The sequence below is a fragment of the Panthera pardus genome, unplaced genomic scaffold (genome assembly GCF_024362965.1).
Source record: "Panthera pardus isolate Hobbes unplaced genomic scaffold, ASM2436296v1 HiC_scaffold_17, whole genome shotgun sequence".
NCBI lineage: Eukaryota > Metazoa > Chordata > Mammalia > Carnivora > Felidae > Panthera > Panthera pardus.
The window spans coordinates 10,049,304-10,583,300 of NW_026526732.1; the positions used below are offsets into that span (position 1 = coordinate 10,049,304).

Below are 533,997 nucleotides of genomic sequence, written 5' to 3' on the forward strand. Positions count from 1 at the left end.
TAAATGCCTAAAAATGAAGGTGGAAATTCCCAGAGGTCAGACATCCTACTTTGTGTAGAAGATCTGTGTTACCCCCACAGAACTAGAAGTCAGAAAGAGGCTCACAACTGGGACCCCATGTAATCATGGATCTGAAGGATACTCAGAGTGTAAAACTGTTAATGTCCCCAGCTCCCCCTACAGAGGTTCCCGTCTTGCTAATGAAAACCACCTTGCAGCTAGACCAGGACCAATAAAAGGGCAAGGAGCTAGCTAACAGAATAAAAAGGAAGGCCAAATCGATGAATGATTTGAGTTTAAATTGTTTTTTGAAGTGTATTTTTACTATTTTGAAAGACAGAGCGAGCAGGGAGGGGCAGAGAGACAGAGAGAATCCTAAGCAGGCTTACACTGTCAGCCTAGAGACTGATGCAGAGCTCAGACCCATGAACTATGAGATCATAACCTGAGTCAAAATGAAGAAGCCGACTCTTAACTGACTGAGCCACCCAGGTGTCCCAATAATTTGAATTTAAAAGACAGACTACCTTCGGGACCCCATCCTGAGGACCCAGGAGACTATGGTAACTCCAGGGTGGGGAGGATGATTATCGAAGCAGACCTATAATTACAAGCAAAAGAGTGGTAGATTATAATCATGGGCCAGGACAACCAATAGAAGTATCAGAAGACAGAGAATATACTTGCGCTGAGCTTCAGAAGATCAGGACAGATTTCTGTTAAAAACCTATCTGATGTAGACTGGCTCCTCCATGTGTGGGATAGTGGAGCAAACACGATTGCACTGTCAGGTGCACAGATGCATCAGGTATCTTCTTTTTTTTTTTTTTATGTTTTTATTTATTTTTGAGACAGAGAGCATGAGCAGGGGAGGGGCAGAGAGAGAGGGAGACACAGAATCCAAAGAAGGCTCCAGGCTCCGAGCTGTCAGCACAGAGCCTGACACGGGGCTCAAACTCATGGACCGCGAGATCATGACCTGAGCTGAAGTCTGATGCTTAACCGACTGAGCCACCCAGGCGCCCCATCTGGTATCTTCTTTAGCTGAAAACCCTTCATTAAACCATTCAGTTATGGAAATACATAGATCACATAAGAACACATGCATTATTCAAATGGTTCACAAAGAAATCTCAGGGTTACTTAGGAAATAAAAGAGCATTGCAATGATGCCTCATATATAAACAAATGATAGACAAATGTGGGTATACTGCACCAATAGACACATACAAACCCACTACATTTAATTTTATAATACAAATAGATTTTGTAGGATGGTGAAATCACAGTTATCTATAGAAGCTTGCCACAACCATGGTATACATATATACAGGACTGGGGATAGCTACGGCTGCCTCTAGCCCCTTAGCCCATGCAACAGTAAGAACTCTAAAATCATGGGCACCAAAACCTGTAGAAAGCGACCAGGGAATTTATTTTACAGCCACCTCAGTTCAAAAAGCTCTGTGATCTATAGAACTTAGAATGGAATTGCCACCTAGCCTGTAACCCTACATCTGCTGGATATATAGAGAGATTTGGTGGATTATTAAAAAGACAATTAACAATTGATAGACAAGGGAGTTTTCAACAGGCCATAGATACGGCTTACTTTGTGCTAAACCAAAGAGAGACACTACAAAAAGATATCCTTATAGGATCTTAAACACTTCTGCCCCAGATATAGGAAAAAGGGAGACACCAGTAGACACACCCAAACTTCTATATAAGGTAGCACCTAAACTGAGGGACAGTTCTGTCTCCTTACAAATTACTGTTGCTCATAGACATGGAAAGCTACTAGATCACAGGGGCCAAAGGACCGCTGCAACTTAAGAAAATCCGGGATCCTTTCCCCATGGGCATACTTGAAGAATAATCGGAGGGGGGCGCCTGGGTGGTTCAGTTTAAGCATCCAACTTCAGCTCAGGTCATGATCTCGCAGTCCAGGAGTTCGAGCCCTGTATCGGGCTCTGTGCTAACAGCTTAGAGCCTGGAGGTTGCTTCAGATTCTGTGTGTGTGTGTGTCTCTCTCTGTCCCTCCCCTGGTCATGCTCTGTCTCTCCCTCTCTGTCAAAAATAAATACACATTAAAAAAAATAGGGGTACCTAGGTGGCTCAGTCAGTTAAGTGTCTGACTTCAGCTCAGGTCATGATCTCACGGTTTGTGAGTTCAAGCCCCCCCCGTAGGGCTCTGTGCAGACAGCTTGGAGGCTGGAGCCTGCTTCGGATCCTGTGTCTCCCTCTCTCTCTGCCTTCCCCCACTCATTCTCTGTCTCTCTCTCAAAAATAAATACACATTAAAATTTTTTTAAAAAAGAATTGGAGGAGAAGTGCATTCTAGTTAGAATCCTACTATGTGGCATTATACTTTGGCTAATAACTGGCACACTCATATGGGCATTATATATTACACAAGCGTGCCAGGCACATGTAAAACACAACAGTCCCCATATTATAGACTAGAAAACTGCTATATACTGCATCTAATCTGTGTGTTCTTGCTCACTTGTACAGTCACTATAAGACAAGTGATACTCCTGCACACGAATCGCATCATCGATTAGGATACAAATATGCAGCGTTGATCTAGTTTCGTGGCAGTGACGCTGCTGGGGGAGGTATTTCTATTAATTACCAATATCGTCCTGATTTTTTGTCTTACTGAACTAACAGGACCCACCTATGTGCAGAAACCTAGTTAACTACACTAGGTTAACTAGTTAAACTTAGTTTAGTTAAACCTAGTTTCGTTAGCCTAACTAGTCAAACCTAGTTAACTAATTAATGCCTAATTAACAAAGCATTAAAAGAATAAGATTTTCCACATCAGGATCAAGAGGGAGATGCACCAAATTCCAGACTCTGCCCTATCAGACTCCCCAGTATCTCCTGACAATGATCTAGACTTGGCACAAATAACATGGGAAGACGATCCAGAGATTACCCCGCTGCTAGAAGCAGCCAGGAAGATCTCTCAGAGCTCTTGGAAGACAATGTCGGATGATGACACCTGGTCACAGCAGGTACGTGCTGATTCACATGAGTGCCAAGATGTGCTGACTCATGAGGCATACTAATTTTAATGATTGCTTCTTTTTTTTTTTTTTAATGTTTACTTATTTTTGAGAGAGAGACAGAGTGGGAGTAGGGGAGGGGCAGAGAGAGAAGGAGACACAGAATCCGAAGCAGGCTCCAGGCTCCGAGCCGTCAGCATAGAGCCCGACGCGGGGCTCGAACTCACAAACCTCGAGATCGTGACCTGAGCCGAAGTCAGACGCTCAACCAGCCGAGCCACCCAGACGCCTCTAATGATTGCTTCTTGACTGAACTAGCAGCAGCACTAGGAACTTTACAATGACTAGTGGAGGTCACACACATAAGTCACTTAATTGATACTTGTTGGCTTTTAAGATACTATCGTCAATATATACAAGGGCTGATTAGTCAGAGAGCTAATAGAGGACATTATTCTAGGCTGGAAACATGTATCACATGATTACCAAGATTTGGTGGCCAGTTTTATGTGTCCTCATCATAAGTACAGCCACTAACCCAATGAGCACAGGAGACACCAATAAGACACCAGATCCTGATTGCAACATAACTTTCCCTATACCACAAACCCAGCCCACACCAAAAGTCAATTTTTCAAATCATGTCCCAACCATACCAGGACTGCCTGAACACATACCAGGCTGTATTTTTTACAATAATATCTCTCTGTTTTGAGAGCTAATTACATACATGCTTGATTCCAGTAGGGCTCAAACAGCAACTTTAAGACCCTTTTGCACTTACAGTGATATTAAGCTTTGCCAACAAATTTTTGCTCTACCTTACAAACCGTACCCCTTTATGGAGCTATACATAGAATATAGATCACACACCAGGTCACTGCAGACAAAATACGATAAAGTGTAAAAGACCAGAATTAATGTTCATTCAGTGAAGACTTTAATAATATCTCAAACAGGGGCACCTGGATGGCCCAGTTGGTTAAGTATCCAACTTCAGTTCAGGTTGTATCTCACGGTTCAGAGTTCGAGTCCCACATCAGGCTCTGTGCTGACCGCTCAGAGCCTGGAGCCTGCTTCCGATTCTGCGTCTCCCTCTCTCACTGTCCCTTCTCCGCTCGTACCCTGTCGCTCGCTCTCCCTCTCAAAAATAAAATAAAACTTTAAAATTGTCTTATTTGTAATATGAGTGGCATATTGGTTTGAGGGTTTTTTTTTTTTAATTTTTTTAAGTGAAGACATGGAATTAACCACTTCCATGGAATTTTAAAACATTAGGACCATCCTACATAATCTCACCACCAAACAAGGAGCCATGCACTGCAAGATATCCGAACATCCCATTGGATGAATATTATTATACACTCATACAAATCCTTTGTCAACACGTGGCGTCAATTTTTGTACCAACCGCCTATGGAACAAGAGGATGTATGGGATGAATATGAGTATCTCAAAACTACTCATACTAAACCCTCATTATATCATTTCCACCCTTTCACCCACTCCTAGACAAGCTTCCAATGCCAACTGGGTACCTGAAGGATTATAACATCATATCCACAAACAAGATTGTTACATATTATGACTATTATTTAACAGATCCCATTGTTTGGCAATTTTGGCACAAGACATGAAGATTCACAATGTAATAAGACACATTGTACTTGGTAGGCCAAGGCTTCATCAACCTGAGGAAATTTATACAAGAGGAAATGGAACATTTGCACCCACAAAATTAGATTGGAAATTAAAAATAGGACCAACCTTGCTTACATAGCCAGAGCACCACTTCACACATCAAGCTAGACCTGATTTACATGTACCCCAAAACACACATTATCATATGGAACAATTATGACGTAATTGGACATTGGCATGCCCGAGAGGCTTGAAAGGTAATTTTACCACACACCTACATGGGGACAAAGCTGCAAGACGAATGCTTTTCAAACCGGTTCTCTTATGCTTTCAACTGAACCTTACAGCACCACACACCGAGGGATATTTTTACATAGAATATTCAGAGAACCAGAACCTAAACTACCCATTTGGAACAATTCAGACTTTAAAACATTGGTTTACAGGGCATGGGCGTTGCCCCGATGGACTAGTAAATTACTTTGAGCGGGACCTCTAGGCTCAGATTCAACTGTTGACACCTTTTACATACCAAGTCATAACGGAATGGAATCACAAATCTTGAACAACACCGCGATCAGGTAACTCCCACTTAATGGTACAGCTGAGTTGAAGTTACGCTTCAATAATGCAGGATATAGTATACCGTGGAATGGTGACACAAACAAAGGTTACACATGGATGCCACACAACACCTCCGTCATTAAAGACATCTTCACAAAATATGTCATTATGGCACCATGTCCCCACGGAAGGGACTTGTCCTCCAGCAGTAACACTTTCGGACACAATCCAGGCTTATCAAAATTTAGAGGCAACATTACACGGTGGAATATTTCCAGAGACAATGTTTATGGCTTTAACGACTATCTGTTACGGAGTCCCCTACCGCACAACTTACTAACTGCCAGTTAATATGACAAAATGTCGGCAACCTGGGTACCCGGTAGTTAAAACAATGGTTCCCAGAGCAGTCTGTGACACACCTATACAATTATACCTAAATGAGTTTTAGCACAGAAGAGGTAAATGGGGCATAAGATCTTTACTTGTGATCATACTCTAGATAATTTTAATAGCCTTGCAGCTCGGAGTCCAGCTATGTTAGGTCCTTTTACACCTTCGTGGTATAAGACACAAATCAATTACTCCAACACAGATCCCACCTAAAATACAGGTTTTGTAAACAGCTTAAAATAAATGACACATATAATGCTACCTTAATATCAAAATCTGCAGCAATCTATATAATACAACAAAGGAAGTAATCATGCTGGTTTGTCCATTAGAACAACTAGATGCAATATATTTTTATGACCTCTGGTTAATAAAACCTCAATTACACAAGGAAGATCACCAGCATGGTAGGATATATCGGGAACTGATTTTAATGCAAATTTAGTAACACTAATTAGTAACATTGACATAGATTGAACCAGGTATGCAACAATATTTCTTTTCATTGATCCAACCATCAGATGCATGGTGGGTAGAACACACATGCTTGGCACAGCATCCTATCTATGAGAATAGATCCAGAACGGATTCATCGATACCAACTTACATGGCTAAAGGAGTTGCCTTTGACAAATGTGGTGTATCACCCAACAGCCCAGGCCCATGTATTATTGAGAGAGGATTTTAAATACTACACATCGTATGAGAACTTTCCATTGGAAACCACAACGGGTATGTGGCATTACCAAACCAACATGGAAAATCCTCAAGCCAAATATGTTTGAACCTGTATTGCTTAACCCAGTGAGAATTGTATATAAACTGATGCCACAGAGAGTTGAAATAACAAGAAGAATAATTCAATTTGTTCTATATACAGCCTGAATGTAAAATTTATGCAACAGAAATAGGAATGACCACCCAGGAATTGCCTGACTCACCACCCATTGATAAAATTAGACTTAAAAAACTACAATTCCTGGTACGACTGGGTATCATCGCTAACTTAATTATCTCTGGGATACAAGAAGCAGAAATCCACACTATTAAGCAGGAGCTATTTGCATTTAAAAAAAAAAAAAACATGTTCACCCCTTGTCTAATGCAGTGGGTAGCTTAGGTTCCAAGATCTCCTCAGCATTCAGAGAACTATGATCCATGATCACCATGCCTACCAACTGGAATTTAACTATGACACTGACCGTAAGGTCGAGGTCCTCCAGCAAAATTTATTCAATCTTAGAAATTTCTACATAAAAGAACAACGAAAAAATGGCTGCTGCATGGGGTGCCCGGGTGTCTCAGTCGGTTGTGTCCAACTCTTGATTTTGGCTCAGGTTATGATCTCATGGTTTGAGAGCTCGTGTCCCTCATTGGGCTCTGCGCTGACAGCGTGAAGCCTGCTTGGGATTTTCTCTCTCTCTCTCTCTCTCTCTCTCTCTCTCTCTCTCTCTCTCTCTCTCCCTTGTCCCTGCGCTCTCTCTCTCTCTCAAAATAAATAAATAAACTTAAAAATGGTTGCTACAGAATCAGTAACCTACTAGAGAAAGCATGGAATGATATCAGAAACATGACTTAACAGGGGAAATGTATTCTTCTGACTGGACAGAGTCTGTTTATAGTTAGACACTTCCAGGCCATCAGGTTGACAATACAGAACAATATATATAAACTTTCATTGTTGAGACTATTAGGTGGTCAGAGCCCATTAGCACATAACACATACACCAAACCACAACAAGTACATGGTAACACATCACTTTTGACAACACATGCGCCCTTATGGATTGATGGGTATTTACTACCTGGAGATATTTGCCTGAACTGTAAATCAATGCTAATCTTCATCCTCTAACAACAACCTGCACAAAAAATTTATTCTTAGACCTAGGACACTTTTCAACTGGAAATGATACCGTCGTCACCATAGACAAAGAATGTATTAAAATATTATATGCTCTTAATGTGACATTTAATAATGTTACCAAAATGGATACCTTTATCTCAGAATATCCACATAAGAATTTTCCAACATCCTCTCATACTAAGGTAACAGTTACCTTGAGTAAAAACTGATAAGATCGATAAACTTTGGATGAAAACTTAGAAGAACTTGGAGCAGCCCACAAAACCTCGACCAGGAAGCTAACCCTGTGAACGTCATTCACGCGGCCTCAGCACTCATCGACACAAACCTAGCCACACTGAGCAAAAGTATTCAAAGCTTACACGATAAATGTTCCTTTCTAGAATTGCTAAAGAAACCTTTCAGATACGTCATTTGTTCTAGTTCATGGTCTCACTATAACACTTTAAAATGCTTAAAGATGGGTGGAATTATTTCTCTCCTCATATTTGAGAATCCATTAAGGAAACCCTTCTACTGCTTTTGGCTATTATTTTTGCTATTTTATTAAAAATGCTATTAGCGTGTTATGCACCTTCAGGCTTAAGAAGGGAAGATTACAAAAAGACTCTGATTTAACCATACCCTTGCTTTTCTTTTCTGTATGTGCCGTGAGCCTACGTCAAAGATTTCATATATATTTTTGGACTTCTGTCTACCATACTTGATGGTATGATTTTCACTGGATTTATTTGCTTTGTTGATTTGTTAACTTACCTTAATCGAATTCAGATTTAGTTTGGTTTCTGACTTGACTCAATTCTTCTTAGATATGACTCTGAGTTTGAATTTTGATTCTGACTTGACTTTACAACCTGACTTAATTGATATTTTATTTAATCCTTCATTGATTTTGCCTTACTCTAAATTGATTTACCTCTATTTGATTCAGTTTATTTTATCTAACTTGTTTTGATTTGTTGTGATTTTCATTTTATGATGTCGATTGACATTTCATATGATTTGAGATTGATTTGATTTTGTTTGATTTGCATTGGAACCATGAGTGTATGACTTAGATTTGCCTTTATCCATAGCAGAATAAAACCATACTGCTGACCTGGTTAAAAATTTTTTTGATTGCTGTACAGCCCTTACGACTAGTCAGGAGTAATCACGGGATGGGATGTAGAGAGCAAGATGGAGTCACTCATGTCAAGTAGTGACCCAAACAGGAAAGCAGCCAAGGGCCCTGCAGCTGTGACCAGCTGTCACCCAAACCAACACAGACTGGCCGCACTAAGGGCTGATAAACAATAAGGCCACAGAACCTGGAAGAACCAGGGGCTGATAATCACTAGAACCAGAAGAGGCCTGCGAAGGCCCAAGCCTGATTAAACTGCTTTGAGAGGGAGGACGGCCAACGGTCAGCCTCTCCAGACGCTGACCCTCCCACGTGTGGCCACATTGGAGAGGCAGCTGTCCCCAGAGGTTCTGCCTGGTTGATCCCTGAACATGACAGAGATCCTCCGCGGCTCGAACAATCAGCGGTAAGCAGGAGAGCCGACCCGGACCAGACTGCCGCCCCACCTCAACTGCGCTCAGGGACTGCCTTCGCCTTTGGTTTGTTCACTTCTTACCTTCATGGCATTTCGTTTGTTGTGTGCCTTTGTATTATATCTCATCTTGTGTGACGTGTATGAAGCCAAGTTAAATGCATAGTGAAATGTCATTGAGTTTAAAATCCTGAACCTGCTTGACAATTGTTAACCTTGCTATGTGATTGAGTAAGGCCGGCACTGTGGAAAGACACAACACGCTTTTATTGCATGTTCGAGACACCTTCCAAGGAGGTTCTGTCTCCGGCCTGGAGGTTACCACAGGCTGTGATCCCAACTGGAACTTCTGGGCCGAGACACTTGGGGATTTTGTTCTGAGATGTCCAATTAACCTCCTCCTAGACTCTCAATAAATTTAAAAATGCCTCAGGGCTCTGGAGGTTTGAGGGAGATACAACAGGTTTCCTAAAGTGGAAATGAGAGGTCTAAAATTTTCCTTTTTTTTTTTTTTTTTTTGGAAAATGTTTCTCTTCAGAGTTGGATATATGGGTTTTATTAATAAATGAATGACTCAAATTGAGTGGCAAGAGTTTTACTCCAGTACAAAAGACATGACTGGAAGATATATCTTAATTAGTATATTAGTCTAGTACATTTTGTTTTTATTATCAAGGATATATATGTTAAAACAGACGGCTATCAGATAGGATCAACATTAGGCTAGGAAAGCAGTATTTAGAGTTAATGTCAAATCTGTGTCCTCTGAAAACTATCCTATCTGACCTCCAGGATTTCATTAGTTACATTCAACAATGGACTTTAAAATGGATATGGCACAGGGCCCCTGGGAGGCTCAGACGGTTAAGTGTTCAACTTTTGATTTCAGCTCAGCTCATGATCTTGCGGTTCTGTGAGTTCGAGCCCTGAATCGAGCTCTGTGCTGACAGCATGGAGACTGCTTGGAATTCTTTCTCTCCCTCTCTCTCTGCCCCTCCCTTACCCATGCCCACTCTCTCTGTCTCTCTCTCAAAATAAATAAATAAACTTAAAAAAAAAAAAAAACATGGCGCTATAGAGCACTGTGAATGTTTGTTTGCTGAGCTCGTGACTGAAGCTATAATCATCATAATATAAACAGTCTTTCCTAAGTAAAAAGGGAAGTTGGAGACCAGCATTCATTGACAGCCTACTGCTGTAAAGCTCTCACATGCCTTAATCCCATTTGGTCCTTATAAGAAACCTTTTTTTTTTTTAATTTTTTTTTTAACGTTTATTTATTTTTGAGACAGAGAAAGACAGAGCATGAATGGGGGAGGGTCAGAGAGAGAGGGAGACACAGAATCTGAAACAGGCTCCAGGCTCTGAGCTGTCAGCACAGAACCCGACACGGGGCTCGAACTCACAGACCACGAGATCATGACCTGAGCCGAAGTCGGACGCTCAACCGACTGAGCCACCCAGGCGCCCCTATAAGAAACCTTTAAGAAAGCCATTATTGTCCACTCTTTACAGACATGAAGAAACCAAGGCTCACTTAAGTAACTTGGCTGATTTAGTAATACTTATCAAAATTGGAAATGACTGTAACCTTGGACCTGGTGGCTCTGCTTCTAGGAAACTATCCTGCTGTCAGACTTGAGTGAGAAGGATGTTCAGTAAACCACTGCTTTGTAATAACCCCAAACAGCAACGTACATGTTTGCTAACAGGTCTGTTTCAGTAAGTACGGTATATCCACAAAAATGAAATATGAGGAAGCCTATAAGAAAGTGGTAATATTTTAAGAGGTATTAATAAAGGTAAAAAGAACATTATAGTACAATCCATTTGTGTAAAAAATATGAAAGTACATTGTCTAAAAAAATTAAAAAAGAAAACAAACCAAAAAAAAGAAAATACATTGTCTATGTCTAGGAAATTCCTGAAAAGCTTCATCAGATGCTATCATTAGAAGTTTTGCTTATATATGTATTTCTGTATCTTAAGAATGAGTTTACATTTTAACAAACAACTAAATAAATATTTTGAGTAAAAGCACACACTAGTATGTGGAAAAGTCAGGATTTGAACTCAAGTAATACTTTAATGAGGTTTCCATATTTTTTTATCTTATTTTTTTAAGTTTATTTTTTAAATGTTTACTTACATATTTTGAAGGAGAGAGCATGCAAGCAGGGAAAGGGCACAGAGAGAGGGAGAGAGAGAGAATCCCAAGCAGGCTCTGTGCTGACAGCGAGGCTTGAACTCGGGAACCATGAGATCATGATCTGAGCAGAGATCAAGAGTCGGACGCTTAACTGACTGAGCCACCCAGGCGTCCCCTCCATATTCTTTTAACGTTGAGAGGTGGGTGCAGCTCCCCGCAGCAGATCAAGAATGGTCAAGGTTGCTCCTGTGACCTGAGCTTTCTGCATGCTCGCTTGGCAAGTTCTGGGCAACCAGTCATTTTGGGCACCCAGCACAAGAAAGCAAGAAGACCAGGGAGTTCAAGGTTTCCCTACTTGAACAATTTCCATACTTCTGGTTTCATTTTTGGAAGTAACCGTGGAGACACCAAACTCAGAACAACCAATGCGAATTAATAAATGAAAGTGAATCACTACATATATCCTTGAGGTTTTGTTTACAGAGCCCAGAAGTGCAGTCATTGGTGTAATCGTCATGTGAGCCTGATCTCCACCCCTACCTCATACCTCCCTCCCAGAGTTCCGCTCCAACCACACTGGCCTCCCTCTTCCTCCTGACTCATGAGCGTCACCCTCCCTTCCAGGGAAGGGACCAGGACCAGCTTCCTGGGCGAGCACGTGAGCTGTGCAGAAGGGCCCACGCAAGGACCCTGTCCTTGTTTTGATGCTCTTTCTCACCACCTTTAAATTCTTAATAGGTTTGAATAAGGGGCCTCACGATTTTACCTCGTGCTGGGACTCCTAATTATGTTGCTTATGTTGTTCCTTTGTCTGAAATACTCCCGCTTGCCCACCATCCACCCTCCCCCCAAAACCAACATACCAGCTACTCTCCTGCTCATCCTTCCGAGCTGCCATGAACTGTCAGAGCACTTCCAATTCTCAAGGAGAACCTCCCTGCCTCCACTCTAAGTCAAATTCTGTCAATTTAAGCTCTCACGGTGCTGGTTTCCTGGCGTTTGGAAACCTATCTTCATTTGTAATTCATTAGAGTGACCACTGGCCTGCCTCCCCCATCAGACTGTAGGTAAGTTGAGGAAAGGAGGCTCCAGGCCTTGGTCTCACAACCACCCCTGTGCACCTAGCTCACGGGAAGCCCCCACCATCACTGTGTGAAATGAACGAGTAAATGGGTGAATGAGAGGAGTTACAAATCCCAAATGAAGCAATATAGCATTCGCCTGAGTCTACTTATGAGCAACTTGTAGGATTCTGTGGGACACATCTGAAAACCACTGTCTCCGTCATTGACCATGCTAATGTGAACCATTGCACAATACCAGTTTCCACAACTTTTATTATTCAATAACATCCTGTTTTCTTAAAAAAAAAAAACAAAAAAAAAACTTTTCAAAAGTGCTATTCTTCTCCGAAGTTTTATGAATTCCTCTTGTGATATAGTGTTGCTTTCGACTCGTGTGTGTGAAACTAAAACTGCTAAACGGAGTAGGATTTACTGGAGACATTAAAGATGCCATAAATAAAGATTTTAATTATGTTCAAGACCTCTCTAGTGCGACTTATCATTGAAGTGCACATCTCTTATGCGCTTTCTAGCTATCGGTTGGCATTTGTTTGTCTTGGATGTAATTACCAAGTTCATGGGATTATAAAATGCCAGTCCACTCATTCACAGGTGCAGAAACGAGACCAGGGTAGTTCAGTGACTTACTCTCGGCCGTGAATTAAGCCAGAGGAGGGACAAGAGCCGCTCCTCTTACTCCAGCTCTCCAAAACATGTCAGTTTCAAACTCCAAATATTGTAGGTGAGAGGTTTGTGAAGGTTAGGACAGTCACTGTTAAAAACAGGACAAGGACTCCCGTCCTGGAGGAGCCACCCACCCACGCTAGAGGAACGGAAGAAGGAAGCATGACATCCTTTTCTCTCATCTCACAAAGTCCAGCTGCCCAGTGGAACAGCGGCTTCCCCCAAACTACGAAGTTGGCCTTCCGTTTGAAAAACCCACTGATGCCTCCTTCCTCCTTCCTGAGAGGCAGCACCCACACCGGGCTGCCCGCAGATCCCAGAGCCCCAGCACTGAGCTGGGGCTCAGTCATTATTCCCTCCACAGCCTGAATTTCCAGAGCTCACATGGGTGAGAACACAACTGATCAGCGAGGGAATTTGATCTGCATTTGCAGGCCGATTTGGGTTCTAACAAGACTGCACTTTCAAAAGGAAAAAGGGCCCGGAGCCCGAGCAACCGAGCTGCTCTGTTTAGGTTTTGCACCCTTATCATGCCAGGGAGGTGGACGGCTGGTGGCAATGGAACGGCCGTTGAATCCTGCCTGGGTTTGTTTGGTGACATTTAGTTGTTATGATACACTTGTGAAGTTAAAGCACTTTGGTTTTAACTAAAGAAATTAGTAACTTCATTGTTGTGACTCAGAAACTCTCTAGCCCCGAACTCATTTTTTCACATTGACGTGTTTTTGTTTTAATGTTTACTCTTGAGAGAGAGAGAGAGAGAGAGAGAGAGAGAGAGAGAGCATGAGCAGAGGAAGGGCAGAGAGAGAGAGGGAGACACAGAATCCAAAGCAGGCTCTAGGCTCTGAGAGGTCAGCACAGAGCCCGACATGGGGCTGGGACTCACGGACTGAGAACTCACGGACCACAAGATCAAGACCTGAGCTGAAGTCAGACACTTCACCGACTGAGCCACCCAGGCACCCCTCACATTGACGTGTTTTAAAATTCATCTTTTAAAAACTGGAAGTTTCTTAGATACGACTCTGATGTTTCAGCAAAACACAAATGCAGTCCCCATGCCCTTTCCTTCTCTTTTCTCCTCCTTTCTTCCTTAGGAGCACAGACTTTGCTGTTCACGGATCTGTTACTTACAACCCGTGTAACCTCAGGTACGTTTCATAACTTTTTCAACCTCAGTTTCCTGAGCTGCAAAATGAGGATTTAATAGTACCTACGTCATGGGTTTGTTGTATGTGTTAAGTTCGATAAGGAGCTCAAAGGACTTTGCATGATGTTTCATACATAATAAGCACTCAATAAATCTCATTGTAATTCTTCTTGCTTCTTTCTCAAGTCAAAATTAGATTGTCCTTATGTCCCAAAAGCTCAGAGCCCAACTAGGTGCTGGGTCGACCAATGTGAAATTACTGCAGGCACATGAAGGTGTGAGAGCCGATGCGGAATGGGGTGAAGGTGGGTGACCGTCACAAGTTGCAGGATGCAATGTGTGGGGACTAGTACGGACCCCCAGAGTCCCAGAGTCGGCCTGGGTCTGGCACAAGACTACTTCTCTCATTTTCTGAGCTAGATGAAGTTAAAGGGTGAACCTCAAGGGTGGCCTCGAAATTAGCAAAAAGACGGTGCCTTTCCAATCACAGCAAATGTATTAAGTCCTCACCTTGTACCAGGCATTGTTAGAGATAAGAGCCCCGCTCCCTCAGAACTGCCAGTAATGGGGGGTGGGGGGGGGCGCGGGGAGGACAATACACCACGATACATATACAACATGTCGGGTGTGACAGTAAGCGCTCTGGTGGAAAATCAAGCAGGGGAAGGAGATACAGTGAAGGGAGAGAGGTTACCTCACATGAGACTTTTCCCTTGGTGTGAAGCTAGCTGATGGTATGTGTGAAAGTGAATGTCTTTTTGTTTGGGTCGCTTAGCTGATGTTGGCTTTAGTTTTTGTTCCATTTTGACTTAGTCACTTCTCTCTTCCACTGTCTGGGAGACGGTCCACGTATAATAATCGGAAATAGCGTGCGGAACTGGAGATCTAGCAGGAATCCCACTGCTAAGATGTGAGCAGGCAGGGACAGCGGGTCACGGCAGGAAGAGGCTGGAGGTTAGTGAGACCGCACAGATGTTCGCTCTTGGTTCTGGGCTCGCCTGTTTGCAGGTGTGGCTGCTCCGGACTCCCGGAAGGAAGGCTGGGATAGGAGGCTGAGATGGGGCAGTAATGGTAACGTTGGCTAACCAGTTGGCTTCCCAAATGATCTCCCAGGCTCCAGTGTCCCTGTGTACTCTACTACTTTACCTTAGGACGTTGCTTTGACCCTCTGACCTGCTATGGACAGACTCGAGTGGGAATCGTCGGAAACAAATTTACGGACGGTGATTGGGCACAAAGAAGTGAGTGACAGAGGAGGAAGAGCTGGGGTGCAAAGGACTTTTTGCTAGCTCATGTGTCATTGTTCAAGTCCCAGGCTCTGAAGAGTTACTTTGAAAGCTACAAGTCCCACCTAACACATTAGTGCATGCACACGCACCTTGCATGCCCCCCTGCACGCACACACTATGCTCCGTGGGAGGCATTTCTAATGACGGCGCTCGCTAACACCAAGGCAGGATATTTGCTGCTAAATGCAAGCTGGTAAGTGCACATTGCAGGCCTTTGATCAGAAAGGCCACCTGCTGCTGAATGGAGAGCAGCGGGCCGGATGTAGACAGTCCTTGGCTTGAAATTCGTTTCTGCGGCTTCCACCTGTGTGAATTAGAGCAGATGATCTAACCTTGACCCTCAGTTTTCTCATTTGTAGTGACACTGCCCTACGACTTGTCTAGGAGATTCGGCGAAACTGCCTTTAACCCTCTCTCCTAAAAGATTTTTTTTTTTTAATTTTTTTAACGTTTATTTATTTTTGAGACAGAGAGAGACACAGCATGAACGGGGGAGGGGCAGAGAGAGAGGGAGACACAGAATCGGAAGCAGGCTCCAGGCTCTGGGCCATCAGCCCAGAGCCTGACGCGGGGCTCGAACTCACGGACCGCGAGATCGTGACCTGAGCCGAAGTCGGACGCTCAACCGACTGAGCCACCCAGGCGCCCCTCTCCTAAAAGATTTTAATAGTTAATCAATAACCCTGCACTTAGGGGGGCTCCACTATGGTGCTGATTTCTATTCACAGTTCTCAGATCTATAGTGGATTTCCTAACATGTCCCACAATGGTTACAGGGTTCTCATCATTCACATCGAGGGCCTGTATTTGCTCACGCGTATGGCGTCTCTTTCTTTTCTTCCGTATTCCCTTTCTTCATTCTCACTGCAGTTCTATTCAGCCACGGGATATACTCAGTCTCTTCCCTGAGGCATCCAGCATGGCTAGCTTCTCAGGATTTTTACACACACCTCAGCCATTCTCCTGTTTCTTAAGATCATTAAACCTCTGGTTAAGTCCAGAAATGTCAAAATGCAAAATACTCTTTTAAGTAAAAAAAGGGTGTAGAAATTTACAATTTGTGTAAACCCAAGCTCTGCATTAGTTTCAAAATAGGTAACAAGTTTAGGGTTATACTTACAGAAACAGAGAGATTCTAAGCTCAATTTTTAAAAGTATTAAATACACAGCTGTTCAGAAATATATATGATTCATTTTTTTAATTTAAAAAACAATTTTTTTAAATGTTTATTTACTTTTGAGAGAGAGACAGAGACAGAGTAAGAGCCAGGGAGGGGTGGAGAGAGAGGGAGACACAGAATCTGAAGCAGGCTCCAAGCTCTGAGCTGTCAGCGCAGAGCCTGACGCGGGGCTTGAATCCATCATGACCTGAGCCGAAGTCGGACACTTAACCGACTGAGGCACCCAGGCACCCCATTTTTAAAAAACTTTTTAAGTTTATTTATCTTTGGGAGAGAGACAGAGAAAGAGAGAGAGAGAATGGGGAAGGCGCAGAGAGGGAGAGAGAGAATCCCAAGCAGACCCCTCACTGCTAGCGTGGAGCCCGATGTAGGACTTGAACTCATGAACTGTGAGAGCAGGACCTGAGCTGAAACCAAGAACCGGATGCTCAACAGACTGAGCCACCCAGGTGCCCCTGAGACACATATGATTCTTATACACAGTCACTATCTAGCTGGCACCTGTCCATGTCAATATTTGCAAAGTAAAGGTATGGTTTTCAGGTGGTGATTGTTTATTGACTGGAGTAATGCACACTGAAGCCTAGCCCAGGGCTTGGCATACACCTAGGGACCCAAGAAACAGTAGCTTATATTATGGCTAGTTTGGTCTATTAGCTGCTTTTTTTTTTAATGTTTATTTATTAATTTATGAGACAGAGAGAGCACAAGCAGTGTAGAGGCAGAGAGGGAGGGAGACACAGAATCCAAGGCAGGTTCTAGGCTCTGAGCTGTCAGCACAGAGCCTGATGTGGGGCCCGAACCCACAAACCATGAGATCATGATCTGAGCCAAAGTCAGATGCTCAACCGACTGAGCCATCCAGGTACCCCTATTAGCTTTTATTTCATCATAACATATTTATTGTGAGCCTACAATGTACAAAGAGCTGTGGTAGATAAGATAAAAATCATGAAAATGCATTTTGTGTTTACCTAGAATTGAAAATATAAGGAAAATAAGGGGAAAACAGTCCATCCTGGTACCACCCAGAGGCCCCAAGGCAGTCCTGGCTGGCTATTGACTCTTACTAAACAAATATTGTGTATTTTTCCTGGAAACAAAACTCATGCTATTTCCATGAGAACCACGGCGAGAAATATCTGTGTTTTAGAGAACCTGTGGTTTCTGAAGAGAAGGGAAAAGCTGTGAAAAGCAGAACAATTCAGGGGAGTCTTTTAAACCACACTACCCCGACCTAAAACCCCAGTACGCTTACTTCCAAGGCTAGCCCACCTTAATAGTGCCCCGCCTGAAATGTCTCCTACTGGAATGTAACTCTTAGAGGCTCACTTGGCATGTTCTTTTGAAAATATAATTGTTTTTTTGGGGGGAGGATTAAGGAACTATTGGCTCCTTGTTTAAAACCAGCCTAATAAATATTCAGTAGATTGAGTTGATTGAAATGAAAAGGAAGTGAATAATTTTGTAACACAGTTACTAACTCTGTTAGAAATTAGATACCTGTGTTCTGAGCAGGAGGGGGTCACTTAAAACGGGGTTCCAAGTTTTCTCCTCAGTGGGCACAGTTATCAGGTCCAGCTACATAATTTGTGGGACCCAGAACAAGATGACAATGGGTAAACCTTTGTTCAAAAATGATTAAGAATTTCAAAAGAATGAAATCAATATTACCTCACACCACACACAAACATTAACTTGAAATAGATTCAACACTTAAATGTAAGATCTGAAACTATAAAACTTCCAGAAAAAATGTGGAGGAAAATCTCCTTGACATTGGTCTTGGTAATGGTTTTTTGGATCTGAAAGCAAAAGTACAGCAAAAAAGCAAAAATACGTCAGTGGGACTCTACCAAATAAAAAAAAAAAAAAAATCTGTACAACAAAAGAAATAATTAACAAAACAAAAAGGCATCCTATGGAATGGGAGAAAATATTTGCAAACCATCTATCTAAAGGGTTAATATCCAAACTATAAAAAGAACTCATATGCCTCAATAGCAAAAATCAAAATAATTGGATTCAAAGATGGGTAGAGGGTCGTGGGGTGCCTGGGTGGTTTAGTCGGTTGAGCATCCGACTTCGGCTCAGGTCATGATCTTGCAGTTTGTGGGTTCAAGCCCCGCGTCGGGCTCTGTGCTGACAGCTCAGAGCCTGGAGCCTGCTTTGGATTCTGTGTCTCCCTCTCTCTCTGCCCTTCCCCTACTTGTGCTCTATCTCTCTCTGTCTCTCAAAAATAAATAAATGTAAAAAAAATTTTTTTTTAAATGGGTAGAGGATCAAAACAGACATTTTCCCAAAGAAGACATACAAATGGCCAACAGGTGTATGAAAAGGGATTCAACATTGCTAATCATCAGAGAAATTCAAATCAAAATCACAAGGAGATACCATTTCACACCCGTAAAAATGGCTATTATCAAAAAGACAAGACATAACAAGTGTTGGTGAGGGTTTGAAGAATAGGGAATCCTTGGGCACTATTCATAGAAATGTAAATGGTGTAACCAGTGTGGAAAACAGCTCCTCAAAAAATTAGAAATAGAACTGCCATATGATTCAGCAGTCCCATTTTGGGGCATATATCCAAAGGAAATGAAATCACTACCTTGAAGAGATATCTGCACTCCCATGGTCATTGCAGATTTATTTGAAATAGCCAAGTCATAAAAACAACCTAAAATTCCTTCAGCAGATGAGTACATAAAGAAAATATGATATGATGGAATATTATTCAGCCATAAAAAAGAAGAAAATCCTGATGTTTGTGACATAGATGAATTGGAGGACATTATATTAAGTGAAACAAGCCAGATACAAAGGACAAATACTACATGATCTCACTTACACATGGAATCTTAAAAAAAAAAAAAAGTCCAGTTTATTGTACCAGCAAATAAAATGATGGTTTCCAGGGGCTGGAGGGTAAGGGAAATGGGGAGATATTGGTGAAAGGGTAAAAGTTTTCAGTTACAAGATGAATAAATTCTGAGAATCTAATGTACAGCATCATGACTATAGTTAATAATACCATGTTATATACTTGAAATTTACGAAGAGAGTAGATTTTAAGTGTTCTCACTACACACACAAAAATAACTATGTGAGGTGATAGATGTGTTAATGAACTTGATAGTGGTAATCATTTCACAATGTGTACATATATTAAATCATCACATTATATACCCTAAATACCAATAATGTCCCAATTATACCTCCAAAAAGCTGGAACAAATGAAGAAAATTTAAGGCTGGGAAAAAAAAAAAAAAGCAAAGATCCCGATAAAACACAGGGTGAACAGTGTTGGAGAATTCAGGACAGAGTTAAAAGATAAATGGGACGTGACTAAAAGAGGAATAGAGAGAATGTAGAGAGGAACTAATATCAGAAGAGAAAACACACAAACCTGTTCCAAATTGATGAAAGACATCAACCCACAGATTCAATTATCAGTTAACTCAACCTCCCGTAAGCAAAGTAAGTACACAGGAAACAAACAAGCTACACTATGATCTAAAGACCAAAGATAATGAGAAAGATTTTAGAGAATACAGACACCGAACACACAAGAAAAAGGCTGATTGCTGAGGTCTTCATATAAGTAAGATGAGAGAGACATCCATGGAACCCCACTTTTAAAGTGGCAAAGAAGGGGTGCCTGGCTGGTTCAGTCGGTTGAGCGTCCGACTTGGGCTCAGGTCATGATCTCACAGTCTGTGGGTTTGAGCCCCGCGTCAGGCTCTGTGCTGACAGCTCAGAGCCTGGAGCCTGCTTCGGATTCTGTGTCTCCCTCTCTCTCTGCCCCTCCCCCACTCATGCTTGCTCACTTTGTCAAAAATAAATAAACATTAAAAAAATTTTTTTTTAAGTGGCAAAGAAATCTCTTGTTAAAACAGAATTCTATGCCCAGCAGCAATAGTACCCCCAAATAAAGATTTCTTAAGAAAAGCTTAAGCTGAAACATTTTGTTGTTAGCAGCATTGAATTAGAAAAAAACACTAGAGTGAATTCTTTTTTTTTTTTAATGTTTATTTTTGAGAGAGAGAGAGACAGAGTGTGAGTGGGGGAGGGACGGAGAGAGGGGGAGACACAGAATCCAAAGCAGGCTCCAGGCTCTCAGCTGTCAGCACAGAGCCCGATGCGGGGTTGGAACTCATGAACTGCGAGTTCATGACCTGAGCCAAAGTCGGATGCTTAGCTGACTGAGCCACCCAGGCGCCCCAAAACACTAGAGTGAATTCTTAAGTCCAAAAGAAGATAATCTCAGATTGAACTGAAAATGCTGAAAGGAATGAAGAATAACAAAGAGGATAATATATAGATAAATATAAAGGAATATTGTTTTATGAAGCCATAGTAGTAATGTCTCATGGAAATTAAAATTTATGCAGAATTAAAATGAATGACAAGGGCAATATAAAAGTTAGTAAGGGTAGCAATAGAATTAAAAGTGTTCGAAGGTGTTAGGATTTGAGGGCATAGTTTAGTAGACTCTATTAAGTATTCATGATTCAGTCATTAGTATAAACACAAGGATTTGTGTATATTTATAACTAAAAAGTTTATAGAGGGATCAGTGGCATAATAAAAGACTTAATTCAGAGCAAGAGTAAATACTTAATTCAAGTAAAGAGATTAAAGGAACACTAACCAGTTAGGTCAAAGCTTAGGGAAAGAATAAGGTGTTTGAAAATCGTCTCAAATTCATCAGCAATTACATGAAATGTAATGTACAAAATATTAATTTCTTTAAAAAAAATTTTTTTTTAAACGTTTATTTATTTTTGAGACAGAGAGAGACAGAGCATGAACGGGGGAGGGTCACAGAGAGACAGGGAGACACAGAATCGGAAACAGGCTCCAGGCTCCGAGCTGTCAGCACAGAGCCTGACACGGGGCTTGAACTCATGAACCACGAGATCATGACCTGAGCCGAAGTCGGACGCTTAACCGACCAAGCCACCCAGGCGCCCCTCTTTTAAAAAATTTTTAATGTTTATTTATTTTTGAGAGAGAGAGTACGAGTGGGGGAGGTGCAGACAGAGAGGGAGACACAGAATCCGAAGCAGGCTCCAGGCTGTCAGCACAGAGCCTGACGCGGGGCTCGAACCCACAGACTCATGGACCATGAGATCGTGACCTGAGCCGAAGTCAGCTCCCCAACTGACAGAGCCACCCAGGAACCCCTTAATTTCTTTTTAAAGGCTGTGTGATTCATTCTTTAGCATTTTTGACAAATATTTTGGACATTCCTTTATTGAAAAAAATAATAATTTCGAGACAGTAATAGAGCATTAAACCAAGTGTAGGGCCCTTTTAAGCATGGGACTCCTGTGCAACTTTACAAGCTGTACCCAATGATGCCTCCCCTGATAATTATTACATTTTTCCACAAGAGATGGTTGTTACCTATGATTGGTATAATCAGAAAATTTCAAAAGAAGGCGGAATTTGAGGTATATCTTGAGAAACAGGTGACTATTCAGTTTTTTAATGTGGAAAGAATGGTGTAAGCAAGGATACAACAATGAAACAGTTCGGTCTGTATTCTCCTGATGCCAGCTAGACCAACTTTCCGGGGGCAGAAGTTGTCCAGTGGGAAATCGAGCTAGAAAGACAGGTAGAGGGTAGATTATGACTTTGGGAAGCCATAGAAAGTATCAGTTAAGCATCTGACTTTGGCTCAGGTCACAATCTCATGGTTCGTGAATTCAAGTCCCGCTTCAGGTGAGCACAAGCCCTGCTTTGGGTGAGCTTGAGCCCCTCTTTGGGTGGCCCTGCCTCTCTCTCTGTCCCCTCCATCTCTCTGCCCCTCATGGAATTCTCTCTCTCTCTCTCCTTCCTCTCTCTGCCCCTCGCTCACTTGTGCCCTCTCTCTCCAAAAAAAAGTATCTTAAAGTAATGTCTCTGGTGTGTAGGAAGCATTGGAACAACTGGACCCGAGAGGGAAGGAGACAGATGAGAAAACCCTTTGGTAGTTGAAGATATTCATTCCTATAGTAGTTACGGCCACACTATTCTGAAATGTTCTACTGTCTTACCTAGGAACTTGGGACTGAAAGAAGTGATACACCCATTAGATTCTTAAAGGTCAAGAAAATGCTGATATGAGCAAAAATATCCAAAGAAATCTTAAAGAGATAAAATGGTTCGTTGGCATGCAAAAATCAACAATAATTAGATTAAAGGTATTAACATATTTGAAGAAAGGAAATGGCTGTCCGTAGGGGGTGTTTGGCTTGATTTGGTAACAAAGGAGAGGAGAGCCCAAGGCCAATATGGCAGGCCATGGGAGCACCTGTCCCGGACTCTGGTGCCTTCCCCGTCCTGGCCTTGTGGGGAAGGCTACCTTGGCCTGATGCCAGTAAACATAGGCAAAGCAAGTTCCCTGGCTCTGATTCCAAGCTCATAAAACACCTTGTATAGCTGCTTGCCTGGAGGGAGAGAAGCTGCTGGAAAAAGATTCAAGTGTCCCACACCCTTGTCAGTCAGACTCATTAATAAGAGAGTATATTGGCATTCCAAAGTAGCTGTCACCCTCCTGAGCCTCGTTTGTGCGAGTCTGCCCCTCTGCTGTAGAGTCACGACTAAGGTGGTGACAAATCACTTCCTGACACTAAGAGGTAGGTGGCCACAAAGCACCCAGGCAGCTGCACTGTGACAACGTGCCACTTGTGGCCCTATCGTGTGACAGGCCAACCTTTCCCCAGGGAATGTGCTCCTCAGCATTGCTACTTATCAAGTATCTTCTTGTTTCTCTAAATGTCTAAACAATGGCATGGAAAGAAAAGAATCACCATGAGACATGAGTTTGTTGTTATTTTAATTTCTATTATTATGGGAAATTTCAAACACTCAAAAGTAGATAGGACGGTAAAATGAACTTCCATGTACCCCTTACCCAGACCCAGATATCACCAACCCATGGCTAACCCATCCCTACACCACCCACTATTTACCTCCCCTATTATATCTTCTAAATCCCTGGACATCGTATCACTTTATTGGTAGATATTTCAGGATACAAATGTAAGAGGCATTGTGAATGAAGAGCATGCAGGCCAATCATATATATGTGGTGCTGGGGAGGAAAAATTTTATTCTACCTTCAAGGTTCTTGTGGTTGGTCTAAGAATTTAATCGACATGAGACAGATTGATGCGAGAAAAATGACATTTAATTGTGTATATATGAGGGTTCCGTATGGATACAAGGTCCCCATGCAGTCAGGCAGTTGAGGCTTAAATGCCATCCAGAGGTAAAAAGAAGGCGGGAGGGGTCTGGGACTTCAAAAAGAAGGAAGGCAATTAATTCATAGGAAAATGAAAAAGAGTGAGTGTCTTTTGGGCCATACAGAAACAGTGGGACCTACAGAGGAATTTTAACAGACTGCTGATTTCCTCCCTGACTGCCATACCTAGTTCATGTTACTGTAGTTGTTACCTACGGTGATAACTCCCTTCCTGGAGCAGGTGGTTTATCTAAATTCTATTAGGCAGTTAGGGGTAGGTCAAAGATTTCTTCCAGGGCCTTCTGTTTCTTTTCCTTTTTTTTTTTTTTTTTTAATTTTTTTTTTTAACGTTTATTTATTGTTTTTTGAGACAGAGAGAGACAGAGCATGAACCAGGGAGGGTCAGAGAGAGAGGGAGACACAGAATCCGAAACAGGCTCCAGGCTCTGAGCCATCAGCACAGAGCCCGACGCGGGGCTTGAACTCACGAACCGTGAGATCATGACCTGAGCCGAAGTCGGACCCTTAACCGACTGAGCCACCCAGGCACCCCAGGGCTTTCTGTTTCTTAAAAATAATAGGTCTAAAATAATCCACATGCCAAAGAGATACATTTTGGGGTGGCAAATTTTGCTCCCTGAAGGTAGAACGGGAAAGATTAAGGTAACTACGTTTCTACTGCTGAATAATAGTAATTGTTAACATTTTCTTAGCAGACACTGGGTGCCAGATACGGTCTTGGCATGTTACATACTGGCTTTGCTAGAGAAGGATGAAGCCGTTAATAAAAACGAGGTGCTAGGGAGGAGCCCAGTGTCCGACTCCTTTTCTCTGCAGCTCGGTTTCTGCACATTTGGGACTAACGCGACCTTTGGAAAGAAAAATTTTACGGCCGTGGTTCAGCGAACCTTAGGGAGAATCTCAGAAGTGGGGGTGGCAAGGGGGTGAGGGGGAGTGATGGCAAACGTGTGCGATTTTAATGATTATCAGAGAGTATATGGACTAGAGTCTCAACCCCTTCTTCCAGCCCCTCCTACCCCAATGCCAGATATTTGCTTGGGCTGCTGTGGTCGGCGGCTTAGGCTTTAGCCTCGGCTTCTCCCTAGTAGCCCTTTCTGTCCTATCTCAGGTCTCCTCCACCGGGAGGGTCAAATTCTCAGCTCCAGATCCCCCCCAGTTGGCTGAGTTCAGCCTGACTGAGAGCTGATATCTGGATGGAAACACTCAGGAGATACGTGGAAAGGGGAATTGGATTCTAGACAGAAACGAGACCTGAAAATGAAGATTTAGAGATAACAGAGGAGAGAAAAGATGTGAGAGGCTGGAGGGATGTGCCGTGGAAGCATCGTAGCAGAATGGAAGACGAAGCTCCGTGTGGTATGGCCACTGACCCAGGAATTCCTAGTGGGTCAGGAACGAGGTGGAGAGAAAAACACAGCTTTTCCAGATGTCTGGTGTGTGGGAACAAGACATTTCATTAAAGATGCAGAATTTTGAATATCTTAATGCCAGTGAAAACCAATTTTTTTAATTATAAAATTTTAATTGAAATAAAAGAATTGCATATTTGCAAGGGTCTTTTACAGCTCTACAGTCACTTAGACAGCAACAGAGTCAACTTTTAATTTGAACATAAAATGTATTTAAGATGCTAAACCTAGAAGTATAATTTAATAACATGGTGATTTAAATATTCAGATCGGGGCGCCTGCCTGGACCATGGGATTCTTGACCTCAAGATCATGAGTTCTAGCTCCATGGTGGATATAGAGATTACTTAAAAAAAAATTCAGATCACTCGAACGTTATTTTAGGTGTTTTTTTTTTTTTTTGTCATTACCACCAGCTCCTTAAAATAATCACATGAAACTTGGGAAAAGCATCAACAAAAAAACAGCTTTAATTTTTAAAAAAATTTTGGCCTTTATATTTAACAAAATGTCAGGGGCACAGGGGAAAAAATATCAATTCAGCATCTGGGGTGAGTAAAAGAGAAACAAACCACACAATCCTTTCTAGCTGTCATCTGCCCAGTCAGGTATTTGGTGACCTGATGCCACCAGCACTGCCATGGCTCCTGGTACCTTTCTCGGTCAACTCTGAAGGATTCCGCTGACTCCTGAAAACGATTTTTTACATAGATGGGTATAAGCCTCTCCACCCTTCACATGTCATTGTATTTCTTGATAGCATTCTGAGGAGTTCCAAATAGAGACTCACTTTTGCACCTGCTACAGAAAATGGAGTATGAGGAATGACAAAGTAGACGCCACACAAAGACCTGGCTTCTGTTGTGGAGCGAGAAGCTCCCACTGCATTAGGAGGGTGTGTTGATGGGCTCAGACCGCCCTGACAACGTGCCACAGACTGGGAGGCTTACACAGTAAATGTTTATCGTCCTACGGTGCTGGAGGCTTAAGTCTGACATCTGGGTGGATTGGTGCTTTCTAAGGGCTGGGAGGGAGAATCTGTTCTAGGCCTCCTCTCCCCTGGTATATTCGTTAGGTTTCTCCAGAGAAACAGGACCAATAAGGTGTGTGTGTGTGGAGGGAGAGAGAGAGAGAAGGAGAGAAGGGAGGAGAAAGAAAGACAGAGAGAGAAGGAGAGAAAGAGAGAGAGAGATTTATTTTAAGGAATTGACTCATGGCATGTGGAGGCTTGGTGAGTCCAAAATCTGACAGAGTAGGCCAGCAGGGTGGAGGCCCCGGGAAGAGTGACAGTTCAAGTCCAAAGGCAGTCTGCTCCTACCTGTTTCATTCACATTTTCACGGAGAGTCCACCAGACTTCTACAGTGGCCAGCCTCTAGATAGTCTCCAATGACCCCCTGCTCTAGTGTTTATTCTCTTATATAATCCCCACCCTTTGAGTGTGGGTTGAATTGCTTTTTAATGAGTAGAATAGTGCCAAGGAGGTAGATGGTTATAATAACCCAGGTTGTTATAAAAAGACTGTGGTTTCCATCTTGGATGCCCTGGTGGGCGCTCTCTCTCTTAGCTGCCGTGTCATGAGGGCATCCAGGCAGCCGGTGGAGAATTCCATATGGCAAGGAGCTGAGGTCTGCCTGCAAAAATGTGAGTGCACTTGGATTTTACAGAGATCTGCTAGGGTCTGCCCACGTTTACATGAGCGAGCTTCGAGATGTCTACTGCCTTGGCTGATGGCCTGACAGCATCTCATGAGACACCCTCAGCCAGAGACACCCAGCTAAGCTGTACCCGAAATGAATGTTTGCTGTTTTTAGTTATTAAATAGTGGGCGAATTTGTAATGTAGCAATAGGTAATGAACACAAATTTGTACTAATAACTGGGAACAAAATAGTTAACAAGGCACATCTTGGTTAACACATCACCATCCATACTCTCCTCCCAAGTATGAAATCTGATTTCTACCTTAAAAAAAAAAAACTGGATGCCCTGGGGAGTCCCAATGTCAGTCGTCCAGACTGACCCCATTATCTTTAGCGTTCACTTTGGGAGGTAGCTCTCCATCCTTCCTTGTCTTCTCCCGCTGTGTTTTCTTTTACCTCCATCATAGTCTGACCCTACATTAGTAGCAGTTAGTCTCTAATTACTCCAATTATGCTTTTTTAAATTAAAATTTTTAATGTTTATTTTTGAGAGAGAGAGAGAGAGAGACAGAGTGTGAGTGGGGGAGGGGCAGAGAGAGAGAGAAGGAGAGAGAGAACCCCAAGCAGACTCCGCACTGTCAGTGCAGAGCTCTACTCGGGGCTTGAACTCACGAAACCGAGAGGTCGTGACCTGAGCCGAAACTAAGAGTGGGACACTTAGCCAGCTGAGTCACCCAGGTGCCCCTAAATGCATCTTTAACACTTTCAGAAAGGTGATTCTTTTATTCCATAAATAAGGAGAAAGGAAAGGTAAGAACCAGTAAAGGGCCATTCCTTAAAATGGTATCAAGCTATAGTTAAAATTTTTTTAAATGTTTATTTATTTTTGAGAGAGACAGTGCAAACTGGACAGGGGAACAGAGAGAGGGAGACACAGAACCTGAAGCAGGCTCCAGGCTCCAAGCTGTCAGCACAGAGCCCGACGTGGGGCTCGAACTCACAAACTGTGAGATCATGAACTGAGCTGAAGTTGGATGCGTAACCAACTGAGACACCCAGGGGCCCTTGACAAAGCTCATTTAAAACTATAGCCTGGGGGCCTCTGGGTGGCTCAGTCAGTTAAGCATTCGATTTAGCCTCAGTCATGATCTCACTGTCTATGAGTCTGAGCCCCATGTGGGGCTCTGTGCTGACAGCTGGAGCCTGGAGGCTTCTTTGGGTTCTGTGTCTCCCTCTCTCTCTGCCCTTGCCCTACTTGCACTCTGTCGCGCTCTCTCTCTCAAAAATAAATAAACGTTAAAAAATATTTCAGTTGAGCTCTGCCAGATTCACATCAATCACTATTCAGGGAGCACTTACGGAGTTCCTTCTGGGTGAGAGGCTGGCGAAATAAAAGACGAACAAGGCCACTGGTGTCTTCTGTTGAAGAATTCATAAATCAGTGGGGAAGTACCCATAAGCAAATGATCACAACACAGTAAGTAAAGGGTGAAGGAGCAGTATCATTTAGATCCTGTATGGTGACATTTCCTCTGCCTTATCCTGGTCCCAGGCAACCCGCGTTTTGTTACTATATTTTTGCCGTTCATAAAACGACATAAGTGAAACCATACTATAGTTATAGTCCTTTGTGTCTGGCTTCTTTAGCTCAGCGTGATGTTTCTGCAATTCACTCATGGTAGCTGTCATTCTTCTTTATTGCCAAGTAGTATTCCTGTACACGGACGCAGCATGATTTGTTTATCTGTTCTCTGGCTGATAAACACTTGGGCTGTTTCCAGTTTGAGGCTCTAATGAACAGTGTTGTGATGGACATTACTCCCTACTCTTTTTTCAGACATACCTTTTTATTTCTTTTGGATACATACCTAGAAATGGAATCGAGGGATCATATGATCAGCGCATGTTTAACTTTACAAGAAACTGACATACTGTTTTTCTATAACGGCTGTATCATTTTCCCTCCCCAACATAGATGTATGACAGTTTCAGTCGCTCCATATCCTCACCAAACCAGCATTGTCCATCCTTTTTGTTTTCATCATGCTAGTGGGTAGGGAGTTGTATCTTATTATTCTAATTTGCACGTTCCTGATACCTAGTGATGTTGTGTATCATTTTACTCTTCCGTATGAAGTGTCTGTTCAAATATTTTGCCCATTTGCAAAATCGCTTGTTTGTCTTATCGAGTGGCAAGATTCTTAATCTGTTAATCTATTTTGGATACGAGTTCTTTTTTTAAAAGTTTATTTATTTATTTTGAGAGAGAGAGAGAAAGAGAGCACAAGTGGGGGAGGGGCAGAGAGAGAGGGAGAGGGAGAGAATCCCAAGCAGGCTCTGTGCCATCATCGCAGAGCCCAGTGTGGGGCTTGAACCCACCAACTGTGAGATCATGAGCTACTGAGCCACCCAGGAGCTCGGGGACAAGTTCTTTATCAGATATAGTTTTGTAAATATCTCCTCCCAGTCTGCACCTTGCTTTTTCATACTTTTTTTTTTTGCCTTTTCATTTTTAATGTTATCTTTCAGAGAATAAAATGTTTTAATTTCAAAGTCCAACTATTTTTTCTTTTCTTTTCCTTTTTATAGTTTAGTTCTAGAATATTTTAAAAGATTCCTCCACATTTTCTGTATTAGACAATGATGTCTGTCTTTTACAAAGTTTTGTGTCCCGTCTAAGGAATCTTTGCCTACCACAAGAGCACAAAGATTCTCTCATTTGCTTTAGGACTTTAACTTTTATATTTAGTTCCATGCTTCATTTTGAGCTAACTTTTATATATGGTGTGAGGTGTAGGTTGAAGTTCAACTTTCTTGTGTCTAGACAACCGGTTATTCAGGCATCATTGGCAGAAGGGGCTCTCTTCTCCTTTGCTGACTTGCCTTGGCAACTTTGCTGCAAGTCAATTGAGCAAAGAATTATGGGGTCAATTCCTGGGCTGTCTATTCTATTCCGCTGGTCTATATCTGTCTCATCTGCCAATAGCACATTATCTTGAATATTGTCCATGAATGTAAAGTTTTGAAATCAAGTTATATAAGCCCTATAACAGTCTTCTTTTTAAAAACTGTATTGTCTATTGTAGGTTCTTCATATTTTCAGATAGATTTGAGAATTGTAGTTGATTTCTACAAGAAACAAATTCTGGGATCATGATGGTGATTGTGACTGTTTAAATCTACAGACCAATCTGTTAAGGGAGAATTGCCATCTCAATCCTACATCTTCCAATACAAAAATGATGAATCTCTCCATTTATTTAGGTTCCTTTTAATTTTTTCCAGAAATGTTTTATAATGTTCCACGTTTAGATCTTACACGTTGTCTTTATTAAATTCATTCCTCGGGTTTTTTTGTTTTATTTTTTAAGTTTATTTATTTATTTTGAGGGAGGAGGATGAGTAGAGGAGGGGCAGAGAGAGGGAGGGAGACAGAGAACCCCAAGCAGGCTCCTTGCCGTTATCGCAGAGCCCAATACGGGGCTCGACCGCACCAACAGTGAGATCAGGACCTGAGCGGAAACCAAGAGTCAGAGGCCTAACTGACTGAGCTACCCAGGCACCCCATTCCTAGGTTGTTTGATGCTATTGCAATTGAAAGTGACTCAAAATTTTATCCTTCAATTATTCATTTATCTATAAATACAAATGATTTTTGTTGGCTGGCCTTATATCTTACAGCCTTGTGAAATTCACTTATTAGTTCTAGAATATTTTAAAAGATTCCTCCACATTTTCTGTATTAAACAATGCTGTCTGTGAAAAAAGGGGCAGTTTTATTTATCCTTTGCTAATCTGTGTGTCTTTTGTTTCTTTTTCCTACATTATCATGCTGTGTAGGCCCTCCGGAACAATGATGACTAGAAACAATGAGTGCAGACGTACATGCCTTGTTCACTCTCCTAGATAGAAAGCTTTCGTTCCTTCACCATGAAGTATGATGCCAGCCACAGGTTTCTCACAGATGCCCTTTATCAAAATGAGGAAGTCCCTTCTATTTCTCATTTGTTGAAAATGGATTTTTAAAATTATAAATAGGTACCGAATTATATAAAAATTTTTTTGCATCTATTGATATAATCATATTTTCAGTTTTTCAGTCTGTCCATGCGGTGAATTGCATTGATTTTTCAAATGTGAAACCAGATGTGTATTCCTGGAATTCAAATGGGGATAAACCCCACTTCATTAAGAATATACTACTCTTTTTAGACATTGCTGGATTCGATGTGATCACATTTTGCGAAGATTTCTTTGCATCTTTAATCATGACCAGTTTAGATCTTCCCTTGTAATGTCATTGACTGGCTTGGAGGGCAGGGTGGTGCTAACTTTATAGGCTGAGTTATGAAGTGTTCCCTCTACCCTTACTTTCTGGAAGAATTTACGTAGGCTTGGTACTGCGTTTTCGTTACGGTTTTGAGAGAATTCATTGTAAAGTCACAGACCTTTTTACAGACCTTTTTCTGACTTCATCTAAATTGCCAAATTAACTAGCATAAATTGTTAGTAATATTCCCCTATTATCATCTGAATGTCTGTAAAATCTTTAGTGATGTTCGCTAGTTCAAGCTTGTTGTTAGCGTGTGCATTCTCCATTGTTTTCTGGGCACTGGGTGTTGCTGGTTGCTGTGCAGGGCAGAAGCTGGATGCTGGAGAGGCAGCAAACCCATCAGGACCCTGGTCCCGGTGCAGACTGCTGGGGAAGCCATGCACCCTGCAAGCGTGCGGGAACCGGAAAGAATAACTTGTCCTCTCTGCAGTGTTTCCCAAGTGCTACAAAGCTTGACATCAAGCCATCTGGCAAAGGAAAAATAATATTTAAATATTACTTAAATATTTAAAGGGCCCAGGGGCACCTGGGTGTCTCAGGTGGTTAAGTGTCTGACTCTTGATTTCGGCTCAGGTCATGATCTCATGGGTTCGTGAGTTCGAGCCCTGCGTCAGGCTCTGTGCTGACAGCGTGGAGCCTGCTTGGAATTCTCTCTCTCTCCCCTTCTCTCTGCCCCTCCCCTGCTGCACTCTCTCTCTCAAAATAAATGAATAAACTTAAAAATATATATATTTAAAGGGCCCAGATCCAATTTCATAGAACTGGCGAAAAGTATGAATTCGGCAGAGTGGTTTGTTAGGTAACAAAAGCTAACTGATATATGTTAGACCTTTTTGGTTTATCTTCCAAGTGTCTTAACCCCCTTTACACTTTTCCAACCCTTTCTCTATGTTGTAGTTCTGGGAAATTTCTTGAGGATACAAGACTTTTTTTTTTTTTCCCCAGCTCTGTCCAACATCTGCAGCTTATCTTCCCACTGGATTTTAAATTTCAAAACTGCAATATTTTTTTTTAATTTCTGGAGGAGCTATTTGATCTTATTTTTTAATGATGATTTCTACACATTTGAAACACTCTTGTTTTATCATGTCTTTCCAATCCTACTATTATCTCAGGTTCTTGCTCATCTTCCTGTTTGATGTGTCTGTGGTGAGTTGTTTTCTCTTGTGGTTTATAATTTTTGTTTGTGAGCTCATTTCTTTAGGATTTTTTTCTCTAAGGAAGTCACTTGTATTTTCAATTTAAAAAATATCCCTGCAGTGTAGTCTATATTTTCTTTTTCTAAGCAACTAGTAATTTTGCCAGCCTAGGACAAGTTTAGCTTGGAAATTTCCACATAACGGAGGTGTTGTAAATTTCAACTCCTGCATGGTGCAGGTTAGGCGCCTCAGTAATTCATGGGAGATGTTTTTCCAGGACCCTGGGCAGAGCTCACTTTGCTGCTTTCTTGGAAAAGTAGGGAGAGTTTTTTCACCCCTCTTTAATGAAAGGACAGATCATCCAGGCTCTCAGTTTAAGGGTCTCAGTTCTAGCTCCTTGCTTCTTGTGGGCCCAACACCACATGTCCTGCCCTCTCTTGGGTGTTAAAATCCCATTCATAGTCTTTGGGGCTCACATCCAGACATAAACCTGCCCTCACTCCACAGCTGAGACTCAAGTTATAAGTTTACTACTCACTCTGACGCCTGGAGCTTTTGAGCCCATCTATGCCTTTCAAATAAATTTTGCCATCTTTTATCTAATATTTCATATGGTTGTGAAAATTTTTACGGTTGGGAGTAAGGCTTGCATTAGTTCAGTATGCCATGTTTCTGGAATCTGAGTTGTAGATCTTTCATCACTCTAGAATTTATAGCTGAAGGTTTTAAGCAGGAGAGGCACATGATCAAATTTACTTTACAATGAGAACTCCGGTAGATCTAAGAGTGAATTTCAAAAGAAAGTGATTCACGACTGGAGGGTCAGTTAGAATGCTCCTGCAACAGCCAAGATTTAAAGATGATGAGATAGTGAAGGGTCTCCCTTCCCCCACCTCACTCGAGAGTCCTTGTCCTTTAAGAAGGGAAGACTGTCAACTCACATGGTCAAAGGAGGCTTCAAAAAGGAGGTGACACCTCTTTTCATCTTTGAAAAATGGAGAAAAATTTTTTGGATGGTGAGAAGAATGTAGAGCCTTCTTTTAGGGTGGACAGGCACAGGACGGGGCCAAGGAAAGAAAGTAGAAGGAATGCTCGTGGCTTATAGTCAAGTACTTGGGAGTAGTTCAGCATGACCAGAGTGGTGGGTCATGCAGCGGGGGCAGTAGAAGGCAGTTGGAATGACCAGTGAAACCTGATTGGGAAGGCTGTTTAATCCCCTATAGTTATTCTCATTGCTGATGATCATTAATAGCATGTTTGGAAACACAGTCCTGGGTTTTGCCAGTGCAGACGCCAAAAGGGATAATTATTTAGATGGACATATGAAAGGAGTCGGATCCAAAAATGTAGCTGTCCCAGTTTGCAGATCATCCACACGTTCTATTGCCATGAGAATCTAGGTTTAAATTTGAGAAAGAAAATACATGTTCGGCAATTGATTTAAATCATCCACTTTCAACTATATCTAAACAAAGTGTTGGTTTGCCTGCTACCTACCGCCATTTTCCACTTGATTTTAAGATTATTTAGTAGAGAGAAGGATACAGATGGGTGTGTGATTTGCTTTATATTTTTAAAAAACGAGATCAGGGGGCGCCGGGGTAGCTCAGTCAGTTAAGCGTCTGACTCTTGATTTTGGCTCAGGTCATGGTCTCATGGTTCATGAGTTTGAACCCCACAACAGGTTCTGCGAGACAGCACGGAACCTGCTTGTGATTCTCTCTCTCCCCCTCTCTCTGTCCCTCCCTCGCTCTCTCTCGAAACAAATAGACTCAAAAAAAGATGAGATTGGTGGGTGTTTTGAGAGAAACTTCAGGATGTTTTATGCTTTTCACTAAAAGTCGCATAGCCAAAATTATATCCATGGAATAAAGCCTCACAAATGTGCTTCTTTGCACAATTATCAAATATTTTGGAGAGTTTGAGTAACTGTTACATCTGTTAAAGATAAATGACTCAGTAGCCTCTGGCATATGCAGAAATCGGAATGGAAATAAGGAGACGGGAAAAAGCTTAGATGATGGATTTACCAGACTGAGCAGGAAAAGAAGCCAAGAGAAAGACATGCTTTTTGTTTTTTTCTTTTTAAAATGATGAATAGTTACAGAGTAGCTCAATTCTAGGCCAGCTTTGTTTTGGCCTTTTATCTCTCTTTATAGACTGGTGAAAGAGATAAACACACTTTTATTAATTTGGGGGGGTATGGAGTTCCAATAAAATGCTCAAATAACAATTTTCGACGCATAGCCTTCCAGGAGGATTGGTGCCTGTTAGCAGACACTTAATCTTACCCCGGTGCCAGGCCTGTGGCCAGGAAGAACTGATTTATGTGCTAAACCATAATAGACGGGCCTTTTCTTACACATCTGGGTGTATTTGGTGCCTGCCATGGTGCCAGAGACAGGCCAGACACTCTTTGCTGAGTGGGTGAATATGTGTACAAATGAACATATAAAAGGTTCCATCAGTACACATTTAGATAATAGGTTATATACAATAGGGGGTATAAATTGAAAATTTTACCCAGAAAAACACTTTGAACAAAGTGGGGTGAACCTAAGCTTCATTTTCTAAGCTTCCTCAGGTGGGAAAAGTAGATTTATTTGAAATTCTGTGCTTTCCAACTTGTTATTGGCTTCATGTGTTTCGTTCTCATTTGTGTGAGAAGGTCCCCTCCATCTGGCAAATTGGAGCAGATGGTACCTGGCTCCATACTCTGGGGACGGGACCCGTACTCTGGGGATGGGACCCACAGGGGGATGGGCCAGGCTAAGAATAGCAGGATGGGCACTGTGTTTTAGAAGGTCAACTCTGAAGGCCTGTGAGGACGGTTAGAGGTGGCAGGGAAGGGAATACGGGAGATTCAGATTCTAGTCCACGTGAGACATGACGAAGACCTGGGCCAGGCTGGTGGCCGCAGGGACAGAGAGGAGGGATATTTGAAATGATAAGATCGGGGACCGATCGAATGTGGGCACTGAGGCAGAGGAAGGATCCAAGACGAATCCCGGGTTTCTGGCATGGGTGACCAGCGGCTTGCGATCAGCTGCCCAACACAGAAGAGTCAGGAAGAGGAAACCATTGCGGGTGCGGGAGCTGCTGGGTTACAGGGTGAGGTCACAGAGCCTGGTAATGTGACTCATGGTCTTCAAATCTCACTAAAAACTTGCTGCTGGACCTGAAAGCCCTTAGTGAGCAGAATTTTTATTTTTTTTTTTGCGTATAATTGTGCCAAATGTTTGTCATTTTCTGAGGCCATGCAGCCCTTAGCTTCCCTTCCTATGTCTGGGCACCCCTCATTAGGTAGCACTGGTGAGGCACAGAGCCCTGCTTCTCACTGTACGAGTGAAGGTGGCCTTCTCCCTCCCCCCACATTCTGGCTGCCAGGATTCTGGCACGCTCCCTGGGTTCACCAATTGGTGGCTGTGATAGTTAACACACTAGGCCACACTACCCAAACTTGGCTAGGCCACACTACCCAAATATTTGGTCAAACACTAGTCTAGACATTGCCGTAAGGGCATTTTTATTTATTTATTTTTTGCTATAAAGGTATTTCTAGATGAGATTAACATTTAAGTCAGTAGGCTTTGAGTAAAGCAGATTATGCTCCATAACGTGGGGGCCTCATTCAATCAGTGGAAGGCCTTAAGAGAAAAAAGATCGATATTCCCCTGGAAGCAGAGGGAATTCTGCAAGCTGCAATATCAGTTCTTCTCTGAGTCCTCAGACTGTCTGCCTGTCCTACAGACGGATAATAACCAGCATTAGTTTCTGCTTTTTGCAGTAATGAGTGTTGCCTAATACAATAATACATGTTCGTTGTTGACAAATCACAAATACCAGAAAAGGTAAAAAACAAACAGAAAAATTCACATATATCCTGATACAACTAATTTAAACATTTTCCTACTCTCCCTCCAGATTCTTCTATACATGTTTTACACAATTTCATTCATATGTATATGGTATTTTATCCTGCTTGTTCATTGAACATTCTACTATTATTAAAGCATTGTGATGTGTCTTTAACTACTGATAATCTTTCTGATACTCTTGGTTCTACTTCAGTCTTCTTGATGTGTGCTTTCTGTTTGTGAGGCTGCCTTCTTAATTTCTTTGTCTGTTTCTGTTTTCTTGCCATATTTTATTTGATTGGAAATAGACACCCCATTTAAGCCTGCTTGAGGTTACCTTTAAGTTTAAGAGCCACGTGGTTAAAATCAATTTCTCTGGTTATTAAAGTTGAGAACAACATTTGCCCTTATGTACAGCTCTCCTTCCCTCGTACCCTCTCCATGGCTTTCATGTAATACTCTAACATATGTCAAGTGTTTGCTCATGTAAATATTTTCTTAAGAGTTATTTTTTGCTTACTCAATTTTGAAACCATATCCTAAAAACTACGTAAATGTTCAATTGGTTTTAATACTTATTGCATGGCCTTTCTATTCATTGAAATGTCACTTTCAGGGAGACATACGACGGTGGATTTTTGGGGGGCCCTTGCCTATTTGAGACCATCTTTGTTACTTTCACACATGAATGACAAGTTGGCTTGCTCAGAGAAGTGTTCTCACACTATTAATAGAAATTTTTAATGGAGGTGAGTCAGACCTCCCTACGGTTTTACCAGCCATCTATTACTGTGCTGGTTGACGGCAAGGAGGGATGATTCAAAGGGGTAATTTTCAATCCAACCTCATCTACTCTGAAGTTAGTGGAAATCCCCCCGCATTCTGGCCCATGGCACTCTTCCTTCTCTAATGTCCAGTGGTGTTACGAGTCCCTATATTTTGTTACATTCACAGGCGTTCTACTGGAAGATTCAGAGAGGGTCTACCAAGTAAGTGCCAGGATCTACAACACATTGCCTCCAAATGCCAGTGCTGTGTTAGCTCTTCAAGTCCTGAGCCTCATCTGCAGTGGCTATTTTAGATTCAGTCTTCTTTCCCCTGTGTTAGTCAAGCTTCTGTGGTTGCAGGTAACTGGAACTAACTTGACTTATGTAAACAGAAAAGGAACTATCATAGAAGAATACAGGAAAGGTTCATGGAACCCAAAAGCAGACATGGAACAGGGAATATGAACTCCCGTTCATGTTTCTCTTTCTCTTTGTGGTGACTCATAAAGATTAACAGAGATCGTTGACATGTACTGAGTACTTTGACTGCCACCGGGATCCTTGGAGACAGACATCCTTGAGCATCTCCGCTATACATAAGAGGAAGTGGAGACACAGGAATTAAGTTCCAAGCACAGAATTTGCACCCCCGGCATTGACACCCTTGACCTGTACCATACTCAGGGCTAACCCCCTATGCACATAACTTAAAAACAAATGTAATGATCCAATTATAAAATTAAGGAGGAATAAAGGAAAGTAATTTATGAAAAAAGAATATGTAAATGCTGAGGCCTAGCTACACTGGAAGACACAGGAAATGGTTATTTGCATTTGCTTATAAGAAATGTCTGTATGCACAAGAAGTGAGAAGATCAGAGAGCTCTGTATAGAAAATGTATAGAAAATAGAAAATGAAAGAGTAAAGTTACAAGTAAGCAGTAGGGTACATAACAGGCCAAAACTATTTATATAGGATGAAAGAAAGAGGGGAAAAAACCTTCTTTAAAGTCATAATATATGTCAGAAATAAATGATAGACTTTTGAAAATGAGGAAATATGATTTCCTCCCAGGTGAACTACAAATTCACCTGTAATGGTACTGCTAAAGAATTTCTTGCCTTTTGACATGGGACGGTAGATTGCCAAAAACATATCCCCCATATTGATTTCCTTAAATTCATTCTGTAGGAAATGAAGCTTGGAGCCCATGGGCTTCGATGAGCCCCAGGGCAGAGAGGATGGGAAGAGAAACTGTAGAACAGGGACGAGAGGTCCTGGGGTAGATCCCTGGTTCAGGGTGAGAAGGAGGCTAGAGAATAATAAGCATGAAAAAATAATTCCAATATGCAATTTCCCAATGCAGGTCTCACCCTTGAGTGACAAAATCGATACACATATGAAAACGATCATAGGAAATATTTTAAAAGAATCCTTTGAGTGCGGCGCCTGGTGGCTCAGTCGGTTGAGGGTCTGACTCTTGATTTCGGTCCAGGTCATGATCTCACAGTTCCTGAAATCAAGCCCTGCGTCAGGCTCTGCACTGACAGTGTGGAGTCTGCTTGGGATTCTCTCTCTCCCTCTCTCTCTCTGCTCTTCCCCAGCACCCTGTCTCTCTCTCAAAAATAAATAAACATTTTTTAGAAAGAAAGAAAGAAAGAAAGAAAGAAAGAAAGAAATCCTTTTAGTGCAATTAAACTCAATCTTTGTATTCATGGTTTTGCCAATTTAATAAGGTTTTGGTTGGAAGGCAGTTCAAAGGAGACTCCAGAAAGTTCTGTTGCATAGCAGCGTGGGAAGACTGCAAAGGCAGAGGAAGGTGTGTGCACTGGTCACTCAAATACCACAGGCAGGCGGCCCTGCCAGAGGTGACCTCATTTTTCCCCATAGTGAGCAACTTCTTGGTAGAGTTTCAAACACAACAAAGTAGTCTTCTCTCAACTTACATGGTCGTGGTATTCCTGGAAAATTCGGTGAACCTGAGAAGTATGACAAGAAATAGTTTGCAGTTGGAAAGAAAGTGGAGCTCCAGGCTGAGACACTTATAAAAAGCTCTTTTTCAGCTCACGAATGGCTGGAGGGGGGGTTCTTTATTTCTTGGTACCCTCCGCACGCTGCAGGGGGCCTGCCATCTTGGTCCTCACCTCCTGAGTTCTGGCAGGGCACCCCTCCCCAGTCACAGGGACAACAGAAAAATGTCCGTACAGTTCAAATTTTTAAGAAAATTGTGTTTAATGTTTATTTTTGAAAGAGAAAGAGAGACAGAGAGACAGAGAGAGAGAGAGACGGAGACAGAGAATCTGAAGCAGGCTCCGGGCTCTGAGCAGTCAGCACAGAGCCTGATGTGGGGCTTGGGCTCGTGAGCTGCGATCTCACGACCTGAACTGAAGTCGGACCCTTAACTGACTGAGCCACCCACGTGCCCCTGTCTACACACTTCTAATAGCCCTCAGGGTGATGCTGCCCAGAAGACTTCTGTGTTAGAGAAGTCCATTTAACTCCCTTCTCCAGGACACTGGCAAGCACTACACACACAAATCCTTCCACATACGGACGTGCAGTTTGGATTCAGAGGACACACTAGTTCCAAATGTGTTTCCTGAGCAACCATTTGTTCTCTAATTTTTATTTACCATTTTCCTAGCTTTTTAACAAATTGTAATAAAGACACCTAAATTTACCACGTTTGAGCGTGCAGTTCAGCAGTGTTCAGTACACTCCCATTGCTGTGCAGCCATCACCGCCATCATCCCTAACTTGGGTACATTTGATGTTTATTTAAATTTAGAGAAAGGTTGTAAAGAGAGTACAAAGAACTTTTCCTCGTGAGCCATTGAAGAATAGGTTGTTGGGGCTCCTGGGTGGCTCAGTCGTTTGAGCCCTGGACTCTTGATTTTGGCTCGAGTCATGATTTCACCGTTCATGAGTTCAAACCCCGCATCAGACTCTGCACCGACAATGTGGAACCTGCTTGGGATTCTGTGTCCTCCTCTCTCTGTGTCCCTCCCCTGTTCATGCTCTGTCTCTCTTTCAAAGTAAATAAATAAACTTAAAAAAAAAACAAAAAAAAACAAGAATAGGTTGCTGCTACAATATTGTATCAATCTTGAATGCCTTAGTGTGAAATTCTAATAATGGCGTTCTCTTAAACAACCCCAACATAGCCATCAATATCAAGAAACCAAAATTGATAATGTACCATCATCTGGTCTTCAGGCCCCACTTAAAGCTGGGCAGTGGTCTTCAGGATGTCTCTCACAGAAAAGATCCAGTCTAGAATGGGGGGCCACATTTAGCTGGGGCCTGGGAAGGGCAAGGCAGGCCATGGAGGGTCTGTCATGTGCCAGATGGTCTGAAGGCTACTTTCTCATCTTTCGTCTTTGTCAATCAGTTCCTCAGTTTGTCCTTGACTTTCACAATCTCCACACTTTAAAAGATTACAAGCCAGTTATTTTCTAGAATGTCTCTTAGTTTGGATCTGTCCAGCGTTTCTTCCAATTATTTCAGGTTATGCTCTTTGGAATTCCTGGTGAATTTTTCTTGCTGTGCCTGTTCAAGTGGTAGAAGGTTTCAGTTTGACTCATTACAGGTGGTATTAACTTTGATCATTTGATTCGTGTTGTCTTCTGAGTTTCTCCACTGTCAGGTTGTTCTTTTTCTTTTGTGATCCATAAAGCTTTTGTGAGGAGAGACTCTGAGACCATACAAATACTCCATTCCTTGTCAAATCTCATTCACTAGATAGTTTTAATATCTATTAATGTTTTCTGGTAGCACTAATAATCAATATATTGTCAAATAGTGATTTTCTGATTCCAGCATTCCTTGTACATTTATTAGTTGGCATTTCACTGTAAGGAAAGCTTTCTTTTCTCCCGCTAGTTATTATGTCATTTCATTGTGTCAGTATAGACTCATAGATTCCTATTTTGTGCAGGGCGTTATCATCTCTTGCCATAACCATTTGCTCTGATGCCAAATTGCTTATTTCCCCCTGGATTTGTCCAATGTGGGGCCCACTGAACTGGTTTCAGTGTCCTTTTAATATGTCCTTATCATGCACTGAGATCTTCCCAACTTTCTGGCATGTTCTAAGCCCATCTTGTACTTTCCCTGCCCTGATCCTAGAATCACCCATTTCTCCAAGAATCTCTAATTATCTTTTTAATAGAGAAGAATATTTAGAAACCTAGATCAAGACTCTAGGAGTGCACATGGTTAACAGCATATCACTGTTTTCAGATAGTGCTAGGGCTCTATCGTCCTATCTATCTATTATCTATCATCTATCTATCTATCTGTCTATCTATCATCCATCCACCTGTCTACCCATCCACACCACACACATCATGTATGTATCAGACACTCATATTTATTTATCTCTGTACACTACAAACCAGGAGTTCATACCAATACTTCCACTTCCAAATCTGATACCACAAAGTTCATTCTAGTTTCTTCGTTTTCTGTATTTGTAACTTCCTTCTCTGACAGTGAGGAAACCGGCCCCCATTTTTCTCAGTATGTTTGCTTACTGCATCAGTGTCCTCTATAAGTAACCGGCCTGCTGCCACTGCATCTCCACATCTTGCCTGGGTTCTGACACACTGTCTCAGGCTCCCAGACATGGATGGTGGCCTTGCCCTGCTCCCCACTTAGTGGCTTGTAAACCAAATCATTCAGGAAGGAAGAATGGCAGGGAGGCAGGCGGACAGAAACATCCCAACGAGTTGGATCCCATTTTTGTGTTATTTTAAATTATTTAACTTTTTAATTAGAAATTATGTGTTTCACACTACAGAGTGCCTGCTGTGCCTGTACACTGTGTAATTTCCACACATCACTGCATTTAATCCTTCTCTGGGTGCAAAGTATTATTCTCTTATTCGTCTTACAAAGGAGGCACCTAACACAAGTTTCGGGGGCACCTGGGTGGCTCAGTCAGTTGAGCGTCCGACTTCGGCTCAGATCATGATCTCATGGGTGGTGAGTTCGAGCCCGGTGTCGGGCTCTGTGCTGACAACTCGGAGCCTGGAGCCTGCTTCGGATTCTGTGTCTCCCTCTCTCTCTGCCCCTCCCCCGCTCATGCTCTGTCTCTCTCTCTCTCTCTCTCTCTCTCTCTGAAAAATAAACATTAAAAAAAAAAGACCTAAGTTTCATGGGAGGTGACACTGCTAAGACTGGAATACAGTGTGTCACACTCCAAAGATCATCCTCGATACTAATTTTTGTAAGTTTAAGTATTTCCGATATATAACACCTTCTAGATAGAAGCCATCTGTATGTCAGCAAACAAATTTTTATCTCTGTTCTTTGAGTTTATATTTTACGTTCTCGTGAGCAATAAAAAGGCAGAGCACACTATCTTCTCAGGATGACAGACCTTCATGGAATGCAGCCGTTGAATTAAGGCTCTGGCTGTTATCAATGCCCACAACAGTGCCTGCATATAGTGGGTCCTCAAGCAATAGTTTTACACTTGGTGAATGAACGATCTATACACCTACAAAGCAAGTGATGATAATGAAGTGGAAACGGTGCTCACCAAAACAGTTACTTTTCCTTCACTGACACATGGAAGGCCACACTTCTCTGCCCCCTTGCAGTTAGGTTGGATCTCATGATCAGTTCTTGTCAAAGAAATGTAGAGCTGCAGTGACCAGTGAGAAGACCCTGTGGTATGCCCTAGTCACTCTTGTCCTGCAGAGGCGAGTCCCAGGTAGCAGAGCTATAAGACGGGGAAGGCTCTGGCAGCCTGGTGCCCTACCCAGTGTATCTCCCTCTTCCCACCCACTGCTTTGTTGACCCACAGATTTTTTTGTGAGACATGAACCTTTGAAGTCACTGAGATTTTGAGGTTAGCTTGTTTCTGCAGCATAACCTTGCCTATCCTGACTCATGTCTCTCTTCTCTAGTTTCAGACAGATGGTTGATTGATTGATTGATTTTTAGTTTTTTTTAATGTCTATTTTTGAGAGAGAGACAGAGTGTGAACGGGGAAGGGGCAGAGAGAGGGAGACACAGAATCCGAAGCAGGCTCCAGGCTCTGAGCTGTCAGCATGGAGCCCGACGTGGGGCTCGAACTCACCACCCATGAGATCATGACCTGAGCCGAAGTCGGACGCTTAACCGACTGAGCCACCCAGGTGCCCCAGAGAGAGATGATTTAAACAGAACAAAGGTTATATTCCCTACTGAAAGTCCAGACACAACTGATCTGTTAGTGTGAGCAAGGGCCAGTTGTGATATTTATAATAGAAACAGCATTGTGAGAATATTCAAGTAAAAAGGAAGCATTGCAAAGTGCAGGAACATTAATTTAAGGGGGAAAAAAAGCGCCCAAACTCCTGGAATCGAAGGAGTACTGACAGAGCTCCCCGCCTTGTAACCTCACGTAAATCATTCCCGAGAATGATTTCAGGTTCTAACTTCCTTGATTTCTACAATGCCGGTTCTTCATCATACTTTCTCTTTAAAGAAAAGACTGATTTTGTTCATAGAGGGTTTTTTTTTTTTTTTAAGTTCTGACATCTTTTCACTTAAAGGAAGATGAGAAGTACAATTTGTTCACCATCTGGCTGGCTTAGTACTTCCCCATCAAAGATATTGTTCCTGTTACACTTATACCAAAAGTCATTTCAACAATGAAGTGGTATTTAAGATTAAATTCACCCAACATGCTTTTCAACATTATTCTCATGAGAACTCATTATAACAATTTTATATATAAAGTAAAGAGAATAATATGACAAATTCTCATAAAAAGGTCATTTTGATTTTATAAATTAACATTTTGTCTTAGATGCTTTATTTCTTCCCTTTGCTGAAGTGTTTTAAAGCTAGTCTCAGACTGAAAAGCAATGAAACCTTTTGTCCCCCCAACATTTCATCCTTAAATGCTTCACTGCACATATTAAAAAAACAAGGATATTTTCTTATATAACCATAGTACCATCATCACACCTAATAAAATTAACAGTATATCTCCTCATACCATCTGAAACCCAGTCCATATGTAAATGATCTCAAAGATGTATTTTTATTTTATTTTAATTTAATTTTATTTATTTTTATTTTATTTATTTATTTATTTAAAAAATTTTTTTTAATGTTTATTTATTTTTGAGACAGAGAGACACAGAGCATGAACAGGGGAGGGGCAGAGAGAGAGACACAGAATCTGAAACGGGCTCCAGGCTCTGAGCTGTCAGCACAGAGCCCGACGCGGGGCTCGAACTCGCGGACTGTGAGATCATGACCTGAGCCGAAGTCGGCCGCTTAACCGACTGAGCCACCCAGGCGCCCCTAATTTAATTTATTTTTAAATGTTTATTCATTTTTGAGAGAGAGAGAGAGAGAGAGAGAGAGCAGGTGACCAGGGGAGAGGCAGAGGGAAGGGAACAGAGGCCCTTAAGCAGGCTCTGTGCTCACGGCAGAGAGCCCAATGTGGGGCTCAAACCCATGAACAACTATATCATGATGACCTGAGCCAAAGTTGAATGCTTAGCCAACTGAGCCACCCACAGGCGCCCCTTCATTTTATTTTTATATTTAGTTTGATTTGGGATCTAAACCATGTCACATATTACATTTCATTGTTCAGTTTCAAGTCTCTGTTAACCAATTTATTTTAAAATTCGTCTTGATAAAGTCTTTTACTTTTTTCCCCATTTTTTAAAATTTCTACCTTTCAAATATTTTTCTTCTTTTCTTTCTTTTTTTTTATTGGTAGGGTAAGTTGAGTAAGACTCTCACCTTGTATCTGGGGTATCTAGTATTTTTTTTTTAATGTTTATTTTTGAGAGAGAGAGAGAGAGAGAGAGAGGGAGGGCAGAGGAGAGGCAGAGAGAGAGGGAGACACAGAATCTGAAGCAGGTTCCAGGCTCTGAGTTGTCAGCACAGAGCCCATCACAGAGGTCGAACTCACAAACCGTGAGATCATGACCTGAGCTGAAGTTGGACGCTTAACCGACTGAGATGCCCCTTAGTATTTCTTAAAAGCATTTCCTAAATATAAAATATGTATTAGTCGAGAGCTTTTATTAAAGAAAATCATTGAATATATCTAGCTGGTAGGGGCTCAAGAGTAAGAAAAAATTCTTTCGATGATATGACTTAAGTTTTCTGTTTTTCGTGTTTGCAAAGTTCATCTAGGTCAGAAAAAGAAGCTCTTTTTTGTTATAAATCTTTAAGTGTGATGGCCTTCTCTCAGAATTGAGACTCTTCTTACTCATTCCTTAAAGAAGTTTCCTAGTCAAAAAGGAAAAAGGATAAAAACCAATGTTTGTTTTTAGCAGTCTCTAGAGATAATGTGATACAATAGTAGAAAAAAATACTATCTAGAGATTTAGGGAGTTAAAGTTTAGTTCTGCCTTGACAATAAACTAATGATTTGAGTAAGTCCTGTAAATTGTCTGAGCCTTGGTTTTTCATGAGAAAGTTTGGCCTAACTGATGGACAAGATATACCTGGAACATTCTAAAATTTCGTAATGACATGTGCCCCAAAACAATGAAATCCTTTTTGCCTCCACAACAGATACACCAAAGTCTTAGGCTTCTGCATGAGGGTTGTTCTTCAAAGCAGGCCCTTTGGCACCGGAAGCTAATCTCCCTGATGTTGCCACCCCTCAAAATAATATTATAAATACTTTCAGAGTCGCTTTACAAGCCACCCAAGAAAATAAGTACTTCTACTTGATGGCCACATCTCCTATTTAATAAGCATGTTTTGCAAGTTTGCTGCGTAGATGAAGAACCGTGCTGGGTGCTGGGGTGGCCAAGGCAGATGTGGGCACAGAGATGAATGAAACAGAGTTCCTGTTTGCTAAAGAATGGGTGATCTGGTTGGAGTGGGGAGACAGGTGCATGCACGACACAGCTGAAGGGAATGAATAAAACCTTTGAGGGATGGGAGTATCTTGGGCATAGTATTAATATCTCCAAGGCCAAGATCCTTATATAACTTTATATTTTGAGGCTGATAAAGTGACTCCCATCTGATATTTATTAAAAGTGATTCCCGTGTCATCACTAGAACGGGTGGAGATTTGAACAATCATATCAGTTAAAGGGTCAAAGAGTTCAGAACATCCTTTGGGCAAGGCTGAAGCCAAAACAAACACACTACACGCTCAGTAATTTAGATAACTAATAAATGCTCTTTTAAGAAGTAGGGACATTAAAGGGTTTATAACATGATGAAGGAATTTTGCTGTTTTTGTGTTTCCAGACAACCCCAGTTAAATACTCTAGGGTGCAAGGGGCGCCTGGGTGGCTCAGTCGGTTAAGTGTCGGCCTCTTGATTTCAGTTCAGGTCATGATCCCAGGGTTGTGGGATTGAAGCCTGCTTGGGAATGTCTCTCTCCCTCTGCCCCTCTTCTCCGCCCGTGCTCTCTCTAAAAATAAAAAAAAAAAAAAATTCTAGGGTGCAGCTTGCAGAGGGAGGAGCTTCAAAGTGAGGAACAGCTGGATTCATTTAAATCCTGTTGGTTCTAGCTCCCAACCCTTCGGATAATCACTGCTGGATTGTTTTGGGAAACCAAAGAAGGAGAACAAATTTCATCTGAGTCACTTTGATGCATTTTCAGTCTGTGTTGTGGGTTTTTTAGCAAGATGGTTTTTACTGTTTCATTTTGTTTTGCCTATAAACAGACTGAGTTAAGAGGATTCTTAAATGAGCATCTATCAGACTCCTGCAGTTCTAGCTTCTGCTGCTGAATCGCTTTGACATCATCGATAATTCTTCACCTTCTGAAAGTGCATATGCAGGTCAAATTAATCCAGGGAGTCTAAATTACTGATGATAATCTTCTATTACGATTGTCTGTTCCATTCAGAAGCGATTTTTGTAGCCTCAATACATACAATGGAAATTACCTTTCCTAATAGCGAAGCAAAGAATGAATTTCATCTGTTTTTGAATGGCAACCAGTCTCCTCTGGGACTATGCAGTCAGTCTCCTGTGTGTATTGACTGGGAACACCTGATGTCACCAGACACCACAGCACCCAGGTCTCATCCGGGAGGTTCTCAGTAACTATTTCTTGAATAAATAAGGGAGAATCACGATTAGGCTAATTAACGTATTTGAAAAGCCCTGCTCATCTTCCTCAGCAAATGCGTCTTCGGCACTTGGCAAGGTGACACCTTCTTCTTGCCACAAACAGCGAGTGTTACACCAGCAATGTGGCAAGGACAAGTCAGTCCACAGCAATCCCTGATCAGCCCACCCCAGGAAACATTTGGTGCGTCCAGTATGGACAAGCTCCTGGGCTACATGGGGCAATGATGGCCTTTCTCTGCCCGGTTTCTTAGCTGGAAGCACCAAGCAACATCAACAAGTCGTGAACTACTAAATTCTGGTCATTGTAAGAGATATGTTGCAGGACTTTTAAAAAAAATTTTTTTAATCTTATTTTGAGAGAGAGAGAGACAGAGTGTGAGTAGGGTAGGGGCAGAGAGCGAGACACAGAATCTGAAGCAGGCTCCAGGCTCCGAGCTGTCAGCACAGAGCCTGACGCGGGGCTTGAACCCATGAACTGTGAGATCATGACCTGAGCCAAAGTCGGACACTTAACTGACTGAGCCACCTAGGCGCCCCAGTATTGCAGGACTTTTTACCACAATACCCGGAATTTGTTGGCACGCCACTTGGAAGAATGAAGAGGTGGACACAGAATGAGCCGCAGGCACAAGTTTATTAGAGTATAAGATTAGAAAGTTAGAATGGTAGGGAAACTCTCTTTACAGAGAGGGGATGTTCAAAAGTGAATGCCTGAGAACTCTGGGCAAGGGTCTTTGTTTTATAAGCTTCTGGTCAACCCTCCCCTACTCTACCCTCTTGGTCCTTCTCAGCTTCTACTCTTAACCGGCTTGAGAGCTCTAGGTGCTGAGTGCCATTCCAGATTGGCTCGCGTCCATAGCACGAGGGGTGGCCTGCGGCCATACTTTGGTCTTTCATCAAATTCCTGAGGGAAACCGGAGGGGGCGTACATTCTTAAGAGGAACCTTAAGCCTGAGGTGGTTTCCTGTGGTCAGACACTCCCAGCATTGTTCTAAAATATGTGCTTCTCAGCTCTGCTTAGACTGTGAAATTGGGGTTTGTTTCTGCAACCATTCCCCGCCCTCAGCCAGGGGTGCCCTCTACCCCAGATAACCTCGCCCTCCCTGTTCTCAGCAAGGGGGGGGGGCGGTGGGGAGGAAGCTGCCTTTCTGGACCTTTCTTCCCGGAGCAGCAGTTCTCCTTGCTGAGAACAGGGAGGGCGAGGTTATCTGGGGTAGAGGGCACCCCTGGCTGAGGGCGGGGAATGGTTGCAGAAACAAACCCCAATTTCACAGTCTAAGCAGAGCTGAGAAGCAGTGCTAGGCTGGGTGTGTGTGTGTGGGGGGGGGGGGCAGCAACACCTACCCCTGCAACCTACTGAGCTTGAGAAGAGAGGTCTGGGAGGAGGAACACACCAATGTCTTGCAGTCCTTTGTAAATGGTGACAGAGGAGAAGGGCCATTGGGTATGATTCCTGTGCCCCAACTTCCCTGCCAACCTCACAAGCTGATCACAAACAAATTCCATGAAACCTCCTGGGTGGTCTTCCTCTTTTTTCCCTTCTTTGTGCTCTTCCTGGTTCAAATTCTCCCTTTGCCATCAGCCACCTTTTTTTTTTTTTTTTTAAGTTTATTTATTCTGGGAGGGAAGGGGCAGGGAGGGAGGAGAGAGGGAGAGATAGAACCTCAAGCAGGCTCCTCACCACACTGTCAGCAGGGAGCCCAGTGGGGGGCTGGACCTCATGAACCATGAGGTCATGACCTGAGCCAAAATCAAGAGTCTGATGCTTAACCCCCTGAAACACCCAGGTGCTCCTCTGACATTCAATTTTAATCCTCTACTGACTCTTTAGCTACACCTCTTTGCATCTGGTAGTTGCTTTAGTGGTTATAATATAGGCCTTTATTTTATCGCAATCTTAGGGGTAATACTGTACTGCTTCATATACCTCACAGGAACCTTAGCAGTAGAGCCACAGGCTGCATGCACAGGCACATGCACTTTGTGTTATGTATATTACATCTACCTCAAGCCAGCAAGGCTGATGTTTTCTGCCAATGGGGAGTGTGGGGATTCAGGAAATTTCTTCAAGGGGGAAAAAAAAGCAGCAAACTTCCAAATATCACCAGGCACACTTCCCCTCTTTCAAGGGTAAACTCCACTCCAGTTTCTACCTCTTTTACTCACTCTCCACTGCTTTCAAATATGAAGAAAAAAAAATTCCATTATCTCTAGGGCTTATTTTCATCAAACTACTTTGTCATTCTCAGAATGTAATCTCCATGGTCAACCTTTTTCAGAGAGCTTTGTAGGAAACTAAAGCCTTCCACTGAAATCAATTAGCAAGCACTCATTACTGGGTGAAGACCTACAAGCTTAAGCTGAGACAGGGCCTTCAGGCAACAAGCAAATACCCTAACAGAGATGAGATCACGTATAAGGTCACGTAGACATGAATCTGAACTGGGTTACTGAGGCATCTCTGGTGCCTGACATCAGAGCCCACTCTAGAACCTTGACGGTTTCTTGAATGGTAGCCTAGATATTGAGCCATGCGAAATGGCCACTTCTGACTTGTTTGACTTTAAAAAACATAAATGTCATAAGTTCAACCAAATGGTCTCGCATAGAACGTGGGTTTCAATCCTTCTTGAACATTTTTTCATCTTTTTTTCTTATGTTTACTTATTTTTGAGAGAGAGAGAGGGAGAGAGGGAGGGAGACAGAATCTCTCAGCACAGAGCCCCACGCAGGGCTCACACCCACAAACTGCGAGATCATGACCTAAGCCAAGTCCGACCCTCTACAAACTTGAGCCACCCAGGTGCCCCAATCATTTTCTCATCTTTACAAGGTCCTGGAGCTAAAGAGACACTCTCTCCATTGTTTTATAGATAGACAGGAGGAACACCACCTATGAGAGTCACAACTCTAGAAGGCAAAGCTAGGCAAACAGTCCCATTTAAAGCATCCTGCCTGAACGAGGACGGTCACCTGGTGTGGCTGCAGCCCCATGTGTCAGACGTTAACATTAACACTGATAACTGATTGCTGTGCTTTCTCAAAGGCAGGGGTTGATAACTGTGATGTCTGAATGTCACCATCCTGAGATGGTGTTAGTAAAACAATGTGGATTTAGTGTTGCCAGATTTCGCAGAAACAAAAAACCAAATGAATAAAAGCAGGATGCCCACTGAAATTAGAATTTCAGGTAAACAACAAAAACTTTTTAGTATAAGTGTGTTTTGCCCCTTTTACAATTAATGCATGAAACATATTTATACTAAAAATCATTTGCCATTGATCTGAAATTCCAACTGATCTACAAATCTACCTGGCAACTCCATGGTCTCCATTCGTTGCTGCCAAAGAGGACAGCGTTCTGGCTCTGGAAGGCCACACTATTGGGGAAATGGGCCTCCAGTTTGATGTTCACGATCCCATCCCTGAGAGAAAGCAGGCATACCCTGGTGGGAGGCCAAGTTCACAAGCCACCTGGAGAGTGGACGCTTATAAAGAAGGTTTTCCTTTTGAGAGCTCCTACAAAAATAATAATTAGCTTTATCAGGAGCTTTATATGTGAGTCTGCTCTATAATTATTCATTTGTTAATTGCCTCAACATCCTGTTGAGGTTGGTAAATATTTATTTCTACGACTCTAATTTTGCAATGAGGTAAACAGAAACAGAGGAAGAGACTGACTCACCGGGCAGCCCAGCAGGCCGGGAGAGGACAGGCAGGAGAGCCAAGGAGGGGCCTCAGGTCCTGTGCTGCCAGTCTTCAGGAAGGCTTGCCCCAGGGCCAGGCCTGGCAACAGAAAAGCCCAGATACAAATCTGATAAGAAGAATAAGGAGAATGCTCTGAACTGCCTGAAAACACATTCTGAACGGCTCCATTGCCGGTAAATGAAATAGACCAGAACAAAACTATGTAGAAAGCAAACTACTGAAGACAGATTATTTTCCCCAAAGGAGGGAATGGCTTAGCCACCCTTTGTTTCTCCCCAGTCAAAGGTGAATTGTCTTGAAAAGGAAGATAGTGTGGCACCTGGGTGCCTCAGTCTGTTAAGCCTCAGACATCGGCTCAGAGCCTGGAGCCTGCTTCCAGTTCTCTCTCTCTCTCTCTCTCTCTCTCTCTCTCTCTCTCCTCTGTCTCTGCCTCTTCCCTACTAATGAGCTCTCTCTCTCAAAAATAAATTAAAAAAAAAAAAAAAAAGAAGAAGAAGGTGAGCTTCAAACCCGGGCCTTGCCTGACTCAAGTGCGTGTACCATTTGCTGCATAAATTCTTCCACCCACACACAGAAAAAATCCAGCACACCCAAAGCCAAGTAAATGGTCTTTGCAAATACCATTTAAATTAGCTTTTTTGTCTGTTGTGTCTCTTTCATGAATTCTAACACAATCTCAGGGCCAGGGCCATGCATACCCACAAAAGGGTCTTGCCAAGGCTCCTAGCTCTGTAATAATACTTCCATCCCAGCACATAACCCAGCAGATGTGCCAATAACACTGAGGATTGAGCAGGTATCATGATCTTTCTTTCAGTGATAGGAAACTGATTTGCAGGGGCATCTGGGGGGGCCCAGTCGGTTAAGCGTCTGACTCTTGATTTCAGCTCACGTCATGATCTCACAGTTGGTTGTGAGATTGGGCCCCAAGTCAGACTCTACGCTGAGCGTGGAGTCTGCTTTAGATTTTTTTTTTCTTTCTTTCTCTCTCCCTCTGACCCTCTCCCCAAAAAAGAAATTAGGAAAAAAAGGAAACTGATTTGCAGAAAGCATAGGGATTTGTTTGGGGTCACACAGGGCTAGAGATGGGACCAGAGAGCATCTCTGGACTCCATCATCCTTGTTGAAAGTTGGAGGAACTTGTCCCCGTCGTCAAAAAATACCCTGCAATCTGCAACTTGAGTAATACAGGTTTCGTCTTCACAAATATTTTCCATCCGTGGTCCCATGACCACACTTGCAGGACTTCCTGCTAATCACCTTCAGGGGCTCCCTTGTTCTGGAAGCTCCTGGCATGAAGCCCTCAACCAGCTGGCTCTGCCCCACGTGTTCAGGCTCATCCCCTGCCCTCTGTGCAGGAAGCTCTCGTTCAGGCCAGGCAGGTGACGTTGTTCATCCACTGCGCACGGCCCCAGGACCCACCTCCACACCTCCATCTCCCTGGTTTCCTTATAGGAACCCCACAGTGCAGCAGACTGGGTTTGAAGCCCGATTGCTTTTGCACCCATTGGGCCTGTGTTCCAGTTCTCTCTTTACTACTGCCCAGCTGTGTGACTTTGGGAAAAACACCACCTCTGGAGAATCCATTTTCTAATCGATGATAGATAATGGGGGACTAGAGATCATGTACGTATGTATATATGTACATATTTTTTGTATTTTAGAGAGACAGCATGCATGACTAGGGGAAGGACTGGCGGGGGTGGAGAGAGAGAATGAGAGAGAGAGAGAGAGAGAGAGAGAGAGAGAACCCTAACCAGACTCCATGCTTAGTGTGGATCCCACACTTAGCTTGATCCCACGGCCCAGGAATCGTGACCTGAGCTGAAATCAAGAGTCAGATGCTCAACCGACTGAGCCCCCAGGAGCTGGAGACCATGTATGTAATTCATCCAGGACAGTCCCAGTGCAGAGCAGGTGACCTGTGGGTGGTTTTTGTTACTGTGACATATCCTTATCCTCCTCTGCATTTAATTCCTAGCCATTCTTCAAGATTCTCTATATCCTCCACCAGCTCAAGGCAATTTCTCCCTTCTCTGAATTTAGAACAAATTTCACTCCTATGGCACCCAGTTCTTATGCTCTCGTGTTCTTTTCTAAATACAAGAAATATTCACTCAGGAATGCTGTGAGTTGAATGGTGTTCCCCAAAAAGATATGTTCAAGTTTAACTCCTCATACCTGTAAATGTGAACTTATTTGGAGACAGGGTCTCTGTGCATATAATCAACTTAAGGTGAGGTCATACTGAGATGTTAGGATGGACCCTAATCCAATGACTGGTGTCCTTATAAGAAGAGAGAAGTTTGGGTGCAAACACACTGATACACGGAGAAGGAGGCTGTTGGTAACACCAGTGTTCTGGAGCTGCCATAGCAAAGTTGCACACACTGGGTGGCTTTCAAACAACAGAAATTTATTCTCACACATTTCCAGAGGTCAGAAGTCCAAAATCAAGGTGTCGTTAAGGCTGTGCTCTCTCAGAGGGCTCTAGGGAAGGATCCCTCTTCGCCTTATCCCAGCTTCTGGCTTCTGCTGGCAATCCTTGGTGTTCTTGGTCTGAAATTGCATCCCTCCCTTCTGCCTCTGCCTCCAGTGTCACATGACTTCTCCCTGTGTGTCTATATGTTTGTGTCTAAATTTCCCTCTTCATATAAGGACACCAGTCATTGGACCCACTTGGGACCTACTCAAGTAGGACCTCATCTTAACTTGATTATGTCTATAAGGACCCTATGTCCAAATAAGGTCATAGGCACTGGGGTTAAAATTTAAGTGTATCTTTTGGGGGGGACACAATTCTGCCCATTTTAGTCCTGCTATCTTCTCTGCACCAGGAATCCTTGTCTCTTCCCTCTCCTTTCCTTCACTTTCCACATCCTAGGCTGTTTACTGTATTTTTGAAAAGATTTTTTTTTTTTTTTTAGTTTATTTTTCGAGAGAGAGGCAGAGAGAGGGAGAGAGGGAGAGGGAGAATCGTAAGCAGTCTTTGCACCATCAGTGCAGAGCCCGACGTGGGGTTCAAACCCATGAACTGTGAGATCATGATTTGAGCCGAAATCAAGAATTGGACGCGTAAACACGTAAATAGGTGGCCCTATTGTATTAAAAAAAATTTTTTTAAGTTTTATTTATTTATGTGTGTGTGTGTGTGAGAGAGAGAGGAGGGGGGAGAGAGAGAGGAGGTGGAGAGAGAGAGAAAGAGAGAGAGAGAGATTGACAGCATGAGCATGGGAGAGGCAGAGAGTGGGAGAGAGCATTCCAAGCAGGTTCCACACTGTCAGTGCAGAGCCCAATGCAAGGCTTGAACTCATGAGCCATGAGATCATGACCCGAGCAGAAATCAAGAGTCGAACACTTAACTGACTGAGCCACCCAGGTGCCCTCACTGCTGTATTTCTTGAACACCTCTCATTTTTTGCCTGTCCTCCATCCCGTCGTCTTGATTCTGGCCCTAACAGAGCTGGATGACCACAGTGACCTCCTCTCTCTTCCTCTCTGTCCTGTTGGTTTCTCTTTCTTCCAGCCAGCTGCCTCAGTGAGCCTGGTGAAATGTGAATTTAGTCATGGCATCTCTGCCTAGAATCCCAAATGGCTCCCGGTAGTCTTTGGGACTGAGACCCAGCTCCTTAGCAGAGCACCCAAGGAGCCCGATTTCTTATGTGGAGTAACCTCCAGGCCTGTCCTCATTTGCAGTAAACTGTGGCCTCAGAAGCACCAGAGCCCTCCCCTCCATGGCCCCCCACATCCTCAGGTTACTATGACTTCACAGGCATGGTTCCCTCTGCCGACAATCCTCCCGCCCTGCTCTGCTCGCTCCTTCCCCTCCTCTTGGACTCTTCTCCTACCCTTCCACCTCTGGGCTGAGTCAGTTGTCTTTCATTTGTGCCTCTAGAGACCACAATTGTAGTAGAAGAATATGCCAAAGGAAATGAGGCCCTAGCAATGAGGTCAGCAAGGTGGGCACTGGCCAGATACGGCTGGGGCTATCTCCCAAATGGCCTTGCGAGGTGGAGTTAACTCGGTGCAGAGAGAATGCACTCATCTTTCAGGGACAGACTTATTAACCAGGGTCATGCACTGACCATTTGCAGCCAGAAAGCTACTTTATTGATTTAAGTAGGAACTGTAGTGCTGGACACCGGGGTCCTCCAGCCAACCCACTCTCCCTGTCCTGCCACCCGAAAGGTAAGCTGTCAGAAGATCCCATGAGCCCAGAGTCAGACAAGAATTTGTTTCAAGAGTTCCACGTTGAATGGCACCAGGCTCAACAGCCCTGGATGTCCTGCATCATACAGATGCACCTGCTGCTTGGCCATGACAGGTGAGTTTCGGGCAGGATCGGTCCTTATGGAAGGTGCCTGATTGGGTACTGCACCTTTGATCAGATCACAGCCTGTGTGGATGTAGGAAGTGTGTGTCTAGTATAAACTTTATCAGAGATGGGGGGAAGGCGGGAGTGGAATGGAGGAGGGTTTATACCAGAGCTTTCCAAAGTGGCAGACTGAGAATAGGTTACAGATATGATGTCTCCTGGGGACAGAAGAGCCCCTGGCTGGTCACCTCTAGCTGCACCTTGTCTATGCCAGAGGTGGGATGAACTGTATCCCCTAAAAAGACAAGTTCAAGTCCTAACCTCCATACCTGTGACTGTAACCTTATTGGGAAATAACGGTCTTTGTGGAGTAGGATGGGCTGCTATCCTTGTAAGAGGGAAATCTGGGCACAGAGAGAGGAGTACATTGTGTGAAGACACACAGAAAGACCCGCACATACAGGGAGAAGGCGAGAAGGCCGTGTTGAGAAGGACAGCTGACAAAAGCAGATTAAAAAAACAAAACAAAACAAACAGGCAGATGTCCGAGGCCGGATACGCCCCTTGCATGCTTTTGGCTTCTATAATCTTGCTTACTTGCTTCTTGATCAGCCGACTGCCCATGTAGCACAATCGGTAAGTGCCCCTCTCCCCCATTTCTTCCCTTGAGCCCCTGCAATCCTGCCCACCCGTGCAGCCGATTGAAAGTTTCCAAGTACCCGGAAGCTGACCAGGCATAAAAGTAGGCCAGCGCCAGGGCTCGGGGCTCAGCTTTTGGAGATGACTCCGCTGGCCAGCGCTGGTGCAGAAGAAAATCTTTTCTGATTCTCTGAGTGCCTGTCACTTGTCTCTTCCTGTGTGCCGGGTATTTGCTGTAACGGTGTATCAGGAGAGGCAGAGACGGGAACGATGCATCCACAAGCTGAGGGACGCTAAGGACCGCTGGCAACACCTGAGACTAGGGGACAGGCCTGGAACAGAATCCCTCTAGGAGCCTCCAGAAGAAACCAATCCTGGGGCATGTTGATGGCAGACTTGCGGCCCCAAGGACTGTGAGAATTACATTCCTGTTGTTTGTGGGGCTTGATCGCTGCAGCTCTAGGACACTAGTACAGATGCCCTAGAGATACTTTACCTGCGGAGACAGGGAAACTCCTTTCTTAACACCCCCCCACCCCCGACATTCTCCTCCTTTGAACCCTTCCGGTGACATCAACACACCAGCTCATGCTCCTCTCCCTCATCCTCCCCACCTCCGTTCCTTTCCTTCCTTCTTTTCTGAGGGGAAGACCCCAATCCCTTCACCTCTCTATCATCTGCAGGGCGCTTTGGTCCAGTAACACTGGCCCCAGCCCTTGGAGTCACTTGAGTAACTTATCAAGGAAACTGATGAAGATTCACACAGGTAACTGTGCATTTAACTGTTTTTTAGCAGTCATTTAAAAAAATGCAGCTTTAAAAAATGCAAATTATCGACTAATTACAACATGCAAATTACAAACAGAAAGTAGGGATTACCTCCATTTGCATGTGGGGACACAGAGGTAATTTAAGTAACTTGTCCAAGCTGGATCCAGGCTTTGAAACTGAAACTTCCTGACTTCAAAGCCCTTCCTTTAGACTACATTACTAACTCGACTTTGAAAGACGTAGCCTTGTAAATATTTGGAAGGGCTTGCCAAATTCTCCCTATTCTTCCTATAATTTTAGTATTTTATAGAGATTTGCTGTTGTAAGTGGATATATGATACCTAAAGAAATTCAGGATGGTGATCTATATCTTAGTTATTCTTAATAGTTTATTTTCTCACTTAGTAGTAAAAGTAATAATTATTATTTGGTCTGGAGCCTACAAGCCTACATAAGGATTCTGGTAAATTTATAGAGTTCCTTGAATAATCAGTTTATTGTGTTATACCTTGAGCTTTGGTAAAGGACTATCTCTTTTTTCTTCCCTGAAGTTCAAGCATAGAAATATTCACATATTTTCTTTTAAACCCTTACGATAATAATTTTTTCAAATGCAAATTTCATGTTGCCTGAGAGTCAGGCATCTTATGACATTCTTAGCTTAAATAAAAGAATAAATCACTCATTTTTTCAAAGTCTTTTCTGCCAAACAGAATATCCATTTAGCTTCAGCTTGAACAAATGAAGTTTTTTAGCTTGAATTACTAAACTAAATGAACCTGGGGATGAGGAAAATCCCTCTTTTACTCAAGCAGCAAACTTGAGGCTGATGTTATTAAAATGCCCTCAGTTTCCTGTCCCAAAGCCAGTAAAAACAGTCTTCTGTCTTCTGCTCTCAGGCACTTTCATCACAGACCATCATTGATATGCTCACAGACACAAACTGCACTGAACTGGGTCCAGTGAGCCTTCTTTACACGCATGTCCCGCCTGACAGGATAAATCAACAATCTCAAGGCCTTGGATGGAGTCCAAGTGCCATTAGCCAAGCGGAACATGTAGAAGACAATTAGCCCTGGGCAAGACCAGCTATGTAATTTGCAGGCCTGGTGCAAAATGAAAATGCAGGGCTCCTTGTTGGAAAATGATCAGCGACAGCAAAGCAGTAAACCCAGTACTCGGCCCTTCTGAGGACGAGCTTGGGTGACTGTAGCAGCCACACACCCAGGGAGCGGGCCCTGCCCCTGGGGGCTGTCCTTGAAGCTTTCACACCTCTCCCTTTGCAACCTGCCATCTGGGCCCTGTCTCTCTCACTGCACTATTAAATCAGTCACCAAGGCTGATTCTGACTCCTGGAGCCCTTGCAAACACACCTGTTTTCCCCTCTCCTTCTGCAGATGCCTCTGACCCAGTCACTCTCTGCCACGCCCACGCTGCTCTCTGCAGCCAGGCTTGCTCACTGTAGAGGTCCTGTCGTGCCCCTGTGGATGAGCCTTGGGAGGCTTCCCATTGCTCTTGGTGGAAAGCCAAAATCAAGAACACAGACCTGCATACCTTACCCTTTCTGTCCTATTTCCTCTGGCATCTTTGGCTCATGCCTCACTCTCATTGGCCCTGGGTATTTCAGGCATCCTGGCCTTCACTATGACCTTGTCCCGTGTAGCCCCTCCGTCAGGATGCTCCAGCCCCCAGACCTTCTCACGGGCTGCCCCTCTGGCCTTCCTCTCTGTCTTCACCCAGCTCCTCCTAGTACGCTGGCTAGTCTTGGCTTGAGTATGATGCCCTCGGGAAGCTCCCTGCCTCCCAGTCCAGAACAGGTCCCCTGGCTACCCCTCCCAGGCATTCTCTTTGTTCACTGATACAACTCATTACACTTGCCCGGGACATTTCCTGTCGTGAAGTTGGGGTCCCAGGGAGCTGTTCCATCACATAAACGGCAGGGATTTGTTGATGGATGGGTTGATTGGTTCAAGGCTCTGACACAAATTCAGCATCCTAGAGAAAAAGAACTATTGTCACTTAGTAACAAGGGAGCTGTTTTTGCTGCTGCCGCTGCTGTATAAAAGGCTGTAGAACACAGAATGTTCCGGGCAGCCAGCGGCTCTGGGGGATGACGGTGTAGCCCATCTGAACGGGTACTGCTCACTGAAGATGTCCACTGGGTGTGTTGCTGTTCAGCTTGCTTTAAAAGATACCATTCTGGGATTATGTGTGATTTTTAAAATTCCTTCTCTATTTTCCTAGTTTGTGACAATATGCATATATTGCTTTGATAACCGTGATGAACCACCCTCTCCGCAGCAAATTTACTTTAAAAAAAAAAAAAGGACTAGGCAAGAGGAATTTCCTACAGGGGTTCATTTTCTTTGCAAATGTGTTTCCTCTGGCTGGAAAGAGGAAACATCTTCCCTCCTCTGCTCTCCACTGCAGAAGAAGGGGTATGAACAGGATGTTAAGTATAGTGTCAACGGTGACAATTAATAGTCTTATAAAAATTTATATAAAAGTAAGGGTACAAATGTAGCCTTAATGCCAAGCCATGAATGCTGCTGATCACCAGGGACAGTGTTTGCCTGCTCCTGTGGTCCTGAACTGTGGGAAAAGTGAGGGAAAGTGCCTTCTACTCCAAGAGCAGTGGTTTCTAGCCTCACTGGCTTCTCTGTCCTAAAACGCTTTTCTCCTTCTGTTGTATTTGTCTTCTGCTATTTAGGCAAGAAAGCAAAAGAAATCAAATTGAAGAAAAGTCCACGGGATAGACTAGGCGGGGATCAGAATGTGTAATAAGGCTAAAAGGCTACGTGAACATGAAGCAGTTCATACCAGTGTGGGATGGGATGATCCACTGTCCCTGTTTGCCTGAGACTGAGGAGTCACCTGGGTCCCAGACTTAACACCGAGATGGTTCTGGACAAACCAGGGTGAGCGGATGCCTTGGGAGACAGCAGACATGGCTCCAAGCAGGGCCTCTCCTGGGCCTGTCCCCTGTGGGCCCCTGTGTGACGCCACACCCTTCGGCTTCTCACCCCCACAACTCCCCCTGAGGAGTTCACAGTATCACCATTTTCCAGGACGGTTTTGAGAATTGACTGTGGCCTGAAACTGGGAACCCAGACCATAATTTTATCTTTAGTTTGTCACTCAGCTTCTCATTTTCTAGAATGAAACCCCTTTGACTTTGGTTTAAAAATGAATTGTGATTAAAGTGAAAACAGGATCCTGGTATGAACTTTAGATTTTGATGCATTTGAGCGGTCAACATTGTCCTCTTTAAGTTGCGCCCAATGCAAATTTCAGTTCCTAAAAAACCCAAATAAGGTAATAAATGTTAAGGGAAGGAGGTCTGATTTGCCTCTTCCTAAACTGATGACCTGGTAGGAACATTGCTGATTGAGGAGAAACACGTCGGGGTTCCTGCTAACACGGAGACATGCTCACGGCTGTCGGAATGATTATTCTATTTCTGCCGCAGAGGGGGAAAGACAGGAGAGTTAGAAAGGCGGGTTCCAAGCGAGGGCTGTCATCAAGGCGTTTGGTGTGGAGCGCCTCTTCAGGCACGCTAGCCCCAGTGAGTCCAGTGTCCCTGGGAGTAGATGACATCAGCATCCCGGTTTACAGAGAGAATCTCAGAGTGGGTAAGTGGCCTGAGGACGGGCAGCCAGGTCTGGTGGTCTCCCTCTCCTACCTGGCTGCCTCTCCTTTTCTTCAAAGACGGGAGACGTCTATTTCCTACGTGTCTTACAGCCTTCATGTTGGATCAACAAGCAGAGCTGAGATGTCATTGACAGAGAGATGTCCCCCCGCCTCCAGCTGAGTGACAGAGATGAAGCAGAAGCTGCTTTTGATTTTTCAAAATTTTTTTATTTTTGTAAATTTATATCCAAAGAGTTAGCATCTGGTGCAAGGACGATTTCAGGAGTAGATGCCTTAGTGCCCCTTACGCATTTAGCCCATCCCCCCCCCCACAACCCCTCCAGGAACGCTCTGTTTGTTCTCCATATTTATGAGTCTCTTCTGTTTTGTCCCTCTCCCTGGTTTTATATCATTTTTGCTTCACTTCCCTCTTGTTCATCTGTTTTGTCTCTTAAAGTCCTCAAATGAGGGAAATCATCTGATTGTTGTCTTTCTCTGACTAATTTCACTTAGCATAATACCCTCCAGGTCCATCCACGTAGTTGCAAACGGCAAGATTTCATTCTTTTTGATTGCCGAGTAATACTCCATTGTATATATATCCCACATCTTTATCCATTCATCCTTCGATGGACATTTGGGCTCTTTCCATACTTTGGCTATTGTTGATCGTGCTGCTATAAACATGGGGTTGCCTGTGTCCCTTCAAAACAGTGCACTTGTATCCTTTGGATAAATGCCTAGTAGTGCAATTGCTGGGTCGTAGGGTAGTTCTATTTTTAGTTTTTTGAGGAAACTCCATCCTGTTTTCCAGAGTGGCTGCACCAGCTTGCATTCCCATGCTTTTGATTTTTAAAGAAAGAGTCTTGATACCCTTTATTTCGGGAATTGTTCTTAATAGATCACAAAGAATGTTCACATTCGCCGGGAAGAGAAGGAAGGGCAGTCGCGATAACAGCAACAGTAATAATAAGCGTGGCCGTTATGGGGTGCCCGGGTGTCTCAGTCGGTTGAACATCCGACTGTAGCTCAGGTCATGATCTGACAGTTCATGGGTTCGGCCCCACATCAGGCTCTGTGCTGATAGCTTGGAACCTGGAGCCTGCTTTGGAGTCTGCGTCTCCCCCGGGGCCCCCACTCTCTGCCCCTCCCCTTCTCGCACTCTGTCTCTCAAAAATGAATAAATGTTAAAAAAATATTTTAAAAAAAGGCACGCCTATTATGCAGGACTTGTCACTCACAGTGAGGACCCTCAGGCTCTGGGAGGTGACAGAACTGGGATTTTGTCCCTGGACTAACCCCAAGGGTCAAGCTTTTTGTGCTTTATCACGTGATCATTTTTTAGTTTGTTTATCTCATTTTACAGCTGAGGAAGCTGAGGAGCTTGCAGGCTAAAAGACTTGCTAAGTGTTCATGTTTCAAATGCACAGAGCCAGAACTCACACCCCACTGCCTGTAGCCTCTGCCCAAAGAACATAGAGCCAGTACCTGTGAGACGCGGCAAGGCGTTTCCTGTTACATCAGCCTGCAGCCCAAAGCGCCATGGAATGATGTGACTCAGACACAAGAATGTGTGCCAGTTAGAGATCTCTTGGTTGCGTGGGGCAGAAATTGCCAGGCTGAAACAAACAAGGGAAATAAAAGTTCTCAAAAAATAGGAATTTGAATAGAAATCTAGACAAGAGCCAAGGTACAGTTAAACCATGCTTGAATCAGTGAATGTGTATCTAACCAGCTATCTATTTCATTAAAATCTTCCAGAAAACATGTATGCACTATAAGCCTTGTCTTTGTTTCTGTGATCGGCTGGAATGAGCTTGCAGCTGGGCCTCGGAGAGGGACCAGACTTAAACGTGAGAAGAAATCTGGGCTTTCTCTCCAGTTTCTGCAAACCAGCTTCCCTGCTCCTCAGTGCACGGGGTAGAATGTGATCACTGGCCATAGTCACGGGTACACATTTTAAGTCCAGTTATTGGGAAAGCTTTCTTTGTTCCATTTCATTTTCCAGAAGAAGGGCCAGTGAGCGGCCAGATCTGGAGAGTGTGCGCCTCTGGTCCCCACTGCTGTGGACAGGAGGCAGGTGACATAGCACCAACAAGGCCAGCCCGGCCCCTGGGAACAAGGGGACGAGGGTCACCAGAGAACCAGGAATCACATAGTGAGTTGCACATATGACCCAGTGTATGTCCAGGTGTCAGAATTCTCCTGCAGGAGAATAACATCTAAACAAAAGCCCAGATACAGTTAAACACTATTTGGATTAATGAATGTATATTTAATCAGCTATTTATTTCATTAAAATCTTCCTCGGGGCGCCTGGGTGGTTCAGTCGGTTAAGTGTCCGACTTCGGCTCGGGTCATGATCTTGTGGTCCGTGAGTTCGAGCCCTGCATCGGGCTCTGTGCTGACAGCTCAGAGCCTGGAGCCTGCTTTGGATTCTGTGTCTCCCTCTCTCTCTGACCCTCCCCCATTCATGCTCTGTCTCTCTCTGTCTCAAAAATAAATAAATGTTAAAAAAAATTTTTTAAAAATAAAATCTTTCAGAAAACATGTATGTACTATAAACATTGCCCCTGTTTTTGTGATCAACTATTTTTAAAGTTTAAAAAAAAGTTTTGTAATGATAAGTAGTGGGGGAAACGTGCTAATATAACTCCCAACCTACCATGCTGATGGGCCCAGGACTTTTTATAAGTTCTTTGGTACAAAGCAGTCTGCTGTGATAGGTTTTCCTGGCTAATATCCTACTTGTTCCTGAAGCTCCCTGGTGAATAAATATTAGTCTTTTTGCAAGAGAGTCAGGATGGAAAATTAGCAGGTGTGAAATTTTTGGCTCTTGGTGATGGATGCTGCTCAATCTACCCCAGGTCCTTTCTTTCCAGAAATTTACTGAACTGTATTCAAGTGATAAAACAAAACAAAACAAAACCAAACCAACACCTCCAGGTCCCTGCTGTTGTAGCTGCGTGGCTTATTTTATTTCTGAAATGTGTGTGACTGGGAATATCAACGCATACACATTGGCCCTTAAGGATTTCAGATCTAATTCTTCAAAGGGAAGAGTGGGTTGGAGTGGAGGGATAGCTGTCTCTGAACGTGACAGTCATCGTTGAACCAAACGATCCCCTCCTGCTCCTAAAAGGCTTATTAATGTTTGGCTTTCCTCCTGGTGCCTTTTCAGAGAATCCATGCCACACGTTTGCACGCAGCCTTTGTTACTATTTTGAGTTGGTTTGGATCATTTCCATGCAAACTCTCAAAGCACTGGAGATCTGTAATTATATTTTGCAAGATGTATCAGGCGCTGCCTACACATTTTACAGTTTAGTGTTGCAAAGCCAGAGTCGTAGCTTTTTGCCACATGGTTATTTAATTCCATACAGTACAGACAGGCCTGGTCATATCTGGCCTCCACAAGGAAGTGCCAGGGCCTTTCCACCCCCGCCACATTCCTGCTCGCTGTGGCTTTGCGCCACGAGGTGTGTTTCACATCTGCCATGTGACCGCCCCGCTGCTGTCAACAAGTGATTCATTGTCATCGCCAAGGGAAAAACAGACTGTGTAGGAAGGTGCCATATGGTGATACATGTGGGGTTTTTTCTGCCTTCTACTGGGTAACCCTGACCTTATTGTCATGCATTCGAGGTGGAAGTGTGACGCAATGAAACTGATTTACAAAAGCCACATACAGAAACCGGCGTCTTTTTTTTTAGCCTCGGTGTGGTTAAGGTTTACTTCCTCTACGTATTTATAGCGGAGGCTTTTGGACATGGCTGGGGGAGAGCCAGCTTCTGATACGACATCCATTTGCTGGTTACTGCATCTGCAATTTATACTTCGCCCTCCGTTTTGCCAAGGAAAGGGCCTTCGTGGCCTCAATTAAATGTGAAGGTTGGGTTTCTCTGCATCTGCTGGCCGTTCCAATGTGGAAGCCAATAAGCATGAGCAGGATAATGAGTTGGAAATAGATCCAGAGAGGGCCCAGCGATGAGAAACACGGTGGCAGATTATTTTAGATCCAGAATATCAGAGTTAAAAGCCTCTTGATTCAGTACAGCAACTGGCTCAAAAATAGACCTAAAAATGCATATACAAAGCAAGCGTAATGATATATCATATGCATGTGGAGCTTTAAAAAGCAGCCTGGACATCTCAGTGAGTCAATTTTTAGAAAGGGACCAAGGTGAGGTTAATGAACCTTGACACCTGCTTTGCTTTCTTCCTCTGCTCTAAAAATCCCGCCTGGTGAGGTTCTGGTGTATTTCATAGATATTTTATTTAAAGAACAAAAAGCGGCTGGGCAGTTTGTGAAATGTGCTGGAAACATATAATGTGGCCGATTCTAGATTTGCCAGTAATTAATTGGGAGCACTTGGCCATGTGTCTTAACCCGCAACGTTTTCCAGGACAGAACTGACGGTACTTCCCCTCGATGTTTTGAGGAGTTGCCACTGGGGCAGATTGTCAGGGCTATGGGAAGTGTAAGCTGTTCATGGGCATAGAGGGTTGGGCTACTGGAATCGGACAGGTGCATAGGGTGTGGAAGTGACTCATGGAAAGGGCAGGGTTCCCCCTAGGAGGGAAGCTCACCTGCTGTGTCTCCAGGAAGGAAGAACACGACTCTAGATTCATGGCTCCCTGGCTGCCCTGCTCCTGGGTCAACCATCTGAACCCCAGGATCATCTATCTCAATGGCTTGTTTCTTCAAATCTGATGTGTCTTGTTCTTCTCAACCTTACACTGTATATTAAGCACTAGTTAGAAAAGGGAGCAGACACTTCTCTGCAGTGACCTGTCTCTGCCTTTAGTTACCTAAATTCCATGGAGAAGACCTGAAGATCTATGTGCAAAGGCTCCATTCATTCCAGGAGGGTCTGGCTGGAAGCAGAGGGCACTTCCCCAGCTCCCTTCCCTACCCTGCTATGGCAGAGGAGCCCCAGCATCAAAGAAGGCAGGTGGACCACCTGCCTGGGAGGGCTGACAGCCAGCCTATCACCCACCCATCATCATGATGCCAACATCAGCAACCTCTGGAAAAGACTTTCCATCCATTTCCAGGTAGTAGAGAAAAAAAGCTCATGTTTTACATCGCAATATGTGTTCTCTGTTGATTGAGTCAAAAAGAGGCCAGAGAGCATCTTCATTTGTTTTATTTTCCATTTGATTTGAGAGATTTGGAGGGATTCACAGGATTTCCACCACAGTCCTTTACAGAAGAAACACCCGCTCTTCCAAAATGCAGCAAAGCCAATGAAGAGAGAAGAGGCTTCTGGTTACAAATCGAATCTGCCAGTTGGCAAGTGATGTTGGAGACGCTCCTCCAAGATATTCTTCTAGACCTAACTTCCTTCCCAACCAGACACAGCAACTCTGAACTTGTGACACATGCAGGCTCAGCCATGTGACTGCTGTTCTCTGGAACCTTCTTTCTCACTTTGCTTCCTGGAGTGAGCCCCACTCCAGAAGAGCCCTGGCCTGGCTCCTTTTCCCACGGAGCTGTTTACCCCGTATCCAAGTTTCAAATTTTCACTTTGATGCCCTCAAACTTTGCTAAGCACACCGTATCTACAGTGGAAATTAAAGCTCCAGACCTAAAGCTACACGGAATCTGCTCAGATACGCCTGCTCTGGGCTCCACTTTCCCCTTCTTGAATCCTGGAAAGCACCATGCTTTATAATAAGCATCACCCCTTCCTATACCTGGTTTCACTGGACCTTTAACAATAACCTGGGTAGTAGCTGATCCGGTGTTATTAGTCCCATTTTACTAAATGGAGAAACTGAGGCTCAGAGCAGTTCAGTAGAGTGCTTCCAAGGTGATACAGCTGATATGCGCCAGAACTTGCTTTGAGGTCAGCCCTTCCACGTCTGCACGCTTATGTCTTTTTAAAGAGCCCTTTTCATGCTTCAAACCTCCCTCTGCTCCGCAGGTTCGATGCTAGAATAATAGGAGACTGGTGACTCAGAGCGGACTTCTGACTTCTTGTATTGCACGCACAAAATGAGGCTCTCTACCAATTTCATTTCCAAAGCACACATTTCTCACAGCGTTCTTAGCTACCCCAAGCACAACTGATAGACCCTTGGCCCCTTGGTACACGTTGTCGTCCAAATGGAAAAACAAGACGTGGCTCCAACGCTCTAAAAATAAGGGATTCTATGAAGCTAACCCGCAAAGAGGAACTAAAGAGGAACGCGTCAGCTTTTCTAACAATCAAACGATTACATAGAACGCTGTCAAAAGTACACATCTGTGTGGAGGGTGGCGGTGGCAGCGGCCTGCCCCGAAGGAGTATCTTATCGCTACCACCGCTTAGAATTGCCACATGTGGAGATAATAAAAAGCAGGCCAATTAGTTGGTTTCCTTCTTATGTTTTAATTCTCTGTGGACAATGCGCCTCACTTCTTCCTCTCTCTTCAGTAAACACCAGGCATAACCAGTGATGCACATTAGCCATCAGGTCAGAGTTTTTCAAAATTATTTTAGTGGTTTAAAAAATTTTTTTAATGTTTATTTATTTATTTATTTATTTAAAATATATATTTTTTAACGTTTATTTATTTTTGAGACAGAGAGAGACAGAGCATGAACGGTGGAGGGTCAGGGAGAGAGGGAGACAGAGAATCTGAAACAGGCTCCAGGCTCTGAGCTGTCAGCACAGAGCCTGACGTGGGGCTCGAACTCACAGACCTCGAGATCATGACCTGAGCTGAAGTCAGACGCTTAACCGACTGAGCCGCCCAGGCGTCCCTAATGTTTATTTATTTTTGAGAGACAGAGAGAGAGCGACAGAGACAGAGACAGAGATAGAGACAGAGACAGAGTGTGAGAGAGAGGGAGACACAGAATAGAAAGCAGGCTCCAGGCTCTGGGCTGTCAGCACAGAGCCCGATGTAGGGCTTGAACCCACAAACTGTGAGAACATGACCTGAGCCAAAGTTGGACACTTTAACTGACTGAGTCGCCCAGGCGCCTCTGTTTTGTTTTGTTTTGTTTTTTAATAAATAAATTCACTTCCCACTGCTTGGTTGCCAGATCCTGCCTTCCCAGCCTGGTTCCCCTCCACCACCTGCAGGCTCCTGTCAGCCAGGCTTGAGGCAATGAGAACGAAAACCCCCTCCCTGTCCGCTGCTGCTCTGGCCCCACACAAGCACAGGATGGTTAACCAGTCTGTCAGGTTGGCCTCTGCCCCAATCCTGGTTTTTTCCTGGCCCTGAAATCCAGCAGTGAGTGTCTGACCAGGTGACTGGCACCCCCCTCCCCAACCCAATCCCTGCCACCTGCTTTCTCCTTGTCCCCAATCCTCTGTATCCTTGCCAGCTGACCCCTGCCTCAACTTGGATAGAACTCTCTAGAACAGTGCAGTAGCCAGTAGGCATTCCCTGAAGGTAAGAGTGGTCCTAGTCTAAGCCCTCTGCTGCCCACCCCTCTTCCTACACCAGCGTCACCAGACTGAGATCAATGCCGCCCCCTGACAGGGAGACATGGAGGGGGCGTCCTCTGGCAGGAGAGGACAGCTTTCAGTGGTGTGCTGGTACATGCCAACACCCAGCTCTCTGGAAGAACCCTGAATTGCAGGGTCTGCTGCATGGTGTACACATCCCCACACTGGCCCATCTCCAGTGACCGCCCCCCCCGCCCCCGTGATGTCACTGAGCACGGAGCTGGGAAGAGAGGAGCAGGGACACACAGAAATAAAGTATTTGTACCAAACAAACACAGTCGATGTAAGTAACCTGGATGGCACAGAGAATACTAAAATGTCAATAATTAGGAAGTGAAGAGTTTTAGGTGTTTATTACTTCTGTTTTTAGCAAAATTTAGTCAGTTTGTAAGTTTATATAATTTAATTTTTTAAAAAATTTTTAAAAATGTTTATTTATTTTTGAGAGACAGAGACAGACAGAGCACAAGTGGCGAAGGAGCAGAGAGAGAGGGAGACACAGAATCTGAAGCGGGCTCCCGCCTCTGAGCTGTCAGCACAGAGCCCAACACGGGGCTGGAACTCATGAACTGCGAGATCATGACCTGAGCCGAAGTCGGCGTTTAACCAACTGAGCCACCCAGGCACCCCTATAATTTAATTTTTTTAAGTTTATTTATTTATTTTGAGAGAGAGAGAAAACACAAGTGGGGGAGGGGCAGAGAGAGGGAGAGAGAGAGAGACTCCCAAGCAGGCTCTGCACGGTCAGTGCAGAGACCACTGTGGGGCCTGAACCCACAAACCGTGAGACCATGACCTGAGCTGAGGTTAGACGCTTAACAGACTGATCCTCCCAGGCACCCCTATAATTTAATTTTTAACAGCAGCTATGTTTAACACCAGCTTGCAAAATCCCTGAAAATTTAACACTTGGTTTCCGTGAGCTCGCCCAAGCCAGCTCCCACACACTCTGCCTGGGGTGACCCTCAGACGCAGTCCTGTGACTTCTGTTCTCCATACATTCCAGCTCTTGTTCTACTTGGCCTCCAGGGGCTGGGGACAGCCTCTCCTTCCTGGAACTCTACGCCATCACTCTTTCTTGTCTTCCTTCTACACCTCTTTCCCAGGGCCCTTGTTCTTCTGCTGGAACTGTCCATGTTTCCCAATGTCTGACTGTGACTTCTTTTGTCTGCCATTCTCCTTACTCTGAATGTGGATATGGATGCTTCCCCAGTCTAGACTTTTGGCCCAGATCTCTCTCTTGAATTCCAGTCTTATGTACGACAGCCTGCAGCCCATCTTCCTCTGACGATCTCATAAGCATCTCATACTCAACGTGCACCGTCAACCAAACCCCACTCTCCCATTGTTCTTTGTTAATATTCCTCACTCAGGCATTCATACTCTCATTCCATCCCATAAATATTTACTGAGTACCGACTATGTACTTGTCACCGTGCCTTGTGCCAAGTAATGCAGCCCTGCATAAGCCACAGTCCCAGAGCTCACCCAAAGGAAATGGTGTCACCATCCACTTGGTGACCTAAGCCGGAGCCCTGGAGTCATCCTCCCACATTCCATATTTACAATTATTTGGTTGGTAAGTCTGATCTCTTCTTCTACTTCCTTCCACTCCTGCCATGACCATCTTTTCTCAGGTCCTTGTACTTCCTCCTCTGGATGATGCAGGAAGCTTCTCCCTGGTCTTTGTATCCAAGGACTGTTGCGTTCCAATCCATTCTTCGTAATGCTGGCATAATGATACTTCTGAAACCACATCTATGACATTGCCATTCCCTGTATAACATTCCCCCAAACACCCTCCTAACTTTTAGAACACAATCTGTGCTCTTTGGCATGATATAAAAGGCCTTCAATGTCACCTGGATCCTGTCTACCTCTTGGTCTTCTTGTCCCCATTCCTCTTGGAACCTATGCTCCAGTCACAGAGACTCTTCTCAGGCCATTCCCTCTGCCTAAAATCCCTCCCCCCTCCCACCCCATTCCCTATTTGACTGCCTGCTCCCCTATTTATCCTCCAAAACTTGTTCTGATGCAAGTTTGCCAGTATGGCTGTTCCGTGGGCATTGAGAAACAAGGGAGGGACACCATGCACATCTGTGGTGGTCACTGTAGATTAGCATGGCAATTTCCAGGCATATGGTAGTCAAGTGTGCAGTGCCATTAAGGCTATCAACAGGGCTGCTCTTGTGAAACAACAGGGCTTCCTCCTGGAAGTGTTTGCTGGCCCTCCCAGGCTGCCTTTGGAGACTCTTCTCCGTCATGCCCATACTGGACTCATCATACTGTAATCATCTCATTACTAGTCCGTGAGCTTCTTTGGACAATGAGCTCTTAAAAGAGGGGATTGTGTCTTTTATCTCTGTATCCCTGACAACATGGAGCATGCAGGGCCCCTACTGAATAGTCAATAAGGGTTTGGGGAGCGAATGAATAGAATACAGTGTTGGCAAGGGCACGGACCCTGAGTGAATCCCGGTGCTGCCTGTCCCCCCAGTGCAGCTTGGGCACCTCACTCCACAGCAGATCCTTCATGTGATGAGTGTGAGGTTTAAGTGAGAAAGGTGGCTGAGCAGCTCCCAGCAGTCAGTAATAAATGGTAACTATTACAATCATGGCATATTTTCAGGTGCTTAAGTCCCTTCTGTGTTGTTCATTACTATTTTCACCTTCTTGTTTTTTACTAGAAAAGTGGCATAATCCTGATGTTATAGACATTGTTAACTCTCAGCTCTTGGGGTTGGAGTGGGGTGGGAGGTGGGGGTGGGGGTGGGCATAGGGGAGTGGGTATGAAAGATGGATCGCAGCTTCAAGATTTGGTGTGGCGGTGCTAGAGGTAAGGTGGCACACGTCCACAATGGCTAAACCCGGAGAGAAGGTCTGTCAAAACCCTCTGGACTGTCTGGCTGTGCAGGACTCCGTCAGGGCTTGGAGCCTGGCCTCATTTGCATATTGGCTCCACTTCCGTCCCGGTGGGATGTGCCGCTTCCTGCTGCCCGCCCTCTGCTGGCTGGCGTCCAACCTCCCCGATGTGTTTGACTATGTTGCCCCCTAGGGATCAGGCCCAATTTTCAATGCATTATCTACTTGCTAGCTGGAGTGTCTCCTACACTCGAGCTGTGTTAGAAACTACAGGGGTACAGAAGTGACTCCTACCCTCAAGGTATGGTGTCCACATTTAAAGAACTAGAAACCTTGACAATCCTGGAAAAGCCTAAACCAGGACTGAAAATCTGAAGAGCTCTGTGTACAATGGTAGAGGAGGGGTTTTTTTTGCCCTGACGCGGATTGCCACGATCGAGGGAGAATCGTATTTACAGAGAGGCTTGCAATATACAGGGAACTGCGACATGCATTCACCATTTTTTAAAAAAAAAATTATTTTATTATTTTTTGAGAGAGAGAGAGAGAGAGAGAGAGAACAAGCAGGGGAGGGGCAGAGAGAGAGGGAGACACAGAATCTGAAGCAGGCTCCAGGCTCTGAGCTGTCAGCACAGAGCCAGACATGGGGCTTGAACTCAAGAGCCATGAGATCATGACCCGAACTGAAGTTGGCCGCTAACCAACTGAGCCACCCAGGCGCTCCTAGTTTCACCCTTTCAACTACAGCAGTGATGGTATTAATGAAATAGAAATAAACATTTTGTTGGGAGACTGACAGTTAATAGCATCACACTGGCCACTAATCTGACAACTGACAACTGTCTTAACAGTCAGCTGATATTGTGTTTCCTCTCAAAGGTCACACTTGAAACGAAGTGTAGTTTCAGAGGGAAAGAAACCCATGAATATGACTCAGCAGCATTACTTTTCTGTAGTGCCTGAGCTTTCTTCTTTTGCCTGGCCAGTAACATCTGGGAAGATCAAAGCATGAGTGGACAGTTGTGATTGCTGGGGAGACCTTTCCTGGGTCATTTACAACTTCTGCCTTGCAACTGTGATCCTACAAATTATGAGAGGGCACTTTTAGGAATAAAAGCATTTAGCTTCATTTCTTCATAGGAATGGAAAATCAAAATCATTCTGAAGTTGTTTTTTTTTTCCAGATGCAAAGCAACTTTCAAGCAACTGCTTTTAAACCTCTCACATGCAAGCTTAAATCATAGTGACATTGTCACATTAGAATCTATTTGAGTGAGTTAAACCAAATAATGGCAAAGGGTCCTTTTCTTCCTTTAATCTTTCAGGAAAAAAAAAAAGGCAAACTCCAAAATTATGCCAAGCAGTCTATCAGTAGTCTCTATGGCTCTACACGTTCAGAGTAACGTCTGCACACTCTGAGCTGGTGTTTTTCTATCCCAGATGTATTCTTTTCCCCTCCAAGAAGTGAGGAGTGACTAACGCTCAGGAATATGGTGCCAAGAGCAGCTACTAGGAGAGAGAGACAACTGAGAGAGAGATTCCTCCCTAGAGATTGTGGAAATACACTTTTTCAGGAGAGAAAGCATCTTTCCCAGCTTCCCTTCATGTCTGTGTGGCCAGGGCTGGGTCACATGCGTATTTCATGTCTGTTGCACACCACCCACTGGCCAGGGAAATGGCTTACCACCAGATGTTTGGACAATGCTTTTGAGGGTAGAATGGATATTGGGATGTTAACCACTGCTTTGGATACTGTTTCTGGAAACTCTGATAGCTAGATCAGCTGTGCTTTGCTTTAAGGCAGAGATCAAACCTTGACGCTTCCTTTTGAGGGTTTTTAGTGATTAAATGAAAGCAAAAAAACCCAAAACACCAGATGCAATTATATTTATACTCCATATTTGATGAGCAGGGCATACCTGTTACGGACATGTAGACAATTTATGTTCTCATGGAAAAATTCTTCAATTCCAGGAGCTCTCCCATCAACAAGCAGGCGAGGAAATGCTTGTTGGGTCTCTCTCCATGATGTGAGTCTCTCCATGACTCTCCAGGATAGTGGAGAAATCTTCTCAGGGCATCTGGGCAGCCCCTGGAATAATAATGAAGTTGCCTGAATAACCTCAACCCCCTAGCAAAATACTTTTAGGCAAAATTAAAGTCTTCTGATTTGCAATCAGAAGAACATTATAAGTAAAATGAATCTTCTGACCTTACTTTCAGAGGGCGGCTGCTGAATGCAGGACAATTAGAGTTTGTGTTCGCCAGGATCTGTCTGCCCTGTGAGACCAGCAGGGTCCCCAACGTTTAGAAACATCAGGTATAGGGCAGAGTTTCCTTTCCCTGAGATTGTTGCCCTTTCCAGAAATACCTCAGCCTCTTGAAATAGTTTCCTGGAAGTTGTAACTGGAAAACAGTCAGGCCAGGGAAGGCGCTTAATGTTGGGCAAAAGTGAGGCTTGTGGGGAGTCCAGGTGGGAGACAGGGGAGAAATCTCCTCAGCTATGTCTCTGGGTCTTTTCAGTTCTGGTGGTCTTGGGTTCCAATCTTTCAAGGGATGAGCCTTTGAAACATGTCCCTGGCAGTATGTCTACCTTCCTGGATGGCTGCATATCCCCTTTACTCCCTGTGCTCTTACCTGACTATAGCATTTGATGCTTTGAGGTTCTGATAGCTGCATAGTTAGGAGAGAGACCTCTTATTCAGAAAATTTGTTGCAGAAATCCAAAGCATAGGACAGAGTTATGACATGTTAAGGTCCACATTTACAATTTACACGCATGCCCATTTCACACAATCTTACGTATGTGCAGACCTGCTTTCAAGAAAGCATGTTTATGTAGGCATCTGATAAGTGCAAACACTGTTGGTAGTCTACCCAACAGCCACTCTGACATCTTCCTTGCTAACAGAACCCAGATTTTGTCCAGGTGTCCATCTTCTCTGTGTTTCTCATTTCTAACCCTAGAAACCAAATCTTGATAACTCTGGGACAGGTAGTCCCAATGATTGGTTTAGAGTGAACATATGACCAGTTCTGGCCAATGAGACATGTCAGGAAATCTGGAGGCTTCTGGGAAAGGTTTGTTTCTTAAAAAATAGAGAAGAAAGAGACAGCTCCTTGTCCTTCTTGGGACTTTGTGGTAGCTGTTTGTAATCTTGGGATGTGGCGGCCATCTTGTGAAGATGAAGGGAACCAGCCCGAGGGCAAAACTGACCTCCTGAGTATGGTAGACTGGAGAAATGTAAATTGCCTGGATTCTTGAGGATTTGGGAGTTGCTGAATTAGTCAGCCCTGAAGCACTCTACCCCTGCACTTATCGTCATATTGAATTCCTTTGTTTAGACCATGTTGAGTTTATTTAATATAAAAGCATCTTAAACAATAATCCATACTCAACTATGGTCTCTATTCACAGGGTGCTGTATCCCCTTCCTCCTAGAGCAGTTCTTCTAACCTCCATCTGAGCAGGAGTCCTTCTAAGATTTGGGGAGAGTCTCCATGCCTGGGGCTCACTTAGAAGAACAGAAATATTTGTCAGCACAATTGCCACAGCTGATGGTAACTGCCCGCAGCCCTTAGGTATAGGCTCTGTGTGAGGTCAGTGCCAAACCCTTTGCCTATACCGTCTTATTTAATTATGGAAATGATTCCATGAGGTGGAGACGATATTATTCCCATTTGATAGCCGAGAAAGCCAAGGCCCACAAAAGTGAAGCAATTTTCTCAAAGTCTTAAAGCAGGTGATGAAACTAAGGGTCAAAACAGACTCTGGCCACACCCCTACCCATCACCCTGACCTCTCAACCAATCATGGGAACAGCAGCCAAGCATGGGCAGAGACCTTGTCACCTAATGGTTTCTCAGGATCAATATGTGAGTTCCCTGGGAGGTGCAAAATCTAGATTCTAAAGGTAATTGAGTATATAAAATTCACTGCTTGACATGAATTCTCCCATGAGTTTTATTTAACCTCTCTGTACTTCAGATTCTCTATTTGTGAGGCTGTGTGTGACAAAGAGACTTTCCACGACCTACTTCCTCAGGATATGAGAAGATACACACGATAATGTACCTAGAAGCATTTTGCAATATTGAGAGGAAAAATACTACAGAAAGCCAGGCCATTGTTAATGTGATTTTAATAACTTCTCTCAACTCTTAGGATGTTGATAGTGCAATGGAACATGATAATTTATTGAAAAGTGGATGTGTTGTTTTGTTGAAATAAAGTAAGTTGGGCTTAACAATATAAAGAGCAAAACTCTTGTTTCATCCTGTATTTATAGGTTCCAGTTCTAGATCTAGGCTGTGTGGATCAAAAGCCCAGCTCTGCCTCTTACCAGCTGTGTGACTGAGGGCAAGTTAGTTAACCTCTCTGAGATTCAGTTTCCTAATAGAAAACAGAGATAATAATAGCACTCATCTGGAGAGTTCTAGGAAGAGTTCTAGGAAGATGGTAACATCCGTCAGTCAGTTGGCACAGTGCCTAGGACATAATAGGGACTCAATAAATCTTAGCTGTTATAACTAATGTTACTTGTTTCATTTCATTAACACTAAGAAGATTCCTATTTTCCGTTAAGTGTGCTCTCTATGGGATTAATAATTTGCATTAATTGTTGTTAATTAAACAATATTTGTTTAATTATTAATTGTTAAATTATTAATATTTGTTAAATATTGTTAATTAAACAATGCTTGCATTGTTTCCAAGTTCAAGGTTACTAAACTTTATATTTAAGCCAACTGTTAGCAAGCAATCATGGAGCGTAACAGTTGATGAGGTGTCACTACCTACAAGACAGCCTTGTCATTTGAAGATAAGCTGAAATGTGCAGCAGTATTGAAATTTGCTGTAAAAGAGTAGTTAAAACAATTATTGCTGGAATTCATAAAAGAAAAGCTTTTCATGATAGGTTTCTTCTTGTACTTAACTGCAAGCTGAGTTGAGTGAACAAGGAGCAAACAATCCAGCTGGTCCCACAGCCTGGGGCAGTGACCACTACATTCTGCCCTAAACTGGTGAACCATATTTTAAAGAATGTGGACTGCTCTTATAGGGCTTTATTTGGCCAGTGTTGGTTGACAAATGGACTCTGGGTTTTTTTTTGTTTTTTTTTTAGTGAAAATGACTCTGTGTGTGTGTGTGTGTGCATGTGTGTGTGTGTGTGTGTGCACGCATGCATGTGCACATGCGTGCATGCACACACATTTGTCCAATTCTCCCTCACCCTCTGTTGTTCTGTGCTGGGACATTACTTTCTTGTAGGTTGGTCTTTAGTCTGTCTGAAAATTATATTGAAGATAATACCTGGAGGTTGATGCAACATAGTTAAGGGGCTATAAGAGCCTGTTAAATATATAGACCATTTGTGGTGAGGAGGGACAGGCAGGGTGGTACACCCATAAAGGCACTGGGCCGGAAGTCAGAAGACGGGTGTTCTAGTCTCTGCTCTGCCTGCCACTCAACTACTCAGTGCCAGCCGGGAGTAATCATGATGATATAAAAATAATAGCATTTACCATACTGCAGGGGTTAGATTAGTTGCTTTATATACAATCCATCATTTAATTTTCATGACCCCCTCCTCCAATTCACTCTTAAAAGAAAAAGATTTACTTATGATTAAAATAGGTAACTTCAGGCAGGATAAGGACCTCTGAAAATCCCATCTCCATCAAAAGCAAGAGTGATCAAAATCAACATATTCAGAACTCTGAAAACTAACCAAAGGCTTACAACAATACCAGAAGTTTTCACTCAAGAAAAATGTTTGGATCCCAGGAAGAACGGTGATCCTTGTGGAATTTCAACTGGCCCAATTCCGGCCCTCCTCTCTAGCTCCCAGTAGCTCTGAGAATCAATAGGCTTGCACTACCCATATGGCAGTGTGTTATTCCTCCATGACACGGAATGGGGCACTGACGTGTGCGACAATAAGGATGAACCTTAAAACATTATGTCAAGTGCAAGAAGCCAGACACAGAAGACCATCCATTGTGTGATTCCGTTTGTGTGAAATATTCGGAACAGGCAACTCTACAGAGACAAGAAGCAGATGGCTGGACGGCAGGGGCTGAGGGTGAGGAATAATCGGAATGACTGTCGGGTGTGGGGTTACTTTTTTGGGATGATGAAAATGCTCTGAAATTGACAGTGGTGATGGCTGCAGACCCTGTGAATGTACTAAAGATACTGAATTATATACATTTTTAAAGGGTGCATTTTATGATATGTAAATTATATCTTAATAAAGTTGCTATAAAATAAAATGAATAAAATAAAATAAAATAAGATAAAATAGGTAATTCATGTCTGTGGTTGGAAAGGAATCAAACAATCCAAAAGCATTTAGAATAAAAAGTATACCTCCTTCCATTCCTGTCCCTCAGTCCATAGGTACCTCTCTCCCATGTGTTATTGTGAGTCCTTTCTGAGATTTTTTAATGCATTCCCGAGCATGTAAATACATGTATACTCACATTTGTACATAAATGGTAGCATACTATACATTCTCCTCATGCCCTTTCTTTTTTCTTAAATGTTTATTGATCTATTTTTGAGAGAGAGAGAGTGGAGGAGGGGCAGACAGAGGGAGACAGAGAATCCCAAGCAGGCTCTGTGCTGTCAGCCCAGAGCCCAGTCTGGGGCTCGATCCCACAACTGTGAGATCATGACCTGAGCTGTAATCAAGTGTCAGATGCTTAACTGACTGAGCCACCCAGGTGTCCCAGGCCCTTGTTTTTGCATTTAAACATCAATATAGTACATATGAGTATACTTCATTTAAAGTACATATTCATTTAGTACATATGAATATACTTCATTTAAAAAAATTGCTACAAAGCATGTTTTTGTATGGATGTGCTGTAATTTGTGTATTCTGTTCCCTAATGATGCATACATTTAGGTTGTCCCCAGTCTTATATTGTTAAACATATACAGGATCAACGGATTTATGTATTTCCGATTTTGATAGATATTGCCAGTGGCTATGCCACCACAATTGCTTTTTTCTCATTGGCCAGAAGTCATAAAGCAATCGTAAATCACAAAGCAATATTTAGCTGCAGTAGAAGCCTGGAAATACATTCTTTATTCTTAGTGGCAGTATGCCTTGTTGAAAATTTAATTGCAGTGGAATAAAGAAGACCAGATATAGAGGGTAAGAAACAGATCTTCCTTGAAACTTTAACTTCTGTGACTTTATAAAACACTCTCTGGGGGCGCCTGGGTTGGTTAAGTGCCCAACTTCGGCTCAGGTCGTGATCTCGCAGCTCGTGGGTACGAGCCCTGCATTGGGCTCTGCTCTGACAGCTCAGAGCTTAGAGTCTGCTTCGGATTCTGTCTCCCTCTCTCTCTGCCCCTCCCCCGCTTGTGCTCTCTCTCTCTCTCTCTCTTTCTCTCTTTCAAAAATAAATAAACGTTAAAAAAATAAAATAAACACTCTCCGTGTCCTCTTCCTACTGTCTATGTGATGTCTTGAGTCTCCCTTGAGGAGGGACCCTCTGCTTCTACCCTTGCTGCTGGTGTTCCCAGGGCTGGCTCTTGGCTTCTCACTGTACATACTCTCGTTGGGCAACCCGTGCATCCCACTGACTCAGCTGCCATTCGCATGCTGATGACTCCCTAATCTATGCCTCTGCCCCGTGCCCGGGCGGCACTACTATACTTCTCTACCATCTGGCATCTCCCTAACCATGACCAGAACCATCCCAGACCTACTACTTTTCAGTCTGCTTTTGAAATCAAGGTTTTGCTCTAAGTCTGAGCTGGGATTCACTGGATTTAGGTGAAATTCTTGATCTCCAAATCTCAGGTGAACCTGGATCCCTCTCAAGACTTTTCAAAGGTTGGTGGGTTGGTGCTTATCAAGGTCCTTGATGGAAGTGACATTTCTAAGGCAAACGTCTTCAAACTGGTGATGAAATTCTCATCTGCAGGTTTGCCTGAGTGAGGTTCCCTTTACTTACTATGGAATGGGTTACTTGGGGGTAATGGTGGGGGGTTGCTGGATCTGGAGAGAATCGTGAAGGTGTTTTCCAGAGAGGGGTGCTTACCGTGTGTCACCCTTAGTCAGATTTCTCTGTGGACCTCAGCCTGGGACCTTACATCTCATACCCCCATGATGCAGACAGGTGCCATGTGTAAATAAATTCTGAGACGACAAGCTAGATTGCTCGGTTTCCTCTGTGACACCATCCAGGAGAGGGTGGAGTCTATGACCCTGGAGGGAAGCCCCCGCACTAAGCCTACTATCTACTGGACAGCTCCGCGGGGCTGTCTCTTGGGATCTGGGTAGGACTCTTATCCGAACCCATGCTGCCCCTTGCCTGGCTGCCTGGGGAACCTCGCTCAGCCATGAAAGCTGAGCTCCAATGCGGTCTGAGGCCTCTCCTGACCCTTCAAGGAGAATTTGGCCAGCTCTTCCTTTAAGCTCTCACACTGATGCCGTCCATACTTCTACCACCTGCACCCCATCCCCGTCCAAAGAAGGCATAATATGACTCTTGTGTTTTCTTATTCCTTGTCTTTTATGTGGCTTTATTTTTTTTGGGTGTCTTGGTTAGATAGTAACTTCTCCATTTCTAACAGACTTTGTGCATACCTCTCGTTGTAGATCCTGTGAGATCAATTCCTATTGTGAACAGTGTATAATGTACTTTGGCTGAAACCACCTGATCAGTGAGCTCTGAGTTCCCCTGTTCTTGTTTTTACTGAATCTTAGCCTTCTCTCCAGGTTGAAGCCTGCCTTTTGCCCAGGCCTTGAGCTTCTGACCCGAACTCCCATGAACCTGGTATGATGTCGGAAATAATAGCTGTCTGAGGAGGTGAGTGTGCTCAGAAGCCATCTAGTACATTCTCTGTTGCCAGTAGAATGAGTTGGAACTAGCAATTAGAAGACTTAACGTTTGGTCCTGACTGTGCCTCTTAGCTGTGTGTAGAGAAATCACTTTACACGGCTGGTGGTTTATTTCACCTCTGAAGAGATATTACCTCACAGAGCTTTTGTTGGCACAGTGTTTAGTCCATTAGACTCTACCAGCACAGTGCTTAGGGCCTCTATGAAGCTTCAAAGTCAAAATTATTAAGAATTTAACTGGGGCACCTGGGTGGCTAAGTCAGTTGAGCATACAACTTCCGCTCAGGTCGTGGTCTCACCGTTCGTGGGTTTGAGCCCCTTGTCAGGCTCACTGCTGTCAGTGCAGAGCCCACTTCGGATCCTCTGTCACCCTCTCTCCCTGCCTCTTCCCCATCTGCACTCTCTTTTTCAAAAATAAATAAACATTTAAAAAATTAATAAGAATTTAACTAAATGCCTGAAAAATGTAACATAAGACCCACTCCTTTTGTTATTAAACTGTTATTTTTTATTTATAATTTTTAAAAATGTTTATTTATTTTTGAGCAAGAGAGACAGACAGACAGACGGTGAGCAGGGGAGGGTGCAGACAGAGAGACAGAGAGGGAGATGCAGAATCTGAGGCAGGCTCCAGGCTCTGAGCTGTCAGCACAGAGCTAGACACAGGGCTTGAACTCATGGACCATGAGACCATGACCTGAGCTGAAGTTGGACGCTTCACCGACCGTGCCACCCAGATGCCCCTAAACTTAGTATTTTTGAGACTTTCATTCTGTTAGAAAATGATTTGTGGATTACATTTCTTTTTTTCACTTTGCAAAAATTCCTGAGTATCTATATCATCTCCAGGAAATGACTGCTGGCCCTAAATTAAATAACTTACTTAAGCAAAACAAAACATTTCAAAGTAACATGCTAATATTCTGTTTCAGATGGGATGTGGGTGTCATTTCAGTATGTTTGCTGTGATGTGGGGGTCAAGGAAGTCAGAGTCCTAGAGCTTGGGGAGATCTTAAAATGGCCCTGGCTGTGAGGATCAAGGGCTTTACACATGTACCTGGTGAATTACAGAAAAATGCATTAACTATTCCGAAAACTCTATAGAACAAATGCCATTGTCCCAAGAGGCCACCAGCCAGGAATCTCTGGGAAAACAGTGGTTCTGAATTCCACTGGATCATTCAAATTGCTGGGGAAGAGTATCAGGTGGGTGCCTGAGAATGGCTCTTTTAACCAGCCCTCCAAGTGATGCTGGCAACTGGGTAGATTTGGGAACCACTGGGCTATAATCAGAACTCCTTCCATCTCATTTCATTTCATTTTGCCCTTGGTTTTCCCTTTTGGAAAAGAACGGCTGATCATCCTCCTCTCCACATTTCTTCATGAACGTGGCTGCTGCCAGTCTTTCTTAGCCAGGCAGGATGAGCCCAAGGCCATTCACAGCACAATCAAACATGGCTTTGTCTTCAGCCCTTTCCTTCTCAAACCTCTCCCCCTCTGTAAGAGCTTACATCCCAACACCCCCTCTCCACCTCCTGCCGAATCTTATCCTTTGCACTGTCCTTGAACTTCCTTCTTAACTGTCAGATGCTAGCTGGGACATTTTTCTCTTCCCTGCTCTTTTGTTCCAAGTCAGCTTCTGCAAAATGTTTTCTGTTTCAGTTGTGCAATAACGGGGCCATAGCAGGGATGTCCGGGTGAGAGTGTTGTAATTGCAGGAGGCCAGAAGACCGGAAATAGGAAATAAACAGTGTTACATCCTCCTGAGACCAGCTGCAGGGCCAAAGTGGTTGGGGTGGGAGAGGGAGCAGGGGAAGAGAGACGTTCACCTTTGCTCTTCTGGGCATATTACCTTTCCTGGGGCAGGAAGTCAGTTGAACAGACAGAACTCTAGAGCCAGAATCTTTGCTCATCCAGGCTGGAGGTTGGAAGGATGTTGTCTGCTGGAAACGTGACACTTGGTCATTTTAGTAAGTGTCTTATTTTGGCTGCAAAGGTAGAGGTGGTGCCTTCCTTCCTGGGGAGGGGGTTTTCCGCCCTCCTTGAAGTTGGCATGCTTGGTTAATTTGCGCAAGGAGAACGCCACCAGAATTATTCAGCATTTGCCGACAGGCTCACGCCCGACCTCAAACCCTGCAGAGTTCACTATTTTTAGTGGAATGCAGCTAATTATAGACAGATAATTATAATTAAGATGAATTTTCTCGTTGTGTGAGATACTTGTCGCGCTCCGACGTCACCTCTCAACGGCACAGTAACACGTCGCCAGCAGCGAGCTGCCGTGTTTCTCAAGGTGCATCAGCGATTCATTGGCAACAGAATTACGCTGGGGATGGCTGTTGAGAATGCAGATTACTGGGCTCAGATGCACGCAATCAGAATTTCTAGGGTGAGAGGCCTGGGAATCTGTATGCTTAGCATAGACTCTCTAGTGATTCTGAAGAATTCCAACGTTGAAGAGTCATTGATGAGTCGAAACCTATTATGTAGTAGGGACTCTTCTGATTAGCCAAATCCTTGGGGCACCGGGGTGGCTCAGTCAGTTGGGCATCTGGACTCTTGATTTTGGCTCAGGTCATGATCTCACGGTTTATGGGACCGAACCCTGTGTTGGGCTCTGGGCTGACAGCACAGAACCTGCTTGGGATTCTCTCTCTTCTGTCTCTCATTGCCCCTCGCTGGCTCACGCTCCCTCTCTTTCTCAAAATAAATAAATAAGCATTAAAAAGAAAAAGAAAAAAATCCTCACAACAATCTTATGAAGTAGATACTCTTATCTCCCCTTTTACACTGAAGCTTAGAGAAGCTGGTGATATTTCTAACATCACACAGATAGGAAATAGCAAAGCCCTGATTCAAACTCAGGCTCATCTAGTACAAACGCCTGTACCCTTTCCCAACTGATCCATGGAAGTGGCCTGTGACATTTGTGGTAGCTGAGGTAGCACCGAATGGGTGCGGGAGAGCCCCTGACAGAGGCCCTAACTTTGTGGGGAACCCATGGTACTTGTGAATTTTCTTCTTCAACGATTGTTGGATTTATTCTCCTTTTGACTGTGGGGGCTCACAGCTCCTAGGAGTCCATACTCCCTACTGTACTGGGTGTTTGGCTGACACTGGACACCCATCTTTTTGGAAACTGATGATTAGAAGCAGTGTGGCAGGTGCTATTGGGAACCTATCCGATATCCATTTGCTCCCCTCCCTGTATTGGGTGGCTGTGCTTCAGGAGGGACAGAGCCTTGCTGTCACCCCTCGCATGTGATCCTGTTAGCCAGATTATATGGGGAGTTCTCGTCTGCTTGCTGGGGCCTCAGCTATGGGCAACTGACCCCATTCAATGAAGATGTGAGAGACAGTCTATTGGGAGGTTTCTGAGAGCAACTCCTTATGGGAAGCCGTCCAAGCTGTTCCATAGGAAGAAGCCAGGCTAACGGTGCACAACTCCAGGCATTGCCAGTGTGTTGGAATCCACATGGACTGAGCCCCCTTGGAATTGCAGAGGGATCCTGGTCACATAGAAAGCAGGGTGAAGGACCCCCTGCCGTCTGTCACCACAGACGCACATGAAAAGGATATCACCTTCACCCACTGACACTTGAGCCACTGGTATTTCCAGTCCCACGTTTGCCTGTTAAAATCAGCTGAATAAAGATTTTAAAACACAGAACTGTCCAGGCACAAGAGGCTTTCTGGTTAAAGCGTGTGGCTCCCTGTTGAACAAAAGCCCAACTCTAGTGTCTCCTGAAGTTAGTTTATGCTGAAGCTCTCACAAGAGGATAAACATCCTCGGTTTGGAATCTTGGGGAGGATCAGGCGGGATCTTGGCTGCCCAGGACTCACTTTATCTTTGGCAGCTTTGACAGAGCAGTTCCAGGCCACAGAGGCCCTGAGGGAGAGGCCAGGCCCTGGCTGACCCAGCCTCTGCTGGCAAAGCACTGGCTTCCGCCTCCAGGTTTCGAAGCTTCAGCTATCAGCTTTCTTCCTCTCCTTTTGGCCTTTCATTGTTAACTTCCTCAGGATGTTCCTCTTGAAACGCCAGCTTCCTCCTCGTCAGGCACCCTCTGCCAGTTTGTCAGGACAAGAGAATTCGGATTCTCTGTCCGTCCTGGCTCCAAAGCAAGAAGCTTTCCCAACCCTGTTTACCCTCAGCTTCCTGTCAGGCCTCAGCCAAAGCTCTGTAGTTTTCTTAGCCTGAACCCAGGTTTCAACATAATACAATATAGCAGCAAACAATTTTAAATGGTTTCTAAAAATACAAATTTCCTCCTTAATTAGTGCAATTACACATGCTCAGTGAAGAAGTTATCAAAGAGCACCATGCAAAAAATAAATCCCAAACCAAAGTAATCCTGACGCCGGAGAGGACTCCTGCTGAGTATTTATTTTCTACCTCCTTCGTTTAATGTTATTATCACTATAATGATTGTTATTCCTTATGTCACGACTATGATCGTCATGACCATCATTGTTGTTATTCATCATTATTTCTATGATTATCACTCTTATCATGGATAGTCACTGAGATTGCTGTTGTGCAACATTGAATAGAATGTCTCTATTCACAAATGGCGTCTGATTAAACAAAGATGATTCAGAGTTCCCCTAAAGACACAGATACATATCACCAATCCCTGGCTGTCACTCTGACCTTCTCTTTGAAGTCTGAGACTTCTGAAATATTCCAGTCCCTCCAGAGGCAGGGACCACCACACACTTGCAGAAGATACTTGGGGAGGGTGTCTGTCCCTTCCCGAGCCTATGGAAACATTTAGAAGCTTCCCCTCCTGATCTTCCCAGCCACGTGTGTAGGCCTGCAAGCTGCAGCCAGGGCATCCCAGGATAAACCCGTCCAACACCAAGTTTTCTGAGTCAATTTGGGGCCTGGAAACTGTTCCTGAGGGCCTGAAGAGGTTGTGAATGGCGTCCTTGACCCTCCTGAGGCTCTATATTTTTTCTACATAGACTTGGAGGCAAGAGACCACTATTTGCTACCGAGAATGCCAGAGGATGGTTTTACCCTCTATCACAGCCTCCAAATTTTTTTCTAAGTCGATTTAGAAATCTGGGAGCAGCACTGTCCATGGACATGTGCACAGAGGGTCTCCTAAGACTGTCTGAGCCTTGTGAGATAGAATCTCCAAGTCCCCTCAGGTGGCCACAGAGGGCTGGAACTCTACTACAAGGCATAGAGAGGGCCTGTGTCCACTTGACCAACCTCAGAAGTTTCTTAGTTCTCTGAGGAAACCCTGGAATGTCTGATGGCTTGAAAACACCGAGGATAATGCCCTCTAACAGCTCTGGCTGTCCCATGGAGACATCCCCACCATGACAGGCCCAGGAAGACCAGATGGCAACAAGCTTTTATTTTTAAAAAGGTTTGTTTTAGAACAGAATAGCAGTTTCGTATGCCCTCTATAATGAATACTTTTCTTTTTTTGGTTAGCCAGCATGAGTGCCCCCTTTTCGGAAAACGCACTGAGAGTTCCTTTTGGGTAACAAGGTCTGACCCACTCTCAGAACTAAAAGTTACAAATAGGGGGCGCCTGGGTGGCTCAGTTGGTTAAGCATCCAACTCGATTTCAGCTCAGGTCATGATCTCACAGTTCATGGGTTCAAGCCCCACATGGGGCTCTATGTGGACACTGTGGAGCCTGCTTGGGATTCTCCCTCTGTCTTTCTCTGCACCCCCCGCTCTCTCTCTCTCTCTCAAAAATAAATGAATAAACATTAAAAAAACAAAAATGAAAGCCTCAGGGATCACATGTGACTACACTGCCATCCATAGGACCTAGATTTCCATTATGAAACCCAGTTGGGATACCAGTTGAAAGTAAATACATTTACGCACAAGACATGGCAAGAACATCTCTATAAGCAGGGAATGACATTCTCTCTGGATTCCAGCAAGAGATCTAACAGAAGCTTGCACTTAGAAGAGAGATTAAGTACAGTCCAAGGGATTTGGATTGAACAGGGCATCATTCCCAAGTTTCACTACTTGATCTGAGCAGGTGCCCTCCAGGAGGTCATGCTTACTCTTTTCACAAGTAGTAACTCATTCTGACAAACATCTTCTTAAAACATATTATAAATTTAATATGGAAACCCATCTAGTATTAAGTAATAACCAAGCTCTTTACATGGTTGAAGAGACATGTTCTTCACTATAATAAGCAGGTAGTCATTGGAGCCAAGAGCAACTCAGATCATGGTTTCCACCCCTTGCTTCTTAGGAAAAGAAACTTCCTTCCTTTCTTTTCTTTTAATGTTCATTTATTTATTTATTTATTGAGAGAGAGAGAGAGAGAGAGAGAGAGAGCACACAAGGAGGGGATGGGCAGAGAGAGAAAGAGAGGGGAGAGAGAGAGAATCACAAGCAGGTTCTGCACTGTTAGCACAGAGCCTGATGTGGGACATGATCTCATGAACCTTGGCATGATGAGCTGAGCTGAAATCAAGGGTCGGCCACTTAACAGACTGAGCCACCCAGGTATCCCAAACCTTCTTTCCTTTCTACAGTAACACCTCATTATTGGAGAAAAATTTTGAAAATACTGATAAGGAAAAGGAAAAGGAAAATCAGCCACTAGCCCTCTATCCAGTGGTAACCACTATTGATAATTTGCCTCATATCCCTCCATTAAAAAACAAGTTTTACTGAGATATAATTCACATGAAGTGGACTAATTTAAGATGTACAGTTCAAATGATTTTAGTATTTTCTCAGAGTTGTGTAGCCATCAATCAATTTTAGAATATTTCTATTACTCCAAAAAGAAACCCTGTACCCCTTAGCCTTCCCCTCTCAAATTTCCACCTCCACTCCAGTCCTAGGCAACCATGAAGCTACCTTGTGTCTCTGTAGATTTGCCTATTCTGGATGTTTCATATAAATGGAATCATACATGATGTGCTCCTTTGTAACTGTCTTCTTTCACTTAGCTTCATGTGCCTGGGGTTTATCCATATCGTAGCATGGGGCTGGGGTAGACTGGCTACGCTTAGAAAGACCTTCCTCATTCTGTATTAAAAGAATTGATTACATTTTATTTTAATTCTTTTGTGGTATATATTTTTTAATGTTTAAAGCTTTGCTTTGGATTTTACTTTGATAGAAGTTAAGAAGTGACTTGGGAATGTGACTTTGAATTTCCTTACTCTCTTTAATTCTTCACTGATGGGAATTCTATCTTTATCATATTCTAAATCCCAGTATATATATCAATACTCCGTACCATCTCTTTAAGAGTCTCCAGTTCAAAATTAGAAAGGCAAAGCAGGGAAGGATTTTGCATAGTGTCTTGTAGGCTGGGATTTGAACCTACGTCCTTCTTCAGCAGGAAGCCCTTGACTTTGAAGCTAGATTGCTCAAGACTCAGTGAACATGGGAGCAACTGAAAATTTTAACCTCCATCAGGTTTGAAATAGAGCATTTTAAAGAAATCACCTTTGGAGGAGGTGTGAAGAGATAGGCAAGAGGATATAGTATCAACACCTTCATCTCCTTCACCAGTAAAAATACCCAGGGGCACAGTTGAACATTTGTTTCTAGAATTCCTGGTGAACAAGCAGAAAGATCTTTAAAACCTGCTTGATGCCTAGTGTCATCTGTGCCTTCCTTAGAACATTAAGTGGGTCTGGGGGAGGCAACTGGGGTCCCTTTCAGAAGAAACTGTATTGCTTGCTGTAAATAGCAATACAACATTCTAAGCGAATCTTGGCAAATCCGTGCCTCTGGGACTGGAGCAAGGAATTATCAGTACAATCTAACCTTGAGGGAAAAAAGGCAATATTGCTTCTGAGCTATGCCATGATGTCATATTTGCTGTGGAGAACAGATACTATCATGAATGTACTATATCCTGCAAATGCTTAAAAAACAATTTTTGCAAAGGCAAAGCTGGAACTTTATTTCAGATACAGGTTAAAGCAGCTAAAACATGTCATATTGACAGACTCTTGTCTCTGAACTCTTACCACTCATTGTTCATGCTACCAATTTAAGAATCAATTATGTTTAACCTCATGTCAGCTGGAGGTGACCCTGTACTTTAAGTTTTGAGCAAAACTAACTTGTCTCTCCTCCCATGTATACTTGGAGACCTAGTAGTCCTTTCAGACCCTGGGGAATTCACAGAGAGAGGACCATATGTACTACATTTCTCCTGGTTACCTCCAGCTTTGAAATCCTGATTCTACAAAATCAGTTCTGTTCATGAAACATCTCTTCATCCCAACTTGTGTCTCACTGCCCTAACTGGCCATGACTTTGATAGCTTCATTTTCTAAAATGCCATCATCCAAGGCTGTGTATGTAGTTGATTTTACTGACAGTTTGAGGCCATGGAGAGGTTTATATCATAGCATCTGAATTTAAATCCAAAGTTAAACCTGAATTAAATCTAAAACTGAATTAGCAGATCCTTGATCCTTGCTTTGGCATTTTGTCCCATTTTGTCAAGAGTTTTTGTCTCATTGTCCATATTTCTGCCTGCTTCTGTGCTGTCTTGTCTTGTCTTGTCTCTCTCTCCCCTGACCCTCTCCCCTTTCTTACTTTATTTCTCTCCACCATAATCAAATTTCTCTTAACCTCTTTATGTGGAGCACTTTGGCTCCCTTGCTTTCATTACTTTTCTTCCAGACAAACTATTGAAGACTCACCTCCCAACTAGACTGACCTATCAAGGTATTAAAACAATTTTTTAAGTTTATTTTATTTTTGAGAGAGAGAAAGAGCAAGCAGAGGAGGGGCAGAGACAGAGGGAGAGAGAGAATCCCAAGCAGGATCCACACTGTCAGCATGGAGCCTGATGTGGGGCTCAAACTCACAAATCGTGAGATCATGACCTGAGCTGAAACAGAGAGTCGGATGCTTAATCAAGTGAGCTACCCAGGCACCCCAAGGTATTTTTGACAACAAAGGCAATTCTTTTCATAAGTGGAACTTCATTCCACTGTTAGCTGGTAAATAACATTTTATTGGATACACGTACAATTCCTGGAGAAAGCAAGGTTATGATAGTTCTGAATTTTATTTAACTCCTGTGTTTAAAAAAAATATATAGTTTAGTTAAATAGTGAGGTAGGGTGAGGAATAGCTCCTGTTCCTGTAAGCCAGACTAGAAAAACTCATGATATCCTGGGCATTGGGTAGGGTACTCAGCAGGGTCTTGCCTCAGTATTGGGAACAATGAGCCCTAGATTAAACATGGCCATACTTCACGTAACAGATCTTAAAAACAAGACAGAACGAATCAAACTGTTCCCAAGTAACTTACCTTGCCAAGAACAAATTCAAGAATATCTATAGAAATATAAAAATATTCAGTATTCAACAAGGTAAAATTCATAATTTCTCACTATATATACTGTTGGAAATCATATAATAATACTTCTGATATACCCTCCTGGTTGAAATAGTCAAAAGCCTACTCAGATTCAAGGTATATAGACTCCATTTCTAATGGGAAGAGTGTCAAAGAATTTCGAGGCCATACTCCAACAGTACCACATAACCCAAAAACCTGTGTATTAAAACAACAACTATTTGTTTAACGCATGATTCTGCTGGTCAGTTTGTGTTGTCTGAGATAGGCTTAGCTGATCTTGGTGGGATTCACTGACACATTTGTGCTCAGTCAGCAGGTTGACTGGGGGTTGGCTGGTTTATGATGACCTTGGTAGAATGGCTAAGATGCCTGGGGCTTCTCTCCATGTGGTTTCTGATCCTCTAGTAGACTATCCTGGGCTTTCTATATGGTGGCCTCATTGTTCCAAGGCAGCAAAAAAGCAAGCCCCAGTGACAGAGTACTTTTCAAGTCTCTTGCTTGCTTCCTATTGCTATTACCCTATTGGTCAAAGTAAGGCGCATGACCAAGCCCAGAGTTGGTGGGGGTGGGTAGTGCCCAAGTGCCACGTAGGTATGGGGAGAATTTGTGACCACGTTTGCAAACCACGACAAGTAAGTTATAGGATTATGTCCTCATTTTACAGGTAAGAAGATAGTAACAGGTGGGTTAAATCACTTGCCCAACATCACACAGCGAGTAAATGAAGGAGAATGGATTTAACCCCAGCAATCTGGTTCCAGAGTCTGTGCTTAAAACGACTGTGCTGAAGTTTGGGGAGTGTCAACTCAGGCCACTTAGAAGGGAAGATATGGGATGACATGGGATCCTGAATACGGGGGAAATGTGTCCAAGACGCTTATCTCTTACTGAGTCAGTGTGTGTATGTGCTTGGGTCAATGTCTGTGTAGAATGAGCCTGTATTCAGTGTTGGGAAACCTTATCAACGGTGGTACCATCTATAGAGATGAAAATAGGAAAAGAAAGATACAAACCAGAAGCTTGGCTTTAGTACGGAAAAGCAACACCAACGGCAGTAATGTATGAGAACTGATGATTATTTCTGCTCATTACCGTGACCGCTTTTCTAGCAAACACATACTGAGCGTGCACTGTCTGCAGGTGCCCTGCCTATTGCTGTGGATATGAAAAGATGAGTCCAGTCTTCTTGAGGATTACAGTTCAGTAGGACTAGACGCATAGTAATGATTACACATCACAGTCCTGTGTCATTAGTGTCACGTTTTGATTATAACAAGCTCTGACTGAATGTGCTCCATCTTCTTTTGTCCCCGTGGCATGATTATCTAATGACTACTTTACAAATTCGAGGCAATACTGCTGAGAATTGATAGGACATAATGAGTGTAGCATCTCCAACCCACTGGGATGATTCAGCATAGTGGAAGGCCTCACCCAGGGGGCTCTGGTCAGGAGGTAGGAGGCCTTGACCCTGTCCCTGAGAGTGGATGTCAAACAGGCACTTGTCCCCCTTGGCTTGAACCTCCCCAGGGCTACAGATACCCTTGTTATTGGGTTGTACTGGGAATGAAATCTCCTTTTTCCTCTGAGTCCTCGGCTCAGATTTTGGAGGATATTCAGAGGTTTTGTATAAAATATTCATTCAAACGTGCCAGGCTCTCAGCAGCCTCTGGGAAGCTGGTTTTCTTGGTGCCTGGAAGAAACCTCCGAGGGCTGAGGCTGAATGATAGATCTGGCACAGGAGGCACAAATCCAGAGTCTGAAGAAATTAAATGACAGGAAATGGAATTTGCTGCATAACAGACCTGAAGTTATTAGTTCTCAGTGAGAGTTCAGTTTTCTCGGGGATTATTTTTTTTATAACTTTTTAAAAATGTTTTATTTATTTTTGAAAAAGAGAGAGACAGCATGAGCAGGGGACAGGCAGAGAGAGAGGGAGACACAGAATCCAAAGCAGACTCTGGTCTCTGAGCTCTCAGCACAGAGCCTGATGTGGGGCTCGAACTCACAGAGTATGAGATCACAACCTGAGCTGAAGTCAGATGCTTAACCGACTGAGCCACCCAGGCGCCCCATGGGGATTATTATTTTTTTTTAATGTGATTCTGAACTACTCTTTTAAGAGAATGTGGTTTCATAAGATTAAAGAAACTTTTAATAAAAATAATTGTTATCATTTATGCCCTGTCTACCTTTAAAAGAGTTTTGAGGTGGCTTAAAATATGAAAGCATGTACTAAGTAGGGCAGTGGAAATAGAGATCAGAGGAGCTCTGAAGCCAGGGGCTAAGGGTGAGATGGATAAATTTAGTGCTCATTCTAGAAGTTACTAATTCAGGACATAAAGGTGGTGTGACAGATTGTACAGTTCACGTTGCCTGATTAGAGGCGAATTCTAGAGAGATGGATATTTTCCAGGAACTGAATTTTATGAGAGATATTTGGTGACTCTTCATGAGGGGCATTAGCTAGTACCTTGAACACTGTCTTTGCAGCAATGTTGTAAATGATAGATAGACTTAAAAAACATAGAAAGTGTTCCCTTGCAGGATGACCCGTCTCGTACCTTCTCTGAGCTTCTGTTCATTCACTCCCTGCCTACCTCCCAAGACAACTAAAGGGACAAAGAAAATCTTTGCCTAAAATTGCTGTGTAGGAGAGCAGAAAAAGGCTGCAAGAGTGGCTGGCAGTATGGGTGGGAGTTGAGAACAAGGAAAGAAAAGTGAATTTTCAACACAGGTAACCACAGGGGGTGTGATTACTGTTGCTGCCGGAATACAGGTTTAAGATGGTGGGTGAACACAGACCAGGCAAGACTTAAAAGGATTTTCCTCTCCTCTTTTGTCCAGAGCGCACACACACACACACACACACATACACTATCCCTAGAGGAATTGTGTTAGGGAGCTCATTTTCTGGCTGAAATAAGAAAAGAATGATTTTGTACCTTCACTTATGCCAGCCAGAAGACGGAGGTAATTATTGGAGAAATAGATTTGACCTTTAGATAACTGAACATTTAAGAAAAAATTACCTGTTTGCAGCTTAGGGTTTAGGAAGAAAACACCACAATGCTTTACCTCTTGAGCTTTGAGCAGCTGCATCAGATTCAATGGTTATAGAGGGCCTCTGCCAGCCCCCTACTCCCGTCATAGGAGAAGCTCGGAAACAGTGTGCTCGAAGGCACTGGCTTCACAGGAGAGGGTCACAAGCCTCAGTAGCCGCAGTCAAAGGCATCATTAGGGAGAGCTGGTCTGTCCTTCTGGGCTCCACTGAATGGCACAAGGACAACTTTGAACTCTGAAGATGGACCCTCCAGGATTTCTGCTGTGCCTTAATCTTTGCATTCCTAGGACTTGTTCATTCTATCAACACATGTGTTTTGAGGATCTCTGTGTGGCCAGGCATTTTGCATGGGGCTCACACCACAAACAGCAAGAGCAGATACATCCCTGTTCGCTTGTACCCACAATGAAGAGCCAAAGAGGTGCTAGGTAGGGCAGGAATGGGGTTGACAGGTTCTACAACAAAGGCTCCAGGTTGGGGTGGAGGTTGGAGGGCTGATGGGCAGACTGCCGTAGGGGTGAGGCTCTGGAGTAGGTGGGTAAGTGAGAGGGAAGGGCCTTCCTTGCCGTGTGCATGCAAAGCTCCCGCCAGGGGAGGCTGGAGAGGAGGGAGGCCCTACAGAGGCTCTTAGGCTGCATCCCAAGAGAAACGGGAAGCCGCTGTAGTGTTGTAGGCAGGGAAGGACATGATCAGATCTGGGTTTTGAAAAGATCGCTTTGGCTACAGTTTGGAGATGGAATTAGAGCTGGACCTGAGTCAGGTTGCTTTATTCCTTTAAATGACTCTGATTTTGCTTTTTCTTCAAGCTTGGTGATTCATTTAGATAACGCTATGGTTTCTATCAGTTATGATTAGAGTGACCCCACATTCTGATTTGCTGGAGCAGTCCCAGTTTATACGTGCAGTCCTGGTAGGATTATTAAGAGGACCCGTTTCACTCGCAAAAGTGTCTGGGTTTGGACAATGAATTATGTGACTGGTCTTGTTAGAATGTTTTAAAATGCTGTTACAGAACACCAAACAGATTGGCTTGCCAGTAAGGAGAGGCCAGAGTTAGGGCGGCTTCAGGGTGGCTGGTTACCTGGCTCCATGGTGTCTTCATAATCTTGGGTTCTCTGACCCACAGAGTGTCAGCGTCATCCTCAGCCTGGGGTCTGTCCTGGTGATAGCACTGTCTCAGTTGTCCCAGAGCTTGTAGCCACACAATACACCATCCAGAAGGAGAGACGGTCTCTTCCAGCAAATCTCTGCTTGGGTCTCATTAGCCCAAACTGGGTCATGGGCCAAATGCTGGGATTGTCTGAATGCCATTTCCTGTGTCTGACCCCACCACTGTGAGGTGTGAGATACAGTTATCCCCATTCTCTGTCTTAGACTAATCAGGGCCCTCCCAATTTGGGAGTCCTCCCCTCCCTAAGTCCATGGGCTACATGAGGTAGGGGAGGCTACTCAAATGAAAATTTGAATTCCCTTAAGAAAGCAAAAGGGAGGACAGATTCTAGATGTAATCAGCAAAGCCATACAACACAGGTGAGGAATTTTGAGGAGCTTATTTGGAGGTTCTAGCATATACCCTGGACAGAACAGTCCTTCTCTTTCAGGAAAGGTTGTCTTCTTCAACAGAGTGTTCAGCTTCAGAGACACACACACAGAACAGCAGTAGAGGAAGAAACACCTGCCTAACCAGCATGGTGACACGTGCCGCAGCCAGATCACCGTTACATGTGTTGTAGCAGTTTGGAAGGGGAGAGCTCTATCTATCTTTAAAGGAGAGCAAAATCCCTTATGACTTCTATTTCATCAGCTAATCTTTGTGACCAGGCTTACTCAAGAATATTCAAGAACATCCAAGAACCGGGAGACGGAAGTATTGACTCTTTCACATGCATTTTGGAAGCTAAATTCATGACTCTGCTTTCACATTATCTTTAATGAGTTATTTTCTAAGCTGAGTTACCTCCGCTCAGGCTCAGGAGACATGGAGGCTGAGTCAGGAAGAGATGAACCTGAGTTAAGTTTGTCTCAGCATCTAAGTGTGTTTGCCTTTGTCTTTGACTCCGTGTCTTCTTTCTAAAATAAAGTGTGATGGACCACGATTTTGTATATCCTGACTTTTGGCTCTCCTCCATTAATGTAACAGCTAAGCTCATAATTGTTATGAAAGAAGTAGACAATTTCACCCTGAATTTGGAAAAGACTGGAGGCAATGTTTTTCTCTTGATTCTGGAGCCACTCTGGAGAATCTTGTTATATTATCATTCCCGCTGTGGCTACTTGAAATGAATGGCCAGAGGAGAGGTCAATGGTAGAGTCACTGGTCTCTTGCCAAGAGGTGACTGTTTCTGGTGGGTCAAGGGACACCTGGGAGGTAGCCATACTTGAGCCCTTTACCACTGCCCCAGAAGCAGGAGGCTGTGGGTTGAACCCTGGGGGCAGGGCCTGGGGGTGGGTCTGAGTGGGCCAAGCCAGAGGAGCTGTAGGTGAGGAGGCTCACGCAGGACCTCACAGAGAAAGCACCTGCTGGTCAGCTGTACCAACAGCCAAGGGAGAAGCAGAATGGCACCACTGGGCAAAGACTTTGGACTTCCCTTCCTCCTCCTCCTCTGCACAGCACTGTGGAGGAAGGAGCAAGGTGGAGAGGGTGGAGAGAGCCAACATTGCCCCTCCTCATGTCAAGTTTCTGAACTGAGGACCTCATCACTGCTGGGAGGAGGTGGGGATATGAAACAGAAGTGGATTAACATAGATTGGACAAGACTTGTGTTTTTTTAATAATCTTGTGTCATCAAAGAAATAAGGGCTCAGAATTAAGATCACTAAAGGACTGGAAATGAATGAGAAAATAAAGCTATTTCATATTTGTGTAGCATTTAATACTAAGTTAAGTTTGTTCAATAAAGCAGTGAGCCACATAAGCCTAGTATGAGTTATGCTAAACTGATCTAGCTTTTAGTTTTTAATCCAGGCCTTCTAAACTCATAGATGTGGAGTTTCTTTATTTTGGCAAAGTATTTTGTATATTTCCATGCCATGTATTTTAGAATACACAGAGAAACCTAGGATTGCAGTTCAAAGAGACCCGTGACAATCTCAAGAGGCGTCTCATACATATGCTATGGCATATGGCTCCATCCTTCAACAGGCCCTCTCAGCCTCAGCCACTTGGGTGTGAACTGTTGTTTCAACTAAACATGTGTGGAGCACCTACTGTGTGCAAGGCCCTGTGCTAGGGGCTGGAGACACAAGGCTGTTCATTACAAACCTGTGGCCTTCTGGATACTCCCCATCTAGAGAGCACTGGGCAGTAAATAGGATGATGCAAGGATGGAGTGACCACGGAGAACCGGCAGGGGGGTGGGAGAGGTGTGGAAGAGGATCAAGAGTAACCCTAGCTAACTCTTCCTTAATCTCCACCGCTCTCCTCTCATTGACACCAGAAAGTGTGCATTGGTGGATGGACCCCTGCTACAGCTCTGTTTGACTGTGCACCAGAGGCCCAGCTATTTACTCTTCAGTCAAAAAAATGCAGAGATGGGCCATGGGAGTGTTGAGCAGGATTCACAAAGATACTGGACACCGAATTTTCTTTGTGTTGGTATTTTTTCCTCCTTCCAAAAAGAGGCAATAATGGGAACATGGCATAAATCACTTACTAGCAAAAGGAGACAAATTTCTAAAATGGGCTGCAGCATGCAATCAATTTCACATTGAAAGCTGCTCCTTCTAAATGCTGAAAAGCTATAAATCAACAAGCCTAATGGATTTTGTCCTGTCTATTCAATATCTTCTAGGGCATTGAATTTAGAATGTAATGCATCAGGGGGGAAAAAACCCTCCAGCAAACACATAAGCTTGAACATTTTTGAAGTAATATCCTCCAAGTTAAAAGCTTTCCTTCTTTCTTGTTATAAGGCCTTGACCATTTGTCCACTTGTAGGCCATCAGAGACTCAGAGCTTACTTCTGAATGTGGTGGAGAGCATGTGGCTGCCTTTCTGTGAACCCAGTTCTGCTGCTCCAGTTGTGGGACCTCAGACAAACAACAGGGGCCTCTGCAGGGTTCTCATTCATCCAATGAACCTTGTGATTATAATGGAATATGTTACAAAGGACTTAAGGGAGTTCTTAACCGATAGTGGTTACTTGAAACATGACAGGCATCATGTTGGCTTTTTCCCTTCCCTTCCTTCCTTTCTATCCAAAAGCAGGACAGAAACCACAAAAGAATGTTGTTGCTTCATTAAATAGCCAAATACAGAATTCTAGGACATATTTCAGGTGGTTGGTAGGGTCCACCCAGCTCTGGTTTCAGTAAAGCTTCAGGCAGGGATGGGTTGCCAGCATCCCCGTCTCCTCCTTCAGGAATGGCTGGCTCTCCCTGGGTGGGGTGGAGATGTTTTCCAGGCTGAAATAACAGAGGCCCACCCTTGCTGCTCAGAGCCCAGGATTCTCCTTGCAGGGCCTGGCCCAGGCCAGTCGGGATTCCAGGGCCTGCCAGTTTGGTCATGAGACTTGTCCTAACTCACTGTTGGGGGAACTCGGGCCTGGAAAACAAAACTTTGTTGCAAGATTTCTTCATTCCTTGGTCACACACCATCAAGTTACTCATAAATTTAATGTAGTTTGAGTTTTTCTCATGGATGAGTCACATGGCAAGAATACAAAAGTACTGACCAAACTAAGCCAGGACCCCTATTTCTTAGATTTTGTTCCCCTCCCCCACCACTTTTTATAGATCATTTAGTCTATAATCTTTACAAACAGAGAATAATAAAAACAGATACAGATCAGGTTTGCTTCTTTATTCCAATAGTCCCCTAGGGCTTAGAAAAAGCTTAGTTAAAAAAAAATTCTTGACTCAGACATTGGGCATGAGAATAGCATAAGGAGGAGAGAACATTTGTTTGTTGCCACGGTTTCTTCAACCTGGGCAAAGGTTTGTTTCTGTGGAAGTCTCTATCCAGCTGGCATATGAGCACCTTTTTCTTTATCTTGGAATATACAGTGGATGCCTCTTGAAGGGTGGAAGGTTAGACTAGGCATATCAAGTTCATGGTATCGCCATCATTCCTGTGCTTTGCTCACGGCAGACATTGTGAATGGCACACAGTACTCTTTCTAGTGCAGCCTGAGCTGTTCTCAACCCAATACTCTGGATAGTCACCAACAACCTAGCAGTGTAGACATAAGGGATGAATTTTAGTTGCCATCCTAAAGGTCAGACTATCGTGTGAGCCTGGATGTACGAGACACTGTCGACTACCTTGGGGTAGAGAGTAACCTATTATCTCTTAAAACATCAACCATCAGCTGCTTCTCACATAGTGGTTGACCTAGAAAACTGTTTTAGAGAGATGAATTGACAAAATTGTTTTCTCAAGTTGTACATTCCCAATGAATTAGGCCACTGTAAGTCCAAGGATAATACACAGGTCAATGAGGTACTGCTGTTCTGGACAAAACAAAGTGCATTCAGGCAGGAAGCAGACATCTGTTGTCATTTGGGATGATGATTGTTTAGGGTGCCCTTGAGGGGACACCTCTGTCCTCTGGCACCTTTTCCAGATTGAGGATGATTTGGTGGAGCCTCTGGCAGGCAGAATTTCTCTTTCAGGGCTGAACTTTCGTAAGCAAGCAGAGGTGAGGGGAAGGGTGAATGGAGGACAGGAAGAGGTGGACGGATCCAGGGCATGACCCTTTCCCTGCCCCTCCCAGTAGAGCAGATATTTTGTGTGCCACAGCAGCTGTGGGTGATGGGACTGGGTTCAATCCCAACAGCCTGCCAGACCACTCCCCGACCCTGACATTGCATTCCCTTCCACAGGTGTAAATTACCTGGACTTGTACTTCTTCCTGATACAGACTACCCTTGCACAAAGGGTCTCTTCCAATTACGACAAGCTCCTGCTCAGCACAAGGTGGCTCTCCAGTGTTAAGGCAGTTTCTGTGATTGGGTAGCAGACACTGTCAGTCGCCTGCTCAACAGCCACATATGCTCCCTTCCTGCTCCTAACACAATCCAGATCTCAGAGGAGGATTCCAGTGAACCGAACTAATCATGGAAACCCATGCTGCTAGTTGGTGATCGGTTCATCAATCTAGGCCAAGCCAAATAGGGTGCACTATCTAGTTAGAGGCTCCTCTGGTAGGGCAATGTTTTGGGGTGAACCATTTTTGAGTAGATTTCTCACTATGCCTCATACTTGCTTTGTTTTTCTTTCCCTCTCCATCCATGAGCAGGAAGTGGCCACCAGACAACCTATTTCTGGTCGTCATGGTATGGGCAGCCCCTGCAGTAGCTGATAACCTAGTCTCAGCATCTCAGAGGTTCTTTTGGAGTCTTTAAAATCTGTAGGAGCTCAGGAAACAGCATGGAATCCAGCAGAAGTGGAAGGAATGTCTAAGAGAAACACTCTTTTCTACACCTCCTTCTTCCCCTAGTTATCTCATGCATAACTGCTTGCTCTCCACTGGAGGAACCAGCAAAGGGAGATTCGGATGCTGGAAAGTCCCATCTTACCAAAGGAAACACACTAACTGCAAAGGAAAAATCTTGCCCAACCAATGTGTTTGCCTGGCTGGCCTATTCTGTGTCCATGACCAGGAATTTCAGGAAGAGGAATGCTTTGTTGGAGAGGACCCCATCATTATGTGCTAGGAGATGCCAGTTGAGAGAAGCCCACCATCCTGAGAGTGCTCAGGCCTTGTCCTCCTATCCAGCCTGAAACCCTAGAGCATCCCCAGGTACTGGGCTTTAGTTCTCTTCCCATCTGATAGCCTATTTCCTTAAGAACTGTAAAATCACAATGACAGAGATAATAATAGCTACTACTTATGAAGAGCTACATATTATCCATAGTTCTGCATGGACCATCTCTACTCCTTAAGTGATACTGCAGAGGATATGGAATGGTGCCCACTTTACAGACAGAGAAAACTGAGGCCTATAGACACAGGGTAGTTCACCAAGGGGCACACATTTAGTAAGAGGTAGAGCTCAGAGTCCATCAGAGGCTGGTTAGTCCATAAGTGGCAGTACCACCTCCCACAGTGCAAAAGTCCACCCTTGCCTGCCAGCCCATCTCCCTCCTGCTCTTCACTGGAGTCTGACCAGGGATGTGAGAAGGTAGAGAAGCTGGACTTTGTCATTTGGCCAGCACCCCAGCCAGTTCTCAGTCCCAGGAGGTGGGGGGACAGTGTCTTGAGCCACACAAGGACGCCATAGCTGCAAGGACCAAGGGGCCCAGCACTGTTTCATAGTGATGAAGCAAAATCCCGGAGATGGAAACAGCCAGTTGCAAACCACTCAGGACAGCGAGAGGACAAGTTATTCAGCTCAGATGTTCTGCCGCTGCCCTGGTAACAGTACAGTCTTTTGAATCAGTCTGGCCAGATCAGGACCCCAGTTTAGACCAACTCCCAGGAGGTGCTACCTCTACCCAACACCTGATAGTCCTGGGGGACAAATGTCACTCTGATTTAATTAAATGTTGACAACGAAAGGCTCACAGCAATGCCTTGGTGACCCTAAGGAGAGGGACCCAGAGAAGCTGTTAGGGTTTATTGAAGCACACAGCCAAGTGTGAGAAGACTTCCTTCTAGATCTTCAAATCGGGGGCCAGTAGTGCAACTGACAATTTAGCATACGCCTGATGGTTTCTGACTTTTTATTATGGGTCAGGCACATGACACAAGCTGTCTCCTCTCCACTCTGACACAACAACCCTGTGAGGGTTGGTTATAAGGGCTGGCGGTGACATTCTGAAGATGGAAAAATTGACACTCAGAAAGACTGAGTGACTTCCCTGAGGTCACTCAACTTATAGGCAACTGAACTGGCACTTGAATTCAGAGCTGCTGGAATCCAACACCCACTGTCTTTACGTTTGTTCAGCCTCCTCAATGGAGAAGTCTTTCCTGCTTGCAAGTTCATGTTTGTTTCTGGAAAGCCAGAATAATCTGAATGGTGATTAGAAAATCACCTTTCCACATTGCTGAGCCTGGGCCCCAGGTGCCCAGACCTCTCAGGTGAGTCTGATTCCACACAGAGGGGATGCATAGAGTCTGGATACCCCAGGTGGTGGCTCTTTAGTGAATCCACAAAAAAGTGCAGCAATTTTTGCTATGGACTTAACTGTGTTCCCAAATTCATATGTTGAAGCCCTAACCCCCAAAATGACTGCATTTGGAGATAAGGCCTTTAGAGAGTTCATTAAGGTTAAATGAGGTCATAAAGGTAGGGCCCTAAGAAATACCTGAGAGTTCTCTGTTTCTGTCTCTGACTCTTTCTCCCTCACTCTCTCTCTCTCTCCCCAATCTCTCTCTCTGCCCTCCCACTCACAGAGAAGAGGCCATGTGAGCATACAGCAAGAAGGTAGGCCGTCTATAAGCCAGGAGGAGAGGTCTCACCAGAAACCAATGCTGATTAGCACCTTGATCTTAGACTTTCAGCCTCCAGAACTGTGAAAAATTAAATGTCTGTTCAGACGCACCCAGCCTGTGGCATTTTGTCATGGCAGCCCAAGCAGATGAACACAGTTTTCTTTAGAGATCCTCAAAGCCCACATTCCAACATAATGCAGAGCTTAGAGCACAGGCTCTGAGGTTGGGGGATCTAAAATTCACCCTGGCTTCCCAATTGGCAGGGACCTTGGGTTTTATTGTACTTCATTGAGCCTATTTCTTTCTTTTTTTTAAGTTTAAAAAAAAAAACTTTTTTTTAAGTTTATTCATTTTTGAGAGCCAGAGAAAGCCAGAGCATGAGCAGGGGAGGGGCAGAGAGAGAGGGAGACATAGAATCTGAAGCAGACTCCAGGCTCTGAGCCGTCAGCAGAGCCTGATGCGGGGCTCGAACTCACAGACCATGAGATCATGACCTGAGCCAAAGTCAGACGCTTAACTGACTGAGTCACCCAGGCGCCCGAGCCTATTTCATAAGACAGATATGGTAATTAGCTGAAGTAATGCCTAGAAAATACCACAGTGGGTTGAACACATAAGAATATTATTGTCCTTATGAGGTTATCCTTACTCTGAAGGAGCTGGCACTGGTATTTTTCATCAGTTAGGGACACCTGGATCCTTCCAGTTGCTCTGGATCCTTCCAGCTGTAGTCCAGTGGTTCCTGAGCACATATTTCCTGACTAAGTCCACGGGAGTTCGTGGCTTATTTTCAGTATATCACAAAGTGTATGGGATGTCACCCACTTGTTCAGTTGATGCCACACAAGTTAACCAGCACATCATGTTCCTTTGCTTTTGGCTAGAGTTAAAACTCACCATGGAAACATGGCTTATCTCTAGATGACCAGTAGCTAAGATCAATAGATATGCATGTTCCTGATTTATAAGAAAATGGGAGCATAAAATAATGATTATCTCATCGGACTCCACAGGCTCCATGGAGGGGAAATCAGGAAAAGGAATGCCAGTGGGTGAAAAGGTGAGGACCCCTGGCTGACACTGCTGCACAGGTGTGGTGTATTTTCCCCCCAGAATTTTACAGAAATATTGTACTTTTGGATTGAGAGCCTGCTTGCTCTTTAATGATTACACATGACTTAAATATATACTATTCTTTGGTTACACTGTTCTGGCTCACTAAACCCAAGGCATATAAAGAACCTGTGGAAGCCTCGAACACATGCCCCACACCTGCCATTGTGCGGGTGGACTCAACGCCTGGTGAGGACACAGCTCCCCACACTTCCAGGTGCTAACTCCAGTCCACACAGGGGGCTTGGAATGTCTTCAATGACACCTGACTGCATTGTCGGTTATGCGCAGGGTGGGATGGAGTCCTCCAGTGGGGCATCTTGATTAACCCGATCTGGCACATTTAATGGCCTCAGGAAAGGCTCTGTCCTGGGTGCCTGTATCACTTCGTATCACAGCTTCTGATGTAAACACAGCTCAGAACAAACAGACAGAGGGCTCTTGCCAACAGGCTCACACAACACAGGAAGTATGCAGCTTGGTATTTATTAATCAGGCTTTCTGATGCTTTGACGTCCGATTCTTGCTGACCCTGAGGGATTGCCCCTCCCAGGGCTAGTCACTCCCAGAGAGAGTAAACAGCTTTCCCAGAAATGTGCCTTTTATATGCAAACTAACCAGTCCAGTGCCCAAGCCCCAACCACCTTCTCTATCTGGCTGTCACATTCTGGGCCACTTTCCACCTGTCCTATCCCAGGTGCCAGACCTAGACCCAGACCCAGGCGCCAGTCACTAGGAAGAGCCTTTATATCCAGAGCCCACTGAAATTATTCAAACTTGCCAATGCCAAGCCTGCCTACCCTGCCTCACCCATTCCTTCTCTCAGATACCACAAGGAAGGGTCTCATCTGCATTTTCCTCCCCATCTTTGCACTCCTGAAAGACCCTGGTGTTTCCCTGTGTGGCCCTAGGGGGTGAGCTCTGCCTCCTGACTCCAGGGAACTGAACATGTGAACAGAGGTGAGAGAGTGTTTGCAGACGAGCCTCCACATATGTCATGGATCTTGGAATTTGCCCTGTGGACCATCTGGGGAGCCAGTGGAGGGTTGAAGAAGGGAGGGACATGGTCAGATTTGTATTCTAGGAAAGCCACTCAGGCTGTAGTTTGGACACTGGATTGGAAAGAATCAGATTAAGATTGGAAGGGACCTTTAGGAGGTTGCCATCCATGGTTTAGGCAAGAGGTGATATTGTGGATTGAATTGTGCCCCCCGAAAAGTTATGTTAAGTCCTAACCTATATGATACCTGTGAATGTGACCTTATTTGGAAGTGGGGTCTTTGCAGATATAATCAAAAGGATGAGGCCATTGGGATGGGCCCTAATCCTATCTGACTGGTGTCCTTATAAGAAGAGGAAAACACCATGTGAAGACACAGACACACAGGGAGAAGTCCACGAGACGACAGAGGCAGGGACTAGAGTGACATACTTGTGGACCAAGGAGCGCCAAACATTGCCACCATCCCCAGAAGCTGGGAAGGGCAAGGCAGGGCTCTGCCCAGCGTCCCAGAGGGATCATGGCCCTGCCGACACCCTGATTTTGGGCTTCCAATCTCCAGAACAGAGAGAATAAATTTTTGTGGTGTTAGGCTGCTAAATTTGTGGCACTTAGCAGCCCTAAGAAATAGATACGAGTGGTCACTGTTGACTTCGGCAGTGGTGGTGGGGGGATGGAAAAGGGAGGACAGATGGCAATTATTTTTGAAGTCGGAAGGACTAAGTGGCTGACAACCTGGGAGGATGAGGGAGGCACGCAGGACGATGCCCGGCTCCAGGTTTGGGCTGCGCAACCGCTCTGCGGGCTCCCATTCCTTGTTTGAGTCCAGAGTTAGTCTCTGCCAGACCCTTTTAGGTTGGCTGAGCTTTGGTGTTCCTGATTTTTTCTACTCACTGGTATTGTCCAGTGGCAGCTTATGCAGGGGAAATGCGGGGACTGTCACTGCTTTGTCCTCTCTGCAGTCAGCCTGCCCTGATTTCCATGCGGTGAGCCATTCCGCCCTACTCCCGGTCCCTGTCGCTTGAAGGGGGCCGCCTCTATGCCCGTGGCAGGGGTGGGTACACAGCTCCAGCTTAGCAGGTCACCAGAGTCCTCTCGCTCCTGTGACTGGTTCAGGACTGAGCATGGCCTGCACAGACCTCATGACGTGGTGTCCCAGGACTTGGTAGATGTGGAGGAGGGAGCCCTCCTACTCTCCTTCACGGGGCCGCTGACCTGGGAGGACCTAAACCTGGAGCCCTCAGTGACTGTTTTGTCACTCTGAGGGCTGATTCTGAGGGTGACGTCAATCTGGAGGCAATAGAGCTGAGAGATGGAGAGAGAGAGGTTGAAAAATCAAGTCCTTAACGCATGAACTGAGCCCTCGGATCAAGCCGGTCTGATGTTGGGTTATCCCTGTGAAGCAATGAATCCTTGTTTTGCTTAAGCTACTTTGACTTGGGCCTCTGTCACTGACTAATGTACTTCCCTTGCTGTAACTGTGCCGATTAGCTGGACAGAGGAATTGTGAATTCCAGGGGAAATGGGGCTTTTGGCTCCTTTTCCATCCCTGGAGTTGTGTTCTGCAGAGCCTTGGAGAGGGAAGGTCAACCAGAGAAATTTGCTAAAATCATCGTTCGCCTTTTGAAGGCCTAGTTTCTCCATGACAATTTTTCTGCTACTCCACACAGCCACTTTATCTTCTTTTAAAGTTACAGATACTGAATTGGCAGGTGAAGGCACACACAATGAGTGTCCTTAACATTCGCTGCATGGGGGTGAGTGCAGGGCCAGGAGCCCAGTGCTTGGGCACCCTGGGTAGTAGTTTGTCACTGTGCAGCCTCTGAGAGGTGGGGTCTTCCATGGGACCTGGTGGGGAAGGCCCGTTGCCCTAGTAGGGCCTCTACTCACTAGGGAAGAGGAAAATACAGTCGTTGGTAGAAATGGATGCATTGGGGTAACTACAAAGGTTCTTGACAAGCTGTTGTCAGTAGGCCTGCATTGCCAAGGGGCAGGAAGGCCCCTATTTCCTCACAGTCTTCGGAGGTAATCACACACAAAGGGTGAGAAGCCTCAGGCCTTAGTTACTTCCGCTGGCCGCAGTAGAACTTTTTTTTTTTTCAAACATGTTTCCTCTTAAAATCCCTTGAAGTCCTCCTAAGTCAGGCAGTTGGGTGTGTACAAGCCTAAATAGGCTTTTGCTCTGCAAAGGAAACCAACTCTGGAGAGTGAGCCTAAAACAGACCCAACCCAGGAAATCCTGAACTGATTTTCCTGACTGCAGGCTTATACTGCAACATTCCCAGCTCTCCAGAAATGTGGACGGACTTAAGCATCACATCCCAACATCCCTGTCTTTAGGTTGGAACTGGGCACTATTCAGGGGGAGCCTCATCCAAGGGAAAGAGAGCTTGCTGGTGCTGCCTAGGGCCAGACCCAGGACCGGAGTTATCTGATGGGACGTTGTAGCAGCTGTGAGTCTTCATGGGACACACATTTGGGGAATGTCCTCTGTTGATTTTGCGATTCATCCTACCCAGGCGCCCCTTGCCCTCTTCTCTTTTATCTTTAGAGTTGAAGCCACCTGTGCTGACAAAGGAATTCTAGAAAGCTGGTTTCAGGTTATTGATTCTCCTCTCTTTTACTCCTGCTTCAGTGGAGGGTCAACGAGTCATGAAATGGCCATGAACAGGTGGTAGAGGTCAGGAGGAGCAGGAAAGGGGTGGGGGGGACCCACATGTGCTGTCACTGCTTTTGAGCCCCTGACAGGTGGCCATCAAGTTAGCAACCTCCCTCCCTGTCCCCCACAACTAGTGTCCACTCGGCATAACCATGACAGTCGTACAAAGTTCACTTATTGGGAGGTGATGATGATGGTGAAGCTTCATCCTGCTTTAGAAATTGGGAGCCAACCATTTCTTTTTACTCCCTATTTTCTGCTTTTTCCTTTTTTTAAAAAAAAATTTTTAAGGCACTCAAACTAGCAGCATTTGCACATCATTAAGCCCAAGCAATTATGAAGACCATCCTAAAAATCCATAAATGGGAAAAATGTAAGATCTTCCCCGCAAACGCAGGATAGTGGTATTTCTCAAACTTGCCTGAGTCAGTAGGGAAATTATGCATTGATGGGCCTTCAGAATCCGGAGCCCAGGCCAGCAAGACAAATACAGCAAATGCAGCTTCTGAAGGACAGGCTCTGGGGAGCATGCCCCTGCTTGCTGCACTGTTGAGTTTCCTCTAAATTAAGATTCTTCATCCATTCAAAAAACACTGAGCCCCTACTATGTGCCAGGCATTACTCCAGGCCCTGGGAATACAATAGGTGCGCAGGACAGAGTCCCTGTTTGTTATCGGATTCATGTTCTATTTGTAGAAACAGAATATAAACAACTTCAATATTGTATATGATGCTGGGAAGCAAAAACTGCTATGGAAAAATCGAAAAGCAAGGGAAGGGGCTGGGGGTTGAGGGAAGGTGTGGGTGTCTTAGAGGCAGTGATTTGAGCTGAGAGAGTCATGTGATGCCTGGGGAAGGAAGTTCCCAGGGTGCTAGCTGAGGGGCCTGTGTATGAGGACAAACCTCTGTATGTGTGTGTAGGGAGGAGATGCACATGCATGTCTGAGGAAGAAAGGCTGATATATGATCGAGGAGGAGAAGCCTCTGTGAGAAGGAGAGTCCGTGTGTGTGTGTGTGTGTATGTGTGTGTGCATGCGCACACGTGCGCCCATGTGTGCCCACGCAGTAGAGGCCACGGTAGGCCATAGTAGCCAGAATAAGGCCAGAGGTGGGAAGAAAGTCAGGGAGCTGATTTCATGCCTGTGTTGGCCCCTCATACCACTAAGCTAGAAACTCCACATGGCCAGGGACCAAGTACCTCTTTGTGACAGGAATAAATGTCATAGTCACAAACCAGGTTATAAACAAGCTAATTTTTGAGAACTACTTAATTTCCAGCTCTGTGCCTCCACAGCTAAAAACAAACTAGTCCAGGGAAACTCCGTTTAAGTCAGGGATCTTGTTGGTCATGTTAGAATTCCCACTTTCCCTCAAACTGGGGGCTTCTTTAGAATCTGTGTGGTGTTTGATGAAAGGGCGGGCCTACGCCGGCCGACTCCATCTTGTTCTGTGTCCTTCACCTTGACCACGCCTCCTCTCCTTGAGTAACCTCCCACTCACCCTTTCAAACTTCCCGATCAAAACACGCCCGGCGACCTGCGTAACAGGACTCCCTTCCCCAGCCAATCGGCTGAGGCCACAGCCATTACCTCACCAACTGTCCCTAGGCCCCAGTAAAACCTTTGTCCTTTTGAAACTCGCTCTCTCTCCCCGGTATCTCACCGCTGCGTTGGTGCAGGTAGGGGACTGAGCTCGACCTAGCTCGAATAAAGGCTCTTTTGCTTTTGCATCGGACTCGGCTCCCTAGTGGTCTTTGGGGATCACGAATTCTGGGCATAACATTTGTCAGTGTCCTTTGGGAACAAGCCACTGGTTCTGGATCACTGTCTCTGCTCAGTGGCCTCTGCGGAGACGGGACTCCTCTCAAGGCATCTTCAGCGTCTACATCAGCTGCAGAGGGGCCATGACTCGTGTGGCATCTGGCAGCATCTGCACGTGGCAACCCCATCTGACCACAGGCAGGGTCACTGCCACCCTAGGCTGCTGCTCATGTTGTAAACATTACAGATCTGTGTTTGCCCAGAGAAGTTTGTGACATACGGCAGCTGTCTTACAAAAACCGGTCTATTATGAAATTTCCCCAACAGATGGAAGTAACGGGTCTTGAGGACCCTTACCCTAATTCGTGCCTAGGTGCTCCACCTGACTCCAGGCACAGGACACTCCTAGCTGCTCCTTCCTGCCCATCTGGGGCCTTGGGGTGAGGGGGATGGGCTCTCTCTGTCTCTGTGCTTTTAGTCACCTGCTGTGATTTCCACTGGCCACTTTTATACTGGTTCTCAGACTCCTTAGACCTGACTTCCTTATGCTGTCTCCTTAGACTTGACCCAAGAAGTGAGGCCCCAGTCCTCTCTGCCCTCAGGTTCCCCCCAAAGCCATGGAGGGCAGCAAACTTCCCTCACTGAGACCCCACCAAGGAGGTATGGAGGGAGCCCTCCACTGCTCCAGTCTTCCTTCAGTCCACACAGAATCCTCAACTCTTCTCCCTGTGGTGGGAAAAAAAAAAGGCCAGTATATATCTTTCCAGATCTTTGTTTAAACTCAGCTCATTTGGTCTTTTCTCTTCAAGTCACTGTCTCTGGCATGGCCTCATAAAAGTCTGTGTAGATGCTCCAGGATGAGAACTGACTTCTTTCTTCTGAGCTGTGCCAGGACCCCTTGGATGGCCCGTGGACTCAACGAGCGGAGGTGGTTGGCACCACGAAGAACTGAGAGGAAAACACCTTATTTCCATCCGATGGGTCATCTTTGGTCTTGCTGTAAGTTCTTCTAGGAATGAATGGAGCACAGATATACCTAACTTGTAAGTGTAAGTCCTGCTCACTCAGAACTTGAGGACAGGCTGATTCATGATTAGACAACTCAGCAAAGCATCTGTCAACTATTAGACAATTATCAAAGCTCTGATAGAATTTAAAACAAAAGAAAAAGAAAAAGAAAAGAAAAGAAAAGAAACAATATCTGCTCCTTCCTTAGAAAAAGCACTGGTCTCCTATGTGGTTCTAAGTGGCTCAGCCTCCCTCCTGGCAGGTAAAGGATGCTGCGAAAAGAGTTTAGGGATTCTAGTCAGGGATCTCCCACCTGACGAGGAACCGATAAGGAGGTGCTTGCCAGACCCTTCCTTTTGATAATATAGAATTGAAAAGTAGATCAGCTATAGTAGCTAGAGGTTCACACATGAATTCTCAAAAACTGGTCCTGACAAAGTACCAAGTCACAGGGAAGCGGACACCTCCAGAGGTGACTGGGTTTGTACTACAAGGTCCCTAGTTTGTATGTTGCATAAGACAGATGCAGAGGGGTGTCCTTGTGGAGAGGTGGGGGCACATGGCGAGCTCCAAACCAGTGTAAAAGGTGTATGTCAGGTGGTTATGAGCTTCCTGAAAGGGTCCTCAGATTCACATTTTCAGTTACCTTCTATCATGCTCTTGGATTATATTTTATTGCAGAAAGTTAATTTTTATCCAGATCTTGGGAAGATGACTGTGGAAGGCAAGGCGCTCTAAGATTTCAGTAAGATAACAGAGCATCGGTTCATAGGGCCTTCCTACGGCCTCAGCACAGCTGTTCCGAAGCTATTACTTAGGGACACGGAGAGCCCGATCTGATATTTCCATGAGAACAACGGGTTTAGATTAATCCTCGGTGGCCTCTGAATCCATCTGTTCTCACTATCCCAAGAAGGTGCATTTCTAGTGCAGCTTCCAGACTGGCCTAACAAATTAAATTTCAACACTCAGGCTAGATTTCAATCAGACAACACAGGTGCCGCCAACAGATGTCTGCTGACCAGATTTCTCAAAAAAGGAACAACTTTTGCAGAGTGTCATCTCCTTTGTACCTGTCCAGAGTGTTGATTGTGTCAAGGAAACTTTTTAAAAAGGCTTTACAAAATGTTTTTTTTTTTTCACCATGATGGTCAATGTCAGCTAGACACGCCTCAAAGCACAATGCACGTTTTGATTTAGGATATTAACAAAAAAAGAAATTCTCAAATCCAAGTGAATCATCCATGTTTGGTAAAGGTGGATTCAGCTGTGGAATCATCTAGAATTTCTGCCAGAAAATCATCTCAGCTGAAATTCCTGAAGGCTCCAAAGTAAAAGGAAAAGGTTGTTTTTTAATTTTTATTAAATGTTTATTTATTTTTGAGACAGAGAGAGACAGAGCATGAACAGGGGAGGGTCAGAGAGAGAGGGAGACACAGAATCTGAAACAGGCTCCAGGCTCCGAGCTGTCAGCAGAGAGCCCGACACGGGGCTCAAACTCACGGACCGTGAGATCATGACCTGAGCCGAAGTCGGACGCTTAACCGACTGAGCCACCCAGGCGCCCCAGGAAAAGGTTGTTTTTAAGAGATACCTTAAATGCACTGCAAAGGAGAATTTACCTATTTTGAATCTCTGGAAATAGAGAATTTGAGGATTTCTTTCCGTTTTTTGTCTGTTCCTCATGGAGATTTTAACGAAATCGGAGTTCCATGTGTCTCTTAAGATGGATTTGCTATTTGGAAGTGAGGTAGAAATAGCAGCAAGTGGGGAGTCCACTCTCAAGGGGTCCCAGGTCTCCAAGGGTTAGAGAACCAGGCTCAGAACTCAGAACTTAAGAGAAGTTTGGGGTGTTTAGATCCTAGGACCGTCATTAGTATTATTTTAGGAAAGTTATGGATTATTTTGTGGATGGATCTAGGTTCTCAATACCATTTAAGATGTTTGTTTCCGTGAGAAAATATACTCCAAATTCCAAGCCAACTGATGGAATATAATCTGTTAGCAAATAAAGTATACAAAATATATTACTATATGAAAAGTGGTAGGTAGGAACATAATGTAATTATATACCTTCATATGTAATTATATGCCATATGCTCACTTCTTTCTCAGTTCTTCATTACAGTTAGCCTTGTTTGTGATATGAAAGGTAGCTACAGCCCCTTTATCATTTGGCATCTCGTCAAATCCATTAACACTTATTCAGAGCCCATGTACTGATGTTAGCATCAGCCTGTGGTATGCACGGTGCTGTGCCAGGTGCTGGCAGCAGTGAACTCAGGAGAGCCGGTCTGCCCTTCTAGCATTCAAATTCTTATAGATGAGAGTTAGAGGCTTAGATGATATCTTGGCCCTCATTTTCTGTGTGACCCTGGTAAGAGTCATTTAGTGTTTCTTGCTCTGTCAAATGGAGAATACTGTTTGTCACTCATTTGACTGAATTGCCCATGTTTATTTCTAAGCAAAAATGTGATTCTAGCAAAGTGGCATATAAATATTTATTTTATGTTTTATTTCAATGCCTCTTTCACTAAAGATCTATTACCTGGAAATAAACAATCATTATAATATATGAGTATATGATGTATGCTTTCTATGATACGGAAAGTGATACACATTATTCAGTGCCTAACTCTGTCATGTTGCCAAAAATGCTTATTAATGGAACTGGTTAATAGATTTTTATTAAATGAATTTTTTTTTTGAGAGAGAGAGTATGTGCACATGTGAGCATGAGTAGGGAAGGGGCAGAAGGAGAGAAAGAGAATCTTAAGCAGGCTCTACACCCAGCATGGAGCCTATCATGGGGCTCAATCTCATGAACTGTGAGATCATGACCTGAGCTGAAATCAAGAGTCAGATGCTTAACCAACTGAGCCGCCTGGGCGCCCTAAATGCAATTTTTTAAAGCATGCAATCCCCAAATGATCTAAGTTGTCTTACTACTGATTACAAATTATATATTTAAAAATTTAACTTTTTTCTACTGGAATTATATGAGATGATTGACTTATGACCCAGATTTTATCCCAAATTAGCATACATGCTGTAAGAAATGTAGGAGACCCCTCAGGTGGCCTTGGGGAGGGAGCCCGGATGTTCTCCATGGATCAGAACAGGATTGCCAAGCTCAGATCTCCTGGCACAGGGCCTTGCATCTCAACAACCTCATTTCCTTACAATGGACACAAAAGAGGGTAAAAGGGGAGATGGGGCTTGGCCTTTTCCTGAAGTGGTTAGGTCCCAGCAAGAGTTTCCCTTAGGGAGTTTGGGTCTTTGTTTATTGAACTATTGTCACTGCATCCTCCTCACCTGAACCCTCTGGCCTTCCTGAGCATTTGACTGTCAAGTGCCTGAGTGAGTTGTCCTGCCTGGCCTGTCCCCATGTTTTATGGGGAGAGAGGACATTCACATGAAAATAACAGGCTCTCTGGAAAGAGTCTCAAATGCTTGATGGAAATGTTATCGATGTGGCAGTGACAGTACAGCCACTGAACGCAACCAATGAAAAGAAAGAAATAGAAGATCCAAGAGAGAAGGGGATGGATTCTAGAGATCATGGAAGAGCCTGCGTCAAGTCTATTTAGCAAGTAGGAACTATCTTTAAAGGGAAAGAAAAGTGGATGAAGACAAAGCTTATCTGGTGGAGGGGAGAATGGATGAGCTCAAGCTGGAGGGTCTCTTTTTCAACAAGGAGGAGGTGAGGTTATCTATCGTGATTATCTAATAAATACTCATTTTGTCCTTTCTTACTAACAGAAGCCCAATATTATTTGGGGTAACAATGTGCCCAGCTAAAACACCATGTTCCCAGCCTCTTTTGTAGTTAGGGGTGGTCATGTGACTCAACATTGGCCACGGAGAAATCAGGCTGACATTTCTGGGAAAGCTCTTTGAAGGGAGCTGTCTTAAGTATCATGTATGCATTTGGCTCATCCTTTCTCTTTCTTTCCTTCCTGGAATATGGCTTTGATGGCTGGAGTTGCAGCTATCTTGTAACCATGAAGTGACCCTGAGGATGAAAGCCAGTGCTGAGAACGGCAGAACAGAAAGAGAGACAGAAGTCAGAACATTGATGACATTATGGAGCCACTACAAGACCCTGGATTGCCTACTTCTGGGCTTACTTTGCATGACAGAAAAAGACATTTCTTTGTCTAAGCCATTGTCATTTGGGGATCTGTTACCAGTAGCCAAACACAATTCTTATCTGGCAAGCTGGAGGCTGGTGTGTATATGTGTTAGAAGGTGGAACACAGAACAAGTGCATTAGGAGATATGAAGTTCTACATTGCTCTGAAGTCATTTGTGAATTGAAAAAAGTTGAGAATCACAATGTAGATACTAATCTAGACACGTGTGATCAGAAAACCCATTGTTCTCCATATGAGTGCCTACATTGTGCAAACTCACTGAATGCAAATTGATCCGATTCTTCTCTATACCTTGTTGACCTTGACAATATCTGTCTTATAAAGACTGAGGTTTACATTTGATGCCATTAGCAGTTTTTATTGAAGGAGGAAAATACTTTCTTAATTCATTTCAAGAACAATTCTGCAGACATTGATTAAAACATGAAAGGCACTTAAATAAGCATAATTATCTCAGAAAACATGCAATGTTATGTATTATATTGTGTTACCATTGTTCAGATTTAGGGCTTTGGATCCACTAAGAGTTTTAATGTACCTTTTCTTCCCCCTTCACACCAAAATGTTTGGCTCTTGTGAAATACCAACACAGAATGCCCTGGGCAAATGGTAAGCAAGGCTTCAATCAATCTTTCTTTCTTTCTTTTCTTTCTTTCTTTCTTTCTTTCTTTCTTTCTTTCTTTCTTTCTTTCTTTCTTTCTTTTTCTTTCTTTCTCTCTCTCTCTCTCTCTCTCTCTCTCTCTCTTTCTTTCTTTCTTTCTTTTAAACTACAGGCTAAAACCATCTCCATTCATGTAAAACCTAGAAAACATGTCTCCTTGGAGATGCCATATGGTCTCTTGGTTTAACTATCCATCTCAAAATATCTAGGGCAAATAGAGAGTTGTTCATTCATGTCTTCATCAGCAATACCAAGTATCTTTTAGAAAGTCAACAGTCGTTGGAAGAAAAGTCTTCAGATTGCACAAATGCTCATCTGCTTTCCAATCCATTCTGTATGTAATTCCTGGTGTTTGTAAGATTTAAAAAATAATTCCAGTTAAGGCCATTTATCTAGTTTTGTGGCAGCTGCAAATTCAGTTGCTCCAGAAACCATCTAATCTTCAGCCTCCCAATGATTTTCAACGGCTGGATTAATGTGCTAACCACTCATCTGAAAATCCATCTTGGCTGTATTGTCAGGACTGTACAATGGGCAACTAGACAGAAGATTTACTGAGTTACAAAAAACCGTTAGCATCTTTGACATTTATTTGAAAGAAAACGGCGCTTCTGCTTATTTAATATTTCAATGGTAACTTATTCATAGAAGACAGAAAGGAGGCGGACTCATTTCAAGGGAACATCTGAGAGGTGGTTTTTTTCCAGGTAACATGGAAAACAGAATATAATGCCATACACAGATCTCCAGGGCAGGTGGAGGAGACCACGGGAAGAAGAATTAATTTGAAAGGCTCTCTCATTTGGACAAGAATACACTAGATCCCACAGCTCAACAGGTGCTTAATAAAAAATGTAAACATCGATTTCATTGAGGCTCAGCTTCAGAACAGTTTAAGGCATTAATCAGAAAAGCATATTCGACATTTCTTCCCTTTATTCTCTTCTCTTACACGATCAAGAACCAAATGGGCCAAATAGTATTCACGTGCATGAATGAAAGGACAACCAACCTTGGAAACTTTCCTTAAACAATGAACGCAAACTCCTGATACCTTCTAGCTAGATCAAAACTACAAGCCAAGGTGGAAAAGCACTGGGTTTCTGGTGAAGAGGATGATTTGTGGGCTGAGTTCAGGAAGGGGCATCCAAGTTATGGCTCTCCTCCTTGGGAAGCACGGAGGCTCTGAGACCTGCAGAGGAGCCCAATAGGCTGTGCCCTCCAGAAGCCTCTGCACCTTCTGATGGTGGTCCCTGAATGGCTCAAGTTCCAGAAGTTCCCTGCAGATGCCTTTGCAAGCTCCAGTGCCAGGGACGCTTACTGCCAATTTTGGCAAATTCATTTTTCTTGCTGCTGAATCGGATGAGAAGGCCCAGGCCCAGGGCATAACAAGCTTAGGGGGCTTTCAAAAACCCATTCAGGTCCAGTAGGAACCTGGCTCACAAAACAGGGTTTGCTTCTTGTTTTGAACCCCAGTCAGTAATCCTAGACACAACAGGGGAGGACCACAGTACACCGGTGGGGGGAGGGGGTGCTGAGCTCTGAAAGACTCTTTCTCTGTGCTACTCTGGACCAGAAAAGGTATCTGGCATTTTGCTGGCACAGGGTGGGGTTATGGCATTCTTCTCACAGGCTCAAATAATTACAGATGAAAGCTGGAAGTAGCACGAGGGCCTGGCCGATTCTCCCCGGGCACAGACTGACATGTCACACTGCCCTTCCAGATACAGGCTATCGGCTCCATCCAACATCCTTCCTGAGGACCAGGACATTCAGGCTAAATTCAGCCTCCGAGTGCCTGGGAAGCCAGCAGGCCCCGGAGCACTCCCAGGAGAATGAGAGCAGATGAATTTTTAAACAACAAAAGGAGTGTGTACGTGTGTGTCTGTTTGATAATGGTCCAAGCTTTAATAGCACGGTAAAATATTTATCTTATTTTTATAGCCAGCATGCAATCAACCCATAACACACTGACAGAATTTAGAAAGATCAAAGTCTACACAGCCACAGCTAGATGGAACCACTCCACATTTGAATATATATACATATACATATATATAAAACACATATATATTTATATACATGTATATATATATATATATAACATATATATATATACACAATATATATATATATATATATATATATATACACATATATATATATATGGGGTTCTTGTACATATATATATATGTATACGTATATATATATACATGCATACACTCCAGGAGAAGAAGGGGACTCCTGGGAACGCATTCATTCCACACACTCTCCATTCTTTTCTAAGCCACAGAGGGAAGGGTTGTGAGTAACTCTCTGGTTTGGGGTTTTATTTAAGAAGTTAATTGTCTTAGCAAATTGTCCCATTCAAGTTAATCTCCCTCTTGGACCCTGCATAGCCTTGAATAGCCTTGATTTGTTTCACCGAAATTCCCAGTCCTCTTTTTGATTAAGTGATGTCCCTGGGACAGGGCTGAGGGTGGAGCGGAGAACTGGTAATAAATATTATGTAAATATTATTAAAGACAAAAGATCCTTACTTTTTGGATTTTTTCATAAGGAGGTGGAAAGAAGGAGTGGTCATGGGAAATCAGCACTTACTGAATTAGACGATATTAGAAATGGAAAGAACACACGGATGATGGGTATTAAGGAGGACACATATTGTTATGAGCACTGGGTGTTGTATGTAAGTGATGAGCCACTGAATTTTCCTGAAACCAATATTGCACTGTATGTCAACGAACTAGAATTTAAATAAAATGTGAAGAAAAAAAAGTCAATGTGAATTATGCATAAACATTAAAATGACACAAAGTTAAAAAGGAATGGAAAGACTCAAAAGTCCATTGTCTTCATCCTTCAGATGAAGAAACTGGGAATGGGCTGAGCCATACAGATACAGGAGTGAGAACTGACCCATCCTTGTCTTTCACCAGGGCCAACGCTCTCCCAGGGTCTCCGGGCAGCAGATGGAAGGAGGCAAAAAGCAGAGGGTTTGGGACGTTACAGAAGGCACATTGTTGGGCTGTTGCTTTTTGTTCACAGGCAGCACGTGTACAAGGAGAATTCCTGTGTGTTGATGACCATGAGAGTGTGTGTGTGTGTGTGTGTGTGTGTGTGTGTGTGTGGCTGTGTAAGGAAGAGCTCTGTCCCCCTTATTGTAAGTTCTGAGTACAAGTAGTTAGGAGGTCCAGAAGATTAACAAAGGCTACACACAATTTACCTTCTTGTTCTCTATTCGTATATACAGTACGAAAAACAAAGATGGTTCAGAGATAACACCATGAGAGAATTCTGTGGTTATTTTCAGCACAAATTATTTTTCCACCGACAAAGAATTGGCTTTATTCCAAATAAGACTTTAAGTTGTGCTTTTCTTTTTCTTTTCTCCTTTCCTTTTCTTTTCTATAAAATGGCAACTGTTTCTCAGGAGAAACAGCCTTTTTCCATAAATGTAAATTGTTGGGGCATCTTATACCACTGATCAACGCATCTTGTGTTTCTTTATGGTTGTGAGGGGCAACAGCATGATTCTGAACTTGAGCAGATTGGGCTGTTGAATTTATCGTCTGGAGAGAAGCAAGGACAGAGCCTGCTGAGTCCCTGCAGCTGCCTCCAAAGTGACTTACTCCCCAGATGCTAAGCCAGTTCCCTTCTGGCTGATAAAAGAAGTGAACGAAGGGGTAATTTTGCTAATTCCATACTGATTAGTGTCTGGCTAAGAATGATGGTCTGCATGATCTGGGCCCAAACTTTAAGCTGGTTTCTCCTTCTCAATTTTTGATATCTTCGTAGGACCTCAGGTGGCCCTTTCTGAACCCTGGGGATACGTGAACACAACGCAGAAGATGGCCCCACCGCGGTCCTCATCCCTGCACACCCTCTCCCCTCTACCTGCCGTAGATCAACCACTGTGTGGCAATCTGCGAATGTGGGGCAAATTCTGTGGGAAAGCTACCCTCTTACCTGATAAATCATCCCGTAAAATAAAACCCCAATCCAAATATTTTACTTTTGGCTGTTTTGAGACCATTCCTTGCTAGGGAATACTTTAGTAAAGCCAAACTCTCCACAGGCCATCCAGACGGCTGTGTTGTCACGGAAGCTATTAAGGATAAGAGTACGCGGATCCAAAAGAACAGAGGACGTCATTTTATTGGCTGTCCACAGGAAGTTTGGTCACACAAGGAGGTGGAGGCTGTGGCAGGTGTGGTACAACACAATACCTCATCTCACTACTAAACAGAAGGTTAGCTGATAGTGGATAGGATAAAACCCCAGCGACCCTCTGCAGCCCGGGGCTCCGCCGACCCCTGCATAATGGAGCTGAAGAAGCCGGTGAGCGATGGCGTCGTCCCACAAGTCTCCGCGTGTCGCACTGTCTTCCCGTAAGACAGCACTTGAAGATTCACCAAATTAGAAGAAAGAAAGCGAGCAAGCAGCACTTCTGTTTGAATACCAACACCACTGTGAGCAGACGTAGTGTGGCATGCAAATCCAGATCCGGTCATTTTTTTCCCTTTTAGGTTTTTTTTTTTTTTTTTTTTTTTTTTTTAAATTAACAAATGGAATGGCATGTCTATTTCAGATATTAGTAGCATAACACTCAGGTGCAATTTCAGTTTGGCCACAAGGGTCCTCGACTTTCCGTGCGTCCGTCACAAGAGCAGCAAGCAGGCAGCAGAACACTGTCCTTTCCTCCCGGACTCTGCAGCCCGGAGTCTCCTCTCTCCCAGGCCCACCCCCCTCAGACTCCAAATGCTGGCAAACAGCTACTTCTCTTATTTTCATTGTTATCAAGGCAGTCAGGCTGGGGAAGAAAATTCAACTAAACCAAGCCGTGGGCATTTGGGCCCTGCCCTCGTCTGCCACGGAGGGGGCATCCATTCACTCCCCCGGCAGTCTCTGTGCCCCAGGACTGGAGTTGTCCTCACCACCACGGAGTTGGGTCATGGGAAAGCTCCTACTGTCTGCAGCCCCCGGGGCTGTGGTCACACGGAGCTGAGCTTCACCAGGCCGCGCACGGAGTCCTCATGCAGAGAGTCCTGGCTGGCCAGACCGAGGACGTGCATGGTGCGGCTGTGGGCCAGGGGGCTGCCCGCCAGCATCCTGGGCGGCGAGGGCGCTTCCTCTGGAGTCAGAAACTGGTGGCCCACGTGCTCCTCTTTCAGGGGCAGTATGTCCGTCAGCGCGGCCTCCGCGGTGAGGTTGGGCATGGAGGAGGGCGGCGTGGGCTGCCCCAGCGTCAGGCTGGCACAGGGAGTGCCCAGGCCCGGCTTCCCGGGCAGGTGCAGCTCGTCGCTGGTGAGGCTAGGCTCGCTCTGCAGCAGGGGCGTGGCCGCGGCCTGCAAAACGAATTTGGTGCTCTGAATGCACTGGTCTTGGTCACACTGGAGAGCAGGAGGCAGCCAGCAAAGAGAAGGCGGAGATGAGATGGGCACAGGGTGGGGAGGAAAGGGGGCACGGTGGGGGGGGGGGCAGGGAAGGACAGGATGCGAGAGAGAGAGACAGAGAGAGAGAATGAGAGACAGAGAGAGAGAATGAGAGACAGAGAGAGAGAATGAGAGACAGACAGAGGGAGAGAGAGAGAGGGAGGGAGAGAGAGAGAGAGAGAGAGAGAGAGAGAAACCCGTTAGTGACACCTCAGGGCAGAGAGCCTGCACAGCAGCCTGGTTTCATCTGGAGGCGCCCAGCACATACACGGTAAGTGCAAAGACCCAGCATCTAAATAAGCCGCTGAAAGTACTGATCACCCACAGCTGCCCAGGGAGTTACATGCAGCCAGAGGCCATCATGCTCCTGGTCCCCCTTTACAGACTCAACCTAGTTAAAAAACAATCCCGCGGATGAAGTCACAAGGTTTACCACCTTAGCAATCTCAGGTGCCTGTTTTTCGTGTGCTGAAAACCGCTTTTACTCTATTGTTTTAAAAACACAGGGCCTGTACACCTAGTTCATAGCAGCGTGATTCACAATAGCCAAAGCCCAAAGGGAGAAGCCGGGGTCCATGGACAGATGAGTGGATGAACAAAATGTGGTACGTACAGACGATGGACCACTACTGAGACATAACAAGGAAGGAAATCCTAACACACGCTCCAACATGGATGAACCCTGGGGATATCACGCCAAGTGAAGCCAGCCAGTCACAAATGGGCAAATATTGTATGTTTCTGCTTATAGTAGTATCTACAGTAGTTACCTCTGTAAAGACAGAAAGTAGAGAGAAGGGTGGTTGCCGGGAGTCAGGGAGGGGGAAGGGAGCTCGTGTTCACAGGGACAGAGTCTCAGTTTTGAGAGATGAGGGATCCTGTAGATGGACGGTAGTGACCTTTGCACAACAATGTGAGTGTATTTATTGCCACTGAAGTGCACACTTGAAAGGGTTAAAATGATACATTGTAGGTCATGTACATTTTACTACAAAAAGTCTGAGCAGACTGTTCACAAAGCCCTAGAATTCCCCACTGCTAAATTTTCATCAGCTTCAAGGACCATTAATTGAGCTTCCGTGGTTTTTTTAATCTGTGAAAGAAAATGCCAACATTTTACAAGATATTTCCTCTTCTTCTAAGCATTCTTACATCGCATTACACCCTATGTCCTTTGCCTCTCCTCACTCACTGGGCGAAGGAAATGGTGTAAACACACTTTTAGCCGATCGAATGTAGATCTCTGATCCTCCGTAAACCCTCTCTTGAGCCATGGGGGCAGGTTTCAGATCAGCCAGAAGACTTTGACAGCACACAGAGATCTTGAACTCAAACGTGGGCAGTGACCCCTTAAGAGATTTTCAGGAACTGCTCTTCCAGGGGAAGGAGAAGAGTCGGTGTGAGCTAATCTGTCCCAAGTTTGGGTTCAAGCAGTGAGCCAGGCAGGCTACTGCTTTGCTTCAGAAGTTCCCCTCTTCACAAATGAAGATCCTGAGGCTTAAATGAACGAGTGGGTTGCTCAAGACCTTACAGATAAAAGTAAGGCTTGGACCCAGGACCTGGGGCTGAGTTTGCCTGGCTGCAAACCTCTTTCTACTATTGCATGTGCCACATAGTAGGTGCTTAATAAACGTTCCTTGTCTGATTATCTATCCCCTCCTCTCTTTTTCGGAACTCCGGAGTTGCTGTCGAATCTGTGCTAATGGGTTTGCAAAGGAGGTGCCTCACCCTGTTCCTGCCAAGGGGATACCCAGGACTACCATCACTCAACCACCTCTGTGCAGGGAAGAGCCCAAACCATGCACCATGTGGCCTTCAGGGAGGAGAGGGAGTTCACTGGAAGTTCTGACTCCTAAGGCTTTTCTTTATTTGCTCCTGTATGTGTGTGTGTGTGTGTGTGTGTGTGTGTGTGTGTGTGTCCTTTTGGCCAAATGGGTTTCTTTCTACAATCACAAGTGGTACCCCTCCTCCCCCCCGCCAGAGGAGGAGAAGGAAGAGTTGCAGTCTCTCATGAATTCACAGGCTTTAGAGGGCAAAAGACCTCGATTCTGGGCAAGAGTAGAGCTCTTTAAGGAAGGAAAGCCAGTTCCGTGGGAGACCCTCACTTTTTTTCCTTCTAAATATAATTTACTATCAAGTTAGCTAACGTACAGCATATACAGTGTGCTCTTGGTTTCAGGAGTCAATTCCCGTGATTCATCGCTTCCATACAACCCCCAGTCCTCATCCCAACAGGTGCCCTCAATGCCCATCACCCATTTCCCCCTCCCCCCGCCCCCATCAACCCTCAGTTTGTTCTTTGTATTTAAGAGTCTCTTATGGTTTGCCTCCCTCCCTGTTTATACTTATTTTTTCCCCTTCCCTCCCCCTTGGTCTTTGGTTAAGTTTCTCAAATTCCACATATGAGTGGAAACATATGATACCTTTCTCTGACTTATTTCACTTAGCATAATATTCTCCAGTTCCATCCACATTGTTGCAAATGGTAGGCTTTCATTCTTTCTCATTGCCAAGTAGTATTCCATCTCAAGGAGACCCTCACTTTTCTTTCAGCCTTCATCTCAGTCCAGGGAGCTCAGAAACACCCAGAGCCTGGAGCATGGGCTGGAAGGCTGGTCACAGTCACCTCCTGTACTCATCTTCCCAAGCACCACCACGCAGTTTTTGCCATAGCGGTGTTTTCCCACGGGGCCGCTCCTGCAGGGGGTTTCAGCTCTGTGTGGAGGGGCTTTCTGGTGGGAGGTGCTGAGGAGCACGCGGGGCGGGGGGCAGGGGGCGGGGCTGCGGGCAGGCTGGTCCACACAGGTCTGCTCAAGCTCTCCAGTTCTGTCCTTTTGGTCCAGCACACTGGCTCCGTCTTGACAGGGCAGAGGTGGGGAGGAGCAACTTCCTGACTAATCACATTCATCTTCTGGAAACTGACCTAGGGCTTTGGATATATTGTGCTTTGCAAAGAACGTTTTGTGTTTTGTGACGCGTTCCATTTGGTATTCTTACAGCCAGCTGAGCTCCGCACTGCCTCCATTTCCCGGGGCTCAGTGCAGCCTGTGAGCAGGCCCGCTAGCGACCCCAGAGCTGAGCCCAGAGCTGCAGAGAGCAGGTGCTTTTCTGGGTACTGGAATCTTGTTTCTCAATCTTCCCTCCTGGAGCCCTCACTATTCCTCCTACCTTCTGTCTACACAATGCCCTCAGCTCTAAGGAAAGATAAAATTGCAAATCAGATTTGCTTGTCTCTGTTGACCTGCAGGAAGCCTTTTTTATTGAAAACTAATTGGCAAATTCTATTTTAGGGATCAGCGCAAGACAACTCTTACAGGCTCACAGAGAATTCTGTTTGAGGGCAGAGCTGGAGATTTTCAAGGTCAGGGGCGCAAGCATGAGGGGAGAGGTGCCCCCCTCCTTCTCCCTCCTCTCTCCAGGTCACTGTTCATTTCTTCCTCCTTGATCACAACCCTCCAGCCACGCTCACGGCAGGGCCCACAGGGGGCACTAGAACCTCTGGGGATAACGTGGTCTGTCCCTCCTTAGAGCTTGTGTTCACCCGGAGGGCTAGGTGGGGCTGGACGTGGCTTCCAAGGCTTTACACTATCATCATTGCTGACTCCCAACAAGACCGCAGGTACCAGGGGTGGGTTTACTCTGAAACCATGAGGCTCAGGATCAGGGCCCCTGCCCTCCTGGTTCCTGGCATATTGGTTTTTCTCTCTTAAAGAGAAAGCGCCCTCCAAACCTGGGTTCACTCCTGTATACACCTATTGGCATTTTCCTGTGGCCCGGCCGACAACTTGTTAAAACAGTAACAAATCTGTCTGTGCTCAGCCTCCCAGCCGGGCTGTTGAAAATGCTGTCCAGTTTACCAGGGGTGAAGCCTAAGGACTTAAATACATGGAAATAAATTTAGCCTAAACCATTTAATTAAAAGAAATCTAAATATAAGTCATTCAGGGGCGCCTGGGTGGCTCAGTAGGTTAAGCGGCCAACTTCGGCTCAGGTCATGATCTCGCGGTCTGTGAGTTCGAGCCCCGCGTCGGGCTCTGTGCTGACAGCCTGGAGCCTGTTTCAGATTCTGTGTCTCCCTCTCTCTGACCCTCCCCCGTTCATGCTCTGTCTCTCTCTGTCTCAAAAATAAACGTTAAAAAAATTTTTTTTAATAAAAAAAAATAAATATAAGTCATTCAGAAATGTTTTCAAAATGACTACTTTGGGGGCGCCTGGGTGGCGCAGTCGGTTAAGCGTCCGACTTCAGCCAGGTCACGATCTTGCGGTCCGTGAGTTCGAGCCCCGCATCAGGCTCTGGGCTGATGGCTCGGAGCCTGGAGCCTGGAGCCTGTTTCCGATTCTGTGTCTCCCTCTCTCTCTGCCCCTCCCCCGTTCATGCTCTGTCTCTCTCTCTCCAAAAAATAAATAAAAAAACGTTGAAAAAAAAATTAAAAAAAAAAAAAAAGACTACTTTGAACTCTGATTTGTGTTATCAGACTTCAAGCACCTCTTGTATAGACTTCTTTAAATATTTTAAAAGAGGACTGTCTTTCTGAGTATAGTTATGGAGTTTCCTTTGTCATAGGAAAACACAGTTACATATTAACAATTAAACTACTATTTGCTCCCCCCCCCCCCCCCCCCCCATGGCTCCCCACCAGTTTAACCTATGGCGGTGATATCAGTAATCAGTTACTGGGACCATGAAACTAAGTGTCTAAATCCTGCCGCACCCAGAACTTTCAAGATAATTTGCCACATTCAAACCGATTTTCCTTTGGACAACCAATCCCATTTGGGGGTACACAGGGACCAGACTTTGCTCTACCGGATTCTGCCCAGATAAAGTTTCCTACTGGCTCTGCAGGACTATGGATTTTATCAGATTCCAACCAGGGACAGTGCAATGACTATAATTCTCATACCATTAACGTGGCATGTTTGGAACGTCTCCTTCTTAGAAAAGACTCAACGATTAGGAGACATCCAATTTTTTCTTCTTTAAAGCTCGGCCCCAGGAGGATGGGTTGATAAAACCTTCATGGTTGCAGTCCCATTTGAGAACTTGGCCAGTATTTTCAGGGTTACTACGGAGATGATCCATGAAAATGTTCTTACACCTCCTCCTTTTTACCTTTGCTTCTGATTCTTATTTGCCCACTTCTTGTTGATTTTTCCACTTAGTTTTCTTTCTCTCTGGCCTTCCCAATGCTCTTCTCTGCTTTCCCCTCCATCTCTTCCTTTCATGGGTTTCCCTCCCACTTCTTTTTTTCTCCTCCCTTCACCTTGACTTCTCCCTCTTCTCCCTTTCTTCTTCCCCCCCCACCTCTATTTTCTCTTCGCTTTATTCATGCTTTCACTACCCACCACCTCCTTGGCTTTTCATTTGCCGACTCCTCTCTTCCACCAGTAGGGGGAGACGTCACCGCCTGCTTTTTCCTCTGACAACTTGGTAGCAGGGCTTACACTCCAGTGCGAACACCAAGACGCCCTTCAGTGTATCATTTTCTCTAACCAGTTATATAATCTTAAGAAAAACCAATAAACACCTGGATATTGGGCAGTGACAACCCATCTACTACAAACCGAAAATTGAGAAACTCACACGCTCATTCCAAAACAACCCTATAAAGGTTCCTATTTATCAAATATCAGGTTGAATCATATGAAATTGCCATTTAAAAGTCAAAAATCATCCAAATGCTGAATTCCAACGGAACAGAAGCCTGATCGCTTGTAAGAGGGTCTATGCGAAGACCCTTCTGCTGGCAGCATAAAACGACTCCTGGCAGGAATGCGAGAGCGTGTGCTGTGGTTGCAGTAAGTCACTTGACGGCTGGCTGATTTACTGCCCACATGAAGCTCTGCCATTTAACTTACAAAGAAGTTTATGGTTTCAGATGTTCAGATGTTGCACATTTTATCACTTAATGTTACAATCTGAAAACACCATAGAGATCATTTACTTTTTGTTTTTGCAGATTTTCAAGTAAAATTGCTCATGTTGGAATACCTTTTATTTCACTCTATCTGGCTCCTTGTTTGAAATATACCTAGCACACAGATTAAATGCTGTTAAAAGCAAATCTGGGAGTTTTCGAGATGGTCTTGTATACAAATCAAGAGCGAATGAAATTATTTACTTCTTCTGCTCCAATTCTGTCCAAAGTATTAGCACTGGGCATCATTTATTTCTGTTTGGCTGTGAAGGCGTGTTCTCGGGTCTTATGAGTGCTCGTTTACAGTTATAGAATCACTATAAACTTCTAAAATCTACCTAAAATGTAGGTTAGGAGGAGAGCTTTCTTTTTATTGTCATTTAACATTACTATTTAAGTGTGTGTAAGTTATTTTTCCTACTACATTAGATTTTTCAGATGATGCATGGAGAGTTCTGCAATATTTATTCACAAACTTATTTTCATAAATCAGGTAACTGCTAGAGTCAGCCTTTTTTGATACTGGATTAAAGTGCATTCAAAAATTAGGTTAAGTAAATATAACAAATGATTTTCTAACAAACAAAATTTCTAACAACCATGAACTGTGTTCTTAGCTTTGTGGGTAGCATGTACTGCAAAGGATCTTTTAGTTACAAGTGCCAGATATGAGCATAAACTCTGACCCCAAAGCTATACAGAACTTCAGTCATTTGACAATCAATTAAAATGTACGTACTAAAAACTGACCATAACTGGATATCCTATGTATACATGGAAAGAACTTCAATATTAGGTATTAATAAAAGCCAATGATGAGGAAAACAGGAACAATGAAAATGTGATCTTCGGCTGGCACTGGGGTTATCTGCAAGTAATTCCAGTATGGCTCCTCAGAACGTCACCAGCACTCAGACAACAGAGGCTATACTGAGGTTACACACACCCTTTTAATGCTTTAGATGGCCCTTTGTTACTTTTCTAACATTTCCTTCCTCAGGAATTTGTAGTAGAGGGATCACTTAGGCACTAAACAACCATCCCCATCCCCAAATGGCGGGGGGGTGCTAACTCCCCCATCCTAAGTATCTTTGGGATGGGGGCCTCTGACTGTTGGACATTTCCCTCTTGGACTGGGCAGGATTTGCATCTGGCCCTGGTTCTGACCTGTGGGGCCACGTAGAACACATCTCATCTTCCCCCCATTGGAGTGTTCACATCCAGCCTCTCCTGGAGATGTTCTGATACATTTGGAGACACTGTCAGTAGTGGGTAGGAGCCTTGAGACCAGAAAGAGTTCTCTCGGCTGTACGCCAAGCGGGTGTCTCATAACAGAGGCAGCATGGAGACGTAGAGAGTGCGTGGGGCTTGAAGTCAGTTCACTTTTAGATTCATTTATGGGCAACTCACATGTGTACTTGGGAATTATTATAAAGTGACAGAAACCCAACCTACAATCACTTCTAACGTGGTAAAATTTGCATGAAAGCTAAATTTAATTAACAATTAATGAAGGTGACACAGTCACGGGTCTTGTAGACATTAATTTATTAATTCTGATTTTGTAGTTTTCATGTTTTGGAGATTGTCGTTTTTTTCAGGCCTTAAAACTTTTCACAGTCCCTGGAAAAAGCACACAGGCACTTTGCTGACAGAGTCCAATAGGCAGAATAGCCATGACTTCTGGTCTCCTGGCCCATGGATTAATTTGATCCTATCAAGGCTATCACTGCACCAAAGAGAACTGTCTCTCTAGTCCCTAGTTCCATATTCACGAAGGAGATGTGACAAAACCAGAGTGAGGAAAGAATGAGGTGTGGGAATGAAGACAGGAACAAAGTAGTATTTGTGCAGAAATTCCCCTGAGAAGGCCCTTTGAGGAGAACTTTCACACACACTCAACATTTAATGAGCACCTCCTGTGTGCCAGGCTGTGTCATCCCCTGGGGCTGGGAGGGTGGGACAGAAAGGGGTCTCAGTTCCAATCACCATCCAGGAAGGCGGTCACCACTCACCCCTTCTTACTTCATGGTTTAGGAACTGGAGGCTTTTGGGATTAAGGGACTTGCCCATGATGCTGCAGCCCTCAGTGTCAGGACCGGCAAACGCAAGCCCAGGGGCCGTGATGCCAACTGAGCTCTCTCCCTACCTTTCCCCTCTGCGTTGAGTACTTAAATCGGTCCATTTGCAAAGCTTTCTCTTTGACTGTTTTACAGCTTTATTCTATCATCCTCACTAGTATCCAACTAGACCAAGAGACTTGATTTGACTTGGTGAGGGCAGAGCTCACAGGGGTCAGGGGAGAGAAATTTAGGAAAAGATAAGAAATGTTGATTTTCACTTGATCTTAGCCAAAAGACTGAGAAGCGATAAATGTTGATTTAAAATAATAATCTTCCAGCATGAGAGATGAAATTGGGTTAATATCTCAGATGACAAACATGAACAACTCACAGTTTTTTAAAAAATGTCAGATCGACTGATACTTCTAGGATAACTAACAAAACTGACTCACATCTCTACTATTTCAAAGTGAATCTCTACAAACCATGTCATTCTTTCCTAAGTACAGGGAAGCAAACCTTCTTTAGGCTTTCCCAGCTACCTGCAGGGCACCACCCCACCACCCCCAGCTATCTATGGGCACACACATGCCACAATCAGCTTCCCCCTGACCTGCCCCTCTTCCTGTGTTTCCTTTTGGCGACTTACATGATCACCTTATCACTAAGCTGAAAGGCGGGGACCATCCCTGGCTTCTTGACTCCAGACCTCCAATGTGACCATCTCCAAATCCCAGACTTGCTGCCTCTTTTCCGAACCACTTCTGCTATCCTGCTATCTGCTAGGCTTTCTGTGAGGGTCTCCTTCTGTTTTCCCTGTCTCCATACTAACACGCCTCCCTCTGTGCCCCAAAGAGCTTCCCGGGCTCCATTAACCCCACGTGAAAATCTAATGGTATTGCTCACTGAACTGAGTCTCTGCAGTGGCTCCCTGCCCCATTATAGAACAAAATCCATGCTGGTTTTAAGGCACCCAAGGCTCTTCACATGCTTCCCCTCCTGCCTGCTTTGCAACCCACACCCTGTAACTCAGTCCTCTTGCTCCCGCAAAAGCACACGAGTCCACCCCATGTATGCCTGGGCCTCTGTGCTCTGCATGGAGCATCTCTCCCACCTCTGGGTGGCTATTCGTTGTAATCAATATTTTAATATTTGGCTCAGACGTCATCTCCTCCAGGAAGCTTTGCCTGAAACCCGAGCACTTGTTTTTGGAGTTCTATGACTCCCCAATCTCTCGTTTGCTGGCACATTGTTGAAATCCTCCATGCACCTGAATATGAATATTTTCTGAACAGATCATGTCTTAGTTGAGTCAAATTGACGTGAGGTTTTTCAAGAAAAAATTTTCTTGGTGTTAAAGCAAAATATGGCTCAAAAATCATTCCTTTTAACCCAAGCTTGTAGAGAGTTCAGGAGAATCTGAAGACTATGGGGATGTTTTTCAATGCTAGCTTATGATCAAATCACCTCCAGGGGATTCTGACTTCATTGGGCTCAAGATATCAGCATTGTGATTCTAAAGTGCATCCACGGCTGAGGCCCACTGGATTGTGGTAAACTCAGCTGCCAGACGTAAGGGCCAGGTCTGAAGACATTCAGCTGACACCAATTTGAGGGCTTTTGAAGTTGAATGAGTGGAAAGCAGCCAGGTCTTGAACCATTGGCTGTGTGACTTTGAGCAAGCCAGTCATTATTCTAAAGCCTCCATTTCATGCTTTGTAAAACGGGAGTATTTTGCAGGTTGTTGTTGGCATTAAATGAGATGATCCTTGCAATAACAGTTTCAATATTGTCCACACTCTGCCAATTGCAAAAAGTGATAAACACAGTATAATTCTCTACCAAATAAATTTGGTTCCATTTTTAGAACTGCCTGAAATTTACCTTGTGATTCTGACGAATTCAACTTTAAGGGATTTAAAGCCAGTTTTCACATTTGTCTGATTGATTGGGGACTGGAACACCAGAACTTTTTTTTTTTTTTTTAATTGATCGTGAGCTCTAATTATATCCAATAAATGAAATAGATAAAAAGGAAGACGATGGATTGCTCGTGGACAAATTGCTCTTAGTGATTATGCATGTTTCCAAAAGAGCAAAAGGTGAGTTCCTGGGTGTCCACTGCTGTATCAGACACTAGAAAACCTGAAGGGTTTCAGGTTCCTTCTTGGCAGGCACTGCTGGTTCTGATGTGTCGGCTCAGTGTGCAGTGAGGGTTGGGGTGTCTGTTATAGGCAGACTAAGCAAGCCAAAGGAAAGGAAGAAATGTTACTGTTTGCCTCAGAGAATTAGCTTATTGTCAATCTTGAAATATTTTAGCTCCAGATTTTGACAATTCTTGGAAACTGCTTGATATGTATATTTCTCTTGGTCCTGGCGTTACTCAAAGTAGGAGAAAGCAAAGCAAACGGCACGGGGCCTGCAGCCCCCGCTGAAGTCACTTTGCTAGAGTCTCCCAGCTCTCTCCTCTGGGGGAGTAACGTGCATTTCACAGCGCTTGAGAAACACAAAACACCCATTTCCCCCTTCAGGGCTCACCCCACATGTTCCTTCACTCTCACCATGGTCCTGGGCTACTTCTTCCTTCTCCCTTCACTTCTGCAAATTACTCTCATTTTCTATCTGCTTTTACTTTTTCAGGCTTAATTTTTCCTCCTTTCACCTATTTCCATAATAAAACAATAATGATGTATGACCAAAGAGACAATGGCAACAAATTAGGCAACCTCATGAAATAAACTCCTAGAAAGACACATACTATTGAAACTGACTCAAGAATAGAAAATCTGAACGGACCTGTAATAGGTAGTGAGTGAATTAGTAATCAAAAAACTAGCCACAAAGAAAAGCTTGGGACCACATGGCTTTACCAGTGAGTTCTACCAGATCTTTTAAAAAGAATCCCAGTTCTTCAGCAACTCTTCCAAAAAGAAGAAGAAATACTTTTCAACTCAGTCTATGAAGCTATTATTAACCCTGACACGAACAACAAACAAAAGTATCGAAAGAAAAGGAAACTGCAGACCAAAATCTTTTATGAACATGGATGTAAACATCCTCAACAAAACACTAGCAAACCAAATCCAGAAACATATAAAAGAGATTATACACCAGGGCTAAGTGGGGTTTATCCTAGAAATTTGAGAAACAGGGGACAAATGAGAAGGGCAGGTTTGGTATGAAGTCCAGACTGCAGCACATCCCCCATTCCCGTGCCAAGTGCGGGGTCTCCAGTCTGCATCAGGGTGGGTGGGAGGCGTAGGAGGAACCAAGGGTCACAGCATTTACCCTCTTCCAGGGGGAGCTGGCTCCCTCTCCTGTGTATGGGGACTGAGAAGTTGTTCTCTGCTCTTCTGACCTATCTGTCAAGCTGCAAAAATCAGAGACTCACAGAGAGCTTTGAGCTGGTTGGGGCTTCAGGGACAAATTAGTCCCAGCTCCCATTTTGCAGCTGGGGAAAACTGAGGGCCACAGAGGCAGGGGGACTTGCCAGTAGTCAGGGAGATAACTGGTGGGAGCCAGGACTGAAGCTCTCACTCCCCGCCTCCCATCCAAGCTCTTTCCTTCACCTGAATCATGTCCATTGCTGCCCAGTAGCTCAGAGTGGATGAAACTGACCTGGCTGATCTTGTCACCATGGATATCAGGGAGATGATGATGATAATAATAATAATAATAATAATAATAATAATGATAATACAGTAATACTTAAATATAATTCTTACTTTGTGCTAGGCAAGGTTTTAAGTGCTTTACATGCATTAGCTCACTTAATCCCCACAGAAATCCTACAAGGTAAGGATATCGATATGTTCCCATTTTATGGATGAAAACACTGAGGCAGAGAGAAGTTAGGCAACTTGTCAAGGTCACTCATCTAGAAAGTGTCAGAAGTCTGGCTCTTTGCACAGTTAATCCCCATCTGCTCTTCATTTAAAAAAAAATTTTTTTTAACATTTATTTATTTTTGAGAGAGACAGAGATGGAATGCAAGTGGGTTAGGGGCAGAGAGAGAGGGAGACACAGAATCTGAAGCAGGTTCCAGGCTCTGAGCTGTCAGCACAGAGCCCGGCGTGGGGCTCGAACTCACGAGCTGTGAGATCATGACCTGAGCCGAAGTCGGTCCCTCAACCGACTGAGCCATCCAGGCGCCCCCTCATCTGCTCTTCAAAAGGAGGTAAGAAAGGCCTCTTTAAAGCCTGGTGCTTGACTGTGAAGTGCCTCCCATGTGAAAGAGACGTCTCTGCACACTTTTTACCACTGCTGGAACACCTTGGCCCAGGGACCAGTCTCCAAGACTGTGCAATATACCAAACCTGGAGTGGACATGCCAGGATTTTTAGATTTTGTCTCTGACAGGGACAGGGTGGGCCATGGGACTCAGTGATGTACAGCTTCTCTACTGTGGAGAATAGCTCTCCATGGGAGGCAGGGGGAGACGCTGGTCCAGAAAGTGTAAGCAAAATGTCATGAATCTGAACTTAGGGGCACAGATCTGAACACATTAGGCACAGCTGGAGTGTTACTGTACTGGAAGGCGCCCGGGGGACGATCTGTGCCTTGGTCATTCCTTTCTATCCCGTGGCACTTTCAGTGTGCTGTCCCACTAGCTCTTCAGGAAAGATCTGTGTATGGCTGGTCAAAGAAACGAATGAAATTCTGCCCCTCTGTGTGTGCTGGTGGCCGGGTGGTGCTGGGGGACATGGTGTCTTCTACCTCCACGTGGGTGAGCAAGGTAGAGGTGGCATGAAGTCGGGGTGCAGTCAGCCTTGGCAGGTCCCTGAGGGTCACAGGTCCTCAGTCAGTCCCCCCCCCCCGGACTCAGGATGCCACGGCTCCTGTGGTGGGGACTGAGCAGGACTTGCTGTGGGTCAGAGCTCTTCCCGAGTCCCTGATCTGACTGGCACTTAGGGCATGTGGACGTCATATGCAGCTGCCCACACTTGTGGCTCATCTCCAGATAGAGGGGAGAACATAAGGGCAAGGAGCCCTAGGTTTTTAATATCCTCATGCTTCCTAAGAGTTTAAGCCAGAGGCTTTGGATTGAATGATAAGGGCTTAGCAACGGCAGCTGCTTCACCGTTACGAGCGTCTTCTTCATCTTGGAAGTGTCCTCTATAAACAATCCATATGGCATCAAGCCCAGTGCCTCAGGGTCACTGGTTACTTGGGAGGTGGCCTTCCCATAGGAATAGGCAGTGGCACCATAACCATTCCTGCCGGGCCAGTTCCCTCGGGGGTATGCCCTTAACTGGGGTTATGGTGTGGTCTACTTAGAACAGACTCCAGAGGGCACAAGAGCAGTTTGAGGAATCTGATTAACCATACGGAATGAAAAGACCTCCCTGTGTCCCTTGTGAAACCTGCCCTCTCTGGCTCTCATAGAGGCACGTAGTAGGTAGTCAATAAATGTGTGCAATTAATAAATTATGCCCTCATCTCATCTTAACATAAAGTGGCTTAATAGTGTCAACAGCTTGAAGGTAGCCTTGCTTACTTTTTAAATCTAGTGAAAGTACACTGCACGGTGGGATCAGTACCATGGGAGTCACAGGGTAAAACTAACGTAAGTTCGTTGGTTTTGACAAGGACCACTGCCGTCAGTGGTGTCCCCTAGTGCAGGTTCCTACTACTTCCTTTCCGTATGTGTTTGTGTCCTGTCCCCGGACACTGCCTCCTTGAGGGCAGATGGACTGCACCCCACAGACCTTGCATCCCTACCACAGTTGAGTCCTCAACACAGTAGGGACTCAGGAAGGGTTACTGAACTAATGAGAGGTCATATACACAATGTGAAAACATGCGCACACACCACAGAAGTGATCAGTGGATGCCGTGGTCAGAATTCGTTCCAGGACATTTGTTGTGCACCTGTAAGTGGCTGAGAAAGACTACTGAGCACGGACACAGCGGTCTTTAGTGCCTGTTCACTTGAAGGAGGAAGTGTTGGAAGTGAACGTGGGCATTAGAGTCATCAGACTGGTTTGTATCCACAAATTAGTGGCTGTGTACCCTTGGGCAGAGATGATCTGCTTCTCCTAGCTTAAAAAGAAAAGCAAGAGACAGGCATGCCCAGTTGCCATTGTTGGTTTGGATTAAACAAGATTCTGATCATCAAGTGTTTGAACACAGTCGGTGCTAAATAAATATAATCTCCTGTTTGCCTCTCTCCTTTCTCTCTCATTTTCGTCCTCTGAAAAATAAGGGGGTGACCCTTAAAGGTCACTCATGTGGGTGAGCGGGGACAGAACAAGATGTCCTGTGACCACTTTCAGAGTAGAGTGGCAAGGACTGTGACACACATGTACTTTCCTTTAAAGGAGGTGCTCTATTAGCGAAGCAAAGCACCACAGCACAAATTAGACACCACCACTACCAACAAGTTAGTCCGAGCAAGCTTCTGCTGGGGGCTGGAGCCTAGTTCCAGGGTCATAAACACAGCTACAGGGTTGCTGGCATTAAGCGTGTTCCCTTAGCCCTGAATGCTTACAGAGACAGTCTTGAGACTGTGGGCTTCCACCTTGCCCTTCTTTATAAGCAGAAACAAAGTGCCCAGGAGGCTGTCATTTTCCCAGTCCACTCCAGAAGGCGGGTCTTTGTTTGTTATGGAAACTCTCTTGTGGGTGATTCCCTTCTACAAAGAACAAACAGCTCCTGGGTGGCCACAGACTGGGTCCCTTTCAGAAACACGGAACTTCTTTAGGGAAATCTGTTCCAGATAAAGTGAAGCCATTGTCTTCCAGACGCCTAAGGAGTTTTAAGGGATGGATGGTCGGAGCCGGGCCTGGCTGAGCTTTCGGGTACCCACAGAGGGACTCTTGCCCCTGTCCCAAGTCTCCAACCTGCAGCCTGGAAACCAAGCATGCTGTTCCATACCTCACAGGACCCCTGTGAGACCTCTTGGAGAGGCACTAACTCACTTTTGGCTGTGAATCAAGAACACCTTGTCTGATTTAGTGTATTGAGATATGCATGACTGAGCTAAGGTCACGGCTGAAAGTGGGGAGAAGTGGCCACCCACTGTACGCTTAAAGAGGGGGTGGGGAGGTGAGCACAGATTGAGGCAAAGGGACAAAAAGGGACCAGCCAGCCAGCCAGCCAGGCCAGTTTGGAGCACTTGTATCTCACCCCTTCCCCCCCCCCCCCCCCCAATCCTGGTTCTGTGTAAGGGGGCTTTCCATCACACGGTGCCACAAGCTGTTTCTGGAAGACCTTTTGCATGCGGACTTCCCCTTACACAACCCAGAGCAAACCAACCACTCAGGGGCCATAATCCTTTGTTGGGTATTGCCTTAATTTAACGCTTCCGTTCCCTCGTCTGAGCCTTTCAGTAAATGGGTGTTCCGGGAAGGTTTCTAGGTGTGCTTGGTCTGTTACTGGGTTAGTGAACATAGAAGCAGAAGAGAAGCCTCTGCAGGGAGCTCTGGGCCCGGCTGCAGGCGGCCCCTACCATGTCGCTCTGTGACTGCGTGGCTCCGTAGGCGGCAATGCCATTGGAGGGTGCGGCTGGCTGCGGTGTGTCAGGCTGGATGTATCCTCTTCTGTCAATCAGGCTACAAGAGAAAAAGCAATACGGAGGAAGAGAGTGAATAAAAAGCCAAAGACTCCATCAATACTATTTTAATTTCCATGCGGAGCTCCCTCTTTCTGTGTGGGGCGCCACTGCACGCACCTGGGAATACACCCTGACTCACCTTCAGGTACAGTCAGTACCAAAGTCTGTCACCTCTGCCTTTGACAAATGTCTGTAGCGTCTGTTCCCTGCCACCAGCTACAGACTCCCACCCCCTCCCACCCTGTCCCCCCAACCCCGGCCATCATGGCCACTGGGGCCCCGTCTAACTGTCCCCCATCCTGACAATGTCTCTACGCCCGCTGGCGCTGCTCGAGGGAGGGGGGCGCGCTCCTTCACCTGCGAACACTCCAGGCCTCGGAGGACTTGTCCCCACTTTCCGCCCGGTCTCAACCCACGCCCTCTCACTGCCAGCGCAGCACGTCTAGCTCTTCGGGACACCGTGCGCCTGCGCCTGCGCCTGCGCCAGCGCCAGCGCATGCGCGCGAACAGACGGCCCCGCCACGCCTCTCTGGGCTTTGCCACCTGTGCCTTTCGTTCGGGCTCTGGTTTCTCTTGCCCCAAGTCACTCTCCCTTCCACCCCACTGTCCGTTCTTCAAGGCCAGGTTCAAAAGCCCCCAGCCTTTGCTTTTGCCCCTTCTCCAGATTCTCTGGGACCTGCGTGTGACTCCTCTAGGGGCACATACCACTTGTCGCCTGGTTGGCGTCGTGATTTTACACACTCCCCTCTGCCTGGCAGCTGACCTCGAGTCTAAGGGCAGCACTACAAAGGGCAAGAGGAGGTGCAGCTAATAAGTGGGCGCTCCTGGTGCGGCCCCCACCATCTGGGGCTCGGGCCACACTCGTCGGAAATGCTGCTGGTGCATCCAATGTGCTCACGGACATTCCCCACTCCTGAGGGCGGAGGGCTGGTCCGTGAGGTCGCCCTGCTACTTGTCAGGCCCCCAGAAGATAGGAGTTATGGCAACCTCTACCTTCAGGTGTTCGGACGACACAATGACAAGGCATCAAAAAAATACTTGTGATAAGATCTTGGAATGGGACTCTGTCTGCTTCAGTTTCTGTTGGATCCCCAGAGGTTTAGAAAAACCAATAGGCAACAAGAAGCTCCATCTTTCAAAAAGAGGTGCTGGAGCCCCGTGCAGCTCAGACCAAGTTTGTGACCCCCTGCCAGGCACAGAAGGTCAAAGGGGTAAAAAGCAAAGAAGGGTGCCGCGGACAGGCAGACACCTGTACCCTCCTGAGGACACACACAAGGGAGGCGGGGCGAGGCTGAGGCCAGACGCAGATCCCCTGGGAGAGAACCAGCGTGGAGTCGGGCGGAACGGTCTTTCCAAAAGATCCCCTGAAACCCCAACCTGGGTAGGGATGAAGGGGTGGAAAGTGTTGCTTTTCTATGAACTCCGGAGTTTCCGTTCACTGAAACAATATGATTCTCAAGGAAATGAAAGTGCCCTGAGTCCTTTTTTTTTTTTAAGTGACAGGAGAAACTAAGGGACTTACAGGGGATTTCATTCAGGAGCAAAAAAAAAAAAAAAAAAAAAAAAAAAAAAAAAAGAAGAACTAGGTCATCAAAAGAGTCTGAAAGGGCAGCAGGGAGGACAAAACAAACCTGTTCTCAGCCTTCATCCTGTGTGTTAGGCCTGTTTAATGGACCAGCCACATGCCCAAGACTGTGACAGTCTGCCCCAAGTCTCATTTTAGTCCTCACAATGGCCCAGGAGCCCCTCCTAATCTGGATGTGCTCCCCTGGCCTTACCTTTTGCTTTGCCCTCTGTAGTTCGCTCACTCCTACACACGAGTTCCTTTAGTTCCCTCTCCTACAGGCTCTCCCCTCACCTCAGGGCCTTTGCACATGCTGCTCCCCTTTCTGTTTTCCCTTAGTTCCCTTCCCCCAATTCCTACTCATCTGTTAGAATAGATGACAACTTAGCCCCCCTCCTCTGGGAAGCCCTCCTGGGTTTCCTATGGAAACTGCACCCCACCCTCTGTCACAGCCCCTTTTTGACTATGTAGACTTGCCATTCTATTAAACCTGTCAACCACAGGTTGACCCTTAGCCCTGGCCTGCAGGGCCTGACCCTGACCACACCTTGGGAGTGGTCTTTCTCTCTTTCCAACTTTCCATTCCTTCTGCTAGACTTGTATGAGGACCCCTACCCCCAAATGTGGCCATTCCTACCCTGCTGCCATGCACACCTCTGGGACCCATGCAGGGAACTGAATGTGGGTCTTTGCCCTCATGGCTCACAGCTCTCAGTGGGAAACATGTACACACTCTTGTTTTGCTTTCTTTCTCTTCCTTCCTTCCTTCCTTCCTTCCTTCCTTCCTTCCTTCCTTCCTTCCTTCCTTTCTTTTTTAGAGAGACAGAGAGGGAGACAGAACATGAGTGAGGGAAAGGGGCAGAGGAAGTGAGAGAGAGAATCCCAAGCAGGCTCCAGGCTCAGCGTGGAGCCTGATGCAGGGCTCGATCCCACAACTGTGAGATCATGACCTGAGCTGAAATCAAGAGTCAGACGTTTAACTGACTGAGCCAGCCAGGAGCCCCACAAAAACACTCTTATGAGCACATCATTATGCCATTTAAGAACATTTTAGAGGAAACTCAGGCACACGATGCTGGGCATGTCACTGGTTCTTAGTCCCTGATGGACAGGCTTGGCTGGGATGTCCAGGGAAGGCTCTGGCCCTCTAATGGGCACAGGGGTGAGTGAGGTAGGGCAGAGAGAGAAGGGGCAAAGAATGTGACAGGAGGGAAGAACAAAGCCAGGCACTATCCCCCCATTGTATCTGCCCAGGCTGGGGGAGCCTGTGGGTGCAGTGGGAGAGGCCAGCAGCCCATCTTCCCTGTGCAAACCTGTGAGCAGTTCACGATGTTCTGAGGGGAGGTTGTCCTTGAGAAATGCCCCATCCAGAGGGACTTGGGTTTTGGAAAGAATACAGCGCCAACTCAGCCACAGTAGGAAATTTTATCCAGTTATGGAAGAAAGAAGTTTGGTGTGACAAGATTTGTTCTCTAAACAAAACAAAGCAGCACCAAATGGGGAACAAGAAAAGAGATTTGTTCAAAATGTGAGACTTTTAAATTCTTTTCATGGATTCAGATGTGTATTTTAGATTTAGGGAAGGAGGCCTATTCAGTTCCCCTGGCCTCTTATGCTCCTCCAAGGGCCCTAGCCCTGGCTGCTGGCCTACCCCACTCTCCACAAATAAATACACGCCAGTAGGAAACAAAGCTAAATTGTGAAAAACCAAGAATTTCCTGAGGGATTTTCTGGCCTAAAGAGCTCCAAGAGAGATGCCTGGGTGGGTCTGGAGTTGTCTTGGAGAGAGGCTAGCACCCTCCCAGGCATGCCTGACTTCCCAGCCCAAGGTGGCCCCCAATCCAGAGTCCTTGGCTGCCCCTTTGTGCAGCCCCTCCTCAGAGGAAGCCTCTGAGGGGCAGGCCAGGGGCTTCTGGGGGGCCCCCAGTTCAGCAGGAGTATGGCACACTAGGCTCACAACTTTCTTGTTTCTAGAAAACAACCAATTTCTTTAAAAAAAATTTTTTTTAACATTCATTTATTTTTGAAACAGAGAGAGACAGAGTGTGAATGGGGAAGGGGCAGAGAGAGGGAGACGCAGAATCTGAAGCAAGCTCCGGGCTCTGAGCTGTCAGCACAGAGCCTGACATGGGGGCTCGAACTCACAAACCGTGAGATCATGACCTGAGTCGAAGTCTGATGTCCAACCGACTGAGCCACCCAGGCGCCCCAGAAAACAACCAATTTCTAATTGCTCAGTAGTACCAGTAACATAACCCAGTACCAATACGTGGCATGGGACTATATGCTTGGATTTTGTTTCTGGGGAGGGCAACACCCTTACTTTCCTAATGATATTTCACTGAGGCTGATAATAAAAATTAAGTTTGCATTCCATTAGCACATGTCGGCAATGACTGGCCATGGAGGTCCAAGTGCACAGTGGGGCTGCCTCGGAGACAGTCCCCATGGCTTTTTGTGGAATCTCTCCATTTATACATTTAGAAGCCACGAGGGAGGAAGTAATAAAGGTTTGGAAGCTCATTCTAGAGACTCGGAGTACTTGCTTAAGAAATATGGTGGATGATGGGTTACTTTGTTCGAAATGCTCTGCATGATGTAGCTCCCCAATAAGCAGGATTCGACAGCATTTTGTACTCACGTAATCCTGCCTGGGGCGGGGTTGGGGGGGCGCTCGCAAGTGCCATTCCACACACACCCCGGTTCTGACACCAGATGCCTGGGTTTGGGTCCCGATGAGGCAGAGTTTACTAGCTGTGTGAACTTGGCACCTTACTTCACCTCTCTGTGCCAGTTTCCTCGTCCACAAAACGGGCATAATACTGCCTTGACTCACCGGCACAGAGGGAGGTGTTAAAAGCTGACACAGGGGTGCCTGGGTGGCCCAGTCGGTTAAGCATCTGACTCTGGATTTCCGCTCAGGTCATGACCTCGTGAGTTCGAGCCCCGCATTGGGCTCTGTGCTAACAGTGCAGAGCCTGCTTGGGATTCTCTCCCCGTCTCTCTGCCCCTCTCCGACTTGTGCACACACACTTCCTTTCTCTCTGTGTCTCTCTGTCTCTCAAAAAAAAAAAAAATAAACTTAAAAAATTATTTAAAAAAACCGTAAAACAATGAATAAAGGCTGATACATATAAAGCACCTAGAGCAGACCTAACACTATTCAGTGTCAGCCACTGCCATCGTCAGTGTGGTCATGTTGCCATTGCCATAATACGTGCTGCTTCAGCCCACTCCGCTCTGTCCTGTTGAGCTATTTTAGCATGTACATCCTGTATGACTCAGCTCTTAGCACCTCCTTCTACAGGTTTTCTACCTGCTTCCCACGTTGTGTCCCGGTCCCCCTACTAAGCTGACCACAGCTCTCTGCTCGTCACAGATGCTCAAGATGACTCAGTAATTAATTGGAGTCACGTGCCTCAGTTTTCCTATTTGGATCCTTAGGAGATTTTCCCCAACCTTGACACAAATTCAGTGAAAGAACCAAAAAGAGGGCAGGAACAACACAAGAGACAGCCGTATCTCCACTTCACTAAGGCCGTGTCTCCCTGACACAGAGCAGACCACTGAGCAGCGGTCATATAGGGGGTGTGACCAAAGGTGACAGTGGGTTTTGTGGCCAGGTCTCCAGCTCGCGAGGCCTGTGCCGGAGGCCTGTGCTGTTGGCTTTCCCGAGCTCTGTTAGAGAACGTGATCCTTTCTGACTCTTACCTTGGAGAGATGGGCCCACACAGGGCAACACAGCAATTTGTAAAGATATTTCCATAGCTGTAGGGATTGTAATTTTCTTTACCTCTTTTATTTGACCAAGATCCTTTAATCTGAAAGAAAAGGACAGCGAATGATACAACATCCTTCATATTGATGCCACAGTTTAGGCGAATGGGGTCACGAGAAACTCATCAAGAACGTAGAACATCTTTCTCATTTCTTCACAGGGAGAAAACTGAGAGACTTTTCTCAAGGAAAACTGCCATTTACTTCAAACTTGGACATATCCCCAGACAGCAGGTCAGACTAGGGAGAAAGTAACATTCTTTGGGGACAATAATCTCTTGTTCCTACAACACGGTACCCAAAGGTCAGCTCACATAAGCCAGCGGAGATTTGTTTCATACAGTTGGCGTGCTAACCAGTAATTAAACAAATGGTAGTGGAAAGAGTTAACACGGCTCCCGTAACTACCCATTTATAGTCTGAATTCAGCCTCACAATGTTACCAAAATAAGCCCACAGATTCTAATATCCATAGTTGCCAAATACAAATAACTCGATTACAATTCTCTTAACTCATGTATCTCCTCGGTACCGATTTTCCCAAGCCTTTAAGGCAACCTGACTGATTCTGAGACATTTAATTCCTGTACTAACAGACATTTCTGTCAGAGTCTAAATATTCGGAGCAAAGAGGACCAGGCTTATGAAGAACATTTCCAACATTATGTTTTCTGTTTTTATACCTCCTCTCCATCTGCATTCAGTTAAGGCAGATAATCCTGGACAAAAAGTTAAATTCTGGGTGGGGGCGGTCCCCTCCAAAAGTGTTAAATGTGAAAGGCAGATTCATCCACCCTGAGATATCAGCTGGATGTGGTCTCTCCTCCAGAGGAGGTATGACAGGTTGCTCACAAAACTACTGAAGAGGAAGGAATAGACAATAAGCCCCTCCCTCAGAGTTTGGAGATGGGGGTCTCTCAGCTGACCTTAGTATCTAACTGATGTGGTCAGAAAGTAAGACAGGTTAGAGATTCCCCACTGGAAATCATGGAGACCCTAGGAAAATGCTTCCCCTGCACATTGTTTGCTCCCAGAGGCTCATACCTGGAATGGAATATGCACAAGGCCTTGGCCCCTGAGCTCCTCTCTCCTGTCCCCCTCCCCCCCCCCCCACCTCTGGACGCAGACACACACACCCACCCCCCAGACCGCTGGGAACTCACATCTTCATTTGTCGTCTGGTTGGAGCTGATCAGGTATGTGTGGAAACCCGAGAGGCCAACGATAGACCAGACGGAGAAGAAGCACACCACTGCCTCCAGCACAGTGGCCTGGGGTCAAGGAGAAGAACGGGGTGGGGGTGGGGGGTGGAAGCGGGGTAAGTTCTCGGGGTGCCTGCGGAACCAGGATGATGTAAGATTCGGATGGGAAACCCACAGACGCTCACTGAGGCCTCTGAATCTATCTAGCTTTGTCCCTAACCAGAGGGGGACCCTTCAGGTCCAGCAATGTGCCCCTCTCTCCTGATTCACCCCAATCGTGCTCAGTCAACGACCAGTGGGCTCCCCGAACATTACCTGTTTACTGTTTCACGGTGGACAGTTCCTCTGACCATCCTCCCCACCTGCCCTTGGCCTTTTCCTGTGGCTCACTGTGCAGCCAATGACTGTGACAGCAAAGCCGGAAGCACGCTGGCCGGCGTTGGCAGCGGCCCAGGCCTGCTAGGAAAGGTCGCGACATTGAACATGAACATCACTGCAGTCTCAGACTCTAATCTCAGCTTCTGAACGCTGGGCACTATCACATCAACAGGTCTGTCCTCCAACTTGATGTTGATGCCGAGTGAACCGTCACACAACAGTAGTTGACAATTGTGAGCAGGGCCGGCCACCGGCAACTGTAGCCTGGGCAGGGCTCACCTTCACGGCTTTCTCTCTGCCTGGATGATCCTTTCACCCACTGGTGGCTGCCTGCCCCCACCTATGGGTGGGCTTCTGGACCAGCAGGGGCATTTCTCAGAGTGGTGTCAGGGTGAGGGGTATTTTTACTTAGAGGACTCTTTGCCAACACCTTAGCCCACCCCAACACCCAAGGCTATTTTCAGCTCTTTGATGGGCAACTAGGAAACGTGGATGCTTAATCAGTCATTGAGTGATGGCACATCCCGAGCTCCACAAAATGTGCTACAACCAGAGGATAAAAAGTGTGGTATTCTTCAACAGATGAGATAAATCAACCCAGAGTGTGGCAATTTCCAAGGACTAGAGAATTTTTCTGTTCCACAAATGTTTATAAAATTCCATTTACAAGATATAGATGTTTCTCTGGGGAAAAAATATTCCTCACAGGTCTGGGAGTTTAAATATACACCATCCATCCCCCATCAAGAAGTTACAGGCTGGAGAAAGTAAACACCCAGGCTTTCCTGATGCTCTCAAGGGTAGAAGCCATAGATCACACTGCAATACATCGCCATTGATTTTTTTTTTCAGGACTGGATATAATTCATCTTTAGACCAGAGCAATGAATACAGTATTCAGTGCAGCGCCATAATCTGCCATGCCATTATTAACAAATGCCACTGTCCGGGCATGTGGGGCGAAATACAAAACGGGAGAAATGAATGGGCTCTTGCCTGTTGACCGACTGACTTTCAACATCAGGACAGACCACTGGCCCTGCTCTTGGAGAAGCAGAAGAATGCTCTGCTCTTCTGAGGCTTAAGCTTCTAGAAACCGCAAGCCTTCAGAAAAGCACTACCCTGAACTTAAATGGACATCTGAGGAGGAGAAGAATGTACCTCTGCCAGCTAGCTAAGACGAAAACAGCCCAGCGCACCCAGAGTCAGACAGATGCCAACACACGCTGCCCACCGCGGGCCCTGCCCATTCCTCGTGGAGGCAGGAGTCGGAAAAAAAAAAAAAAAAAGTCGAAAAAAAGGAGTCGGAGGCAGGAGTCGGAAAAAAGGGAGGAGTAGCTACATCTCGAGAAGAGGAGAACCAGGTGGTTATTATGGAAAAGCAGGTAAGTTCCGACATGTAGGGAGGATCTGTGGAGTAAGAGAGAGATGCAGAGAAGCAGATCCCAAGCTAGGTCTGCCTTGGAACCCCAGAGTTATCAGGTGGGCCAATGGTTAAGAGGGGAGGCCTCAGGTACATGTGGGGACACACGAATGGTCTCATTCTCAACGGCCTTCTCACAGGTGAGGCTCACAGGTGCCCCTCTTCTGATCATCCCCCCGCCCCGGGGGCAGACTGGGGAGGCAAACCACGTGGGTGGAGTGGAGTCCCGGGGGAAATGATGGACGTAAGCAGCGGGAAGACTGAGTCAAGGAGAAGTGGGTTGCGGAAAGTCGGGTGACACTGGCAGTGAACCTCCACAGGCTGGAAGGAAAAGACAAGAAATAGATCAAAGAGGAAGGGACACGTGAAACGGAAGCAAGAAATGATCAGGGTAGGAAAGAGAATAAAGAATGAAAGCAAAAGATTTATTTGCTGAATAACGCACGAAGAGCCAGACCTCCATCTCAGAAATGCTTCTGTGTCACCAAAAGTTTACAGTCCAGGTAGAATGATGGTGATGTCAAAATACACACCAATTCATATGCGTGAACCCTATAAGACCTGGCATGTCCACGTGAGGGAGGATCACAGCATTTAAAGCGGCACAGCCCATTTTCTGGTGGCTCTTCCCTTTGCAATGCCACTTAAAATTTTTACTCCCCAAAGGAGGCGTTGTTACCAGTGGACATGGGATTTTAAAGGCTTATAGGTCCAAAAATAAACTAGCAGATCTCTATATTAATATCTCATGCACTTTAGAGACATTTTATAATTAGCAGATTGTTAGCTCACAGCTGTGTCAAAATGACACGAATTCAAGGCAAAATGCAAGACGCAGCCCTCTTTCCCTTGCCCCTCACAGTGGAGCCCCCCACAGCATGTCTTAAGGAACCGTCATCATCATTCGTAACAATGGCTGGTGTCTCTGGCTAGGCATCAGGTAGTACTCCAAAGGCTTCCTATGGATTAACTCACTTAATCCTCAGTGACCCAGGGTGAAGTGTGATTCCCACTTACCCAACAGGGAAACTGAGGCAGAAAGCAGGTAAGTACTTTGCTTGAGAAACAGCAGAGCTGGAAATGGAGCCCTGAACGTGTGGCTGTGCCAGGACAAGAGAAAAGCCCTGGGCTGGTTCCTTTCCTATTCCTGCTGACATTCCCATGGCTCTGGGCTGACCACAGCCCCTGCGGGGGAAGATGGGGATCCTCTTTTTGTCAGGGATTTGTGACCCTTTGGCAGCCTCAGTAGACCACTCCCCCTCCAAATTCCCTCTCAGGCTGGGGAACAAATATTTGAACAACACATCCCCTCACTGACTCCAGAGCCAGATGTTGAAAATATCTATGCCATAATAAGATTAATATAAATTTTTCATAAGTGTGTCAAAAGCCATTCACTGATATTTTTAAAAGAGGAAATGAGGAAGACATACACCAACTCGACTAAGAGCCAATTTAATAAGCAGTTGGGTGTTACTGTATCAGAGATGGTTCAAAATTATAGCAGTTACCACTGCCAGCCTCCTTCTCCCTCCAACCCCCAAGAAGACAGTGAGCCCTTTTTTGGCCAGGGGTGTGGCATTAGTTTAAGTTCTACCCCAAGATGTCGCACTTTGAGGTACTCACTAGATGACTGTGGAAATGAAAAAGACTTTGAAAAATGCTGATGGGCAAACAGCCCTCCGCTGAGTCTCCGTGGGATCCCAGAAGTGCCTGCTGGGTGCCCTTCTGTGCAGCCAGCCCTGTACTTAGGACAGGAGAGGGGGGAGGGACTCACTTCCTGCCCTAAGGGATCTGTTTGCCCTTGGGAAGGTAAGTGAGGCGAGAAGGCCTTGCAGACACAAGGGAAGAACGTTGGACAGAATGGTGAGGGCATTTCAGTGTTTGGAAAATCATAAAAGGTGAGAGATCATGGAACCAAAGATTTCTAACCTTTCTGAGTTCCCACTCTTTTCTCAGAACAAAAAATGCACGCACATTTTTTTTCTTCTGATTTCAGGAGTTTTAGAAACTCTCCTGACACCTTTCCATAGATACACATGGACCTCAAGTTAAAAAGTCCTAATTTATCTTAATCCCTTAATTTTACAAGGAGGAAGATGAGGCCCAGAGGGGTCAAACTGGTAATTTACATGATAGACACTTTGACAATGGAAAGTCACGGGAGACCCTTCGGTGTGGATCATGTGACCATCATCTTTCAGTCTCTCAAATCCTTTTCCCCATATTCTTTTATACCAGGAAATAAAGATGTGCAGTTCTCCCAAATCTATGAAGTCACTGTAATTCCAATCAAAATTCCGGAATTTTAAAAAGGAATTAAAAACTGACTCTAAAATATCAGGAAGAGAAAACGTGCAAGAATGGGTAAGAAAACTTGAAAAAAAAACAACTCTTGGGTTGGGGGATGGGAGGACACCTTTAGTAAACAAAACACAGAGTCTGAAACAGACCTGTGGGCACGAGGGCTACAGAAGGCATTTCAAATTTGGGTGAAAGAATACACTGGTGACTCTCAAAGTGTGGCCCGTGGGCCTTTGGGGTCCCCGAGATCCTTTCAGGGAAACTCCCAGGTCAGAACTATTTCCCAATCAATGCCAAGACATTACTTCCCAGTCTAACTGCTTCTGTCATTCAGGGGCTTCATCTGAAGGCTTTGGGATGGGCCTCACTCCCATCATAATAGGGAAAGTACTTGTGCATTCTGTGTTTTAGACATTTCTCAGTTGTAGTTTCAAACATGACCTCTAGAAATATATATAATCTACCTAAACAAAAGTTCCTTGGGTCCTCAATAATGTTTAAGAGTGTTAAGAGATCCTGAGACCTAAAAGTTTGAGAACTGCCAGAAGTGAACAGTGAACAGCACTGGGACACTTCACTAAGCATTTGGGAAAAACAAAGTGGGAACTTTAGCTCACACACACACACACACACACACACACACACACACACACACACGTAGATTACAGATAAATTACTGTGCCAAACTGAAGAAATAAAATGTAAAGGTATTAGAGGGAAATAAAGGACATATGCCTATAATTTTGGGGTTCAGATATAAGACACAAAATCTAGGAGCCATGTAGTATCTGATTTGTAGATGGATTTTGTTAAAAGTTAAGCATTTTTTTTTTTGTATTAAAGAAGTCAACTTAAAAGGTAAGTGACAGGTTGGGAGAAAAATATTGGCAAGAGATATTAAATGGTTATTATTAAGAATAAAGAACATGTTAATAGGAAAAGAACAAACAACCTGATTACAAAATGGACAGAGATTATGAGCTGGCACATTGTGGTCATGAAAAAAAAATGTCAACAAAAATGAAAATAAGCACAAGCTGATTATTATCCAGAAAATGGAAATTAAACCAATGAATTTCCCCCCCATCAAATTGGCCAAAGTCACAGCACCTGTAACATCCAATATGGATGAAGGTGTGGGGAAACGGGAGAACGAGTCAGTACAATCTCTTTAGGGGACAATGTGGCATGTCAGTCAACATTTAAAAGATGCTTAATTTTCCAGGCACCTGGGTGGCTCAGTGTGCGCCTCAGTTGGTTAAGCATCAGACGACTTTGGCTCAGGTCATGATTTCATGGTTCATGAGTTCGAGCTCAGCATTAGGCTCTATGCTAACATGGCTGAGCCTACTTCTCTCCCCCTCTGTCCCTCCCCCACTCATTCCTCTTTCTCTCTCTCTCTCTCTCTCTCTCTCAAAAAAATAAATAAATATTAAAAAATATGCTTGGAGGGGCACCTGGGTGGCTCAGTTGGTTAAGCGCCTGACTCTCGATTTCGGCTCAGGTCATGATCTGACAGTTCGTGAGTTTGGAGCCCCCCCATGGGGCTCTGTGCTGACGTCACAGAGCCTGCTTGGAATTCTCTCTCTCCCTCTCCTTTTGCCCCTCCCCCCCTTCACGCTCGCTCGCTCAAAAAATAAACTTCAAAAAATTTTTAAAAATATGCTTAACTTTCAGTGATTCCACATTTAGTTGTCAATTCTGGAGAAACACTAACACTTGTGCACAAAGACATACGTGCAAGATGGCCCGCCACCTCATTTTTTATGCAATAAAACAATTAAGAAATCTAAGTATTCATCAACAGAAAAATATAGTATAGATTGTGTTCTGAAACTCTATAAAGCAGCTGAAAAAAAAATGAGGTAGATCCATATGCTGACATGGAAATACCTTCAGGAAACAGCTAAAAATCAAACCGCTGAAGAATACAAAGAAAATGATCCTTCTTAGGTAGAAACAGTCCCTGCAACGGTGTGCAGACACATACGTATTCAAACCCTTCGAATACTGTCTGGAAAGACCCGTGAAAACTGACAAGGATTCCCACAGAACGACAGAGGAAGGGTCGAGAGCAGTGCTTCTTTTACGTTTCTCTTTGAAATTTTTTACGAGAGTTATGTTCTTCCAGTACCTGAGTGATTTAAAAAAACCCCAACAACCTCCTCCCCCATTCTGTGACCCTGTGAGATGTAATCTGATGCTTATTCTTCACGCACTCCCTCAGACAGACCGGTTAGGGGCAGTGGGAAAGAGTGTCAATTCCCTGCCCGGAGAGAGGGGCTGGCGGTAAGGAGATCTGGGCTCCAGTTCTGGCAACACGGCTGAGTGTAAATTGGGGTCATCTGACCCTTCAGCGCAGGCTCAGCTGTAAGGGACCGATGGACACCTGTCCTACCTATTTCCTGGGGTCCCCCTGAGGATCCACAGACATCGGGACAGAAGGGCCCTATAAGCTGAGTCTAGCAAAGGCCTGTGCCGCCGTCATGAATTTTCCAACGGGCAGTACGGTGTCCCTCCTTTCTGAGGGCATCGAGCCAAATCCGAGCCTTCTACCAAATTCCATTAAAACAGAACCGTGCCCATTAGGCCGTCGGTGCCTTTCAGACAGCGTGCCTCGAAATGAATGCAAATTGGGGATAAAAAGGCTTTCTGGCGAGAGCCTCCACACACGTAGAACCAATTACCATTTGATTTAGCAACCACTGAAAACTCTTCATTTGGGAGCGCCGAACAATAAGTCATGATTAAAAATGACTGTAATCCTTTTAATTGGATGTTAATGCCGTTTCATCGTGACGACTGTTGATCGCAGGGCTTCTCCTCTCTGGCTCCTCCTCGAGGATGCTGCTGGCCCCGGTGGCCCGGTTCCTGCGGGGACCCCTGCGGGGACTTCCACCTGCAGATCCGCTGGTGAGCTGGAGGCGAGGCCCCGTGGCTCTCCTGGCTCTGCGTGACCAGTGCCATGTCCTCTGAGGCTGTAATGTTGTCACCGCAGGCTCATGACTTGTTCCTCTTTCCGCCTTTCATGCAAGGAACTGCAGAGGACCGTGAAGTTACTCTAGCTTCACGTGGGGGTTCCTGGGGGGTCAACTCTTAGGTGCTGCGCGTGTATTTCAAATAGGACTCATTTCTAACCTATGCTAGCTCTCTCCCCTTTCCACTGTGCCTTCCCTCCCCTGGGTCCCCAGGGCTGAGCCCTCCGAACTGGCCCTGACTCTCCCTCCTCCCTCCCAGCAGCACTGATTTGATTGCTTACCTGCTCAGCTGTCCCCTTATCACCCATCTCAATTCCGGGGGCCTTTCCCCTGCACACATCGCCTCACCCCTTCCTTGTGTTCCCTGCTGCAAATGAGTACTCTTAAGAACACAACAACCACGACAGAAAGGCTCTGGTGATGTCATTCACCTGCCAGAAATCTAAGCTGGTTCCCCAGCGTCCTGGGCAGGAAGGCTGACTGGTATACAATGCTGTCAGGGCCTTTCCCTTCCTGGGAGCAGTCACTCTTGACCCCCCGGCCCCCCCCCCAACCACGGCTGAGCTATCACGGCTCCCCTCCCGCTATGCCCGCCGTGTGTAGGAGTCAAAAGTGCATCTGTGTGCTTGTACCGTCAGGGCGGAGGGCCTGCTGACTGGGAGCACGGCCAAGCGGCCGGAGCCCTGCAAACCCTGCTGAAGGAATCAATGAACACAAGCCCAGGTCTGGCCCTACAGATGGGCTGCTCTTCCCTGACACATGCTGCGTATCACCAGGCCCTGCTCAGGCTGTTGGTCCTGCCTGGGATCTCTCCCCTCCACGTCTCCAGTTTTAGGACTTCTTCCCCAATCTTTCCAAGCCCTATGCAAACGCTACCTGCCAAAGCCTTTCCTGATTTCCGTGCAACATGCCCTTCTGGACCCTCACCCCCACCTCAAGCTCTCCATGATGTTTTATGCCACATAAGACTTACTCTGCTTTTTAGAACTCAGAGTCATACACCAGGTCTCGGCACCGTCAGATGTTCATTGAGGAGATGAGTGAATCATTCTGTCCACCCTCGCTGCTCTGCCTGCCCCCTTTGATAGAATGTGCTTCAAAGGTCCGGGCCGGTGGTTCCTTCTTGACTTTGTAACCCGGGCAGAATTTGCACGGAGTGGGTATTGCGTCAAATGATCTTGGAAGGAACAGATGCCAAGTGGACCTCGTCCTTTGGAAACTGCCTGGCTGTGCGAAGACCCAGTGCCTTTCTTCGTGGAGAAGACTCACCTTCCATCTCTCCCTGGGGAAGGGGTGGGGGGGCGGCTCCTGAGAGTCCATAGCACCCAGCCACGCCACTGCCTCTGCTTCTCCGGGGCAGAGATGAGAGGGAGGAAGTGGCCTCAGGCCACTGGGGGGTAAAGAGGGAACCGGAAGGAAGGCTGGCCAGGGCATCCGAGGCCCGGGCAGCATCCTTAGCCTCCCTGATGTGAGCAGGGCTGCACTGTGGGCTGGGAAGGGACCTGCTAAGTGCCACCAGCGAGCCTACTGGCTCTACGCATCCGTCCTCCTCTCCTCCCCCTCCTCCTCCACCTTCTCCTCCTTCCCCTCCTCCTCCTCCTCCTCCTCTTCTCCCACCTCTTGGCTTTGCCGCACTCAAACAAGATGCCATCCCGTCCTTACTGACGGGTACCTCCCGCTTCTCATTGGCGGAGCTGCTTGATTCCTTTCTCCTGTGGTCCTGCTGGCGGGCTCGATGAAGAGCTTCTGGTATGTCAGGGTTTCTGTTGCTCCTAGCAGTGCTTCCGATAGATAAGGTGCCTCCATTGGTTGTTAAATAGCCTTTTGTGTTTCTGATCTCTCTCATTTCATCAACGACATTGCTTTCAGTTGGATATTTCTCACAGATTTACTGTGAGGCAAACCTTTGCCTGGACCCTGATTTCTCATCAAAATATTTTCATATCATGGTCAGGAGACCAGATTGGAGGCCACTGAAAAATTATAAATTTAAGTTATCTTCTTGCCCGAGAACAGTCAGCAGGTCACGTGCAGAGGCTACAATGGACTCCGGTCCTGTGCTCAGGCAGTTTGCCAGAAAACCTCCTCTTGTCTTAAGAGCTTGGTGCCGTATAGACTCTTGCCCCACAGAGACTGTAGGTCTGGAGAGGACGAGCTGTGAGCCACGCTGCCATCGGCCAGAGAGCAGTTGTCATGAGTGTGAAATGTCACGGATGAGTTTCATCCATCAGAAATCAACCACCTCCAAAGAGACTCCCAGGGCCTCAGCAGTGGAAGGAGGCTTGGAGGTCATAACATTATCTGATGCTAGAACCATGTAGGGGGGCATGGTCCGTCCTCTTTTTGACCACCCCTAGGGCCTGTGATCTCATCGCTTCCCCTGGCCATGCTGTTTCTGAGCTGCCCCAGTGGTGAGCACATCTTTCTTAGTGAGCTGAAAGCTGTCCCTCAGAAGCTCCTCCCTGGCCATCCCGGTGCCCCTTCCAGAGCCACACAGGTGTCCACAGGAAAGGCAGGAGCCCACAGTACCAAACAGGCATCCTGATGGGATCCGGCCTTACTCATCATATATACATTATCACTAGTAACCAGAACTCAGTATTTTTTCAAAAACACATCACAACCTCATAGAACCTGAAGCATACTTTTTCTTCTGGAATACAGATTCCTGATACATCATCAGACCTCAACACTTCTTTATAGACCCACTCGATAGAAGGAGGGATTCTTCTGCAAAGCATGTACTTAGAAAAGACGCTGTCAGCACAGAGAGCCTGTAAGTAGTCATACTGATTGGGGGAGGAGTGTTCGGTGGCACATGAAACAATTTCTGTTCTGTGGAATTAAAAAAAAAAAACCCAGGACCTCACGTCTTAGTGTGGGTACGTCTGATGTTCCTGAAATTCTCCACTACTTCCAGAAAGAATAAAGATCGAAGTTGGGATTGCTGCTCAGACTGCCCCTATCCCTTCCCTGCCCATCTCTTCCCCATGGGCTTCTGTGCTGTCAGATTTCTCCGGAGTCCTGCTCTTGGTGCCTGATTTTCTCTGGGAGAGAAATGGGAGGGAGGGGGTTTATCAGACAATCTTTATATCAGCTGTGGTAGCTACCCTGGGATATTCTGGCTTCGGCTTTAGGTCACCTTTTAACAGGCAGGAGCTCAAAATGACAGTGGATCAAGAGGTGCCATAAAACCTGACCTCAGGAGAGGATACACACACACACACACACACACACACACACATACACACCACATCACATATGTATATATAGATATATGCGTGTGTGTGGGTCTGTATACATATACACTAACCTGTTAATTTTTGTCTCCCACCTCTGTCCTAGAGTGACACAAAGGGAGGAAAGGGAAGGGAGGACAGACATAGACTCAGAGCTGAGCTGTACTGCTAGTGAGCTGCATGGACGGGTGTAAGAGAGAAACCTCTCAAATCCACCTGTACTTGAGTGCCTGACTCCAGGGTACCTCCTCCCCAAAGGCCTGTGGGGCCAACAGAGCAGTGGCCTCCCTAGAGATGTCCTAATCTCTGGCAGCTCCGAATACATTACCGACATGGCACAAGGGAGTTGCAGACTGCAGGTCATGGACCCTGCGATGGGAAGATAATCCTGAATTCTCAGGGTGCAGCCACTCTTAAAAAACAGAGAGCTTTTCTGGCTGAGGTCAGAGAGATGGGCGGAAGGGAGGCGGGAGGGCTTCAAAGTGTGGGAGGGACCTGACCCACAATTGCTGGCTTAGAAGAGCAAGGAAGTCATGAATCAGAGAACAGAGCAAGGAGACGGGACCTCAGTCCTATGCCCTGGGAACTCGGTCAACCACCCGTATGAGCCTGAAAGAGGATTCTCTCTGGAGCCTCCGGACGAGAGTCCAGGCTGACACCTTGATTTCAGCACTGCGGGACCCAGAGCAGAAATGAGCCAAGCCTGCTGGACTTCCGACCCACAAAACTGCGAAACGGTAAATTTGTGTTGCTCTAAGCCTCTAAAATACAGCCTGGTACAAGCTGGAGCCTGTTACGAAAGGCTGTGGCCTGGAGGAGGCAGGATGCCCTGCAGGCGTGTCTGGCCACTGTAAGGGGCCTGACTCGCATCCAGAGCCAGCTGTCACCCCCACTGGCTCTGACTGGGCCACGTGGCTGCCAAGCTCCTGAACGTGGAGAACGCGCCCGGTAACACCCACCAAGGGAAAACCTCCGCACCTAGAGGTGACAACACCATTTGGAAAGGCAGCAGCTGAGATGCTTGGGAGTTTTCACGACCTGGGCCCTCCCGAAAACTCTTCACCTCTACCTGAGGATGATATTTTGGGGGAAAACAAGCTAAAATCTGCTCTGAACCTAGTAGGGGCATTTCTCGCTTTCCTCTCCTTTCCATGCGAATAGTTTCTCCAGCAAAGTCAGCATGCTACCCTTTCTACCAGCAACGTTTGTCTGTTCCCCTTCCTGGGGAACACAGTGCTCTTGATTATACACACTATGGGCACAGCCAAATCATGAGAATGAGCAGACATGTGTGCTCTAAAAGAAGGTTCTAGCAGAGCCCGCCCGTTGCACATACTGCCACAAAAAGAAGCTTCTATGAAATCGCTCCTGCCATGCGTGCAGACGATGCTTTGGTGTCGGGTGTTCTCGCTGATATCCCATATAATTGGTCTTGTCACCATAGCATGTCAAGTACATAATGCTTGACTCTCGCAGGTCAAAAACTTGAGACACAAAAGCGTTAAAAGAAATGACCTCAGACTTCATTTAAAAGAAATGACCTCATTCATCGTGAGGCAGCAGGAATCCAGGACCCACAACCTGGTCCTTCCTTGTGACTCTTTCTGGGGTTGGGAGATGATAAGATCCACGAGCTGGGAGGCCTGTAGCAGGTGCCACGAAGACCCAACAGCACAAACCACACACAAGAGGTGCATGCTGTCTGCTAGAGAGGGGACCACTGTGCCCAAAGGTGGCACCCAGGAGAGCCACATGGGGCAGGAGGGAGCCTGCAGGCCCCAAGGAATGGGGCAGCTGAAACCCCCCAGGTCTCAGGTGGGCTTTTGCCTCCCCTCCCCACCGAGTGGGGTCCCTGTCACTGATACCTCTCATTGTCTGAAGTGCTCCACATGCATTCTGCACAGACGTCCAGGGGTCAGAATGGTCACAGGTGCCAGGGACAGAGGAGGGGAGGTGGCTCAGGTTGCCACACTCTCGAGGCTTCAGAAAGCATTCCAGCTGGCAGCCCAGACCTTGGTTCCGGTCTAAGGTGCATGTATTAAACTTAACATGACCAGCGTGTTTTCATGATGTAACCAACTTCCTGAAAGACAGATAAGCCTCTTCTTCTGGGAAGAAAAGACAAGGCTTGACTGTAAGATATGCCAAAGCAACAGGCCTTGAAAATAGAAGGGCATGGAGGAGATGATGGTGGAGGGTGTCACCCTGGCAGGACTGGGGACAGGGATGAAGAGAGACATTTCTCATGAGACCTGTTCTTAGCAGCCACAAACACTGAAAATTTCATTCTCAGGACCACCTTTCCTTCTGGATAACTTCTAGCTAACTCTTGCTTCCCAGATCCTTAATAGAAGACAGGACCCAAGCCCCCTTTGTATATCTTCCATATGTCGCCTGTCCCCCTTTTAAGAGATTAGTCGACTATAGGATCTGTACTTGCAACCAACGTTCTATGCTGCCTATGAACACAGAGGCACCAAAAAGGAGATACTTTATATTATGCAAATATCTATAAGACCACATTTGTTGTCAGTTCTATCTTAATAACACTACCACCACCCACACACCAGTTCCCAGGGACGTGAGCCAGCTTATCTTACTAACTAAATGCTGTACATGATACATACATCTTCATCAAGTTCTTCATTCATTGTTTAAGAATTCTCTACCACAAGATGAAGATTACTTTTGGGAGTACTGAGAAGTTCAAGTCCAGTCTACTTGCTTATGTGAAGAAGAAAGGGAGCTGGGTCCCAGATGGAGCCAGGTCAATGGGTCCAGTGGGCCAGCGCTACAACAATGAATGTGAAACTTAGGGGGATGGGTGAGGCAGGGAGCCCATTCGAGCGCATCATGGGTGAATATTTCTCTTTCAAGAAGTTCAAAATAAGCGTGGTACATGCCCATATATACTGTTTGGCAGGACGGGATTAATCTGAATGGCCTGAGATTGACCACCTTAGTCCATTCAAGACTGCGAAAAGGTGTTCTGTTCCCGGAAATAATATAGGTCATCCAGACCGTCTGGAGGGACGCCCAAGGAGATTCCCAGATGGAATCCATATAGAGGGTCAGAGGATTCCCATCTGGTGACTGCGTACCAAGAAGGCAACCCACACACAGGCATCTATAAATACACTGCAGGGACCACCTCCTGATCAAAATGAGGTGGACTGGACCTTGCAGCCCTCCTTCTACCCAAACCAACCTGACTTAACACATATCAGTGCAGGTTCCTGGGGTGGGCAAGAATTTACACTTGGCTTTCTAGCTAAAAAGTGCTTTGATTTAAACAGAGCTAAATGAGTCACTTTGAGGTTCAAGCATTCAGACACCACAACGCATGCAAGTGAATACGGGGAGTTTTTTGGAGGATTTACAGAAGGCAAGAAAGTACGAGTTCCAAGAAGAAAAGCCAGGGCACAGACGATGAGGTAGTTGAGGAGGTCAGTCCAATACTGAACACGGTAGCATTGTGAAAAACAGAACAACCAGAAAGGATATCTCGCAGGACTGTCCTTAAGAGCATTTAGGAATCCTGTCTGTTGTGAACCTGTGGGAAATGAAACCAAAATTTAGTATTCACACATTCACCTCCAGAAAAACAGCCTTTATACGGAAAGCTCCCTCATCTACATGAACATAATAGGTGTCTAAAGATCAATTAAATAATTATATTTTGTTGTGCTACAGCACCAGCATACTGATCGGGGACTGAGATTCCACCACAGTTATTCAACCAGAAAATGGCAGATTCATAATTAGGCCCGACATCTGCAGGATATTTTTTCAATAAAAGCAGATGGATGCCTGCGTCCTTTCCCATAAATTATAGTTCTGATTACTCCTTTGTTTTCCTCATTTTAATAGGAAAACAGAATACTGTATGCTATTTTTTCCTCTTCTTTTATGAAAGACTGTTTTTCCAAAGTTTGTTAACTTTTGACCTGGGGCATCCTATAAACCAGGCTGCGTACAAAAGACGTCTTTCTCTGCACCCAGAGTAAACAAACTCATAACGTTGGAGTTTATTACTGACTCCTTTAGGCTTGAAGACATTTTAACATGAATTGTGTGTGCAAAAAAAAACATTTCTTTAGGGACTTGAGTAAAGATGTATCCGACAAGAAGCAGTTTTTATTGTACGTGTTGACATCACGGTTTTTAAACATAAATGCCCATGGGGGAGGAAGTCTTGGTGCTCCCATCTCGGAGTGGTGATGCTGGGTCCCTGCTGTGCTGCATGAAGCCATGTGTTTTGGGGACATCATCTGGCCCGGGGCAGAGATGAGAGGCACAGGGAGGACAGACACTGTGTTATCTCTGCTGCGGCTGCAGGGGGCAGTTAGAGGCAGGGTCCTGGACGCCTCTGTGTAGGAGGGAAGGCTGAGGGTGGGGTGGCTCCAAATTCATCCTCGAGGCCCCATTTCCTCCCTCTGTGCTGTGTTCCCCACAGTCCACTGCGGAGGCACAAGGATGTGCCAAGAGCAGGAAAATGAAGAAGGAGAGCTTAAGGCTTCTTCTTCCATCTCCGCTAGGCCAGTGGGGCAAAGCCAGCACGTGGGCTGGGGCAGATCCTAGAGAAAACACCATCTCAATTGAGGCAAAAGGAAGACCCTAAAAGAAATGACTTCTCTTTCCCTACTGACCCCAAACTGGCTTGCTTTTCCAAACCTTCCCTTCTCAACAAGGAAGTCCAGCCATCAGGTTCCCCAGAATCTTTGCTACAACAGGATTCTCCCCCAACCTCCCTTCGGAGCCCCATTACCTGGCAGGGAGAACTCAGGTGACAGTGCTCTGCCTTTGCCAATGTTTTCATAATCTTAGGGGATCATGGGAGTCACGTAAAAATCTGCCCTTCCTTAGAGCATGGAGTGCCAAGCCAAGTTGGGGGCGGGTGGGGTTGTTCAGGGGGATTTGTTGGGGGGGAATAGAACAAGGGGAGAGGATAATCTTTATTTGCTTTTGTTCAACACACTCAGGTAATTTGCAAGCAGGTAAATTCTGAACGCTTTTTTTTTTTGTGGAGAATGGGATTAACAATATTTAAAGCATAAACTACAGCAAACTCCATTTTCTCCCATCTAAGTACTAACCAGGCCAGACCCTGCTTAGCTTCCCAGATCAGCGCGTTCAGGGTGGTATGGTCGTAGACCAGCAAACTCTATTTGGCTGGATCTGGGGTGAGTAAACCTTTAGGGAAGACGAAAGTGAAATGTACCTCACTGTGGTGGGTGTACCCAAATGTACACCACCCTCCTGCCAGGTGGCCGGCTTCACAGTGTGTGTGTGAGTGTGTGTTCCCAGAGTTCACGTGTGCAGGTGAGCAAGCGAAAACTGGCCCTTGATACCCAGATGTAAGGGCAAGGCCATAAATACACTTCAGTAATACACATATGAAAGCATTCTGAAGTTGCTAAAGATGATATAAAAATGTCAAGTTTGAATACTATTTTTTAGGTCATAAATGTGCTGCAACTATCAGCACTTATTTCTTCTCGAGTTGTGTAAACCACAGTTTCTTGTCTCTGGTTCTTTTGCCTATTAATAAGCAGATAGGACCCTGGCTACATTTTTGCCATTTTCAACTCTGCAAATAGAGAGCAAAGGGCCACCATTAACACCCTTCCCAGGTAGGGTGGAAAAGACCTCTAATAAACCTTAATTCTCTTCTTGGGATCCCACCCAAGTTATGGCTCTCAAGCATAGATTACAAACTTGGGTCACATTCAGATGAAGGGATTTCAGCCAAAAAGAACGGGACCTACGTTTTAAAATGCCATGAAAACTTAGGAGATTCCACGTAAGGTCCAATCATGACCGATGTTTCCATGCGAAATTTTCTATGCCCTCCCTATCTTGGGCTGCACCAAACCCGACCCAAAGAGCAGCAGGGGATATGCATTTCCAACTTCAGCCTGGGCACATGTCATCTGTGGTATCAGTGCTGCTGCCCGGGGAAGAAAGTGGGCTTGTGTTCACACAGTGAGGGACACACTGCAGGAGGAAGCTTTGCACTTGCTAACGGATGGCTGTACTTCAGGAATGTGGACCAGAGGCAACGCTGGTCTCTCATGTTGCTAATGGGCACTGTAATGGAAGTTAAAGGCTTAAGTTTATAGTTCAAAGCCAATTAACTTCCTTCTCATCACTCCCTGTTGTTGGAAAGTGGATAACCAAGAGAGCAAAGAAATTCAAAGTCATGACCTTCAGAATGGGAAATGAGAAACGTCATTTGCTTAGGCAAATACACATTAAAATCGTTAATATCCCAACCTCAGTTTTAATAATGTTGCTTCCTTCATATGCCAGGGATTTACTAATGTTTAGCAGGTAACTGAAAATCTTTTCAACTGTATATTTTTAATGTGTGTGTGTGTGTGTGTGTGTGTGTGTGTGTGTGTTAGAAAACCCAGTCTTCAGCCTCAGACATTGTTTTCTAGGGATGGTGACTGTTCTCACTTAAGCCAGTATCATGTTAAAAACAAACAAAACTACTATTTGATGGTTATCATTGCAGCCCATTATCCTTTGTGCAAAATGTGGGAATGATTCTTTCAGGGAATCCCTTAGCAAAAGAGAAAGTGAGGTCACTGAGGTTGCAGCAGGGGCAAGTGTATCAAGGAAAAAGTCTTATAAGTGAAAGACAGCCTGATCTGGGGCGTTCAGGCAGCTGTGGCCGGAAGGATCAGGAATGGGGAGTAGAAGGAACAAGGGAGAGAGGGCAGGGAGAAGGGCAGCTGGGGAGGTCAAGGAGGGTGACAGGGAGAGAGGGGTGTCAGGGGAGGAGGAAGGGAGGGGAGGGCAGGGGAGGAGAAAGGGGAGAAACACAAAAGGGGGCAGGCTGGAAGTGAGGAGAGGCCCAGGAAGAGGGGAAAGAGAAGAAAGAGAAAGCCCGAAATGATCAAAATATTAAATCAAAATTAAATCCGAAAACCAAAGTCAGGCAAATGGTTACATACGTAATCTGATTTCGCCAGCATACTTACGAAGAATGACGTGGGTGATAACGAATGCAAGTATAAAGACTGTCAGAAAAGACAGAGATAAAATAAACATATAAAAAAATCTGTAGTTTCTTTTCCCCACACAGTTGCCTACCCAGGGACAGTGGTGATCAAACCGTTCTGAAATGAGAGGCAGAAAAAAAAAATACGGAAATCAGTTAATAAAATGTCTTTTTACTTGACGGAAACTCTCCCTGCTACCCAATACTCTGACGACGCAGTTGGTCCTTGAATGGTGTGGGGGCACACGGCCGAAAACCCCATCTAACTCTGACCCCCCAGAAACTTAACCGTAATAGCCCACGGTCGACTGGAAGCCTTAGCGATCACCTACACAGTCGATCAACACATATTTTATACGTTCTATGCACTATATGCTGTATTCGTACAATAAAGTGAGCTAGCAGAAAGAAAATGTCATACAGAAAATCAGAAGGAAAAGAAAATACATTCACGGTGCTGTGCTGTGTTTATGGGGAAATACCCACGTATAAGCGGCCCCATGGAGTTCCAGCCTGTGTTGTTCAAAACCCTACCACACTGTGCATTTCCAAATCCACTGCTCAGAGAAATGCTTAACATGCAGACAGTTGAAGCACAGAATCATTCTTTCAACGGAACTTAGCTGGTTTGAAAGCACAAGGAACATGCATCCTTCTCACACAACTTGAAGAAACAGGTGCTCAAGTTCTCGTGACAATTAGAAAAGGGACGATTTCCCTGTTTTGTACCAGCAGGCTTTTTAGGTTCACAGAACAGTCTTCCCTCAGGATGGCTGTTAAGTGCTGGGCTGGGCAGGGCCTGGGCTCGGCCCCTCGCTCGCGCGCATGTCTGTGCGTGCACACGTGTGTGTCTGTGCGTGGGACCGAGTGAGCACCTCTCTCGTCACGTGTTTGCGTGCGTGCTTGCGTGTGGGCACGCACGTGTGGTACTGAGTGACACGTCTCTCGTCAGCGGCTGTAGACGGAGGTCCCTGTCCAGGGGGCCTGTCCCAGGACAGAGGGATTGTCTCTTGTTCTCTCCTCCCATGACAACGGTCTCCCAAGGAAATGCCTCCACTCTTTCAATAGTTGCAGGAAAATTGGTATTTTAAAAACCGTGGTCTTCACGCGCACGGTAAGACACCGCGTCTTTCAGTCCACAGTTCTCGGCTAAGTTACCTGTGAAACGGAGATGCTTTTATAGAGTCCTTGTGGGGTTAAGTAATGTCTGGGAAAGCCTTTTTACAAAGTACACAGTGTTTTGTGGTTTGTTAAGAGAAGTCACATACCTTGATACCTCTGGCCTTGAGCCATTTTAGGAGGAAAATGATGCTGCCCTCATTTACAGGGGAGCCAACGGAGGCCTAGAGAGAGGGAAGGCTGCTCGTGTGGGGCCACACAGCTCAGAATCAGTAGAGCTAGAACCCGAGGGCACCCCACAAGTGCCCAAGTGCTGGGACTGGGCACTTCCACACCGTCACCCCCGGTTCCCTACATATAGACCCATGTCTTCTCACCTCGGGAATTTCACACGTCTGAAATGAGGTTGTGACTCGTCCTTCCCCCTGCAAGTAATGGCCAAGTGCTTCTCTTTTCTCTACTCCTCGGCTGGTTTTCCATCCAAAGGACTATCCAGAGTGCCCTCCTAACACACCCTGATCTGACCGCCTGCTGCCAGGGGGGCCAAAAACACCAGGGGGGATGAGTTAGCTTTCTACACGGGGTCTTTCCCAAGCTTAACTTCTATTCAATTTTCATATTTTAAATCCCTATGTGTGTTTTATTTATTTATTTGTTTGTTTATTTTAATGTGGATCCATTTTGTTTGGGGGGGAGGGGCAGAGAGAGAGGGGGAGACACAGAACGCAAAGCACAGAATCTGAGCTGTCGGCACAGAGCCCGATGTAGGGCTCAAACCCACAAACCCACACGACCTGAGCCGAAGTCAGACGCTTAATGTTTTAAAAACACACACAGAGAGGCGCACATCAGGTGTGACCATGTAAGTAAACCGACCAAAGTCAGGCAAGGCGGTGTTGCCTTTCTTTCTGGTCACCTGTCACAAATCACTCATCTTCTATTTTATGTTTCCTACAAGCTTGCTTCTTGAGAAGGGTGCAAGGACACCTGGGGACAGTGGTGGCAGAGGAGCCCTAAGAGTCATGCTTGTCTGCCAGTGGTGCGAACGACAAACAGCCAGTCTGAGCAGGGGACCCGGAGAGAAATTTCAGACCTCACTGGTCTGGTGACAGCCCGATGGCCTGTCACCAGAGGCTGGCACGTGAGGTAAGTAATGCCTGTTGCTGGACCACATCATGTGATGACATGTGTTGCCAAGCCACACAGCTGGAAAAGTGAACTCTTGTGTAAAAACAACCTCAGTTCTCCCAAGTCACTGGTCTATGCGGGCTGTACCGGAGACATCTACACAAAGAAGGGCAAAAAGAGAGAAAAAAATCTGAACCAGTGAGATTTTCCCAAGACTTCGTGCCATTTCAAGAAGCCTCTTCTTTATCCATGAGCACAGAAAATGGGAATGAGAATTGGAGGCTTGGGGGCACAGGAGCACATGTTAGGTCAGAATCTCTGACCCCAGCTACGAAAGCTGATCTCCAAATCCAAAATATGTGGATTCAACCTCTTCACTCAAGCAAAAGTCGCCTATCAGCACAGAAGACACTAAGGCTTGGGAGGTGTCATTAACACTGTGGCACCCCCGTCGAAGTACAAGGGTCTTGGCCACCCACTGTCGACCATGGCTGTGGGGGTGCACGGTTGTTTTGTTTTTCGCTTAGAAAGTTTACTAGCGGCTGAGGGAGGCAGACCCACTGGAGAAGTGAAGACGGTAGATGGTGTGCATGAGACCCTTGCTCATGGGGTCTGGGAGGCTTCTTGCAAAACCAGTCATGTCTCAGGAATGGTGTGAATGCCTGGTGGCCTGGCAGTCTTGAGCTGGAAGCAGTTTCCATTTGGAAACTTGTCTTACTGAAAACTTTCTAGGCTAACAAAAATCCCACTGAAATGTAGGCTCCCCGTGAAATTCTTTTATTGAACGTTTTCCACGTCCTTCTTGGTGTGTGTTGAATACACGGCGGTAAATGAGCCTCCAAGACTCGGTGGGCATCTCTGTCCAATGGCCGCTGCGCCGTGCCATGCCCTCCGCCATGCCCTCCTCCCATCCCCTTGCTCAGTTTCACTCTCTGCCTGACTTCTGGCGGTGGGCTGCACCCTGGGCTCAGCTTGGGCCTCTCCTCTCCTCTGTGGATTCTCTACCACTGTGAATTCTCTTTCTCCCAACGTTCAACTGCCAACCAAAATGGCCATGCACTGCCTTCGACAGGTCCTGTCAGCTCTACCCCCACGTTTATCCAAAATCATCTATTTTTTGTTCGTGTTTGCCAACGCTACTCTAGGCCTTTGATGAATATTTGTCAAATGACTGAATAAGCCCTCATACTGCCAAAAGGACATCCAAGCCAGCAAGCGTGTTGCCCAATGTCACACAGTTCACGAGTACCAAGGCTGGGAATAAGCCCTGCTCTGCCTCCAGGATCCTGGCTCCGACATGCACGCTGCCTTTCTTGAGTATTTTTCCTGCGCCCAGCACCGCGTCAAGTGCTAGGAAGGAAAACACCACCACCGCCCCATGGCTTCAAGGCGTTCCTTATCTTATCTGATGGGCTGCTTTGTTTTCAGCCTCCAGATACCCCTCAGACTCTGGGAATGAACTCCTAACAGAGAAAACCCAACTGAATGTCTACCTCAATCTGTTCTCTCACCAATGTTGGCAAGCGCACAGTCTCTCTTTATGGGTCAAGGATAAAAGCAGGACAAGAGGTGTCACCCCAGCCCGCGTGGCTCTGCTCTGAGCGCACTTGCCCTAGCTCAGAGTGGAAGGAGCTCAGCGGGGGCCTGGGGGTGTTCCGAGTGGGAGGCTTCTGTTACTCAGTTTCCAGGGGAGAAGAGCAGACAAGAGTTGGGGACAGGCTGAGATGGGACAAGAGGAAGTGGCCACAGCTGTGCACGACGTGCTCCCGGGGACCTGGATGAAGCAGTAATTGGCCGAGAGGGAGAACATCTGGAGGAGGAGAGGGGGACCCAGCAGCTGGAAAGCTACTTGCAAGAATCTGCAACATTGGAGACATTTTGAATGACTATCATTAGAGGTCATCTCGTGGATTTTCCAAGTGGAAAAACTAAACGGGTGTCCTATGTACTGGCGGTGGAGTGGGGGGTGCTGTGGGAGATTCTTTAAAAAAAACGCTTTGGACTTTCTGCCACATCCCTTGATTCTGAGGTCCGGACCCAGCCAGAAGGGAGTGGCCTCTACACTGCTACGTTTCTGGAGAGTTCCTTTAAAAAGCACTAGGAGCTATTCCCTGGGCTATGCTATGCTGTTTTGTGGGTCTGTGCTCAGTCTTGCCGCACACAGGAACAGCTTCAGAGGTGGGGAATGGAACACAGGGGCAGGGCGGGGTGCTGATAAACCTGGAAGGTTCTGTAAAGTAACTGGAGATCCGAGTAGCCAGCGGGGGCGCCCTGCCCACAGCCCTGTTAGCACCACACCACCCTGTGTGGATCTGTTCTCCCCTCCCCCTGGTGAGCCTTGCGGTAAGAGACAATTTCTGGCCACCCGAATTGCCTGGCAGACACTCAACAAACATGCACCAAGCCAAGGAAGAGATGCCTTTAATAGCTTTTGGTAGGTTTCTGGGTAGTCGCTGCTCCTGGTGGCCAGGAACAGACACTGAAAATGCTGGTCAAGGAGAAGATCGCTGGGGAGCCAACCAGAGGAAAAGGCAGGGTCTGTGAAATTTGAATGAGTTCAGAGAAGGCTGAGGGTTGGAAGCTGTTGACCAGAGGTTAAAAGCACCCGCTGGATACTTCTTAGTGTCAATCAGCTCATGGCAAGAAGTGGCCTCTACACTAACAGTGGGAGGCAGACGTGGTTTTATGAAAAGCTCCACAGGATGCCACAGGAAGACCCAGATGCTGTTTGGGATGCAAGCCGACTTCACAAAGTCACCTGCCCTGAGATCTAAGTGGGGAAAGAAGTCTCCATTAAAATGGCCAGTGGGGGCACACTTTAGAAAAGTCTTCTTTTGTTAACCCCAAAGTCAAAATAATAATGACAATATTATGATTATGATTATCAATTTTAAACAGAGAGAGCAGGGGAGAGCAGTAGAGGAAGAGAGACAGAATCTCAAGCAGGCTCCACACTCAGCGAGGAGCCCAACGGGGGGCTCAATCTCACGACCCTGGAATCATGACCTGAGCCGAAATCAAGAGTTGGACGCTCAACTGATTGAGTCACCCAGGCACCCCAACAATAATATTATTAATGATGATTAAAGGTACCATTCACTGACTGCCTGTTACATGATTATGTATTTTATTATTTCATCGTCTGTCATCTGTCCTGGACAACAGCCCCAGAGTAGCCCCAGGTGCTATGCCCACACCTTATAGACCAGGGAATCACCACGAAAAGTGAGGGACTACCCATCAGGGGCCACAGATTCTGAGCAGAGACTATGCCTCAGCCCCGACCAGAGGAAGATTTGGGGGAGAAATGGAGTATGAAAAAGACCCTTAAAAAAAAGGAAAATAGAAGCATTAAAATTGTACCAGGACAGAAAAGTCCCCTGAAATATTAAAGAAAAAATATTTGCCAAAGCTGTGTTTGAAGGTTGCCAGAGAAAGGAATACAATGCTTGAAACATTAAGAATTTAAAATCTCCTAAAAGTCAGGCTCTACTACAGGCCCTCAAGAACGGGATCCAGAGATAGAGAAAAATCATACCCTCAGGCCAGGCAGCAGCGGACCCAAAAAGTCTGCATTTTCCAGACAGTGGTCCTGGGCTCTAGGTGGGCCACATCTCAGCTTGGTCAGGAGAAGGGAAATAACAATCCTAACTTCCTTCTCCAGCAGTGTCTCGAGAATTGTGTGAAATAATAGATGTAACTATGCAATTGAAATTAAAAACTTCTCATTTAAATGTTACTACATCTAAAGTAAGTGTTGTTAAAGGTACGGAATGGAAAATTATTTTTCCTTTAAACCTAGCACTTTTTTTTTTTTTAGCTTCCCCAATTGGACAAATCTTGCCCTGTGAGGTATCTTTTGTTTCTTTTTTTTTTTTAACTGAGTTGAATCCTCAGCAGCTTTTTTTTTTTTTTTAAGTTTATTTATTTTTGAGACAGAGAGAGACAGAGCATGAACGGGGGAGGGACAGAGAGAGAGGGAGACACAGAATCGGAAGCAGGCTCCAGGCTCTGAGCTGTCAGTACAGAGCCCGACGCGGGGCTCGAACTCACGGATCGCGAGATTGTGACCTGAGCCGAAGTCGGACGCTTAACTGACTGAGCCACCCAGGCGCCCCTCTTTGGTTTCTTTTTTAAAATGAGGAATGCCGAGGTAGAGCGGCACGTATTGTCACCCGGCCTTTATGGCTCCCCTGTGATTCTTAGACACTAAATAATTCATGCTGTTCTAAACTTTTGGTAAGATCCGAGTTAAAATATGTGTGTCCAAGGCCTGGTTAGGTTTCTGGAAAGCAGCCTGGCACGCTCACTCCACCTCCTCCTCTCACTTTTATCCACCCTCAGGGGGTCCTTGCAGGGAATTATGTCATTTATTTCTCAGACCACCTGGTAAGGCTGACGCTCTTATGCCCATTTTACAGATGAGAAGGTGCAGGTGAGAAGCTGGCCTTGGAATCCAGGTGTTCATCTGGACCCTTACCCACCACCTGTTACTGTCTCCTGCTCTGCTGGCTGGGCTGGGTGGGCCTGAGGACCCGACCCTTCCCTCCTAGAGCAGCACAGGTGGGCACCTGACCCCCCTCACCCCGCGCCGATCACAAGAATGGGAATAAGAATGTAACGCTGCCACCCAGGACTGGCACTTGGTTCAGGGCATCCTGAACCATGCAGAGGACACCTAGCTCATGTCTGGAGAGGTCTATCCTCAATCAGAAGGAAGTACCCCAACCTCTGCAAGGATGACCTCATTCGCAGCAAATTGAAAATCAGAAGAAGCAGAAACTCCTTGTGAGACATACAGATTTGACACATTCATCGACACGGTGGCGCTTGGGGGTTATTTGGGGCAAAGGGATGTATCAGGGAACGTTTCCTATCCCCTCCCAACTCTTCTTACCTCCTTTTCTGAAAATGAATTCTATCTGTGATATCATATTAACTACTTCTGCAGCCTTAAAGTTATTAATATATCACTTCTGCATGGGGACTCAGTTTCCTCACATGTAAAAAGTGGAATTCGATAAGCCCCGAGACCCCTTTGAGGTGTAAAATAAAATGCAACACGACTCTGTTTTATTAGTACCCACGTGGATTTTTCCAGTCTTGAACCCTTGCCAATGTCCTATAAATTAAGAGTCTACAGGGTTTAGCTCCATTTGTTCAAAAATGAGAACTTTTCACGTAAAACCAACTAGGGAATGTAGAGTCGTTGTAATGTTTACAATGCAGGTTAACATAACCTTGGGCAGTGATGTGGAAGCCAAAGCGTCCCTGCCAAGGTCTCACCTGCACCTCCCACCGCTGCTCTGGCTTCACCATTATCTGGCACAGCGCTGAGTTTTTGTGGGCATCAAGGGAGGGGGTTGACAATGGACAGCTAAGGTGCCTTTGGCTCCTCAGATGGCAAATTGTACACATTTCCATTTCCTTAAGTTCTTATCAGTTTAACTTCTGTTTTTAACATCGGTTTCCAATGCTGGGGGAATTTTCTGCTTCTAGGAGGATGGGAGGGCACGCAAGGGAGAAGCCAGCCTTTGGGGGAGGCTGTGCCGTGAGGAGACCTGCTGATTAGAGACACAGAGGACAATGAAACTTGGGAAGAGGGGGAAAAAGTTCCTCCCAGAGAAGCAAATAGAAATAGTTGCTAAATAAAGTGGGGGAGAAGGTGGGAGAAGACTTCGTTTTTGAAAGGAGATGTAAGGAAGTTAATAGAAATATGATGACTTTACAAAGTGAATCAGCCCAGGGGCGCCTGGGTGGCTCAGTTGGTTGAGTGTTCGACTCTTGATCTCTGCTTAGCTCACGATCTCACAGTCGTGACATCGAGTTCCACATCGGGGCTCTGTGCTGGGCACGGAGGCTGCTTGAGATTCTCTTTCTTTCTCTCTGATTCTCTCTCTCTCTCTTTCTCTCTCTCAAAAAAAAGTGAATCAGCCCATTATGAGGTAGAGGGAAAGAAATCCTACAATTCCCTAAGTTTTGGGTCCTGGAGGGGCATCCTAGGAAATGCCAGTCCCAATGCAGGAGAATCCATTTCCTTCCCTGCTCTGGGTGTCCCAGCATCTCTGCCCTCAGAAGACTCAGGAACGACAGCCCTGCTATTGAGCTCTTTCAGCCTCCTGGAAAGGGCTCTGGATCATTCTGACAAAATCAGTAACGTAAGTTCAAATTTGTACGTCCTCAAGAACACAGTCTCGAGACATTAGTGGTCCCTGCTGTGTCCCGAAAACTCTGAAATGAACTGCAGGATAAGCCAGTACCGGAATGCTCAGGGAGCCTCCTTTCCTGGCATGCCACCCCCCCAAGCCCAGCCAGGCCCCTCTCAGCCCCGGCCTCACTGTCTATGGGTCTGCAGGGCCAGAAACTCTGTGTGGGGTTCCCCTGAATTCTCCACGGAATAAAACAAATGATCTTCTACAAGCCCGTACTGTCAACTGACACCCCCCCTAAACATCTCCGTTCTTCTCTAGAAATTCCAGGCCTTGAAATCAGTATCAACCCCACCTTACATCAGAATGGCTTAACCATTTGAGGGCTTTCTGGTCGTCAGTCCTTGTTCACATTCGCAGTGGGAGATAGGCAGCAGGCAGGAATGAGTGAGGACCGTGAAGGTCGGAGCCACAGGATGGCCAGGGTCCCCTGGCTATTCCATGCTGGGCCTGGGTCAAGAGCCCCTTCTGATATCTAGTCACTGTTTTCCCCAAGTCTTCCACACTCTTGAGTCACATGTTCTTTCATGTTCCATTATAATCGTTTTTGAAGCCTTAGTCAATTTATCCCCAAAATGAAGGTTTCAGAACGGAGTTAGCTCATGAGTACGTTGCACACGTAAAGCTGACAATTAATTCTAAGCCTCTTCAAAACTTTTTAATTTGACTCTGTATATACACAGTTGGAAACTGGTGTTCCCAATGGGCACGCTTTTCCAAAGTAAACACGCTTCTGTGATCTTGTAGCAAAGACTCTGCATCACCTAAGGCACAGAGCTGTGTCAATGAGCAGGACGCAATGACTCAATGGGATGGATGATGATTCCCTTAAAAAGAAAACTCTGATGTGTCCAAAGTAGTAATTAAAAAAAATTATCTGGAATGAAACCTCTTTGCAAAACTTCTGAGACATTTCATTTTTCTGAAGTTGAAACTGTAGACCCAACTTCATTACAAGGAGCGTTACAACAAAGACCAGCATAAGGAAGTGATAAAAAAATACAGACTGTGCTTTATACATTTGAAGGTGCTTTCACATCTCATATGATAATACAACTGTATTCACACCGTGTCTCACGACTACGGCTCATACCTGTGTGTTACCAGGTGACATGGACAGACGGGTGTCACAAGGTGACGTGGACAGATGTGAGACAGGAAAGCGGGAGGGGCCGGTGTTCCTCCTCTGATCCTTCTTCAGTCTGTGCGACTGATATTCATATTCATGATATTCATAACTGTCCTCAGTTTCCCATTTCTAAAAGTTGTGCCCTGGCCAGAAGACCCTCGGGTGCCCTCTCTGCCCAGCAACTCTCAGAGGCAGGGGCTCTGGTGGCTCAATCCAGTTCTTTTGGGACAAGAGAATAGAAGCAAAGCCAGGCTCAGGTGGGCAGAAAAGCTGTCTGAGGCTCAGAAGTCCTCTGTAAGGGTTTCCAAAATTCCCACTCTGCACAGATGTTCAGCCCCCTCAAGTATCTGCTTCTCCAGCGGCTTGTGTGACGGGCATTTCAGGACACGTGTCCGACATTCCACAATCCCTTTGCCCCTCTGGTTCACGGTCTGATGGCCAGTTGCAGACATCCAGGTTTGGGAGGGTACAGTTGGGAGGAGGTAACAAGAGTCATTCCCGTTGAGCACGAGGCAGTATCTCAGGGTCACTCGTCCCAAGCTCCGGCCTGGGGCCTTTACTCTTCTCACTGATACATTCTCCTCGACCGAGCACTTGGCTGCCTTTCCACCTGCCTGCTAGGCATTCCTACGTGTCTCGTAGACACCTCACCTCCATCGGGTCCAAAGCTACATTCTTTATGCTCCCCTGTACTCTCTGCTCACTACCTGCCTCGTCTGTGCAAATGGCACCCCAAGCATCTAGTTGCCCATGGTAGAGAATGAGCTCGTTTCTGTCCTTTGTACACATCTCTCATATCCAGCTGGTCAATAGGATTGATAGCTGTATTCCTGCTGTCTTGTCTTTTCTTTTTTTAAGTTTGTTTGTTTGTTTGTTTGTTTATTTATTTATTTATTTATTTATTTATTTATTTATTTTTGAGAGAGAGAGAGAGAGAGAGAGAGAGAGAGTGAGAGAGAGAGAGTGCGCATGTGCATGCAAGCAGGGGAGGGGCAGAGAGAGAAGACAATAGGCTCCAGGCTCTGAGCTGACAGCAGAGAGCCTGATGCGGGGCTTGAACCCACGAACCATGAGATCATGACCTGAGCTGAAGTCAGACACTTAACTGACTGAGCCACCCAGGCGCCCCACCTGCTGTCTTTCCTAAGCTTCTGCTCCCTGTCTCTGCAGGCCATTGCAGGGTACACGCCCTTATCAGCTCTTTTGTGAACCACTGTAAAATCTTCCTGGAGTGCCCGGTCAGTGTATCCCCCTCCAGATTGTTGCTAGAAAGATCGCCCAAAGCAAGTGAGATCACATGAGCCCTTTGCTTACATTCCCTGTGCGGCTCCTGCTGCTGGGGCCTCCCTTTCTTTGTTAGGTGTGGCCTCCATGTGACACAGAACTGATGATTTCCAAATTGAGCTCCTTGGGTGCTGGCGCTGGGGTGCCCCTCCCCCATCATTCACCTCCTCTTCCCTTTCAACTGGAGTAGATAGACGTCTATTTGTCTGATATATTGAGTTTCCCCATTATATTCCATCTTCTAAAATGGCCCACTGCTTACAACCACACACACCCCCCCCCTCACACACGCAGATTTATAATCACTAATAAATGTTCCCTGTAATTATTCCAAGCAGTCCCAAGTTCCCAGTATGTGTGGCATTGCGCCGTTATAAAAGGAGAGCGGGTTGAAAGCACGCGGGATTCCTAGGTGAGAGGACCTGCTATCCTAATCTTAAAGGCCTGCTTTGCAATGTCACCTGGGCAAGTTCGTGGGCCCCAGCGGCTGGGCATGCTGCAAAAGGTTCTGTCCAACTCAAATTCTAAAATCGTACGGCTAAATAAAAATTTCAAGAATGGAAGTCAATTGTTGTCTACTCTACAGAAAGTTAGGAGGTGCTGGCAGGCTTCAGCAGTAGAAGCTATAAATAATTTATAAGAACTGGCCCTCTTATGGACCCAGGTTAGCCGCAGGATATACTGGTGGCCCTGAGACCACAAGTACATAAACACCCCTCCCCCCACAAATCCGATCAGCAGACTTCTTAGACGCTAAATATAGTATGTTGTCTTCTAGCTGCTGTTGTTGTTCAGCACAAGCACCCCTAGCACTTGCCTGAGTCACTCTGGTTTAGCCAGTGGATTGTCAATTACTTTTTTTAAACCAAGGCACTCAAAAGAACAGGCCAGAGGTTCTAGCTAATGGTCAGGATTGGCTGCATAATTTGTGGGGCCCCCTGCAAAATCAAAGTATAGGGCATCTTATAAAAAAATGCCTAAGAATTTTAAGACAGAGACAGCAGAGCATAAAATCAACCTTGGGTCCTGCACACCGACGAAGCCAGACTTGTCAACTGCCATAGGTTTATGGTCTGGGAAAGTGATTTTCTGATCGAGGCAGATTCATGGCTAGAAATTCTGGCGGATTGTCTGAAAGGATTTACAAAGGGCGTCTAAGACCAAAGTACAGCGAGGATGTGGTGACTAACCGTTAGACTTACAGGGGGCTAACATCCCACTCCACGGGGAAAGCCTCTGGCCAGGTAGAAAAACCCTCCTGGCTGACACTTGCCGGAGGTACCCAGCTCAGACCCAGTGGCTGGGCCGCCGGGGGAGGGTTCCTGCTGCTGCTGAAGAAGGTGTGAGAGGAGTGAGGTGCCTGGGTGGCTCAGTGGGTTCAACATCCGACTCTTGATTTTGGCTCAGGTCATGAGCTGACAGTTCCCGAGATCAAGGCCCGTGTCGGGCTCTGTGCTGACCGCGTAGAGCCTGCGTGGGATTCTCTCTCTGTGCCCATCCCTGCTTGCGCACATACTCCCTCTCTCAAAAATAAATACGCATTTAAAAAAGAAAAAGCTAAAATCCTTTAAAAACTGAGGTTAACTAGGGAAGCGGGACGAGAGGGACGAAGCAAAGTCTAAGATTCTACCCTCTCGTCCACTGATTCCCGTGAATATCAGAAACTTGGGTTTTTGACCCCTATGGCAGTGGTTCCTAAGCTTTTTTATTCCCAAATGTTTTGAAAACCTGAAGAAAACTGTGCTACCCCCCCCACCCCCTGCTTCACACACACAGCAGTTTACATACAGCTTCCTGAAGCCTGTTCTCAGACCCACCCCCGTGGGGGAGGGGCTCAGAACGGCTGACCTGTGGTTTACTTTGCTGAAAATGAAGGAACTAATTTCAAACAACTAATTTTCAGGTTGAGTTGTTCTAAGAAGGCGGGCAGGCAGGTTCCTACCTGCTGACTGGCCGGCTATATGTGCCGTATTACACGCCCTGAAACCCCAATCCGGCTGGAGGCTGGTTCTCCGCTCAGCCTGCACAACCGCACCGCCGCTGAGCGCTCACGCCGAAAGGGAGCTGCTTTACTTACGAGGAAGGGCCCGTGTTTTATTCAGGGTTTTCCAAGCTAAGGGCTGTGAGTAAATAGTGGGTCCTGAAATTAGTTGGTTGTGACGAGCATTCGTATTTTTTAAAAAAGACGAGGAAGAGAAAATAGGCATCTCATGAAACCCTATCTGGGCATTTGTATACATTGGGCACCAGGGTATATGCATTTCTTACTGTGAGTTGCAGGGAAGAAAAACATTCGAAGGCAATGACTGCTTTATTCAAATTTGTAGTGGGCACATGACAGGCTCTCAAAAACTTCCCCAGTGAATAAATCTATGTACACGTCATATTTGCAAGAGGCCTGAATACATTCTCAGTCATGTCATTGACAGCCTCCTAGAGCTCCATCAGGGTTACCGATTCCCCATCACCCTTGTATTTAATTTCTTTTTTTCTTTCTTTCTTTCTTTCTTCTTTTTTTTTTTTTTTACCATTTCTCCTGGAGTCTGAAAATTTTCATTTGTACTGCTGGAACTTTGAGGGTTTGAGGGTGGGGCTGCGAGTTTTATTTAGTTTAGATTGGGGAAAGGAAACTTTTTTGTTCCAGTTGAGAGCACTAACCTAGTCATAGAACCGAAAAAACAATATACTTTTTTTTTTTTTTAAGAGAGAAAGGTAAAGTGGGGAAAGGAAGGTAGAGGAATACTCACTTGGTTTTTTTTTCTCTTTCCCTCTCTCCCTTCCTTTGCTCCCTCCACCAGCACATACTAACTAAGGAGCTGCATGCCAGGCACGGTGCTGGTTGCTGAGAATGCGGGATGAGAGATACAGACACAGCTCTCAGTCCAAATAAGCCCTCAGTGTATCATGACAGCCTGGGCGGGTGAAGCCAGAGCTCAGACAGCCTGGGGGGGGGGGGGTGTCCCTGAGAAACCACTCCAGGGGTCCTCCTGAAAGGTGGGCAGGAGTTAACAGAGGGGACTGTGGCTTGTTCCAGGAATGGAGAACAGGAGAGGGGGGCCGAGCCCGGAGCTGAAGAGGTGGGCAGGGCACACATCTTGCAGACCAGGTTAAGGATTCTGGCCTCCTTCCTATTAACCACCAGCAGGAAAGCACCAATTTGTATATACATTTAATGTTTATTTATTTTTGAGAGAAAGAGACAGAGTGTGAGCAGGGGAGGGGCAGAGAGAGAGAGAGAGAGAGACAGAGACAGAGAATCTGAAGCAGGCGCCAGGCTCTGAGTTGTCAGCACAGCGCCAGATGCAGGGCTCAAACCCACGAACTGCAAGATCATGACCTGAGCCGAAGTCGGAGGCTTAACTCAGAGCCACCCAGGCGCCCCATGGAAAGCACTTTCAAGGAGAAGGGTGATGTGATCACACTCTGTCTAGGTCATAGAGGGTGGATCGGATGGGGAGAAGAGACGGATGGAGGAGGCCACCAGGAGACCCCCGCCCGGTCAAGGTGAGAGGGGATGGCAGCCTGTCGCTGGCCATGACAGTGCAAAGGCAGGGCAGTGGTTGGAGCTGGGACCTGCCGAGTGAGAAAATGTACAGAATCGCACCACAGGTCAACGAAGGACAGAGGAGGAAGGACTCAAAAGTGACTCTTAGGTGTTTGCCAGTCTAAGTGTGACCAACAAACAGTTTGGCTCTGAGCGAGGTGGGGGTCGTGGGGCAGCCTGATGGGGGATGTCTCTGGGCTCCCTGAGTGGAGGTGTCAGAATAACAGGGGTATCTTTAAGTCCACAGCTCTGGGCAGGGGTCTGAGCTGGAGCCATAAACCAGAGGGAAAGACAGACTTCAGGAAGACAAAGGGAGCTGACTCAGAGACGGGCACACATTCCCCAGACACAAAGCCAGGAGCCACACGCACACCAAGAGGGACAGCAAGGCAAAAAGATACACGTGTGGGGAGAGTGAAACCAAGAGAAACAGACTTTCATGAGATAATTGCTCGCGGCTCTCCTGGGTGTCAAAAAAGTGTTTTTTAAGAGGAGCTGCACTTTGACAATTACAGGCAGAAATGAGGCAAGCACTTCTTGTCCAGATAAATATAAAACCCGCGGCCAGAGACCACTCTCGTCTGGCTTAGGTCCAGTCTTAGGTCCTCTGTGCAGTGCGCAAAGAATTCCACGGCGCCAGCCCAGGACAGGCTGAAAAGTGCCTCGGAGGCCCCAGAAATTCTGGCGTTGAGACATTCCTGTTGTCAGAGATGCACTTTTCCAAACTGTCTCATCAGACACACAATCTTTCTCTTTTGAAAACAATTAAAAAAAATTTTTTAATGTCTATTTATTTGACAGAGTGTGAGTGAGGGAAGAACAGACAGAGAGGGAGACACAGAATCCAAAGCAGGTTCCAGGCTCTGAGCCGTCAGCACAGAGCCCGACGTGGGGCTCGAACCCACGAACCGTGAGACTGTGACCTGAGCTGAAGTCGGACACTTAACCGACCGAGCCACCCAGGTGTCCCTTTTGAAAACAATTTTTAAATAAATGATGTGCAGAATAAAAAAGACATGTTTTAAAAATGATTTTAGATGCATTATTTTAAGTTATCAGCGTCTTCTAGCACGGCATTTTTCTAAAGGGCACTTATAAACCATTCCCGGTCTCCACGAGAGTATCTGGCCCGAGTATCTAGAAAGCCGCACAGGGTGGGCCCTGCAGGGTTCTGCCTCCTGTCGTGGTTGTATTTTCATTCCACGCTTATCAGTTGTTATTCTGATTATGAATTGGCTGCCCAAGTAGCTTGGGCTGGTTTTGCATGGGGGGAGAACCCTGGTCCCTGGGACAGGGGGTCACGTAGTCATTTGCTTAAAATGAACGTACTGGCACCTGGCTTTGCACGTTCAGTGTGACGTTTTGTCACGAAGGGGTGGCTGTCCCCGACACCACAATAGAACTCAGACCTCATTCCTGCCAAGTGCAGGATCTGAGACCAAGGCTGCTCTGAGAGGTCTATCGGGGGGAGTCCTTGTTTTCAGGGTGTGGGCCAGCCTCACCCGCCTTTTCTCATTCGGGGTGTGAGCCCTCCCAGCATCCCAGCCTCACCTGGTGACTGATGACAACATGAAACGGGTGACCTCACTACGACTTGGTGGGCCGGGCAGGTTATTTGCTTCTTCCCTCTCTAGACCCAGATTGTCTCAGGTGGACCCAGTTCAGCTGTCCGTGGACAACAGTACGTAAGGGGGCTGGGGACTCTCCTTGCTCGGGGATGATGCCACCAAAGGACCCCGCTGGGAATGTGAAGTACCCCAGGGATGAGAATGTGAGGACTCACCCTACAAAGTCATGGGCAAAAGTTCTTTTTCTTTTTTTAATGTTTATTATTTGCTTTTAATTTTTTTAATGTTTATTTATTTTTGAGAGAGAGAGAGAGAGAGGGAGCACGCGTGGGGGGAGGGGCAGAGAAAGAGGGAGACACAGGATCTGAAGCAGGCTCTGCACTGACAGCAGAGAGCCTGATGTGGGGCTTGAACCCACCACCCGTGAGATCACGACCTGAGCTGAAGTTGGATGCTTAACTGACTAAGCCACCCAGGAGCCCCACGGGCAAAAATTCTAAAAGGGTGTGTTAGGATATTATTTCCTAGTTCTCTCTCCAAGAAGCTGTTGATGACTTTTAGGCAGAAAGTCCAGGACACAGCGGACCCTGGTCTGGCTGGGATCCACCTCTGAGGGTCCCTGACATCCTGAGACAAGACTCTCACTCCTCCTGTGCTCACTTACATGCTTGCCCACAGTCCGGCCTTTGCCCATGGCCGGTCCCTGGTCACCTGTGGGCTCTCTAGAAGGACTGGCTTCCTCCTCGTATTCCATCCCGCGGCTCCGGCAGAGGGGAAAGACACGGCTTATGGCAGGGCTGAAAATGGGCTCCTCATTCGGGGCAAGCAATGACACTCACCACGACGCTCAGAGCTCTTTCTGGCATCACTCTGTAAACCGTACAGAGCTGGCAAGGGAGGGGCGCGAGCATGCTGGCAGCGGGGGGCGTTCCGGGTAAAGGAAGCACGGTCACTGTGGGGCCTACCCTTCGGTGTGGTCAGCATCCTTGGCAGCTCCCGGGGCGGCAGGTCTGTGTGCCAGCACTGCCTGCCCTCAGCCCTCGGGAGGTTTCTGACCCCGGCGCCCCTGGAGCCCGCTACGTCTCTGCCCTCACCGGCCCTACATTTGCATTTCCCACCCCCTCTTCTTTCCTTCTCTTCCCGTCATCTTCGAGCACTCCCCCGCCACCTTGTCTCGTTTTCCTCTCTGTGTCTGACTTCACAGACACCAACCAACCACTCACAGCTTGACGCGTGCAGCTCTGGCTCTCTGCGTGCAGCCGCTTTCGTGGCTTCTGGGTCCACGTGTGTAAGCTGCTACGGATCGAGTTCCGGACCGAGAGCCAGAGGCTTCCAGGCACTCAAAGTGAGTTACGTGCAGCACAGACTCAGGTCACCGTGCCACGATTCGCTTAAAATACGTGGACTCTATTTTTCTTTAAAAGCATTAATGTTTAACGTGGGGGAAATAACCATACTCTCAGGAGACAAAGGGATCACTCATTCCCCTTTGCCCCAACTCCATGAGTTTAATGAAGCATGGACTCCTGTTGGCTCTTCCTCCGAAATGTTTCTGGAATCCATCCACATCGTCTTTCCACCTCCGTGGCCATTCCCTAGCCTGGGCCAAGGGAACCTGTCCCCACCCTGGGACAACAGCCTCCCATCCATCTCCTCGGCTCTGTCTTGTCACCATCATCCGTTCACCGTCTGTAAGGTGGACAGAGGGAACTTCCTGCGACACAGTTAATAAGGTCACTCTGTTCTCTACCGTCCTTGGGGTAGGATGGAGACTCCTCAGGGGGCTTGGAAGGTCCCTGCTTACCTCCTGCCTCTCATTCAAGCCCTGTCTGCCTGCACTCTCCACATCAGCCTCTTCTCCTCTGGTCCCTCGGGTCGGCGTGCCTTCCCCTGTCCTGGGCCTCTGCACAGGCTGCCCAAGCTGCCCCCGTGTCTTTCTACTTGCCCGCCTCCCTTCACCAGACAATGGGTGCTCCTCCTGTAGTTCTCAGAAGGGACGCTCCTCCTCTGGGCCAGGAACCTCTCCTGTGTGTTCCCACAGGACCCTGCACTTTCCTATTTTCTGTCTACCTCCCTGGTCCATGGCTGCGTTCCTTGCTAGGCACGTGTAAGCTCCTTGCAGGCAGGACCACGTCAACCACCTTCACCATTACCCCCCTGCCCCTGCCCCCCGCCCCCGTGCCTACCTAGCACAGGCCTGACAACCAACAGTCAGCAGATATTCCTTCAAAGGCTGAATGAAGTGCTTACGTGGCCACGTGTATAGCCCTGAAGGATCATTAGTCTAGAAGCTCGCTGCTTCTCTGAGCGCAGTATTTTAATAATCCCGGGCACACGCACTGGCGACTTCCTATGCTACAGCAAAACCCCAGCGTGATCAATGATGGAAAAAAGCTTTTTTTTTTTTTTTTGGTCCAACTAATTGGACTGAAAAGCAAACCTATAAATCAGTTGCTAATAAGCAATGGTTTTTTAGGCACAAAATGGTTGGTAGAAAACTGGTTACTTTTATCCTATGGTTAATGGCATACCACTCTGTTATGATATTGTTGTGAATTTAACTTGTAAAAGTCAAGAACATGCTCTGTAACACCATCGTATTTTTGCCCACTTTCAGGGGAAAGGTATGTGACGCAAACCACTATACAACCCAAGCGGGACTTGGAAAATGATCTTTGCTTCAAATTTAAGACAATGCCATCTTACCCTTTGTGGGAAGGTCTTAATTTCTTTAACTACACCAAGGTTTTTTTTTTGTTTGTTTGTTTTTTTTTTTTGTTTTGTTTTTTGCCAGTATTTCTCAGTGGTATAAAGAAATCAAGACAAGGACAATGGGAATGAAGGGATTTTCAACATCAAAAAAATTTTTTTTTAATGTTTATTCATTTGTTTGAGAGAGAGTGTTAGTGGGACAGGGGCAGAGAGACAGGGAGACACAGAATCTGAACGAGGCTCCAGGCTCTGAGATGTCAGCACAGAGCCCTATGCGGGGCTGGAACTCACAAACCATGAGATCACGACCTGAGCCAAAGTCGGATGCTTAACAGACTGAGCCACCTGGGCACCACCACCCCCACAAGTGCTATTAACTTAATAAAATATACAAGGGGACAAAGAAACCAATACTAAGTATTACTTTCAAAATAATTTAAAAACTGTGACATAATAAAATGCATGCTTATTTATTAATATGCCAAATAACAGAAGCTCCAGCTTATCAACTACCATAACTGTGAAATAGTAACAAGTGTAAATGTGCATCTGAATATTTGCAATAGTTGTGACGTCATCGGAAAATGTCTGTGCTTTCTATTGTCAACTAACACGGCTAACTTGGTTTGCTGCCTGTATTCATAATTGAAGGAAATATTAAATTTCATTTGAGGTTAGTGAGAATAAAGATGTAATTGTTTTTCCCATCCGAGTTCATGGACTCCTGAATTTCATCCACGGTGCCCGGATCAGGAATCCCTGCTCTAAGCAAACCCTAGAAGCAAGGCACTTGGTCCCTGGTCGGGCCCTGTCCTTGGAGGGAGTCAGGCCCACAGAGAAAGCGGCATTCTGCCTGTCCTCATGGCTCTGAGCCTGTCGGGGAGCTTGCTCCGTCCAGACTGTTGGGCCAGATCATTGAACTCTTTCTCACGTGTGGGGCTCCCTGCTTCTTCTCAAGTTGCTGCAAGCCATCAGCTTGCTGGTACCTTCTGATTCAAGTACGCAGCTCACCTCATTAAAGTCTCCCCGTGGATCTTAAAGGACCCAGGGAGCCCTGAGGAGGAGAAGGCCTGATCTAACAGAAAGCACAAAAGCCTGTGCTATGCTGAGATCTAGGACACTCAGGTGGTGCAATTTCAGGAGGGTACTATAACCTTCAGAGGCATACATGAGATATTTTTTCAAGATCTGAAGGACTTACACATGTATCCTGTCTTGTTAACCTCTCAGTAATCCCGGGGCAATAACTGTCATGCTGAGTTTACTTATGACTTTGCGACGGGCCCAACTAGGTCATGCCAGACACTCGCCTTCTCTACCCATCCTGGAGCCTTCAGAAGCTTGTAGAGGCTGGCGAGCATGAGGGACTCATCTCCCTACCCTCCCTGCGCGCCCTGCATGCCAGGGCACAGAGCCCTGTGCCCAGGCACAGAGCCGCACGCGCTGTTGGAGGAACGGCATGTTTCTACCAGGGAAGGGTGAAGGTTACTGTCTTCCCTTGCACGTGAAAGTCTTACCTCCACCTGCTGTTTACCTTCAGGCTCAGCTGAGTTTCTCTCTGCTCTGTATCTGTGTGTTATGAGCTCTCCCACAGGGCTTGGGAGGATGCTTTCTAGTTCAGGCGACTAGAGTCTTGCTGTTTGACCATGTCCGAGTCCCTCCCCTCTCTGAACCAAAGTTCCCTATCAGATGGGGGTGATACTTTCCATCTCGAATAATGCACAGGCCGGTTGTGAGCACCAGATGAGAGAACACATAGAACTACCTCCTCAAGTAAAAAGCCCCTATAAATATGTGATGGTATCATAAAAACCAAAGAGTTATTTTAGTATAAATTGTTTCTATGTGTTCATTTCCCTTCCTTAATAAAAATAAAATAATCTCCTTTTCACAGGCACCTTATTTTTTTTAACGTGATTAATTTTTAAAGAAGTGATTCTTCTTTCCCTTTTTCTAATCTAATCTTTCCATTTCAACTAGTCTTTTATTTAAAATACTTTTCGGGCGCCTGGGTGGCTTGGTCGGTTAAGCGTCCGACTTCAGCTCAGGTCATGATCTCACAGTCCGTGAGTTCGAGCCCTGCATCGGGCTCTGTGCTGACAGCTCAGAGCCTGGAGCCTGTTTCAGATTCTGTGTCTCCCTCTCTCCCTACCCCTCCCCTGTTCATACTCTGTCTCTCTCTGTCTCAAAAATAAAATTAAAAAACATAAAAAAATAAAATAAAATACTTTTCAACCTTTTGGGAATGAAACAAAACTTAACATATTCCAACAAACCAAATTATTCTCACAGTTTTAATTTTTTTTTTTAATGTACAAACTTGTACTAAGCTTTCAGAATGACAGCACACAGGTTATTGTTCACTATCCCAAGTTTTCAGCCTTTAACAGCTGAGTCCTGATCAACTGCTACTCACAGTGGGTAGAATTACACCCAACAGCTAGCAGGGCAACAGATAGGTAGGAAGAAGAAATTTCATGGCTGGTAATGTGTATTTCATCCTTTGCCTCCTTAACTCTCAAATCTATTACTGGGGGCCAATTTCAATTCTTGGCAAGTGAGGAAAACAACGGACTGTTGCATACTGTAAGACGCTCCATGCTATAAAAAGATGAATAGACATACAACCTTAGAAAGGAACTTAGAAAGGAACTTCAAGTTACTTCTTCAGTCTTCAAATCTCCCTGCAAGTGACAGATGGCATAGTTTCAGCAAACATTCACCTATCTGCCTCTTGAGGCGGAGCATCCTTCCCTGCCCCATTGACAGATCATGGGCACAGTCATGGTCATCAGCCCTGCTTGGCCAACAGAGGCTTAGCACATAGACTGTAAGCAGAAGCCTTAAGAGATACTGTGTGCTTTGGCGCCCATCACGTGGTCCGGTGACCCTCCATAAGGAGAACACGCCCCTGGTAGCTGCAGTCCCTTCAGCCTGGGTCCTCGGAATCAAATTTGAGGAGAAGATGCCTGGAGCGGAGCCTAGCCGTTTCTCGGAGCTGCTCCAGACGACCCAGAGGCACGTGAGAAAGAGAAGTGCTATTTGCTAAAAGCCATGGAGATTTTGGAGGGGGTTTGTCATACAGTGTCACTGGACAGTAGCTAACTAATACATCTCATCGATTCACTTTATACTATGTGAGATTGGTCTTCCAAAGGTCAAATTTTGCTCATCTCCACTTCCTGTTCCAGCATTATTGCCAGCGGCTGAGTCTGGTCCCTCCTTGGATGGCATTGGGGGCCCTAGAGCGGCTGCCAGCTAATTTTTCCAGACTTTCCTCTCATCTCACCCCTTTATGAGGATTCTTCTAAAATGACCATCCTAAGGTCAGATCAGATATCCTGGCTGCTACAAACTGGTCATATATTTCTTTTCGGTGTTAGTTAACTTCTCCTATGTAGGCAGAAAACTTCTGAAGCGCAGGAAGCCCGTCTTATACTTTGCACTCTCTTTCCATGTAACAGTCTGTTGCAAGAAGCCAGCTCTGATTGTAGGCAATGCAAATAAACACCTGATTAATATTAATACATACTTTGGGACTAGCTGTAAATGCCTACATTACAAAGCCTTCTACAGATATGGTCTGATCCCTCGTCTTGATTCTCAACATCCAGCCCCGGGCCCTGGCACGGCCATGAACTTTGTGGACCTCTACCCCTGTTGGCAAACTCTGTCAACATCCACCTCAGACACCCAGAGAGACGACGGCCCTAAGAGCAGTCAGAGGAGAAATGCAGCCTTATTGATGAATTTTCAACACATAACGCATGGCTTCCCACAGCCCTCAAAAGATGGTAGCTGTTTATTCATATTAAAATTTCAAGGTGGCAAATCACCCTAGCAGTAATCTTCTGGAAGCAGATGCCTGCTGTGGGAAACCTCACTGCTTGGCCTGCTCTCTGTGAGAGATGAGCAACTCCTAAGGCTTCCAGATGGCCTGACCTTCAGGCTCGAACCCGGTCTGTTCCCCTGGCTCTCAACCTTGACTGTGAATCAGAGACCCCTGGGAACTTTGCTACAATGCAGACACCTGGGCCCATGTAGTCCATGTTTACGTGTACTTACATGTCCTTATGCCTATAACAAATGTGTTATGAAGTAAGTTCTTCTGAAAGACGACTTTGTAGAGTTTTATTCTGGTTACTGCCTCAAATGCACCTCTAGACTCTTAATTTTTTTATTTGAATTTTTTTTAAACGTTTATTATTGAGAGACAGAGAGAGACAGAGCATGAACATGGGAGGGCAGAGAGAGGAGGAGGAATCTGAAGCAGGCTTCAGGCTCTGAGCTGTTAGCACAGAGCCCGACGCGGGGCTCGAACTTACAAACTGCGAGATTGTGACCTGAGCAGAAGCCGGACGCTTAACTGACTGTGCCACCCAGGCGCACCCCCCACCCCACCCCGCTTCTTTTAAAGAAACTCCTGGAAGCAGAACACCATGAAGAGGATCTCATTGCGGGGAGAGCATGTTGGGAAAGAGATTGCCCGAAATTCCTGGCTGGAACAAAAGGGCGGCTCCAAACTACAGCATGAAGACTCCAGGGAGGATGGTGTGGAACCAGGAGAAGCACTGGGGACAGCCAGGGACCCAGGAGAAGGGGAGTAGGTGTGGCATACAGGAAATGAGAACTGGTAGGAAGAGACGAGCGAACAGCATAGAGACAACCAGGAACAGTTTTAATTTGACATATAGAGGAGGCGAAAAGGCTTCCAGGAAAGAACGTCATCTTACTGTCAAGTGAGTCAGGAAGGTTACTTGGAATTCCGTCATCTGTCACTTAAGCTAATAACACTGAATCATTGATAGTGACTTAATTAAAACCCCCATCTCTTGCCGGAAGAGGACTTGAGCTGCTTATAAGCAAACCAGGAATAAATGAGTGCCAAAAATAAATGCCCCAAGGTGTTGTTTACACTGCTCAGAGGTGGCTAAATTTGGCTCTGAACTTCTTAAATGAATACACCTTTTTATGAACACATGGCAGTCTTCTGCACAGCCGTGAACTGCATTGTGGCTCTCTCCACAATCCTGCAACATGTGAGTTACACTGCAATGATGGTAACATTCCTGGACTTTATCTTCATTTTGCAAGACTCATTAAACCCTCGGGCCACTACAGTAGATGATCCATGAAGACAAAAACCTCCAAGTTTGTTTTTAGCTAAAAGATCTCATGACTGTATTTATTCATTTTGATTCAGAGGTGGGCACACAATGATCAGAGGCGTGCAGAAACTTTCCAGAGGTCAATGAATGGGAGAAGGTGAAAACATGACTGCTGGCTTAGATCCAAAAGCATTAATTAGATCCTTTGATACGTTTTAAAGTTTAGTTACAGGACTTATTGATTCAAGAAAAAGAAAGGATAAAACTTCAGACATTGAGAAAGGACGGACTGTCTGACACAGGGGCTGGAAGCCCTGAGGAGCAGAAGAACCCAGCCCATGGGCCACTGCAGAAGTTCAAAGGCAGCCCCACATGAGTCGTAAATAGTTGCCAATAATCTCAGGAGATTGGTCTCTTTGACCACTTTCAAGCATTCCTGCAAGTTTCCGAGGCTCTGTCCCACTGTCAGCCTGCTGGGCCTCCTGCCCTCCTGCCCTCCTGCAATGCAGTAACCCCTGCTCATGCTGTATGACTTGGCATAGGGACCCATCACACTGTGAAGCGTGGGCTCTTCAAGACCCCTCCCCATGGCACTTGCCAGACTCCACTGTGTTGGTCATCTCTGCCTTCCTCGCCAGACTATGAGAGCTTTCTGAACAAGAACTGTGCATTCTGATGATCACTGGAGATTTGGAAAATTCAGAAATGACAATGAAGAACTCATTCACACCTGCACACATGCACACATACAGGGGTCCTCGACTCACTTTCTGCAACTGGTCTGTGGATCAGTGACATCTAATAATAGTACGTGGCTCCTTGCATTGTTCTTTCCCCAAAATGTTATTCGTTATTACGGCTAGCTTATTCTCTTGATTGAACTAAATTATTTTATCTTGTTCCCTGCCTCAAATTGTTTAAAATTATTAAGAAGATTGTGGAGAGAATGTATCTTGATTGCTATTGTGATTCCTAACTGACATATGGTCACCTATTTTAATGTATTGATTTATGATTTGGTAACTAATAACTCTACTGAATTTAAAAATCTAGTTTTAATGTTTGTTTTCTTGTCCTCTACAATGAAGGGATAATTCTACCTGCTCCTTTTTGATAGTTCATATTTATTTTTTTCATCTTACTGCATCAGTCAGAAAAAGCTAGGAAAACGTTAAATGCCAGCAGTGATAGTGAACGTCTCAATCTGTTTCTAATTTTAATGTAAAATAACTCCAGTGTTTTACCATAAAGGAAATGTGAGCTTTCTTCATCTTTGAAATCATGTTAAAGGACATTCTTATTAGTTTTCTATAACTGCCTAGCAATTTACCACAAATGCAGTGGCTTTAAACAAATTTACTGCCTGGGAAAATTTTTAATTAAAATATATTTGATATATAACATTGTATAAATTTAAGGCGTACAACATATTGACTTGATACATTTATATAATAGGATTGTCATAGCAATAGTCAGCATCTCAACTGTCACCCATAATTATGCTTTCTTCTTTGTGGTTGGATTAAGATCTAGTTTCTTAGCAAGTTTATTATAACGCAATACTGTTGTCTATATTCACTATACTGTGCATTAGATCTCTAGGACTTAGTTACTACTAGTTGTCTATTTGTAACCTTAAACAACTCTCTTGGTCCCCCAACCCCCTAAAATGTTTTTATGAGTACGGCTTCTCTAGATTCTACATATAAATGATATCCTACACAATTTATCTTTGTCTGACTTATTGCACTTGGCATAATGTCTTCAGGATACATCCATGTTGATGCAAAAGGCAGGATTTCCTACTTTCTCACGGATAAATACTATTCCATTGTTTATGCCACATCTTTACCCATTCATCCAGGGACAGGCACTTAGATTGTTTCCATTTCTTGGCTATTGTGAATAATGCTGCAATGGACATGGGGTGCAGATTATCTCGCAAATGCAGTGGCCTTAAACAGCACCAATTTAGCGTATTGGAATTCTAGTGGGTCACGAGCTTGACTCAGGGTCTCACCAGGCTAAGATCAAGGTAAAGGTGGGGGTGCAGGTGCCACTGGGCTTGGGTCTTCTTCCTTCCCAGCTTAGTGCAGTTGACAGGATTCGTTCCTTCTCACCTTTTCCACTTGGCTCCCTCCATCTTCAAGCCAGCAATGAAGGAGGAAGCCTTCTCCTACTTGGAATCTCTATTTTTTGCTCTTAAGGGTTCTTGTGACTACACTGGGCCCACTTGGATAATCCAGGATAATACCCGTTATTTGAAGTCAGTTAATGAGTAACCTTAATGGCATCTGCAAAATCTCTTTGTCATGTAAGGTGACATAACTATGGGAGTAATACCCATAATGCTATGGAGATCACCGGGGCCCAAATTCTGCCTGCCAATTCTCCCAATCTCGGTTCACCAAGCTTCAGAGTTAGAAACTGGTGTCAAATTTTATTAAATATCTTTTTATTATTTATTGTCATGATCATACACCTTCTGGCCCTTAACCTATTGATATAGTAATAGACTTATTAACATTTAAAAAATTGCATCCTTGGAATATGCCCCTTCTATGTCAGAGTGATCAATTCTTTTATTACACTGGTAGATTAAATTTGCTATGTTCTCATGTTGACTTTTATATACATTTATAAATGGGAATATTCTTTCTTTCATGTTTTGTCAGATTTTAGTGTTAGGTTTGTGCTGTCTTGGTGAAATGAACTGAAAGGCTGTCCATGCTGCTCGAAGATCTGAAACACTATTCAGAGCACAGGAAGTAAAATTGTTTGGTTCTAGCATCTTTTTTGGATGATTTTATATCTAACATTTTGATTTAATAATATAATGTGAATATTTTTCATTTCAAATATACATTTAAATTTTTTTAAAATTTAAATCCAAGTTCGTTAACATATAGTGTAATAATGGTTTCAGGAGTTGAATTTAGTGATTCATCACTTACATGTAACATCCAGTGCTCATCCCAAGTGCCCTCCTTAATACGCATCACCCGTTTAACCCAACCTCCCACCTACCTCCCCTCTAGCAACCCTCAGTTTGTTCTCTGTATTTAAGAATCTCTTATGGTTTGCATGCCTCCCTCTGTGTTTTTATCTTATTTTTCTTTTGGATGACTCTTTAATAAAGTTCTGTTTTTCATTATTGGCAGTCTAAGTTTTCCACTCATTCGTTGACTAATTTCCCATAAAATCATGTTCCACTGAGATTTTCAAATCAATCAGCATCAAGTTATTTAATATGCAAACTAATGCAATTATTTTCCAATAACTAAAAACTCACCTATATTTGTCTCATTTGAATCTCTTATTTCCACTTTGTTATCTTCCCAGAAGTTTATCTTTATGTTGTTTATTTTCCAAAGAATTAGAAGTGATACCACATCGATTTTTCTGTTTTGTAGGCCATTCATTTTTTTCTTCCTGTTTTTCTTAAGTTTATTTTGCTATTTTTTCCCCTATCTTCTTGAGATGGATACTGTGTTCATTTATTTGCTTCTAATTTCAGTTTTGTTTTTTGTACTAGACTTTTAAAAACATTTTGTTTCACTGGCCATCCACCATCTAAGTAAACTTCCTGTTTTGAGGAGGATCCCAAAATAGGTGGGGGGCAGGGCCCCCCCTCCCTTATAGAAGCTGAAAGTGGGTAGTTAGGCTCTCTTGCCTTGCTAGCTCCTTGGGTGTGGAAGCGAAAAAGGCCCAGGTGCTCCCATCCAGATCTTTGAACCCAGAGTCCTTGCACATAGAGAGAGTCACAGTTTTAAGCTGATAGCAGCAGCCGAGCTAGAACTCGAGGGCAGAGCAACAAACATTCTGCTCGTAGTGCTTGCACGTCCTGTGACGTCCTGTTGCACTCAGCCTTCCCTGACTCTTCCTGGTTTCTGAGCCTGCCTCTCAGGCTTCTCCTTCATTCCTATGAGCTACCTGACAGCTTTCCAAATAATTCCTTTTCTGCTTAGGGTAACTATTTTGTGTGTTTAAAATTTAGAATTCTAATTAAATTTTTTTTTAACGTTGATTTATTATTGAGAGACAGAGAGACAGAGCGTGAGCAGGGGAGGGGTAGAGAGGGGGAGACACAGAATCTGAAGTAGGCTCCAGGCTCTGAGCTGTCAGCACAGAGCCTGACTTGGGGCTCCAACTCCCTGTGAGATCATGACCTGAGCTGAAGTCAGTCGCCTAACCAAGTGAGCCACCCAGGCACCCCCTAGAATTCTAAGTAGCATAGAATTTAGGTTTGCATTCGAAGTTTAAAAGGCTCTTTAAAAAAAAATCACAATTGGTTAGGTTTGTGTATTTATATCTTTGCGATTGATTTTGAGTTTTACTGTTGTGTCATCAGATAATATGATCTGTGCAAACATCTGTTTTTAAAAAGCTGGGAATTTTTTGTGGCCTAGTATGATTAATTTTTGTAAATATTCCACACACAGAAAAAGCTAAGTATACATCGTAGAAACAAAGTTCAGCACATATTAATTACATACTTTATTTTCTTACTTATATTTTACTGACCTGAACCATTAAAACTGTAAGTATGCAAATGTTTCTCACTAGCATTGTTTGTAGCAAATTATCCTCGCCTTCTCTAACAACTTTTACTTTATATATTTTGATGCAATGTTATTTGGTACATATATGTTGATGACTGAATTGTTTGTTGTGCTCTTTACCAGTGTAAAATTACTCCCTTGGACTTATGCAATATAATAAATATAATGACTTTTATTATTATATATAAAATATAATGAATGTAATACATACTACAATATAATAAATATAATATTAAATTCTCCTTGGTCTGTTCTTAATAATGATCTTTGAAGACTTTTATTTTGATGCATCTAGCTACTAGCAGTGTCTGACACATAGGTGCTTATTAAGTGTGACTGAAAATCAAAGATATTGGAAACTTGTAGGGGAGTGGGGACTACTGTAAAGCCCTTTTTGTTTGGTTTTTGGGAAGATACAAATGCCTGCTCTCTCCATTCCCCTCAAATGATACCCTTTCCTGTGGGAAATTAATAGCCCACTCACCATACCCTAATAGTCAAAAAGAAATTCCAGAATGCTACTCCATACCAGAAGGTAGCTGCATTCCAAATCTCAGATATTCTAAACCTTTTAATATTGAGGCCAGCTGTGAAGCAGTGACTGAGCTCTGATGCACACAGTGTGTACACAACAGACAAAATATCAGCAGTTGAGCTCAGAAAACCACACTGCAGAGGAAGCAGAAGGATCGATGGGAGGGAGACACCGCGGGTTGAGGCGGGGAGTGTGTAGTACTCCCTGGAGAGAAAGAGCACAGCAAAAAAAGAGACAGGGAAATGAGAAAGGGAGTTTATAAGGATTTTTAAAGATGGTGGGAAAGCCCTACCAAAAGCAGGAGTCCCTGAAGTCCCTGTGGGGGGCCTCTGCAGGTTCTCTGTGCCACCTACGCCAGCACCGACACACAAGGACGGAGCAAAATGGGACCAGGGCACCCCCCATATGAGGAGAGAGGCTGGCCCTCCTGAGAGCTCCCCAGGGGCCGACACATCCTGAGGGCTTCACGCACCGTCTTCTCTGTCCTCACAGCACGTCCAGATGTGTCACTGCAAATGCAGAGAGGGTCCTCCCTGCCCAGACAGGGCAGCAGGTTTGGGACCCAGGGATCTGCTGCCTCCAGAGGCCACCTCTAGGCGTCAGGTTAAGCTGCCTTCTGCCTGGTCAAAGCTAGACACACGTAGAGCAGGCTTACAGAGGCTTGCATGTGCCATCTAATTGTTTAGCAAACTCGACCCAGTCCACAGTGTGTGATTAAACTAATTTCAAATAAGTCCCTTTTAATTACAGGTTTAGGTTGTATTAAAAATACCCAATTCCAGTGAAAGCTGCTGGTAATTCTGACACTAGACCAGAGCCCATCAAAGGACAGACTTCCTGAAATGTGGGACTGACTTGGGGCTCTGGGATGTACACAGCGAGTTTGAGAGGACTTCCCGAGCGTACAGTTGGCTTTCCAGCACCTGCAGTTACTCTCACTTTAATAATGACCTGAGGGAGCCTGAGGATCAGAGACAGCAGGAGTGGCCCCATGGCCCCAGATGTTGGTCGTTTAAAAATATTTCAGGGGCGCCTGGGGGCTCAGTCGGTTGGGCGTCCGACTTCGGCCCAGGTCATGATCTCACAGTTCGTGGGCTCAAGCCCCGCGTCGGGCTCTGTGCTGACAGCTCAGAGCCTGGAGCCTGCTTTGAATTCTGTGTCTCCCTCTCTCTCTCTGTCCCTTCCCTAGTCATACTCTGTCTCTCAAAAATAAACATTGAAAAAAAAATTTTTTTAATATTTTATAACTTCAAAGATCGCTTGGCTGAACAAACACACCAAAATACTCAGTTCTGTACATGCAGAAGCAATGTAATGGCAACAGAGAAAGAGAACTAGTGAGAGACAGGGAAAGGTTTTGAGAGAGAAAGAGACAGAAACAGAGACAAAATGAGAGAGAGAAAATATATATTCACTTCTAGGACTGCAGGTCAAATAAATCAAACCAGATTACAGGGAAACAAGGTGATTCCTATCCCTCCACGAACCTTGTTCTATGCAGTTATTTTGGGAGCACTATGGCAACATTTTCCTGGTTATCCACAATAACATTGATGGCAAGCACTGAGCCCCCCCCAGTGTGCACCAGGTCTATACTGGGTCCTTGCTGGGCACAGCTTCACTTAATCCTTAAAAGAAACCTACGAGGAAAAGTACTAGGGTCATCCATTTTATAGACGTGGTAACAGTTGGGGGTTAGTCAGATAACCTACTCACGCACCAATATCATCCACTGACAGGACCCGGATCCAGGCCCGAGTCTGTGCGCGTTAGAGTCAAGTTGCCAACTACTAGGCCCCGCTGACCCATTCTATATTTGCGCCAGAGTTTGCTCTCCAAGAAAGCTTTCCATCAGTCCTCAACTAAGAATACAGAGCCTTTATAAGTCTGCTCTCATTTCAAACACATTTAACAAAGAAAACTATTCTTCTGAACCGCCTGGGAAACTCCATTTTTCCTCTCTCTTCTCCCAGCGTAAAGTGGCATTTATTTGTGTACCTAGGAAGAACCAACCCAAACCTGCTCATTACAAGGGAAGGGAAGCCACACGTGCTAACTCTGGCTTTCAGCGTTACCATTGTATTTTTCTCCCCGGCTGCAAAAAGTAGAATTCTTTCAACAAAAACTTTCTATCTAAAAATAAAATCGTGGCAAACTCTGCAATTACACTTCTCAGTTGGAGACGTTTGCTTTCCACTCTATTTTCCCAAATGCAGAAGGAAGTCCAATTTACTGTCTGCTAATGGGTCACACCAGAGGCCCAAATGCAGCACAATGAACCGGAAAACCGAAGCTACGTAGGTGTGAATCACTGTGTGGTTGTTCCAGGAGGGCTGCGAGTAGCTTTATTTTACGTCAAATATGCTACTTATCTCACCTGTCATTTGCACAGCGGGACCCTGATCAGGGTGTGCCAAACTCCAGCCCCAGGGCCATCAAATGATGCTGAGAGGCAGATGTTGGCCAGCTTCCCCCCTCTTGAGCCCACTCCCAAACCTTCCCCTTTCCTCTCTCTTCCCTTTGCTGTTCGGTGCCTCCCGACTATAGGGCCCCACCACGCTTATTGTGGAGTGCTGGATTGCTACTGTTACCTGGATTTACCAGAAAGGTTTCATGGGGCGCCTGGGTGGCTCAGTCGGTTAAGTGTCTGACCCCTGATTTCGGCTCAGGTCATGATGTCACAGTTCATGAGTTGCAGCTCCTTGTCAGTGCAGAGCTCACTTTGGATTCTCTCTCCCCCTTTCTCTCTGCCCCGCCCTTGCTTGCAGGCTCTCTCTCTGTCTCTCTCCAAATATATAAATAAAGAAATAAGCTTTAAAAAAAAAGCTGCAGAAGGGCTCCTAGGTATTAAAGACTGATAACTCTTATTTTCTCAGCTGGTGGTTTCCATAAGACATTGTACTACCTTAAAGTTCTACTCTGCGAGAAGTACACCATTAACTGGGGTTGATACATACTTTTGGTAAGGGGATTTTACATCTAATTCATCAGGTTCTTTAAGGGACATGTATGAACACCTATGGGTGTTGGAGGGAATGACTAAGACAATTCTATGAGCTTTTAGAAAGTGTTTTACAATAGTCCAAAGAGAATTTTAAAGCACTAGGAGCTGGGAGGAAGTCTTATCACGATTAGGAGTCTAGCCTAGAGAGAGGAAACAGAAGATTGGGACCAAATGGTACAAATGAATAAATGAACAGTCAGATGTCTAGAAATGGGTAAACATTTTTATAAATGATAATGAGAAGGAGGAGCCCGGTAAACTCTATGGCTTTGCAGATAACAACCCCCTACCTAGAAATGCCTAGTGGAATAAGTCACTGGACCTCCAGGAGAAGGCAAGCAAAGTTAACAGAAGAGCTTATGTGAAAAGTATATGCTATATACTATTCCATCATATCCCATTCCATCATGCAATATCAAAATTATGACCCAAGAAAGGGTCCTGAGAATCCTTAGAGATTATTCCCTGCAGATATTCAAGCCATCACAATGCTCTGGCTTAAAAGTGTCCTCAAGATGTGCACGGGATGGCTGATGTCACCAGGAAGCAGATCAGAAACCTAGCAACGGTTGTCATGTGTCTTTGTAGGAACACTGGTGTGTCCCTACATAGACGACCAGGTGTAGTTTTGGTCATCGCCCCCACAGAGGGCTACAGTAAATCAAGAAATTATCCAGAGAAAGCCAATCAAAAATAGCAAGGGGGCAGAAGTAATAACAGAATAGCAACGATAATTATGGAGCCTATACACCAGCTACTATTCTAAGTGTTTTCCTTGTATTGATTCATTTAATCCCTCAACCATCTCATTTAGTAGTTCCTCTTATCAACCCATTGTACAGATGAGAAAACCGGGGATAGAGAGTTTAAGTAGACACGAAACTAACATTTGTACCCAGGCCATCCAGTGCCAGATTAACAGCTCTTAACTCGAGCTACTTGCAAAATGGGAAAAGACTGAACGAAATTCCATTCTGTTCTGCTGGGAGAGCAAAGGCTAAAAGTAATTCATCTAAGTTAATAAAACCAAGACAAGGCCTGATGGGGAAAACATGGACTTTCCACCAAAGTGCAGATTTTTAAAGTTAGGATGAAGTGAATTTCAGACAAAAGAAAAACAGCTTTGCACAGCAGAAGTACATTATAAGCTTGCATTTTCCTCAAGAATTGAGACTACAAATTCCAATAGACTCAGAAAGAGTGTTGGCCATTGATGATGCTGAGGGGAAACAGGTTTGTTCTGAGCTAACAGAGGATTCCTGTGCCTAAAGCCCAGAATTACCCTTGGTCGTTTTCTATTAGAGGCAGGCTATGGGGCTGGAGAAATGAGGGTGTTTCCCCGTGGGCAGACCCGTGGGCAGAGCCTTTGTGTGATCACCCTTCCTGTGACTTGGGACTTCTACCACCTCCTTGCCAACTTCATCTCTAAGAAGCTCCAGCCCAGGACAGAAGACGGTATGTGGGCGTGGCAAGCAGCTCTCCATCTGAAGTGACAGGAAGTGATTGCCGACTAATCCCAAGGGGCTGGGACCCGCGGCCCTCGTAAAATCTTGTACTGGGGTGGAGCTGGTGGAGCAGTAGAGCCACATCTCACCACTGATGACCTCTGTGCTACACATTCCCTCTGCCTGTTTCTCCAGTCCGTCCTGGAGAAAGCCAGTGGACAGACAGGGAAGGCCTTGGTGGTCTCCGGGAAGAGCGACGATCCTAACTTAGGCCTGGAAGTTTTCTGGCCTCTGCCTCTATTTCTCTCCTGAGGCTTCAAATGCCTCCAGTTCCCCAGCTCACTGCCCCTCTGAGGACTCAGAAGAACATCACTAAGCACATCGGGCTCCATGCGCAGCCAGTCCTTTGGGCAATGGAGGGACTTGGGGGTAAAATCATTTCTAGTGCCTGCTGATCCGGCAGCTCCAGGGAACAAAGAACCCCCACTCTGGGGTGTGTGCACCTGCAGGAGACGGCCCAGGGAGCTGCACCGACAGCGGGGGTGCTGGAGGATGTAAGAAGAAAAAACAGAGACTTGGGAACACTAGGCTTGGTGAATGGGCTCCGTGGCGGGAGGCACTTGAAATATTAACTATTATTGAGTTGTTCAGTTTTGGAGGATTAAAGAGACACCCATGCTGACTCTCTTTAGCACAGTCTACACCAGGGAAATCAGCCTCCCCCGTCAGCCACAGACATTTTACCACTTGCCCGAGAGGTGGAACAGAGGCAATCTCTGCTTCTACTCACCTACGCAGTTATCGCAAAGGCTACAATGAGAGGCACGAGGGGGCCGGAAAATCTTGCAGGTGAAACAATATTTAAGTTTCACAGTCTGGCCATTGATGATGACTTCTTTGGTTCTGGGAGGTGGGCGGTACCCCCCTGAACTGGTGCCGTTTGCGATATCTGTGGACAAAAGAAGAAAAAGAGTGCAAGCCCTTAATATAATCACTTATCGGCTGCAGGCTCCCACCCCTAGGAGGCCTGGAGTCTGCACTTCCAAGGGCAGCAGCCACACCTGGCCTTTCTGGGAGGCACCCGACGCCAGACACGCAAGAGGACCTGCCGTCCCACCGCCTTCCAGCTCCTGGCCAGGGCTGAGGCTGCCCAAAATAGTTTACACAGGCAGTGGCCACGTGACTGAGTTCTGGCCAATGAGGTTCGAGCACACATGGCCAGGCCCAGCCAATGGGTCTCTCCCGCGGAGACCCGCCCACTCTTTCCTCTCCCCGCACTGTCGCTGGGGAACCAAAAATTGGGGACTCTGAATGTGCAGCGGAGGGCTGCCTCTCCCATCTCTTCACCCTCCATACTGCTACATGGACACCAAATTCCCAGTGTTAAATTTCTAAAGGTCTGGGTTTTGTTACAGCAGCCAGTGCTGCCCTAATTAACACAGTGGGGGATACTGACATCAAGATCCTTCTCTGATGGTACATTCCAAATCCAGCTTAAGAATCTCCCACCTTGCACATTGGCCTCCTCAAAAATACCAGGTATTGGGTGAGGAGAATATATAATACATATGTATATATATGTGTGTGTGAGTGTGTGTGTGTGTATATAAACATACATATATATATTCAAAATATATATATATACATATATATTCAAAATAGATATATTTAAATATATATTTAAAAAATAATCTCTATATTTTGTTTATTGGCTGACCAGCATCTTTCATTATCTTCTAGAACCAGTTTTTTAAATGTTGAAAAAAATACAAATATATATTTTTTTAATTAAAAAAATTTTTTTAATGTTTATTTATTTTTGAGACAATGCGAGAGACAGAGTGCAAGCAGTGGAGGGGCAGAAAGAGGGAGACACAGAATCTGAAGCGGGCTCCAGGCTCTGAGCTGTCAGCACAGAGGCCGACACGGGGCTCAAACTCACGAACTATGAGATCATGACCTGAGCGGAAGTCGGACGCTTAACGACTGAGCCATTCAGGCGCCCCTGTATTTTTTTTTAAAGTTTCATTGTATCTTACAAATCTGGCTCTTGTCTCTGAGTTCACATTAGAACCACCCAAGGAGCTTTCTAAATTCCCCTAATGGATGGACCCTGCCACAGACCCATTAAATCAGAATCGAGCCCCTGGGGTGATTGTAAAGTGCTGCAGGGTTGAGAACCCCTGCTCTACAGGAAGGTAAAACATCCAGTTTTATTCTCCTCTAGGCCCCTCACAGCCCTGTGAGCCCTGTCAGGAAGAATTGGGGCAGCTGCCTGTGCAGCCCAGCACAGGAGGCCATGGGGGGATGGAGAGTAGCAAGACTACCTAAGGGCTTCGCCCAGACACTGCAGCAGATAAACAGCTAGAGCAGACCCTAGGGGCTGGAGGAAATCTTGGGAAACTTCATGGTGGTCTCGAAACAGAGCTGGTAACTTTAAAGGTAGCTGTTTTTTACTTCACACACACTGAAAGGTCACACTATTTTGCAATAGTTGCAACATGTGATACATTTCCCAAATGGTTTGAGTCCCAACACCCACGGCGGCCCCCGCAAACAGCCTGGGCAGGAGTTACGGGAAGAGCTTCCAAAACTCCTGGTATTTCAGTCCTGCCCTCAGGGAGGCTGATTTCATTGGTGGGGGTACAGTCTGGCATCGGGGTCGAAGAAACTGCTGAGGTATGGTGATATCTGCAGAACTGCACTTTCTTCCTGCCTCCCTGCTCCGACAGAATCCACCACTCACGCGTCATGATTTCAGGGGCCCTTCACCCTTCACCCCAATCTTCTTTAACAGGAGAACGGAGGCCTGAAAGTCTGCCCCTTGCCCTTTGGCCTAAGTTTGGTATTTGTAAAAATACCAACCCAAGTGGTAGAGAGGGAGCATTGTGAGTGGTTATCAGCCATTTTCTATTCATGGAAAATTAAAGTTCTACAAGCAGGTTCTAGAAGGAAAGGATAGAGAGTTCAAGAACACCTGAGGGAGACAAGGCGGTGTAGAGGGCAGGGAAATGGGAAGACTAAGGAGCAGCCTTCCGCTTTACCTCTTTGCTGAGGACAACTCTTCTACTTAGAATAATAATTAAACAGCCACGGAGCCATCCCAAAGACCCTGGGTGGCCTTGCCAAGCAGGATACCCTCTCTTGGCATGTGCCCCACTGTCCTGGCACCCCGGTGGCTGCCCTATCAAACCTCTCAATGGGTTCTGTAATAAGGAGAAAACAAAGAGAGGACATGGCTATGTACTTCCCTAGCCATCAGGGTAAAAATAACTTGCTTTGAATACATCAAAGATAAGGTCAGCTCTCTAGAGACTGTGCCAACTGGGTGCCTAAATTAATTATGACTTGGTGCTTCACTAGCCTTATATCAGCCATGATATCTACTGTATCCATTTAGCTCTTGAAAACATGGGTAGAAAAACTAGAAAGCCAGATACATGTGTAAAAATAATAACCCAGGGGCTCCTGAGTAGCCCAGTCATTTAAACGTCCAACTTTGGCTCAGGTCATGATCTTGCGGTTCATGAGTTCGAGCCCCGCCTCAGGCTCTGTGCTGACAGCTCAGAGCCTGGAGCCTGCTTCAGATTCTGTGTCTCCCTCTCTCTCTGCCTCTCTCTCTCTTTTATATTTAAAAATAAATATTTAACATTAAAAAAAAATTTAAAAAATGGAAATAATAATCCAATCAGCAGTATTTGTGTTAATTTAATCAGAAACGTCGAAAGACTGAATTGTCACAGAAAGTGTCTTAAAATGCAGGGATGACCATCTTCTCCACACTCAAATGACTAAAATAGCCTAGTCTGAGTAGCAGGGCCTTGGAAACGTACCCGCTAGCACGTGATCCTGTTGTTCCAAAGTACATTTTTGAAAGGTTAAAATTTTTTTTTTATTTATTTTTTAATATACGAAATTTACTCTCAAATTGATTTCCATACAACACCCAGTGCTCATCCCAAAAGGTGCCCTCCTCAATACCCATCACCCACCCTCCCCTCCCTCCCACCCCCCATCAACCCTCAGTTTGTTCTCAGTTTTCAAGAGTCTCTTATGCTTTGGCTCTCTCCCACTCTAATGAAAGGTTAAAAATTTGATACAATGTGAAGTGAAGGTTAAATTCAACAGACATGAAAAATTGAGGCTTAAGAATTAAGTCAAATCTGAAAACTCTTTGACTAAACATCTGGAGAACTTTTCATGTCAAAGAAACTGAAGAATCGGAAGACCTAGATTCAGGACCCAACTGTGCCATTGAAGTGACTGAAGTGACTGAAGATCCACATAACTGAAAAAAAAAAAAAAAAGTCAACCTGTATTTAGAACCTATGGTTCACCCTTGAACGATGTTGGGGTTGGGGGGCTGACCCCTTACACAGTTGAAAATCCAAGTATAACTTTTGACGGCCCCCAAAACATAACTACTATTAGCCTATTATTGACCAGAAGCCTTACCAATCACAACAAGTTGATTAAGACATATTTTGTATATTATATTCATTATATACAGTATTCTTACTGTATATAATATAGTACATTATACTCTCTATATACTGTATATAACACAGTATTATATATACTGTATATATAATTATATACATTATATAATGTACAGTATATATAATACTGTATATAATATTTTCTTACTGTATACAATATACTGTGTATAATAAAGTAAGCTAGAGAAAAGAAAATGTTATTAAGAAAATCATAAAGAAGAAAGAATACATTTACGGTACTGTTCTGTATTTATTGGAAAAACCTGCGTATATAAGTGACCCCGTGCAGTGCGAACCTGTCTTATTTGAGGGTCAATTGTATTTAAGTAAAATACTGTGACAGAGGCCATAGAGGACTCATAAACGAACAAACACAGACAAGGGGAGAAGTCAGCAAGGGGTCCTGCTGGGCTGTCTGTTGGGCAGGGAGTCTCCTGGCCAGTCTGGCCATCCCATTCCCTCAGAGCCGGCTTTCTAGATGGAAGTCTAACAAAACCCTCCCACGGGCCTCCCATGGGCCACACATGGTCTTTCATGCACCTGGCCCTTCTCTTGACGTCCGGTCTTACACAGAGCCTGGGTCAGAGCACAGTGGCCTCCTTGTGCCCTCCGAGCAGGCTGCTGTTTTGTACTTCCAGGCACAAAGCCTTCTCCCCTGGGGCCTCCCTTTCATGCTATCTGCGTAGATACCCTTCAGTCTTCAAGGACCAGTTCAAGCTTCTCTTGCAGAAACGCTTTGTAAGCTGAGCTGTTTCCTCCTTTGGACTTTCACCATATGATTCGTTTATATGTATATTATTGTCAATCACTAGACCATGCTGTGCTTTCAGGTACCAGTCCTGTGCTGGGAGCAGGGGGAGACTTGTTCTTTGCTGGTGATGTTCACAGGCTGGAGGGAAGACCTGGGACCTCGCTAGTGCAGCCACGGCAAGGATCTGCTTTTGTGTCTTCCCCCAGGGGCTGCTGCAGCTCAGGGACCATGCCTTCCCTCTTTCATGTTCCCACTGTCCAGCAGAGGTTCTGGCACACAGCAGGCCTTCAAGAGGTGCATGCTGAACGGAAGGCCAGTAGTCCCGACAGGTGGGGACGAAGGATGCCTGGACGCACAGGACTGGCGTCCTCCACACCCGTGCGTCAGCCAGAGGCCACTGTCCTTTGTCCTCTGAGCCAGTGACACTTCCCTCCCTGGGAACGCCTCTCTCAAGATCTTCCTGAGGCTGTTACTCTTCTTAAACGTGTCCACGGCCACTGCTGGCCCAGTGACCCATCTCACACAGCTAGTCTGCGTATGTGCCCCCAGAGAGGGCCGGGCAACATGGGCAGCTGAATACCTCAGGGCACCCCAAAGTGGCTGTTTCTTTCACATAATAAATTCAACAGCCACCCCAGCCAGCAGCTTCGGGCATGCCTGCATCCAGGGTAGATGTGAATGATTGGGCCTTGAAACCCAGGGCTTCAAATACCCACCTGAGCACAAAGAAAGTTTCTCCTCAACGTGCAGACTGACGCCAATGGCTGGTCATAAAATCCGTTCCTCGTCCCTGGAGATGACGTACACCCGTGGCCCACGTCACAGGGCACGGAAGGTGGTGTTCCTGTTCTAATCCTCAATTACTCTGTTTTTTTGGTTTTGGTCTTCGTCGTTGGCAACAATTGTGCCCTCCGCTTCGGAGAACTGCTCTTTGTGGTTTAAGTACAGACGCCGAAAAAGGATAATTGAAGTCTGCAATATCTAACGGTTAAAGAACACTAGAATTTGTGTGTGTGTGGGGGGGGAAACCTCTAACAGTACTGCAAGTTTATATGAGTCAGTATTTCTTAAGGACATTTTTATATACGAGCATTCTGAAAGCAAACTTAAGAGCTTGAAATGGTCTTTTTCTTTATAAAACTCGCCCTCCTTGCAAATTGTTGGTAGCTGTTGGGGTGGAGGCAGAAAGAGTAACAGAGTCTCCATCTGGCATGAACCTCACAGTCAGCAAAGAACGAGGGGATCTGGGGAGTCGGGGAGGGGCCGTGCAGTGTGAATGTAGAGACACACAACTGCCTGTTGACTAAGTTTTTCACTCAGAGAGAAGTCCTGGGCTTACCAGAGCCTTTAGTAAGTTGTTTGTTCGCGCATGCCTCTTTCAAAGCCACTCTCCGAAGTCTTGCTCTTTTCTTGAAGGAATAATAAATAGGGCACTCATAGCCTGAGCGACCCACTTGTCTACTGTCTTATTGATTCCTGCTCCAAATTCAGGGAGAAAACTGTTGAACCTTTAAAACCGCTGACCTTTACCACATAAAGCGAGTGAACTCTGCTTTCTTAAAATGCAAAGGGAAATATCCGGACTTACGAAAGATGTACATTAAGGTGCTTTTCCTTTTCCAAAAGGATTTGGAACAGTGGGATTCCCTGGTGCATTGAAGTTTCATGATGAGTCACCACTAACAGTGTCTTCCCGAGAGGGAGGAACCTCTGCTAACGAATGTTTGACTAGGATGAGGACACACTGCACTAGGATACAAGTCGTAGGGGAAGTGAGATTTGCTTTATACTCAGATCTTCACGACCCTGTCCACTGCGTGGCTGGAGGACAGCCGTAAGTTCAAATGCATCTGAAATTTCATAAGGCTCATGTCATTGGTGCTTTGCAGCATTTGGGACACAGACTACCCAACCTCGAAATGGTTACCTCTCAGGACGGAAAATGGCTGAGAGCCAATCAACACAGGCTCTTGGCTAACAGTCTGTAAACTTCCAAGCCCATAGGAAAATATTAAGATGATGAAATCTGAGACAACTCAACTATTAAACTGTTAGGGGTGAAAGGGAGAGCAAATTCTGATCTGTCCACAGACATTGGTTAGGTTTCCACTTGAGGGTAAAATGTGAATCTTTTCTCACCAATATATTGGATGGCAGCAGCTTTGCCTCCATAAATGCTTATATACAAATGTGCATTTGAAGGCTCATGAAGGGGTGAGATTCCCCAGCCCTCTCCCACCAGCTGAACGCTTTGCTCTGTCAGTTTGTCTTACACGTTTGTCTTCGAGGGCTAAAACTGATGCCTGAGGTGAGGCTCGTGCATGTGGTTTCAATCCTGAGCCACGCGGACGGGCAGACAGGGGAGGGCCCTCTGCTTAGAGGGGCACACGTCAAAGAGGACCGGAGGAAGGACAGGGGCCAGGAGCAGGAGAAGAAGAAAAGCAGACGTGGGGAAGCCACAGGCAGGCGTGGGCCCCACGTGGGATGGAAGGAGTCCTACTAGCAACGGAAGACATAAGGCTTTCGGGGCCCAGCTCGTCTTTCCCGGTCCCTTCACTCACTAATCCAACGTCTCCGAGTGTGGTAGGCACTCTGATGGACAACACACACCTGGCTCCTGCCTTCAGGGCGTTTACAGCCTAGTGGAGGAGACAGATATTAAGTAAGTAAACACACAACTAAATGCGTCATTGCGCATCGTGTTCTTTCGAGTCAGAGAAGCAGGGAACTCCTCTTGGTGTGAGGATCCTTCCCAGAAGAAAGAGCATTGGAACCAGGATCTGAGAGAGGATGGAGCAGGGCTTCCTTAGGCAGCGCCTGTGCACGCGTGCGTAAGCATGCATGCACGCTGGGAGTGAGGAGCGAGGCATTTCAGACAGAGGGAGTGACTTGTGTCCTGGCCCCAGGACAGGAAGCAGATGGTACATTCAAGAACTGCAGGCAGGTTAGTGTGACCAGAACACAGAGAATGGGAGACGGTCAGAGAGGAAGACGGCAGGGACTAGATCACACAGAGCCCTGGAGTCATGTTGGGGATGTTGGTGTTCATCCTCAGCGTCCCAGAGGTGGGCTGGGGACAGAGGGAAGCAAGACGGCCAGTTAGCAGGGATTTGGAATACGAGCCAGAGATGATGGTAGCTCAAAATAGGGTGGTGGCTGTGGCGATGGAGAGAAGTAGACACATTCTAGAAACGTGAAAATGGTAACATCAGTTATTAGCGGATGTGGTAAATGAGAGACAGGTGGGTGTCCGGGATGAGTCTCGGGCTCTGGATGGGGAAGGGGGGGCACTGTGGCAGCGTCCTGAAGCAGACGGCAGCACTTGTGAAGGTGCAGCGAGGGAAGGAGGGGAGGGAGGAGATTGCCTGCTGGTACTGAGTGTGAGGAAATATCTTGCAGGCCTATGCACATACAGAGCAGGACCTGAGAGGAAGGGCCTAGGCTGGAGTTAAATGTCCCCTGGCTTCTGAAGTCATCAGGAGGTGCGGGGCCAAGGGCTGAGCCCCAAGCCACTCCCACATTCAGAAACAAGGAGCACTGGAGAGGCAGAAGGAGGGCACAGTGTCACTGAGTCGTGTAGTCTGCTTTAAACACATCCGGAAAACCCCAACACTGGAGTCCCTCTGGGGGACTGGTGCATCGGCACAGCAAAGAGGCTAAGGAATAAAAAAGTGCAGAGAAAACCCAGGGTTTCCCCAAGGAACTTGGTCCTCATACCTTCCAAGGATACTACCATCCTGTGGGACAAGGAGCGTCCTGTGGTCCCCTAGCACGGAACATGCTGGTGTAGAAGGAGGATTGCCTGGTGGGGCAATCGGGGTTTCCTCTGGACAAAGGGGACACGGCTGTGACTGTGCTCGGAGTGGATGCTGGGGTGGAGCAGGAAGGAACCGCACTCTCTCGGGGCTGGACAGAGAACACTGGAAACAAAGCTCAGCCAGGATGGGCGGCGGGCGAAGGGATGAAGCCACCACACTCCAATGCCCGGACTGCGTGCAGAGAGATGGAAAGGCCCGGGGCTAGGCACAGTGTGTCCGCTGGCTTGCCCTCAAATGGGTAGAATCATGGAAGGAGGCAGAGTCCTGGAGAGGGAACCTTCCTGCAGGGATGGAGAGGGCAGTGGTGGGGGAACTACTACAGACTCCTGGGGATGGGGATCTGACGGGGTGATGCATGTGCATGGTTCCCACTCACAGGTCTTCCCTAAGCCCCTCACTGGCATCTTAAGTGGTGGGAACAATTAAAGGGCAGGGGTAGTGGCAGGCTAAGAAAGGGGGAAATGGTGCATTGGAGACAATAAACCCATGCTTCACAAAGTGGCTCAGCCTTGACCTTGCCTCTCCTGCATGTGCAGCTGGGTTTGGTCACAGGAGGTAATTTTACATAGAGACCACAAAGGCTTTAGGCTTACTCTGGATTTGGTCATCAAAGGGCTCATAGGATGGACCTCCTTTAGGAGAAAACTTGGTGAAGGAGAAAGCATTTGTCAGATGAGAACCTGAACAGGTACTCCTAAGCCACATGAGAACCCTACCACTTAAGGCTTTTAACCAAGAACTGAGAAAAACACAATGAAATATTTGTAGAGAATTGGGCAAGGCAGCCTTTGTCTGCTTAACAGAGAGGAGAAAAAGGAAACCTCAGAGAAAGAGGTTCCTGTGCTACTCAGTACTAGCTTCATTCATTCATTCATTCATTCATTCATTCATTCTTTTCAGATATCTATTAGGCACCTACCACGTGCTGAGCAGTCTTCTAGGGGCCCTGGATACAGTGGTGAATAAGCTAAGCCCTCTGTCCTTTCGTGGCCTACCCTCTAGGAAGGGCAGATAAGCCCAGAGTATGGATCTTTACGAGTACAAACAAATCACATTTAATAACAGATCTTAAATGGGGCTGATGATCGAGGTCATCTAGGGCAGTGATTCTCAAACGGGGGTGATTTGGGGCCCCAGGAAAAATCTGGCTGAGTCCAAAATGTCTGGAGGTGGCAGGAGGGAATAAGTTAAGCCCACAGATGCTGCTAAACATCCCATAATGCACAGGAGAGCCCCCACAGCAAAGACTTACCCAGCCCAAGATATCAGTAAGTGCCAAGGATGAGAAATCTTAGCCTGGGGCCTTGCTACTCAAAGTGTGTTCTGTGGACCAGCAGTACCAGCATCGCTGGGAAGCTCATCGGAAAGGAATAATCCCAGGTGGTTCAGATGCACGTGACAGTTGGAGAAGCATTGCTGAGATGCAAACCCTTGTTAGCAAGCAGGACAAAAGCCCAGCGGAGTCCCTGCTCGCAGGTTAGGTACTCTGACAACCATCACCTGTGAAGGTTTGCTTACTTGGGAGGCTTTTAAAATGCAGAGATTCCTTACTTCTGAAGATTCTCAGGCCCACAGGGTAGGGTCTAACAATCAGTACTTCTAGAAAAGCTCCCTGTCTATATCTGATGGTGAGGCCTGGGATCCATAGCAAACACGACACAGATAAGAGCTAAACCCTCAGCATGAGTTTTTATATCACTGGCTGGAGAATCTCAGCAGCTGGCCTGGGATGCTGGAGAGAGAGATGTGTTCCATTTATAAAGATGCCAATGTTACTCAAAGAGCTGATGTTATCTCTTTAGTGATGGAAAATGGAAAGTCGGTCTGATGAAATGGCCAGGCCAAGTTTTCAAACCGCCCATTTTTCTTGTATTTATAACAGTGTAACTTTTTTAAAAAAAATTTAATGTTTATTTATTTTTGAGAGAGAGAGAGAGAGACAGAGTACAAGTGGGACAGGGGCAGAGAGAGAGGTGGGGGGAGACACAGAATCCGAAGCAGGCTCCAGGCTCTGGACTGTCAGCACAGAGCCTGACGCGGGGCTCGAACTCACAAACCGCGAGATCATGACCTGAGCCGAAGTCGGTCTCTCATCCGACTGAGCCACCCAGGCGCCCCAGCAGTGTAACTTTTTGTTTGAAGACAATCTTCAAAGAACCGGAATATCCCAAACAGACAAGAATGAAGTGACTCTGGTTTACATGGATGGGCCCTGCTTGTTTCATGCTCTGGTTCCAGGGGACAGTTTGAAAAATATCGTGAAAGACAACAGCTACAGCCTGGAGTGGAAGCCAATTTTAGGTAAGTAAGGCCCTGTTAAAGGAGAGATCCTGTCCACATCCGTATGCTCTCATCGAGTTAAGGAGATGGCTGTGAGTGTGAACTCTAAGTGTGACCACGGAGTGGTAAACATCGATCTTCGTCCTGTTGCAGAAGTAATTCCGTGAGTATAAGCCCAAATATTCCTAAAAATAGTTCTGAAGCACATGCTCCAGAAAACCGGAGCATAGGATGTGGCATTGGTGAGGAGTGTGATTTTTTTATCTGGTGGAGAAAACAGGCCTCGGTTTCTCCACATTTAAACTATGATAATTTGAGCACCCATAGTTCAGGGGCATTGTGATTCATTGAAGGACCTTGAAGTGTCAGATGCTATGATGTTCATAGCTATCAAAACTTCTCTTTTGGGGGCCTGCCCAGATCCTCTGGGGCCGTATATCTATATCTATATCTGTATCACTAATTAATGCAATTAAAGACACAAGAAAAAGAAAGTGCTTAGTAGCTATGACCTTTTTAGTTTAACTGAGTTAATCCAAAACATTATAGCAAAATGAAAATTAATGACTATCTTATTTTTTGCATGCTTTTTTTTTTTCCTGCACAGATGCCAAAGCCTTGCCCTTAAATGTAAAAGGAATAAAGGTCACTTTGTCCTTGCCAGGTTTTAATTTCTCTCAGATTTTTGTCTAAGTTCTCTGAGCGCACGCGCGCACACACACACACACACACACACACTTGCTGTGCTGCATAAATGAGTATCAGTCCTTTAATTGAAGGCCAAAGGTAGAAATACTTGTGTGTGTTTCTACTCGACGGGACAGAGCTTCTGCGTAACTACGAAACACTGTACAGTGATAGAGCTCAGTCTGGGTTGTCAGCGTTTGCAGTTTTATGTGACAGGGAGGTGAGAACGAGGTAGAAAGGGGGGCACGGGACACCATGCAAGGGCAGGGCTGCACTTCCTCATTATCCCTAGGAAAACCTGGCATGCTTTTATTGGGGTTTGAATAGCACTAATATGAGGGCATTAGCAAGGAGCAGCTTAGATCTCATTCGGTACAGTAATACGATTTTATCTTTAGCACCAAGAAAAAGAGAATTAAGGATACCACTGTAGCATGAGAGAACGCTACTTAGAAATGCACTATAGGGGCGCCTGGGTGGCTCAGTCGGTTGAGCGTCCGACTTCAGCTCAGGTCACGATCTCATGGTCTGTGAATTCGAGCCCCGTGTCGGGCTCTGGGCTGATGGCTCAGAGCCTGGAGCCTGTTTCAGATTCTGTGTCTCCCTCTCTCTGTCCCTCCCCCGTTCATGCTCTGTCTCTCTCTGTCTCAAAAATAAATAAATGTTAAAAAAAAAATTAAAAAAAAAAAAAGAAATGTACTATATACTTTAACGGAAAACATACCCACCTATGGTGGTACTATACTGTTTTCTCTTTTGCCTCTAATCAATACTGATTGGCAAAATTAATAAGAATCTCCAATAAGATCACTAGTATAAATCTATACGTGGGTAGATATATCTATTATTTATATATAAATAATATTAGCAATAACCAGTTGGTAACTATAAAGGGATAAAATCCCATTTACTTCAGAAAAAGTAATCACAAAACTCTAGGAATAAACCTAACCCCCCCAAAAAAATGGTTGATAGGTTTCAAATGCAGAACCCTATAAAACAACATAGAGACTTTAAGGAGATTTTGAAAAAGCACAGAGGAGCATTCCACATCCTGGAATGCAAGATTCTGTATTTTAAATATGTCAGTTCTCAGATTACATCATGCATCTATTCCAGTGCCAATAAAAATTCCAATGTGATTTGGGGAAATTTTGACAAACTGGAAAAAATGATTCTAAGCTTCATTTGGAAGAATAAACAGGTGAGAATATTTGCAAAAGTAAAAAAAAAAAAAAAGATGAGGGGAAATAATCATCCCAGGAAAAAAAGTAAACATTGATACAGAATAGAACATTCTCAAATAGATGCAAATTCTAGAAGATTCAGTATTTGATGAATACGGCTTTTCAAATTAATGGAGAAAGCAAGAGTTATTCAATAAATGGAATTGGGATAAACAGGTAACCATCTAGAAGGAAAAAACCCAAAAGTTAGAGCCATATCTCATCTTATATGAAAATACATAAATGTAAAACATAGAAGAACTAGAAAAATGTACATAAACTTAAGAGTCTGAGGGGTATGGAAGCCCTTTCTATACATATATGACAAGGCAGCATACATAACGAAAAGATGGGTAATTCTGACTACACAAAAATTTGAAAACCTATATGTCAAAAACTCCATAAAATGCAAATGATAAAATAGAAACATATGTCACCATAACAAAGAGTAATATCTTTAAAGAGCTCTTATAAATGATTAAGAAAAAGACAGGTATTCCAATAAGAAAATGGTATAAGAGATGAACAGGCAACTCACATACAAAGGGAGAAATAGGTCAGTAAATATATTGAAAAAGTTTGTGATTTGCTGCCCCTAATTTCAAGCAAAGTCAAAGGTTAATTTTGAATGATAATTATTTAGTCTTGGTGAGAGCACGGAGAAGAGCCATGTTCCTGTACTATTGGTGAGAATATAAATTAATGTAACCTTTTGAGGAACAAGCGGTCATATGTCTCAAAACATTAACAGCCCATATTTCCTTTGCCAACCAAGAGCATCTTTAGACATCTGACCTCGGGAAATATTCACGAATGTTGATTGTGACACTGTTTTTTAGTATTAAAAACTGAAATGTCAATAAAAGGGAATTGGTTAAATGGATTGTGCTATATGATCATATAATGGGACAACCATATGCCTATTAAAGATGGAGTGGAATGGTTCATAGTATAGAGCGGGGAAAAATCTGTTTTCAAAATAGTAATGTACGATGTGAGCCCATATTTGTGTAAAAATACATTACACAGAGAAAAAGTACTGAAAGGCTACATCAAAATGTTAACCATGGATATCTCTGATTGGTAGGGTTAATTAATTAGTTTTAAAAAACTTAATTTAAAACTAAATTTTAAACTAAATTAATTAGTTTAAAAAATAAAGAATTAAATAAGTTCTTTATGCTTCTCAGGGTTTCTATAATCAATACGCAAGTAAAACCTTGGGTTTCCAGTAACTTGTTCTGCAAGACCAGCAAACATTTCTAATAAGTTTTGACTTAATAAACAAGCCATGTCTTGCAATACGAATAGTACGTGATGCTGAGCATCACATGATCACAACTGAGCCAATGGCTCTTCTCTTTCTCTCTCTTTTGCTGTGGGATTGTGGGTGATTGTCTCCCATGCTCGGATGCTCAGTCTCAGGCCATGGTGTTTGGCTGAAATCAGTGATTTTTCAGAACATTGGAAGGTGCCCACAACTGGTGCTAGTGTATTTTTTGGTCACTTCCAAGCACCTATGGGCAGTCTTTGCTTTTCCATATAAGAGTAAGCTTAGAAAGGCTTTGCTTCATTCTAGGTCAGGCTGCCTGCAGATATAGATAGACCCCTTTTCTCTGCTGCCTTATTTCCAGTTATGTTAAATACAGTATATGACAAGAGTTTATTAACACTGTACTGTAGTCAACCTCTGTGCAAGCGTATCAATGGTCCCTGTGCAGAAAAAGATTCCATGAGCCAATAGATAGCAGTGATTCCGTTAGTGATAGTAAAAGTCGTCCTACACAATAACCCTCCTCTCTCTTTTCTCCCTCACACCAGCCACAAAGGTTTTCAAAGGTAAGTGCAGGTTAATTTGTTCATTTTTCTTTATATTTTGTGTTTTCTTTATTATGTTGTATTATATTACAGTATTGTAATCATTTTTATATGAACATTTTTGGGTTGTGGAAAAAAATCATCTGAGTTTCCATTATTTCTTATGGGGAAATTCACTCTGATATACAAGTACTTTGGATTGTAAGCATTTTTCCAGAATGAATTATGCTTGCAAACCAGGTTTTACTGTATATTGCTTTGCAATGAACAAAATATGTTACTTTTAGAACATCTTGGAAGAGGCATAAAACATTTGCAAAAAGGGGTGAGATGGTCTGGGCTTCCTATAATTCACAAGCTTAGGTATCAATGGAAATATCTCTGCTGCTTCAAAAAATACTTTTAAATTAATAGATTTCAGCAATTATTTTATTTTATTTTATTTTCACCTAGTGACTGTTGAGCATTTACTATGCACGAGGAACTTTCTAGGCACTGAGGATAAAACAATGAACAAAATATACAAAGAGCTCTGTTCTCAGGCAACTTACATTTTGCACAGGAGGAACAGACAATAAAAGGTTTTGAGCAGAGGTGACATTCATCAATAATTTTAGAAAGATTTCCTCTCTACCTCCCCTCAAGACTGGCTGTATATTCGACGTTTTTTAGATTCTTTTGTCATTCCTGAAACGATAGAAGGAGTTTGCTTGACTCCTCAGGTCCACTTGTAGCTCCTGGAATTGCAATCCTCCTCCCGGCTCTCCGGCCGCACACGATGCTAGCTGCGGCCAAGTCACACAATTAGCTCACTTACCGCAGATTATCTCGGCGTAACATTTACGTCTAGGAACAGTGCCTTTCATGCTACTGGGCACCGCATCCTTTCGTCTGCCACCATGTTGTCCAGATTTTGTGCCATGAGAAGGCAAGGGGAATGGAGAATTTTCCTGGCAGTGAGGAGACAGAGTTATGTTGTCCACACTGGCATTGCCAAGTAATTTAACTTTGCTGGGCTCCCCAGATCTGTATAACAGGGGGCTGGAGAGATGAGCCATGAGGCTCCTGACTGTTTCTGGGTATAGGATTCTATATAGGCTCACGCCCCTCAGCTTTCTGACTCCCCTTGGCTTTGTGCTCTTCATCATACGTGTGACTCAGTCTGAGTGACACGGAAAAATGTGCCTATGTTTTTTACGAACTCTTTCTTGTATTTTCGCTTTAGTCCCACAAGCAGATGGCAAATGGGTTGAAGGCCCACTGCAGGCAAGTACTTAATAAATACCTGTTAACCAATCGTCCTTTAAACCAATAACGTCAATAACGTCAATAAACCAATAACGACCCTTTTCTGCTTATAGCGATTAAATGAAATAATTCAAATACGCCTGCTTTCGACTCGTACCTCCTCGTACCACCGAGGACGTGTTTCTTCCTAACAAAAGCAGCATGGGAGACCACCCCAGTGTGTCTCTAGCATCTCAGCCCTAGGGGTCCACGCTTGCCTTAATGGGCCCCCAGCAGCCCTCGAAGTCCCAGCCCTGTGAGTTCTCTGGTGCCAGGTCTGAAAAAAGGCCAAGACTACGGCAAATCAGGCAAGAATGAGTTTCATCTAAACTTGCTTGTAAGGTGAGCAGAAGTGATTTTGTCTGCCCTTACTAATGCTCACTGGTACTTTAATAAAGCACTGTGAGTGCTGTGAATAAGAATGTGTAAGGAAGGGTGGCACAGAATCCAAACAAATGATGTCACAGCAAGCACCTTGTGACCAATAGCAGCATGGTCTAGATTTTGACAAAAACAAAACGATTCCATTTCTCTTTTGTTCCTTCCAGTGCTCACAACGCGACTTGTAATGATAGTCAACAGGAGAAGAAAACTGAGTTTCCGATTCTTGAGATTAGCAGGTAACGGTCACCAACGTCTACATATTTTTGAAAACCATGTGCGCACAATATAAAAGACAGCGTGCCTACAATTCTCTCTCTAGCCACGTAGACATATTGATACTTCTGAATGTGATTATGTTTTTTCCCCCCTTCTGGCAAAGAAAGCGGCTTGCTCAGGTCCCAAGCTTGGTTGGCGTAAAAGTGGATTAGAAATCCGAGTCTTTCGTGCCTTTTGCTTCTGGTTATCCAGGTAAAGTCCTCGACACACCCCCATCATGTGACAGTCAGTAGATGTCAACTAAGACCACCCCAAAAGAACAGTTTTAACTGTAAAGAATATGTTTGATTTTTTAACGAAATTATCTTGTCAGCCGGGTAGGAGTTTCTCAATTCTTTTGTCAATTAACTTGGAAGAAACATGACTGAGACGGGCACATGGGTGGCTCAGTCGGTAAAGCGCCCGACTTCAGGTCAGGTCACGATCTTGCAGTTTGTGGGTTCGAGCCCCGTGTCAGGCTCTGTGTTAACAGCTCAGAGCCTGGAACCTGCTTCCGATTCTGTGTCTCCCTCTCTCTCTGCCCCTCCCATGCTCATGCTCTGTCTCTGTCTGTCAATAATAAACAAGCATTTAAAAACATTAAAAAAAAAAAAAAAGAAATATGACTGAGAAATTCCTTGAGTTTCTAGCCCAGTTTCCTCTGCGCAAGGACCCTGATACTCTTAGATAGCTGATATTCCCTGACATCCTTTCTCTTATTGGCCCTGCAGACTAATGGGTTCCACCCAACAGAGCTGCTCAGAATGGCCCTGTTCGACCCACCAAAGTATCTCACGTTTCACGTTTGGAAGCTGTGTCCCTGACATAGTGGGCGGGAGGAGGAGTCCTTGAGTCACCATCTGTCACCCTGACATCTGCAGACCCCTTGTCATTAAAATGTAGATCCTCAGGCCCCAATCTAAACCCACAGATAGCGACTCTAGGAAATAGGGCCCGGCAGTGTGCTTCTAGAAGTCTCAGCACTGCAATGCAGCCCACAACCTGGGCTAATCTACAAGTGTGGCCTTCAGAGGCCCTTAGCTGCTTGTTTTTGAAACATTCCCCCCACCTGTTGCCCACATCCTTCCCTGAGGGTCTGGATGACAGCAATGTGTGGCCTGAACCTCCGAGTCCTTATTAGCACTCAGACCTGGACAGTGTCCATCAGCCTGCTTCTGCTGGCCGGAGGCGGGTCAACCCCCACCCGTGTTTTTGTATGTGAAGGAAAGAAATGACCCAATTTGTTCTGGGCACACGTAGTGCTGATAAATGGAGATGCCCCATCTGGACATCTGTCTGGGGGATCTGTCTCTCTCATAAGCATCTTCCAGGAACCAGGTACTGGAAGCAAGACAAGAAGGGAAAATGCTCTCCCTTCAGACAGAAGAGATTCTGCTGGGGGGTTGGGGGAGGGAACCCCCCCTCCCCCCCCCCCCACCATACACAGAGCAGAGCAGTGCAGAAACCAGCCACTTCTGGGTGACCTCATGCCACCCAGACCTGCCCCGGCTCCAACTCTAGCTTGGAGGCTGGGAGCTGGGGCAGGACTTTCCCAGGAAGCACTTCTGGCTGCTGCCATGTTGTTCCCTGGGAAGCATGGAGTTCCCCCATTCAGGTCCCAGGTCAGCTTCCTCCAGACTCTAGGCTTATAGCCGGGGCAAGGACTCTGCCCTATTCTCCTAGATCCTGGGGTCCAGCCCAGGGATGGCACCTGGGAGACACTCAACAGGTCCTTCTGGAGCAGGAACAGGCCCTGACACCACTGATCTGCCCTTCTGAGCGGTCCCAGCATTGGGCTGCTCTGCTTCACTCCTTTTTACCTCCTGGGAAGCGTCCTGCATTAACAAAGAGCTCCTGGGGGCTTCCTGGTCTTTGCCCTGAATGGCAGAGTGGGTGCATGGAGGGAGCTGGGAAGGGAGGACGGGATAAAGGATAGGCTTCTCCCCTGACCGCTTCCCAGCTGACTCCACCTCTGTTCTCTGAGGAACTTGTCAAACCATCATGGTGCTGTCTATACCTGCAAATGCTCCATATGCATTTGGTGACATTTAAAGGCAGCAAGTCTCAAGTCTTTCTGTGTAAAAGGATCACCTTGGGGGAAGGTGTTAGAAGCACACTGCCAGGCCCTACTTCCTAGAGTCGCTATCTGTGGGTTTAGGTTGGGGCCTGAGGATCTGCATTTTAATGACAAGGGGTCTGCAGATGTCAGGGTGACAGATGGTGACTCAAGGACTCCTCCTCCCACCCACTATGTCAGGGACACAGCTTCCGCAAACTCTCTCCGGGGAACCCCCCCCCCCACATCTCCCTAGAGACGCTGCGTGGGGAGCCGCGGCCCCTGCCATCTCCCTACCAGAGCCACTGACAGGAAACCTGCACAGAGTGAACAAGGGCAGGGCGCCTCCTCGAAGAGCTTCCGGTCTTTCTCGTTGGGAGCCCTGCTGGCCCTTCTCACGGTTCTCACGCTTAGAGGGTCCCAGACCCTGCTTCCTTCCCTCACTGCCCAGACATGGGGGTTTCGTGATCAGTCGTGGAGTCACATGCTCTCATGTGGCATTCAGCCGCACGCTTCAGGCTCTAGGGTCCCAGTAGCAGGCCCACCACCGCACGGCCCAGGGACCTCTTCAAACTGAACCTTCCCCCCCCCCCCCCCACTTCCCTGCAAGAAGCTTTCTGAGCTGAGGAAGCAACATTATTTTCTTTGCTACATGTGAACACCCGTTTCTCACTTACCCCCACAGAACCCTCAGATGCTAAGAGAAGAAAAGACTCCAAGAACCTCTACACTGTACGTGTTTAACTTCTCCATTCAACTCAACAGCTTGAAGGCTACGTGTCAGAGCACCCGCTCTGTGCCAGCCGCGTGGGTGGGGTTTGTGTCCCTTGGATTATCAACCGAGGGCGGCCGCTTTGTCACCTGCATCCTCCATGTTTATGCTACTGTAGGATCGTGGGCCTTACATTTGGGACTTTCAGACTTGCATGCGTCCAGCGGGGAACTCAACTGCTGAGTCAGAATCTCCAGAAGTCTCTGACGTGTATAAATACATTTTTCTTTTTTTTATATATATAATTTTTTAAATATTTATTTCTGAAGGAGAGAGAGACAGAGCGTGAGTGGGGTAGGGGCAGAGAGAGAGAGAGAGAATCTGAAGCAGGCTCCAGGCTCTGAGCTCTCAGCACAAAGCCCGATGCGGGGCTCGAACTCACAAACTGCGAGATCATGACCTGAGCCGAAGTCGGACGCTCGACCGACTGAGCCACCCAGGCACTGCTATGAATACATTTTATAATGGAAAAGTAATACACATATGGTATTAAAAAAAAAAGTATCATGTAAAAATTTAAACCCCCCACGGGGATTCTCATCTGCACTGACGACGGAAACCCTGAGCTTAGGCTAACCCTGGCACCGCAATAAATCCTTCGGAACTGTGTGCCCTCCCTGCCCCCATCCATCCACGGCATCCATGCTTCTCCCATTCACGGGCACGTTGTTCTGAGTAAATGTCACAGGGTAGCTGCAAGAGCCACTGTCAGTAACAACTCTAAAGCGGTGTCCCGGTGCACACGGTCCTCACACGGGGCCAGCTAACACATCCAACCGCTGAGGACCCGGGCTCCCCTAAAACGCCTTCCTGCCGTGGGGACCTGGGCTGGCCACTTTTCAGTGGTAGTTTCTTACGCGCTCCGATTCCAGCCACGTCAATGAGGCTTGTTCAATTTCTTGTGTTCTAGCCGATCTACTAGTAGACACAGCATCCAATGCAGTGTCACACGTCCTGCCTGTATACGTGGTTGGCTGCTTCCAGTTTCTGCAGGTTAATGCATCCGTACCTCATCACACTCGTGTGTGTCAGACAGGGTCGCTGGATCCCATTATCCAGGTGAGGAAATGAAGGCCCAGGGGATGGATTTGCCAAGTCTACGCAACTGGCAAGTAATATTGCTTGCTAAAATAAATGTTTGTTGTGAGGATATCTATTAGAGTGTATATAATGATATTTACTGCTCTTTTTAAAATTTTTTAATGTTTATTTTTGAGAGAGAGAGAGAGAGAGAGAGAGAGAGAGATAGCATGAGTAGGGGAGGGGCTGAGAGAGAGAGGGAGACACAGAACCCGAAGCAGGCTCCAGACTCTGAGCCGTCGGCACAGAGCCCGACTCAGGGCTCGAACCCACAAACCGGGAGATCATGACCTGAGCAGAAGTCAGATGTCCAACTGACTGAGCCACCCAGGCGCCCCTACTGCTTTTTTTCTGATTATAAAACGGATATGTGATCATCATAGGAAATGAGGAATATCAGAATATACAAAGAGAAAAGTTAAAACCACTTGTTAGTCTAACCACAAAGAGAAACCTCTGTTTCTTTCAAGTCATTTTTCTAAACTGATGCATATATTAAGATTATAATTTACATACATTTTTGCATTTTGCATATTTTCATTCAATGCTGTATCAAGTTCATTTTCATAAGTCATTACATGTTTTTGAAATCAGTGTTTTTAATGACTTCCTTCCTAACATTAATTATAGAAGTACACAATTGTTCATTCATCCATTTTGGTACTATCATATATTGAAATTACTCCTAATATTTTACACGATTATAAGAAACTCTGCAATGAACATCTTCATATTTATTTTCAAGTAAGGTTTAAACTTTGCTCCTCGAGCCTGTATGAATGATTTCCTTTCATATTGGATTCCTTCCACCATTTCGTTATTTTGCTTCTTACATTAATTTCTAAAACTTGATACAAAGTGGAAAGACAGCTCTTAATGCTCCTTCTACAAATTCAAGGTCTTTGAAATTTTTCTCCCAGACTCTTTTCTGGGCAAAACATTAATAACCGGTCTACTACAAAATAATGTTCATGGCAACCTGGAGCTTGAGATGAAGAAAGACAGAAGAGTGAAATAAATTGAGTAGTACTTCACTGAGAAATTAGGAAGCGTCCATGAAACATGAGCACCATTTCCTTCCAAACAGGTTCCTTCTGAGGTGGCAGAGGGATTTGTCAGATTCTACAGGTTTTGTAGAATCCTGCTTTGTCAGATTCCTTCCGCCAGCACAGCCACGGAACGGCTCCCAAAGCAGCTCTGAATTCCACGGGCAGTCACATCTACAGAAAGAGGCAAGTGCTGATTCTGGAGTGGGGTTTTTCAGTGCACTTGCCGGGGAGCTGAGCTGTCTTGGAGAAAAGAGCATCAGAGGGGAAGGCAGCCAACTTCTGTCACATCAGCCGCCCTGCACTGACGGCTATCAGAACACCTGCTTTAAAAGGCCGCCAGGAAGCCAGGTGCCTGGGCTGGAACCCGCCTGTCACTGAGAGATGGCGTTGCCTCTGATGGCCAACTGCGTCCGGTGAATCACCTCTGCAATCTGCTTCTGTAATCACCATCAGACTCTCCGTGTCCATCATTGCCAAAACATGCAAATAGTTATTAAAATATTGAAGAAAGAAAACCAACAACCATTTATCATCACAGAATAGTGGTTGTTAACTGCTTTTATCTCAGGAGAGCTCAATGGGAAGCCTGAAAAACCTCTCAATCTATCACACTGTGTGTTTTGAGCTGTAATAATTCTGAAGTATGATTGGAATCAGAAGTGTCCACTTACATTTCTCTTAAAAGTTGGAGGGGAAATCCAGCATCCAGGGAATGGGGGCTGGGCGGCCCTCCCGAAGGTCACATTTCCAGATGTTTTCACCCTGGTCTATGTTTGTCCAAGAAAGAAAAGGAGCCTCCAGCAAAGAAATGTCCCTTCCACATTATTTGAACTCTGCTATATTGTTTTATATAAAAGTTCACTTGGTGATTTTTGCAAAATGCCATATCAATAATTTTTATTTTAGTAATGACTCCCCAGAATCACTCTGTGCACTGCCAAGCAGAAAAAATGGAGTCATAATGACCTGAAATGAGGACCTTAGACAGAAGAAATAAAACCAAAAACACAATTCTGAGTCTTTCATTGCTTTAGCCTGGATCCAATCTTTCTTTATTGATGGGCTGTTGCCTTTCTTATATTAGAAATTCCTCCTTCCCACAAACTTGGATTCCATTTGAGCACCAAAGGTATTAGTTTTGTTTTCCTCTGGAATTGGTAACGGCTGGATGGGAGCCCTCTGGATGGGCTGCTCTTGTCACTAAATGGCCCATCTGGGGCTCTCTGGATGATGGATGTCTCTTAAACAGTTTCCCTCCGGTAATGCAAACTAGCTGAGGTACAGAATGAACCACAAACTTGCGTTCTTGCACACTATGCATCAGTCTCATGGGAATGGGAGTGACACAGATGTCACCGAGCCCAGAGTAATTGCCAGGCTTTTTCTGCAATGGCGGCATTGCACTTGGGGAGTTTAGACCCCTGCTGTCCAATATGGTGGCCACCTCCACTTGTAGCTCTTAAGTGCTCAAAATATGGCTGGTCTGAATTGGGATTTTTTTTGCAAGCGTAAAATACAAAACAGATTTGGAAGATTTAGCACAAAAAGGAGAATATAAAATACCTCAAGAGTCTCTAAATATTAATTACATTTTCAAATGAGAATACGTTGAAGAATTGGGTGACATCAAAATTATAAGAGTCAATTTCACCTGTTTCTTTTTACTGCTATAAAGTCACTACTTCTAGAAAATTTACATTGATGTGCTTGCATTTGTAGCTCACGGTATATATGGTGCTGGTTTAGGCAGTCCAAAACATTGGACATTGCCGGAAAATCTCCATACATTATTTATTAGGGTGGCGGTGGGAAGGGCCGGGCCCAGGACTCTGCCCGGATGTACACAGCATGAGGCCTCAACGCTGGTAAGGATCTTCATTTCCTTTTCATTCTATTTGCTTTCAGAGCCATCTATCGTTCTTGCTTTCCTCAGTGGTATGGGAATGAAATCAGGAAGTCTGCAGAGATGGGCCCAGCTCACAAGACTGTATACCACAAACCCTTTAAGTGCCTTGATGCTGAAGTTATTTTTAGAGCTAAATTCTAAATAAGAACAACCAAAGCCCCGTCCCCAGAAGAACATTTTGCTTTTTTCTCATTCTTCAACCTATCACCGTACTGGCCGCACATCTAACCGCGGACCTCTGTCAAATGTGAAAATTGACTCTTCAGCCCCGACCACTCCATTTCTGTCCATTTACATAAAGACCCTTACGTATCGAATGATACATTGGAGACTAAAATCCTAACATAAGCCAAGTTTCTTTTGTTTCCTATCAGAACAGCCCCTGTGAGTTCTAACAGCCCCATGGTTCTCTCCCAGAACCCTAGTCCACCCCTCACCCCTTGCCTCCGTAACTGCCACAGCCTCCCCAAGTATATCTGGCTCCACCCTCCCCCTCTCCAACCGACCTACTTGCTCGCCACTGGAGAATTTCTGTGCACACTGCTACGGTGTGCACAAAGTGACACCAGGCCCCACACGTATAGCATCTCATTTGGCTCTGTCCCGCACCCGCAGGACAGGCAGCATTATACTGTCCCTGTTCCAGACAAGGGGACCCCAAGGCCAGAGGGCTGAGTAGTCAGCCCAGATCACGGCCGTGAGTAGCACAGTCAGGGTCCAGGCCGCCTTTCTGTGTGGCTCTACCTCACATCTCTCTTGCCACAGTCCCTCCACACCTAATTCCTTGACACAGACCAGCCTCGTCTCCAACTTGAGCCTCCCACCCCTCAACTTTCCTTCTGGCAACCCCGCCTCTTGCTGGCTGCAGCCCACCTGGACCCACCCCCGTTCCCCTGAGGGCAGCCTTCTCCTCCCAACACCCTCCGCCAAGCCCAGGCCTGCCCGAAGACCTCTTGCTCAAAAACCCTGCTCCATTATCAGCCTGGCACCCACTGTCCCCATTCTTGGGGCCAACGGAACTGACCTCTCTGCTTGGGCTCCTCATCTGTAGCTTTCCTTTGAAATCTGAGCATCTATTTGACCCTTCATGCAAATTCCTGATGTCTCTGTAAACTCGGGCAAATTTTTTTTATTCCTTTCAAACCTTGCTTGACCACCGGAGAACTCCATCACCCGGCCCTGCCTCAACTAACCTGTGCCCCAGCGCCGTAGGTAAGTGCAGGGGCTCAGCGACCAGGCAGAGGTTAAATCGTGGCTCTGCTATTTACTAGTTGAGAGACTTTGGGAAGTTACCGGCCTCTTCAAGACTCAGTTTCTCCAGTTGTAAAATGGGAATAACAGTAGCACCTGAGAGGTACTATTGCAGAGAAGGGAATGAGTGTGTGGAATGCACAGAAACAGTGCCTGGGCTACTGCATGTGCTAAACATGTTTTAGCCATTCTCACTCTCCCCTGGTTCTGTTTTCTGGCCTGTTGAAAACTGTCCTGAGCAGGCGTTACCTGCTGCTGACCGAATTCATTAATTATCCCTCCTCCATGCACACCACCCATGCCAGTTAAAGGAAGGTGGCTCCTGTCTCTCTATTTCTCTTTTCAGTCATCAGTTTCTGAAATAACACCCCCCCCCCCCCGGCTTCTCCTACCCTCTGCCCCTCCATTCACCATCTCCTCTGGCAATTCGTGTCCTCCTGTCTTTTGAAATCCAGCTCAGACTTGTTTTCCCCAGAAAAATCTCTCTTGATTTTCTCCTAGGCTCGTGGTTCCCTCCATCCTCATAAATTCAGGTTACATTACATCAGTGGCTCTCCACCCAGGTGATTTCTGCCACTCCCCCGGAGGACATTTGGCATTGTCAGGAGACAATTTTATTGGGGTAGAGGGGTAGTAAACATGGGGAGTAGCATCTAGTGGGTTAAGGAAAGGGATGCTGCTAAACATCCTGCAAACACAGCACAGCCCCCACCTCCACCCCACAAATAATTCTCTGGCCCAAATTGTCGACGGTACAGCCTTAAACCCTGTATTACAGTTACCTATCCTTATTGATGTTCCTGTTTAACAACAACAACAACAACAGCCTTCTTGGCCATCTGCGAGGCAAGGAGACAAGACAAGGAGAAACCCAACCTGGAAACACCTAGATCTTGGGCTGCTAGCTTACAGAACTGTGAAAAAATAAATTTCTGTTGTTTAAAAAAAAGTCTTCAGTGGTTTCACTTGTGCATGCCAGCCTCCGGCTAGATTTCTTCAGATTCATCCACAGCACTTAAAACAGTGCTGTGCTGAAAATAGATTGATTAATTGATAATGATTAATTTTCTAACTAAACAGCCAGCCAGGAATATTTTTCATCAAATGTCTGGGATATGTCATCACAAGATGAAAAATAGGCACATAAATGTTTGAAACATCCTGTGCTGGTTGAGAGAAAAATACAGAAGTCTGCAGTTACCAAGCAAAAGTCTGTCCAACGACAGGAGGGTCTGGGGGAGTCACGCAAACACTCCCCACCCCCCACCGCCATCAACATCAGACACAGTGCACAGGCAACCTGTTCATGTCTGGCTTCATATCTGTGTTCTTTTCTAGGAACTTGACCTTTCGGTTGGTATTCATGGGATTAATATCATGTAAGAACAGCAAAATCTGGTCATCCAAATTAAGAGAAACTATGTCTTTTATCTAGAATGCAAGTGACAGTGAGGAAGGCGTGTCAGTGATCTAAAATTGGTGTCCAGGGGCGCCTGGGTGACTCAATCGGTTAAGCGTCCAACTCCGGCTCAGGTCATGATCTTGCAGTCCATGAGTTCGAGCCCCGCATCAGGCTTTGTGCTGACAGCTCAGAGCCTGGAGCCTCCTTCGGATTCTGTGTCTCCCTCTCTCTCTCTCTCTGCCCCTCCCCGACTCACACTCTGTCTCTCGAAAATGAATAAACGTTAAAAAATATTAAAAGAAAACAAAATTGGTGTCAAGTTGAACACAACACCTGGCATCTTTTCCCTAGTCTGTCACATGTCTTTCCTGCAAAGATGGTAACTAGATAAATAGTAGGAAGAAAAGACCATCCCTCCCAATGGCGCCTCCAGTGGCAGCACCCATAACTGGATGGGGGTTTATAAGCCCCTGACCACTCCTGCCTGAGTGAGGAAGCTGAGGAAACGTAGGCGACAGCCACAAGGCATCCATGTGTGACTCTTAATAAACTGCTCTGTGCGGAGTGCTGACCAGCATCGCAGTGGAGATCAGACAGCAGCCCCATCCCAAGTGCCCATGCTTCACCTGCTGGCATGAAAAGCCTAGCATTCCAATCTATTACAGAGAACTACACACATTTTGGGTGGAACTTGTAATAATAATTACATAAAAGGTCTCTGACTTGGCGGGAGTATGTGCTGTCCTTCTAGACAAGGCTCAGGCGACATTCTGAGTTCAGTAAGGTAGGCCTGAACCATGGTGAAGTTACATAGAAAAAGAAACTCATTAAGAATCAGAGGCCACCATTCAGAGTGGGCCTTTTCTCTGGGTGCTTTCAAAATTTGTATCAACCGCGTGACACAGGAATGTTGCCAGATCCGGTCCAAAAGTTCTGGTCTCACTGATGCTTGGCATGACCCAGCTCTCACCCTCCCAGACGGATCCATTATACCTGAGTGAGTGTGGAAGATTTACATCTTATAAAATACATGCCCCCGCGTGCCCTCCAGCTAGAAGTTTTGGCTCTGGAGCCGCCCTGGACAAACGCACATGAGGAGGGCAGTCCTACATTGTGGAGACAGACAGCAACTCCAGCGGGTATCAGCAATCCTTTGATAGGAGGCAAAAGGCTCACTTCTCCCGTGAGGTATAGGAAGTAACGTCTGCAATGTTCTTTTGGTGAGTATGTGGTGCTCAGAGGCTTTAGTAACCCTGGGATACTCTTCTCAGAGCCTCACCCCCACCCCAGCCCACATGTGAGCTTTGGAAATAGGTGGCAAGGGTTAAAAGAGAGCTACCCATGAGGACCCATGCAGAGGGGGCTAGCTGGGGCACAATCTGTGATGCTGGTCCCCAAAGTATCCACACAGAAGCTTCGCTTAGATGAGTGCACACCAGATCATTCAGTCCTGGGTGTTCTTCTCAAATCTCTCGTTTGGGTCACAACATCTATATCTTAGAAAATAGACTGCAAGAAAGACATCTACTCATTCCCCAACTAATCTTCCTGAGACGCCTGAATCTTGTGGTTGTTCAACTTTCCAGAAATGCTCAGCTCTACCTTCCGGTGTGTGGGATACATAAAAGGTGAAGGATCTTAGGGGCGCCTGGGTGGCTCAGTCGGTTAAGCGTCCGACTTTGGCTCAGGTCATGATCTCATAGTTCGTGAGTTTGAGCCCTGTGTCGGCCTCTGTGCTGACAGCTCAGCGCCTGAAGCCTGCTTCACATTCTGTGTCTCCCTCTCTCTCTGCCCCTTCCCTGCTAATGCTGTGTCTCTCTCTGTCTCAAAAATAAAGAAACATTAAAAAAAATTAAAAAAAAAAAAAAAAGGTGAATCTTAAAGGAGAAACTGTACCTCTGATCCAGTGGTTCTCAAAGTGTGGCCTCCAGACCAGCATCATCAGCAACTCCTGGGAGCTTGTCAAAAATGCAAATTTAGCGGGCTCCACCCCAGACCCCTGACTTGGAAACTCTGGAGGGGGCGGTGCCCAGACATCTGTTTGAACAGACCTTTCAGATGATCTCGGTGTATGTTCAGGTTTAAGAACCAGTGGCCTAATCAATAGCATGGAATGTGACCGTATTAAAAACATTAATATCATTAAAACCAAACATGATTCTGTTTGGGTATTCCAGAGGATCCCACTGTTTATAGCTTTACAATTACATCAATAGAAACAGAAAGAAATCTGTTAAGAGTATAATTTGCATTATTACAGTGGTTGGTACTGAACAAGCACTCAAGGATATGTTGAATACATGAAAAATGAATGAATGTATGAAGTCTTTCCAAAAATGATGGAGTTAAATGCCGTTCTCCCACGCTTTTCTCTGAAGTGATCCAAAGCAAGATGAAACCATACCAATAATTCTGAGAGATTCTAATAACTACTTAGGTCCAATTCTTTGTCTTTAAACCTGTGCCATCCACTATGCCAGCCCCTAGATACACGTGTCTCCTGAGCATTTGAGATGCAAGGAGGAGTCCGCACTGAATGTCCCCTAAGTGCAAAGTAAGATTCAACACTGGCAAGATTCAACACCAAAAACAAAAAGAATGTAAAATATCTCATTAGTCCTTCTTAATGTGGAATACATGTTAAACGATGATATTTTAGACACACTGGGCTAAATCATATACATTATTAAAATCAATTTTACCTGTTCCTTTTCATTTTTTTTAAATGTCACTACTAGAAAATTTACACTGACACACAGCGCTTGCATTACCTTTCTGGGGGTGTGCTGCTCAGTATTGCTTTCACTGTGTTACTTTTAGTTGTGTGAGAGCCACAGGGAGATTTTTGTCCATTGCTACTCTATTGCTTTCTCTTGAGTATGAGAAGCAGCCCAGCCATCACATACTCAAGGACCCTTGGACTTCAAGTTTCCATCCTTCACAGAAAATAAAGAGAGTTTCTTAAAGTGCACACTCCAAATTTTTGATGGTATGTCATATGACTCGTCCAGCTGTACTTCTGTTTTCTCCTAGATGTGTTTTAATCTACCATTTCCAAATAAATGGTCTTCATTTCTGCCCATCTGTGTCAGTTAAAATTTTCCTTCAGGGGCCTCGGAAGGTGAATTTGGATAAATGAAAACTATGAGGAGTTGTTTCCTTACCAAACGTGATGGCAGGAAAAGCGCTCACCGGAGGGCCCCACCATTCTCCCCAGTAGAGCCTTTACTGGCTTCTTCACTTGTACCTTCTACCTGCTTAGTGCTGGCTGCAACGAGTCCTAATGCCCATCTCCGACTCTGGACTACATGGCCGATATTAGTCTACTCATATTCTTAGGCGACGATTCTTAACCTCAGAACTCGTCCACGAGAAACACAAAATAACAGCTGCTCTGTCTCCCATAACTTAGTCTTGAGTTTTCCAGGGCACAGAAGGGAAGGAAGACAGAGCACACCCATTCCCAAAACTGGCTGCAAATCCCTACTCTATAGCATTGAATTCTAAAGGAGGAGGGAGAACGGTCACTTGGAGAGCCAGCAGTGAGTTGGTTTGATTATGACAAAGCTTCAGAGGGTGATTATTTGGGCGTAGTTTCATTGATATCACAGACCCCATTGATCTCACAGAGTATGCAAGCACACAAATGACACAGGGGTGTCGACGACACGTAAGGGATAAGCAGAGACCCTAAGAGTACGTTATTTGGCAAGTGGCTCTCTGTTAAGTTGGATCCCCAGTGTAGACTCCAGCCACAAAACACTCAAAACATGCAGATGTTTTATGAAGCAGAATGACGGATGGTGCCCTAGACTGTTAAAAAAAAAAAAAAAAAAAAAAAAAGCTTTTCTCAAGAAATCTTCAGGGAGCCCCTATTGCTTCTTTGACCACAGCACATTCTCTAAGTCCCTCCCGCTCCACGGGCGCTAATCCTTTCCCTGACCTGCACCTGCTCAGCCTCTCCTCCCTCTCCTCCCAACCCCGGCCCGCCACGCCTCCTCGCCCTGGTCCACTTCCTCTCTCCTCCCCCAGTGCTTTGTCTCCTTTTATTCCTGAGAGGCCTTTCATGCTACTCTACACTTGTAATAAGAAAATGCCTCCCACTTCCAGGGACAAAGAGCCCGCCCACTCTTCTGATTAACCTCCTCCAGTGACTTTTCCTGAAAAGCCATTCTCGCCTCCCTTCTTCCCCATGCCCTGCACGCTCACGACTGTGGACCCACTGCTGTCCCAGAGCATGTTTGGCTGAACACGCCCTGCCCATTCTTGGATGAAGTGCCTTATCTTTGACTTCCCTCTAAAACCTATTGACTGACTAACTCATTCCCTCACTCAGAAGAGCTGTTGTTCCATCGTCTTGCTTTATCATCCCAAGCACAGCAGTTAGAAACAAGGCCAGTAATATTCCAGTGAGTCATTTAAGTATCTCGTATTTTGCAGCACCTACAGTTTACTTGTAGGATTTACTTGGGTGTGCGGGCAGCTTTGCATTCTAACATTATTCACAGAATATGTCATTCTTTTTTTTTTATATGTCTTTTAATTCTCTTGATAGTTCTTATTTATTTATTTAAATTCAAGTTAGCTAACATACAGTGTACTATTGGTTTCAGGAGTAGAACCCAGTGATTCATCACTTACATAGAACACCCAGTGTTCAGCCCAACAAGTGCCCTCCTTAAAGCCCATCACCCATTTAGCTCTTCAAGCTGTATTACAAAGCTGTAATCATCAAGGCAGTATGGTACTGTCACCAAAACAGACACGTAGATCAGTGGAACAGAATAGAGAACCGAAAAATGGACCCCAAAACGTATGGCCAACTAATCTTGGACAAAGCAGAAAGAGCATCCAGTGAACAAAAGACAGTCTCTTTAGCAACTGGTGTTGGGAGAACTGGACAGCGACATGCAGAAGAATGAAATCGGACCACTTTCTTACACCATACACAAAAATAAATTCAAGTGGATCAAAGACCTAAATGTGAGACAGAAAACCATCAAAATCCTACAGGAGAAAACAGGCAGTAACCTCTTTGACCTAAGCCACAGCGACTCGTTATTAGACACGTCTCTGGAGGCAAGGGAAACAAAAGCAAAATGAATTACTGGGACCTCATCAAGATAAAAATCTTCTGCACAGTAAAGGAAACAATCAACAAAACTAAAAGGCAACTGATGGAATGAGAGAAGATATTTGCAAATGACATATCTGATAAAGGGTTAGTATCCAAAATCTATAAAGAACCTATCAGACTCAACACCCAAAAAACAAATAATCCAATAAAGAAAAGGGCAGAAGACATGAATAGATGCTTTTCTAAAAAATACATCCAGATGGCTAACAGACACATGAAAAGATGCTCAACATCACTCATTATTGGGGAAATACAAGTCAGAATATGTCACTCTTTTTGTGTAAGTAGTTGAAGAGGCTAAAAAACCTTCTGAGGTATTCACGCTCCTGGATTTTCAAGGTTAGGCAAAGGAGGAGGAAGGATTTATTTCTAGACTCTGGGATGGTAACACTGGAATGGGTCTTTGCACCCAGTGGGTCAATTTTATTTGCACTAAAACTGAGGCCCAGAGAAGTTAAAACACTTCTCAGGGTCACACAGCAAGTGGAAGAGCTGGGATGCAGGCTCAGCCAACCTAGCTCTAGAGCCTGCACTCATCACCATATACTTTACTACTAATAAAAACATACAGGGATCTTGGAATCTGTAAAGCACTAGCAAAAGAGAAGGTATTTATATGGTTATCATTAATAACTAATAATAAGGAAAAAGATGCTGCTTATAGGCACTGCAAGGAGGTAATTACACTGACTGCTCCGGGTAAATGAACTGCTGGTTAGCTAACCCCCTGAAAGCCTGACGGTCCTGAGGACTTGAGAGGAGAGGAAGCGAACACGGGTGGAGAAGGCAGACACAGGTTGGTTCCCCCTCCCCAGGTGGGAGCAGAGAGGCCTTAGGGCTGCGCTTCTCAGCCTTCACGGGTCTTGTTACAAATGCAGCTTCTCAGTCAGGACAAGGACTGGGGCCTGAAGTTCTGCATTTCCAACAAGCTCCCAGGAGATGTTGATGTTGCTCCTCCACGGACCCCTCTTTGTGTAGCAAGGACTTAGGGATTCGGTTTCAGAAGCAAAAAAGTCAAGGGATAGGTATTTACACCTGTCTCTCTCAGAGCCTCAGTTGTCTGCAAACCAAGGGAGTTGTCCGGGATGATATCCACAGTCACTGAGGTCCCTTGGCGACTCAGAGCGTTGTTGGGGACCAGCTCACCTGGAGTCAGGGAGGCGGGCTCCCCAAGCTCTTTCATCGATGGAATCTGTGCATTTCAGTGCCCCTGGCTGGGGAGGGGTGGGCCTCTATTTTCCACGAACACGCTCCAGACCCTTGCTCTTTCCTTTGGCCATATTCTTGAGCCACGCGGTCCCAATCTCTCCATCCCTTCCATGCCACCAGCCTGTCCTTCCCTTCCTTGCAGCTTCTGGCTTCCTCTGCTCGCTCACAGCTGACCTCTTCCTCACCCTGGTCGGTGGACCAACCTTCCCCCTTCTGCGGTTTTGTATATGAGAACTGATTATAATTATAGTATGTTTCTTCTCTCTTTCTCTCTCTCTCTCTCTCCTCCCTCCCTCTTTCCTCCCTCGCTTCCTTCCTTTCTTCCTTTCTTTCTTTTGTCAAAGCATGTCAACATTGCTCTTTTTGCTGATTTAACAGACTCTAAAGAATGTAACATTGGTGCCGTGAGAGAGAGCCATCTGAAATGAAGCGATCCCTTTGTTTTCAGGGTGGGTTTGTTAATTCTCCAGAAGAGATTCCAAATGTGTACATGGGTACACTTCTGTAAGTCCAACCTTCAACTTAGTAAGACTTATTGTGTTAAAAGAGACACCCAGCGGATTCAGGATGGGGAGTACAGAGGTCACCAAAATACCGCTGTGGATTTAGCAATTCAGATTCAGAGGCTCAGCGCAGCATGGACAAGAAAGCGCGATCTCAGCAAGTGCCCTCGTCTCAGTTTCTCTTCCTGTAAAAAGGAGGAAAATCCCACTCGCCACCCACAAGGCTCTCTGGAGGACTGCTCTGCAAAGGGCATCCACGCAGGGGTGGGAGCTGCAGAGTACTCTTCTCTGTCCTTACAATTCTCCACCCCAACCATCACAGTAAAATGTCCTAACCTCGCAAACCCGTGAATACATTTACATCAGAAACTGGCCTCGGTTCCAACACGGTGCATTCCCGCAAATTTGGATTTCTACAGGAAGAAGACATAATATAGACTTTAATGAACATCCTGGATGAAAAACACCCCTCTTCCTAAATCCTCTGGAAAAACAAAATCTCTGGCTCCTTCCTTCCCTCAGAACTAGAGTTTTCAAAATCTTGTGGTATTTCCCCAAATACCACAATTTCGAATTGTGACATCTGGTTCCCAGCTCTCCCAGGCTGGATTATTTTTTAAAGAGACAATGAGGAATTCTGACATTCTGAGTTGCCACCCTGTGTCGGTATGGGAGAATCACTGCCTATCCTTCCTTGGCATTAGTACGCACTAGATGTTTCTAGCATTTTCCCTTAAACAAGGAATCTTCTTCCTCTTCTTTTTTTTTTTTTATTCCTGGGATGCCATTTTCTTCAAAGGCCCACCTTGCTCCCCTCTTCCCTTAACTCCTTCACGAGTATCACAGGGCATGTGGGCATCAGTGAGAGTCCCAAAGGACAGAAGTCCCAAAGGACAAAAGGCAGTCAGTTTCAAGAGGGGCGTCGGATTGCCTGGACTTTCCTGGCAGTTCCACTCTCTCCACACAATTGGGCCCGGGATTTGAGAACCAGGCCCTGTAGCCACAATGTGCTGGGCATGGCTCTCTATTTCTGAGTCATGGAGATGATGGGGGAGTCAGCCAACAGGATGGGAGAGTCGGATGATGCCCACAGCCTGGGGGGGGGGAGAAAGCAACTTAGGGAAAATAGGAAGGGCTACTTGCTCCACTAAGACCAGAAACTCTCACTCAGAGCCTGGCTCCCCAGAGCAGCCAGACCACGGGCAGTGGTCTGGAGCACAGGGGGTGATGGCAGACGGGCCTATGTTCCCAGCTCTGGCCAAATGACCTTTGACCAATCACTGTCCTTTCTGAGCACTGGCTTTCTTGTGACTAAAATAGGGACAATAGTGTCTAAACACCATGGAGTGGATGTGGTGAGTATAAAGGAAGTCCTACATAGACAGGGCTGAGTATGATACCCGGCACGAGAGAGGCACTCAGTGAAAAATAGCTATTACCATCATTCTATCTTTCAGCATGGACCGACCAACCAACTGCTTTACAGGAAAAGCACGCAGAATATTTTACTTCAACGGACACAGGTAAATGCTGATGGTGCATGGAAGAGAAAGTGCCAAAGCTAATGGAGTGGCATCATGGTTACTCTGTTAAAGAAGGGGGCAGGAAGCAAGAAGCAGGGCAGAGACGATGGCAAAGGCGGGAGGAATCCCACACAGGCAGGTGTAATTCAAGTCCGAGCAGAGTTTCCGGGTCTGGCCAACTGTTCATGAAAGGTCAAAATGTCCACTGCAAATAACAATTACACAACGGATAAACTGGGATCATTTTGGAGGTGAGCTGGGAAATGCAAACAAAAATTGGGGGGAAGGGTGAGAAAATATCACCTTCTGAAAAGAAAACTGGCGAAAGCCAATCAAATTAACCACCAATGACCCCGCCCTTTCTCTTTTTGTATGTTCTACACTGTGGCATCCAGCATATAGCACACAGAGTGACTCAAAGTCTAAGGAAGGTTTAATCACAGATCGATCACAGACAACAGACTAATCGTGAGGCCAAAAACAAATGAAACAATCACATTTTAAAGCAATTTTATGGTGAATGTCATCAGTAAAAATAACCAACACAAAAAGAAGCCAGTATTGACTTAAAAAATTAAATCGCCAGGAAAATCTGTCTTACTAGAAATAACGGTTCCGTAAGAAAATTCATAATGACAACTTTCATGACAAAAAGCCTGATTAATGAAAACATTCTAAGTTTTAAATTTTATGCAGAAATGACTCTAATCATAATAATTTTAGTAAAATAAAAACAGCAATGGGAAAAACTGGAAATGGTGTAGCTTTACAACAGATAAAATTGATTAAGGTCTTAAAATGGCTTAGAGTATTCTCAAAGTCTTTTCTTCAACAAGAATCCATCAGGGTTGTTAAAATGCCAATTAAAATGTTTCCACTCTTAAACACAGAATTAAGATGTCTCTAGGGAAAAAAACTCTAGCAAGTCAAATTGGCGGATGAAAACATCCTGTTCCCATGGAACTCTTCCCAGGAATTGCGCTATGTAGGATGGGGCGGAACCGCGGCTGGTTGGCCAGTGTTTCCTCGGGATCAGAAACAGCCGTGCTTCCTAAACATCTCTTCTAGAGGATGTCCAGTCCAATTTAGGAAATAAGGAAAGATGAAACTTTTGTGTTAGAAACGGTGATTGGTTCTGTGTACTTCAAGAAAAGAGGTTGATGAGAATCTGACCAAAAGAGTAGAGGGTAGAGGATGAAAGAGAAGAAGAGGAGGAAGGGGAGGGGAAGTAGGGGGAGGAGAAGGGGGAGAAAGAGAAATAGGGGAAGAAGGAGGGAGAGGAGGAGGGGGAGGAAGTTGAGGGGGAGGAGGAGGAAGAGGGGAGGAGGAGGGAGAATGAGAAAGAGGAGGAAGGAGAGAAGATGGGGGAGGAAAAGGAGAGGGAGAAGTGGAAGAAGAGGAGGGAGAGAAGGAGGGGGAGGAAGAGGAGAGGGAGGAGGGGGGAGAAAGAAGCAGATGAGGCAGAGGAGGAAGGAGTGGAGGAGGGGGAGGAGAAGAGGGAGAAAGAAGCTAAGGAAGGGAGAGGAAAGGGGGAGGAGGGGATGAGGAGAGGGAGGAGGGGGAGGAGAAGGTGGGGGGGAGAAGAGGAGGAAGCAGGGGGAGGGAGAGGAGGAGAGGGCCAGGGAGGAGGGGAGGGAGGAGGGAGAGAGAGAGGAAAGGAGAGAGGGAGGGAAAGAGACAGAAGGAGACCGAGAAGGGAGACGCACTGTGACTAGCAGAGTGGCGTTCTAGCTGTCCAGTGAAAGTTGCACGGTGGAGGTAATAATTCTTCAGATTCCGCCGTTGCCACAACAGAGGTGAGTTTTTTAAAGGCAACCCTACTTCCTTTGATAGAATTCCGCCCTCACCAGGCAACTATTTGATCTGTGATCAATTTATCATCTTTTTCTTTTACGGATCCTGCTGGAACTCTGTAGTGTCAGGGTTACCGTGACACGGGGAGAGAGTTTCCTAAATAACTAGGCTTGCTTTTGGGAGTCCGGCAAGCTGAGTTCACATTTCAACTCGTCCTGGACTCCCTCTCTTGGCATCCTCAGGACCAGTGGGGCTGGGAAGTGACCACACGCATAATGAAAAGTAGAGAGGCAGACCCACCACTTTCCCCCATTTTGATCCCTGTAAAGGTCTATCCCTACTTGAAATGAAATGCTTTGATCCTGTGATTTATAATGCAGTATCTCGTAATTTTTTTTCCTTTTTAAAGATTTTCTTATCTTATTTTTTTATTTAAGAGAGAGAGACAGAGAGAGAATGAGTGGGAGAGAGGAGCAGAAGGAAAGTGAGAGAGAATCCCAAGTAGGTTCCACACTTAGTGTGGAACCTGATGCAGGGCTTGATCCCACAGCCCTGGGATCATGACCTGAGCTGAAATCAAGAGTCAGATACTCAACTGACAGAGCCACCCAGGTGCCCCTCTCATCATTTTTTTTTCCTAACTCCAAATCAGTTGCTTAGTATCTTATCATCCCCAAGTGAACCGAAAAAGCTGAGTCTCCAAAGGGTCACATTTCCAAGCAGGAGTCCAGGGACTTTAGGGACCCCAGTGAGACCTCCCTGCACCCCTGCAGCCATTCTTGGGTGTATTTTTAGCTGCAGTGTAACTCATCAGGAAAGGTGTTCCAGAAAAAAGAAGTGTAAGGCATTTCAGGAGACTTGTAACAGACTCTGAGGCACTGAGTCTCCTCCTCCTCACCACCTACTCCCCGGCAGAAATCTGAAGGCAGGGAGCTGTGCCCGCCCTCCACCCACAGCTTCCAGCAATTACTCAGATGGCTGGTTTCCAGCGGCGATCCTGGGCTTCTGTAAGGAGACATCTACTACAGATAATTAGGATTCATAACTAATAATAAGAAGTTTCCAAATGTAATTTTCATTTTTCCTTCTTTCGTTAGATGGCACAAAATAAATGTGCTAAGATTTCATTGAAACAGAATCTTATTCTCCACAGCCAAGTAATATAGGGGAGGGAGGACTCCTTATAAAGAATTAGACCAACTGTGCAATTTATTCCTACCACATTTCAGGTCGAGAATTCTTTTATGAGAATCTATGTATGTGGAAGGTGAGGAGAGAACTAGGTGGGAAAAGAGAAGAATTTTTCTACTTTTCTTAAAAGACAGACAGAAAGAAAGAAAAAGAAAAAGAACCCAACCAAAAAACCCCAACCATTTACTAAGCTGATCCTGAAAAGAACCTTATAGGATACGCATCATTATTGCCATTTGACAACTAGCCTAACGTCACACAACTAGAGGTGAGTGGGCCCTTCTTCCTCTTCTGTTCCCACTGTCCTCCTCTCCCCTTCCTCTCTTCCTCTTTTTCCCTGACAGCTTTATTGTGCTATAAACTTACAAACCTAACAGCTAGCCTTTGGAAATATACAATGTCATGACCTTAAATAAATGTGCTGGGTTGTGCAACCAGCACCACAGCCCAAGTTGAGGCCATTTCCAGCAAGTTTTCTGAAGTCCAAGTGTGGTGACCATCACTCCTGCCCCCACCCCAGGCAATCACTCATCTACTTTCTATCTCTAAAGATTTGCCCTTTCCAGAGATTTCATACACATAGAACTACACAATATGTAGCCTTCTGATCGGACTTCCTCCGCTTAGAGCGTTTTTGTTATGTTTATTTATTTTGAGAAAGAGAGTGTGTGAGCAGGGGAGGGACAGAGACAGAGGCAGAGAGAGAATCCCAAGCACGCTCCTCACTGTCAGTGCAGAGCCTGATGTGGAGCTTGATCCCATGAACCATGAGATAATGACCTGAGCCATTATCAAGAGTCAGATGCTCTGGGAATGCAAGCTGGTGTAGCCGCTCTGGGAAACAGTATAGAGGTTCCTCAAAAAATTAAAAATAGAACTATCCTATGACCCAGCAATTGCACTACTAGGCATTTATCCAAGGGATACAGGTGTGCTGTTTCGAAGGGACACATGCACCCCCACGTTTATAGCAGCACTATCAACAATAGCTAAAGTACGGAAAGAGCCCAAATGTCCATCGATGGATGAATGGATAAAGAAGATGTGGTGTGTATATATATATAATGGAGTATCACAATAAAAAAGAATGGAATCTTGCCATTTGCAACTATGTGGATGGCACTGGAAGGTATTATGCTAAGTGAAATTAGAGAAAGACAAATATATGACTTCACTCAAATGAGGGCTTTAAGAGACAAAACAGATGAACAAGAGGAAAAGGAAACAAAAATAATATAAAAACAGGGAGGGCAACAAAACATAAGAGACTCATAAATATGGAGAACAAACAGAGGGTTACGGGAGGGGTTGTGGGAGGGGGGATGGGCTAAATGGGTAAGGGGCACTAAGGAATCTACTCCTGAAATCATTGTTGCACTATATGCTAACTAATTTGGATGTAAATTAAAATAATAATAAGAATAAAATTAAACTAAAAAAAGAAGACATGGTGTATATATACACAATGGAATATCACTCAGCCATCAAAAAGAATAATATCTTGCCATTTGCAATGATGTGGATGGAGCTAGAATGCATTACATTGAGTGAAATAAATCAGAAAAAGAGAAGTACCATAAGATTTCACTCATAAGTAGAATTTAAGAAACAAAACAGATAACATATCGGAAGGGGTGGGGGAAGAGAATAAAGGGAGACAAACCACAAGAGACTCTTAACCATAGAGAACAAACTGAGCATTGATGGAGGGACGGTGGGTGGGGATGGGCTAGATAGATGATGGGTATCAGGAGAGCACTTGTGATGAGCACTGAGTGTTCTATGTAAATGATGAATCACTGAATTCTACTCCTGAAACTAATATTGCACTGTATGTTAACTAATTAAAATTTAAATTGTAGAAAAAGATGTGGTATGTATATACAATGGAATTTTATTTAGCCATAAAAAAGGAAAGCTTGCCATCTGCTACAACATCGATGAAACTTGAATGTATTATACTCAGTGAAATAAAGAGAGAAAGAGAGACAAATACTGTATAATATCACTTATATAAAGAACTTTAAAAAAAAACAGAGCTCATAGACACTGAGAACAGATTTAACGGATTGGTCATTGCCAGGTAAGGAGGGTGGGGGTGAGCATAATGGGTAAAAGGGGTCAAAATCTACAAACTTCCAGTTACAAAATAAATGTCATAAGGGTATAATGTGCATCATGGTGACAATAGTTACTAATATTGTATTGCATATTTGAAAGTTGCTAAGAGAGTAAATGTTAAAATTTCTCATTACAAAAATAATTTATTAGCTATTTATGGTTATGGATGTAAATCATATTTATTGTGGTGATCATTTTGCAATCTACACAATTATCGAATCATGTTGTACACCTGAAACTAATATAATGTTATGCTAATTGTATCTCAATTAAAAAGCAAGAGAATTATTTTTTAAAAAAAGATACTCTTTCCTGTAATGAGATTGTGGGTGATGGTTATTGTCCATACCGTAAATTTTGGAGTTCTGTTTTTTTGGGTGTCTGAGCCTCTTTAAAAATTATTATTGGGGCACCTGGGAGGCTCAGTCGGTTAAGATTCCAACTCAGTTTTGGCTCTGGTCATGATCTCACGGTGCGTGGGTCTGAGCCCCACATTGGGCTCTGCACTGATGGTGCAAAGCCTGCTTGGGATTCTCTCTCTTTGTTTTCTCCCCTCAGTCTCTTTCTCTCAAAAATAAATAAACAGTTTTAAAAGTTAAAAAAAAGTCAGATGCTCAATTGATTGAGCTACCCAGGCACCCCTTGCTGAGTGTGTTTTTAAGGTTTATCTGTGTTGTAACATGTGTCAACACTGGACTCCTTTTTATAGCTTAATAGTATTCCACTATGTGGATATACCACATGTTGTTCATCAGTTTGCTCACTGATGGACAATTTGTGTTGTTTCCAGTTTTGGGGTTTTAGGTACAAGGCACACCAGAGACATATGTTGTCACTCCTCTTGGATAAATACCTAGAAATAGAGTTGCCAGGTTGTAGGATAATCTATGCTTAACTTCTTGAAGAATTTTAAGGAAATGTTTTCGAAAGTGGCTGCACCATTTTACATCCCCACCAGCAATACGTGATGGTTCCAATTTCTCCATACCTTCACCATCATTTGTCACCCTCAAGTCTTTTGGATTAGAGCCATTCTAGTGGGTGTGAAGTGGTACCTCATTGTGGTTTTGATTTGCATTTCCCTTTTAACTAATGATATTGATCCTGTTTTCATGTGTTCTTTGGCCATTCATATATCTTCTTTGGAAAAATGTTCAAATCCTTTACTCATTTTTAATTGGGTTATCTTATTATTGAGTTGTAAGAGATCTTTATATTCTGGATACAAGTACAAGATATTTTTATCAGACATATGATTTGCAAGTATTTTCTCCCAGTCTTTGGCTTGTTTTTCTGTTTTCTTAATAGTGTCTTTTTAAAATTAATTAACTAATTATTTATTTATTTATGAGAGAGAGAGAAACAGAGCATGAGCAAGGGAGGGGCAGAGAGAGAGGGAGACACAGAATCTGAAGCAGGCTCTGGGCTCTGAGCTGTCAGCATAGAGCGTAAGGCGGGGTTCAAACTTGTGAACCAGGAGATCATGACCTGAGCAGAAGTCGGACACTTAACCAACTGAGCCACCCAGGCTCTCCTAATGGTGTCTTTTTAAAATGTGTATTTATTTATTTTGAGAGAAAGAGAGAGCTCAAGCAGTGGAGTGGCAGAGAGAGAGGAAGAGAGAATCCCAAGCAGGCTCCTCACTGTCAGCACAGAGCCCAACCACGGGGCTGGATCCCACAAACCATGAGATAATGACCTGAGCCAGCATCAGGAGCCCGGACACCCAACCAACTGAGCCACCCAGGTGCCCCTTAAAGGTGTCTTTGAAGCACAAAAATTTTTAATTTGATGAAATCCAATTTATTATATTTTACTTTCATTATAGATCATGCTTTTGGTGTCTATATAAGAAGTCTTCGCCTATCCTAAGGTCATGAAAATTTTCTCTATGTTTCTTTCAGAAGTTTTAGAATTTTAGCTCTTAAATTTAGGTCTATGATCCATTTTGAATTAAACTGTGTGTAAGGTATGAGGTAAGGATTACTTGTTATAGGTTTCTTGAGCTTTTCTATTTCTTTTTGAGTCATTCTTTTGGTAACTGTGGCTTTCTAAGAATTTGTCTATTCATCTAAGTTGTCTAATTTGTGGCACAAAATAAAAATCCTTTTACTATCTGTAGGGTCAATGGTGAGGCCTCTGCTTTCATTCCTGATTTTGGTAATCTGTATCTTCTCTGTCTCTCTCTTTTTTTTTTTTTGGAAGGGGTGGGGGATAGTATAGTTAAAGGTTTGCCAATTTTGTTAGTCTTCTCAAGGAACTAACTTTTGGTCTCATTGAGTTATGATTTACCCTGTTGTTTTCTGTATTCTATTTCTTTTATTTCCAATGTCATTTTTATTATTTTTTTTTTTTAATTTTTTTTTTTAACGTTTATTTATTTTTGAGACAGAGAGAGACAGAGCATGAACGGGGGAGGGTCAGAGAGAGGGAGACACAGAATCTGAAACAGGCTCCAGGCTCTGAGCTGTCAGCACAGAGCCCGACGCGGGGCTCGAACTCACGGACCGCGAGATCATGACCTGAGCCGAAGTCGGCCGCTTAACCGACTGAGCCACCCAGGCGCCCCTCCAATGTCATTTTTAATACTGCCTTATTATAGCTTGTTTTGAGTTCAGTTTGTCCTTTTTCTAGTTTCTTAAGGTGAAAGTTTCAGTTACTGATTTTTTCCATACTTCACTCCAAAGCAAATTGGCCCCTCAGGGAAGCTGCTGGTTTTCAGAGCTTGCCCTGTCCAGGTCGAACTTTATCACCTTTGGAATTTGGGTGGGGATTGAAGCAGCTCCAGGTGAGAATGTCATAGACACCCACTCTACTTAACCAAAGTCCAAGAGTTTTTCATGAGTAACTGCTCCTCAATACAGCTGAATTCTAGAGCCATGAAATGTTTGTGACTATTTTTTCCAATTTTTTTGTTGCTTCTTGGGGAAGGGATGTGCAGAGCAACTCATGTCCGCCATGCTCGCCTGTCTCTAAAGCCCCTCTGCTCTTCCTCACAGGAAACAAGATTCGGTTTCATCCTTTACCCCATCTAGTTCTCTCACAGATTCTGTGTCTCTGAGAGCATGAGGCAGAGCTGGTTTTAAGAATGTTCATGTTGAAAAATACTGCTTAGGATATATACGGCACTTCAGTGAATCACTCAACCTCTTCAATATTAACAAGGAAGAACGGAAACTCTCTTAGGGAATTCCGGTGGCACTCTTTATCATCCCCAGTTCCTAATCTTGTTGATTTTGCAGATGCTCCTTTCACTAACCAAGAGGTGGGATAGCAAATAGGATCACAGCAGGAAAATGCTTCAAGGCCAGTGTGAAGAGCTGGGCTCTTTGCACACTGCTTGAGTCGAGGATTTTCTAGCTGCATGCTAATGTGATGTAGGTACAGACCGTGCAGTTTCCATAGGCCCAGTTCTGTTTCAAAGGAAACTGGGCCTGTCTCTCCCCTGGGACATGATGCCCTGGAAAGAATAAGGGCTGAGACCCAGGAGACCTGGGTTCAAGGCTCTGGCTCTGCCACTTTCTCCCATTTAGCCTCTTTGAGACTCTGTTTCCTTATTGGTAAGATGGATGTAATAACCCAATACTTGCTTGGATATGATCAAATTCAGCAATAGCCATGGGTAGCCTTTGCAAATGATTCACATGCTATAAATGTAAGGCTTTAAATTACAAATTAATTCATAACTAATGTCTTGAAATCCCAAGATGCGGTGACTAAGAGATGGTCTGTCTCTCCACTGCTGATTCTTCCTTCTGCTTCCCTGCCTCAGGACACAAGAAGGCTGTGGCCCAGCAGACCCCCGCCAAACACTCCCACCATTAAGTCATTCACTGCCCCCCCCCTCCTGGACAACAGGGATGTAGGCAGATATTCAGAGGACACAGTCATGCTTTGGTACTTGGGGATGGCAGACCACAGCAGGTGCTGTCTCTCAAGACCCACGCTTGTATTTCTTTACACTGCAAAGCAGGGGGGGTCTTTCGGCTGAGTAAGCCTGGGAAGGGAAGCCCACGGTGTAGGAGGAACAGCGGGAGGGAACTGTCAGGTGGGTTTTCATGCTAAGCTTTATGTTCACACGGAGTGATCACAGCCCCTCTGCCACTCTTGTCAGATTATCACTGCACCACCGCCAAGCCACATGGTCACAAATGCAAACTTTTAAGAGCGAGAAGCATCTCTCTTTTCTTAACCAAAAATACAACTTTAAAAGTTTGCCCTGTGAGGGATTAGGATTTGTTTTACTATGTTTTAAAATGCGTTGCTGTAAACTTTTAATCCTAGGATACATATCTAAGAAAAACCAAAGCTATTCAGCTCAATAATATATCACAAATATGTATCTTGGCCATGCCTTAATAAAGGAAGTTCTGGGTCCTAGGCTGGATAACCCAGACAGCGGCGTAAGATGTAACCTCTCCAGGTTTCTGTTACAGAAACTAGCATGAAGTGCATAAAGGGAGCAGGGGGCAGCCACCTAAAACTATGGGTCTTTCGTAACAGAGGCTCCTTCTCAGAGGAGCTTGGGTTTCCAAGAAGCATCGGGAAACAGAACTTGGTGGCGACCCTCACTTGATGGCATCGCCAGCCCGCCTCCAGCGCGCCAGCCCCTGGGCCTTACCTCCAGACACTTTACACCCCACCTCTACTCAGGTCATCCTGCTGCGGCGGGAACGAAGACTTCCGGGACTCCTCCCCGGCTAGGCGTCACCGTCCAGTGTCCCGCCTGCCCCTCCTGCACGGGCACCTGGGCCTGTCCTCCCACACTGTGGCCGAGCCAAGGTGGGAAGGGACCCGAGGCTAAGGGCAGAACTTCGTCTGCTTTTTTGCCTTTCCAGGTTACCTATTTGCCTTTCCAGGTCGGCGGCTTCATCCGGCGTGGCTCGCGGAAGGACTCCCGGGTCACTGAAGCTGGTGCGAAGCAGGGTCCCCATCACAAAGAAGAACAGAATGCCACCAACCACGGGGATGGCGGGGGTGATTTTCACTGCTAGATATGGGCAGCTGCCAACAGGTTGGGAAGGCAGGAGGAGAGGGGAAAGAGAAAGGAAATATAATGTCAGTAATCAACAGTGAGCAGTCTATATTTTCCAAGAAGCCGAAAGCTTCTTTGGAGGAGCAAAATTGATTTCCATTAAAAATTCATCTATGTTAAGCATTTACATTTGGGGAGGTCTGCAATTCTCTCTTGTGGACAGCTTCACCCTCCCTGTCGAGCCACAAAACCCCAGGCCCTCTGCTCCCACAGTGCTACTCGGGAAAGACACTGGCAGAGGAGAGAAAATCATCCCACTTGCACGATCAATGCAGGATGAACAAGAGCTTGTACCCCGCGCGTTATCAATACAGCTAGTGAATCTGTGCCGTCTTCCCGGCCTTCCCTGAAACTGCACAAGACAAGAAGACGCCGGCTTAGAACCATCTTCCCCAGACCCAGGCTTTCCTCCCTGAGTTGAACACCTTCCTGGTCCAAAAGCTGAGAAGCGCAAATGCACCCTTTAAAGGCAAGAAACCGTTTTTCAATATTTTGGAGCTAATCTGTCCAAAAGAGGTTAATGAGCTATGGAAATGAACTTGCAAGCCGGTTTCTGAAGAAGACTAAAGGCATTTAGGCAGGTGGAATATAATAAACTTCTGCTTTCCAGAAGGCATTTTTTTTAAAATATGAAATTTATTGTCAAATTGGTTTCCATACAACAACCAGCGCTTATCCCAACAGGTGCCCTCCTCAGTGCCCATCAGCCACTTTCCCCTCCCTCCCACCCATCAACCCTCAGTTTATTCTCAGTTTTTAAGAGTCTCCTATGGTTTGCCTCCCTCCCTCTCTAACTTTTTTTCCCCTTCCCCTCCCCCATGGTCTTCTGTTAAGTTTCTCAGGATCCACATAAGAGTGAAAACATATGGTATCTGTCTTTCTCTGTATGGTTTATTTCACTTAGCATCACACTCTCCAGTTCCATCCACGTTGCTACAAAGGGCCATATTTCATTCTTTCTCATTGCCACGTAGTATTCCATTGTGTATATAAAGCACAATTTCTTTATCCATTCATCAGTTGATGGACATTCAGGCTCTTTCCATAATTTGGCTATTGTTGAAAGTGCTGCTATAAACATTGGGGTACAAATGCCCCTATGTACCAGCACGCCTGTATCCCTTGGGTAAATTCTTAGCAGTGCTATTGCTGGGTCATGGGGTAGATCTATTTTTAATTTTTTGAGGAACCTCCACACTGTTTTCCAGAGTGGCTGCACCAGTTTGCATTCAAACCAAGAGTGCAAGAAGGTTCCCCTTTCTCCACACCCTCTCCAGCATCTATAGTCTCCTGACTTGTTCATTTTAGCCACTCTGACTGGAATGAGGTGATATCTCAGTGTGGTTTTGATGTGTCTTTCCCTGATGAGGAGTGACATTGAGCATCTTTTCATGTGCCTGTTGGCCATCTGGATGTCTTCTTTAGAAAAGTGTCTATTCAGGTTTTCTGCCCATTTTTCACTGGATTATTTGTTTTTTGGGTGTGGAGTTTGGTGAGCTCTTTAAAGATTTTGGATACTAGCCCTTTGTCCGATATGTCATTTGCAAATATCTTTTCCCATTCTGTTGGTTGCCTTTTAGTTTTGTTGATTGTTTCCTTTTCAGTGCAGAAGGTTTTTTTATCTTCATGAGATCCCAATAGTTCATTTTTGCTTTTAATTCCCTTGCCTTTGGGGATGTGTCAAGTAAGAAATTGCTGTGGCTGAGGTCAGAGAGGTCTTTTGCTGCTTTCTCCTCTAGGGTTTTGATGGTTTCCTGTCTCACATTCAGGTCCTTTATCCATTTTGAGTTTATTTTTGTGAATGGTGTAAGAAAGTGGTCTGGTTTCATCCTTCTGCATGTTTCTGTCCAGTTCTCCCAGCACCATTTGTTAAAGAGACTTTTTTCCACTGGATATTCTTTCCTGCTTTGTCAAAGATTAGTTGGCCATACTTTTGTGGGTCTAATTCTGGGGTTTCTATTCTATTGCATTGGTCTATGTGTCTGTTTTTGTGCCAATACCATGCTGTCTTGATGATTACAGCTTTGTAGTAGAGGCTAAAGTCTGAGATTGTGATGCCTCCCGCTTTGGTCTTCTTCAAAATTACTTTGGCTATTCGGGGTCTTTTGTGGTTCCATACAAATTTTAGGATTGCTTGTTCTAGCTTCGAGAAGAATGCTGGTGCAATTTTGATTGGGATTGCATTGAATGTGTAGATTGCTTTGGGTAGTATTGACATTTTAACAATATTTGTTCTTCCAATCTATGAGCATGGGATGTTTTTCCATTTCTTTGTATCTTCTTCAATTTCCTTCATAAGCTTTCTATAGTTTTCAGCATACAGATCTTTTACATCTTTGGTTAGGTTTATTCCTAGGTATTTTATGTTTCTTGGTGCAATTGTGAATGGGATCAGTTTCTTTATTTGTCTTTCTGTTGCTTCATTATTAGTGTATAAGAATGCAACTGATCTCTGTACACTGATTTTGTATCCTGAGACTTTGCTGAATTCATGTATCAGTTCTAGCAGACTTTTGGTGGAGTCTATAGGGTTTTCCATGTATAATATCATGTCATCTGCAAAAAGTGAAAGCTTGACTTTATCTTTGCTAATTTTGATGCCTTTGATTTCCTTTTGTTGTCTGATTCTGATGCTAGAACTTCCAACACTATGTTAAACAACAGTGGTGAGAGTGGACATCCCTGTCGTGTTCCTGATCTCAGGGAGAAAGCTCTCAGTTTTTCCCCATTGAGGATGATACTAGCTGTGGGCTTTTCATAAGTGGCTTCTATGATGTTTAAGTATGTTCCTTCTATCCCGACTTTCTTGAGGGTTTTTATTAAGAAAGGATGCTGAATTTTGTCAAATGCTTTTTCTGCATCAATTGACAGGATCATATGGTTCTTATCTTTTCTTTTATTAATGTGATGTATCACATTGATTGATTTGTGAATGTTGAACCAGCCCTGCAGCCCAGGAATGAATCCCACTTGATCATGGTGAATAATTCTTTTTATATGCTGTTGAATTCGATGTGTTAGTACCTTATTGAGAATTTCTGCATCCATATTCATCAGGGATATTGGCCTGTAGTTCTCTTTTTTTGCTGGGTCTCTGTCTGGTTTAGGAATCAAAGTAATGATGGATTCATAGAATAAGTCTGGAAATTTTCCTTCCCTTTCTATTTTTTGGAACAGCTTGAGAAGGATAGGTACTATCTCTACTTTAAATGTCTGGTAGAATTCCCCTGGGAAGCCATCTGGTCCTGGACTCTTATTGTTGGGAGATTTTTGATAACTGATTCAATTTCTTCATTGGTTATGGGTCTGTTCAAGTTTTCTATTTCTTCCTGAAAATGTAATTATTACAACCAATCCCTCAGAAATACAAGCAATTATCAGGGAATACTATGAAAAAATTATATGCCAACAAACTGGACAACCTGGAAGAAATGGACAAATTCCTAAGCACCCACACACTTCCAAAACTCAAACAGGAAGAAATAGAAAACTTGAACAGACCCATATCCAGAAGGCATTTGAGCTACCAATTGAAGAGCATGGCCCAACTCAATTCTACGAAACCCCTTCGCTGTCTTTCAGTCCTAGGAGCAGACATTCAGCAAGGACTGTGAGGAGTCAGGGAGACTCTAGTCTACACCAGCTGGGATCTGGGGATCCAGGCACAAGAACAGCTTTAAGCACTGCACCCTGGCCCATTATCACTGTCCCTTGACTCCACGGAGGTGGCGAGTGGCAGAGTGGGAACCAATGCCATGCCTGGAGCTGAGTGAGGATCGGATCTGCAATGACCGTGGTCAGTCTGTTGTCACCACGTTCAGTAACCTCATGGGCATCATCAAGGAACACAACAGGGAATCACAAGATTGTAGGATCTGGAATGGAAATCACCTTCTGGATGGGCCACCCACCAGGGGATACGCTTGCAGATATTCAAGCCGAAACAAACAGAGAGAGTAGAGACGAAAGCTTTGTTCCAGACAAGGAGGTGGACAGGGGGCTCAGTCCTGGGAATGTTAGGGACCAGCACCCCATTCCTGTGCTGTGCTTGCAGAGGAGGTAGTGAGATCTCTGATGGGATGGCAAGGGTATCCCAGAAAGTGTCCAGGCCTCAAGGACCACAGGGCATGATTCCCTTTGCCGAGGCCAGCATCAGGCATGTTAGAACATCTGGTCTTGAAGAGGCATGGTGAATGAGACAGAGACCTGAAGACTAGGTCACGGTAAAGATGACTTTCCAACAACTCTAAGAAGGTGGATGAGTGACCCCCAAAACGACTGGGAGGCATGGCCTGCAGGCAGGCAGACTGGGGTCTCCAAGAGAAACACCTGATTTAGAGACACAACAATTTATGACATTTCTAACATCTCGTTCATCTTTCCCATACCAACTGCCCTGCAGAAACAGAATGAAACAACCATCACCGGTCTCTCGTGTCACATTTCACTCGCTGGATTGTCAGTTGTGACTTCTCTTCATGGGACTCACAGGAAACCATAAAAAATTGTTCACTGTCATTCCTGCATCAGTGTGACCCTGCCCAAACTTCCAGACACTTATAACCTTTTTGAACATCCTCAGAGATTCTTAGAAGAATCTCTTAGTAGAACAGTGTATTTGGCAAAGAGGGCCAGAAGATACAAAGAATGTAGATAAAAGGAACACAAGACTCTCTAACCTAAAGATAAGCACTTTGTGAAAGCACTCAGTTCAATTATGGAAAGGACTTTTTAAATTCAACTGATTTTGCTCTACATTAAAAAAAATCATTGCTTTCCTCGAGTGTTTTCTGGCAAATACTAACATAATTAATACCCTTTAATGGGCTTCCGATTTTTCTTAAAAAATGTGAAAAGCTTCAAGTTAAATAACCAAACATTTAAGAGACTGAGGACACCATAATCTGGTAAATAGCCCTTAGTATATACTCCTGGCTTCGTAAAGGGAACATTTTCTTGCAATAGGAATTAGACAATTAGAGAGAAGATTTTAAAAGATGGCCCCACTAAGATTCAGCATAAAGTGACAATCAAAAGCACATTTACTACTGAATCAAACTTGGAATCCAAATGTTCATATGGGGCTGAATCCCAGCTCTATGACGCGGTGTGGTGCGGTGGGCTTCGGGGATAGGTGCTCCTCAGGGCGTGTCCATTACGTTATTTAGACTGTAAGTCCATGTTTGGACAGTGACATGGAACTTTTATGAAGAGCTGGTAATAAAAATCGATTGCTGCAAGTCTATTGATTAAATCTCTGACTGTGATATCATTCTGGAGTTAAGAGCAAGGAACTCAAGCTCTAGAGGGTCATTAAAAGGTATTTGTGGCATAAAGTATGACATTACCTTGGTTATACTTACTGTCATATAAAAAACAACCTTACCACTGTATGAAGCCTTGGAAATGTGCTGGTGTACCACAATCAGAAATAAACACAGTCCATATCAAAGGCATAAAACTGACCCTGGTATTAATGGATTTCCATTTATTTATATTAGCCCTAAAATATTTTTTTTCCTTTCAAGTTTTTATTTAAATTCTAGTTAGTTAACATATATGATCATATTGGTTTCAGGAGTAGAATTTAGTGATTCATCACTTACATATGACACCCAGTGCTCATTATAACAAGTGCCCTCCGTAATGCCCATCACCCATCTAGCTGATCTCCCCTCCCACCTCACCTCCAGCAACCCTCAGTTTATTCTCTATAGTTAAGAGTCTCTTACGGTTTGCTTCCCTCTCTCTTTTTTCCCCTCCTTCCCCTGTATTCATCTGTTTTGTTTCTTAAATTCCACATATGAGTGAAATCATATGATATTTGTCTTTCTCTGATTGACTTATTTCACTTAGCATAATACAGTCTAGCTCCATCCACATCATTGCAAATGGCAAGATTTCATTCTTTTTTTTTTAATTTTTTTTAACATTTATTTATTTTTGAGACAGAGAGAGACAGAGCATGAATGGGGGAGGGTCAGAGAGAGAGGGAGACACAGAATCCGAAGCAGGCTCCAGGCTCTGAGCTGTCAGCACAGAGCCTGACGTGGGGCTCAAACTCACGGACCGCGAGATCATGACCTGAGCCGAAGTCGGACACCCAACCAACTGAGCCACCCAGGTGCCCCAAGATTTCATTCTTTTTAATGGCTGAGTAATATTCCATACATACATACCACTTCTTCTTTGTCCATTCATCCCAACACTTGGGCTCTTTCTACAATTTGGCTATTGTTGATGATGCTGCTGTAAACATTGGGGTGCATGTGCCCTTCTGAATCTGTAGCCCTAAAGTATTTTTTAGTATAAAAGAATCTACTCTAGGTGGACTATGTGTGTGTGTGTGTATATGTGTGTGTGTGCACGCATGCGTATTGATTTTTTTAATGTTTATTTATTTATTTTTGAGAGACAGAAAGAGAGAGCGAGCCAGGAAGGGGCAGAGTGAGAGGGAGAGAAAATCCCAAGCAGGCTTCAACAGTGCAGAGCCTGATGTGGGGCTCAAATCTACAAACTCTGAGATCATGACCTGAGCCGAAATCAAGAGTCAGATGCTTAACCAACTGAGCCACCCAGGCACCCTGTATATATTCTTTTTACAAAATGGTTAGGAAAATGATTAATTGTGTAGAATATGATTTTCCATAATTTAAATTCCAAATTCAACAGGAGGATGCCTATTTGAATAATGGCAGAGAATAAAACAGGTCAACATTCCTCCCTTCTTGTTATTAATGAGTTTGAATAAGAAACAGTTGGAAGAGTTGTTATGCAGCAGCACCCAGGGCACAGCAGGACAATATGATGGGGCCACTGGTCAGTAGGATGTGATCCATCATGAATATTGCAGGCTGTGATTTATTTAGTTCCATTTGGCTTCTCCAAGGATGCAGGATACTTCAGTGCTGTCAGAAACCCCCCGTGGAGGTGGTTTAGCAGATCTTGGGTTACAGCATATCTGTCTTTCCCTTTTACGTCTGAAATGTTACTTGGTTGACCTCAAAGGATGCCTGCTCAAAGTCCCAGAGGTTGCCTCCATAGAGCAAGATGTAGTTAATGAGTAAGCCACGTCCTATATGGCTTCTTGTTGTCCCAAGTCCACTGCATGTGGGGCTGTTATCTTTAAGGGCCACCCACTTCTCCAGGATGACAGCTCCGGAGTCTCCCATGGCCTCTACCTGCATTCCCCCATCTCCCACCAAGGATGTCCACCGCCCTAGGTTGCTAATATGTGACATTCAAAATGAGAGATCATTGTCTTTAACTTGAGTATTCTGTCCCCTGGCACATTCTCTTCCCAGAGATAGTACATTGTGGTTTGAGTTATTTGTACTTGGGGTGCAGATTAATTATGACCTACCCAGGAAAGGAGGAACGGGGAGAGTCTAGTTGACAAGTGAATGGCTACCACCCACCAGGGCTTCTGACTGCGAGGGATCACATGTGAATCTTAAATACAACTTTTTTGGTCTTCCTTTGAAACCTGCTCCTGCCCCTGGGTAAAAACTCAGGCTGGTCCCCTGACTTTTCTGGTCATGAGATGAAGGTGACGAGAAGTCCTTTGGTCACTGTAAGTGGCAAGCGGTCTCGTTTAAGTAATTAAAAATGTGGCAATCCCAATTCATGGTGGAGACCTCTAACTTGGCCAAGTGCCCTTTCTAGACACTGGTGGCTAGAGAAGAAAGGACAAGGAGCAGGAAGGGAGATCAGGAAGTGCTGGTTTGAAAAGCAAGCCCTGTTGCAAGGTGGCTTTGCACTTGTGGGCCCCTCAGATGTTTAACCCAGCTCTCTCTTGAGTCTGTGAGTTTCTCAGAAGCCCCCGCAGGAACCTCAGTGCACTGCCCCATGGGCACCGCATCATCCCTCCCTCTTATTAATTAGAGAGAAGGCAGCCTTCGTCCTGCCCAAAGCATACCCTACAGCCTCACTTCGCCCCTCTCCATCCTCGCAGGCACCTCAAGGAGTAAGTCCCACGCACTGTCTTCCTCGGGTTCTCCAGCCTGGGGGATAGCTGGCACACCGTCTCAGCCCTCTGCCTGTCAGGCCCCCACTTCAACCTGCCCTAACCACCTGTCAGCTCTACACCATGCATCTCTGCCCCAAAGCCTGCAGTGACTCCCCTTTTCCCACTAAGTTCATGTTCTTTCTCAGGCGTCCATGACCCCTCGGCCTTCCCCCACAGGCATCTGCTCACCCAGCCCTTGTGGCTGGAATGCCCCGACACCCAGTGTTCAAGTTCCTATAAAGACTTTGTGAAAATTTTTTCTTGGCTCAACCCCAAGCAGAAGTGATGGCTTCTTTCTCTGCGCCTCTGTAATATTTTGTTTGCTCCTCTCTGTGGTACTAGTGGTGTTGGTGGACATGCCCCATGCACCTGATTGGACTGGAGGTCCTGGAGGGCAAGACTTGGCCTTGCTCACGGCTGTGTCCTTCACAACCCCCAGCACAATGCTTCACATAGGGCAGGTGCCTGGAAAATACTTGCTAAGTGACTGAATGAATGATCCCCATTCAACCGAATTTTATAGTAACAGGGAAAAGAGGAAGAAAGTCAAATCAGGCACACTCTCAACATCAACAATGCATTTTGTGTTTAGAACTCATTTTTCTATCTTCTAAGCCTGCTGGGCACAAGATTAAGGGAGTTGCAGGAAACTTCCTTCAAACGGGTGCTAAGGGTATGCCCTGTCCAGGAGGCTTCTCTGGCCAAGAGAAGGAGTAGATTCTCTCTAGTTCACTGAATTGAGTGTGCAATACGTACGCATCCTGTGAGCATTAACTAGAGCCCCTAACCCCTCCATGCCCTGAAGTCCTAGCAGAGAAAGCGCCTTATGTTGGTACAACTTTGTACAATACTGGGTGCTTGTGACAGTCCCCATTCCAACCAGCCTCTGTGTGACAAAGAACAATGTCTAGTTTGTCTTTGAAATCCTGGACAACGCTCTTTCTACAAAAAGTTCTACAAAGAATTCACGGCCCTAAGCAAATGATGAGATCAGTGCTACCCAGGCACCTTCAAATCGCTGCTTAGAGAAAGCAGAAAACACCTGTTTTCTGGTAAAGATCCTGCCCAGGACAGTGATCGCTAGACCTCTGGAAGGAGGCAAGACTAATGGGAAACCCCAGGCACATCCCAGCAAGAAGAAGATTCTTAGCCCGAGCTCAGACAACTTGAAAATGGCTCCTTCACATTTCTGAGCAACTGTGGCTGGGATCTCCAATTCTGAGCACCATCTGTGGGGAGGAAGACTCCTTCCCCCGAGGGCCTGGATTTGATACAAGATGATGATGCAGCTGTCAAAGATATAAACACCAAATGGAGTCCTCGTTCCATCTGAAGACTTGTGACCTACATACTACCCAGGGCCTGTGGAAAACAGGCTATGAGCATCTTACTCTTCATAAAGCTCAATGGGAAAGTGGCAGGAGAGAAAAAGAAATAATCTGAAAGCATGCATTTTCATAACATGAAAGAAATGAGCTAATTTAGCACCAGACAAAGGAAATGCTAACATGATAAAAAGCCATTACGGTGCCCCCCTCCCCACCGTGCAAGTCAGTGGGGGCTGTTAGGCTCTGGGTGTGATGACTGAATACCCAGCAGGGACTGTCGCCGCCTTCCGGGTAAAAATTAGAAAATACAGCATTGCCAAAAAGATGAGGAGGAATATTTTCACTTCTACTAGCCATCTTCCCAAATCTTTGTGAAAATAACTGATTCTGTTTTGATGTTTATTCGCGAAGGGTGGGACTGCTGCCTGGATGCTGGGTTATCCGAGACTATGTACGTAATCCATGTGTTTTGTCATTAATTATGATTTTTTTTAACCATTAAACAGATACTGACATCCCAGAATCAACACTGTCATTAATTGAGCATTCATATTTAGAGACTGGTTCATAGGTTAGAATTTGACATAAAACTGATTCCTTGGATGAGACTCCTTGGTCTAAATTTCTGAAACATTTCAGATAGGAAATCTGGATTTCATTATTGGGTAGCCAGGTCTCTCTGTTTTTCCACAATACATTCTTTGAGGGAAGATTAGCTTTACTTAAAATGAAAAACAAAACAAAACAAAACATTAACAAGATGTAGCAGAGACATTAAAACCAAGTGGCCTTTGGAACAAAAAGTAGAGAATCTTTTCCCATCTCAAAACAATTTGTGTCATCTTTTAATTTTTTTGCCTGCAAATGGATACACATACAGAAAAAAGTCCTGTTAATTGCAGCTCATGACCCCTGACCACATGGCCTACATCTGATATTCGTGTTCTGTCCAGTACACATGTAAGTATAAACACCAGATTCACTATTCTTTACACACAGAAACCAGGCATGCACTTGAAGTTTACACAGGAGGGGGAGGCGGCTTCACTTCCGTGATGCTGTACTCTAACAAAAGACGTTTCTGTTTCAGAAATCACAAAGTTAACCCATTATTTTAAATTCCAGAATCTTGGTTGCAATGCCTTTCGGTAATAGATAGGGCAAATAATCATAAAATGAAATAATCTAAGCCAATGACTCACATGTCTGAAATAATAACAGAGTAGCCTTGTGAGGAGTAGAGGTTATAAGGGTTACAATAGAAATGATCTTTCTCCTTTTCATATGAGTCATTATAAAATAAATGTATTTTTCATTTATAGGGAGGGACATAAACACCATTAATTGTATGATTTGTCCCTTAATCACACACTTAGAAATAAATGTACCACTATAGGCCAAAGATAAGCACATCACCTAGAGACAAGGAGAGAAAAAGTGGATTCAGAAATAATGTCCACTCACAGCTCTAGAATGGGGAAAAACAATGATGATTTCATAAAGCTCCTAAGAGTACCGTTTCCCTGTAAGACACCTCCAGTGTCTGAAAAGCCCCCTTCTCACTAATTGTTCTTAATGATGAATCTACAAATATGATCCAGAAGAAAGGAATTTTTTTAACTTGTAGTTTATTTATTTATCTTGAAAGAGAGAGTGAGAGGGAGAGCGAGCATGAGCAGGGGAGGGGCAGAGAGAGAGAGAGAGAGAATCCCAAGCAGGCTCTGCACTGTCAGCACAAAGCCCAGCGCGGGGCCTGAACTCACAAATCTCAAGATCATAACCTGAGCTGAGATCAAGAGTAGGCTGCTTAACTGACTGAGCCACCCAGGCACCCCTGGAAGGAAGGAACTTAAATAAATGAATCCAGGGAAAGAGGGGGAAATATATCAAAAGAAAACTAGGAGGAAAAGCTCAAACCCAGAGAGGAAGGCTGGGTGAGGGCAGAACTCCACAGAGACATTTGTAAACTGTTCAGAAGGCAGGCAAAGCTCACGGACTCAGGAGGGGACAGTTGCTCAGGAATCTGGTTTCTCCCCGCAGGCCTCCCAGCTGCATGTGGTCACTGCAGGCTCGCCCCCAAACAGCACGATCTTGCCTGAAGCCTGTGCAGCTGGTATGTAACAAAAATCAGTATCATTATCCTAAACCCGGGGCCTCCCAGACCACCCAGATAGGTCCAATGATACCACAGAACCGGGGACTCTGGAGCTGAGAATACAGGTTTCAATTCACAGCGTGTAAACAGTCCAACATACCCATCCATTGTTGAGAAAGTGCGAGAGCTGGTTAGGGGGATCCTGGCATTTCAGGGATTTTGCCAAGTGATTTTTGAGTTTGATTTAAGATTCCAGGAAGCCAAAGGCTTCAGGCTAGTGTGTGAATCTCAGGGAGGAAAGACAGTATTTCTCTGCCTCAAGACTGGCTCTTTAATGACCTAATGTGATTACTTAGGCATGGTGACCATACATCCCAGATTTTCCCTTAGAGTCCTAACTCTGATGATTGTGTCATTTCAGATGGAGTATGGCTGTTGAGCTATTTGGTCATGGTAGGCCTATCACATTGCTTTCAGTGCATCCTGGACCCATAAGAAATGGCAGGACCAGAGACGTCCCTGTAGGAAGCCCCGCACCCTGGGACTTGCTGAGATTGGGGGTGGGGGCTTCAACAGAGTGGCGGGAGGAGAGACCGCATTTGCCCCAGTCCTAAACAGAATGCTAAGTGTGCTCTCTTGCAGAGTGTGCTCCCCGCCCCAACCCATCACACTGGGCAACGTCCTTCCCTTTCAGTGTCCAGAAGCTAGTGCTATGCAAAAGTGGTCTTGGGTGTCATGAAGAAGAGTACCTCAGAAACGTTTGGCCTTTGTGTGAGTTTTGGAAAGTTTTACAGATGCAGAGCAGGTACCGTGGATACTGTGGATGTCTGATGTCACCGATCATCATTCCTTCCTTCATCCAATTGCTCTCACTTTTATTGAGCACGTACTACATACCAACACACCAGGGCCAATGCCAGGGATACAAGAAGATCAAGACAAGATCCTTGTTCTCAAGGGGCTCACATTTTTTTGTTGTTGTTGTTTATTCCTTTTTTTGAGAGAGAGAGAGAGACACAGAGCATGAGTGGGGGGGGGGGTGCAGAGAGAGAGGGAAACACACAATCTGAAGCAGGCTCCAGGCTCTGAACTGTCAGCACAGAGCCCAACGAGGTGCTCGAACTCACAAACCACGAGATCATGACCCGAGCTGAAGCCGGACGCCTAACCGACTGAGCCACCCAGGTGCCCCTCAAGGGGTTCACATTCTAATAGGAGATACAGACCCCAAAGCAGTTAACTACAAACACAACTGTGTCACACATGAAGGGATGTCTGCTCCAACTATTCTGGCAGCTCTGTACAGAAGTCTCAGCAGGACTAAAGCTCTATTCATAATTCTGTATTTTATCAAACCTAAGGTGCCAAAATTTTAACATGACTCATTGAGGGAAAAATGTGCCAAATAAGACAGCACTCTCTAATCACTTGGAGCCTGTATTGTACATGGTATATTGTATATGGCTATTTTAGACTTATTTAGATAGCAGGGCTTTTTAATGTTTACTTATTTTTGAGAGAGAGAAACAGACAGAGTGCAAGCAGGGGAGAGGCAGAGAGAGAAGACAATAGGCTCCAGGCTCTGAGCTGTCAGCACAGAGCCCGATGTGGGGCTCAAACCCACGAACCGCAAGATCATGACCTGAGCCGAAGTCGGACACTTTACTGACTGAGCCACCCAGGCTCCCCTGGACAGCAGTTTTAAAATCATGTATCACTATTGTGATATTGTGATAATATTTTTTTTAATGTGAATGAAATGAACTGGTGAAGGAATCCTAGCACGTCTTCACACTTTTCTGAATTGCTTTTTTACTCAGAGGGGTCTGAGGTTTGTGGCTCAGTCTCGTCCCTGACGCCCTCCCACCAAAGCAACACTTTCCAGACATCCTCCCCTCCCCTGGCTTCCACGCCCATCCCCCACCGTCTATCCCATCAGCAAGAGCTACGCCATGAAAGCTGTCCGGTCCCGTTGCCCCTCTGGCAACTACTGCACCTGGCTCATTACCTTTGACCTCATCTTCTACCCGCCTCTTTCACACTCTGCTCCCTCCTCATATCCCTTTATGGGCCTCGCAGGCTGCCACTCCTGCTTGCCCGGGCTTTTGCGGTGCCCTCCGCCTAGAAGCCATCCTGCGGGGAGCCACAGAGCTCCTCCACTCCTCCAAGTCTTTGCTCAAATATCACTTTCTCAGCAGAACCTTCTCTGACCACATCTGACTGCACTGGGTAAACTCCCAGCCCTCCTACCGCCAACACGCCCGCACTCCTGGCCCTTTCCCGGCTTTATCTTCCCTCCTATCACTTAAGCCTGCTTGGCCCACGAACTGTCCACATCACCTTCTTCACTGTCTGACTCTCCCACCAGAGAAAAACTCAAAGTCACGAGGAATTTTTGCCTGCTTCGTTCCCAGACGTAACCCACCGTGCCTACAACTGAGTTCAGCACATAGTAGGCCTTGAATAAATATTGGTCGAATGACCTGAATAGGCATCTAGAACACACGGGATACAAAGTAGACATGAGATGATCCCATTTTTGTTTCAAACGCATATGTATATTCACAAAGGAAAGTCTGTGCCCTAAAACATTACCTCATTATCCATGGTGAAAGATATGAGGGTGATTTTGCAGAGCATATGTCCTTTTTGGTAGTTTCTAAATTTTCTTAATTAAACATGGCTTATTTTTGCAGCAGAAAATATATGATTAAAAATAAATTCATACATTCTCATTGAACCAAAAAAGGGGGGGGGGAGGGAATGCCAAATATTAGAATCTGTCTCTGCTTTCAAAAAACATCAAGTATCAATAAAGAAGATGCTTCACAATAATGCATATTCCGGGTTAGATCAAAACCACAAAGGGCTAAAGCCCTGGATTTCTGCAGGTGTCTGTAATTAGATCGGCAGGTGGCGAGGTGCAGAGTATCATATATTTAAAGATACAAAACTCGAGTTACCTCCCATCTCTCGTCTGCACATTTTCTCACAGGCATGTGACTGGGGAAAGTTCTCCTTTAGCCACCCTTGTGGGTTTCCATCTTAAACTGGACAGTTAGATATTAACACCCTGGTGCTCCTATGTCACAATTAAAAGCAAAGCCAACCCCAAGGAGACAGCTGAGAAGGACGCCCGAGGTGCACGGCCACACGTGCCATGACATGGGCATCCTCATATCCTGGCAAGCCCTCTGGAGATCTGGGGTCTCAGACTCCTTGTATGGTCTCTTTTCCTTTCCTTGGGTTGGGGTTGGGTCCAAGGATGGCAGGATGGGGAAGGAGACCTTCAGGATGAAAAGCTGCACAAATTAAACTTCTCCAACCCTGGCCATGTTCATGGCGTTGAACCCGGGTGCTGGACAGCTCTGTGATGAGCCGAATGGACTATTCAATGCAGAGACATTTTCAACTAAATACAAATTAGTTTAATCATGATATGTTCAGGAAAACCTTTTTGGGATGAAAATTCTCTGCCTTGTTTTACACTGCACACTGAGCATCAGTGAGCCTTCTCCTCTGTCCCAAGACACTGGTGACATCAGGTTCTCTGCTGGGATGTGGCCCTGTGTGGGTGGGGTGCTGCCGGTACCACTGATAGTTGTTTACATGGTCTGTTCTCTCCTCCCTCCTGCTAGCTGTTGTTCCCAGTTTCCAAAGCTGAGAGCTTTGGCTTTCAGCGACCCCACCCCCAGGACCTCTGTCTGCTCTCCTGGGTTTGTCCAAGCAGCGAACATAGTTTTACACATAATGACTGAGGTCTCTCTTGCAGAGCGTGCTCCCGCCCCAACCCATCACACTGGGCAACGTCCTTCCCTTTCAGTGTTCAGAAGCTAGTGCTATGCAAAAGTGGTCTTGGGTGTCATGAAGAAGAGTACCTCAGAAATGTTTGGCCTTTGTGTGAGTTTTGGAAAGTTTTACAGATGCAGAGCAGGTACCGTGGATACTGTGGATGTCTGATGTCACCGATCATCATTCCTTCCTTCATCCAATTGCTCTCACTTTTATTGAGCATGTACTACATACCAACATACCAGGCCCAATGCCAAGGATACAAGAAGATCAAGACAAGATCCTTGTTCTCAAGGAGCTCACATTCTTTTTTTTTTTATTGTTTATTCCTTTTTTGAGAGATAGAGAGAGAGAGAGAGAGACAGAGACAGAGCATGAGTGGGGGAGGGGCAGAGAGAGAGGGAGACACACAATCTGAAGCAGGCTCCAGGCTCTGAACTGTCAGCACAGAGCCCAACGAGGGGCTCGAACTCACAAGCCACGAGATCATGACCTGAGCTGAAGTTGGACGCCTAACCGACTGAGCCACCCAGGTGCCCCTCAAGGGGCTCACATTCTAATAGGAGAGACAGACCCCCAGAGCAGTTAACTATAAACACAACAGCAAGTTTGGTGACACGGGTACAGAGTGTACTGAGGGAATGCTGAAGGGGACTAGCTTTGTTAGCCTGGATGGGATCAAAGAAGGCTTTCTGGAAAGGATATTGATGGCTAAGCAAAAGTTAGATCAGCAAAGAGGAATGGCATCTGCAAGAACACAGGGCCACAAAACCCTTCACTGTACTTACTGTGTCCAGGCCTTGCATGGTTGACTGCCAAGTGATAAGGTGGGGCATTCTCAGACCCTACCTAGACTGGACTCCACTGCAAGGGCAAGTCCAGCAGGAAGGGGTCTTTGCAGGTAGCTGAATCACTGCTGTATCCCCAGCACCCCAGACACTCCCTGCTGCAGGGCGGGCACTCTGTAAATATTTACTGAATTGCATTAAATAGAATCCTTGGGGCAACCTGAGAGATGTGGTTCCACACTGTGGGTGGTGAGCTGCAAAGACCATCATGCAGTTGAAAAGTTCAAGAAACCAGGCATGAATATGAGGAGACATTCATCTCAGTGTGTATTCCCTACTTCTGCTGACAGCTCTCTCCTACCCTGCTAAATAAAGCTCTCTCCTCACCCAGACATCGTGGTTGCTTTTCCCCTAGTCCTGGGGGAGAAGGAGGGCCACCCACTTCCTTTTGCAGAGCAAGAATTACCAGGTAAATTTCCTTTATAATATTTCTCTAAGATTGAAGAGGAGTTGAGGATTTGGTTTTTCATGTATCCATCATCGTAAATGTCTTAGACGTAGATGATAGTAGCCAATCGTTTGGACAGAGCCACATGTGAGTTTGGATGGCTAAGCCACTTCACTCACAAACTCACAGGACAATGGCGTTTGCGATGGCAGAGACACCAATATTTGAAAAAACAGTACATGATAACTTACACAAAGTGAAAATATGGTGTCTTTGAGTAGAGAAGAAGAAAGCTACACATGCACGTAAGGGGGAAAAATTCTATTTCCCAAAAGGAAAGGAATAGGGGTGCCTGGGTGGCGCAGTCGGTTAAGCGTCCGACTTCAACTCAGGTCACGATCTCACGGTCTGTGAGTTCGAGCCCCACGTCGGGCTCTGGCCTGATGGCTAGGAGCCTGGAGCCTGCTTCCGATTCTGTGTCTCCCTCTCTCTCTCTGCCCCTCCCCCGTTCATGCTCTGTCTCTCTCTGTCTCAAAAATAAATAAACGTTAAAAAACAAAACAAAACAAAAAAAAAAAAAACAAAAGGAAAGGAATAAAAACAAAATGAGGTGAGCAAATTAACAGGCACATGAACCCTCTGACACCAAGTTGGTGGCCATTGGGTAAGGACAGCTACAGAAGCGCATATTTGGTGGAAATAAAAACAAAATTGAAATTAAAAATGAACAAAATGAAATTTACCATGAGTTTTTGGACACTGGGTTGTTGTTGGGGGCTGCTAATTAATTTTTCCCTTGTCTAAAGGGGCATCACTTACTGTTCATTAACAGATGATTCCTTTTGTCCCCCGAAACACTGACCATGCTATTTTGGCTATTCTGCTTTCATAGAGCTTTTGCACTAACAAAAAAAAAATAAATAAAATAAAAGAAGAAGAAGAAGAAGAAGAAGAAGAAGAAGAAGAAGAAGAAGAAGAAGAAGAAGAAGAAGGCATTTTTCTTCCCTGATGGTGGGGAGGACTCCTACCATGTAATTATCCAGCCCATTAGACAGCAAGGTCAAATCAGACAGATACAGAGGGAAAGACCGCCCTTGGAAGGTGCATAGAGGTGGTCACACAGTTTTTAAAGTAACAGGCAGTGGGGTGCCTAGGTGGCTCACTTGGTTGAGTGTCCAACTTTGGCTCAGGTCATAATCTTGTGGTTCATGAGTTCAAGCCCTGCATTGGGCTCTGTGCTGACAGCTCAGAGCCTGGAGCCTACTTCTGATCCTGTGTCTCCCTCTCTCTCTGCCCCTCCCCTGCTCATGCTAGCTTGCTCATTCTCTCTCTCAAAAATAAACATTAAAAAAAATTTTTTTAAGTAACAGGCAACTAGACAGGGAGACTTCAGGGAGAGGAAAGAAATTCCCAGTTGTTGATCAAAAATCTACACTTGAAGCAGTTTCACGTATTATAGTTCATGAACTCTCTACAAAAAAGTCTATGACCTTGGCATTATTACTGAGACCATTTGACAGATGAGGAAACTAAGTAATACAAAGTTCACTAATTTGAAGACATACAGCTATGATGGATCCAGAATGAGAATTCAAATCAGATGTGGCTGTCTTCAAAGCCCATGTGCTCATGGCACATTCTCTCAATTATATCACAATAAGGTCTGCATTTATTTTTTTTTAATCAAAGAATTATTGACCTACAATATTGTATTCATTTCAGGTATAAGACATAGAAATTTGATATTTATATATAGTACAAAATGATCTCCACAAAAAGTCTAGTTACCATGAGTCACCAAAGTTGTTGACATATTATCGACTATATTCCATATTCTGTACATTACATGTCCATGTCTTAAATTTATTTTATAACTGGAAGACTGTACCTCTTAACCCCTTTCACCTATTTCTCCCATCCCCCCTCCAAGCCCCTGGCAACCATGAGTTCTGATCTGGGCCCTCTACATTTTCTCAGTAAATATAGTAACAGTTGATCGCTTCTCAGCCTTTTGGCTAAGATCAAGTGTAGTAACAGTTGTACCTGTTTTCACCTTTTTATAATGATCCAATTACCCTCATTATATATAATCAAGAATGCCTAGAAAACCTGAAACTTGATCTCGCCTGGAGGTGCCTTGCCCAGTTTGGGGAGAAGACACGCCCAGGAGTCATGAGAGACAGCACCTCTCAGTGATGGATCACCAGCAGATGGGCAGGAAAGGAAATGATTCATAGACGTGCCAAAAGACAGCTAGGCACAGGATCCTGACTGCTGTGAGCGTGGGCTGGAGCCCCGACCTGTGGGGTGAAACACTGGGAAGATAGCAGCTCCGTCCAAGGAAAGGCATGGGGCAGCTGTGACAGGCGGAGGGCCAGAGCCTCTGATGCGTGGGACATAGGGAAGGGGTGCAGGCCACGTTTTGGTTTCTGTGCCTCCAGGGACACACAGATCCTTAACCGCTTAGGACACACTCTGAGTTTCAGTAAGGACTAACGAGGGAGACCGCCTTCGTGCTCCAAGGTCAAGAAGACTGCTCTCAGGTTCTGCTTCTCTATTCCATTTGAGAAATAACCAGCTCCATAGTTTCTACACAGAGCAGTGCTTGTACCCCCAGAATCCCTGTTAAACAAGCTTTGACACTGAATGGTGAAGACCACTCCTGTTATTTCCAAAGGTAGTTGTGTCAAACAAACATGGCATTAGTCTTGCTTCTGGGGGTCCTGATGAGTACAATGCTAAAGCAAAACTCTCATTTATGAAAAAAGAGACGCTTCCTCAAATGCCCAGGCTATGCTCAAGGAATAACTCAGTTCTCATGAGAAGAGGGTGGGGTGCAGAAAGTCCAAAGCCCCCACTTCAAGAGAAGCCACAGTAACTGAAAATACTACTCTGATTTACATTCCTGTCAAGCAGGAGAGACAAAGAACCTCACATGAGGACAGGTGGAAGGTGCCAGGTAACATCTAGAAGCCTGGCTATTTTTACTAGATACTACTGGGTACAGTGATATACTTTCTAGGAAAACTCTTTGAACTCATTGGAAAAAAACTGAAAAATACCATGCTGACCAATTAATGCCTTGGCCAGCCCACTCATCTACTTGCACTTTTCCATGTCTATTCTTCTGCGGCTAAACTTTTAGACTGTCTCTTTACTTGAGTTTTCTTTTAAGCCACACACTTCTGAGATACAGATCTTTTCAGCTCATTTTTAAATAAACAAGTTCCTGAGCACTGCCCAGTGGCAAACATGACTATTAATTTCCTAAAGGAGGAGGTCAAAAGGCAAATAGTGTTCATTAGTTCTAGGGAAAATCATGAAAATAACCTTCTGGGATATGATGGAGTGACATCTGAGAAAAGCATATTTAATGAGAGCCCAACAACAGGGGTTTAGGCAAAGGAAGTCATGCCTGGCTATCCGGGTGGGGTGTTTGGAAGATGTTACTGTCATGAAAAGCACAATAAATCAAATGACTGCCGCGCATTCCCTGAGTTTTGCCAAGCAGATGGCAAAGCTGGAGAATCAAGCAGGAAAGCTGGAGAACGATACAAGGGACAGGGGAAAAGATCAGACGGCGTCTCCCACAGGACTAAGTCGTCATTCATCTGGGGCTTGTGCCAGGCGTCATCCAGCTGGCTTAAACAGTCAGTAGAATGAGCGGAGTCCAAAAGAACCATCAAGCACTATGGAGGATCTTTTACATTTCCAGAGACAACTGCCTGAGAGAGTGGTCACGTGACTGCCAAGGAACACCACTTCATGTCTTCAGCACTTGTGAGACTCTGTGATGTCAAGCCATGGAGGGCCACCAAGCTGGCCCTTAAGGCTCTAGTTGTGCCTAAGTGCTTAGCGGCAAAAGTTCGTGGCTGTCATGCTCATTCTGGACAGTTCTTAAAGACTTTGTCCAGCAGTAGTTTCCATCACTTAGGATTCTGCCCCCCCCCCCTTCTTCCCTCAGTGGAATGTGTTTTCCCTGAGCAAGAGGACAGGATTTTGATGTTGGTTAAATATAGCAGCGAGCTTTGCAAAAATGCTTTGTCAAAGGGAAGAGTTATTAAATAGGACATGTGGGTCGGAACCTAGGAAAATAGGTAAACTGAACCAAGGGATATCAATCACTGCTGTTCTACAAATGAGCTGAGAAGTCAGCCTCTTCTTATGAGTAGATAAGAGGGGTGCCTGGGTGGCTCAGTTGGCTAAGTGTCTCATCTCTTGATTTTGGCTCAGGTCATGATTTCACAGGTGGTGAGATTGAGCCCCAAGTCAGGCTCTGAGCTGACAGTGCAGAATCTGCTTGGGATTCCCTCTCTCCCTCTCTCTCTAACCCTCCTTCACTTGCATGAGTGCTCTCTCTCTCTCTCAAAATAAACAAACTTAAAAAAAAAACAAAAACAGTACACAAGAGGAGCCGCAAATCTGGGAGGGGGTTGGGGCTCTGAGGCAGCCAGCCCTGACGTGGTAACCTGCCTTCAGGTCACCCAGCTGGAGGGTTTGGGCTGAGGCTCCAGCAGGCTCCCAGCAATGAGAGAAGAGGCCAAGCCCTACTTTAGGGCGTGTCTCAATCTGGAGTTTATGGGTTTCCCAGTCTCTTGGGAGAAGATGCACAGATTCTTTAAGAGGTTTGTGCCCCCAAAGTATTACGAACTGCTACTTTTAGGAAGAGAAATACATAGCCAGGTAGCTACACAGAAGCACATTTCTGTGGCACCAAACATGGTGTCCAAGCACCTCAGTGTGCCCCAGCCACCATTCCCTGCCTCGGTCCTTCTCCCCACACCCCACGGACCTCTCCATGACCCGGCAGTTAAGCTAATGTCTGCCCAGGTTCGAGGCCCCCAAGCCCTTGCTCCAGCAGCTGTTCAATAACTCGGCTATCAGCTCTGCCTGTAGGTCTGACGAGTGGAACCAGCCTTCCCAACAAACCCTTTGTGCATGTGCGTTAGTCCATCGGAAGATGGGTTCACCCATTCTGAAGTAGGGAGGAGGAAAGGGGGCCACTTCAAGACTGGTGCCAATGTGGGAGCAAGTAGTGAATGTCCTTCCTCATTCATGAGGCTGAGGGTGGGCCAGACTCCTAAATGATAAAATACCTCCTCTGTGAAGAAGAAAAATAGCCCAGGGCAAATGCAAGAGTATGAAGAAGGTACTGGAAGAGACTGTGGAGGGTGCCATCTTATCCCTGGCCTTGTCTGGAGTCTGAGAACTTCCCCCTGACAAGACCAAGTAGACTGGCAGGACAAGAACATGATTCACTTCCACACCAGAATCCGGGGAGTGGGTCCAGAGGGCCACCTAACAAGTTCCGTGGTGTGTGGGAAGGCCATACCCATTGGACTCAAACCAACTGGCTTCAAATCTTAAATGTGGCACTTACTCTATGAACTTGAAGAAGTTACTTATTCTTGCTGAGTTTTAGTTTCCTTGTATTTTGAGTGGGAAAAATGGTCAATTACAGGTAGTGACAGCCCCATTGTAGAGTTGGTTTGAGAACTGATGAGTTAATATTTGGAAGACCTTTAGTGAAGCCTCTGGCTATACATTCAGTACTCCCTAAATATTATTCTTTTCCTCCTCCTACAAGAGCTAGTCTTGCACTTGTGTGGATTTCTGGTACTTTTCCACCCTTCCCTGTTTTTCCTTGTTTCCAGTTGAGTCCAATGGCTTCCCTGCAGTTTAAAGTAAAAGCCCATGAGAGTTGTGTGTTTGTTTCAGAGGCCAGTGAGTTGGGAAGAAGTTTGGCTTCAAAGCTCAGAGAGGAACTCAAGAAGAAAAGTGATTGGAAGCCACTGGAAGACAGGGTGAGTGAGCCATCTGTGAAAGAAAGAAGCGTGGTAGGGAAATGGGTAGCAGCTCGAAACCAGCAACCGGCCCTGTGGATTTAGCTGGCAGTCAATGCTATTCCCCCCACAGCCACTAAACGGCATTGGGGCTAGAGGAGGCTATGTTCATGCCTTCTGATGCCCTGAATCATTTTAATTGAAACACTATGGAAAAAAGTCCTTTCACAGTATGGGAGGTAGCCATACTGGATGGCTCCAGTGATCCCTGCCTTCTGGTATTCAGACTCAGCTTGAGTGGAGGCTGGCCCTGGTGACTTCTAGAAAATGGCAAAAGTGATGGGTTTGCACTTCCAAGATTAGGTTAAAAAAAAGATTGTAACTTCCTTCTTGCTCACTTTCTCTTACACTCTGGCTGGGAGGCCATGCTGAATTGTCTATGGACAGGCTTTTGTGGCAAGGCTCGCGAAGGTGGCCTCTGGCCAATGGGCATGTGCGTGAGCTTAGACACAGATCCTCCTCCAGTTAAGCCTTGAGATGACTGCAGCCCCACGGGACACCCTGAGCCAGAGGACACAGCTAAACTGCACTGGATTACGGACCCAGACACTACAAGATAATAAATGTTTGTTGCTCTAAACTACTAAATTCTGGGGGGTGATTGTTTAAATAGCAACGGCTCACTACCACATGGCTGCATCAGGCACACAATACATTCGGAAATTACATCTGCCAAATAAAAGGGAGTATTCTTCTTCCTATAGTGAATAGAACAGAATCACTTAATGGAATAAATCCTGAACATCCTTTCCACTTGTGATTTTGTCTGACTAGCCGAGTGGTATACGGGGATCACTCTGGAGGCAGGGAAAACTTACAAATTAATTAGCTGGATTCTATCACTAACTAAAGCTTGAGTTAGCGCTTCATGATCTAACTGGCTGTGTTCAAGGGAATGTGAAAATCTTACAAAAGCACTGGCCCCCCAAATCGGACTTCTCAACATGTAAAAAGAAGATGTAAGGAATAATTATGGAAAGGGAAGACATATGTTTATGTACGACCATATGCCACAGAAGAGACCTTAAAAATTCAGCCAAGGAGCTGGAAAACTGGTACCTAGTAAGAGGTTCCAAATAAACAGAAGTGAAGTTTGTGAAATAAGACAAATAAACCATCGGTATTTCCTAAAGGTCCTCTTACATCAGGGTATTTACCCCCTGCATCTCTTTAATCGTGTGCTATGTGCTACCAAACATCTCGTTTCCCTCCTTTTTCTTTCCTAAGGAAATATTTCCCTGTTTTATATAAAATAGTAAGAGAGAAACATTTACCAGTGAGTCTTTGTTTTTTAATGAGTTAAAGAACATTCTCTCTAGAATCAGGCTATGCCAACTTGTATGCCGCTGTGGTTGGATATTTCTGTGAGAGGCATAAAAATAAAAGTCCAAAGTCTTTTTGGTGGGGTCTGCACAGCTGCTGACCAGACACGTGTGATCTCCCTCCTGTTAGAACCCTCACAATGACACCAAAAGAAGAAAGAATGGCAATGGCAATGAAGACTGAAGAGGAAACCACAGGCCAAAGTCCAAGGGCTTCCATTAATATACTGTGGATACAGATGAACTGAGAAAGGCATTTTTAGATCACACATCGTTGATCACATAAACCATAAAACAAAACAAAGCAGATGCCTGCTCCCCGCCCGCCCCCCCCCCCCCCCCAGGGGCAGGGAAGGACCTTAACACAGAAGAAATTAAAATGGCATCAACCTCACTAGCAATCAAAGAAAGGCAACTTGAAAATGCCATTTGTAGAGTCACATTGACAAATGCCCCCAAGGTGAGAGAGAGAGAGAGAGAGAGAGAGAGAGAGAGAGAGAGAGAGAGAGAGACTGGGAGAGAGAGAGGGGGAACTGTCCTCCAGCCTGCTCTTGGGAGGACAGAGCCTCACCCCGGGGCAGGGGGCGGGGCAATCTGGACACCAGTGCCCAGAGCCTGATGGAGGAAGCCCTCTTCTTTTTTTTAACCTGTTCTGCACGGAGAAGAGGAAGCAGGTGGGTGGAGGAAAGGAAAGGAAATGGAAAGGAAGAAAAGAAAAACACAATTTACAGTGAGCAGACTTCTAAAAATCATTTTAAAAATTACTTTGTAAATAATAAAAAAGCTCATTAAATGGTTTTGGTAACTTTTTTTTAAGACCAGAAAAGAAATAATTTCCTTAGAATCCATACCATCAGGAAGTAGACTCCTGGATTTCCTAAGCCAGTTATTTCCCTAAGATCAGAGAAAATGGGGGGTGGGGCGGGGGCCACCCATAAACCATAAACCAGACCACACTCCCCCTCACACACTTAATGAAAGATCTGGTGTGAAAACCAGTGACAGGTTGTCAAATCCATTCCTGTTTGTGAACACACATTTACCAGTTTCTCGATAACGTTTGAAGTCAACGTGAGATTAGGGATCAAGTCTAAACTCTATCTGATGGTGGAATCTCTCATTTTTAGTTGTGAAAGCCATTTTTATCCGTTTGGCTTTTGACATAATATTTGCATTTATAAAGGCCGGAAGGAATGTACTGAATGGTTAGGCCCTGGCATCTGAAACAAAGGCTGTATTGACTTTTCACAACAATCCTGTGGTAGGTATTGCACTAGATGCGGAAATAGAACCAATAAGCAACTTGTCAAAGGTCATCTAAGTAGTGAGTGGAAAGGACAAACCTAGGACTACTTCATGCCAAGGTTGAGTATCTCTGTGCAGCCAGCTTTGTGGCTTTTCAAATGCAATTTGTTACATACTCTAGCAATTTACAGCTTAATTAGGTTAATTAAGACAACCATCTCAAAGGCTGCCCCTTTATTCTGGGGCTCCCGTTTCTGAAGCAAGCATTCCTCACTATGGATTGGGAAGCCCAGCGTGGTCAACCTTCAACGGAAGAGTCAAAGCTGCTCCAGCACTCCGGGTAGGGGAGAGCTGTGGCTGAAGATTTCAGGGTCTTCACCTTCCCTCCCCTGCTGCTCCTGAATTCCGTCTTTCCAGGAAACAGAATAGCCTCTCCTTACTTCTAAGAAGTCTCTTGCTCTAAAGCTAAGGTACAGAGTGGGAAACACAGGAGTTCCTTACTCAAGGCTGATCTCCAGAATTTTCTGAGCTATACTACCTGACGGGCACTGAGCTAGACTACCACAACTTCAGAGTTGGCTAAAATGCCTGCCGCCAAACTATAAAACAAAACAAACAAGATCTGACTCACTATCTGAGCTCTTGACTCTATGTACCTGGGTCCCCACTTCATCTGTAAATGAAGTTGGACTGGCCGCCCTCCCCAGATGAGCCTTTCAGTTCGACATTCCATGGTTTGAATATATATCTGCAATGTACATTTTCTTTTTTTAAAATGTTTATTTATTGTTGAGAGAGAGAGAGAGAGAGAGAGAGAGAGAGAGAGGAGAGTCAGAGAGAGGGAGGCAGGCTCCAGGCTCCGAGCCGTCAGCACAGAGCCTGACGTTGGACTCGAACCCACAACCCACGAGATCATGACCTGAGCCAAAGTCTGATGCTTACCGACTGAGCCACCCAGGTGCCCCATTTTGTTTTACTCTCTTCCACTGATTCACAGACATATTGGCAAACAGAGTGCAAGTACATTTTATGTAGACTTGAATTTATGTGAAATTTGAAATAGTAAGGTTATAGAAGTATTAATAAAGCTTGATTTTATGTGCAAACATCGAAATTAAAAAAATTATCAAGAACCAGATCATTTGATAGGGCACATGGGTGGCTCAGTCAGTTAAGCGTCAGACTTTGGCTTAGGTCATGATGTCACAGTTTGTGAGTTCAAGCCCAGCTTCGGGCACTGTGCGGACAGCTCAGTGCCTGAAGCCTGCTTCGGATCCTGTGTCTCCCTCTCTCTCTGCCCCTCCCCTTCCCGTACTCTGCCTCGGTCTCTCTCTCAAAAATAAATAAACATTAAAAAAAAATTAAAGAATCAGATCATTTCAGAGTTGACAGGAAATGAATGGTCAACAGTGTTACACTATTGTCCCAATTCTCTTAAGTACTAGTATTCAGAGCTACTTTCCCAGGTAAATGGAAACACCAGCTTTCCTTTGTACCAGCTTCCTAATGGCCAACACTTTCATGCCTCAGAACACATGGAAGTGATTTTAGTGACTACTGTGTTGCCATTTAAATATCTACTGCTATTACAAATTAAAATCCTTTAAAAACATCCTATAGAAATGTCATTTACACAATCATTAAGGGGTTGATGTTGGAAAAGATTAGAAATTTTATAACTTTGGAAAGCAACTTAGAGATTGTAAAACACTATTATTATTTGTATATTATTATGTTTTTCAAACATTTTGCTCAGAATAAGCAAAAAATATCCTTTAAGAGTTGTAGATTTATGTCTTTGAAGATCGTATCCCCCCTTCTATACACTTATTTCCATGGAAAAACTAGTCTCAAATTACGTGAGTTTAAATCATATGAGATCTTCTGGAACCCGTGTCTTGCATAAGCTAAGACTACCAGGTAATCTCTAACTAGATATGTTCCAGAAGAACTTCTATGCCATGACAGCTGGGGAAGAAAGACCTAGAGGCACGGACAGCCAAAGTGCACACGGCAGGAATCCAGGGGGAACGACAGCTGAGCCTTCCTGTGGCTTCCTCCATCCAGTCAGGATGGGGAAGGGACTATTCCAAGGGCCGCTGCTCCAGGCCAGGACACAACTGGAATGGAAAGGGAAACCCATCTGGCCAGAGTTCTGCACAGATCACACACCTCAATTAGACTCAATTCTTTAGGTCTGGAAGTGACCTTGGAAGTCATCTCTTGTCCTGCAAATGCCCTGCCCTTCCCCTCAACTTGGCCCAAGTGTCACTCACCACAAGAAGTGCTTTCTGAACGACACTCCCATTTCTTCAGTGCCTGCCTCTTTGCCACCAAAGCAACCCCGGGCAAGCGTTCCCTTTCCACTGAGCTCTAATTGCTGGTTTTGTCATTCCTCTTTCTCAACAGGACATTGTGTTCCTTGAGAACACAACTGGGCAGTGACCAGTTGGTCAGCTTTTTATTCCCAGGACCTAGCAAAGCGACAGGCTCCAGTGGGGACTCTGGAGCTTGTCTGATGACGCAAACCAGCTGAATCCTTTCCTTTTGCAGGGGAAGGGCCAAGGGGGAAGGACTTGCCCAGGGCCACTCAGGTCCTGAGGGTCAGAGCTGAGACTGGGACTCAAGTCTCCTGGCTCCAAGGCCTTTACCCGCTGGTCACCTGGGACATGGATGGTTCTGAACTTTCAGCGGGAAGTTTACATTGCTTCCAGAATCTGTGTAAAGGCAGTTATGGTTCTAGACCAGCCCAAAGCCTATGCCTTTTAGAAAATTATCTCACTGAGGACCTCTCTTCCCCATGAGCTCACCTCTCTGGACGACTTGTAGATACAAGCTGCTCAGCACACACTTACTGAGCATCTCAAGACAAGGACTCAGATAAGCAAAGTACCTTGTTTTTTCCATGCAATGGCCTACTTACCTTAGGGTTTATTAAAATCGGATACCATTCCCTACAATTGCTTCGAAGCATCCATGCATGCATACACACCTACCTAAATAAGTAAATATCAAAACTTTGCCTCTTGGCTTCTAACTTGAAGACATGATCATACTTTTCATACCAGGATTGGGAAAATGAAAATATATAAAATGGGACTGAAACTCAGTTGCTGCTTTGCTGAGTGTGGCTCCCCATACTTGAGGCAGGAAACCAAAAAACAGCTCCACGTTGGCCTAGGATTCTGGGATGGCTAATGCTCCCATTGTTACCAGGACACATTCATCGTGCGTCAGCCCGCAGAACGCCGTGCTCAGCCCAGGAGGCAATGCTGGGTGCTGGAGCCTCAACAGAGCAACAGGGCGGCTTCTGTGTGGGCCCACCTGCTCGCATTAGCTGCGGTATGGCTTGTAGTATTCCTCGCGTTCTGCGTCCCCCACGTGGAGGGGAGGGCCCAGGCCACTGGGTGGAAAGACAGTGCTGATCACAGAGCACAGGCCTGGAATTCTCTCTGGAAACAACCAGCAAGACCAGAACAGGGTGGTGGGGGGGGGGGGGGGGCACAAAGGCAAGGCCTCTCTGGCTTACGTCCAAGGTTCCAGGAGATAAATGTTGAGGTAGATTCTAAAAATTAATGCCGAACCATATGAGAGGTCTGAGAAAGGCAAAAGTTTGGGGATTGACCCTGGGGTTGGAAGGGACAGCAGGAGACGCAGGGGACAGGTTTGCAGAGCTGTGGCAGCTGGTGGGCCAGGGCCAGCCAACATCACACACGTAAGCAGGCTCTCGGCAACCGAGGTGGTTCTAATTCCTTTTACGTCCTCTGTGAGTTGTAACTCATTCCTCGTGAGAGCTTTCCCAGCCTTTATCCACAGGCACCGAGCCCAGCAACAACTCGTTTCAGGGTGTCTGTCAAACACCCCCCCTCAACTCCCTGCTGCCCTGAGAAGCTAAGTGACTGCCATTAGGAACCACTTGCTTGAGTCTTGAGTCCCAAATGTAGCCAGTGGCGAACATCAACGTGGCTTGAGGAAAATCTAGTGGGTGCCAATCCACTGAATTAACACTGAAGTACGACTAGACTCAGGGCTGCCAGAGATTAAAAAAAAAAAAAAAAAAGGAAAGAAAAGAAAAGAAAAGTAATGGCAGGTGGGTGGTCTTTGTCCCAGCAGGCCTTCCACACAGGGAAAGAAGCCTCAACTCCAGGAAAATAAACAGAGCTGCAGGCAGCCTGCAGCGAGCAAAGAAACCAACAGTGTTACTGCCCCTTTGGTCCTCCTGCCAGACTGTGTCCACAGCCGTGAGTGCTTGTGAATGCGCACAAACACATGTGCATGCACACACACACACACACACACACAACGTCACACACGCACCTATACACACGTGCACTCATGCGTGTTCACACACACGCACAGAAGTGCATACAAAACAGACACGTGCTTGCACACATACATGTGCACACACGCACACACCTTTTTAAGTTGTCCACAGGCAATCTTATGATGACTTTCCCAACTGACCCTTTCTTAGTTACCAGCTCAAGCTGTGGCCAACGTTAGGGCTTTGATAAAGAACACAGGCATTGTCTAAAGCAACACTTTAAAAAGTGTTTAAGTGACGACGTTATGTTCTTGAAAAATAAAAAAGGAAAAGCGAATTCTGGCCCTGCTTCTGAAATGTACTAAGTGCCAAGCCACAAGCGGCCACATGGACAAAGGACTCAGTATGAGGTAGGACAGATGCCTTCCATTCGGCCCTTCTTCAGGTCTGAACCCGGATGTCTCAGCTCAGGATCAGAAACCACAAGTTTGGGTGTATCTAAGAGAAGTTTTCAGATGCACCATGTGGCTGGCTGCTCAGGAGATACTTGAGGGTGGATGGTTCTTTGGGGCACACCCCTCCCCTAACACACTGCATAGAAAGCAGCCAATCCCACTGGGAAAGCCAGCTCCCCTCTTTTGGGGACAGTTCCCGGCTCACAATTCCTGAGGAAGGGTTCGGTGAAGTAATGCTCAAGGCAACAAAGGTCTCTACAGGCTTGAAGTTCACTTCAGTGCTACTGTCAGATGCCCAGGATGCCTGCATCCTGGACGCCAACAGTCCCGTGGTCCTGCCCTTGGAGCTCTCAGTACTCACTCTCACTACATTGCTAGAACTTTCTGAAAGGAAAAACAAAGAAACCGTGCCTCTGCCCTCTCCCCCCATGCTGCCATGTTGTGGAGTGTGTGTACTGTAGATGGGCTGGGTACAGTGGGCACAGGTTTCTTCTGGAAAGTGACAGATACAGCTGGAGTGATTACACATTTATTAACTTAATGCATCTCCTGGGTTCTCATGACAAATGCACCCCCACAAAGGACGACGGAGGGTCCCCAGTTACTAGCCCTTCAGTTCTCTTGTTCGATTGCATCTCAGACTTGACCTTCTTTCTCCTTAATTTGTCCCTCCTTGCACAATTTCATGTTGTACTGAGACCCAGTTTCCAGCCCCTCATCACAACATTCATTCGACTAATAAATATGGATTACTTAGGATATGGGTTTACAGTCTGGCTGGAAAAGATTGGCCAGCTCCACCAATGGCATCATGGTATGGCAGGAAGGGCACACAGGGTCCTATAACCCGTCCGGGGAGTGACAACAGCATACTCCCAGAACTCTGAGAGAAAACTATCTTAAGAGAGCAAACCTGGAGAGATTAGCCAATTCACCCTAACGACGTATACAAGATGTTCATGGCAACGCTATTGATAATAGCACCAAACTGAAGACACTCGAATGTCCTTCATGAGTAGAATGTATTAATAAATGATATGTTGTTATAATGGGATATTATGCAGCAATGATATCAACATACTATTTGCTGCACACAACATAGACATCGCTTATAAACATCATGTTGAGTAAAAGTGCAGTGAGTTTCATTTATAGAAAGCTCAAAAACAGGTAAAGTTAAAACCATGATGTTAGAAGACAGCAGTTCCTCTAGACGGGGTAGTGGCTTAAAAGGGCTTGTGGGGTGTAGGCTGTGCTCTATTTCTTGCTCTGAGTGAGGACTCCGTGACTCCAATAACTTTGTGAAAATGTATCAACTTTGGGAAAATTTATACGCTTTTCTGTATGTATAGTATATATCCATAAAACATTTTCATATATATATATACATACATATATATACACATATATATATACACATATATGTATATACACACATATATATATGTATATATATATACATATGTATGTATAGGTGTGTGTGTGTGTGCGTGTGTGTGTATGCAGTTGGTGCTAGCAAGCAGCTCTGGAAGTAACACAAGAGATGTTTGAAAACGTACAACTAAAGAAACTTTGGATGCTCCCAGTTCCTTGTGCATGATCTGGCATAAGGTCAGAGAAGAAGGCCTGAATATAATCATAATCATATAAGCCACAATGCAATCAGTTACCCTGTGCTCTCCTCAAAAGAGAATGAAAAAGATTTGGTGAGACAGAAGTTTGTAGTGTGTATCTTGACCATCCCTCAGAGAGGTGCTCAGTCAGGAAGGCAGGAATATACTCAATTGTGGGTGATGCATCAGGCCTCGCCATTCTCAAATGACATGCTATTTGAGGCCATTTCTCCCTTCATTCTCTTGTTCCCCATTCATAACAACCTTCCAACCACAAATCCAATTTCTCTAGACCAGGACATGCTAGAGAGGCAAAAAGAATATTCTGATCACTATAAAATGGCTGCATTAAGTCAATTACATCCTTTTGATACTACATATATCTGTAAGGCCCCTGCTACAGACACTTCTGCAAACACCAGGACAACATTGAGTCCCAGCACCTGCCAAGTCAAGAACCAGAACTTGAACTGTGGAATTATTCCCGAAGTGCAGCTCCCCAGAACCACAGCCCCAGACTCTCTCATGTTCTTGGAATGGGCTACTCAGGTGTGTTTTCAGTGCCTGTATCATAGGTGGCCATTTCCCACCCACATGCAGGAAGAGAGGCTGGTTGGCCTCCGTGATGTCAAGACCAGCAAGACTTTCCAGTGGTCAAGAGGCTTCGGGGCTCAGAGTCGGGGGTCTCTCCCTTCTCTCAGGGGTTCCTTCGAGTTGGTGTGACAGTTGTCATAACTCGCTCCTCTCTGTCCCACTACCCACTAATAAACACCGAAAATAAAGTACAGTTGTGCCCCCTTATCTGCGAGGAGACCACCTTCCAAGACCCCCCAGGGGATGCCTGAAACTGTGGACAGTCCTGAACCCTGCATATACTATGTTCTCTCCTATACACACCTATGATAAAGTTTAATTTAGAAATCAGGCACTGTAAGAGGCTAACAGTAATAAAATAGAACAATTATAACAATATACGGTGATAGAGGTTATGTGAATGTGGTCAAAACATCCTATTGTCCCGCTTGCTCCTATGAAGAGGATGGGAAATGACAACATGCCCGCATGATAAGGTGACTGAGGAAGGCATTGTGATGCAGTGTTAGGCTATGTTGACCTGCTGATGAGAGGTCAGAAGGAGGATCATCCCCTTCTGGACCCTGGTTGACCACGAGTTAACTGAAACCACAGATAAGGGAGGGACCACTGTATACATTGGGGATCCTGGGGACCCTTTCCAATCTGACTTCTTGGTGAGATCTGAATACTAAACAACAATCTCATTGGAGGATATATTTTGCTATCCTCATTGGAGGATATTTTGTCCCCTACAGAACTGTCTTCCATCCCTGCTCCTTCATCGGAAGCCCTGAGTCTGGAGGCCACAGGGGAACATCCGGGATGTGCTCTGGGCACAGCCAACTGAGCACAAGTTAGAATGACAACAGGTGTGGAAAGAGGAAAACTCCTGTCATACCAGCCTTCTGGATGTGGAAATGGAACTCCCTCCAGGACACGGCAGGAGGGGTGCCTCCTGATCTCACGTTGCACCCCGAGAACACGGGTGGGGGAGACAGCAGCAGGCAGTGCTTGGCCGTGAGCTTGCTGGTTTGTTCGTTCCAAAAGGAATTGGTGAGCCCAAAATTTATACCCATTTGCCTTCAACATGTCTTTTTCTTTTAATCTCTGAAGCTACGTTTTCATACTTGTTAATGAAAACCTTACTCGTTTTGTTTCTGTAACAGAACCAATTCCAGGGAAGTCAACTCATTCAGGCTGACCTGTGGGAGTGACTGGCCACTGTCTGAGGCAAAGGGTGAGAACTGGGGTGCCAGGAAGAGCATGGTGGTCCAAAGACCAAAGACAGAAGTGAGACTCTGGGCATGTCACACTTCCTTCCTTGTTCAACCACAAAATGAGGGGCTGGAAATCAACACTGCTAAGTTCCCTTCAAGATCCACGATGGCTGGGTAAGGAGCCTCACCTTCAGATCAGAAGAGGCCTGGATTCTGATTGTTAATTCTATTACTAGCTGTATGACTCAGGTAAGTTACCCCACCTCTCCGAACCTCTGTTTTTAATTTGTAAAACAGAAGTAATAATCATCGCATAATAACAATCATAAATAATGATAATATGGTATATAATATACAAATACAACAACAACAATAATAACAGTAATGTAAATGAAGTAAATGTATATGCGGCATTCGGTCAGGTGCCCCTTACAGTGTAAATAATAATCAGCAAAAGGTAAAAAGAGGCACGAGTCTGTGAGCAGTTAGGTAAGGGTCGGAAATGTTCAGAAACAACTGAACAGATCTGACCCTGACTCTTGAAATGACCAGCGCTGGCTTTACTTGCAGATATGGGAGGCTACCCCCACATTCACAGCTGGGAAACATCTTGACTATAGGCACATCAATGACAACTCCCGAGATTTTAGTACACATTTACGGAAGCTAATGACAGTAAGAGAGGAGAATGGTGCTGAATAGTCAATTTTGTTTACATCTTACGGAGAACAGTGAGCTATTAAGAGCAATCTGTGCTTAAGAGCAAGATGTAACCAAGCAGCTGGGGCCATCTCTCCTGGCGTCCTCACCTAAAGAACGTCCTTAAGAATAACTGCACCAACTCTACTTATCTAGAAGTGGATGCTTTACTTAACGAAGTATTGCAGAAATAATTTTAGGACACTGATAGGACAGGTACACACGTGTCTTGTTCTGGGTTCTGCAGTACAGGATCGTGTTTCTTTTCTGGGTTCTTTTGAACTTCCTGTCATCGATAATGAAGTAATTAATTGCCGACAAAAGCAGCGACGCAGGCTTTTCCTGAGATTATAGGAAAAATATTTGCCTGGGCTATGCAAAGTATCTAATTCCTCACTAAGGGTGAGAAAAACACTTCAATAATGTTTAGTGTAGCCAAATCCTAAATTCTGATGAGTGCAGAAATTAAAAAAATACAAATACTGAAAAACAGATATGTTTCGATCTGTTCCAAAAAGCACACCCACTTCATAAATAAGCAATTTATTTTGTATGGCTCTCTTTCCCACAAGAAGTCTATGGTGCGTACACGCTTGGGCGTGTCAGGAAGAGCAGGTTGTGGTCTACATAGTACAGACATATTGCACCATCCTTGAAAGACGGACCACAAAAATCCTCAGGGAGGAAATGACCTGATCAGGAGCAGAGATCCTGACGTTCAAGAGGCATATGCAGCTGTGAGCTAAGATGAGGGCTCCGGGTGGGCAAGGTGGGCCGGCAGGCAGCCCACCTGAGACAGCTGGCAGCCAGGGGCATGGACCCTGCATCAGGATGAGCGCATTAAAACCCTGCTCCACGCTTACTTGCCACGTGGCTTCAAATTACTTAACCTCCCTCTGTTTGAGTCTCCTCAACTCTGAGGTGAGGGTAATAACTGGACCTACTGCAGGAGGGAGCTGTGTATTAGTGCACGTGGATTATTTAACACACATGATGTGCTTGAGATAGTGCCTGTCACTCTTACTCGAGGTAGGTGATTATTACCTTTTGAAATGCTCCAGCTCATCACTTCCCAACCTAGAGCTTGTTGTCTATACATCTGTTTCTAATAAATCAAGACTAAAAGGCACAACCCACACCTTCACTACCAGCTATCGTGATCCAGTCAACGGCACAAGCATTGGTAAATATCGCTTGCTTATGCCACTGTCCTAGGTGCTACACTAAACACACACACACACACACACACACACACACACACACACACACACGAGTCCTCTAGAAATTCACAGCACGTAAAGAAATTATAACACCCGGCTCAGGTCATGATCTCGCGGTTCGTGGGTTCGAGCCCCGCACTGGGTCTGTGCTGACAGTCAGAACCTGGAGCCTGCTTCAGATTCTGTGTCTTCTCTCTCTCTGCCCCTCCCACACTCACGCTCTCTGTCTCTCTCTCTCTCTAAAATAAATAAACATTTTAAAAAATTAAAAAAAAAGAAATAACACTCAGAACATGCATGAAGCCAACACGGAAATGAAATATGCTGAGCACCGACAATGTCCACAAGTGGACATATTTTACATAAATATTCTTTCCTTAGGTATCTCACCTCCTCTACTGCACTCTGCATAGACACTCCACCCTGTGCACAGCGGTTAGCTGTATTTCACAGATGATGACACCAAGAAGCAAATATACTAAGACAAGTATCTGGCGCAGGGTGATTCTTCTTGCTTCACACCTTGAAATCCTTTCTGACTCCAGCGATGCCTGGAACCACCATCCGGGTGGAAACATGAGTTAAGTAATCTGGGCCTTTTGCCCCCACAGTGTGGCTCTGGAACTCACACAAAAAATATCTGAACTTTAGAAACATTTAGGGGCACCTGGGTGGCTCGTCGGTTAAACATCCAGGTCTTGATTTCAGGTCGGGTCATGATCTCATGGTTCGGGAGTTTGAGTCCCGCGTCAGGCAGCACGGAGTCTGCTTGGGATTCTCTCTTGCGCTACCCCTCCCCCACTCGTGTTCTTGTTCTCACTCTCTCAAAATAAAGAAATAAACTTAAAAAAGAAAAAGCAGATTTAGACAACTGTGCATTAGGAGGTAAGAGACCTTGGTGCTGGGGTGGGGACGGGTTGGTGAAGGTGGAACCAGGGATAATGGCTTCCCGTGATTCTATTTCTGAACCACAAAGGTAAATTTTGATGGAAAAAAAGTTGTATTATTTGTATCACCTTTTTTTTAAATACTAAAAAGAGAGACAGTTTTAAAGGAAATGGCAAAACATGGGCAGCAAGCAGCAGCCTAGGTTCACCTGACAGCCGAAGTCAGTAAAGTGCCAGGGTCTGGTGGTCAAGTCTGGCCCCCAGATGGGTGGGGCTTCCTGCTGAAGCACAGAGTCATACCGTGGATGAGACACATGCCCGCGAGCCTGTTGCAGCCTGTGCAGGCCCAGCATCCCCGGAAGCCCTTCTGCCTCGCTCATCCGGGCTTCCTGCGAGGCCCATGTGAACATCTGCATTTGCTTCTCCTCTTGGAGACTGCAAAGAGGGCCAGTGGCAGAACCCTGGGAACAGCAAACTTTGGAAGGCAGGTGCAGAATGAAAAATCAGAAACGGAACTACAAAAGAATAGTCAGAAAGTAGGCAGAGACTCCATGAGAGCAGAAAGCCAAAGGGAGAAAGTTCCGGAAGAGGGCAGTGTCCATACTGTCCAGTGCTGAGGAATTAGATCATATGTGGCCGAGTGGTATCCTAGGTGGGTGAAGAGAGCTCAAGAGAAAACTAATGCAACAGATAACGTGCCTGTGTGTGTATTCATGTCTGTACCTGAGGGGTTTTGGACACTGAGGAAAGGGGACCTTTTAAGAGTAGGAAGACCAGGACGAACCAGACCCTTACTGTCCCAAGTGCCAATTATCAATGGTCTCATTCACTCTGCGTCTAAGGATCCAGATGTTTAGGAAGCTTTGGGCAAGCACAGTGGTATCTACTACCCAACATCCAGAGAGATGGTTCTCCTTTAGCTGTAGACAAGAGCTCACACCAACATTTCACCCAGACCCATATAAAACTTATCTATGGATAAGTTTCGAATAAGGGAGCCTCTGAAGGCTCTCTAAAGTTGACAGGTGTTTTCACACACCACCTAAGTTCTATATCCAGTATGCTCTGGAAACACTCCAGAAAGTTCTAGCTTGTCATTGCTAAGTTTACTATCAATTGCATGGTTTGGGGAGAGGTGCCTGGAACATAATTAATACAACTGAGAAAAGATGTAGAGAATTACAGAGGTCTGCATTATGTGAAGCACAAAGGACAGTGTGAGAAAGACGGCAGGCGCGTTAGCCTCTGCTGACTCCAAGAGAGGTGGGGAGGACATGCGGTTCTTTACAAAGACACGCCCAGAGCCACAGAACACTGGATCTGAAAGAGGCATCAGAAATCATTTAGTTCAACCCTTTTCCTTTTACTAAAGGGGAAACAGAGAGAGGTTGACAAAGTCACAATTGTTCAATGTAGTCACTGGGGGGTTAGAGGGTGACTTGAATACTTGGCTCAGTCTGTCTTTACATTTTGAGTGAGACACGGGAAGTTTCTAGTGGGAGGATTAAAAGGTTGTGCTGAATCAAGCGAATGACACCAGAAGTCCCGCCTCCACCAGAAGTGGAACGTGTTATTTAACCATTAAGAGATTCTATTACAGGCTCGGTTAGCAAAAGCCCCTAACCACAGGAGCTACAAGTGTCCTCCCACCAAGCATCAAGGCCCAGGGGGGAATTAACCCAGAAGCAGAAACCACCAAACAGGTGTACTGTCTACCCTAAAGCTCATCTGTCTTATTTCTGAGTGAAACAAGTCCTCAGCTTGAGCTTCATTTGCTCAATGTTTCACCACCTGGCTGCACTCTGAGTTCCCTCTAGCCAGGGGATTCTCTTGCTTGTGTGTTCCTCTTCCAAATCATTCATTAAAAGTATGCTATGAGGCAAATGTTGACTGATCACTACAGAAATGAAAAAGCTTACACCTCTACACATACGTGAAGCCTCATTCAATTCCTACTTCTTTATCTATTTATTACCTCTGATGGCTGTCTCCCTATACGTGAGTAAATATTTTCCCCAGCCAGAAAGAGTTGATCAGAGACTTTTTCAAGGTCTAAATAGATTGTAGCCACTGGTTCCCCCAACCACATGATGATCTGCTCCCTGATGGGATATTAATTAATTCAACAGAAATGGCTTCCTCTTACAAGAATCCCGTTACTTTGTCACCCAATGGCAATGAGTCACACTTACTAAGAGCTCAGTGAGCCTATACTTTAAAAATTATTATGTGGCCTTTGATATGGATGACAGATGGATAGATAGGAGGTTATGAAGCCCCAAAGAAAACAGACACCCCATATCCTGCCCCACTAAAGATTAGATCTCATTACACCCTACTAAAGATTAGAGCTCATCACCAATTATCACTGGAGTCAACTTGGTGCTTTTCCTGGATCCCACCTTCTAAATTACCCCTACCTAGATAACCACCCTTGCTTTTAAACATAGATTTGCCACATGTGGATGTATCCTAACAATATATTGTGTACATATACTTGCTGCTGAGTTTTATAAACATGGTATTTTACTGTATATAGTAGTCTTTGGGAACTCACTCTTTTAAATTGAATATTAAAATGTTTAAGATGCATCCATGTGATTCCATGTGGCTATATTTTCTTCATTTCCACTGCTGTATGTCAGTCCATTGCGTGAATACACCATGGTGCATTTGTTTGTTCTCCTGTTTGGGGACACTTAGATTGTGTCCAGTTTTTTGCTATTATGAACATTATTGTCTAGAACATTCTCAAACATGTCTCTTGAAGAAATTATAAAATATATGTTTTTGTTAAGTCGAAGGGTATATGCATGCTTTAAAAGTTAATACGAATTTTTCCAAAGTGGTAATACCAAATTACACTGCCACTAGCAGGACCTGTGAGGTCGTGTTTCCACACGCACATCATCTCTGACATTTTGTATTGTCAGACTTCGTAATCCTTGCCAATTTAGTGGGAGTGGAATAGTATGTCACTGTGATTCTAATTTACATTTCCCTGATTACTAATGAGGCTGAGCATGTTTTCATGTTTTCAGATTGTCTACCACCTGGCTTCTAATAATTTTAGGCAATTCATTTTGTAGCAATGCGTATCAACTATTCATCAGCCCCAAATCCTGCTTAAGAGGATGGATAATAAGACACACATGTCCTAAAAAACACTGGTGACTCTGAGTCTTGTGTAATGGATACTACCCTTGACTCTGCAATCATTAAACTCTGTCCATACTAAGCAACAGCTTTTGGCTTGGAGACTTGAGCTCAGCTTAAAAGGTAGGCACACAGGGGCACCTGGGCGGCTCAGTGGGTTAAGTGTCTGACTCTTGGTTTCAGCTCAGGTTATGATCTCATGGTTTTGTAAGCTCGAGCCCCACATTGGGATTCTCTCTCTCCCTCTCTCTCTGCCCCTCCCTCACTTGCACTGTGTCTTTCTCAAAATAAATAAATAAACTTAAAAAATATATTAAAAAAGAAAAGGTAGGTATGTATGATCTAAGGGAATCCTCTCCTGCCAGTAAGTGGTTCAGGAATGGAAGTGTGAACCACATCTGTCTAAAGAGATGCAATGAGAGGACCACTGGAGGCTTCTGGGAAAATCCTTCCTTATTCTTACAAGCAACAACAGGAAGCCAGGATACGTCTGACCCTAGATGATCCTAACGAGGAAGTGGTGGGTCCACATGCAGCAGCCATCCTAAGCCTACAAGGAGAACAATCATGGAATGAAGTTGTCATTGTGGAAGGCAAAGTAGACAGATGGAAACAACCCGGGTCCTTGATCACACCACTCACCTACCTGCCAGATGAACCAACACTGATTCCCTCTATCTCAGGCTGCCAATTTATGTCAACCAATCAGTTTCCTTATTGTTTAAACCAATTTGCACTTGGCTTTCTGTTACTTCAACCAAAAGCATCCTGATCGAGGTTATATAGTTGGTTACGTGGCTTGAAAACAAAGTAAAGCAACAAAAAACTATACGCCATGAATAGCATTCCTGACACTCGTAAAGGGGCTGCCCAACAGCAAGAAGCAAAGCCTGTAAATGAACCTTCCGTGGTGGAGGATGGGTGAGTGGTGAGGGGTAAGGAATCAGGCAGTAGGGACAGTATGCAGAAATGTGGGGTTGGGAGCACAAGCTTTATTGCCAAGACAGGTTTTGGCACCCATGAATAGGACCATTCAGAATGGTTGCCATTAGTTGAATTCCCCTCAAGGTATCTCCTCAACGAGCTGACTCATGCCCCCAAAGTCTGATGGCTCTCTTACCCACCCTCTCAGTGCTGATGTGAAGCAGTCAGCTCATAGTCATGGTGTTCCTCCTTCTATATAGTCTTCTTTTTACTGTTTCATAGAATTACCTTCTTGGTCTTCTCTTCTAGCATGTGCATACCCTGCAGGAAAGCATTGCACTGTCTTCTACTTTGTAGCCTCCCTGCCACCAGTGTGAACATTGGTCCTGCTGGCAACTCCTGCGGGCCCTGAGACAGCCATCTCTGATCTCAATTTCTTTCTTTGTTATAAGAGCAACATTGCAAGACTGTCGAGTGGATTACAACACACACCACTTGGTTAATGAACCGCTGCCATTACTGTTTAATGCTGTTGAGTAAGTGCATGAATGCCCAATGTTCAGGGTGGGCTAGGTGTGGTCAAAAGGTGAATTTCAGGGGCACCTGGGTGGTCAGTTGGTTAAGCATCCAACTCTTGGCTTTGGCTCAAGTCATGATCTTGTGGTTTTGTAAGTTTGAGCCCCCCCCCCCCCCATTGTGCTCTGCACTGACAGTGTGGAGCCTGCTTGGGATTCTCTCTCTCCCTCTCTCTCTGCCCCTCCCCCACTCATGCTGTCTTTGTCTCTCTCAAACTAAATAAACTTTAAAAAAAGAAAAAAAGGCGAATTTTAGCCTCAGAATCTCTTCCAGCCCAGGACATAGAGTTCTATATCCTAAAGAATCTCCTCTTTGGGAGAAGTAAAACATTATTATATCCTTGTCAACAAAGGAGAATCTGAGTAAATTGTGTCAACTGAAGAATGACGATCTTATCAAATCATAAAACCAACCACTGATACCTTGTTATAGGCAAAGCTACCAGCTCCATGAACCAGTGAAATGTTAAATCTTCACATGAGGAAATCAGTATTGTCTTTGTATTCCAAAATTAAAACAATATTGACTTTAGAAATGTAGAAACACTCTGAACATGAAAGCACTTTTTAATAACTTCATGTGTTCATAGATACAAAACAAGAGTTTAAACAGTTTTAATATCAAAGTTTAAATTTCAGTGCAATGAAACATACCTAATCCCAGGCTATAAATGTTATCTTAAAGAACAAGAAAATATTCAGTGATACAGCTAATTTAGAGTAGAACAGATTCCTGGATAATTATTCATTCAGGAAAAGATCAAGAAATGGTTGACACCCCCCCAAATCACATTGTTTTGATTTTGCACAATTTTTTTACAATAATATCCTAGTTGCAATAACACAGTTGTCTCAGAAAAAAATTAGAAGCCATGTAAAGTATGTTAAACTATTTTTTGCAGGGGAAAAAATCTGATAAACAGCCTTCAATAAAGGAAGAAATAATAACAGAACAAAAGGAAAGCAAACAGAAAATTCAAAATGAGTCTACCCAGCACTGAGCATTAGTTCTACAAGAAAATTAGTAAAAATTTCAAATACCAACACTGAAGAGAGGAAAATCTGAATTTTTATTATTTGCCTCTTTATTAACCATACCGATTCTGCCTAGGATTCCTCTCCTGCAAAAGAAACTGTAAATTAAGCCCGATCCTTCCAATATGCTAAATAATGGAGCTCGTAATGAGCCCATGATAATGGGTCTCTTTTTCCTGGAAATTGCCATTTGGTTTATTTTTCTAAGGAACATCTGCCGTGGTTTTGAAAGGTTGCTAAGGAAAGGTTTTAAAAAAGGTGATACAAAGCAAGCAACATCTTTATTCTGTTCTTCACCCAAAATGCATCACATTTAAAATTTAAGCTTTTATTTTAAACCATGAAAGCCATTTAAGGTTTTGCTCATTCTTCCCCTTTGTGAAGGGGCCATGGACTCAGCTGCCACAGGTCATATTCTTTCTGGGGCAATGGGGCTGGGGTTGGGGTTAGCAACTGTGACCCGTGGGCATCTCTAACTGGAAAATTAGAACAGGGCTGTTCCCCTGATACCCACACCCAAATTCACCCATTAGCAAATCACGTCAACTGTCAAGATAGTCTACCTCCCAGCTGCTTCCTGTGTCTCCATTAATGACCCCAGTGAGATCCACACTTACTCTGTCATCTGTATCTTCTGCATGACTTCTGCTTTTCTCCCTTTCCTCCCACGTTCCTACATTCCTCTCTCAATACCCCTGCAAGAGTGATTATGTAAAAGTGAATTCCTATTCTCAGAACACAATCTAATATCCCCACTATGGTCTATGAGGCCCTGTCTGATCTAGTGCCTGGCCATCTCTCTGGCCTCATCTGCTACCACTTTCCCCTTGTTCAATGCGTTCCAGTCACACCAAACTTCTTGCCATCCCTCAAATATACCAATTTCACCTCACTTCAGGGCCTTTGCACTAGATGTTCCCTCTCCCTTGAATGCCCTTTACCAGATACTCGGACATCTCAATTCCACACTCTGTTCCTCTTTTTGTTCTTCAAAGCAGAAAGAGGTATCACCTCTTCAAAGATGCCTTTCCTGAATATACCATCTAAAACAGCCTAAACTCAATACCTAGCAAAAACTTAACCAAAGAAGTGAAAGACCTATACTCTGAAAACTATAAAACACTGATGAAAGAAACTGAAGATGACACAAACAAATGGAAAGACATTTCATGCTCATGGGCTGGAAGAATTAACATTGTCAAAATGTCCATATTACCGAAAGCAATCTACAGATTCAATGAAATGCCTATCAAAATACTAACAAACTAGAAAAAAATACTAAAATTTGCATAGAAATGTAGAAGACCCCAAATGGCCAAAGTAATCCTGAGAAAGAACAAAACTAGAGGCACCACAATCCCAGGTTTCAAGATCTACTACAAAGCTGTAGTAATCAAACCAGTATGGTACTGGCACAAAAACAGACACACAGGTAAACAGAACAGAGTAGAGAGCCCAGAAATACACCCATATTTACATGGCCAATTAATCTATGACAAAGGAGGCAAGAATTCAAAATGGGGAAAAGATAGTCTTTTCAATAAAAAGGTTTGGGAAAACCAGACAGCTACATGCAAAAGAATGAAACTGGACGACTAATACCATACACGAAAATGAACTCAAAATGGATTAAAGACCTAAACATAAGGCATGAAACCATAAAAATCCTAGAAGAGAGCACAGGCAGTAATTTCTCTGATATTGGCCGTAGCAACATTTTTCTAGATAGGTCTCAAGGGGAACAAAAGCAAAAATAAACTATTGAGACTACATCAAAAACAAAAGGCTTTTGCACAGCCAGGAAAACAAAAAGACAACCTGCTGAGTGAGAGATGATATTTGCAAATGACATAACCAATAAGGGGTTAATACCCAAAATATGTAAAGAACGTATACAACTCAACACCAAAAAGACAAACAATCTGCATAAGCAAACAAAAAGCAGGGTCAGAACCATAAGAACACAGGACAAACTGATGGTTGCCAGAATGGAGGGGAGAGGAGGTTGAGCAAAATGGGTGGAGGGGAGGGGGGACACAGGCCTCCAGTTATGGAATGAGTAAGTCACAGGAATGAAAGCAGGGCATAAGGAATACAATGATACGGTAATAGCGATGCAACGGGACAGATGGTAGCTATACTTGTGGTGAACATAGCATAATGTAGAAACTTGTCAAATCACTAAGTTGTACACCTGAAACTAATGTAACATGGTGTGTTAATTACAGTCAAGTTAAAATAAAATAAAATAAAACTAGCATAATCACCCCAAATCTAGTGCCTTCACAATTTTCCCTCAACAGAACTATCATGTGATATTACATTACACAATAATTGTGGATTTGTTTACAGTCTGTTACCCCATTATAATGTAGGTTCATTGAAGGTAGGGACTTGTTCATTTCTTGTTCATTGCTAGAACAATGCCCAGTCCTCACGAAATACTTATTGAATGAATAAGTGAATGAATTTATTGGTCTCCTAAAAGCTGCAGACCTAAGAGATCCAAACAAATCTCTACTTCTTAAATATTACACCATAATTATAAGCAGGTGGACATTTGTATGCTTAGGATTATTCTTGAATAATAATTATTATTATTTTAATAATTATTATTATTTTAATAATAATATTGTTATTATTTTAATAATATTGTTATTATTATTTTAATAATAATATTGTTATTGTTTTAATAATATTGTTATTATTATTTTAATAATAATATTGTTATTATTATTTTAATAATATTTTAATAATAATTTTGAATAGCAAAACCAGTACATCATACGACATGGCACATAACCTTCCTGTCGCTCTCATCCCATGAGTCTACCTCAAAGACGTCCTTGGGAAATGTCAGTAGCTTACTCCTCCTAGTGAGGTAGGTCTGGACTGATGGATTAAGACCGAATGCTGCTCTATGGCAAAGGACACCATAGCAGTGCCCACACACCAAAAATGTCCTCTGATCCCCTGTGGAAGCTTAGCTCTAAGAGTTTTATGAGCTGCAGAAGACGAGTGGGATTAAAACCAGGCAGACTTGTCAGTATTCTCTGTTTTGTTCTTTTTTTTTCAAGTTCAGAACTGAATACATCATCTAACCCCAAACAAAAACAGTGTCAAACACAGTTCCTTGTTACCAAAGCCATTAGGAACCCATATGAATGGAATGAGTGTTAAGCATATGGGGTCAAAATCTGCTCTGCTCTCCCTGCAAAACGGCCATGAAAGGCAATGTAAAGTAGATACAGATAGAATGATGGGTAGCTTTCATCTATCACTAAAGTCCCAAGATGCTGGATACACTACCACCTTCATTTGAATCTGCTATTTTTTATTTTAACTTTTACACATGCAAAAGACATAAACCAAATGGGACAAGAAGGAGAATGAATAAAATGTGAACATCTGTTTCAGTGAGATTCTTTTCCTCCCTGCTCAATGGGATGGACACTGTTAAAAGATTCCAGAGACAATGTGCCTTAAAGGCCTTCCAAAAATAAAAATAACAGCACCTGCACAACGATGATATCTATATTGGTATTTTCCTGCACCAAATCCCTTAAGTCACCATGATTTGGACTTGAACCCAAAAACTGGCTGGAAGAGGCAGTCCCCATCCCAGCTAGTGTGATCAATCTGCATTCCAAGGCACACTCTCCCACCCCTGCTCACACCCCTTCTTCCTGGACACGTTCTTCAGCCACCAGAGCCTTCTGCCAACATTCTACCCACTATGGGGCTGCGTTCAGCCTTCCACTCTGCAAGTCTACATTGGTCTTTTATATCTCTGAACTCCTCATTGCTAATAACACGACATTCGTCGTGCATTTTACAATTTTGAAAATATTTTCACAAAACTAGTTCAGAAGACAAATATTATTAATATTATTATTACAGGACATGGATGAAGAAAAGGGGAGTATTCTGAATTAAAGGATCCACAGGAGGGCCTGCTGCCTCCTGCTGTCCCTTACTGTTTCACCTAACAATGCTGGGATATTGACTTCACCTCTTTGATTAGGTTGTAGACTATGAGAAGGAGAAAGAGGGTCTCACGGTGCTGGCCCTACAGTAATTACTTTAAAGTGCTTGCTGACTGGGGTGGTACAAAGAGCCATAGAGAACGGGATTCTGGCTCTGACTCACTGTCTTCAGTTGTCTGATTGGTGGCAAGTCACTGAGATTCTGCTTCCTCAACTGCTGAAATGGGGGGGTTGGGGTGAAAGCTGGCACTAACTCTGATCCTAGAATCCTGTACTGTATGCTCACAGGCGTTGCTTCTTCTTGGCTGACTCCTTCTGGCACTATCTTCATAAAGCTCAAGTTGTCAAATCCCCAAATTCAAGTACTCTTGGAAATGTGATAGAGGTTCTGGGCTGCCACGTTTGGTTGCTGTCCACTGCAACCAAATCCTCATGGGATTCACACTGTGGTACACACATTACACATGTAACGCTGCCCACACTCGGCATGAGGTAGTGTCATTAGACCCACTATCGCTTCATTTAGACCCCAGCCCTTGGGGAGTACTCACAGGATAGTACAGACTTAGCCCAAATCCGCGAATGCCAAAATTCTGCCATCTATTCAAACCTATACTTTTCAAACTCTCTATAACTACTGAACTTCCAGAGACCCCCTAAAAACTCCACCTTTTCCAGGGCACCTGGGTGGCTCTGTCAGTTAAGCATCTGTTGATTTCAGCTCAGGTCATGTAATTTTCCAATCACTGAAGTTAATCATGTTGGCGATGGAACCCACAATTTTTCCTAAAATGGAAACTCCTTCCTACTTGTCTCATTACTGTCCCCGTAATCTCTCTCCAAAGCAAGGAATAAGTCTCAAAATCAGAGAGCTGTGAAGTCCAAAATCTTGCAGTCATTTTGTATTTCACCTCAGTCTCCTTCCTTGCCCTACTCCAGGCGGGCTCTTGGCTTCCGCCCATCCCCCCTCCACCTGGCCCTCTACCCGCCAAGGCCCCGGGTGCCTGGTCTCCCTTAGGCACAGGCTTCCAGCAACCTTCTCCCTTTTCCCTAATCCATCTTACTCAGAGCAGACAGAGCAAATTCGAGATCTCTGCTTTGCTACCCCACCTTCCCTCAACACCCACAAAATGTTTTGTCAGTGTGTTCCCAAGAAGGGAAGATAACAAGAAAAGATAAAAAGGAGGTGATGGAGGAAGGAAATAATGAGTCTGGTTTCTGTGACCGGTGTAAAAGGAACCCCTTTGAAGGCTTATTATGCAAGTTGGCGTGTGCAGTCATTTCCTGGGCTCCCACAACAAAGTACCACAAACCAGGTGACACAAAAAACAGAAATGTATGGTCTGACAGTTCTAGAGACCAGAAGTCTGAAAGTAAGGTGCCAGCAGGGCCAAGCTCTCTCTGAAGGTCCTGGGGGAGAATCCCTTCTTGTCTCTTTTAGCTTCTGGTGTTTGCCAGCAATGCTTGGGTTTGCTTGGCTTGTACATGTGTCACTACAGTCAGATGGCATCTTCTCCCCATGTCTTACAGTCCCTTCGGGATGCTATAACAAAAAGTAGCTTACAAACAACAAAAATTTATTTCTCACAGTTCTGGAGGCTGCAAAGTCCAAGATCAAGGTGCCAGCATGGGCACATTCTAGTGAGGACCCACTTTCTGGTTCATGGCTGGCACCTTCTTGCTGTGTCCTCATGTGGTGGGAGGGACTCGGGAGCTCTCTGGAGCCTCTTTTATAAGGGTACTAATCCCGTCCGTGAACAGTACACCTTTATGTCCCTCAGGCCTCCCAAAGGCCCCACCTTCTATTACCACCACATTGGACATTGGGATTTCAACACAGGAATTTGTATCTTGAATGGCCTCACATGGTCTACCCTCTGTGTGTTTGTATCTGTGTCAAATGTCCCCTTTTTATGACACCAATCACACTGGATTAGGGCCCGTGCTAATATCCTCATCTTAACTTGATTATCTCTGTAAAAACCCTATTTCCAAATAAGATCATGTTCTGAGAGTTAGAACTTCAATATATCTTTGTGGAGCAGGGGACACAATTCAACCTTAAGAGCGTGGGAAGGGGTGACTTACTTTCCAATGTGGCAGTGGACCAGCCCTCCTTGATGGAACTCTTAGACCCGCATACTATATGAGCCACACAAGGCCTACACTCACAGGGCCCCACACATAGTCCTAGGTGAGCCAATGTGGCACTGACTCGAACTTTCTTCCTTCCGGAGGACACTGAGGAGATACAGCTGGAGTCCTGGAAGTCCCAGAAGGTCTGTGATTCTTGGCACTAACACAGAACATAGCAGGACGAGGAACTGGCTTTATCAGGAGAACAGGCATTCCCAGCCACGAAAGGTGTGCCACTGGGAACAATGTACATAAAGATATGGGCCTTACGCACAAGAGGACCACAAATGCTTTCTCCTGTGTCCTGATCTTTGCCCTGGTTGGACTGTTTGCTCCTGCCTTCTTAGTGAAGTTGTCCTACCTTGTCCCTGACTGTACCGCTTCTAGGTCAGCAAGGCACCCTGCTGATCTATGTGGTTTCTTCCCCTCACAGACACTCTCTGCTGTGAGTAGGAATGTTTAAAGCATCCTCCACCCACACACTGCCTGACTGGTAGGGAATTGTCAAAATGGCATTTAGTTCTTTTATGCTTTACTGAAAGAGAAGGAAAAAAGAGGCAAGAAGAAAGCCCCAAACTTGTTTGGTCTTCTCAACGTGTGGCCTTTACTAGCCTAAGAATATTATAGGTGTTGATAATAAGAATGTTCGTTATTTAATTTGCTGAGTTCGTGCAAGCTTCTTGGAAAAAAAGCTGATAGATATAATTTGTTCTTAAAATACCTCATATTAAAACAGTCAATAAACGACTATTGCATATCCACCCACCATACTTAAATGAGGCCATTTAAACGCTGCTTTGTGGATTCACAACAGAAAGTGTATAACAATAATGCGAACGTAGAGCTCACTCTAAGCAAAACATTTTTAAAGGCTCTCTAATCCTTCCTTTAAAACAACTGAAACATTAGCATATACTAAGGCCATTATAGAGTTCCACGTCCAGCAGCTATGCCCAAAATGGTGACCCACTACAAAACGTCTACAAAAATGATTGCTGAGAATTTGATATATTTTAGAAAATATATTCAAGATCTATTTTGATGTGTAGAATAAGAAAACATACAATTTTGGCGTTTAATAGTTTTATTTTCGAAAACATGGGTCATCATGAATAGCAAGAATTCAGGCTTTTCTTTTGTCACTTTTTATGTTGAAAGCTCTTTTGCTTTTCCCTAGTGAAAACACCACGTTAAAGTTATAGAGTGTTATTTTTCAGAAAAGCTTACCTAGTCTAACAACCTATAAGCCCATCTACCACCTAGCATGCTACATACAGAACGTATGTCTTTCTGCCCTCAAAGTTCAGGTGTTGAAACCCGACCTTCAGTGTGATGGCACTTGGGGGCGGTGTCTTTGGGAGGGGATTAGGTCGTGAGGACAGAGCCTCAGGAATGAGAGTAGTGCCCTCACAAAAGACCACAGAGTTTCCTTTCCTGCCACTTCTGCTATGTGAGGAGACAGTGGGCAGTGGTGTACGAACCAGGAGGTGGCTGGCCAGACACTGATCCTGTTCTTTGACCTCAGCAACCCCTTACAGCTGGTTCAGCTGACTCCTGCACCCTGGCGTCACTATGGACGCCCCTCCCTCTCCCTTTGATCTGGTCCTGGCAGCAGAAAACTCATGGCCTGGACAAAGTTCAGGACTGGAACCATATTTCTCTCACTAATGCCCACATTGGTTGTTATTCCCCTGCTCAAAAACCTCTAACTGCTCCCCACCTGCCTGTAAGGCAGGGATTCCTTGGCTTTTCTTATGCCCCACTTGCTTTCCAGTACTGCCCACATAATTAAGGCATAATCATTAATATGGACCTCTCAACATTTTCCCAAATTGCTTTGCATAGTCTTCTTCTATACCTTTATCGCCGACGTTCATTTCTGCTTCCACCTCCTGATAAAATCTGGTGTCACCTCAGAGCGCACATCCACTCTGCCTCCTTCCCACACATGATGGCATGGACATCATAAACTGTTGGGTTAAGTGAATGAAACAGGAAGTGCAGAAGGCTTTGTATTCCATTCCAATCCAATTTTGGATGACTTTAAGAAAAAATCTCATAGTTACATAGGACAACAAAATTAGAGCTTATTTAAATGCTCCAAAATGCAGAAGTCTGCAGTCTTCAGTGCTTGGCAAAGGACGTACAAATGAAGGCTTTGAGGGGAGGGGTTTGCAAAAACTCTCGGGCTCCTTAGGGTATGTTTTTCTCGATCTATGTTAAAAGAATGAAAAACAAACCCAAAGAGGCACTCTCAGAGGCCTTAGCCCCATTTAATAGTGTGACGCAGCTATAACAAAGAGCTGAGAACCCCAGTTCCAAGCTGTGTCATTTCTAGGGAAACATGAGATAGAAAAATACAGTCTGTTTATGGTCAAGAAGACAAGAAGAAACTTTCAAGTTGTCAATGAGCATTTGATCACTTGCCTATTGGTTTGGCTGTCCCTGGTATTGTTTAAATGTAGAATATGTATTCAGGATATGAAATGGATTTGAGATTATACATTCAGGAAATGAAATGGATTTAAGACCTTAGAGCCTACAAAATGCAATTTAACATTTTCTCTCTTTGGATTTATTAGATTTTTACAGAGTTATTTCCTTTAAAACTGCCTTAATGAAACAAAGTGAACTGGAAGATTTTACGAGAATGGGTGTCCTCAAAAGGGCCACAATCTACAAGAAAAGGAAGTCATGTTCCTCTTTATAAAAATCTGCCTACAGTCCTTCGTCTCTCGCATGGATCTGGAAGGCACTGCAGGAGCCCTAGAGTCTGGTCCACAAGCTTCCTGGCTGTCCTCTCTAAACCTCAGGTCACCATCCTAACAATGCAAATGATAACAAATGCCCTGCCCACCCACCCCCGCCCCCCCAGGTTGAGAGATTCAGATGAGAGAGTGCATCTCTATCATTGTCATTGCCATCAGGATATCTAGACTGAAGGCTTGCAGAACCCCCTCAGAGGGTTCAGGAGAGGCCATGGTATGGGGGGGGGGGGGTGGACAGCATCCAAGGATAGACGCCCGGCCCCCACCTTGCATCAATGGCTCAAAGGCAGGGCCCCAGCATTCCACAGCCAAATGGCCTGACAGTGACCTCCCTCTGGCCTTGACCATTCAAAAATTTAGGGACTTTACAGTACCTTAGAGACGACAGTCCAGCCCACTTGTTGTGAAGCTGAAGCAACTAAGGAAATGCCCAAGACCAACCAAGAGTCAATGGCTAAGCCAGGACCCTGCAGGGCTCCTCTGGGGGACCACGCTTCCTTACAAACAAGGACATGCAAAACCACATTTAAAAAAACCCTCAATTCCATTCTTTGGGGGCCTTAAAGCTTTGACACCTAAGCGGGTTGCCACAGCTGGTTGACTAAGAGAAGCCACTGAAGTGACAGAGAGATGCAGTGACCATGGACGAGGACAGCTTGCAAAAGCCACCCGCTTGAGGGCAGGGGCATGTCACTTGTGTATGCTGGTCTACTGCACGGCTGCCATGGTGGTGGCCGCCTCCTGGGAGAGGTTCTCCACCCCGAACACCCAAGACCCACAGGACAATGTCACTGAGCTGGAGGCGAAGTTCCCCGACAGAACGCCATGAACCTCCAGGGCCGCGGCCACACAGAATTCCTCCTGATGGCGTCCTCTGGCTCCGAGTCATGTTCATGGTGGAAGCTCTCCTGGGCCATCTCTCACAGCTGCGGATGCAAGGGGTCAGAGGGCTTGCATACTGTTGACTGTCTTCCCCGGTAAACATGCCTGATTGGCACGCTTTTGGCTTCAGGGAGTTTTGAAACAATCAGTTGCCAGGAGAGGATGCTGTGGCTATGGCCCACAGAGCAAAGCTCCTGGCCACCACGGAGCCCCTCACCCCCCTGGGGGTCAGAGGCCCGATTCCATTCTCTCTTGACCCTGAGCAGGTCCCAGCAAGACGACTCAGACTGTCCTCTCCGTTTGGCAGTGGTTGAGGGGTTTCTGCCTGCTCACTGGTCCTCACCACGGGGCTGCAGTGCCCGCCTCCCACTACTTCCCAGCACGAGATCTGTGCTACGGGGCTGTGTAAGTCACCCCCCCCCACCCCGGTCGGTGAGCTTCTTTCCTGCTTGCAGGGTTCTGTGGAACCCTCCACTAACAATAGGTGTTCAAGTCCCCGCCCCCCCCACCCATGGCACCACTGGTCCTGCCCTCGGAGGAGGAGGACAAACAGGGAGAGGCCCGTGCACCAAGGGTTCAGGGAGGCTAATTCCTCTCTCTCATGGAGCGAAGGGAATAGAAGGAGCCACAAATGTGCCTGAAACCCAAACACAGCTGGAAGGTCTAATTTAGGCTACAACCCTGATGGGGCACAGAACATATATGGCAGATTTCCTAAAAGCAGAGAGCAATCACACACCACAAGGTGACACATGAAAACAAACACTGCCATCAGAACGTCTTCAGAGTCCCAGAAAATAACGTGGGAGGTGGGGAGGTCAGAAGGCAGGAGGGAGGGGAGGTACAGAGGAAGAGAGAGGAGGGGGAGAGGAGGGAACAGGGGCCAAAGAGGAGAATGTTTGTGCAATGTGAAGGTCCCATTGTTCATGCTGTCCCTGGCCGTGAGGGGGTCGCAGGGGTCGGGGGAGCTCCTTGGGTGAAGAGTGGGGTCAAAAAAGACTTACCAGCTACGTGACTTGGGCGACATTCTTCACCTCTCTTGGATTCATTTATTCATTCATGCATGCACATGTTGCATTCCCACTGTGTGCCTAACACTGCGCTGGGCACTAGAGATAAAGCCAGGCCATGAAGGAGGAGGGGAATGGGGAGGAGAAAGCAGGTGAGGAAGAGGAGGAAGAGAAAGGAGAAGGGGAGGGGAGGAAGAAGAGGAAGAGTTCCGAGCAGGGAGGTGACAGACGGAGCTTGAAGTGGAAAGGACCCGCCTGGCCCCAGAGTGGATGTGGGGACACCTGTGCTCGGAAGGAGGTGCTGGTGGTTTAGATGTAGGTGGTGGGCGAGGACATCAGGGAGGGGTGAGGCGGGATGGGAGTAAGGGAGGTGGCACCCAGTCTGGCGCTCAGTCGCCGCTGGGGACTGATGTCACGTTTAAGGGGAAGGTGGTCCTGGCAGGGAGGAGCGACCCGGCTTCCCTGAGCCAGCCCCTGTGGTGAAACCAGAAGGCTCTTCACTTGCTCGAGCGGGTGAGCTCCGCGCGCTTCCGCAAATGGCAAATCAGCACGAGAGATAATTCGATAATCAAAATAATTAACCCTCCGGATTACAATTGAAATGCTGGCCACTTAGCGACTCTATCATTACAATCACTCTCAGCCTATCCCCGGTCCCTTTTAGCTGCCAGCTTATGGAGCCAGAGCTGTTACTGGGGTGACAGCCGAGGCCACGTGTCAGCAACGCGCCTTGTTACCAGGCTCGAGCCAGAGGACGGGGCCCAGGCCCGGGGATTCGCAACCAAAACGGTTGCTTTGAGCCTTATGATTTCTCAGTTTAACGAATTAAATTTTAACGCAGAAATTCACATTCAGCTCATTCATAGAAGCTGATTTGAAAAAGTGAAAGAAGAAACCTATATGATCTCATCATCATGTATTCATCACGTCCTAGTCTCTCCATTTACAAAGCCTCTCAATTCATCTTCTTTCTTTCCATTTCCAGGGACACTAACCTAGTCCGACCAGCCACTCCATAAATATTTATCCAATACCTACTATATGCAAAGCAGCGGGCCAGGTGCTGTGGGGGAGCAGAGAATAAATGTGTTTCCTGCCCTGGACTCTAAGAATACAGAAAAAGCTGCAAACGTGGGCTCTAGCTTCGCCACAAGATAAAAGCTCGCCAAGAAGAGGTGACGGGACCTTCTGTGTGCCTCTCCTTTCATTCACAAAGCCGTGAACGTGAACAGCGCAGGATGCGGTGCCCATGGGGATAGCATCGGGCGGGGCAATACAAAATGCTCCCAGCGTGGGAGGCGGCACCCTTACCATGTATGACCGTGACCATGGCCAGCAATGGCTCTGACCCTCCGCACACACCATCACAGGATGCCCTGCCCCTCTTCCATGCCCTGCCTCCTCTTACCCACCCTCTCACCACTTTCTCCAGCCCCAACCACTCAGTCTACTGACCTCACAAATACCTGATTTCTGCCTCACCTATCCGTCTCTTTCAGACCGAGCAAGGTAGATTCAGACAAAGTGCTAAAGGACTTTAGGGGGAGCCGACCATTGTTGTGGGATGATAAAGCAGGGAAGGTTCCAGGAAAATTCAGGCAGGAGAAGGGAGGCAGGGTGCTGCAGGCACACCACCAGCATAAACACGATTTCAAGCAGCGGGCTCCGTTCAGTGCCTGGCACAGAAGGGCCTGGCTGGCCACAGCAGGGTTTGCTCAAATGGCATTTGCAGAGGACTGTCCTGTGCGGGTACTTTGCTGGGGGTTGAGGGACAGAGGTAGGCACCAGGCAAAGACATCTGGAAAGGTGGATGGAGCCAAAGGGGGTCACACTGTCTGTATTGCTCAGGAACTTGGAATTTAAATGCCAGACAAGCAATGGGACTGTTTGGGCATTTGTGCTATTATAAACACTTCAGTGAGAACCCTTGTCTGTATCTCTTTGCTAACGTGTTGAATCACCATATTTTGTAAAGATGAATTCCTGGAATAGGACACTAAGGTGAAGGAGATTCTGGGGTTTTTTGTCTGTTTTAGAACTTTTTAAAAATTTTCCACTGACCTGCTCACCAAAACAGGTGCACCAATTTATATACGGATAAGCAGGGCTCACTTCCCACACTCTCAGCAATGGTTATGATTAGATGGTCACCTGCTAATCCAACAGGTGAAAAACGAGTCCTCTTTTTCCATTTTTTTGAATGTTAATGAGGTAAACCAGTTTCTGCTGTTTATCGTTTGTATTTCTCTTTTGGTGAATCATCCATACGTATTCTTAAACTTGTCTTTCTACTGAGTCACTATTTTATCTTTTACTCTGTATTAATCTTTTGTCTAACAAGTACCTCGCAAATACTTTTCGATCTGTGTGGTCTTTAAATTAAAGACAGTTTGTTTTGACCCAAATCTTACATTTTTTAATTTTTTTAATGTTTATGTTTGAGAGACAAAGCACGAGCAGGGAAGGGGCAGAGAGAGAAAGGGAGACACAGAATCCAAAATAGGCTCCAGGCTCTGAGCTGGCAGCACAGAGCCCGATGCGGGGCTCGAACTCATGAACCATCAGGTCATGACCTGAGCCACAGTTAGACACTCAACCGACTGAGCCACCCAGGTGTCCCTACCTAAGTTTTAAATTTATGTAGTGGAACCTACCAAACTCCCCTGGCTTTCGTGTGATGCCCATGAGTGCCTACCTCACTTGATTTTATATGGTCACTGACATTTTTTCCACTGCTTTTACATTCTCACTTATTGAAATGAAAATATTATTAATCTAGGTTTGATGTAAAGTTTCTCATAAGCCCATATGAGTTTATGATACATTAAATTCTTACATATTCTTAGGTCTTATTCTGTGTCATAAACTTCTCTATCCCGGGATCAGAACCACACACAGTTTTAATTATTATTCAATTAATAATTTAATTATTTCTAAACAAGAATGCCCTATCCTTTGACCCCCTCATTACTTACTTTTCTGAGTTTTTCCAAATATACACATACTTCTTTTTTTCCCTTCAGATGAACTCAAGAATTATTTCAAAAATTTCTCCCCTCAAAATCATGCTATCATTCAGGCAGCATGTGTTAAATTTATAATCCACTTTTGGGGAAGACAGACATCTTTACTGTATTGAATTTTCTCTCTAGATATTTAATATAATTCTCCATTTATTCAAACATGCTTTTGTACCTCTCAGTCTTCAACTTTTTTTCCCACTATGGGTACCGCACATTTCTTTAAAATTTATTCCTACGTGCAAACTACTTAGGCATTGGGTTAAAATTCTTAATGACTTTTATTATATTTTAAATTGGTCACTGAACTGAGGAAGCACTTTTTAAAAATCTGTCACATGCCATCTGAGATACCTCTTACGTTATTTCTAACACTTTTGGTTCTCCTGAGTTTTCATTCTCTTCCTGGAAGAAAGTGGACAATCACATGTTGGCAACTAATCATTTTGCCTCTTTCTTTCCACGACATCATAGCTTTTGTTTCCTTATCTAAGTGAATTGGCTATCACTTCCAGAAGAATTTTAAGTGTCAATGCTCCAGGGAGCACCTCTGTCGTCCTCTTAAGTTTATTGAGAACGTCTGGACATTTGGAAGGAGGGTGGCTGTGTTTGAAACCTTTTGAATCCACCTGTGTGATCCCCCCAGCCTGTATTTCTACCACTCGATCTCTGTGCATGTCACTGGTTACAGAGTCGTTGTTTTACTGTCCTGCTTAAGAAACCAGAAGCTTTCGAATTCCTCACTGAGTCAACTCCAAACTCAAACCTCAAACCAGCTGTTGGGGAGTTCCCAACAGAGCTGCCCCTTCCTCGTGCAGGGGAACCTGTGTTCATCAACACCGCACATTCCTCCGTGGCTCATCTTGTCTTAAGGGGTGAAATCACAGAGGAGTAAGGCTGCGATCTTTTGTTGTATAGATCATCAGTTGCATGGCCCTGAATAATTTATTTCTCTAAGACTTGCTTTTCTTGTATGTAAAATAGGGACACTTACCTTGCAGTATTAAGATTTAAATAAGATAATTTGGGGGGGGCCCTGGGGGGGCTCAGTTGGTTAAGCATCTGACTCTTGATTTCGGCTCGGGTCATGATCTCACGGCTCCTGAGATTGAGCCCTACGTTGGGCTCTGCGCTGACAGCTCGGAGCCTGCTTGGGATTCTCTCTCTCCCTCTCTCTCTCTGCCCTCCCCCACTCACACTTTTTTTTTTCTCTCTCTCTCAAAATAAATAAACGTTAAAAAAATTTTTTTAAGAAGAGAATTTTTATAAAGCTCCCACCAAAGTACTTGGTATTTCTAGGCATATAACAACTGCTAGTTATTACTATTATTTTTATCATTCCTACCCTCCCTTCTGCTTGTTCCTCGCCTCTGTGACTTCATTCGTGTACTTTTGCTCCCCTCCACACAGCCTCATCCAAGTGTCTTATCTCTCTTGCATTCCATACAAGGCAACAGCCAACACTTCCTTCAGGGTCCAACTCATGACTCACCTTCTCCAGGAGACTCTTCTTGACTTAATGAATGTGCCCCAAACTGTCCTCTGTGTGTGTTCTCTCAACATTTTATAGATAACTCATGTTACATTATGCGCTTGATTATATGTTGCCTTTAGGATTTTCTAGATAATTACAAGTAGTAATTGCTCGTTGGTCTCGTGTAGATACACTTGGCCTTCCTAATCGGATTAAAAGCTTGTTAAGGCCAAGGACTCTATCTGCTGCTGCTTTATTACCCACAGACCCCAGTCCCCTGAATAGTGAAACGTGCCCAGAGATAGAATACATCCTCACTTAAAAGTAAGTGGATAAAATTACCCAGGTGATTTTCCTAATTCAAACTCAAGTATTTAAAACACAATTAGAAAACTGAATAAGTAATGATTACAGAAACGCTGAGAGTAATTTTTGAGACCCTCCTAAATCTTCATCTCCTGCCCGCGCCACCCCCCCACCCCCGACAAACACTCAATGGCCAGAAAAGAGATTTCCTCTCTCCCCGCTCACTTCCCCATCTCAGTGCGCAGCACATCCACCTGCTGTTTTTCTCCACCCACAAATCCAAGGGCATCCTTGATGCCTCTGTTTCTTTCACTCCCACTGACATCCCATCCCACCGACATCGGTAGAGAAAGAGACCCACCTCCCAGATCTGTCCACTCCGTTCACATCCCCTGCCGGCACTCAGCTCAGGTGGGCATCATCTCCCACCCTCAGAGCCCCGGCCACACTCGCTCCTACCTCTGGCCACCCCAGCCACACCCTGCCCGGCCCCTTCTTCCCCTGCGGGCCTCAGGCCTTTCCCAGCGAGTATCTGAGGTGGGTCCCCCACCCCTCACCCACAGGTTTTTCTCCATCTCAACACCTGGTGAGCTCCCTTCCCCACAATCTGGCATGGTGTTGGCTTGCCTGCACACACTCTTACATGTCTCGCCAGACTGTAAGCTCCAGGCCCAGTTTCAGGCAGATCCATTTTTTTTCCTTTTTTAATCACTGAAGTATAGTTGACATACAATGTTCTATTAGATTCAAGTGCACAACACAGTGATTCGACAGTTCTATACACATACACGCGATGCTCACAATATGAGCAGTCACCACCTGCACCACACAATGTTATCACGGTATCACCGACCACGTGCCCTGTGTGTACTTTTCATCCCTGTGACAGAGTTATTTACACATTTTTTAAATGTTTACTTATGAGAGAGAAAGAGAGGGAGCCAGCGCAAGTGGGGGCAGGGCAGAGGGAGGGACAGTGGATCAGAAGCGGGCTCTGGGCTGATAGCAGTTACCGGACGTGGGGCTTGAACTCATGATCTGTGAGGTTGAGCCAAAGTTGGACGCTCAACCGATGCAGTCGCTCAGGTGCCCAACTTACTTATTTTATAAGACTGACCCACTTTGTTTACAGGCATAGTTCCCGGCACACAAAATGCTCCATGAATGTTTGTTGAATGAAGGCAGAAACGGCACCAGGGCATCCAAGCTCTGTGAGCTTCCAGTCTGGGAAGTTTAAGCAAGTAATCTGGCCTCTTTGAGCCAGAGACTCAGTGCGTGCCGAATCAGAAACATCTGCTCTGTCAGCCTCACAATGATGTGTAGGGACTGCAGGAAAGCTGTCTGTGACAATGCTTGGAAATACGTGCTGCCTTAACACAGCAAAGTATTCCTGTGTGCCTGGCGGAGTCTGGCTTAGTCAGGCAGTGCTTTGGGCTCTAGTCTTACCAAATTCAGTCCCCTCCATAAGGATAACCACTATCCCCCATGTCAAAATCCAGATGTAACCGACACTGGGATGCCTTAACAGGATTTACCCGGAGAACACTTTTAAAATTTAAAAAGCCTGGGGCACCTGGGTAGCTCAGTCGGTTAAACGTCCAACTCTTGATTTCAGCTTCGGTCATGATCTCACGGTTCATGGGACTGAGCCCCATGTCAGGCTCTGTGCCAAAGTGAGGAGGCTGATTCAGGTTCTCTCTCTTCCTCTCTCTCTCTCTCTCCCCCTCCCCCACTCACTCTCAAAAATAAACATTTAATAAAAATAAAAATAAAATAAAATGCAAAACATCTAAGAAATGAGGATAGTGTTACAACATTTTTTAACCATTTAATGAGAGCAGTTAAAAAGGGGAAAAAAGTGTTTAAAAAAACTCTCCCTTTTTTTTTCTGGCAAATTTTAAAAACCAGTGCTTCTTATCAAGGGATTTTCTTTGGTGCCGCTTTATGCTATGACAACTTTTATGAAGAGAGAGCATTCACACATGAGCTTGTTATTATGTGTCAGGTTAACGTTACAATTTAAGTCTCCGGCAACATTTTCTTTTTCTAAAAATTTCAACTTTAAATATTCCTCCTTGAGAAGAGCAAGAATAAAACTAAAAAGAGCAATCTGAGATTCCCTCTGGGTTTGCAGAAATAGTTGGTAATCGGATGAGGCAGCCTGCGTTTGTAAACATCTCGAGACAGACTCCTGCACAAGCCAAGTCCGTTCTCTTGTACAAATCACCACCGAGCTACTACGGGAAACAGAACACAGCATCAGGTTATCTTGTAAACCCGTAAGAAACAAGCAGCACCTCTCCTCACGCTCACAAAACACACATCCCCAATTCATGTAAATTAAATATGTGGTATGATTGCGGATGCACCAGCCACGCAGACGTACGTCCCCCCGGACGCATCAGCCACGCAGAGGCACCTCCACCCAGATGCACCAGCCACGCGGACGCCACCTCCACCAGGATGCTCAGAATGCAAACTCCCAGGCAGAGAGCCCAGCAGATAAGCCTGTCCAGGCACACGTGTATGCTATTTTTTTTTTAATATTTTTATTTATTTTTGAGAGAGAGCGAGAGAGACAGAGCATGAGTGGGGGAGGAGCAGAGAGAGAAAGGGAGACACAGAATCTGAAGCAGGCTCCGGGCTCTGAGCTGTCAGCACAGAGCCTGACCGGGGGTAGGGGGTGGGGTGCGGGGGGGGGGGGGGGAACAGCCTCAGCTCCCCAGCTGTGAGATCATGACCTGAGCCGAAGTCGGACACTTAACTGACTGAGCCACCCAGGCGCCCCACGTGTATGCTATTTTTAAAGCACAACCCACTTAATGAAGGAACCCTCGAGACAGTTTACCAGGTGCAGTGAGCCTTGTAGACAGCCATGTTCTACCCACCTAAAGACAGGTAAGTACCACGCCACAGTGAATACATGTAATGGCATGTATTGGCCCCTGAAATGACATGTAATGGCCCCTGCCCCGACAGAAGGAAAACCAGAGGAAATGTGGCTGTCTGCAAAGCCAGGCTACAGATGGTAAGGAAAGAAGCCCTGTGACTACCTGGGATTTGAAAGTCAAGCTCTTATATAGTCCTAAAAAGGGTATGCTACTCTGACATCTTGAGTTTCAGAGAAAACTTTCTGGCTTTGTCTACAGGATGACAGCACCTATTAAATAAATGCGGCAAGTTCCATACCCTCTCCTGGAATCAAACGAAGTCAAGGTTGTATTTTGGGTTTTTTGTTTGTCTGTCTGTTTGGACCACAGGGGAAGTGGATTTCAGCAAATGTCCTGAAATTCTTGAGTTCAAATCAAGGAGGAGCCTGGCCCCAAGGGCTCTGCGGTAGGAGGTTCCCAGATCTGAAGTGCAATCCCACTAAAGTGGAGATCAGGGAACATTTACTCCCAAAGCAAACCCTCTTCCACACTATTCTCCCCAGAAATGATGATGCAAGTGCCAGGCGCGGTCTGGCCGGAAAGACAGAATTGGGTGCCGAGGGCCCCCAGAAGTGGGAGCGGGGTGCACAGGGGGGACTAGCTGCCTTCCCCCTGGGAAGGGATGATGTGGATTCTCAGATCCCACATGGACGGCAACCGGGGAGAATCTACTCCTGAGAGGAGTCCTCGTCCACCAGGAAGGAGAGGGGATGGTTCTGCGGCAGGCCGGGGCCCAGGGCATCTTGTAACTGGCTGAGACCCAGGGCACCTCAATGGAAACGGCTCCCGCGAGGTGCTACAGCCCGGGCACATCCCAAATCTGCTCCAAATGCCCGTGAGAGCCTCTGAGAGCTGGCATGTGGTGGGGAAGGCAGTTCCTGTGAACCAGCCTGGGTGGGAGAGGGCCAGGGAAAGAGAAAAGGCCTTGGCTGGGAGTCGCGAGGCTGCTCGCCTAGGTTCCGCCATCTTCCTGCGGCTCCAGCCTGGCTCGCGGACCTCCTCTAATAGCAATTAACGTAATAAACAACTATAATCAAATTGATAAAAGTTCTGACTCCCACACACGTGCCAGGCACTATGCTCCTGGAAAGCAGGAGGTGGAAAGGTTAAATCCTCTGACCGGGGTGTGTCCCCAGCTCCGTCCACTTACCAACCGTGTGGCCTTAGGTGACTCCATGTCTGTCTGTGCATGGCGGATGCTCATCGTTGCTGCTTCACAGGGTCGTTGTAAGGATTAAATGGTGTGATGCTCAGCAAAGGCATGTAGTGAAGGTTCAATAACGACAAGTTGATAGCACTATTTTTTTTCACTTTGGGTTTTCCTTAATCCTCACAGGTTTGCAAAGAAACTTAGGTCCAGTGTCACAAGAAAGGCTAATAACGGACGCGAGACAGAAGACCAGGTCCGTGGGATTCCAAATGCCACCCATGCTGTGCACCCACGCTGGCTGCAACTGAGTCCAACCAGCACAATGGACAAGTTGACCTAGATCAGCTGCCATTTTCTAAAAAAATTTTTTTAATGTTTATTCATTTTTGAGAGACAGAGAGAGACAGAGCTTGAGTGGGGGAGGGGCAGAGAGCGAGGGAGACACAGAATCTGAAGCAGGCTCCAGGCTCTGAGCTGTCAGCACAGAGCCTGACACGGGGCTCGAACTCACGAGCTCATGAGATCATGACCTGAGCTGAAGTCGGATGTTTAACTGACTGAGCCCCCCAGGTGCCCCTCAGCTGCCATTTTCCTGACAGCCTCTCTACCTAATTTGTTGTGCTCCTGCCTGAAATCCTTCTGAGCTCAACCCCATCACCTCTAAGATGAAACCCACTCTCTCCAGCAAGGCAGCGGGGCCGGGGAGCAAAGGGGTGTTTTGGTGTCCCCAGTCAGAGAGAGCAATAGAGAAGTTTGCATGGGGGAAAGAGCTTCAGGTTTGGTCTCACAATGACTCAAGTCCAAATTTTGCTTTTTACTTACTACTTAACATGCCCTTCTGGAAGTTACTCAACCTCAATGCCTTCACTTGCAGAACGATGCTAACACCAGTTTAACTCAGCCGAGGAGTACAGTAAATAACAGCCACTGTTCTAGCGACCTCCCAGCCCCATCTGCTGCCCTTGTCCCATGGTCACCTCACTCTGACTCGCAGGACAACTCCCCAGCACGCCATGCTTCCGGTTTTCTCCCATTTATATATCCTGTCCCTTGAGCCTCACCCAACCTTTCCATCCCTGCACTACCCTCCATGGGGTTAAATAATATTTCTCTTTCAAGATTCCCCTACAGCATGACCTTCTGTGTGATGGGTTTCCCTCCAGCTCCCTGTGAGTCCCAGAGCATCCATCGCATACTGTATCCAAAGACTGTATGACCCTATTCCAGAGGGAGTTTTGTTCCTATCTCCTCCGCCAGACTGTGTTCCTTGGAAGCGCAGTGGGCACCTTCCATCTCTGGGCACCAGTTCCCAGCACTTCGTAGGAATGCTCTATGTGCTGGTTGAAGCACGAATGGAAATTTATATAAGTGACTCAAGCTCTCACTTGGAGAGTTGCTCACAGGAGCAACAATCGAAATTACAGGATTTCAGAGTTGCAAGGAATATGGACACTCCTCTTGTCCATTGCCTTCATCTGATGTGAAGACAGGTCACCACAGTTTGCCGGCTACCCAAGGTAATACATGTGGGAGTTCTCAGCCCTGCAAGTTCAACCAGGACATGGAATACTCAAGTAACAGTTGAGTATCATCATGTGGCCGTGGGCTATAAGCTCAGTGACATCATTGGATATGATGATGTAATGACTCTGACACACGAGAGCTTTGTTTCCTTTCAGTATCACCAAGAACATACTAGATTTAGTCACACGGAGACTCAGGGCCATTCACGTAACTGACAATCAAGTAATAGATACCACTGACTAAAATACAAATATAGTCACCTCATTGCCTAGGTGCCCAAATGGGGAAAATAATCAGAAATAGGGGAGAGAAGATACAAATAAATGGAAAAACAGTCCATGCTCATGGATTGGAAGAATAAATATTGTTAAAATGTCAATACTACCCAAAGCAATCTACACATTCAATGCAATCCCAATCAAAATTGCACCAGTATTCTTCTCGAAGCTAGAACAAGCAATTCTAAAATTTGTATGGAACCACAAAAGACCCCGAATAGCCAAAGTAATATTGAGGAAGAAAACCAAAGTGGGAGGCATCACAATCCCAGACTCTAGCCTCTACTACAAGGCTGTAATCATCAAGACAGCATGGTATTGGCACAAAAACAGACACATAGACCAATGCAGTAGAATAGAGACTCCAGAATTGGACCCACGAATGTATGGCCAACTAATCTTTGACAAAGCAGGAAAGAATATCCAATGGAAAAAAAGACAGTCTGTTTAACAAATGGTGCTGGGAGAAATGGACAGCAACATGCAGAAGAATGAAAGTAGACCACTTTCTTACACCATTCACAAAACTAAACTCAAAATGGATGAAGGACCTGAATGTGAGATAGGAAACCATCCAAACCCTAGAGGAGAAAGCAGGAAAACACTTCTCTGACCTCAACCGCAGCAATTTCTTTCAACACATCTCTAAAGGCATGGGAATCAAAAGCAAAAATGAACTATTGGGACCTTATGAAGATAAAAAGCTTCTGCACTGCAAAGGAAACAACCAACAAAACTAAAAGTCAACCGACAGAATGGGAAAAGATATTTGTAAATGACATATCAGATAAAGGGCTAGTATCTAAAACCTATAAAGAACTCACCAAACTCCACACCCAAAAAACAAATAATCCAGTGAAGAATGGGCAGAAAACATGAATAGACACTTTTCTAAAGAAGACATCCAGATGGCCAACAGGCACATGAAAAGATGCTCAACGTCACTCCTCATCAGGGAAATACAAATCAAAACCATACTGAGATACCACCTCACTCTGGTCAGAGTGGCTAAAATGAACAAATCAGGAGAGTATAGATGCCGGAGAGGATGTGGAGAAACGGGAGCCCTCCTGCACTGTTGGTGGGAATGCAAACTGGTACAGCTGATCTGGAAAACAGTGTGGAGGTTCCTCAAAAAATCAAAAATAGATCTACCTATGACCAAGCAACAGCACTGCTAGGAATTGACCCAAGGGATACAGGAGTGCTGATGCCTAGGGGCACTTGTACCCCAATGTTTATAGCAGCACTTTCAACAATAGCCAAATTATGGAAAGAGCCTAAATGTCCATCAACTGATGCATGGATAAAGAAGATGTGGTTTATATATACAATGGAATACTACGTGGCAATGAGAAAGAATGAAATCTGGCCATTTGTAGCAATGTGGATGGAACTGAAGAGTATTATGCTAAGTGGAATAAGTCAGAGAAAGACAGATACTATATGTTTTCACTCGTATGTGGATCCTGAGAAACTTAACAGAAGAACATGGGGGAGGGGAATGGGGGAAAAAGTTATAGAGAGGGAAGTAGGCAAACCATAAGAGACTCTTAGATACTGAGAACAAACTGAGGGTTGATGGGGGGTGGGAGAGAGGGGAAAGTGGGTGATGGGCATTGAGAAGGGCATCTGTTGGGATGAGCACTGGGTGTTGTATGGAAACCAATTTGACAGTAAATTATATATGTGTGTGTGTGTGTGTGTGTGTGTGTGTGTGTATGCATACATATACATGTATATACATGTTTATACATATATATACACACATATATATATGAGAGGGGCAGCTCAGTTGGTTGAGCATCCAACTTCAGCTCAGGTCATGATCTCACAGCTTGTGAGTTCAAGCCCCGCGTCAGGCTCTGTGCTGACAGCTCGGAGCCTGGAGCCTGCTTCCGATTCTGTGTCTCCTTCTCTCTCTGTCCCTAACCCACTCGCATTCTGTTTCTGTCTCTCTCAAAAATAAATAAACATTAAACATTTTTTTTTTAAAAAAAGAAAGAAATAGGGGCGCCTGGGTGGCGCAGTCGGTTAAGCGTCCAACTTCAGCCAGGTCACGATCTCGCGGTCTGTGAGTTCGAGCCCCGCGTCAGGCTCTGGGCTGATGGCTCGGAGCCTGGAGCCTGTTTCTGATTCTGTGTCTCCCTCTCTCTCTGCCCCTCCCCCGTTCATGCTCTGTCTCTCTCTGTCCCAAAAATAAATAAAAAACGTTGAAAAAAAAATTAAAAAAAAAAAAAAAGAAAGAAAGAAATAGGGGAGAGATACAGGTGTGGATTTTAAATTGTAATTTTAAAAAAGGTTTAGCTTTTTAATATTCAGTCACTGGAGCTCTGCACATCACAGCCAGAGACACAAAATCAATGTGGGAAAAGCATGCTTTGCAGTTCAGGACAGGTCAGGGAGAGCCAGAAAAGCAGAAAGAAAACAAAAACAAAAAAACCAACCACACAAACAGATGAGAAAAATATAAAGAAATAACATTTTGGCCAAGGCTCAGAAAGGAAAATTTTAAATAAAAGGAAGAGATACCAGCAGGACAAGGAAAATTATGTTCCAAACTTTCTTGCTCCCATCCTTCCTCACGGAAACCCTTGTACAAACAAAACTGCCTCCCGGGGGTGGGTCTGGGGAGTTTTACAGGAAGTGAAGCCCCTACAGAAAGTGGATCACGAAGAAGGTCACGCTGCAATACTCCGGGCACCGCGGGTCTGCACCGGTCCAAACCTCCAGACTCCGTGGAATAAGTTCATAATCGGTCAGGCGTTAGGGCCTCAAGTTCACTGCTGGGTCTGAGAGTCTATGATTCCAATGTCTGTATTACTTTAAAGTGAACCACATCCTCCCGTTCTATCGGCTTCACTATCCCTAATCATCGGGTCGTGGGAAATTTTCAAAGGGAGGGTTTCTGGTCACAGTTTTGTTCAATTGTGTTTGTACCTGCCTTCCCCCCCCCCCCAAAGTCCTCGGATGCCTTCATATTTGTCCCTCCACAGGAAGACTGCAGCAGATTACAAACAAATAAATAAGAGAACACGGAATCATGCATCTTAAAATCTTCCAAAGTAAAGAAGCCTGGCCTCCTAGTGAGGCAGGGGTGTGACACACACACACAACGGGCAGGTGGAACCGGCTGCACGAGGCTTTAGCCACAGTCTCACCCCCTGACCCACTCTTCTTATAGGTCACTCCGGCAGGAACAACAATAATCGCCTTACAGCAGAAGGAGTTCTAGGATTTAGCCAGTAACAATCACGAAATGGTTTAAAGGGTTGTATGACATCTCAGTCAAGGTCCAGCGTCACTATGATTACAGCGAGCTTCATTCCCTTTGACATTTTCCCACTGCAGTTTTGTATAAAAGAAAGCGAGGTGTCACTTCAGAAGGAAAAAAAGAGTTTAAAGATCACATTTCATCTGATTTTAAGGGCCGTTCTCCTGTGAAGATAACGCGCTACAAATAAAGCACTCTCCAGCCCCGAGGCTCCCAGTAAGACGCCACCATGTATTAGAACAGGTGTTTTGTTAGGCAAAAGCCCCTGCAAAGAACAAGGTTCATTCACACTGACGTGCTTACAGAATGTCCGCAGGTGGAAAACCAGTATTTCTAAAACTGAGTTGATTAAAGGAGGGCTGAGACAGCAGGGTTTGCCTTGTGTCTCTGCAATAACACACTGTATCTCAGGACAGTTTGGTGAGCTCTGCCAGCACATCCCATCGGAAATGCTGCCTGGACAGCACAGGATGATTGCACACGCAATCAGTGCGCTTATGGCAGCCGGCTGCGGCCGTTCACTAGCTCCGTCTCGTCTTGCCTGGCTGCGCTTTGAGGATAATTAGATGTCATCAAATCCAGCCTTGAGAATAGAGCAAACTGTTCACACTGAGAGCAACAATTCAGGCCAATTAAGCTGCGGTGCTGAAGAGCCGTGAAGAGCGTGTTGATTAGTGTGAAAGTAAGGTAGATTATTTTAAGGGGGAAATGGCAAATGGAATACAGACATTAGAATGTTTTCCATCGGTTACGTGTCCTCACTCTAGTTCAGGTATTCGAACCAGACATTTCTACATGGCTACTATCAGAGGCCAAGTTTAGATGTTGCCATAATTTCCCCGAAAAGCTTGACTCCCAGAACCTGAATCAGATCACAAAATCACCTTTTGGGGGAGTGTTCTCCACGGGAAGTAGTATCAATGGGGATGTCATGTGGCGGGAACTGGCCAGGTTACGAAAAGAAGTTTGCCTTCATTCATTGTGATTAATTCTCCGAGCTCAAATCTTCTCTGCCCATGCATATACTGATGCCTGATCCGGGGACGCTGGTGGACAGTGGAAAGGCCGTACTCATTAAATGCAGTTTCCATGATATCTCTTTACAGTGCCCCTCCTGGCCAGCACCCTCTGCATAAAGAAAGCTTCGCCAGGGTCTGTGATACAAACACGAGCATTACAGAAAATAGGGCATCAATCCCCTTTCGGAGGAAAGTGCATCCCACTTCATGGCCAATTCATTTATACATGTACTCACTTAATATTTAGTGAGCCCCTACCACAGGCTAGACACAATTCTAAGGACTGGCAATGAAGCAATGAATAAGTCCTTGCCCTCATAGGGTTCCAATAAATGAATGAGTGGACTAGTTCAGTTATAATGATGGAAGTTACCGGGAATAACCAACGTGTGCAGGGTGAAATTAAAAAGGCAGGAGAACGCCACGAGGTGGTCAGTCCTGACTTATATAAGCTACCCAAACCTCACGCCGAACTTACGAACGTGATCCTTTTCGCCATGGCTATCTCCAAACAATGAGATTCATTATAAGCAACTTGAATCGCACAATCAAAATAATACTGTGCGGGAAGGCACATCAAGGTAACAGAGCATCAAGGACTTGCCGAAATGTATGGTACCATAAGGAACTGTGGCACCAAGTTCAAGGGCAGAGAACCACAGCAGGACAGGAACACATGCCCTCAGTCAGCATCAGAAGAGGAGATGGTTCTATTGGAACTCAAGGTCAGGAAACCAAATGAGTCTCAAAGTCCCACCGCCTGTCCTGGAGAGACTATCACCACCTGTGCTGGTGGCCACTGCCATTACCCAAAAAGCCACCATCAGCCTTCAAAACGCATTTCATTTCGTACAAAAAGAGCAGAGAGGGTCCACCCACAACCTATCAAGAACCACAGATGGCTCCAGTGGGGAGAGGGAACACTCTAGAGGTTCTCCAGCCCAGTGGCTTTAAACTAGGGGCAGCACTCTGGACATGTCTCCACAATGCGTCATCCGGCTTGTGGGCACTGCCTTGCCCTCAGAGCAGAGGTTCACAGGGAGGGCCTCCCAGCAGGACGGTACCAGAAGGGCCCCAGAGAGACACCCCAACAGAGGGTAGAGCCGCCTGCTGGGCTGTGCTCAAGGGACTGTCAGGGACCATATCTCATTCATTCAGCTTTGTATCCCCCACCCAATCGGGACCGTTACTGTGGCTGAAAAAAAAATGAACAGCTTAACAAACAGGAGAGAGGCAACAGGAATGAAAGCTGTTTCTTCCTGGACAAGGTGGCTCAGGGTTGTAACTGCAAACTCAGGTATCGTGGTGACAGCGGTCTTGGTTCCCAGAATCTGAGACACGCCTCAGAAACAATGGGCCCATCCAGCAAACAGATGCAATGACTGAACTAGGCCGACCTCCGACCAGGTACAAGGAACTGCCAGAGGCCACAGAGCTATGGGAAGAAGCAGGGCAGCTGAGCTCTCCCAAAGCCCAGCTGCCTGTGAGGGGAAAGAGCTGGACGCTGAGGCCTCGGCTGAGACCCGGGCCCCCTCACTCAGCCAGAGCAAGGAGCCCGGCCGCTAGGTGCCAGCTGAGAGGGCAGGCACGTGGGCGGAAGGTATGCGGCTCGGGGATGGCGGAGGGGGCCTGCAACACCCCAAAGTGCCCCAAGAGAAAAGCCACCGAGGCTGACACCCTCTGAGGACACACCAAGTCATCCTGACCCCTGGCATGACTCCTTTTCCCCCACCTGAGTGTGGCTACCACCCAGAGCCAGTTCATGCCATGCCCTTGGACTTTGGGTTCTGCCTGCCTATCCCCAGGGTCTCTGTAGGCTCTGGTACTTTTATCTCAGATTATAAGCCAGCAGCAACTCCCTCAGGATCCCTCGGACTGGGCACCTGCCACCAGGTATGACCCAGTCCTGGCCCCACTCTTGAATCAAGGATATTTCTTTTCAGGACTGCAATATGCCCCTCTAGGTGCATATGATCGAATAAGACAGACAGACACAGAGGAAACAGATAGATGACAGATGGATTGATAATAACAATTCTAGGCATTGGGGATTCTCAACATTTTAGGAATGGTGCAAAAAAAAATAGGTAAAAAAAGGGGTGCCTGGATGGCTCAGTTGGTTAAGCATCGGACTTTGGCTCAGGTCACAGCGTGTGAGTTCGAGCCCCACGTCAGGCTCTGTGCTGACAGCTCAGAGCCTGGAGCCTGCTTCAGATCCTGTGTCTCCCTCTCTCTCTGCGCCTCCCCCACTTGCACCCTTTTTCCCCCCTCTCTCTCAAAAATAAATAAACATTAAAAACAATAGGTAATAAATGAGTATCAAGACTGGGTCAAGTTCACTCACTCCCAATTGGAGTGAGCAGTGAGGACCTCCTGGAAGAAGTGACATTTGTGTTAGGTCTAATTACTAGAGGCAAATTTCTGCAGGTGGAGGTAATAGGATTGGGGCGGGAACAGGCAAAGAAAAGGAATAGAGGAAACGTTCTATGTGTAGGAGCAACGTTGAGCGAAGATGGGAAGACGCGAGTGTTCACGGTGGAGTGACAGGCACAGCCCATGGGGTCTGTGGGCGGGAGTGCAGCAGAGAAGGTCAGGAGGCAGGTAGGGCCCTGTGCTGACCAGCACTTAACCGTGTAAGTGGTCACCCCACACGTAGAAACGATTCGCTTGTTTCCACTCGTCCTCTCTCTAGCTGACCATCCATTTTCTAGGCAGACTTTCCAAAAAAGGGAGGGAAAAAAAATAAGATAAAAACACTACCTTAAGAGACACAAGCTGCTCGTCTACAGAAAGTATTGCCTCACATTTCCAAAAACACGATAAAAATATCAACTCTCTCTCCCTGGTTTACGTGGGAAGAGTTAGCGGGAGTAGGGAAACGTGTGTCCACACACAATTTCCGGGAGGAGAGGAGTGTGGAGGGGACAGGGGTGAGCTGTAGGCTGAGACAGAAAATAACGCTTTGGGTTGGACCCTGCCTTCACCAGCCTGTGCAACTTACGTAGATAACTTCACAATTCTCTCTCTCTCCTAATAACGTAACTAAGAAAAATAAACGATGCAAAACAAAGTTTTTTAAAACTCCTAGAAAATGTTTATTTTCGAGATTGAGAACAAATAGGTAATATTCACACCTTTTTTCTTGTAATTTGAAAACTGTCTATTTTATCTCATGAAAGTGATGGGGAAGCCTGTTCAAACATGAAACTTCTTTATCTGAGCACCTCCCGAAGAATCAGGAACACTGAGTGGTGTTTACACTTGGAGGGGAGCTGATGTGCCCGATGACCATACAACTATCCTCAGAGAGGGCTTTCCTGAAAACCATCATCCTGGGGTGTCTGGGTGGCTCAGTTGGTTAAGGGCCCGATTCTGGATTTCTGCTCAGGTCATGATCTCATGGTTCAGGAGATCAAGCCCCGCGTAGGGCTCTGTACTGACAGTGCAGAGCCTGCTTGGGTCTCTCTCTCTCCCTCTCTCTCCACCCCTTCCCTGCTCGTGCACACATGTGCTCTCTCTCAAAAATGAAAATAAAACTTAAAAAAATCTTCCCTAAAAGGTCCTTCCAGAGCAGCGAGCCCAAGAGTGGCGAACCCCGGTTCACACACCTCTCAGGCCTCATGGTAGTGAGGCCACAAGGAGGCTCACCCTCTGAGAGAAATCTAAAATCAATCCTCAACCCACCCAAAAAGTCTGTCTACTGGCCAGCAGCACCGTGTGCGGGCAATTCGACAAAGCGTCAGTGATAAAATTTCCCCTTCCTCGAGACCTCTCTCAACGCCCAACCTCGGTAGGTCACGGAACTTAAGAGCCCATCACTTTTAAAAGAGTTCATTTGCTCTTTCCAGCAGACTGTGTCAGAGACAGAGAAGGCAGCGTCAGAATAAACCCCACTTTTCTGAAGCACAAGCTAGGAAATGCTTCCTCTGGACGCCCAAGCGGAGCATCCGAGAGCTGGGAGCCCCAGGCTCAGTCCCTGGCTCTTCCCAGGACATCTTGCCACCTCGCTACTGACAAGTGGAACAGGGCGCTCTTTGGACTCTGGGGGTGTCGGCCCCAGTGGGTCAGGGCAGGGCACAGAAACCTTCCCCTTGCCACATCTTGCCGCTTCTGGTGCCCAGGAGCCAGACTACTCCCGCCTGGTGGGTCCTCCGCAGCTGTTGGCAAACCAAAGTCCCTTGCCCCACTCAAGAGACAGGCGACTTCTCCTTTCCTCTCCTCTCATGAGCACAATCTAACTTGATAAGGGCCTGTCTGCTCTGACTCATGGAGGTGCAGAGCCCCGTTTATCAGATTCATGTCAAAATCACAGGAATGTCTCCATTGCCACACCACCGCTGCCTTCCAGCTCTCCTCTGGCCGGGGAGGGGAACCCCGAGGTGCCCAGTGAGGCCTGCCCGGTGTCACCTCCTGAACACAGATGGGGGGGACTGAGGGAATTCTCTCTTTGGCATATCTGCCCTCATAATGAGGGGCTCAGGTTCAAAGGTAAACATCTCCTTGCCACTTCCGTTTACGCCTTCAAAAACGAAAACCAATCTCCTATGAGCGCCAGAAGCCTTAAGTGAAAGCAGTGGCTAAAAATCAATGTAAAGTCTGAGAGATCCTTCCATGAAAGAGCCTGAGGGATACTTAGAAAGGGCAAGGGTGTGTGTGTATGTGTGTGTGTGTGTGTGTGTGTGTATGGCTTGATGTATATAAATATATATATAGTATAAAGTAAATATATATTTGATTTTACATGTTAAAACTGATCTTAAATGAAATGGTACTGAAAGGATCTTCTACCTAAATTTTTCCTACAGGCATTTACTAAATTATTAAACATAATGGACATTTGCTGAGCATTTACTGAGTTCTAAAGGTTCAGGATACAAAGATAAATTTTCTAGTGGTTCCAATATTCTGAGAGTTACTGACAGCAGACGTTAGGAAACTGGAATGTCACTACAACGGCACTGATAATGTCCTTCGCGGGGCCGCTCTAGAAACAGTTAAGGGACCCTTCTGGCCATCTTGCGTGTGTGCAGGGTGAAGAAACACCAGTCTGATCAATGTGTATATCACTGACTTCACGGCAAGTCACTTTCAGCAAAATGATTCAGAAGTAAGGAGAATGGAATGTGAAAACAGAAGACTCAAACCTGAATCTTCAATTACCTTCTTCTTAAAAAACAAAACAAAAACAAAACGAAACCATCAGGGGCTCCTGGGTGGCTCAGTCCACTAAGCATCCGACTTCAGCTCAGGTCATGATCTTACCGTTCATGAGTTCAAGCCCCGCTTCGGGCTCTCTGCTGTCAGCACGGGGCCCGCTTCCCATCTTCCGTCGCCCTCTCGCTCTGCCCCTCACCTGCGTGTTCTCTCTCAAAATAAATAAATAAACTTCAGAAAAATGTTAAACATTGCAATTTTTAAAAAATAATACAAAAGTTTTAAAAAACCCATAAAATTAGTGTGGTGGTTAAAGCTGGGGAGAGAGAGGAGTGTTAATTTGTGAGATGCCGTAAGAGAGGCACAGAAGTGTGAGTTATGTTCTGGTGCTTAAATTGCCTGGTGGATTTATGAGTGTTCACTGTATTACTCTGCTTTATAACTTAGTAGACGCTATCAAATGATATGTAATAACACAAAACTCTATAATTGTCCAACTTTTCTTAATCATGATTGCTTCCAAGTAGAGGTTACTGACAACTTGCTACATTGCAAATGCCTGGGCACACTCGAACCCCGAGTTCTCCAACACTGTGCTCCTAAACTGGGGCCTTCTCGTTAATCCAGGATGTGGCATTGAACTGTTTAATTGCCTAGTAGCTCTGTGTTAAAGTCAAATTGATTTAAATAGACATATTAACTGAATGGAGAAGGGCGTTTAATTAAAGCCTACCGGGATAAAAATCCCAGCACCAAAAAACACAACAGAAAATTGCTAATCATGTTGTATGTGTCTAAATAAAGGTAACCTCATTCATACAATGATATAAAACCCCTAACGCATTAATGAAAACAGTGGAAAAAGCCTTCCTTACGTTTTAGTTCCTGCAACATAAATAAATGACAAAAATCCTAGAGACAAAAGACAGTGTTACGACTTCCTACGTGTAAATAAACATTACAGCTATGTAAGCCAGAGCTCTGCTGTGGTTCCACACAGGCCTGAAACAGAGAAAAATTTCAAGTAATGATTTGGAACGTCATCTTTATTGTAATCTATCTTTGCCAACATAGGCTTCATAAGGACCATTTAGCCCAATCAATTTTTCTTATGATCAGGACAACTTTAAAACAAAAAGATACATATGTATTGAAAAAAAAAGAGAAGAAACTTTTCCAATATAGGCCAAGGAAAACAAAACACTAATGTGTTTGGGGGGCACTTCTGCATTTATGGATTCAGGGGAATATATTCAAAAATCAAGAGTGAATCCAATGCTTAAAATGAGCCACGGAGTTTCAAAAGCACCAATTATCTTGTTATCTTTACTTTTCAAAGCACAGTGCCTCCAAAATATTAATTTTATTTAGGAAAGCAGCACGCAGTGGGACGTGGTCCAGCACAGCGCCCCCCAGTCAACACTGTCAGCTATAAACGTGGCACCGTTTCATCTGCACTTGGTTCCATAAGTGCTGGAAAACTTGCAAAGTTCCTAAGAGCCACACCATCGTCTCTATACACCTATACGAGCCAAGTAAGCGCGTCTCCCGTTAGAGCCTTCATCACTTTCCCAGAAGAGGTTTGTGAAACGCGTTCCTGCCCGAACACTTGTTTACAACTGTCTTTCACAGAAAAGTACCGGGAATGACAAAAGGAGAAAATCACCACTAGATTGATTTTTTTTTTTAATTCACATAGTAAATGTGGATTCAGGCATTAAAGCTGTGTTTTCCATTCCCAGGAGTAAGGCTCCACACCATTTGTCTGATGGGGCAGGCAGTATAGTCTGAGGTCAAGACAGGAATCACAGCTCATGGTCCTGGAAACACATGCACTGATTTTCTTTTTAAGTTTGTTTATTTATTTTTGAGAGAGAGAGAGCGCGCGAGAGTGAGCACAAGCAGGGGAGGGGCAGAGAGAGAGGGAGACACAGAAGCAGAAGCAGGCTCCAGGCTCTGAGCTGTCAGCACAGAACCTGATGCGAGGCTCAAACCCATCAACTGCCAGATCACGACCCGAGCCGAAGTCTGACACTGAACCGACCGAGCCATGCAGACGTCCCAACACGCACTGATTTAATAAACACTTACCTCTCTGTGTAAGGCCCAACTCGGCCCCCTACCCATGCTCCATGTGCCCAGTTGAAGGTAAGTTGACTTCAGGGCCTGTATTAACTTCCCCACGCCTCCTCCCCGGCTGACGGGGGCACTCAGTCTGTCCCGCCTCCTCAGGCCCAACCACCCCTCCATCCTGGCTGCAGACAGGAGCTGTCCTGACCAGAGGCTCCCTTTGCTGGTGGCAGAGTGCTCTTCCCTCTGCCCAGGTGGAGAGCATCCCCACCTGTAGGAATCCCACATGTGTTCTCTAATCAGAAAAGAAAAACAGTCCAGGGGCACCTGCGTGGCCCAGCCTTGGCTCAGGTTATGATCCCAGGAGGCAGCAGCGTGGAGCCTGCTGAGATTCTATCTTTCTCTCTGCCCCTCTCTCCCACTCATGCTTGTCTCTCTCTCTCTCTCTCTCTCTCTCTCTCAAAAATAAAGAAAGAAAAAAAATTAAAAAGAAAAGAAAAAAATAGCACTCTCCTAAGTGCTTTATCTACAGCATTTCATTTGGTCCTTATGCTGAGCCATGAAGCAGACACCACCATAAGGCCCATTTTACAGGTGAGGGGAACAGACACAGAGGCTCCCTGAATACCTTTCACATGAGCTCTCCTGCATCTGGCCACAAAACGTCAGCAGCACTGGCTCGGAGAGGGCGTTCTCAAAGCTCAAACAATTAAACTTCTGTTTTGTTCCTTCTTTTCCAGCTTCTAAGACCATCTTCTCTCCCCGGGTGCTTAATAACCACTGTGCTCAGCAAAACAGGCTCGGTTTTCTACACAAAAGCAGCCATTTTCCCAGCTATTTCAAGCCCACAAAGTCTTAATTTTAGATAGCTCCCTCCTGTGATAATCTCTTCCTTCTCATATAAAATGGCATTAACCAACACAAACCACTTCGGAACACATGTTGGAAGCCTCTGTGGAGGCCAGTTGTGCAATATAAACCCATTTCCTCAGGGAACCCCAGGGGAGAAGCAGGTGTCTCAGAGAGTGGGGGCGGGGGGGGGGGGCGTTCCCAGGCAGGAGAGGCTTAGAGGCTAGGAGTCCATTGACAAGGAATCTCCAGGAAAAATGTGAGAATTAGAGACCAGCAGACTGCATTTAAAGCCAAATTCCTCACAAACCTTGTTAGTGTGTTCATCTTGCGAACACACCTCGGAGGCCTCCCTGCCAGGCACAGAGCACGGCCCTCACACGCCTACGCGGAAACCCCAGGAGGGTGGATGAACAGATTCCTGGCCCCCACTCTGGACCTTCAGAATCAAAGTCCTGGGGGTGGGGATACATGAACCTGAGCTTTCAACAAGGTCCTGGAGATTCCAAAGACCAGGTGCTGGGACGGACCCCGGAATTATAGAAATAGAAAGGACACCCTTCTGACACACAGGCCTTCACATGTCCGGGGGAGACTGACACGGCCACGCGCCAATAACGACCGAAGGTCAGTGATTAGCTACTAAACCAGCGCTCCGGGCATGGGCTGGAGAGTTTTCTACTCCCAAAGAATTCCGCAGGTTGCACACTTTACCAGCTCTACTCACATTTGGAAGGCATCATAATACGTGTCTACATACACTTGACTAAGATGTTCTATTATTTTTGCTCTCGGGGCACCTGGGTGGCTCAGTGGGTTAAGCATCCGACTTCAGCTCAGGTCATGAACTCGCGGTTCGTGGGTTCGAGCCCCGCGTCGGGCTCTGTGCTGACAGCACAGAGCCTGGAGCCTGTTTTGGATTCTGTGTCTCCCGCTCTCTCTGCCCCTCCCCCACTCATGCTCGCTCGCTCGCTCTCTCTCAAAAATAAAATAAAACAAAAACTTAAAATATTTTTGCTCTCTAAAAACATTTTCTTTTATCTTGGGCCCAATATCATCCACTGGGCTTGTGAACCAGAGATCATCTATGTAGTATTTTCATCTCTGTCCACTACAGTATGAATGTATCTGACTTTTTTTTTTTTTTTAATTTTGAGAGAGAGAGAAGCAGCGGGGGAAGGGCAGAGAGAGAGGACAGAGGATTCGAAGCAGGCTCTGTGCTGACAACAGACAGCCCGATGTGGGGTTTGAACTCGCAAACCATGAGATCATGACCTGAGCCAATGCTGGATGCTTCACGGACTGAACCACCCAGGCGCCCCTGAATGTACTTACCTTTAAAATTAGTTAATAGTTTCTCAGTGTATCAACAAATGCATTTAGGATGTTCTTCTGAAGTTTTTCTGTCTGTAAAATAGTGGTTTTTTAAACTACATAAGTAACACTGGAAAATATTCATAATTCTAAAACTCTACTGTCATTTCATTCAGTTCATTAATTCTGTAATTCTAATACTATCTAATACTGTCATTTCCGATATTTTCATTTCCAATCTTTTTTCATCTGTGCTTATTTGAACATACTTGTGGTCAAAGAATACCTACAGCATTGTAACACACTGTCAACCACTATACTACCCTGAGCATTTTATGTGTTGTTATATAATTTTCCTCGTTCTTCCTATGTTATACAGATTTCTTTGTTTTTGGTGGTTGCGTTACATTTCGTGAAGTCTGTATTTCATTATTTACCTAATCATTCTCCTATGGTTGGACATTTAATTTTGGTTCCCACCAGTTCTTTAAATATATAAATAATATCACTTTACACTGTATTTATTCCCCGACCTTCAAATAGAATCCCAGACACTGGCTTATTTAGGTAAAACAGAATCGAAAGACAGAGGCATATCAGATATTTTTTCTGGCTGTTGGGAAATCACAACTTTTCATAAGTAGCACCTCACGAGTTATCATTTATGGAACACCTACTATGTGCCGGGCACATGTAATCCTCTTAACACACATAACAGTAACATTAGTCCCCACTGTACAGGGACGACATACCCAAGGTCACACACACCGTAGCGAGTGGGGACCCGGGTCTCTCTGCCCAAGTCCCCTCCCTGTTGTAATTCATGGCCAGAGAGAGGGCGGGGGGCGGGGGTGGGGGGCAGGGAGGAGTGCGCCAAGATGTCTGGTGGGTATCGGCGCCTTTTGCCCGTCATTTCCAGCTGCCCCCGTTTTCAGGCACCTGTACTTCTGGTCCCCCACGGTAGGGTTGTGAGCGGCAGTAATGCGTCACCCCCAGGCCAGAACATCTAACTGATGGTGCGAGACCCGCCACAATGGCTGTCAACACGTGAGCTGACTGGTGCTCCATCAGCCTGGGTCCCAGAGTGAGGCCGAGCTGAGGGCAGAACTCCCAGTGGACACCAATGGTCATAAAGTTTGAGCAAGAAATACACTCTTGATGTAAGTCGCTAAGATGTTGAAACGGATTGCTACCTTAGCATAACCTAGCTCATCCTTCCCGAGACAAAAACGCAGCCTGAAATCCTGCCTGAGAGGGAGTGTCATCTGGGGACAGGGCTACGGATGGTGACACAGTGGGCCTTTACGGACACAGGCTCCAGCTCCCCAGAAGGGAAGGCAGTGCTCCAGGGGCCGTGCTGGGGGGAGGACGAAGGAAGGCACAGAGCTGGGAGTGGCGGCTGGAGGGAGGACAGGCTCAGCCTGCTGCAGAGGACAGCGCTGGCACCTGGGCCACGGGGGGCCTGACCCTGTTGCCAGAGTCGCCTACCAAACAAGTTTGCCTTTGGGCCACCCTGCCCCACAAAGATGTGATCTGTCATTCAGAGAAAGCCGTCTTCCCTCCCCAAAATACCACCTCCTGGAAAGACTGGCTCAGGGGAATGGAGAGCTGGGGTTTAGAGCCTCTGTCCGGGGCCCAGACGCGCTTCCCTGCGCTTCCCCCGGGTGACTTAGTTCAGAGAGGCTGCTGCAGGTGGCGCTTTGCTTCGGGCCCCTCCCACGGAGCATGCCTCCTGGGGACAGTCACAGAGTCGCCTTCTCTCTGTCTCCCACTCCGCCTTCTCTCTGTCTCCCACTCCGCCAGCACTGGCCTGCTTTCCCTGGCCCGCCCTCTGCCATCTGGAGCTCAGGAACTGCCGTGTTATATTTTTCCTTCTTATGGTAGTTATTTTCCAAACTTTTTGGTGTGTTGATAACCTGATCTCGTTTTTCTGATGTAAAGTTTCTCCCTCTCATCCCTGAAGTGCTACACAGCACAGTTCTTTAGTGGATGGACAATCTTCTGGGCGTTATTCGTAATAGCCAAAAAATACAAACTCCCCAAATGTCCATCAGCTGATGAATAAATACAATGTGGTCTATCCAGACGATGGAATATTATTCATCCATAAAAAGGAAGAAATACCAGGGGCGCCTGGGTGGCTCAGTGGGTTAAGCGTCCAACTCTTGATTTCGGCTCAGGTCATGATCTCATGGTTTGTGAGTTTGAGCCCCATGTTGCACTCCGTGCCGGCAGTATGAAGCCTGCTTGGGATTCTCCCTTTCTCTCTCTCTCACTCTGCTCCTCCCCACTTCAAAATACATAAATAAACTTAGGAAGGAAGGAAGGAAGGAAGGAAGGAAGGAAGGAAGGAAGGAGGGAAGGAAGGGAGGGAGGGAGGGAGGGAGGGAGGGAAGGAAGGAAGGAAGGAAGGAAGGAAGGAAGGAAGAAAGAAAGAAAGAAAGAAAGAAAGAAAGAAAGAAAGAAATTCTGATACATGCTACAACATGGATGAACTTTAAAATGCTATGATCGGGGTGCCTGGGTGGCTCAGTTGGTTAGCTTGATTTTGGCTCAACTCCTGACTTTGGCTCAGGTCAGGATCCCAGCATCGTGGGACTGAGCCCTGCGTCGGGCTGTGCACCGAGTGTGGAGCCTGCTTGGGATTCTCTTTCTCTCCCTCTCCCCCTCTCTCCTGCTTGCGTTCTCTCTCTCTCAAATTAAATAAAATTTTAACAATTTTTAAAAATTAAAAAATAAAATGCTATGCTCAATGAGAGAAGCCAGACACAAATTATATTATTCTATTCATACAAAATGTCCAGAATAGGTAAATCTATGGGGACAGAAAGCAGATTAGTGGTTCCCTAGGACTGGAGTAGGTGGGACATGGGGAGTGGCTGCTGACGCATAGGGGGTTCCTTTTGGGGGTGATGAAAATGTCCTAGAATTATTAGATAGTGGTAACGACTGCACAGCTCTGAATAGACTAAAAGCCACTGGACTGTGTGATTTATCTTTAAATTTTTTTAACATTTAATCAATTTTCTGAGAGGCAGAGAGAGAGCATGAGTGGGGGAGGGGCAGAGAGAGAGCCACAATCTGAAGCAGGCTCCAGGCTCTGAGCTGTCAGCACAGAGCCCAATGTGGGGTTCGAACTCACAGACCACAAGATCACGACCTGAGCTGAAGTTGGGCGTTTAACCAACCAAGCCACCTAGGCACCCCTGGACTGTGTGCTTTAAACAGGTAATTCTCTTGGTATGTGAATTCTATCTCAATGAGGCAATTATTAAACAAACAAACAAACGAACCTTCAGGTACAGGAATTTCTGAAGCACCCTGAGGGTGTTTCCAACCCAGAGATAACAAGCGTTGTGGAATATGCCTTCTGGGGTTTGCCGACTCAGCAAAGGAAGAGGCTGGTGAGAGCGGCAGGCAGCCGGGGCGGAAGGCGTCTGACCCCTAGAGAGACAGCCGATCCACAGAGGACGGCCACACGGCTCCCCACTATTGCCCCTCCTGCCCGGTGTTGCCTGGGTTTCCCTTTTTTTCAGGAGAAGCTACGACAGTTGATTTTTAGTTAAAATCTCCCTATTTCAATTTCTGCAACTAATTCATATTTTGAGAAGGCACAGATGTGACTTCTGTCGTTTACCGCCCAGTCCACAAATACGGCCTGAAAGCCTACAGCAGCCCAGGCACAGTCCCAGCCCAGGGACACAGCTCTCTTTTCTTTCTACGTGGACGGTGCTGTTACGGAGCAGACGGCACCACGCAGAGGACAGCGAGCAGTCCCAAGAGCGTGGTAAACTGAGGCCCTGAGGCACCATGGGAACCAGCCCTGCTGGCAGACACATTCACACAGGTGGGTGAAGCTGGTGGCACAGAAGCCCGCGAAGGACCATCCCCCCACCCCCCACCCCAAAGCACACACACTCAGCTCTTCCCGAGAGAGGCCTGAGTGTGCTCAGAGGTGGCCATGGGTCAGTTCTGGGCAGGAAAACCCCAAATGCCCAAGCTCAGACTTCGGTGGAAAGACTGTGGTACAGAGGCCAACCTGTCCTCACGGATAGGATATCTCAGTTCATCACATTTTAACAAGAACCTCACGGCACCTCATGAAGGACCAACCCTGGGAAATTTCTGTTTTTCTCGCTAAATACAATGGCGCGAACTGTCTGGATATCATGGTTCGAAGCAGTTCCCCCCGGAAAGGGCTCTCACTAGCCTGTTACCTAATTTCACCATGTTCATGGTTCGTGGGGAAAAATGTTTTGTTATAAGGGGCGGTTCTTGTTTTCATGGGCTTGGGTATTTGTACTGTGGTCATTGTGGCGTGACGCCCCCTAGAAGTTCTGTCCTCAAGGAGAAAATTCTCAGGAAGACTTGCACGAATAACAGTGAGTCAGGACCTCAGAACTGATATGCTCGTATTAGTTTCAAAGCTGGCACCTAAATATACTCGACTTGGCTTATGATAAGAAATCAAAAATTACCATCATCTAAAATTGAACGGCACAGTGGGAGAACTGACCGTATTGGTACTTTTCTAAAACAAACGTCAGTCTCTCTTTATTAATTGGTCTAACTCAACAAGCAATCTTTAAAACGGGAAGAAAAAAAAAAAGGCTACTTTCTAACACTTCAGGTGGCAGATTAAGGATGGCTATAGATTCTTTGCTGCTCCTGCCATTGAGAGATAAAATCTAAGAACCCTCCCCTTGAACCTGGGCCGGTCTCAGTGACTAGCTTGACCAAGAAAATATGACAGAAGGCTGTTCTGGGGTTTCCAACACTAGCTCAAAGAGGTCTGACAGCTTTAGCCTTGTTTTCCTGGAACACTGCCCACGAAGTCTCACCACCCAGGACCACCATACCACGAGGACACCAAAGTTAGCCACGTGGAAAGACGAGACGCCCAGACAGCCTCCTCGATTCCAGTCACCCTCACACAGGAGTCGCACACAAGTATGAAGAAGCCAAAGCGTCCCGTCCAGTCACTGTCACGCTACCAGAATACTCTAACCGAAAACTTCCCAACTGAACCAAGTCAACCCAAAGAACCACGGGATGGTACAAAAAAATTTGTTTTGAGCCACTAAGCTTTGGGGCAGTTTCTTAAACGAGAACAGATTACTAGAATAGGCAGGAAAAGAGAATGTGATTAGTTTTCATAATCATTTACATTAACTTCATAATTACTTAATTTACAATAAAAGGAAAAAAATAGTGAATTTGGACAAACGATAGTTTCACATATTCACCCCTAAATCTACTTCATATATTATTGATGTAATTTGAAGAGTAGAAGTAACTATTAAATCAGTATTTACTGAAAAGCCACTACGGATAAAACTAGGAAGTGAAATATATAATCAGAAGTACAATTTAATAATTCCTGGTCTGAATGAACTATCTGCAGTCAGAGAAGCAGAAAAGGGTACAGAAATGAATTACTTCAAAGTCCTACAGTGAAAGGAATTATTCAGCATATATAATTAAGAACAATGTTACAAAAGTACATGCATTAAAATATACATACACACAGAATGTTCCAGGTCCCAATCTTCTCAAGAGCAGGAAAAATTGATTCTAATCAATTTTTAGGACTTACGAACTTCCAGGTTAAGGAAGGATTTTCAACATATATCTATGGCTATAACAGTGGAATAGTTAAGCATGGACTGAATTTCTATCACTGCTTTTTTCAAAAAAATCATCGCTTACTGTGATTTTTAAAGTTTTATCATTAGTGTCATTTTACAATCTGATCAATAAAAGCTGTGGGGCTGGGGTGGGACAAAGTTCAGTAACATCTGCTTGCTTTGAAAATTACGGGGTGCCTGGGTGGTGCAGTTGATAGATGTCCGACTCTTGGTTTTGGCTCAGGTCATGATCTCACTGTTTGTGGGTTTGAGCCCCGCATTGGGCTCTGTGCTGACAGCTCAGAGTCTGGAGCCTGCTTCTGATTCTGTGTCTCCCTCTCTCTCTCTGCCCTTCCTCCACTTGCTCTCTTTCAAAAATAAATAAACATTAAAAAAAGAAAATTATTTTATATGAAAGAGCATATCGGTCAATGGCCATCTTCACCTGAAAGGACCTTCTCGAGTAGGGGTGCCCACTGGACCCACTGGATTATTTTTTTTTGAAATGAGTCTCCCTCTAGGCTCAGTATGTTTCTTCTGGTAAGGTGTTGGGGGGGACGTGGGAGGTGTTTAATAAAACATCACTCTCGGGGTGCCTACATGGCTCAGCCTGTTAAGTGTCTGACCTTGGCTCAGGTCATGACCTTGAGATTTGTGTGTTCGTGCCCCATATCGGGCTCTGTGCTGACAGCAGACAGCCTGCTTCAGATCCTCTGTCTCCCTTTCTCTCTGCCCCTCCCCTGCTCACATGCTCTCTCTCTCAAAAATAAACATAAAAAAAAGTCACTCGCAACACACAGATGTGGGAGAGTAAGGCTATGGGTTCGAGAAACAGTTTTCAGTAGGTCAACATCCCTACTTCTGCCACATTCCCAATGCTGAAGAGACAACAGAAGCAGCAGGCTGTGATGTTTTCTGTTTTCTTACTTTCTCAGGTGTCTACTTTCCAAACTAAGCACTTCCCACCGAAGAACCCAGTTTCCCAGCCATCTGACCTGTCTTGTGCATGTCTGCATATCTAATGACTAATATTATAAATGTTCCCTCCTATAACGCACATTTGCCCACCGCAATTCAGCTGACACAGAATCTGGACACCGCACCCAAAATCAGTCATCTTTATGGGCTTTCAGGAAATTTCATTAGTAATGACATGAAACCATTTTCCTCTTAGTAATTGTGTGAGGGTCACGGTTAAACAACTAAAATGGCACCAAGTGAATCTGTTCTGTACCACACACATCTAGCCCTCTACCATGGGTGACTCCAGCTCGAATGTGCACGAATAGGAGGGAGGAGGAACCCCCACCCCCGCCCTGCTGCAACCCCGAAAGCAGGGCAGAGCTGGTGGGCACCGTGCCAGGCGCTCAACACTTGGCATCTCACCTTCTTTTCCCACTTTGTGAGGGGCAGATCTAGAGAGCAGACATCCGGGGGTGATTCATAAGCACAATCATTTCTGTTGCTGAGATTTATGATACACAGCAACACAAGGATATGCTTGATCCTCGAGAGGCGTTCTCGAAGAGATCTTCAGAAGCCAGAGAATGTGACACTTTTTTCTCTAACCAAAAAGAGCCCGACATTTATAGAAAGTCCTGGGAATCTGCACCTTGTCAGTAAAATCTCTGAGAACAAGACGATGCCCTGCTTTTTTCCCTACTGCGGTAGAACAGAGTGCAACAACCACAAAGAGAAAGGAAAATAAAGTCTTTTTTGTAAGTCAGGATATGACTTATGGCTTTGAGGTAATTTTGCTGTTGAAGTTCTCAAAGGATCCACTACTGTGCATGTAACCTCAGAGATCATCTTACGGATACATACAGTAAACACCACCAGAAAACAGGTTAGGAAAAGCACAGATGGGACCAACGGTTCATCCCCCACCTCTGAAATTCCAGAACTAAGGAGACTGCTTTAAGCTGAAGGAGGTAAGTTTAGAGAAATGGAAGAAAGAGCTAACTTCCCAAGGTAGCAGAAAAACCATGACTCTCCTCGCAGAGGAAAATCAACAGACAGAAACTCTATGTAAGCTCAGAGAAGGTTTCAAGTCATGGCTCTGTAGTGACTTGTATCTTTTTTTTTTTTTTTTTTGAGTTTGCTCTAATTTTTTAAGTGTGGTAGGAACACTTCACGTGAAATCTACCTGCTTAACTTTTTACAGGTACGATACTGTTAAGTACAATGCTGTGCAACAGCCCTCTAGAACTCATTCATCCTGCAAAACTGACACTTTATACATTGAACAGCAACTCCCCATTCCCTTCTCCCCCCAGCCCCTGGCGACCACCATTCCGCTCTCTGCTTCTGGAAGTTCAACTATTTTTAGATTCTTCATGTAAGCGGCATCAGGTGGGATCTATCCTTCGGTGACCTGCTTGTTTCACTTAGCATAATGCCCCCCAATTTCATCCGTGTTGCCGCATATGGCAGGGTCTCCTCCTTTTTTATGGCTGAGTAATATTCCATTGTATCTACCATATTTTCTTTTTTATTCATTTATCTATCGATGGACACTCAGGTTGTTTCTACATCTTAGCTTTTGTGAGCAGTGCTGCAATGAATGTGAGAGTTGTATCAAGGGAAATGAGGTCACCCAATACCCACCTACAAAGCCTCCTTCGGTGCCAAGCCACGTGCTGGACCAGGATATGACACAACAGAGCTTCTAAAATTTTTTCAAAAGCATGAAAATTATCCTAAATCAGCGGCAGACTCTTCATGTAGGAGGACCTCAAGACTCAGACCGCTCCACCTCTGACAGGGGCTGGGTGCTCCAATGGGTGGCTTCCAAGAGTGGTTAACTGCTAATTCTGGAAGCTGTGACAATGGCAATACACACAATGGCTGGATGGAAAGTGCTAGAACTGTCCTGCCTGGCATCGTCTTTACAGGGTGGAAGAGAGGATCACTGAGTGCCTGGCAGAGTATCTGCTTGTCCCACCCACCACTGTCCCTTTCTGTTCCTCTGCCTCCGTTCCTCTTATCCATCTCCAGCAGCAGGGAGGTGTCTATCTGTGGCCAGTATCCCCCTGCCCTTCGCTTAGACCTTGGACAGGCACTGCCATTGGTACTCACATGCCCAGCCACAAAAGATTCGCTCACATTTTTTCTTTCATATCCAGAAGGAAGATGTGTCTGTAAGGGTGGGGATGGGGGCTTCTAACTTGAAGACCCTAACCCAAAATATTGCTGCTGTGATAGAAATACATAGGAACTAGGAGGCACGACTAGGAAGCATGATTTTTGTATCAATCCAAATGTCTTCCCCTTTAGGAATTACATGGGCAACAGGGCTTGGGCTGGTAATGACCTGCTCATACAAGTTTGGGAAATCAAAGTTCCAAAATCTACAGTGATCTGCCTGATCCCTGTGTCTTGCTACACAGCTGTATCCTGATGTCCCTTTGAAAGCTATTTTTATTAACAGTTATTATTCAATAAGGAGGCACAGAACATCAAACGTATTCACAGAGGCACAGGAGACTCTGTCCACAGGTGGACTGCCTTTCAAAGGCATCTCTCCCCATAGGGACTCCTTTTCCCCTTGAACCATTCGAGGTTAGGAGCCTGGAACTCCTGTCACAGTTTAATGAGGTTCAATGAGATAACATTTATGGTGGTGGCCACCTGGGAATTTCCCAGGCTCCTGGAATGTGTGTGTTACTTCAGACTCCAAAAACGAAAGCACCCAGCCATGACATCAGATTCTCCACTACAAAATGCATGTGCATTTTCACCAGCTCTGACTTTGCTTCTTCCTAAGCCGGTCACTGTGGCTAGCAGTCAGGAAAAGGAGCCTTCTTGAACACATGCACATTGTATTCATTGTCCAAACAGGAAAAAACAGATACAGGAATTATTTGCTTACCTCCTGCTGTTACCAACCTCTGCTAAGGAGAAACATAAATGACCAGAAGACCGTGGTCAGAAGGCACTCAGCAAGCACTCCACGCCTCTGTGTGCACATTTCCCACTCCCCTGTGCTACCCTCCCTCACTCATTTCCCCGAATACATCTCCACGCACAGGCAATGGGATGTCTACACACAGGCCCAGGTGAGTCATGTTATTTTCTGCCTCCATATAACTCAAGTGTACAAGTAAGAACCGGCACTCTTGATTCCAATGGATCCAGAACTCTTTGATTCTAGACTTCTAGGAAGCTCTTCTATAGAAGGATTCCTGCATGGAGTGGGAAACTGGAATCAGTGACGTCTAAGTAATCCCTTTCCAATTTGGAGAGTTGATTATTTTATTCCTCAGCAGGAAGTTTCTCCAAAACGCCTCGTCATAGGAATTCGAGAGTTGCTATGTGGGTATCAACAGGGATCTCTGGGGAAGTAGACACAGGAAGACATCCCAGTTTCATGGGAACTCATCAACTCGGAGGAAGGAAGTGGGGGCTTCAGCCATTCACTGGGCCCCTTCCCCAACCACCCCCGTGCCCTGTTAAGGAACACAAGCCACCCCCCACCAGGTTCTTCAGGCTTACTCATTCAGGAGACTCCAATCCTCATGGTCTCTCCAGCTGCCTCTGTTCAGCTCCCCCAGAAACCCCAACCCTTCCCACGGCAGCGTTCATTAGCGAGAGGCACCTAGACATAGGAAAACTTGATCCCACTTCACTGTCACAGACATGGTAGGTGTCTTGTTCTTCTGCAACGCATACAGCTTCTCCAACAAAGTTTCCAAACTTCCAGCCCCCACCGCAGAAGCAAGGAACTCACCCCCCTCCTAACATCTGGGGAAATCATAAAGGCTAACAGGGAAGGGGACACAGGGAGAAGCCAAGGAGAGACTGACTGACTCTGTTTGTAAGGCTTGGTGCCACCATCCAACAGTGATCTGGAGTGCCATCGTTTAAAAACAGCAGGAGCTGTAGGACACATTTTATACATTCTAATGAATGTCCACAATCTGTTTTCCAGAAAGTTCTTTCATGGATGCCTTCCAGAAAGTTCTTTCATGGACGTTCTTCAAAATATACCTTTTTCCTACATATCTCTAGGTTTATATATGGATCAACACTACTCTGATAAAGAGTTCAGAATAGTGGTCCCTGTCCTTTTCAAAGATAGAAACTATTTTTTAATGTTAAAAAATTATGTGCATCCCCCTATGGTAGTGGTTCTATTTTATACCTTTTGATTATTGAGATAATACTAATTATAGAAGGTTATCATTAATTCAGTTATGCTTTTTTTTTTAATGTTTTTATTTATTTCGAGAAAGACTGAGAAAGCGTGGGTGGAGGAGGGGCAGAGAGAGAGAGAGGGAGAGAGAATCCCAAACAGGCTCCACACTGTCAGGGCAGAGCCCAACACAAGGCTCCACCTCACCAACCTTGAGATCATGACCTGAGCTGAAATCAAGAGTCGGATCCTTAATCGACTGAGCCACCCAGGTGGCTCAAATTCGTTTATGCTTTTAAGTTGAATTTGTTTGATTAGTCACAACAGGATCTACATGCACTTGAAAAAATGTAACATATACATTTATACAACCATATACATAAGGTATACCACTTATTATTTACAGACAATACTTGATTCTTGACCCCTTGCTGTAACCCTGCCGCCCTCAGCCTCCCTATAGACTGGGAACCTCTGTGGTCTATATACTTTTGTGAATTCTGAAAAACATAATTTTACTAGGTGATCCCAAACGAATTTTGAATTGACATTGGCAAGAGGGAAAAAAAGCAAAATCATTTACTATTAATTTTTTTCCTTTCATAACACCCTTATATTCCTATTATCGTATCAAGCAATGTAGCAGGTATCAACAGAATAGATTTTGTACCATTTTATGTCGTCCAAACATCAACAAACATTAAATAACAGAAGATCCTAACGAATCACAACACTCTCTGCTCCTAGGGACTATTAGAGTCTAATTAAAACCCACAAGATCGATGCTACGCCAAATGAAAAAAATCACCATGGGAACTATGAAGAGGAAAAAAGACTTTTGTTCGCAATCACATAAAATTACCCAGAATAATACTCCCTCCCCACCCCCAACAAAAACACTACTCTAGGCTTAAACACAACTAAACGTCAATAACCTGGCTCTCATATATACTGACTGCATGAAGAGAAAGAAACAGCCCCAAGTGCATGAAGTGGGGGGTGGGCAAACACACGGCTGTTTATGCATTCTCTCTGCAAAGCCAGTGTAAGCACAGGTACTCACCACTGTTTTTATGAGTTGGTTTCTTTGGTCTTTGTTTTAATTTTGGAGCAAAGGCAATCCCAGGCCCACACCTATAAGCTTAGCATGGCAGTTGAGGCTTCTTCCCTGGGGGGGCCCTCTCTCAGTGTTGCATCTGGTTGGGAGGGAGCAGGAGGGGCCATGCTGTGGCCACTGGATGGGACACCTCTCAGGACAAGAACACAGAGTGTATGTGGAATCTTCAGGTCAGATCTCAAAGAGATCTCACGGCCAAGGGCAATTCACTTCCAGGCATAACCTCTGACATGAGTATCACCTATTAGCAATTGACAGAAAACTCACAATTGTATCATTTCAGGTTTCTGAAGAAAGCAAAGAATATAGCATCTAAAGGCTTGTAATGATTCCAGAGAATACTGTGGTATCTTTACTTAATTTCCATGTATTCTTACTCAAGGCAAAGGCAAGAGGGAGAACAGTGTGGGCGTTATTGTCCATTTTAAAACATGATAGAATTCTTGCCCGTTTTAACATATGATAGAATTCCCCTCTAGAATTCTTTGAGCAAACTGCCAACTTCATACTCCAGTTACAGAAATTACCATTCCCAAATGACCTCAAGCAACCCAATCCACAAAACAGATTTTTATGATACCAAAGAATATTCCTGAGCTCCAGGAATGGCTCTGGACTCTGTTTGTTGTGGGCAAACAAATGAAACCCTGGGGCCCAACACCGAGTCGTGATGAACACCTCGCTGCTAAGTCCCGACCTGTGGCGACTCAGGCACCAAAGAAGTGTCTGTGACAGCTCAGTCTTTTTACCAGCATGTACAACAGATGAGTAATGGTAACCTTGTTTCACAGTAATTTATTTAAAAAAAATTTTTTTGAAGTTTAATTACTTTGAGAGACAGAGCAAGCAGGGGAGGGGCCGAGAGAGAGAGAGAATCCCAAGCAGGCTCCACACTGTCAGCTCAGAGCTCGATGTGAGGCTCGAACTCACTAACCATGAGATCATGACCTGAGCCCAAACCAAGAGTTGGACACTTAACTGAAGGCGACACCCAGGCACCTCTTGTTTCACGGTAATTTAAAGCACAGGTGGACAGAAGCAAAATGGTCGCAAAATGGTCAGGTGAACTGTCCGAATAATTGTACAACTCATCTGAAACCTCTTCCTTCCTTGGCAAATTTCCCCGCTTAAAAAGAAAGTGATTAAAAGACTAGCCTGACGTTGGTCAATGCCTTCATCTACACACCTACACACACCTGTACTCTGGAGAAGCATGAATTGCCAAGGGGAGGGATGACAGCACTTTGCCTTTAATTCTTGACAGTTTTAAAAGTGCTCTCGATCGCATCATGGCATGCCTGGAAGAGCTGGGCGCTCCACTGGGCAGCTGTGGTCCTTCCCTCTTTGCAAAGTCCAAGTTTCCACGGCGTGGGGGACCGACGCACGGGGCCCCGACTCAGGAGGGCCCAGGCTGGTGGCCCCGGGGCCACTACCCCACTGGCGCTCTTGCAACTGCAGGACAAGCAAAGAAAGGATCACCTGGGCTACCAACTGCAAAATTGGCACCTGCCTTAAAGCAAACCAACTGAAAACATCAAGAGATTTTTAGGCCCTTGAGACTGATTATAAAATTGAAAGGCTCATAGGCCAGACGTGCTTTTAGAAGGATCTTTGCTGAGCCCTGACCCGGCCCCGCCATTGGGAATTGGGGGCCAGGAGCCTGCGCAGCGTCCCAGGGGAGCAAGAGAAGCCAGCAGCCGGGCTCCCCCGCAGGCAGGGGGGCATGTGTTTGCACAACAGCGGCACTCTGCAAACATCGAGGGAGTCTAACAAAACCAGAAACCATGCCGGTGCCAAAAAAGCAAAACTCCCATTTCCTCTGTTCCCTCCCTTGTGCCGTGCTGGCAGCTAATTCTCCTCTGTCCCCCCACAAGTCAGATTAAGAGGGTGTGGCGGCACATGGCAGCTATCAAAGGATGTCACTTGACTCTGAGATAAGTGCCAGGGGAGCGAGGCTCTCTGACTCCCCGTCTAAAACTAACTGCTTTATCTGAGGGGTTTGCACTGTGTTCCACTGTCATTTTCTTCCTAACAAGAGCCGCTTGTCTCCCCAGCTGACTGTAAGAAAGATTCCTTTCTATTCCTCACGAAGAAAATGACAACAGTCCCTGCGTGGCCCAAGTCCCGCAGAAAGGGCTGGACCACGGGTCAGGAAGCTGGGAGCTCTTTCCAGCCCCGCAGCTCGGCCCTGCCGACCTCACCGCAACTCCGGGAGCCAGAGGACAAAACCAAACAAAACAGGAGCCAGCAACACCCGGGCCGGTCTCCCCACAGCCTGGTGGGGATCTCACATATGATTTACCTGCTGCATTTGGGAGGAGGGAGGAACGAAGGAGCACCGCTCTGCGGGAACCTTCCTCTCCAGCGTGGCCTTGGCCCTTGGAGGGCAGCAGGCTTTCCTCCCTGGCTTTCGTCTTGTTTTGTTCCAGAGCTCTTCTCCCCAGGGACCCGGCCAACCATCACTCAGCTGGCTCTAGGCACCGGTGGCACACATCCAGTGCCCCGGTAGACGGTGCACGTTCAGGAAGATCCAGACTACCTGTATCAAGAGGCCCCTGCAAACCCTGCCGTCCTCCTGCATCCTGCCATGCACACTGGGAAATGCTTCGAGCACTTGGGAAGGAAATGATACTGCAGTAAATGGCTAGCTCAATTGACTTCTAATGGCTCACTGCTGCCTTCCAAAGCGGTCCGGCAGCACCTCCCAAGAAACATTAGGCCACAGGCGTGCAGCTGGAAAACGGCATGGCCAGAGCTCTTCACTGGCAATAAATAAGACCGTTAAAATGGGTGCCACCTGAACTGAGGCCTGTTCTCAGCCCGAGGTACCCAACAGCATCGTGCCGAGGGGCTGTCAAAGGCACTCACGCAGGGATGCTTCTGGTCCCACTGAAATCAATCTTGGGCTTACACTGTGGCCTAGGGGGTATTTAGACATGATGTCAGTGACAAATACAGCATTAACCAAAGAGAGCACTGGGTTGGCCTGCAGGTGCAATCAAGTACTCCTTCCTGAATACGGAGAAAGCCATCAACACTTTCGGAGGCTTTTTAATGTGCAGGGGAAAAAATGGGAGCATTTATCTCTATTTGCTTTTAATTTTGTGAGTTCGTTTTTAAAGATGCATTAGAAGCATTTTTAAAGTCAGTAATGTTGTGTTGCGCTTTTCCTCTTTCTTTTATGGATAAACACATTTCACAGCCAGGATCTTCTGGAATTAAAGAGTGTGATCCATTACCATAAAGTATTTAGAGAGATGACAGAGAGTTACTCTTTGATATCAGAAGAAAAGTGCACTCACAAGTAGCAAAGATTGAGGACATGGCTGGAAAAATAGGTACACAATGCTTAAAGAATGTCTGCTGCATTATCTTTTAACCTTATTTCTTTGTCCTTTCACCTTTTGGGTGGCTGAGATGCAGAGATGATGGCTGGAGCTAGAGTAGCCATCTTGGACTACGAGGTAACCTTGGAAATGTCGACCAGCTACAGCTAGCACCAAAAAGTCTGTGGTCTTGAGGACAGTGCCACACCAGTCCTATAATAAACATGTTTTGTATAAGCAAAGGATATTTTTCCTATTGCTCACGAAGAAACCTCAACCTAAGATATACACCCTGTACCTAAAGCCCTTGAAATAAGCATAAGGTCTGGAACAACAGCTGCCAACTAATAAGCAGGGCTATTTTCAGAGTCAGACTTTGTCAAAAGGAATGCATTTCCCACCAGAAATAAGTAGATGTGTGGAGTCATCCTCGGTCTAAAACAAAACAAAAGAAAACACAAAAAAAGCAATGGCCTTAGAATGAATGAAATCTAATACAAGTTTAGGTGGACCAGCCAGTTACCCAGTGGTCTTTGAGGGAAAGATGCTATACCTCGAGCACCTCATTAAATACCTACTGAAGGAATAAAGCTGAAGTTAAGAAAGTTCAATAAACACCTATGAATAAATGAATTTAAAGTCCAGGATAGCTGGTCAATCTAAACCCAAGGTCCAATTATTAGAGGATCCTTTTTAGTACAGAACAAAGTAACAAAATATGAAACTCTCAGTTGTGTCAAGTTGTGTAAAAATGTGCCTAAGTGTGGGCACCTGGGTGGCTCAGTCGGTTGAGCCTCCGACTTCAGCTCAGGTCACGATCTCACAGTTTGTGGGTTCAAGCCCTGCGTCGGGCTCTGTGCTGACAGCTCAGAGCCTGGAGCCTGCTTTGGATTCTGTGTCTCCCTCTCTCTCTGCTGCTCCCGCATTCATGCTCTGTCTCTCTCTCTCTCCTTCAAAAATAAATAAAAACATTTAAAAAAAAATGTGCCTAAGAATGAAGTCCCTTTGATGGTTCCAGTTCCAGTTTCACTGTAGAGAGGTATGGAAGAACAGAAAAGGCAACAGTTCATGGGAATTTAAAGCTTTAGTCTGTGGGATCTGAGAAGAGTGAGTTTAAGATTGTCAGGGTTTCAATGTATTGATACCCTGCCATTCAGATTTCATAAAGCTTCAAAACAAAAGGTCAACACACAGAATGTCTCTTGAATCTAAAGAACAGAGGCGAAAAGTAGAGATCCCTCTGGAATTCCTGTCTGAAGAAAATGCCCCTAAGAACCTGGAGGAATGAAGATCCATAACACCCACTGTCATCCTAGATAAATCCAGCTCAGAAGAGAAGTTTTGTAGGACAGGAGATTTCTATCACGTAAAAACAAACAAGCAAACAAACAAACAAACAAACAAAAAAACTAAATATAACAGGTAGTGGGGGAGGGATGGGAAAACAAGAATACTGTATTGATTTCCCTCCTCCAGAGGATCAACCACAGTTTCTTTATTAAATAGAACACTTCTGGGGCGCCTGGATGGCTTAGTCAGTTAAGTGTCCAACTTCGGCTCAGGTCATGATCTCATGGTTCGCGTCGGGCTCTGTGCTGACAGCTCGGAACCTGGAGCCTGCTTTGGATTCTGTATCTCCCTCTCTCTGCCCCTCCCCTGCTCACACTCTGTCTCTCTCTCTCTCTCAAAAAAAAATAAGTGAAAAGAACACTTCCCGTGTCTTAGTGACCTTTATGAGATTTGCCAAACATCTTTTTTTTTAATTTAGGCTATAAAATCTAAGCCCAGATTTCCTTGACAATACAGAAAATTTAGGTATCATAAGGTCTATCAAAGGCAAAGGCTGAAATTATAGATTTGAGCAGAACATGGGGCCTACCATATTTTAAAATTAGAATAAGGCTCTAAATATTTTTTAAAAATCCATAACTGTGGGGTACCCAGGTGACTCAGTCAGTTAAGCAGCTGACTGGCTCATGTAGAGCGATTCGTGAGTTCGAGCCTCACGATGGGCACTGTGCTGACAGCTCAGAGCCTGGAGCCTGCTTCAGATTGTGTGTCTCCCTCTCTCTCTGCCCCTCCCCGACTCACACACTCTCTCTAAAATAAATATAACAGTTTTTTAAAAAATTAAAGGAGCACCTGGGTGGCTCAATCAGTTAAGCATCTGACCTCAGCTCAGGTCATGAACTCGGGGTTCATGAGTTCGAGCCCTGCATCGGGTTCTGTGCTGACAGCTCAGAGCCTGGAGCCTGCTTCAGATTCTGTGTCTCCCTCTCTCTCTGCCCCTTCCCTGCTCATGGTCTTTCTCTCTCTCTCTCTCTAAAAAATAAATTAAAAAAATTAAAACTAAAATAAAAAAGAAAAATCCATAATTGTGTTAGACAATTATGCATACACAACACACACACACACACACACACACACACACACACACACACTGCTCCCCATCCCCCACCAAAAAAATCCTACCTGAGTGATTTACTGTGTGGAGAGAGAGGGGTATAAACAAAGATGATACATTTCAGGCTGTGATGGGTAAGCCAGTGTCTCCCAAAGGGTGACTCAGAAAGCAGGTGTTTTAAGTGGTTCATGGACAAACTGAAGTCCTTTCAAGTGAGTCCATTTGTAGAAAAATACTAAGTACATTAGGAAGTTAGTAGCCCAGGTGGTAGGCGTTTTGGAAATGTCAGTAAAACATAAGTCAGAGACTGGAAATTTGTCTAGTCCAAGGTCAGGTTTGGGCAGAGGGAGGGGCTGGCAGGGCACCGTGACCTCAGCCTCAGAACTTATTGACTGATGTCAGTGCTGCACTGAGTCAGGCCATCCCACCTTTCTGGAGCACTCCCCAGAGCTCGCAGGACCCAAGACCGTCGGCCTCCACAGTCCTGGGGACCCCATCCACCCCTCGAAACCCCGGTAGGCACTTTCTGTTCTCTTGCTGGCTTTTTTGTTTCCCCTCAAAAGTATATGCCATCTTCAATAATTATTGTTCAAGAAACAAGGCTTCCAGAAAATAATCCAAGTACGAGGTTTGTGTTTTAATTTCTATGAAATGCTTTTACCCTAAAAAAAATGGAGTTTGTTTTATCTAAACCAAATGTTTTCTTAAATTATTTTTTAATATGAAATTTATTGTCAAATTGGTTTCCATACAACACCCAGGGCTCATCCCAACAGGTGCCCTCCCCAATATTCATCATCCACTTTCCCCACCCCCCCATAAACCCTCAGTTTGTTCTCAGTTTTTAAGAGCTCTTATGGTTTGGCTCCCTCCCTCTCTAACCTCTTTTTTTTTTTTCCTTCCTCTTCCCCATGGTCTTCTGTTAAGTTTCTCAGGATCCACGTAAGAGTGAAAACATATGGTATCTTTCTCTGCATGACTTATTTCACTTAGCATAATACTCTCCAGTTCCATCCATGTTGCTACAAAAGGTCATATCTCATTCTTTCTCATTGCCACGTAGTATTCCATTGTGTATATAAGGCACAATTTCTTTATCCATTCATCAGTTGATGGACATTCAGGCTCTTTCCATAATTTGGCTATTGTTGAAAGTGCTGCTATAAACATTGGGGTACAAGTGCCCTATGCATCAGCACTCCTGTATCCCTTGGGTAAATTCCTAGCAGTGCTGTTGCTGGGTCATAGGGTAGATCTATTTTTAATTTTTTGAGGAACCTCCACACTGTTTTCCAGAGTGGCTGCACCCGTTTGCATTCCCACCAACAGTGCAGGAGGGCTCCCATTTCTCCACATCCTCTCTGGCATCTATAGTCTCCTAATTTGTTCATTTTAGCCACTCTGACCGGCGTGAGGTGGTATCTCAGTGTGGTTTTGATGTGTCTTTCCCTGATGAGGGGTGATGTTGAGCATCTTTTCATGTGCCTGTTGGCCATCTGGATGTCTTCTTTAGAGAAGTGTCTATTCATGTTTTCTGCCCATTTCTTCACTGGATTGCTTGTTTTTCGGGTGTGGAGTTTGGTTAGCTCTTTATAGATTTTGGATACTAGCCCTTTGTCCGATATGTCATTTGTAATTATCTTTTCCCATTCCGTTGGTTACCTTTTAGTTTTGTTGATTGTCTCCTTTGCAGTGCAGAAGCTTATTATCTTAATGAGATCCCGATAGTTCATTTTTGCTTCTAATTCCCTTGCCTTTGGGGATGTGTCAATAAGAAATTGCTGTGGCTGAGGTCAGAGAGGTCTTTTCCTGCTTTCTCCTCTAGGGTTTTGATGGTTTCCTGTCTCACATTCAGGTCCTTCATCCATTTTGAGTTTATTTTTGTGAATGGTGTAAGAAAGTGGTCTAGTTTCATCCTTCTGCACGTTGCTGTCCAGTTCTCCCAGCACCATTTGTTAAAGAGACTGTCTTTTTTCCATTGGATGTTCTTTCCTGCTTTGTCAAAGATTAGTTGGCCATACTTTTGTGGGTCTAGTTCTGGGGTTTCTATTGCATTGGTCTATGTGTCTGTTTTTGTGCCAATACCATGCTGTCTTGATGATTACAGCTTTGTGGTAGAGGCTAAAGTCTGGGCCGTGATGCCTCCCACTTTTACTGTAGTCCAGCAGCAGAACCTATTACTTCATCATCCCATGTATTCACTTATTAGCAAATGCTTATTGAATGAATACATATTTATTAAATAGATGTGTGTTGAATAGAGGGCCCACTATGTGCCAGGCACTGGGCCATGAACTGAGGACACACTGTCCTTGTGGAGCTCATAGTCCAAGTGACGGTACGACTCTGCTCCGATTGCTAATGAGCAGGTATACACTTCACCTTTCTCTGTCCCAGACAATGGGTGACATGGAAAATGCACAAGGTCATTCTTCTTCCGCTTGCCACTTCTCCAAATACCTCAAACCTTGTTATTATTTCTGATATCGATTTGTGCTAAATTTATCAAAGGAAGATGCAGCAAGGATTAGCATTTGTAAGCTCTGATGGAGGTCAAGGTCACGGCAAAGGTTAATTGGTTTCTTTGGAAATCATAAGCATGGTGGAGGCACTCCACGCTCCCATCTCAACCTTCCCACCCCTACAGGGCTCAGATCTCACCCGTCAGGAAGGACACAACCAGCCTCTGCAAACGTGCACAAACACAAGACCAGAGTTTTGACATCAAAACCTCTCCCACAGTGAACGATAATTATTACTTAAAAACATGAACGTGTTTCTGCTTGTAGAGATCCATAATATTGTAAGAAGTTAAAATCAGGGTAAAATGCTGAACATGGATACACCTGGAGAAAATCTGACTTGGGAATCAACGCGTTAATATTTATGGGAAGCACAAGCTGCCTTCTACTGTATTGCCATTTGCACACCTGTGTTAGCTGACTTGGGTCCAGTTTACAGATTCGAGGAGGGGTGTTAAAATCCAGTTGTCGCTCAGAGCCTGGAGTCTGTTTCAGATTCTGTGCCTCCCTCTCTCTCTCTGACCCTCCCCCGTTCATGCTCTGTCTCTCTCTGTCTCAAAAATAAATAAACATTAAAAAAAATTTAAAAAAAGAATAATTTAAAATCCAATTGTCAAAAGGCGTAAGTAGATTGGCAGTGAAGATACGACTTTTTCAGAAATGGGTTTGACTTTTTGTTTATCTCTTAAAGTAATAAAATTGATCCATTCAAGGGCTGGTTAGTTCCACGCTCTTCCGTTTGCAAAGAAAATATTCTACACAAAAGTGAGAGAAGAATATAAGTATTCAGGAATTCCTAAGTTCATAAAACAATTTGGTGATGTCACTTTCTATTGTTCTTAATTCAGTGTATTTCATGGATTTGGAACTATTCCCCTTCAAATGCATTTCTTTGCTAATGTTTATAAATATTTACCAAAGTTGTTACCATGTGCCTTAAAGGCACCATCAGATAAGGCTCACGATCTATTATGGAAAAATCTGCAAGTTAGTTTGGCTTGAGAAATACCATAAATGGGTGATTTCCTTAATCCTACGTCGCCAGTCCCCAGCAAGGGCCTCTGATCAGACAGAAAGCAGAGGTAAAGGCTGTGCTAAGAATCATCATCCTCATGAATTCTCATGCTATACCAGATATCGCTAAGTGTTTTCCATGTAAGATCATATTTGGCCCAAACAATGTTATGAGGGATATCCAATCATTACCCCCACTTCAGAGATTAAGAAAACGAGGGCCCAGAGAGTAAATCTGCTCAAGATCACATAGTTAGAAAGTGGAAAAGCTGAAATTCAAACCACCCATGTCTGACATCAAAGCCCATCACTGTACAGGCGGGAGATTTCAAAGCAGTGGTTTGCCTGAGGTTCCTAAGTCTCTGAGTGAATTTTCCCGTCGATAATAAGTCAGAGGGAATTATGGCATCGTCTGATTCCACTTGGAGAGTAAACCCTAATTCACGTGCTCTGAGGACTAAAAGAGTAAAAGCAGAAACAATTAAAAGTGGGCCCAAAGCGAGCAAAAGAAGGTAGGCACAAAAGACTACAAATGGCAAGATTCCATTTATATGAAAGACGAGAAAAGGCCCAACTATCTGGACGGCAGATCTGTGGCCGCCAGGAGAAGGCACCAACATCAAAAGGGGCACAGAAGATCTTAGAAATTCCTTATTATGACTGTGGAGCTGTTTTCATGACTGAACACATGTGTGTAACTCATCCAGCTGTACGCTTAAAAGAGGTGAATTTTATGTTATGCAAATTAAACCTCAAAAAATCTGATTATTTTAAGGTGGACTTTAAAGGAAATTGAATAGGGGCACCTGGGTGTTTCCGTCGATTAGGTGTCTGACTTCGGCTCAGGTCATGATCTCATGGTTTGTGGTTTTAAGCCCCACATCGGGCTCTGCACTGACAGTGCGGAGCCTGCTTGGGGTTCTGTCTCTCTCCCTCTCTCTCTGCTCCTGCCCCATTTGTGCTCCCTCTCTCAACATAAATAAATACACTTTGAAAAAAATCATCTTTCAAATCAAAGCCACACTGAGATACCACCTCATGTCGGCCAGAGTGGCTAAAATTAAAAACTCAGGAAACAACAGATGCTGGCGAGTATATGGAGAAACGGGAATCCTCCTGAACTGTTGGTGGGAATGCAAACTGGTACAGCCACTCTGGAAAACAGTATGGAGGTTCCTCAAAAAATTAAAAATAGATCTACCCTATGACCCAGCAATAGCACTGCTAGGAATTTACCCAAGGGATACAGGAGTGCTGATGCATAGGGGCACTTGTACCCCCAATGTTTATCGCAGCACTTTCAACAAGAGCCAAAGTATGGAAAGAGCCTAAATGTCCATCAACTGACACATGGATAAAGAAGATGTGGTTTGGGGCGCCTGGGTGGCGCAGTCGGTTAGGCGTCCGACTTCAGCCAGGTCACGATCTCGCGGTCCGTGAGTTCGAGCCCCGCGTCAGGCTCTGGGCTGATGGCTCGGAGCCTGGAGCCTGTTTCCGATTCTGTGTCTCCCTCTCTCTCTGCCCCTCCCCCGTTCATGCTCTGTCTCTCTCTGTCCCAAAAATAAATAAAAAACGTTGAAAAAAAAAAAATTTAAAAAAAAAAAAAGAAGATGTGGTTTATGTACACAATGGAATACTACATGGCAATGTGAAAAAAATGAAATCACGCCGTTTGTAGCAACGTGGATGGAACTGGAGGTATTATGCTAAGTGAAATCAGTCAGTCAGAGAAGGACAGGTATCATATTTTCACTCATATGTGGATCTTGAGAAACTGAACAGAAGACCATGGGGGAGGGGGAGGGGAAAAAATAGTTACAAACAGAGAGGGAGGGAGGCAAACCACAAGAGACTATTAAATACAGAGAACTAAAAATGGATGGGGGGGGGTGAGGGGAGGGGAAAATGGGTGATGGGCATTGAGGAGGGCACTTGTTGGGATGAGCACTGGGTGTTGTATGTAAGCCAATGTGACAATAAATTATATTCAAATAAATAAATAAATAAATAAATAAATAAATAAATAAATAAAACAGGAAAAAAAAAAAAAAGAATCCCATACCTAACGGCTCAGCTGGCAAGGGTGCTTAATCTCCCCAAGGGGACTCTCACGTTAATGATCAATTTTCCTCACTGCTGGGATTTAAAAGAAAAAAATTGCTTCCATTTATATAATGCTGTTGAAGTTATTCTATGCACATCATTTTACAGATTTATATTAAAATATGTATTTAAAAATGTAAAAAAAAGAAAAAATCATCTTAAAAAAATAAAGGAAATTGAATAATATTCATAAAATATACAATGTATACTCTCTAATGCCTTTTTAACCTAACTTTCCAAACAACCTGTATTTGGTGGGAAACTTGTATTTGAAAAAACTAAAATCTCTCTTGCTTCCCATTTCTCTACAAACCTCATCTCACCCCACAGGAAATTTACCTTGCTCTGACAAATGTTTGTGATGATCTATGATAAGATCCTGGGTGCCTGGGGGGTACGTGGGGGGTGGGGGGGTGCCTGGGGGGCACCAGGTGTGTATAGAGGCCTGCACTGAAGGTCAGTGACTTCCACTCTTGTCTTGGCTCTACTGAATCACAACTGTGTGGCCTTGGGGAAAACACTAAACTTCTCTAAGCCTAATTTTCTCTTTCCTATAATTGGACTAAGAGTGTCTGCCTTGAAGAATTTATGAGAATTAAAATGGCTACATTTTCATTTTTATTATTTTAAAATGCCAAAAAGTGGGGAGCCTGCGTGGCGCAGTCAGTGAAGTGGCCAACTCTTGATTTTGACTCAAGTCATGACCTCACGGTTCATGGGTTCAAACCCCGCATTGGGTGCTCTGCATTCACAGCATGGAGCCTCCTTCGGATCCTCTGTCCCCTCTCTGCCTATCTCTCAAAAATAAATAAATCTTAAAAAAAATTTTTTTAATGCCAAAAAGGTCTCATTTTTAAAAATAGGGAAAATACTATTTTCAAGAAACAATCATCTACGCTACAACAGCACTTCTGGTTAAGAGCCACAAAATCTGAAGTTTTATTAAAGTTTCTTATTTGTCCTCTCTTTGTTTCAAGCAGAATGTTTGGGTAGGGACCTCATGCATTTTTCACTGTGCCTGGCCACATGCTCTGCACACTTAATAACGATTTCTGGGTAATTAGCAACAGAAGGGAAGAATCACTAAATGCAAGTGGAGGTGAATGCAATAGCATTTGTTGACATAAACTGAACATTGAGCAAAATTATTTTTTGTGAATATTTATGAGGTTGTATATTCAACTTTAGTCATTTAATAGCTATAGCGGCTTTTGTCCACTCTCACACACATTAGAGGCAGGAAAAATATTCATTTCGTACAGGGATAAACTTCATGGTGGAGCGAAGTTTCACTCAGCAATGATTCCAAATACCTCCCATCCTTTACTCAAAGTCAGACTTACACATCACAGTTACAAATAAATAAAATAAAAGTATATTTTGGGGCACCTGGATAGCTCAGTCGGTTACGCGTCCGACTTCAGCTCAGGTCATGATCTTGCGGTCTGTGAGTTCGAGCCCCACGTTGGGCTCTGTGCTGACAGCTCGGAACCTGGAGCCTGCTTCGGATTCTGTGCCTCCCTCTCTCTCTATTCCTCCCCTGCTCATGCTCTGTGCCTCTCTCTCTCAAAAGTAAACATTTAAAAAAATTTTTTTAAATATGAGTATTTTTTAAATACTGCTGACAAAAACTTACAGTTTCACTGGGAAGAAAAGCCCCAACGTTTGTGGCATGTAGGGTAAGGGTATGAGAGGGCCACTCACCCTACACCTCAATATGTAAACAGCATAAATCAAGGGAAAAACTTAAATGACCTGGGTATATCCCCCTTCCTTGTTTTTTTAAGAGTTTATTTTGGGGAGGGTAGATGGGTGGCTCCATCGGTTAAGCATCCAACTTCAGCTCAGGTCATGATCTTGTGGTTCATGAGTTTGAGCCCCACATCGAGCTCTGTGCTGACAGCTCAGAGCCTGGAGCCTGCTTCAGATTGTGTCTCGCTCTCTCTCTCTGCCCCTCCCCTGCTCATGCTCATGCTCTGTCTCTCTGTCTCAAAAATAAATAAGCATTAAAAAAATTTTTTTTCAAGATTTTATTTCTAAGCAATCTCTATACCCAGCATGGGGCTCGAAATCACAACCCTGAGATCAAGAGTGGCCTGCTCCACCCACTGAGCCAGCCGGGCGCCCTATCCCCCTTCCTTGACAAATGTACTCCGTAAAGAGCCAAAAGCCAAGTTCTGTTTAGGATTCTTAGACTTCCTAGCATTTTGCACCCTCAGACCTGGCCTTCCTCGCCTTCCTTTGCATCCTGCCTCAGTTCCCTATCCCTTGCGTGGGGACAGCCTAGCCTGCAGCCTGAGACCTGTTCATGACACCCCCACCACCTTCCCCAACAGGCATCGCAGCCCGCCTCTCAGTCCTGGGATGCACAGCCCCACAAACATGGGGAAGAGCCTGCACAGCCTCTCTAAGTGGGCTTCAGGTCATTCGGACAAGGAATTCTGGGTCCCAGGCACCCAGAGCAAGCTCTACAAGAAGGAGGCGGTGTGTCCATTTGGCCCCATGGGGAGACAAAGCAACAGAAATGGCCTGTAAGGGCCTGAACAAGGCCCCATAGAGCCCAGAACAGAGGACTCTCTTGCCCACACTGGAGGCTAAACGGACAATTAAAACCTTCAGATAAAGTGGTATTACATTCAGACAACATATATTTATACATGCGCATATCGATGTGTGTGTGTATACGTATAAATACACACACATATATACGTATACGTACATACACAAATACATCAGCGTATAATTCTTACGTAGCAAGTTAGTAATTACGTGACACAGACAATATGTCAAGGAGTTAGAAAAGGAAGTGATACAGACCAACTGAAGGCTCAGGGAAAACTTTTAGGATGGGGTGGGAACCGAGCTGGGTTTTAGGAATGGTGGATATGGCTGAATGGAGAAGGCTTGAAGGGGGCTGAGGGTAATAACGTGTGCACGAGGTAATAAGAGATGACTTTCAGGAGATGCTATCTAGATGAGAGAATATCTAGATGCAGGGAAGGACCGAGCTAGACGCCAAGTGTCCCCAGCATAATAAATGTCACCAAATACAAATCCGATTGCAGGAAGTAAAAGGGAAGTATGGGCACTTCAAATTGTTTGGGGAAAGGTTATAAACAGAGAAGTATGAGCAAATTAAAATAACATGGAATTGCTGCAACCTGCAATTGCCCCAGTGCACTCCACACCATTGAGTGACCCACTCCTCTGGGGTGACGCTGTGCGCAGAGATGGAGCTTGTGAAAGGGTGCTGGCCCCAGAGATGGCTTTGTGCTGGGGCGAGTGGGGTGCAAAGAACAGTAACTTTGACATCTTGGTTCTACAACTATTCAACTCTTGGCATTTGGAAGCATTTAGTTTTACACCCTAACACCCCACCTCCACACCACCCTTCTCTCTCTCAGGCTTTTTCCAAAATAAAACCATCTTGCCTCAGTTTTGTTTTGTTTTGTTTTTGCGTCTAAATATAGTTTAAAAAAAAACAACAACAGTATTGAATGGAATGAAAAAAGTGGAAGGGGGAGGTTTCACTTTCAGACAAGACTTTAACAGACTTCCCAAATAATTTCTATAGAACATTAGCCTTAAAAGAACTTCTCCCTGGTCCCACACTTTGGTGGCCCACCTACCATCCCAAGATGGTGGAGGAGGTTTGTGACTCACCATGAAGAGACGCTGGGCCAATGCGAGGCACTGTGCCCCCAGCATTCTAGCACTGGCCTCTCTAACCCAAGCCTGAAAGCATCCTCCGTTGTTTTAAAAATAGACACTGTTTTGGCCAGACAACCACATGAAATAGAGATTTAACAGGAAGAAGACAGGGGCAGGGCAAATGAACCAAGGTTCCATCTATTTCTAGCCCAACTTGGTTTTGTTTATTTTTAATAAACTAGGATGGCCCTGGTCTAATCAAAAATGCTGCAAGAAGCTGGCAGAAGACAGAGGCAAAATTAACTCCTAGAATCCTTCTGTCCCTTTGGGTAATACTGATTTATCTCCAGTAATTTGGAGCTATTATTTTCAATGGTTTTACATATATACAAACTATGTGTATAAACTGTGGGGGGCAGGAGGGAGGGCAATGCTAAAACCTCTCACTAGGAGTCACTGGGAATGTCCCTTTGACCCTTGCCCCAGCCCCCTCCCCTGTCAACAGGCTCAGAGTTGCTGCCCCCAACTCTGGCTTCTACAGGGACTTTCCCCACTGTGGTCCTTGTTTCCTCCATGTTGAACCCAACTTCTGGCCATGTGTTCATTTCAGATGTTGCCTTGGTCATTGATCCTCCTGCCTAACCCTTTTCTGACCACAGCCTCTCCTCCACCTGCTTTGGTCTCATCCTTGATCAGTTGACCAGATCCTGAAGAGCCCTCTTCCCAGCTCTCAATGGGAAAGTGATGGCCTGAGAAGGACTTTTTACCAAAGGCCGCCTACAAGATGCTGTCTGCAACTGAGGCGGAAAAATCCTTGCTGAGTTTCCTACATTTAGAAAGGAAACAAAATATGTCGTCCTACTGGAGGCTTATCTCAGGGCTTCTTCCATTCCCAGAACCCCTTGACCAACAGTTGTTTCCAGGTATACACAGGCAAATATCGAATGCCATTACAAAAGGCACAACTTGAAACATTACACCCTGGGATTCTGCAGTTAGGTGTGCTTTGCTCACCAATGGTAGGTTTTACTGTGGATGTGTGGACTGCCCATAATAATATTTGGAAGTGTGGAATTTGGAGCCAGACAGACTAAAATTAAAACTTCCACTCTGCCACTTATTAACCATTTGACTTTGGACAAGCGCCTTGACCTCCTGGTTCTCATTTTCTTTACTCCTGAAATATAAAGCTCAGGAGATCATTGAGGGGGATAAATGAAATATCATGTAAAGACTTCGCACAAAGCTTCACACAAAGAAGACCTTTTATTTATAAATGTTGGCTGACTGTGAACAATAATTAAATAATAATATTCATTCATTCATCCAGTACTTACAATACGTCAGGCACTGTTCTAAAAGCTTTCCCTATATTAATACATTTAATCTCAAATATAACCCCAAAAGACAGATATCTCCAGTTTACAGAGGAGGAAAACAGAGGCCCAGAGAGGTCAGGGCACTACCCAAAGTCATACAGCTAGTAAGAGGCAGAACTGGGATTCCAATGCTAGCAGTCTGACCAGAGTGTTATCAGTAGGGGCCATAAATGAACTCTGAGGACTGGAGCAGAGTGGAGGTGGTGGGGTTAGGGACAGGATCCCCTGGGTGCTGCCACCATGCTCCCCCTTTGCTCTGGCAGGGGCCCCTACCCTGAGTAACCTGTGGACAAACTTACCTAAGTTGGCTTCAACCAAGTGACAGACGAAATGACTACCTCACTTTTGCCCAATGATGTTCTTTGATCAAGTTCTGGACAAATCTTAGAATTGCTGCTTTAAATAAAGGGGGAGGACACCTGGGTAGCTCAGTTGGTTAAGCATCTGACTTTGGCTCAGGTTATGGTCTCACAGTTTGTGAGTTCAAGCCCCGTGTCGGGCTCTGTGCTGACAGCTCAGAGCCCGGAGCCTGCTTCAGATTCTGTATCTCCCTCTCTCTCTGCCCCTCCCCCAGGTCACACTCTGTCTCTCTCTCTCTCTCTTTCAAAAGTAAATAAAAATTAAATTTAAAAAAAAAGGAGGCCCCTTGGTCCTCTATAAAAAAAAAAGAATAGAAGAGAAAAGAAAAGAAAAGAAAAGAAAAGAAAAGAAAAGAAAAGAAAAGAAAAGAAAAGAAAAGAAAAAAGAAAAACCCACCAGGAGCGTTGCCCATGGCAGAGGATACCTCCAGGAGCGCTCCTGCTGTGTGAGAGGTGGAAAGAGTGGAGGAGGTGATTCTTCAGGAGGCATCTGACCAGGGCTTCGGGTTGGGTGACCAGCTGCCCCTGCAGGACAGCACAGGCATATTGTTCGGCGCCCACCAGGGATGCTTTCTGCTTCAGGAAAAGAGAGTCCTGGGCAAAATGCCGGGGAAATGATGTATGGCAAACATTTTATGTTTCTCTTTGGTTAACGGAAATAATATTTACTCTGCCACCAACAGGCACACGCAGAGAACGAGGCTTGGAAGCCAGTGAGGAGTTTTGCAAGCCAGGGGAAAGGAGGCTCCTGTCTGCCGTTACTGATCCACTTCTCTCCTAGCAACTCATTCTTTAATAGCAGTCATAGCTCCAGGCTCAGTGGTGAACATCACACGCGGAAGTTTCCAGAGAACTTTCTGAATATTATGTACTAACAGAGCACAGCTTCTGCTATCTTGAGCCTGGATAATAAGGATCATTACATCGATCTGACAGGTAATAAAGCTGAAGCACCATGAGGATAAAAGATGTGTGTCATGAGGAAGCGACAGGTGTTGGCGAGGATGCGGAGAAGGGGGAACTCTCGCACGGTGTTGGTGGGAATGCAAACTGGTGCAGCCACTGTGGAGAACAGTATGGACGTTCCCCAGAAAGTGAAAAATAGAAGCATCCAGTAATCACACGACTGGTATTTACCCCCAAAATGCAAAAACACTAATTCAAAGGGATACATGCACCCCGATATTTACTGCAGCATTATTTACAACAGCCAAGATATGGAAGAACCCCAAGTGTCCACTGACTGATGAATGGATAAAGAAGATGTGGTATATAAACACAGTGGAGTATTATTCAGCCACAAAAAAAGAATGAATTCTTGCCATTTCCAACAACATGGATAGAAAGTATAATCCTAAGAGAAATAAACCGGAGAAAGACAAATACCATATGATCTCATTCAATATATGTGGAGTTTAAGAAACAAAACAAAGGAAAAAAGAAGAGAGAGAGACAAACCAAGAAATAGACTCTTAACCATAGAAAATACATTGATGGTTACTAGAGGGTGGTGGAGGGGGGAGGGAATGGGGGAGATAGGGAATGGGGATTAAAGAGTACATTTACATGATGGGGAAAAAAATAAAACGATAAAAAAATAAATCTTAAAAAGTTCAATGCCAAAAAATAAAATAAAAATTTGTATCATGAGTTAACTGTAATGCTAATGTTAAACTTTAAAATACCCCGTACAGGGCGCCTGGGTGGCTCAGTTGGTTGAGCGTCCAACTCTTGATTTCAGCTCAGGTCGTGATCCCAGGTCTTGGAATCAAGCCCTGCATCAGGCTCCATGCTAAGCATGGGGCTTGCTTAAGATTCTCTCTCTCCCTCTCTCTCTCCCTCTCTCTCTCTCTCAGAAAAAAACAAAAAAATAGTACTTGGACCTGTACTAACTCTTTTTATAAACTTTGTCTTCTTACATTATTCAACTTGAGAGCAAAGACATTTATACTGACACAGAATACTTTTCCTAAGGTATCCTGAGTAATAAAATCGTGATCTAAGAAATAAACAGGTTCAAATGTAACATATATTGGAAGATTCCCAATAAAGTTTGCTGCACAATTTCTTTTTCTTTCTTTCTTTCTTTCTTTCTTTCTTTCTTTCTTTCTTTCTTTCTTTCTTTCTCTCTCTCTCTCTCTCTCTCTCTCTTTCTTTCTTTCTTTGCTGCACAATGAATTTCTAATGTAATTCTTGTTGTGTAGAAAGTTTTCCAGCAACAAAGGATATGTCTTACAAACATGCATGAAAGGTCTGTGGAAGGGCAGACACACAGGAAACTAGTAACGGCCTCATGAGCAGAACTGAAGGAAGTTGGGAGACAGGGTTAGACGGGAGACTTTTGCTGAAAGCTCTTTTGTTCCTTTTGAATTTTGAACATTGTAAATCCAGTGCCTATTGAACAAATGATGTTATTAACACTTTAAAAAAAAAATAAGAAGCTGGCTCCAAATATCTGTAAAAAATTTATCTGAGGTTAAATGGAAGCATGCCTCGTGGCTTTATTCCCCCCAAAAAGATCCGCACACCAGAGCTGCGACTTCCAGAATGCATTCACTTCTCGCCCTCCTTATTTAGTCCTGTGGCCACCAGGGACCTGATGAACTCCAGCACCACGACCATGACAGAGACCCTACATCACAGCCAGGGGCTCTGCTCCACAGCCACCCACCTCCCTCCAGGCAAGCACCCAATGAGATTCCTGTCAACCCACTGCTGGCCTCTTTACCCCTTTACCCAGGCTCTGGCCTCTCTCTTAGTTCAGGGCCATGTGATGCCTCAGCCTGGGGTGAGTGCACACTTGTCCAAAAAAACAGGCGCCAGTACTCTGAAAGTCACGGTCACACTTCTCAAGTCAAGACAATTCTCAGAGCTTCTTACACAAGAAGGTGAAAAAACTTTGCTGTTTCCTATGGTTCCTAGAAAGCTCCCAGAGATGGCTCAGATAGGGAGAGTGAAAGCAAGGGACTGCAAACGTAGTTGCACACAGCATATCTGCAAACCAAGATCAAATACCTAACCCGTCCGTGCAGACCTCCTCCTTACATGGGCCAAGACAGAGGGCAGACTTCCAGCTTCTCAAATGGGTAGACTCACACCTCCCACCGTGCCCATCCCCCCAAAGACCACACCCTTGTCCTTCGTCGTATGACCTGCAACGTGTCCTGGTGGCCCAAATAGACCTCCGGCCCCACTGTCCAGACTGGCCATAGAACTCGCTTTGGCCAAGGAATGTGAACAAATGTGACACCTGCCACATGACAGTAGCTTCTGATTCAACACGTGGTTCAGCGTGGCATCCTCCTCTCCCTTCCACCACGAGAACAGCATGCCCAGATAACTGTTGCTCTGAGGACGAGAAAACCCATGCAGGGCCCCACAGCCTACAGAGCAGGCCTGTGTTATACGAGCAAGCCATTCGCTGTTGAAAGCCATTCAACTTTTGCAACTGTGTGTTACAGTAGCAAAGTTGACTAATACCCTGCCCTTAAGTCATCAGAACCGAATGAGTAATGGCATTTGATCTTCAATTGCCTTGCGCATGCACAAACGGGGTCCTACTGGGGCTGGGAGGGCTTGGGTGACCAACACTGACACTCAACATGCTTGAGCTGTTTTCAATCACACAGAAAACTGGATGGTGGGGGCGCCTGGGTGGCTCAGTCGGTAGAGCATCTGACTTCGGCTCAGGTCATGATCTCACGGTTCGTGGGTTCGAGCCCCGCATCGGGCTCTGTGCTGACAGCTCAGAGCCTGGAGCCTGCTTCCGATTCTGCGCCTCCCTCTCTCTCTGCCCCTTCCCCACTCTCAATCTGTTTCTCTCTGTCTCAAAAATAAATAAACATTAAAAAAATTAAAAAAAAAAAAAGAGAGAACTGGATGGTCATCAGGACTTATGATTTATGATAACTTGCACATTTGGATCTAAAATATTCTCTAAACGGGTGCACTGCTGGGTTTTCTGCACCAATCTATGCTAAATCAAACTGATTAGCTAAGTTCCTTCCTAGTTTAATCTGGAAATTATGGTCTTCATCCAATATCAAACCTTGTTCCTGTAAAAATTCATAAAGTATTTATAAAGTAAAAATCCATAAGTATTTACTTATGCCAGGCCGCTTTGTTACTGTAAACTATGTAAATTTCACTATAATCAAAGGTTATTTTCGTTTTTATGCAAAGTAGTGGGTACTATTACTACATGGGGATGGCAGGCTGAGGAGGCAGAGGGAGAAGATATAAATCCAGAGTACCTTCTTACCTCACTAGGGGTCTTTCCTCTACTTTCTAGAGAGCCAGTTGAGTGTAGTAAGTGTGGACACAGGCTCTGAAATCAGACCACCAGCTCTAAACATATGATTCTACCACTCAGTGGCTATTTTACCTTGAGAAAACACTCTCCAAGCCTCAGTTTCTGCATCCGTAAGAGTATCTATCTAGCCAGTTCACCCTGAGGAATAAATGAGAAATGCACATAAAGCTTCAGACATAGACCCTGGCGTTGAGCAAGAATTCCGTATATTCGATTGAGTCTTACTAGTTCTGTACCCTGGGCCATCAGGTAGAACTATTTCATCTTATTTTTGATTTAATAATTTTACTTCTCCCAAGGTTCTCCATTAATAAATAAACTACTGTAGTTGAGATATTGCAGGACTTTCTTTCCTAATTAAATCCTACATATGAGGAAGAAGTAAATGGAGCCCATACATGTTTTCAATATGGGTTTCCAGGAAACACAGGATCTTTTCCGTATGGAAACGACACGCACAACAAGGATGGAGACTTTTTCTTCTTTTATCTTCTACTTTTTTAGACAAGAGGCTGTGTCTAGATTTGCACATGTGCTTGTCAGAGAGAAATTAACATAGGAAATGTTCCTTCCTTACTCCCACACGACACATCGCCAATCTAACACAGACACAGTGAGCGACGAGGAGGCTACAGCCTCAGAGAACAAATAAGCAAATTACCAGAACTTTGGAAATAAGAACAAGTATTTGGTGTCTGCTTGGAAACAGCTTGCAGCTTAAAGAGCTCTCTTCTCCACGATCGGAAACCTGCCGGCACGGGACGCAGGATTTGCAAAGTCTAGAAAGATCAAAGCCATAAGTGATTCTTCCAGACAAATGCTACGTCCACTTTCTATCTCTGCCTTGACCTCTACCTCCTAAAAGGTGTCCTAGGCCCCACTTTTCAACTTCCACTAGTGACTTCCCTGCAGACACAAAACTATTACAGATACAAAACAGGGGCAGAGATAGCAATCTGGGGAACTGTTAGGTGCACTCTGGGTTAGCACTGAAATGGTTGGAGACTCCATAGCCAGACAAGACCTCAACAGGCTGCACACCTACTTCTCTCCCTGAAAACAGTCCAACTTACCCAATAGGAGATCCTCTATCCTGTTTGCAGGTAGACGGCACCAAATATTTTGAGGACAGACCGTGTGTGCCCTGCCTTCGGGGAACTGACACTGATTATGAACATTACTGATCAGGTATTCGTGCAACAAATATTTACTGAGCCCCTCCTACACCTAGGCCCCATTCTTGACACTGAAGATTCAGTAGAAAATAAAACATATTTTAAAATTCTGCCCTCAAGAAGCAAACACTGTAATGGAAAGAAAGAGGTTATAAGCAAGACTAAAAAGTAAAACGTATGTTAGATGGTATTTGGAAGAAAGGACTGAAGATAAAGTAGGGAAGGGGGATATGAAGTATGTGGGGACTTCTGCTTTAGACAGAGCAGCTCTAGGAGTTGGGCATCACCGGAAGGTGGCATTTGACCGAACACCTGAAAGAAGAGAGGAAATAAGCCAGCCACGTGTACATCTGGGGGGAAAGGATTCCCCGCAAAGGGAACGGCAGGTGCCCGGACCATGGGGGAGAGTGGCCAGGTACTGGAGGAGCCCCTAGGAAGCCAGGATGGCTGGAGTAAATGAGCAAGGGGAGGGGGATGGGAGCTTAGGCCGACTGGGGCAGGTCAGACAGGTAAGCTCATCAAGACTCCCCAGCCATCGATGGTATGACCCGACTTCTGTTTGAAGAGACCCCTCATTGCTGTGTGGAGAACAGGGTTGGGGAGCGGAGAGACGCATCAGGAGGTAATGATGATGTAGGCCTGGGGGTGAGGCGGTGGTGAAGGTGGTGAATAATGTCCAATCACAGTCAGCTGCACATTCTCTAACATAGGGCAAAGCAGAGTGAGCGCATTAGGGGAATCGCCAAGGGCCATCACCCTCTGAAGCTGAAAACGGAGCGTGCTCTAGAGTTTAATCACTGGAGAGGCCATACGGGGACACGGGGAGAGCCCCGCGTTGCACTTGAGAAGCCCTTTCCTCATTTCAGGGGCAGTGACAGTAATCATGCTCAGACCTGGGCAGCCACGAATGCCACGGAGGCTACGAGAGATGACTCCTTATCACAGCCCACGTTCACAGACAGAGCAGGCTGAGAAACAGCCCTGAGAAACAGGGAGGCTCTTTCTGAGTACAAACTTCAAGACGACTATAGCTCAAGAGGCAGCAGTGCCAACACTAAGACGTTCTCTAAAGAACAGCTTTTTTTTTTTTTTTTTTCTTTTAAAGCAAAGCTCGTGCCGTTAACTAAAAAAGAAGTCCTCGCAGCCCTAGAGTAAGAGCAGGCCCACGGGTCGCCCGGCTGTGAGAGCCAGAACAGCGGTCTCCACCGCTTTCACGGCTCTTGTGCAGACAAATCCACATCACCTTGGACACTGAATAGCAAAAGTGAACACAGTATTCTGATAAAGGTCTGACAAATGTCCAGACAGAAGATAACTCCCCGATCTGGCCATGCTGCTGTTAATACCCTCAAGCCTGCCTGTAGCAAGGAGCCACCTTAGTACTTCACGCAGCAGCTAGAAACAGGTCCAGACCTTCCTGGGTGTATCTGTCTAGGCCTGTGGCACTCTTCCCATGCAGGACGTGTGTCTGCAGTCTGTGTTGAGCCGCTGCTGCTCTGAGGGCAGTTTCTAGTACATGGTTTTCAAGGCTCCTGTGAGCTCTGTTCCGATCTTTCAAGGCATTAACAAAGCCACCAAATTTGGTGTTATATGTAACTGTTACAGAGATGCTCATCTTTAATTCAGGCAGGTTACCAAACTGTATTAAACAACGCCAGCCATTCAGTGCACAAATGCTGGGACGTGTAAAGGGATTCTGTTCCCCTGCATGAACCACACTACGGAGGCACCAGCAGTCTCTGAAATGGAGGGTTCTATCACCAGTCGTGATCAGAAGAACGCACCACCCTGAGCTCTCACTAGGGAAGGCACACAGCGCCGTGGTTGAGGCACGGGCTCCACAGCAGACCGCCGGCCTGGATAAGTGGCTTTTACTCTTTTTGTGACTCAGATTCCCAATCTGAAAAATGGGAACAGCCTACCTCGTAGGGGTGTCTTGAGGATGAAATCAATTTGTGCACATGAAATATTTAGTAGTGTGCATCCATACTCAATAAGTTTGTACACATACTTGGGAAATTTCTTAGCATTTGTGGGCCAAGGACATGGCTAAGCTCTTTGCATGCTTTTATTTTCACTTAAAAAAAAAAAAGAAAATAGAGACTCACAGGAAGTTGCAAAAATAGTACAGAGAGTTTCCGTGGACACTTCACCCTGTTTCCCCCAATGGTAACATCTTTTAAAGCTTTTGTCTTTTTTTAATCGTCACATTTTATGAGGTAAATGTCTGTATCAGCCCCTTGTACAGGTCGGAAGACTAAGGCTTAGAGAAGTTAGATGACTCGCCCTGGGCCGCACAGCTAGTAATCAGTGCAATTCCAGAAGCTACGCTCTTAGTTACCTGCCACATCACACCGCCTGTGGAGAGGGACGGGAAGGATGGAGGGAAGACGGTACAGACTGCCTGCTTAGACAGCTCTTCCTTTGTGCAAACGTCAGGTGCAAGAAACTATTGCTCGAGAAACAAACGAACAAAAAACCCTCGTAATTTGGCAAATGCAGTGCTTGGGGAGTAAACCCTCAGTGATGGGTCTCTCAGGGCCCCTCAATCCACTTGGCACTAAGCTCTGCAGAGGCTCTCTGGGAGAAGCTCCTGAACCCTGAAGTCCAATAAGGTGAACACACTCCCAGCAATAGGGGCTCTTAGGTAGGTAGTCCAGATTTCCCGATAAACATAAGATTGCAGGGGCGCCTGGGTGGCTTGGTCGGTTAAGCGTCCGACTTCGGCTCAGGTCATGATCTCACTGCCCGTGAGTTCGAGCCCCGTGTCGGGCTCTGTGCTGACAGCTCAGAGCCTGGAGCCTGTTTCAGATTCTGTGTCTCCCTCTCTCTCTGCTCCTCCCCTGTTCATGCTCTGTCTCTCTCTGTCTCAAAAATAAATAAACGTTAAAAAAAAATTAAAAAAAAAAAACATAAGATTGCAGAATAATTATAATTACAGCAAACATTTATACACCACACACTGTGAGCCAGGTCCTTGACATGTATTACCTAATCCCTCAGCATCCCTCTTAGGTAGGGCCTATTATTATCTCCATTTTAAATATGGGGAAACCGAGGCACAGAGAGGTTAAGTAGTTCACCCTGAGGTCACACAACCGGCAAGTGGCAGGGCTGGGATCTCAACCCAGGCAACCTGGCTGCAGAGCTCATGCCTCCAGCCACTCCTCGTTTTGCCTCTCTGGAGACTAAAAAGACCTAATGAAGCCTGAGTGCACTCCTGCTCCTCCGCTCTCACATGGCCCTGTTTGGTCCCGTAGAGGTTAGCCATCATTACTGCTCGTGCGTGCATACCCTGTCTTCTAAAGGGGCTCCTTGGAAGGACTAGGAGAGGATCCTTGCTTTCAGTTTTCCTGTTGTGTCCATAAGGCTTAGTCCAGTGATGGCATTTTCTGAGTGGTGAAACTCTGAGGGACGTCCCCAGGACATGCCTGCTTAGGTCAGCACCCTCAGCTCCTCCTGTAGCCCAAGTGGTCATGTCTTGGGATCCTGGGCACTTGTATAAATGGCCTATTGCTCTAATTTGGGGCCATAAACCAATACCCAGCAGGACTTCTTTTCTTTTGAGGAAGAGAGACCTTAAAATTGGTCCTCTTGTGGTGCCTGGGTGGCTCAGTCAGTTAAGTGTCTGACTTCAGCTCAGGTCATGATCTTGCAGTTTGTGAGTTCAGGCCCCGCGTCAGGCTCTGTGCTGACAGCTCAGAGCCTGGAGCCTGCTTCAGATTCTGTGTCTCCCTCTCCCTCTGCCCCTCCCCTGCTCATGCTGTTTCTCTCTCTCTCTCAAAAATAAATAAAAACATTTAAAAATTTTTTTAAAATCAGTCTTCTTGCAATCATTAGAAACCTTCCCATATCTTCTACAAGCTCTCAAAAATATTTTCAAGCGCTCTTCAATTGTACTTGTCAGTTTCTTGAGGGCCCTAAGACATTTTGAGAATGAAGAAAGGAAATATTTCATTAGGAAATAAGAGTTGCAGGGGCATCTGGGTGGCTCAGTCGGTTGAGCTTCTGACTCTTGATTTTGGCTCAGGTCATGATCTCACGGTCATGAGTTTGAGCCTGACGTCGGGCTCTGTGCTTCCAGCATGGAGCCTGCTTGGGATTCTCTCTTTCTCCCTCTCTCGCTGCCCTCCCCAACTACCCCCCTCTCTCAAAATAAATAAATACACTTAAAGAAAAGAATGAAGTAAGAGATGTAAATGGCTACACCAGATGAGGGGAAATGACAGTGCCTTTGAACAGGGAACCGTACCAACCCTAAGTGACAGTGTTAAAGAAATGTCACTCGATGCCCCTCGCATTCACTGCCACAAAGACTCTTTGTTTGGCAATATGATTCTTTAGGCAGTGAAGCGGCTAACTCAGCATGAATGCTCAATTCTAGATGAATTCAGCCCTTGGAACTTACCGCAGTCTGGACAATACCCTGAATTTATTACTTATAAGATACATTTGTCCAAAGCTTTCCCTACTATCCCCCACAGACAAGTACATCCATAAATTCCACAGCTTTGGCTCACACTGCTTTTGGAAATAGTATTCTAACTTCCTGACACCAACACTAATATTTTGGCTGCTTCTAATATGACATCCAGACTTTTGAATTTCAAAAACAATGCCTGGGATAAGGGAGGAACATCCTGTGGTATAAGAGAAGGAAAAATATCATTGTTGTTTTTTCCCTGAGTCTTTTCACAAAGGCACAAGCATCTTTTACTAACAATGTTAGATGTAAAGGTTAATATAGATGTTACTAGGGTGATCCTCACGTTTGCAAATTCCCACAAGATTTTAGCCTCATGCCATGCAGTAGATACCTGTGAAAATACGTCAACTTCAGCTAATGAAACATACAGAGATCTGTCTACCCCTGACGCCTTTCAAGAGTCTCACTGTTTCCATACTTCCCGATGCAACTCAAAGTCCAGATTTTAATCGTACAGTCTCTAAAATTTTCTTAATATGGCTACCTTGGAGATTTCCTTAGTCCTCTAGCAAAATAAAATCACCCCATTTAAAAGACAATTCTACTTCTAAAATCTATGAGAACTTTCCCTAAAACATTCTTTTTTTAAAAAAAAAATTTTAATCTTTATTTTTTTATTTTTGAGAGAGGGAGAGACAGAGTACAAGCAGGGAAGGAACAGAGAGAGAAGGAACAATTCTGCTTCCAGAATTGGAAGCAGGCTCCAGCCTCTGAGCTGTCAGCACAGAGCCCAACATGGGGCTTGAACTCACAAACCGTGAGATCATGACCTGAGTTGAAGTCAGACACTTAACCGACTGAGCCACCCAGGCGCCCATCCCTAAAGCATTCTTAAATGCTTGTGGTATTCTTGCCCAGGAAAGGCCAAATTTGTGACACCTTAGGAACCAGTTCAAGGACTACATTTTTCTGGGCAAATACTTTCTTACAATATTTTCTTTGTCATTACTTTTTGAAGATTTAGAAACTTTTCACAATGAGATTAATTAAAACTACATCAGATCTTTAATGTCATGAGATTCACTTAAAAGTGAATTTTTACCGCTTAAAAGTGGTTAAAAAGGTAAATTTTGGTGGTATATTTTACCTCAATTAAAAAAGTACATGACAGTTCATGGGGCACCTGGGTGGCTCAGTTGGTTGAGCCTCCGACTTCGGCTCAGGTCATGATCTCACGGTCTGTGAGTTTGAGCCCCACGTCGGGCTCTGTGCTGACAGCTCAGAGCCTGGAACTTGCTTGCTTCAGATTCTGTGTCTCCCTCTCTCTCTGACCCTCCCCTGTTCATGCTCTGTCTCTCTCTGTCTCAAAAATAAATAAACATTAAAAAAAATTGTTTAAAAAAAATAAAAAAAGTTACATGACGGTTCAGTGCACATAACTTTTAACTAGCTTAATCTCTATTTAGAAAATCAAATAAATTATAAAATAAAGAGAAAAGAGACCCGCATGTATTTTTTATTTTGCTCTACCGTCCCATAAAAACATGAACGTCTGTAAATTTAATCAACTTGTGCTTTCCCTTCTTCTGCAAAAGTCCGACCTACATGACCCCATAATTTTATATGGGAAAGAGTGAATCATAGCATCCACAGGACTCTTTCTCCCAGTTTTAAACACACAAATGTATTATCTTGCGGCGGTCAACAGGATAGTTATCGAGAAGAGCCAGTAGCCTTCTTCAATAATACACATTTGAATCTATACCACCTTGACACAGAAGGTCATTTGTTCATAACAGGAAAATTCTGAGGCTGAGACTTTAAGGGAAGGATTCTTAACCGGAGGGCTTCAGGGGATTCAAAACCACTGAACTGACCCAAGAGCTGTATGCAGGCACACACAGCCATTTTTCTGGGAAGAGGGCTGACTAGCTTCCTTTTAAAATGATTAAGAACCTCAATCTCACTGCAAAGACAGCCCCCTCAGGATTGGGCGAGAACAGAACGAGCCCACCCGGGGTGCTCACAAGCAGAGCACAGGGCACACCGTTCATTTGCACGACACCACTATAAAGAGAATCTAGGTTTTCTCTGGAGGGGACATGGCCTCCTTAAGGAAGGACACATCCATTAACCTAATTTGTTGTTCCAGCATTGCCGGTCGGTGCCGTCTGAAAATGAAAAGGTGTAAAGCTTCATGTAACCGGAAAACCACGACCCTCTGGCAAAGGGCACTTAGTGGGATTCCTGATGTGGCGCCCCAAGCTCACCCACCCTCTTTTCGGCCACAGCGATTCTGGGAAAGGCTGGGTTACACTGGGAAGACCTGCGGTTACAAGGCAGGGCCGTCAAGCAGAGATGGCTGTTGTCACCACGTCACACGCATGGCCACGGCCCCCTGCTCTTGCCCAGCGGCGGCCAGGTCTCATTATCAAGCTCAGCAGAGGAAGGGCCTCCTCGGCCTCCTCTGCATCCCCACCCCCAGCCACGCCAGCCCCTCCCTGGGAGCTCAGGCCTGTCCTCAGGCCGCTCTCGGCCTTCCGTCCAGATGGCTCTGTGTCGGTGACTTCCCTGTGGGCTTGCCTGCCCGACCTCCCTCCAGAGTCCTGGAGTGACGTCTCCTAACTCACTGGGACTTCTGCATCTGGAGATTCCACGGGCACCATGGAATCAACACAGCCCAGACTGAACTCATCATCTTTCCAAAGCAAACCTGCCTGGTTCCCCTCTTCCCATGAACTAGGGACTCAGATGCAAAGCTCCATCCTCCCCTTGGTGAGTCGTGGAGCCCCGCACACTCGGCCTGGATGAAGTGCCTGGTGCCTGGGCCCACGCTACGTTCTCCCCACGGGTCCCCAGCTCAAGTCCTCACACCTGCTCACCCGGGTGCTCCAGATCCCAGACACTCACCCTCACATCTCCTGCGGGGGTCTCGCCTCCACCCCAAACAGTCCTGTAGCCGCCAGACTAATCCGTGTAAAAGCTTGGCCCGATCTCACGCTACTCCACAAGAAAGCCACACTGTCCCGAGGGTTCGTGAATTAAGAAAAACAACGACAGCTAAGGGGCGTCAAGCACTTACGTTACTGTGGGTCAACACGGCGCTAAACACTTGACAGGTCTTACGTTATTTAATGTAAGAGTAAATTAAATTCCAAACTCCGAAGGTTGTGCCTTCATTATCTCCACTTTACAAATAAGGAAGAGCTGGAGGCGCAGAGACATTCGGTAAGTTAGCCCCGGCCCCAGAGCTAGCACCGGGTCTCTACAGAGCCTTTGCCTGGCATCCCGAGGCCTCCCATGGTGCCGTGTCAATGTGCCTGTCCGGCTCCCATTGGCCGTGACTCCTTGCTCTCGCCCTGCCCAAGACCCTGGCCCGATTCTCCACACCCATGCTCTTCTTGCTGCCTTGGGTGCCTCCATATCAATATCCAACCCAACCACCCATTAAAACGGTACCCGCCTAGCCCACACCGGCTGTGTGACCAGCTCTCTGCCACTCTGCCAGAACATTGGGGCACAGTGCAGAAAGGAAAAAGGAATAGAGAGGAAAGGGAAGGTCCCTGCCATACTCAGCTTACAATCCAATGCCAGATACAGACACTGGTCAAGAAAGCACATGGGGCACCTGGGTGGCTCAGTCGGCTAAGCATCCGACTCTTGCTTTCGGCTCAGGTCATGATCTCATGGTTCATGAGTTCAAGCCCCACATCAGGATCTGTGCTGGCAGCATGGAGCCTGCTTGGGACTCTCTCTCTCTCTCTCTCTCTCTCGCCCTCTCCCTCTCCCTCTCTATCTGCCCCACCCCCTCTCACATTGTCTCTGTCTCTCTGAAAATAAATAAATAAACTCAAAAAATGTTTTAAAAAAAAAGAAAGCACAGATTTGTCTACACCTCAGCCCTTCTTTGACATTCATCCCAGTATCATCTACTCCATGAAAACTTTCTCGAACACCCTTCCCTCCCCTCTCGCACTCACACCTCCACAGATGCTAGCATTTTCCCCGTGGGGCCCCCTTACTCTTGCCTTCTTCCCGACGCATGTGATTACCTGATCTCCCTGGATTCGGAGGCAGGCTCCCCAGGGGTGGGGCATAGGCAGGCAAACCCTGGGCCCACCTCCTACCACCTGGTGACTTCACAGAGCCTCAGTTTCCCCACCTGTAAAGTTCTTGAGGTCAATATGAGGATTACGTGGGATAAACATTTGCAATGCCCGAGGACCAGATATGGCAATTCCTTCCTGTGTGAACACGAATTTCTACCAGCGAGGTGCTCTGTGCTCAGTGACAGCTGCATGGCTTGCATTACGTCTCTGTGCAAAGGTCAGAACAAAGAAGCTCTGGGGAAAACCCAGGAAGCTCATTCTCTAAAGGCTTTGCTGGCAGTCCAGGAGTGGAAGCCCTGAGCAGGTCCCCTCTCCCGAGACTATGGCCAACCCAGACAGGGCTATTACGAAACATGTCACACAAGGATTCTCTCCATCGTGGAGCAGAACCAGTTTCATTAGGCAAATAGCTTGCTCCTCGGGCTCTACCAAAGAGGGAGGAGAGCAGAGCTGCCTTCCTCCTCTAACCTGGCCCTTCCTTATAATGTAAAGCTTGGTGACTGCTCATCTTCACGCGGCCCAATCCACATTGACAAAAACTTGATAAACCAGATAAAATTGGATGAGAGATCCACTTTGAAAGCACCCAGAGGATAGTAAAAGAGTTATTGCAGCTATTACTGTGGCCTAAATGATTCATAGAATTGTGTCCTCGGTGACCCAAATGCAATGTTTGAGGGCACCTAGGAGCATTACAAGAGGAACTAGTGGGAGGTCGCCACCACGTTGAAATCATTTGATCACATGAAGTCCTCACGGGGATTCACGGACAGGAAGAATGGAGCACGTCCAGGCCACCCCAGCCACGGTTTGGGCTGATATGATACACCGCCAGCCCCGTGTGTAAACAGGCTTCAGCTCCCAAGGGGGTTCTCACCAGCTGGGGGTGGCCCCAGAGGAGGGATTGGCCACACCCGGCACTCCCTGGCTTCAGTCTGTTCAGAACAGGGGAAGAGCCCTTGACCCTGAACTCAAAATGTAATAGAACTATCGTATATAATTATATAATTTATAAGTGAGTTTCTTTTACTTTCAGATTATCGGCAATTAATCACATACTAGATCCGATCCTGTTTTTCTTTCCTATTTTCCTTTTGTTGTTGGAGGCTATGAAATCTCAGAGCTGGATTTTTCTACAAGTCTTTGGCTCATCTCTTGGCAATGTCAAAAACCACATCCTGTGGCACTGACCCTAGCATCACCTGGGCTTACAGCTATTTTTGATGGGTATCCTTGGCTCAGTCACACACTGATATAATTACCAGGAACAGAGTGCGTGTGTGCAGAAGAGTGGATCTGGTTTTTCCCGGCCACTGCTATTTCCTTTGCCCACAAGTCCAGGGATCCCTCAGGAAAGATGTAAGCCAGCCAACCAGAAGACATCAAAGCACCTCCATTTCCACAGCACATGTCATGTCACAGTTTGTTAACATCTCCATCGGAGAAGGACACTTGTCAAGGTCACAGAGGGCCACCAGCTGTGCTCTGAATCACGAGCAGGGACCTCTGTGCACGTGTTTGCACACGCCAGCCACTGTGTCCAGCTGCCGTTACCAAGCCTGTCCTTCCAAGTGGCACAGTCACGCAATCAGAGAATCTTTAGAACTGGAGCTCACCTGGTCTATGCCCCCCACCCTCCCACCCACCCCCAACCTAAACAAAACAGACCCACGGAGCTTCAGCAGTTTGCCTGGGCATCTGCAGTTAGACAGCTGTTCCCAAACATCTCAGCCGGGCCAGCCTCTCAGAGCCCAAGGTTTCTGGTTTTGCCTGAGTCACTACTTTTTTAACCTTTTCTTCCTCTATTCCGAGAACATCTATGAGTTTCTGCCTCTAGGAAAATGAAAAGCGTTATCCAAGAGGGGCTGTAATTATTCAAAAAAAACTAACCTCCTTTCAAGTATCAGGAAAGATACACAATGGTATTTGGTATTTAGCTGGCAACCATGTGTCCACATAAAATGACCAGTTATAGAGGACCAACTTAATTCACTTATAAATTCTTATTACCCAAATAAGTCTCAAGAAATAGAGTGAACTTGCCAGCAGTGTGCTTGCTAGCTTTCATGCCCAAATGCAAACCTGCCATCTGCCAAGGCACATGACGAGGTTTTCAGAGAAAAGTGACCACAGACCATTTAAAATCTTCATTCGGAACAGGCACACCGCATCTTGGGAGGGAAGATGCTGCAGCCCCATGACAGCAACAGCTGGGCTGCCCTCCAAACTGGATTGTAACACAGAGGGAAACTTTTTGTCTTGACTTCCCACTCGATCAGCGGGGACAGTGCTCCTTTTGGAACAACCATCTGGACCCAAAAACATATAAATGGCTCCCCCAAATTGCACATGCTTACATGTCAAGAATATATGGCAACTCCAAAAAGCACAGAAAAGCTGCTTTTCCCACCACATTTCTCTACAGCGCTTGAGTAGTTACCGTGGGTTGAAAACACTTGGCTCATGTCAGTGGCTTAAGTGGCATGAAAACCATTTTTCCGTTCATAAAATCATGTGGAAAGAGCTCTAATTAGATTTCTAGTACAAAACAGGTGTGCTTCTACGCAGTCTTAACACCGTTTATTCTATCTCACAGGAAGTCAAATTTTAAATTAAATTGTAATGGGAATTATCCAGGAAACCACCTCCTATTGGAAGGCTCCCAGACAAATAAAATAAATTGCTCAGGAAAGTAGCAATGCAGGCAGATCTCAGCTGACTTAGGAACTCTTCCATAAGCTTTACATCTGCTATGCAACTACTAACATCCTTAGGAAAAAAGCATTGGGCAAATACATTTGCTAGCCAGGAAGCTCCCTGAAGTAAGGACTCCACCCTATTCTCTTTGGTCCCACACAGTCTCTTACTCAAATGGTATTTTATTAGTAAAGAAATGAATGATGTGGGGCACCTGGGTTGCTCAGTCAGTTAAGCACCGGACTTCAGGTCAGGGCATGATCTCACAGCTTGTGGGTTCGAGCCCCACATCAGGCTCTGTGCTGACAGCCCAGAGCCTGGGGCCTGTTGTGTCTCCCTCTCTCTCTCTGCTGCTCCCCTGCTCACACTCTGTCTCTCTCCCTCTCTCAAGTATAAATAAACATTAAAAGAAATTTTTAAGGAAATGAATACTGTGATTATTTATTAAACACAATTGTCAAGCATCTACTCTGTCAAGTACTGGAGATACCAAGATGAGTAAGACAAGGTTCTCTTGTTTGCCTCATGTATTTCCACTTATGTAAAGGATTAAATGTATGCAGCAGAACAGGTCGCACAGTGCGTCTCATACAAATTTCACCAAAAAAAATAATAATAATAATAATAAAGAAGGTGCAAGTGAACTCTGCTCTTTCCCATGGCTTTTTATGAGGTAAATTCACGGGCTCCTCATCTACTTCAGTGAATTGTTATTGGCTGAGCATTTCCGAGTGTCCAAGGGGGAAAAAAATTAAAGCCACAGTTCTTTAAAAAGCCAAAGGGAATACGTCAAGTAACTGGTTTATTATGAACAGCAGTTCAGACTACATTTCCTAAGGAGTTGAAGGAACGCTGGATATATTTAATAGTTAAGAGATTTCAACATAACTCACGCTAGTAACAATGCAGAAACCTGCTCCCTAATCCCATCAGATGTACTGAGGTCATTGATGCCTAGTCATGAAAACAGAATTCTTGTCCACACAGCAGCCCCTTGGCTCTCTCCTGTCACTGACACATTCCCTAGCACTGGACTGTGGATTCTGGTACTATTGTCCTTGTCATGCAGGTGGGAAACCTGGGTACACAGTTGACTCACCAAAGAGTCTCGTCCAGTGCTAGGGGCCCGGAACTGATCTCCCCTCTGTGTGCTTCCTGAGAAGAGGATGTCAGGGCTAGAATCCAGGCTGAGCCACTTAGACCAGCTGAGTCATCTACTAGATGAATTACTTGCCTCCTGAGCCTTACTTGCTCCTCTCTAAATAGGAATAGTAATGGCACCTACCTCGGACAGCCATTCTGAAGATTAAGCCCAAACAACACTGCACAGAGCCTGATGCAGGCACTCAGTCACTACTACCCTTGCTCACACTCCCGTCACCCTGGGTTCCATATATCATCTGATAGATGGGAGTGGGTGAGCCAGCTGAAGACAGCTGCTATTTACTGACAACTTCATCAAGTAGATCAGCGACGTGACAACAGCTCTGCAAAAGTACCACACAAGAGCGTATCGCAACCTGGCTGTCCAATTAACCCTGCCAAACCAGCTGTCAGCTCCGTCCTTCTCCTGGGACAACTACCCAGCTCTGTATGAATGGAACGATTTAGCACATCCAGAAGATAGTCACAGCACACACCCCCCGCCCAACTGTACTGTGTACAAATACCAAAGCTTTGGCACAGGATACCAATGATTGGCAATCCTAGAATAAACCATATGTGGTAGACAGGATGATGGCCCCCACAGGATGTCCATGTCCTAATTATCCCGGAACCTATGAATCTGTTAGGTTACAAGGCAAAGGAGAATGAAGGTTGCAGACAGAATTAAGGTTGCTAATCAGCTGACTTGAGGATAGGGAGATTAGGGGCACCGGGGAGGTTCAGTCGGTCAAGCATCCGACTCTTGATTTTGGCTCAGGTCATGACCTCATGGTTCGTGAGTTCGAGCCCTGCAGTGGGGCTCTGTGCTGACAGCGTGGGGTCTGCTTGGAATTCTCTCTCTCTCTGCCCCTCCCCCACTTGTATGTGCATGCTCTCTCTATCTCGCTTGCTCTCTCTCAAAGATAATTAAAAAAAAAAAAATAGGGAGATTATCCTGGATTATCCAGTGGGCTCAGTGTAAACTCAAGGATCCTTAAAAGTGGAAGAGAAAATCAGAAGAGAGAACCAGAGAGAAGGCTGCACGAGGAGGATTCAGTCCGATGTTGGCTCTGAAAATACAAGAAGGGGCCACAAGCCAAGGACAGTCTCTAAACACTGAAAAAGTCAAGGAAACATTCTCCCTTAGGAGTTCCAGGAGGAATGTAGCCTGCCAATATCTTCATTTTAGCCCAGCAAGACACGTTTTGGACTTCTGATCTCTAGAACTGTAAGGTAATAATTTGAGCTGTTTTAAACCACTCAGCTTGTGGTAATTTGGTGCAGCAGCAATGGGAGATAAATGCACCATGTCACCCAATCAAGATCTCTTGGGCAGAGATGACATAAACTTTTAGGGAGAGCATTTTCACAGACATTCTCCCTTACCCGTGATGATTCTCGACTCCTCTGATCTTTGGGTTTTGGTTTGAAGCTGGCTACCTCTATCTATCTTAGGGCTGTCTTCACTGACTCACTTTCCAGATCATTCAGGAAGTTGTTTTGAAAAGGGAGGAGATATGGTTGTTGGGATCCTGGGATGATGCTGAGGAATGAAGTATAATGTCCAGATCTGCCTTATTCCAGCCCTTCAAAGTCAGGCTTTCCTTCCTCCTTCCCTTCCTTCCTCCCTCTCTTCCTTCCTTCCCTCCTTCCTTCCTTCCTTCCATCCTTTCCTCCCTTCCATCCATCTGTCCTTCCTTCCTTCATTCTTCCTTCCTTCCTTTACTTCCTTCTTCCTTCCTTCCTTCCATCCATCCATCCTTCCTTTCATCCTCCCGTCCTCTTTTCCTTCCCTCCCTCCCTCCTTCTTTCCTTCTTCCCTCCCTCTCTCTCCTTCCTTCCTTCCCTTCCCTTACTCCCTTTCTTCCCTCCCTCCCTCCTTCCCTTCCTTCCCTCCTACCTTTTCTTCCTATCTCACCCCCTCCTTCTCTCCTTTCTTTCTTCCCTCCTTCCCTCCTTATTTCCTTCCTTCCTTCCCATCAGCCTGCCTGCCTTTCACAAACAGCTATCAAGCACCTAATATATATGCTACATACCGCTAGGGGCAAGGGAATACAAGAATGGATAAATAGTCCTCACTCCTTACCCAAAGAGTTCATTAGAAACTTACCATCCATCTAGGGCAATGGTTTTCAAACTTTTTGCACCATTACCCATAGCAATAAATGCATTTTACATCACAGTCTAAAATGCACACACATATATCCAACTGAAACAAAATTTTACAAAACAGTACTTAACCTTACCAAAGGAGATACACTCTATTTTCTATTCTATTCTATTTTAAATTCTGACTATCAACGTATTAAATTGCTTTCATGACCCCATAGTAGATTACACCTCTCAGTCCAGAAAATGGTGAACTGGAAGTCTTGCTATCTGTGCCTGGATGCTCATTATACAGATCCAAGAGGAAGCGTCCTCAGAAACTTCCTCAAGGCATTAGTCAACCCCAGACCGTTCCTTCCCCCTGCCCACCACCATCCACACAGGCTGAGATGACTCAGCCTCACATTTAGATTCAAGTCATTTTGATAATAACAGTCACCCACCTCTCCCCAACCCTCTCCCAAGCGCACACACACACAATCTCATCACCCCTGGAAGGGAAGGAATGAGAGATACTGAATGTGGAAAACTGTGACTCACTGTTCCTGTCGACCAGGTACATGGCTATAAATGTCACTCAAGTGAGATCATCGCAGGGGCTCAGAACCATGAAGGAAAGCACCTGGGAAGCAAGAGCTGGGAGCTGAGGTCTCTGACTGTTCAGATGGAACCAAGTACGAGGAGACCCGATGTGAGGAGAAGTACCAGAAACACTTGAACAGAACACCCACGCAACTAAGAATGTGCTATGACTAACTCCAGTGATCAGCCAACATACACGGAAGGCTGCTAGTGAGCACGCAGGAGATCTGGTCTCAGCCCCCAGCAAGCCTGCACTGAAGGACCAGCTGGGCAGGGCCGGGCCTCCTCCCACACTCCTGCACGGTGCCATGGCCAACAGCTGTAGAGGGCACGCTGTAAGGAGCCGCCAAGGCAGTCACGGCACCCTTTTACATGGGAGTGCCTGATTTGCAGAGACTTTTTTGTAAAAATGGGAAATTTCACCCTCAATTACTTGTCAATTCCACCTAATGACACATATTAAAGCTTATCTTTCTACAGGCTAATTTTAGACTGATACCAGTTCACAGATCACTAGTTTAGAAAAACACTGCCCTGCTGGGCAAATCCAGTCCACTCCCGGAAGCAGATTCCTATGACAGAAGAGCTGGCAAGACCAGAGGCCTTTCTTTATGCCATCGCTGAGAACACATGAAGCCTAGAGCCCCACCACATATTGTCCTTAGAGGCCACAGTCATAAAGAGAATCCCGATTAAGAGATGTTACCACGTTCTAATGGAAGGGGGGATTAATTTCATATATTTCTGATTCTTACTCCTGCAAGATGAACCCTGGTACATGTGCTATCTCTGAAGTACAATCCAAGGCAACTCTCACTGTGATACTTCAACACGCATCCTCCCCACGCCTGTGGACCCCTGCTCTCATTTCCCTCTGCCAGCCCGGACCCTATAGTTCATCACTGGTTTCTCTCTTGCCACTGTCTTTGGCTTTCCAGCCTTCCGGTCCTGCAATATCCCTGCTAAATCTTCCACCCTGAACGAATCAAGCCAATCATCCCCACCTACATGCCGACCCCATGCTCCTTGGCCCTGCTGAGGAAAACCACAGAGCAGGGAGCAGATTCCCCCAAATGTGAACAGTCTCCAGTCCCAGAGGCTCAGGAACCCTGCCTCAGACTCATAGAAAGGCCCCCTTCCTATTTGACCGAGTAAACACTTCTAAACCCTCAACTCTCAACCCTCCCATCTCTTCTCACTTGACCTCTGACAACACTGAGAAGTTCAAGGCCATTAGGCGAGAATGCCCTCAGCTGCCTTTCCACCCCTCCTTTCTCCCTCTTCCCTATCTCAGGGCAGGCCGTGGTCCCCTGTGTGAGGCTAATGCCACACACATTCTGCTCTGTGTGCCCTCCTTTCCTGCCTGCAACCCCTCTCTTCAGCGACTCCTTTTCTCACTAATTTTTTCTCTCTTTCTCTCTAGACTGACGGTTCCCATATCTTCTCTTCCAGATATCGTCTTAATTTCTCCTGCCCTTGAATGGACAGGAAGTCTACAGCGGATGCCACCACTTCCTACCCCACGACGCCCAGCTTTTACTCATCAACCTATTCCAATGATGTCCCCATTTCCACAAAAATGCTCCTGTTCAAGGTACCAACAACCCCCAGCTGCCAACCACAGGAATCCATTTCCATCCTCTTCCGGTTCACTGCCTCTGTAAGACTTGGCTGTAGTCTCCACTCCCTGCTTCTTGAAACTCCCTCCTCACCTGGTTTCCAGGTCCCCGTCCTCTTTGTTTTCTATAAATGATTGCTAAATGAATGTCCCAAACCAAATTCGTCACTTTTTCCCTCAAACCTACTCCCCTTTCTGGAATCCCCATCTCATTGAATGGCCCATCAAATCACCCCAGAAGAGCCCTCAGGGCACCCCCAATGTCCCTTTCCCATCCCTCACCCCCTACCTCCACTCAGTGGTCAAGCCATATAGCTTTTCCCTCCATAGTGTCTCTGTGTCCTTTCCCTACTTCCCAACCCCGGGACCATCACCTGATGCCCAGCTCTCATCATCTGAACATGAGCCAGCGTGACGGCCTCCTTTGCACCTTCTGTCCCTGGCCTGGCTACCTGGGACTCACTGCTATGGCACCTCACAATCTGATTTTACCTGGTTCATTACAGAGAAGCAGGGCACTAGGTGGGGATCCATTCTGGTCAAGGGATCAACTACTGAGATGAGCTCAGACAGACAGTAGGGGCTGTCCAGGAGTGGGGTGGAAGGCAGAGTGACGAGCAGACAGAAGGTAGAGATGTCCAGGGTGCTCAGTTTGGAAGGGGCATGCATGCTCTAGCAGCCAGTGTCGATGGAGCCAGGAAGCAAGATGGAGCCTCACCTGAGGCTGGTGAGGACCAGAGGCCAGACCGCCTAGGGCCTTGGGACACAGGTGAGAACAGTTTCCTCTTCAGAGCAATGAGAAGCAGGGAGTGACATGATCAGGTCTTAAGAGATCCCTCTATAAAAATGCTAATTAATGAAGCAGCGATGCATACTTCCCGAACATGATAAAACAGATCTAACTCAGCCTAAAACTTAGCACTTATAATAGGAACTCGAGAAGCATTTTGCTGCTCAGGGACGAGACTACATGCCTACTGTCGTGGTTCTTTGAGGAGCTGGCCAACACACATGAGTGAGAGAAAGAAGTTAGAGATTTAAAAATCAGAAGAAAAAAAAAAAGGCACAATTGTCACCATTTACAGATGATATTCTCATATAGTCAAAAACCTCAAAAGAATCCACGAAGAAACTATTCAAACCATAAGAGAATTCACTAGGGTGGTAGGAGCAAATTCCCATGTAGAAATCAAAGAACTTGCTTGTATACAGACAATAACCACTTAGAAGAAGTAGTAGAAGAAAAGGTCTCCGTTTATAAAAGGCACAACGGAGTGAAATGCTTAAGAATAAATGTAACAAAACAGAACAAGATACAATGATAACTCAGTAACAACAGCTCATGGCTTCCTCTAATATTTCACAGATAATGGCTTCTTAAGTAAACCTTTTATAAAACCTAGAACATCAAGATTCTATTGAAAGATATCACAAGTTATTAGTAATATTTGCTTTCTTAAAACATATTTAGCCAAGGTTGAGAGGCCTTGCTTTAGGTGAACAAAACGGGGATCTGGATTAGGATACAGATGTCAAAAATAACCTTGTAATTTTTTAGGCTTTTTCAAAGGGAATGTACTTCTGCATAACTTTTATGATTAAAAATCAATTTAAAAAATTTTAAACATCTTTTTAAGAAATCAGACTACTTTAAGGTCAGAAATCATGTTCACGTATACCCAAAAACTAAGTAAAACTTACTTATGTTTTCACAAACTGTTGACAGATTCCCAATGTATAAAAAAGTGAATATTCTTTAGCTAGAATTGAACACTGTTATTAATTTTACCAGCAGTAAAGTATTAAGATTACATTACAGATCTCAAAAGGTAGCACAGGCTTCAAAATAATTCTCAAAGTGCCCAGAGACAAAACCTTACATAAAGGTATTCATTCATTAAGCTTTACCTTTTAGCTATAATAAGAAATAAGATGTTAAACGTACTGTAATGTACACCTTTAGGTTATAAAATGGTCAAAACATTAAAACATTTAAAAAGTAAAAAAAAAAAAAAAAAAAAAAAAAGAATAAATGTAACAAGAATTGGAAAAGAGCCATAGGAAGAGAATTTAACCTAAGAGGATGCCGAGGAAGCGCCCGAAAAGTCTATGGTCAGGAAGATTCAACAACGTAATGATGTCAATTCTTCCTAAATTAATCTATAAACGTAATGCAATCCCAATTAAAATAATGGGATTTTTTTTTTTTTTATTTCAGAACAATCTTATTTTAGAGTTTCTATGAAAAGATCCCTCTGGCTGTAGTATTGCTATGCAGTAGAGTGTAAGTGGATGGGAGGATGGGCCAGACAGAACAGTGGTCCCCAGTGAGAGCTAAGAGAGCTGGACCTGGGGCCTGGGGTTGGAATGCAGAGAAGGGCATGTATTTGAGAGATATTTACTTGGTAATATTCATAAGACATGGCGATTGGCTGCACGTGGGAGGTGAGAGAGAGAGAGAGAGAGAGAGAGAGAGAGAGAGATATCTCCAATGATGGCTCGTGGTTTCAGGTTTGTGTATTTAATAATTAATCAAACCTCCTGCAAATGTATCTCTTCTTTCCTCAAATCACTGCTCACGCAGCATTTCTGGGCCATGGGCCTAGCAACAGATTTAGCAAGGCCCTCCAGAAAGCCTTGTTAACTAGCCTGTTTGTTCATAGCAAAGTGAAATACCAATTTCGCTTTCTGACTCTGTTAATTAGGTGTTTGGCATAGATCTTTGGTGGACAGAACAGTTTCAGCTTCAGAAAGCCCGCTGACCCTTCCTTGTTCTTTCCCTCTCTGCTTTTTTTCCCCCTTGTGATTTAAAACTGTGCTAGAAAAAAATAGGGCAATGATTATGTTTGAGTTTGACCTGAGCAGACTCAATGTTTACTTAGCTGAGGCTGGACAACATCCCCACAATATCCTGACTTTCCTATTTAACAAACAAATCCTTAATGTTCAACAAGACCCCTCACCTCCGTGGCCTGACGTTTTTTCAGTGGCTGTTTCCCTCTGAGGTTTGCTTTATCTCCTGTTCAGAACTCCTTCCAACATATTTTCAAACAGAACAAAGTGAGTTTAAATATGTCACACAGTGGTCGCCTCTCAAACCTCGACAGAAATGTTTTCAGTGAAGGTGTTGTTTGATATGAAAAAGAAGTGTATTTGTTTTCAGTACAAGGCATGTGTGTGTTAAAACTTAGGTGAAATAAGCCAGTGCTTTGGGTGAAACCAGTTTAACCCAGCTCACCTCCAATATCTGCCAGGTTGGATTTTCTCTAGTGTCTGCACAGAGCACTAATGAGGTGCCTGGACTGGTGCTCTGAAACTTTCCCTGCACCAGATTGCCTGGGGGGCTTATTCAGTGCCGATTCTGAGTCTGCAGGTCAAAGGTTGGGGCCCATGAACTCCTAGGTGATGCCATCCTATGAACCCACAGATGGCACTAGGTATAACAAGAGGTTTTTTAGATGAGCTCAGGAACTTACAAACTACATTTCTCAAGAGTTAACCTGCACATTAGGATGCATTCTCCTGATTTACAAAACAGAGACTTTGCCACCATCGTATTTCAAAGACCCTAGACTTCGAATATCTGGAGGTCAGGGTACCCCATCCCAATCTAATCCAGATGTTAGATTTGCTATAAAAAAAAAAAAATCATCCCTAGAAAATCCTGTAATATTTCGTGAAGCCTCACCAATTTGAATTAAAGAAAAGGGAAACCTTAATTATGAGATTTAAAAAATACAATCAGGTTTATTAGTTTCGATTTCAAAGGGTAAACAAACTTCGGGAGTTTGGAAACTAGTTTGCTCTTTGAGGGGCGCCTGGGTGGCTCAGTTGGTTAAGGGTTGGACTCTTGATTTTGGGTCAGGTCATGATCTCAAAGTGTGTGAGATCGAGCCCCTGCTTGGGATTCTCTTTCTCCCTCTTTCTTTGCCCCTCCCTCCCTCCCCCCCCGCCACAATAAATAAACATTTAAAAACAAAAACAAAAAAAACCATGATTTTCAATGAGCTTCCTTTAACTCATTTTTGAGGTAGAAAAATTAAGGCCCAAAGCCACATGAAAAGTCAGCTAGAATTCAAGGTCAATGCCATATTCAGGACTTTATTAAAGTAAGGAATGTCGACTGCAATAAATTCTACCCACTCAAGTACCAGCTGCCTTGAGGGAAGGTATGTGTGTCTCCTGACAAACACATAATCTCACAGTCTAGTTGTCTGGCCTTGGAAAACATTTTCCTTACCAACTGAAAAGTAGAATGCATACAAAAGAGTGCATTAACTGCTTTTTTTCAAAAAAGAGGGGAAGTAAAGTGCACCCATTTATGCTGTTTTTCCTGTAACTACACAGATCAGGGCTCCAGCAAACAAAAGGCCATCAGAGTAGTCATATTGTGAAAAGAGCTACTCTGTTTTGCAAGGAAATGTGCAAAATACAGAATAAAAAGGTACAAAATAAAAACACAAAAAAAGCACAGGTCTATGCAACTGCTTTGCACATACTATCTTTCCCTGCTCCTGGTTATTATGAATAGGGCTTACCCTGCCTGTCCTGATAATGGGGGGGGGGGTCCTTAAAAACATGAGACAGCTTTAAAAATCATGAAATGAAAATGGAATTTATAGTATACCCAAATATTAATGACCCATGAGATATTTTCAGCTAACTTGGGTTTTATTAGGACTAGTAACCTTGCACTGACTACTTCCTGCCATACACTCAGTGCTAACTGCCTCCCTGGGTGACGCTGCACCAGATGATGAATGAGTTTAGTTCCACAAGGGCAAACTGGTCCCCTTTAATTCACTTAAACCTGGGATGGATGCGGTGGAGGCACAGAATCCAGGAATCAAGATGGACCTTTTAAAAGTCTAGAATATTCACTGGACAGGTATGGGAAACACCTGGCATAGAAATAACTGTTTGTTTGTTTGTTTGTTTGTTTGCTTCTCGGGTAATGCTTGGACCGATGTCATTTATCTTCACAACATGGAGCTTCCTACATTTCATCCTCATCCCACCTTCCTATGCTATTGTTATCCTTTTAATTAAGAAAACTGGATGAACTATATCTGGAGAGGGAGCCTCCACATGCCGGGGGAAAATGCTCTTCCTATAAGGCTGCAGTGTGACCGCTGGAAAGGGCTCTGTCCTGAACCCGATGCATGGGTTCAAGTGACTCCCGGTTCTCATCAATTTCCTTACCTGCACAGTGGAAATCAATTACTGGCTCCCAAGAGTTGCCTTTATGAGGCCCTGAAGCCTAGAAGAGGTTCAACGAACGCTGAATGAGTGAATTCGCAGATGAGATAATTATGTTAAACATATAACCCAAATGCTACTTATTATTATTCTTTTCATACTTTTCCATCAAGGCTCTCAAAGCACACAGTACTCTAATAATTCACAATTCACTGAGCAGGCCGTTGCTTGTATCTTGACATAACTTTTAGACTCAAGTGTGTGGTATAAAGTCTTAATTTCCACCCTGGGCCCTGCAGTAAAAGCAGCAATAACAACAGTAGGAAAACTATAACGGTGGGTGTTTGACACGAGGCATTTGTCACAACCCACATCCTGTGCACCACGAACGGTGAGCCCTAACATACACTGCAGACTTGACTTAAAAATAATGCATCAAGATACACTGGTCGGTTGATCAGTTGTAACAACTGTACCACGCTATCATCAAGGCCAACGATAGGAGGGGCAATCCCAGGAGGAAGGAGCCAGAAAAATCAAAGCTCCTTATCTTTGCCCACCTGGGGAGCCCACAGCCGCTAAGCAAGAGAAATACTTGAATGTCCTGCCCTGTTCCAAGCCTGCAGCTCCACAAAATGGCCTCCATATCCACGAGGACTACACTATGTATGACATTCTAGCATTTTATAGTTCAATTACTCAAATTCCTCAATAGCACGCTGTAGCAATCTAATCACTAACGGTCTCCCCAGCATTTCCAGCTTGGACCATACATGTGGGGGCTCCTCTGACTGACAAGGAAACACACTTGTTGAATTACTTGGACACAGATCTCTTTGAAGAAGTTTGGCAGTCCACTCACTCCCTAAAATGTTTCTGGTATACTGAACTGTTCTGTGCTGGGAGGTAGGGCAGCGGGGAGGAGAGCAGGGGCCGGTTCTGTTGTTCACCGCGGAGTAAGAAGGCACACTCAAAGTCACGAAGCACTCTAATCATTCCAAAGCGCTTTTCTTCCCTCAAAATGCAAACAAATCTTGTCCACCCGTAGTTGCAGTCCTACATTTTTTAAACCTACCCTTTTCCCGACTGCCTGGGTCATCCTTTCTAGACAAAGGGCACACACACCTGTGTCACGCTTCATAAACATGGTCCAAAAAGCAAAGTACAACATACTCAGCCTACACTTCCTGAACAACTGCTCGATGCCCCTTCTTTCCCGTTTATGCCCACAGAAGTACAAACTGGTGCTACATCTCCATTACACAGTTTGGAAATAAACTGGAAATTTTACTTCCTTTATTTTATTATTTTTTTAAAAAAGGCAGACTGCCACGTGCAGTGCCTCATTTGGATGCATCTGGAGTCTTGGAAGCTTGACTACCCTTTGTTCTCCCACAAATCAAGTTTGAGAGCTTGTTTGGAGGTTCTAGCAGGAGAGTGTGGCTATCCTATACCCTTGACCCAAGAAGGGCCCTCCTCTATCAGGGAAGGTTGTCCTCTTCAACAGAGTGCCCAGCTTTGGGACGGATGCACATGGAGTGGTGAGGGAGGAAGGGACACCTGCCTAGCCAGCAGGATCAGCCAAATCAACCTGGCCATCAGTGGGGTGACAGATGTCACAGCCAGATTGCCCTCACATCTGAAACTGCAAATTTTAAAGTCTAGCTTTAAAATTGCTAACCCAGTAACCCCATTTATGGGACTTTGTCCTTTTAGTAGGTATGTAAGTTGACCTCTCAATATACATTCCACCACTGGCCCATGAGTGGTTTCAGAAGGGGTAATGGGACAGGCTAGGGCATCTTCTGGGAAGGCCGTGCAGAAAGCGATGCTCTCACTTTTCCCCTGGATGTTGTCAGGTCCAACATGTCCCCTAGAATCAGTGCAGCCAACCCAGGACCACGTGGAGAGGAGTGCAAGGGAGGAAACAGGCTGTGGCCTTGATACCTCCCTGAGCTCCTGAACCAACACATCCTGAAGACTGACTGACCTTGGGCTTCTCCTGTAGAGACAATGTCTTCATCATATAAGCCAATGCAAGTTATCATTATCTGTAACTTGCAGCTGAAGTCATCTTATACGACCCTACAGATAAAGTCACACATTTGTGCCAACATGCATGTACAAGAATGTTTACTGTCACCCAGGTAAAAATAGCTAAAACCTGGAAGCCTAAAAGTCCATCCTGGCTAAGGAAAGTACGGCCCATTCATACTATGCAACACTATGCAGCCCCTAAAAGAGAGGGGCTCTGTATGTGGTGATACGTTAAGGTAGCCAAGGTATATGATTAGTTGACAAAAACAAGGTACAGAATGGTGTACATGGCATGATATCATTTGCATAAAATATATACATATATATGCATGAATATATATATGTGTGTGTGTGTGTGCACACACACACACACACACAACTTACGTATAGGTTTCTGGTGGAAGGACACTATAAAATTAGTAATGGTTGGGGGCACCTGGGTGGCTCAGTCGGTAAGTGTCCGACTCTTGATTTCAACTCAGGTCATGATCTCGCAGTTTGTGGGATCGAGCCTTTCATGGGGCTCTGCACCGACAGCTTGGAGACTGCTTAGGATTCTCTGTCTCCCTCTCTCTCTGCCCCTCCACTGCTCGCTCGCCGTTCTCAAAAGTAAATAACTAAATAACTAAACTTAAAAAAAAAAAGAACCTGGTAATGGTTACAAGTGGGGGCTGAGCAGCAAACAGGAGGTAAGCTAGTTTTCACTTCATAGCCTCTGTGCTGTTTGAATTTTTAGCACAGCATGAACTACTCTTGTAATTTTTTAAATCAAGATGAAAAATACTTTCAAAAAGACGAAAAAAACTCAATCAGACAAATCATACAAATTCAAATGGAAAATTTACACATAAAAAAAACTGCTGCCTGGAAATTCATCCCAATCAGATTTTATGTATGGCTTAAAGGTTAGCCATAGAAAAATGTTAGCTTTTTAGACCTCTTGCCCCATTATAACCTTATAATCTTTCTAGCTACTGGCTGTCCGTATGAATCAGGGAACTATTAACTCATTTTCATATAGCCAAAACAAAATAAACTTAAAAGATACAGCCCAAATGCATACATATGTACTGCAAAGCCAAATATAATTCTTTCCAGTGATCCACACCTCTGCGAGCCTCCACGAAGCCAGTTACCTATTACTTTAAGAATAGCTTCAAGAAAATCCAGGTTTTGTCTTTCCAGACTTACTTTTGGAGCCCAGTTATATGAGGCACTTATAACTACATTCACGCAGCACAGATACCAATTTTGAATGATGCTCCAGTATAGTTATTAAGAAGAACCAGGAGTTCAACCCCCTACCAAAAGGGTAGTCCTGTCCCAATGTGGAATAACACTCCAGAAACACTGTGCTTTTGAGAGGCTGTGGTCCCCACCTTGTAGGGGACTTTCCTGACCGAGGCTTTCTCATCAGCCTCATGGGTCAGGAGAATTTCTCTCCTCTCCTTTGACCCCATACCCAGTCTCCAGAGTCTGATTCCATGCCTTCCCTGGGGCGTCGCCTCCTGCCCACGGCCAGCCCCGCTGAGCGCATCCTTATTTCAGCCCTCTCCAATACTGACTGCATCGTTCATTCGTCTGCATCTGCCTCCCCCTCCCCTACGTCCACACTGGTCCACTGGGGGCCAGCACTTGCTTTGTCCCCTGCAGTGTCCCTGGAACCTGGCACAGTGTGTGGCATTTTGGAGAGAGATAAATCTGTAACGGGATTCTGATACTGCCCGTCACAAGCCCGAGTGACCTTGGGTGAGCTCCCGTGTCACTCTGAGCCAGAGTGTCCTCATTTACCAAATGGAGGTGATCCTACATTGCTTACAGCTGGTCCCAGGGGAGGCAGTAGTAAAAGTCATAATTATGATAATAATAGATGCTCAATGAATAAATCAGTCTGAATAGTCCTGTCACCCGGTACAGCTGGGCTCAGCCATCTCACTTCAGCCAGTGGTACCATCATAGAAATATACTTCACTCTGAAGAGTCTTCTCCAGACCAGACATGGAGACATGGAGACCTCCAGACAAATGGTCCTGGCCACGTAATAAGCAGATGACCTACGGCCCACCCATGCTGCAGGTCCTACCTTCTGCATAACACACTATCTCTCCCACGTGGATCGCCCGCAGAGTTCCAGTCTCCGTCCTCTGGAACCGCACGAGTTCTGCAGGCTCCAGGGATGTGCAGAGGGAGGAAAGGCAAACGCAGAGAGACCCCAGTTTTCTGGACAGCGCATCCCACGCTGCATGTAGCTCGGCAGGTTTTGCTTTTCCTTTCACTGGTTTTTATAGTCAAAATCCTAGCAGACCAGAACTGCTTCCCTAGCAATCGTCAGAGAGCTGTGCATGGGCCTTGAAGAAGCTCATTCGAAAGCTCCTTCCCCCAAACCCTTTCCCTCTCCTATCACACCATCTCTTGTTCCCAGTGAAATTATTTAGCTTATAGGACCTTCGAAAATAACAGGAGTAATCCTTAAAACTCTTCTTGGGTCCTTCTGGATCAATGATTTCCATAACAGAAATGGCAGGCAGTGCTGTCCTGATATACAAGAGTGACCTACTTTAGGGCTTTATATAGGTTCACTGACCTGACTCCTCACAGTACCTTTGACTGATCCAAGAAAAATAAACGGTTCTGAAAAACTGAAAATGTGTGCCTAAATATATACAAAGGAAAAAACCCTCCCAAGGAAACAGGACTGTTTTTAACGTTAAAGAGGGGAAGAGGATTTGGGAAGAGTGAAAAGCAATAACAAAACGTACTTCCTTTTAACCACAGTGTCATCCGCTCTGGCGGGGCCTGCAGTCCCAGCCCCTGCACCCACAGCTGGGTGGCTCACAGATGCAGGCTCCCTGGGGACCGGAACTGCCTCCCAGCCTGGGGCGGCATCTCAAACGCTGAGCAAGAGAGTATGTTGTCTTGGTAATTTTTCAGGATAGAGAACTAGACCTCCCTCGGGGTTCTTCCTGCTACCACCTTTTCTTTTTAATCAAAATAGAAAATATTTTGAACCGAAAAGTGAAAATGTGACATCTTAAAGCATATGCACACAGAGTGATGTTAACAAAATGGCAATAGAGGGGAGACCCCAGCGCCTGTCCCGGCACAAAGATGGACAATTGCACAGCTATCCATGAACAAAAACAATCCTGGGCAAGCTCTGGAGTACTCTTAAGAAATTTCAGCAACACAGGAGAACAAAAACAAACAAACAAACAAACAAACAAACAAACAAAACCACAAAAAAACACCAAAAAAGGCCCTGAGAATAACTCCATAGGAAGAGAAGTAAACACAGCTACCTTTGTCTGCCCCACCCCGTCCCTGGGCTGACATTGCTCTGAGCCACAGGGAAATCCCCCATTAGGGTTCCCCCACCAGGGAAGGGTGTCGCCCACTTTTAACCTATCCTAAAGCACAGCCGATCTTTAAAAATGGACATCATATTTCTGAGTTCTTTTCTAATAAGCTTTTCTCTCATGGAGTGTATCCCTAAAAAATAAATAAATAAATAAATAAATAAATGCCCTAATATCACCCAATTACCATTATTTATTCACTATACATGTTGGATGGTTCTGTTCATTCTTTATATAATGCTACCCTACCCTTCCTGCCTCTATCAATTCATCTGAGCATGGTGATATTTTTTAACGCTTTCCTATCCCTTGCAAAGCTCTTTGATAAGTTGGCAATGAATCGCTACAACATCATTTACAAATATTACTTAAAGCTATCTAGAGCCTAGCACAGACCAGAATGTAGAAGGACTTTAAAATATATAAAAGTAGTAATTCATTGAAGGGTGTATTACTGAAGATCTGGACGAGTCCAAAGTATTACTGGCATCATTTTGACAGTAAGGGAGGACAGCCCGGCACCCCACCTTCTCTGCCAACATCCTGCTATTATCCTATGTAATTTGGCCTTTAGGTCCTTGAATTCCCATAAGATTTTAGTGCCATAACTAGAGAACCAAACAAAAGTATGAGAGAGATGGGAAACCAATCAAATGTTACCAAAACATCTAGAAAACATGTGTTGCTGATAGGAAGAATGAGAATAAATCAGGACTCGGTCAGGCAGTTAGGAGATTTGTGAACATGCTGCAAACTTGAACCAGAGGACTGAGTCTTCCCAAATAGGATGTTAACAATGAAGGAAGTTAATAGGGAACTCTGGAAAAAATTAATTTTAGGGGTAGTTGGAATATGGTAATAAAGACTTGTTTAAAACAAAAACAAACCAACAAACAACATGGAAAGAAGTCGGGAAAGAATTTAAGGGCGTCACCTGAACTCGGGAAGAAAACACCACCACCAACTGAATGGTCCAGACGCTTAGTATTCCCTGACATCACAGAGTCTGTAAACGGCTCCATGCGTCCATCGGTGGCTTGGGTAGAATTGTCCTCACACATACAGTCCGTGGGCCTCTCAGCCTCGACAGAAATCTCAGGCTGCAAACACAGCCCAGTGGAGCTCGTCAGCATCTCACTGGCCGACATCGTCCTCCAGAAAGCCTCAAACTACTGCCTTAGCACTTCCCAGGGGATTCCCCACCTCCTTTGCTTTTCATTTCAAAGGTGGGAGGGGAAGAACTGGCTCCAGGAGAACCAGCTCCAGCAACCAAAGATGCCAGCCAGCCTAATTTTAGAGATTCTCAGATCGTCAGGGCTGGAGGAGAGCTTGGAGGTCCACTCAGCAATTTTTACAGAGGAAGAAAGGAGGGAAGGCGAGCTGGCCACAGGCAGTAGTTAGCACAGTTAACAGCAGCAGAGCTGGGATTAGAGCCCAGTGCTCTCTCCATGAACCTATGATGCTTTCATACAACCGTGTCTAAACTCGCTTTGGATTTTACTCTTGGAGAGACAGGCCAAACGCCCAGTGTTCCATGCGTAGGGCCTGCCGTCTGACTTCTCAAATCATCTTTGTGTCTTCTCCCTTTCTTGTGAAAGGACCAAGAAGCACGGCACAAAGTCCTGTCATAGTGACAAGCCCAGGTCTTCAGTTCTTGGAAATCAATGGGCTGATCAAGGTAGTTGGCAGCTTCTATCCCGGGTGGTAACTTTTCTTCATGCAATCAAACGAGCCCAGGGGAACCAGAGTACAGCCTCAGTTTCCACCAAGAAGACCCATGCCAACGGCAGCTGATGGTCCCGGCCGCCACGATGTGCAGACGTGCAGAGAATTCACTCCCAGTAGAAGATTTCTAGCAGGTGTGAGGGAAATTCAGCCTCTGCCCCAGGTTCGTTTAAAGCTCAACAGGGACCCCCTCCTGCAGGCTCTGCTTGTGGGGAAACCCGCTGGTGGGTAGAAGGGTAACTGGGTGAAAATGGATGTTTGTTCTCAGTGTTTCTGCTCTCTGCTCTGTTCAATCATCTGAAATGGTTGAACACATTCCTTTTTTCTCCTTTTTTTAATGTCCTCCTTCCTTGCTAAACGGTGTTAGCATTTAGTGTTTAAGTTCATCTAATGCATCATCATCAGTGTTAATGCTTCAGGAAATACTGTTTATTTATGGAAGTCCTGAAAAAGCCCGGGATGTTTTCCTCATATGCAGTGGGGTCTGTGGTACTAAATATGAAACACTGATCTCATTATACAGGCCAATATCCAGAGAGGTCAAATGAGAACACTGTTAATTTAAAAGCAAACCTTTGACCACCGTCAGCTACATTCTGGACTTCCAAATTTAGAACCTGCCTTCCCCCAGACTCCCCCATAGGCCACATGGAAAAGCGTCCCCCATCCCAAGGCCAGGTCCTCTGCCTGGGCTGTGGGTCTCATCCCTCCTGCCTTCTTAGGAACCCTACATTGTCAAATAAACCGACTTTCTCATAGAGTCAACCAGATCCTTATAGATTTACTCAGGTGTCTACTATTTTAAAGAAAAAGGCCTCCTAGCCTCATACTCACCTTCTAGCTGCTGACCTGTCACTATTCCTTCCTTCATGGCCAAACTTTTAAAGAGTGGGTTGCTGCCTGCCTGCCACTCATTCCTCAACTCACTCCAATCTGGTGTCCCTACCACAACATCCCCTGTCAAGGCTACCAATGACCTCCGTGTCACCGAATCCAGCAGTCCTTTTTAGTGATGGCATTCAATTCTGTCGACCATCGCCCTCAAAACACTCTTCCCTTGTCTGTGCCCCGACAGCAGACCCTCTGGATCTGCCTCCTCCCTCTCTGCCACTTCTCAGTATCTGTGACAGCCTCCTCTGCCCAGCCCCTCCATGTCCCCCGAGGCCTCTCCTTCATCATAAACTCTCACCTTAGACGCAATGCCTACCTGTAATATACAGATAACTGACAAGGTCAAAGAGAGGCATCTCGAACTTAACAAGAGCAAGCAAGTCCTCATTCGCTCTCTTTCTTCCTCCCTCCCCCCCACGCACCCATTCAATGCTACAAACCAAGAACCTTGGAGTCATCCATGACCCCTCCCTGTCCTTCATCCCCACCCAGATACCCAGCCTAAGCACGGTCAGCTGTATCCTAAGGTGAGACACCATCCACCTCTCACCATCTCTGCTGCCATACCTGCTCCATGCACAACTGGGTTTTCCTCAACAGGCTCCTAATTCTACCCCCCCCCAGCAGTGCCCCCCTCTAATCAGCTCTCCACCCTTAAACCACAGTCACCATCTGTCTGCCACCTACCTAAAAGGCATGCTCGACCATCTTATTTTTTTTTTTAATGTTTATTTACTTTTGGGGGAGCACAAGGCGGGTAGGGGCAGAGAGAGGGGAACAGAGGATCCAAAGTGGGCTCTGGGCTGACAGGCTGACAGCAGTGGGCCCTATGTGGGGCTCGAACCCATGAACCGTGAGATCATAACCTGAGCCGAGGCAGATGCTAAACTGACTGAGCCACCCAGGTGCCTGTCGACCACCTACTTTCAGTGCCACCAGGAGAGCCCTCCCTTCCTCCCCAACTTTGCTTACTTAATCCCTTCTCACTCTTTGGATCTCGGGCCCTGGGGAAGCCTGCCCTGGCCTGTCCCTTGCAGGCAGATGAGATAGCCTCACTACACTCTCCTAACACTGTACACTTGGCTTTTATTAGAGTTCTTCATGGCTCTAATTTTACATTTTCTCATGTGACTTTCTGGTTAATATCTTCACCCATCCCCACTCCTATGCACTTCCTACACCTCCCCATACAGGGAGAATAACGGACCGAGGAAAGCCCGCCCTGTAGCCTTGGAAATCCATCTCAATGTGTGTGTGTGTTGGAAGCCATGGCTCCTAGAGGGCCACCTAGTCAATGAATGCAACAAAAATGCTAAGACAGACCTGTTCCTCTGGCTTTGTCTCAGGGACTCTGGCTTTGTCCCCTGACTTTGACTCAGGGACTCCCAGACAGCTTTGCCAAACCTCCCTGGACCACACGGGGTGCTTCCACACAAACTTCTCTCCCTCTCATCTTCACCAGGGCTGGGGCCTGCATGGTCCAAAGGCCCTCCCCAAGTTCCCAGCTTCCTCTGCACTTTCTTCCCCATCAGGGCATTTCCCCTAATAAAACACTTGCACATCTGATCCCATTGCATTTGCTTCTCCAAAGACCCAAGCTAACAAAACCCTCAACCTATAAGCCCCATCAGTGCAGTGACTTTGTCTGTTTTGGTTCCCAGTTAATTTCTAACACCTAACAAAGTAATACTGAATGCACATTCGTGGGATAAATGAAGGAATCAGTTAATACATCGATTTTGAAGGAATCTAGAATACAAACATCCAAAATCTCGTATTGGTTTTACCCCTCCCTGCCGCGTCCCTCCCCACCACCCCCCCCCCCGGCATTTACTTCGTGCCACCTGCATCTACATAAAATACTGAGAAAATTCTCAAGGCAGTCACTGAGTTAGGGCCCGTTCCCAAGTAATTGGCAGTGAAACCCAACCCGTTGGTCGCACTGCAACACGAGTGACGCGTTAACTTCTATGAAGGGTAAATAAGTACAGAAAGAAATGCATTGGATAACCTTTGTGGTGCCATTTCTCACCGCCAGCGCCTGCTTGCCTTTCTGGGGAGGAAGGAACACAGTGGCATTTAATGGACAGAAAACCTATAACCCATAGCAAGACTGAGACGCTGCCACTGGTGGAGCCCTGAGTACAGGGACACAGTTTCTGGAGAAAGCCGGGAATAATTTGTGGGTAGAAAAGAGTTTTGAGGTTCCATGGAGACATGCTTTAGACAGAAAAAGACATTTTAGAAAATGCAGTGTAGAAAGCTTTTCAGCACCCACACATCCTTCCCACTAAGTATCTGAATGTGAGAAATTTTTGGCTGCCTTCTGACTTAAAAAGATGCTCTAAAAGGGAGATACCTAAAAAAGAAAAAGAAAACCATCCTGAGAGAACACTGTCTGTTGCTTCAGGTAATTTTAAAAGTACGAAGTAAGAAATTCCCCTTCCTGGGGCAAATTGTCTAAGGCAGTGACATCACACCAGTGAGTAGCGGTAAAACAGACTCAGAGAAACTGTGGGCACCCATCAGCCGCCAGATGAAACGAGGAGGTGAGGGGAGGTGTGCTCATCGGCTTTCTCAATACATATAAATCTTTAGTGGCATCTCATGAGCAAAACTTCGGTATTTCAGAGAAATGTACTCCGCACGTTTAAGGTCCTAAAGATGAAGTCTTGACCTGACAGGCAGAGAGACCAGGAGAATCACCTCCTCCACGAGGGTCCCGCGTACCTACTGCTTCTGCAAATATTTAATGCGTCTCCAGTATACACACGAGGCTCCATTCTCAGCATTTGCAAGGGCTTATCTCTCTCCCTCATTCCCTGTCACCTTGCCTTCAAGGCTGTAACCCTCGAGTCCGCTTCTACCTGTCATTCAGAAGTATGAACTAACCACCTTTCACTGTGGTGACAATCCCAAATAGTTTAACCTTACTGGCTCTCTCAAACACGCATGTTTGAAAGCTGCTATATCTGTAGCCCTTCTTCTTCCCTATCGATCTTATTTTTCAAGTCTTGATACATACAGGTGCTCTCCTTGAAAGTGATTCCCAGAACTTCACGTCTGAGACCTGACACGCGGCCGTGCTCTGACTCGGAGCTGTGGATGTCCTTGGACTCTCTCTCCCCTCCCCCGATGAGCTGTGGTGATCTTCTTCATTCTCCAATTTACCAAAGTCATTGTAGCTGTATCAGCATTTCCACCTGAATCTCCAGGCCGAGGGAATTCCCATTCCAAAGGGTGTTTTATCTCATATCGCTGATAAACACTCAACAGACTTCAGACCCAAGGCCAATCTTCCGGCGCACCCCTCCCCCAACCCCAGCGCTGCACGAGCCTCTGACAGGCGCCAGTTGCATACACATCCAAGGACCGTGCAGTGTGAACCAGCAGTTGCACATGACAGGCATCCAGAGAGTTCTTTCCAACTTTGTATTTTGAAGTAGTTATGGACTCAAAAAAAAAAAAAAAAAAACAGTGCCGAGAGTGTTCACCCTTTTCACTTCTCTCTTCTTTCCTTTTACTTTCCAACCTTAATCTTCTCTGCACAGATCTTACTTTCTGCGTAAGAAAGTAGCCATCGCTCAACTTGCACCAGTAATGACACCATACAAACCTAAAAGTCATTTGGCACAGCGCAATGAACTAAACCGCAGGCCTCAGCAACGTCGTACCCATGTGTGCATGCATTCCCATATCGGATGTATCTCGTGTATAATTTTATGACATTTTATCACATATATGACTAACCACGATACAGAACTGCCCCAGCAGCACAGTCACGCCCTCCCTCCAGGTCCCTAACCCCTGGCAACCAGTGTCTGGTCTCCATCTCTACAATGCTGTCATTTTAAGAATCTTCCGTATTAGGGGCACCTGGGTGGCTCAGTCAGTTAAGCATCTGACTTTGGCTCAGGTCGTGATCTCACGGTTCATAAGTTCGAACCCCGCATCAGACTCTGCACTGACAGCATGGAGCCTACTTGGGATTCTGTCTTTCTCTCTCGCCTCTCATAATAAATAAATAAACTTAAAAAAAAAAAAAGAATCTTACATATTAAATGGCATCATCCAGTATATAATCTTTGGAGATTGGCTTTTTTCACTCTTTGCCAGCTTTCAACAAACAGCATCTCCTGAACTGTATCACCCTCCCACCACCCAACCCAAGCCCGGGACTCTGATTCCCTACATCTAATGTGGGTCCCCAAAGATGACATTTTAAAAAGCTTCCCAGAGAATCCTTATCAACTGTAGTGGACAGGCCACTGGCCTGGGCCCTTTCTTCCAGCCGATGGATGACAAGGAGTTAGAGATGGAATCGACTACGCTGCTCAAAGCAGGTGACAGTCGAGCCATTACATCTTTCATCTGCATATCCGACAGGGCTTCCAAGAGAACCGGGTGAGCCCGACATGGCAACTTCCTCATAAAGTTGCATTAACTCTTACTTCCTAGCCTGTTCTTTCTAAGGTGCCTGATAATCGAGTGTGTGATGAGTTGTTTGTTTGGTTTTCAACACTAGTTCTGTCTTGAAGATCTGCGAGCTTTTGTGCATAAATTCTTATTTTTTTCAAGCCAAACACACTACAACCAATGCAGTGAATTTCGGCAGACAAGCACCCCCTCTGCCCACGCAGCACCGAAGTGACGTGCCACTTTCTGCCTTATTTGCTTTCCCGTCTTCAGGCAAAGGTGGTGATGAAATAATACGATACATCTCCTGGCTGCAGTCTGGCTGACCTTTGGGACACAGCATGACCCCAGACGGACATGAGAAACAGGAGACATGCCAGTGGGCGCGGGCAGGCTCCCAGGCACAAGCAGAAGCCGCTGTGGAGCGCTGCCTGGGAAGCACCGACCTGCCAGAGCCACTCCTGATAGGTGCTTGAACACCTTCCATAGCAGCTGCCGGGCAGGGGACACCATCACGCCCATAGAGGAGGCGGAAAACCACAGGAAACCACGCGGGCAGGGGCGGGCTGTGTTTGGCTCCCCACCGTACCTACCACTTGACCAACTGGTGCCCGATGAATACCTATCAAGGGAGCACTCGGGCCCCACGTCGAACACCCCCCCAGGAGAGAACGGGTCCCCCGGAGAACACCACCTGCCCCGTTCCTAAGGAAAGGAGCCGGAGGGAGCAGAGCTCACTGCGTGAGCCACGATGCGGGGACAACCGGCTGCTTCCTTGCCTCTGGAAGGCAGGTCCAATCAGAGCTTCCGGAACCAAATACCTGATGAAGGGTCACGTCAATGCCACAGAGCCCCACCCAGCCCAGCCTCAGAAAGTGGCACCCGCACCCTCCTCCGTGTGGCTTCAACACACCGACTTGGCTGGGGACACAGAGGCAGAGAGTGTTAGCTGTTCCTCAAAACCGCTCGCCTCTTGTTATGTAATAACAAGGTCTAACAGGTCATGCGGAAGTGCGGGGCAAAGACTCATTTCCCAATTGCCTTTGCAGCTGGGTAGGACCATGACCTGCCAACAGGATGCAAGTGGACGCCACGCAGCAGCTCTTAACGAGGCAGCCAGGGGCTCCTTTCCGCCCCTTCTCCTCTCTGTTCCACCCTCGTGCCTGGAACTCCGACGCAGCAGCCCGCGCTCTGGCTGTCGCCTTGATCACAAGAGCAAGAGGAAGGGAAGGGTGAGCAGGGAGAAGCCCGGCTCTCTGAGGACCTTGTGGGACAAAGCCACCACACCCGCCTGCACCGCCGACCTCTGACATTTTCTGTGGGAGAAAAACAAACTCTCATCTTGGTTAAGCCAGTGTTATTTGGGGGGTTGCTATCATCCACAACAAACCCAATCCCAGCTGAAACTGATGTCTAAAACAGACATACGCCCCCACGTATCACATCTGGCCAACGACATGACTTCATAAAGATCTGTCGTCATTACTACATCTGACTCCTTCTTGGGCCTATTTCTCCACTTGACCTTTATCATTTCTCAAACAAAGAGTTTCACATTTCCTAGCAACATGACAGCACTTGCAGGAGAATAGAGGACTCGCATAGAAACAACCTGCTTTCTGATTATTTGATCCCTGAGAAGCAAACGATGAGTTGACTTAGCCAGGTGGCCCACCCAACCCAAGTTTATTTGGCACTCACACATCACCCTAATCAACCCTGAAATAAATATGGACATGGGGACAGGCAAACAAGTGCCTGTCCCCATCAAGCTGTAATTAAATGAACACTTAGACACCTGCTTTTGCCTTTCTCGAAGGTGAAGGCATACCAATTTCATCACAATCACGTGGCCAAAACATCAACAGTAATTTTCAACGAAGTCCACCTTTTTTTGGCTTTCACTTTAGGGCTGAGACATCTGTCTCCTCAGATGAAAAATGACGTGGTCTGGGCAGTGTGAAACAATTATTTGAGAAATTGAATTTCACAATGGGAAAAACACCAAGGGTTAATTTTCCTTATAGGATACTGCTGGGAAGTTTTCTTGCATCCAATTTTGGCTTAATGAAGGCCAGCAAAACCTAGGAAGAATATAAAATGGCTGGCCCTTTAACCAAACGACCCCTATAAGGTGGAGGGTTCCCTCGCCAGAGACCATCTGTAGGCTGTTGCCTGTACACACAGCCAGTACAGGGCAGGAGAAGGCAAGGCACCCCCCAGCCGGGGGGTGGGGGGAGGTGGGGCTTCAGGGCAGCCGAGACATGTGGAGCTAGTGGGCTGGGCTGGGGGTGGGGGGAAGGCGCTGAGGTCCACAAGGGTTGAGAACAGCTCTGCAGCCCCGTGGCCTGAGTTCACATCCTTGTTCTGCCACTTACTAGATGGGTGGCTGTGGTCTAGGTGCCCACCCTGAGCCACAAGAGCTGCCTACATTGTAGGGCCACTTGTTACAAGGACTAATGATAGATACCAAAATTCCTGGCCCATAATGGGTGCGCATTACACTTATGGAAATACTATTATGTACCCAAGGCATTGCTAATCCAAGGTTGAGAATGGCACGGCTACAATGAAAAGCCAGTACATACATTAATGCTTGATCCCCAAATAGCTGACAAGCAGGACTCTATCTCCTTTCTCCCTGCCTCCTTTTTTGAATGGCAGACAGGCACAGGCTCTTCTGCACTTCAGGCAGTTAGCTTGGTGGGGACTCAGCATTGCCAGAGATATGAAGAGACTAAAGGACTAGAGAAATATGAAGCAGGGCTACATGTTCAGTTGCACAGTTTGTGCACTGAACCAGGGCATTATAATTAAGGGGCACTATTTACCTTGTAGACAACATGGAATTATGTCTTTATTTTAATAATTTTCCAACAGAGAGAAGTATCTTTGTTTTAATAAAAATATTTATATAATGACTATTATCTGACAGCTGGAGATAAACCATCTTGAAGATGGAATGACTTTCTCAAATCTACACAAAGGTGCCATATAAGCTAGTGATAGAGCAATCAGGACTCTGCTGGGGGACCCCTGGCTTGCAGAGATATTCCTTCTGAGTCTGGAAATGTGCCCTCTCCTAACTCAGCAGGCCAAATTCCATCTAATTCTTGGAGCAAAATTATTCTGAAATCATATTCAACCAAAGGCGTATTAATTCAGTGTCCTACACTGTCACCTTCATAAACTCAACATGATAACTATGATCCCACTTACAGCAATCACTGGGTCAGGAAGGACCAAACAGACACACGGGTCCCTTTGATTTTGGAATCTTTTCAACCTTCTTTCTCCTTCCCGTGCCACTCTCAGCGCCCTTCCCTCCTGGATCGGTCTCTGCACCACCACCACTCCCCCCCCGCCCCCCACCTCATGCCGTCCCTAAACACAGCTTCCTGTTTAAAGCTTCAGGCCTGGTGAGAAAGTGATAAGCTAAATGCACACACTGGAGCTGGTGTGATACACAATGTATTACCTCTCCCACTGGGAATTAATATTTAAAGGACCGTGACCTCAAAAGGACAAGGCTTAACTCAACAGAAGACACCAGGGTGGTATTATCCCAATTAGAAGGGGGAACAAAGAGGAAAAGATGGGGTGGTGGGGGTGGGGCTGGGGGACAGTTACCCAGAATTCTCAGCTGATTCCCCATCTGAGACTTCATCTTCATGGAGCGGTGCACATCCCTCTCTGTCACACCAAATTACTACAGAATCGTGGCAAAATGTCTTTGACTATACAGTGCTTTATTTATAAGGCTGATCATCAAATCTAAGCCGTGAACTATAGCCTCACTTGTAAAGTGAAAGTAATGCTAGACTGTTATCAAAAAACGGTCGTTTATATTTGAGTAAATCATTGGTCAAAATTCAGTCCCTTAGGCAAATATGTGTGTTTGGTTATTATCAACACAACCTACGTTCATCATCATCATCATCACCATCCAGACTTTTCGTTTGCTGACCAAATTTCCATACTCCAAAAGAAAAAAGAACATGAAAAAAACCCCTTTTTTTTAGGCTACTTGGGGAAGGTTTTGCACCGGATCTCAGTGATGCAAAAATGTTCCCAGATGGGTGTCTCTCCTGGTTTCATGCTTCTGGATTCAGACCCTAACATAATATATTCCTGAGCCACTTAGAGTCTATTTTTAATGAGCCAGGAAAATAAATAAATCAAATGGGAGATTCGGCTTCCTCGCTCATCACACACCAAGGCTGGCCACCACTTCTGAAGGCACGCGTCTGCACCGACTACTCGGAGAGAATCGATTCCTCACCTACTGCTTCTAATTTGCTTGTATATATCTTACTTTCTGAAATGTCAGCAGCGCATAAGGAATTCATTCATTAACTCTTAACTCCTTATGAGAATATCTATCAGGGGCTAAAGAGCATTTGAGGAAGAGGTGAGATACGAAGACGCAAACTAGAAAGTTACCTGATGGTATTTTCACAATTTTTCTGTAAATCGAAAACACACTCAAATAAAAAGTGTATCTGAAAGCGAGCTACTGCCCCCCCCCCAGAGCGGACTCCACCGCTCACCGCTGGGGACGTGCCTGTGACGGGCACTTCCTTCACTTTCCGCCTACCTGTCTGCCTCACCTGGCCTTAGACTGAGCATTTATTTTAGAATAAAATCACGGTGGCGGTCAGAAACACTAGAAAATAAAAATAAAAGCAAGCTATCTAACCAAAGCAAAGGATCCAGAGAGTGTCTGTGAGCCAGGCACAGGGCTCAATGTTCCAGGTACCTTCCCTCCTTGGAACGCTGCCAGGAAACTGCCAGAAGCTACTGTTGTCCCATTTTTAGAGGAGAAAACGGAGGACCAGACAGCTGCACTTTTGAGGAAAACGGGGAGAGCCTCTCCATAAAGCAAAACCACTAAGGCTGTCAGCACTGGAGCACTTCTTAACAAAGCAACGGGTACTGAATAATGGCCCTGCTGATTAGCAGGACAGCACATAAACTTATTTTGAGGAAACACCCATTTGCCACTTCCAGGAGATACTTTTATGGACAAGACCCCTAAAGATCTATAACTGAACCTGTTTTCTCATGTGTAATGGGACTTATAGCAGTAACTGCTCCCGAGGCCTGTGAGGCTTAAGTAAGATGACCCACAACAGCCCTTAGCAGGCGGCCGGCCCTTACGGGCAGGCCACACTGGGGAATGTCCTCACGCTGCACGCTGCCCTGTGCTGTTTGTGCAGGGCACCTGTCCGGGCACGTGTTGGTGGTGGTCTGACGGGAGCCCAGGACGGGGATGATCTGCATGCCTGTAATGGGCATGCTGCCCTGCTTGGCCGCCTTTCATTCTCTGGTGGTTGACAACGTATATGTTATGGTGTCACATTAGCTAATGAGATCATGCTTGCTAAACTAAGCTAAGCTAATGAGCTCTGCTTAGCTAATCAGCTCCAAAGAAATGAGCTTTCTTTTTTGGTGAACAGGCAACCCCCAAAGTTAATTCCAACGCTGGCCGTTTGAAATCGGGAATGCATTTCCCCACCGAAAAGTGACAAACGAAGGGAGAGTTCTCAGGCCGGCCTCCTGTCCTTTTTATTCCTTAAGGAAGGGGACAGTAGTGCAGGTATTGTGGGTTCTGGGAGCTGTGGGTCCGTGGCACGGGGAAGAAAGAAATTCACTCTCCCAGGTGCAGGGGTTGGGTGAAGGTCAAAAGTGGAAGAAAAAAAAATAACGTCAGTGACTATTTCCTTGTAACCCAACTAAATGACCACAAGTTTCACCAAGTGTATTCCTCTGGTTCCTCACCTAGAAGCTTAAGTACTTTCATTACAGCTTGTGACAAATCAAAATGGTATGTGCTGCGAGGGACAAACCAAAGAAATTACGTTAAAACCCCTGTCCCATTCACAAGCGCTCCTTGGGAATTCTATTTGTGTCTCCCTGTATATACTAAGACCTAAGGCCAAACCTATGAACTCCGGCGAAAACTGGCATGACTTCTTTTTTTAATTTTTTTTATGTTTATTTATTTCTGAGACAGAGAGAGACAGAGCATGCGTGGGGGAGGGACAGAGAGAGGGGGAGACACGGAATCACAGGCAGGCTCCAGGCTCTGAGCTCTCAGCACAGAGCCCGATGCGGGGCTCAAACTCACAAACCGTGAGATCATGACCTGAGCCGAAGTCGGTCGCTCAACCGACTGAGCCACCCAGGTGCCCCGGCATGACTTTTTATTGTACGATGCAGCAAGCCCATCCAGAAAGTAATAGTATTATATGCACCGCCAGCCAGAGAGTATTAATACCTTCAAATGACAGAGGAAATAGCAATCTACTCATTACTTTTTTCCAGGAAGAAATAAAAGCTTAAAACAAGAAATGATCAGAAGAATTTCACGTTGAAGACAAGTTGTGTTGACAGCTATGAGGATGAGAACATCACATTCCCTTTTGCCACCTGTGCTACCCTCCTTAGAAAAGACATAGGGGCACCTGGGTGGCTCAGTCGGTTAAGCATCTGACTTTGGCTCAGGTCATGATCTCATGATTTGTGAGTTCGAATCCCACATCAGGCTCATTGCTGTCATCACAGAGTCCATCTCAGATCCTCTGTCCCGTTCTACCTTCTGCCCCTACTATCCCTCAAAAATAAATAAAACATTTTTCAAAAAAATTTCAAAAGAGAAAAGCTAAACTTTTCTAAAATTATCAATTATACAGTTTGTCATAAAATCAAGGGCTACACTTACCTATCTTGATTCTACTCAAGACTCCCAAAAGGAGCACCTGGGTGGCTCAGGTGGTTAAGCATCTGACTGTAGATTTCGGCTCAAGTCATGACATCATGGTTCACGAGTTTGAGCCCTGCATCAGCCTCTCTACCGTCAGAGCCCGCTTTACATCCTCTGTCCCCCCGTCTCTACCCCTGCTTGCATTCTCTCTCTCTGTCAAAATAAGTAAATAAGCTTAAAAAAAAAAAAAAAAAGAAAAAGGGAGATGCACCGGGTAAGCCCCAGACAGGCCATCAAAAGCTGCCCATTCTCTGGGGCGCCTGGGTGGCGCAGTCGGTTAAGCGTCCGACTTCAGCCAGGTCACGATCTCGCGGTCTGTGAGTTCGAGCCCCGCGTCAGGCTCTGGGCTGATGGCTCGGAGCCTGGAGCCTGTTTCCGATTCTGTGTCTCCCTCTCTCTCTGCCCCTCCCCCGTTCATGCTCTGTCTCTCTCTGTCCCAAAAATAAATAAAAAACGTTGAAAAAAAAAAAAAAAAAAAAAAGCTGCCCATTCTCAGGGCACCTGGGTGGCTCAGTCAGTTGAGCGTCTGACTTCGGTTCAGGTCATGATCTCACAATCTGTTAGTTCGAGCCCTGCATCAGGCTCTGTGCTGACAGCTCAGAGCCTGGAGCCTGCTTCAAATTCTGTGTCTCCCCCTCTCTTTGCCCCTCCCCGACTCATACTCTGTCTCTGTCTCTCAAAAATGAATAAATGTATATAAAAAAAAAAAAAGCTGTACATTCTCACCCTCCATTTGCCGGTGTGCCTCTGTGTGACCGAAAGTCACCGAGCTTCCTGAGCCTGTTTCTTCACCTGTAAAATGGGGAAAATTTTACCCATTCTACCACTAGATGATCAAATGTAAGAGAAAAGGAATCCTGTGTAGAGCTAGCAACGTTCTAGAATACTGTCCTAGATTGACAAGAGTCAACACTAATCATGGAAAAAAAATCATTATTTTAAAAAACCACTTATTTTTACATGTTTTCATGTTTCTTTTTTTTTTTTTAATTTTTTTTTCAACGTTTTTTATTTATTTTTGGGACAGAGAGAGACAGAGCATGAACGGGGGAGGGGCAGAGAGAGAGGGAGACACAGAATCGGAAACAGGCTCCAGGCTCCGAGCCATCAGCCCAGAGCCTGACTCGGGGCTCGAACTCACAGACCGCGAGATCGTGACCTGGCTGAAGTCGGACGCTTAACCGACTGTGCCACCCAGGCGCCCCATGTTTTCATGTTTCTAAAAAAAGTTCCTAGAAGTCCATTATTTGAAAGACCAGTGTTTCTATATGTCTTTGACCTCTATGTCTACACCTTGGGTTCCTGATCATGGTTACTTCATTGGCCCTTGTAGAAAGGCTTTAGCATGTGACAGAGAGCTAGCTGGGCTAATGCAAACCCTGCATGTATGGGAACCTATCAGTAGATGTGCCTGGCTGGAAGAGCAGGTTTGGGTTGGCCCCTCCACTCAAGGGTATCATTTTAATGCGGTTCCGGAATCACTGATGCAGTACCCACTGTGTGCCACACACTGGTCCCAAATGCACAGGAGCCAAAGCACAGCGGGACAGGCCAGGGCTCAGTGAGCTCCCAGCCGGCGGATGAGAAAGGCATGCGCAGCAAACGAAGGCACACGGTGAGCGCCAGAGACACGGGACAAAGAGTGTCATTAGCACATAGCTGTGTCCACAACCGGGGTGTCGAGAAGGCTGCACGACACACGTATGCTTGAGTAAGACGAGGAAAGATGGGTTGTTGCACATCTCGTAGGCGTGCGTCTGGAAGTGAGGGGAGGAGTTCAGGCAGAAGACACACAGGGGTGAAGACGGGGGGTGTGGGGACCTGGCACCCGAGGGCAGCAGTGGTGTCTTGGCTGTCATGGGATGGCACAGTGTTCCTCCGTTTGTAGGTTGGAGGGGGGGGTCACTAAATCAATGCAGTGGGCCAGAAGGATTTCTTAAGTGAAATATTCTAGGATGAAACAATAGAGTGACTAGAATAGAGCTCACTGCACACGAAGTGTCGCTTTGTGAATCCATTTTAGCGAGCGCGTGTGCAAGTGTGTGTGTGGATGTGAGTGTATGCCTGTGTCGTGGGTCTCCATGAGGAACTGCTGGGTGTAAGTCATGCTCTAGAAGTTTTAAAAAGCCGCTGTTCAGAGTGTGGGCTATGTAGGGGCTATGCAGTCACTGTCCCCAGTGCCGCCCTCCAGGAAGCACAGTGGTGACAGCGTGAGTGGAGACAACAGCGGCATTGGCATTCTCGTGCTGGGGTGGGTAGGACACAGACAAGGGCTCCAGGGCTGTGGCTGGCACTCGGGCTCTATCCCTACAACTCTCTAGGGTGAGACCTCAGCGAGTTATCCCCAGGGCAGACCACACAATGGTTTAGGACATCAGTACAGCAAGGGCGTGAAAATGGAGGAAAGTATAGCTTCAGCGAGCTTATTCAGAATTTTGCAATTGGAAGAAGGTGAGTTTTGTGTTTTACAACTTATTTTTGTATACAAGTTACATGTGGTGGTGGGGAAGGGGTTTGGCCATGGAAACTTCTCCATGTTCATGGCTTTTGAAAGGGTTTAATCCAGCCCTGGTGGTAATGACACAACTGACTCTGAGCGAACCTCCCCTTGGACAGATGTCATCATTCCTGTCCCTTTGCACAGCAGTCTGACCAGTGTTTGTTGGGGGCCCAACACAGGCCCGCATCTACAGTAGGGACGGTGTGTGTGTGGCATCAGGACCAGGGCCATCCTGGCCAGCCTGGTCCCTGGGAGGGGTCCACAGAGAATGGGGCAGATCAGGCATAGCCTCAAAAAAAGCTGTGATGTGCAAAGAAATGTGCATGGGGGAGAGTCAATGTCTGGGTTAGCTCCAGCCCGGCAGAAAAACCCAACTCCAGTACTAGAAAGAGCGCGGAAGGCAGAGTTTCTGGCTCCAGACCTTTCTTCACAAAACCATGAACCTTCCGGGGGCTCTGTTTTCTTCATATGAATGACAATAAGAAAAACTGCTTTTGTGCCTTTGAAACAAGAATCTTAAAACGGGTGGGGTGCCTGGGTGGCTCAGTCGTTGAGTGTCCGACTTCAGCTCAGGTCATTATCTTACAGTTTGTGGGTTTGAGCCCCGGGTTGGGCTCTGTGCTGTCAGCATGGAGCCTGGAGCCTGCTTCGGATTCTGTGTCTCCCTCTCTCTTAGTCCCTCCCCCACTTGTGCTCTCTCTCTCTCTCAAAAAAATAAACATTAAAGAAAAAAAAAAAAAGAATGAGATCTAAGCCTGTCTGAAGAAAAGGCATATACATACAATTACTCATGATGAACGTTGCAAGTGCCTTTATTTCTTATGTCGTGGCACGGTGCTTATTCAGAGACTCGGAAAATGCCAACCGTGGCCCTGACAGGAGACCACAGCCCCTCCATGGGATATACAAAGAATCCCCAATACATGACACCTTGCGTTTGATATGCATGAGATGCTCAATGGGTACTTCTTGAGTAAAGGGAACAGAAATACTAGCAAAAGCAAAAGAGGGGTAAATATTTCATGGAGAAAGATATGGGAAGAGTGTTGAGAAAAAAATAGATGGGCTGAAGGATGAGATGGAACCCTCGTTCACAAGGATGATGTCTCCTATCGGTCTAAGCGTGGGAACCAGGAGAGCATGGTCTGATCAAATGGTCTGGAAACAAACATTTTAGTTGCCCTCCAAAATACAGCATAGGTTCATAGATGCCTTCATTAGTATTTTTTTTTAATTTTCTTTTTTTTAATGTATATTTATTTTTGAGAGACAGAGGGAGACATAGAATCGGAAGCAGGCTCTAGCCTCTGAGTCATCAGCACAGAGTCCAACATGGGGCTCAAACCCAAGGACCACAAGACCGTGACCTGGGCCACAGTCGGATGCTTAACCAACTGAGTCACCCAGGCGCCCCAATGTCTTAAGTATTTTGATCAATGTATTAGACAAGACACTTCAAGTAAAATCACTTTTCTGGGGGCACCTCAGTGTTTCAGTCAGTTAAGTGTCTGACTCTTCCTTTTGGCTCAGGTCATGATCTCACAGTTGTGAGACTGAGCCCCATGTCTGGTTCTGCATTGACAGTGCAGAGCCTGCTTGAGATTCTCTCTCTCTGTGTCTCTGTCTCTCTCTCTCTCCCTCTCTCTCTCAAAATAAGTAAATAAACATAAAAAACAATACTTTTCTTTGGAGGCTGAATGAACCTGACTGTGGATATTCTGGAAACAAGCAAACTATCTGCCACACCTGCCCTGCACGTGTATTGTACACGCAGTCAGAGCTCTCCTCTCTCCCCACCCCCCACCCCCGTCCCTGTGCTGGTCAGTGTAGCCACCGAGAGCAGCCTTACTGGTAGAGAAATCATTATGACTAATGAAAAAAAATGTGAAATAAATAAGAATGACAATATTCGTTCCAAAATACAAGGAGAAATAGCTCAGTTTGATACAACCAACTGCGTTCCTATAAGACATCTCCCCAGTTTTCCTGATTCAGAAGAAAGAATACTTCTTTAAGCTTTTTTCTAGAGCATCGCTAATTACTGCCATATTCTGTCCTTGGTGAAGACAGGGGCAGAAAACAATGACAATTATAAAGTCTTTTTCGGGGGACAAAGGTCCATCTCACACTCAGAAGGGAATCTCAGTAACGGTCAGGTTCAGCCTGATTCCCAGCCTTGCCTTCCCCTTTCTCCCCACAAATGCAGGCTGGCTCAGCAGGTCCTAAGATGCAGATCCAGAGGGGACAGAGCACCAACATCACCATCAGGGACTCTCCCCTGCCAGGAGGCTGCTGTGCTACCTTCACACGGTGTCCAGTCCCAGGAGCACATCCCTGCCCCAAACTCCTCAGGTTCCCCACACTTGAGGCTCTATTTTGTGACCCTCCAGGACTAGAGACTTGCCTGACACTTTTAGGTCCCTGGGGCTGCCCTGATCCCATCTGTGGCCTGCCAGATGGGATCCCTCTCTCCCTCTGCTGTTGGATTGTCCCCCTCTCCCCCTGCCCCCGCCCAATCCGGGTCATCCCACCAGGTAGCTGACCCACCTGCAACATTCAACTGTCACTAACTGTAGTGGATGCTGCCATCTGCCATAGAGATTACCCTTCCCGCCCCACCCTACTGTCTATTCTTTTTAGGACAGAAGCATTTGTTCTCCCAGCTACTGGAATGCTGGCATCTGTCAGCTTCCAGCCAAGTCCCTGTCAGGAAACCACCTGTAGCTGGAGAAAGACGTCCAGCCCAAGGTCTTGCCCCTTCCAGGGAACCCATGTCCAACTTGTAATCTACAGAACTGTCATATAATTACTGTGTGTGATTTTAAACCACTGACTATGCAGTAATCTGTTATGGCAGCAACAGAAAACTTATGCGGAGGAAAGAGAGAACGAGGAGAAAGGGAAACAATTCCATTTATTTCTACACTTTAACTCTCCCTGTTGTGCGTGATCAGGGCTTGCAATCAGGAAAGCTTGAGATCTTTTTTGAAAACACCAACCAGGGTCAAGTCTGGGTGACCGGACCAAACCCATCCAACATCCTAAAATCAAAAAGTTCGTACCCTCTTTAGAGTGGAGAGAAATATTAATCTCATGTTCTAGAGAACAGATCCATCATTTCTTATATCATTATAACCATCCATAGCCAAGAGGCAAGGGAGTTCTGTAATGAATGAATGGGACACTTTGTTGCCATTTCAACTTTTAAATAAAAAATAGAATTTTAATAATTGTCTAGCTCAGTAAAGGAATATAACTTAAAAAAATAATACCTCTTACCTTTATTTTTTTATTTGAGCCAAAGAGACAATCCTGTATACAATGTTATTCAATGTTAATCCTGACTAAATAGTAATTTAATGACAAAGAATAGAGTTCTCTAACTTTCAGTATCTATTTATCTTTAAAAGACAAGACCATACCTTTTGAAATATCTGCACAAAATATGCATATAGCTAAAGGAATAGAAACAGAAACACAAAGTCAGTATGTCTCCTAAATAGAGTATAAACACCATTTAAATGTGTGTGTTGGGACCATTCCAGAATTTAATTTGCATGGGCTGCTATCTTAAAGATGAAGCAGGAAAATTTATACCAAGCTAGTAAGTGTGAGATCTGAGTAAAGAATTTTTCTCTCTGGTCAGAAAGACAAATAAACTATATATAGCTACAGAATTTAACTTGACTTTGGCTTATATGTTCAAAAATGTACTTATCTGTCATCAAGAATGTGTGCATGGGAAATTGACGGCATTAAAAGACCTCAAAATAGTACCATTCAAGATGATAAACTGCATTGATTATATCACTTTGAGGCCCACTCGAAAGATCGGGTCACTGGGAGTCACTGGTTGTCTAGCTGCCCATCTCTGGGGCAGCATGGCTCTGCAGACATAAGGCGACCACAGGCTGTTACTGGAAAGGACTCAGTGGGTCAAAAGCATGGAGGGTAGGTAAGCCAGGTCCCCAGTCTCAATAACCCAGGGAAGAATGAGCATCCTAGTACACAACAATCTTGAAGAGGAGTCCCTACCAGGGTCACGTTTCCAAATGAACCCTCTCCAAAGTCAACAGATGGATGGCTCTACACAGAGATCTCCAAGAATACAGAGATTGTCATCTGTCACTCTTAATAAGTTGTAAGAAAAACAGACAGATCTTAAAAACCAGATTTCAACAGTTTTGTGTACATTTACTTTTTCACAAAATGGGTGTGAGAGTCTATCACTACAAACATAACAAACACAACACGGAAGAAAATCTGAGAAAGGAGGCCGGGGCTGTGGTCCAGGCATGGGCTGATGAGGACCTACATCACTGAGCTCAAACCACTTTTCCAACAAAAACACTTCTACCGAGGGTTAGACCCGGGGTTTGGCACAATTGTGAATGCATTACTGAGGAGCAACTCCTTTCTCTCCTATTCGAGGACACGTCCGAATGGAAGTGGGGAGAAAAGCTAACCCTGATGCTACCATAAATTTTTAAAACTTCTCAAGCTACAGGGGTGCCTGGGTGGCTTAGTCGGTTAAGCGTCCAACTTTGGCCCCGGTCATAATCTCCTGGTTCATGGGTTCGAACTCTGCTTGGGATTCTCTCTCTCTCAAAATAAATAAATAAAAAAAAAAGACCTCTCAAGTTATAGCACTATAACTTTAGTGTTGTGAGTCACGCAGTAATCGCTGCATCCTCCAAAATAGTCTCAACACTTCATTTGAGATTTTCTGGTAGTTAAGCTTTCCAGTCTAATAAACCTCTCCAAAAGGTAATGGCTTAAAACAACAACACTTCTGTCCACAAATCTGCAATGTGGAGAGAACTAGGCAGGAATAGTTCATGCCTACTCCATGTGGCTTCCGCTGGGGTGGCTCAAAGACTCGGGGAAGTGGGGGAGTGGAATCATGTGAAGGCTCACTCGCTCACATGTCTGCACCAGGAAGACTCGAACAGCTGGGGGCTGGAAGAGCTGGGAGATCCACGGGCACCTTCCTGTGTGGTCTGGACTCTCCACGCGGCCTCTGTACTGTATGGAATCTCTGTACGATGTAGCTAGACTTCTCACATGGTATCTCGCGGCTCTGAAGGTACATGTCCTGAGACAGATGGAACTCAGGCACCAGATGAAAGCTCCACCACATTTGTGACCTCGCCTCAGAAATCACACGGCTAAACTTCCGCCATGTTCTATTCTTTAGAACCTCAGTTCTAAAGCCACTAAGGTAGACCCATATATTCAAAAGGAGAGGAACTGGGGCGCCTGGGTGGCTCGTCGGTTAAGCACCTGACTTAGGCTCAGGTCACGATCTCACGGTTTGTGACTTCAAGCACCGCGTCGGGCTCTGTGCTGACAGCTCGGAGCCTGGAGCCTGCTTCGGATTCTGTGTCTCCCTCTCTCTCTGCCCCTCTCCTGCTCATGCTCTCTCTCTCTCTCTCAAAAATAAATAAACATTGAAAAAAAAGGAGAAGAATTATAGTCCATCCTTTTTTTTACAGAAAGAGGATTAAAGATTTTATGAATGTTTGAAAACCGCCACATCACGTATGGAAACAGAGAGGAAGAATACAGCCCAAGAGACATGAAAGGAAAGGATCAGAAGAGGGTGATGGCTGAAGTCCAAGAGAAAGGGGGAAACAGGAGCACACCTGAGGCACAGTGCTGGGGACTAGGGAGGTGTTGTCTTCACTGAGAGGGGTGGATCCAGGAACAGGCAGCCCTCAATGCCTGGCCTTCTGGGCATCAGAGGACAACTGAGTGAGAGATCTCCACAGGCAAGAGTAATTCAAGACTAGAAGGCAAGCACCCTAGGCGAGGGAGAAAGAGAAGAGATGGAAGTCACAATGGAAGAAGCAAGAGTGATCACCATGATAATTCAAACTTGCTCAAGAAAGTAAGAAAGGCGGAAGGGGAATGAGCAAAGTGAATCCAGGGCAGGAAAGACACAACAGATACAATACAGGAGGGGAAAAAAAGATCAGCAGAAGACAAACATCCTAGAAGCTAAAGGAAGAAAAGTTTCAAGTAAAGAGAAAGTAGTCACAATCTCCTACACCATTAAGAGAAAAGGAAAAACAAAAGCCAAAAAGAAGGATACCAGATTTTTTCAAGGAAGTAGTCAGGAACACACACTTTGGGGACCCATTTTATTTTTACTATCTGTACAAGGGTGGCAATAATTTCTCACCTCAGCAAGTAAAACTAATGCCTCTAATAGACTTCCACGTTTTGTGTTAAAATAAGCTGTTTCTGTATTCATGAGAGGCACCTGACAAGATACCAGCCTTAGGGAGCTTAAATCCTTTCCCAAGTGAGTTAGGCAGAATTCCTCCACGGAAGGACTACCTCAAGGCAAACCACATCCAGCCCCAGAGGCCATTGGCTACACAGTTCTCTATCGGCCACCTTGCCCAGGCTGGTTGCGCTCTGATGGTTCTCAACAGCAAGGCCAGGTTCCCCTGGACTTTGAGGTCAGCAGTTTTAAAACCCAGTCTGAAGATGTATGGAAATTACTATATTCCTATTTTTATAAATGGTATGTTCTGTCCAAATGTGCTTAAAGTGTTCTAAAATAAAAAGGTCTCATTACAGTTGAAAGAAGCTCTACCTCAAAAATCCCTAGAGGGAGACAGAGAAGCCTGTTCCGACGGCATTCTAGTTTCCAGCTGTGAAGGGCCAAGGAAGTAGAGGCAAAAATAGACCTCAATTAAGGGTAGCACAGCATCTACAGACTGGAGGAATGCAGTCCCGGGAAAAGAACACACGCACGCATGCGCGCACACACACACACACACACACGCACGCACGAACACACACACAGCTGTCACCTTTCTCTTCATTCTGGGACTGCTCATGGCAGAGGAAGAGATTTTCTTGCTCATGTAGAGCGCTAGGCAGACTGAAGAGTCTACATGAGCTGAGAGCTGCCTGGTTCAATCATAAATCCCTTCTATCAGGACTTTCAACCAGAGCCAGCTACATGACAAGAGGTCAGTAACAGAACCTTAATTACAAGTATTCTGAGGGTTTATATCTAAGCTGGGCATGAGATCAGCCAGAGATTCCATACTCAAAGTATTAGAAGTGGGGGATAAAAAGTTAAGATTTCTTTTTAAATCAATGAAAAACTAGCATCAAATTAAACTGGCAGATGAAGATTTGTGATAAAGTATCTCACTTATCACAAGGATACAGATTTCTATAAACCTTGCTCTTAATTGTACATAACTTCAATGATCAGTTGATAGTTATGATTTATCCTTTGATAACTATTTTACCATCATATAAGAGCATCATAGATTGAATCCCATGCTAAATTCTGCCACCAGGCCTAAGCACTTGGGCCCAGATGTCATAGGCATTGCCAGGACACATTTAAGAAGAAATCAAAACCTATGAAGAGGCAGCACTGCATACTGTATCCTTTAAAATGATAGTAAATGCCAAGAATCAGCAAGAAGTCCAAAAAAGAAAGACCAGAAATAGTATGAGGAATAAATTGAGTGTATTTACACAAACCAAATATTATAGCAACAAAAACTAATTACATATATATGCAACCACATGCATAAATCTAAGAAACACAATATTAACAAAAAAATCACAAGTTGAAAGTTGTAAAAGCAATCACTCCCACCCTGACAATGAGAATGAGGCCACATTAGCTACAAAAGCAGTTTTTTAAAATATATCAGGGAGCTGAGGGTGCACAGAAGCTTAAATGTGTTGAGCCCTTCCCAAGAGAAGAAAGGCCAACAGCTGCTTCCACTCCTAGCAAAGTGGTAGGAAAAACAGGAATCCACCATAGCCAGGAGTAAGGAGGAAGCAGGTAAATTTTTAAGCAAGTTTAATGGCCAATGGATGGCCGTATGGATATGAATTCCAGGGAGCCTGAACCACAGAGTAAGTCTGCACCACCAGCCAACTCCTTCCCATATATCTTCACCAAACACACAACAAGAGTATACCAAAGGCTGGGGGCAGGGCAGAAGAGTTGAGAGGCAACTGCCCTGGGGGCTACAGGACCTTCCCAAGAGTAGGCAGGGGTCAGAGCATAAATACTGAAAAAATCTCCCTTATGCACTTCAGGCCCTCACCATAGGCACTGCAGCAGCCCTCCAAAAGCTGAGGCTGGATAGCTGGACCGAGAGAGATGTGCTGTGGTGACGAAGGCTGGGACAGTACTAAAAGCAAAGAAAACTCGCCAGTACTCCAAAATGCTGGCATACTGGCTGAAAAACAGAAATCTTCCACAGTTGGGTAAGCTGCTGCTGGGTTGTAAAGCATAAAGAAAACTAAGAGTTTAGCCAGGGGTCAGATCTCAATTCCTGCTAAAGGGAAAGTCTCTGTCCTCAAAATATTTGAACTCAGTGACAAAATGGATCTAATGAAAGCTTCAATAAAGATCACACGCATTTCAATAACACGTTAGATTGACTCAGCCTACACACTAGTAGCCTGCTAAAAAGGCGTGCCCTTTTATATTACTGCATCCTCTATGATTCTTTTACACACAATATCTGGCATGCATCAAAAATTATGAGGCCCACAAAGAAGGGAGAAAATATAACCCACAGCCAAGAGAAGAAACAGCCAAAAGAAGCAGACACAGAGGTGATACAGCTGTTGGAATCATTCGGCACAATAACTACCAAAAAATATGTTAAAGGATCCAGTGGAAAACATGGACACGAATAGGTGGAGAATTTCAGGAAAAGACTGGAAATTAGTTTTTAAGCTATATAAAAACTATTTTTTTAATGTAGAAATGCTAAAAATAAAAAAAATAAGACATTAAAGATGGTTTAACATTAACAAGACACAGCAGAGGAAAGGATCAGGAAACCTGAAGTCAGATCAATAGGAATTATTCAAACTGAAAAACAAAAATTAAAAAAGAAAAGAGTATAAAAAAACATGGGATAAGAGACAAGAGAAATACTTGAAGAAACAATGGATGGAAAAAAATCTCTAAAACTGATGAAAGATATCAACCTACAGATCCAAGAAGTCTTAGCAAAGCCTGACCCTAAACAGAAAGAAAACTACACTTGAGCATGTCGTAGTTCAGCTGCTGAAAAAAAAGAAAAAACAAAATACAAAATCAGATGGGAAAAAACTCAGCCATTACATACCACAGGGGAATATGCTAAAAATAAAGGCTAACTTCACATCAGAAACAAAACAGGCCAGAAGACAATGGGCCAATGTCTTCAAAGTTCTGATTTAAAAAACTGTCAAACTTGGGGTGCCTGGTTGGCTCAGTCAGTTGGGTGTCTAACTTCGGCTCAGGTCATGATCTCACAGTTCAAGCCCTGCATCAGGCTCTGTGCTGACAGCTCAGAGCTTGAAGCCTGCTTCGGATTCTGTGTTTCCCTCTCTCTCTGCCCCTCCCCCACTCACATTCTGTGACTCTCCCTCTCAAAGCTAAATAAACACTAAAAAAAAAAAAAATTTTTTTAACTGTCAAACTAGAATTCTATATCCAGTGAAAATATCTTCTCTCCCTTAAAAATGAAGGCAAAAGAAACATTTTCAGAAAAAGCAAAATCTAAGAACTTGTCACCAGCAGACCTACATCAAGAAATACGAAAAGAAATACTTTAGGCCAAAGAGAAATGATAAAGATGGAAAAAATAAACAGTACTAGAAATGGTAAATATGTAAAGATAAATATAAAACTCCACTTAAAATTATCTCCATTTGATATATGTATAAATGTATATGTTATTTTAGATTTTATAAGTGTGTATATGTTTTACTTTAAAGTATCTTTGTTTCACATATGTATGTATGTATGTATGTATGCATGTATGTTTATGTTTCTTTCACATACAATTGACAGCTTTAAAGTAGCAACATTACTGGCTTTATAGCACACACAGATATATACCATATGACAATAAGATCTATAAAGTGTAAGACAAGTAAGTACAATTATAATGTATTAGGCTTCTTACATTAGTTGTGAAGTACAGTATTACTATTTGGAGGTAGACTCTAATAGGGTAAAGACGCATAGCTGAGCTCTTAAGCTACTAAAAAAATACAAAGAAATACAGCCTAAATTTGTTACAGGAAATAAAATGGAATACCAGAAATATGCAGTTTACTTATATGAAGGCTAGAAGGAAGAAAAAAGAAACAAGACATATTATATAAGCACAAACAAATACCAAGATCATAAAGTTAAACACAACAATATTGGGACAAATAGCAAAATTTGAATATGGACTGTTGCAGCCACATTAAATTGACTGAAATTGATACCATTATAGTTGACTCTTTTTTTTTTTTTAATTTAAAAAAAAAAAATTTTTTTTTAACGTTTATTTATTTTTGAGACAGAGAGAGACAGAGCATGAACGGGGGAGGGTCAGAGAGAGGGAGACACAGAATCTGAAACAGGCTCCAGGCTCTGAGCTGTCAGCACAGAGCCCGACGCGGGGCTCGAACTCACAGACCACGAGATCATGACCTGAGCCAAAGTCGGCCGCTTAACCGACTGAGCCACCCAGGCACCCCTATAGTTGACTCTTAAACAAAATGGGGGTTAGGGGTGCCAACCCCACTTCACCCCATACAGTTGAAAATGGGTGTATAACTTTCAACTCCCTCAAAACTTAACTACTAATTGCCTACTATTGACCAGCAGCCTTACAGGTAACCAGTCAACTAACACATATTTTGTATGTTATATGCATTATGTACTGTATTCTTACAATAAAGTAAGCTAGAGAAAAGAAAATGTTATTAAGAAAACCATAAGGAAGAGCAAATACATTTACAGGACTATACTGTGAAAAAAATTCATATATGAGTAGACCGCACAGCTCAAACCTGTGTTGTTCAAGGGTCAATTGTACCATGTTAAGTTAAGAAAAGATCTTTTGCTCAAGAATTAAATGCTGAGAGGGGCGCCTGGGTGGCTCAGTCGGTTAAGCATCCGACTTCAGCTCAGGTTACGATCTCACAGTCCGTGAGTTCAAGCCCTGCATTGGGCTCTGTGCTAACAGCTCAGAGCCTGGAGCCTGCTTCGGATTCTGTGTCTCCTTCTCTCTCTGCCCCTCCCCTGCTCATGCTCTGTCTCTTTCTGTCTCAAAAATAAATAAATAAAAGTATTAAAAAAAAAGAATTAAATGCTGAACGGCTGACTCTTGATTTCAGCTCAAGTCATGATCCCAGAGTCGTGGTATTGAGCCCCATGTCTGGCTCTGCACTGAGTGTAGAGATTCTCTCCCTCTATGTCTCTGTCTCTCTCTCTCTCTCCCTCTCTGACACACATACACACAAAAGAATTAAATACCGAACAATTTGGGTATCAAAGGGCATGATGTCTGCAACTTACTGTTTAATTGGGGAGAAGGAGGGGAAAGGGCAGAGATGGAAGGGTTTTTTTACATGTACAAAAGATCTCTTTACTTTTTTATAGACATAGGAATTTTTTATTTCTATTTTTTATACAGAAAAATGAGCCAAACTAAATAATCTATTATTTGCGAATGTATACATTTAAAAACCTTGAGGAAAAAGAGGCAAGGTATTAATAATGACTAAGCTCAGGTGGTGATGACCTCAGGGAGGTGAGCAGGGAGATGGAACAGAGCTAAAACCCAGAGGGTATGAACAGATTCAAAAGCCCTGGTATCGATGTGGTTCTTGAGTTGAGTGGTGGTATTTTATTTCAACACTTGCACATATGTTACATATGATCTTCTGCATGGATATAATATTATCTAAAGGGGAGAACTGAGCAGATAGAAGATCATCCAGTTTGTAAAAAACCAGTTTGATTTGGGACCAACATTTATATTTAGTAAAGCACTAAACAAAAGCATTAAGATGGACCCCAACACTTACCTGAACTAACTTTTTATCAGACCCAAATTCCCAGATGTAACTAAATAGAAATACCTATTGGCTACCACTGCCTTCCCTTTCCCACCAACCTCAGCTACAAAAAAAATGAATGCACTTCCTTGAAACACTTAATTTAAATTCTTTTGCTGAGACATAGTGACTCTGCCGTGAATAAATTATGTGCAACATTGCACTGCAAGAGAAAAATCTCCAGGTTATGTAGATATGGCCCATTAAGTAATTGACCATCATTACCTTATTAGGGGAACCTACAGGCGTCCTTTCTGCATAACTGGGTATCACTTCCTACTAGCTGAGAGTCAACAGTCTCCTTAAGAGTTTTATTAAATAAATTCAAGTATCAAAAGTCAAGAACCCATAAAATGTAAAATTATTCTAGGTACTAGTGGTAATTGGGTAACGGTGATATACATATATGTGTGTATGTATGTGTGTATGTGTGTGTGTATGTATGTATGTATATGTGTGTGTATATATACATATATATGTATATATACATATATATATACGTATACATATATATATATATATATATATATATATATATATATATATATGAGTGCTTTATTTGCTCAAAGCATTTACTTAAAAAATAAAGAAAAACTACAGAGAGGCCTTAGTTAGCCAAGGGAACATCTCGACTCTGTCACTAGTTTTCTAAATAGCTAAGAAACCTTTTATTTCCTCTGCTTCAATTAGTGTATTTGAAAAGGGCTGAGACCCAATTCTAAATTCAGAAGAATTACACCTAATAATCAAAGTTTCTAAGGCAACTGTGCTCTGTAAGGCAAGAGAAATTTTAGTGTTTACAACTTTACAAGATGAAAAACTGAAGCGTGAGGGAGTTATTTTTCAGAGTGTTTCAGTATTACCATTATTCCATAAACAACAAATATTTACTGAGAGCCTCCTATGTACCAGGTACTATTTTAGGTACCAGAGATAAAACACAACAATGAACAAGCTAACGCATTCCCTATCCTCATGGAACTTACACGCGTTGACCTTGCACACCAATGAATGGATCGGTGCCCTCGTGCCAAGAGGTCATTAATAAGGTTTTGATGCCACCTGAAATTCCTGTGAATCCCAAACTCTTGTGGATCTTGTGGGCTATAAAGTATCCTCGACAGCACCTACTTGGTTAATAGGGAATGGTCAGGGTAGCACCCTGATGGTCATCTCCTACTGTCTACTCTTAAGCCCATGGTGTTCTACGAGGCATGGCATGGCCAGCATCCAGCCAGAAAATAGGACACATTCCGTCTGTTTTCTGAGATGGTGGAAAACTTGATGCAATTCTCAACAGGGAAGTTGAGAAAATAGAGGGTCCTTATATGTTGTAATGGCAGTATCTTCTACTAAATAATAAAGGATTTCCAATCTATAAGGGAGAAATGAAAGGAGATAGCACTTTTGTTTATGGGGGACAGTCCTGTGTTCCATCTCCAAAGCAAACATCACCCCAGTTCTACAGACTACCAATCATTCCTCAATTATTTCAGAGGGGATTAGCCAGAGAAGGAAGGAGGAGAAGGAGGGCAAAGAAACAAAGGGAAGGAGGGGAGGAGAAAAGGAAGGAGAGAAGGAAATCAGAAGGGAGAAGACAACTGGTAGCTTTCAAAAAACAACTCATCAGTGGACTTCCAGTGATGACAAATTTAAGAATGCTTCCACATTCCCAAGTGTTTCAGCCCCAGAAACATCTCCAGACTGTCTGTGACCACAGCACAGAACTGGGAGACTGTCAAGTCCAAGAGCTGAGCAGGCCTCCCCTCACCTCATCTGGCTGCCTGGTTCATCTGCTTCTTTCTGTCCCTGTGATCAGTGACTAGGAGATGTCAATCGTTCAGGACCAAAGACATTTTCCAAACTTCAACTGGAAACAAAAGCAGCCTGTATGGATGTGTGTGTCAGAGAAGAAGAGACAAAGAAATGGGCAAGGTTCACTGATCTTTGCAAATCGCAATTCTGGGGATGGGGGTATGAGAATGAGGATGTTGCTGTGAGTCTTAGACGAACCAGCCCCTCAATAACTGCAAGGAGCAGTGACAAGTCTGGACAGCGCTGCAACCAGCCTCCTCCCTCCCCTCTTGAATACAACTGCAAAATGCCGTCGCTCTCTAACAGTGCCTACGCTGAACACAGGATGCCCCAAAATGCAGAGACTGACCCTCCTTGAAAATGAGTAGAGTTGCATCAGGTTGCTTCTAGTAGCTTTCTTTACTGTCTTCATGTTTCTAATGAAATCCAGTCCCTGCTTCTTGGAGGCTTCCTCTGTGCTCCTGCTCTGGTCTGGACCAGGGCAGTCCCCAGACATCTCTGCAAGACTCCCACTCTGAAGAGGCAAGAGTGAAGCCACTCCCCTGAGTCATACAAAGGTCTTGATTTATTGCAAACCACACGAGTCTGCATTTTTTTCAGCCCAATATGCTATCACTATGATCCTTGCTTATTAACCCATCTATTCCCTCCTTCAAAGGCTCTCAGAAAAGGGAGTCCTTGGGAAGCTACTTCTAAGGTCTGCTCTAATAACAGGTACCATTCACTGAGTACTTACTATGTATGAGACACTGTATTAAGTATACTTTTTTACTTAATCTTCACAACACTTTAAGGTAGAGAGTATTAATCCCATTTAACAGATTGGGAAACTGACGCTTAGAAAAGCCCAATTATTTTCTCAGGGTCATACTCCTGGTTACAATCTTGGGATCTGTCTTCCGAAGTCCCAAGTCTTCAAGCACTATTCTATACTCGGAGAAAGTGCAGAACAGTGGGTCAGAAAAGGTTTGCAGTCAGAAACTCTTGCCTCCAGTTAGTGTATGACCCGGGGTGGTTATTTCACCTCTCAATGCCTCCGTCACTTCCCCTTCAATGTGGGAATAATCATTTGTACCCTGCCTTTTTCCCAGTGTCAGAGGCAGCATCAACACCTGTTGCTATGTTCCCATAAGTCCCTTTCTCTCAGAAGAACTTCCTTGTCATCTGTTCAAGGTTGGGAATGAGAAGCAGGGTAGGGAACAGTTGCAGGAAAAAGAGGTCTGAAGCTAGGTCACGTGTCTTCAAATTTGTCCTTGCCCTTTGTAACTGCATGGGGAGACATGGACTCTAATGTTTGAACACGAATTCTACTCATGTTAAAGTTATCTAGACATGAAATTAAGCCAAATAGGCAAACACGTAGTATATATTCAATAAATAGCTAAAAGAAGGGCAGAAGGCAGGCAGGCAGTGGGCAGACGAAATTGGCATTTTCTTTTGATCTCTTTTAGGCTGTTGGCGTTTCATACCCTGTGCATGGAACTAATTGCTTCTCCGAGTCCATCAAATTAATTTGGCCAAAGTTATTTAATTTCACTTTGTCATTAGCAATGATAAAGAACTTAAAAGCAACACAGTGACAAATATTCTTAGCCAGACCATAATATTCTATGGTTTGAACAGCCCTATGATTTTCCCAACTGAGGCATCATCCTAGGATTGGCCTATTTTCTTGAAATTTCAAATTGCCTAATTGAAGTAACACTCATGAAGACCAAAACACACAGAGCTTATCTAAAAATGAAGCTACCAGTAGGAGCTAATGAAATCCCAGCACACATGTTTATTCCTACAGCCTCTGGTTAACACAATGCTGACAGCAGAGAAACATCCCTGACAACCTACTAGTGAGGACTTTGGGGAGCTCTTGGAAGAAACACACGCAGGGCTCGAGAAGCGATGGTTTGCTTAAAAGCAATGTTTGAACGAAGAAAATAAAAGACAGCAAGTATAACCAGAGGGGATCTCTAACCATTCAGTGTGGCTTTGGGTGTAGACAGAAAATGAAACATTCATCATCCTGCATGAAACACACCTGTGGCTGAGTTCACAAAATCAACCCATTTTCCCCACCCTTAAAACTGCTAAAAAAAAAAAAAAATGCCAATAGTTCAAAACTTTCACCTTACGAACATCATGAATACTCCAGAAGACCATCTGAAATGACAGCCACCATTAGAAGGATGGCATTTGTGTTCAACCACATGGCATCATCATTTCAGTGCCTGAATCTATTATGACTCAGACCCAGGTCTGTCAGGACCAGCGGCTCTCTGGAAAGGGACAAGGGGAACAACAGAGGAGAAACAGAGCATTTCTCCTGCCATTCCCAAAACCTTTTCACACCTTCCCCTTCCCACCCCAAGGCCCCCAAGAGGTTCCACCCTCCTTGCAAAACTGCCCAAAAGTTAAACTTCTAGGAGAGAAATGGAGGGGCTGTGTGTGAGGACTGGGGGATGTGAGTGGCTTACCTGGGAGATCTCTGTCCTCACCTGTTCTAACTCAATCCTGCTATAACTGTTCACCACGGCACAATGTTGAGGCACAAAACGTTTCCCTCAGAGTCAGAGGGCTTTACATGAAAAGCATCACACTGTCAAGAGATCATTCATTTCTGATTGACATAGCATTTGGAACACCAAACACTGGGTACAAAACCAGAGGCCTACGAATACTCATCAGAGACAAAAAGTAAATAAACACAAAGGTTTAATTAACCCTATGCAACAGAAGAAGATGGAGACTGAACGGGTACCATGCCCCGTAATAAGCAGGATACTGGAAGCACAAAGGACTCCCAATAACTGTATTGCTTTTTTTTTTTAAATTGGGGATGGGGGTGTAGCTATAACTTTTATTGAGCAAAGGATACCATTAAGAATTACATAAGAAGCTGCATTGCAAATGTTGGACCCAATAAGGGCAATTGAAATTGATTCTGGAATGTGGTTAAAGTACTTTATCTAATCTATTAATAAATAAGAAAATCTTTCATTAGTTGGCAGGAGGACAGTTGCCACTGGCCAACTTGATTTTCCTGAAAACGGGGAAGACTTGCATGCACTTTTTTTCAGATAAAAGCCCTAAAGTCCCAAAGTACTGTTTCTGGAATCAGAAGTTACCATGCAGTGTCATACTTCTCCTGGACAGGCTGAAAGTCTCCTTTCACCTGTTCCCCAACGTCAGGAAGGGAGAATAAAGGGTTTGCTTGCAACATGTTTTTAATGGAAAAACTTTTTTTGAAGCAAAGAGTTTGGAAACCTCATGGTAAATCAGAAATTGTTGATCCAGGGTGACCATCTAAGGAGAATGAAAAAATGAAATTACCCTTCCAGGCCTTCGCTCTGAAACCTGAAAAAAGCCAAGATTCTGAATAGTGAAGATTTAGTAAATGAGCTGAACAAGACGCCCTATAGCTTGCGAGCAGGAAAGGAAGTCAATTCTATTTATCGCCGCCTGAGAAATCAGCCTCATCCTCCCCTCCCACAGAAAGCTACAGCTGGGCTGGCTCGCCGGTCTCCAAACTCAGTAGAGACAGAAGCAAGAATCAGTCACCTGCGCGGTGCCACCCGACCCGCGCCAGCGGCAAGGCCGGCACACCTTCCAAGTGTCCCCTCTCCCCTCTCCACTCCCAGAGCCCGCCCCAGGGCTGCACTGTCTCCGGGGATCAAAGGGCCACAGACCTTTGAGAAAAAAAGAGGGAGAAGCGGGTTTGCATTATATAACAACGTACAGCAAATAAGGCTTCTGGAAAACGAAAGTAGCGAGGGGAGGGACAGGGGTCGGGGAGAGGCGAGGGGGAGCCGGGCGTCGCGGAGCTTTCGCCGCCACTTACTCGAAGGCGAAGAAGAGTCCGCTAGTGACCAGGATGAGGATGAGAGTCAGGTAGAAGACGCCCGTCTGCCGGGCCATCATGATCCTGCCGTTGCAGAAGAACTTGTTTCTTCCCGGGAAAACCTCCCATTTCCTCCGCGCCGCGATTTTCTTCTTCTTGTGGGGCGACTCCATGGGGGAGGAGCTGTGGGTGCTGATCTGACTGTACTCGCAGTCTTTCATGGGCCCGCCGCCGCCGGGAGGCATCCACGAGGGCAGCCGGCTGGGGGCGCACGCCCCCAGAAGCCCCCCGGCCGCGCGGGCCCCGCCGAGCCACGACCGCCGCCGGCCGCCCGGCCGCCCCCCGAGCCGCGGCGCCGCGGCCGCTACGCCGGCTCCCGGCTCGGCGACAACTTTGCCGAGGACACCCAGGTTAACCCTTGCGGGAGCCCAGCTGTCATAGCCGGGTCCCCCTCCGGGAGGGACGGTGCTGGCCCGCAGCCCGCGGCGGCGGTCCTCAGTCGCTTCCAGCCCGCGTGCGGGGGCTCCGGGGCCCCGCGGGGCGCGGGGGGCCGCCCGGCCGGCCCCCGGCTCGCTGCGCGCCCGCCCCCTCGCACAGCCGCTCGCTCGGCCCCGCCGCCGCCGCCGCCGCCGGCCCGCCGGCCGCGCCTCGGCTCCGGCCCGCCGACCCCCGAGCGCTGCGCCCCGAGGGGACACGAGGCGGCGGCCCCGGCTTCCTCGGGAGCCACTTCGGCGCCTCGGCCAGGTTTATTCTAATCCTTCCTCCCGGCGGCGGATCCTCCCCAGGAGAGAGCGGTGGAGACTGGGAGGCAGCTCGCGGCCCCGGCAACCCCTCCCAGGGGTGGGGAAACCGAGCACGTTATTCTGTCAGGAGCGGGCTCGGCGACAGCCCGGGCGCTGCTCGCGCTGCGACCCCGCGCCGGCGCGCCTGGCAGCCGAGCCCAGACCGCGGCCCCCGCGCGGGGCTGCCGGGGCCGCCCGGGCCGAGGGTCGCGGCGGCGGCTCGTGGGCTGCACGGCCGGCGGCTCCCTCGCTCCCTCCTGCCCCATAGGGGCCGGGCCGGGCTCAGGGAGGGCCGCCGGGGGTGGCGGAGCGCGTCTCAGGGCCGCGGGGCGAGCGCCACAGACACTTGTTTGCAAGGCTCAGCCCCGGCGCGCGCGCGGCGCTCGCAGCGGGTCCGCCTCCTCCCGGCCGGGTGGGCGGCGGCCCTCGCCTCGCCAGCCGGGCTCCTCCTCCGGCTCCTCCTTCTCGCCCGCGAAGCCCCGCACGGACTCCGCGGACCCCCAGCCCCGGTCCCCTCGGACGGGCCCCGGGCGACCCCGGGGAAGACGCTGGGCTCCCTCCGGCGTCGCTCGCGGACGGCTCGGGGGTCTGTGCCCGCGGCCGTGCACTCGCCCGCAGACTGGCTCCTCCGGGTTTATTCCCGGCCGCAGCTGCCGCCTCCACACACATATATTCACACGGCTACACGCAAATCCATTCTCGCGACTCCAGGGGACCTGGGGAACCCCTGCGGAGAGGTGACCCTCCCCGGCCTCCCCCGGCGGGGCGCGCGGTGGACTTGTCGGGTGCAGCTCCACTGCTGCCCGGGAGTTGGCGGGGGTGCCCTGCGACTGAATGGGGAGGGACGGTACGAGGAAGGCCTGACTCCGGGATGGGGGCTGCGGGCGGGAGGTCTCGGGGCCCGGCCGGCTTCCAGGTTTCCCGCGGGGAGAGCGGAGCGGTCTGGGTCCCCACCCGCCCCGGCCCCTGCCTTCCTCCCGAGGACAAGCCCGTGGCGGTCAGGCTCTGCGGGGGTGGCTGCCTCCCCAACCCTTTCTCACTTCTCCGACACGGGCGCTCGAGATTTACTCGCTTTATTTCTCCCCTTTCCCCTGCGAGCTCCCACGGCCGCAGAGGGACCCGCCGTTCTTCGGCCCGCGACTCCCCTGCCCGCTGCGCCCCACAGCCCCAGTCGCCCGGCCCGTGAGCTCGAGCCCTCCCTGGCTTTGCCGCGGGGTCGCAGCCCTCGCGTGCCGGGCACAACCAGTGGGCAGCGGAAAGCGCAGGCAGCCGGGCGGGGACGCTCGGTTTTCCGAGCCCCACTTTCCTTTCACCGCCCACTGGGATGTGTAGTTCTTCCTCTCGCCGACTGGCTCCGAGAGGAATTACGACTTGGGGACCAAAAAACTACAAATCCCTGCATCCCCCGCGACGAGAGCGGGAGAGGCGCGGTGCTGGGCGTTCTGGTGCTCGGAGACTGGAGATGGGAACTAACAAAGAGAATGGTGGGGCGCCTCTGTACCTTCTCTGTGCTGGACACTTTACACGTTACACATGTTCTTTATCTAATCTTCTCTGGAACCCTGCGAGGCACTATTGTATCCAGCTTAGAGAACACTGTACTACTTGCCAGAGATCTCAAAGCTCCCTGGTGGTGGCGATGAGATTGAACCCTGAGCCCTGAGAATTTCCCTTGCAAAGCGCTGCTTCCTTGAGCAGTGTCAAAGGCAGACGATATCGGTTTATCCAAGAGAGGAAAAGAACTGGAGCCAGTTGGAAAGAGCTTCCCGTAGTAAAGGAAAAGTGGTAGGGATGGCAGTTATAAGGCACTGTAAGGAGTTACGAATAAAAAATGGAATTTATAAGGGTCCATTCCAGAACAGGAATTGGGGGAATGGGTCGGATCTTAAACATATAATCGGAATTGGATTTGAATGATTTTAGATTTTGTATGACAGACTCGCCTAAAGTACTTTGTGACTGCGCTGTTGTTAAAAAAGGGGGGGGGGGGGACAAGGCTTAGACATTTCAAGTGAAAGCTCTCATATACTTACCTGTTCTTCAGCTCATTGGATCAAGGGGATGCTATTCTCACTCAATTTCTAGCAACCACCTTTCTCCCTCTGCCCAATTAATATACTAGATCCATTGACTTCCTGGCTTTAAAAAAGACTCCCCTTTTGGTTCTCAATGAAGCCCTGATTTTTCTGGCATAATGGCAATGCTTTTAAGTCCTTCTCTGTTAGAGATGCTTACTAAAGTATTTGCATGTGAATGGGAAAAGATATTTGCAAATGACATATCAGATAAAGGGTTAGTATCCAAAATCTATAAAGAACTTACCAAACTCAACACCCGAAAAACAAATAATCCAGTGAAGAAGTGGGCAGAAGACATGAATAGACACTTTTCCGAAGAAGACATCCAGATGGCCAACAGACACATGAAAAGATGCTCAACGTCACGCCTCATCAGAGAAAGACAAATCAAAACCACACTGAGATACCCCCTCCCACCGGTCAGAGTGGCTAAAATGAACAAATCAGGAGACTATAGATGCTGGAGAGGACGTGGAGAAACGGGAACCCTCTTGCACTGTTGGTCGGAATGCAAACTGGTGCAGCCACTCCGGAAAAGTGTGGAGGTTCCTCAAAAAATTAAAAATAGAACTACCCTATGACCCAGCAATAACACTGCTAGGAATTTATCCATAGTTCCTATTCAGATACAGAAGTGCTGATTCGTAGGGGCACATGTACCCCAATGTTTATAGCAGCACTTTCAACAACAGCCAAATTATGGAAAGAGCCTAATTGTCCATCAACTGATAAATGGATAAAGGTGTGGTTTATATATACAATGGAATACTACGTGGCAATGAGAAAGAATGACATCCTGCCATTTGCAGCAACGTGGATGGAACTGGAGGGTATTATGCTAAGTGAAATAAGTCAGTCATAGAAAGTTGGGTATCATATGTTTCCACTCATATGTGGAACTTGAGAAACTTAACAGAAGACCATGGGGGAAGGGAAGGGGGAAAAAATAGTTACAGAGAAGGAAGGAGGCAAACCATAAGAGACTCTTAAATACAGAGAACAAACTGAGGGTTGATGCTGGGGGAAAGGGGCAGGGGAGAGGGGAAAATGGGTGATGGGCATTGAGGAGGGCACTTGTTGGGATGAGTACTGGGTGTTATATGTAAGCAATGAATCATGGGAATCTACCCCCAAAACCAAGAGCACACTGTACACACTATGTTAGCCAATTTGACAATAAATTCTGTTTTAATAAATAATTTTTAAAATAATAAAATAAAATAAAATAAAATAATAAAATACTCCAGCCCACCCATCCCCAAACCATGATAGGATAGATGAAACAAGACTGGCAAACTATTGAAAATTGCTTACTTTGGGTGATATATCTGAATTACTTATGTATTGCAGCACATTACCACAAATTTAGCAGCTTAAAATAACACCAATTTATTATCTCACACTTTCTATGGGTCAGGTGTCCAGGTACCTAGGGTCCTCTGCTTAGGGTCTTACACCTACCATCCAGGTGTTGGTGAGGCTGTGTTTTATCTGGAGGCTCAACTGGAAAAGTTTCAGCTTCCTTGCTCACTCAGGTCACTGCAGAATTCATTTCCTTACAGCTGTAGCTGGCTATTTGCTAGCTGTCAACTGGAGATGGCCCACATCTCCTAGAGGGCACCTGGAGTTCACTGTCACATGTCCTTTCCCAGCATGGCCACTTCCTTCATCAAGCCAGCAAGGAGAGTCCCCTCAAGGAGTGAGTTTGTTAGCAAGATGGAATCTTATATGACATAAGTAATCACAAAGGGGTGACGTCTAGCTGCCATATTATTTTGCTTAGAAAGCAAGGCACAGGTTTTATACACACTCAGGGGAGAGGATTATACAAGGTATGGGCACTAGGATGAGGGGGCCACCCTACGGTCCACCACAAGGTACAAGAGAGTCCATTTTCCATTATGTTCATCTTATCTACATCTACTTATGTTTACGTTTGAAATTTTCCATAACAAAAAGAAATAAATTATTTGTTTTTAAATTATATCTAAGGGCGCCTGGGTGGCTCAGTCGGTTAGGCGTCTGACTTCGGCTCAGGTCATGATCTCACAGTTAGTGGGTTCGAGCCCTGTGTTGGGCTCTGTACTGGCAGCTTGAGCCTGGACCTGGTTCGGATTCTGTGTCTCCCTCTCTCTCTGCCCCTCCCCCGCTCACACTCTGTCTCTCTCAAAAATAAACACATTTTAAAAATTTAATAAAAAAATAAATTATATCTAAATTTCCCATTACGAATAAGTTTCTAGATAAGCTGGTATGATTGTTTGCACTTGTCTTCCTAGGAATTCCTTGTTTCTTCCCACTGCATGTTTACTTAGACCTACTGCAATTGATTCACTTAGGATACATACCTAAAGAAGTTCACTAGAACCTGGAGTGACAGCCACAGATTTTAGCTCACCATCTAAATACTCTAAGTTATGGTAGAGTATTCATTCATTCATTCATTCATTCATTCATGTCACAATCGCTTACTTAGGGCCCTAGTTTGTCCCAGATCTGTATTAAGTACTATTTTCATGGTAGGGCTATAAAAGGAACCAAAAGAGACGTTTATATGGGAGAACTAGAGGGAGAGGTGGAGGAACAAGCAATAAATGCAAATAAAATGCAAACAATTAAAGCCAATACTAAATGACAAGACAATGTCAGAGTGCAATTACAGGGGGAAAAAGGCAGCGTTGTGGGACAGAGAGAACTGAGGGAGGAGACCTTTGAACAGAGAACCAAGTGATGAGAAACAGAAAGTACAAAGGCCTCAAGCCTGGAAAATTCTTAGGGGTACAAAGAAAAAACAGTCTGGCTGGAATAGAGTGAGGGAAAGGTGAGTGTTAAGAGAGAAGGCTGGGAGGATACAGGATCTAAGGTGACTGGAATTGACTTCACATGCACTGGGAAGGCACTTAATCTGTGACTACCATTATATTAAGTCCTGATGGGTCAGAAGAGTAACCTAGAGTACTTGGCCTTTAAGGAATAATACATAGATTCGAAAGTGCAGTGCTAGAAGGATCTCAGTGCATCTAGAATTATATACCTAAACATTTGTTTTGTATATGAGAAAACGGAGGCCAAGGAAAGGAACGACCAGCTAAAAATTCCTTGAGAATGCCTCACAGTAACAAATAATCCAGAAACAAATCCTGAATTGAAAGAGTGCATTCTCTCCTTTAAAGCCTTAGAAAACGGATAACGAATAACTATTATTGCCTTTTATGTGCAAGGACACTGTGATAAGATAAATAAGTTGAATGTGGCAGAGAAACTACAATCTAGTTGGGGAAACAAGATGGAAACACACAGAAAGTAAATACTGAAAGAAAATGGTGCAATAAAAATAACTATCTTTTCTGGAGTATCATCTGGTATTAGGCAATATCCTGGTTTGTTATTTAGCTCATTAGATCCAGAAGACAAACCAATGAAGTAAGCATTTTTCTCAGTATTTCACAGAAGAGTAAACAAGCTCAGAGACGTTGGGTGATGTGCCTAGGGTTTCACAGCTGGTGAGTAGCTGAACCAGGATTCTTCCACCAGGCATGTATGTATGATTCCCATTCTACTCCAGCAGGCTATACAATAGAGTCTACTTTGTCTGACTAGCTGCCAACTGAGTAGACTTTGCTCAACGTGGAGCGGGGCTGTGGCAATTTAGATAGGCAGAGTCAAGGGGGCCAGGATCCCAGGGCAGTGGGAGTGGTGGGGAAACACATGACATTTCTTGTGGGACTAGAATGAACAAGGATTCAAGTGCAAGTCGTTTACTTGGGAGGGGATTCCAGAGAACACCCGGCACAATGAAGTGAAATAAATAGAGGGAAAGAAGACTCTAGAACATGCATTATGACTCACAGTCACCCACCCAAGGGGTGAGGAAGCTGATCTTTCTCCACCAACCCATCCATTTGAGAACTCGTTCTGGGAGCCTTAACTCTATCTGCTTAATCTGACCACCCTCCTAAAGCTGCCATAGCCAGCACCGCCATGAGCACCACGCTGGGCCTCCCTTGATTGTTGGGGGTATCTTTGTTCCGGGCGGGTCTTTCCCTGTTTTTACCTGACTCGGTGGGCCCGCTGACAACAGGGTTATGTTATTAACAAAATTAGAGCTTTGTTCCTTTCATCTGAGCAGCTCAAAGCATTCCACAAAGCCACCTCGGTAATTCTCAGAATACCTCAGGCAGCCAAGAGGAAGTACGGTCTTATCTATGGTGAAAGGGGAAGACAGTCAGATCCAGGACATGATATAATTTATATACCTTCTGTAGTCAGGATGAAAGTGCACCCAGTGTGGTCAAAGTGCATAGAGGGCAAAGGGACACAGTCCTCTAAGGAGAACTTTGAAGCCACCAGAAAGGGGTTTCTTCGGGGAGCTCTACGATGGCACAAAGTAATTGCCGAATTCCCATATCAAACAGAATTCTCCAGAACATCAGACACCCTAATTTTTTCCAACCCGGAGAGTCAGCTCACATTTCTATATGTGCTCTGCACATCTGGGAACATCGTGGGTCAAGACGAGTAAGACATTTAATGTAATAAACTCAGGGCCATAGGGAAAAAGTGTATGAAGTAGAAATAACTTAGCCCCAAATTGGCCCCAAGTGACTTTTTCTTGACTTTTAACACTAAAACATTAATTTTTAGTATTTTTGTAAAAATAATACATGTGCATTAAAAAATTATGTTAGAGAAAAAGAAAAATTATATTGCACATAAATATGAAAAATGTAGAAGTTGTTCAAATTCCTACCACCTTAAGAAACATTTTGTTGATCATCTTTACATAATTCATTTTATGTACATACATGTATGTCATTTAACAAAAATGGAATCCTATCATGCATATTATTTGCACCCTGCGTGCTTGTTTTTTTAATGGGGGTATTTTTCGGGGCACCTGGGTGGCTCAGTTGGTTAAGCATCCAACTTTGGCTCAGGTCATGAACTCATGGTTCGTGGATTCGAGCCCCATGCCAGGCTCTGTGCTGACAGCTCAGAGCCTGGAGCCTGCTTCAGATTCTGTGTCTGCCTCTCTCTTTGTTTCTCTCTCTCCCTCAAATGTAAAGATTACCAAAAAAAAAAAAAAAAAAAAAAAAAAAAAAAAAAAAAAAAAAACCACAAAAAACAAAAACAAAAAACAAAAAACCAGCAAAAAACAAATAAATGGGGGCACTCTTTCCCAAGAAACCAATGTTAACAATATATATACTTCTCCAAGGCTCATCATTATAGGCAAACACAGATACAGTCCACATTCCACTTTCATCAACTGTCCTAATAATGTCCTTTATAGTTAATTGGTCCTCGTTCAGGCTCATGCATGGCACTTCATCACTATGTCTCTGGAGTCTTCCTCCATATGGAGCAGTCACATCACTTCTGTCTTTTGTTTCTTGATCTTGACATTTGCAAAGAGTATAGGCCATTTCGTCTGTACAATGTCATTCAATTTGGGTTTGCCTGGCATATCTTCACGGTAAAACCCAAGTTAGAGTTCTCACCAGCTCTCAGCCTTGTGTACTTGAGCAATATAGCTGAAACTATGAGACACCTGTCTCAGTCAGGCCTCCTGCTTCCTCGGGGTGCACAGTCTTACACAACTTTCAAGAAGCATGTGCATACTGCTCCCAGCAACAGGTGCTGGATAAAGCTGGAACGTGCCTCAAGCCCACGCCAAAACTGACACCTAAAATACAGACACTTGTTAACCGAGAAGCAGAAAAGTATGTACTGAAGCAAAAATTATGAACAGTCCCGAAGGCTCCAAGACTACTTTGTTGGTTACTCATAAAACATGCAACAGAACAGTAACATGATGGCAAAAGAAAATGCTTCCTATGGGCAATGAGAAATAGGTCCACCACTCCCGAAATGAAACCTCGCAGGAAGACATGAGAGTAAAGCTCTGAATTCTGCAAGTGCTTCCAACGGCGAGAGCCCAGCCTTGGTGTGCAGAACACCAACATCTGCTCCTCAAAGGACAGGAGCAAAACAAACACTTCTCTCAACTGAAAATGCCGCTTAGTCAGAAAGAATTCCAAAAGAATGCAGGGTGGATTTCAGAAGTTTCTTGTCTCCCCTGTAAAAATGGATTTTGAGAAATGTCTAAGGCTATTTCTGAATTAAAGCTAGCCAGTAGAACGGCTTGCTAGACTTCTATTTATTCTCTGAACACATGGAAACCAAATCCAAAAAACAAAAAACTTTTCTTGGCATCCTTGGCATTTCCAGGAAATAAACACCTCCTTGGAATGAAGAGCTGAAACTTACCTACCTCAGAGGTTGGTTGTGAGGTAAAAAAATATATACGAAAGTGCCTTGTAAATAAGAAATTTATATGCAAGTATCAGTTTTATTCTGATTATTTTCCCTTTTCTCAGACGTTTTCACTATTTATATTGTTTTTTTTCAAAAGGCAATTGAGACCTTTATGAAAGTGTCTACTACTCATTTGTATTCCTCTGGTCAATAGCCTAACTGCTAATTTGGGGGTGGGGGTGGGGGTGGGAGGGGGAAATGTTTGTTTTGGTTCTCCCAAAAACATCCACATAACAATACATTAGTAAAATCTGAAGTTAATTATTGTTTTGGGTATAAAAATATCAGGGATATTCTTAATTATAGGTGATTCAATGAGATAAAGAGTGCCAATATGTTTCCAGTTAATTTCATTTTTTATAACTTTCTATCGTTCCTATAATAATATTTCACCTTAAGAGAGACTTTAATTTGTTCTAGTACAGACTTATTTCTAGGCTTAAAATCATTTCAAAACATAACATAGTAAATTATGCTTTAGCTCTCTGACATCTTTTCTGGAACAATGTAGATATAAGTTGTTGTTTTTTAAAATAAGCGGCATTATTTCAACCTTTCTATTTAGCCTGTTTAGATATGTTGAAAAAATTAAGTTATGCATTTTGGTGAGAGTAAGTATCAGTGAATTGATCTTGTGCCCTTTGCAACATCAGGTCAAATGTTGTTGGTTTGTCCTGATATTGGTGAAGTTCATTTTGATTTCCTAATTTCACTCCCCTTCCTTCTTTCCTTCCTTCCTTCCTTCCTTCCTTCCTTCCTTCCTTCCTTCCTTCCTTCCTTCCTTCTGTCTCTCCCCCTCTCCCTCTCTTCCTCTCCCTCCCATCTCCTGCCCCTTTCCCCTCTCTCCCTTTTTCTCCCTTTCCCCATTCCTACCCCCTTTCTTGGTATTTTATGGTGAGGAAGAACTTTCCCTTCTTCCCCATTTATGTATCTGTTCACTAGTTTATTTATATCAGAATGGCCTCATAGATGTTTATATTTTTCAATAGGTCATAATCTGTTACTATCAATAGTTATTTTAATATTCAAATTGTTCCAGATTTGGCCCATTCAGTCCAAGTCCTGAGTAATTCGTTGTGACCCGACGATTCCTTGGTTCCCTACGAACCGACTCAATCAGCTGTTCCAGGCTCATCCTGTCCTTTGTGTCTCAGTCCTGAACTTCTCAGGAAGTGAGAGACTGCATTCTCAGTCCTATCACTTCTCCAAGAGGTCCTAGTTCATTTCAGCAGAAAAAATATATATGCTTATACACCTCTGTCTATTGCCATCTCTATAAAAACAGAGATGTGCATAAACACGTACATTATTTTTCTCAATGTTAAAAACCACGTTTTTAAACTGACATGTGCAATTCTAATTTAGAACTATGGGGTATGTGGCCTGCTTCTCTACTTTCCTTATTTGAAACCCCAAATCGTTATCCTCGATATATTTATTCATTTCCTCAAGCCTACAATACAAAGATGATTTCAGAGTTTGTAGATGACCAGCAAGCTACAATTGAGTAATCATTTAGAGTTGTTTCTTTTCTATTTTAGGCAAAAATAAATAAACAAACAAAAACTAAAGGTTGGACATCCAAGCATTGTTCATAACCTTAGGAGAAAGCATCAAATATTTCATTGAGGGGTTTTCCTTCTATTTGTGCTTTGATGAGTTTATGTATACATAGATGTTGAATTTTATAAGATGTTCTTAATTATGTTGCTCATAATATTCTTCTAACACCCAGGTAATGTCTATAAGATCATTTGCTGTAAATATTGGCAATTTTCTCAGAGTTGCTAGGGGATTATCAATTTTATTAATTTTTTTCAGAAAACCAACTCTGTGCCTTGTTAATCTAAGCTAGCATTTGTTTCCTGTTTCATTGTGTCTGCTCTTATCTTTGTAGTTATCTTCCATACGTTTACCGTAGGTTTGATTTGCTTATTTTTTCCTAGATTCTTAAGTCAGAGTCTTTTTCTTTTCGAAGTATTTAAAACTATAAATTCCCCTCTAAGAGTCAAACCATAAGAGGCTCTTAAATACAGAGAACAAACTGAGGGTTGCTGGAGCGGGGAAGTTTGGGTGTGGGTTAAATGGGTGACGGGCATTAAGGAGGGTACTTTTTGGGATGAGCACTGGTGTCATATGTAAGAGATGCATCACTGGGTTCTACTCCTGAAGCCAAGACTACACTGTATGTTAACTAACTTGAAAATAAATTTAAAAAAAATAAAATATAAATTCCCCTCTAAAAACCACCTTAACTGCATCCCACAAATTTTAACATGTATTTTCATTATCAGAGTTCTAAGTATTTTCTAATTTTCCTTGTGATTTTTTTAGTTTATCCATGTTTTATTTTTTTAATAAATTTTTTTAATGTTTATTTATTTTTGAGACAGAGAGAGACAGAGAGCGAGTGGGGGAGGGGCAGAGAGACAGGGAGACACAGAATCCGAAGCAGGCTCCAGGCTCTGAGCTGTCAGCACAGAGCCTGATGCCGGGCTTGAACTCACGAACCGCAGGATCATGACCAGAGCTGAAGTCAGACTTAGCCGACTGAGCCACCGAGGCACCCCTATCCATGTTTTATTTACAAGTGAGTTGCTTATGGGTGCCTGGGTAACTCCGTCAGTTGAGCATTTGACTCTTAATCACAGGGTTATGAGTTCAAGCCCCACATTAGGCTCTGCGCTGGGCATGGAACCTACTTAAAAAGAAAAATAGAAGTCAGTTGTTTAATTTCTACATATCTTACTGTTATTTATTCCTAATTTAATTATTTTGTGGTCGGAGAACATAATCTGTAGGATTTCAGTTCTTTTAAATTTATTAAAATTTGTTTTATTTTCAAGCATGTGGTCAGTTTGTCATGGTTCCACGTACACTGGGAAAAATGTGTTTCTGAAGGTTTTGGGTGAAGTGTTCTTTAAATGTCAATTAGGTCAAGGTAGTTGATAATTTTGTCAGGTCTTTTATATCCTTACCAATTTTTACTCTAGATGTTCTATCATTTCCTGAGAGAGAGGTGTTAAAATCTCCAACTATGATTATGGATTTGTGTATTTTCCTTTCAGTTCTCAGTTTCTGCTTCATGTTTTTGAACCCTGTTATTAGGAGTATATGCATGTATAATTGTTTAATTGTTATGTATCCCCAAAGAATTGGCCATTTTATTGATAAAAATGCAATTCTTTTCTCTAGTTATATTCCTTGTTGAAGTCAACGTTGCCTAGGATTAGTTTAACCAGTCCACCTTTCTTATGTGTACTGTTTGTATGGTAAATCTTTTCCCATTATTTTATTTTCAACCCCTCTGATACTTTAGGAAAGCATAACTCCTTTAAACAGCATGTAGTTAGGTTTTGCTTTGTTATCTAGTCTGGCAATCTCTGCCTTTAATGGGAGTGTTTAGCACATTTACATTTAATGTAATTATTTATATGATTATATTTAGGTCTACTATTTTATTTGTTTTCTATTTGCCTGAGCGGATCTTTTGGTTCTTTGCTACTCTTTTCTTGCCTTCTTTTGGTTTTATATAAAAAAAAATTCTCCATTTTAGTTCCTTTATGGGCTTTTTAGCTATACTTCTTTGTCTTATTTATTAGTGGTTTCTTTAGGGATAAAAATAGGTATGCTTGTCACAGTCTTTAGAGTTAATATAGTGTACATTTTAAAATCTTGAAATAGTATAGTGCTATTTACCTCTGTTTTGTACACTTGATGATATTTATTATAACTATCTGCATTACAAACCACAAAATATATGGTGACCTAGGAGCACCTGGGTGGCTCAGTTGGTTAAGCATCTGACTTCGGCTCAGGTCATGATCTCATTCATGGCTTTTGAGTTTAAGCCCTGCATTGGGCTCTGTGCTGACAGCTCAGAGCCTGGAGACTGCTTCATATTCTGTCTGTCTGTGTGTGTCTCTCTCTCTGCCCCTCCCTGCTCACACTCTGTCTCTCAAAAATAAATAAAACATTAAAAAAGTTTTTTTTAATATATGTGGTGACCTAATTTTTACTTTAAATAACCATATTTCACTTTAAGCCATTAAAAAAAAGTCTTTTTTATTTAGTCACATACTTAATATTGCTGATTCTCTTTATTCATTTCCATAGAAACAAATTTCCACCTGATGTCAATTTCTTTCAGCCTCAAGAAATGCTAAAGAAAACTTTTCTTTATCTGAAATTATCTTGGTTTATTTTCACTTTCTAAGGATATTTTGATTGGATTCAGAATTCTGTGTTGATGGGTGCTTTATCCTCAGACCTTTAAAGATATTATTCCACTGCCTTCTGGTATTCATTTTTTGTTTGTTTTTAAAGTTTATTTATTTATTTTGAGGGACAGAGAAAGAGTGCAAGCAGGGGAAGGGCAGAAAGAGAGAGGGAGAGTGAGAACCCCAAGCAGACCTCATGCTGTCAGTGCAGAGCCTGACACAGGGCTCGAACCCGCAAGCTGTGAGATCGTGACCTGAGCTGAAATCAAGAGTCAGACATTTAACCAACTGAGCAACCCAGGTGCCCCTGGTAGTCATTATTTTTTGATGAGAAACAAGCTGGCATTTGCACTATTGTTGCCCAATTTGTCACCTATCATAAAAAGTGCTACTCTCAACACTGTTTTTCAGTTTGACTGTGATGTACCCTGGTGTTTTCTTTTTAATTTATCTTGCTTAAGTTTCATAGCTTCTTAGATCTGTAAGTTTATGTTCCTCAAGCAATTTGGGAAGTTTTTGGTCATTATTTTTTCAAACATTTGCATATGGTCCCATTCTCTTTCTTTCCTCCCATTCTGAGTGAGACTCTAATTCCACATATGTTAAACTGCTCAATATCGTCCGACAAATTAATGAGACTCGGTATATTTACTTTTTTAAAGTCTGGGGCACCTGGGTGGCTCAGTCAGTTAAGTGTCCAACTTCAGCTCAGGTCATGATCTTGAGGTTTGTGAGTTCCAGCCCTGTGTTGGGCTCTATGCTGACAGCTCAGAGCCTGGAGCCTGTTTCGGATCTGTGTCTCCCTCTCTCTCTGTCCCTCCCCCGCTCATGCTCTGTCTCCCTCTCTCTCAAAAATAAATAAACATTAAAAAAATAAAATAAAATAAAATAAAATAAAGTCTTTCTTCTGTGCGCTCTTCAGATCAGATAACTTCTATTGATCTGACTGCAAGTTCACTGACCCTTTCTGCTATCTCCAATTAGTAATTGTACCTAGCCAATGAATTTCTTGTTTCAGATATTTTACTTTTCAGTTCTTGAATTTCCATTTATTTCCTTTTTCAAGTTTTTCTTTCTTGCTGAGCTTTGTCTATCTGTTGATTTATCATGATTATATTTTCCTTTAAGTTCTTGAACATATTTATAAGTACTCTTTTAAAGTCCTTGTTTGCTAATTCCAACATCTGAGTTATCTCATGGTTGATCTCATTTGGTATTTTTCTTGTTCATGGGTCACATTTGCTTGCTTCTTCAAATGTCTAGTAATTTTTTATTGTTGCCTCACATTATAAATGCTATATTGTTGAGACTATGCATTTTTTAATCTCACTTTAGATTTTTTTTTCTTTTGGACAGTTAACTTACTGACACAGCAACTTGAGCCTTTCAAGGTTTGTGTTTAAGCTTTGTAATGTGGATCTAGAGTGGTCTTTACTCTAGGGCTAGAATAACCCAATCCATAGAATGTTGACTTTTTGGCATGTTGAGTGGTCAGGGTGTTCAGTGGTGTCTTTCCACTCTGGATTGTTGGAATTCCTGTATCTCTCAGTACGGTAAAACCTCCAGGCCTAGTGGAGTCTTGCCCATACACTCACAGTTCAGTACATAGTCAAAGAGGTAAGAGGATCCCTAAGCAGAATTTTGGAGCCCCTTTTAGGCATAACTCCCTTTATTCTGATACTCTGCGCTCACAAACACCAGCTGCATTAGCAGCTCTAAACTCTGTTCTTAGCCTCTAATGATCAGTGGGCTAAAGGAGTGTGGGCTCCTTCTCACTGCACTATGGCCCAGAGAAAACCCTCAGGCAAAGAGCTGAGATGATTGTGGTGCTCACCTAATTATCTGCCTATTGTCCAACATCCAAAGACAAAACTCGTATATTTTTATCAGTTTTGATTGCCAGACAGGCCCCTTGTCCTCACATATTTTGATCAGTTTATGGAGAGAGGTTAGTTAGGTACCAGTTACTCTATCATGGCTTGTGGAGGAAGTCTCATGATAGACGTTTGTAAGTGTTCTGTGGATATATGCTCAATTGTGTCCTACTGGGGAAACTAATGCAGTACAGTGTTGTCTTTTCTCCCGTGGATTGGTGGGTTTCCTCAGACCATACCCTTTCCAGGAGGACCTTCCTGGAGCTCATCCAGATTCTCCAGCTCTGGGCTTCAAACTCACCCAGAGGAGAAGAGCCTTTCGCTGGCTCCCTGTCTGGACACCAGCAGGGTTGGACTGACTCTCAGCAGCTTACTATCTCCAGTTTAAGAGTAGAAGTTAGTAGTTAAATTGAAATTGAGAGGGAACAATGTGGTCTTATTCAAATTGCCAGCTTTCTATCAAACTCAGCTTGATTACAATTCCTTTATGGATTAATAAGAGAGGAAAGTTTGTGAAGCACCCTTTATTACAGAAAATGAATTTGTATTTTTTATTTAGTGCCCATTCAAGTAAATCCCTAGAAGCTACCTTTTCTTAAGTAAATCTATGATTAAATGTTTGAATCTTTTAATACCTCTATTTAAAGATGAAACTTGAGCACCCTGGGGTTTCAGTTAGTGTCCTCCAGTCTAGCAAACATTCAGTAGTAAATGTTGATGATGATGAAAAACCCCAGTTGGAACTATACCAAATTAATGCTGGTAAGGAGGTAAAACAATAGAACTCGCATATATTGCCCCAATCTGTCTTTAGCACTATTTGGAAAAAGACGCATACAAGAGCATTCACTGAAACACTGTGTTTTTTTCATAGTCAAAAGAATTAAAACTGAAACAACCTACATGGCCAATTGGAGACTAGATTTAAAAAAAAACAAACAGTGGACTACTCATACAATAGAATATTATACAGAGTGAAATGGAATAATTAGAAGCATCAGGACAAACATATACATTTTTTCAATTTTTTTTACATTTATTTAGTTTTGAGAAACAGAGTGAGACAAAGCGTGAGCAGGGGGAGGGGCAGAGAGAGAAGGAGACACAGAATCTGAAGCAGGCTCCAGGCTCTGAGCAAGATGTCAGCACAGAGCCTGATGCGGGGCTTGAACCCACGAACTGTGAGATCATGACCTGAGCTGAAGTCGGACGCTCAACCAACTGAGCCACCCAGGCGCCCCCATATACGTTTTTTTTTAATTTTTTGAAGTTTATCTCATTTATTTATTTTGAGAGAGAGCACGCAGGGCAGGGGCAGAGAGAGAGGGAGAGAGAGATCCCAAGCAGGCTCCGTGCTGTCAGTGCAGAGCCCAATGCGGGGCTTGAACTCACAAACTGTGAGATCATGACCTGAGCCAAAATCAAGAGTCGGACAAGTAACCAACTGAGTCACCCAGGCTCCCCACATATAAATTTTTTTAACGATACTGAATGAAAAATAAAGTTGCTGAAGCTTATATATATGGTATCTTTTATGTGAATTATAACAGGACATATTGTTTATGGTTATATACATAGATACTAAAATTCCAAAAAGAATCCAAAGGAATGATAACTACAAAATTCAGTGTTTTTTGGTTTGTTTGTTTGTTTGTTTAGCAAGGGAAAGAGTGAAGAAAGAAGAAAAAGAGAATCAAGAGTTTAAGCTGTCTAGTTGATACAGGGGAGATCATTATATTCTTATTATATTATCATCTAAGCTTTTCCGTATTTATGCAACATTTTGTAATATTTTTTGGAATAACCAGATTGCCTTTTCACTTCCATACCCCAATTTGTTTAGAAATTCATAAAAGAATTTCCAAACAACATACATTCTCAGATACAAATCTATCTTCTGAAAACCACCAAATGTAAAGGATTTCCTTTTTTACATTTTCTATTCTATAGTTGGTAAGTCTCTTCCTGGCCTTGTCCTCTTTATGAGAGAAGTCAGCATCCACATACTGAGAGAGATAACAGCATTTTATCCACAGGGTTAATAATTAAAGTTTAGGCAAAACATGGAGCTGTCAAGCACAGGTTAAAAGAAATACCTGAAAAAGAAGAAAGGCATGTTTAATTTACTGGAACAATGTAATTAAAGTAGAGTGCTAAGATACACATCAATATTGTTGGGCTCCCATGATGGCTCTGTCCATATGTAAAATAATTACCACAAGAAAAACTTAAGATGGTACTTGATCTTAACGAGCTCTTATCTAATAAATATTTATTATCCTCCTGGCAAAAGGGAAAGTGAGTAATAAGAATTCCATTTTCTTAGTTTTGGCGTCTTAATAGTGAAACCAATCTATCTAGATCAACACAGAAGTTCAGTGAGCTCAAGTCAAAGTATTAAAAAAAATTTCTGGTAGGCTGGGAAAAAAACTGTGGAAGGGGAGAACTGAGAAGAAAAAAAGGAGGCCAAAAGAGTCTAAATCATATGAAAAATGTAAGGTTTGAACCTTAAAAACATTGGGTAGCCAAGAATTTCAGGATTGCCAATGAGCCATAACTCATCCATCATCTTCAGAGTCCCAGGCCATGTGGTATAGACTATGGGGAAGCAGACATGAATGAGAACTAGTCTCTGATGTTAAGTATAGTAACCCTAAGATAACTAAGGACACTCTCAGAGGGCAGATAATCGCCATCACAATGGCGCATGCAATAAAAAATCAGGCCACAGATAAAAGAATAACTACTTGTGGAAAGTTTAGTTTCACGGGCAAGCCAACATTTGGTCTGGACCTTTACTGAAACTCTACTCATTTTTAACCAAAGGAATAAAAAGAAAATTCCAAAACCAAAGACAAAAAATAAACAAAAAAATAAAAACACAACACAACAAAACAAAACAAAACCAAAGACGAAAGACAACTACCATGACATTGTTTAAATATTTGAAAAAATGGTGCGAATGAAGAATTATTTTTTAAAATATATGTGTTGTGGGTGGAAGTGTGTCCCCTTCTCCCAAAATTCATTGTTGAAGTCCTAATCTAATCCCCAGCACCTCAGAGTGTGACTGTACCTAGAGGTAGGGCTTTCAAATGGCCCTAATCCATTTTCAAAGACATACAAAGAGGAAGATCACGTGAGAACACAGAGAGAAGACGGCCATCTACAAGCCAAGGACAGAGACCTCAGAAGAAACCAACCCTGCTGACACCTTGATCTCAAACTTTTTGCCTCCAGACCTGGGAGAAAAGTAATTTCTATTTTTTAAGCCACCCAGTCTGTGATACTTTATTATGGCAGAACTAGCAAACTAATACAATATATACAAAAATGATGGTCAAAATTCCATGTTGACCTATAATATTCAGACTGTATTCAGACTCTAGTTAAAGAAAGCAGACACATGGGGACACCTGAGTGGTTCAGTGGGTTAATCATCTGACTCTTGGTTTCAGCTCAGGTCATGACCTTATGATTCATGAGATTGTGCCCCCCATCAGGCTCTATGCTGACAGTGCAAAGCCTGCTTGGGATTTTCTCTCTCTCTCTCTGCCCTCTTTGTGCTCTCTCTCTCTCTTTCAAAAATAAATAAATAGGGGCACATGGGTGGCTCAGTTGGTTAAGCGTTTGACTTCAGCTCAGGTCATGATCTCACAGTTCATGGGTCCAAGCCCCGCGTCAGGCTCTGTGCTGACAGCTCAGAGCTTGGAGCCTGCTTCGGATTCTGTGTCTCCCTCTCTCTATGTCCTTCCCCCACTCACGCTCTGTCTCTCAAAAATAAATAAATGTTAAAAAAAGTTTTTAAATGACAAATAGATAAATAAACATTTTTTAAAAGAAAGCAGATACATGTATAAAATGATCTCATTTTTATAAAACCATGCAACTAAATGCATAAATATAGATAGAAAGATGACAAATGTTATCTCTGATGTTTCATGTGATTTTTAAAAAACTCTTCTCCATTAGGCTCTTCTGCATTTTAACAAGTATGTGAGTGATGAATTCAAGTGGGAATAAATATATAGAGCAAGAAAAGAATGTAGCTCAGGGTAGACCCTTGGGGAATGCTGATATTTAAGGGACAGAAGGTGGAAGCAAGAAAAGGCAAAGAAAGATTGGTCAGAGAGAAGAAAAACCCAGAATATTCCAAAGACACCCATGGAGGGCAAGGCAGGGTGCTAATGAGGGTTAAAGGCTGCAAAGAGCTGTGTGGAGCCTGGCAAGAGAATGTTGCATTTGGAAGTCAGGAGGTGATGCTGTCCTCAGAGAGCAGTTTGAAGGAATGTTGAGGCCAGTTTGTAAGGGTTTGTGGAAAGAATTGGCAGTGAGGAAGGAAGGCAGCAAGGCCAGGAATAGTGAGAATTACAGACCTTCAGGTATAGAAGCAGACTGTCATTATCATACCAGGAATAGCCTGAATACAAACCCAGAGATGTTGAGATGCCAGTTACCCTAGAAACCCAGAGAAGAGTACCTTAGCAACATGTACGAAGCTGCTGTATTCTGCACGGTGCCTAAAGATGTTTCTGGACCCACTCTAGTGTAATCTGTCAATTAGCCTGCAGTCTTCGCTTAATGGGAAAGATGCTTCTATAAACCAAAGGTCTTGACAATGAAATCACTTAGTAGCCTCCAGAACAACAAAGGTGCTGGCAGCAACCAGCATAATTTGTTATTAGAAAGGTTCTATAATCTGACAAGAAAGCATTTCTAAACTGAGTTGACTATGAGGAACATACTTTCTTGTCTAGTTTCTGTATGTCTTAGCCAGGTTCCCTTGGGATAAGGGCACAATAAAAACTAAGCAAAGACAGGGGAGAATGAGGGAGAGAGCATGTGTTTAGACAGTGCGCTAGGCACTGATCTTTCTTCCTTCATGTTAGCCAGGTAGCCTGGGATGACATATCATCAATGTTATGAAATTATACATATACATTTATCAATATATGTATTTGAAAGCCATGTTGCAAGCAGCATACTACCTACTTTACTTGAAATATTTAACTCAATTTTTACACAAGCCCAATTAAGTAGCTACTATTATTATTCCCCTTTTTTAAAAAACATCTTTTTTTAAGTTTATTTATTTATTTTGAGAGCGAGAGAACAAGTGGAGGAGGGGCAGAGAGAGAGAGAGAATCCCAAGCAGGCTCTGCACTGTCAGTGCAGAACCTAATGCTGGGCTCAAACCCACAAACCATGAGATCATGACCTGAGCCGAAACCAAGAGTCAGATGCTTAATCGACGGAGCCACCCAGGTGCCCCCTGGGTGAATAAAATTCACCTTTTTTATAGATGAGGAAACTGAGGCTTAGAAGAGTTGTGTTATTTGCTTGATTTAACCAAACTTCTTGATTTAAGGTCATTTCTTGGCCACTACACAGGGCATGAAGTGGCTTATACATCATGCCCTTCACTGAGGACCCTGCACCCCGGTAATGCAATTAGGCACATATGGAGGTAACCACACCTGAAAGCGGAATATAGATGCTGCAGGAAAGGAGCTGGGTGTTCAACTCCTGGCTGGGCAACCAGACGATCTCTGAAAAGAAAGATAGCCTTAAACTTTGGGTTTGAAGGGTAGGAAGAATGTTTTAATAAATGGAGATTCCTCTTACCACAAAATCAAAACAACATCTGAGGTTTTTTTCTACCTCTCTTTCTTTGGGTTACTCCTTCCCAGCTCTTCTCAAGCTGCCTCTAACTAACAAGGCTTCACTAGCATCACCATTTGTTTATTCCCATCATCTTTCCTTCCTTCAGGACACCAGCCTTCCACAGCAGTGGCGGACAGAGCTGGGCATGCTCAAATGTGCAGATGCCAAAGCAGGTGTTCACTGCTATCCGGCTGTGGCAAGGAGAACTTGGTTGTGGTGACCTCGGTACAGGACAATAGCCCCTTTCCTTTGGGTAGGTATCTCTAGGGGCAGGCATTGTCTGAGGCAACCCGAAATCACGCCGGAGGCCTTTCTGAGTATGGCTCTGTTCTATATTATCTGAATTCACCTTTAATTGTTATCTGTTAAGTAAAATTCTAAAATCCTTTGTGTCCCTAAAGTTGGAGGATAGAGGAATTGAGTGGTCAAGTTCACATCTTGAGCCAGGGCAGAGCATTGATGGGAAAGTCCGTTTGATGTTCTCCCAGAAGTCTCTAGCACCCACATCGGACGCTGCTGCCTCAGAATCTGTCTCTAACCGGCTGATCTGCTCCACCAGAAAGCAGAAAGGAATGGTTCAAATAAATCTGTTTTTAAAATACTCGTAGCACTTTTCACATTGCTCACAATCAGACATGTCCAATCCCCTAGTCAGGAGAGAGAGCATGTTTTTAGAGAGGGTTTCTTAAGCACAGAGTAATTTCTGGGTACCTATAGAAAACAAGCCAAAGATATCGAGGAAAAGTTGGAAAGAGTCATTTGCTCTTAGCAAAAGCAAATTATTCCTTATGGGAAGAAAAGTTTATGACAGTTGGTAACTCAGGCTGCTGAAAGATACCTCAACAACTTAAGAAAAAAATGCTCTCGTTAGACCAAAAAAAGGGGGGGAGGACATTTTATCGCAGTGCCTATGTTTCTATATTTTGGACCCAAAGAAAAGGCTGAAGATGTTTCAAATCCTCAATACCTCTTTCAAGCATATGCAAGATATGAGAAACTCGTTCTCCATCTCCCCAGAAGAGGAGTTTAGTTTTAAGAACAGGTTAGATGATGTAATTGGGGGAGAACTTTTGTCTAGACTTATGACTATACAATAAGATACTTAAGTGATTGTGGCTTTAACCATTCTTAAGAGTAGGATAGATCACCGCCCACTGACAGTCCTTACTTTCAACCCCTCCAGAACGCAATGGACACTGGAGGTACGACCCACTGTGTGGTTCCAGGTAATATAATCTAAAGAACGTAGCGAGGACTCTGTAAAACCAAAATATCTGAATCTTCAAACATTTCCTCTGTTAGATTATTTTAAAATCTGGATACCTAAAGTGTCAGTTTTTCCCCCCAGTTTAAAAATAATGCTGTTTTTATTATTGTTTCCTATGGAAACCATTTCCCTAGGCACGGCAACGGCCATGTCTTCACAGGGAATTATTTATTTAAGCTGTTTTTTCTTGTTGAGCTTTGGATGACAGAAACCCATATTTTATCCCAGTGGATTCTTCAAGATTAATCTCAGCATACTCTTGGAGAACCATCTAATGCTGCCATAGCCACACTGCCAACTGCTAAGCAGCCATGGAGAGTTTTCTGTTCCCCAGAGATCACTTTGAAGAACTTCAGGTCCTCGGGGACTAATGGAAAGTTGCAGCAGCTGTGACCAGAACTATCCAAATCTGTCTGAAGTCAAATGTCAAATAAAGCAGTGATACTCAGAAAGTACATAAGAATCACGAGAAGACCTCCATACTTGCACAGGAAAAAAAGAACTTTCCCTTCACATAACACATATGTCTGACAACATGTTATTCTTCTTTAACCATTAAAGAATTGTAGGGGTGCCTGGGTGGCTCAGTCAGCTGAGCGTCTGACTTCGGCTCAGGTCATGATCTCGCGGTGTGATTTCAAGCCCTGTGTCGGGCTCTGTGATGACAGCTCAGAGTCTGGAGCCTGCTTCGGATTCTGTGTCTCCCTCTCTCTCTGCCCCTCCCCTGCTCACGCTCTGTCTCTCCTTCTCTCTCAAAAATAAATAAACATTAAAAAAATTTTAAACATTAAAGAACTGTAAACTTCTATTTGCACCTATGAATACGTAGCTTGTATCAGACTAACTCTCACAGAAGAACCGTCATAAAACACCACCTCTAAATTAAACAGCTATTAAAACAATGAAGAGTAACCAAAGCAACCAGGACTTAAGGGATCAAGATCCTGAAAATACACTGCGGTGAGCCAGATAGTTACCACTCTTATTCCCCAGGGAGTTTGCTGAAGTATATAGGCCAGGGAGAAAGACACACATACACACACACACACACACACACACACACACACAGGCACGCATGCATACATAGGTCTGTACGTACATATCTACATAAATGACTGAGTGCTACAGGAGTCTCACTGGGCTAAGGAATGAAAAGTAGACTTCAGGGCTATCGAGCTGAAAGCATGTGAGGATCCAGCACCTTAGAGAAGCGAGCCCCACATTCCCTGTGCAATTTCGCCTCAAGGCATTGACCTATCCCTGAACTAATTAGAAACAGTCCAAGAGGAAGAGACCAAGCAACCACACGGCAGACAATTTCTCCGATGGGAATGGTCATCAGAGAGCTTAGTGATCTACGATGCTTGGAAGACAAAACTTGGAGTTCAAGACTCTCCAAAAAAGAGTAGTCCTGGCATGCACTCCAAACATTCAGTTGGGACTCTGAAGGACCATACCCTAGGAATAGATGTGATAATTCAGGGACAGAAGAACCCTTTCAAAGACTGAAACTCAACTCCAATCAGCTCAATTCCTGATTGGGTCACAATGAACGATCTGCTTGCCAAAATCAAATTAAATCCTCCCTATAGGAAGGTACACATTATCTAGAATCTTTATAATTTTCTATACACAATTCCCATCATTCAATCCAAGTTATCGGACAACCAGAAAATACGACCAATGACTAAGATTTAAGAGGTGAAAAAAAGCCATGACAATAGAGAAACACATGGAATCCAGATATTGAGGTTCTCAGACTCTGACTTTAAAATAACTGGGATTGAAATGGTCATAGAAATAGTTATATATATATGGAGGATTTCACCAAGAACTTCAGTCTTTTTTTTTAAAGCACTAAATGGCAATTCTAGAACTGAAATGTACAGTAACTGAATTGAGAACCAAAAATTGGATGTAATAATAGATTATAAGCAGAAGAGAGAGTTAGCAAACTGGAAGATAGGTCAAATCAAAGCACAGAGAAATGAAGCATGAAAATAGAGAAAAGAGATACATGATACATGCTGGAACAGTCTAATGCATGTGTAATTAAAGTTCCCAGAAAAGAGGAAGAACGAGGCAGAAACTATCTCCCCAAACTGACCGGAGACATCAAGTCACAGAGTCAAGAATTTCTATGACCTGGAAGCAAGATAAATACAAAAGTAAACCACACCAAGGCATGTCATAGTAAGATTGCTGAAAACCAGAGCTAATGGGGGAAAATCTTATAGTAAATAGAAGAAAAGAGGCAACAATAAGACACCTTGGAGGTAAACACTGTGTTTCTGTGTGTTAGCCAAAAAAACCTGAAAATGAAAGTTAAAAAAAAAATGCCATTTACAATTATAGCAAAAATTGTCAAATAAACAAGAATAAAACAAATAGAACGTGCATGAGCTCTCTTTGCTGAACACTACAAAACATTCCTGAGAGAATTTTAAATAGACTGTAATAAGTGAAAGTTTATTAAACACTAAGTTCATGGATTAGAAGACCCAATATTTTAATGGTAAATTATACTCAATCCAATGAATAGACTTGGTGCAATCTCCATTTTAAAAATGCCTGTAGGGGGGCGCCTGGGTGGCTCAGTCGGTTAAGCGGCCGACTTCGGCTCAGGTCACGATCTCACGATCCGTTAGTTCGAGCCCTGCGTCGGGCTCTGTGCTGACAGCTCAGAGCCTGGAGCCCGTTTCAGATTCTGTGTCTCCCTCTCTCTGACCCTCCCCCATTCATGCTCTGTCTCTCTCTATCTCAAAAATAAATAAACGTTAAAAAAAAATTATAAAAAATAAAAAAATAAAAAAATAAATAAAAATGCCTGTAGGTGGCTGACAAATTGGCAATTGACAAATTATTTTTTAAAGTTATCTGGAAATGTGAGGGACAAAAAAAAAAAGCAAAAACAAACTTGATGAAGAAAAGAAAGTTGGAAGACTTACACTACCAGATCTCAAGATTCATTGGAAAGTTAAATAAATGTGGTATGGGTGAAAGGAAATAAAATAGGTCACTGCAATGTAACAGAGTTAAGAAGAATGGGTGGTCTTCTCAATAAGTGTTGGTGTATCAAGATGGGACAAAATTAACCTCAATCCCCTACCTACACCACAAAATCAATTCCAGGTGGATCATAGACCTAAATGAGAATGGTAAAATGATATCGCTTCTGTACAATAACCTAGGGCAATATCTTCATCACCTGGGGTAGGCAAAGAGTTCTTAAACAGGACACAAAAAGGCACTAGATATAAAAAGAAGGTGGACAACTGAACTTTATTAAAATTTATAATTTCTGTTTATCAAAAGTCACCATTAAAATAATAAAAAAATAAATGAGAAGGCAAGTGATAAGATATAAGAATATATAAACAACGAATATGTATGTATATGTGTGTGTGTGTGCATCCTACAAAAGTTGACATGGCAGATAATCTAATTTGAAATAGACAAAGGCTTGAATAGGCTTTTCCAAAAAAAAAGTGCATCCAAATGAACAATCAGCACAAGAAAGGTATTTGGTATCAGTAATCACCAAGAAAATAAAAATTAAAAAGAAAAGAAAAGAAAAGAAAAGAAAAGAAAAGAAAAAAGAAAAGAAAAGAAAAGAAAATTCCACCACTCACCCAGCAGAATGGTTAAAATGAAAAGGACTAACAATCCCAAGTACTGGTGAGGACATGAACCGATCTCCCATCACTGACCGTAGGAGTGTAAACCAGGGCAATACTTTGGCAGATTTAAAAACAGCCACAAATTATACCCATCTGTGTATGTGATTGCAACTGACACGTACAATTTACAACTGACTTTTCAGTTTCTCCCTCTAAAAGGTCTATTTCTCCGTTTCTGGAATCTGGGATTGGTCATGTGACATGCCTTGGCCAATGGGACATTAGCAAATGTGACACCAGTAAAGGCTTGAAAAGAGCTAGTATGTTGGAGTTTGCTCTCTTTTGCTACTCCTGGCAAACTGCCACCATCACCGTGTGAATGAACCCAGACCAGCTTGCTGGATTATGCGTGCCCCATCACTAAGTTAGCCCCGTTGCTCCTGCCGACAACCAACCAATGGCCAAGCAAGTAAACGAGGCCACAGCCGCCAGCTGACTGCTAATGCAGGACTGAATGCAGCTGTCATGCACAGAGCAGAAAAGAACCATCCCACATGAGTCCAGTCCACTACATTGATCCAGGGAACAAAGGTTATTGTTTTAGGCTACTACATTTTCAGGTGGTTTATTATGTAGCAAAAGCCAACTGAAAAAAACCACTTTGGAAAATAATTTTGCAGAATCTATTAGACACATACACTATTTCCCTATTCCACTCCTAGGTATATACCCAACAGAAATGCATCAAAAGACATGTACAAGAAGAAAGTTCACTGTAGCACTATTCGTAATAGCCTCAAACTATAAATAACATAAATATCCATCAAGAACAGAATACATAAATAAATTGTGGAATAGGCATGTGATGGAATACTATACAGCAGTGAAAATGAACAAACTATTGGTAAATGCTCAGCACAAACGAATTTCATAAATACCATATTAAGTTTTAAAAAACAGACACAACACAAAAGAATGTATACGAGTTCATTTCTAGAAAGTTCAAAAACTGGGAAAAATCTGCAGTGACAGTAATCAGAATAATGGTTACCTTTGGAAGGGTTTTTGGCTGAAGGAAACACGAAGGGGGTTTCTGGGTGCCAGCAATGTTTTATATTTTGATCTACTCATTTGTGTCTACTCTGTAAAAATTCATTGAACTGAGTTCGTAAGATGTGTGCCCTTTACTGTGTATTATGCTTCTATTTTAAAAGTGTAAAAACAAATAAGAAATGTTCCTCAGTTATATTGCTTACAATGTCTTTTTCAGGGAGACCATCTACCCTTCATACACACTTTTGGTTCTAGATTTTCACTGAGTTTCATTCCCTGATCCTTCCACAGACACCTGTACTTATGTGATCCATTAGCATGGTGAGTGCAGTCTAAATCTGAACAACCCACCTACCCCACATATCTGGGTTTGTGGCACTTCTCACTGCCAACTACCTTTCCTGGCTCCTCTCATTGCCTTATCTCCCTCATCTTCCACATCGTATCATCAAGTCTTATTGAGCCTTCCTTTGAATTTTCCTTCAACTTGGTCCCTCTCTCCTTTCCATTATGTCAGCCAGAGGTCAGAGGCAGGAGACAGAAACCACTGACGTTTTCTTGAGCAGAAAGACATTTAATACAGGGAAACCAGGGCTTACAGAATTATTGGGAGGCTGAAGAAGCCTTCTACAGGCTGACCTCCAGGAATGACTCCCAGAGCAAGATCACTCAGGTGGATCGCCGGTGGACGTCTACCTCTGCCACTGTCAGGCAGGTGGAGTGCAAGAGGCTGCAACTGGAAGAGTTGAGCTCAAAAACACCCATCCCAGCTGCAGTCCAGATATCCAGGAGCCACCCATCCACCCCACAAAGGTACTCAAAACTCATAACACTAGTAAATGGACCCTTGGGAATAAACCCAGTCTATCCACAACCTTGCTTACCAACAGTGATAACTCAGGTGGGAAATATGGCTTCCCTCTTTCCTAGCACTTCAGAGGAGTACATCAATTTGGCAAAATACAATCCACATTCATAAAACTGGTTGCATGGGAGTCTGGGAATGTATCTTTGGCTTTTTAGCCTCTGCAATACAGGAAGGCCATTTGAAGGAGACTGAAATAGATACCGAGGGTCAATCCCCCACGTCTTTGCACGTACAAGTCCGTAATCTCCCACACCTGGACTATCCCTTTAGTCATACAGCAGGCATCTACTCAGTCTCTGCTGAGCACCCGGGTTTGGACTAGGACCTGGGACAACAAACAAAGATGTAGTTCCTGACTTCGAGGAACTCTTGGTCTAGAAAGGAAAAGAAACCTAACAACCAGCGATCCCGAGACAGCGCAGGGAAGGGATGCGTGAAGTCTGGGCAGCTGTACTTTGGGAATAGGGAAAAGAGGCGTCTTTCTTAACCTGGGAGAATAAGGGAGCTTTCCCAGAAGAAGCCCAAACATATTTCTGAGTCTTTGATAATATCATTTCCTCTGTCTGAAATAGGTCTTCCATTCTGAATAAAAATCTTGTGAAAGAACTCACTCATGAGTCTCAGGAGCTAAAGGCTGATTTAAAGTCAGACAAACTTTGGGGGTCAGCTCAGTGGGTGGTCTCTTGGGCTCCGTCAAGTGTGGTCTGGTTTTATCCCACGCTGGCCCCTGACTCTGAGGCCTTCTTTTTTTAAGGAAGAATGTGTGTGGCTTTCTGGCAGTGCACCTGCCCGAGTGGCAGAGCCAGATCTCCTTTTGATCCTTTAAGTAGGGTGAGTTCTGGTCCCTTCTAAAGAGGCAGAAGCACTTCTCAGTGATCGTCCCCACCACTGTGTGGGCAGCCCCTTCCCCGATCTCACAAAGCCACAGGGACCCCTGAGCCTCTTGTGCAAAGGCTTTAGGGGACTGGAAAGGAGAAAGTCATGCCAGATGTTCAAACTGAGTTTTCCTTGGGCCTCTAAGCTCAGATGACAACTCTTAGTCAACTTATACATCTAGTAAAACAAGAATAATTTCAGTTTTTCTTTCATTAGTGACCGATTATATCAAGTTGAACAGACTAAATTCCCTGACACAATCACTGCCGTCTACACCTTGGTTAATTAAATCCCCTCAAATATTCTAGACTGCAGTTACACATTTAACGGATTCAATTTTCTTTTGAACTGCTTCAAATGTCTACCCTAAGCAGCAAAGCCTTTCCAAGTACTTATACAACTGTAATCAATTTAATAAATTAAACCTATAAATGCTGTGACTCTCCCGTTCACTTAAACATTCACTGTTTATAAATTTAATCAAATTTTTTTGCTTTATATAAATCATAAGTCTAAAATCAATTGCTTAATTACACATTTTAAATTGGAATCCCCTGTCTGTGTTCCAATATACCTAATTCTTTTATTACAATGAGATCCAAGTACATCCAGATTTTCTCAATGATTTCAAGTGCATTCCTAAACTACACAAAAGTATGAATATTATGGTTTGATTTACTTCAACACCTAATTCTAGACAATCCTAGGGCTAGAAATATAGTTCACCCGTTGAAGGAACAATTTCATCACCCCAAAACAACTTGAGCTGTTTTCTCAAGGTGTTGGAATCACCACTGGCCAGGCAGCTAAGTCCTCGAGAAGGCTGCATTTGTCCCGGGCAGTCCTACCTGCATCAACTATGGACCTGTAAGCCTTCCTTGTAGTCAGACAACAAGGGACTCCAAGTCCTTATCTTGCCCAGGGTGTTAATCTTAAAGCCCTTGCCACCTGGTTTCAGGGGATGGCATAATCTTCCAAAACTTCTTTCAACATTACTGCCTGATGGGGCACAATGGAAACTTGCATCCCCATTAAGATTTCAGTTAGCTTTCTCTAATCCCCCGCAGCCTGTTTGAATTTTAATTATTTTCATCTTCCCCAGTGACCAGGCCACAACTCTTAGAGACATTTCACCAGTATATAACTGGTTCTGCACACCTGTCTACGCCACCTGGTTCTGTGACCGTGCTGGTGATGCCAACCCTGCTGTGTGTCCCTTTGTGGTGCCTTGGCAGAGCCTTCTCCAGTGCACCTTTCTCTCTGTTCAAATACACCTGTAAACCCCTGATCTAAAACCAAGGAGACCTCCTGTGGATGAAAGTCACCACGAAGTGACCAGGTTAGAGAATGTAAGTTACAAACATTGACTCTCTCAGGTGCCAGCCATGTATTCACTTCACAAACATCATTGAGCACTTACTGTGTACCAAGGAGTCCAGATACAGTGAGGAACGAGACCCGCCAGGTTCCTCCCGTCATCCCCGTGAGAGAAACCAGCAAATATGTAAGCTCACTGCCGGATGCCCAGCCATCTCCAAGAGCCACACAGCATCCCTGTGGCTGAGGACCCCACCAGCTGCCCTCTGCACCCTGGGCATTTGCATGGTGGGGCCGCTTTGTGGCAGCACCTGCTGCAGGGTCCAACAGTCTGCTCTCAGAGCTAGAAGGCTTCTGCCCTGCTCTTATAAGGGCACTAATCCCATCCTGAGGGCCCCACCCTCGTGACGTCATTGAAACATAATTACCTCCCCAAGGCTTCACCTCCAAATACCCTCATTGTGGGGGTTAGGGTTTCAACATACAAATTTTGAGGGAACACATTCAGTCCTTAACAATATATTTCTCTGAGACTCCACTGAGCTTGAGTTGGGTTTTTTTGTTTGTTTGGTGTGTGTGTGTGTGTGTGTGTGTGTGTGTGTGTGTGTGTGTGTTTTAATCTCTTCAAAATGATACATTCCTGAAACCATACTTAGACGGACCTTGAGGAACCATAGCTAAGCGTTGCCAAAACTGTCCTTCATGTGTTATCTCTTTTCAAAGAACAAAACGTTCCTTCAGGGAATGAGCTGGTCGTTCTCCACTCTTGGACTCAGATACATTCCTCACCCTTCCTGCCTTCTTCGTGCTCCCAAGAACTTACATGGAGCCCCTTTCAGCTGCCTTCTGTTGGATGTGGCCAACAGGGTGGTATCAGAGGACGTTGGAGGGCAGGGCAGGAAGCAGGGCAGTTTTCCCTGTTCTTTTAGTGCTTTTGGTGCCTGGGTCTGGGAGTGGCAACATGCTTCTACGACCGCACCTCCCTTCAGGGAGAGTGTTTTCTGCCTGCCTCCAAATCCCACCCATCTCCCCCCATGCCCAGGGTTTATAACAGCCTCCTACTGTCACAGTCTCTGGGAACCTCGACCTCTCTTAGTGGTCCCGTAACCCTCTTCACAGAGTCCCTTCATTAAAGAATCTTCTGTTCAGCTACCTAAGAGGTTTCTTATCTCCTGCTGGGACCCTGGTTGATAGATGTAATTATAATACATTTCAATATTTTTCCATGCAGCCTACTTCCCTCTCAGTCATGCTCTTAGTTTAATAAAATATTTGCCATCATTAAAAAAGAAATTCTACAGCATTTCCAACTGGCACGTGTAGCTTTTGCAAGGTCATGATGATAATTGCCTTAGGGAAATAGCCACTTTCAGTAGTACTTGGAAGTGAAGTGGAGAAGTACAGTAAAAGGAAGACAATCCTTGCTTGTACAATACATGGCTGGTGTATTAAGAAATATGAAAAATGAGAAGTTAGAAGTCAGCACAGGAGTTCAGAGTCAAGCTGTCAGAAGATCCTGCTGTCACTGCTTCTGCCTTCTCAGCGCTCTCTCCCTTGAAGGCAAAGCACTAATTGTCTTTCAAGAGGAATCCAACACTTACCCGTAGGCCAATATTTAGGGGCTACCATGAGGTACGCCCTCACCTTTCCCCCACCCCAAATCTTGAAAATCAGGGAAATAAGATTAGCCTCATAGAGTTCCACTTTATTTTTTTTTTAATGTTTATTTATTTTTGAGAGAGAGACACAGAGACAGAGACGGAGTGCAAGCAGGGGGAGAGGCAGAGAGAGAGAGAGGGAGACACAGACTCCGAAGCAGGCTCCAGGCTCTGAGCTGTCAGCACAGAGCCCGACACGGGGCTCAAACCCACAAACGGTGAGATCACGACCTGAACCGAGGTGGGGGAGCCACCCAGGTGCCTCACAGAGAGTTCAACTTTAAATCACATGTCTTGGATCAGAACAGAGAAACGTAGAGTCACCTTACAAGTTGAAGGACCCTGAGAACCATAAGGCTTGTTTTTAGCTGGACTGAATATATTAAACTACCTACAGCAAAAATACATCGGTCAGAAGAGGCCAGGAAACAGAGGATCATAGAAACAGGACCAACTATGCTCAGTGAATTAGCAGAGAAACAAGCTCAAATAACTCAGAATGTTCTAATATCCTTCTAGTGAGACAAACACCTCAGCTTTTCTCAGCCGGATACCATTAAATGATCAATTCTTCTAACCCCCCCTGTTTCAACTCCGTGCTTATCAAGAAATATTTTTATGGTCATAATTTTCCTATTTCTTATTTCAATATGCTTATTACAAAAATAATCAGAACAGGTGGACCAAGCCCAGGGATGACATTAATACTTTGATTTATTTTCTCCCGTGCCATTTTTCACACACATAAATACACATACGTATTAACAAAAATAGAAATGTTTTCCTGAGGTGTTTTTCAACTTCACTTAAAAATAAATAATGAACATCTTTGTATGTTGACAAATATACCTCCACAGCAGGTTAATGGACGCATACTTTTTTAGGTGTGCAATCCTATAATTTACTTAACCAGAGCTCTATTATTGCACATTTCTGCCATTTCCATCATTTTTATTTTTTTTAAGTTTATTTACTTATTTTGTAAGAGAGAGAGTGAGCATGATCAGGGGAGGGGAAGAGAGTAGGGGTGGAGAGAGAGAGAATCCCAAGCAGTCTCCACACTGTCAACACAGAGCCAGACACGGGGCTCAACCTCACAAACCATGAGAACATGACCTGAGCCGAAGTCCAGAGTCAGATGCTTAACGGAATGAGCCACCCAGGAGCCCCTCCATCATTTTTAAATTATCAACAGCACTATAGGAGACAGAATGGCAGCAAATATCTTCACCTCATTAACCATTTCTCTGCACTTCTCTCTTCCCAAAGGACATGGGCATTCCAAGACTTTTGATATATTTTGCCAAATTGCTTTTCAGAAAATATCATAATTGTTCCAGTGTTTGCCAATTTTTATACGTGATAAATCACTGTCGTTATTTTAATTTATATTTTTCTGATAGTAGTGAAGCTAAAAATCTTTCATGAATTTATTAGGCATTTGATTCTTTTTGTATCTTTCTATTCATATCCATGGCCCATTTTTTTTGACTCAGTAAATATTTTATTTTCTTTTTTTCTTTTTTTTGTATTAAATATAATTTATTGTCACATTGGTTTCCATACAACACCCAGTGCTCATCCCAACAGGTGCCCTCCTCAATACCCATCACCTACCCTTCCCTCCCTCCCACCCCCCCATCAACTCTCAGTTTATTCTCAGTTTTTAAGAGTCTCTTATGGTTTGCCTCCTTCCCTCTCTGTAACTTTTTTCCCCTTCCCTCCCCCATGGTCTTCTGTTAAGTTTCTCAGGATCCACATATGAGTGAAAACATATGATATCTGTCTTACTCTGCCTGACTTATTTCACTTAGCATAACACTCTCCAGTTCCATCCACGTTGCTACAAATGGCCAGATTTCATTCTTTCTCATTGTCGAGTAGTATTCCATTGTATATATAAACCACATCTTTATTCATGTGTCAGTTGATGGATATTTAGGCTCCTTCCATGATTTGGCTATTGTTGAAAGTGCTGCTATAAACATTGGGGTACAAGTGCCCCTCTGCATCAGCACTCCTGTATCCCTTGGGTAAATTCCTAGCAGGGCTATTGCTGGGTCATAGGGTAATCTATTTTTAATTTTTTGAGGAACCTCCATACTGTTTTCCAGAGCGGCTGCACCAGTTTGCATTCCCACCAACAGTGCAGGAGGGCTCCCGTTTCTCCACATCCTCTCCAGCATCTATAATCCCCTGATTTGTTCATTTTAGCCACTCTGACCATGGCCCATTTTTTTAATTGACATGCCTATCTCTATAGAAGTCTTTATATTAATAGGCATATTAACTTTTGTGATATATATGCAAATATTTTCCCCCAGTTTTTCATTTGCCTTTTATTGAAATGCAGTGTTTTGCCTTAAGCTCAGACTCGGTTAGGAATGAATTTGACTTTGGAATTAATTTGGCGACAACTCCTGTCCTCTCTTGGCCACCTCCTGCTTGTCGTCTGACAGTCACAAATAGACTGCTGCAGTGGTAGCCATCAGATCTGTGTTCTAGGCAGAAGGGGGAAGGGTGGGGGAAAAGTCGACATCAGCTGACTCCTGTTTATGCCCATTGGCCAGAACTGGTCACATAGCCACTCCCCGTAGCAAGTGAGGGGCAGGCAAAGGTGAAGTCAAGATGGGATTGTGTGAGCAAATTTGCACTGTCTGCCTTACAGTGGTTTTCAGATTTATATAGTCAAGTTGGTCTACACAGACCATCCCAACTTACCATGGTTCAACTCAAAGATTTTTCAACTTTATGATGGTCTGAAAGTGGTAGGTGTTCAGTAGAAAACATATTTCGAATTTTTAAGCTGGGTCTTTTCCCGGGCTAGTAATTTGCAGATGAACTCTCTCATGATGCTGGGCAGCGGCCTCAGCTCCCAGTCAGCATGAGACGTGGGACATAGTGACAACCATTCCACACCCATTCTGGTTTTCCCTTTCAGTACAGTGTTCAAGAAGTTACATGAGACACTTAACACATTATTATGAAACAGGCTTTGTGTGTGATGATTTGCCCAATGGTAAGCTAATGTAAGTGTTCTGAGCCCGTTAAGGTAGGTCAGGCTAAGCTGTGACGTTTGGTAGGTTAGGTATATTCAATGCATTTTTGGGGCGCCTGGGTGGCTCAGTCGGTTGAGCATCAGACTCTTGATTTCGGCTCAGATCATGATCTCATGGTTTGTGGGATCGAGCTCCGCATTGGGCTCTGCACTGACAGTACAGAGCCTGCTTGAGATTCTTTCTTTCTCTCTCTCTGCCCCTTCCTGGCATCCTCTCTCTCTCTCTCTCTCTCTCTCTCTTTCTCTCAAAATAAATAAATAAACTTAAAAAATGCATTTCAACTTAAGATATTTTCGACTTACAATGAGTTTACCAGGACATAACCCCACTGTAAATTGAGGGAGAGCTGTATTTATATCTTAGGTTCATGCTTAGAAAGTTGTTCCTCAACTCAAGGATGTATTCCAGTAGATAGTTATCTATATTTTCTTACACCACTTTTGTGTTTTCGTTATAATGTGAGACAGAAATCTAAGATATTTATTTCCAAATAATCGGTTAGTTGTCCCCAGATCATTTTTTGGACTCTCTCCACTAATTTGAAATATGTTGTTTATTTGTGAAACTATTAGATATACTTAAGTCCATTTGGAACTTACTGTTTGGTTTCATTGGTGTAGTCATCTATTCCTGGCTAGGGCCACTACTTCAAGTAACGTCACATCATGCATGTAAAAATGACAGGGCAATTCCCACTCCCCCACAAGGCTTTTACAAGAATTTCTCGACTTGTTTTGAGTATTTAGCATTCAGATGAATTTTAAATCATTCTGTCAAGTTTTCTTAATAATTCTATCTTGATTTCAACAGGAATTGCATTAAATGTGTAAGTTGAGAAGAATTAACAACTGTCCACTTAAGTTTTGGGAACTAATCATCAAGCCTACTTTCATGTGTCAGTATAGTTTTATTGATTATCACATCATGGGATCTTTTTTCTCTATTTTGTATTCTAATCAGTCATAGCTGATATATGGGAAAGGTAATGATTTTTTTAAGATTGATTTTACAGCTAACCCACTGATGGAGCCCTTAATTTATTCCAGAAGCTTTACCTTACTTGTTATTTGTCTACTTAATCCACCAGACCCTGAAAGAGGGCTGTCACACACAGCTTTCTGATTGCTACCTGGCTTCCTGTTACGGTTCTTACAATATTTTTCATTACACAGTATTAAATTGGCATTTGGATCCTGATTAATGTGATTCTTCCCAGAAAGATAACTCTGCTTGGGCTCTGCTGACAAAACCAAGTTTCAGAGACAGCAGAGCTGAGTTAACAGAGCTGCGTCATAAGCCTTCTTGGAATTTCTAACTTGTCACTAGGGTAGGAATTTCTTCTACATCATCTCCGTTAGATATTAATCCAACTGAGGCTCAGAAAGTCCGTGATAGAAAACAATATAATTCAAGTTCCTAATTCCATTTGGGGGGACACTTCAAATTTTCCAAAGGTTTTCATTTGAAACACAATCTACCTAGTCTATCTTTTCCCTATGCTTCCTGAGAAACTCCACCTCTTTCTTTAGCACATACCCTCAGCTCTTTTTTTCTTGGACAACATGGTTAAGATTTCCCACCTCCCGGTCACTGTCCCCTACACCTGCCCTGCTCTCTGAGGATATTGAGTGGGCAGACCTCACACAGGCCAACTAAATGGTCCGTGTCTTTGTTCACAGGATGTCTTTTAGGCCAACCCTCTCCCGTCCTGCACTTGGTAGTTTTCTGCAAATTTGATGTGTCCTTGTTGAAGCTCATCTTAGTTGTTTTTTTTACCTTTGTTGTCTGCCTAAGCCATGTGAAGACATTTTTTCATTCATCTCACTCATCGAATAATTAAGTTTCCTATCTTGTGCCATCTGTAAAGTGTAATAGGCGTGCCTTCTAGGGTCTAGGTTCAAGTTGCCTACAAACATGTTGACGTGGCCAAGGCTGAGGAGAGAGACTTGGCAGCATGACCTCAGGTGTTTCCTTCCAGGTGAGACATAAATCGATGCTCTTTGGATGTAAGTGCCCAACCTGTTTCAAAAACAACCAGCCTTATTAATAAAGTTATGAAATGAAGGATTTGGTCAAAAGTCTTTGGAAATAAGAGGACAGTAGTGCCCAGAGTTCTGGTTGACCCCCCAGTGCTGTGGTCAGTTATGAGCACAGTGCCACAGTGGAGCAGGGCAGACGGGGAGAAGCCAGGACCTGGACCAAAGTATGGCTCTGGGAGTGACCCACATAACGGGCTGGGGTGAGGGGGCATTAGAACCCACCGCAAGGAAAAAAGGGAAGCATAGACATTTGCTCAGCTCATGACAACTGTGTGGGCCTTGGCTTCCAGAGGGTGTGTGAGTGGGAAAGCATGTGGCACATGTGTACAAGTATTCAATGGTCTACTTGTGTGACATAATTTCACGCGAAACTGGGTGCATTTTCCCAGTTCTAGCAAAGGGGCCTCAGGGGTAGTGACAAAGCCATGAAAGATCCATCCAGTGACTGTATGGTAGCCAGAGGAAGGGGGGCTGAGTAGGACACCTTGAAGGGTGTCAGCTTCGGGACAGGCAGGGAGAGAATAGTAAGCTTTCGGGAGAGAGGGAGTAGCCAAAACTTGTGCTGAAGATTGGGTGCACCTGCCAGTAAGTAAGGCTCCTACTGGGCAGAGTGTTGGTGTACAGGTGACTGTCTTTGGGTCTGATGGTGACCCTGGTCCAGTGTGCTTTGGCCAGGGCACCTGGATCATGTGACATGAAACCCAGAAGCCTCTGCCGGTGGGATTGCCTATAGCCATTCTCCGAAAAGGCTGAGGATGTTCCTCCCACACCTACTGCTCCCAGAACTACAGCACGCTGAGCTCCTTTAAGAGGAACTACGTGTAAGATAGGATGTGCCTAAGTCAACTGGTTGCTCTACAATCAGGAGTCAAGATGGACCTCCTGCTGGATCAGTAATTAAGAGAATTTGAGCGAAATCCTTCCTGGACATGAGATGATCTGCTCCGTGACCTCGAAAGGTCACTCCCATTTCCCTAAAGTCATGCAACTCCGAGAAAAGCAACCAAATAAGGATAAATATATAGCAGGGCTTGAAATAGTAAATCTAATTCTACTGTAAGTCAGTCTATTTTGGTTTCTCAACTATACCAATTCAGAATGTGCTTTGGGGACTGCATTTTTCTTCGTAATTGACTGGAATGAAGTAGATTATTCATGACCATTTTGGCTTCCCCCCTCCCCAACAAATAGCTCTCTTTCTTCTCTCTTATAATGCGAAGAATAGCTCTAAATTTGATGTGGGAAAGTGAGACATTATTTTTGGCCTGAGTAGAATGAAAGTTTCGACCCCTGAGTGAAATCTGGTCTTCACTCTTCTGACCACCCAGTAGGTTCAGAATAACTGGAGAGTGGAGACATTAAATTTTAGATCTGATCCTGAGCTGCAAGAAGAAGGAGAGGTATTGCTTTCTTCTCTCTACGCAGAATAACCTCATTTCTCCAAACGGAGTGACAATCAGAGTTTGGCGGGGGGCGGGGTGGGGGGACGGAGTAGAAACAATCCTAGTGACTGACTAGGTCAGTGTTTCTCAAACTATAGTCTAAGGTACACGAGATATTCCTAAACGGAGGGTTCTTCGGCCAAATACCTTAGAGAATCACTGCTTACTGTGTCCTCTTGAAGACTGAGAAGCCTCCAAGCAAAGAAACCTGTTATATTTTGTTTGCCAGACTTATTCAATCACAAAACCTTTTCCCCTTCTAGGTAACACCTGACAGCTTCTGGAACTGGCATGCTGTGAAAGATACTTTGAAGAGTGCTGATCTATGCAACCCTCCCTTCATATCATGGGGGAGGCAAACGAAGCCCGTATTAAGACATGTGGAGACAATGGTGATCTTTACTGGCAGGGTTGGGAATTAGCTCCTGGCTTCCAGAGAGCTAGTCTAGTCTCTCTCTATCACCTTGAAAATGGCATTGGTAATGGTGGTAGCTTTGATGTATCCCCTAGCACATTTTCATCGTCTGGAATTTGAGGTTGTTATTTATTTATCGTGTGCTCAGCAATGAATCCATCAAATGCTTTGAATGTTTTAAAAAGGGCATTGGGCCCTGTACCGTTGATCTAAATAAGAGATTCTCTTTTAAATGGCATGTCATTTACTACGTGGTGAAATATTTTATCATTCTATATAACCACATTCTAAGAGGTTATTACTTCTACACACAAGAATAAATCAAAGGGGGCAAATCTCAATAAAATACGTTACCAAAATGGAAGTATTTTCCCAGTGAGAAGTCACCATAGATGCTTCTTTTGTAGTACAGAGAGAACAATAGTTGGTGAGCCAAAATTACAAAAAAAAAAAAAATGTCCAAAGGCCACAGATGTATTTTTTAATGGAAATTCAAGTAGTTTAAGTGCCCAAGAACTCTTCAGAAGCAACACTTTTCTGACTCATTCTCTGAATTCCAAAGGCACTTTGCATCTATGAGCATTTGAGCACCACAAAGTTGTTCCTGAGACACTAGCCCTAGATACTCTGGAATGTTTCTCACATTTTTGTTTCTGTCTTAATACAAAGTACGTTCCCATCAGTTGGAATGTTTTAAATTGGCTCCTAACCTCTGGATACCACGTTTCCAAATCCAGTACTGGCCCAGGTGGTCCCATCTTGTGAACCAGAAAAGGTGGCCCTTTCCAGAGGCAGTTGGGATCCGTGCAGGGCACATGGCTTGCCGAGCAGAGCGCAGGTGGGGTTTCAGACCCTGTCCCCTGGGATGGAGGCTCTCGTGCGAATGAACAAGTCACACCACTAAAGGAAAGGGCCTTGTCTTCTTCCTTCCCTCCCCTCCAGCCCTCCGCCCCTGTGAGCTGACTTCCACCTGCAGACCCAGCCTTCATCCTGACCTGAATCAGGCTCTATTTACGGACTTTGTACCTCGAAACCCTCCTTGCAGACTCAGCACCAGAATCCCACTGACTCTGTCCTCCTAACTGAGCTCCTAACTGTGGTCTCTTTATCACGCCCTTGCTATCTTGATTGGGTTGTGCCTTGCATTTACCCGATACCGTCTTTGTGTCTTCAGTTCCGCCAACGGTCAGGACGCTGTTATTCATGGACACATTTCTTGGTGCTGCTAGCCTTCCTGCTAAGTTCCGAACTCCCTTCTCCGCCCTGGATTCTGGAACACCGTGTTAATTACTTAGAAATCCTACATCAACTCACAAGGAGACCACCACAACTGCAGACCTCTCTTACCATGACCCCTTAGGCATGCGCTTTGTCCCCCAAGACAAGCCTACTTGCCTCTGACTCCTTTGTGGGGCTTCAGTTGCTGAGCCTACTTCTGGGAAATAGTCCCTTCCCTCTAAATCCCAAGACCTGGACAGTCCAGGCTCAGCACAGATGCAGGCCGATCTCTTAGGCTCTCTCTATCCACATGTACAGTAGCGGCTGCTATTCAGAGGGGTGAGTGACCTGAATGAGCCTCATAGGCAGACTTCATAGGCGGGAAATAGAAAAGTGGCTCCATATTTTACTTGTTAAGGCAGAAAGTAGAAGAAATACAGTCAGAGAGAATATCAACCCCAAACATGGCAATGGAAAGACGCTTTGGTAAATTTCTCACTGACTTAGAAAATTGAGGGTCATGGAACTCTAAGCTCCCGTGAGCCAAGGGCTAAGTCCCTTTTCTTCAACACAGGAAATCCAGCACCTGAGACCATAATAGGCCCTTAGTTATAACTTGCTGAAAAACTAAAATCAATGTAAACACCGTATTTGGTCAAAAAAGGTTTCGCTAGCTTATGTAGTAACTCCTTCATTATACGCGTGGTAGAACCTGTTTTTAGCCCCTTTGTGGTTTATAATCAGAACAGGACAGAATAAGTCATAAAAATAAATACAATAAACACAATAAGCATTAATGACATAAGGGTTGATATTACATATCTTCCTAGTAAATATGAATGAAACATATGTGCCTGTGTATGAAATACTGGCAAAATGAGATGCATAGATGGAAATATATTTCACTTTTGGCAGTGGCAAAGGGTTTTTCTCCGACTGGGACATACATGGGACTAAAAATAAGAACGCCTTTTATTTCCAGAATCCTTGACAATTTACAAAATGCTTGAACACATGGGATTCTATTTGATCCTCACAAGACAGAGGAATGTCGTTAGAGGCAACTGTATGCATCACTCTTTGATAAGAAAATATCGGTGGCTCGTGAACTAGAACGGCTTTCAAGAAGATTTCTGGCCTGTCATTAACAGGAACAATCCAACCGATAGCATGAAGGGAGATAGGAAAGATACTCTCCCCAAGAAGGAAAAATCGAAAGGAAGGTACCTTTAACGGCAACGTGCATTTACCGTGATGAAGACAGACTTCTATTATTCAACCGGGGGCCGTTATAGAACACGATTCTAAGAGGTAAGTAATGAGATGCCGGAAGTGAATAATGAGATGTGAGCTTTGAAAGTCAAGTTGCAGCTCACTGAAGAGGAATTATTACCATACTTAACACTTATATTGCACTACGTTGGTTGTAGTGCACTTCAAGGTGGTTATAACTCTGGGAGTCCAGAGCAGATATTGGGAAGAATTCAAGAGGCTCTGATCACGGCAAAACTGGGGGTGCAAATCTGGCAAGGCATCTCAGCCAGCCTAGCGTCTCTCCGTGGGACATATGTTTCTCACTCTTACTTCCTCGCTTTCCGAGAGTGTTGTCATTGGATATCCTGCTGGAGGCTTCGGTGAGTTACTCTGGAAACCTACATAATATTTCTACTTACACAGGAAAAAAAATCCATTTCTTTAAATGATGTGATACATTTTAAAATTATGTTTATTGTTTTTCTTCCTTTTTTTTTTTCCTTTTCATAAAAGTAATACAAAGCTCTTGCTTCAAACATTATAGAAATACGTAAAACTGTTGCTTTGGTCGGCATTTTGCTTATTAGGGAAGAAAGTAGATGAAATGCAATTGGAAAGTTTCACCTCCCCCCTTCCCTCAAGGTAACCTCTGTTAATAATTCCGTGTAGTGTCTTTTTTTCTATGTACACACTTAATTAGGCAGTAACTTTTAAAGATCTCTGCACTCTATTTTTGACAACTATCTTATATCAAGTAGCAGTGAGAAGAATGACCAATATGTGACCTTTATCAGATTTAAAAAAGAATGCAGCCTCCTACTTTAAACAGGGAGACATTGAAGCTGCAAAGACATGTTTTAAAAATAGATGGGAAAAAAGCCCGTCAGTGTTTGGAACTAGAGAGAGCTAGGGTACCCACATTCTGGGAACTGTAATGCTAACAGGTTTTCTCGCTGTCGAAACTTGAAATAGAATCTACAGGGGCCCAAATGTTTGAAATAAGTATGTGGTCAGATGCATAGATGGTATGGACTTTCAGCTGACTAAAACAAAAACCAAAATAGCAACAGAATCTGTCTCAGATGAGCTCACTTTCCCAGCAGCCTCTTTGCTTGTAAGACATTTCTATTACATTTTCCTAAAAGGGAGTCATGCTTCCATTGAAACAACAGTTCTGCCCACATTGCATGGAGCACCAAACTTCTGCAAATTTCTCATCTCTCGTGTCCATGCTTGGAATATGTCCCGTCTTGCTCTTCAGAACTAACATCCCAATCTTGCGGAGACACTGTGTTCCAAATATTTACAAGTCACCTGTTTGGAGCTTGCATCGTGCTTTCTTGTAGAAATCAATATAGATGGGATTTGAGGGTCCTGAGAGCAGGCCAGGAATTAGACTGCATGTGACCTGACTGTGTGAACTGTAGACATATGAGATCTTGGTTAACACTGTCCTTATTCTTTTATTTTTGTTTTAGTTAATAGATTTTATTCTTTTAGAGCAGCTTTAGATTTGCAGAACTATTGTGTAGAGTGTAGAGTTCCCACATACCGCCCTTCCCCCCGCATCCAGTTTCCCCTATTATTATTATTTTTTTTAATATGGCTGATGGGCATTGAGGAGGGCACTTGTTCGGATGAGCACTGGGTGTTGTATGTAAGTGATGAATCATGGGAATCTCCCCCCCAAACCAAGAGCACACTGTATACACTGTAGGTTAACATTGTCTTTGAGATATGTTTAATTGGGGTGCCTGGGTGGCTCAGTCGGTTAAGCGTCCGACTTCGGCTCAGGTCATGATCTCACGGCTCATGAGTTCAAGCCCCGTCAGGCTGACAGCTCAGAGCCTGGAGCCTGCCTTGGATTCTGTGTCTCCTTCTCTCTCTTTCTGCCCCTCCCCTGCTCACTCTCCGTCTCTCAAAAATAAATAAAAACATTAAAAAAATTAAAATGCATTTTATTTAAGCATCCTAATTTGGGATACCTGGAATGTGGTTCTAATCTCAAGGCCAAGGACTCCCTATCCTTGCTTCATGCAGGTTTCCCAGGCCTTGGAATCACTATCTTCCAGAATCTGGAATGGAGCAAATGGCAGGAGCCTAGGAACAGTGGGGAGTGGGATTGTAAGCTCCTCACACAACAAGCCCACCTTGTCCAAGGAGCTCTCGGTCTCTCCAAGGTGTGTATCTGACGAGGATCCTCAAAGTGCCGATTGGTCATCTAAGGCAAAGACTACCTGTTGGTTTGCTTTGATTGCCTTGTCGCCCTCTGTGTCCTGGGAAACTGAGCTTATACGTAGGAAGGAGGAAGCTGTCCTTTACCTTTGGGAGTTAGAATGAAGGTGGGTGTTCACCTCCTGGAATGAAAGCAGACAGGGGTCCAGCAGAGTTTGTGTTTATTGCCTCAAAATGGAGACGAGCTCTCGAGCACAGGATGCTGTGTCATCCCTACATTTAAAAGCCTCTTTTCTGCTCCTTACAGTAAATAGCAATTTAACCCTTAAAATACAAAAAAATTCTGTGGTTTTGCTGGGGGGAGGGGAAAGACAGCAAAGACAGGGGGAGTGAGGGAGCCTGCACGGTTTCTCTCTGAACAGTTTTGGGAGAAGAGAACTCCAGGAGTTAAAGTAGATGGTGTAGCTTTAAGAGGTATAAACTGGGAGAGTACAGCAGGGAGAAGAGCTTCTGTAAGTGGAACCAGCCGCATCAGTCTCACCTAGAAACTTCTTAGACATAAAAGTTCTCAGGCCCACCCAGACCACTGAGTCAAAACTCTGGGAGAGAAGCCCTTCCAGGGGATTGCACTTATCAAGCTCGAGCCTGAGGACCACTGGGCACAGGATAAGGATTTGAGTAGAACTTCTTCTATTTATTCCTTTTTCTTTTTCTTTTTGACCCCCTTCACCCATTTCTCCTACCTTCCACCCCCTGCCTCTGACAACCACCAATCTGTGCTTTGCATCTATGAGCTAATTTTTTTTTGTTTCTTCTTTTAGATTCCACATATAGGAGAGATCATACGGTATCTGTCTTTCTTTGTCTCACTTCTTTCACTTCACATAATGCCCTTGAGGTCCATCCACGTCACAAATGGTAAGGTTTCATTCATTTTATGGCTGAATAATATTATTATACATGCATACCACAATTTCTTTATCCATTCATCGACTGGTCTGCATTTAGATGGTTTCCACATCTTGGTTCTTGTAAATAATGCTCCAACAGATATCAGGGTGTAGCTTTTCAAGACAGTATTTTCATTTTCTTCAGATAAATAGCCAGAGTGGAACTGCTGGAGCATATGGTAGCTCTATTTTTAATTTTTTTGAGGAGCATCTGTACTGTTTTCCATAGTGGCTGCACCAATTTACATTCCCACCAACAGTGTGCAAGGGTTCTCTTTTCTCCACATCCTCACCGACATTTGTTATCTCTTGTCTTTTTGATAATAGCCATTCTAACAAATGCAAGGCGATATCTCACTGTGGTTTTGATTTGTATTTTCCTGATGATTAGTGACGTAGAGCATCTTTTCACATGTCTGTTAGCTATCTATACGTCTTCTTGGGGAAAATGTCTATTCAGATCCTCTGCCCATGTACAATTTTTATGGCTTTTGGGGTGGTTTTGTGTGAATGTGTTTGTGTGATTTCCTTATATATATTGGATGTTAGCCCCTTATTGGGTATATGATTTGCAAATGTTTATTCCCATTCAGTAGATTGCCTTTTCATTTTGTTTCCTTTGCTGTGCAGAGGCTTCCGGCCTGTTGTAGCCCTTATTTCCTTTTGCTTTTGTTGCTTTTAGAAGCAGATCTTCTTTTATATCCTGGCTCCGCTTCTTAGCAGCTGTGGGAGTCGAGCAAGTTAGTTAGTTTCTCTGAGTTTATAAAGAAAATTAAATGAGATAACATATTTGAAGCACTTAGCACCATGCCAGACATACAGAAATCACTAAAAAAAAAAAAAAAAAAAAAAAAAAAAAAAAAAAATGTTAGCTGCTATGATCACCATTTTGTACAAGGGAAAGGAGAAAGAATGGGTCCTAAAGAACTTCAACGAGTTAGTACAGCATTTACCAGTTTAAAGGGCCCTTTCAGACTCTGGCATTTTGCTTCCAAGGCACACACAGTTTAGATAAATTTTGTGTGGTTTCAGCCAGAAACAGAATAGTCCTCAACCTGACTGATCGTCTGAACTCCCTGTGGAGCTTTTACACTGCCCTGCCTGGACCTTCAGAGCAATCATCTTCAGTGGTGGGCCCTGGGCATCTATAACTTAAAATTTTCCATAGGCGATGCTGCAAAAACAGTTACTGGAAATTAAAAGGTATCATAACTAAAGCTAACACATACTGAGTATCTGTGCCCGACACTATGCTGACTTCTTTATGTTGCTTCCTTTACTTCTCACAGCAACCCGTGAGGCAGCTACTATCAGTTTCTTGGTTTTACATACGAGGAAACTGAGGCAGAGAGCCTCAATAACTCAGCCAAGTTCGCATGGCAGAGAAGGGATTGAGGACCTGAGCCCAGGGTTGAGCTACTAATTGCAATTAACTAATGCATTCATTTATTCATTCACCCCAAATTTATTATGTGTGACCAGATAATAGGTTGAGAGCCAGAGAATATAAAAATGAATAAAAATCTCCATCCTCATCCTCAAGAAGTTCATGGCTTTTGTGTGTGTGTTCACATTGAACAAAGGACAGATTGTCTCATTTTGAAAGATGATGTCATGTGTCTGTGTTTGAGAGGCTTAAAAGATTGTTTATGACTTCCAGCCTCTTCCTCTCAGGGACCATTTACAGAATCCACCCCCGCGGGCACACCAGCCTCCCAGACTGTGAAGACTAGGCGCGTCTGGGGGTCGCCTGCACCAGCGTTTCCCCCGCAAGAAGGACTCTAGTGCAGCCTTGCAGTCCGTGTTAGCAACCCCTCAGGGTTGTCCTCAGCTGTTCTCGCTCAGTTGTATCACTCGCTGCAGTTCAGCCCGATAGCCATCCACTCGTCTTGGTAGGTCCATCAATCAAACTACCCGGGAAGGAGATCTATCGCAGCGGACCTGTGAGACGGCCTCTCTTCCAGGGATAAAACCTGTCACTTACACCTAAAGTGAAGACTGTTACGAAATTTCCCAGAAAAGTACAGAGAAAAGACGGGAGACCTGCTTTCTAGAATCGTGAAACATTAGGGCTGGGTAAATCCCTGGACATAATGTAAGGCTGCTCAGGAAACTGAGCTCCAGGGTCTCAAACCTGCCTGGGACTGGGCTCCTAGCTCAATGCGCGACCGCTCACTGCCTCCTAGAGTCAGGGCCCGGCACTGTTTGAAAAAGACCGTATTCAAGTGCAGCGATCATCACTTTGGAGCAGGCAAATGATCCAACCTGGAGTCGGCCTGGGAGGACACCACCCTCGGGGCTGGGGTGGGGTCACCACGGGCAGCCACCTTGTTGTTCTCGCCCGTCGGCGGGGGAAGAGAGAGGGTTTGGGGTGAGCCGCCATTCCCCGGACCAGTATTCAGAACGCACAGGGAGGGGAGGTAGCGGAACCTTTGTCCTCCGCCTCACTCTCGTTTCCACCCGGACTCAGTTGGCGTCGGACGCAATTGCGGAGGCCTAGAAACATGGAGGCGGCGGGTGCTGGGGCTGGGCAGCCGTCCTCTCTGGAGGCTCCGGAATCTACAGACGATCGGCTTTTCCTGATTAAAGGTGTGGTGTGGTGTGGTGTGGTGAGGTGCTGGTGCCCGGGCGAGCTCACCCTGGGCCTGCGCCGAAGCCTCCATTTCCACACACACCCGGCCCTGGGAGACCTTCCCTTGGGCTGCCGCTGAGTTTAGCCGGTGGGGACGGGGATCAGGGGTCGTGCCCATTGGAATCTCCCCTGGGCTTGGGGCTGGTCCCTCGAGATGTCGTGTGTGCTGCATTTCCCCCATCACTCTGCAGTTTCTCTCGTGCCGCCCCCTTTCGAACTCCCACTATCTCGTCCCCCCCCCCCCCCCCCCCCCGGAGAAAAACTTCATGGCACCATCCGGGTGAAGAGGGTAAGGGACCCTGCGACGATTCTCACCACTTGGGAACGGATACCTCAGGATGACCGCAAGCACCAGAGGTTTCACATTGCTATTGTTTATGTTTTGCAAGAGCTGCCTAGTTAGCGTTTCTCAAATTTCAGAAGGGACTTAAAATGTAATTTATTTTTTATAGTTTTTAAAATTATTATAATAATTTTAAAGAGAGAGTGCACCAGCGGGGGACAGTGGCAGAAGGAGAGAGAGAATCTTAAGCAGACTCCAGGCTTAATTCAGAGCCTATTGTGGGTCCCAATCCCAGGACCTTGGGATCATGACCTGAGCCAAAATCAGGTCCCAGGCTGAACCCACCGAGTCACCCAGGCACCTCTAAAATGTAATTTAAAGGAGCGCCTAAAATGTATTTTAAAGGAGTGCCTGGGTGGCTCAGTGGGTTAAGCCACCAACTTTTGGTTTCAGCTTAGGTCATGATCCCAGGGTAGTGAGATCCAGCCCCTCCTTGGGTACACTGAGCACAGAGCCTGTTCATAATCTCTCTCTTAAAAAAAAAAAAAAAAAAAGGTCTGAAACTTATTTGTGTATGTCCTCTTAACTTAAGGTGTTTTTTTTTTTTCCTCCCTTTAATCCCTCTCACCCTCCATGCCCTACCCCCAAAACTCTTGGCAGGTGGAGTTTTCCTTGGTACTGTTGCTGCAGCAGGAATGGTAGCCGGATTTGTTACAACATTATCATTGGCTAAAAAGAAAAGCCCTGAATGGTTCAATAAGGTTTGTGACAAGGAAATCCATTAATAGCAGTGTTACTGCTTACAGATAGCTGGTAGCCAGTGTGCACAGGGGAAGTGAAAAAAATGTTGGTGGCCTTTCATATTGTTTTAAGAAGTAAACCTGTGTCCACCTATAGATTCAAGAAGTGTACAAATTAGTGGTCTTTATTTTCATTAAAGTTTTTTTCATGTTTATTTTTGAGAGAGCAAGAGCAAAGCAGGGAAGGGGCAGAGAGAGAGGGAGACAGAGAATCTGAAGCCAACTCCAGGCTCCGAGCTGTCAGCACAGAGCCTGGTGTGGGGCTCAAACTCACAAATCAGGAGATCAAGACCTGAACCGAAGTCCAAGGCTTAACCAACTGAGCCACCCAGGCACCCCTATTTCCATTTAAAAAGATGTATTTAATTATGTGCTTTCTTAAATTTTAGCAGAAGGAGACTAAATCTGGGTAATTCCCTATGAGTTGTTAGAGGCTCCAGTATTTTATGTGCCACTAAGAAAAAAAAAAAGTAATGCCATTATTAACTCTTGACATAATACTGATCGCCAGAGGCATTTCGTTTTATTTTTTAAAGTAAACTTTACACCCAACGTGGGGCTTGAACTCATGACCCTAAGATCAAGACTCACATGTTCTACTGACTGAGCCAGCCAGGCACCAGAGGCATTTCTGTTTCAAAAATGTTAAATTGTTGAAGTAAAGTGCGTCTTGTCATCAATGAAAAACATAGGTCAGCTTCTTGAACCCAGAGACCACACATGCGTGTGCACTGCGGCAGCCCTGCTCCCCAGAAAAGGGCCTGACACACAGGTGCTCAATAAGTTTTGGTTGAAAGACCATAACCTACTTATGGCAGAAAATTCTTACTCCATGAGCAAGATTGAGTAATCACTCATGTGGACATATCTACCTCATTTCCCCAGTTGGTGAGGATTTTTCTTTACGTTGAGTTGTTACTTGTTGGCGTGTGTTGTCCTGTCTCTGCCCTCTCCATCCCATATGGTGTATTTATCCATTACTTTATTGCTTCAACAAGTGTTAACTTGGGGATCTTTTATGTGTCAGGCATTGTGCTTGCTAGGAGCCGGAGATACAGAGATGAGCAAAATATCTGCCCTTCAGGAAGCTAGCATCTGGTGCAGGAGACATATTAAACAAGTATTTACACAGTTAACTGTATAATTACAACTTGAAGAGCAGTGTTACGTGAAAATCATAAACCAGTCGAGTTCTCTTTCCACTTCAAGCTGCGGTCCATAGAAACTCTTTGGGAGATCTGTAACATCAAAACTGTTTTCATAATAACTCAGACATTTGTACCAATGGTATGGAAGCAGTCGGGGGTAAAGCTGCTGGTGCCTTGGTGTAATCAAGGCAGTGGCTCCAAACTACTAGCAGTCACTGTGTCTTTAATTACGATGCACCTGTAGTTTAAAAAAAACAAAAGCCATAATTGCATAAGACTGCCCTTGTTAAAGCAGTAAAATTATTAATTTTATTAAATCTTAACCCTTGAATGTACCTCTGTAATATTCCATGTGAAGGAATGGGCGGTAGGCGTAAAGCACTTCTGCTTTATACCAGAGAAAGATGTGTTTCTCCAGGAAAAGCAATCGTGTGATTAAGTTGCATGCTGAACTAGCTGCTTTTTTTTCCCGTGTCAATATCATTTTCGTTTGAAAGAGCAACTGACACACTATAGTTACTCAGAAGTGGGTATTTGGCAGACATTTCCTTCAAAATGAACAAAATGAGCCTGTGTCTCTTCAGGCAAGCACTGTTGGTGTTTGCTGCCAGTGGTAAACTTCGAGCTTGCAAGTGAAAAGTAGATTTTAGGAAACTTGTATCTGCCATTCTGATCTTGATAGGTGCTCAGTACTTAAAGGCTTTTCTGGTGAGATTGGTGGTAATATTAATGATGTGAAATTTTAAATATTTAATAAGAGGTGTCAACATTGGGGAGATCTGCATAACTTGGTTAATCAATATTTTCTGAACGATCATAATGCATGGATGAAAGGCCCATTTGAAGTACAGAATAGACTAATGGATTTTAATGTAGCAAAGTAGAAAAATTCATCAGCGTGACTTCAGATTCCAAAGTGCAACTATCTGTGAAGTTTGGGTGTAGCATCAGAAAAGAAAGGCTATTAAAATACTCGTCCCTGGGGCACCTGGGTGGCTTAGTCGGTTAAGCCTCAGAGTCTTGATCTCAGCTTAGGTCATGATCTCACAGTTCCTGAGATCAAGCCCTGCGTCGGGCTCTGAGCTGACAGCCTGCAGCCTGCTTGGGATTCTCTCTCTCTCTCTCTCTCTCTCTCTCTCTCTGCCCCTCCCCTGCTCAAAACAAACAAACAAACATTAAAAAAAAATTTTAACCACATACCTCTGTAAGGCTGGATTTTATTCAGATACTTGAAAAACATATTGCAACAGATTGAATACAGAAGCATTTATGAAAATTCATCTGTCTTTTATTAAGCCAGATTTCTAAAAGCTTAAGAAAAATGTAAAACATTGCCTCCTTGCACTAAATTCTTCCGTAAGATAGTTGTTTATATTAAATAGGTTTACATTAATCTATATTGGCTTTATTTTTAAATGAAGTAATATATAAAACTTAAGAATTTCTTAGTTTTAATTTCTAATATATTTAATATTAATAGATATAATCCACATAATCAGAAATCTTTGGGATCCAACCATAAATGGATCCTGAAACCAGAAAGTTTGAGAACCACTGGCCTTGATATTAAATATGTTGTGTACAGCTCCACCTCCCCTCTGGGGAAGCATTTGAATTAGAGTATTACCATTGATCCAGACTCTGAGAGGTAAAGGTTTGTAAAGGAGCTCAGAGGTTCTGAAGCAGTTAATACACTTACACTGAGCAAGCACACATTTAAGGATACCACTCAGGCAGTGTACTTCAGAGTCCCTGCGTGGCAGTTTTCTCTGACATTAATAGTGATAATGATACCTAACATTTGATGCTTACCATGTGCTAGCTGCTACTGTAAGGGTTGGGTTCACTTAACCCCCATCTCAACCCTGTGAGGTACCGTTACTGTATTGACCCCATTAAACTGTGGCACACATGGATTAAACAGCTTGCTCACCATGGCGATGTCTCCATCTTTGACTATTTTTGGAGAAGAAATTATTTGTAGCCACTTTTTATTTAAATAATCTTCTGCCCGGAATCTAGCTATTATTTATAATACAGATTCAGATTGCAACTCAGAACTTGAAAATGACCAGCTTTTAGTTGGGGACTGCCTACACTGCTATTATTTCAGGAGGATGATCATCATTTCTTTAAAGTCTTAATTTCATTGTCTTAGCTGAGTCCCATGCTAGAAAACTTGGAGTTGAAAGGCAGTAGTAAGTGATGAATGAGCATTTTTCTTTGTCCTTTGTTGAATCAACAGAGAAAGGTATAAGCTAAGGTGGCTTAAAAAAAAATACATGTACATATGTAATACATATATAATTTCTGTCCTTCCCAGGGAAATAAGGAACTTTTAAGTTTTCTAAAATAAAACTTAGGCACCTAAATTGACCTTGGTTTAATAATATTTGGTTAATGGTGCTGCTTCTGGATGAAAATTCAGGCCAATTAGAAGTTAGTGAATTTATATGAGCTGTGTAGTATCCAGAAAAACGCTCTGAAACTATAGCATCATGAGAAAAGGGATAAGAGAGTTGTTTTATCATAGAAAATGGCTAAAGAAAAATCTCTTGAAAAATCTGGTTGGGTCTCATATCTACAAAAAAGTGGTAAGTCAGCAAATATTGAGTATCTACTGGGTCAAGGCATGGAGATCCAGATAAACCAAGCGTTTCTATGTGCTACCAGTAACATTCACAGTCACAACACCTGTGCTAAAATCCTTTATTCAACAGGTTGAGCAATATAAAGAAAATTATTATAAAAAAGAAAGTCTGGAGTAAATGGAAATACATTTTTAGAAGAAGACAACGTAAATTTTCTATCTCATCACATTAGCCAATCAGTTTGATGACATTCTAATGGACTTGGAGGAATCTTGACAGAATGTTATAGGGTTTTTCTGGAAGAATTATAGTAAAAATAGCAAAGAAGTTTTGGGGGGAAAACCCAGCAATCAGTGCCTTCAGTGATGGGGTGGTTATTCCCTTTTGAAGGTGTGTTGCGTTCTTACTCATCTCTAGTCACATTTGTATGCTGATAGTCTGAAAGTTGTTCTATTATTATGATTATAGATTTTTACCTTAATATTATACCTTGAAACCCAAGAAGAGAGTCATTGTTTATTTTCTCATTTCTCATTAATAGCTGCCATAATCTAAATTTCTACCGTGTGCCCATATTTTGCATATATATTTAAAAGTCTTTGCAATGATTTAGATTTAGCTCTTTCAGGAACCCCTCCTTAAAACTTCCTCTAACTGCAGCAATAGACTAGGTGCCCTCCTCAGGGACCATGTATAGTTCTGTTGCACATTACATTTAGATCATAATTTTATGAGTCTGTGTCCTCCCCCCCATTGATTGAAATCTTTAATCAGAAAGAAGTTACTCTATTTACTTTTTTCTCTTCAGTATCTAGCAAAGCTCCTGGTAATTCCTTGCATATTCAAATATCTGTCAGAGAAGTTGTGACCTAAGTCCTGCAGTTATTAAGTAGCAAAGCTGGTATTTGAACTTGGGTTGGTCCGGCTTCCCAATATTATGATAGAATTCAGAGAGTCAAGAATTTCAAACACTCCCCAAATAATTACTCTTTCTGAACTGATGATTTTTTCCTTTCTGTCTTCATCGCAGGGAAGTATGGCCACGGCTGCCTTACCGGAGAGCGGGTCTATCCTTGCCTTGCGAGCCTTGGGTTGGGGCTCACTTTATGCGTGGTGTGGGGTTGGTGTGATCAGCTTCGCAGTCTGGAAAGCTTTAGGAGTACACAGTGTAAGTAACTACGATCCTATAATTGATATCTGGAATGTTTATTCTACTTTCTGTGGTCTAAATCTGCCTGATTTTCAAGAACTGTGTGTGTAACCTATACCCCAAGCTAAAAAGCTATATATTAGGAATGATTGGCTTTTTTTTTAAACTACTGGTAGGAAGTTCTGTGGACCAGGCTCTTTGTGACAGGTGAGAATCGATGGTGGTTTGGAATGGGTGGCAGCAGTGGAGTTGACGAAAAGAGGTTCTAGGTATATTTTGAAAGTAGAGTCAGCAAGGATTTGTTATACATCGGATGTGAGCGGTGAGGGAAAAAAATGACTTCAGGGATCTCCAAGGCTTTTGGCCTGAGCAGCTGGAAGATGGACGAGGACCAGTGTGAGAGGAGCAGGTGCTTGGGGATAATGTCAGGAGCTCAGTCCGTGGCCTGTGAGTTTGAAGTGCCTATTAGATGGCTAAGTGGAGAGTCAAGCAAGCAGTTAGATGTAGAAGTTTCGAACACAGAGGAGAGGTACGAGGTGAAGATGTAAACTTGAGACTCTTCGATATTTAAAGGTAGTATTTAAAGGCAGGAGATGGGGCGCCTGGGTGGCTCAGTCGGTTAAGCGTCCGACTTCGGCTCAGGTCACGATCTCGCGGTATGTGAGTTCGAGCCCCGCGTCGGGCTCTGTGCTGACGGCTCAGAGCCTGGAGCCTGCTTCGGATTCTGTGTCTCCCTCTCTCTCTGACCCTCCCCCGCTCATGCTCTGTCTCTCTCTGTCTCAAAAATAAATAAACGTTAAAAAAATAAATAAATAAAGGCAGGAGATCAGGTGAGTTCACCAAGGCAGTGAACGCAGGGAGAAAAGAGGTCGGAGGAAGGAGCTCTTGGGCACTCCCAAGGTGTAGACGCTAGGGAATATGGAGGAAATTAGCAAAGGAGTCCTCTCTACCAAAGAGCAAAACCAGGGAGAACCGGGAGAATGGTGACTTGGACACGGGTGAAGAAGGTGTACACTGGGGATAAGTCGTGTGAGATGAGACTGTTAGTTTGCCAAGTGAGCAGTGTGGCAGTCCTTGGTGGGTAAAACTTCAGTGGGGTGGTACAAAAAAGAATGGAGGAGAGAGATTGGAGGCAGTACATATAAGCACATCTTGAGTTCTGCCATAACGAGAAAGAAAGAAATGGGGTCATAGCTAGAAGGGGCCTGAGATCAAGAGAGGGTTTTTGTTTGTTTGTTTGTTTTTTAAGTTGGGAGAATTAACAGCATGTGTGCGTGCTGATGGGAGTGATTCAGTAGAGGGGGAAATTGCAAGGGAGGGGGAATGATAGGTATTATTAAAAACATTATTATATTTTTCACATTTGGTTTAATCATAACTAAACATCAGCATTATTGTACTTTTCACTCAGAGTATTCTGACGAATAGATGTTGCTTTTCTCCTAGTCTGACGCTTATTTTTAAAGTCACTTTGCTGGCTAGTAACTGTTTATGACAATAAAGTCAGGTTTACTTGGAAAAGTTAGAAGAGCCGTGACTGAAGATTTTTTTTTCTAAGATTTAATTTAAATTCAAGTTAGTTAACATATAGTGTACTAGTGGTTTCAGGAGTGGAATTTAGCGATTCATCACTTATATGTAACACCCAGTGCTCATCAGAACGAGTGCCCTCCTTAATGCCCATCACCCATTTAGCCCCCACCAACCTCCCCATGATTGAAGATTTTTGATGTTTTTTGTTGTGTCCTCAGTTTTGCTTTTGACCAATGTAAAATCTCTTCTTCCATTGCAGATATTGTGCCAGACATTTTAGACCTAGCAGATTACTTAATCTTCACAATAATTATGAAGCAGGTATTAATATCCCCCATTTTATAAACGAGGAAATTGGGACTCAGAGAGGTTAAGTCATTTTTCCAAGATCACACAGCTTATAATTGACAGAGTCAAGATTTGGATCCAAGTCTGATAGTCTTTAAAACCTAGATTTTTTTTCCCCCAATGTTACCTCCCTTAGCTAAGACGGGAAATCAAGGAGTAGCTGGAAGGGGCCGGGATGAGGGGAAGGAGGTGGTTAATTTGGTTTTGATTATGATGTGATCCACACCCACACATTCTTAGTAACTTGACAGGTTTTACTGGGTATCTTCAATGTGGGTCTCATCTCCCAACATTGTAATTAACATCAGTCTGGTATAGGACCGGCCATTTTCTCATAAAAAGGAAGACCTCCTTTTAGCCTTCATCTTCAGTAGAAAAGTCTTTAGGATATAATGGTAAAACAGTATTCATATGTATATATAATATGAGAGCAATTATTGAAAACAAGTGGAAAAAACAGAGAAAATACGTCTGGCAGAAATTTGAAGTTTTTGGGGTGCCTGGGTGGCTTGGTCCGTTAAGCCTCTGACTTTGGCTCAGGTCATGACCTCGCTATTCGTGAGTTCGAGCTTCGTATCAGGGTCTGCCAAGACAGTGCAGAGCCTGCTTCACATCCCCTGTCCCCATCTCTCTCTGCCTCTCAACTGGCACTCTCTCAAAAATAAATATACATTAAAAACATTTTTTTAAAAAGAAATAATGTGGGTGAAATATAGGTGTGGGGGTGAATTTTTATTTTACTTTTCTGTGTTTCTTAAATGTGTATTTTCACAATAGAACCCTTTTGAAACAATAGTGCTAGATGTTATTTTTATTAATTTATGCTAAAAATGAAGCACAGCTGCCTAGGAGTTCACAAAACCCCTTCAACTATGTATGAAATCTACTTGGGGGCATGAAATAATTAAACTTTTAGTTTCTATAAAAATGATGGTCTGTTAGCACTTTATATTGACTTCATGGAAATGATTGGTGATGTTTCCAGAACTTAGTAATGTAGGTCATAAACTGAGTAATAAAGTTTTAAGATATTTGAAAATATGAATAGTCTTTAAATTAGAAGAGTCATAATAAATCAATCCAAATTTCCATAGACCAACAAAACTAAGTTATTTAAGTTAAGTTAAATGCTCAAGAACTTGGGCTTTATGGGCTTTATGGTGCTATTCTAGCTTCTAGAATGTGAGCTTCTTTGTTTTATGGCACCAATAGGAGGATTATTGCCTAGATAAAATAGTTGAGCAAGAAAAATTATTTTCTGATTGGCACTACTGAATACAATGATACTTGGAATCTTTTTATATATTCATGTCTTTAACTAAAAAGTGGGAATATAAATCTACTCTTTCCCTACCTGTAGTTCATTAGGAATATCAGTTTGATCTCCACATCTGAGAAGTCTCCCAGAAAAATGATTCACTGACAGCTTTTCAAGAGCACACCTTTTAATAGCAGTAGTGTTTGTTAATTTGTTCATTCAAAAGACATTTGTGGGCCTACCCTGATCCAGGCACTGTGCCAAGACAGGACCCCCAGTAGACCGTTATTATGGAAGACTTAGTTTTTAAGACTCTCTAAGCAAATTCTTATTATATGACCCACTCTGAAGCTTGTGGAAAGCAATATGGTATATTTCAGTTCTGCATCTAGAGAATTGTGTGGTTGCCCTGAGTCCAGTGTGGAACTTTTATCACTATTTACTGCCTCACATTTGGAAATGTCATCTTTCTCTGACTGAAAACAATCTTAGAAAATGCTGAACAGAAATGGCCCAAGTGTGTGTACTCAATAAATAGTTGATATGACCATTCTAGATAAATTCAGGTAAATCAAAATCAATTCCAGTGTCAAATAATTGTTGGTAGCTACCCTGGACTGTATTAAATTCCCAATATAAACCCAGTTTAAAAAAAAAAAAAAAGGGTGCCATCTAATGGCTGAAGGAGAGCAGTTTACATTCCCTGTTTTAATTCACAGCTACATCTGCTGGCCTAAAAGAGAACACGTTGAAATGCTCGAAGCTAAGGTCTTCAGTTTCTTAGAAGTATTTTGGATTTACTCTTTGTGTATTCATAATTATTATGGAATTTCATTTCACATAGAACATGTACAAAACATCGGATATGAATTTGTATTTTGCACGATGGTGTATCATTTAATTAGAGATTCAAATAAAGGAGAGCTAGTGGAGGCTATCTTGTTGTCAGCATACTGAAGCAGGGTAAGTGTGCTCAGGATGTAAGAGGGGACCCTCCCTGCCTTCGTGGAGGAACCAGTTCACCTTCCGCCTGGGATCAGCTCACCAGTTCCAGCCTGCTGAGCAGTGTCGTGGGCCAGCAAGCAAGGCCCGATTGCTCAGTATGAATTCATCAATTACTTTAAATTACAGTATTTTATCATCTGATTATGACTGAGGCAGCATTAATTTTATCACAGTAACTTAATTGTGAAGAGAATGAGCATTTACCATGAGTTTGTGGTCCCCTGATGCAGCTACGCAAACGATCCTGGGAGACTGCCGTGTTCGGGCCAAGTTCACACCGTGGAGGTCTGATTAGATTGTTTTTATTAGGGGCAGATATTTTAGGTTTAGAGAATAGTTGAAATAAAAGCTTGTCAGTAAGTAAATAAGGATTTCTAGGGATACCAAATAGTAATTCTCCAGTTATCAAAAGAAAAAACCATGCCATTTACAATTATTTACATGTTAACTTAAGCACAAAGACTTAACTTTTCTACCTTTTCTTTTTAAGTATTGATACTTGAAAGGATTTCTGAAAAGGTTGAGCATACTTATGGTTAGACATTTTGCCTTTTTTTTCCTCCCCTTAGAAGGAAAAGGAAGGAAGGAAAAATGTTGGATGCATAAATAATTCCTAATTGATATGACCGGGAGCGTTAGGCCTTTTTTTTATGCCTATGGACTCGTGTTCAACATTTGTTGGAGGTGAAGTTGTCTTAGAGTGCTGATCAGAATCACCGTTGCTAACATTTACTGTGCCTTGTATTTACTATATTCATGATACCTGGTGTAGTTAGAATTTAGGGATAATTTACACTTGTTGCCCTCAGAGGAGCTAAAACCTCAACAGTAATAAAGCCATGAATGAAAACATTTTTAGTTATTGTGAAATACTTTAAATTGTCCAGAAATTTAAATTTAAAAATTTACTTGTAAATAAAGGGAACTTTTAGTTTTGTTTGTTTTTTTTACCATGGGATACTGTTTTTATTTACATATATTGCTTATTTTTTTAAGTTTATTTATTTATTTTGAGAGAGAGAGAGAGTATGTGAGCTCAAGTGGGGGAGGGACAGAGAACAAGGGAAAGAGAGAGAATCCCAAGCAGACTCTGCATCTTCATCAGCACAGAGCCTGACGCAGGGCTCGAACTCACGAACTGCGAGATCATGACCTGAGCTGAAGTCAGACGCTTAACCGACTGGGCCACCTAAGCACCCCTTACATATATTACTTATTTAAAATTTTTTAAAATATTTATTTATTTTTCAGAGACAGAAACAGAATGCAAGCAGGGGAGGGGCAGAGAGAGAGGGAGACGCAGAATCAGAAGCAGGCTTCAGGCTCTGAACTGTCAGCACAGAGCCTGATGCAGGGCTTGGACTCATGAACCATGAGATCATGACCTGACCTGACCCGAAGTCACTTAATCGACTGAGCCACCCAGGCGTCCCTATATTGCTTAAAGAAAAACATGTTTAGGACCTATCTTAAAACAAAGACGGCTTTGTTTTTTTGTAAAATTATGTACTCATTGTAAAAAAAAACTGTAGAAAAGTACAAAAGAGGAAACAAAACTCACCAGAAATCTCACTGAGTTGTAATCACTTACTAAAATAAAAACATCCCTTCAGACTTTCTATAAACATATTCATATAATTATATATAAATGTTGTTTTACTGTACTATTCTGGAACCTTTTTCACTGAATAGCCACAAGAACATCTTTGCACAGTAGAGTCTATAAATCTCCATCATTTTTAATGGCTACATGGTGCTCCATTATATTATAATTACTTAATCAGTCTCCTGCCAATAGCATTTAGATTGTAATTTTTCACTGTTTAAACACCATAGTGAACCTCTGCAGGCATGCATCTTTTTGTACTTTTCTTGGTCAGGAAATTTGTCCTAAACACAGATGATGTTATTGTTAAATCCAAGTGCATTTTTAAAATGTTTTTGATACCTATTGCTAAGTGCTCAGTTTATACATTTAGAAGATATTGACAATGCATACAGGTTTCCTAGCACCCTTGCCATTAGTGGCTTCTATTACTTTGAAATGTTTGCCAATCTGATAGACGGGAAATAATCTCTTTCTTTCTTTACTGCATCTCTTTGAAGTCCCTGTCGCTCTAAAGGCTTTTATGCAAATAACCTGTGATTGGAGTTTTAACATATCTCTCCAGCCCCAGTGTTGCTTCCTCATCTGCTGATAATAGGTTGGTTCTTTCTCAAGAGCCAGGCTTCCTTTTCCTTGAAAACAAAAAGTAAAATATGTAAATAAAACACATTTTAAATATTTCTCTAAAAATTGGCATTCAACTTTGCTATTCTAAGAAAGATTCTTTAAGGGAAGTAATATTATCTCCTTCCTCTAGGACAATATTGGATTCATTCTAATAAAATGTATTTTCTCCAGCTCTTTTTTGTAGCTGCTGCTAAGTATACTTTTTATGTTAATATTTAGGCTCATTTCTTAATGTCCTTGTGACCAGCTTTAAGGGCTTTTGCTAATTACAGTCAAATCTCTTTCTTTTGACTTTTTGCTAATTTCAACATCTGGTATATCTTATATTAAATATTTTTATGCCTACGCCGTTTTTAAGTTACTCATTTCAAATGAAGCAACATTGTGAATGCTAGAACTGCATATGTAAATAAAACTATGGAAAAGCTTAGAAGTTTTTAACTTCTAAGATATCTAAGAAGAAAACAGACTGTGCTTTGTACTTCTCATTGGTTTGGTCAAAGATTAAAAACAAATCCGTCTCTTGGCAAATTGTTTAATGGTAGCCACTTCTGAGGAATCTGCAGGGCAAATCTGAAAAGTGACTGAAATATGTCCCTTCTGCGTCCTGGCCTAATCTAATTTCAGAGCCACCAGCTTCTGTCCCCAGGAAGCGGACTTCACTTCCTTATTCTGATTACCATAATGTCAGCTGACCCAGCCTCACGTCAACTTCCTGATAGTACTTACTAGAACACCCGGAACACAGAGTCATCGTGATCTTGCACAGATAGTTCCGTCTGTCAGGCTCAGGGCCTTCAAATGGCATAAGCATTGAGGAATATATTCCCGGAATCATTTTCAAATTGATTGGAAGTGGCACTGTGCATCACTTAAACCTAGGTCTGAGGTGACAAGAACATCTCCGTAACCCTTATTTCCCATTCACTGCAGCTCTAATGGGCTTGGCATCCGGTGGTAAGAGGCACTCAGTGTGATGTGGAGGAGCAATTTGGTGACAGAGACCGAATCACAGGGACTTGCTCGGTCTAAAATGGGAGATAACAGCTAGTGTCTTTTTTTGGTTTTGGGTGGTTTGTTTTTTTTTTTTTTTTTTTTTTGCCTAAGCCAAGGGGGTGGAAAAAAAAAAATCAGCTTTTTTTGGCATATTGCCAATATACCTCTTCTAAAAACCCACGTTTTCCTTTTATAAGTAAAACAGGGCCCCAAGCATTTTATAATATAGGAATGTGCAACCATTACTAGAAAAGATCAGGTCTGCCATGAAAGCCTTCTTGTTCCAAAGCCTGACACAAATCAGGCTTAATCACCTCAGGAATGTTCCCAGCCTTACTCCACCAGAGGAAAAGTATCCTTGATTTCACTCGGGTTTTCCTTTTCTTTGTCCTTATTTCTTCTACTGAGCACAGAAAATTGGACTCACGTGAGCAGATCTCTCTAAATAAGGCTTGTGGAGTGAAGACCAGATAGCATGTGTCTACCTTTGTTACGAAAGGTACCTATTCTTGGTCACTTAGAAATCTCTAAGACTCCATGAAAAAATTTATATGTGTATGTTGGTATATTTATATATATATTATTAGTCATTTACCGGTATATCAGACAAATGAAGCGGTCTCTCCGGTTGAATTTTTCTGACTGAAATATTTCTAACAATTTTAAGAAGAAATCTTTCTTTAAATGTGCTGTGTATCTTTCCACAATGTAAATTGTGCTGAACATAATCTCACTATTTTTTGATGACTCCGATACCTCAGTTTGCCTCTTGTGCGAACGAATGCTGGGCTTCTATAGTTCTTTATTCGTTTTGTAATTTTTCTCAATCCTAGTTTGGCTCTTACTTTTTATTTCCCACTATCCCATCTACTTTTGAAATGCTGCTGCCTTATTTTACACATTAGATGCTAGTTCCTTGCTTTGCCCTTGAATTTTCTCCTTTGCAGGCTCCATCCACTCTGGTGGCTTCATCCACTTGCAGAAGGTTGCCAGGTCTGCATCTTGAGTCGACCCCTGAGCTCCTTGCTCGTGGACCCGCTCGACTGGATGCCCTGCAGGCATCACACGTGTCCCCACCTGCATGGTCATTCACCACCCCTCACCCCATCCCCTCCTCCTGCATCACTCGGGGGAATGGCTCCATCATCCACAGAGCTGCCCAGAGAGAAAAGCTAGATTCTGTTCATGACCACACTCTTTGTCACCCCTGTATCTAAACAGTCACCAAGCCTTGCTTCTCCCACACCCCCACAGCCACTGTAGTCGGGGTGTCGCCCTGCCTCAAGATGGTCACGACTAATCTCCATTCACCCTGCCTCCCGCCTGGCCTCTCAATAGTCCTTTCTCCACACTTTGCAAGAGGGCCATGGCCTTCATCTTCCCCAAACTTCTCCCTGCATCTGTACCACTGGGACCACTGCATCTGTACCATCTGTACCACTGCATCTGGGACAAGGTGGCCATGCTGCTACCAAGGGCTGACCCCTACCATCTGCCAGAGGATCTTGCTTCCGGAATTATCCTCAGCCTTAGCTATTGGTTTCCCCTCTGCTGCAGCGTGTACAGACATGTTCCAGTTTCTCCCGCCTCTATAAATTCTCTCTGACATTCCTCATCTTTCTCCAGCTGCCAGCCCATTCGTCTGCTTCCCTTCATAGAAAAGATCTTTCGCAGGGCGCCTGGGTGGCTCAGTCAGTTGAGCGACCTGCTCTTGATTTCAGCTCAGGTCCTGATCTCAGCGTCGTGGGATCGAGCCTGGCATTTGTCTCTGCACTGAGTGTGGAGCCTACTTAAGATTCTGTGTCTCCCTCTGCCCCTCTCCCCTGCTCAGGTGCATGCTTTGTCTCTAAAATGAAAGGAAGAAGGAAAGAGACGGAAGGGAAGGAAAGAGGAAAGAAAGGAAGAGTTGGGAAGGAAAGGAAGGAAAAGATTTCTGAAAGTTGCCATGGTCACCGTCTGTACTTCCTCCCCTTTCTCACCTCAGTCCTGAGGGAAACTGCTGGGTAGGGTCACCACTGCCCTCCTTGTTGCCACACCCAGGTCTTTATCATTCTGTTAGTTGACTCTCATTGACATTTGACACAACTGAGCATTCTGTCCTCCGCAAAACACTCTTTGCTTCCGAGACCCCTTCGACCTCCCTGGCCAGATATCTTTGCACGTCTCCTGTTCTGGCTCCTCCGTGGCAGACCCGCAAACGTGGGAACATCCAGTGGCTTCCCACTTGGACCCGTCTGCTCTCTTTCCGTCCTCGGTCCCTCGCTCCGCTCACCTCGTCCTCGGCATTTTCAAACAACCATACAATCTGCTGCCAGATTTGCCTCACAGCTTCATGTTGTGCATCGTCGGTCGTGGGTCCGAGAGGCACGTCCGCGACCGTGGCTCAACCACTCGGGGTTCCCGCGCCTCCGACGCCCCCTCCGTCTGTCTTTCCCACTTCGGCCAGTCCCTCTCCACCCACCCCCCACCCCCGGCTGTTCCAACCAAACCCCGGCAGAGACTCATCGTGGGTTCTCTCATTTCCCTTTATCCCCTTCGTCTCATCCGTGGGCCAGTTCTGCTTGTTAGCGGTGCTGCGAGACACAGCCTGGCTCCTCTCGTGGCCCCACCTCCACTGGCCTTTTGCCCAGCGCCCTGGAAGTTTCCCGGCCTCTCCTTCCCTCCCCCCCCCCCCCCCCCATCCCATCTCCGCGCAGCGGCTGGCAGCTGGGGGTACTCGGAAGGTCTAAGTCGGATCGCGTCACTCCTCTGAAAATCCCTGCAGCAGCTCCCACTGAAGAGGTCGGCGGTCGCGCCCTGCCCCCTGCTCCCGGCTCCTCCGGAACCGCCACGGTCACCGCCCCCACGCGCTGCGCGACGCCAGCCTCTCCCCTTGGGCCCCTTCCTCCAGCCGCGCCAGGACCCTCCCTCCCCAGGTCTGCGCTCCGCCGCTCTGGCGTGACATTTAGAGTTTCAGCCCAAATTTATTTCACCTCCTCAGAGAAGCTTCCCCAGACCATCTGGTCCGAAATACAGTAGCCTCTCAGTTCGTCTCTGACAGCATCCTGTTTTCTTCTCTTCACAGCACGATTGCAAAAGGAAGTTCTGTTGACCATTTTCTTGTTTCATCTGTCCTCACAAAAAGAATGTCAATTTTGAGAATAGAGACCTCATTTGATTCGTTCACTGTTGTATTCTCAGCACCTGTAACAGTGCCTGGCACAGAGGGTGCCCCCTCTGGCACACAGTTTCTGCCATGTCAGTGGCTCGCTGTTCCCTTGAGAATAAAATCCACGTTCCCTGAGATGGTTTGGCCCCTCCGTGATCTGGCCCCTACTTCTTCTTTAACCCGTTGGTTCTTAATGGGGGCAGTTTTGTCTTCCCCTCCCTGCCGAGGAAAGATATTTGACAGTATCTGGAGACATTTTTGGTTGTCCTAACTGGGGGAGCTACTGGCAGCTAGTGGTTGGAGGCCAGGGATGCAGTTCCCCACCCAGCGCTGCACCGGCAGGCCCCACAGAGCGATCTGGTGCCCATGTCACTAGTGCTGCGGTTGAGAGTGGCCCTTTCTCTCTGTTACGCCCAGAGCTCGAGCCAGGCCGAGAGGCCTTGTTGTTCCTGGCCTCTGAGCCCTGTCCTTGCTGATCTCCCCGCTGAACACCCCTCGCTCTTCCTACTGTTCCCGATGCTGGCTCTGGTCTTTGCCTGATTGGAGTCTTGAGGCAAACTAATCTTTAAACTTCACAACAGGGAGTTCATCCATTTGGGCAGTTTTGAAATTATAAAGGTAACTTCTACCATTAGGTAAATTTAAGTTTGTACCTAAATTGAAGATAACTTCCATATACAAACATTCTTCATATCGGTTTTGTTTGTTTGTTTGTTTGTTTGTTTTTTGATAATAGAACTGTTATCCAGGACTGTGGTATTATTTATATGAATCCAATCACAGAGAATACTTGGAGTGAATTAATAAAACCACACCTATTCAGTTAGAGCCTATAGCCATAAAATTAAATTTTGTCAGTTTTTAGCTACAATTTGGGATGTTTAAACACATACCAGTGAATTTTAATTGCCTTGTTTTCATGTTTTGTCCTACATTAAAATATTTCCTTTTTTCCTTTTGAATTATTAATACATGTAGCTCTTTTAAGTGCATCAAAGATTGTGTGTAGATGATATCTTTATCTTTATTTTTATTTTTTTAATGTTTTATTTTTGAGAAAGAGAGAACAGGAGCAGGGGAAGGGCGGGGGGTGGGGGGGTGGGGGGGAAGAGAATCCCAAGCAGGCTCCGTGCCGTCAACACAGAGCCTGAGCCAAGGGTCAAACCCATGAACCATGAGATCATGACCTGAGCCAAAGTCACATGCTTAACCAACTGAGCCACCCAGGCACCCCTATTTTTATGTATGTATGTACGTACGTACGTACGTATGAGGGTGCATGAGCAGGGGAGGGGACAGAAAGAGAGAGAATATCTCAAGCAGGCTCCTCCCTCAGTGTAGAGCCCAGCACGAGGCTTGATCTCACAACCCTGGAATCATGACCTGAGCTGAAATCAAAAGTTGGCCTCTCAACCAACTGAAGCACCCAGATACCCTAGATGATGTCTTTAAAGAACAGAAGTGAGATTTGGGTTCTTTATTAGATGAATTTGCCAATTCCTGTTACGATATTTGAATACCATAAATGGAAGTTGATCCCAATGTTGTTTTGCAGTGACAGTCTACCTTTGTTCTATCAGGAACAAAGCTTTGTGGCCCTGCTTTTGTCCCTCCCCAACATTCCCCGTATTGCTGACAAAGGAAACTACATAAGGTGCTGGTATTTCTAAACACCCCCGCACAAGGATTACAGAGTTGTATAGATTTTAGTACATGAGCAATAGAATCATAGCCCACTAATTTGTTTTAAAACTACAATTTGCATTTTATGATTTTTAAATCACAAAGAAGACTTAAAATAATTGTGTTTATATAATGCTCTACTTGCTTGCTGGTGAGTTTATAGCTTATAATATTAATTAACACTTCTTTCATTGCGACTTCTTTTTTTCTTTTTTCTTTTTTTTCAAATCAAGGGTTTTATGCAGTGGTTACTTTTTAAAAGCTTTCCAAAGAACAAAATATTTGTTTAAAGAATGAAAATATTCTTTCTGCCATTGCATATTTATTTTACTGTGTTTCTAGCACTGTAGAATTTCTTTTATTATTACTATTTATTTTTTATTTTTTTGTGTGTTCTAACTTGGTAAAGAGAGGTATTGGCTTTGGCTTTGGAAACAGTTAAGAAATCTTTTAGCCTATCCATAGCTTTGTCTAAAATTTATACATCAGCCTTGCTAAGAAACCCCAAACAGGCATCTATACATTTTACCTACCCCTTCATTTAGAACTCTGGTACTAGGTGGATTCTCCAGCCATGCCTTTCTGTTTCTCTCACCTTTAGCCTTACTTCACTCGGTTCTACATTCATTCTTTTTTTTCTTTTCAAGATTTTTATTTGTTTAAAGTAATCTCTATGTCCAGCATAGGTTTGAACTCACAACCTTAGATCAAGAGTCGTATGCTCTATTGACTGAGCCAGCCAGGCACTCCTATACTCCTTCTTTTTTCTACCATGAATATTTACTCAATTCGCTTACCAAGCTGTGTTCTTGAGGATAGTGATATGCTATAAATAAAAGGTGATCCCTTTGGAGTGACAAATTCATATGTAATTACACTTAATTGTGTGTGAGAAATCCTATGATGGAGGAAGGTACAAAAGACACTGGTGGCGTAGGATTTTTAAAAGTCAGTTCTAAAAAAAATAAAAATAGGGGCGCCTGGGTGGCTCAGTCGGTTGGGCGTCCGACTTCGGCTCAGGTCATGATCTCGCGGTCCGTGAGTTCGAGCCCCGCGTCGGGCTCTGTGCTGACAGCTCAGAGCCTGGAGCCTGTTTCGGATTCTGTGTCTCCCTGTCTCTCTGACCCTCTCCTGTTCATGCTCTGTCTCTCTCTGTCTCAAAAATAAATAAATGATAAAAAAAATAAAATAAAATAAAATAAAATAAAATAAAAAAAATAAAAAAAATAAAAATAAAAAATAAAAGTCAGTTCTGCTTGGGGGTGGGGGGGTGGGTGGATTGTACAAGACTGAGAGGATGGAATATTTGGACCAGACTCCTAGATAGAAGAAGGGCCAGAGAGCTGGGGCTGAGAGTCCAGACAGGTGGAATAGAATGGCTTAGTTGGAACAATTTGTGGTCCAGAGACTTGTTGGTCATCTTTTATTTCCTGCTTCCTCCTTCCTAGGTGATGTAATCAAGCATCCTCCTCCCATCAGCAATAATATTATACTGCCTTTTGAAGAGATCATTTGAGTTGGGTTTTCCATTCGAAAGGAATAAGGAACCACCTCAGACAGGTCATTAGGGAGTTGTCTGGCTGTATCTGACTTCGCACATCTTTGAGTAGACCTAAATCGGCTGTGGAGGTCATGTACATGTCTTTGTCTTTCTCAGTTCTTCCCTTCTTAGCTCCAGACTTACTGTAAATAAAAAGCTGCTTTGTTTGAGGTATTTTTACTTTGGAGAGTGTTATTTTCTCAAAATTGATTTAGTTGTGGCTAAGGGGAAAAGCTGAAGAGGCAGCTGTCAGAGATTTTATTTCTGAAGAGGTTCAAACTCTAGAAAGAAAATTACTATAGAAAGAAGTCATCTAGCTAAGAGTTGTTATGTGCTTGAATTTCATCCTCAAGAACACTTATCTTGGAAAATGACTTGACTGGTCAAAGGAATCATTATAGGAAGAAGGTGGGACCAGGCAGCAGGTTTACATATTTCTATTCTGCCTGGGATAGAAGAAACTACAGCTATCAAAAGTTGGTCTTTTAAAAGGATCCCTCTGTGATGTTAGCCACCATTAAATAAAGATGATTGTTTTTAAAATTGCAGTTGTTAATTTGGCAAATGGTTACCATAAAACTGACTACCAGTGTGGAGAGAACTCATGTTTGTGATGCTGTCACCACTTTGTGTATCATGGAGCTTGTGACCCTGTGCCATCTAAACAGTATGTCTGGTCCCTGCTAGAGTGCTGAGTCCCACCGAAACAGGGTTGCAGGAACCCCACTAATTGCCACACTTTCCCACCCCTCACCAACTGCTTTGCTCATTGTTCCTCTCTTCCTGGACTGCACTGCGGTGACAAAAGAATATAGATTTCTAAGTCCTGAATATAAAATATTCATTTTGTGGAGATTTGGTGTTCTGAAACCGAAATCTCTTTTTTTCTGACTGGGAGGGGGCTGTGTGTGCCAAGAGCCCTATTAGAGAAGAGCATATTGCTTTTTTTTTTTTTTTTTTTTTAACATTTATTTATTTTTGAGAGACAGAGAGAGACAGAGCATGGGTGGGGGAGGGGCCGAGAGAGAGGGAGACACAGAATCCGAAACAGGCTCCAGGCTCTGACCTGAGCCGAAGTCGAACGCTTAACCGACTGAGCGCCCCAAGAGCATATTGCTCTTAAAAGGAGAGAAGTTTGAGGAATTATTACATGGTCAGAGTTGTTTTATAAGTGGGGAGAAAGTGCCATTATTTTTATTTGACTTTCGTAGCTTACTGGGTTTATTAGGGTATATATTTATACTTCATCAGATGTAAAGTTGCTATCTCCTTAGAAACTTCAAAGGAAGTTCAGAAGACTGGCCAGAGAAATGCAGTGGAAAGCAAGATATACTGATATTTATTTTACTGCTTTAATCAATAATCTGATCTGTGCATTGGTCAAAATTTGCCAGTTTAAAGACCTTTAACATAGATCTTCATTTGAATAGAAGGCTACATCCCCACCTTTCTACCTGAGAAATTTTTAATCAGGACTGTGAATCACACGGTTTCCTTTGGCATGAGAAAGTGGTAACGGCATCTCCCTTTGAGTTTCTACTGTTGGACTAGCTCACAGTCGGCCCCTTCCCCTTTTTGCCAGCGCTGTGACTTCCCCCCCACCAAGTTGTGGATCATGGTCGTGACTGGTATGAAGGCAGTGGAACCTCTCCAAATAGAAAATTCTCCAATTGGATACAACTTAAAACAGGAGCCCCGCTTCTCCTATAGACGCAGAAAAATGGTGAAGGCGGCCGTTTGGAGACAGAGCACACGTACCGTATTCTTTCCGGCAGGGATACAGTTCAGAAAATCTAACCCTATTTTTATCTGTACCTACTGGAATTATTTCTACTTGGCATCTGTAGCAAAAATAGAAAATCCGTAATCCCGGGGATCTGGGTTGGCCCATTATACAAGTTAGAAATGGAAGAGAATTCATGTGTGTAAAACAATCTACAGAATTAATTTGCCAGAGAACCCCTTTTACCACCCCAGCCTGAGCAGACATGCAAAGTACCACTCTAGAGGCCCTTGAGATGCCACGCGAGCCTGCCCACTAGCACAGCTGCGGTAGTGGGCTGCGGGGCCCTCTGACGCCGCGGCCACGCACAGCCGAAGTAGTTGGAGGGGATGCGGTGCCATCCAACTGCCACTACCGCGCGCAGTCGCAGTAGTGGACCGGGGGGTGGGGGTGGGGGGAGCGGTGCCTTCCAACCGCCAAGGCCTCGAGCCGCCGCAGTAGCAGGTGCAGGAGGTGTCTAACGGTCACCTGCTCTGTGCCCTCAGGTCACAGAGCTTGTCTGCAGTTTTCTTCCTTTCTCTCCCTCCACCTCGTGAGTGAGTAGCCATGAACTGGTCTGTGGGAGTCCTGCGGGCCGGCCGGAGAGTGGAGGCTGCGAGAGTGAATTTCCTGTGCCCGAGGGGGGCGCTGTGTCCCCGCCAGCCGGCAGGCATCCCCCTTCCGGTCGCCTGGCCCGTCACCCTCGTGTCCAGGATGGCGACCATCAATTGTGAGCTTATCAAGAATTTCACCTCCGAGGAGGCCGTTCATCACAACAAAGTCTCCATTATAGGAACCGGATCGGTTGGCATGGCCTGTGCTATCAGCATCCTGTTAAAGGGTTTGACCGATGAACTTGCCCTTGTGGATGTTGATGAAGACAAACTGAAGGGTGAGACCATGGATCTGCAACATGGCAGTCCGTTCGTGAAAATGCCGACTGTTGCCTCCAGCAAAGATTACCCTGTCACTGCAAACTCCAGCCTTGTGATCATCACAGCAGGTGCACGCCAGGAAAAAGGAGAAACACGGCTTAATTTAGTCCAGCGCAACGTGGCCGTCTTTAAGTTAATGATTTCCAGTATTATCCAGTATAGCCCTCGCTGCAAACTGATTGTTGTTTCCAATCCAGTAGATATATTAACTTACGTGGCCTGGAAATTGAGTGGATTTCCCCAAAACCGTGTTATTGGAAGCGGTTGTAACCTGGACACTGCCCGTTTCCGTTTCTTGATTGGGCAAAAGCTTGGTATTCACTCTGAAAGCTGTCATGGGTGGGTCCTTGGAGAGCATGGAGATTCCAGTGTCCCTGTGTGGAGTGGGGTGAACATCGCTGGTGTCCCTCTGAAGGATTTGAATTCAGATATAGGAACTGATAACGATCCCGAGAAGTGGAAAAATGTCCACAAAGATGTAATTGCCAGTGCCTATGAGATTATTAAAATGAAAGGTTATACTAATTGGGCCATTGGCTTATCTGTAGCTGATTTAACGGAAAGCATTTTGAGGAATCTTAGAAGAGTGCATCCAGTTTCCACCATAATTAAGGGTCTGTATGGGATAAACAAAGAAGTATTCCTCAGTGTCCCATGTGTCTTGGGAGAGAGTGGCATTGCAGACCTTGTAAAGGTGACGCTGACCCCTGAAGAACAGGCCCGTCTGAAGAAGAGTGCGGAAACACTGTGGGAAATTCAGAAGGAGCTTGAGCTTTAAAGTTGTTTGAAACTATCTTTCAGAAGTTACTGAAGAGATAGTAGGTGTGGGGTTGTATATGTCAAATTTTTTAATAAACTTGAAATTGCTAGAAGTTAGAAATAGGAAAGGAAGTACAGTGACTCATCTGTTTATTCCCCAGCTTTTTTATTTAGCATACAGATGTCAGGATGATTTTTTTTTCCCTACACAATTCCTAAGTGACTGCATCAAAGGTGTTTTTGTACCACTGATGTGCCAGTACTTGCCATATATATTTAGAGACAGAGTTGCTATTTGGTCCAAAAGGATAAAGGATCTAGGTGTTTATTGTGTTACAGAAATGATAATTTTCATTAAGTACATGTTAATTTTTTCATTCTGGCTGGCTTACACCTACTGTGTTCATTTATATACTGTTTTTAAGAAGTTGTGACTTTCTCTACAATGTAAAAATAAATATACATACAGACAGAAGTACTGTAAAGGAGCCATCAGCTGCCTTCGTGCCCCTGTGACAACCTTTCAGGTGGGCCTTAAAAAAAGGCATTATAAAATGAGAGCTGCGAGTAGGGCCTGTGTGTTGGGAGAAGGGGGTGCACATGTACACACATGCTCATGTATGGACGGCAGTGAAGCAGAAACGTTAGGTTAAAATAGGAAAATAGTAGTGATCTGGGTGGTAGCAGTTATGAAAGCGTTTAATGCAATATAAAGTATGAAGTGTAAAAAGATAGAAAAGAGCTTTTAGAAAGAGACCTGACAGAGGTGGCAAGTGTTACTGTCATTTATTTGTCAGAGAGACATTCCTAAATTTTGTCGCCGCTAAAAATAAAGCCTCTGAAATTATTTTAGAACTGCCTCTGAGAACCTGACCTGTTTGCACATTAAACCGGGAAGCGTGTTACGAGTTGTTCTTGTTAGGCCAGGTCTCTGCATCAGCAGAGTGGCCCTGAGATGCTCTGAGGGCATCCCTCTTGCTCGGTTTACTTCACATTAACAAAGCTTTTGCTTTTGTATTGTGCTCTGTTGTTAATCACTGTCATAAAAATTGGCTATTTTAATGAGTGCTTCAGGGATTGTATTTCTCAGAAAGTTACACATTCACTTTTTATTCCTAAATCAATTGACTTTACTATAGATTCTAGACTTTCTGCATCTGATACAGTGAGGGTTTAGGAGAAAGTGAAGACGCTTGTCTGACCTCTACCTAAATGATGTACTAATAACGTAGAAAATGAGAACGATTTTCAAATTCGTGTTAGCCTTCTTGATGCAATTGAGTATTAAATAAATAATATGGTACGTTCAAACATATTTCAGGATCCATATGGACATAAGCCAAGCTAATTAAAATGGAAAGGTACCAGCATCTCCTCTCTAAATAAAACCGGTCCTGCTTAGTTGAATTTTACCAGGTAGACAGGACAGCAATCCACCCCCAAAAATGACCCTTTACCATACTGATCAGAGCTCCCATACTATTTTATTGGAAACATCTAGAAATGTTCTGACTACCCAGGAAGCAGTGTCATGTAATGGGACTAATTGATGTGCTGAGCTCTGAAAGTGGGAAGAATGTTGGTTTGGTTCCAGACGATTCTAAGAGCTTTTTAAGCTTAACTGCACAGAGTTCTTCTTCCCCTTTGTCCAGCCCTTGAGTTTTTATTCAGCCATGTTTCAGCCAAGATTAATGTAATTTTGAAGGGGATCAGAGCACGCCTTAGGTCTATTTTGTAATTCTCTTTACTATGTCAAGTCAGAGTAGGCTGGGTTTACTACAGTGAAAAACAGTCTCCAAATGTGTGGCTCAAGGTTTATTTCTCTCATTAAATCCACTGTGGGTTTACTTGAAACTCTAGGGGAGCCGTCCTCCCCAGGTGGCTTTGTACCTCAGATTGCTTTGATCTTAAGGCACCGCCATAGTAACCCAGGTTTCCATGATTTCTATGGAAAGGTAAGAATGGCCTGGAAACACCTGCAGTTAAATGCTTCAACCTGGAAGTGATGCACATTTCTTTTGTCAGAACTAGTCATGTGGGTACCTAACTTAAAGAGGGTGGAGAAGTATAGCCCCCTGTATCTGGAAGTACATGACTACTGGCTATCAGTGAACATTAATAATAATCTGCCATACCATTCTAAATAAAATGGTAGCCATTGTAAGAGGTACATGTGCTTTTAGAGTCATTTTTAGTTAAAGCTGGTATGTGATTAGAGGTTATAGAGGTACCAAGTCTTTCCAGGTCACAGAATCAGTGGCTATGGTGAAAGAGCCCTGGACATCATTCAGTCAGTTGTACTTAGAAAGCATGTCACCATGGATGGGTTAACCTCTCTGACTTCTGGTTTCTCATATGTAAAGTGGCGGTGCTCATTTCTGCCACAAAGAATTGTAAAGACTAAATAATAGCCTGATGCTTGGTAGAGTGCCTGACACATAGGTAATCTCATATGGCAGCCATTATTATTACTGTTCAAGTAACAGTTATTGTCTTATTCTGTGTTATGAAGAAGCTGAATTTCCAGCTTCTTCAAAATGACTGTTGGTCCTATAACGCTTTCATCGTTCTACCTCCAGCACCGGAGTCCCGCAAGAGGCAGCTGAAACCAAATGAGCTAGTCAGTGTCAAAGATATTATACAACTTGGAGCTTTTAATTCCAACAACTGCTTATTTTTTTAAGAATAGATACTATTCTTAAGGGTAAGGGTTTTCTCTAATTGGGTACATCTCTTGGGCTTTTAAGGAGTTTTTCAGCACACCACGCATTAGACCAAAAATCTTCATGTTGTTTTTTTCCCTGCCAAAACATGCATGGTAAATGTACAGCCGTATCCCATGTTTCTCTCCTGGCTTACTGGCTATATGGCCCTTCAACTATTAGCAGTGTGAGTGAGAATAACATTATAAGAGACATAATCTTGAAGCCATTCTAACATCTAAAAAGTCAATCATACCCAGTCTTCAGAATGTCCATGTTAGTAACAAATTACTTGTAATACATTTCCCAATTGTCACGACACTGTATTCAAGGCTTGCTGCCTTAGAAAGTAATACTTTCTGACGGTATTACAACCCATCCCTGTTGGACACAATCAGTGGGACTTAGGGATGAGGTTCTTGCGCAGTGGGCTCATTGCCTTGGGGGGTGCCATTCCTGTCTTAGTCTTTGTGGAGAGCAGCGCCTGGAGTTGTGTAGTACACAGTGGCCCTGATTAGAAGCGTAGCCCTGGGACCCATAGCCAGGGAAAAATTCTCCCCAGTCAGAGGAAAGAGGGAAAAGGAAGACAGCAGGTAAGAGCTCAGAGCTTGGAAAATGCTTCAGAGTAGAACAGAGTTACTGGATCTCTAGTTCCCAACATTGTCCCGTCCTCACTGAACTTGTGGGGTACAGGGTAGGGGATGGTTTGTGCCAATAGCTGTCATCGTTATTGTGGAATTCAGTTCATTGGTTTATAATCAAATTTGCTTGAATTTACTCAACCCCTAAATCTTTTTTCAAGCACAGTTTTAAGCAGGAGAATGTTCTGTTGACCTGTGATAGCGTATCACTGATAACACCAACACCTCTGAACTGCATATCAGAAATTAATACGGGGGGGGGGGGGGAACCTGAAGGTTTTCGTGTCCTATCCATATACATAAATAGTACAAGCTTAAAAATTTGTGGAACCCCATTGTTTAGAGTAACATGAGGCCCTCTTTATAACTTCAGTGTAGACTCTGGGTTTCTTCTTCTACAGCTGTAAAATTAAAGAGGCCTGAATGGTGTTCTTTATCCCATCTGCCTCCTTTCTTTTACCCCTCTTCAAAGCCTGTCTATCCTTCTTTGGCTCTTTTTCAGATACGATTTCTTCTAGTGGGTCAGTAACTCATTTATGACTCTGGGGACAGGTGAATGATACAATACTTGGGAAATAAGGAAAGAAAAGAAAAAAATCAGTCCAAGAAGACAAAATGGCAACATGACCCCCTCCTTGCTGAATAGAGCAGCCACCCTTTACTCCTACCCAGACCACATCTGCGTTTCCTACCTTCTTCTCAGCAACTGACCATGTCCCACATCACTGAGAAGGCAGAATGGCATATGATCCTCTTCATGTCCTCGCTCTCTGACACTCCATTTGAAAACTCTTGTCATTGGATTTAGTTGTAACGGATGTTCAGCCATAAAGGTGAAGGGAAAGAAGAGGCAGCACAAGCAGACCCTGGCCAGAGACATCTTGGAACTGAGAAAGTCTATGCAAAAGATGCCTCAGTGGGGCTATATATTGGTATTTTGGACAAAGCAACAATTATTTTTGTGGCCATTCTAGATACTTAGAATCTGCCCCCCTCCTCCAGTGCAGATAGAAGTTCCCTGTGATTATGGCAACCAAAATGATGACACTATTTGAGAACTGCTATTTGGAGCTACATTTCCAATCCCTCCCCAGTACTGTGTCTAGGTGACAACGTGTTATGAAGGATTCGTCAGAGTACGAATTAGTCTTTGAGTTGCATGGAAGACGGGGCTAGGGAGAGATACCCATGCCAGGGATGTGTGTGTAATGAGGACTGGTGTCTGGGACCCAAACGTTAAAAGATGGTTGGCATGGACCTCCTATAGACTACATATAACGGAGAACCATATGTATCCCCCAATGTCAAAATAGTTGAACCAAAATGATACAGAACTATAAAGTAATGCTTTTAGCCAACTTACCATATTATTTATGTCCGTATGAACTTTGTTCTTGGAATCCAGCACATACTTTGGTGATGTCGTAATGACAATGGCCAATATATATTGAGTACTGCCATGTGTTAGGTGCTCTGCTTTACATGTATTATCTCACTTAATCCTCACAACCCTATAAGTAGGCAGTTATCTCCCTTCTACACATGTGGAAACTACGGCTCAGAGACAGGAGTTTTCCCCAGTAGAGAGAGATCTGTCTGGCGGCAGAGGCTGTGCTGTGGTGACTGGAGTGAATGTCTAGGAACTTACAAGTCCTGAGCAAGATGCACTTGCTGAGTTTAGAAACAAAGTAAGGAATCAGCTTCAAAATAAAGTGAAATAAATAAGCAGCGATATAAGAAAAATATATTAGCCAACTCCCAACATAACCACTCCAAGAAATGTCTTGGTGTTGTCGATGAGTCTGAGGTGCTTCGCACATCTGATTGAAGAGATCTGTATCCTTGAGAAATACAGTCAGGATACGGCCGAGGAGAAACTGTAACGCTGCACAGTAGTGCTGAAGTATCTTCACGACAGGACCAGACAGGTTAAAACCGTGAATCAAAAGTGCGTAGCCAGCACTATCTAATGCAAAGATGATCCGTCCTCCCTTAGGACGGTATGCTCCACAGGGGGAGCCAGGTGCCCCAGGCTGACGCTCCTATTAAAGATCTTCCAGCCCCTGTTGTGACCCGCGGGTTCCAAGGGTCACAACAGAGCTTTCAACCCTCTACACAGAGCTTTCAACCCTCTACACAGAGCTTTCAACGCTGTTTGGCATATGAGAACATTCTAATTTATCTGCCATCCACTGATGCATTCTTTATTAACCCTTACTAAGTTTCTTCTCTTCTTCCCTCTAGCTCCAAAATGCTTCTACGAATGGCCTCGGTGTGTTTAAGACAAACAACTTCCATTCTCAGCTGCATCTTTATATATGAAAAAGCCGACAAAACATAGCATTCTTCTGGTAGGAAATAGATATCATGGAGGGCTGACAGTCTAGATTACGTTGCCTTCCAGATTCAGAGTGGTGTTTTATGTTATTTAAGGCTCAATAGATTACCACTTGGGAGAAGAACGGAGGTGTATCTCATTTCCTCTCAAGGTAGCTGGAGCAGAGTCTTTACTTTTTATGGTACCCACAAGCAATGAAGTATCATCCCAGCAGCAACAGAGTCTGTCTCTCATTGCTTTGGCTCTTTTGATAACTGATTTTTTTTTTTCCTCCTTTTAGATGAAAGACTTTCGAAGTAAAATGCAATCAATATTTCCAACAATTCCCAAGAACTCCGAATCGACTCTTGAGTGGGAGGAAGCATTGAAATCCAAATGAGATAAGCATGGTGAGGGAAGTCTAAAACGATTGTTTTGGAAAGGGTGGCTTCAGAGATGCCACAGAAGCAAAGGGCCTCGATTGATTTATCATCAGGAACATGTGCATTGTTGACTGAATTCATGGGATAGAAGGCTCTCAGTGTCCACAGAGGAGGCCGCCAGTCTGTGCGCTTTACTTTAAAATTCACACGGGCGTGCGTGTGCCTAAGGTTTTCCCAAAATTGGGAAGACTATTTAAAAATAATCATATGGGTAACCTCTCTGTGGAGAAGATCCCAGGGGAAGTACGTCTGTTTATAACAGCTGAAGCCAAGTTTTGTACCTGAAAAAATGTATAATAACATGTGATGGAAAATCTTTACAGACAGACTCCTAACCACACTAGTACCTCAATGTGTCTAATTAAATGAGTTTCAACAGCGTTTCTTGTCTGTATGTGATTGTCAGGGCTTGGAAAGCTCACTCCTATTAGGCCGACTCCAGAGCAACAGGTTAACAGGTAAACCCTGTTTGTCAGGTAGCAGGTGTGGCTCTGTTGTCCTGAGTTTGCTGTCCTGGCTTTGCATGTGCTAATTAGTCGCTGATGAGCTCGTCTCAAGGCTCTGGAAATTCTTATACATAGATAAGAAGCCAGTAACAGATTATGAGAACTTGAAAAAGTAGTCATGCTAAAATAATACGATACCATGGATATAAAATGTACTTTTTTGAGAAGTTGGTTCTGTGTCCCTCAACATTGACTGTTTGTTGTTTTACCTCAATTGTCAATGTAAAAAGAGTCCAATTATCACCTACCTTAACGAATTATTTTGAACCAGAAAGTTACCTGAGTATTGAGTCTCAATTTTAAGTAGTCAGTACTGCCTCCCTGATGAAACTACTGGTAAATTCTTCTACGCACACCCAGCCCTTTCCTGTCCTCCATGATCTCTTCGAGAAAACAGAAAAATGTCTGCACGCAATTATTTTTATTTGAAATTAACATTCTTTAAAGAAAAGTACTTTCATATGTCAGTATACCCAGAAAAATATGGTTGGGTACCAGTTATGCAATTTCTTTATAATTACTTAGGCTCTAATTAGCAATCAGGTTTAATAAAGTACATTTAATTTTTTTTTCTGTTGTAATGAAACCTTTTAGTTCTAAGGAAAATTTTTAAGTGAAATGTCAAGTGCATAATGTAACATTTTTCTCTGGGCCAGCTTACCCTGTTAAAATTGCCATATTGTTAATTAATTAAACAGGTGTAAGCAGCATCTGGGATTCATATGTAACCTGTTAAAAATCTCAAGACTACAAGGAAGGGATTGCAGAAATTATCAGGGTATATGGAGAGGCAAAAACTTTTCACTCGGCTTTCGTTTTTAACTAAGAAAAGATTTCTAGTCTTTGAACGAAATGGAGGAACAGGTTGTGTCGATATTATGGCCTGTGTCTAGGAGCTTGGTGGGCCCCATTCCCACAGGGTCTGGCTTGTGGGAGGCCTCAAGGCATGAAAGTTTGGATACAGACTTCTGTTTACCCTTTTCATATATGTCTGTTGTCCTTGAGGGATGGCAAGGGGGCTCCCATAAGAACGATCGTGAATCACCCACAGAGGGAAGGTTGATGGGGACAGACTCCCAGTTGCATTTTAAAAACAGAAGTGAAGTAACAAAGATGAAAGTTAAAAGGAAAACAAGCAATATGACTGACGTGGTATTTTTCTACAGTCAGAACTCAGATTTCAGAAGATTTAGTCATTTGTCTATTCCTTTTATACCAGAGGCATATTGTTAAATTGGTTAATGGAAAGGAAAAATGTTTAACAGATAATGTTATTCTTTATGTGAAGTACCATCTGTGTATTGAGTTCTGAATGTTCCTGGATATGGAAGAGAGGAAATGTTATGGAATTTCAAGTTTGCCTTCTTTGCTGTCTTTATCTTGGGTAGAGTATGACAAACATAATCACATTTATCTCCTGGAGCATAAAGAGTTTTAATCACCCTATTAACCAGGATGACATTTTTCACAGACTTAAAAAGGAATAGAACAGACATTATCTCCCCATAAGCAATCCATTTCATGGAGGCTGAGCACTAGAAATTTTTTAAAGGATGGATAACACAAGCCATTTCCATTTCACGTGTAAGCCAACATTAAGGCGGCTTTCCATAAGAACGTTGCTTACGCTGGTTGAGTGTAAGCTTTACGTTTAGAATCTCAGCACCGAAAGAGCTATTAGAGAAAGCAATGTAGAGAAAATGTAGTGGGCAGGGAGGGGCGACTTCCAAGGCCTTGGGATTCATTCAAGAGAAAAAAATGTATTCTGCTAAGCTATTGCTGCCCTGTAAAAATGTATCCATGGGCAGCTGTTATTTTCAGAGTCAAGAAAATACGATTTCCAAACAACCCCAGAATGAAAAAAACGGGAACTGCCTTACATGACGCCTACCAGCCTATGTGTACACGAAACAGGGATTCTAATGATCCAGAGCTTGAGTCAGCCACCTCCGGGCCCCCGCAGAGCTGAGGCGTGACCGCAGGTGACCCTCGTTCCATAGCAGTGACACAGGCTGATGTTGGCTAAAACCTTTCTCAGTGCTCAGTCAAAAGGTGGCATCTAATCACCTCGCCTGTCCTATGTTCTGCTTAGTTTCATGGACAGTATGGGACTCAGCTTGCAAATTAATCATGCAACCTAAGGGGAAAATATAAGAAATTAAAAAAAAAAAAAAGCCCATAGGGACAAAAGTAATTAAAATCCACTGAATTTAGCTATTTCACTTGGGGCAAAATTTAATCTCTCCTAAGTTTGGTTCATGGAGAATGTTGTATATTGTCACCTATTTTCATGTATCTTCTTAAAAAAAAAAAAAAGCAAACAGTTAAGTATAAATTAAAATCAGCCAGGTAAAATGTAAAATTATTTCTCAAATAGTTAAATTCCTTACGAAAAGTAGTAAAATGCAGATTTTTATAGTATTTTATCACATTTGAGTGAGATAGTCTTCCTTTCTGCCAAGAGTCATCGAATAATATGTCAAGTATTCAGGTCTCTATATTGGTGTTATCAGAATTAATTATCAAAGGCTGTGCTTATATAAGAGGAAAGTAAGCATCTCTCGCAAGCAGTGACATTAATCTGTGATAATGAGTGAGACCGTTAGCAAAGTTTGCCTGATGGAAGATAACTCGGTTTGGGAGAAAATGAGAGTAGCAGTCACCAAGAAGCGCAGAGTTCGACTCTTCTGCCCAAGTCGTAGCGAAGTGATTCAGCACCTAATTTGTATTTCTTACATTGGTGAGGCATGATCCCTTAACTCAAAAAAGAAAACAAAACAATAGTGAAAGCAGGCTAGAGATCGTCTGAGTGCTCTCAGTGACAGAAGGATAAAGGCCGTTCTTCACCGACTTTCTTAAGAAGCTCAATCAGGCAGACTGCAGAAGCTTAGCACATTTACGAAACACCTACTACCTGCTCGTCTGAAAACGCTGCAAAATCCGTCTTCGCGCTGCCCCTGCCTGATGTCTCGGGCTTAGCGCGGGGGCCCAGGTCTGCAGCCTGACGGGTGATATCCACCAGACACGTCCGGGTGGCTGACCGCGGACTTGGGTCCTCCAACAAGCGTGGGCCGCTGTCTGAAAAGAACAAGTGGACAGAACTGAGTATAAAAGAGAGCTTGGATTTGCTCAGAAAGTCCTTACTGCGTTGTGTCAAACTCTGTGGAGTCCCTTTGCTCTGCCAACCCGGGTGATGAGAATGTGTTTATTTTTATTTTATTGCTACCGGTTGTCCTCTCCACTCGTCCCTGTTCTAGGGGCCGAATCCCTCTGCTTCCTACTCTGAGCAAAGCCCCAGTGGTAGACATCCTCACCTGGAAAACTTGGAGGGTTACCAGGGTGGACCATGACCACTGCCACCTTCACCTGTCCTTCCAGCTCCCTCCAGTCCACAGTGGCCACAGCTACTTAGAGATCCTTTAGTTGGGATAGAGGTTACAAAGCTAAGAAAATTCTAGCATAGTAAATCTCATGCAAAGCTAAAATAAGACCTGTTGGCCAAAGGTGAGAGTGATTGAGGAAACCCTCTGCCCTGAGCTGGCTCGTGGGCCAGCCCCGACCTTCCTCATAGATGCTTATTACAGATGATTGTAGTAAAGTATCTGCGGAAACAGTACAACAGCAAGCCTACCAACTCCTTGTTTAAGAGCAAGACTTTTTTATGCACCACAGTACGTGAGGAGGGAGGCTCCACCCCGGCAGTCGACAATGCATGGATGTAGGGCCCCTGGACCTTATTCGGGCTTCTCCAGAGTTGGAGGTCGATGGCACTTCAGCCTGCAAGATGGGGCTCTGACTCAACAAATCCTCTTGCACAGCAGTTTTCCCTGTGCCTTTCCAAATATCTCTCACGGCCAAAGATGTTCCCGTGGGAACTGTCCAAGTTCAACATCTCTGATATGTCTACTAACAGTGAGTTGGGGGTGGAATCCATATTCACCACAGGAATCATTTGCTTTAACTTCTCGGTATTCCAAATATTACCAAAGGAGCAGAGAGTAAAGGACTAGGTTAAAAACAGGTCAGATGAGACCTTGACGCCTGCCTCCCCGACCCGGAAGCGGGCGCTCCTCCTTGCGTGGACTCTTCAGGTTCAGGACTATGCGCATCGGAAGGAGGTGGGGAGGGAAGGGAAAGGGGTAGAGAGGAGGAAGGAAGAAAAGAGGAGGGGGGAGGGAGGGACTTCCTCAATGGGAAGAGGGTCCGTGCGTCCAAGACCACACCTCCAGCTCCTGCTGAAGCTGACATTTGCCTTCTCATCCATGCTGACCACACTGACCTCAGCCACCGAAACTCAAGAAAATAAAAATCCCATCAGGATGATGAAAAATTAGTTTTTGAGGCAGGTCCTGGGCCCTTGCAGGGATTTCTAACTCCCAGTCTTATGACCAGATGGTCCAACAGTGAAAAATTGGGGCGCCTGGGTGACTCAGTTGAACATCCTGCTCTTGATTTCGGCTCAAGTCATGGTGCCAGGGTCGTGGGATCAGGACCCACGTCGGGCTCCATGCTGAGCGCGGAACCTGCTTAAGATCCTCTCTCCCTCTCTCTCCCATCTCCCCCACTCACACTGTCTCTCTGAAATAAAAATTAAACAATTTTTTAACTAAAAAATAAAGCAAGATCCTAATGTACTCACCAACTCTGACGTACTGAGCAGATAAGAAACAGGTAAGATTAAGAGCCATACGAACAAGTATTACTCGGGATGACCCTGTGTCTGGCGAGGAGAAGGTGGCAATCTTGCTTTGTAGAACCTGGTCAGGCCCCCAGAGACCTCTGGATGGGGGAGCATCCTCTGAAAACAAAAGATCTCGGAAAATCATCTCTGGCACTTCTCACTTCATTTTGGAAACTTCACTCTCTAGCAACAGCATCTAGAAATAAGGGGCCTCCCTCACCTCGGAGTGGAGAGTTTTCTTTCGTAGCCAGACACCCAGAGCTGAAGTTTCACTCAGAGTACCCGGGAGTGGAAAGACCACACAGAATCACCGTGGCCGGGGTCACCTGGGCATGGACTTGTTCACCGAAGAAATGAGACAGGAACCAACCCACCATCCGCTCCCCTGTGAACCTAATATGCCCCAGAAAGTAGTCCAATAATTCTACCTAATCTACCCAATTTGTCCCTTTGATGTAAGCTTCCGCATTACAGCTTACTTTTTCGCTAGTCACTAAATCATTCTGAGCTGAGTGCCATCACACATTAATTACCCAGCATGACAAACCCTCGGGTCAGCTGGTTTTCTTGGGTTGTGCCTGCCGGGAGGCCGTGGGAGTTATTAGAAAAGTTCGGGCTGGCAGGTTAACATCATCCCTTCCGGTATCAGTGTGTGATGCCACACTCCGTGCCTGGGCTTTAAGAACTAAAATTAAAAGCCCGCTCTCTCAAATACGCGGCAGGCTGAGGGTCTCAGCAGGCCCTGAGCCATCCTGACCGGGTGCAGTGACTATTCTCTGTGGCTCCAAACTTCAAAATCACCCTCTCTGTGGTAGCTGTTCGCTGGGCCAAGAGCTACATCACCCCACTCCGGTCAGCGTTCGTACTCAGTGGCGGTCAGCGACAGGGCAGCAACAGGGCAGGCCAGAAGGCCGACGCCTTCCCCAAAAAAAGGTGTCCCCAGTCGTCAGATGAGTGATCAGTTCCCGAGGTAAGTGCAGCGGCAGGACATGGGTAGCCGAGTGCCTGCACCTGTTTGGTCTGCCCCAGAAAACATTCCTGGAACCCCTTGGTAACTTCAGGTGAACCCCTGCTGAACACAAGGTTTGGTACGAGCATTGCTGGCCCTGATGAGGGGCACGCAGGTGGCCCGGGACTGCCCCTGCCCCCTCCATTTCCCTTTCTGTTTTATTCCGCAGTCACCCGAAGGTGAGGCCACACCTCCCTCCCGACCCGTCTTCTGGCCCACCCGGACTTTCTCCACCTCCTTCTGTCTTCCACCTCCTCCATGAACACGTGCAAAAGCAAGACATGCGTGTGGTCCCATTCATAAGCAGAGGAACGCTTACCCCAAGCTGGCGGAAGTCTTACCAACCCCTTAACGGGCAGAAGGTCAAGGCCGGTGGGGGGGGGGGGGGGGTGGTGTCACAATCCTTGGGTTTTTGATGACTTCTCTGTTTCTCCAAGTGCCCTACACCACCCGCTGTGCAAACCTGTTCACGTCGTCTCCAGGAGTCACTTGGGTGGATCCTACCCCAAGCCCAGCCCTCGCTCTCCAAAAGGAGACTCAGGTGAGCAGCATACTGGCAGGTCAAATTTGCCTTTCTTTTCTTTCTGAACAAAAGCCAGTCGATGAGTGTTTTTGCAAGCCTCTTTTGACGCTTGCATTCTGGGATCCCCCGTGTGGCCCGTGAGCTGTGCCCGGTGCCCATTCCTCAGCTAGCAGCATCCTTCCAGGCCCTGGGGAGTCACTTCCCAAACCTTGTCCTTGTTCACAGTGAGTTACTAAGAGTCTATTCAGTACTGTGATAGGCCACTAAGCGTTTTCTCTGCAGTTAAAAGACTTTTATGGCAAATGCCATTATGAACATTTAAAAATTCTTCACAATCACACAGCACCCAGATGGCCAGGCTGTCCTCCCCGAAAGGGGTTTCCTGGAGCTGCTGGTTGGAGTGACGGGAGATCTGGGTCCCTTCACCTGGGTCCTCCCCTGCCTGAGCCCACTCTTGAAGCCTCCTCCAACCCTCCTCCACCCTCCCAAACTTAACCCCAAGCCCAGCCCCTCCGCTTACAGCTGGGATGACTTTGGGCAAATGACCCATGGAGGCCCAGGGTGTCCATCTCTAAAATGGGTGCCAGAAGAACTCCCGCATCGTCATGTCATGGGGAGGATTAAATGTATGTGCCCAACGAAGCAGCCAGCCCGTGAGAGCCCCAGCCTGTGTTATGGGTGCACTTGATCTGATTCTGAATAACCCCCCCGGGCTCCTCCTGCAGCACACTCCCATTCACCCAGTCCCGCAGGCTCCTCCCAGAGCTTGGGCTTGCAGATCTTCCCCACCTTTCACGGGTCACCTAGCAGGTGGGAGCCCTCTCTGGCCTGGGCTCCAGAGGCCACACCTGCTGATGAGCCAGGCACCATCAGGGACAGTCCGTGCTCCTCCCTGGCATGCCCCTGATCAGGGACCGCTGGGCAGCTAAAGGGGGAACAGGGAGGGGCTCCTGGGTGGCTCAGTCGGTTAAGCATCTGACTTCGGCTCTGGTCATGATCTCACAGATTGTGGGTTCGAGCCCCGCGTCGGGCTCTGTGCTGACAGCTCAGAGCCTGGAGCCTGCTTCGGATTCTGTGTCTCCCTCTCTCTCTGCCCCTCCCCTGCTCACACTCTGTCTCTCTCTGTCTCTCGAAAATAAATAAACATTAAAAACTATTTTAAAGGAGGAGCAGGGAAAGACTCGGATTGGGGAAAGGAGGGCTTTGCGCACCTTCATTAACCCTGTCTGGACTCACGGTTCTCAAACCTCATTCGGAGCACTTGTGAAAACACAGGTGACCCCACAGCCTCCAATCCAGTGGTCCAGGCGAGGCCCGAGAATTTGCATCTCGGTCAAGTCCCAGAGGAGGCCAACCTGCTGGTCCAGGCACCACGGTGAGAACCAGGGCCCCACTCTGTCTCTGTCTCTACCTGTGTCCCTCTCTCTGTCCCTGATGATAGTGCTGAGGACAAGAAGTGTCACAGAAGAGCGTCTGGGCCAACCCTTCACTGGCTACCACAGACCACCTTCTCGAGCTCCTGCGAAAGCTGTGGCTCCACCCTCCTGATTCTGCCTTCACCCGCTGCCGCCCTCCACACCCAGGCTCTGCACACACACACACACACACCCGCCACCTTTGATTTGCACCCCCTGGCAGCGTGGCAGGATCCTCCCCCAGGCACACAAACACCAGACGTGTTAGAGATGACACAGACCCCCAGACACACGCAGGGAGTCGTTCGGAAATGAGCAGTGAGCGCTTGGAAGGGGCTGACCCGTCTCGGTCCCCAATTGTGTACAGCATAACGGAGAAAAGAGACAAGGTCACAGTAAATGGCAACTAGCCCAGATGGGGATAATAACCCCAAGGGGAAGGGACAGTGTGGACGAGAGTCCTTCCTCGCAGACCTTGTCGGAAGGAACGCCCTGGAAAGGGCAGGAGAGGCAGGCTTGCAGGAGGCACGAGCCCAGGCTGGGTCAGCGGTGCTGGGATGGTGAGGCAGGGAGGTGAGGCAGTTTATCGAAGGCCTAGGCTGGTGGGTAAGTTTGGGTTTTGCCTCTAAGCAGCGATGGGAAGTCTATGAGTTGTCTGAGCTTGTGACTTAGGAAATGGGCATTTCATTCATTCATTCATTCATTCGTTTGTTCACTTTCTTAAAGCACAATTATTAAGTGGGTGGTGGGGGTTGGGTGAGGACACAATCATGATTAGAGTCCTTCCTTCAGGAGGCAGAAGGTATTTTGACTGGAGAACGGACTGGCAGCGGACTGTGGCCAGCATTGGTGAGGCACCTGCCTCAAGCGGCCAGCAGGAGGCGCCAATGACCAGAGGCACGGCTGAGCCCTGGGGTTGGGGCCGGGCAAGGTGTGGGTGGAGAACTGCGTGTTAATAGGTCTCATTGGCACTAACTTTGCTCTTTTTAAAAGAGAGAAGAAGAGAACGCATGGCCGAGCTGTACCTGAGTGGCAGCCCATATCCTCTCTCAGGTGAGGTGTCTGAACCGCAAAGAGCACAGCTCAGGGAAGGTGGGGGGTCGGGTCCTGCCGTCACCAGACGCCCCTGTCTCTGGGCGCTGAGCACAGGGTGTGCCCCCGGACTCCAGGGTCCCACAGGAAGGGGGAATCAGATGAGACCCACTTGGGAGGAACAGCCACTGATCCAAGTAATAATAAGAACGTGGCACTTGCATGGCATTTGCTGTATGTTCGGAACTGTCCTGAAGCCGTGCATGCATATAAGCTCATTTAGTCTCCCAAGCGCCCCAGAAGACCAGAAACTGGAGCCTTGGGAGGGACCGGAACTGTTCCCCCAAGGTCACAGGCTGGGATTCAAGCCAGGAGAAATAACCTGCCAAGGTCACACATCTCTTGACTGCACATCTGACTTGCAAAGCCCCCTCTCCACTGGCCACCGCAGCGACGGGGAGGGGAAGACAATTTCAGCTTGCAAGGAGTGCAGCCACAGGCCCCGGGGCAGAGCGGCAACAGACGCCAGCGTTCCCCCGGCCCCCCGGGGCCCCATGCCTCAGTGCCTCGGCACAGGTAGCCTCCAAAGCAGAAATCAAACTAAAGAGTCGGTAAGTGAAATACATTTAGTCTCCTTGCTTGGCATACACAGCCTCACAGCAGCCTGGACACCGGTCTCAAAGGCAGAATTCTCAGGCTCCCCAGAGGCGCCCAGGCGCCCACAGTGCGGGGCCGGGGAGCTGGCCCCATCTGTTCCCACAGCCTGGCTGCACCCTGCAATGCAAGGGCCTTGCCTGCATGCACGCGTGGACCCCCAGTCTGCAGTCCAGGTGTCCCCCAGGTGTCCCGCTAGGGCCCAGGGCTGTGAACACCTGCAGGGCAGGCCTCTCGGGAGAAGATGGGCCCAGGAGGGTGCCCCGGGTGGGTCTGGTTGCCTCGAGCAACCCCCGTGCCCCACCCAGAACCCAGGCCCTCCTGTGCACCGCGTCCTGCTTGTCCCCGCCCCTCCAGCCTCCAGCTGTGAGCGCAGGACCCTGCGGGCCCTTTCCTCCGAGGCCCTTGTAACTGTCACCAAGTAAACAGTACCGGAGATGCGCTGATGCCCCTTGGAGAACTGACGCGCGACTTGGGACTTTACTTTCTTTACTCAGATAAACATACACAAGCTTGTGTTTCCCTCCTTGCTGTGGCTACCAGAGAGCTCGCTACACTTCAGCTCAGTAATTCCATCACCTTCGCTTCCTCCTCCTCCCGCTTGAGGTTTTCAATTTTCTATTCCCGGTTTTAGCAACCTTGTTGAACCGCATGTCTTTCATTGGATGCTGCCTCAAATCCTTTTGAAGAGCTGACAGGGTATAAATTATAAATAAAAATAAGTCCCGCTGAAATCTTCCCATTGTAGCTTTCTTATTTCTGGAGTTATCTGAAGTCTTGATGCAGCGTTTGTAATAAATTCAACACAGAACATTTTATGCACCGACAGGTTTTTAAATTTTCTGTTTCTGCAAAGGATCCTGGGTTGCTATAATCCTGGACTCACCGCCGAAAATTTTTCAAGGGAAAGCAGTTTGTAAATACTGTTACTTTGAGCAGTGGCTGTTTGCAACACCTCACCTAAATCTCAGCAAATATTGCTTAAAGTTTGGGGATTATTCTCAGCTAGCCTGGGATGACCGAAGTGGTGGGGGGCGTGGAGGCGGGAAAATGTTGCATCAGGTCATTTCTGGTTGGAGAAGAACGGTCTTGAGGAAATCATGCTTTAGCACAGACGTGCTAAAAAGAAATGACATTTCTTTTCTTTCTGTTGTCCAGAGAGAGACCAAAGGAAGAAGGGATGTCCTGGCCGGTAGAACAGGGCTTGCACAGAGGTAAATGAAGGCTGTGATTAGGTCCAAAGGGAGTTCTGGTTCTAACTGAGGGGAGACCCCTGAGCTACCTGGGGTCAGAACAAAGGCACCTTCTGACCTAAGGCTGGGGAAAGTGAGGAAGGGAAGGATGAGACTTTGTTACACGCTTTAGTTTTTCTAAATCTTAGCCTGTGAGATTAGATAATTTGCCATGCAATGCTATCAGTATTTGGCAGCTGTAATAGAAAGGAATAATGGAATGGAATGGAATGGAATGGAATGGAATGGAATGGAATGGAATTGACTAGCACAGCATAGAATATGATAAAATAGCATGGAATAGAAAGTTGTTCAAAAGAAGCAGTAAGAGTGTGTGTGTGTGTGTGTGTGTGTGTGTGTGTGTGTGTGCAGCAGTCACAGGCTGGTTCCTCTGGTGATAATCTTGGCATTCACCCTGGTTGCCTCTCCTGCTTCTCTCTGCGGCCTCCCGGCCGAGGGTCAGCCTCCCATTGAGCTAACCTAGGCTCATGGACAGAGATGGCACTTTCCTCATCTTCTGGGCCACATGAGCAAAGCACCTGTCCCTTGCAGAGTCAAGTCCTAATTGCCGGCCAAATTGTGAGGCAAGCATAGGCCTCTTAAGAATCCACAGAACCAACTTTATAAAGTGCTGGCAAAAGCCACAGCTCCAGAAAGGTTGGCTATGTGGCATTATTCTTGACGTGAAAAGTGTCATCAAGCTATTTGCGTAAATAAATACGCATCTATTTACATGCAGTTACCAGTGGGTGCTGAGTTTGGGTGATCTGTAAACCATTCTTTACACTCTTCTGTACTGCTTGCTTTTTTTCCCCGTGAGCATTGATGAGTCTTCTAACTAGAAGTGATTACACTTTTTTTTTTTTTTTTGAGAATAAAAAATTATTGCCAACGGTATATTGGGGAAGGAGAAGGGCCCCAATTGCCTCCTTCCAGAATCACGGCCTCCACCTCCTTGAAGTGCTCCCCCCCTCCACCCTACGCCCGCCCCCCCCCCCCCCCCCCCCCCCCCCCCCCCCCGCACAGTCTTCCCAGTGTCAGTGACTCAGGCAGCCTTCCGGCAGCAGGGGAGGCAGGGTGGACCTGAGGCTGCCCTTCGCGCTTCGCCCAGCAGAGGGCGACCGAGCCCGGGCCCCGCGGCTCCTGCGCGCGGCCTTCCGTGCGGCGCCGTCGGGGGCGCCGGGGCCGCGGGGCGGGGCGGCGGCTGGCGACCCGGGGCCCGGAGGCCGAGGCGCAGGCTCCCCGCGGCCGGGGACGAGGGGGCAGAGCCGCCGCCCGGGTGCCCCAGCGTCGCCAGCGCCTCCGCGGAGTGGGCCGGAACGAAGCCTCGCCGGCCGGCCTTCTGCCGCCCCCGGCCCCTGGACCGGGGCCGTCGGGGGCTCCCGGGCCCCCACGCGGCGCCCTCCAGACCCCCGCGTCCCAGAGGCGTGGTCCCAGCCGCGGGGCCGCACGTGTCGCCCCCGCAAGGGGGCGTGTCCGCGGCCTGGACTGAGGTCCCGGAAGGGGTGCGGGGTCTGTGTCCACCTCCCACCCCCGACAGCTCCCCCGGGCCGCCCGCGGCCCTGCGCCCGGCACTCTCTGAGCCCCTTCCCGGGCTCTCCCGTCTCTAGACCCCCGGGCCGCGCCCGCAGAGGGGCCGTGGCTGCGGGGGCCATGCCCGCCTCTCCTGCCGCCTCTTGGCGACTCCCCAGCCGTGTTTCTGGCAGTTGGGGTTTTCACGTGCCTTTGCCCAAGTGTTTGCCTTTCCTTCGCGTGATTTTTTTCCTTCCTGCCAGCTAGTGCAATGTGCACGGTAGAAAAAGGACAGATAAGCAAACGAGGGAGAAAAGCCACCTGAAGTCCCGACTTCTGTCAGTAACCGTATCAGCGTCTCGGTGTATCCACAGCCACATTTTGCGCTGGGTGTGGGTGTGGGCATAGATGCATATTATTTTTCCAAAATAGGGGTGGCATCGTGTCTCTGACCTCTGTAACCTGCTTACCCACTCATCAGTGCAAACGGAACATCCCTCTCTGCGGCGGAAGACGCACCCAGGAGTCCCCAGGCCCTGCCGGCGGAGCGTCGTGGGCCCCTGTCCCCAAGGCCGGCACCGCCCACCCCCGCCGTCAGCTCTGCTGTGAGGGCTCCGCCCTGCCGCAGCTCCCAAGGCTCCATTTTGTTCCTTTCAACAGCACTCGGGAGAGCACCCCATTCCCGTCCCTTTCCTCTCGTCTTCCCTGCCCACCTTTGAGTTGAAACAAGTCTGCCCTTTGTAGAGTGGTTCTTCTCTCTTGTGACTTTTTTTTTAATGTTTTATTCATTTGTGAGAGCGAGAGACAGAGGGTGTGGGGGAGGGGCAGAGAGAGGGAGCCGTGGAATCTGAAGTAGGCTCCGGGCTCCAGGCTTCCAGCTGTCAGCACAGAGCCCCACGCAGGCTCGAACTCAGGAGCCATGCGATGATGACCTGAGATGATGACCTGAGCCAAAGTCAGATGCTTAACCAGCTGAGCCATCCAGGCGCCCCTTCTCTTGTGACTTTAAATATGAGCAATACAGGGGCACCTGGGTGGCTTAGTCGTTCAGCATCTGATTGCGGCTCAGGTCAGGATCTGGCAGTTGGAGGGTGTGGACCCTACATCGGGCTCTGTGCTGACAGCTTGGAGCCTGATCTCTCTCTGCCCCACTCTGCTCACACTCTCTCTCAAAAATGAATCGTTAAAAAAAAAAAAAAACAAACACATCTCTTTTATAAATAAATAAAAAGAGCAAATCAAAATGAATCTGTACTGACACATGAAGGACAACATTCTTCCTTGCTGCATGTGGGGCAGGAAAGATGGGCCTCCAGAGCAGTGGTGTGGGGGTGTGGGGAGGCGACTCTGCCCCCCTCCCCGGGGACGTTTGGCAATGCCTGGAGATGTTGGGGGGACTGCTCCTAGCATCTAGCGGACAGAGGCCAGGGCTCCCGCTGGGCGCCCCTCCATGCACCGGGCAGCCCCCAGAAATAATTAGCCACCCCCAATGTCAACAGTACCAAGGTCCAGGACCCCTGCTCCAGATGTTTGTCAACACCCTCTCTTGGGGCCCAGGAGCCTCCCAGCCGTGGTCTGCCTGCAGCACTGCCTGAGGGGCCGTGGCCTTGACTGGTCACTCCTGGGCCCTGTCCATTTGCCCCCAGACATGACCTGGTGGCAAAGAAGGGCAAGAGGTTGAAAGGCCGATCTCTGCTGAGATGAGGTCCCAGAGCAACCCGGGAGGTGGGGAGGAGAATAATCCAGTAGCCCGCGTGCCCGGTTTTGCCTATTTTGTTTTACTGAGTGTGGATTCCCATGGTTTTCTCAGGTGTTGGAGGGGAGACAGGACTCATTTCAGCCCCTTTGCAGAATCCCAGAGTGTGAGAGCTCAGAGGAGCCTAAGACATCGTCTAATGCAACCATCTCCTCTTCCAGATGGGACACGGACCCAGACTCAGGTGTACATGACGCCCCTGTGCCTCAGTTTCTTAAATTACAAATAATAGCCTCTCCCTTTTGCCAGGCGCTACCTGTGCCCCGGACGTGTTCACACACATTCTCCGCATTGCTCACAACAACCCTGTGACGAAAGAGTTACTCGCTCAGCTCACGGGTGAGGGCGCTGAGCCTCGTGGGCTCCAGGTTAATTTCCCTGAAGCCGGAGAGCCAGCAGGTGGGGCAGGAAGCCCACCAGGTTTCTCTCACCTTGAACAAGACACAGCCACTGGCTCTCAAACTTGGCTGCCCGTCAGCATCATCTGGAGCATTTGAAAAAAAAAGCAGATGCACAGGTCGCCCCTCAGGAGATCTGAATTAACTGGACTGGGGTGTGTTCTGGGCACTGAGATTTGCAAATGCTCCCCTGGGGAGTCCAGTCATAGCAGAGTTAGGGAACCCTCCGAGGCAGACGCCCTCTGAGCCATATGGCGGGACCTGGGTTAATGTCACAGATGTGATTTGAGGGCAAGGAAGGGTTTGTTTCAAGAAATGTTGAGGGCCTCGATACTTCCTGGTAACAAGCCCATATTTTGTGTCTAGAATTGGGATTGGCTTCAAATGAGGTTTCTTTCCATCTGAATATTGAGGTCTCCAAACCCGGTCTGTTTTGAGACCTGTTATTTTCTGGCTGCTCCCTAGATGCGGGGAGGGTTGAAATAACAGCGTAAAATATACTCCTGGGCCACCAGGTGAGAGGCGTTAGCCCGAACATGCCGGATCTGTGTGGGCAACAGGAGGGTGCCAGCCTGGAAGCCACCTCCCCGCGTTTACCCGCTCAAGGCATCTTGCACCAAGGCATCTTGCACCAGGGACATCTGCACCTTTAGCAGAAACTCTGGAAATGGAAAGCCACTCAGACGAAGAACATGCCAGAAGGGGCATTCCAGAGACAAGACAGGGATAACTGGAGCTGGGGGTGGAGTGGGGCTTCGACCCCACGTGCCCCCCACCCCCGACACACACACACCTTTTCTTCCATTCCTTTTGAAAACATGAGGCTCAAGTCTGGGACAAAGGAACAAATATTTACATACAACTTCAAGCCCGTCTGTTTTTCCCTTGAATTGCAATGGAGCAGGCCGCAATCTCATTCAATCCTGGCAATGACCGGAGGCATCTCCAGGCTGCTAGAGGCCTCAGGGCGGCCAGTGCTGGTCTGTGGTCCTGCCCCCCACCGCCTGGACCATCACCTTCTCGTCTACGCTCTTCCCTCCAGCAGGAACCCCTCCCTGCCTGCCGCCTCACCAAGCCCCCTGCCCAACTCTCCCTCAGTCCCTGTTTAAGTTCGGCCTCCAGCCGTTCCTGAAGGGTTCCATCCCCCACTTAGGGTAGCTTATGTTTCCCTGAACCTCAAAACTTCGCATAATCTCTGGAAGCCCCAAATTCACACCTCTGGGCCGCTATTAGAACACTACTCTTCTCAGCTGGCTAGTATGATTTTATCTCATCATTTTAATTTCTTTACATTCTTCAAGCTTTCTTTTGACAAGAATTTTTACATCGAAAAGGGCTGCTCCATTCTGCAAGGGTTGATGCACGAGTCTGTGGTGTGTGTGCCCGTGTGTGAGTCTGGGTGTGTTCTAACCTACTGTGCTCATTCTCAAGTGTGGCCCGGAACCAGCAGCACCTGAGAACCTGTTCGAAAACGCAAACTATCAAGCCCCGCCCCGGATCTACTGACTGGGAAACGCTGGGGTGGGGCTCAGCCGTCTAGCCAGCCCCCTGGGTGTTCCCATGCATGAGAAAGTTTGAGAACCACTTCTCTTCCGCGTACTCCAGTTTTCTGATGATCTGCTTAAGACAAACTTACGCTCTGTTCTGTTACGATATGAATATGTAAACAAGAGCTCTGACAATGTTGCAGAGGGGTCGGCAGAAGTTTCCTTTTTTCACATTTCTTTGTTCATTATTTAACTGATAAGGCACGCACGTGCGTGTACCTGTGCGCGTGCCCGCACACTCTCAGCCTCACACACACTCATTTGAGCTCCCCTCCGACTGCAATGGTGCCACGGTGGGATTTCGGGCACCTGGACCAGTGGTGGTGAAGGTGACGGTGGGGTGGTGATGGGGGTGGTGGCGATAGTGGGGGTGGGGCGGAGGTGGAGATGGTGGCAGGGAAGGTGGTGGTGGTGGCGTCATCGGTGTGGGTGATAATGGCCCTAGCGCTGTCTACACAGCAATGCCTCAGGTCATATCACCCTCCTCCGACCCCTGACCCGAAAGGTCCGTCCTGCGTGGTACGTGCCATGGGGCGTGTGAAGGTGCACGTGTGCTCGGACTTACGTGAGCGCGTATGTGTCTGCCACGATGGCTTTAGGGCCTCCAAAGTTTACAAAACCCCTAAAGCTTTTAAAATAAAAATAGGGGTTAAACCATTTGGATCTTCCAAATTAGAAAGAATAAATGAACCACCCAGCTGTAGTTATAGGCAATTAATGTGATTCTGGGAGGGCTTCGCTGCAAGATAATGGAAAAGCTGATTATAAACGAGCCAGGAGTAACGAGGGAGGTCAGAGCGGTCCCTTAGCTCTGAAGGAGAAGCCGGAGCTCTACTCTATCCCGCGCTGGCTGCTGCCGGGTGCGGGTCTCCTTCCACGCTGGCTTCCAAACCTGGCTGCCCACGCGGGCCACGCGGGGAGGGCAGGCCGGGGCTGACGTGGGCCTGTTCCCCCAAGGAGGGGAGGAGCCGGAGGGCTGGAGACTGGCCTCCTTTGTGCAGCCCCTGCAGCTTCAGAAAGAAGAGGCGGCTGAAAATAAACCCAGGGCAGGGCAAGGGAAATGAGGGCAGAGAGGGAGAGAGCAAGAGTGAGGTCCCCGTGAGAACAGACTAAAAACAGGACTTCTGACCTGGAAAGACGCCGGCAGAAGCAGGGAGACTGGAAAACGTGTGAGTCAGGGAGCTGACTGGATGTGTCTTTTCACTCCGGCCAAGAAGAATCTCGAAACCACACTAAGCACCATAGTCCTTAGGCTGACCCCCGTGGCTTGAATGTTTGCATTCTGACTTTATCCTTGTCTTAATTTTGGTTTTAAATCTCTCTCTTGGGCCATATATATATATATATATATATATATATATATATATATAATTTCATGTTTTGCTTTCTTATATCCTACTGCAGATTCTTTTCTAAAAACAAGTCAGCGCTCGAATAAACAGCCCAACAAACAAGTCTAGAGTACTTTTACCCTCCGAGCTGACCAAGTTCACCAGGCAAGTGGTGGTTCAGGCTGAGCTAGGACCACCTTCCACAGCATGCTGTCTTCAGAAGCTGCAGTCTGGGCCATGCCCCCTCTCTGGACACCTGTCCACGCCCCGCCTGCCACCCCCGGCCAAAGGGGTCTCGCACTTTGCATGTCCAGCCTCTGGGCCTCCCGCTGGGAAAGACCAGCTTTCTGGCCCTATTCGGCTCTTGCGGGAGCTGTCGTGTCCTCAGAGACGTGAAGGGTTCACCCTCTTCCTCAGACAGTTTGCCTGTGGGGACCCCTCCCCCACTCCCAAGTCCCCCTGTGTGGGAGGAACACCGCGGGATCCTTAGGGGATATCCCTACCCGGTGGAGGACAGCCATGTCCCCTACACGCCGTGTGTTGTCACAATGGACCTTGGGGATCCCTCACACGACCCACTGCGGCCTCTGTGTGGTAGTATATGTGGCTAGTTGGGAGCGAGACTTGGAGAATTCATGTCCGCAGCTTGCACGGCAACAGCACATTTTGTGGCTAAGGAGTAAGGACCTGGGTTCGAATCCCAGTCCTCCACATACCGGCTGCATGCTTTTCTTGGCCTCTCTGCACATCAGTCGGGCGGGGATAGTAATCAACCACCTTGTGGGGTTACTGTGAGTGTTCAGAGATTTAAAGTGCTTGGTTCAGCGCCGGGCACAATGCAAATTAGGACGATGATCATTTTTATTATTATTTCCCTTGGGTGGTGCGCCCTGGCCTAACAGCCTGTTGGAGAAATTGCACCACTGGAACTCTGGGGTTCAAAGCAGGAGCCGCTGGAAGCTGCAGAAGCCTGGTAACCGGGACATTAGTCTTGTATGACCCCAGCCCCAGACCTCACTGGTCAGGAGAGGCTGTCCACCCGCCCAGCGATCTGTCCCCAGTCCTGTCACAGTCTTGTCACGGGACACCGTGTTGCCACCGCCCCAAAGACTGATGCCAAATGGGCCTTGGACAGAGAAACCAAGCCCCTGGCTTAGGTGAAGACTAGTTTTTGAAGTTTCCTTTGATTTTGGTGCCCATGCTCCGCATCGTGTACAGCTGTCTCATATGTAGATACTTTGTCTTCTAAGCTTTCCTTATTTGAGGAAATCTTCAGGCTGAGAGGAATTCTCTCTGGAGAAGCCAGGATTCGATCCCCAGCTTCCCTTGCAGCTAGGACGCAGCCCCATCAATGAGCCACGCCCACGCAAGCCCTTGATTCAGAGGTAAAGAATATGCAGGAACAGGCTCAGCGTGGGGGAGAGGGGGAGGGGGGGCTCCTGTCCTGCTCGCCCTGGTGAAGCAAATACGCCTACTTTCGGGTGAAGATGTCGGCTGAGGCTGCAGAGCCCGCCCAGAGCTGCCGGGTCCCGTTCCCAGGGCAGAAGTGGCATCAGGGCGGTGGCCACTGAGATGGCCATGGGGCTGAGCTCCTGCCACCTGAGGTGTGGGACGATTTTAGGCACGGATCCTGGAAGACCAGCCTTGCTCTCTTTCTCCAGCTCCCTAGAGCTTTCTGTGGATCACCCAATAACCAATAATTCCCTTTCAGCTTAAACTAGCCCAGGTATGTTATGTTCACGAACAAGAGGACTGAGTGATAAGCCACCGACTGACCCATTGCCTTGAGCCGGGGCCCCCCACTGAGCACTTCACTGCGTCTTTCCCGAGCCTCACAGCCCCGAGGACATAAGCGACTTCAAAGAGCCAAGCTGCCTCGTGTCGCAGCCTCAGGCCAAGCCATTTGAGGCCAGCAATGGGTCTCTTCAGAAGAGACAGTAATTTTTAGCCTTCAAACCTAAAATGTTTGAATCTCCAGATCTTCTCTAGAAGGGACTGAAACACCTGCTGGGGCACTAGAGCTACTCAGGCCCTTGAAGGTGCTCCCCGGGCCACCTGGCGCAGGCTGGGGATCCCTGGGTCCTCTGCATCCCAGCCCCCTCTCGGCCTGATGCCGCTGGGTCCGAAGTCAGAGGCGGCTGCACCCCAGGACTCCTGGGGAGGGGTGCGTACCTCCCCGGCAGCCCCCTCAGTCCCGTGAATCTGGGGCTCAGTCCACCTCCCAGCTGCAGGCAGAGACCTCCCCACTGCTCAGAAGAGAGACACTGCCTTAGACTCTGTGTGTGGTGTGCGTATGTGTGTGTGTGTGCATGTGTGTCTATGTGCATGTGTGTGTGTGCACGTACACGTTCGTGTGCGGTGTGTGTGCACATAGGTGTGTGTGTGCATGTTTGTGTGTGTGTGTGTGTGTGTGTGTGTGTGTGTGTAAGGTGCTCTTCTCTTGGGCACAGTCCTTTACTTCGGTTTCTAATTTTATTACATCAGAGCTCTCCACTGAACATTCAGGATATTCAATTAATCCCATCTATGCACGAGTCAGTGCCAGTACCACCGAAGGGACAGTTGTACTCACTCTGTCCTTCAGATGACCCCTGTCCCAAGTCAACGTCACAGAGCAGTTAACGCTTTCTGTGAACAACACTTTTGAACTCCTTGGTTACTTCCTCCGAGCCACAGACAGAACCCAAGTTCTGGAACCAGACATTTGTTATGCTCACTTGTGAGGAACATATATAATGCACGTGACAAAACGTGTGCCTGTGGGGCCTCTGGCGTACAAGGGACAAGGTGAGCCTCCAGCATCACGGACGGGTCCCGATGCCCCAGCCCCGGAAGAGGGTGTGACGAGAGGGTGGGTGCTGGGTGGGCAATGAGCAGGCGGGCAACGGGGAGTGGGGTGGGGGTCTTCTCTGAGGCTGGCTCGCCGAGAAGGCAGTGACCCCACAAGGAGCTGGTGAAACAGCCAACGCCGAGGAGGACAAGGACACCCGGGTGTTCTAGAGAAGGGGAGCTGAGTGTGGCAGGTAAGAAGGTAAGGACAGGACGTAATTCATGGGCCCCCATGCAGAACGGAAATGCAGACCCTTGTTCAGAAGTGATTAAGAACTTCCAGGCAGTGACAGCAGAGTCAGGAGCAAGCCTGGGGCCCTGTGCGCTGCAGATGGGTCGCCCTGAAGCTGGCCCTGAGTGAGGACAGGGGTTGAGAGGTGGGCAGGGTCAGACCACGAGGCCTCGGATTTTATTCCACCCGTAATGGAATGGCCACAGGAAGGACCCAAGCCGCGGCAAGATCTGACATGGTGCCCGTCCTTGGACCGCGGCCTGGCTGCTGGGAGGAGCCTGTGCTGAGGAGGTGAGGGCAGGTGGGGGGCAGGAGGGGACCAGGGAGTGGCTTGCTGGGACCACAGGAGAAGAGGTGGTGGGAGGAGGGTGGGCTTTAGAGAGAACTGATGGATTGGCTGCAGGCGGGGAGGGGACGGAAGCCCTAGAACCCCGCCTGATTTGCAATTTGAGGCGCCCCTTAGCCAACCCCGTGGGAGCACTGAAGGGCACCCTGTCCCAGGGAAGCAGCACCTCTCCCGCGGACACCCGTTCTCTCCCTCCTCACAGAAGTCTCGTCGCAGCTCACGCCCAGCGACGATGCTTGCTGGAGACGGGTCACAGTCAGGGGCCATCCTGCCAGATGCTAAATCTCCCCCGCAAGAAATCCAGACACAAAATGTGCAGTGGCCACCGTCCAAAACCGCTGTGTACAGAGCGGCACCGAGCCCGTGAGGACAGGAGGTGCCACAGCGGGAAACACTGGAGCCCGACGACGTGTTGACTTTGGCAAGCTCCTGCGTGTCTTGTCACGGAAATGGAGTTTATGGAAATTGAAAACGGGGATGAGAGGGCTAAGTGAGGCTACCCTCTCCGACCGTCATCCAAAGCGATGTTAGGAAGGGCAAGAGTTACCATTTCCTGAGCACGTGGGGCATACAGGGGACGGTCAAATGCCCTGGAGACTTCCCACACATCATCTGACTCAGTCCTTCCCACCGTCCTGTGACGTTAGTGTGATTATGCCTCTATTTCAGCTGCTGAAAACGGGGCTCAGAGAAGCTGAGTGATTTGTTCAATATCACACAGGCAGTTAAATGAAGCCCAAATTTTATTATTATTTTTTAATGTTTATTTATTTTCGAGATAGAGAGAGTGCAGAGCGCGAGCGGGAGAGGGCAGAGAGAGAGAGAGGGAGACACAGAATCGGAAGCAGGCTCCAGACTCTGAGCTGTCAGCAGAGAGCCCGATGCGGGGCTCGAACTCATGAGCTGTGAGATTATGACCTGAGTCGAAGTCAGACATTTAACCGACTGAGCCACCCCGGTACCCCAGTGAAGCCCAAATTTAAAAAACCAGGTGGCAAATCTTGTGAGCATTACGATTGGGCTTAGCGGGCCACAAGAATCCTGGCGCCCTTGCCGGTGGCTGATACGGGAGGGAGCATGGGACCCGTTTGGGGCAACGAGTCCGGAGAAAAAAGGTGTGGGAGCAGGGGCTTCTGGAAAACACTCTCTCCCTGTGAGTCTATCACCTCTCCCCCCTGTCTATCGGCATCTTGTAGGAAGGTAAGGTGTGTGGCCCGGGGCAGCCTTTTAAGATCCATGAGGTGACAAGGACAAAGCCAACCCGCTGAAGATGGGAAACGGAACTTGGAATGTGTGGCCACTGGCCTGTCAAACCAACCTCAGGACCTCCCACCTCCAGATTTCTTGAGTGAGTGGAAAATGTCTTTATGGTTGGAAGTCACTGTTAGGTAGTTATTAGTTACTTCCAGTTGAACACCTCCTAACATGAATCCTGGGCTGGTCTAACTTCAAAGCCCATGACTTTTTTTTTTTTTTTTTTAAGTTTATTTATTTATTTTGAGAGAGACAGAGACAGTGTGAGCGGGGGAGGGGCAGAGAGAGAGAGAGAGAGAGAGAAAGAGAGCGAGAGAATCTCAAACTGGCTCTGCGCTGTCAGCATGGAGCCCAACATAGGGCTTGATCCCCTGAACCGGGAGATCGTGACCTGAGCTGAAATCAAGAGTTGGACGCTTAACCGACTGAGGCACCCTGGCGCCCCCAAAGCCCGTGATTTTTTTCCTGTTACACCCCAATGTTTACATGGGGGTCCAGCCGTCATCCGATGGCCACGGTCAACCTAATGCCCAACAGTTACAGAAACAATTGGATTTAGAAACTGAAAAGAAAACTCAGTTTAAAGAAGGAGAGGTGGTCAGTTCAGCAAGATCAGAAATCTGGCTTCTGGCCTTAATTGTTCTTGGCATGAATCCTAGCATCACAGAACTTCAGAGCTGGAACAGACCAAAACAATCATCTGGTCAAGCCCCGTATTACAGGTGGTGAAATTGAGCCTTTGGGAGGCTAAGGCTTGCCTCAAGGCCCACAGCATCAGCCCCCAACTGGAACTCGGCTCTACCAGTCGGCTCTCAGACAAGTGATCTTCTCCTTGCTCTCCACACAAACTCCTTATCGACTTTGTCCCAAACTCTGATTGGCCAATCGTCTCAAATCAAAAAGAAATTGTCCAGCGCCTGGGTGGCTTAGTCAGTTAAGCATCGGACTCTTGGTTTCAGCTCAGGTCATGATCTTGTGGTTTCCCGAGAGCCCAAATTGGGCTCTGCGCTGGTAGCACAGAGCTTGCTTGAGATTCTCTCTTTCTCTCTGCCCCTCCCCCACTTGTGCTGGCGCGCGCCCTCTCTCTCTCCCTCTCGAATAAATAAACTTAAAAAGAAAGAAAGAAAGTAAGAAGTTCTCAATTGAATCACATTCTTGTGACAGGATAAACCTTGGTGTCATTGACTGAGGTTTCTTTCATGCACATTTCCCTGTTGTATCAAGTTGCCTCCCTCTTCCGATGACTTCAGCAGCACACCCTGCCCAGAAAATAGAAAGAGCCCAGAGACAGGGGGACAGGGTGGAGAGTGTCAAGTTCTTGGCTTTTCAGATTAAAATTGGTTCTTGAGTCTCATCACAGAGACAGCTGTCTTGAAAGCAAGTGTTGGACATTTGGAAATTGAGAGATTAGGCTCTGGCGGGATGCAGTCGACCATAAATTGGGAAGAGAAGAGCTGAGGAGTCAGAGCACCACGCGCCTTACTGAAGACTGCCCAGGCTGGAGAGAAAGGGAGCTCAGGTGCTGGAGAAGCCCTTTGAAGGTGACAGACGTGCAGGGAGAAAGGGCAGGGAGGGCAGTAGAGGCCCCAGAGCAGACCTGGTGACTCCAGCACTTCCGGGCACTGGCACGTCCCTACAGGCATCTGTGGTGGGTGGCTATGCGGTGGCACACACCGAGGCTGTCCTACCCAGTTTATGGGTGAACCAAATCACCCGAGGTCTCCCCACCAGCTGGGATGCTGGAGCCACCAGGTCTGAGATCTGCCTTTTTCCGCACCCATCTCTGATGCCCAACCTCTGCATTGCCAACCTCTGCCCCTACCTGGGAATAAACGCCTGCTGGGGTCAGAGAGCCACAGCTCAGGGATCAGGATACTTAGGACCCACAGTCCCCTTTGTGATTTTGCTCACATCCTGAAAACTCTCCCCCAGGAAGCTGGGAAACCCAGTTGTACCCACAGCTTTGGGAACTTAGACTTGGACCCAGGGGTCAGCGGCCGCTGGTGCAGCACCTCCACTCCCCCTGAGGCCCCAGGAAGACGGTGTCCAGGAAACCCGGCCCTCCCGCGGGAACTTGCTTCCCGATGCTGACCGCGAGAAGCGGTGCGTGGGAGGCACACAATTCCCCAATCTCCCGGGTGCCAACGCTGAACGCCCCCACCGGCCAGCCGGTCGTGGGAAGTTGTAGGTCCCAAGACCACCCTTCCACCCGTCGGCTGGGCTGGCGGAACCCTGCTTCCCCTGCCCCGCAGCGATCAGTGGGACCCGTGGCCCGCGCCCCCCACCCAGCGCTGCAGCCCAGTGTCACCTGCGCCCGGTGCTGGGCTCCCCGTGATTCCAGTTACTGGGAGGCCTCGGTGGCTTTTAGATCCTTCTGAATGACTTGCGGCGGGGCCTGCAGCCCCTGCGTGCGCTGCGCCCCAGCCCGCGGCGCCCACACAACGGCAGCCCGGCGGTGCACCACACCTCCTCCCGCTCCGGGCCCCTGGGAAGTGTCCCTCTGCCTCTGGGCCCTGGCAACACCGCCCGTTCCTTCCTTCCGGACAGACCCCCCTCCCCCACCCCCCCAGCGCCAGGGCGGCGTCCTGATTGGCCCAAGCCCAAGAGCAAGCTGAGCTCCCTGACGGTGATTGGTTGGAAGTGGGCCCGCGTGCAGCCTGGGCCACGTTCCTGGCTCGCTGGCTCGGGAGAGACCCTGAGAGACGCCCGTCCTCTCGAGACTGTGTCTGGATGTCCAGCTCGACGGGGACCCGGAGCCCCACGGGCCGAAGCTGGTGCCACCCTACCTTCAGCCGCCTGGTGTGAAATAACACGTGGCACCGTTTTCTGTGCCCGATGCCAGAAGCATCCTCGCTGCTCCCTGATTCTATAAATGCTGAAAACACCTCCGGGGCTTCTGCGGAGTCAAGTCCTGCTTTGGTTTTGCCCCGGCTCGCCTGGGGCATTTTCCTCTCTTCCTCGTTTGCACGCTCTTTGCTTGACCCTCTCTGGTGACCAGCTCTTTAGTGAGAATCACGTCTCGTTATGCTTCCACCCAAGTCCCCCTGCCGCCCAGAAGCAGCGAAGAGACTGGGGACTTACACGTGCTAATTCTTAGCCTCGCCTCTGGGCCATTATTACCCTGATTTTACATACGGGCGCGGTCACTGGAGCTCAGAGAGGTTGACGGGCTTGTCTGAGGTCACAAAGCTGGCAGCTGACAGAAACAGAAATCGAGTCCTTACTAGACAGTCTCGTGGCACCTGGGCTGCTCCACGCCCCTGCCTGGGGCCTCTGCCGTCCACCGTCTCACCCGCCCCTGCTCTTCACCATGTCCTCACCCTGACCTGGCTTCACCGTCCAGGAGCAGGAGAGGGAGACACCTCCACCGCCCGGAAGAGGAAGGAAGGGGGTGTGAGGTGTCGTTGTCACACAGCATCACAAACCACCAAGGTCCTCGGTGACACACGACGGCGATCTAGGCATCCCTGCTCCGCTGGCTCTAGGCTTGCCCACGTGACTCACTTAGGCCAGCGGGCACTGGGGAGAGTCCCACGTGATGGTTCTGGGGAGAACGCGTCTGTTCCCATCGATGTCTTGCACTTTTGCCATCGCCACGAGGAAAGGCTCCCTCGGAGCAGCTGCCGCCCCTTGAGCTGGGCCCAGAATGCACACACCTGGAGTGGAGTCATCCCTGAGCTCCGCAGGGAGAAGCTGAGGCTTCCAGCCACGCCCAGCCTAGAGCAGCGACTCCAGGCCAAGCGCGGACGCTGCGCGAGGCCAACTGACGTGAGCAGAGCTGCCCAGCTGCCCTTGTAGACGCTTATGAGGTGGCACGAGGTTCTGGTTCTCGGCGACGCGTGCGGTGGTGAAGATCCTCTGTGCTCGGTGAGCGCCTACGTTTTCGTGACTTGTATCGGTTTACCGCCTCTTTGACGCAAGAACTGTTTTGGCCTTTGGGTGCTATTTTTAGAAGATCTTGTGGGCCAAGCACTTAACAGAGGACCTGGTAGAGAGCAGACACTTGGTAAATGCAGTCGTGATGATGGTTTGGTGACGTTGATGATGGTGGTGGTGTTGGTGGTGAGGATGATGGTGACGATGATGGTGATCATGGTGGTGGTGATGGTTTGGTGACGATGGTGATCATGGTGGTGGTGGTGGTTTGGTGACGATGGTGATCATGGTGGTGGTGGTGGTTTGGTGACAATGATGGTGGTGGCGGTGGTGATGTGGTGATGGTAATTTTATCAGGCACTAATTAGAACCCTGGCTTCTCAGGGCCACTCCTGAGCTCCTGACTCCTCCACCGAAGGAGAACTTCCTTCTAGAGAGATCTTGGTGCTTCAGAAAGCCTCAGGCTTGCCACCCAGGTAGCAGCACCTCCTTCGTCTCAGGCCGATTCCACGGCAGCTGACCCAGGCCTGAGTGGCTCTAACGGCATTTACCTGCCCCTGTGTTTACCACACAGAAGATAACTCTTCAAAAAAAAAAATTAATGATATTATTATGGAAAATAAACAATCTGAGGCATCACAGAGAAATGTGAATTAAAATGAGCTGTGTGATGGACTTTCCATCTTGTTGTTTCTGGAAGGAGGCCAAGACCTGGAAAATAATGAGGTGATAACAAGGAGAAAGAAAGGCTGTCATCCTTCTGCCACCTCCTAGGCCTTCTGGGGCAGGTTTAAGTCTCTCCTCTCTGTCCCCTGTGGGTTTCCTGGAGCCTTCTGCAGCTGAGGATAGTGCCGCTGTCACTAGAAGGGGGAGTGGGCCACCAAGAGGCACAGGTGAAAGCCAGATTCACATAGCCCGCAAGTGTGGTAGGTCCCCAGGGGAGAAAATGCTCAGGGATGTTCCATTCAAGTGGGAAAGATACTTTCCAAACAAATAAATGAAATGACTGCAGGTACTAACAAATGCTTTAAAGTAAAGAAGGCAAAAAAAAAAAAAAAAGAGAGAGAGAGAGAAAGAAAATGGTAAGAGAAACTTGAGGTGGGGAAAGGAGTGTTGGGGGTTGAATTATGTGTCACCCCAAAATTCAGATGTTGAAGCCCTAACCCCTTGTCCCCCAGAATGTGACCACATTTGGAGACTGGTCCTTTAAAGAGGTGACTGCATTGAAATGACTTCAGTAGGAAGGTCCCTAATCCAAAATGACACTGTCCTTATAAAAAGGGGAAATTTGGACACAGACACACAGGGAAACATGACGTGAACGGGAGCTGGGCCATTTCCTCGCCAAGGAGATAGGCCAGGAGCAGGCTTTCCTCCACAACCCTCAGAAGGGACCAGCCCTGCTGTCATCTTCACAGACCCCAGGACAGAACACGCAGAGTGAATTAGCTGAATTTCCAGGCTCTTTAGCAGGATTGCAGTTGTTTGCAACCTGTCAGTTACTGAAGGCCGTGCTTGAACTGGTAGAAACTCAGCCACTCCCTGCCCATCCCTGAAGTAGGTTCCTCGTCCCTCCCGGCCAGACTCCAGGCCTGTGGCTGCCTTGCTGGTGGTGGCTCGATAGGATGGAACGAGCCGAAAGGACAGGAAGCTTCCAGAAGAGCTTTACCACGGATCCTCCAGCTCTGGAACCTCTTTCAATCCCAGCCTCAGCCTTTGCTTGCCGAAGGCAGTCCTTACTGCCCATGGGAACCAACGTGAGCCGCGTGTGGCCGCGGACCCAGGACATACTGTAACCAGCCTGCCATCTTGCCACTGGCAGCCTCTGCTGCCACCACTGGAGAAACAAGTTCTCAATTTCCTTTCATCTTTGTCCACCACTCCAGCCGTAGAGTAATAAGAAAATACTTTTGACAAGGGTCAAGCTTGTGGATGACACTTTTTTGGTATAATGCTTAGCCAGTTACTTTGCATAAAGCTGGAAAGCGATCGCTCTGTGCCATCTGGCTGTGCTGGTCCTCAGCATAGAATGCCATCAGTAAGCGATTTAGAGGGCAAGAACGATCCTTCTACTAGGGTATACATATCTGAGTCCTCACCTTATACTGTTAGATTATAAGCATGCATTCTCAATACTTCTCTTCAGTTTGACACAGAATAATGGCCAGGCTTTCAGGGCTGCTCCTGTTCTGCCTTTATAGCTCTGAGTCTGGCCTCTTTCAACACCCCTGGTCCCAGGAAGGCAAGCTCTTTCTGTTTTATTTCCTGCATCTTCAAGGTCATACCCTTGAGCTTTGGCAGAAAGTCCATAAGGATTCTGGGCGGCTGTGTCCGGAGGGCCTCAAACTTGCAGAACTCTGAGCCCATTCTCGTTTTTTCTGGGCACAGATCCCCATCTCCTATGACATCCCTGTGACTAAAATGGGGACACACAGGCTGGAGGCAACATGGAGCCCTCATCCAAGGGCTGAGCAACTAGTTGAACAGCTAAACCTAAAATGTGTCCCAGAAGCAGATGAGTGTTAGTTCAAAGGGCTGTCCAGGGGAGGGTCCCCGCTGCCCTTGGCACTTTCTTGTTCCGTATTTGTGTAACACATGGATTCAGACACGACCGGGGCATAGAAAACATATTATCCTAATAGTTAAGAATCTGGGCTGGCACTGTACTGCTGGGGTGAATGAAAGCCAACTCTCTTGCTAGCTAAATGTCCTGGGGCAGGTTATTTAACCTCTCTGTGCCTCAGTTTACTCAGCTATATAATGGGGATCATAGTAGTTTTGCCTTTAGAATTGCTGAGTGGCCGGGTGGCTCAGTTGGTTGAGCGTCCTACTTCGGCTCGGGTCATGATCGCGCAGTTTGTGAGTTCGAGCCCCACGTCGGGCTCTGTGCTGACAGCTCGGAGCCTGGAGCCTGCTTCCGATTCTGTGTCTCCTCCTGTCTCTGCCCCTCCCAAGCTCATGTTCTATCTCTCTCTCTGTCTCTCAATAATAAGTAAACATTAAAACAATTTAAAAAAAAAAGAAAAGAATTGTTAAGAGTGTTAAGAGTTGGGACTTATGAAGCATCTAGAATTTACCATCTGGGTATTGGCTGCTGTTACCACAGCTACCCTGGTTGTAACAGGGGGGTGGGGCACTGGGGGACAGGAGGAGTAAATGCACCAGTGAGCAGAATAGCATCCAGAATATCTCACTAAGTCATGATGATGGGTGAATTTAATGGTTAAGCTGATCGTTGCGCCCCCAGTGTCTCGAAGTGGTATGGGGAGGAAATGTTCAATAGCAAGTTACACAGAGGTCAGCCACAGGGTGGGCTCCCCTCCCAAAAAAGCTTATGTAATTTCACTCTGTGCCCCTAGATATGGGTGATCGGAAGAGGGAGAGCATCAACCTTTGCCCTAGACAGACGGATCACACATGGACAGATTTGGGGTGCCCCCTGTAAAAAGAGTCCAGACAGGCAGGAACGTGTGCAGAGAGGGAGATGGTAATGCAGGAGCTTGAAAGCATGCGAATCAAAGTGAGGCTCACCGCAGTGGCAGATAACGCGCTTGCCATAGAGACGAAACACAACAGCTTATTACTTGCTCACTAAGTGATGCTTCTAAGTGGGGAGCAGCCCTCCTCCAGCAGCGGGGTGGGTGCCTCCCTTCGTGCTGAAGGAACGTGGGGCCTGTGAGTGGAAGGTTTGTGAAAGCCAGGTCTGCAAATGACCACATGGCCTGCGCTCACGTTCATCCCAGGGCCACACCGACCTTCAAGAGAGGGTGGGAAGTGCAGTCTGGCCAATGAGGCCAGAAGAAGAGAACTCTGTCATCAGCCAGTGACCCCTGTCACTCTGCCCAGTGTGAAGAAGGTCCAAGAAACTAAGGATGTCAAGTCTGAGAAAACTTGGGAGAAAACAAGACGTGTCTTCAAACAATGGAAGGGTCTTCTCACGAAAGAGAGGATCATCTCTGTGTCACTCCAAAGGGTAGGAGTCAAATCTGTGGATGCACAGACCTAGGGAAGCAGGTGGGGTGAATCGACCATCCCAGTTTGCCCAGACTCTCCGGTTGTAGCCCTGAAAGTCCCACCTCCTGGGAAACCCTGAGGGGTTTCCAAGGACCAGGGCACTTGGTCATCCTAGTTAGGGCCAATTTTGGGTTGATACAGGTGTGTCTAATCCTAAGAGTTCTCTCGGGCAGCTCTCCTTCCCCCATCCCCATCCCCACTCATTCAGATAGGAGTTATAGTGCTGTTGACTTGAGTTCAATGTTAACGAACCAATAATATATATTAAATACTGTGTCTTTAAGCAGAAATACATGTACATCAAGGTTGTGGGGTTTTTTTAATTTCTAAATTTTTGTTTATTTATTTTTTTGTGTGTAAGAGAGAGAGAGAGAGAAATCGTGGGAGGGACAGAGAAGAGGAAGACACAGAATCTGATGCAGGCTCCAGGCTCCGAGCTGTCAGCACAGCGGCCGACATGGGGCTTGAACTCACGAACCGCAAAATCATGACCTGAGCCGAAGTTGGACGCTTAACCGACCGAGCCACCAGGCGCCCCAAGGTTGGGTGTTGATTGAGGAAAATGTTCTGACCAGTGGCTTTCGGAAACCTAACCCTGTATTTCCCCTAGCAGCAATGGTGCGGTATTTGCTAATTCAGTGATTGTGATGACATTATAGAATGTAATTACCAAAAAATAACAAGGCCGAATATCTACGCAATGGAATATTTTTTGGCCATAAAAAGAAATGAAGTACTAATACATGTTGTAATGTAGATGAACCTTGAAAACATTACGTTGAGTGAAAGAAGCCAGTCACAAAGACCACATACTATGTGATTCCGTTTTATGAAATGTCCAGAATAGGGGACTCTCTAGAGACAGAAAGATTAGTGGTTGCTCAGGGCGGGGGGAGGGAAGGGGGTTGGAGAGCAGAGGAGCAATAGCTAAAGGGCACAGGGTTTCTTTGCAAGTGATGAAAATGGTCTAAAATTGGCTTGCGATGGGTGCACACATCTATGAATAAACTAAAAAAACACTGAATTGTGCATTTAAAGGGGTGAGTTGTGTGGTATGTGAATTACAGCTCAATAAGCCTGACATCCCTCTGCTCTTCACAGGGGGGCTCAGCCCCTGCCCCAGCATCGCTTGTGGGAGCAGCGCCCATGCCTCTCTCTCCGGCGCCACTCTCTCCAGAACGCTAGGGGAGTGGGTTCTCTCCTCACAGGAGGAAGACTTCCCAGCAGAGGTGCTGGTGCAGCCCGGGTGCTCCAGGAGAGCACATGTTCTCTTCTTTGCTTGTTGGAGCACAATTTAGAAGATCACCCCATGGACGTATCAGAGCAGGAAGCCAAGCAGCCCGTGGCAGTGATTCTAGATGACATAGCTGTACGTCTCTTCCGACCCGGAGAGCCTTGTATCAATCAGGAATGCTTTTGCCCACAAGTAACAAAGCACCTGACAAACAGTAGCTGAGCAATGAAGAGAGGTAATTATCTCACACGGCCAGGAGTCCGGAGATCTGCCGGCCCAGGATGGGCACAGGTGCTGGACGGCTTCCGCTGCCCCATCCCAGGCCTTCCACCTCGTGGTCATGAGACACCAGCAAGCCACGGCCATCACATCAGCACACAGAAGTGTTCTTTGGGGCAGGAAGGTGGCAGACGTGCACAACGGCATTTTCCTTACTTGACTTCGCCAGACTAGCTTGACATCAGGAGCCTCCAAAACCCCATCAGCCGGCTTGCCCTGTGTCTCATTGGCTGCAACTGGGTCACATGGCCGGTCTCCGAGCATCGTGGGATCACAGTGTTGTGCTTAGATCAAGCACGGTGGTGCCTTGGGAGGTTGACAAAATGGAACCCCTGTCTCTCTACCTCAACCAAATCCAACCGCTCCCAGCAAAGTGAGACGAGAGATGGGCAGTGGCTGCTAGGTGGGCCGTGACCGCCATGGGTGACGTAACGGGAGGCAGAGGAATATTGACGGTGTTCTCCTCCAGGGATACTATTTTGACATTTGGAGAACCACCAGAAGAGAGAGAGCGTTTCCTTGGTCCCAGGAGGTGAAGCATTATTGTGTGACTGGGTATCCATCTTGTGGCCACCTTCTGGCCTCTGTGTGCCCCTTGGCAACTCCTGATTCTCTGGGAGTGGAATGCGCTTTGAAACGCATGTGTTGGCATTGACGAGGCTGAATGATGGCTCATATCTGGAGATCTGATGCGTCTGTGATGAGCGGTCGGATGCCTTCCACATGTGTGTGCTTTCGCAGACACACACCCTAAATGTGCCCACCATGTCTTGTGAATACAGCAAAACAGCTGCAACCTTCGAAAAATTAATTGGTTTCTGGATCATTTGCATTTTTTATAGTTTGCCAACAAAAGATAGGGAGAGGGGAGGGAATTTATTAATGTTTGAAGAAATTCTCCAAAAGGGGAGGCAGCGAGCATTTTCAGCGAGACCCAGAGACGCTCATCTAAATACGACACCACGTTGCTTTCCTAGCGCCTCCCGGGCCAGCCCCTCCGAGGGGACAATTGATATGCAGCTCTAAAAGTAGACAGCTGCTGTGGGCGCCAGAAACCGCCTGGGGCTCACATTATTTTAGTCGGGGTCTGCATTATGGTTTGGTAACGGCCATTTTCAGAAAACAACCAAGGCAATTTCAGGATTTGCTGTCACAATAGGCACACTAAAAATAAAGTCAGCATAAATAGATTAAGAAATTGACAGAATAACAAGGCATAAAGAATTAGAATGAGTGCACTCGCTCCAGATGACAACCCAGTGCCCGGAGCCCAGGGAGACGGGGGTGGGGGAGGAGTCTGAGCTGCTGACTCGGTGGTTTCTCCGCTGCCTGACTGCGCGAGAGCTTTTCACGGGGACAGGGGGACAGCCGGCGCTTAATCTAATTCCACGTTCGTGGCGGCGGAGGCACTAAGCTGAGGGGGGGCAGCCACTTAAAAGTGGCTGACACCCCTTAAAAGACAGATTGGGAGTTTTCCGCAGCTGGCCCTCTAGTCCCAGAGGTGACTTTGGAGAAGGGGAGGGATGTGGTACAGAAGTGTTGGGGGGGGGGGAGGAGGAAAAATGTTTTTAATTCAGTTGTGATATTTGGAGAAAATAAATCTGTGGCAAACTAGCACGAGAGGAAAGAAGAGACAACTATGTGCTAGAAACGGACTGTGTCATCAGAGGTCAATACGTGCTAACTTTGGGGAGGTGGACTCTTCTGATCTAGCCGTTTCAGGCAGTCTTAATCAACTAGTCAGTGGCAGAGCTCTGGCTGGGGATTCTGCAATCCCTCCCCTCCCCCGCTCCCCAAACACACACATACCAGTGTGGCAGGAAGATGTCATCGCTTCTTTCCCACATCCCAAGCTGGGTGCCAGAGAGAAGCAGGCAGGGAGCCCGGGGAAACCCCAAATTCCTCATTGTCTTCACCCTTCACTGATTCTAAGCTGAATAGAATAAAGCGACAGACACTTTTTATCAGAACATCTTATGGCATTTGGGGGGGAACATCATTTCTCAACCAAGTTCCCTGGTGTTAACAGATGTTTGGCGGGGGGGAAAAAAAGGTGTTCTTAACGTAAGTTTAGGAAATTTCTGGGTGAATTTGCAGAAGGGCTTCTCAAAGCCCTTAATGTGATAAGGTGCTTTGTGGACCTTGCAGAAGGGATAGGATGGATGAGCTCCTCAAATGAATCTTACCATTAAAACTCACCCTTTTAAGAATTTCTTTTTGGTGGGCCACCTTGAGGGATGTCTCTGGATACTCACCACATGGTTTTCAGCCACCTGAATGTCCTGAAGGCAGTGCCTCCTCCTTGAGAGAGGTGGGAAAGTTAAGGACACAGCCCTCTGCACTCCTGCCTGGCCAGGGTCAGTTTACTTTGAAAAGGGTAACATTTTTATTGTGATTTTTTCCAGTTCGGGGTACCCATTCAGTTGTCTACAGGAGATGTGGATGAAAGACTGAGGACAATGGCAGGAGTTCTCCAGCTTGGGGAAGGAGGAGGGACCACAAGGTCAGTCTAGACCCTGCCTGCTGATGGATGCCTCGCTTGTGCCCCTCCATGCTGTGCTAGTATTTTGGCAGACCTTCATTACAGGTCAATAAAAGTTACATAAATGAAATGGGGCTCCGCTGCGGAGACATTTAATCATTTCATTAAGCATACTATTGTGTCCAGGTGGTCTGCCAAGTGTAGACCTGGTTATGACTTCATCTAATTCCTAACTGCTGGGGAAATAAGCGAGCGATTCCTCTGATGTTCCTCTCAGTACAGCCCTCCCCAGGCAGCTGCAAGAAGACAGGCGGCCAAGACGGGCTCTGCCGGAGGAGTTAACCTCCCGTGTTTTTGTAAGGCAGACAAGACTTCTAATCAATCTTTCTCTTGAAGGTTCTCTGGCCTGACTGGAATGAAGAGAAGACGAGGGGGGGAGGTCTTGTGCTAGGGTGGAGGGTGAGAGGATGTGGGGGAAATCTGGGTCCTCCAGCTTGGCCAGGGCTTCAGAGCCTCTTGGGTACCCAGTACTATGTTCCAGAGGGGGGTGTGCACTCTTGGAAAATGTGGTGGGCCCCCCTCCCCGACCTCTGGGAGATCTGTGCATGCATCTGCAGCCAGCCCCACTAGGGCGAGGCTCAAGAAGCTTTGAGGCTGTAGAAGAGCCGTCAGTACTGCCTGTGGTGGGGACCTACCAGTGAGCAGCACTCGTGGAGTGAGAGAGGATCCTGTCTGGGCATCATAGCAGCTGAGAATTTCAATACAGGACTATATGGTGAAAATCGAGATGCTCCCCAGAATAGACCCACACATAGATGGTCAGTTGATTTTCAGCAAAGGTGCAAAGGCATCTCAATGGAGGGAAAGGATGGTCTTTTCAATAAATGATGCTGGGACACCTGGATATCCATCTGCAAAACATGAACTTCCATCCAAACCTCACACTGTATACAAAGTTTATCTTAAAATGGACCACACACCTCAATGCGTATAGAAGAACGCTGTAAAACTTGTAGAAGAAAACATAGGAAAAAGTTTTGTGACTTTGGTTTAGGCAAAGATTTCTTAGCTACAACACCAAATGCAGGACTTGCATAAGAGGGAATCAAGGTGATAAATTGGATTTCATCAAGATGAAAAACTTTTGCTCTTCAAAAGAAAATAGAATGAAAAAGTCACACCAAGACTGGGAGAAAATATTTGAACAATACCTATCTGATAAAGGACTTATACCCAGATTGTATTTTTTTTTAACTCTCAAAACTCCACAACAAAGAAAATAAACAACACAATTAAAAACTAGACAAAAGATCTGAACAATTTACCAAATTGTCAGAAAACGCCAAAGAAGATACACAGGAAAGATGCTGAAAAAATTCACCACTAGGGAAACATAAATGAAAACCTTGATAAGATACTACTACACACCTACTAAAATGGCTAAATTAGGGGCACCTGGGTGGTTCAGTCGGTTGGGCTGATCCCAGGGTCCAGGGATCAAGCCCCATGTCAGGCTCTGCACTGACTGTGGAACCTGCTTGGGATTCTCTCCCTGTTCCTTCTTCCCCACTCACACTCACTCGAACTCTCATTCTCGCTCTCTCAAAAAAACAAAAAACAACAAAAAAACCCAAAACAAAAAGAATGGCTAAATTGAAAAGACTGACCATATCTAGTTCTGGTGAGGGTGCAGAACAATGGAATTGCAAATATAAGTCAGAAATAATTGGGTTACTTTCTAGAAAAAGTTATTTTGGAAGAGTGCAATATGACAAAATAATGGTTAATTTGATGTCAGGGACCTACCGCTCAGTGTCCTGGGTCAACATACAGATTACTCCCCACCCCCTCCCATCTGGCACCTCTGTATCAGATATTTGGGGTAAAAAAAATGTTTGAAAAGTTTGGAAACATAAAGAATATCTCTAGGAAAAAAGGTGGGATTTCTCAGTGTATTTCTTTTTCTTTCTTTCTTTCTTTCTTTCTTTCTTTCATATAATTTCTTTTTCTGTTATCCTCAACCAGAATGGAAAAAGTTAAATACAGACTCTTGATAAACTTCCAGACTTGTGCACGGAGACCTTAGGAAGATTGCCAAAAGTTGCAGAAAGTTGTCATCAATACGTACTATTTGCCAATATTTACCTACTCTTATTTAAAAAAAAATTTTTTTAACATTTATTCATTTTTGAGAGACAGCACTAGCAGGGGAGGGGCACAGAGAGAGAAGGAGACACAGAATCGGAAGCAGTTTCCAGGCTCCAAGCTGTCAGCTCAGACCCTGATGTGGGGCTTGAACTCATGAACTGGGAGATCATGACCTGAGCTGAGGTCAGATGCTTAACCAACTGAGCCACTCAGGCACCCCCACCTACTCTTAGGCTAGGCAATAGTATTTACCTCCTGCTAGAGAGGTTTTATAAATGATAATGCCATTGAGTTTCTGAAGGAAGGTATGAATAGCCAGATTTTAGAGATGATTCAACTGGCCTTCAGAGAAGTTAAGTAACTTGCCTAAGGTCACACAACTCCTAAGTGGCAGAGCCAGGATTGAAACTCAGGTTAGTCTGATATCAGTCCCTGTCTTTTCCCTTCCATTCACTGCTTCCACCAAGGGACTGGTCTCTTGGATATACATATATGGGTTCTCTTGGGGCATGTACTTGACTTCCCTCCTATTTTGTCTTTCATCTTTTATGTAATGGTAAGAGATATGTGTTCATGGTTTGCTCTGTAATTTCTCTCTTTTTTAAATTTTTTCAAACTATACACAAGTACTATATTTATTTTTATTTACTTTAAATGTTTTTAATGTTTATTTTTGAGAGAGAGAGAGAGAGAGAGAGAGAGAATCTGAAGCAGGCTCCAGGCTCTGAGCTGTCAGCACAGAGCCCAATGCTGGCTTGAACTCACAGACTGTGGGATCATGACCTGAGCAGAAGTCGGACACTTAGCCACCCAGGTGCCCCTATTTTTTTAAGTTTATTTATTTAGTTTGAGGGAGACAGATACAGTGCAAGTGGGGGGGGGGCAGAGAGAGAGGGTGAGAGAGAGAGAATCCCAAGGAGGCTCCGCACTGCCAGTGCAGAGCCTGATGCAGGGCTGGAACCCACAAAGCCGTGAGATCATGCCCTGATCTGAAACCAAGAGTTAGATGCTGAACCGACTGAGCCACCCAAGCACCCCTGCTCTGTAATTTCTAATGGCTACAGCATCGGCCCCACCCACCCACCCCACTAGCAGTTTCCAAATACTTCCCAGGCAGGAATTACACATGCCATCTCTCTCTCTCCCCCTGCCTGTCTCTTCTTCAGCAGCTTGGCCTGTTTCACTAACCCTAAATAGAGAACTTAAAACCTAAACTCCCACAGCTCCAGTCCCCAGACAAGGAAAGAGGCCTAACTATGGAGTAAGGTCACCCCGGAAAACCTCTAGACCTTCTAGTAATGGGGGAAGGTTGTGCTTCAAAACTTCTCTGATCAGTTCTGAAAATGAGGTCATGTTTGACAAATAGCATTGTTCTGCGCGAGCGGCCGTCAACTCACTTGGCAGGAATAAAGACTTGGAACATGCCAGTGATTATTTTTAATTGGATGGGGCTCGTGGCTGTACCAAAAATCCATGTATTTCTGATGCTGCTGCGGCTGTGTTGTCTTGGCCCTGCCACTCCGGATGGCCGGATGTCCAAAGGGTGCTGGTGCCTGCAGAGAGGAGCCCCTAAGCCTGGGGCAGGGGTGGGGGGGTGGGGGGTGGTAGCAGATGCCCCCCCCCCCAGGGCTCCTCCTACCTGCTGGGATGAGTCCGCTATAGGCCAGCAGGGGCTGGGCTGGAGGGGTGGTGCTTAGGGGGCAAGGGGAGCCAGAGGCTGCCGGGTGCAGGAAGGTGCGGGGTGCACCGGGTGGAGGGACCCGCTTGCACTCACCAGCCCGGGGCTTGGAGGGTCTGACAGTTTGTAGAAAATGCAGATCCTTGCTGACGATCTGCCACTCTATGGGGGTACTGGACCCCATAGCAGGGGTGGCACTAATCCCATGCACCAAAGGGCCAAGTAGGAGGCGGTAAGACAGGGAGCCTTGGAATGCTCTTGTTTCTGGCTGCAATCACCATTGTGAGATATTAAAACTAAAACAACAGAATGTCACCTCTTGGACATCCATGGACAGCATGTCTGTCCTCCTTTGCCGGCAGCTGCCAAGGTCTTTAGGGAGATGGGGTTGTTGGGTTTTGTTGTTTGTTTTTGTGTTTTGTTGCATGGGAGGGGGTCGTCTGGGAGCAAAGTAGATGAGGCAAGTTTCTATGGAGTCTTTACAATTCTTTTTTCTCTTTTAGAAATGATGCATTAAGGAAAGCAAAGTCACTGGGTACTCACACTGTTCCGGAGGCCTCCAGTATAGTTTCAAGGTTTTTCTCAAGAAAGACAAAGGCATGGCGTCCCTTGCTGTGTGGCAGTTTGCAGGCAGAGTGACCCCTCTGTCTGTGGGCCCGGAGGGGCCCCAGAGCCTGGAGAGCAGGGTCCCTCTCTGGGCAGCGTGGCTGGGGCGCCGTACCACGGCAGACCCGCCAGGGCCGCAGACAGCAAACGCTGGGCTGCGGTTTCGTGGCTGGGCCTGGGAAGTGCTCTGCGCATGGTGCTGTGTAAGCCGGCCGCCATCAGCGCAAGAGAAGGGCCTTTTGCAGATTTTGGGAAGCTGCTTCTGGACCACAGAACACCTTACCAGAAAGATAAGGGGGGATTCCCCGTGGCGTGTGGGGGTTTGCTGCAAGGCCTGTGAATTGTGCCAAGTTGAGACTCCTCTTGTCCTGAGAAGTCCCCGTTTCACATTCAATAGCATCAAAAAGAACTTAAAACATTGTATGGTAAGACCAATTACAGCTTCTAGTCTTTGTCCCGGGTGGGTCTTTAACCCCCCTCTGTAACTAACACATACATCTGAAGAAGAAATCTCAGAATTCAGATAGCCCCTAAATCCACCTGAGCCCGGTCCTCTGGAAAACACCCTTGACATCTACATTATGAGCCCGAGGAAGCTTTGCTTGTAGACTGGGTTGCATTCCCTACAAAGCCCTTGATTTTCACAGCCACCTAAGCTATTTCTCTCTCAAGGCATTGCCTTTGTGTAGAAATTTATCATATTTTTTTCCTCAGTCCAGAAGTGAATTATTTTTTTTTTAAATTGAAGAAATCCTTTAAGCTGTTTTGGACTTATTCAAGCATGTAAAAAGGGTATTTTCCATCCGTAGTTCAGATGCCTAGTATGTTCTCAGATAGCCCAAATAATTTGAATTTAAAACTTTGAATTGGGCCTCTTTATGTAACATCTTAAAAAGGTGCCATTTATGAAGAAAAATATGGTCATGAAATAAAGGATATGGGGAGTAAGTGATCCTGCTGGTTACAGTAATAGATGGGGACTCATAAATCTTAGTTTCTATTCTTGGCTCTGGAAAGAATTTATGTGTTCACTGCGTTTGGCACATGGAGGCAACAGGGAGATAGATTCAGGAGCTTGGATAAGAAGGAAATAGGATCTCCCTGTAAAAGTTAAACTATGAAATCCACACAGAAGAGACCAGAGCAGGGGGGCCTGGGTGGCTTAGTTGGTAGAGCATCTGACTCTTGGTCTCAGGGTCGTGAGTTCAAGCCCCACATTGGGCGTGGAGCCTACTTAAAAAAGGAGAAGAGACCACAGCAAACGTGTGCACAACCACCTTAAAGAAGCATAACAGTGGGCTAGTCAGATGGGGGTCAGCTAGGATTGCACAGGGAGAGTGGCGAAAGCAGCTGCTGGCAGCTCGTATCCAAGTTCAGGAGGAGGAGCTGGGGGGCACAGGGGAGACTGAAGAGGTCACAGGATACCTCTGGATACCTCTGGGCTGAGCACTGCAGTATTCTGCATTGTGAGAATCAGTAGAGTATCCCTGGCTGACTGGGTTTCAAACCCCTGCTCTGCCATTTCCCAGCTGTGTGATCTTGAGTCTCTCTGAGTCACAATAGCTTTACCTGGGAAAATGGAGATAACTATAATTACCCTACAGAGTTGAAGAAGGATAAAATGATAAAATGTATATCAATCACTTAGCAGGGTGGTGGTGGTGACTGGGGTGGTGATGATGGTGGTAGTGAGAAAGGTGGTGGTAGTCATAATAATGGTGGAAGTGATTATGTTGGTGGTGACCATAGTAACGGTGGAAGTGATTATGGTGATGGTGATGGTGGTCATAATAATGGTGGAAGTGATTATGGGGGTGGTGGCCATAGTAATGGTGGAAGCGATTATGGTGATGGTGATAGTGGTCATAATAATGGTCAAAGTGATTATGGTGGTCGTGGTGGGCCTATCCTTGATGCAGAGTTGGATAGGTCTGGTTGGCAAAATCTCATGCCATGATCAATGCCCACTCTCCAAAGACGCCAGGAACACACAGGTAGTTGAACAAAGTTGGGTTTCTTGCTACTCGTTGCCTCCAGGGAGACTGCACACTATGGGGAATCTTGGGGTATCTTGGTAAGGAGGTGGTGGAGGGACCACTTTATAGGATTTCAGCTCGCACTAGGTGATGTTGGAGGCTGTCGCTTTGGATGGGGTATCAGAACGTTGAAATTGGGTAGGACTGGGCATCACTAATTTTATCTAGGAGGTGGATGAATGAGTGAGGCTGGGGCTGTAATTGGCAAAGTGGCTGTCATTCACACCAGGTGGGAAGGAGGCACAGGCGGTCATTTTGTGGTTTAAACAGTATGCTTGGGTTTTTTTGTCTGTGTTCAGACATGATTACAGGAGTGGCCTTGTTTTTGTCTCTCCCCATCCCGGTCACAGGGTGACCTTGTTCGATGTTGGTGTTCAGTGAAATTGTGTTTGTTCAACAAAAGAACACCATGGCCTAGCTGTGAGTACCAGGCCGGCTCCCAGCTGACAGCTGCCAGGGCCTGCTTTTTTGTTTCTCACCATCGAGCCCCAGAATCCTTGCTCCAGTTCATTGCTCACCAAGTACCTCTTTGATTATAATTGGGCTTCCCACATAGGGGGCCTGCAGGGGACAATTGTGGGCATACAGATCTGAGTATTTCAGATCCCCATGGTGGTATTAATGTTGGATCATATGAAATTGCCACTCCTGTAGTTCGAAAGCATTTGAATATTGGCAATGTCACATAGTTGAGCCTGTTTCTCACTGTAGATTAATAAATTGTCATTCTGGAGCCCATAACAGTCTCCTGTGAGCCCCTTGTGAGAGGAAGGACTTTGTCTCTGGGTGTGAATGCTTTGGGACTTCTGATCCTTTAAGATAGACAGTTTAACTTTCAACCACACTGAAAATTATCAAGGTCATAGGAGGCTCTTGAGAGAAGACCAGATTTTTGCCCATGGCACCTTCTTTAATTTATCCAAGGGAACTTCCTCCCTATAAACTTCCACCACGTCAATCAATTAATTCACCAACTTGCAAAATGACTGAATTATGACTTTTCTTGGGCTTAGAGGCTGCCCACTCTTCCCAGGTGGAAGGGATCGGGTCAGTGGTGGGGGGCTATGAAGGGAAAACCAAGGAGAAAAGTCCAGATGCAACTACCTCGGGTGGCGGTGAGAAGAAACATGGAACTTGAAAGTGACTGGGGTCTAGACAAGGAAACCACCCGAGGCAACATATACGGCCCAGGTGCAAGCCACATGCCTGGCATCACAGGCTCCTGTTCCATGTCCCCAAGGCTCATTGTGACCTCAGTAAAATTCCAGGGGTGATTGCTGCTTTGAGACTTTTACCTGGCAGGAGTCTTGGAGCACCTGAATGGGTTAACAAATGCAGGCATAAAAGGCCTCCTGTGCTTTGGATGGTGCTGTAAGAGCACTTGCTGAGGCCAAGGAAGGAAAGCAAGGTCGCTGAGTTTTTCCAGCACTCTGCTAGGCCGGGCCGTCCCCGTGGGTTCGGGCACTCCTGGCCAGAACCTGTTGTCCCCAAGAATGCAAGAGCACCTGCCTGGAAGACAACGTGCCTTTCTGAGCCCAAGTTTGGGGAGGAGGCACACTTTTGCCTCTGTGGCTGCTATCCCTAATTACCATATCCATGGTGGCTTAAAATAACAGAAATGTATTCTCTCATGGTTTGGAGGCCAGAAGTCTGAAATCAAGGTTGGGGACTGGGGGCAGGAATCTGTTCATCCCTCTCCTAATTTATGGTGTCTGCTGACAATCCCTGGTGTTCCGTGGCTTGTCCCCACATCACTCCACCTCTGTCTCCTCTGTTCTTCATCTCCTGTCTTGTCTCAGACCTACCTCGGCCTCTCTCCCATAGGGACACCTGTCTTTGGGTTTAGGGCCCACCCAGATAATTCAGGATAATCTTCTCAAGATCCTTAATTATATATGCAAAGACCCTTTTTTCCCCAAATAAGATCACATTCACAGGGCCCAGAGATTAGGACGTGGACATCTATCTTTTGGGGTATCACCATTCAGGGCACCACAGGGAGTCTGGCTCTGCTTGAAGATGCCCCCTGCACTGGCCCTTCATTAGGGCCCGATGAACGTCTCTCAACTGGGCCGGTGCTTCATAGACACGAAAGCCCCCTTCGGTGGCAGGTGTCTTGGTCCCCATCCTGCCTCGGAAGCGGTGCCTCTCAGCGTGGCAAGGCCATTCATCATCTCTACTTAGCCTCATCGCAGGCTTCCCATGGTCTCCTTTCTTAACTTGGCTGCCTGCCTTCCTCCCCTCCCACCCTCTTCCAGTATTTACTCCAGCTGGGGCCTGATGCAGGTGCTGGGGGTCCAGAATGGAGGGACCCAGACCAGCTCTCGAGGACCCACAGTCTAGAGAGGCAGACAAACAGACCCTCTCCCCTCCCCCAGGGTTGGGGCATTGGCCCCCCTTCTGTGCCTTCTGTAGCACAGCTCACGGGTGAGGAGACCCCCACAGCATGCCAGGTGCCCTGGCCTGTCATCCTGACACAGATACGTACTAAGGATGCTCTGCATCCTTGGAAACGGCTCCTAATCCCCCAGCAGTGACTAAGCACCTTTCAGTCACTGCTCCAGCCATTAATTTAAGCGCCGCGTGGCCTGGATGTCCTGTTCTCCTGGAGCGCCAAGGCTGTCCACACAGCCATTGATTTAAGAGACAATATCACTTGCTTCCAAGTTTATGAGGCAATAAACAGGCCCCGCATATTGATGAACGCCGAGGTGTTTGCTCAGCACATTTGCTGTGCACATTTATTACGAGGCTGTGCTTTAAAGCAAATGAAACTGCACTATTTTCTTTCCCTTTGGTGGGGCTGTTCCCCTCCCCCCAACAGTTTTCTTAATCTAGTGGATCCCCCGTCCCTCTTCCCCCAGTGCAGGGATGCAGGCTAGCAGAGACATGCACTTGGATCGCTCAAGACTCGCCACCCCCGTTCCCTGGGGTCCTGGGGAGCCTCTTGGGGCCCTGACACACTGTCGGGAGGGTCTGGGAAGAAGAGGGGAAATAAGGGTTGTCAGTTTTCTGAGGGCCCCACCCGTGAGGCCTTGCCTCATCCTCCCGGGAGAAGAACACACACGATAATAATAGAACCTAGCAACCCGCCAGCAGCCATTCCCCGCGTGGCATAACACACCAAATAAAATTCCTTTTCATCTTGAGAAGCTGAGACGCTACAAGGCTGGGCTGCTAGTCCATAAAGATGAATCTTCAGAGCATTTACTAGCTGGAATGCCCCGTGAATCCAAACCGGTTTATGTATAAAATATTAGGAAGGTTCGAGGAGGTGGCGAGGCCGCGTGGGGAGCAGGCAGGAGAGATTGATTGCAAACTTTGTGCCAACAGAGCAGTTCCGTGCATGCCAAACGGCGAGAACAACACTTGAAAAATGTATTAGATTATCCAGAACACAACACTGATTTATAGGCACAGTAATCCCCGTCTTGCCATCCGTTTCTGTAATGGAGAGAGATTAGGGTGATGGTGGCGGTCTGTTGGGATTTTCTAGCTCAGTCCCCACCCCGGCAGCCCCAAACCCACAATGGATCACCTGGTAAAATCAAGGGTTAGCACTTTTAACCACACGTTCTGATGGGGAGGGTTTTGAGATTTGGAGCGTTTCTGAGTTTGGAATGAGAATTGCCTGGATGAGGAATTCGTTTTTAAAAATCTCATAATACCGATGGCTTAAAAATCACAAAGAGTTTCTTAATGAGCGAGAGGAGGCAAATTCTCCAGGAGCTCTTAGGCTGTTCACGACATGAGACATATGTTTGGAGTGGCTGGGTGGCTCACCTCCAGAGGGACCTCACGTGGTGGCCTCTGATGGTCCCACCTAGATGTAACTATGGCCCCGAGCACATAGCGTTTGGGGCCACCTGAGTCAGGAAGGACAAGAGCAGAGCTTGCCTTGAGAACGTCACATGCACCCTCACCTCTGTCCCCAGCTATCTGTCTATTCATTGGCATTAGCCAATGCCCAGGATGTGTAATTCGTGATGCTAGGCACAGGGGGGATGCTGAATGTGGGGCACCCCTCTGGTATCTACTAAGGGCTTTGTGAGACATTTGAGGAAGCAAATCGGGGATCCTGCCCTCCAGAGCCTTATAATCCCAGCTGGAAGGGGGGCACAGGAGCCAGATGCATGAATACATCTAGAGCAAGTACACAAACCAAGTAAGAACAGGTATCTTGTCAAGTCAGGGGTACGGAAGAATGACCGAGGACTCCTGGGGAGGGGTGAGGTGTGCTCAAAGGGACTTTTCTCTGTGCAAAGGGCTTCAGGGGAGTGCTGGAGAGGGGAAGTTGTCTGGATAGACAGGGTCCATCCACAGGACCTGCTCACCAATACTTTTGCCTCTCCGGAAGGCTTGGGACCCCTGGAAGTTCTCTTCCAAAAGCCCTCAGTTCTAAGGAAATGGCATTGCCAAGTTTATTGCTTCAGGAAAGAGTTCAAAGAACTCTCATCTTTTCTTCCATCATTGCACATGCCCAAGGCCAAGGCTGTTCAAGGACTCCTTGGCAGCTGTAGAAACCCCAGCAAAGTTCCCTGTGCCCACGCAGGGTGGGAGAGTCTGCCTTTCTGCACCATCCACTTCATCAACAGATGGAGCTCTCAGGCCTGGGAGGAGGGGAGCGCTAATCCCACCATCCTGCAGGACTACCAGCTGCCATAGCTGTGCGGGTGAGAGAGCCTGCGGAACGACTGGCATCACCGCCGTCATTAGTACATAGCCATGAGTAGTGCCATTACCACCATCACCACCATCACCCGTCGCGATGTAGCCTTAAAGGCGCCTGTGGGCCAAGCCCTTTGCTGTAGGCTTTACACGTATCTAGGTTAACCCTCACAACAACCCAAGTGACGAAAGGACCACTGTGATCTCATTTTAATAGGCGAGGACACTGATGATTAAAGAGATAACCCATATAAGAAGTGACAGAGCAAGAATTCAAGTCCGTGCAGCCTGACTCCAAAGACTGAGCTCACCATATGCCAAACTGCCTTCCCTCCTGGGTTAGGGCCTCCGGTTGCTAGTAGTTTCTTGAAGGCCTGACCTGGGAAGATTGAAACGATCAATCACTTTAGGCCATGGGCAAGCTGCAAATGTAGCAAGAATGGAGATATGATGGCTACATCCATTTGTTCTTTGTCTCATTCATTCATTCATTCATTCACCACTGATCTGGGTGGAGAAGGCATGAGGAGGCACACGTGCCTCCCTGGAGGAGCTCATCCACAGCCCTTCAGGAGCCGAGTATGGATGGCCGTGTCCCTGCCTTGGCCTGGGAGGAACATGAAGGCCCCCAGGGATGTGTCTTCACTCTGCTCTGAGAGCCTTGGTGGGACCAGGTGGCGGGAAGTCTGAGCATCCTTCCCCGACGCCCCCTTTCTCTTTTCTTCCCCCTACCAACCTGAATGTTACCAACACTGTTTAAAAAACTACCTGCACAAGACAAAACTCTAATCCATCTTGCCTAAGACATTTTCCCTTAGATTTAAAACCCTGTGTAATTTAAGAGATATGTAATGCATGTGTCTGCATTTAAACCATCAAAGTGCTTTTAAAAGAGCTATTTGAAATCTTTGGAGCTTTATGAACCTTTAAAGTTCTTTCTTTGAAACATGGGAAATCACACACTGCCAAGGATAAAGATAGTCAAATACCAAAGGCTAGGGGTGGGTTTGAGATTCTAAATCCATGACATTTCACTTTACAAAACTGAATTTCTCATCTTTAACATCCACTTCCAATTAGGACCGCAGGCTGACATGGAATTCTCACACCTCTGCGTGCCCCTCCACCCCGAGCATCATTACTCAGCCTGCACCAAGTGGGTCTAGGGCATGGCGCCCGTCAGCAGGAGGGCTGGGACGTGACTGTCACAGGGGGTACCAAAGCGCCAAAGAGAGGGCACAAGCCTGTGTACCCAGCGCCGCCCAATTTCCAGCCAGGGCGACAAGGTTGGGCCGGCAGGGGTGGGCGGTGCTGGTTGGAAACGCGCATTCTCCCAGTGGTTGAGTGATTGGTCCCGGGCGGCTCCGAATCTGTGCGTGACCCGAAGTATCCCCGACACACACGTACCCAGGTGGTGCCTGGGCTCCCCGAGCCGTGGGGAACCCGGATCGGAGACGGTGTGGGTCCTGCGGCCCAGTCCCTATGGAGCTGAGCGCTCTGGAGGAGGAAAGGGAGGCGCCAGACAGCCGGGCCGTCGTTGACCTTGGCGCGGAGGCGCTCGCGGCCAGCCTCAGGGCCTTGGCTCTAGGGGGCGCTGTACCCGGAGCCGCGCGCCTGGGGGGTCTTTTGTCGCCTGAGAGAGCAGCAAGTGCTTCGCTGGCCGGTGGAGGTTTGGGTGGTTTAGGGCCGCCGAACCCGTCCACGCTGTCGCGGGCAGAGGTCGGAGTCCTGCGTGGGCCCCAGGGAGGGCGCCCTCGAGGGGATGAGTCCGTCTGCCCGCAGCCTGCTTCTGCCTCCGCCTCACCCGCAGGCGACCTGGGCGCGCGTCCTGGGCCGCGGGCACCCGCCCTGCTCGGCCTGGGCCCGGGCAGCACTTACCCCACACCGAAGGGGGGCTGAGGCCGACGGACCCCAAACCCGCGAGAGGGGCCGCGGCAGCCTGCGTCTGTCGTCCCAACGCCACCCACCGCAGCGACTTGAGGCCTTGCCCAGCGTCCCCTCTCCCGGGTCCCTCTTTTCCCCTGTAGAGCTCCCCGGGGGGCGGGGAGAGGGCCTCCTGGCTCTCCGCCTCCCTCCTCCTCTCCCGGTCATGGGAAGCCCCCGCCTGCTTTTATACCCCTGGAAGGAGGCATTTTACTCCCTCTGCCACCTTCTGCCCTGCTCAGGACCGGCCTGTAACCCCCACTCAAGGCGTCCAGGACTCCAGGGCTAATGACGGTCCAGGGGGCCCGTGTGTGGACTGCGGCCCAAGGCAGAGGAGGGCGGTCGCCTGGAGCCTCAGTTCTTGGCAAAATCCTATTTTCTTCTGGTAACTGAAGGCTGGGGGAGCCACCCACCCCACCCTCCTATCTGGCAGGGTCCTGTACCTCCCAGCTCCACTCCTGCCCGGGCTCTCAGTAGAGCCATCAACTAGCAAGTTCCAAGTGCTAAAGAATGTTTTTTGTTGTTGTTATATTTGAGCAGTGGCATAAGATTTTGAATCCTGGAGCTTTGGGTTACCTTCCAGAGCAGTAAAGAAAGCGAGTTGATGTGACCATGTTAAAATTGCTAGAGACCAGGGTGCCTGGTCTATGCCCACTTCCTGCGGGCTGCCCCCACCAACCTGGCCTGCGATTGCCTCCCCCAGCCTGAGTGTGTTCCCCTTAAGCCCAGTTCTTGCCACCAGCACCCTGAATGACTTCCACGTTACCACCTCAGGCCTGAGTCTTCGAAGTGTTCTTTGCTGGTGACTTCATCTGTCTTCCATGGCTATACTGCTGACAGGAAGTTCACCCTGTTGAAAAGGAAGGAGAGCATCTCCCTGTTCAGGGACTCACTCTCCTTTCCAATGTCCCCACTACTTGCAAAAGCTACACCCCCCAAGCACTTCAACATTGAAAACACTTGCCCTGGGACGTCTAGGTGGCTCAGTCGGTTAGGCCTCCACTCCTTATTTTGGCTCAGATCATGATCTCACGGTTCATCGGTTCGAGCCCTGCATCAGGTTCTGCACTGACAGCCTAGGGCCTGCTTGGGATTCTCTGCCTTTCTCTCTCTCTCAGAAATAAATTATAGACATTAAAAAAATTTTTTTTCTTGTGTTGACATCTTTCTCTTCCTTGCTCTCTCAACACCAAATCCAGCCTGATCCACATCCTGCCAATCCTCTTCTTGAAATACACTCAAGGGGCGCCTGGGTGGCTCAGTCGGTTAAGCACCTGAGTTAAGCTCAGGTCACAATCTAGTGGTTCGTGAGTTCCAGCCCCACATCAGGCTCAGCACTGACAGCTCAGAGCCTGCAGCCTGCTTCGGATTCTGTGTCTCCCTCTCTCTGCCCCTCCCCTGCTTGTTCTCTGTCTCTCAAAAATAAATAAACATTTTAGAAAAATTTAAAAATAAATAAATAAATACCACTCAAATCCACACAATATTCAATGAAGGTTGAATCTTAGAGGCCAAAAGCAAGAGGAAGGGTGTTCTAGGCAAGGAACCAGCAAATGCTAAGGCAAGGGGCCGCAAGACCCCCCCACTGTCGGGAACACACAAGTGTTTGGAGGCCCCTGCTGGACCTGGGCCACCTGGCCTTTACCCCAGCGGTTTAGAAGCCAACACATCGCTTCCAGTCCTCTTCCCTTCAGAACCTCCTGTCTTCAGTTGCTGAACGCATCCAGGAGCTCTTGAAGTCCACTTCGACCTTTGGTCTCCGTCACTTCTTGGGGAGCAGTGAGCTTCTGAAGCTCTTACCCAGGGGGGTTCCGTGCACGCACTGCAACAGTCTACCTCCCCTCCTGGAATGGAAGCCTGTGTCCCTCCTGGCCTTTGAAGGCTGGGATCAGGCTACTGCCTTTCAGGACAGAAGAGGCCCAGTCAACCTTTTCCACCTCGGCTTCTCCTCACATCTTCCTCCGACAGGCAGATTCCCATCCCGATTGCTTCCCCTGCTTCCCATCAGCACCCACCCCCAGACCTGGACTCCTGGGAGAAGGTGCTCCTGGAGGTACAGGGTGTTGCTGAGCGCTGCTGATCTGGGAGCCAGGATGACTGCCAGGCAGGAGAGGGACGCTCTCTGGGCCTCTTCGTGGAGAACACGTGTGCTGGTTGAATAAAGCAATAGCAGCCAGACAGGTGCGTGAGCTCTGCTGACCACACCCTGCAAGGCCTCTTCTCGGGCCCAGCCTGTTTTCACCTGGGCTGGTGCTCACGGGGAACGACACAGCATCTTCAAATGCAGAAGGCGTGCATGACAACCAGAGATCTCCGAAGTCCCACGAACCCGGAAATCTTTACGATGTGCCTGTTAATATGCGTCCAATGGGATATGTTAATATTTAAGAGCTGTTGGTAGAAGCCACCCATCTTCCAACAAATCACCTAGAAATGGAGACGTTTGACCTGGGGGCTTGGGTCCTCCCGCCCCCCCCTGGAGTCAGGTGTTGCAACTGTGGAATTAAAGCCAGTTGTTGACCAAATGGAAGTGTTTTCAGGAGATGGTCCTGGTCAGGCTGAGCCTTGCTGTCTGCACCTGCCCCACCTGGCTTAGTTTCTTCTTCCCCAGCCTGTTAAGGGAAGTCAGGGAAGTTCTAGAAGGTTCTACGGAGCTTTCTCTGGAGTCCATGACGGGGGGCTTCCTTCCTCATCCCCAGGGTTCCAAGACAGATACTCAGATTGGAAGCACTGGGCTATGTAGTGCTGGGCAAGTCTGTACCCTGAGAGCCTGTTTCTTCCGGGAAGGGAGGAAGAACAACCCAGGGCCTGGCCTGTGTCGTTGCACATTTAACAGAGATCAGGGACACAAAAGTAATGTGTCAATTATATATTGCTGTACAAGTATCAGTTATTGTTATGGTGCTTCATTCCCCTCCCCCAGGGACTGGAATATGAGCCGGTAACGTACAGAAAAACCAGGATAGCGATGAACAATTATGAAGTACTTAGCGCTCTGAAGAATAATACTTTGTACGCAGTATTTAATCCAATCCTCACATCAGTCCTAGGAGGACAGGTACCACCGATGTCTCCACGTAGACGTAAAGGGACAGAAGGGTGACACGGCTCGCCCGCCACTGGAGTTCTAGGTCGCCACTCAGCCAGCACAGATGTGGTCACTGTTTGGAGAAAGCCCATCTTTCTGTAGTTTCATCCTCACACACGTGTGCTAACACACACACACACTTCTCCGGTCCCCAGACGGGATCTCCTGGTCCTTGGGGCCTTGC

General features: G+C 45.4%; 3 protein-coding genes, 5 long non-coding RNA genes, 1 other non-coding gene and 1 pseudogene across 14 annotated transcripts; 9 read left to right on the forward strand and 1 right to left on the reverse strand.

The window, feature by feature from the left end:
- The first annotated feature begins 59,759 nt into the window (after positions 1-59,759).
- On the forward strand, positions 59,760-61,831 carry LOC109245475 (uncharacterized). Its single transcript, XR_002070905.2, has 2 exons — positions 59,760-60,066; positions 60,176-61,831. It is a non-coding gene; the product is annotated as an uncharacterized LOC109245475 (long non-coding RNA).
- Positions 61,832-116,514: 54,683 nt separating this feature from the next.
- On the reverse strand, positions 116,515-408,652 carry ZDHHC14 (zinc finger DHHC-type palmitoyltransferase 14). 2 transcript variants are annotated; one of them, XM_053904321.1, is made up of 9 exons: positions 407,471-408,652; positions 235,409-235,569; positions 191,357-191,515; positions 157,200-157,337; positions 153,720-153,763; positions 139,850-139,957; positions 138,621-138,730; positions 133,241-133,343; positions 116,515-117,722 (listed from the first exon to the last, which is right to left on the reverse strand). In XM_053904321.1, the coding sequence occupies exons 1-9, from the start codon at positions 407,713-407,715 to the stop codon at positions 117,369-117,371; spliced, it is 1,422 nt and encodes a 473-aa protein (XP_053760296.1). In that variant the 5' UTR covers positions 407,716-408,652; the 3' UTR covers positions 116,515-117,368. The 2 variants fall into 2 exon arrangements, with proteins under 2 accessions (XP_053760296.1, XP_053760295.1); XM_053904320.1 differs by having other exon boundaries at positions 116,515-117,767; positions 407,471-408,651.
- On the forward strand, positions 227,040-229,731 carry LOC109245360 (uncharacterized). The gene is made up of 3 exons (XR_008422831.1): positions 227,040-227,255; positions 228,169-228,321; positions 228,483-229,731. It is a non-coding gene; the product is annotated as an uncharacterized LOC109245360 (long non-coding RNA).
- Positions 231,939-235,556, forward strand: LOC128777621 (uncharacterized). Its single transcript, XR_008422832.1, has 2 exons — positions 231,939-232,325; positions 235,069-235,556. It is a non-coding gene; the product is annotated as an uncharacterized LOC128777621 (long non-coding RNA).
- On the forward strand, positions 254,055-254,139 carry LOC128777935 (U2 spliceosomal RNA; annotated as a pseudogene).
- On the forward strand, positions 344,519-344,603 carry TRNAR-UCG (transfer RNA arginine (anticodon UCG)). The gene has a single exon. It is a non-coding gene; the product is annotated as a tRNA-Arg (tRNA).
- Positions 408,653-448,192: 39,540 nt separating the features above from the next.
- Positions 448,193-453,640, forward strand: LOC128777623 (uncharacterized). 2 transcript variants are annotated; one of them, XR_008422835.1, is made up of 4 exons: positions 448,193-448,872; positions 450,533-450,672; positions 451,489-451,585; positions 453,278-453,640. It is a non-coding gene; the product is annotated as an uncharacterized LOC128777623 (long non-coding RNA). The 2 variants fall into 2 exon arrangements; XR_008422834.1 differs by lacking the exon at positions 450,533-450,672.
- A 271-nt stretch (positions 453,641-453,911) lies between these two features.
- TMEM242 (transmembrane protein 242) lies at positions 453,912-483,905 on the forward strand. 3 transcript variants are annotated; one of them, XM_053904325.1, is made up of 4 exons: positions 453,912-454,206; positions 455,193-455,293; positions 460,102-460,239; positions 469,426-470,256. In XM_053904325.1, exons 1-4 carry the CDS (start codon positions 454,122-454,124, stop codon positions 469,447-469,449), a joined length of 348 nt encoding a protein of 115 aa, XP_053760300.1. In that variant the 5' UTR covers positions 453,912-454,121; the 3' UTR covers positions 469,450-470,256. The 3 variants fall into 3 exon arrangements, with proteins under 3 accessions (XP_053760300.1, XP_053760299.1, XP_053760298.1); XM_053904324.1 differs by lacking the exon at positions 469,426-470,256 and adding an exon at positions 464,935-465,217 and having other exon boundaries at positions 453,925-454,206; XM_053904323.1 differs by lacking the exon at positions 469,426-470,256 and adding an exon at positions 483,383-483,905 and having other exon boundaries at positions 454,006-454,206.
- LOC109245354 (L-lactate dehydrogenase A-like 6A) lies at positions 476,145-481,024 on the forward strand. Its single transcript, XM_053904322.1, has one exon. The coding sequence runs from the start codon at positions 476,295-476,297 to the stop codon at positions 477,438-477,440; it is 1,146 nt and encodes a 381-aa protein (XP_053760297.1). The 5' UTR covers positions 476,145-476,294; the 3' UTR covers positions 477,441-481,024.
- A 24,497-nt stretch (positions 483,906-508,402) lies between the features above and the next one.
- Positions 508,403-517,800, forward strand: LOC109245353 (uncharacterized). 2 transcript variants are annotated; one of them, XR_002070830.2, is made up of 2 exons: positions 508,403-509,648; positions 517,590-517,800. It is a non-coding gene; the product is annotated as an uncharacterized LOC109245353 (long non-coding RNA). The 2 variants fall into 2 exon arrangements; XR_008422836.1 differs by having other exon boundaries at positions 508,403-509,549.
- Positions 517,801-533,997: the final 16,197 nt, after the last annotated feature.

Excerpts from the sequence above, each read along its gene's own strand:
- ZDHHC14 (XM_053904320.1), bottom strand. The coding sequence starts at position 407,715 with ATGCCTCCCGGCGGCGGCGGGCCCATGAAAGACTGCGAGTACAGTCAG. Across the intron at positions 235,570-407,470 it reads GGACTCTTCTTCGCCTTCGA|CTGCCCATATCTAGCAGTGA; the intron begins GTAAGTGGCGGC and ends ACCTGTTGGCAG. Across the intron at positions 157,338-191,356 it reads CCTTTGCGATAACTGCGTAG|AACGGTTTGATCACCACTGT; the intron begins GTGAGTAGAAGC and ends CTCTCATTTCAG.
- TMEM242 (XM_053904323.1), top strand. The coding sequence starts at position 454,122 with ATGGAGGCGGCGGGTGCTGGGGCTGGGCAGCCGTCCTCTCTGGAGGCT. Across the intron at positions 454,207-455,192 it reads TCGGCTTTTCCTGATTAAAG|GTGGAGTTTTCCTTGGTACT; the intron begins GTGTGGTGTGGT and ends AACTCTTGGCAG. Across the intron at positions 455,294-460,101 it reads GCCCTGAATGGTTCAATAAG|GGAAGTATGGCCACGGCTGC; the intron begins GTTTGTGACAAG and ends TCTTCATCGCAG.
- LOC109245354 (XM_053904322.1), top strand. The coding sequence starts at position 476,295 with ATGAACTGGTCTGTGGGAGTCCTGCGGGCCGGCCGGAGAGTGGAGGCT.